Genomic DNA, 576,716 nt, shown 5'->3' with positions numbered 1-576,716 from the left:
CATGGCCTGAGACTGATCCTATATCTTTAGGAGAAGAGAAAGTCAGCCAAGTGCAGGCATTCTTGCAACACTATAATGGGAAAAACCACAAGGTGGAATTCTCCCTTCCCCCTGCACAACTTTTAAAGATATAGGAGACCTCTTGGAGGCTGGGCCTGGCAACCAAGAGGTCTTCTGTGTCTTTAAAAGTTGTGCAGGGGGAAGGGAGAATTCCACCTTGTGGTTATTCCCATTATAGTGTTGCAAGAACACCTGCACTTGGCTGACTCTCTCTTCTCCTAAAGATACAGGAGAAGATACAGACCATAAACCTGGCAACCCTAGTTCCACATAGTACTACGTCTGCTTTTATTAGAAATTGGTCCTTTAGTGTGGCTGTACCTATGCTTTGGAACTTCCTGCCTATTGATATTAGGCAGACACCCTCATTGTACTCTTTTTGGCACCTGCTAAAAACATCTTTGTTTAGGCAAGCCTACCCAGGCATGTAGAAACTTTTTTTTTAATCTTATTGCTGATTTTATTATTTTCAATGTTTTTAAATACCTGTCTTTAACTGTTTTTGTTTTATTTTATTGTTTTAATTCCTTCTGTAAACTGCTTTGAGTTTTTTTACAATAAAGCAGTATATCAATGTTGTAAATAAAATGCATAAATAAATTTCTGAGTCACTGTGGCCCTTGGGTCTCTTTCCTCTTTTAGGCACAATGGAATGTACCTTATACTGATTTAGGCCATTTGGTACCATCTAGCTCAGTAGTGATGACATGGACTAGCATTGGCTCTCCAGGATTCCAGCTAATAGTCTTTTCGAGAGATTGGATTTTGGACCTTTGCATGCAAAGCATGTGCCCTACCACTGAGTCCTCCTGTTTAAAAAATCTTTTAAAATTGTTCTTTTTAATTTACTAATGAATGCACAGCACACCTAGGGCAGATCCATACCATTCATTTAAAGCACATTCAACATTTGAATAACAGGAATCCCACCCATCATGGGAACTGTAGTTTGTTAAGGGTGGTGGGAACTATAACTGTGAGGGGGAAAGTACATTTCTCATGATTCTTTGGGAGCAGTCATGCACTTTAAATGAAAGTTGGATGTGCTTTAAATGCATTGTGTGGATCTACTTCATAAACACTGCCTGCATGTAAATCGTTTTAATTAATTTTTTTTAATGGAAATCAACTACAAAGTTTACTGGGTGACCATGGGCTACTCCCCATCTCTCAGCTTCATCTGCTCCTCAGGGTGAAAACAGAGGGGGGACCATGACCACCCCAAGGAGAAGAGCACACTTAGAATGGAGAGGAAATAATGGTGTACAACCACAGTTTGAAATCAGATGCTTATCAGGACTTAGTATGAATAAATATTTATATAAGCATGAGTGTCAAAAATGTTTACTCAGAAACAAGTCCCAGTGTATGCAATAGGGCTTACTCAAACAGGGAAGCATGCACAGGACTGCAAGATCGAAGTGATAAGGAACTTCACTCACCCAATCCAAAATTCAGAACCATGCCACTTTAAGCTGTTTCACAACTGTTTTATACTTGTTTTATGGCTATTGGATTTTAAAGGGATTTATTTCTTGTTGTAACCTGCCTTCGTTTCCAATCGACAACTTTACCCTACAGGGTTGTTGGAAAGACTCCATATACACACAAAATGGAGATGTAAAAATATATACACCCCATGTAACAGTTTATTGTTAAAACCAGTTGATCATTGCATAACAAAAAAAAATCACTATTAGTTTCCTAAAAAATTACCTAATCAAGGGGAGGGTATTAAAAATAGAATTGGGGGGAGAGAGAAAGATTTACAAAACAATCCTTTGCTATGTTCACTGAAAAATCCCATTGATTTTACAGCACAATCCTAACTATGTCTACTCAAAGGTAAATCCTACTGAATTCAATGAGGTTTACTCCCAGTATGTGGGAGTAGCATTGCAGCTTTACTCCCAGAAAAGCGAGTATTGGATTAAAGCTTCACATTAGGAAGGTTTTCAGAACAGGTTATGAATTAGACAAAATTTAAACTTGTTTGACTCCTTATAATTAGAAAAGTATAACACATTATAATTATATCATAAACTGCATGTACACTTCCTTTACATTTCTGTTCAAAATTATTTGAAATATAAAATGTATATTTTCTCAAGTAATTTAAAAAGTCCCTGCATGTACACTTCTATTATAACCATAACTGAAATTGTTTACAGTAAACAATTGCCTACCAAAATCCTGCTGTGGTGTTTTTGTTCTACACCTTTTGCATACAGAGAGAAAGGGACTTTTACTGCTGCTGAAAGATTTAAACTTACTCAATTTATGAGATTTTCAGATAAGTAGGAAAAGACAATAGTTTCCTGGGCTTGCAGTGGGTTCTAGCTATTGCCTGGAGGTCAATAAATCGCTTGTCACTCACAGCTCTGACTTCACTTACTGGCTGAAGGTGCAGAGTTAGAGCAGCAAGCTTTTAGTTCATTTAAGAGAAGTTGCAGGGGTGGTAGCTGACATTTTGGTGTATATCTCTTGAACCAGACCACTTTAAAACTTAAAGTTGAGAGTCCGGAGATTGGGGTGACTCACCCAGAGAGGACCCCAAAAATCCAGAGTCTCCAGGCAAAAAAGGGAGACCTGGCAACCCTATCTGTCCTCCATCCCCCTGGCCATGCGAGACATATTCTTTTCTTACTAAGTTTTATTTTCTGCTTCTTGAACTCTGCAACGTATATCTCCTCATTAGACCCACAAGTGTATTATGTGCTATGTAGACTTCAGCTATACTGACACTTTTAATATTTTAATATTATATTAATATTTATATTAAAAAATAAAACTCCAACTAATTTACCAAGCCAAAAAGAGTGAATTCTGCAGAAAGTCAAGCACAGCCATTTCTTTTTCCTATATTTGCAATTATGGTTGTAGCAAAGAACTACCAAGCAAAAGCAAACAAACGATGGAAAGCTTGAACCAAAGGCTTGAATTTACAACTCGAGGGAGAACGAGACACATCTCCTGTGGTGAGCTTTCAGAAACTGCAGCCTGCAAAGATGGAGTTGGATGAAAATATTTACTCTATGGAACAGAGCTAAATGTAAAAAGCGCCTGTGCTGCCCTATCTTCTAGTATTTGGTGAGCCAAACTGCAGAGAAATTGGTAGCTCATTTTGTCAACCAGAAGAAGTTCATATCATCCTTTCTTAGGCTGCATACACTCATTTTATTGTACAACCAATGGACACTGAGTGCTTTTTTCTCCTACATAGTCCACACACAGTCTAGATCTACTGCATATTTTTGTCCCTAAAAAGTACTTCTTGAGAAACAGGTTTCATAAAAAAAGAAAAAAAAGAAAGCTCATTGCAGATTGATTCTGCATTGTGTGTCCATTTGGAAACAGATGTAGGTGGTCACAGCAATGGTGGATGGATCCATACCTGCCCAATGATGTTGTGGGTGGGCTTATACCATGATCACAATCACCACTTCCTATTCATTCACCTGGGGCATGTGCAGGGAGGAAAAGGTGTGAATGACCTAATCAAGGGGAGGGTTTTAAAATGCATATCAAGTAATCACACCCACCCTTGATGACTGGAGGATCTAGAATTAATCTAGATTGAAAGCAGCACAATGAGGATGAGAATGGGCTATTCTAGACTGAAAAAAAGTACACATTTGTGCTACAAATTGGTTAGTGTGTATGCAGCCCATAGCATTGTAATTTTGTTATTTATTTACTTTTTGTCCAGCTTTTCAGATTATACTGTCTCCCCAAGTGGTTCACAACAATAAAAGAAAAGAGATAGGCCTTGCCATCTGGTTTACAAACTAAAAAACAAGACAAACAAGGGAAGGAGAGGGAAGTCAGTTCTTCAAGGCTTAAATGATGCATCTGGAACAAAAAGAATGAACCTTAGGAATTGGTAAGCAAGGAAAATAAGTTGTTGGTGAGCCAGCAGGTATAGTGGATCGCGTGTTTGAAAGGCTTGGGGAGACATACAGTGCCTGACCAATGATCCTTCAACAGTAGGGGTTTTATCCTGACAATGTGACAGCAACTTTAATGGTTCACAGGTGGAGGCCAATGAAAAGGTAATTGTGTCCTCCACAGGGCAATTTCATCTGTGTGAACTGGGAGCTTCCACAGCACAGGGGTTAAATACCTATGCAAGCCACGTTTCAGTTTTTTATGTTTCTTGCAAACATTTCCCAACATAAAACCAATGCCACCTTACAATAATTGATTTTGAGTTTCAGTGTTTCAAAATAAAATATCATACAGAACGAAATTATAGTGTACCATTTGTATTCAGTAATATGAGAGCATTGGTCAGGGGTCTGCTTACTTTTGCAAGGGATCGGTACTGTCCCCCATGCTTTTCAACATCTACATGCAGCCGCTGGGTGCGGTCATCAGGAGTTTTGGGGTGCGTTGTCATCAGTATGCTGATGACACACAACTCTATTTCTCTTTTTCATCCTCTTCAGGTGAGGCTGTTAACGTGCTAAACCATTGCCTGACCGCGATAATGGACTGGATGGGGGCTAACAAACTGAAGCTCAATCCAGACAAGACCGAGACGCTGTTGGTGAGTGCCTTCACTGCCCAGATGGAGGATGTTCATCCTGTTCTTGATGGGGTTACACTCCCCTTGAAGGAACAGGTTCGTAGCTTGGGAGTCCTTTTCGATCCTTCCTTGTCTCTCGAGGCCCAGGTGGCCTCGGTGGCATGGAACGCTTTTTACCATCTTCGACTGGTAGCCCAGCTACGTCCCTATCTGGACAGTGATGACCTCGCCTCAGTTGTTCACACTCTGGTAACTTCTAGGTTGGACTACTGCAATGCGCTCTACGTTGGGCTGCCCTTGAAGATAGTTCGGAAACTACAGCTAGTCCAGAATGCAGCGGCCAGACTACTGACGCGGACCAGAAGGTCCGCTCATATAACACCCGTTCTGGCCCATCTGCACTGGCTTCCTATTTGTTTCCGGGCTAAATTCAAAGTGCTGGTTTTGACATATAAAGCCCTACACGGCATGGGACCGCAATACCTGGTGGAACGCCTCTCCCAATACAAACCTACCCGTACACTGCGCTCGACATCTAAGGCCCTCCTCCGAGTGCCATCCCATCGAGAAGCTCGCAGGGTGGTGACCAGAACTAGGGCCTTCTCGGTGGTGGCCCCCGAATTGTGGAATAGTCTCCCCAATGAGGTATGCCTGGCGCCGACGCTGCTATCTTTTCGGCGCCATGTGAAAACCTTTTTATACTCCCAGGCATTTTAAAATGTATCTTAATAATTGTTTTTATCATGTATTTTAAACAGTATCATATTATTGTTATATTTTGATGTTGCTTGGTTGTTGTTTGTTGTTTTGACTTTTGATTCTGTTATATTTACTGTATTTATATATTTTGCTTGTTTTATCTTTTATGTACACCGCCCAGAGAGCCTTTTTGGCTTAGGGCGGTATATAAATTAAATTAAATAAATAAATAAATAAAATAAAGGCACTGTAGGTTTAAAGCCACATTCAGCTATAAGGCTTATGAAATTATTATAGGCCAGTCACTATCCCTTACCCTAACCTAAGTCACAGGGTTGTCATGTGGATAAAATGTGGAGGGGAACCCACGTAAGCCTCTTTGAGTTCCTTGGAGGAAAGATGGGACATAAATGAAATGAAATAAATAGACTAAGGGCCATTTTCTGTATTACAGCTTGTGGAAACAAGAAACTACCTTCTCTCTCTTACCAGGCCCCACAGGTTGCAACATGTGAGGAGACCCTAAGAAGACTGCCACATACCCCTTGGCGACAAGAAACAGAATATTCTGTCTGCAGTTAATGTAGTTGTACTTCTTTGTTTCAAGAAAAGTAGAATCATGTTGTAGTGGTTTGCTGCAGTTTATAAGCAGGTTTGGCAAGCAGGAGACAAAGAGTTAATTTACCCTGCAATCTTCCCTCGTGTACTTACGCTGTTTCTCATACTTCCACAGCCTTCAGTGCTTTTGATGTCTTGGCAGGCTCTCTCTCTCTCTCTCTCTCTTTGCTGAAATCATTGTACTGTTTTGCACAAAGACAAGATTTCTATAAGTATAGGATGAGGTCATGAAGTAATGAAGACTCTCTCTTCTGAATTCAAAGGGAATGGTCCAGCTTCAGAAACAACAGTAGCAGACCTTGGAACCTTAAAGAGACATTTTCATGAACATACCATTAAAATTTATTTGTTCTAACCAAGACCCTTCAACAAAAATGGCATGAAATTAAAAGAAGACCACAGTAACTAATAAGCAGCACAAAGCTTAGTCCCATTATAGCAAAATATACTGAAGGTTAATCCAAGTGGCAGTCAAGAGCATGGCTTTGCATAAAATTCTGCTGCATTTTAACCAGAGCTAAGGCAAAGTGAGCTATTATCTGCATAGCATGCTTGTTATTGCTAGGAAGTAAATAGTCCTGTCTTTTTGTAACGTAGAACAATCACAATCTTTCAATGACACCAGTAAAAACTTTTTCTTGACATTCACCGCGATGGTGATGGCTGGGGCATTTAAAGTAGATCATGCAGGCGTTGTCAATGTTTTTGGAGCAGTGGGCACATTTCAAATTTTGAGAAAGATGTGTAAGTGCCAGTCACAAAATAGCTGCTATGGAGACTTGGCATAACACAATATGGCTGCCATGGGGGCATGCCATAACACAAAATTAGAGAGAATACAATAATTACTAAGCCCGCACCCCACCCAGACAGCCTGATGCTTACTGTGTGAAGTCAGCTATATCCTGCTGGTCCTGATTGTGGAGATCACACAATATTGATTCCTCTCTCATGCATGCACATACACACTAATGCTATTGTTGTATAATAACCACAGGGAGCATTTCCCAGTACCAAGAAAAATATACAAAATGGCCATACCACACTCACTCTCTCACACATACACACACACCGCACACATATAGACCACAAATACACATGCATCTCTCTCTCACTCACACAAACACTTCATGTATTCATCATTCCCTCTCTCTGCCCAAATGTATCTTTTCCTCTCTCACACAGACCATCCACACACATACAAGCCACATATTTATACCTCCCTCTCTCTCCTCCTCTTCCCCTCATGCTTACTGTGTGTAGTCAGCTGCATCTGGTCCTCGTCCAGATTGTGAAAATCACCAGTATTGCCACAATCCTGATACTGTTGCTGGCTAATAACCACAGGGAGCATTTCCCAGTACCAGAAATATATATATATACTCAGAGTAGACGGACTGAAATTAATAGACATGAATAACAGGTTCATTAATTTCATTGGGTCTACTTGGAGTAGGCCCTCAATCCACAATCCTTGCATACAACCCAAGGTGGCTATAACTCTCACTCTCACTCATACACACCCATTGATACATAACCCCCTTCTTTCATGCACACACCACATACATCTCTTCTTCTCTCACAGACCACATATACATACATACCTCCTTCCCCCTCTCAGATACACATCACATATATCTTTCCCTCTCACAATCCACATATTCATACATCCCTCCCCCCCTCCACAGACATCTCTCCCTAAGTTGATCTCAGTCACACCCACACACAGAACCTCTTCATGCAGTGAAGCAAATGCCTGCTGCCTGCTCCACGTGGCCAGTGGGCAACAAGCAGGCAAACAGGCTAGACCACTAGACGAGTGGGGAAGCCACCCCTGCCACTTCTCCTCCCCCCCAAAAAAATTTCATAGCTAGCCAGAATGCGAGGAGGTGGGCCCTTCCAGCTCCTGCAACTGTTCTGCCCTACTCTGCCATTAAAAAAGGTCAAAGGTCATCAAGACAGCCCTTAGTGGGGCACCATGGTGCCCATGAGCACTGAGTTGGGGATCCTCAAGATAGTGGCATGAATTTGTGATTTTGCCAGCAGCATGGATATAGGCCACTCTACATGAAACATCTTTTGTGTGAATGCAATTAATGTGCTTAGTGTTGAAAGAATAATTGGAAGTTGCAAGGGGTGGGATTAAGCGTGGGAATGTGGAGTGTGGAGACTGATCTTTTCTTTCATGCTGCAATCCTAAAGAAAATCACACACACCCCAAAGTTGCTATTAATCTTGAGGTGGATCTCCCATTGACACCAGCAGAAGCTTCCTCCCTGGAGCTCTTAGCAAGCAGCTGGGAGGAGGCAATCAGGGCTGCAGCCGGAGAGAAATTCCTATTTGCTGTGCATTGCTGTTCCAGACCTGATTGGGGGGGGGAAGGCTTTAGAAATTTAACACACTGTTCCTGTATATAATTATTTAAGATATTTTCAAGCTATATTTAAGGGCAGCCTTTCCCAACCACTGTGCCTCCAGATGTTGTTGGACCACAACTCCCATCAGCCTCAGCCAGCATTGCCAATGGTCAGGAGAGATGGGAATTGTGGTCCAACAACATCTGGAGGCACACTGGTTGGGAAAGGCTGTTTTAGGGTAACAACACTCTCCAAGTGGCTAACACAGACAAGATAAAACAAAACTACAATATACCATTCCAACAAAATACAATAATTTAAAACAGCATTTTAAAACATTTCACAACCTAGCAGCCCACTCCTATCATTTAAGACATACAAGTCACATAATGGTAGTTTGTCCCACAGATTCTTACGTTATAAGGTCAGTTTGTGCTTTTCCTTCCTTTCTCTCTTCCAGAAATGCCAGAGCTGTACATTTAACCCTAAGAAGGCCAACCCTGCGCTGGTACTTCCTCATGGCATTCCATAGAGCTAACGTGGCGTTTCCAGAATGACGAACTTTTTCCACTGAGGTTCTCCATGTGATCCCACTCATGGGAAATATCACCTGCAGAAAATAAGTGGCTGTCTCACATCTGCGCACTGGCCCTTATTTATTTATTTATTTTATTTTATTTATAGACTGCCCATAGTGAATAGCTCTCTGGGCGGTGAACAGCAGAGTTAAAATACAAAGTTACAATAAAACATACAAGGTCACAACAAGGTAGAGTAAAAAACAATGAATATAAAACATGAACGTTAAAATGCCTGGGAGTATAACCAGGTCTTAACCTGGCGCCTAAAAGAAAGTACCGTAGGCGCCAGGCGTATCTCCTCAGGTAAGCTGTTCCATAGTTCGGGGGCCACCACAGAAAAGGCCCTGGATCTAATAACAATCCTCCGGGCATCCTGATGGGTTGGTACCCGGAGGAGGGCCTTAGTGAACGGGTAGGTTCATAGTGGGAGAGGCGTTCCATCAGATATTGCGGTCCCACACCGTGTAAGGCTTTATAGGTCAAAACCAGCACCTTGAATCTGGCTTGGAAACAAATAGGTAGCCAGTGCAAGCGGGCCAGGACAGGTGTTATATGCGCGGACCAATGGGTCCCCGTCAACAACCTGGCTGCCGCGTTTTGCACTAGCTGAAGTTTCCGAACGGTCTTCAAGGGCATCCCTACGTAGAGCGCATTACAGTAGTCCAATCTAGAAGTTACCAGAGCATGAACAACAGAGGCGAGATCGTCACTGTCCAGATAGGGGCGTAGTTGGGCTACTAAGCGAAGATGGTAAAATGCATTCCGCGCCACCGAGGCCACTTGAGCCTCAAGCGACAAGGAAGGGTCAAAAAGGACCCCCAAACTACGAACCTGTTCCTTCAAGGGGAGTGTAACCCCATCTAGAACAGGCTGAACATCCACCATCTGGGCAGGTAAAGAGCTCACCAACAGTGTCTCAGTCTTGTCTGGATTGAGTTTCAGTTTATTAGCTCTCATCCAGTCCACTATCGCGGTCAGGCAACGGTTCAGCACATCAACAGCCTCACCTGAAGAAGGTGAAAAGGAGAAGTAGAGTTGCGTGTCATCAGCGTACTGATGGCAACGCACTCCAAAACTCCTGATGACCGCACCCAGAGGCTGCATGTAGATGTTAAAAAGCATGGGGGACAAGACCGACCCCTGAGGGACTCCACAATGGAGAGTCCAGGGTGTCGAGCAATGTTCCCCAAGCACTACCTTCTGGCGACGATCCGCTAAGTAGGAGCGGAGCCACTGCCAAGCAGTGCCCCCAACTCCCAACTCCGTGAGCCTCCCCAGAAGGATACCATGGTCGATGGTATCAAACGCCGCTGAGAGATCAAGGAGAATCAACAGGGTCACACTCCCCCTGTCCCTCTCCCGACAAAGGTCATCATACAGGGCGACCAAGGCTGTTTCGGTGCCAAAACCGGGCCTAAAACCGGATTGAAACGGATCCAGATAATCAGTTTCATCCAAAAGCACCTGGAGCTGGCCGGCAACCACCCGTTCCAAGACCTTGCCCAAAAAAGGGACATTCGCCACCGGCCTGTAGCATTCAAAACATCTGGGTCCAAAGAAGGTTTCTTCAAAAGAGGTCTCACTACTGCCTCCTTGAGACTACCAGGGACTACTCCCTCTCTCAAGGAGGCATTTATCACCTCTTTGGCCCAGCCGGTGGTTACAGCCCTGCTGGCCTTCACCAGCCAAGATGGGCAAGGATCCAGGGCGGACGTGGTCGCCCGCACCATTCCAAGCACCTTGTCCACTTCCTCAAGCTGCACCAACTGAAATTCATCCAACAATGGAGGACAAGACCGCGCTCTGGACACTCCAATGGAATCATCTGTAATAACATCAGAGTCTAAGTCCCGACGGATGCAAGCAATCCTGTCTTGGAAGTGTTCCGCAAATTCGTTGCAGCGGGCTTCTGATGTTTCTTTAGTGTCATGAGGGGGAGAATGTAAGAGCCCTCATACCACCCTAAAAAGCTCCGCTGGGCGGCAAAGAGATGATCTAATGGTGGCAGCAAAGTAAGACTTTTTTGCCGCCCTAACCGCTTTTACATACGCCTTAGTGGAGGCACTCACCAAAGAATGACTGCATCCATCAGGAGTTTGCCTCCACCTGCACTCTAGCCTCCTTCTCTCTTGCTTCATCACTCTCAGCTCTGGGGTATACCACGGTGCTGTTTGAGTTCTGCACCGAAGGGGGCGCACGGGGGCAATCATGTCAATGGCCCGGGTCATCTCCATATTCCACAGGTCGACCATGGCCTCGACAGGAGCGCCAGTACTATTGGCCAGAAAAACTCCCAGAGCACTCTGGAAAGCAACAGGATCCATAAGCCTCCGGGAGCGGACCAACTTAATAGGTCCCCCACCTCTGCAGAGGGAAAGGGCTGTCGTGAGTCTAAAGCTCAGCGAGTGGTGATCTGTCCATGACAATGGGGTAGATGAAAAATACCCCACCCTCAGATCACCATCTCCATGACCAGTGGCGAAGATCAAATCAAGAGTATGTCCTGATACATGCGTAGGGCCAGTAATAACTTGAGACAGCCCCATGGTTGTCATGGAGGCCATGAAGTCCTGAGCCGCCCCGAACAAGACAGCCTCGGCATGAATGTTGATATCTCCCAGTACCACCAGTCTGGGGGACCTCAACAATACCTCCGAGACTATCTCCGTCAGCTCAGCTAGGGAAGCCGTTGGGCAGCAAGGTGGGCGGTACACCAACAGTATTCCCAATCTGTCTCCATGGCCCAACACAAGATGAAGACACTCCAAACCAGTCGCCGACTGGACAGGGTGCTTGGTGAGAGAGAAAAAACTCCGATAGACCACAGCAACCCCGCCTCCCCGGCCCTCAGATCTACCACAGTGCTGCACCGAATACCCAGGTGGGCAAAGCTGGGAAAGAGCAACTCCTCCCTCCTCACCCACCCAGGTCTCGGTAATGTCCTAGTGCATTAATATAGTTTCTAAATCAGTGGTTCTAAACTTTTTTGCTCCATTCCCCCCTTTCACCATTGTTCAGAATATAATTCCCCCCTTCCCAAGATAGTCTCCCATAGCATGTTGACGTTTCGCGAGTGATGGTGGTGTTTCTCGTGAGAGAAAACTTTCTTAGTTTATATTATAACAGAATTTCTTGGAGCACTTTCTGGTCTTTAAATAATAATTTAATTTTGCAAATGAAAATAATGTTGCATGTTCAAGAATCGATTTTAATCTGTGACATTCAATAAACTTTATTGAATGTCGCAGATTAAACTAAAAACAAACTACAATTTTACAGATTGTACATAATCTACAGGACATCACACTTTGCTGAATAGTAGTCCCAATTCCCCCCCTGGAACCCTAAAATTCCCCCCCGGGAGGGGAATTCCCCCCTTGTTGAGAACCCATGTTCTAAATGGTGCTGAGTATACTGTATGCAAACCAAAAAAAAGGGGGGGGGACAATCACCTTTATGGCATTGAGAGCTGGGGTTGTACAAATATGTGAAAAAGAAAACAAGATAGAGGTATGAATGGTGTAGATGAGTGAATAGGTGAAAAAGTACTTATTCAGCATTATTTATCAACAAAGCAAAAGTATAACCTCTGAAGATGAAAGGAAAGCAGCAACACGATGACCAGGATATGGGTCATTGCAAGATGCAAGTTTAACCCTAACCTATACAAATGGGGGGGAGGTATCCTACAGCCCCATCCAGTCATTTGTGTACACCAGCCCTGCCAGCTCCCCTCCTGACTTTCAAGCATTGAGCAGGAAGTCTAAGGGATTCTTCACATGTTCCACTGGGTACATTCAGAATTCTTCATGGGAACCCCAACAGCACGGAATTCTCTGGGCAGAGTCAGTGGGGATGGGGACATGGCCCTATGCCTCTGAGTTCACGTGGAGGCAGATTTATTTATTATTTATTTATTTATTTATTCTATTTCTATGCCGCCTTTTGGCCAAAGGCCCTCAAGGTGGCTCACAAAAAAATAAAATAAACACAAATACAAAATACACATCAGAATACACATACAGTGCACAAAAATTCGAACAACAAAATATGTTCTTTACAGGCCTGGAGATAATCTGTCCTTAAAATGTAGCACTGCCACTCCAAGAATTTTAGTATTTTAGTATTTATGTATTATTAAATGACTGTTAACAGAGCCAAAATTGTTATCTTAGCCATAAAATATCCAAAAATACAGCACTAATAGGGACAGAACACCTGATAAGATTCAGACTGCACAAGCACAAATCACAAGAAAAGTAGGATATATAGACCTATCCCAAGAGTTATAATTTGCTTCTTGCAGCTTTGGGGGGGGGGTGGTGGAAGAAATTAGAGCTCTCTTTGTAAACCTGGCTATGTGTCTCAGTGCATTTAATTTAATAAAACCAAACAGATTGGAACTTACATTTTGAAATGTAAAAATAGATACATTTTTTCCCCAGCAGTCTATGACAGAGAAGGAAATCATGTAGGCAGGCTGTTCTAGAAAATTATCGTGGAATGATGTATTTAATGACACTTACAAGATGTCATTTTAAAGAATAGCAAGAGTTTTTCAACCCTTTTCAACTTATTGGGGCCTAGTGGGTAATAATTTAAACTTTTAAAAGGGTTGCCTCTTCAGCATGACATGAATATTGGAAAGAAACTTCTGCTTAGTCAACATTTAACAGTTATTGTTACTGTGATCCCAGCGACCACCTGAAAGCAGATTCGGGCCAGAGAGTGATTTGTAATGTGTTTTTGTTGTCAATTGTTACAATAGTATATTCTACCAGAAGTAATTCATTGCACTGTCATCTGTTAGAAGTCATTCCCCACACCACTGCTTTGCAATAATGTTTCAGCCTCTGGGCCCTGTCCAAAGATAGTTACATCATAATCTGATTAGTTTGAACAGCCCTTGACTTTGAACTTCATAATTAATTTGAATTCCTTTGCAGTGACAATTCTATTTTACTTAAAATTCAAGACTCAGCAAAGCATGAGGATTGACTTTCCCAAAGTAATTCTGATGCATATTAACATTCCCCCTTTTTTCTTTGCCTCTCCATGCTCCTTGACCCTCCCATGCTGATTACCATCAGCTATAATAAAGCACTGCAGGTAACATGCAGAGAGGGGGGTGCAGAGGATACGAAATGGGCATGGTACTGCTGCTATGAAACATCTCATTATGCTATAGAATGACAATGCAGCCCACCTAAAGTATTTGTGCATAATACAGTTAGCGACTATGGCATCCACACATGTAAAATGATACAAGCCTTATAGGAAATTATGGAAAAATTACACCAGTGATGAGGAACATGACCTCAGGTGAGGGGTGAATAAGGCAGTCCTGTGGCCAGCCTTCCTTGTTAGATGAGGCAGCCACATTTCTAAGAGGGACATTTTCAGGAGTGCCATCCAATCCTCCCCCCCCCAATGGTGGAGAAGATGTGAGGGCCAGGCCAGGGGAAGGGGAAAGCAAAGACCTTCCCCCTCACTCCTCCTCCATGCAGAGAGTGTGTTAACTCACATAATGACCTATGCAAAAGTTAAATTAACAGAACATTTAGTATGAACACCAGGAACTAAATGACTGGCATGTTTTTTGTTTCATACGAAAAAAGGGTGTTAAGGATACAGTGAACAAGAGGATACAAAAAGGTGTAAAACAAAATAGTTTACACTATAACTAATTCACTAATAAGCAAAAAAACCTTGCAGTTTAAGAACGTACCTCAGATATGTTGGGGTGTGCGGATATATTGCGTGTCCAGTACTTTACAATTGAAGAGCAAGACGTTCAAAAACCAAACACAAGTTGAGAACTTGATTAAGAGTCCTTTACTATGGACATTAAAGACAGCAACAAAAAAACAGTACAGCTTGCAAGACTTTCACTTTCCCTCACAGTCACAATAACTCCGCACTGGAACTGCTTCCCCCACACTTGGCTGGCAGAGCTGTCCAGCCTATCTCTCTCTCGGTTGCCTTGACAGCACCAGGTGCTGGCCTTGACAGCCGTGCCAAGGCTCTGCAAGGCTCTGCAAGCAGCTTAACCCCTGCTCTGCTTTTTCCTTGCTTTAGTCTTGATGGAAACACAAGGCAGTCATGCCTATGGGTCAACAGCCCCCACCTTTCCACCAAGACTACATATGCTCTAGCAATATATTCTAACTATAACAGTTACATTTCAGTTCCCAGTAACATTCATATTCCAGTTACATTCCACAGTACATTTTTTTACATACATTACAAGCTTCAGTTTACAAAGTACATTGATTCCTTTAAACTTTATTCACTGAACTTTGGTTGTACACAAGTCAGGTATAACGTTTCTGCATCCACTTCTATTTCTTTGTGTACACCCGGGCCGCTGACTACACCCACTGTAAATCTGTCAGGCGGCTTCCCAATGTTAGCCCTCTCAGAGCGCCTCAAGGGAACTGGAGCTTCGGCTCCAACCATCCCACCATTATCAGCACTTGTACCTGGCATTGCTTGCTCAGGTTGAGTCAGATCATCAGCTTTTCTTTTCTTTGTTTTACGCTTGCCCCATATCAATTCATTCAAAGTATCCTTCAATGGAATTTGTGTTTCTTCTGCTTTCACCCCTTGTGTTGGTGCATTGTTTGACCCATTTAGCATAACTGTCTGGTTTTGGTCCCAAGGCTTGTCTGATATTTTTATGCTTCTGCTCAGCACAACTTGCTGTGTCTTAGGAACCCAAACCCTGTAATATGCATGTTGGAAACCTAGCACAAACGCTTCCTGTGCTCTGGGAGCAAGTTTCCCATGCCTTTTCCCCTTTGGAATGTGTACCCAGCACCTAGCCCCGAACCGCTTAATGTGCTGCACCCTCGGCTTTTTCCCTGTGAGTTTTTCATAGGGTGACATCCCAATGGTACTGTGTAACACCCTGTTGTGTATGTACGTCGCATACAAAATACACTTTCCCCAGAATGAGCCTGCTAGATTGGAATCCCCCAACATGGCTCTCATAGATTCCTGAAGTGCCCTATTTCTCGTCTCTGCCACCCCGTTAGAAAACGGAGAAAATGGGGCTGTGAAGTTTTGCTCTATTCCCTTGCTTTCCAGGAATTCATACAATGCTTTGCCCATGAATTCCCCCCCCCCTGGTCTGATCGGATACGTCCCACAGTAATGCCATGCTGTGTTTCAATCCTCTCGATAAACAGACGCAGCTTCTGTTCTGCCTCATCTTTTCTCTTCAGTAAATAAACATGACAGAACCTCGTAAAGTCATCGACCACGACCATAAAGTATTTAGCACCCCCTCATGAACTCTGTATTGGCCCTGACAGATCAACATGAATCAGTTGGTAGGGAGCGTTTGTGGTGCATTCTGCTTCTTTCTTAATGGGTGCAACCGTTGCCTTCGCTTTACAACAGGCATCACAATCCACTAGTTGCCCACAATCTGTCAATTTCATGTTTTCACTATGCGTAGGGGTTTTCTTAATTGTTTCATAGTTTGCATGCCCCAATCTCCTGTGCCAATCATGCACACAGCCGTGATGTGTTTGTCTTTCAGCACTCAACACAGCACACCCTGCATGATTGCTCTGAATAATGAACTGTGAATCCCTAAGGCACCCTTGCATGCAGACCTCACCCCCTTTCTGAATAATACATTTCTCTTTGTCAAAACATACAGTATAGCCAATATCCACTAGCTTCTTGACAGATAGAATATTACTGGCTAATTCAGGAACATACAGAACGTCAGTGAGAATTCCCAGCTTATGTATTTTCACAGTACCTCGTGCCAGTACATCTCTCCAGGATCCATCCGCTAACAGAACAGAGTCTTGCACTGCTCTCGACGTGTGAAACAAACTTAGATCTTTTAGAAGACAATGGGATGCTCCACTGTCACACACCCAATTCGTATTGATAGTTGGAGGCTTCTCTGCACTGATAAAGTTCACACTTGACTGCTTCCAGCCTCCGTCTCTGTTTTTCCGCCTGGCTGCACAGTTCCTTTGTATATGCCCCCGTGCTCCACAAAAATAACACGATTTAAGCCTCTGCTGCTCCTGAACGTTTGACTGCTTGCTTCTGACCGCTTCCTTCGGCTCAATTCTTTTCGACTCCTGTCTTCTCTGCTATTCTTGGTTCAGTTTTTCCTCAACAAAGTCCAGGTTCAGACCTCCGTCTGGCATAGCTTCCATGGACATCACGAGATTATTCCAGGTTTCATCAAGTGAAGCCAAAACTATGTATACTTTCTGAAGATTGCTATGCTCAATCTCTGTCTTCCAATTCAGCAAATAAACGTCTGAACTCTGTTAGATGCTCAGTCATGGTCCTTTCCTCAGTAAGACGCATCTGGTACAGCCTTCTTGCCAAACAAAGTTTGCTCCCCGCTGTCTGTTGAACATGGACAGTTTGTAGCACATCCCACATCCCTTTCACTGTGGTTTCGTCTCTGACATAAAGCAATTGAGAGTCAGAGTGTGCCAAAGTAATAAAAGCCTGCGCCTTCTCATCCTTACGCGTCCAGGCCGCCTGAGGGACTCCCGGTGGGGTGGTGTCAATAACTTCAAACAAGTCTTCTTTAATCAGAAACGCTCTCATCCTTAGCTTCCAGCTGGAATAATTAGTCCCTGTAAGCCGCTCCATCGGCATGCCTGCAGACATATTAACTGCCATCTCCGCTCACCTCTTCCAGGCACGATCAAGCTGCCTTCCGGAGCTCTGACTTGGTTCTGAACAGTCTTTACTCTGTTGTAAAGTGCGCTGGATCTGGGCCCATAACCCTGTTGGTGTGTGCGGATATATTGTGTGTCCAGTACTTTACAATTGAAGAGCAAGACGTTCAAAAACCAAACACAAGTTGAGAACTTGATTAAGAGTCCTTTACTATGGACATTAAAGACAGCAACAAAAAAAACAGTACAGCTTGCAAGACTTTCACTTTCCCTCACGGTCACAATAACTCCACACTGGAACTGCTTCCCCCACACTTGGCTGGCAGAGCTGTCCAGCCTATCTCTCTCTCGGTTGCCTTGACAGCACCAGGTGCTGGCCTTGACAGCCGTGCCAAGGCTCTGCAAGGCTCTGCAAGCAGCTTAACCCCTGCTCTGCTTTTTCCTTGCTTTAGTCTTGATGGAAACTCAAGGCAGTCATGCCTATGGGTCAACAAGATATTTCTATCAAACTTTTAAAAGCAGGGAAATTGGGCAGCTATAGTGAATGCACCAGGGGAGCAGGAGACCTGACCTTCTCTCTGAGATATTGCACTGCCCTACAAATTTGTCAAAATGCAAACACCATTTGGGTTGGTCTTTCACAGTCCAATCCACTTCCTGTGTAGCTTGGAAGAACGTTTTTAAAGGTTGATAGAAATATCTGTTGGCTATAGGTATGTTCTTAAACCGCAAGGGTTTTTTGCCTATTAGTGAATTATTTTTCTACTTTTTAATCCAGGAGGTAAGAAATGGGGTCCTGTGCAAGTTTGCTGGAGAATGGATTGATCATTTGCATACTTATTGGGTTCAGTGGGATTTACTCCTGTGCAGTCATGCTTAGGATAGGTGAAACTGACCACAGGGGATGGGGATGGGAGAAGGGGGATGGGAGAAGGCAGGAGGGGGAGGAGGTGGGCAGGTTTGATCATTTGCATGTTTATTGAGTTCAGTGGGATTTACTCCCGTGCAATCATGCTTAGGATACGTAAAACTAACTATGGGAAGGGAGGCCTGGAGTGGGCAGGGGAGGAAGAAGAAGGAAGGGGGGAGGAGGAAAGGAGAGGAGGGGGGAAGGAAAGGAAAAGTGGGTCTGATCATTTGCTATTGAGTTCAATGGGATTTACTCCCATGCAATCATGCTTAGCATATGTAAAACGACCAGGGGTGGAGGAGAAGAAGAGGGAGGGAGGGAGGGCTGGAGTGGGCAGGGGAGGAGGAAGAAGGAAGAGGGGAGGGGAGGAAGAAGGAAGGGAGAGGAGAGGGGAAGGAGGGAAAAGGCAGGTCTGATCATTTGCATACTTATTGAGTTCAGTGGGATCTGCTCCCGTGCAATCATGGCTAGGATAGGTAAAACAGACCATGGGGGGAGGGGGAGGGGAGGGGAGGATAGAGGGAAGGGGGCAGAGGGGAGCAGAAAGTATGGGAGGGGGAAGGAGGGGATTAGAAGGAGAGGAGGAGGGATGAAGGAAGGGGGAGGGAAGGGGCAAAAGAGAGGTGATGGGAGGGAGGAGGATGGGAGGGCAGGTTTGATCATTCGCATGCTTATTGAATTTAATGGGATTTACTCCCATGCTATCATGCTTGAAAATGAAATGGACTGCCTTCAAGTAGATTTCGACTTATGGTGACCCCATGAATAGGGTTTTCATGGTAAGCAGTATTCAGAGGTGGTTTACCATTGCCTTCCTCTGAGTCTGAGAGGCAGTGACTGGCCCAAGGTCACCCAGTGAGCTTCATGGCTGTGTGGGGATTTGAACCCTGGTCTCCCAGGTTGTAGTCCTAGGATAGGTAAAACTGACCATGGGGGAGGGGGAGGAGGGGGAAGGAGGGGATTGAAAGGGGAGGGGGAGGGGAAGGGAGGGGTGAAGGAAGGGGGAGAGAAAGGGCAGAGAAGGGGCAAGAGGGAGGGTATAGGTGGGAGGAGGAGGACAGGGCAGGTTTGATCATTTGCATGCTTTCTGAGTTCAGTGGGATTTACTCCTTTACAATGATGCTTAGGATAGGTGAAACTGACCTGGGATAGGGGCAGGGAGGGGAGGAGGGGGCAGAAAGAGGAGGGAGAGGGAGGAAGGGGGAGGAGAGGAGATTGGATAGTTGGGCACTGGGCAGAGGGGAAACCTCTTTCATTTCCAAAAGAAAGACATTGAGAACATTATCTTTCTTTTTCAGGGTTTCCCCCACCTTTTTATTCTACAGCAGGCACATGTAACCTCCCACCCAAATTTAAACCAAAGCTGTCCCTGGCCACATCCATACCAGACCTTTATTTCCTTTTAGATAGTCATGGCTTCTCCCAAAGAATCCTGGGAGGTGTAGTTAGTGGTGCTGAGAGTTGCTAGGAGATGACCTGTTCCTCTAACAAAGCTTCAGGCAGAGCGGCTGACTGTTAAACCACTCTGGCCACTGGAGCTCTGTCAGTGGAATAGGAGTCTCCTCTCAGCACCCTTCACAAACTACACTTCGCAGGATTCTTTTCGGGAAGCCATGACTGTCTCAAGTGAAATCAAAGTCTGGTGTGGGTGTGTTCCCCTGATTAGGCAGCCCAGCAGCTGTGAGTCTGGCTTTTAGAACACCGACAGTTGGTTCTTACTGAACATGCCCAACATCGTTCAGTTCAATGCTAAATGTCTTAAATTAATTAAAAAATTAGCCAGGCATTTTTTTAAAACTTTTAAACTGCAGAGGATGAAGGTCAGAGTATGGGGCAAGGTCAGTAATAGGATTACAGGTACTCTGTGAACATGGCTGATTTTTAATTAATTTCAACAGATTATGAGAACTCTGACAGAAAAAAGTCAAAAAGGGCTTGAGTTTCTCTCTTTCTCTTTTTACACTTTGAACTCTCAATTCTCTCTGACTGTTTTGTGTATCGCCATGAAAATTTAGAGGGTTGTTAAGCAAGTGTTTCTGAGTTCAGGACTGTAAGTTTTGTAAGGTTTTGTTTTGAAATGAGCTTATGAGAAGCATCAGAATGGCATGGGGGAGTATTTTTGATTTAACATTGCAGAATGCAAAAAATCCGTGCTGACTATAGTATATAGCCAGTGTTGTGGCTGTATAATAAGCTAAAAACTGGTGTGGAGCTTAGAATACTTTAACCATTCATATTTCTGGAAGCATTTTTGTCAGAAATTACAGTCCTCACTGTTTGATATAAACTTATAAATGAAGTTTAATCTGTTGAACTGGATAACTCCTTGAAAAGTCAGACTAAAACCTGGAGCAGATTCTACTGCCCCACTGAAATGGAGTCACCAGCCACTGCTGCCTCCATTTTCCAGTTCCTTGTAAGATCACCAGTACAAAGCCTCATTTGTTCCTCTTGGCTCTTTAATGACTACATGGTTGGAAGCATCAGGTATTATTCTACTCCAGTGACCACACATTTGCTGCTGCTGTCAGCTCTACACTGCGTGAGCAGTGCCGGTGGGGGGCTGGAAATTCCTGGGTGGTTGGCAGGGAAGCAAAGTCCTTAGCCGGCAGTCTGGCCATAAATCTGCCAGGTCTAGGAGGAGGGGAGCTGATAAGGGCCAGGCTTGTCCGAAGCGTACTTGCCGAGTCAGGAGTCCAGAAGTGAGGTCAGTAGAGGTCCGGGATCAAGTGCCAAGGGGTCAGTCCAAAAGAGGGTGCCAGGAAACTAGGAACACACAAGCCACGCCTGACGTTGCAGTCAGCAACAAGCTGCAGCCAAGGTGTGCCTTATCAAGAGCAGGGTTGACAGCAGGTGTGAGCCCTCAGCGTTTGGGCCTTAAGGAGACAGGCCTGCCCCTCTTCTGCCTGACCTTCTGCTGTCTACGTTCTGCAGGTGAGGGGGGAGTATCCTGTGCACTGTCTGTGTCTGGCTGCAGGGCCTCTGCTGTATCTGGGGTGCTCTGCAGCTGAGGGGGAGAAGGAGCTGGATTCTCAGGAGGCTCCTCCGTGTCTCCTTCTGAGTCTGCTGCTCCTGGGTCTGCTGCTGTTACTCCCGAGTCATCCTCATCTGAGGAGTCCTCTGACGGGGCCATGACACTATCCCCCGCCCCACGACTAACCCTCCGCCTTCCGCCGGGGCCCGGCTTAGCCGGGTAGCGCTGGTGGAAGCGCCGGACCAGACGAGGGGCATGCACCTGCGCCGCATCTTCCCATGAGCGTTCCTCAGGGCCATACCCCTGCCAGTCTATGAGGTACTGGAGGCGGCCACAATGCCTGCAGGAGTCCAGGATCTGCGCCACTTCGAATTCCTCTTCCCCGTCGACTTGTATCGGCGGCGGGGGCCGCGGTTGACTACCCAAGGGGTGAGGCGGGAGAGCGGGAGTCAGCAGTGATCTATGGAAGACAGGGTGAATGCGGAAGGAGGTAGGGAGTTGGAGCCGGAATGCCACCGGGTTAATCTGCTGGGTGATCCGGAAAGGACCTATGTTCCGAGCCTCCAGCTTGTGAGACGGACGTTGTGAACGCAGGAATTTGGTCGAGAGCCATACCCGGTCGCCTACCTTCAGCGGCGGGCCTGGTTGGCGGTGGCGATCTGCAAAGCACTTATACGCATCCTTGGCCTGCTCCAGCTGCTCCTTCAGGACAGCCTGCAGGGCCTGCAACTCCTGCAGCATGACATCCGCAGCGGGGACCGGCGACGGGGGTCGCACTGAGGGGAAGAATCAGGGGTGGTAGCCGTAAGAGGCAAAGAACGGGGTCTGGCGCATGGAGGCATGCACGGAGTTATTATACGCGAACTCCGCCAGCGGTAACAGATCCACCCAATTGTCCTGTTGGAAGCAGGTGTAACACCGCAGGTATTGTTCGACGGTGGCGTTGGTATGTTCTGTTTGTCCATCTGATTGAGGGTGGTGGGCAGAGGACAAGTGGATCTGGACGTTCAGGGCCCGAAACAGGGCCTGCCAGAACCGGGCTGTGAACTGGGCTCCTCGGTCAGAGATCAGGTGGTCGGGGAGGCCGTGCAACCAGAAAACCTGGGTCAAAAACAGTTGCACAGTTTCTGGGGCAGAGGGTAGTCCGGCACAGGGGAGGAAATGGGCCATCTTGGTGAACAGGTCTACGACTACGAGGATGGTGGTCATTCCCCGGGAGGCTGGTAAGTCCATGATAAAATCCAGGGAGACCAAGCACCAGGGCCCGGGGGGGGTAGGCAGTGGGAGCAGGAGCCCCGGGGGCTTGCCGGGGTGGCTCTTGGCTCGCTGGCAGGTATCACAGGCCGCTACATAGTCCTTGACGTCCACTTGGACCCGGGGCCACCAGAAATCCCGTAGGACCAGGTGGAGGGTTTTATACGTTCCAAAATGCCCTGCAGGCTGGCTGTCATGGCAGAGGTGGAGCACCTCTCCCCGCAGAGCTCCCGGGGGAACGTACAACCGGTTCCGGTGGTACAAGAGGCCCTGATGCAAGGAAAAGGGGCTGTCCCGGGCAGCCGTCCCGGACTGGAGCTCTCGCTGCTGGGCCAGGGCATAAGGGTCCTTTTGCTGCTGCTCCTGCACCCGGTCCAGGAGGGGTTGTGGTTGGTGTGTAGCGGCAAAGTTCTCTGGGCGGAGGATTGGGCGAAGGGGGCGATCGACCTGCTCGGCTCGGTATTCCGGCTTGTGAGAGAGCGCGTCTGCTAGGGTGTTTCGGCGGCCAGGGAGGTAGGTGACCGTGAACTGGAACCGGGAGAAAAACAGGGACCACCGGATCTGGCGTTGGTTCAGCTGTCAGGCGCTTTGCAGGTGCTCCTGGTTTCGGTGGTCCGTTCGTACCTGGACCGGATGGCGTGCCCCTTCCAGGAGATGACGCCAGGTCTCGAAAGCTACTTTGATGGCCAGTAACTCCTTCTCCCAAATGGTGTAGTTCTGTTCCGAAGCGTTGAGTTTCCGGGAATGGAACGCACAGGGGAGCAGGGACTGCTTGCTCCCCACCGGCTGAAGTAGGACCGCTGCCACTGCCTTATCAGATGCATCGGCCTCCACTATGTAAGGTCGGGTAGGATCGGGTTGCTGGAGGATGGGTTCAGATGTAAAGGCATGTTGGAGGCGCCGGAAGGCCTGTTGAGCGGCCTCCGTCCAAACAAACTTCTCTTTGCCTCGAAGCAGGTCTGAAATGGGCGTGGTGAGTTTGGAGAAGTGGGAGATGAACCGGCAGTAATAGTTGGCGAAGCCCAAGAAGCGCTGCACATCTTTGGGGCTTCGTGGAGCTGCCCAGTGGAGGATGGTCTCAATTTTGGCGGGGTCCATCTGGATACCCGAGGGCGAGATCCGATGGCCTAGGAAATCCACGGTCGTGAGGTCAAAGGCGCATTTTTCGAGCTTGGCGAAGAGGCAGTGCTCCCGCAGGCGCTGCAGCACTGCTCGAACATGCTCCTTATGTTCCAAGGGGTTCCGCGAGTAGATCAGGATGTCATCCAAGTAGATCACCAGGAAGCGGTCTAGGAGGTCCCGGAAGATGTCGTTCATGAAGTGCTGGAAGACGGCAGGGGCGTTGCACAAGCCAAACGGCATCACAGTGTACTCAAAGTGCCCATAACGGGTGCGGAAGGCCGTCTTCCACTCATCGCCCTCCCGCATATGCACCAGGTTGTAGGCCCCTCGCAGGTCTAGTCTGGTGAAAATGCGAGCGCCCCGCAGCCACTCTAACAGTTCTGGGATCAGGGGCAAAGGGTAGCGATTCCGAACTGTAATCTGGTTGAGGGCACGGTAGTCATTGCACAGCCGGAGTTCCCCACATTTCTTTTTGACAAAGAGGACAGGGGCGGCTGCAGGGGACGTGGAAGGGCGAATGAACCCTCGGCGCAGGTTCTTGTCTAGGAACTCTCTGAGGGCTGCCAGTTCGGGTTCTGACAGGGAGTAAAGCCAGCCCACGGGAATCTTGGCTCCGGGTAGCAGATCAATGGGACAGTCATAAGGATGATGGGGCGGCAACTGGTCTGCCTCTTGCTTCCCAAACACATCCACGAACTCCCGGTACTGTTCCGGTAAGGGCTCGAGCGCGGAGCTTGCCTCCCGGGTCATCAGGATGTGCTCCTTTGGCCTCCAGCAGTGGGCTTGGCAATAGGGGGCTCTGAGGGTCAGCCGGCCCATGGACCACTGGATGATGGGGTCGTGCCGCTGGAGCCACGCCAGGCCCAGCACGACCGGGAAGTGGGGTGCGGCAGCCAGGTAGAACTGGAGGCTTTCCTGGTGCTCCCCCAGGGCCACGTCGAGCGGCACTGTCTCCTGTACTGCAGGGCCCGAGGCGAGAAGCCGGCCATCAATAGTCTCCACCAGGAGGGGGTGGCGAATGGGTTGACTATGAACCCGGTGGAGCTTGGCAAAGGACACGTCCATAAAATTGCTGGTGGATCCCGAGTCCAGCATGGCGGGTACTTGTTGGGTCCCTCTTCCGGGGACTGTCAGTGCGATCAACACGGTCAGATGCTTGGGCAGTGAGGAACTGAGGTGGCAGGCCCCTTGAACCACGAGGTTGCCCTGGCTCAGGGGCCTGTGAATGCCGGGGCATGGACGTTTCCCGAGGCAGGGGCTGTGGGTCGTTTCGCGGAACACTGGGCTGCAAAATGTCCTGGGGCCCTGCAATACAGGCAGAGGCCCTGTTGCTGGCATCAGCAGCTTTTCGGCCGCAGAGAGATGTGGCCGAGCCCCTCCCAGCTGCATCGGTTCTGCCGGGGGTGTAGGGTCCTTGCCGATGGGCTCCGAGGGCCCAGCCACTGGGGCTGATGCTCTGTAGACTGGCTGGGGTCGGTTGGCAGCACACCTGCTTTCCAGCCTCCCGTCAATCTGGAGACACAGGCGTATGAGGGCGTGCAGGGTTCCAGGGCGCTCCACCCTAGCTAGCTCATCCAGAAGCTCATCCGACAACCCCTCCTGAAATTGGTCCATGAGAGCTGCTTCGGTCCAGCCCAGGTTTTGTTGTAATAAACGAAAGTCTGTTACATATTCCCCCAAGGGGTGTCGGCCTTGCCGCAGCCGGTGTATGCGGCGGTTGGCTGTAGCTGATTGGACTGGGTCCTCAAACATAGCCTTCAGTTCTCTGGTGAAGGCGGCTAAGTCATTGAGCATGGGGCTCCGCTCGAGGAGTAGGGGCATGGCCCATCTAGCTGCGGCCCCGGTGCACAGGTTAATCAAGAATCCCACCCGGGTCTTATCATCTGGGAAGGCCTCTGGTCGTAACTCCATGAAGAGCTGGGCCTGGACCAAGAAGGCTGGGAGCTGGTCGGAAGCCCCAGTAAATTTCTCTGGGAGAGTCACAGGGCACTTGGCTCTCCCTGTAAGGAGAGGGGGTGGGGCTGCTGCTAGCTGGGTTTGCAAGCCTTGGACGGCCAACAACAGCTGGTCTACTTGTGAGCGCAGGAGCAAGTTTTCCTGCTGGAGTTGCTCCATGGTCAGCACTTCCCCCACTCCCTCGTTTGCCTGCTTTGTTTTGGGCTGACTGCAAACTGTCAGCTCTACACTGCGTGAGCAGTGCCGGTGGGGGGCTGGAAATTCCTGGGTGGTTGGCAGGGAAGCAAAGTCCTTAGCCGGCAGTCTGGCCATAAATCTGCCAGGTCTAGGAGGAGGGGAGCTGATAAGGGCCAGGCTTGTCCGAAGCGTACTTGCCGAGTCAGGAGTCCAGAAGTGAGGTCAGTAGAGGTCCGGGATCAAGTGCCAAGGGGTCAGTCCGAAAGAGGATGCCAGGAAACTAGGAACACACAAGCCACACCTGACGTTGCAGTCAGCAACAAGCTGCAGCCAAGGTGTGCCTTATCAAGAGCAGGGTTGACAGCAGGTGTGAGCCCTCAGCGTTTGGGCCTTAAGGAGACCTCTTCTGCCTGACCTTCTGCTGTCTACGTTCTGCAGGTGAGGGGGGAGTATCCTGTGCACTGTCTGTGTCTGGCTGCAGGGCCTCTGCTGTATCTGGGGTGCTCTGCAGCTGAGGGGGAGAAGGAGCTGGATTCTCAGGAGGCTCCTCCATGTCTCCTTCTGAGTCTGCTGCTCCTGGGTCTGCTGCTGTTACTCCCGAGTCATCCTCATCTGAGGAGTCCTCTGACGGGGCCATGACAGCTGCTTAGTCACAGAATGTTTTGCAACCTTAGTCACCCTTATGCAAATGACCACTGCATCATTTGATATGTTCAGAGTGCTTAATAATAAAAGGAAAGGTTGATCTCACAAGCAATTAATCATCCTAGCATTATGTGGCAGTCTTAAAAATGTACAAGAACTGGCAGGCCAAAAAAAGATGACTAGATAAGGAAGCCAGCATTTACCAAGGAATTGTTGTTGTTGTTAATTGCATTTATATACCGCCCCATAGCCGAAGCTTTCTGGGTGGTTTACAACAATTAAAATATTAAAAACAAATATGATTGCCAGGTAACTAAAAAAAAGGGCTAATAATTTCTATTGCCTCTGTACATGTGAACAAAGGAATGGGTAAAAGAGAGCCATAGAATTTGCTACTTGGTCAGGAGATGGTCTTAATTTATTAGAGCAACTTTGCATTTATTAGAGGACAACTACTGTGTAACCTGATATAGACAATTTCCAAGAGACATGGTAAAAGAAGTTGTCTGCCAGTGCAACAAGAGCCAAAGCTGCCTGACATTTACTTTGGCAAGTCTTTTTTTAAAAAATTGCTCTGCAGCAGATTTATCTTATTAAAAATCTACTGCATCTATTCAGGCACTCAACTCTTTGGTTAAACATACTTACAAAGCAGATATAATTGCGGCTAATTTTCAACAGTAAATATTTTAGGAGCTAATTGGGAGCCATTACACTCTACATTAATTTGTATGAATCATTTATAAAATTTAATCAAGCAAACTACTTTCCTTTAGTGTTTCATTCTTTTTGTCAGCCACCCCACATAGTAATTAAAACTATACTATCCCCATTTTAGATATGGGGAACCGAGGCTAAGAAAGTATGGCTTTTGCAAGTTCATTTGTTGAATTTATATTATTAGTATTTTAGTTATTTGACTTATTAGTCACTTACTACAACAAGGTCTCTAAGCAACTTACAAAATATTAAGAGCCAAAGGCACAGCATAAAATCAGAAATGATACATTAAAATAAAGCCATTATAATAATCTATAAACAGACCCAGCAAAACACCAAAAACTTCAGAGACAGAAAGCATTTCATCAATAAACAGCAGAATATTTGCAATAATCTATCAAATGCCTGAAAGAACAGACAAATATTTGCCTGGCACCAAAAAAATGTTAATGATGGCAGCCGGTGGACTTCACTGGGGAAAGCCACAACTGAAAATGCTCTCTCTGTTATCGCCAGCCTCTGAATCTCCTCAGTGGGGGCACCAAGAGGATAGCTTCAGATGAACACCAAAGAGTCTGGGTAGAGTCAGAACAAGAGGCACTCCGAAAGATATTACGGCCCTGAGCCATATAGGGCTTTATAGGTCAAAGTCAGCACTTTGAATTGGGCGTGGAAACATACAAGCAGCCAATGCAGCTGGGCCAAAATCAGTGTCATATGATCAACTCATTTTGAGCCTACCAGTAGTCAGGTAGCTGCATTCTACACCTCCTGCAGTTTTCAACACCATCTTCTAAGGCAGCCCCATGTAAATTGCACAGTAGAAATCCATTCTTGAGGTTACCAGAGCATAGATTACTGCAGTAAGGTTATTTCTGTCCAGACAGAGTCATCATTGGGCCACCAGCTTGAGGTTGTTGAAGGTACTATCCATCACAGAGGCGGTCTGTGCTTCTAATGATAGCAGTGGGTTCAGGAGGACCCTTACACTACTGACCCACTCTTTCAGAGTTAGTGTGACCCCCAACTGGAGCAGGCTGCACACCCCTCAACCAGTCAGAAGGACTTGAGCTGTAATAGAATCTTCAACCTTCAGATCAATTTGCCAAATTAAGAAAGTGCTGAAAAAATTGTGGAGTTAATCTGGGTAGAGTGTAATGGGCTGTGTAGTGAGATGGCCAGAGAATATTGGTTTTGGCTATAGGAAATACAGATTCAAATTTCCATTCATGTCATGTTTGTTGTCTAGCCTTGGGTATGTTTTTATCCCTCTGCCAATTGTTGTTTTGAAGCCAAAATGTTGCTCTGAGGTCCTTGAACAAGCCAGGGGAGGCGTGGGGACTATGGATACAAATAAAAAGCAGTCTGTATTTTACTATCATATTCATCAACCCATTTCAGACTTGAAATGGCGTAACAAATACAATTTAAGTTATCTTCAGTAATCTGCAAGGTAACTTTCTTCTCATTTCAAGTTCTTTCCTTTCTGTCTCCAGAATGCCTAATTCTAGAAAGTGTACCAACTGATCATGCTCAAATAGCAGCTATTTTCAGGATATCTGCATCTAATGGCATCCCCATACGTGGCTTCTCCTCATGCCAAACTTCTAAGTCATGCTTCTTCATTGTGATCCCATGAAGGAGCTTTATGATTCTTGCCATGTATTGGGTACATACTGCACAAGGAGTTGCTGCCCTGGGCTCCTATTTGGAGGAAAGGTGGGATATAAATCTAATAAATAAATAAAGCAAATACTATTTTACTTGAATATAGCTGCAGTCTTATTCATACTTCCATAGAAGAAGTAAGTTTAATTGAACTCAGCAGGACTTTCATCTAATGGAGAAGCCTCAGATTGTGTTATATGAAAACATTTTAATGGAAGCTATAAGTTTCATGACAGTACAACATTTGGAATCATACTATCTCAAGAACAATATTTTGTTTTGAAATAAAAACAAGCAATCTAAAACTATTTTTAGTATGTAAGATACAACCACAAGACTATAACTATTCCAAGAATATTTTCTTCTAGTTTCCAGTAATGATTGACTTTTAGTCCTTATATAGGCAGGTGACACCAAGTTCTAAGGCTAATCTTCCTTGCTGAAAAGTGATTTCCCCAGTGTCAACTTGTTCTGGTCAGTTTCACCTTCGTTGTGGCTTCTGCAGCAATTTTATTGTTAATTTCCCAAGGGTTCAAGGGTTCTGCATATTGAGGGAAACTAGTCAGCTACAGCTAGGTTCCAGGCTATGGTCTGAAAGCACATGATGCCAGCACCCTGCTGAAACTAAGCAGGGTCAAGTCTGGTCAGTGCCTGGATGGGAGACTGCCTGGGAACCATATGTAAGCCGCCTTGGTTTTCTATCATGAAAAGAATTTCTATCATGAAAAAAAAGGTGGGGTATGAATGTAATAAATAAATAACAAACTACACTGGGTTCTCTTCTCTATATGCCAACCCAGCAAAAGAAAGGAACGGAATTGTTATTGAAATTACTGGAATTTATTTCCAGCAAGCTTTTAAAAGCATGTTTATATTACAGTTTGTGAACAGTGTGCACCCAAAGAACTGGGTATTTGGGAGCTTCCGATTACAAAATTCCAGTCTTTCTTGAGAGCCATCATGCAGTACCCAACAGCCCACTTCAGGAAGATGACTGAACCCTAATACTAAAGACCTCTGATGAACTCTATATTTTGAACAAAGCAACTATGACCCTTGGAGCCTCTGCAATCAGACCACTCCTCTGTTTTGTTATTCAGTACACATACTCCAGTCAATCACTTTTAAAATAAAAGCTAAGACATGTTTACTCTTTTGATATGTAAGTGCAGAGTCATTAAGAAGATGAGACCAGCTCCTAAATAAATTTGTAATTGGTCACCTAAAGCACATCAGAAATTGATTTGATTTGATTCATACAACAGTACATCTTTGCAAATGGATTAGCTTTTACTGGTCATCCTGAAATATCTAACCTGGAGTCCAAAGATGCTCTCTCTCAGACCATTTTTCTGCAAGGAACTCTTCACAATCTCTGAAACCAAGATTCTGCTCAAGCAAGTAAAATGTAACAAGCTAAATTAGACTGATTTTTTAAAAAATTAACTAAAGTCTCTTGTGTGTGATTTAGTGCTTTCCATTTCCACCCTCTCCTACTTTTTCCCAGCTAGACTTCCTTTTATACATTGGCATTTTGCTGCATTGTTCCTTTAAAAGGGCATTTCTCTGAGCTTCTTCAAGATTAGAATCTTTCCCACATGTCAGATTTGATGAGCATTAAGGTATCCTTTGTGTTCTAAGGACGATGAGGCATGCTGAGACAACAGTCTCTAGTAGTAGACGGGGGAAGCAGCAATTTGGCATCACCCAGGCCCCCACTCACTTGCCTCACTATGTGCACCCACTGGCCAGCCCTCCTACTTCTGCCACCTCCTCCAATCAGTTGCCCACCCACCTAACGAGGCTCTTCACTTCTCCTCCCACCTCCTCCCTGCCTTCTTCTGAAGAAGAGTCGGAGGCATCCTGGGTGAGGCCAGGAGAGCACCTGCACTGCCACCTCAGCATACCAAAGCGGCTAGAAATGCTGACTAAAAACTTAGTCAGAACTTTTAAAGTAACATTACACTTTTTACTAAGCTCAAACAGCATTTCTAGCTATTGTGGCAGTGTAGACACTCTCTCAGCCCCTTGCCCATAATGCCTTGCTTTCAGGAAGGGCCTTCTTGGCTCTTCCTCAAAGCGAGGGAGGGGGAGAAACTGCCAGCAATGCTGCCACTAATGCAGTGGCAAAGCAGAAACAATGGGAACGTGTGCTGAGAGGAGGAGGAGGAGGAGGAAGAAGAGTGAGTGGCAGCACAGAGGAAGAGGAGTTGGGTGTGTGGCAGTGTCGCCACTCCCCCCCTCCTGATGGCGCAATCTCATGTGCTGTCCCTGCTAACTGTTGGCTGTTTATTGTAGTTCATTTGGACAGGGAGCCCTTATACAAAAAGAGGATCCACCAGTAAGAAAAGTTTACCCCTTCAGCTCCATCACAACCCTACTGGGATATTAATTATTCACAGGATTCCAATTCTGTAAGATGGAGAGCAAGAGCCACCCTTGCTGGATTCTAAATCACACAAGGAGCCTAGGCATACAGGGCAGCACCACTCTTCAGACCTTTCATTCTAGCACATAGCCAGGACCAGCAAGCACAGCCTTGCAATCCCCTTGGAATCATGTAACTAACAAATGCCCAAAGAGGGTTTAGGATTTTCTTCCTGTTAAAGAGCTACCCTGTAATCTTCATCAGTCATTATCTGTAGTTTTTGAAGATTCATGTTACCTCTTTTATGTTCAGTTGTTGTTGCTGCTGCTGCTCTTGTTATTAAAAATCAATTCAACAGAAAGACATTCATTGGTTCAAGTATCTGAAGGCTGACCCAAGCTAAGCCTAAACCAGGCCTTTGTCCAGTAGGCTGATGAGACTACAACTCTCTTCAGCCCAGCCAGCATGGCCAATGGATGGGAGTTGTAATTCAACAATATCTGGCAGGCGTCACATTGACTAAGCTTGCCCTAGGCTATAGAACTGAGTGCCGAAGGGAACCATCACTGACCTGTTCATGTCCTGAACAAAATACAATCTTAGTACATCAATTGCTTCCCTCGGTAAGTTCTATACACACGTAGACAACTGTAAATTAATCAAGACACTTCTCTTCCAGGCTGTGAAGAAATAACAAGATTGCTATTGCTGTTTCTATTCTGGGTGCTGTAATTCTTGAGTGCTGGAAACCCCATAAGCACCTCTGCGGATCGCATTATTACATCTCTTACTGTTTTGACAAATAGCAACATCACTAGGCAAAATTGAAGCTTTTAAAGCCAGCCTCCCCCACCCCCACCTCATCTCCAAACAATAGCTATAGTCACTAGCAACTTCAAATATGCCTTTCTTTTTTTGAAAGAACCCCATATCAATGAAAGAAAAAGACTCATTAGTTTATGTATTCCATTCCTGAGAAAGTATCACTTGGTTGTTCTGTTCTGTCCTGTCCCGTCAGGATTTTATTCACCAGCCTCAGTTTGAAATTCATTCAACTATTTGCCTCCCTAAGGAAAAGCGCTGTAGAATTGCATGTGTTCAGTACTTGTCTGCATATATTAGTTCTATGGTGGTGTGCTTACTGTTTAGGACAGGGGTTGGGGAAATCAGGCCCGGGGACCAAATTTGGCCTTCCAGGCCTCTCAAACTGGCACTTGAGCCCTTCCCAAGCCACCCCCCTCACCAGACCTGATTTGTATTGCTTGAATGCTTTTGCCTGACTGGAATGTGTCCTTGAACTCTGATCCTGCCTCTTCCTTGCCTGAAGAATAGAGAAGGGTATATGAGTGTGTGTAGAAACTAGCCGACTGTACGAAGGTAAATTTTTCATTTGTTGCTCTGCCCACGCTTGCTGCTGGCCCTGCTCACCACTGGCATGCAGCCCCCCACAAGGCTACCAAGAAGGAATTGTGGCCCCTGAATTGAAAAAGGTTCCCAACCCTTGGTTTAGGAGATATTCCCAATATTTTTATGTACCAGACAGTGGAGATGGGGTTGGGTGACAGGATGCTGGCTCAGCAACCCTCCTATCCATCTATGCCCATGAAGTGGAATTGCACACTTCATGGTAGCAAAAACTCCACACTGAACTAGAGGGGCACATCACTCACAGAAGCTCCCCAAATTGATTGAAATTATCTGAATCATGAAATACTGTATATTCAAATAGACATGCTCATTGTTTTGTAAGATTGGAGTTTAAATCACTTGAGTCAGAAACAGGTAGCTAGCCTTTATCATTACTCTGATCAATCCCTACTGCATTTCAGTTGTTTGAAAAGAATTGGCAATCCCTAGCCCCTCCACTGACATGAAATAGGTTTATTACTTCTTCTGGATTATACCCCTAAAATTATTTATTTATTCTTACATTGATATCCCACCTTTCCTCCAATGAGCTCAAAATGGTGTAGATGGTTCTACCATTTTATCTTCACAACAACCCTGTGAAGTAGATTAGACTGAGAGACAGTGGGTTGTATCCAAGGAAATTCGACTCATAGTTGACCAATTGAAATTTATGGTCTCTATAAGATAGTCCCTTTAAGCTTGATAAGCAATTAAGATTTGGAGATATGTTGTAGCATTATTATTTTTTTACTTTTTAGCTTTTCATTTTCTTTTGCATTTCATTTTTTAAGTTTTAAGAAATTGATATTGGTTTTGCATTTTCTCTCTTTTTATTTTATTTCCTCCCTTCTTTTCTTTTTCTCCCCTTTTATATCACTTTATAGTTCTGATGGGGAAAGGTAACTGCACTTAATGATTCACATTTTTTTAATTTTTTAATGTACAGGCATACCCCGCTTTAACGTTCACAATGGGACTGGAAAGTATACTTTAAGTGAAAATCTACTTTAAGTGAAGCAATTGTTTTCACTTGTACTGCACACAATCACTACTAGATGGCAGCGGCGTCATGCCAATAAAATGTACGTTATTGCGAAGCGCGCGAATGTTAAGCAGGGTATGGGGATGTATGGAGCATGTACGTTATAGCGAGGCAACGTTAAGTGAAGCAACGTTAAGCGGGGTATGCCTGTATTCTGTATCTAATATTTAGGCACTAACAAAAGGCAATGATGAGATTTGCTTTTTATCTGATACATGTGAAAAGTAGAAAGCACTGAGTCCTAAAAAAAAAGAACTTTATAGATCTAAGTTAGTTGTGTTCATTTTTTTCAATAGGTCTCTTCACAGTAGCTTAGCTCTCGAGTCATAGTGACTGGGACAAAAGTGATCCAGTAAGCAGGACTGGTGCCAAAGGGCCCCTCATTAGGGCGGGGTAGTAGCAGGGAGGGAGCTTCCAAGCTGCCTGCCCATTTTCTCACTCCACCTACCTCTCTCCTCTCTGCTGCTGGTATATGCCAAGTAAAACACTGGATATTCTTTTTTCATCTTCTGTCATCTTTGTCATTGGTGAGTCTTCCATTTGCTTCTGATGGAGAGTTTTTTTCTTCTATGGGATCTTTTGCTGGGGGTCCTTGAAGTAATTTGAAGACACAGGCTTAAAGCAAAAAGGTAGGCCTTTATTCTTTACAAGCATATGCAGGGTCAGTCTCCCAGAAAGTCTGGAGAGGAGTGCAATGAGGCAGTCTGCATAGATCTTTTATACAGTACTGAATACACGACATTGGTTTACCAATCCCATAAGCCTCCCCACATAACATAACAGTTCTTCCCTCCTGCAATATTTCCAACCAATCAGATAACTTTATTAAAACAAGTACATGTATATTCATAATTTGCAAACACCCATTGTCTTCTTTGACTAATGTCAATCTGTCCCCTTCACTAATATTTCAATATTCCACTGTCTTCTTGACTGATATTACCACTATTCTTCTGTCTCACGTTACTAATGGTTTTTAGGCCAGTTGAGATCAGTTTGTACTATCCTAGTTACCATGAGTGGGCCTTCACGCATACTTTAATGGCTCTCGATCAGCCAACCTAACCCATGTACACCTTGTGCAATATTACAACATGGCCCTTAAGCAATACCATGATGCCAGGTTGGGTTGGGCTCGCTCTGCTGAGGATAACTAGACGTTTATGAGTACCTCAGTTTTAACAGTTTATTCTAGGGTTTTTCTCATTTCTTATATTTTTTTAGAATTCTCATTCCTACTATGAAATACATAGCTATAAAAGAGAGGATTACCCACTCACAAAGCTGTATTCTATTTATCAAAAGTGAAAAACAACACACCAAGTTATTTTAAAAATGCGTGCTAAGCCCAAAGTTGCCCATTACTTTAAACAATACCCTAATTAATAACTGTCAGTTACGCACCTGCCAAAATTCTAGCAAGAACACAGGAGATCACTGTGACCGTTGCCTGCCAGCAACAGGCTTTGCTCACAGGCCTGAATTTAATGCTGAGATTGTTTAGGGTTCCCTGAATATATTTCTTCAGGGAACCAGGGTTAAGAGGTTCAGGCTGAACTTCACTTGCCTCTCTATGAGACTGGATTTTGTGGTCTCAAAAGGCCTGTGGCCTATTGCTTAATTCCTTGTGATTTTAAAACATTTACCTTCTAATATAATAATCTGTGTGAATATATAAAACTCCATTTCCCCCCATCATTTCTCCTAGGGATATTTCTGAGTGTTATTGCCTCTCAGCATTCTTTTAAATAATCAATTTCCTGATGTCCTCCTCCCTCCTGCCCTTTTCCTTCCTGACATTTTTTTCTTATGGGATGCTTACCTCTTGAGCTTTCTTCAGGTTTTTAGGTTAGTGTTTGTGAAGTTTAATTTTTTGTTAACTGTTTTTCCCCCCTCTGTTACCCTTCCTGCTTCTTCTGTTACAAACAAAACGCCTTAGCCCCTTTTAGGGGTCCTAATGGCTTGAGCTCGCTCCCAGTACTCACCCAATAGAGTTCAGAAACGAACGAAACAATGATGGAGAAGGAGTATCTTTATTGCTAACACGTGCACGTGGAGAAGAGGCCAGGCCAGTTCTGGCAAAACTATGCATTGCTGGCCTTTTTATCAGCTTTGTTATGTTAATTACATTAGCATCATTATCATCATAACTACATCACTTTCATTTTCCATACATCACTTTAACAATGCCCACTGGTACCTTCCCCTCTCTTCCCAGTCCCATATTTGGAGTTGTTATTCACAACTTGTTTTGCTCATTTTAACCTTGTATCTGCAACAAATTTTGATACTTTTCTACAAACACAGCTGCATATTGCAACAAGACCTGATTTTCCCAGCTATAGCTATTTTGCAAATGCAGCTTTATACAAACAATACCAGTCAGCAAATTAGCATTTTTCTTTACACACTCACAAGTAAATTAACTTGTCAGCAGATTATCACACAAGCAAATTAACTGTCAGAGGGATGCTACAATTCCCAAACCAAGCAATAGACTTCAGTGTCACACTTCCTTCACTCAGCTGCAGTGGTGGTGGATTTTTTCCTCTCTAGGAACCAGTACTCCAGTACATGCTGGTTTTAACTCTTGCAGTGCAATTTTCATAACAACACAAAGCCCTATGCTGCAGGTGCATCCTTTGTCCCCCGACCCCCCATGTGCATTATAGATGGGGCTTCCCATTTTGTCTTTATGTGGAAGTAGACAGGGTGCTGTACAATGCTACTAAAAAGAAAGACACCAACCATATTTTACGTCTACTAAATCTGGGAACTCCATGGGACAATGAAGAGCTAGACAAAAAAGAAGAGGAATTGGATTTACAAGTTGCTGGAGAATGGAGTACAGTATTACCAAAGAAAAGGAGGCCTAGATTCACTAACCAGCCTGAAGTTCCAAAAACAGAAAGGCCATTATAGTCCCATTCTTTTTCATACCAAGGAAAGTGAAACTGAGAGTCAAATATTTTACCTGTTTACTTATATACTTCTTAAAACATTTAAATCTGTTATTCATATTAACATATTTAGGGCCTAAATAATCTCTCTGCTATGCTCTACACCACCACCTAATGGAATATTGTTATAATTCCATATTGTGCAAGAGAGATATTTCTTACCAGTCATCCTGTTGTTCTAACACCTTTAATGTTTTCATAAATTTATCATTTATATGACCATAGATGGGATAGGACTAGACGTTGGAAACATGAAGCTTTTATATTCTGCTTACCACCCCACAACAGAATGCCTACACGAGGTAATACATTTTATTTGATGTATTACAGAACCACCACCACCCTGGGAGGCTTGTGGGTTCTGCTTAAGGCTTGTTCGGTTTATTGTGTGTCTCACTGTTTTTGTTTTTCCTTCTTGGCAAGTGCACTGATGTCTGGAGGAGTTGAAGATAAGAAAGTTTTTCTTCATTTCATGCAGACCAAAAGCTCTGTAAAATATATAATCTGTTCTATATGATGGAAATATTCCTATTTTTGTTTGTAAGCCACACCATTATATCCAACATTATTCATGGAAGATGTTAGACTTTATACATTAAACGTTAATGGATTAGGATCACCAATTAAACGTGGAAGAGTATCTGATTTTATTGAAAAATATTTCCCTCGTTATTTTTTTACAGGAAACACACAAGAGGAGAGAAACTGCTAAAAACTTATCACACTCTTATTACAAAATCAAATATTCATCACCAGGTACAAATAGTGAAGGAGTTGCTATACTTCTGGCACATACCTTTCCCTTTGTTTGTAAATGAGTTTATAAAGATGCTGATGGTTGTTTTATTTTTGTCAAAGGTAATCTGGGTTTTCAAAAATATACACTGACTTCCAGATATGCACCGAATACAAAGCAGCTACATTTTCTTACTGTCACACTTAAAAAGCTCCAAGACTTTGCTGAAGGAGAATTATTAATAGGAGGAGATTTTAACTGAGTAGCAGATGCTAGGCAAGACAAAACTCCATCTTTTACAAATACTTCCAAACACTCCAAAACTAAGTCTAATTTATTAGATATTTTTGACAAATATAATTTAATAGATATTTGGAGGACATTACAGAAATCAGATAAAGATTATATATTTTATTATGGCATAATAATGACATTACACCAACTTGGCATTCTGATAACACTTTACTTACCAACCAAGTAACAATAGATGCTATCAAAACCTCAATTACTGAGTATTTTACACACAATATAGAGGTCGGGTCAGTGAAAATATAGTATGGGATGCTATGAAGGTAGTAGTCAGAGGGAGCTGCAATGCAGAAAAGAAAAAAAACTACAAAAACTACTGATAAACTGTAAGAAGCTCTATATAAGGAACTAGAATCTTTAGGTTTTAAACATAAGCAAATGGGCTCCGTCAAAATCAGACATGAACCGGAAGTCACTAGACACAAACTGGAAACATTACACATTTCAAAAATAATAAAATCAATGATATATCTCAAACAAAAATATTATGACAAGGGAAATTGTAACTCCAAATAATTAGCTAACCTATTGAAAAATAAGATTAATTCTAACAGAATCTGGCACATATGAAAATCTAGTGGGGGATTGACTTAATGACACCAAAGAAATCCATGATGCTTTCATGGATTTTTATCAAAATCTTTATAAATCAGTAGAAACAAACAGCAGCTCAACTTTTTTTTAGCAAACTTAAAAATTATGCCATTAGATGTAGATCAACAACACATTTTAAATTGCAGATTCACAGATGATGAAGTGAAAACTATTAAAAAATGAAAAAATAACAAAACTCCTGGCCCAGATGGATTCTCTAGCAATTTTTATAAAACATTCTGTGACCTCCTAGTTCCTCATTTAACAAAATTGTTTAACATGATGGGGGGGAAGGCTCCTCCAACTTGGAGAATGTCCCGCACAATTTTTATCCCCAAACCAGGGAAGGACAACACTGACATGAATTCATATAGGCCAATTAATTTGACAAATGAGGGCTACAACATTTTCACAGCCATACTGGCAAACAGACTTAGTCTAATGGCTCCAAACTTAATCAACCCAGATCAAGCAGGCTTTATTCAAGGGCGGCAAATATAGACCCTATCAGGCGTCTTCTTAACATAATTTGGCATAGGAAACACCACTGCAAGCCATTAGCCATTTTTAAACTTGGTGCTTTAAAAGCATTCAGTTCACTCTATTGGCCATTCTTGTTTTAGGTTTCACAGAATTATAATTTTGGAAAGAGGTTCATAACAACCCCACAAGTAGGGTTGCCATATTGCCCAGTTAGCCGGGTTTTACCTGGATTCTTTGCATGCCACCCAGCGCCCGTTTAGCCCCTTAGGTGGCCCAGATTCTCAGCTTTAATTTTTTTAAAAAAGTAAGTTTCTAGGTGGTCCGGTTCTCGAGATATACATAAAAACGTCAGCCGCCCCCCCGACTGTTGAATCTTTCTTTAAACAGTACTGTATAGCACTTTGTCGCTTTAACCCCGCCCGTTCACGATTGCAGCCAATCAGTGAAGCCAGGGTTGCATTTGGTTGACCTGAGGCAGTGTCTGCAAAACCTCATTGCAATGCCAGAAAATCTCATAAATTGGGTAAGTATATACATTTCAGGTTTTTTTCCTCTTGTGTGCAGGAATTAGATCCTGGGCAGTGTTTTGAAAACCTTCCCAATACTTGCTTTTGTAAAAGCAATGCTAATCCCATATGCCCAGAGTAAATCCCATTGAATTCAATAGGACTTACTTTTGAGTAGACATGGTTATGAATGTGCTGAAAATCAATGGGACTTTGGAGTGAATGTAAAAAAGAATTGTGTTTGTGTTCTAACTCTTTCTGTCTCTCCTCCAGTCCTATTTTAAAGCAAGTAGGCAGGGCTTACTTAGGTATTACAGTTTTTATTCTGTAGGAAACTAATACTGATTTTTTAAAAACTAATACTGATTTTTCTGCAATGACCAACTGGTTTGACAATAAACTATTATATGGGCTGTATGTATTTATACATCTGCAGTGTGTGTGTGTGTGTGTGTGCGTGTATGGAGTGTTTCCAACAACCCCATGAGGTAGGGTTGGAAACCAAGGCAGCTCACAACAAGAAATAAAGCCATTTAACATCCAATAACCATAAAAACAAGTATAAACAGTTGCAAAACAGTGTAAAGTGGCATGATTCGGAATTTTGGGTTGTGTGAATGAAGTTGCTTATCACTTGAGGTTGCATTTCTGTCCCTGTTTGAGTAAGCCACACTGAATACACTGGGACTTGCTTCTGAATAAATAAACCTAGGATTGCACTATAAATAACTTTACAGTTTGTGTAAATAATAAATATATTTGATAGTCATGCTTATATAAATATTTCTTCATTTATCATATTTTTGGTTTTTGGTTAGGAATCCTGACTGGTTGTGAGATGCTTAGTTTTCTGCCTTACTCAGGAATCTTGTTGTGGTTGGTATGGTGTTGCATTTAAGAAATCATGGTACGAAATGGCCTGAATCAGTATAAGGCAGATTCCTTGGTTCCTAAAAGTGGGAAGAGACTCAAGGGCCACAGTGACTCCAACATTTATTTATGTATTTTTATTTACAACATTTATATACCGCTTTATTGTAAAAAAAATCTCAAAGTGGTTTACAGAAAGAATTAAAACAATAAAATTATTGGCAAAAGTGTTAAGGACAGATACTTAAAAACATTCAAAATAATAAAACCAACAATGAGTTAAAAACAGATTTTAAAACACAATAGCTTCCACATGCCTGGAGAGGCTTGCCTCAAGAAAACTGATTTTAGCAGGTGCTGAAAAGAGGCATCTGCCTTATGTCAATAGACAAGGAGTTCCAAAGCGTAGGTGCTGCCACTTTACAGGACTGATTTCTTACAAGAGCAGAACAAATACTGTACTATGTGGCACCCATAACATGGAAAGCACAGCTTGAACTTGGCCTGGTAGCAAATCAGCAACCAATGCAGATTTCAGAGCAGAGGTATTATGTGCTGACAGGATCTCACTCATGTCAGCAATTGTGCTGCAGCATTCTGCATTAACTGCAGTCCCCAAGTCAGGTTGTGCTGTATGGGGATTTCTGTGACCTTGGCTGACTGGCTGCTAGGATTTTTTTAGTTTGGGTTTTTGGTTATGAATCCTGACTGGTTGTGGGATGCTGAGTTTTCTGCCTTACTCGTAGGAATCTTGTTGTGGTTGGTATGGTATTACATTTAGGAAAGTGTTACTGCCTTTTGTGTTGTTTTTTTCCTATTTGCATTTCACTTATCTTTAACCTCACTCCATTATAGCCATAGAAGCAACAGCAGCATATGCAAGGTAATTAACTTCCATTAGTGATAAGAGCAAGAATTTATAATTATTATTTTAATTAAAACAAGAGGCTTATGAATACTTTGAAGAGGTCCAGAAATTTATTTTCTTTCTGAGCCCAGGACTGGGTTTTTCATGATGCCCAGTGGGGGGGGGAGCAGGAGAGTAGTTGATAAGACAGACATCCTGGCATTTGTAATCTAATTAGCAAGGTATGTGTGGGGTTGTTGCACACTTCCAGGCCCAGTTTCATATTGAGTATGGAGGTGGAAACTGTGTAGATGTGGTTGATCAAAGGGAGAAGAAATTTTGAGTTAAGCAAAGTTCTGCTTTTATAAAACCTAAGAAACATACAGATACTTTGAATGTCTGAGTGCCTGCTCCAGTGGAATACTGGAGGAATTTGTAAAACTTGCTGCAACAGTATTTAGAACTGAGCATGTTGTGTGAAAGACTCCTTTTCCTAACATTTTGGTTTCTTATTTTTCTCCACCCACCACATCTCTGAAATATATCATATATGTAATGGTTAACCATACTAAAAAATGTAAATAAGTTTATTTTGGTCAATGACCAGCAAAGGTTAACCATACTGCTTCCCTGACTTACTTTATGTTTGTTGCTATTTTGTGTTTGTATTATGTTTTTATATTGATTGTGTATTTTTATTGTTTTTATTATATTTGTAAGCTATGCTGAGCTCTGTTTTTAACAGCAGAAGGACAGGATATAAATCCTCTTAATCAATCAATCAATCAATCAATATTCCATAGTGTTGGAAACTAGAGTCTAGGCATTTAAGGCTGAAAATGTTAAGTTTTTTAAAAAAAAGATTTCTCACATCTTTCCCCAGTTTTTGGGGAAAAACAAAACAACTGGACAATCCAAATATTAATATGCAAATAATTTCCATAATATGCAAATTAGCCTGCCCGGATTTGTGGAACTGGAATATGGCAACCCTACCCACAAGGCCTGTACTGTGGGAACATGGCCAGTATAAGAATAAATGCATTTGAGTCAGGTTACATAAAATTAAAAAAGGAACCAAACAAACTCTTTCCCCGCTTTTATTTGCTTTCAGCATGGAACCTCTGGCGCAAGCAATCAGAGAGGTCCCTGAAATAAAGGGATATAAAATAAATGGTGTGGAACATAAAATTAGTCTATTTGCAGATGATGTGGCCTTTTTATTATCTGATCCATTGGCATCTATGCACAAACTCAAAATTTTAATACAGGATTATGGGAAAGTATCTGGGTTTGCTATTACTTATTTGAAGTCTGCTTATCTTTTTATTAATTTGGTTCCTAGAATAGAGACGCTGATAAAAAGTATGCTAGGTACCAATATCTGTGCCAAATCATTTAAGTATCTTGGAGTTAATATAACTAAAAATATAAATAATTTATTCCATATCAATTTTAACCCAATGATACAGAAGGTCTGTTCATATCTGAAATATTACCAAAAAAAATACTTATCAACTCTTGGCAGAATAGCCACCATACAAATGATGCTTTTACACCATTTTCTGTTTCTCTTCCAAGTTCCATTATGATCCCTGATAAATAAATGAAATCCTGGCAATTTGTAATTAACAAATTTATTTTCCAATAAAAGAAACCCAGATTATGCTGTTCTTTAATTTACCATAAATCTAACAGGAGGCTGGAGCATCCCAGATATAACATTCTGTTACAGTGCCCTTCAACTAAGTAAACTATTTTATATTATCAAGGGCTCTGATGACAAACACTAGGTCACCATAGAAATGAATATGGCCAATACTGTTTCACTTAGAGCTTTACCATTTCAAATCCTTAAACCTCAAATTATAAACAATTTGCTATTTCCTTTCACAAAAAGTTCTATACTTACCTGGAAAACTTGGCAACACAAATTGGCCCCAATAATATCCCCTCTAATACCCATTACTCATCACCCTAAATTCTTTACACCAGACAGGGAAACCCAATTAAAAGCTTGGAGCATCAAGAGCTTCTATAGGCTACATGATTTTTATGCTAACAATTGCCCTAGACCAGCTAGATTCATTGGCTTTTCTTTGTGCAAATTAGGAGCTTTATCAAACAGGAATTTGTTGTACAACAAACTACATGACCACTCACACAATTTGAGCAATTAGTAAGAAATATGACTAAAGGAGAGAAAGGTCTTGTATCAGAGTTGTATAATATTTTATTGAATGCATCCTACAGTGCCACAACCTCCCTTAAAACTCTATGGGAAACAAATGTGGGTGCGGAAATCCAGCTTAGTGATTGGAATAAACTTTGGGATGCTCATCCATTTTATTCTGTGTCTAGTTGTAAGAGAGAGAACTAATTAAAACTAATTAATTACTACACCCCAGCATGACTCTCCCATATGTTCTCATCTATTTCACTGTTATGTTACAGAGGTTGTAATAAAACGGATCTATTTTCATTTATGGTGGTCCTATGACTATGTTAAGAACTTTTGGGCTTTGGTTTACAAAGAAATGCTACTTATTTCACAAGAAAATATATCATTTGAGCCTAAATTGTTCCTGTTAAATATTTTTGATGATGAACATTTGAACATAATATTGAAAGAACTTATAATTTACATGGCTTTAGCAGCAAGTTTAGTTATTGCCGCAAACTGAAAATCAACCTTGGAATTATCAGTTAACTACTGGTACTAGTCATTGTGGAACATTGCAATAATGGAAAAGTTTTCACACCAGCTAAAGCTCCGACAAGGTCGAGACAAACCTTATACCTTCTATATGATATGGCATAAATTCACTGACTTTACTTCAGAAGACAATTTTATCAAAAGGCCATCTATACAGGCTTGACAGATTTGGCAACAAAAATAAACAAGAAATCAATTTTTCTATAGATTTATTTTTATTTTCAGTCTAATACTATCCCTCACAGTCTTTATGAGTTATTAATTATTTTTACTATGTTCTCTCCTCTAAAAGTGAAGTGCAGGGTCTGGAAATGCTGCCTGAATAAACCTGTCTTCATGTGGATGCCCTATTCAGGCGTTCTAAATCCTCACACAGTGGGAGACAGTGCTATCTCTGTCTAGCAAGAACCACAGGTGGCACACCAGTCTAAAATGATGAAAGAAACCACAGAGGATACCAAACAAAGCTGGACCTAGGAGCGCTTTCCAGCTACAAACCTGATCCTTTAGAGCAAAGATGGGGAATCTGTGGCTTCCAGATAATGTTAGGCTCCATACCCATTAGCCACTGAGCGGTCCAGGAGAATTAACAGGGTCATACTCTCCCTGTCAATCTCTCATTAGGGTGACCAAGGCAGTCTCTATACCAAAACTAGGCCTGGAACCAGATCAAAATGTACTCAGACCATTAGTCTGATCCAAGAGCACTTGGGGTTGCATAGCCACCACCCACTTGCCTAAGAAGAGGACCTTTTGAATTTAGCTTTGCCTAGCATGGAAAAACTAGCATGTGTCAGCCTTTAAACGCTGGCAAACGTATTTTTGGCAAAAATCTCCACTACCTTTATAAATAACAACAGCTTAGATTCAGATATGTAACTTTCCTGCCTCCACCTTCCTACTGAAGCTCTTTGTAGTTCCTGAAAATTTGAACCTGAGGGGCAGGGGATGTAGTGTGGGAGTGCAATTGAAGGGGAGAAATGGTGGTAATGGGGGAGAGATTTGAATGGAATTGCCTTTCACTCATGCAAAGGACTCAGCAGGTCCCGCCTAGTAGAAGGAGGAGGAAGACTAACCCTAAGAAAAACAAAAAGTGAAGAGGTAACTGTGTTCACCCACATGAAAAATCCCAAAATCCACATTAAAGCAATACTTCTATTAGGCCAACCAAATTGTCACAAAATAATATGCAAACACCTGCACTTAAAAGGGTCTCATTTAACTAACATCCTTTTTTCTCTCCCCACTCCCACTCTTGCATTTTTTCTACTCTCTGGTCGGATTAAGGCTTCTCAGGACTCAAAAACTTGCACACTATTTTTGTGCCCTTTTGTTTGGCCTAATAATGTTGTGCCCTAATATGGATTTTGGAACCTTAAGAAATATATCTGATTTTCTTTGGAATGGAGTTATAGGGAGAAAAACTTACTCTTATGCCGGGGGGGGGGCAGGGAATGTTGATAGAAATGCAGAAATCAAATGTGGAAACCATTTTGTTAGGCTTCACTATGTTATGTGAAATCAGAGAGAGAAAGGATAAAAAGGTTTCCTATAGCAATAAGTTTCCCGCTTTTGTTTGTAAAAGTAATTGAACAATGCCAAATGTTGTTTCCCTCCTCTTATCATTCCCATTTTTATTTAAAATCTTACTGAAAACTGGCTTTTTGCAGAATTATATTTCAGTTCTCTATGTTATGGGTTCTCTAATGCATTTAGGAGCCTATAACAAATTATTTTCAAAGTCTGGACAATTGCCCTGCTGCTCTAATCCCACACATAATCTCTCAAAGTACTTATGTCATTATACAGAATATGGTTATAGTTATTAACTCTGCAGCAGCAGTTAAAGCAGCATTGGCCATCAGTGTATTAATAACATGCCTAATGAACTACAAAATACTTTCCAGTGGACTCACACACAAAAAGAGAATTTTACTGGGAAAAGGAATTCAGAGTATGATCTCGCTTCATATGTCATGTTTCCTCTCACCAGGGCAGTCTAATGCTCTTAGCCCTGTAATACTGGTGGGTGGAAATCTTAATGCCATAAAAATCTGGGAAAGGGCAAGTTGCTGGTCAGGGCCAAACATTATAGCTAACAACCAACAACTCCACTATGGTTTAAATGCTCTTTGGGGTCATTAATGGCAGGGCTTAAGTGAGCATTGTCAGAGTTCGGCAATACCAACCACTCAGCCATGTCATGACTTTTACTACCTTAATTTTCTCCTTCATTCCCTAAACAAAGTAGCAATCTTATGGTCTATACAACAAACAGGGCCATTTCTGCATTGTGGCTTAATTATTATGGTTTCTCATTCAGAATTCAACGAGAGCTCCTTAACACCGTGCATTTAGAAATCTTGTTATACCGTTGGGGTAGCTGGACTTCTAGAATATTCTGCCCTTTAAAAGCTCTATTGAGAATGAAGCCTGTGGTGCTAATAGAAAGTTATCACAGAGAGAACCGGTTCTTTTTTATGTTTAACAGGCAGGAGGTTAAAAACCTCATTCTCCTGGCCCCACCTTGAATTCATTTGTGTAAGACTAAATTGATATCCACCTCACAGCAGTTAGAGCAGGGACAGCTTGCTTGACGAAAAGTTCTTAAGGTTTAAAGAAAAGGAGCAGATGACTTTTGCCTCAGGCTACTGTGAGGCAGGGTATTACTGAGGTTTTGATTGTCATCCTGTTTGTTTAGCACAGCTTGGAAAAGTTACTTTTTTGAACTACAACTCCCATCAGCCAATCTAGTGGCCATGCTGGCTGGGGCTGATGGGAGTTGTAGTTCAAAAAAGTAACTTTTCCAAGCTCTGGTAATGACCCTCTTCAATGTATAAAGGACATTTACTTCAAATAATTGCTTAGAACTGGTAGTCAGTCCAGTTATTTGGGCGACAGTAGCCTGGATCCACATATTCTTGAGTTCATCTTTTTAAAAATGTGAATGGGACAGGTAGCTTCATCCTGTGTTGCTGCAATGGCACACAAGGGATCCTTCCAGACCTGTTTATTCAGCATTCACCCTGATATGTTTGTGGGGAAGTTAAATGATGTTGTGTCAAAGTATGTCAAATGTACTTTCCAGTACATTTTCCCATCACTTTCCTTATTGTAAAAAGTATGATCTCTTGGGGAAGTGGGCTTGTTGCTCCCAATCAATGATAATTGCGCAATCTGAATTTGCTAGTTCGGCCCCTGAGAAGGTCCCTGGGAAGAGAGACTAATTGTTAAAGCACTCCGGAAATAGCAGCTCTGTGAAGGGAATCTTAAGGGGTTTCCTAACAACTCTTTTTTGGGGAAGCCATGGCTATTTAAAGTGGCATGATACTGCTTTAAATATATTGTGAAGATGAGGCCTATGTAACTCAATCTTACCTGAAAATAGCAACAGTCTGGAAGCACCCACACAGAATGTGACTCCAGTCATGGTAGCATTCTAGGGAATAGAAGCTAAATGGGACACAGAAATTGTACACACCATCACCAGCCACTCTAATGTATTCTATTGATTGATTGATTGATGTCCCACCCTTCCTCCCAGCAGGAGCCCAGGTATTCTACCTATGGAAAGTTGTACTGACCCTAAAGGGTGGTGTTATTCTGACAGCCCTAGTAGCAGCAGAAAGCCCCGCTTCTTTCCTTAACCTCACTCCCTCAAAAGCCATCAGAATGCTGGCACAGCTGCAGCATGAACTCTAACATTACGAGAGGCAGGGCCAGATTGCAGCACTGGAATAAGACATCCAGAAGCCCTAGTTTGTAAAGGGTGCTGTGAACTGTAGCTCTGTGAAGGGTAAACTATGCTTCCCAGGTTTCTTTGGGGGAAGCCATGTGCTTTACATGTATGGTGCATGTGAACCCAAGGCTAGATTTTCTGTTTTAATGCTGCTGGTATTCAAACTGTAGCTTTCTCACAGTGCAAAGATAGTTTTTAATCTGTGCAAAGATAAAATCTATTATCTTTATTTAAATTTATTTATTTATTTGATTTATATCCCTCCCTTTCTCCCAGTAGGAGCCCAGGGTGGCGAACAAAAGCACAGTCTTGTCCTGTTTTGTTGGATGAGCTTCAGTTGGTTCAACTCGAGGACGTGGACAAGGTGCTTGGACAGGTACGTGCAACCACTTCGGTACTGGATCCTTGCCCCTCCTGGCTGATAAAAACTAGTAGGAATGGAACAGGTAGCTGGGCCAAGGAAGTGATAAATGCCTCTTTACGAGAGGGAGTGGTCCCGGGCTGTCTGAAAGAGGCAGTGGTGAGACCACTCCTGAAAAAGCTTTCCTTGGACCCAGACAATTTTAACAGCTACAGGCCAGTGGCGAATGTTCCATTCCTGGGCAAGGTCTTGGAACGGGTGGTTGCTGGCCAGCTCCAGGCGCTATTGGATGAAACCGATTATCTAGAACCATTTCAATCGGGTTTTAGGCCCGGTTTTGGCACTGAGACAGCCTTGGTCGCCCTGTACGATGACCTATGTCGGGAAAGAGACAGAGGGAGTGTAACTCTGTTGATTCTCCTTGATCTCTCAGCGGCTTTTGATACCATCGACCATGGTATCCTTCTGGAGAGGCTCGCGGAGTTGGGAGTTGGAGCTACTGCTTGGCAGTGGTTCCGCTCCTACTTGGCGGGTCGTCTCCAGAAGGTAGTGCTTGGGGAACATTGCTTGACACCGCGGGCTCTTTTAATATCTTGTCCCCCCTGCTTTTTAATATCTACATGAAGCCGTTGGGAGAGGTCATCAGGAGTTTTGGAGTGCGTTGTCATCAGTATGCTGATGACACGCAGCTCTACTTCTCCTTTTCATCTTCTTCAGGTGAGGCTGTCGATTTGCTGAACCGTTGCCTGGCCTCGACAATGGACTGGATGAGAGTTAACAAACTGAAGCTCAATCCAGACAAGACTGAGATGCTGTTGGTGGACGGGTTCTCTGATCAGATGGTGGATATATACCCTGTCCTGGACGGGGTTACACTCACCCTAAAGGACCGGGTTCGTAGTCTGGGAGTCTTTTTAGACTCTTCCCTCTCACTTGAGGCTCAAGTAGCCTCGGTGGTTAGGAATGCGTTTTACCAACTTCGGTTGGTAGCCCAGCTACGTCCCTATTTGAGTAAAGAGGACCTTACATCAGTGGTACATGCTCTGGTAACCTCACGTTTGGACTACTGTAATGCGCTTTACGTAGGGCTACCTTTGAAGACAGTTCGGAAGCTACAACTAGTGCAAAATGCGGCGGCCAGATTGCTGACAAGGACCAAGCGGTCCGAACATATAACACCTGTTCTGGCCAGCTTGCACTGGTTGCCAATATGTTTCCGGGCTAGATTCAAAGTGTTGGTATTAACCTATAAAGCACATAGTTAAACTATGGAATTTGCTCCCACAAGATGCAGTAATGGCCACCAGCTTGGACTGCTTTAAAAGAAGATTAGACAAATTCATGGAGGACAGGGCTATCAATGGCTACTAGCCATGATGGCTGTGCTCTGCCACCCTAGTCAGAGGCAGCATGCTTCTGAAAACCAGTTGCCGGAAGCCTCAGGAGGGGAGAGTGTTCTTGCACTCGGATCCTGCTTGCGGGCTTCCCCCAGGCACCTGGTTGGCCACTGTGAGAACAGGATGCTGGACTAGATGGGCCACTGGCCTGATCCAGCAGGCTCTTCTTATGTTCTTATGTTCTTATAGGGTTTTCATGTTAAGAGGTATTCAAAGGTGGTTTACCATTGCCTTCCTCTAAGCCTACGGCACCCAGTATTCCCAGGTGGTCTCCCATCCAAGTACAAGATTGGGCGAGTTCAGGGTAGCATGGCCGTATAATAATAACAGTAACAATAACAACAACAACAATAATAGTCAGTCACTTGTTACCAAAAGGTCTTCAAGCAACTTACAACATTATTAAAAACACAAATAAATATATTATACCATAAACAAATCAAAAACTAACAACAATCCCCTCAAGCACCGGAGGCTTTGGCAGCAGACTAATAACAAATAATTTCATCTTAAACTATACAGCTCTACCTTTGCAGTGAAATATGGTGTTGGAGGAGAGCTTTGCGGATACCATAGACTGCGAAAAAGTCAAATAATTGGATGTTAGAACAAATTAAACCAGAACTATCACTTGAAGCTAAAATGTTGAAACTGAGGTTATCATACTTTGGACACATAATGAGAAGACATGATTCACTAGAAAAGACAATAATGCTGGGAAAAACAGAAGGGAGTAGAAAAAGAGGAAGGCCAAACAAGAGATGGATTGAGTCCATAAAGGAAGCCACAAACCTGAACTTACAAGATCTGAGCAGGGTGGTTCATGACAGATGCTCTTGGAGGTCGCTGATTCATAGGGTCGCCATAAGTCATAGTCGACATAAGTCTACTATTTCTCTCCACTCCTTCAAATAACTTCTCAAAAATAATCTTTTCAGTGTGGACTTTGGTTTATCTTCCTAATCCTCATTCACAATTGTCACTATGCTTTAAGTACGTTCTTCCCCTTGCCCTTTTCTGTCCCTGCCTCCTTCCATTGTCTCCCCAAAGTCAATTTTAGATTGTTTTGCTCTTTGACATTAGGGACCTGTCTGTGTGGTATGTGTAAACAAAGGGCCCCTCCAGACATCCTTTTTATTGTGTATTCACAATGATTTGTGTTCATGATGTTGTTAAGACAGTCACACACAATCCTACTTTCAATATCATTTCTGCCTGCAAAAGTTTGGGGTGATCATACTGTTTCATTTCCAGTCAGTGCGTATCCTGTGATTTCCTGCCGAAATCCCATACTACAAATGTTAGGGGACAGGGGTGTCCCACTTTTGTTGCAGTATAGCTCCTCTGGAGAGTAATATTGTGGTAGCATTGGGAACAATCTTTGATTTCTGCAAATACAGGGAGGTCCTGCACCAATAGTTATAAAGCTTACCATGAAAAGAAAATTAGAATAAATGGCTGCAGAGAACTCTGGATGGAGTTGCTTTGTTTGTCTGTATGATCTTGGCTGTAGTTAACAGTGGCCATTTTGCAAGATAATTCATATCCCTCTTTTATAAGCAAGTCCATCCTTATTATTTATGATCCCATCAGTCTTTCTGACATCTGCAAACGTGATCAGCAAGTACATGATCAAGAATGGCTAACTGAAAATTTCCACAAGGCAGAACCATTACTTTTTTAGTTAAGATTCCCTGTTCATAAAGTAAGCCAGCGAGAGAGGACCCAGCTTTTCAATAATATTATATAAGAACTGATAATTTCATATAGCATAATTTATCCCTTTAGGATGCACACCTTAACACGGTGAGGGGGTTTGAGAGTGTTGAAGAAGCTGAGAGCAATGCCGGCAGGAGTCTAGACCAAGAGGCTAGACTCCTAGCAGGGGCACCCTGGGCGGAATGGTCAAGGCTGAGATACTAGACTAAGATGCATCCAAAGGCAGAGGAAAGCAATGGTAAACCACCTCTGAATACCTCTTACCACAAAAAGCCTATGAACAAAGTATCCAAACTACAACACGGGATAGTGCTGGAAGATGAGACCCCCAGGTGAGAAGGCACTCACTGAGCTACTGGGGAAGAACAAAGGACAAGTACGAGGAGCGCTGTGTCTAATGATGCAGCTGGGTCAAAGACGACAGGAAGCCCAGAGGCTGAGGCGCACAGATGCGAAAGCCCGGAGTTGTACGACACACACAATAGGAACATGGAATGTGAGAAGCATGAACCAGGGAAAGTTAGAAATTGTCAAGCAAGAAATGGAACGTATCAGCATTACAATACTTGGCATGAGTGAATTAAAATGGATGGGAATGGGACATTTTCAATCAAGCAACCACAAAATATTTTATGCAGGAAATGAGAAATCAAGAAGAAACGGGGTTGCTTTAATAGTGAGAAGTGATGTAGCAAAAGCAATTAGGAGCTACAACGCAAGGTCTGAGCGAATGATATCAATGAGATTAAAAGGGGATACCTATTAACATAACCATCATCCAAGTCTACGCTCCAACTTCAAACACAGAAGGAGAAGAATTGGAGAGATGTTGTACAGAAGTACAGGAGGAAATTGATCACATACCAAAACAAGATATGATGATAATCATGGGGGACTGGAATGCAAAAGTAGGCAACAGAGAAGAACTAGGAATTGTGGGGAAATGGGGGCTTAGGAGATAGAAATGAAGCAGGAGAAAGACTTATTGAATTCTGTGAAGCCAACACATTTTTTGAGCAACCGAAAAGACGACTGTACACGTGGACATCACCAGATGCTCAATATAGGGATCAAATTGATTATATAATTGGCAATGGAAGATGGAGAAGTTCCATACTTTCTGCAAAAACAAGACTAGGAGCAGACTGCGGTACAGATCAGGAACTGGTTGCATTGAAAATCAGAGTAAAGCTAAAGAAGAACAACAAAGCAATCATAATGCCAAAATACAATTTAAATAACATCCCAGAAGAATATAAAGATCAAATAAGGAACAGATCTGAGGCTTAAAACGTAGTTGACAGAGAACCAGAAGAACTATGGAGTGAAGTCAGAGACATGATCAGGGAAGAATGCAAAAAGACAATACCTCTAGTTAAAAAGAGAAAAAGACCTCAATGGATGACTGAATAAACTCTTCAAATGGTTAAAGAGAGAAGGAAAGCAAAAGTAAAAGGAGATAGAACCCTAAATGCAGCAATACAGCGACTAGTACGTAGAGACAAAGAAAACTATTACAATAGTTATGGTATAGAAATAGAAGAGGACAACAAAAAGGGAAGAACAAGAGCCCTATCCAAAAGATTAGAGAGACGAAAGGGAAATTTAAACCAAGAGTAGGGATGTTGAATAATCAACAGGAGAACACACTGACTAACTGAGATGAAATAAAAGGAAGATGGAAGCAATACACTGAAGAACTCTATAAAAGAGATGCCAGGATGACAGATTCATTCATGGAGGAACTGTATGATGAAGAACCAGAAATTTTAGAATGTGAGGTGAAAGCTGCTCTTAAAATACTTGGAAGAAACAAATCACCAGGAATAGATCGCATACCAATAGAGTTGCTACAAGCTACTGAGACTGAATCTGTCCAAATTTTGACTAAAATCTGTCAAGAAATATGGAAAACTAAACAATGGCCCACAGACTGGAAGCGTTCCATATACATCCCAATTCCAAAGAAAGGGGATCCCAGGGAATGCAGTAATTATCAAACTGTTGACTTAATATCCCATGCAAGTAAAGTAATGCTCAAGATTCTACAACAAAGGCTCTTACCATATACGGAGCAAGAAATGCCAGAAGTCCAAGCTGGATTTAGAAAGGGAAGAGGCACCAGAGATCATATCGCAAACATATGGGGGATAATGGAACGGAGCAAGGAATTTCAGAAGAAAATCACCCTGTGCTTTATAGATTACAGCAAAGCCTTTGACTGTGTAGATCATGAAAAACTATGGAATGCTTTAAAAGAAATGGGGGGGGGCACAACATATGATTGTCCTGATGCACAACCTATACTCTGAACCAGAGGCTACTGTAAGGACAGAATACGGAGAAACCGATTGATTTCCAATCAGAAAGGGTGTGAGACGGGTGTATTTTATCACCCTATTTGTTTAATCTGTACGCAGAACATATCATATGGAAAGCGGGATTGGACCAAGATGAAGGAGGTATGAAAACTGGAGGGAGAAATATCAATAATTTAAGATACGCAGACTATACCATACTACTAGCAGAAACCAGTAATGATTTGAAAAGAATGCTGAGGAAAGTTAAAGAGGAAAGCACAAAAGCAGGACTACAGCTGAACGTCAAGAAGACTAAAGTAATGACAACAGAAGATTTATGTAACTTTAAAGTTGACAATGAGGACATTGAACTTGTCAAATACCTCGGCACAGTCATTAACCAAAATGGAGACAATAGTCAAGAAATCAGAAGAAGGCTAGGATTGGGGAGGGCAGCTATGAGAGAACTAGAAAAGGTCCTCAAATGCAAAGATGTATCACTGAACACCAAAGTCAGGATCATTCAGACCATGGTATTCCTGATTTCTATGTATGGATGTGAAAGTTGGACAGTGAAAAAAGCGGGTAAGAGAAAAATCAACTCATTTGAAATGTGGTGTTGGAGGAGAGCTTTGCGCATACCATGGACTGCGAAAAAGACAAATAATTGAGTGTTAGAACAAATTAAACCAGAACTGTCACTAGAAGCTAAAATGATGAAACTGAGATTATCATACTTTGGACACATAATGAGAAGACATGATTCATTAGAAAAGACCATAATGCTGGGAAAAACAGAAGGGAGTAGAAAAAGAGGAAGGCCAAACAAGAGATGGATTGATTCCATAAAGGAAGCCACAGACCTGAACTTACAAGATATGGACAGGGTGGTTCATGACAGATACTCTTGGAGGTCACTGATTCATAGGGTCGCCATAAGTCGTAATCGACTTGAAGGCACATAACAACAACAGCAACATTGTGGGAGACTTGGACATTTGCTTTAGCAACTTATCAAGACATTTTTTTTAAAAAAATGACTTTTCTCTTAGTGACATATGAAGGCTAGGTTATTCTTGCTTGTCTACGAGTATGATAGGCACGAGAGGCTGAAATGTGCCTCAGAGACAGTATTTGTGCCATGTGTGAATATTTTTTCAACTGGATAGAAAAGAGAAATTGTAGCTAAGAAACTGTTTGCAATTTGTATTATAGCTCAACAAGAGTCAAAGCAATTTAATTAAGTTGGAAAATGTCCTAAAGCAGCTTATGGGACAAACAATCCAACCAAAGGAAAACACTTTAGTTCCATTTATTTTAATGGGAGAGTTGAAAAAATGGAAATGGACTGCCTTCAAGTCAATCCTGACTTATGGCGACCCCATGAATAGGATTTTCATTGTAAGCAGTATTCAGAGGGGGGTTACCATTGCCTTCCTCTGAGACTGAGAGGCAGTGACTGGCCCAAGGTCACCCATTGAGCTTCATGGCTGTGTGGGGATTTGAACCCTAAGTATGTGTTAAGTTTAATTATCTCCCACTGAAATCAACAGGATTTTAAAAGTGCTTAACTTTGGCTGGATTGTGCTGATTGTGTTCATAATTGAGGAGGGATTTAAACCAGCTTTCTGAAAGTAAAAAAAACAGCTGGTATAGCACAGTGGGGAGGAGAGCCTAGCTGGGAATCCAGTGTCTGTGAGTTCAAATTCCTGCTTGTGTCTCCTGGGTGTCAAAGGCCAGCTAACCCACCCATACACTACGCTCAACATCCAAGGCCCTCCTCTGGGTGCCTACTTGGAAGGAAGCTCGGGGGATGGCAACAAGGGAGAGGGCTTTCTCAGTGGTGGCCCCCAAATTATGGAATGACCTTCCTGACGAGGTGTGCCTGACGCCAACACTGTTATCTTTTCGGCGCCAGGTCAAGACTTTCCTCTTCTCCCAGGCATTTTAGCATGTGTTTTTAAATTTTATTTTTTTTAAAAAAGTGTTTTTAAATTTGTATATTTGTTTTTAATGTTTTTAATTGTTGTAAACCACCCAGAAAGCTTCAGCTATGGCGCGGTATACAAATGTAATTAATAATAATAATAAAGATCACCCCCACAGTGAGTGGCTCAGGGGTTATGTGCCCTGCCACCTGTGCAGTTGTGGGCAAGCTGCATAGTCCCAAGGAGCCCAATTGCCCCCCAGCTGGCAGTTGCGGACAAGGAAGGGGCTGGCTTGTGTAGCTGTGGCAAGCTGAGCAGGCCCTAGCCAGCTGGGGAGGACTGGCCTCAGAGGGAGGCAATGGTAAACCCCCTCTGAATACTGCTTACCATGAAAACCCTATTGATAGGGTAGCCATAAGTCGGGATCGACTTGAAGGCAGTTCATTTCCATTTTTCTGAAAGTCAAACACTCCAATCACTGGAAACATTCCTGTTCAACTTTATTCGTATTATTTATCCAGTGCAATCCTATACATGATTACTCAGATGTAAGCCCATCTTTTATGAGACTTACTCCCAAGTAAGCGTACAGAGGATTGCAGCCTTAGAATATTGTTACACACTTCCCTGCACCCACAAAAGGTGAAATGTTCTAGGTGGAAGCACTACCAGATATAGCAACAATGAGGAACATTTGGCCCTCCAGATGTTGCTGAACTAAAACTCCCATCATCCCTGCCCACTGATCATCGTCAGTGGGGCTGATGGGAGTTGTAGATCAGCAGTATCTGGAGGGCCAAAGGTTCTTATTAAAACCTCTGGGATATAGCTTCCTTTGGATAAGACAGTACTGGTGACTTAAGGTGTTTCCCAGAGAGCAAATTGGCGGCCTCAGAGGTTGCACCCTTATTTGAGATAACTCCAGCTAGAAATTTGGTGTGCGCTCTCTGTCTTTCTCTGCCTCTGAGCATCACTTGACAAAATTTATGGCTTTTTTTCCCTGGCCTCCCACCAGCTGTCAAGACTTGACATGATTGGACATCTGCCAAAGGCCCACACCTCAGCAGGGGGCCCACTGACAAGACCCTCCTGGATCTGCTCCTACACCATTGCACCCTGTTTGCTTGTTCACCAACCTGTCACTCTCCGACCCAGGCCGCAGTGGTGGTGAGAAGGAGGAGCAAGCAAGCAAGCAGGTTGTACCAATGCTGAGGAAGAGGAGGTTCCTAATCTCATGCCGGGGTGGGTGTCTTACCTAAGAACCTCCATAACCTGGAGCTAACACTGTTGCCCTCTTTCCTTCCCCTAAGCTCTGATAGGTATCTCATTCACAAATACAGAAAGATTCCCAAATACCAGGAGACCCATTTTCTAACCATTATCTCCCATTGCTGAAACATCAACCAACCATCCTGAACTAGTAACCAGCGCTCTGCCTAACAAAGGAATGGCCAGCCAGCAGACATACCGTTAATATTTATTTGTTAATAATATTTACAGGCCATCCCATGACAGAGTTCTCGAGGAGGCTTGCAACATCAACAGTCTTGCTGTTTTAAAGAACCTACCGTTTTCTCTTACCCCATATAGTTCTTCCTTTTGTTAGTTCATAATGTACTGTCTCTTGCTGCATTAAAATAAAGCCTCATTCAGCATTTTAAAGAGCAACCTTCAGTTAATTCCTCTCAAACATATGATTTCTGCCTACAGTTAAAATAAAGTTGCAGATTTTCTTTGTTAAAACTACAACAACAATAATTAGTTGTAATTGCCGCACACAGCACAATTATCCAAACACTTCTTTCGCTTCTAAGCTGGTGAAAGGAAGTTGTTGAGTCTGATGCTGTAATCACACTTGAACTTCAAGGTATTTTGGAGCTGCACCAGGAATCTGCCATCCTTAACTCATTAAAAATGAACAATGAAATCAAATGGAATTCTGGAGGCCTAAATGTATGATAGAGTTTGAAAATATGGAGATTATACTCAGTCACCCTGTCTTGAAAATGGAAAGGTTTTAGCACAGAGGTAGTTCCATACATAATTTTTTACTTCTGGAAAAACTCCAAGGGGGAGATCTTTCTCCTGGGTTATCTTCCAGTTTATTCTCTGGTGCAGTTCTATTATCTTGCAGGTATAGAATTTGCCCAATTTGACTTTATCCTCACTGAACAGAATTAAAAGTACCCTTCAAGGACTCTGTTCTTCAAATGAGGCAGGCATAATATAAAACCTTAGCTGTGTCATGGCCATCTCTTGCTTTGACACCTGCAATTTTCTTCTTGCTTGCTCTGACTCCTGTCATTTCTTTCCTTATCAATCAATTCAGAACGTGTATGTTAAAATAATTTCTTTTGTCACCTATCTCCTCTCTGAAAGACTGTGGGTTGGATCCCAAGCTTCTCTTCTTCCAAGGGAAGGACTCCTTTTCTCGGAGGAAGATGCTTTTCATGGAAGGAAGGAAACTTTTGGACCCATCCCAATGAAATGGTGTCTTGTCACTTTCTGCATTTAGTTGTCCTTATATTTAAAGGCCACTTTGTTAAAATCCAAAGGAGGAAGACATAATGGATAAGATATCGCCTTACTCCTCACTTTGTGCGCTCTGAGTGTGATCAGAACCTTGAGATCTATGATACTTTATTATTTTTATTGGTTTAGATGTTGCTAAATAGAAAAACAGTATAAAATAGAAATGTTTAGTTCAAGTGCCGCTAGGCTTTACAGTGAACTAACCTTTCAAAGGGAAGTCCAAGGCTATATATTATCTGAAGGCACATGAGGCTACCACCTTGCTGAAGATAAGGAGGTCTGGGTCTGGTCAGTGCCTGGATGGGAGATTGGCTGGGAACCAAAGGTATATGTTGCCTTGGGTTCTATGATGGAAGAAAAGCAGGGTATTAATGTAATAAATAAATAAAATAAAAAGCTGATACTCCCCCGTCTGCCTTCAGCAGCCAATTTGTTACATTATATTGCAGGTGATATGTTTGTTTTAGTTTTTAATTGGTTTAAGTAGATATTGTAATTTGTAAACTACTTTGGGATATTTTAAAAATAATTAAATACAAGGCAATAAATAAATATATTGTGGCCATGAGACAGTAATAAACATACTCACAAGAATTTATTCCACAAGGCTGATCAATACTTTATTGTAAGGGAAATTTCAAACCATTCATTCCCATCACTGTCATTTGATTTCCAAATCTAGGCCCACAATGTGCTCACAAGGAGCTGATGGAGCTCTTTAATATGAGCACAAACCATGGTTTTGTGTGCCACTGGTTAACCTGCTATGAGAATGTTTTCAGTGGAATACAAAATCCCCATAACCGTGCTTAGCAGAACAGCCATGTTAAATCTGCAACAAAATGAAAACAGTCATAGTTAATATAACTTAACACACTGATACAACCTAACAAAGCCTAGTGCTTCTAATTATGTTTCTATTGAGACTCCTCCAATGAACATCCTTTGTATGCCTGTGGCTTTGAAATATTAATCAACTTGCCAAACAGTGCAGCAGCTCAGCTCAGCCTCTCCTCTGTCCCCCTCACTTTCCCCTTCTTTCTTTTGAATGCTTTCTCTGACTATTTCATTTTAGTCCAAAGAAATGTTCTGTGAACATCCTCAAGTCAGTCCACTTGCTTGGCACCTTGGGACCATACCCCAAACCTCTTTTTATACTGGGGGCTTGCCCAGACTACAGCATCTTCCTCACAGCCACTTTTAGTATTATAGATGCAAATCAGAAGTAGTGAGTGTGTGGGAGCTGCTACAACAAAGCGATACCGACACCTTGCCCTCTACCTAGAGAAGAGGATGTTTTTGTGCAAGTCACTATTTTTGTCAGTGTTACCTGTGCTGATCCTGTTAGTCTTGACTCCAAGCCTGTAGATGGGGTGAGGCAAATGGGTGCCCTACCCCCCAGACCTGTGCTTTGTTCTCCCCCTGCCCAGGATTTATTTTGGAAAATTGTCATTTAAATTTGTGACAATGACAGCCTCCATTTAAAGAATGACAGCTTGTTTTAAGAACAGGAACAATTTAAGGATGGGAACCTCTCAAAAATTCAGTGAATAAGGCAAAGTGAGTGAACAACAAAAGCCTTGTCTGGAAGAGCCCCCAAAAGTCTGCTCACTCAAGATTGTCCCTGACTAAGGGTGGATTTTCATTATCACCCTATAATTACTTAAGTGATCCTGGAAAAAACAGCCAGTAGAGTAACAAGAATTAAACATTAGAACTTTGTATTATGGGCTACAGTTAGACTCCACCCCTTGGACTTTCCTTTGCTCTGCTTTTCAGCTTCAGTTTCAGTTGCCGTTCTCTACCCAGACAGCAGTAAAGAAGCATGTTTGTTTGCCTGCAGTAAGAAGTGAGTGTTTGTTTATTCTGCAGTCATGATGATGAGTAGAGCAGAATTGGATACGTATTGCTAAAAGATGAAATAAAGAGATAACTTCAAGTGATCTAAAAAAATCCTACCGTTACCCTTTATTCTTTTAAAGCACTCAATATACTCACAGTCATAGTGGCTTTTTTTTTCTTGAGTACTTGATGGCAAAGGTTGTAAACAGCTCCAGAAGAATAGAACACTGCTGTGCACACTACAGTTAACTGGCTGGCTGGACATCTAGGCTGTAACTCAAACTTAATTTCTGATTTTCCCAATATGTGCAGCTCAGCATGAGGCCTTTTCAGCATTTCTGGCCAGAAAACTCAACCCAGCCACAACTAAAAAAAATTCCAATTGCTTTCCACAATTAATTTCCAATTGCTCAGTTCGTCATTTATATAGCTATCAGTTAAAAGGTTTTCCCTTGATTGTCCAACAGGAAGGAAAATCTAAAGGTCAGGAACAAGACTAGAAGGAGGAGTTAACAAACACACCCTATAGTATTTATTTTCTCTCTGCTCTTCTCTAAACTTGTAGCATGGACAAGTTTGTTTTTCAGGTGGAATCTAAGACTGAGATACTTAATGCAGCATCAAACCCAAGCTCAGGAGCTCACTGTCTTTATCAAAGTAGTTAAGTTCGTGAAGAATCAGAACACAGGGGCAGACTACAGGTGAAAGAGGACTAGTAATAGGCAAAGTCAAACTTTTGACTCTGGTATTCCTGGGAACCTCTCAAAAAGGGTGAGACAATTCAACAGATTAAACTTTGTTAACACACTCTCTGGATGGAAGAGGAGTGATATGGAAGGTCACTGCCTTCCACTTGCCCTGGCCTGGCGCTCACATCCTCTCCACCAGTGAGGGGCATGGCATTGACTGGCACTCTGCACCTCAACACACACACCCCAAATGCCCCACCAAGAAATGTGGTTGCTCCATCTAACAAGGAAGGCTGGCTACAGGGCTGCTCAGCTCCACCCAACTAAGAGGAATCTTCACAGGGCGCTCAACCAGTGAACTTGGCATGGGGGAGGGGGGAAGCAACCTCTTGGAAGCAAGCTCAGATTGGTTTACAGGCCTCTCATTTATATAGATGTGGAAGCCCCAAATTGGGGCCATTTTCCCCCTACCTAATCTGCCTCTCCTTTGGCAGCATCAACATAGAACAATTCCCTTGTCCACATAACGAGTAAAGGTGCACAAAACGAAATTACTGAAAAATAGGAGTTTGCTTTTATTTATTTATTTTTATTTATGCATTATTTGATTGATTTCCTCCCAACAGGAGCCCAGGGCAGCAAACAAAAGCACTAAAAACACTTTAAAATATGATAAAAACTGAATTTAAAATATGTTGAAACAAAACATCTTTAAAAACAATTTTTAAAAAAAGCTTTGAAAACATCTTAAAAAAGAAAAAAAGGTTTAAAAAGTATTGTTTTTTTTTTAAGGTTTAAAAATATATTAAAAAGTAATTCCAACACAGATGCAGACTGGGATAAGGTCTCAACTTAAAAGGCTTGTTGAAAGAGGAAGGTCTTTAATAGGTGCCGAAAAGATAACAGGGATGGTGCTTGTCTAATATTTAAGAGGAGGGAATTCCAAAGGGTAGGTGCCGCTGCACTAAAGGTCTGTTTCCTATGTCGCGCAGGATGGACCTCTTGATAAGATGGTATCTCCAGGAGGCCCTAACCTGCAGAGCACAGTGATCAACTGGGATATAAGGGATAAGACGGTATTCCAGGTATCCTGGTCCCAAGCTGTATAGGGTTTTGTACACCAAAACTAGAACCTTGAACTTGGCTCGGAAGCAAATGGGCAGCCAGTGCAGTTCTTTCAGCAGCGGGATGACATGTTGGTGATACACTGCCCCAGTGAGCAGTCTCGCTGCCGCATTTTGCACCAGCTGTAGCTTCCGGACCAACCTCAAGGGCAGTCTGTAATGTTCCTCCCCTGGCACCACCTGTCAGGCTCCCACCCGTGGCTCCCACCAGGGAGAAACGTAGTTTTTCTTTAGCTCACCCTAGCACAGATATCACAAGATCTCATTGCTAGGCAGCACCACCAGTCACTCCCTGTAAACAATACTGCTGGAGACTTCGCCTTAGTCTCCCTTCTTGCTTATTGTTACTTTGTGTCTGGGTGCACTTGCAGACCACAACCCCCCTGTATCTTTGTGCCAATAAAGCATACAGCCCTGGGTTGCCCTGGATACTTGATGATACACTGTGTCTTCACTGCTGCCACCATATGATACTGTTTCTCCGTCTTGGTAAATACCCTGCCCACCCTTCTGGTCTGTGAAAGCCCCAGCCAAGGATCAGGCTTTTGGTAAACCAATAGAATATTTATTTATAAACACCAGGAAATAACAAGATTATGTAAAGTATGTTTAACAAGCGTATGGTTTCATATAGAGTCGCTCTTTATGTTTCTGGTCATATATATTGCCTAAATATCAGCCAAATACAATCCAAGCCTCTCTCAGAATTCTGCCAACCAACTCGTCCAAAACCAAAATCCCTCTCATCAACCAACCGACCTCCTCAACTACTCTCTCCAACCAACCCTCTCATTTATACCTTCAGCCATTCAAACACTCAGCCAATCATCATACAGCATTCTCCAGCATTCTAGCCCATGTACTCCCCACTCTCACTCAGTCACTTACCATATATTGCTTAATAAATCCGCACTTACCATATTTACAGATATTAAAATACAGGGACATCACATTTCCCCCCCTTTAAATAAAAGCAAAGTATTACTCCTGTACCCAGGAATAATACGACGCGTTATGTACAAGTGTCCATCACTCAGGGGTAGTGTCCTTTTAGTCTCACATCTTGATCACTTGATTGCAGTATCAGCAATCTGCCTTGAAAATCCATCCGCCAGCACGTTGTCCTTTCCCGTGATGAAAACAAAGTCTACTTGATATTCCTGCAGTGCCGAGGACCACCTTTGCAGCATGGTGTTGCTGTTTTTCATAGTGTTTTCACAGCAACGCGTGATGATCCGTGATGTCTGTGCACTTCCTTCCCCACACGTAGGGACGCAGCTTTCCCAGGCCCCACACGACTGCCAAACACTCTTTCTGAACCAATGAGTAGTTCCGTTCTCTCGCTGACAGTTTTCGACTCAGATATGCAATGGGATGCTTGATGCCTTCCCTCTCTTTCATCAGCACAACTCCAAGAGCCAAATCCGATGCATCCGTCGCCACGATAAAAGTCTGCTCAAAGTCTGGAGCTATCAGCACAGGACTCTGGAACAATGCTTGCTTCAGTTGGTCAAAAGCTTTTTGACATCTTTCATCCCATCTCACGCACTCAGCACACTTTTTCTGCGTTAACGCATGCAGTGGGGTTGCTATTTCTCCAAACCCCTTTATAAACTTTCTATAAGATCCAGCCATACCTAGAAATGCTCTCACTTGTTTCTTGTTTATGGGAACAGGCCAAGATTGGATAGCCTCTACTTTATCCCATAAGGGGGTTATCTTTCCACTCCCCACCTTATGCCCTAGGTAAGTTACTTCGTGTAGCCCAAACTGGCATTTTTTTACTTTGATGGTTAAACCAGCCTTTTTAAGTGCCTCCAACACTGCTGTTAAATGTTGAACATGTTCAGGCACCGACTTGCTGAATATAGCTATGTCATCTATGTATGCCACAGCAAAATCTGGCATGCCTCTTAAAATAGTATTAATTAATCTTTGAAAGGAACTTGGTGAGTTCCTAAGCCCCATAGGTAGTGTTGTAAATTCATACAACCCATCAGGTGTGTTAAAAGCAGTTTTAGCCCTGGATTGCTCTTCCAACTCCATCTGCCAAAACCCTTTGCATAGATCTATTGTGGAGATTATTGTTGCTGCCCCCAACAGTTCTAACATGGTGTCTACCCTAGGCATGGGGTACACATCCGGAACTGTGATTTTATTTATAGCTCTATAATCAGTACAAAATCTGATTGTCCCATCTTTCTTTTGTACCAGCATTATACTAGAGGACCAGACCTAATTGATTCCCAAATCACACCCAGCTCTAGCATATCTCTTACTTCCTTTCTGATTTCATCCAACACTCTTCCATTCACTCTATAAGGGGTAGATCTAATTGGGGAATGATTTCCAGTGTCAATAATATGTTTTGCTACACTGGTTCCACCAGGTCTAACATTAAAGAGATCCTTATGTTTGCTCAGAACACTTAAGATTCCCCCTTTGACCTTGTCATCCACCTCCTCTGCCTTGCTTTTTTGTACCAAGACTGGCAAATTAGGACCACTCCCTTTCAGCATTCTTTCAAATCTTTCTGTTAACCCATTGGTTGCTCGATGGTATGTGGTGTTTTCAAATGCTTCAATCCACAACACTTCCACATACATTGCATCACTTCTCACATAAATACACTGCCTTGATCAGTCAAAACCTCATGTGGAAAACCCAGCCTCATAAAGATTTTCAGCAATGCCTCTGCCACTACAGGGGCTTCCACTGACCTCAGGGCCTTAGCATCTGGGTACCTCGTTGCAAAATCCACCACCACTAATATATATATTTCCTGCCATGCCTTGTGGGTTTAGAAAAAGGACCCACCAAGTCTATTCCCACTCTATAAAATGGTTGTCCTGTAATAGGAAGGGGCTTCAATGGAGCTTTTGTTTTTACCCCACTTTTTGGCATATCATACAAGAGGAACAGTACTGTTTGATATCCTTGGAAATATTTGGCCAATAATAATGAGCAGTCAGCCTTTTCTTTCTTTTTTATTCCAAGATGCCCTGAACAAGGAATATCATGTGCCATGTCTAGCAATCTGGGTCTGAATTTGCTAGGCACAATCAATTGTTTAACTGGTTCACAGCAGTTCTCTCTCTCTTTAGGTAACCACAGTCTATACAGTACACCATTCTCCCACACAGTTTGATCCCTCGGGGTCTCTGTAAATGGGATTTTTTGTGTAAGGGCTTGTTCCTTTATTAGATTCAAACTGCTATCCTTCTCCAACTCATCCCTGAACTGTTGTGTTTCTACAGTAGAAAACATTTGTAACAAAGTTTCATTCACTTCAGGCACACTAGGGGTTGCTATGGCGACCTCAGGCTCAGTTACATGTTCCACCCTGTTCTGCTCAGTGTCAGATAAAATGGCTTCTGTTGCTTTACCAAGTTGTTGTCTTGTCACCACATAAATCTTTCCCTGTGAACCCATTACATCTCTGCCCAAAATCACAGGTTCTTGTTGCTGGGCATTGATACCCACTTTATAAGTCTCTTCTTTTCTTCCAGTTTAATTTTATTAGGGCCATGGGAATGCTTTCTGGCTCACCTCTCACACCTTGAATTACCAACTTTTCCTGAGGTAAAATCTCCTCAGTTCTTATCAAATCCAGCCTCAGTAAGGTTTGAGCAGCACCAGTGTCAAGCAAAGCCCAATATTTTGCCCCTTGCACACACACTTCCTCTCTTAAGCTTGAGTCAAAATCTTGAACATTTGACCAGCTTAATTGACAGAATTGTATTTTCTTTGTTTCACCCTCTCTCAGTTCACTTTTCACTGCTCTTCCTTGAACAGGATTACTGATAGGGCTTGTAGCTTCACATTGAAAACGGATATGTCCTGGCCTACCACATTTGAAGCAGAGTTTCTCCTCCGTTTTAGGATACACAGACCCAATCTGAGGTGTCCTGTGCCCTTCTGATTTTATTAGAAGGTTTACTCTCTGTGGTGCCACATCTCTTCTGCCATTATTATTTGGTTTTTATTTAAATTCTCTTGGTGTTTTCCCCATCCAACCAGATCAGTTTGAGGTAAAATGATCTCCCAGTTCTGCTGCCTCCTGCACAGACTTAGGGGAATGATCTTTGACCAGCAATCTAATTTCTGATGGCAATTGATGATATAATTGGTCTAATATCATGAGGCTTTTCACCTCTTCCACAGACTGAGCTTTAGCACTTGTCAGCCATTTTTCAAATATGTCCATCAGTTTTGCTCCCAATTCCATGAAAGACCTCCCTGTCTGTATCTGGCAGCTTCTGAAAAGTTTTCTAAAATAATCAGGCCCCAGTCTAAATCTTTTGAACACTGCTTCTTTAAATTCAGCACATGTCACTGGCCTGTCTGAGGGGAAATATTGATACACCTCAGCCAATTCCCCTTTAATTAAATTTGATAAATACTGCATGTATTTATCTTCAGGTAGCCCCCACATCTGAGTTGCCTTTTCAAATGTTGTGAGGTAAATTTGTGGATCTTGACCAGGCTCATATTCAACAAAGTCTTTTGGAGTGACTTTTATTTTTGCTTCATCTCTCTCTTTTCTTGCCTCATCAGAATGAAACTTCTCTCTTTTTAATTTTAACCTTTCCACTTGTATCTCAGCCTCCATTCTCAATCTCTCAGTTTCCAACACACGTTGCTTTTCCTTCTCCTCAGCCTCCATTTTAAATCTTTCAGTATCCATTCTCAATCTTTCAGCCTCCAACTTTAACTTCTCTCTTAAATACTCCATATAGGCAGGATTACTTAAGCACCCTTCTGGGGTCTCTTCTATTACAGATTCTTAGGATTGGACTGATGTATAAGTTATTAATGCCACCCGCAATTCATCCACTCCATTACCCTCATGAGGTAAATGAAAAGCTATACACTTCTCCACCAGCTCTTCTCTCTTCATCTTTAAGAACTCAGCCATGTTTTTTAAATCTCGCACACTTTACCACACACTCACAAGTAATCTTTATTTGTTATTTCCTTCACAGTCACACCACTTTATAGTGACTCTCTTTTGTTCGTATCCCACTGCTACAGCCACATGTAATGTTCCTCCCCCCTTTAAATAAGATAACAGAGATGGTGCTTGTCTAATATTTAAGGGGAGGGAATTCCAAAGGGTAGGTGCCGCCGCACTAAAGGTCTGTTTCCTATGTTGCGTAGGATGGACCTCCTGATAAGATGGTATCTCCAGGAGGCCCTAACCTGCAGAGCACAGTGATCAACTGGGTTATATGGAATAAGACGGTCTTTCAGGTATCCTGGTCCCAAGCTGTATAGGGTTTTGTACACCAAAACTAGAACCTTGAACTTGACTCGGAAGCAAATGGGCAGCCAGTGCAGTTCTTTCAGCAGCGGGGTGACATGTTGGCGATACCCTGCCCCAGTGAGCAGTCTCGCTGCCGCATTTTGCACCAGCTGTAGCTTCCGGACCAACCTCAAGGGCAGTCCCACATGGGAGGTTGGAGATGCATGGACAACAGTGGTCAGGCTATCCCAGTCCAGAAACGGCCGCAGCTGTCTTACCAGCTGAAGCTGGTGAAAGGCACTCCTAGTCACGGAGGTCACCTGGGCCTTTAGTGACAAAGATGGATACAGGAGCACCCCCAGACTACGGACATGCACTTTCAGAGGTACAACTCCATCCAAAGCAGGCAAATGACCAATCTGAACTCAGGAAACACAAACCCACAGCACCTCCGTCTTGCTAGGATTCAGACTCAGTTTATTGGCCCTCATCCAGCCCACCACTGAGTCCAGGCAGCAGTCCAGGGCTTTCACTGCCTCTCCTGATTCAGATGTTACTGAGAAATAGAGCTGGGTATTGTCAGAGTACTGATGACGCCTTTCCCCAAATCTCCTGATGACCGCTCCCAAGGGCTTCGTATGGATGTTAAACAGCATGGGGGACAAGATGGTACCCTGCAGCACCCCACAGGACAACAGCCAGGGGGCCAAAAGATAATCACCCTATGCTATTATCTGAAAATGACCCTGGACATAGGATCGGAACCACTATAAAACAGTGCCTCCGATACCCATCTCACCAAGTCGGCACAGCAGGATACCATGGTCAATGGTATACAAACCGCCAAGAGATCAAGTAAGAGTAACAGGGTTACACACACCCTGTCCTTCCCCTGATAAAGATCATCCATCAGGGCGACCAAGGCCAATACAGTCCCATAACCAGGCCTGAACCCAGACTGGAACGGGTCAAGATAATCTGTTTCCCTGGCTAAACCCCCTCAATCATCTTCCCTAAGAAGGGGGTATTTGCAACCGGTCGGTAATTATCGCAGACCAATAGGTCCAGGGTCGGCTTTTTCAGGAGCAGTGGAATCACCGCCTCTTTTAGGGTGGCTGGAGCCACTCCCTCCTGCAATGATGCATTGACCACACCCTGGATCCACTTGGTCAAACCCCCTCGGCAAGCTTTAATAAGCCAAGAAGGGCAAGGGTCGAGAGGACATGTTGCTGGCCACATCATTGCAAGCACCTTGTCTATGTCATCAGGCCTCATCAACTGAAACCATTCCCAAGAAGTTGCAGCAGATGTTGGACTGGACACCTCATTGGGGACTACAGTAGATGTGGATGGGGCATCAAGACTACTAGGGAGGTAAGCAACTTTACTCTCAAAGTGCCTTGCAAACAATTCACAGTGGGCCTCTTAAGGGTCTAAAACTCCATTTCCTGGGGTTGATATCAACAGAACCCTGTCAATATGGAAAAGCTCCACTGGATGGCTACTTGAGGATGTGATGGTGGCAGAGAAGTGGGCCTTCTTCACCGCCCTCACCACCACACAGTAGGCATGGTTATGTTTTATTCGTGCCCAATCAGCCTCACTGCACATCTTTCACCACTTGCGCTCTAGCCGTCGTCCAGCCTATTTCATTGCCCTTAGCTCACTGGTGTACCAGGGTGCAAACTGGGCTTCACAATGTCGGAGAGGACACTCGGGGGCAACCGTGTCAAGAGCCAGATGTGCCTTGCTGTTCCACAGCATGACAAGGGCTTCAACAGGTCACCTGCTCTATCTACTGGGAACTCTCCCAGGGTATTTAGAAATCCAGTGGATTCCATTAGTCTCCAGGGGCGGACCATCTTAATCTGTCCGCCAGTCCTGCAGGGAAGGATCGGAGCCATAGGTTTAAACTTCACCAGGAAGTGGTCTGACCATGACACGGGGTGACATCCACCCCCCCATCTCCAGACCATCCCTTCCTCCATCTGGAACAAAAACAAAGTCAAGGGTGTGCCCTGCCCTATGCGTCAGGCCAGTGACAACTTGAGACAGCCCCATTGTCGTCATGGAGGCCATGAAGTCCCAAGCCAGAACACTAGAGGCAGCCTCAGCATGGACATTGAAATCACCCAGGACTATCGTTCTGGGCTCCTCCAATACCACAGCTGAGATGGCCTCCGCCAGATCGACCAGAGAAGCTGCTGGGCAGCAGGGTGGATGTATACCACCAGCAGCCCTAGTTTCCTGTCTGCTTGGCCCGACACCAGGCACAAGCCCTCACAGCCAGCTCCAAGACAGAGTGGTTTCCTGGTGACAGAGAAGAAAGTTCTGTAGACCACAGCAACTTCTTCCCCCCTGTCCCTGGAGCCTGTAGTGGTGTTGCACTGAGTATCCAGGTGGGCAAAGTTGGGTCAGATCAACTCCTCCCAGCTCACCCACCCAGGTCTTGGTAATGCACACCAAATCAGCACCTTCTTCCATGATCAAATAATGGATGAGTGTGGTCTTATTGTGTACCAATCTGGTGTTAAACAACAACACACACAGGCCAGTGGGCACAGCAGATAGCAATGAGGAACTCACCCATGAGAGGAGTGGGAGGGAGGAACAAGGCGTAGATAGCCTTGCCCTCATCTTCTATGGTAATTCTATACTACCCTCTACCCGTGATCACTGAAATTTAATTTTAATTATTGGAATGTAAAATTCCTAGACAATGTTCAATCTTTTTTATTATTTTCTCTCATATAATTTGACATTCTGTTTATAATATAATAGTAACCAAGGACACCTAGTAAGTTGTACAATGCTCCTTAAACCAAAACTGACTTTTTAAATATGGATGTGTGATATTATGGGCAGTATTCAGCTAAATCCATCCCCCACTTCCTCTCTCCACACACTCCCTGGGCTGTCTCCATATCTGCTGCAGAGGGTTGAGGAAACTCCCAGAACAAATCTGGGGGGAGAAGCTGTACAAGAAATAATCATTGTGTTAATTGAACATTCACCTTAGCACGGCTTTGAATACAACCCAGTGAAATTATATATAGATGAAATATTTCATTTCTTTTGTAATGGTTTTAATTTTTGCATTTTTTTTAAAGTGTAGGAACCCTGTTACCTTTTGCATCTGGCACTCTAGCCTGGGTGCCAGGACATAACTATATCTGAAACCACACCATTTTACAGGGGCAGCAGGGTGAGGCAGATTGCCTCCGGTCCGGTGGCAGGTTTTTACCACCACAGGGACCCCTTTTTGGCTTTCTGTCCCAGTCACTAAATGCCTTGGATAGTTTCTGCCTTCTAACCTAGATGCACTTGCCTCAAATTAATCTTGTTTAATTAGTTGGGAAGAGGAAAAGACTCTGCACAGGCTTACTGTTGCAAAGAACTATGCTATGGCATTAAAAGCAGGTTTTGAAGCTGAGCTCTAGTAAACTCTGGCTCGGATTAAGCTCTCCGAAAGCTGGCAGATCAAATAAAGAAATGGATATGTATGAATACATGAGAAAAAATTGCAAAGAAAAAAAACAGATGTCACAAACTCCGTATGATTATGTTCCTACATGTTTTCATGAAGTCCTAATATTAGATTTGAAATGGTTTGCTAGCATTAAATGGCTCTTACTGTAAAGCTCTGGTTTTAAATAGCTTTGATTATACCATACAAAGGACAAAGAGAAGTGCTTTTAGTCATTGAGTGTTTCTAAACTGAAGGGAAAGCATTTTGAAGCATTCATTTACTTAAAAAAAAAAAAAACCCTCACCTTTCAACATTTCATTTTCTCCGCAATACTAATGAGTACCTAATCAGCCATTATTCCTAAGAAAACATTTCAATGGGCACTGCAAAGTCTTTAATCTGAATATATAATGAGAAAATTCTCTCTATAAATAATTTGTCAGCATTTAACAAGAATGCCTAATTCAGAGAGGGCTAGATTTAAGAAGCAAGCTCTCATTGATATTAGCAGCTGTTAAATCCAAGGCTGCAATCCTATATTCACTTACTTGGGAGTTAGACCCATTGAAGTTAATGGGACTTATGAGTTGACATGTATTGGAGGATTACACTGTTAGCCAAATGAACAACCAGATTATTGCTTTTTACTGTAGCCAACTATTTTCCTCTCATAAGGAAATCATTTTAAATAGTAATTTGAGAAGACTATATATGACATAAATTGAATCTAACTTTGTTTTCTAATTTCTCATCTTCATGCACATATAGAAAATAAAATGAACAACAAAAAATAAAATATAAGGAGAGAAGACAATTGTTAGCTTTCTCCAAAATATTTAGGAAATAGTGCCCACGTCATTGCAAGAAAAATCTACATGTTATGCTTAAGGCATAGTGTGCAGCCAAATCCTCTTGCTTTTCTTTAATTAACTCCATGTGTCTTGTGGTAGTGGGGTATTATCAGGGACGGCCCAAGGATAAATAGCACCCTGGGCAAGGAGTACCTTCAGTACCTTCCCCACCCCCCATGGGCAGCTTTGCAGGGCCACGCAGAGGATTTATGGAGCCCGGTGGAGGTATGATGTTGAAAGCCATGCTGCTGCCCCCTGCAAGGACTCATGCATATGTGTACAAAGCTGGGTTCCATATGGAAGAATTATGTGAGAATTCTTCCCTTAGCTCCTCCTTGACCCAGGATCAAGCAGAATAATAGATGTACTTCATTTTTTCTTGCATGGGGATAAGGGATGAGGTTGTGCTTCTCCTGAATACCTCCTCCAAATTCCAAAGTCCTTCTGACAGAGCTTCTTTCTGCTTCCTAGGGCTCAGTCTCACAGGTCTTCTAGTTGAGGCCTGCTGATGGCCTTCTCACCCAGGAAGTATTCCTCCCTTAAGGCCTGGTCTCACACCACTCTTATGCCTTTCAGTGTGGTAACTGTCACAGAAAATTACTCTCCAGTAGTACCTTGCCTGGAAATCCTAAGTAGTGCTCACTCGCTATGTGAACTCTTTCCCCAATGGGCCTGGAATTCTCTAGGTGACAAGAACAGGCTGCCTGCTCAGCCACAGAATCTCTCGTCAAAGCCTTCCCTGTTCCTTCTTTTCTTATAACACACACTGTAACTGGGGCTACGTGGCCTGGGCCAATCATGATCTTGTGTGACCAATCTTATTTCTATTGCTGCCTAGACGTAAAGAAAGATTTTACGTTACTGTGATTGGTTAATACTCCCTTACAGTTGGGCTGCAGGGCTACCTAATTAGCCAGCCCCTCACTTCCAGCTTCCCAATGACACATGTTACAGCCAACCTAATCCTCAAAATAGCATCTATTCTGTTTCATACACTACTATTATTTTTTTTACAATATAATTTTTTTAAGAAAATAAAATACAAAAGAAAAATAAAAAAAGAAAAATGCAAAAACAGATGACTTCCGATCTATCTTCGATCAGCTGTAACAGATACATATAGATGCCTTGTTCACTGATAAATTACATAATCTCCTTTTTTTCACAATTAAATAATCTAATTAATCATCAAATCCCAATATCACCAATTCATTTTCTGTGTCTCGCAAAAAACTCAGAAAGGAATCCCAGTCCTTGAGAAATGTGACTATTGTTTTTTCTCTCAATAGGCACGTCAGCTTATCCATTTCTGCCAGGTCCATTAATTTTAGTAGCCATTCTTCAATTGTTGGTAATGTTGTATCCTTCTTTGTGCATATAGTAATCTCGCTGCAGTAACCATATATTTAATCACTCTTCCATGATTCCTTTCCAATAGTACGTCCATCAAGCCCAACAAGAAGAGTTCTGGTTTAAATTGAATATTAATCTTTAAAATTCTCTGCATTAATTTATATATTTGACTCCAAAACGTTTTTGCTTGTTTACATGTCCACCACATATGGTAGAAAGTCCCTTCCTGTTGCTCGCTCAGTATTTTTCATTTGTTGTTTCTCCATACTATCTTTAAATCTTTCCAAAAATTCTCTTGCTTTCTGTACAGTATTCAATCTGAACCGCTGGTGTTTATATATAAAAATAACACCTTCCAGTTTGTCCCATCGAAATTGGATATTGGACAGATAAACTGTTTCATACACAACTATGTAAAATATTTACTTCATCATAGCCAGAGAGAGGTCCCATTATGCTACAATTACATGTTGAGATTCAGTGTCATCTTACACTCTTAATATACCATTACCATGAATTTTGGTGAGCAATGTGGCAGGGGCCAATGGCATGTACAGAAACTGAGGCAGGGGGCCCCTTACACACACCCCAGGCAGCCCTGCATCTTTGCAGTGTTACCAGGTTGTATGGTTTGTGCAGGATTACAAAACATAGCAATGTAACAGGCCCTGCTACTACCAGACTTTTCCCAAGCAACGTCTATGAAAAAGGCCTAGAATGAGCCACCCCTTATTTGCTGTTCTGCTTTCAGTGCACTCCTGCTCCAGCTTTAGGATCCCAGTGAAGTTTTTCTCATGTCATGTGGGTCTCTCTCAAAGTATAACTCTCATGGAGTTGTAGGCCTATATGTACAGGAAGAAACTGATCACACACAAAAGCAAGATGTGATGATAATCATGGGGGATTGGAATGCGAAAGCAGGCAACAGAGAAGAGCTAGGAATTGTGGGGAAATGGGGCTTAGGAGATAGAAATGAAGCAGGAGAAAGACTTATTGAATTCTGTGAAGCCAACACATTTTTTGAGCAACCGAAAAGACGACTGTACACGTGGACATCACCAGATGCTCAATATAGGGATCAAATTGATTATATAATTGGCAATGGAAGATGGAGAAGTTCCATACTTTCTGCAAAAACAAGACTAGGAGCAGACTGCGGTACAGATCAGGAACTGGTCGTATTGAAAATCAGAGTAAAGCTAAAGAAGAACAACAAAGCAATCATAATGCCAAAATACAATTTAAATAACATCCCAGAAGAATATAAAGAATATAAGGAACAGATTTGAGGCTAAAAATGTAGTTGACAGAGAACCAGAAGAACTATGGAGTGAAGTCAGGGATATGATCAGGGAAGAATGCAAAAAGACAATACCTCTAGTTAAAAAGAGAGAAAGACCTCAATGGATGACTGAATAAACTCTTCAAATGGTTAAAGAGAGAAGGAAAGCAAAAGTAGAAGGAGAAACACAGTCAGAACCCTAAATGCAACAATACAGCGACTAGTACGTAGGGACAAAGAGAACTATTACAATAGTTATGGTATAGAAATAGAAGAGGACAACAAAAAGAGAAGAACAAGAGCCCTATCCAAAAGATTAGAGAGACGAAAGGGAAATTTAAACCAAGAGTAGGGATGTTGAATAATCAACAGGGGAACACACTGACTGACTGAGATGAAATAAAAGGAAGATGGAAGCAATACACTGAAGAACTCTATAAAAGAGATACCAGGATGACAGATTCATTCATGGAGGAACTGTATGATGAAGAACCAGAAATTTTAGAATGTGAGGTGAAAGCTGCTCTTAAAATACTTGGAAGAAACAAATCACCAGGAACAGATGGCATGCCAATAGAGTTGCTACAAGCTACTGAGACTGAATCTGTCCAAATTTTGATAAAAATTTGTCAAGAAATATGGGAAACTAAACAATGGCCCACAGACTGGAAGCATTCAATACACATCTCAATTCCAAAGAAAGGGGATCCCAGGGAATGCAGTAATTATCAAACTATTGACTTAATATCCCATGCAAATAAAGTAATGCTCAAGATTCTACAACAAAGGCTCTTACCATATACGGAGTGAGAAATGCCAGATGTCCAAGCTGGATTTAGAAAGGGAAGAGGTACCAGAGATCATATTGCAAACATACATTGGATAATGGAACGGACAAAGGAATTTCAGAAGAAAATCACCCTGTGCTTTATAGATTACAGCAAAGCCTTTGACTGTGTAGATCATGAAAAACTATGGCATGCTTTAAAAGAAATGGGGGTGCCACAGCATCTGATTCTCCTGATGCACAACCTATACTCTGGACAAGAGGCTCCTGTAAGGACAGAATATGGAGAAACCGATTGGTTTCCAATTGGAAAGGGTGTGAGAAAGGGGTGTATTTTATCAACCTATTTGTTTAATCTATACACAGAACATATCATATGGAAAGCAGGATTGGAGCAATATGGAGGTGTGAAAACTGGAGGGAGAAATATCCATAATTTAAGATATGCAGACAATACCATACTACTAGCAGAAACCAGTAATGATTTGAAAACAATGCTGATGAAAGTGAAAGAGGAAACACAAAAGCAGGACTACAGCTGAACATCAAGAAGACTAAAGTAATGACAACAGAAGATTTATGTAACTTTAAAGTTGACAATGAGGCCATTGAACTTGTCAAGGATTATCAATACCTTGGCACAGTCATTAACCAAAATGGAGACAATAGTCAAGAAATCAGAAGAAGTCTAGGACTGGGGAGGGCAGCTATGAAAGAGCCAGAAAAGGTCCTCAAATGCAAAGATGTATCACTAAACACTGAAGTCAGGATCATTCAGGCCATGGTATTCCTGATTTCTATGTATGGATGTGAAAGTTGGACAGTGAAAAAAGCAGATAAGAGAAAAATCAACTCATTTGAAATATGGTGCTGGGGGAGAGCTTTGCGGATATCATGGACCGAGAAAAACACAAATAATTGGGTGTTAGAACAAATTAAAGCAGAGCTATCACTAGAAGCTAATATGATGAAACTGAGGTTATCATACTTAGGACACATAATGAGAAGACATGATTTGTTAGAAAAGACAATAATGCTGGGAAAAACAAAAGGGAGTAAAAAAAGAGGAAGGCCAAGCAAGAGATGAATTGATTCCATAAAGAAAGCCACAGACCTGAACTTACAAGATCTGAACAGGCTGGTTCATGACAGATGCAGTTGGAGGTCACTGATTCATAGGGTCACCATAAGTCGTAGTCGACTTGAAGGCACATAACAACAAATTCTTTATTATGTTCAGCACACACACAAAATGGCTCCTTTTGCAAGCCCTCATCCCTGAGCTCCAATACTCCCTTCTCAGCTACAAGACATATGTCCTTTGTTGGAGTGGAATAACCACTCTTAAAGGGCCAGATATTACAGTCTTCTAGGCTGTAGCTTCTTCTTCAGTCTTCCCTTGTTGCTTTTTTTTTAACTTTGAAAATTCTCATTGCCCCAAAAGGTAGAGGAGAGTAGTAAACACATGACCAAGCCTAGCAACTGCCTTGTATGCCAACCAGTTTTTTAGAACAAGTGAGGCTTATACAACCATTGTTGTAAACCTCCCAGAGAGCTTCGGCTATGGGGCAGTATGTAAATGCAATAAATAAATAAATAAATACCATGGTGGGGTGTATATAAGTGTCTAGACTGGGGTATTTCTGAAAATGTCTTCTAAAAAGCAGCCCAGGGCTCAGCAACAGAGCCAGTTGCAGAAAGATGCAGGTAATATGAATAAGTTCCTTCAACCTTCTGAAGCAGAGGGTTCTTCATGTAGTGATAGTGTGAATGTGGGAGCCAGTGTGTATATGATCCAGTTTTCATTAACAGGGACCCGCTGGTCCGTGCATATAACACCTGTCCTAGCCCGTTTGCACTGGCTGCCTATTTGTTTCCGAGCCAGATTCAAGGTGCTGGTTTTGACCTATAAAGCCTTACACGGTGTGGGACCGCAGTACCTTGTGGAACGCCTCTCCCGCTATGAACCTACCCGTTCACTTCGTTCAGTATCCAAGGCCCTCCTCCGGGTACCAACTCACCAGGATGCCCGGAGGATTGTTATTAGATCTAGGGCCTTTTCTGTGGTGGCCCCCGAACTACGGAACAGCCTACCTGAGGAGATACGCCTGGCACCTACGGTACTTTCTTTTAGGCGCCAGGTTAAGACCTGGCTATACTCCCAGGCATTTTAATGTTATTATAATGTTCAATTTTAATGTCAATATGTTCTATCTAATGTTTTTGTTTAATTTGCTGTTGTTCGTCACTGATTTTATTGTATATTGTATTTTAATCCTGTTTTGTTCACCGCCCAGAGAGCTACTCGCTATGGGCGGTTTAAAAATGAAACAAAATAAATAAATAAATAAATAAAACATTCACGATGGTGAGAGCTCTACCTCCAATGAGAGGCCTGCTGAAATAGTAAAAGAGAAGGAACCCCAGCCTACCACACCTATCAACAGTCCTTTTGATCCTGTACTGTGGCCATCTCCCCTTTGTAATCCTTTGCCAGCCTCAGGGTACAAACCTAAACCCACATGGGTGTAAATGCCATTGGATTCAGTGGGGCTTACTTCTGAGTAGACACTAGGCAACATTGTGTGGTTAAGATTCTTTTGCACCTGAAGCAAAATGTCAGAATGAAACTGTATCCCTGTTCACTGTTTTAGTAATAAAGACAACAGAGAAAGAAAAATGGCTCCCCAGTCTGGAATTTGCTACAATGAAATTCCTGCTTTTTCTTGCCCCTTTGTCCCTGTTTATACCTAGGACACTTAGGGCTCATCCAGGCGGAGCGGGATAATCCAGGTTTTCCATACCCGCTCTGTCAGCTGAGAGTCCTCACTTGCCCCTTTTCCCACTCCTTTCCCGCTTTTTGCTGATATTAAAAACACGCTTTTTTACCGGCCGCACACGCAGCCCTAACATGCGGCATCTTCTCGCTTTTTTCCTATCTATGCCCACGACACATCTGATTCGTTGGGAAAATATGACGTCTGCTCCCCTCTCCCCTTCCACTGCTATCAGTTCTGCGCATGCATGCTTGAACGCGGAAGCGCAAAAAGCTGGCAGTCATGGCCCAAACCGAATTTGGAGGAGGCGGCCACGAGTCCTCCCGTAGCCTGTGGGGCCCTGGGCAAAATCATAGGTGGCTGATGAAAGGGCGGCGGGCAGCACAAAGAACCCACTCAGGCAGGGGATTCGCACCTCCCCCCTAAAAGCCGTGAGCACGCCTGCTTCACAGCTGATGAGCCGGAATCGGGCAGCACAAGGAATTCACTCAGGGGATTCAAACCTCCCGCCAAAGTACCTCACACAAACCCGATTCACAGCTGATGAGCAGAGAGGGGGGAAGCTGTCCAGCCACTCATCTGGGGATGGGGGATGCCCCAAGAGCGGGAAGCGGCTTACGAGGCTGCACGGCTACAAAGGAGAAAAACACACCACAGCCCACCAAGCTTCTTATCGCACACAAACAACACCTATGGTTACGGTGTTCCCCACTTTACAACACCATGTCTGCTTGGCAAGTCTTGCAGAACTGCGCATTTGTGGTAAACCAGAATAGTTATTCCATTTGGCAAGCGAGTTCTTGGATATTTCCCATTTCAGCTTGCCAAACACTCCCTCTGGTTACAGTTAGCCATAAGTCAGGATCGCAGCTAATTCCGTTGCTATGGGCGAAAGGCTATAGCTCTGTGACAGAGCACCTATAGCAGCATATCTGCTTGGCAAGTCTCGCAGAAATGCGCATTCGTGGTAAAGCAGAAAAGTTACTCCATTTAGCAAGCGGCTTCTTGGATATTTCCCTTTTCGGCTTGCCAAACACTCCCTATTGCAGCCATTTATAGGCCCCAGCAAGTACATCATAATTGGGGCGCAAAAGTGATTTGTGTTTCCCCTTCCAGTTTCCCCTTCCTTCTGCTGCTTTCACAAATATGCTTTCTTGAATTTCTGCAATCACGTTAATCCAAAACGGTTAAACAGCCCATATACTTTGGAAAGCAATGCAGCAGTGGTTCCCTTCACACAAAGAGTGTGTGCCGGGCTCTCTAGGAGGTCAGAGTGCCGGCCTCTACTTCCTGCTTCTGCGCAAACCTGCATTTCCGCACCTGCGCAGTATATCCAACAGCACTGACTGGCCAGGTTTTCCCGGGCGACGTTTCCACACAAGCGCAAACGTGCAAAGGACGGGATTGGCTGGAAAAGAGGAGGGGGACTGGGGAACCACCCCAGGACCGCCCATGCAACAGCGTCATCTCTTAAATCCGCGGTATTGCGTCCGAGCGGCCGAAGAAACCGCGGATGATTCACGCTTTTAAAAAGTGTATCGCATTTTCCACGGTTGTGTGAAAGCAGATTTAATCGCGCGAAAAGGCGCTTTTGCACTTGACGTCATCAGGACGACCGAAAAATAATGAGAACACAAAGCGGTCATGTCACACATTTTGCAGTCGTCTGGATGAGCCCTTACTGTGTAGAATCAAATTGCCTTCTTGCCAATGTATGCTTGTGTGTCTGCGGTTTCCCCCCCAGATGCTTTTCTTCTGAAACAATGAAACATTTGAATTATAGAAATAGAGGTGACATTAGAATGGAATCAAACTAGAATAATGACCTCGATTCTGTCTCATCAGTGTATTTCATGTATGCTTTGAGGAGCATTTTCAGCCTTCTTAGGTGGATGAAAGAGGCTCTTCACTTGTGAAATAACCCTCCTAAGTTAATCATATGCTTAAATCAATATAGGAGAGCCAGTGTGGCGTAGTGGTTAAGGTGTTGGACTACAACCTGGGAGACCAGGGTTTGAATCCCCACACAGCCATGAAGCTCACTGGGTGACCTTGGGCCAGTCACTGCCTCTCAGCCTCAGAGGAAAGCAATGGTAAACTCCCTTTGAATACTGCTTACCATGAAAACCCTATTTGTAGGGTCGCCATAAGTTGGAATAGACTTGAAGGCAGTCCATTTCCTTTTCCTTAAATCAATATATCGATTTTATTAATTTTTCTACATTTATATCCTCCCTTTCTTCCGTCATGTAAGCCAAGGAAACGTATATGTGGTTCCCAGGCAGTCATCCATCCAGGTATAAATATCAGATTCTTTGCAGAAGAACACAGAACACTTATCAACAAACTTAATCAAGAATGATTTTTTAAACTATTTTGTACATCCTCACACTTACTGAACTATTTTCCTCATATTTTCATATTTCTACATACAATTTTACCTGTTTATCAGATGTGCTCTGATAATTCCAATCCCTTTTGCTCTTGACGATCAAGAAAGCCAATATCCTGTGCTACTGGCAAGACTAATATTCTACAAATTCTATGTTAGCCAATTAGTTGAAATGAGTCTGTTGCCAGAATGACTATTATGAAAATGACATAATAGTGAAATATTGAAAATTCCCTCCCTCTCATCCCTGGTCCCAATAACCCATCCTCATTTTCCTGCCTGGCTATGTGGTTTCTTTAGCCTTGATGAGCATCTTTTCCCTCAAAACTAGTTATCTGATTAACACTCTGTGGTTCTCTCAAGGATTTTCTTTCATTGTTTCAGACAGATAAGCCACTTATTGAGCAAATACTTTTCAACTCATCTACCTGTGCAAAATCTTATATTGCCAGAGCTGTGTTAGACAATAAAATCACCAAACAGCAGGTTGAAGGTTCTGATAAGAACATATGAGTTATGTAGTCCAGCATTCCAACAGTGACCACCCAGATTCTTTTGGGAAGCTCACAAGGACATAGTGTTGACAAACATCCTCTGTTGTTTGCCCACAATATTAGGTAACTAGAGGTACAACTAGAATCTGCAACAAAAAGTGGCAGTGTAGAATGCTCCTTTTTCAGGATTCCAGCCAGCCATGCCCTTTTCCAAGATACTCCATTCCAATTCCTCTGGCTTTCCATTCCTTCCTCCAAACAGTCAGTCAATATTCCATGGCCAATAAGCATGCTTAATCCTCACTGAACTATTGGGAGGTGTCCCCTCCTTTAAGTATTTTTTTCTAAAGATGTTTTGTACTTCTGCAAAACTCAAGGTTCTCCTGAGTCTGTTGATACCATCATCGTGGCTGCGGATGGTACCATTTTGGTTACATGAGCAGCAGCTCTCATGCATACATATTAGAAAGAGTGGGAATGATACTATGTTGAACATTAAGTTCTGTTTAGCTGTTATGAATAATAGCTATGTGATCTATCCATTAATATATCAAATCCTTTTTTGAAGCCAACTAAGCTAATGACCATCAACACACAACATTGAGCAATTAATTCCTAAAGTTATTTATGTGTTGTATGAAGACCTTCTTCCATTTGTCTGTCCTGAACCCACTGTCAGCCAACTGTATTGAATGGCCCTGAATTTTAGTACTAGGGAGTGACTTTTCTGTACATTCACTCTCTTGACTCAGTTCTTGTATAAACTTCTATCTATCATGCCTTTCTTCTGTACTAAACAAAGCCCTTCAAACACTATAGCCTATGTACATCGTGGAAACCTGCCAAGTTGTGGATTGCTTTAGTTGACCTTTACTGTACTTTCTCAAGCACTCTGATATTCTTCTGTTGCCTTCCCAATTGTTGTGCTGTTGTAGTCCATCTGTCCTCTCTCCTTCCTCACCAATGCTGGTGCACAGCAAAAAGGTTGCAGAAGGTGAGTAATCAAATGGACTGTAGTAGCAGCAACGCCATTACATGATAGGATTGCAGATCTCTCAGACGGTGCATGAACCCTACCCCACATATGGATTTTTCAAAAGCCTCCATAACTTTGGTCCCCTGACAGGAAGTTGGAACTCTTTTGTGATGTGCAGGGCTGCTTTGCAGCCCAAGATAATGAGTGTTAGCAAACACCCATAATCTCAGGCTGCAAATAACCTGGTACAAAATACCAGGTACCCTGGAAAGATCCTTGGGGCAAAAAAATAATCAGAGTTACCTCCATTGAATTACAAAGGGATTTTTAAAAAAGGCTGAAAACCTGAAAACAATTGGTAATGTCCCAAGGGTCTTCAGAAGGGGTGGACTGTCTTTCCCCCATTCCCATTGGTTTGGGGCTGCAGTGTCTTTCAATCTCCCTGTGCAACAAATTGGGACTGCAATGTTTCTATTGGATTGTATAGAAGGAGTCAAAGACTATGTGCATAACTAGTTCCTTAAAAAGTAGCAGTTTGTCTGGGTGCAGTTTGAAATAAATCTGCACCCAGATGAATACATCTTTACAGTTTGGAATATACCCAGCCCCATTGCTGATGTCAGACCTTTTAAGGGCTCATCCAGATGACTGCAAAATGTGTGACACGCCCGCTATGTGTGTTCATTATTTTTCGGTTGTCCAAAAGGCTGTTACGCATTTTCGCGGGTTAAATCCGCTCCTTGCAATACCAGCAAAAATGCGATTAGCTGTTTAAAATCGGGAATCATCCGCTGTGCCTTCAGGAGTTAGGATGCAATACCGCAGATTTTACAGCTGATGGGCGGTTCTTGGGTGTTTCCCCTTGCCCCTTCTCCTCATTCCAGCCAATCACGTATCTGCACTTTTGCACATGTGCGAGAATAAGCCCGGGAAAATTGAACCAATCATCGCAATGGTGGGGTGTTGGGGGGGTCTGCAACTACTGCGCAGATGCATTTTGTTTTTTGCCAGCCTGCAAACTGGGCGACCACTCTGGGTGAGATCTGCAATGCACAGCAAGCGAGAAAGGGGGAGTGGTCGGTTTCAGCCTGCCTCTGGAAAGCTTTGTCAATTTCATTCTACTTGCTGGGGTTTTTGCTTCAAATCAGAAAAGCATACATTTGTTTAAGTGTAATATCGCAAATACAAACAAGAAAAGGGCTGCTGGTCGGTTTCAGGCCTGCTCCAGAAAGCTTTGTCAATTTCATTCTCTGTGGGAAGAAAAGGGAGAAAGAGGGGGGGTGACAAGTTTCTTGCTTTTTTGGAGAAATAAGTGCAATTGCCAGCGTGTGTATCTCCTTAAATATCAATAAAGGCAGAAAAGCATACATTCATTTAAGTGTAATATCACAAATACAAACAAGAAAAGGGCTGCTGGTTGGTTTCAAGCCTGCTCTGGAAAGCTTTGTCAATTTCATTATCCATGGGAAGGAAAGGGAGAAGGAAGGGGGGTGACAGGTGTGACGCCCTTCCCTGGCCCTCCCTGTCAGGTTCCTACCTGCTCGTGGTTACTGCCTGTCACTAGGCACCACCAGGGACTCCACCAGTCCGGACTGTCCTTTTATATGGTTTCTCTCCCCGCTCTAGCACAGATCTCAACAGATCCCCCTGCTAGGCAGCACCACCATTTGTTTCCCTTCAGCCTTGGTATTTACCTTACCCTCCCTTCTGGTCTGTGAAACCCCAGCCAAGGATCAGGCCTTTCGTAAACCAAATAAGTATTTTATTATATAACAGAGATAACAAGATTTCTTTAAAAGGCACTTAAGTATATGGTTACATCTATTCCTGAGGTACTGGTCTTAGTATTAATCCAAACTCCACCCTCTCCTCTCAAAACCCACCAAAACAACCCTCTCAAGTCCACCAACGTCCACACACGTCCACACCACATCCACACCACATTCACCCAGATTTACCTGACATTCTTCCTTTTATACTGTCAGCCATTTTAAACATTCAGCCAATCATCCAGCATTCTACTGCCCATTCACTCCCCCTTCCTCTTTCACTCCACTTACCATGTATCTTCTAAACAAACAGCACTTACCCTATTTACACTAATACAGGATCAAAACATTTCCCCCCCCCTTAAAACAACGGCAGAGTATTATTCCTGTTCCAGGATTTATATGTCGCGTTAACAATATAACAAGTATCTATGGGGAAAATGTTTTTCTTTGTTCCTCCGTCTGGTCACGTCACTGCAGTCCCAGCCACTTGCCTGGAAAGTCCATCGGCCAGTACATTGTCCTTGCCTTTTATGAACTGGAAGTCCACTTGATAGTCCTGTAGGGCCCAGGACCACCTCTGCAGCATAGTGTTATGGTTTTTCATAGTCTGCAACCATAACAAGGCCCGATGATCCGTTGTTACCATGAATCTTCGTCCCCACACGTATGGGCACAACTTGTTCAGTCCCCACACGACCGCTAGGCACTCCTTTTGGACTGACGAATAGTTTTTCTCCCTCGGCGTCAGCTTGCGACTCAGATACGCCACTGGATGTCTGGTGCCTCCTCTCTCCTGCAGCAAGACGACTCCCAGCGCGAGGTCCGACGCATCTGTAGCCACGATGAATGGTTGCTCATAGTCTGGTGCTATTAATATGGGTCCTTGGCACAAAGCTTGCTTCAGCAGATCAAAAGCCTTCTGACATTCATCCGTCCATACCACACGCTCAGAACACTTTTTCTTGGTCAATTCATGCAAGGGGATAGGCCACGATTGCACTGCCTCTACCTTGCTCCATAAGGGGGTGACTTTCCCACTCCCCACCCCATGTGCTACACAGATTACTTCTCTCACAACTTTCCCATTCACACAGCACGGTACAGATCTGACTGGGGCATGCTCTCCAGTATCAATGGAATGTCTGGCTATACTGGTTCGGCCAGGTTTATTGCCAAAGAGATTCCCATAGTTTTTCAAAACTCTCAGAATCTCTTCTGACCATTCCAATTGATCTACCCCTCCTTTGTCTTTGCTTTCCTGTACCAAATAAGAACATAAGAACATAAGAAGAGCCTGCTGGATCAGGCCAGTGGCCCATCTAGTCCAGCATCCTGTTCTCACAGTGGCCAACCAGGTGCCTGGGGGAAGTTCAGGCCCACTTCCCTCAGGGAATAAGGTAACTTGCAACACCTGTGCATCCCTGGTATGGTAAGGCTTTAACATATTTACATGAACCACTTTGTTTTTGTTTAATTGGTCTGTGGTGATTACATACGTCACTGTGTCAAGCCTTTCTCTGATGGTATATGGTCCTTCCCAGTTAGCCTGTAATTTGTCATGTTTCCTGGGTATGAATGCCATAACCATATCTCCCACATCATACACACGTTCCCTGGCTGTTCTGTCATACCAGTAACTTTGCTTCTGCTGTGCTTGACTCAAATTCTTTTTCACCACCTCCATCATTGATGTTAATTTATTGCGGAATTCCAATACAAAATCTACTACAGATGTTTTGTACTCTCCCAGGGTTCCTTCCCATGAATTTTTTAATAGTTCCAAAGGTCCCCTCACTTTTCTAGTGAACATGAGTTCAAATGGTGAGAAGCCTGTTGACTCTTGAGGGACTTCTCTGTATGCAAATAAGAAGCATCCCAAACGTTCATCCCAGTCTTGTGGGTGATCTTGTACATAGCTTCTTATCATGCCCTTCAAAACGCCATTGAATCTCTCTGTTAACCCATTAGTGGCGGGATGGTAAGTAGTGGTCTTTAGATGTTTTAGACCACAACATTTCCACATACATTGCATCACTTCTCCCATGAATACACTGCCTTGATCTGTCAGCACTTCATGAGGGAAACCCAGCCTCATAAATTTTTTTAATAAAGCCTCTGCCACTACAGGGGCTTCTACAGATCTTAGTGCTTCTGCGTCTGGGTACCTGGTGGCAAAATCCACCACCACCACTAGATATTTCTTGCCATGCCTTGTGGGTTTGGAAAAAGGGCCCACCAAATCTATTCCCACTCTATAAAAGGGTTGTCCAATTATAGGAAGGGGCTTTAAGGGTGCCTTAGTCTTTACTCCACTTTTTCCCACCTTTTGGCATATACCACAAGATAGACAATGTTGTTTTACATCTTTGGAGATGTTTGGCCAATAATAGTGTGCAGCCAATCTCCTCTTGGTCTTTTTTATTCCCAGATGTCCTGCACATGGGACATCGTGGGCTACCTCTAGCAATCTGGTTCTGTATTTGCTAGGCACTATCAATTGCTTCACTGGTTCACATTCATCCTTTCTCTCAGCAGGCATCCACAGTCTATATAAAATCCCATTCTCACACACAACTTGATTCCTCAGTTTGTCAGTGAAAGGAATCTGTTGGGTCAGGGCTTGCTCCTTTATTTGATTCAAACTGGTATCCTTATTCAGTTCTTCTCTGAAATGCTCTGTCTCTTCCCCAGAGACCAGCTGATACAGTTTGTCTCCTTCAGCAGGCCTACCAAGGGTTGCTATGGGGACCTGAGGCTCGGAAACAGATTCCACCCTGTTTCCTTCAACCCCCCTTAACATGGCTTCTTTTTCTCTGCCAAGTTGCTGTCTGGTCACCACATATATTTTCCCTTGGGCTCCCATAACATCTCTTCCCAATATCACTGGTTCTTGTTGTTGGGCATTAATGCCTACTTTATATCGGCCCTCTCAGCCTCTCCACGCCATTTTCACCAGGGCCACAGGCAAACTTTCTGGTTGACCCCTCACTCCTTGGATATTCACCGTTTCCTGAGGTAATATTTCCTCAGATTTTATTAAATTTGGCCTCAGTAATGTCTGAGCGGCACCAATATCAAGCAATGCCCAATAATTTGCCCCTTGTACACTCACTTCCTCTCTCAGACTTGAATCAAGGTCTGTTACTTCAGTTTATCTGGCAGAACTGAACCTTTTTCGCTGTTTCTAAAGCCTTGGGCTCTGTTTTCACTGCCCTTGTCTGAGCAGGATTACTAATGGGGTTGGCAACCTCACATTGAAAACGTAGGTGCCCCGGTCTACCACATTTGTAGCATAATTTCTCCTCTGTTTTAGGGTACACAGATCCACTCTGGGGTGTCCTGTGCCCTTCAGATTTTACTGGAGGACTCACTCGCTGTGGTACCACATCCCTTCTGCCAGCACTATATGGTATGGGTTTAAACTCTCTTGATGTTTTCCCCACCCAGCCAGTTCTATTGGAGGCTAAGTGATCCGCCATCTCTGCGGCCTCCTGCACAGATGTAGGGGAACGGTCTTTGACAAGGAGCCTTATTTCTGGTGGTAACTGATGGTATAATTGATCCAGTATCATGAGGCTTTTCACCTCTTCCACTGACTGAGCTTTGGCACTTCTCATCCGCTTTCCAAATATATCCATCAATTTTGCTCCCAGTTCCACAAAAGACCTCCCTGCTTGGATCTGACAGTTTCTGAAAAGCTTTCTAAAATAGTCAGGTCCCAGTCTAAATCTTTTGTAGACTGCCTCTTTAAACTCAGCACAGGTGACGGGCTTGTCTGAGGGGAAATATTGGTATACCTCAGCCAATTCCCCTTTAATCAGGTTTGATAAATACTGCATGTATTTATCTTCAGGTAGCACCCACAACTGAGCTGCCTTTTCAAAGGTTGTGAGATAAATTTGAGGATCTTGACCAGGCTCATAGACAGCAAAGTCCTTTGGAGTAATTTTTATTTTTGCTCCATCTCTGTCTTTCCTTGTCTCCTCAGAGTGAAATTTCTCTCTATCCAATTTTAATTTTTCTGCCTGTAATTCCGCATCCACTCTCATTCTCTCAGTTTCCATCCTCAATCTCTCAGTTTCCAGCTCCCTCTGCTTGTCTTTTTCCTCAGCCTCCCATCTTAACTTCTCTCTCAAGTACTCTATATAAGCGGGATTGCTTAAATATCCTTCTGGGGTCTCTTCCCTGACAGGTTGTTTTTGCTGGGCAGTTGCAAATCCTATAAGTGCTACCCTCAATTCATCTACCCCTTTACCCTCGTGAGGTAAATTGAATGTTATGCACTTCTCCACCAGCTCCTCTCTTTTCATTTTCATATATTCAGCCATGGTCACTCACTCTTTGCCACACACTCTTTGCCAGTCACTCTCACAAGTAATCTTGTTTTGTTATTTCTGTTTGCCACACCACTGGTAGGGATTCTCTAGTATTCATATCTCACTGCTACAGCCAACACCTGTGATGTATTCTCCTGTGTTCGTATCTGGATTCTCTGTTGTTCGTATCCCACCGCTACTGCCACCACTTGTGACGCCCTTCCCTGGCTCTCCCTGTCAGGTTCCTACCTGCTCGTGGTTACTGCCTGTCACTAGGCACCACCAGGGACTCCACCAGTCCGGACTGTCCTTTTATATGGTTTCTCTCCCCGCTCTAGCACAGATCTCAACAGATCCCCCTGCTAGGCAGCACCACCATTTGTTTCCCTTCAGCCTTGGTATTTACCTTACCCTCCCTTCTGGTCTGTGAAACCCCAGCCAAGGATCAGGCCTTTCGTAAACCAAATAAGTATTTTATTATATAACAGAGATAACAAGATTTCTTTAAAAGGCACTTAAGTATATGGTTACATCTATTCCTGAGGTACTGGTCTTAGTATTAATCCGAACTCCACCCTCTCCTCTCAAAACCCACCAAAACAACCCTCTCAAGTCCACCAACGTCCACACATGTCCACACCACATCCACACCACATTCACCCAGATTTACCTGACATTCTTCCTTTTATACTGTCAGCCATTTTAAACATTCAGCCAATCATCCAGCATTCTACTGCCCATTCACTCCCCCTTCCTCTTTCACTCCACTTACCATGTATCTTCTAAACAAACAGCACTTACCCTATTTACACTAATACAGGATCATCACAACAGGTTTCTTGCTTTTTTGGAGAAATAAGTGCAATTGCCAGCATGTGTATCTCCTTAAATATCAATAAAGGCAGAAAAGCATACATTCAAGTATAATATTGCAAATAGAAAGAAGGCAGGCGTGAAACCGACCAGCAGCCTTTCCTTCCGAGGCGAGAATGCCTTTACAGCCATATTGTGCTTCGTTGCAAAGTGGGAGAGGAGCATACATAATTTTTTTGCTGACCAATTGGTTGATAGGGGGAGGTTTTAGAGGCGGAGCTTGGAAAAAGCAAAAAGAATGTAGGGGTCTTACCGCTGCGTGTGCGGGTGCAAAAAAGTGGTTTTTTTAATTGGGAAAGAGCGAACTAAAAGGCAAAGTGAGGACTATCAGATGACAAACTGAATATGGAAACTGTGGATTATCCCACTCCGTTTGGATAAGCCCTAAGACTACCTACAGCAAAGCATTTCCATTGGACACACCTCAGAGTTAAATCTGGCGCCAACACTGTTATATTTTCGGCGCCAGGTCAAGACTTTCCTCTTCTCCCAGGCATTTTAGCATGTGTTCTATATTGTTTTAAATTTTTTAAATTGTGTTTTAAATTGTTTTTAAAAGATGTATTTTAAATTGTATTTGTTTTTAGTTATTGTAAACCGCCCAGAGAGCTTTGTCTATGGGGCGGTATACAAGTTTAATAAATAAATAAATAAATAAATAAATAAATAAAATAAATCGGTATGAAGCTGGGAAAATGAATCTCAAAATTCCTAGAGTAAAAAAGGGTGGATATTGACTGACGTTGCGTGTCCTTAGATTCACAACACAGAGGTGGAGACACACTGAAACCAGTATAACTGCAAGTGAGTTCATAGCCAAACAGACTATAGTCCCTAAACCTGGATTCTGGAGAGGAAATGGACTCTTGTTAGATGAGATCTAGAAGACATTTCTGGGGAAATGGAACCAAGAAATCCAGGGCAGAATTCAGTAAAACTGAAGGAGCCATACTTAAAATACAACAAGAATTTCAACATGCAGGTTTGGAATATGCAAAGCCTAAAGTCCAAGTAAATCCCATTTGGAAGAGCCTTACTGTCAAATGTACAGTATTTTTAAATACTAATTTTTCAGTTATAGCTCTGGATTTTAAACAGCATCTGTCTTATGCCCTGTTTTTATTTTTTTTTTAATTATTTGTATTTTAAATTATTTTTATTTTAATGTTTTTATTTTTTTAATTATTTGTAGTAAAAAAAGAATATTGTGCTTTTAGTAAAACAGATAATTCTACAAATTAATGTAAATGTTAAAAGCTGTCCAGCCTATGCCAGAAACACATGGCAGGGAGAATTTTGGCAGAGAAAGCTTCTTTCTGCAATGCTGTACCCAGAGAAGTTCTGCTCGCCAAGTCCCTTCCTAGCACATTACTATGCAGAACACAGGAGTCCTTTTTAAATCAAAGTTGTTATTATCTGCAACAATAAAATATTCATTGTGAAGGCAAATTTGTCTTACACAATTATTTACCTGGGGAGTAATTATAAGGAGGGATTATAAGGAAAAACGGGGAAAACAGATGAAAACACTAATAGTGTTCTTTCCTGGCTTTGCTCGTTATTTTGTGTTCACCCGGTAGTTATGGTGAGGCACTACTGTAGTGCTTTTTCAAAGTACATTTGCAGAATCCATTTACATTTTTCATACACAATGTTGGTTTCTAAATTAGCTAGTGCCTCTCAGCATAAGATCCTGGTGGTAACTGTGAACAGTTCATTGAAGATGTCTGCTCAATGTTGCAGCAGTAGGCAAAAATAAACCTCTAGTGGAATAGAAGAATGCTTTTTGAAGAAGCAGAAGATAATATGAAACTGTCTTAAAAGAATTGCTTAGATAGAAAAATGCTATGTCTGCATCTGATACAGCTCAGTAGAAATTGTATGGGGTAAGTGCCTTTTAGCATCAGTTCAATAGCTGAACTCCAGATCATCTCAGAAGAAGAATTTATCAACATCAAAAACTGATGTTTTAAGCAGAATGGACCAGGAAGTTTGGCAAGGATGCCTTGTTTTCACATGAAGCTTAGCTGGCATTGGGAGGAACAGATCTCAAGACAACTGTGTTATGAGTAATGTGAGCCAGGACTATGCCAAATCAAGTGTTACCATTCATTGCAGACATAATCTGAGTGATGGAGAGGCTTTGGTTTGCTGGTACTGAAACTGATCCCCACATGCACTTCTCAGTAACAGCAAAAGAGGTTTAGTATCTCCATTATTTACATCGTATGCAAGCTGAACTTCAAAAGAGCCAGCAGGCAACAATGCATCATGCTTGGACATAGGTTAATTTCTTTCACTTCATTTCTGTCCTATAGAAAGGCTTCTAGATAGTTTCCAGAAAGTATTACAAATCTGAAACTCTGGCTGGTGGTGACATAAGAACAAAAATGGGGACTAACAGGGGGAAAAAAGGCAAAGAAGAGTGTAAATCCTAAAGGGATTGTATTGTATTTTGTCTTGTATATATGCACTATGATGCGTGTAGAAGACCCATTTGTTTGCTAATTCAGCAGTAGAAACTCCAGCTGCTGCTGACAGTTATGTTCTTCCAATGGCGAGGGGAAAGGTGTCAGGCTTTTGCACACCTTTCTACTGCTGTAGTGTCACTACAGCTTTAGCAATAGATAGGGAACACTGCCTTAGCCAATTTATTTTCCATTTCCCCATTCTTGCTGCGAATCTGGGTGTTTCTGGACACATTCATTTGTATATTTCACTTGATAAATCAAAGATTAAATGAGGAAGTGCTTGTTCAAGGTACGCTTTCCCTATAGTAACATTCATCATACATAATCTTCCTATTTACTGATCCTCTTGGGTGAAGATAGATCTCATCTGACAAATCCTCTGCAAAGCTATGGCATTAGAATACTATCACTAAATTATAGCCAGCATGGATTTTTTGCATTCTACCATGCTAAATTGAAAATACCCCCCATGCCATTCTGCTGCTTCCCATAAGCTCAGTTTAAAATTTTAAAAAATGTGTGGCTGATTTTTCATTAATTTAAGAAAATTAACATTGGACTCTATGATAGCACAGGCATGCTCAATAAGAACCAACTGTCAGTGTTCTAAAAGCCAGACTCAACAGCGGTTTGGCTTGGCTAATCAGGGGGCCACACCCACGCCAAACATTTTTTTCCACTTTAAACAGTCATGGCTTCTCCCAAATAATTCTGGGAAGTGTAGTTTGTGAAGGGTGCTGACAGAGACTCCTTTTCCTGTGACAGAGCTCCAGTGGCCAGAGTGGTTTAACAATCAGCCCCTGTTCTGGGGGTTGTAGCTCTGTGAGGGGAATAGGGCGTCCACTAGTAACTCTCATAACCCTTCACAAACTACACTTCGCAGGGTACTTTGAGGGAATCCATGACTATCTAAAGTGGAATAAAGGTCTGGTGTAGATGTGGCCAGGGACAGCTTTGGTTTAAATTTGGGTGGGAGATTACATGTGTCTGCTGTAGAATAAAAAGGTGGGGAAACCCTGAAAAACAATGATACTGTTCACAATTTTTCCTTTTGGAAAGGAAAGGGGATTCCCCTCTGCCCAGTGCCCACCCACCCAATTTTCTCCTCTCCCCCTCCCCCTTCCTCCCTACTGCTACCCTTCCTCCCTTTCTCTCCCCTTCCCCTTACTACACCTCCCTGCCCATCCCCCAGGTCAGTTTCACGTATCCTAAGCATGATTGCACAGGAGTAAATCCCACTGAAGTCAATAAGCATGCAAATGATCAAATCTGCCCTCCCCTTCCCTCCCTGTTGCTCCCCCTCCCCGTGCCCTTCCCCCTCCCCCCTCCTCTCCCCTCCCCCCTGGTCAGTTTCACCAATCCTAAGCATGATTGGAGGGGAGTAAATCAGGGGCCAGAGAGAGGCTGCAGTCAATCTTGCAGCCTCTTACATCAGCTCCCGGCTGCAGCAGGAGGCATAAAAGCCCAGCTGACCTTTGGGTCCTTGTGAACAGCTGCAGCACTGGGGGACTGGAGAAGACCTGCCCTGGGAATGAATACCTGAGCATCTGGGTGTTTGCTTGCTCGTTCCTCTGGGTTGCTGTCTCTCAAGACAGCTGAAGTCCCTGGCAAGTGCTGCAAGGACTGGGACCCCCTGCCTGACCCTGACTCAAGAGAGAGGCTGCAGTCAACCATGGGTAGAGGCAGGTATAGCCATGGGGAGGTGGTGAACTACCACAGAAGATGAAGGAAAGGGTATCTACGCCCTGTTCCTCACTCCCACTCCTCTCATGGACGGGTTCCTCATTGCTCATCTGCTGTGCCCACCGGCCTGTGTGTGCTATTGTTTAATGCCAGATCATTACACAGTAAGATCACATTCGTCCATGATTTGATCATGGATGAAGGTGCCAATTTGGTGAGGATGAAGGTGCTGGGGGGGGGAGTTGCTGTGGTCTACAGAACTTCCATCTCTGTCACCAGGAAACCACTCTGTCTTGGAGCTGGCTGTGAGGGCCTGCACCTGGTGTAGGGCCAAGGAGACAGGAAACTAGGGTTGCTGCTGGTGTACCGTCTACCCTGCTGCCCAGCAGCTTCTGTGACCGAGATAACTGAGGCCATCTCAGCTGTGGTATTGGAGGAGCCCAGAACAACAGTCTTGGGTGATTTCAATGTACATGCTGACACTGCCTCTAGTGTTCCAGCTCGGGATTTCATGGCCTCCATGTTGACAGTAGGGCTGTCTCAAGTTGTCACTGGCTGACGCATGGGGTAGGGCACATCCTTGATTTGGCTTTTGCTCCAGATGGAGGAAGGGGTGGCCTGGAGATGGGTGGTGGTGGATATCACTCCAGTGTCATGGTCAGACCACTTTCTGGTGAAGTTTAGATTTATGGCTCCGATCCTTCCCTGCAGTAATAATAATAATAATAATAATAATAATAATAATAATTTAATTTTTGTGTCGCCTATCTGGCCGAAGTCACTCTAGGCGACGTACACAATTAAATTCCAGTAAAATTACAATTTAAAATACAGAGCAAATATCATACAGATAAAATACAGAGCAAGCATCATAAAACAGTGTATAAACAACGGGCATTCAGTAATATTGATAAAGATTAGCCCACCCCGGAGGTCCCGAAGGCCTGTTCAAAAAGCCAAGTTTTTAATGCTTGGCGAAATGCATCCAGGGAGGGGGCATGTTGAAGATCGAACGGGAGGGAGTTCCAGAGAGTGGGGGCCGCCACTGAGAATGCCCTCTCCCTAGTTCCCACCAACCTAGCTGTTTTTGTTGGTGGTACTGAGAGAAGGCCCTGCGTGGCTGATCTGGTCAGGCGGCTTAATTGGTGGTACTGGAGGTGTTCCTTCAGGTAAACTGGGCCGAGACCGTATAGGGATTTAAAGGTTAATACCAACACCTTGAATTGGGCCCGGAAAACAACTGGAAGCCAGTGTAGATGAACTAACACTGGCGTAATGTGGTCACGGCAGCGGCTATTTGTGAGCAGACGAGCCGCCGCATTTTGTACCAGCTGTAGTTTCCGGACCGTTTTCAAGGGTAACCCCACGTAGAGCGCATTGCAGTAGTCCAATCGAGAGGTGACCAGGGCATGTACTACCAGTGGGAGCTGATGAATAGGGAGGTAGGGTTGCAGCCTCTGGATAAGATGTAGTTGATACCAAGCTGCCCGGCTCACTGCCGAAATCTGAGCCTCCATGGACAGCTTGGAATCAAGAACAACCCCAAGGCTGCGGACCTGATCCTTCAGGGGTAATCTTATCCCACTGAGTTCCAGGTCAACAATACCCAACCTTCCCCTGTCACCCACGAGTAGCACCTCAGTTTTGTCAGGATTGAGCTTCAGCCTGTTCCTTCCCATCCATCCACTCACGGATTCCAGGCACTTGGACACTTGGATTAAGATGGTCCGCCTCCGGAGACTAATGGAATTCACTGGATTCCTGAATGCCCTGGGGGAGTTCCCAGTAGATAGAGCAGGTGACCCTGTTGAAGCCCCTGCAATGCTGTGGAACAGCGAGGCACGTCAGGCTCTTGATACAGTTGCCCCTGAGCACCCTCTCCGGCATTGTGGAGCCCAGTTTGCACCTTGCTACATCAGTGAGCTACGGGCAATAAAACAGGCTGGATGATGGCTAGAGTGCAAGTGGTGAAAGACGTGCTGCGAAGCTGATCAGGCATGAGTAAAACATCATAACCATGCCTACTGTGTGGCAGTGAGGGTGGCAAAGAATGCCCACTTCTCTGCCACCATCGCATCCTCAAGTAGCTATCCAGTGGAGCTTTTCTGTATTGTCAGGGGTCTGTTGACATCAACTCCAGGAAATGGAGTTTTAGACCCTTCGGAGGCCCACTTGAATTGTTTGCAAGGTACTTTAAGGGTAAAGCTGCTCGCCTTCGTAGCAATCTTGATGCCTCATCCACATATACTGTAGTCCCCAGTGAGGTGTCTAGTGCAATGTCGGCTGCAACTTCTTGGGAACAGTTTCACTTGATGCATCCTGATGATGTGTACAAGGTGCTTGCAACAATGCGGCCAGCAGTGTGTGCTCTTGACCCTTGCCCTTCTTGGTTTATTAAAGCTTGCCAAGGGGGGCTGACTGAGTACATCTAGGGTGTGGTCAACGCATTGTTGCTGGAGGGAGTGGTTCCAGCTGCCCTGAAAGATGCAGTGATTCGACCACTCCTGAAAAAGCCCACCCAGGACCCACTAGTTTGCGAGAACTATCTTGACCCATTCCAGTCTGGATTCAGGCCTGGTTATAGGATTGAATCAGCCTTGGTCACCCTGATGGATGACCTTTATCAGGAGAAGGACAGGGAGAGTGTGACTGTGTTATTCTTACTTGATCTCTCAGCAATTTTTGATACCATTGACCATGGTATCCTTCTGAGCCGACTTGGTGAGATGGGTATTGAAGGCACTGTTTTACAGTGGTTCCGATCCTATCTCCAGGGTTATTTTCAGATAACAGTATTAGGCAATTGTATCTCAGCCCCTGGAAGTTGTGCTATGGGGTGCCACAGGGTACCATCTTGTCCCCCATGCTGTTTAACATCTATATGATGCCCTTGGGAGCAGTCATCAGGAGATCTGGGGCAAGATGTCAGCAATATGCTGATGATACCCAGCTCTATTTCTCTGTAACATCTGAATCAGGAGAGGCCATGCAAGCCCTGGATCTGTGCCTGGACTCTGTGGTGGACTGGTTGACGGCCAATAAACTGAGTTTTAATCCTAGTAAGATGGAGATACTGTGGGTTGATGGTTTCCGAGTCTGGATAATTGGTCAGTTGCTGCTTTTGATGGGATTGTACTCCCTCTGAAAGACCAGGTCTGTAGTTTGGGGGTGCTCCTGTATCCATCTTTGTTGCTAGAGGCCTAGATGATCTCTGTGGCTAGGAGTGCCTTATACCAGCTTCAGCTGGTAAGACAGCTGTGGCCGTTTCTGGACCATGATAGCCTGACCACTGTTGTCCATGCACTGGTAACCTCCAGGTTGGATTACTGTAATGTGCTCTGTGTGGGGCTACCCTTGAAGTTGGTCCGGAAGCTGCAGCTGGTGCAAAATGCGGCAGCGAGACTGCTCACTGGACCAGGTTATCGCCAAGATGTCGCTCCACTACTGAAAGAATAGCACTGGCTTCCTATTAGCTACTGGACTAAGTTCAAGGTTCTAGTTTTGGTCTACAAAGGCCTATACAGCTTGGGACCAGGATACCTGAAAGACCATCTTATCCCTTATATACCCAGTCGATCACTGTGCTCTGCAAGTGAGGGCCTTCTGCAGATACCATCTTATCAGGAGGTTCGTTCTGCACAACATAGGAAACAGACCTTCAGTGTAGTGGCACCAACCCTTTGGAATTCCCTCCCCTTAAATATTAGGCAGGCACCATCTCTGTTATCTTTTTGGCGCCTACTGAAGACCTTCCTCTTTCAACAAGCCTTTTAAGTAGATACCTTATCCCAGTCTGTGTGTGTTGGAATTGCTTTTTAATATTTTTTTAAACCTTATTTTTAAAATGTTTTTAAAGCTTTTAAAAATGTTTTTAAAGATGTTTTGTTTTAATATGTTTTTAATAGTTGTTGTGTTTTAATATATTTTAAAGTCTGTTTTTATGATGTTTTTAAGTGTTTTTGGTGCTTTTGTTTGCTGCCCTGGGCTTCTACTAGGAGAAAGGGCAGTATATAAATTAATTACCGTATATTCCGGCGTATAAGACGACTGGGCGTATAAGACGACCCCCAACTTTTCCAGTTAAAATATAGAGTTTGGGATATACTCGCCGTATAAGACTACCCTGCTTAATCAAACAAAAAGCAGAGCTTTGCTTAACTCAAAATTTCTTCTCCCTTTGATAACCACATCTACACAGGTTCCACCTCCATACTCAAAATGAAACTGAGCCTGGAAGTGTACAACAACCCCACACATACCTTGCTAATTCGATTATCAATGCCAGGATGTCTGTCTTATCGACTACTCTCCTGCTCCCCCCCCCACACACACACACACCGGGCATCATGAAAGACCCAGTCCTGGGCTCAGAAAGAAAATAAATATCTGGTCCTCTTCAAAGTATTGATAAGCCTCTTGTTTTAATTGAAATAATAATTATAAATTCTTGTTCTTATCACTAATGGGAGTTAATTATCTTGCATATGCTGCTGTTGCTTCTATGGCTGTAACGGAGTGAGGTTAAAGATAAGTGAAATGCAAATAGGAAAAAAAAACACAGAAGGCAGTAACACTTTCCTAAATGTAATACCATACCAACCACAACAAGATTCCTATAAGGCAAAAAACTAAGCATCTCACAACCAGTCAGGATTCCTAACCAAAAACCAAAAATATGATAAATGAAGAAATATTTATATAAGCATAACTATCAAATATATTTATTATTTACACAAACTGTAAAGATATTTATAGTGCAATCCTAAATTTATTTATTCAGAAGCAAGTCCCAGCGTATTCAATGGGGCTTACTCAAACAGGGACAGAAATGCAACCTCAAGTGATAAGCAACTTCATTCACACAACCCAAAATTCCGAATCATGCCACTTTACACTGTTTTGCAACTGTTTATACCTGTTTTTATGGTTATTGGATTTTAAATGGCTTTATTTCTTGTTGTGAGCTGCCTTGGTTTCCAACCGTACCTCACAGGGGTGTTGGAAAGACTCCATACACACACGCACACACTGCAGATGTATAAATACATACAGCCCATATAATAGTTTATTGTCAAACCAATTGGTCATTGCAGAAAAATCAGTATTAGTTTTTTAAAAATCAGTATTAGTTTCCTACAGAATAAAAACTGCAATACCTAAGTAAGCCCTGCCTACTTGCTTTAAAATAGGACTGGGGGGGGCAGAAAGAGAACACAAACACAATTCTTTTTTACATTCACTCCAAAATCCCATTGATTTTCAGCACATTCATAATCATGTCTACTCAAAAGTAATTCCTACTGAATTCAATAGGATTTACTCTGGACATATGGGATTAGCACTGTTTTTACCCCCAAAAGCAACTATTGGGAAGGTTTTCAAAACACTGCCTGCCCAGGATCTGACTCCTACACACAACAGGGGGAAAAACTGAAATGTATATACCTACCCAATTTATGAGATTTTCAGATAAACAGGAGGGGAAACCACCATTTTCTGGCCTCGCAATGAGGTTTTGCAGACACTGCCACCAAACAAACACTTCACTGATTGGCTGAAATCCTGAACGGGCGGGGTTAAAGCTACGAAGTGCTATACAGTAGTTTAAAAAAAGATTTAACCGGGGGGGGGGTGCCTGACGTTTTTATATATATCTCGAGAACCGCACCACCTAGAAACTTAATTTTTTTTTTAAATGAAAGCTGAGAATCCGGGCCACCTAAGGGGCTAGCAGGGCACCGGGTGGCATGCTTAGAATCCGGGTAAAACCCAGCTATCCGGGCAATATGGCAACCCTAATAAGACGACACCCGGCGTATAAGACGACCCCCAACTTTGGAGAAGATTTTCCAGGGTTAAAAAGTCATCTTATACGCCGGAATATACGGTAAATAAATAAAATAATTAATAAAATTGAACTCAATAAGCATGCAAATAATCGATCCATTCCCAGCAAACTTGCACAGGATCCTATTTCTCACCTCCCGGATTAAAGAGCACAGAAATTCAGTAATAGGCAAAAAAACCTTGTGGTTTATGAACGGATAAGCTCATGCCTGTACTTATCATTGACTTCAATGTTAATTTCCTAAATTAATTAAAAATCAGCCAGGAATTTTTTTAACTTTTAAACTGCAGAGGATGAAGGTCAGAGTATAGGGCAAGGTCAGTGATAGGATTACAGGTACTCTGTGAACATGGCTGATTTTTAATTAATTTCAACAAATTATGAGAACTCTGACAGAAAAAAGTCCTAGAAGGGTCTGGATTTCCCCCCCTCTCGTTTCACATTTTGAACTCTGGATTTTCTCTGGGTGTTTTGTGTATCGCCACCAAAACTTAGAGGGTTGTTAAACAAGCATTTCTGGGTTCAGGACTATATATTTTGTAAGGTTTTGTTTTGAAATGAGCTTATGAGAAGCAACAGAATGGCATGGGGGTATTTTCAATTTAACATTGTGGAATGCGAAAGATCCACACTGACTATAGTATATAGTATACAGCCATTCTTGTGGCTGTATAATACTGCAGAATAGTCAGTTCCATTATTCCACAATAGTTTTTTGGAGCTTTTTTAGTGTAAATTATGCAAAGTGTTGCTGTACTTCACATATTCACAGAAACAGAAGCAAAAGGAAATGATTTACTATAGGAAACGTCACTAAAATTGCAAGGTAAATCAAACATATTTAAAGTGACTATCTGAACTATATCAGTTTTCTTAATATTGTGGTTTCCTCCCTGCTAAAACAAGATCAGCACAGCAAATGTCTTGTTTCTGTTATTTGGGCTGATTGCAGGTGTTTCTACCACTCACCATATGCTCAGAGGCACGTTACTAAATTCTTCCAAGCTATACAGGAAGTGGATTGGACTGTGAAAGACCAACCCAAATGGTGTTTGCATTTTGACAGATTTGTAGGGCAGTACAATATCTGAGAGAGGAGGCCAGATCTCCTGCTCCCCTGGTGCATTCACTATAGCTGCCCAATTTCCCTGCTTTTTAAAGTTGGATAGAAAAATCTGTTGGCTATAGATACATTCGTAAACCGCAAGGATTTTTTTGCCTATTAGTGAATATATAGCACTACAAGACAAAATGCATGGCATTAGAACAATGGTTGATATATTTCTGTAGAAACAATGCACGGGAACTGTGGACACCCAAGCAATTTGTTTTGAATAGTCCTGTCACATCCTTACTTGTACATGTGAACAGAACCTGTTAATAATGGCTATAAAGTCATCATGGGTTGTTTTTTTTTAATTGCAGCAACATTAATTAGGCTCCTGATGGAATCATTTCCACATTCTGTTGTTGTTCACTGCATAAAATAAGTGCAAAGCTTGTCTTTAGATTGAACAAGCTGTTGTGTCTTTTTTCTCAGATTGCAAGGTATGTAGCAGGAGACATTCAAGGTTGATTTTATCACTAAATTCCTCAAAACGATCAAAGTATTTTTTTCCTTTGAAAAACAGAGCAAGCGAAATGATGCCTATAATCAAAAGGCAGACCAACTAATCTTTAAAATACAGGAAGTGTGTTTCAAGCACTATGTTCAATGCCTGGGTTTTCTCCTCCCCCCAAGAAAGTATTACAAACCAAGCAAGATTATAATCTGGCTGAGTTCAGTACCTTTATTTTTATTTTTTAACAAACCACACTGTTTGTAATCTAGTTTGGATTTAAGTCCCCCCCCTCTAAACAGGATACTTTGAGAGTGGGGCTACATGAACTAGAATGCAGCCCACAACTCATTCAGATGTTACAAATAATTCTTGGCCATACTATTGCCGAGTGCTTTGCCTAGATTTCACTGAGGTGGTAACACTGTTTTTGAGCTGTACCACTTCAGACTGTGGGTAGAGGGTAGCTTGATTTAATGTTCCTCCATACTGGGTACATAGAAAACTGGATGTCAGCAACAAGGTTAGTTTTCTAGTTTGGAGAGAATGTTTTGATGGAGGAACATTTTGTAACACAAGCTTCTCGTTGTAGTCTGAAGTGTTATGGTTTGGACATATCTGGTACAGGTTTGCATGGACAGCTAGCCATGTGTCAGACTCTGCCCACTCCCAGTGCTGAAGGAAGACAAAAGCAGCAGGACCAGGTACTTATTAAGCAAGGAGACCTGGACTAGCTAAGATGCTGCCAGCTTGATCTGAGCCACAATAACAGGTACTATGCACTAGAATTGCTAAGGAGCTGTCCATCAGGTCCTGCGTTTGCTGGACCTGACAAAGGGAGCTGTCCTCAAAGAGTTGTTGCACTAGCAACTAGCCGGTAGAAACGGAAGAATTGTATAGTGGACCCAGCTGCCCAACCTCTTCCTAGAGCCCAACTAGTTCTGATCCAGAGCACAGACTAAAGCTTGTCACATCCTCCCAGGCAGAGCTGAGGAAGGAGAAGGCTCAGGTTGCCAAAAGGACACTGTGTCTCCAATGCTGGGATTTGGCACAAGTCCATTGTTGATTCTGCTCTTTGGGCCGTGGAGGTGATGATGGAGAGTCCTATCATTGGATATTGGGTCCCTCCATATTGCAGACCTCTCTTGCAAGATGTCTTCCTCTGAGGATATTGATTCCACACAATTTTAGTCTATGCTGGGGGGAGGGGAGAGATAAGATCCTGTTCTTTCTCTTCAGAAGAAGTTTCATTAGATTTGGGTCAAGGCTTGGCTGAATTCAAACACTATGCCAGAAGTGATATGAGAACCTGACCTTGAGCACAGATTCATGCATGGCAGATACTCCATTAATTATGCCAGCCTTGCCAGTCTGATTTATAGCTAAATCATTTGTCTCCTAACAGTACTAGGATCACCTAGATTAAATACAAGGAAGAGGAACAAAGTGAACAATAGATAATATTTCGGTCCACAAATATTTTAGTCACATTTTCCCCAGCTAATAAATACTAAATGATTCATGTTATTTAAATAGTATTCAAGACACTGGTGAGAAACAAAAAGACTTTTCCTTAGTCTTACAGGTGGATCTAACAATTCAAATATGAGCATAATATATCCACACTTATTTTCCATCACTAAAAAGATGGAGGTCTATGTTCCTGGTCTATGTCCCCTTCTTAGGCCCCAACCCACCCCATTTTCCTAGATGTCTGGTTGCTCATCCACTAAGCCTTCTGGTTTGGTGGTGCTATTGCTTAATGCCAGATTGGTCCATAATAAGACCATGCTCATCCATGATCTGATCGTAGAAGAGGTCAACATAGCATGTATCACTCAGGCTGGAGTGGGTCTCATCTAACTGAGCATTATCTATCCTACTCAATACAACACCAGGGCAGAAAGAGTGTTGGAGGGGAGGTGTGTGCCTTATAAATAGGAGTTCCACCTCTTTACCAGAAAACCTCTTGATCTCAGAACAGACTTGGAGGGTTTGCACCTAGTGATGGGCAAGAGAGAGAGATTGAGGATCCTGCTAATGCACCGACCACACTGGTGTCCTGCAGCCTCCCTGACCAAGCTGGCAAAGCTTGTCTCTATAGTGGTGCTGGAGAACCCCAGAACAGTAATCCTGGGTGACTTTAATATTATTGTTGTTGCTGTCATTTACTAACACCCCCCTTCACCCAAAGGTCCCAGGTACAACAATTTAAAAATATGACATTAAAAACAAGTTCAAAACAACCTAAAATCCCCAAACAGATTTGGTCCTCAAAATACAAATCTCAGGTGACAAAGGCCAGGGTAAAGAGGTGCTTCTTCAGCATTTGCCTAAAACAATACAGTGAAGTTGCCAGATACACCTTGGTGGGGAGGGAGCTCCACAACTTAGGGGCTGCCACAGAGAATGCCCTTTCCTGGGCCACCACCACCTAAGCTTCCAAGACTGCTATTGGGCTGCCTCAGAACTTCATGGCTCCATGGCAACCATGGGGCTGTGTCAAATGATTCAACACATGAGGCTGAGCACACCCTTCACATAGTGTTTGACTTGAGTGATGTGGGCAGTGGTGTGAAAGTAGGGGGTACAGAACATCCTGATGTCATGGTCACATCACCATCTGGTAAAATTTGGATTATTGCAGCAATTCCCACCTGCAGGGATGTGGACCCACTTGGATGGTCTACCTCTGAAGAGTAATGGAATCTAACAAATTCCTGAATGCTCTTGGGAATTTTCCGGCAAAAAAAGATGATTATCCTGTCACAGCCTTGGTCTCATTATGGAATAGCAAGATGAGACTAGCAGTTGACACTATGGCTCTGGAGCATCCTCTGTGGCATTGCAGAGATTGATTGGATCTCTGGTATTCTACAGAAAGATGAGCTATGAAGCAAGTTGAACAAAGATTAGAGTGCAAGTGGCACAAATCTTGCTCTGAGGTTGGCCAAATACTGATTAGTGCACATAATTGTTCCTACAAAGTGGCAGTGTGGGCAGCAAAGAAGGTGTACTTTGTATACTGCTTTGCATCCTCTAGCAGCCAGCTAGCAGAGCTCTTTTGGGTGGTCTGGAGGTTATTGTCAGCTCTGCACCGAGACAGTAGTACAGACGGGGGCTGGAAATTCCTGGGTATTTACCAGGGCAGGAAAGTCCTTAGCTGGCAGCCTGGTCGTAAATCTGCCAGGCTAACAAGGATGAAGTGTGATAAGGGCAAGGCCCTTTCCAAGCTTACGTGCCAAGCCAGAAGTCCAGAAGCGAGGTCAGTAGAGGTCTGGGTTCAATTGCCAAGGGGTCAGTCCAATATAAGGTTCAGGGAAACTGGAAACACACAAAGCCACACCTGATGTTGTAGTCAGCAACAAGCTGAGGCCAAGGTTTGTCTTTTAAGGAGCAGGTTTGTCAGCAGGTGTGAGCCATCAGCGTTTTGGCCTTAAGTGGACAGGCCTGCCCCTCTTCTGCCTGACCTTCTGTTGTCTACGTTCTGCAGGTGAGGGGGGAGTATCCTGTTCACTGTCTGCATCTGGCTGAAAGGCTTCAGCTGTGTCTGGGGTGCTCTGCAGCTGAGGGGGAGAAGGAGCTGGGTTCTCAGGAGTTTCCTCCGTTTCTCCTTCTGGGTCTGCTGCTTCTGGGTCTGCTGCTGTTACTCCTGAGTCATCCTCGTCTGATGAGTCCTCCGACAGGGCCATGACAGTTATAGGATCCCTGGAGTCCTCAAGGACCCACTTTGACCAACTAGCTGCATATTTTGAGGATAAAGTTGATTGACTTTGAAGAGGCCTTGACTCCACAGTTGTTGCAATTCTGATTGTCCAATACCATGGATTATTCTGTGTTGTGGGATCACTTTCAGGTTATACAATCTGATGATGTGGACAAGGTACTTGCAGTTCTGCACCTGTCTACATGCCCTTTTGATCCCTGTCCTTCTTGGCCTATCAAATCTAGCAGATGGGACTTGACAGGTTTGGGTCTGGGAATTAACTGACACTTAAATGTGTGAGGGGGCAGTCACTGCTGCCTTGAGAAAGGCGAAGGTGTGGGCACTCCTAAAGAAGTTGGCTCTGGATCCATTGGTTTGCACTAACTACTGACCAACTACAAATTCCCCTTGTTCAGGAAGGTCATGGAGAAGGAGAATGAAGTCATGGAGAATAGAGGAACTGCAGACATTGTGTGGATCTGTTCCAATCTAGGTTTAGGCCTGGCCATGGACCATATTGGATTTAGTCACATTGATGGATAACTGAGAATGGAATAAAAGGAGACAAGCCTTGCTCCCTTTTCCTGATGTCTCTGCAGCTTTGGAAACCATTGGCCATGGTCTTCTTCCTAGACCAGCACTGGATAGGTATTGAGAACTGGCTTACAGTGATTCTAGTTCTACCCACAGAGACAAGCCCGGAGGGTAGCATTGGGAAAGTGCTCTTTGTCTCCCTGGCAGTTCCTCTGTGGGGTATTGTAGAGCACTATTCTACCCTCAATGCTATTTAATATCTATATGAAACAGTTGACAGTGATCATTAGATTTGGGGCAAGGTGCCATCACTACGCTGAGGACACACAATTTACTGATTTCTCTGTAATGTAAGAATCGGGACAGGCCATAAATAATATCTTCTGCTGTTTATTGATAATTGCTGCTGAAGTTTTGCTATTTTGCTAGGTCTGGTTATGGGTTATTGCAATTTTTTTATTGTAATGTACCCTTTTTGTTTTTATGCTATGCCTTTGCCTCTTAATTTTTTGCAAGTCACATACTGTCTCTTTTGTTGTGAGCAACTAATAAGTCAAATATATAACTAAATAATATATAGAATTTGTGGGATGAGAAGTGCAGATAGGGGTAGAAGAGTGTCAGATATGTCCACTTAGGTTTTTCAGTTAGGAGTGTAGAGGCAAAAATCCAGTAGGCTTGGAGAAGGGCAAAATTTCAAACACTCTGCGAAACCATGGGGATATAGAAAGCATTATGGTTCTAGACCATATAGAGAGTTTGCTCTGTATCCACTGCACTAAGTAGCCCTTTGATGTCTAATGAAATAAATGAAATACAATGAAATAAAACTCTTAGAATATCCTGATCTCTAAACATTTGTAGTAGATTATCTGCCTAATGTGCTGCAGCAATATTTGTGTGCTGGTGTGGCCTTTGACGTTTCTATCATTAGCCTTTGTTAGGAAACAAGAATTCTATAAGGCATGATCTCCCAAACTTGCTATTGCTATTATTTTGAGCTTTACAGCCCAGTGTTATATTTCAGTTTTGAAAGCCTTTTTAAAAAATCATAAGAAAGCAAATGAAATGTTTTTAGAGCAGATATTGAATTTATGCAATGAATTGTACTTAAAGAGCATTTGATGCTTGAGATTAATATTTTGCCAGAAGCATGCTGGAATCCCACCTACTTTGCTCCAGTTGTCCAGGTGAAGGCTATTCATTCTTTAAATGTTGAGAAAATAGTGTTCCCCAGTAAATGTACAAGTGAGGTTAAGAACCTTAGGTGCTTCTATTGCACTGAAAAAATAAGCTTGATTCTTAAGGGAAGGGCCATAGCTTGGTGGTAGAGCATCTGCCTAGCATCTCCAGGTAGGGCTGGAATGATCCCCTGCCTGAAATCCTGGAGATCCCCTGCCATTTCTTATAAACAATAACTGAGCTAGATGGACCAGTATATGGCATCTTCCTATGTTCTTATGTTAACAAGATTGTTTCCAAAGTCCCCACACACACACTTTTTCATCTGTTTATTTTATAAGGGACATTTCTGACACTAGCAAATATAACATTTCAAAGTGAACAACATAGTGCTGTTTGGTATTTGATACAAGTCACAGAAACTCTGGCATACAATGGTTGATTGCCACATAGATCTCTAACTTCTGAATGTGTCTTTTGAATACATTCACAGATAAAGTGGGGCTTCCAGAAAATCAAAGGTCCTTCAAAACCTGAGCGGTCCAATTCTGCTATTGTAAGTGAAAATTTGATCCAAGATATATCTGAAATATGTTAATAAACACATTCCATTCTTAGTAATTCTCACTCTTAGTACACATCTCCTGTTCTCCTTTGCTGTTTTGATCAAAAATATTAACATAGGTTTAATATTCATTTTTGTTTTCATTTATCCAATTTGTTTTGCCCAGAAGTGCTTTTTCATGTTAAAGAGCCAAAGGGAGTATGGAGAATGGGATTTGCTTAATAATCTTTTATTCTGAATCGAGTTCTTTCTTAGTACTTAAAAAATGAGTTCAGCTTTAATTGGATCTGGATTCAGTTCTGTTTGTTATTATGGTATGTGATAGCACAACAGGATACAGAATATTATACCAGGCAGTGACTCTCAGTAGGGTGGCTGTATGATCAGATATTTGCCAGGCGTTCATTGAAACGTATTAATTTCCAAGAAATGTAAAGGGATATAGTTTTATAAGTATTATTTGAAATAGTTCGCTTTAATATAAAAAGGCATCTATCACACCTAGCAATTTACATTTTTTCTATATATAGTGCAAAAATTTACTTTGACTAGGTGGTGTGGAAAAATACAAACACTGGTCCTGAGTATTTTGTTCAGACACAAACTTTGCTTGTAGAGGTGAGACATCTGTACGTTGTTCATACTATGCATTGCCAAGGGCCACAGACCTTCATTTCTTCTGCGATTTTAATTTTACTTAAGGTTATTAGATTTTAACTGAGAAAGATCACTACCTGGTTGGGTTTAGACTCACTGGGACTCAGAACCTCTGCAGGGGTGGGGGACCGATTAGGATGGTCCGCCCCAGGAGACTTATGGATCCGGATGATTTCCTGATGGCTCTTGGGAATTTTCCTGTCACCTCGGCAGGCGATTCTGTCGAAGCCCTGGTTGACCTCTGGAATGGGGAAATGGCCAGGGCGGTGGACACAATTGCCTCGGAGTGTCCCCTCTCACGGAGTGGAGCCAAACCAGCTCCTTGGTTTACCAGGGAGCTGGCGGCGATGAAACGAATAAGTCGGGGCCTAGAGCGACGTTGGCGGAAGACTCGGAACGAGTCTGACCGAACACAGGGTAGAGCCTATTTGAAGGCCTTCTCTGTGGCAGTGCGGGCAAAGAAGAAACTTTTCTTTTCTGCCACCATTGCGTCTGCTGGGAGCCGTCCAGCAGAGCTGTTTCAAGTGGTCAGGGGTCTTTTACATTCAGGCTCCCTAGAGGGTAATATAGACCACTCAACAGCCCACTGTCAAGAATTTGCATGGCACTTTGCAGATAAAGTCACTCAGATTCGCTCCGACTTGGATGCTAAAATTGATACAGTCTCAAGGGATGTAACTTTGGCTCCTACTTGTCCAATAACAATGGATTCTTTTCAATTTGTACAGCCCGAGGATATGGACAAGATCCTTGGAGAGGTGAGAGCCACCACATGTTTGCTAGACCCTTGCCCTTCCTGGCTCATTAAGAGTGCCAGAGGGGGACTGGCCGACTGGGTGAGGGGAGTGGTAAATGCCTCTTTACAACAAGGCAGAATTCCAATGTGCCTAAAAGAGGCAGTTGTAAGACCTTTGTTGAAAAAGCCCTCCCTGGATCCCTCTATAATGGGTAATTATCGGCCAGTCTCCAACATTCCATTTCTGGGTAAGGTAATAGAGCGTGTGGTGGCTGCCCAGCTCCAGAGATTCTTGGATGAAATGGATTATCTTGACCCATTTCAGTCTGGTTTCAGGCCCAGCTACGAAACAGAGACGGCTTGGGTCGCCTTGGTGGATGACCTATGCAGAGAGCTGGACATGGGGAGTGTGTCCCTGTTGGTTCTACTGGACCTCTCAGAGGCTTTCGATACCATCAACCATGGTATCCTTTTGGGCTGCCTTGCCAGGATGGGACTTGGGGGCACTGTGTTGCGGTGGCTCGGCTCCTTCCTGGAGGGACAAACCCAGAAGGTGGTGCTGGGGGATTCCTGTTCGACTCCTTGGCCGTTGACATATGAGGTCCCTCAGAGCTCAGTTTTGTCCCCCATGTTATTTAACATCTACATGAAACCGCTGGGTGAGATTATCCGGGAGTTTGGGGTTCAGTGTATGCGGATGACACCCAACTCTATTTCTCCTTTCCACCTAAAGCCAAGGAAGCTGTCCTGGTCCTAAACCAGTGCCTGGCATCAGTGATGGACTGGATGAGGGCGAACAAATTGAAATTAAATCCAGACAAGACAGAGGTGCTCCTGGTTAGTCGAAAGGCAAATCAGGGAATAGGGATTCAGCTTGTGCTGGATGGGGTTACACTCCCCCTGAAGACACAGGTTCGCAGTTTGGGTGTGCTCCTGGACTCAGCTTTGAACTTGGAGGCCCAGGTCTCTGCAGTGCCCAGGAGTGCTTTTGCCCAGCTAAGACTGGTGCGCCAGCTGTACCCATTCCTGGAGACACCTGATTTGACTACAGTGATGCATGCCTTAGTTACATCCCGTTTAGATTACTGTAACGCGCTCTACATGGGGCTGGCTTTGAAGACTGTTTGGAAACTTAAACTGGTACAAAGAGCTGCAGCCAGAGTGCTAACTGGGGCTGGTTACAGGGACCATACAACCCCCTTGTTACGACAGCTCCACTGGCTGCCAGTTTGTTTCCGGTCACAATTCAAAGTGCTGGTTTTGACCTATAAAACTCTATACGGCCTAGGTCCAGGCTATTTGTCAGACCGTATCTCCCTATATGAGCCTGCCTGGGCATTGAGATCCTCAGGAGAGGCCCTTCTCTCAGTCCCAACACCTTCGCAAGCGCGATTGGTGGGGACGCGAGATAAGGCCTTCTCGGTGGCTGCCCCCAGGTTCTGGAACTCTCTTCCTAGGGAAGCACGAATGGTCCCTTCCTTGCTATCCTTCCGTCGGCAGGCAAAGACTTTTTTATTCCGACAGGCTTTTAGACTAGTAGATGTTTAAGACAGGGCCTCATAAGGTCTGTTGTGTTGTTCTATGGTCCTATTCTTAATGTTTTAAATTGTCTTAGTATCTTAAGTGCATGTTTCATGGTTTTAATGTCGTGAATAGTTTAATTCTATTTTAATTGTATATTTTTGTATGTTTTTTTACCTATGTGTAGTTTTTATTTGTAAGTCGCCCTGAGTTCCAGTTTTGGAAAAAGTCCGGGGTAAAAATAAAGATTCATTCATTCATTCAAGATTTTGCATTTAGATTGGAGAGGATGTTATACGTACTTTTTCTACTGCTCTCCTGGCCATTTACTGTCAATCATATTCTCAAGAACCTCTGGAATGAGAGTCCTCAGATTTTCCTGTATGACAATTGTGTTGAGCAAACTAAGTAATGCGTAAGGCTCATATTTCATAACTCATTTTAACTGATTTAAATGTTTTCCTCCCTATACTGTTGCTACTGCTTTCAAGACTGTTATGAAATGCTCTGTTATGATCATTATAAAGGCAACCTGCTGCTCTATTTATATGTGGCAGACATTATAGAAGAGAAAAATAAAAATTCTGGATTTGTTCAGATGAGCATTAACGGAGTAAATATGTCTGATGCTGAAATGAGAATCAAACACAGGAAGATTTTGTAGTCTTTGGTGGCCTGCAGTATATTAATAATATAAATAAGTCACTTGACTTGCTTGCAGCAAATAATGCAGTCAACAGTTTTGCTGTCTCTATGTATCTGATCTGTCCTGTGAAATGTGCTTAATACCAAGACAGAAATCACATTCAAAATGATGGGTGAAATTTTGGAAGCAGATTACTGAGGCTTTATGAGTTTTTGGATGACCTTGACTATCCTGATCTAAAGGAGTCCCTTAGAAATCCTTGTTTGTTGTTATGTGCCTCCAGTTCGACTACAATTTATGGCGACCCTATGAATCAGTGACCTCCAAGACCATCTGTCATAAACCACCCTGTTCAGATCTTGTAAGTTCAGGTCTGTGGCTTCCTTTATGGAATCAATCCATCTCTTCCGCTTTTTCTACTCCCTTCTGTTTTTCCTAGCATTATTATCTTTTCTAATGAATCATGTCTTCTCATTATGTGTCCAAAGTTTGATAACATCAATTTCATCATTTCAGCTTCTAGTGATAGTTCTGGTTTAATTTGTTCTGACACCCAATTATTTGTCTTTTTCTCAGTCCATGGTATCCGCAAAGCTCTCCTCCAACACCACATTTCAAATGAGTTGATTTTTCTCTTATCCGCTTTTTTCACTGTCCAACTTTCACATCCATACGTAGAGATCGGAAATAACATGGTCAGAATGATCCTGACTTTAGTGTTCAGTGATACATCTTTGCATTTGAGGACCTTTTCTAGTTCTGTCACAGCTGCCCTTCCCAGTCCTAGCCTTCTTCTGATTTTTTGACTATTGTCTCCATTTTGGTTAATGACTGTGCCAAGGTATGGATAATCCTTGACAAGTTCAATGTCCTAAGGGTTAGTAATTATGTGTGCCTCAAAATAAGGCTGACTGGAAGTCTTCAACATTACATCATAAATTATAGATTGGTTAAGACACTGGAAGCAATATTCAAGATGATCCCTCCCTCTCAGTCCTTTCACATTAAATCGTAAACAATTGACCTTCTAGAACTGTCCATTGATAGAAGTACTCTTGTCATTCTAGAGTTTCGATTTCTTTCATAATAAATTTGCTGTTAATGCCAATGTATATACTATTGGAAAGCCCAGCAGCAGTTTAAACATACGAGAAATGAAAGAAAAAGTGCAGAAAGATTAAGTTGGGTAACTTCTGTTCCCTGAAAGATGGAGTTGGCTAGTGCCCTTGCCAAATTCATTTTTCCTCATATATTCCCTGAACTCCCAGTATGAATAACAGGAATGGTGAAAAAAGTGCACATGTGCTTTTGCTACCATTATAAACGGGCATGACAGAAGCAAATAAGCAATTACTGAGCAGAGAAAAAATGTTTCATCTACCCGAATATGTTTGTCCTCTGCATCTAATACTATTCACTTAAAAATGGTTAAAAGTCAGATCCTAAATCATCCTATTGTGGTTCAGTGTTTTAGATATGAACCAAGACCATCACACCTCTCTATATTATTGATGAACTCACTTTAAGAATTCCAGCCACATGCCAGAAGAATAAATCTGTTCCAAATGGTAGATTTCTTCTGTTGTGGGATTACGTAAGAGGATGGGAATGGTTAGAAGCCATTATTGGGAAACCTTACAGACAGTTTTCATACAGCCACAAGAGTGGCTATATAGTATAGCCGGCATGGATTTTTTGCATTCCACAATAGTAAATTGAAAATACCCCCCTTATAAGGTTACAAAACCTTACAAAACTCTGAGTTCAGGACTATAAGTTTTATAACACTTGCTTAACAACCCTCTCAATTTTCATGGTGATACACAGAGAGAATCAAGAGTTCAAAGTGTAAAACAAGAGGGGGGAAAGCAGACCTCTCTTGGACTTTTTCTGTCAGTGTTCTCACAATTTGTTGAAATTAATTAAAAATCAGCCATGTTCACAAAGTACCTGTACTCCTATTACTGACCTTGCCTCATACTCTGACTTTCATCCTTTGCAGTTTAAAAGTTAAAAAAATGCCTGGCCGATGTTTAATTAATTTAAGAAATTTACATTTGGAGTCAATAATAAGTCCAGGCATGCTTAATAAGAACGATCTGTCCATCTTGTAAAAGACAGACTCACAGCTGCTTGGCTTGCCTAATCAGGGGGCACACCCACACCAGACCTTGATTTCACTTTTAGACAGTCATGTCTTCCCCCAAAGAATCCTGGGAAGTGTAGTTTGTGAAGGGTGCTGAGAGGAGAATCCTATTCCACTGACAGAGCTCCAGTGGTCAGAGTGGTTTAACAGTCAGCCACTCTGATTGAAGGTCTGTGAGCGGAACAGGGCATCTCCTAGAAACTCTCAGCACCCTTAGCTAACTACATTTCCCAGGATTCTTTAAGAGAAGCCATGACTCTCCAAAGTGAAATAAAGGGCTGGTGTGTCTGTGACCAGGGACAGGTTTGGTTTAAATTTGGGTGGGAGACTACATGTGCTTGCTGTAGAATAAAAACCTGAGGAAAACACTGAAAAACCATGCTACTGTTCACAATGCTTTCTTTTTGGAAAGGAAAGGGGCTTCCCCTCTGCCCGGTGCCCACACACTCAATCTCCTCCCTTCCCCCTTCCTCCCTCCCCCTCTACTTCCTGCCCTCTCACTCCCCTCCCCCAGGTCAGTTTAACCTTTCCCAAGCATGATTGCACAGAACTCAAAAAGCATGCAAATAATCAAACCTGCCCTCCCCTCCTCCTATTCCCTCCCTCTTGCCCCTTCCCTCTCCCTTCCTTTGCCACTCCTTCTCCCTTCCCCTCCCCTCTCCCCTCCCGCTCCTCTTCCCCCATTGTCAGTTTTACCTCTCTTAAGCATGATTGCACAGGAGTAGATCCCATTTAACTGAATAGCATACAAATTATTAAACCTGCCCTCCGTTCCTACTCCCTCCCATCACCTCTTTTGCCCCTCCCCTCCCCTTCCTTTGCTCCTCCTTCCCCCTTCCTCATCCCCTTCCAATCCCCTCCTCCTCCTCCTTCCCCTCCCCTCTCTCCTACTCCCCCATGGTCAGTTTTACCTATTTAAGCATGATTGCATGGGAGTAAATCCCATTGAACTCAATAAGCATGCAAATGATCAGACCTGCCTTTTCCCTCATTCTCCTTTCCTCTCCTTTCGTCCTCCCTTCTTCATCCCCTTCCCTCTTCCTTCTTCCTCCTCCCCTGCCCGCTCTAGCCTTCCCCCCTCTTCTCCTTCTCGCCCCTCCATGGTCAGTTTTATCTATCCTAAGCATAATTGCATGGGAATAAATCCCATTGAACTCAATAAACATGCAAATGATCAAACCTGCCCCCCCTCCTACCCATTCCCATCCCCCTCTTCCCCTCTGCCCTTCTTCCTCTTCTCCTCCCCATCCCCTGTGGTCAGTTTCAGCTATCCTACACATGATTGCAGAGGAGTAAATCCCATTGAACTGAATAAGCATGCAAATGATCAATGCATTTTCAGCAAACTTGCACAAGATCCCATTTCTTACTTCCCGGATTAAAAAGCAGAGAAATTCACTAATAAGCAAAAAACCTTGTGGTTTAAGAACGTACCTATAGCCAACAGATATTTCTATCAAACTTTAAAAAGCAGGGAAATTGGGCAGCTATAGTGAAGGCAGGGGAGCAGGAGACCTGACCTCCTCTCTCAGATATTGTACTGTCCTACATTCTTAAACTGCAAGGTTTTTTGCCTGTTAGTGAATAAAGTCTGTAAATTATAACAAAAGTCTTATATTCATATGTAATGCCTGAGTTTAAACAGCACTTTTAATTTTGGGTAATAGCCATGTCTGCCAGGGCAGTACAGAATGAATATTCAACCATCTGCAGTACAAGCTTCTATTATGCATCTTATAAAAATAATATAAATTTGGACCAGGTAGTTCCAATCAGAAGTGGCCTCTGTGCAACAAAGATACCAACCATAAACCCCAGTATGTTGTCATGACTGATATTGTAAGCATAATTTGTTTATCACATATATTTCACATTAATTGAAACACAGGCTACAATATATTTAGTATGATTTTAGTAAACAAAATTGTACATTAGTCTTCTTACTGGGTTGTAGACAGGTACAAAGAGTTTTTGATTCTTGTGCTTATCAGATGACAAATAACTGTGGTAGTCATACTTGAAGATGTTATCTGTTGCTGTGTGACAATCTATCTCTAAGTGATTCCTGCAAATGTAAAGCCACTCTGCATGACAGTAAGAAATAATATGCCACTATGAGTGGAATAAAAATAACCTGGATTTTTAGATATTTCACCGCTGTAAAGAAATTGAAAGATTGAAGTCAAGTTTCTTTCTCTCTCCTCTGGTTGCATTTATGATGGCAGTAGTAACAGAAGTACCCTGTTCTGGGATCTGGTGGAATGGAAGTTTTTGCTGTAGTTAAACTCCAGTAAGCTCTGGTTCTGGAGAAATAATGAAAACTATCATTTCCCCATTTTGGTGTGTCTAAAAATAGACTACTGTTTAGACAAATATGTGCCTTCTTTTAATTTTTTCCTGCTGCAAAATACCAGTGATGTCTCACCATTTTTTCTAATATGTTATGAAACAGAAGACAGTGGGCTTGTTCTCAAATAGCAGCACTTCTCTTATATGTGTCTTACTATAATAGTAACTCAAAGCACTTTCAATATATTGTATGTATAGCAACATGCATCTTAACGTGAAAAGGGAAACGAGTGTTACTATCTCTTTTTTAAAGCAAGTGAAGCCCATGAGGTCAGATAGATGAGCTGCAGATAAAGCTACAATATAGGGGCGTAGAACAGCAGATGAAGTGAGTTTAGAATTGGACTTCCACTTAACATGTTTTTATTGATTTCAACAGAACTTAACTGGCTTACAACCAAGTACTTTAGCCTAACTGCATTATACATAGGTTGTGCATTAGGAAAACATTTTAACAGAATTGGGTTGGTTTTTAATGCCAAACGTATACACTGAAAATTTCATGGGGAAAGGATACAAAGAGCACAGTGATTAAACAGTCTATTCATCAAGGTAATATTTTACTATAAGCAAAACAGAAACGATCAGAAATAAACAGACAAATGCTGTGATCCAGAAATATGCACAGAAGTGGGCATACAGCCCAATCTTTGTTTAATTTTATCTCTGCAGTGGTTCCCACTGCTTAAGAGTTGAAGGGTGTTAAAAACTGAATAGTGGCTTCTCTCTTTAGCAGTGGGAACAGAGATTTTGCTTCTTTGAACTGCCAGCGTATCAGTCTTTATACATGCAAGCAATATACAAGGGCAAATGGGTTCACAGTATCCTCCTAAAAGAGCTGCATTTTTTTAAAATCCAGAGACACTCATCATGAGTTATTAATGTTTAAATATGTTTTTATCTTCTGCCCTTTGTAGTGCATGCTTATTAAATCACAAGGCCACTGAAGAAGACACTTGTTGAAACGCATTTGGCTGTACTCTGTATTTTGTATTCATCTTGTACAGGCATTGATTTATTACTGTATGTAGAATTTTATTAGTGATTTTTTGTTCGTTTTATAATAGATGTGTATTAAATTTTTGTTCCACTTCATGTTTTGCCTTATATATACCTTAACTGTCTTTTGAGCATTTTGTTTTTGTTAAGGTTGATTCAAACTATTCAGTTCCTGTGAATATGGCCAGGGACACCTTTGGTTTAAATTTGAGTGGGAGAGTATGTCTGCTGTAGTATAAAAAAGTGGGGGAAACCTCAAAAAATAAAGATACTGTTAACAATGTTCTCCCTTTGGAAAGGAAAGGGCTTTCCCTCTGCCCAGTGCCCACCCCTCTCCTCCCCCTCTCCCTTTTCCCTTCTTCTACCATTTCCCCCTCCTCCTTCCCCCTTCCTCCCCCTCCCTGCCCCTCCACAGGTCAGTTTCACCTATCCTAAGCATAATTGCAGGGGAGTAAATCCCATTGAACCCAATAAGCATGCAAATGATCAAACCTGCCTTTCCCCTCTCTCCCCATTCTTCCCCTCTCCCCTTCCCTTCTCCTCCTTCTCCCCTCCCTCTCTCCCAGTATGCTCAGAGGCACATGCTGTTACCAAATTCTTCCAAGCTACACAGGAAGTGAATTGGACTGTGAAAGACCACCCAAAATTGTGTTTTCATTTTTACAGATTTGTAAGGCAATACAATCTCTCAGAGAGGAGGTCAGGTGTCCTGCTCCCCTGGTAAATTCACTATAGCTGTCCAATGTCCCTGCTTTTTAAAGTTTGATAGAAATATCTGTTGGCTATAGGTACATTCTTAAACTGCAAGGTTTTTTGCCTATTAGTGAATACACTTCTATCATGTCACCTGTTACTCACCTTTTCTCTAAACCAAAAAGCTCCAAATGCTGCAATCTTTCCTCATGGGGGGGTCACTTCACTCCCTTGATCATTTTGTTTGCCCTTTTAAATGGTTTTAAATTGTGTTTTAAATTGTTTTTAAAATATGCGTTTTAACTTTGTATATTTGTTTTTAATGTTTTTAGTTACTGTAAATCGCCCAGAGAGCTTCGGCTATGGGGCGGTATACAAATACAATAAATAAATAAATAAATAAATAAAGCACAGTGTGGAGGAGAGCCTGTCTGGGAGTCCAGAGTCTGTGAATTCATATCCCTGCTCGTGTCTCCTGGGTGTAAAGGGCCAGCTAAAGATCACCCCACAGTGAGTGGCTCAGGGTTACGTGCCCTGCCACCTGTGCAGCCGTGGGCAAACTGCATAGTCCCAAGGAGCCCAGTTGCCCCCCAGCTGCCAGTTGTGGACAAGGAAGGGGCTGGCTTGTGCAGCTTAGGTAAGCTGAGCAGGCCCTAGCCAGCTGGGGAGGACTAGCCTCAGAGGGAGGCTATGGTAAACCCCCTCTGAATACCGCTTACCATGAAAACCCTATTCGACTTGAAGGCAGTCCATTTCCATTTTTTTCTGAACGTTTTCTAGCTCTACAATATCCTTTCTGAGATCAGGCAACCAGAACTGTATATAGTATTCCAAATGCAGCCACACCATATAACAACATTACGAAAGCAGCAGGGTTTTTCCAATACCTTTCTTAATGATCCCTAGCATGGAATTTATTTTTTTCACATCTGCTGCACTCTGGGTGGACATTTTTATCATGCTGTCCACTGTGACCCCAAGGTTTTGTTCCTGGTCAGTCACCGCCAGTTCAGACCCCATGAACATATATGTGAAATTAAGATTATTTGTTCCAATTAGAGATGGAAAGATCTGTTTTTTTTGGTTCTTTCAGTTTCTCATTTTTCCAATGTTAAATTCAGTTCTCTACATTTCTACAGTGATCTGCAATTTTTTTTAAATCATGAAAATTCTCCACAATTTTAATGTGAATTTCTCCAAATAAGTTTCTCCCAATAGTTTTGACAAAGGTACACATTTTTGCAAGCCATTTCTCATCATTTTATGCCTTTTTGCATGTTATTTTCACTCATGCATTCATTTTTATGCATACTTTCTCCTAATATATGAATTTTTGTAAAGGTTGTTTAGTTAGCGAACTGTGTTCCAAAATTCTAATAAATGGGAATTTCAAAGGATGGCTGTGTTTCAGTTCTCATATTGTTTCTGAAATTGCAAATTTGATAAATTCTGCTTGAAATGCAAGCTGAATCGAAATTCTCACCCATCCATAGCTCCAATATGCATAACTGCACACTTCCTTACAGTGAATTGCATTTGCCTTTTTACCATCCATTCACTTAGTTTAGAGACGTCCTTTTGGAGCTCTTTGAAATCCCTTTTTGTTTTAACAGCTCTCAACATAGAATCATAGAATGGCAGAGTTGGAAGGGGCCTATAAGGCCATTGAATTCAACCCCCTGCTTGATACAGAAATCCAACTTAAAGCATACCCAACAGGTGGCTGTCCAGCTTCCTCTTGAGTGCCTCCAGTGTTGGAGAGCCTGGGACAATTTAGTATAATTAGCAAACTTGGCCACCTCACTGCTCACCCCTAACTCTAGATCATTTATGAACAAGTTCAAAAACATAGCTCCCAATACTGATCCTTGGGGGACTCCACTTTCTACATCCCTCCATTGGAAGAACTATCTATTTATTCCTACCATCTGCTTTCTGTTTCCTAGCCAGTTCCTGATCTTTTGTTGTTGCTGTTGTTGGTTTTTGTGTGTTTAGCAATGTGCTCCTCAAATTCCTTTTGGGCATCCCTTATTGCCTTCTTGAATTTCTTTTGCCAGAGTTTGTGTTCCTTAAGCCTTTTTGCCTCTAATAGCTTCTTTGATTCTGCTCATTAACCATGACAGCATCTTCCTGGCCTTGGTGGTACCTTTCCTGATCTGATGTATACACTCCAGTTGAGCTTCTAATACTGTTTTTTAAAAACAACTCCCAAGCACTTGGGAGTGATTTGATCCTCTGAACTTTGCCTTTCAACTTCCTTTTTACCAAGCACCACATTTTTGGAAAGTTTCCACTTTTGAAGTCAAATGTGTTGGCAAGTAAAAAGTTCCTAAGAGTATTTTTCCATGGCAGAGTTACAAGGCCAAGTAGCTCACAAGGCTGGAGTGGTCGTGCACTCCTCAAGGACACATTGCCAGGACAACCAGCTGTCTTATCAGTATATAGCTGGAAACTGAAACTGGCAGAGTGTGGGGGTCGAGGAGTTTGTTAGTAGAGAGAAAGAGCTTGTAAATGTATCCTGAAACTTTTCATGTCAGTAAAAGTGACTCTTAAAACCTATGTCTTGTCTGGCTGAGTGATTCAACTGGGATCTAGCCTGTCACTATACTGTTCTGCATCCTGGGAATCTGCTTGCGCCAGATCCAACATCCAACAAGTGGTGCAGTAGCAGAGGATGGTTACCTGGTGCTGATGGTTACCTGGTGCTGATGGTTACCTGGAGCGGATGGTTGCAGACAAGTGGTAGCAGAGGATGGTTTCGATGCACAGACGGATGTCTGAAGAAAAGACAAAAGAGAAGTAAAGAGGACAGGCGTGTGAAGAGACGGCGAAACCGAAAGCTGAGCTGAAAGCTGTGAGAGAGCCGTGGGAATAACTGACTGAAGGACGGAGGTGAGAAGCTCTAATTACAAAGGCGGTGAACTGTGAAAAGTGAAAGTATGTCTGTTACGTTATCGGCCGGGATTCCCTTGGAAAGGCTGACAGGGAAAAATTATGGCAGTTGGAAACAGAGAATGCAAGCGTTTCTAGTGAAAGAAGACGTTTGGAAAGCCATCGCAGATGACCCACCCGCCGTGGTGCCAATACCAGCGGATTGGAGAAGGCTGGATGAAAGGGCAAAGGCGTTAATTGTTCTTGCTATTGATGATTTGCAATTACTGCACGTTCGTGACGCAGCAACAGCTAAAATAACTTGGGACACTTTGAAAAATATTCATGTGAAAAAGACTGCTAGTAGTAAAATATATCTTGCCAGAAGATTATATCAGATGTGCTTATCTGGAGATACAACCATGTCAGAGCACTTATTAGAGATGAATAGACTATTTGCTGAATTGACGGAACGTGACGTTGAACATTCTCAAATGCAAAAAGTTTATATTGTGTTATCAAGTCTGGATTCCAGTTATGATGCTCTGGTGAGTTCGATGGAAGCGATGAATGACGCAAATCTGACCATGGATTATATAGAAGGCAAACTTTTACAAGAATTTCAAAGAAGGCAAGAAATGGCAAAGCAGGAAAAGACTGAGTCTAAACACGTGGAAAAGCAGAACAACAAAGCAGCGGAGGAGAGACTGTATGGACATAAGGCATGTTATTTTTGTGGTTCCAGGCAACATCTTCAAAGGAATTATGAAGCAAGAAAAAGAGAAAGAGGAAGAAAACCATGTGTACAGGTGATATATGCTAGTAAGAAAAAGCAATGTGTTAACAATGAGCAGGGAAACAAATGTGATGTTTTATGGGCTCTTGACAGTGGGGCTACAAATAGCATAATCAAAGATAAATCAATGTTTCATACATTTTGTGACGTAGAGGATCATGTGATAATGGCTGATGGAACTAAGAAACTTATCAAAGGAAGGGGTACAGTGAAATTAGCACTTTTTAATACGATTATGACAGACGTGCTGTTTATTCCAGACATTGAAAATAACATAATGTCAGTTTCTAAACTTAATGGAATGGGGTTCAATGTGTTGTTTCAAAGGGGCTCATGTCAAGTCATGAAAGGGAACAAAATATTCATGAAAGGAATAGTAAAGAACTCACTGTTCTACTTACACTTGAAACAAACAAATCATGTGCTCATGTGTGCCAATGAGAAACCCCACAATAATTGTGTACATTTATGGCACAGAAAATTGGGACATATAGGATATCAAAATGTGGTGAAAGCAACTGAAAATAGTAAAGATGTGACACTGAGAAATTGTGGTAAATATGTAGCCTGTAATGTGTGTCAGCAAGCCAAAGCAATTGTGTCAGCAAGAAACACTGAAGCCAAGTCTAATACAAATGCACCCACAGTACATGACAGAGAAACAGGGGTAAAAGAAAAAGACACTGAATACCTTGGTAAAAGTGACAAGCGAATGTTGAGACGTTCTGGAAGGGCAAATTTGGGTGTGCTGCCTGACAGATTTAGGAATGCCACAGTAAAGGGGATTGAAGCACAAACACACAGGGTAATGAATGCTGACACATTATACTTGGAGTGTATAAAACCCAAAGAGATAAACTGATGATAAAACCTCTGTAAAATAAAGGAACAAAGAAATGTAGATGTACACTGAACTGAACATGTAAACTGAAAAAAAAATGTATCATGTGGAGAAATGTGATTTAAGTGAATACAAGAAATGTAAATGTAAATGTAATGACAAATGGAAGAAAACATGTGAACAAATGTAAAAGGTGCTGCTTATGGAAAAATAGGTGGGGGGTGTTGGCAAGTAAAAAGTTCCTAAGAGTATTTTTCCATGGCAGAGTTACAAGGCCAAGTAGCTCACAAGGCTGGAGTGGTCGTGCACTCCTCAAGGACACGTTGCCAGGACAACCAGCTGTCTTATCAGTATATAGCTGGAAACTGAAACTGGCGGAGTGTGGGGGTCGAGGAGTTTGTTAGTAGAGAGAAAGAGCTTGTAAATGTATCCTGAAACTTTTCATGTCAGTAAAAGTGACTCTTAAAACCTATGTCTTGTCTGGCTGAGTGATTCAACTGGGATCTAGCCTGTCACTATACTGTTCTGCATCCTGGGAATCTGCTTGCACCAGATCCAACATCCAACAAAATGTAACCCATATTGGATTTTCTTGGCAATTGGCCATTTACATGTATGTTTAACTTAATAGCACTATGGTCACTGGTCCCCATTGGTTTGACAACACTTACATCTCACTCCAGGTCCTGGGTGCCACTTAAGAATAAGTCTAGGGTCGCCATCACTCTGGTCAGTTCAATGACCAACTGTGCTAGGGTACAGTCATTTAGGGTATCTAGAAATTTTACTTCTTTGTCATGACTGGAACACATATGTAGCCAGTCTAGGATCTCTCTATTATGGAGGAACTTTCTAACAACAAAGAAAACTATTTCCATATCATTGGGATGGTTGTTAATATGACACTTAAGAACATGATAGCATAATGGCCTGCTATATCAGTCCAAAGGCCAAAACAGCACAGCACCCAGAAGCCTACAGAAAGTCTTCAAGTAGGACATACGTGCAGTAGCACTCTTCCTGCTTGTGATTCCCAGAAACTGGTATTTGAGACATATTGATTTCAGCAGTGGAAGTAGAACATAGCCACCATGGCTAGTAGCCATTAATAGCATTATTCTTCATGAATTTGTCTAATCCTCTTTTAAAGCCATCCAGGTTGGTAGTCATTACTAATACTTATGAAGTGAATTCTATAGTTTAACTATACAGTGTGTGAAGAAGTTCTAATCCTTTCACTTGTCTGTCCTTAATCTTTCAACATTCAACTTTATTGGAAGACCCCAGTATATAGTATTATGAGAGAGTGAGGAAAACTTCTCTCTATCCACTTTCACCTCTATCATGTCCCTCTCTTACTCAATTAAAAAAAGAAAAGAAACCCCCAATATTGCACTCTTGCATCGAGGAGATGTTTTTCTATCCCCATTATCATTTGTGGGGATGTGAATAAAAACTTAATGTTTGCATATCCCTAGGGTAGGGATATGTTGCTGAAGCAGATAGTAGAAATAGAAAATAAACTTAAATCATCTTATTAAAGTATATAAGGAACTGGACTTACTGAATACATTTTAAATTGAAACATCCTGGATTTATCTTCTTAAAATATGTGCTTATTATTATAAATATAGAAATATAGAACATAAACAATAACACAAAAATTATTAACTACTTGTCAAATGCATCAGTTCACAATAAAATATACATATGGTTGTACGGCATTAAAAAAAGTTATTTTTCCTGAATACAACAAATAAAAACCACTTTTTCTTTAATTATACAGCCACAAGATTGGCTGTATACTATTATTGCCAGTAGGGATTTTTGCGTTCTACCATGTTAAATGAAAATACCCCCCCACCCCTTTCTGGTGCTTTGTATAGTCCCAATTCAAAACAAAAACTTACAGGTCTTATACTGCTGGATTCAGAATAGCTTGCTCTACAACTCCGAAAGTTTTCTTGGTGATACACAACCCACCCACCCCCCACGGAGAATTAACAGGTTAAAGTGAAAAACGGGAGAGAGAAAAACAAGAAGCCGTTTGGACTTTTTTCTTGAGAAGTTCTCATAATCTGTTATCGTTCATTAAAACGCAGAGATGACTGTAAGGTATCTCTAATCAAATCCCTGAGCTTGCCCCAAACACAGAGCTTCATCTTCAGTAGGTTTAAAGTAAAAAAAGCCATGGTTTGTTTTTAATTGATAGATAAAAAAATGCATTACTGTGGGTGATAACGTCACGCAGGCGCAGTAGAAACCACGAGTTCTTTCATTTCACTCCCCCTCCGCCTTCCCCTTCCAGTTACTTGGAGGAAGCAGGGGAAGTCTTCTGCTCCTGTGATTGGTGGGCAACAGACATGTGACTCACACTGGCCTTCTGCTCAGCGTTGCTCTTCCCTCGTGCTCTGTGTGAGGAAGCACGAGGGAGGAAATGGAGAGCCAGATGGTCAGGAGAGGGAGAGAGAGAGAGAGAGAGAGAGAGAGAGAGAGAGAGAGAAATGGACGGTGGAGGGAGAAAGCCAGAGGGCAAGGATGACGGAGAAGGCAGCAGCAGAATGGAGGTAAGTGACGGTGATGTGTGTGTATGTTCCCACCCCCACTGTCTCCCGCAGCCTGCTCTTTCCGCTGGCTCAATCGCCCTGCCACCCCCACCCCAACCCCCTATCCTTAAATGGTTTTATAAATGACAAAAGCTCAAATACTTTTTGTTTGCAGTGTGTGTGGCTGTTTGACCTGTGCTCATAACATTGTTGTAGTTATTTTGAGATTGTATGAGACTCTTTGTTTGTAACACTTTAATCCTGAATTTAGGTTCTTAAATCTCTCTCTCTCTCTCTCTCTCTCTCTCCCTCTCTCTCTCTCTCTCTCTCTCTCTCTCACACACACACACACACGTATATGCATCAAACATCTGCAGTTAGTGTAATACCATATTACATGGCCAAGTGGTTTTTCTGTTTGTGACCAGTAGCGCAGTAGCAAATCAAAAAGTCAGGTTTAAGAATCTCAGAACACACAGTTGCTTCTTAAGTGTATAATCTGTCACAGTGAGCCCTATGACTGGCATTCAGAGATTAAAGCAGAAGAGGTAGTAACTGCTGATACTTTGCAAAGTAATATAGATTGCAAGATGCACAATGTTTAAAGAAAGGGTGTCAAGCATATTTCTTTGTGTATCCCCTGTAGAGTATAGGAAACATAGGAAGCTGCTTTATACCAAGTCGGACCATTGGTCCATCTAGCTCAGTACTGACTGACAAGGTTTCACATAAGGATCTCTCCCAGCCCTAATTGGAGATGCTGGGTGTTGAATGTGGGGACTTTTGCATGCAAAGCATGTTGTCTGCCACTAAGCCATGACCCTCTTGTAAAAGTAAAGGCAGTCTTGATGGTAATATAACATTTAAAATTCACTGCTGAATTATTTCTGTTACTGCTGGTGCTAACTTGCACAGGATCCCATCTCTTACCTCCCGGATTAAAAAGCAGGGAAATTCACTAAAAGGCAAAAAAAACCCTTGTGGTTTAAGAATGTATCTATAGCCCACAGCTATTTCTATCAAACTTTAAAAAGCAGGGAAATTGGGCAGCTATAGTGAATGCACCAGGGGAGCAGGAGACCTGAACTCCTCTCTGGGATATTGTACTGCCCTACAAATTGGTCAAAATGCAAACACCATTTGGGTTGGTCTTTCACAGTCCAATCCACTTCCTGTGTAGCTTGGAAGAATTTGGTAACATGTGCCTCTGAGACTCCAGATTTTGGAGTCCTCTCTAGGTCTGCGGGTGAGTCACCCCAATTTCCAGACTCTGTTTTCATTTTCTTTTAAATTAAGTTTCTAGGTGGTCTGGCTCAAGAGGTATACACCAAAACATCAGTTGCACCCCCACAACATCTGTTAAATGAGCTTGTAGCTGGCTGCTCTAACCCCACCCTTTCAGGTTTGTAGCCAATAAATGAAGTCAGGGTTGTGATTGACAAGGGATTTGTTGACCTCCAGGCAATAGCTAGAACCCATTGCAAAGCCAGAAAACAGTTGTATTTTCCTGGTTTATAGCTTTCAGCAGTACAGTAGGGCCCCGCTTTTCGGCATCCCACTTCTCAGCATTCTGCTAATATGGTGGCGGCCCAGCAGGGAGCAAGAGCGCCTTGCCCTGGAGCTGGAGGCAGGGAAGCTTCTTGGTGCCGGCTGTGGCTGTGCTGTCTGCCTCGGCCCTGGACCAGGACACCCCGAGCCGGCGGGAGGAGGAGGAGAAAGCAGCCGGCTGGAGGCTCCCAGCACCAGCCTCCCTCCCTCCCTCTCTCCGGCCCACAGCGAGGGCAAAGTGGGCAAGGGTGGACAGGCAAGCCTCCTGGTGCAGCCAATGCTGAGGCCAGCTCCAGGAGCTGGGGCGGCGCAAGGAGGCACCGGAACCCTCAGCCTCCAGTGGCCCCTACAGAGCGGCTGTGGTGCACTGGCCAGGACCAAGATGCCCTTCATGGAGCTGGAGATGAGCCTCCCAGCTGCGTGGATGTCCCACGACCTGCCCACCAAGCTGCGCGTGGCGGTGGCAGGTATCTTGGGGAAGCCCCAGGAGGTGAGGAGGAAGGAGGAGCCTGACGGCCTCCCCTGTGATAACACAGTCCCTGCACGGCCCAAAGAAGAGCGGGGAGGCCACTGCTGGCATGCCCTAGACTGCCCTGATTGCTACTTCCAACTGTCTGGCTGTAGCCCCCCAAAACAAAACCTCTGTGGGACCCCCCCTCCGGATGAAAATGTCGACCCAGTGTGCGGCAGCTGTGAAAAAGGCAAATTCCATGCTAGCGATAATTAGGAAAGGTATTGAAAATAAAACAGCCAATATCATAATGCCGTTGTATAAATCTATGGTGCGGCCGCATTTGGAATACTGTGTACAGTTCTGGTCGCCTCATCTCAAAAAAGATATTATACAGTTGGAAAAGGTTCAGAAGAGGGCAACCAGAATGACCAAGGGGATGGAGCGACTCCCTTATGAGGAAAGGTTGCAGCATTTGGGGCTTTTTAGTTTAGAGAAAAGGCGGGTCAGAGGAGACATGATAGAAGTGTATAAAATTATGCATGGCATTGAGAAAGTGGATAGAGAAAGTTCTCCCTCTCTCATAATACTAGAACTCATGGACGTTCAAAGAAGCTGAATGTTGGAAGATTCAGGACAGACAAAAGGAAGTACTTCTTTACTCAGCGCATAGTTAAACTATGGAATTTGCTCCCACAAGATGCAGTAATGACCACCAGCTTGGATGGCTTTAAAAGAAGATTAGACAAATTCATGGAGGACAGGGCTATCAATGGCTACTAGCCATGATGGCTGTGCTCTGCCACCCTAGTCAGAGGCAGCATGCTTCTGAAAACCAGTTGCCGGAAGCCTCAGGAGGGGAGGGTCCTGCTTGCGGGCTTCCCCCGGGCACCTGGTTGGCCACTGTGAGAACAGGATGCTGGACTAGATGGGCCACTGGCCTGATCCAGCAGGCTCTTCTTATGTTCTTAACCGCTGTGATTCACTTTGCGGCGATTTTTGCTTTTCAGCGGGGGTCTGGAACCTAACCCACTGTATGAGTGGGGCCCTACTGTACAAAAGTCCCTTTCTCTGTGTGTGCAGATCAGGTGATGTAGAACAAAAAAATCACAGCAGAATCTTGGTAGGCTAAGGTTCCTTGTCACTTGAGGTTTCAGTCCTGTGCACGCTTCCTGTCTGAGTAAGCACCATTGAATACATTGGGACTTGCTTCTGAGTAAACATGCATAGGATTGTGCTATAAATATCTTTGCAGGTTGTGTTAATAATAAACATCTTTTGACAGTCATGCTTATATAAATATTTCTTTATACTATGTCCTGGTAAGTGTCTGATTTCACATTACGGTAGTACATTATTATTTCCTCTACATTTTCAGTGTGCCCTTCTTTCTTGGGGGTGGTTTTCACCCTGAGGGACAGATTAGGTTGAGAGATGGCCCACGGTCACCCAGTAAACTTTGTAGCTGATTTCCATTTTTAAACATTAATTAAAACAATTTACATGCAGGCAAAGTTTATGAAGTAGATCCACACAATACAATTAAAGCACAACCAACTTGCATTTAAAACACATGACTTCTCCTATAGAATCCTGGGAAGTGTAGTTTCCCCCTCACAGTTATAGTTCCCACTACCATTAACAAACTACAGTTCCCATGATTCTGTGGTGTGATTCATGTCCTTCAAATGTACGTTGGATGTGCTTTAAATGAATGGTGTGGATCTGCCCTAAGTATGATGTGCATTCATTAGTGAATTGAAAAGAGCAATTTTAAAATATAGTTTTTTAAACAGGGGAAGGGCTATAGGTCAGTGGTAGGGCACATGCTTTGCACGCTGAGGTCCAAAATTCAGTTTCTGGAAGAGACTATTGCCTGGAATTCTGGACAGCCAATGCAAGTCCATGTCATCAGTACTAAGCTAGATGGTTTGATTGATTGATTTTTATTTACGGTCATAGACCAAACTGAGAGCTAGATGGTACCAAATGGCCTGACTCGGTGTTAGGCAGATTCTTTGTTCCTAAAAGAGGAAAGAGACCCAAGGCCACAGTGACTCCAAAATTTATTTATGTATTTTATTTATAACATTTATATACTGCTTTATTGTAAAAAAACCCCTCAAAATGGTTTACAGAAGGAATTAAAACTATGTTATTATTGGCAAAAGCAGTTAAAGCCAGGTAATTAAAAACATTCAAAACAATAAAACCAACAATTAGTTAAAAACAGATAAAAATGTAATAGCTTCTACATGCCTGGGTAGGCCTAAACAAAAATGTTTTAAGCAGGTGCCAAAAAGAGTACAATGAAGGTGCCTGCCTAATGTCAATAGGCAGGAAGTTCCAAAGTGTAGGTGCTGCCACACTAAAGGATCAATTTCTTACAAGAGCAGAATAAGTACTACGTGGAACCCATAACATGGAAATCATTCCACCTGCCTCTCAGGTCTTTCTTCTTTCCTGATCCTCTTCCTCTACTGTTGTCTTCTTTTTTTCTGGCTGACTCCACAAACATCAAGCACCAACAACTCCAGTGTGCCAACTAACCCTCTGCTGCCAGTGCCAGGCATATATACATTTCTTCTGGCCCCTCTACTCCTTCTCCAGCCAATCACACTGTGTAACTGAACGTTCTAAACCTGCATCCCCCAACTGAAATATGCATATTTTCTATCCTTTTGTATACTGGGAATTCTAACTTACAGCTGTCTCCAAAGAACCATTAAACTGACTTTCACTGGACCAGACAGAAAACTTCCCCACAACAAATGCACTACAACATAGGTTACAATACAAATGTCAGTATACATTGCACAATACTCAGATAATTTAATTCAAATGAATGGGATTTCTTCAGAGGCATGAAGGAAATGTGATACATCCCTACATAATTGAACAGCTTTTCAAAGTTTTAGAAATTATACATGTGGACAAGCTAATGGATATGGTTCACCAGAGCAACAGGGAAGTTGAATTGTTCAAGCCTTGCCTCTTTTTTGATCTGGAATTCAAATTTTAATACCTTGAAAGGTCACAAGCACTTACTTAAAATTTCTGTAAAACTCACATACCCCATCTCTCCCAGGTTTGATTATGTCTTGCAAAAGCTTGAACTCTGAAAGATAATGTTTTCCTGCAGCATGAATTTTGAAAGTGCGTGGTATAATCTAACTCTGAAGGTATGGTAAGCCAGCGACATGAGGAGTGGGGGGCACTCTGGACTTGTGACAGGCTGGAAGGAGAGAATAGAGCAACCTGACTCGCGAGGCTGATTATTTTATTCTATCTTTTACTGAGCAAATAATATATTAAAAATGTGTAGGAGACCTTTAGAGCCACTTGCTGCATAGGGGGGGTCTTCAGGCTTATATGTTAAAAACAAAAAATAAAAAGCTACGGGATCACGGCCAGGCTGAAGTAAGATTGAAGGAAATTGAACAAGGTGGCATTAGATGTGGTGGGGAAGGTATATTGTCGTGTGGTTGTTGTTGATTTTATTTATTCGTCACACGCTGCCTGCCTGTCCAGAAAAGTTCAGGGCGCCCTCGCCAACTCCGGGGCAAGGCTAGCTATGTTGTTTCCTCCCGCTGCTGCGGACTTGCGAAGAATTGCCAAGCCCTTCTCACAGCGCGCGGGAGGAGCCCAGAAATGCGCAGCCGATTTCCCGCCCTTGCTGTGGCCTTCTGGGGCGCACACAGCGCTCGCGCGCTCCACAGCCAACCCAAGCACCACGAGGCTGAATCTCTGCTCGGACCCGCGGAGGCGAGAAGCGCAACGGAAGCACTGCTCCACCCGACAACCTTTCCGCGTGGGATTTTAAAGACGGGCGAGGGAGGGGAGTGTAGAAGGCGGCGCCTAAAGCGAAGTGGCGCGGGGCGGTGTCCTTCTCAATTGCCCCTTTTCTTGGCTGCCTTCTCCGAGCCTGCGGTGCCGCTGCTACTAGTGGCCGGACTTTCTGGTCTGAGGAGTGGGGAAGCACCTGCAGCCCGCCGCCGAAAGGGTGCAGCCTTGTCAGAGCCCCGGCCTTCCGTCTGTCCATCCGCGGGGAAGCGGGAAAGTCTGTTTTGGTTCTTTTCCGATGCGCCCACTGACAGCGCGAGGTGACAGAGCTCTCCAGGGTTCGCAAGAAGAGTTGCTTGAAAGTGGAGGTGAGCGAGCCGACTGGCTGGGCTGAGGCGAGCGGGAAGTTTGGGTGGGAGCTGCGGACGGAGCACCGTAGCAATGAATCCGGGCTTTGGGGGATCCGTTTAAAAATGGCTAGCAGCCCGACCCTGTGGTATGATTACTCGGATGTAAGTCCTGCTGAGTTCAGTAAGCTTACTCTCAGAGAAAGCATGCATCGCATTGCAGGCTTAAGTGTCGAGGAAAGCGTCATTGGTTAGCTAGGTATAAATTGAGATGATGATGATATATGCATATGATCCTGTCCAACCTGTTTGTGTGATTCCTGTGACTGCAATAAGAGAACCAGCTCCCGAATATTTAAAAAAACAACCACATTTCCTTTGGATTTTGAAGACTGAGAAGCCCCAACTGCTTCCTTCCGTCACCCTTACTTGGCTGCCGATCTTGCGAGACGCAAGTGGGTAGGTAGTAGCCTGTCTGCTACGCTGATAAGGGGTTGGCAACTTTCTCTGCCTTTTTCTCTTTCCCAACTCTTCTGATTCTGGCTGAAACGATGCTGAGGAATATAGCCTGTTATCAGCCTAATGGTTCACATCACATTTAATAAGTGGAATGAGTCTCCTTTCTTTTTCCCCAATGCATTCCATTCCTCATTAGGCAGGAGGAAAGCAAACTTCAGGAGTATATGTTTGTTGTAGATGATCGTTTGTGTTCCCACTTAACAAAACAAGAGGCACAAAAAGTGAGATTGCTTACTTTTTTATTTTCTCCAAAAGTTCAGATCTCATTTTATTCAAAATCTGCTCAGTAGCTGGACTAAGGTGTGTCACGGTCTTGAATTTGTATGGGGTAGATGGACGGTGTCTAGTGGTTTCTCTAACAGAGCAAAGCAGCAGCCAGGTTCTGATTACCCCCTCCATCCCTAGAACAAATTACTGGTACCAGTAACTGTCAGCATGGAAAACTGATCCCACTTGAGAGGGTGACTACCACGTGGAAGTAGATCTTGCTGGAAATGCAATAGGTAAATAAATTTAAAATGATATCATATAATTTATGAGTATGGAATGCATCAAAGCTCAGCAAAAGAATGTAGGATTGTACCATGAAACATTAGTGGATTTTATTTTTTGAAGGAGAACACAGTATGTAAGCTGTAATGGATCACCTCTGCTTTGGCTTTCAGATACTTTTGGCTTGATCATCATACTGTCTGTTTTTCCATTTCTAACTAAATCTTCCTCTGCATTTTATCACTTAACTTTATTTTAAACATAGGAACCCTTTAGAATAAACCTTCTCTTTTATGAATTTAGAAGAAATTAGTGGTCCTTAGCTCTAGCACTCTGTGTGTTTTTCAACAAGGGGTTTAGTTCTTTTCAGTTAATAACTAGATGTCAAAACGCTGAGCATATTATGCAAAGTATTTATAGAATATACTTTCTGGTTGCATGCACTGTGTTCACTGTACTGTGTGTAACACTTTAATTTAAGATTTCACCTCTGTCGGGAATTGCTTGTAGTATAGCTCTCATGTGTCCATTGTTTAAGATCTTCTTTGGAATTTAACTGACAAATAGGACTTTTTGTTTGTTTGAGAAAGGTCTATTTGCAAAATGGTAAGACCTAATCCTTCAAGAGCCAAAAGCACAAAGTCAGCTGCTTATATATATATTGAGGACAACCTTGTTTCAGTTATTCTGTACTTTGATATGTGTGTATGTCAGACACAGCCCATGTAAAGTTAAGGGAGTTCTTAACTTGGATTATGTCATAGAGCAGATTCTTAGAAATTGTTTCTTCCACAAAGATGTAACCTGCAGTATCCTTATGGCATATATACATAGAATCAGAATTGGATCCTGGCTGTGCAGTCCTATGTATGCCTGTTCAGAAGTAACATGCCTTGGGTTCAATGGGTCTTAGGTGAGTGTGTATAGGATTGTGGCATAGGTTTGTCTGTTGAATCATTTGTGATACATGCTAATTTGATATGGTGTAACTGGAACTGGGTCTAGCCTCAGTTCCAGAGATGAGATTAAAATTAGCTGCAAGAAAGAAGTTGACTTCCATCTGACTTGATCATTTTATAAGATAGTTTTTCTGTTCAAGTACCTGTATCTTCATTTTCATTCTCCTTGATGTTTCCACACAAGTTGCTAGTAAAGTGTGTCAGATCTCACAAAGGGATAAAACCCCTTCTGTCGTATATGGGGAAAATATTTGCCATGATATGATATGAAACATTTTTCATTTTGCAATATCTGTATAGGATAGTTACATGAATATTTTTATAGTTGTTCATCCATTGTGGAAAGGATATTTTCCTTATATAGAAAGCTATTTGACATTTATTTATTTATTTATTTGACATTTATTTATTTATTTATTTATTTATTTGACATTTATTTGACATTTATTTGACATTATATATATATATATATATATATATATAAAATCATGGTTGTCTCATCCTTTCTCTCAAGGATCCCAGGGCAGTGTGTCTGTAATTATGTTTTCTATTTTTCTCCGCTGTATCCTTGGAGCAATTCTAAGAAGTAGGTCAAGATGAAGCATGGTGACCTGCTCAAAACCTTGCAGTAAACTTCCTGCCTAGCAGTTACCAACATGATCCAACCCTTTATCCACTGTCATTCACACTCTCAGTGACCCCATAATTCCCCCATTTGTTTTTTTACGTCAGACTTCAAATTCATAAGTACAATGTGTTTTTAATTTAATTAACAGAACAATCCTATATGTGTCTACTCAAGAGTTAGTCCAATTAAGTTCAGTGGGGCTTTCTCCCTGGAAAGTGGGTAAAGAATTGCAGTCCTGTGGTCCCGGGGAGGATGATCCAGCACCTATCAGAAGTATCAGATCTCCTTCTCCAAAGGTGAAGAAAGAGTTGCATCCAACCTTGAACAGGGAGATCTGATGTTAGATCCTCAGTCCCTGTTGCTGCAGAAACTTCCATAGCCCTCGTCCTACTGATGTTGGAGTATGCTGGTGGCATATCAGGGGGAGGCTTTGGTCCAAAGACATGTGACCAAACACATCACACAAGGGGGGAAATCACACAAGCCCAGGAGGTGAAGTACTTTATTCTCCCCCTCCCCATTGTCCCCACTGTCCTACACTGAGAAGACCCATTGAAATTAATGAACTTAATTACCCATGTTCTTTAACTTCAACAAGTTTACTGTAGCATTGAATGTCACCCATAATTTTTCTGTGTTCTTTGTTAACATTTGAAGATGGGCATTTAGGCTGCAGTTCTATACGCACGTTAAAGTTAGCCTCTTAAAGACAACAGGACTTACTTCTGATTAGATAGTACAGGATAGTGCTGATATCAGGTTGTTAAACTTGAGCACCAGAAGGTCAGAATCAAATCCCAACTCACTCTTGACTCTGTCTCACTATTAAGGTCTTATATTTTAATTTCTTGAGGCTCTTGGAGTGCAGTCATTGCCAGGTCTTTTAGTCCATTCCAGGTAGTGTTGTCCCACAACAGATACATGCAGGGCAGCAAACAAGAACACTAAAAACACTCTAAAACATCTTAAAAACAAAAGACTTTAAAACATATTAAAACAAAACATATTTAAAAACATTAAAAGAAAGCATCTTTAAAATAATTAAAACATCTTTAAAAACACCTTTTAAAAAAAGCTTTAAAAACATCTAAAAAAGCAGTTCCAACACAGATGCAGATGTATGTTTTCCCCAGCATCCAACTCACAATACTGGGTTCCTTAGAAGGTGCAATTCTGTTTGATAGATGAGCCTTTGGCTTATTACTTGTACAATGGAGTGTCAGCGATACTGTTAGTGCCTCTAGCATCAGTTGAGGTTAGTGACACTCTGCCTGTTCTGCCCAGCATAATTTCTGTGCGACTTGGTGAAGTGTTTTTTATTTATGTATAACCATTTCAAAATGAAAAGTGTAATCTTTTAATTTCCCCCCTAAAAGGTTTAAATTCTCACAAAACAATCCCCTACTCTCTTAGGAAGATAGCCCTTATATTTTTGAGTGCCTGCTCAATCCAGCACTGCAACACACATCAAATCATACTAGGGATATGAGATAAATTCAATTCAGTTTGCATTTAAAGCCAAATTTATCGAATTTGCACTTTCCGAAACAATATAAGAACTGAAACACAGCCAACTTTAAAATTCATACTTATCTGAATTTTGCGATGCAGTTCACCAACCAAGCAATGATTATAAAAATGCATGTATTAGGGAAAAGTATGCATAAAATGAATATATTGGTGAAAATATACAAAAATGCATTATATTGGGATAAATTGCTTGCAAAAATGTGTACATTAGTCAAAGCTTCATACAAAATGTATTTATTATGATAAATTTGCACTAAAATGCTTAAGAATTTTTATGAGGATTTAAAAAAAGAAATTGCAAATTGCTGCAGAAATGTAGAGAACTGAATTTGATTAGAGAAATGAGAAACTGAGAGAACTGAAACTGACAGATCATTCCATCCTTAAATCATACTCCTTTCCCCACAGAAACAATAAAATAACTTTACCACAACAAACAAGACTGCTACTTCATAATACAGCCATCCCATTGTAGAAAGGCTATCCTCCTATTCCTTGGATCCATAATTATTTGCACACAATGGAGCTGAAGTAGTAACATCCCCCACACTGCCCTTCCCACAGTAGCCCCCAGTCCTCCCAAAATGCTCCACTGAAGGTCAGCATCCCTACAAAATGGGGTGGGCTATGGAATGGGAGACTGAAAGGCAGGGGGTCCCCATAAATAGGGTGAAGCCAAATTACCCACTAAGAACGTCTGGGAAGATCTTTAGTTTTGTATTGGTAAAATGGAAACATTAAGAATTTGCTCTGGAGGTTGGATGAGATAAGAATTCTTATATACTTAGTATACTGACAGTGCAACCCTATAATGTCTTTTCAGAAGTAAAACCCATTGAGTTCAGTGGGGCTCTGCCAGGTAAGTAAGTATATGAATGCAACCTGAACGTGCTACAGCTGGGATCTGGAAGCATTACCCTGCACATATGGAATATGTGGCCAACTTGCCTTCCTGCGATCGCCTCTCTTGCCTCATGGGATGCTTTTGTGGGTGGCTTCTGACCTTCAGGATGCTTTTGGACAGGTGAGGTAGAGGCTGCTGCCAGAAAGGAGGATCTGTAACACTTTATGCTGTGCTTTGGATCCCAGTCTATATAAATTATTGGTCCTTGAGTATAAATCCTGTAATTGAAGGCTTATTTTATATTATAGTATTTCACATTGCTCCACTCTAAGACACTATTATCTTTGTCAAGCAATTAAAGCCGCTTGCATTAGAAATATAAGTTTTGTGTTTAATGACAAATAGCATTTTCATATGGTTTTATTCCATATGCATCACTTGTGAATGTTGTTAAATATGGGATAAAAAGTAGTCAAGTCAAGTCAAGTTTATTGCTTAGGGCCATAGGCTACCGCAGAGTCATATATAGGGTACCAAGTATAAGATCCAAATAGAAAACGTAAAAATATAGAATACAGGTATTAAAAAATTTTGAATTAAAAAACATAATACACAAGAAACAGTTTAAACTAAGGACATCATACTCCCTTGGACACAAGGCCCAGGTCAGAGCGAAGAAGATTTATCTGAAGACCTAATCTGTTTTTGAAACTTAATCCTGATTTTTGCTGCAGCAAAAGCAAAGTTAGCCACTTGCCTCGTAACAAAATTATCCGTGCCCGCTAAGACAACACAAACTTGTTCCAGAGTGGGCCTGTTCTCAGGAAGATGGATAATAGGAGTAAAAAACTTGGACCGCAGATCATTATAAAGGGGACACCCTCAGCAAGTAATGAGTAATATCCTGTACCTCACCCGCATTGCATATACAGTACCGAAGATGGATCGGTATATTTGCATATCTTCCTTCAAGAAGTGCAGAGGACATTGTTTGAAAGCGGATAGCTGTAAACACTCTTCTCAAACAAGGAACTTCTAAGAAGGAGAAATAGGGTTCCATATTAAAGGTGGTTTTAAACATAGGAAACCAGCAGGAAAAGGATGACTACAAATCCTATCATTTGGCATAAAAAAGTATTCTGTCCCTCAGTATCCTTTTAGCTCGTGAGGTTACAAAAGAGGGAGGGGACTCAATGCTTATCCCATAAAAAGCAAGGATTGATTTAATTCTAATTAACCAGGTAGATTGCAACAGATTTTGTAGTTGCTCATGGAGGCATTTTTTAGGCAGCTGAGAAGGATCCATGGCAGTTAATCTTAGCCAAAAGGAGGCAAGGGCAACATGAGCCAGGGCTACTAAGGAATATAAGCCAGTCTCAATCCTCAAGAAGGAAATTGGCATTCAACAAGGGACTGCCAAGACCCTTCGAAGGAAGGCATTTTGGACTTTCTCGAGACAAAGAGGCTTTGCATAATCCCAGATCTCAGCGCCATAGAGTAGCATAGGAATAATTTTCCTTTGAAACACCTCCAGAGCAGGTGGCACCAAGCTGCCTCCCTTAAATTAAAAAAAACACAACAGCGAATGAATGGAATTGGTGGCTTTTAGTTTAGCTGCTGCAACATGTAAATTCCACGAAAGGGTGGAAGTAAAGGTAAGGCCCAGATAGCTAAAATGGCGCTGTTGATGAATAAGTCTACCATTTAGTTTCCATAGATGGAGTTTAGGTTGTCGACCAAAAACTACAACTACCGTCTTAGAGTAATTGATTATTAAGTGCTCCTTCATGCAATAGGAACCCAGGGTTCTTAAAAGTCTCCTCATGCCTATTTGTGTGAGGGAAATTAAGGCAAGGTCGTCTGCTTATAGCAGTACCAAAATCTTTGAATCCAATATCGAGGGGGGAAAGAAATCGGGGCCTGCTAACACCTTTACAATATTATTGATATATAGATTGAAAAGAAGCGGGGCCAAAAGGCATCCTTGGCGAACTCCTCTCTTTATGGGAACCGCGTCTGAGAGAAGACCATTAGGCCCCACTCTAACCCTAAGGGACGTATTAGTATGGAGTATACGTAGGAGACATAGCAGACGACGGTCAATATTTGTGCATGCCAATTTCTGCCAGAGCCTCTCTCTGTCGATTAGATCGAAGGCCGAGAAAAAGTTGACAAAGGTTACAAATAACTCTCTTCTCTTATCAAGGGAGTACTTCTGGATTAAATGAGATAGAGTAAAAGCATGATCAATGGTGGACTTACCCCTAAGGAATCCAGCTTGCTCTTCTGCCATAACCTTATTCTCGAGAGCCCAGGACTGTAATTTCCACAGCAGATATTTGGCATATAATTGTGCCGCGACATCGATAAGGCTAATGGGTCTAAAGTTTTCCAGAGCATCTCTGGAGCCCTTTTTATGAATTGCAATCACAACACTGTTCTCCCAGCCTTTGGGGACAGAGCCAGACTGATTGATATAGGTAAATAGCTTAGCAAACACAGGGGCCCACCAGTCAGGGGCAGCTTTAAATAGTTCAGCTGGGATCATGTCCTGGCCCGGGGCTTTTTTAGAAGGAAGGGAGTTGATCAATGGGGAAAGCTCTTGCGGGTCCACCGGGGCCCACTCTTCACACGCCTGTAAGGCCATAAAAAGAGAATTGACATAGATGTCCGGCATAGGAGAGGCCACGCCGCCGGCAAAAAGGTCTGCAAAATACGAACTCCAACGGGCCGCAGTGATATGATTATCTATTGGGGAGTGTTCCCCTTTAAGGCCTCTCAAAATTATAGCCCAGAAACTAGCTGGGTTGCGGTCAGTAAGCGCTGCTGCCAAATCCATCCATTGTTGGTGTATAAACTTTGCTTTTTTAGTACGAAGTAAATTCTTGTAGAGCCTGTGTTGGGAGATGTAACGACTGAAGTTTTCTGAGGGATCTACATTCCTTAAGGATCTTATAACATCAGTCAACATTTTTTAGATTGTGCACACTGGTTATCATACCACCCACAATACTTCCTTAAGGGGGGACGGGAGGTAGTCACCAACGGCCTCATATCCTCCAGTAAGATCTTATAAAGCTCAAGAGGATTTACAGAGGATAGGAGTTGATCATGCAGCCTTAAAGTGGCAGGGGAATATAAATGAGCAGTCATAACATCTTGCAACCTCCCATCCCAACGTAGCCTCCTCACCCTGAACGGAGAAAGACTGTCGGAGTGGATGCCACTGGGAATTAAAGGGGATAATGGGATGGAGAGAAGGGAGCAAATAGGCATATGGTCGCTCTCAGATCTAACTAAAACTGTGAAGGCCTCAAAATATTGACTTAATACCGGTGAAAGGAACATAAAATCAATGACACTCATCCCTCTGTGCTGATAAAACGTATATGAGTCTGCTAACGGATGATTAGGAGAACCATTACAGATAATTAGGTGATATTTAAAGATCAGGGCAAAAAGCGAACAACCTGCTGTGGATATTACTTGATCCCTAGAAGACCTAGGAGGGCAGAAGGATAGATCCTCCAGGGATAGGCCCAGTTTCTTTCCCATTGCCAGATTGTTCGCACCAAGCCTTGCATTGAAATCCTCAGTTAAAAGGATTAAAGGTTGTGACACTTCCTGGAAAATATGAGAGAGAGTCTGGTCCAACTCAGACCAGAATGCCATATCCTTTTGTCTACTCCTTGCGGGCGGGGCATAGGCATTTATAAGAAATAATTGGAAATTCACTGACCAGGCAATTTGGACAACCAGAATGTTATTAGTGACCAGAATTGCCATTTGGGAGATGGTTAAGTTTAAGTCTAGGGAGATCAGTGTGGCCAAACCACCCCTCGGTCTTCCTCTTTTAGCTGAGGGGACCGCAGGTAGAGAAAAGGATGCATACCCAGGCAGAGAAGGACAGAACTGGGAGGTAACCCAGGTTTCCTGAAAACATAATATCTGCGATTGCAAGCAAAATTCCTTAAAAGAAATATCTGGGAGTTTATTATGCCAGCCCACCACATTCCATGAAGTGACCTTGAGAGGCAACTGGTTTGGAAACAACCGCCGAGATGGAAGTCAAGGAGAAGGCGAGATAGTCGCGTTGTTCCGAGGCGAGGTCAGCATTTGAAAGTCATCAGAGCAATCAATTTTCTCGCACAGGAAAGCTGACCTACTAACATTTGAGATAGGAGCAGACAAATAGGGCAGCGGAGCCATGGGAAGACATTTCGATGGGGGGGCTAATTCTGCGCTTTCCAGCAGTCTCAAATCCATCCAAGATGGGGAAGTATGAGTGTTCAAATACTCCCTGGTGGTTGTTGGCAAATTAACTTGTAGGGCAGAAGCTGGTGTAGGGCCTAATTCTGTGGAAGCCAAAAAACTGGAAATGGGCTGAGAGGAGCTTCTACTAGGTAGGTCCCTCTGGGGTTCCAGAGTTACAAGAATCGGGACTTCTGAGCGCAGAATCTTAAGTTCGAGGCAACGGGCAAGATGTCGTAGCCTCCCAATTATATCCCATTGCATGGGGGCCGGGAGGGTAGCAAACTTCGTGAAAAGCTCCCTCTCCTCGTCTATAAGGAAAGAGAAAGCTTCAGTCGATTGGCCAGCCCTCAAACCACAAGAAGAATTTGAGCAGGTAGCTGACTTGGGTGAGGGAGGAGGAGGAGGGCGGTGACTGGGTGCCGACGGAGTCATTAGAGGAACCTTCTCAGGTGTAGACTGCTGAATAGAAAAGGGATCTTGTTTGAGCGTCGGGCACAGAGTATAGGTGGCAGAGGATGGGCCATTTGATGGGATCAAATATGTATCATGGACAGCCTTATCTGCAAAACGAGGATCCAGGGGGGACTTCAGAGCTGGAACAAGTGAATGCGGGACTGCGGTATTCTGGAAGTGCCTTTGAAGATAAATTCCCTTGGAAAGCATTCTAAGCCTATTCAGACTTATAAAACGGACTTTATCCGGGCCACTAAGGGTGAGAAGGATCCTTGAGCCCAGAAAGGTATTAGTTAGATAATCAACTTTATAGACGTCAGACTCCTTTATCTGCCTCATAGACATCGCATGGAAAAGCGCAAGGATATGACGTTTCCGTTGAGGCTGATGCTCCCGGGAGTTGAGTCTGGGACAGTTTAAAAGAACAATTTTATTCCGGCTATAAGTTAGATTCCAATGATTATCTTTACTTTCAGCTTTGGCGGAGACGATGGCCATCGGGAGAACAGTCCTAGGTGTTACAAGGGACTCCATCCGGGGGCACAAAACACTGGGAGGCGCCAAAGCAGGGAGAATATTCTGGGGGCAGTTAGATGTAGTGCTAGGATGTCCCCGCTGTGAAACAACAGCTCTTTGGGGTATTCTAGATTTTAGTATTGAGTCCAGTATTTTAAATAATTTGACAAAGTTCATTTTCTGAGTCCTTGGCTGTTTATAATTTGTGACGTTTTTTGACTTCTTTCCCAGAATGAGGGTTTTCCGCCTAGGTCGTCGTTTACGTATCCCATGAGTAAGGTGGCCAACCTTTGGACATGAGGGTGGAGGAATAAGCAGGACAGCTGTGAATTGAGAATGCAACTTTTTAAATTCCTCAGTCAGGGTGGTAAGCAGACTATTAGCTTCCATAATAAAAATTTTAATGCACAAGATGTCTCGCGGCAAAGCAGACAAAGCATCCAGCTGTGGAAGGTTCCCACCTCGAGGTTCAGTCTGTAAACTGTCCAACAGATGTAAATCAGGGGACCTATGGTCAGAGATCCTAAAAGACAGCTCAAGCAACGAGGGAGTTGATGGAGCCAAAGTCGCTTTATTGTTTAACAATGTCGAGACGGAAGCTGTAGATTCACTGGGTGGAGAGATGGTCTGATCTAATTCCTGCGCCAGGGACCGTGAGGAAGGCTGGATTATGTCCGATATAAAATTCCTTTTCAGGTCAATGGACCAATCTAAGATCTCCTTGGCAAGTGAACAAGAATCAGAACAAGAAGGAGGAGCGCTAAAAGGGACACTACCGTTGGCGCATAAATTATTATTTCCCAGCGTGGGTGGAGTCTTAGTATCTTTGTTCTTCCGATGAAAAATGAAGTAATTTTGGGTTGATGAATCATCCCACAGGGCGGCCTGGAAGACAGGCTAGTATCCTCAGTTAGGGAAAGGCCGAGATCTCTGTGCATCTTCCTCGTCAGAACCATTTGAGCTGTAAGCTGGTTTTAAGAGAATGCTGTCAAAAAAGGGATGAACTCAAAGAGGCAAAGTAAGGGGAGGATTATAACTCAACCGGAGTCTATACAGGACGAGATGTTCCTTGTCTTCCTTATCTAGTAGATAAGGTAAATTACAGGCTAACCGAGACGGAGTTCATAACAGACCTTCCAGCTCACCCGAGGGAGATAAGAGAAAGTAAATGACAAACTAACGAGGAGGTAAGGCAAAAAAAGAAAATAGAGGCTGACTGACCTTCGGACGAGGCTCTTGCAGATTAAACTTTTGCAAATTTTAAAAACAGAAAAAAGGAGTAAAAGTGAATTCCTTATGGATACAACGCCAGAGAACAAACAACTGATCAAGCCGAGTGGCCATCTTTTTTCACTCTCGATAAAAAGTAGAAGACGGCCATTTTAAACCAACTTCACATTTCTAGGGATTGTAAGCTTTACATATGGGTTACAGATGTGGAAATTTAATAAACTAACAAACCATACCTGTGAAAATGGTGAAAGGCTTCCAGTAGCTTGGAACAATACAATTATCAGTGATGTCTTATATATGTGTCTTATATTGTACTTGGATTGGTAAAGAGCTCCTGCTGGGAAGAAGGGCGGGATATAAATCAAATAATAAATAAATAAATAAAGCATCAGGGAAGAGGAGGAGGAAAGGATAGAGATCGTGCTGGTAGAGAAGAGAGAAAGTAGATAGGCAACCTTTCAGGACTTTTTTTAAAAAAAACTTCATAAGCTTTTTGAGAGGGGCTTTGCAGTTTCTGTGAGAATTTTGTTTTTGGCAGCATACTATACACAGCTACAGGCAAATTGTTATTTCTAAAACATGAAGAACAGGGCCATTATTTGTTTATTTTACAAACATTGCTTTACACTACAATAGCTTTTCAAAGCAATTTACAAAGAAGAAAAAGATTACATTAATTAACATTGTGTGTGTGTTATGTGCCTTCAAGTCAATTAGGACTTATGGTGACCCTATGAATTGGTGACCTCCAATTGCATCTGTTGTAAACCACCCTGTTCAGATCTTGTAAGTTCAGGTCTGTGGCTTCCTTTATGGAGTCAATCCATCTTTTGTTTAGTCTTCCTCTTTTTCTACTCCCTTCTGTTTTTCCCAGAATTATTGTCTTTTCTAGTGAGTCATCTCTTCTCATTATATGTCCAAAGTATGATAACTTCAGTTTCATCATTTTAGCTTCTAGTGATAGTTCTGGTTTAATTTGTTCTTAGTGTTGGTTAATATAGGCATTCTTCAGCAGCTTAAGATAAAATGGGTTAAAGAGTCAGGGAGGCCTTGTTCTCCTGACTCCTCTAGAAGGGTGTTAAAGTCAGGAAGCCATCTGCAGCTTCTTCAGGCTATTCTTCATTTGCACATATTAAATAACTTAAATATATGCATCCTTAAAATTGACCATAGCCTACAATTGCCAGTGCAATCCCAGGCATTACTGAGGTGAGTCCCAAGTAGGTGTGTATAGAATTGGAGATTAAGAATGTAATCCTATGCAGCCTTATCTAAAAACAAATCCTCCTGAATGCAGTGGGATTTAGTTCTGAGTAGGACTGCATGGGGTTATGCTACATCTTGATCTTAACACAAACATACACTATTTTATGTTTGAATATGACATGGCTTTAGAAAACAAATGAGTGCTGTGTGCTGCATGTTGGAAATAATAAGGGCAATGTCCAGATGGCAGGCTTGCTCTTCTCTCAATTTAGTGCTAGCTAAACTGGAAAACAATTAGGTACTTGGAAAAAAGTTTTGTCTTGTTTTTGCTGTATGATTCTTGTCATGCAGCCTGTCTTGGTCCTATCATTATTGCCATTTGCAATGTGGATTTATGGAAGACTAGTACCAGGGTAGATTGATTTAAATAAGGGAATTTTAAATTATTGACTTTAAATCACCAAGAAAAGGGGCAGTTTAAAGTATGGATCTACATTCTAATTTATATTTTTTCCTGAATAGTGCATGGTAATGTATACTAAGTGGTTGCTACAACAAGTAAAACATATCTGTTTGCAACTAAATAGAGCTGTTATACTATCTAAGAGCATAATACCATAATATCTGGTCATACAGCTCACATACTTTTCACACTGCAGAACTTATATCTGCATTCTGGAGCAACTATGAAATTCAAGATTTCCGGTTCTCTGTATCTCTTTCTCTCCACGTGTATGGGCACTAAACAAGATTAAATATTTGAAGACTCATGATCAGATCTTCTCTTGTTGTTTTTAAGCATTGGAGGGGGACAAATTGAATTGGGGGTTGTGGTGCTCAGGAAGGGGACTTTAACCTTTCCCCCTCTCCATTCTATTCCTCTAATTGGATTTCATCCCCCACCTCTGCTATTAGCTCTCCAGAGAGGGGAACAGTAGCGCCAGTGGAACTGATCACAGCTATGAGAGAGTAGGTATATTGATCAGGAAAATAGTTCCGGGGGAGACTTTTACCCTCCACTCCCAGTGCTGCCTATCTGATCAGAGTCAGCTGAAGAGAGAAAAACTGTGGTGGGTTTGTACCAGCAAACCAGGCTGTAGTAGGCTTTACTATTTTTTACGCTGTCCCCCTTACTGGCTGTTCTTTATTATTTTGCCTCCCATTGGTTTCATGGCAAGGGAAGTAAGTATGCCAGCTCCAGTGCTGGCATACGGGTGTGTGTGTTGCAGAATAGGAAGGGGCTTTGGATCCAGTGGATCTAAACCCTCTCCTAATCTGTCCCTGACACACACCCTGCAATGCCTCTTTTGAGCTCTTACAGGGTTTGGAGCACTGCTTACAGTGAAGTGATGGCAGTGGTGGTTTCTGTTGCTGAACTGAGGAGGCATTCAGGGGTGGACCTCACTCCCTGCCTGCAAACAGGGTGGTCCACTATATCCTATGTCCCCAGCCATTAATATGGCCCTTGGAGCCATATGTTTGTTTGTATTATATTCAGGTAGCATTTTAAATCAAGTTATTTTTAAGGTAAGGATATAATTGAAAATTATAAATAAAAATTCCTTTTTCAACTTGTTAAAAAATCTGATTAAAAAAGAAATATGTCATTTATTAACCTTTATGCAGACTTGTGAGGTACTTTTCAGCCCGAAGTGCATGCTTCATTATGTAATTTACACATAAGTAGATCAACAGGGATGTCCTTCTAGAACATTGTCAGAAATTTTAATTTGTACAACATCCCTAAATTTCAGCCAGTTACCACTTACTGTTTTCGTTCTGGAAACAAAAAACCACTGGGGGCCAAAAATACCCTAGAAGCCCTGGGGGTAAATGCCTGCCTCTATTGTGTAATTTACACACGAGTAAGCCTACAGGGAGAGCCAGTGTGGTGTAGTGGTTGGACTACGACCTGGGAGACCAGGGTTCAAATCGCCACACAGCAATGAAGCTCACTGGGTGACCTTGGGCCAGTCACTGCCTCTCAGCCTCAGAAGAAGGCAATGGTAAATCCCTTCTGAATACTGCTTACCATGAAAACCCTATTCATAGGGTCACCATAAGTCGGAATTGACTTGAAGGCAGTCCATTTCCATTTAAGCCTACAGGATTGTCCTTTAGAACACTGTCGCCCTTAACAATGTCCCCAAATTCCAGCCAGTTACCACTTACCATTTTTCTTCTGGAAACAAAAAAATCTACCTGGGGTCAAAATATACTCCAGCAAAAAGCCCTGGGGGCAAATTTCTGGCTTTTATTGTGTATTTTACACATGAGTAGACCTACAGGGTTGTCCTTCTAGGACATTGTTGCAAACTGTTGCCCATATAACGTCCCCAAATTTTGGCTACTTACCACATTTTCCTTCTGGAAACAAAAAAACCCACTGGGGTCCAAAAATATTCCAGTTTACTCGATATGCATGGAGAAGGGGCCAAAGAATACTGCACAGGAAAATTCTACCTCCTCTGCATATGTGGTTTTTTAAATTCAAGGTGCTTTGGTAGTGTCAAGCACGCTTGTGGCGACCCCCCCCCAAGGTCTCTGGGGTACAAAGTGACTCCATCCTTCCATTGGAAACTTCATTGGGGTCCAAATATACCCCAGAGTCAGCCAGTGTGATTTTATTTTGGCTGAGTCTGCTTGTCGGTTAAAATCTATTTTTGTCCAGCCTGACCAGCACAGGATGAAGACACAGGCTCTTGTGAACCGGGATAAGCAGTGGTGTAGTGGTTAAGGTGTTGGACTATGATCTGGGAGACCAGGGTTTGAATCCCCACATAGCCATGAAGCTCACTGGGTGACCTTGGGCCAGTCACTGCCTCTCAGCCTCATGAAAACCCTATTCATAGGGTCACCATAAGTTGGAATCGACTTGAAGGCAGTCCATTTACATTTATGTTCCCATAAAGGACATATTTATTTTTCTTGTTTGTAGCTCAAGAGGTGTCCCAGTAATCTGAGAAGCAATATGGTACTGGTATGAATCCTTGCTGTTCTTCCTGTTCAGTAGTATGTACAATATTTACATTTGCGTTAGGGAGAAAAATAACAGATCTCCCAAATTCCACCTAAAAAAGGTTCCGTGCATTCTATTTGTGTGATTCTTTTTTAATGAAATACTTCCAGCTTTTAAGTTAATCCTTCTCCAGAATATATAGTATAACGTATCTCTGGGGTACACTGAGTGTATTAATAGTATAAGTTTTACACATAAATTGCTGCAAAGAGTTATGTTTGGTTTACATTTCTGAAGTTTTCTCCACAATTGTAGCATCCAGAGACTTATTTCTAAGGAAAGCTCAGATGGTGAAGAACAAGGCAGTTGTTTCAGAGAAGTGCTGATACACTATACTGCCACGCACCAGCTGCTTCCGATCCCTTGTTATGCACAGAGCAGAGAACAAGAAATGCACATTAAAGGCAGCACACTGAGGCTGAACAGATGGTCCCAGGGAGACAATTTAGAGTGGGACCAATCTCATGAGAGTGTTGCCTACATTGGGATTGCAGGACTGTGTCCAGCACTAGCTGATTATAGAGCAATTTACCAAATGTGACAATCCAAGAATCTGTAAGTGACTAGTGCAAATAGCTCAGATGATCAATGTGGGAAGGAGGAGTTCTTGTTCTTGATGTTATTTAATTTCTTACCCACCCTTCACCCTGAAGTCCAAGGGCAGGTTACAACATTTAGTGTGTGCCCATCTTTATTTTCACCCACTTTCGGCATTCAGACTTACTAAATATGTGAGAACCTATGGCTGACATACGTGCAGACCCAACAATTGAGTAACGCTTATCTAACTCTACAGAGACGTTAACTTTTCCTGCTGTAATTTATCATTCCATAGCATATGGCCGGTCAATATTGAAGGCAAATATGGAGCTTTGGTTTGATACAACAAATCAATGTAGAAATAGAAGAATGGCAGGTAAGAAACTAGAGATAGGAGATCTGTGGCCCTCCATATGTTGTTAGACTCTAGATCCCATCAACCCCAGCCAACAAGGCTAATGGTTAGGGACTTGTAGTCCACCAACATCTGGAGAGCTAGGGGTTACCTATTCCTGCCATATACTCTTACTGCGCATGATCTTTTTGGTGTTGTTTTTGTCGAATTGTTCATCAAGATCGCGCAACTCTAAGAACCCTCATGACCTTTTTGGCTTAGTGCCATTGCAAATGTCACAAACTAAAGGTACAGTATGGCTTTGAACTGAGCAGACTACTTAGTTAATGAGTTCATAAACTTGGAGTGTTATTCAATGAACATTTCCCAGTTGAATATTTTTGCTTAAAGTATAGTAATCAAGATGACTGTCTCTGATGACTTAAAATGTTTCTTTGTCCTAAGCTAACCTTCTGAGGGAAGCCATGGGAAATAATTCTAAAATATGGTGCACCAGGAAATAAATGTTGAGATGGGGCATATGCATCACAGGTTCATGTCACTGAGCTGTAAAGACATTGATCTAGTTTTCCAGCAGAAATTGTTCTGACTGTTGAGGATAAGTCAGCTGTGGATTTCTTACACAAAGTGTAATCAGTATTGCTGGAACAAGTACAGCTATAAACAGTATATGTGAAAATGTTATTGTCAAGCTTAGAAAAATAATATTGCAGTGAGTAACCAAAGAAAACAATGAAAAGTAGAAAACTACTCTAAGAAGTATTCTGTTATGGAGACGTGTTTGTGCTCTATAGTTTCTCAAGAAAATGTTCTCTATTACTGGAAGATTTCTTTTTTAAATGACACAATATATTGGTGTTTTTAAAACATATATATTCATCCTTTTTAACAGCGTCTATTCCTCCTTTTCTGTTTTGTTAGCAGCATTATTCGGAGCAAACTTGTGCAGTTGTAAGAGGGCACTGTTGTCATACCATATCATTACCTTCTGAAGGTACAGGTCTTCATATGAAGGCATATCTTTTTATGATAAGAATGGTAGCCCACTTAGAGAAACTCATGGAGCCAACAGCTCTGGAACTCTCTGATAGATACACCTATTACCCTTGCTCTGTTGCTCTGTTGATAGCTTGGTTTACTGGTAAAATAGTAAGCCTTTTCTAATGTTGTGCCAACAGCTGTGTTGGCTGGGGCTGATGTTCAAAGCATTTAGTTCAAATCAGGAAGGCTGTCTTATATAATTGACACAATCATTTTGAGATGCCCTTTCACACTTCTTTGTCAGAAAATGCATTCCTTGATGGAGACAGCTGACGCAGAAAAAAAGACAACTAGGGCACAAGTGGTTCTCAGCTTTCTCTGAAGCTAGCCAATTGCTAAATATATCATTTTCAAAAGATGTGCCATGGCAGTTGTGGCAAAGTAACCTTCCTTCTTGGCTGCCAGTGTGTCTGCAAAGTCTTGCACAGTAGAGCTGTTCCAGTTTGTACATGAAAGAAAAAACAGAGCAACACCAAACACAAAGAAATAGTGCAAAGCAAAAAAGACAAAACCTCAAAATAGTACAGTGGAACCTCGTTATAAGGTGGTCTGCTGTACTGTGGATTTGAATATACTGTGGGTATGATGGTGTCTCCAACTGCAATACTGAATACACTATCAAGATTTTTGTTATAATGCAGAACCCCTGTAACACGGGTGCATCCTTTGTCCCCCGCATTGTAATGAGGTTCCACTGTATGGAAAAACATTACATTTATCATTGGGCATTTTACTGTTGCATTAAATTTCATATTTCTTCAGTAACATTTTGAGGCTTTGCCACTATGTTTGCTTTTTCCGGTTGGTGAATGACCTGGTAAAACGAAGCAGTCTCCATCTGAACATTGAATCATAATCTGTCTGATAAAATGAATTTGCTGCTGATGCTTGTGTTCAATTCAACTTGGGAGTCACAAGTTAAGATAGAGTTTGAATGTCCTTCACCTCAGTTTTGTTCTGTTCATTGGAATAATTTTCAGTCTTCCTTTTTCTGTTCCCACAGCAGACTACATTTGGGGATATGTGCCAGTTGATGGAGGCGGGGCTCTTCGTTGTCTGGGATTATTAATGCCTCACTAAGAGTGAGTAGAATGCCAGATTTGCAATCACTCAGCTTCTACTAAAAAAACTGCACGTGCCAACTATTGCCCTACATCCAACCTTCCCTTTTTGAAAAAGGCTGTTGAACAAGCACACAGTATTGAATTCCATGAGCTTTCTAGAACCATGCCCGTTAGATTTTCAGTCTGGTTATGACCCTGAGATGCTTCTGGATAATCTTCCTTTAATTCCAAAATCAACCCTTTTTATTCCATAAGAGGGTTCATGTTTGCTTACAGTAGCAAAAACAATGGAGTTTTGTGGCACCTTAAAGACTTAACATATGCAAGACTCTACTGTATCAGATGCATATCCACAAATCAATTAAGTTTCTTATCCAATCAAATGCAAGACATGTAATCTATTATTTGTGTGTTCTGTGGTAACCCAGCACTCCCTGGATCGTCACCTTGTAGTGGTGAGTGGGCTTGCTTGTTCCAATGAACCCTGTGAGCGATGCCGTTGGGAGTCATATATTCCCAGCAGGGTCACCCATGGCGGTAAGGTCAAGGGAGAGGAACCAGACAAAGAACAATCCAAGAAAGTCCTCAATGGCAGAACAGGCGGAGGATAACAATGTGTACATTACAACAGCTGTGAAGGCAGATGAAGGCTACAGCAGATAAAATACTTCCAATTGTCGTGGTATCCCATGCCATTGGATCAGAGCCTTTTTCTGTCAAGATTGTGTGTTGATTGTCATGCACCAATCTCCCCACATGAAACAAATTCATGCATAGGCATCTTCCAAGCAAACCAAACCAAAAGTCCCATGGCGATCGGTGAATGGCGACAGGGGCAGGACTGTGAAATCCGGAAGCCCCTAGTCATGGACCTGAACATGGGCTGTGGATACAGACTCAGTCATCCTGGCTCAAGGACCGAGGCAGTTGAGCAGTTCGGCAGCTATATCCACGACTGAGCAGTCCTATTCAGGATCCACTCTGCTCATCCCGTATGGGGAGGAGGCTAGAAAAAGTGCCCTAAACATAGTCTGCCTCATCTCTCTCCCTGACTGGATCACCACATCCAGTGGGGTCACCAGTTAGCGGTCGCAAAAGACAATTGAATTTTGGAACATGGAATATACGGACATTGCTGGACAATACAGATAGTGAATGTCCTGAACGCAGGACTGCCATCATCGCGAGGGAGTTGAGATGTTTTAATATTGACATAGCAGCACTCCAAGAAACTCAAAGAGCAAGAAAAGGACAACTGAAGGAAGAAAAAGGAGGTTATACCTTCTTCTGGAAAGGACTGCCTGAACAAGAACGATGAATACATGGAGTAGGCTTTGCTATTAAAAATAATCTTGTGAAGCTCTTGTCAGAAGTTCCTATTGGCATTAATGAATGACTCTCAACTCTCCAGTTAAAACTTGCCAAAAACCAGCAGGCAACTATTCTAAGTGCTTATGCACAAACATTAGATGCTGATGAAGACATCAAGGAAAAACTTTATAACCAGCTGGACACCATCTTATCAGAGATACTTAAGGCCTGGGCAATTTCAGTGTAAGAGTTGGGCATGATTTCGATTTATGGCCAGAAACCATTGGGAAAGAAGGAGTTGGCAATAGCAGCCTGAATGGAATTCTACTTCTGACTAAATGTGCAGAGCTTAATCTAGTTATTACAAACACACTCTTTCGCTAGAAAGATAAATATAAAACATCATGGAAGCACCCTCGGTCGAAGCACTGGCATCTCCTGGATTACGTAATTGTCCATGCCAGAGATCGTCGCAATGTACTCCTCACTAGGGACATGACGAGTGCTGATGACTGCTGGACAGATCACCGATTAATTTGATCCACTATGGCCATTAATATTGTTCCTCAACGTAGGCTCCAAGGAAGAAAACCAAGGCGTAAAATGAATATCCATGCCCTTCAAGATCCTGTTAAGCGAGCCTGCTTTCAAACAACTCTCAAGAAACATCTGCCTACGGAACTCCTTGAAAATGTCGGGGAACACTGGATTAAACTGAAGACATCCATTATTGCAGCATGTGAACAAACTATTGGATACCAAACCAAGAAACATCATGATTGGTTTGATGAGAATGATAGTGAGATTGAACATATCATTGACAAGAAAAGGAAAGCCTTCCAGATATAGCAGAAAGACATTAAATGTGCTGCTAAGAAAAACATCTATGCCAGTGCAAAGGCTGTGGTCCAAAGAAGAACTAGAGAGCTTAAGAACGCCTGGTGGATAAGAAATCTCAAGAAATCCAGCATTTTGCAGATGCTCATGATGCATGGGGCTTTTTTAATGCCACAAAGGCCATCTACGGGCCAACAAATTATGGTACAGATCCCTTATGTTCAATAGATGGTACCAAACTTCTAAAGGATAAAGAATCTACTGCACTGCGTTAGAAAGAGCATTACCACGACCTCCTTAATCGTAACTCTTATGTGGCTGGTGAGATCTTCTCACAAATCCCACAACAACAAATTAGAGATGAGCTTGCAGTATCCCCTAATTTGGATGAAGTCAGTAAAGCCATCAATCAAATGAAGACAGTAAAGCCATCAATCAAATGAAGAATAACAAAGCTAGTGGATCTGATGGGATTCCTGCTGAAGTCTTTAAAGAAGGTGGGCCTGAACTTACACAACAATTTTATAAGCTCATTGAAAAAACTGGATGAGGGAGGAGATCCTGGAAGACTTTATGGATGCCATAATTATCACTCTTTTCAAGAAGGGTGAGAGAACAGATTGTGGGAACTACCGAGGCATCTCTCTTCTAGCTACTGCAGGTAAAATCCTTGCAAGGATCCTCACAAATCACCTCCTACCTATCTCAGAAGACATCCTCCCTGAATCCCAAAATGGTTTCCACCCTTCCAGGGAAACAGTGCACATGATCTTCACTGCACAACAGCTTCAAGAAAAATGCTGGGAGCAGAATCGACCTTTATATATGGCATTTATTGATCTGACTAAGGCCTTTGACACTTGTGAATCAAACCGCTCTCTGGACCATCCTTCTGAAAGCTGGATGCCCTGATAAATTTGTGAATACTCTGCGACTCCTTCATGACAACATGACAGCAACAATTTTGGACAACAATGGCTTTCAGAGTGATCCATTCAGAGTCGGATCAGGCGTAAAACAGGGATGCGTCATTGCTCCAACCTTATTTACTATCTTAATTGCTATGATTCTACACCTTATTGAGGGGAAACTTCCTACTGGTGTGGAAATCATATATTGAACAGATGGAAAGCTTTTAATCTCAGTAGGCTGAAAGCAAAGTAAGGTAATGTCAACCTCTGTCATAGAACTTCAATATGCCGATGATAATGTAGTCTCCACACATTCAGAGAAAGATCTTCAAACTATCCTAAATGTCTTCGCAGAAGCATATGGAAAGCTTGGGCTCTCACTTAATATTAAAAAGCCAAAGTGCTTCATCAACAGGTGTGAACTAGTCCCTCTGTAGCACCATCAATCCAGTGTAATGGTGTGACATTGGAGAACGTTGATCACTTCCCCTATCTCGGCAGCCATCTCTCTGTAAAAGCTGACTTCGATGCTGAAATTCAACATCGTCTGAGTTCTGCAAGTGCCACATTTTCCCGAATGAAGCATAGAGTGTTCGAGGATCGGGATATTTGCAGGGAGACCAAAATGCTTATTTACAAAGCCATTGTACTACCCACCTTACTGTATGCCTGTGAAACATGGACCATTTATAAACGCCACTCCCAGCTTCTTGAAAGATTCCACCAACGCTGCCTCTGGAAAATTCTGCAAATTACTTGGGAAGACAGACGGACTAATGTTAGCGTTTTGGAAGAAGCAAAGACTACCAGTGTTGAAACAATGATCTTCCAACATCAACTTCGCTGGACTGGCCATGTTGTTTGAATGCATAATCACCGACTTCCAAAGCCGCTACTTTACTCCCAACTTAAGGATGGAAAACGGAACATCGGTGGACAGCAAAAGAGGTTTAAAGATGTTCTTAAAGCGAATCTAAAAAAAGTAACATGAACATCGAGAACTGGGAAGTCTTGGCCCATGAACGTCCCAAATGGAGGTCGGCTATTATCAAAGGTGCTGTGGTCTTTGAAGAAGCACAAATACAGGGCAAACAGGACAAACGAGCTAAGCGGAAGGCACGTCAAGGAAATCCTCATTGCGACCATCTTCCATCTGGAAACTTACGTCCTCACTGTGGGAGTCTGTGTGGATCCAGAATTGGCCTCCACAGTCACTTACGGACCCACTGTTAAAGACCTTATCTTGGAAGACAATCTTACTCGGCCACAAGTAATTGCCAGTGAATGAATGAATGAATGGTAACCCAGCAGCATTTAACAAGCTGCCCTTGGGCATATCTCAACTGGCTTGCAGGCTACAACAGCATTGTGCTGTTGTAACTATTGCCCATTTGTATGATCAGCCATCAGCCACGAGAACACATATTGTAAGTCAGTCTTGGATCCCAGTATGTCTTCCTTCCTCTGAAGTACTTTTTTGTTTTTGTTTTTTGTATGAGCAGCTTATCCAAAAGTATTGGCTGTCCTCCACACAAACTGGACTTGAGCATGCTCCTTTGGGACCCTGTGAGAGGGACAGATAATGTGTGTTTTCTGAAAGCTGCCATTCCAAATCTATAATTTTTGCCATCTTCTGAGTCATCAAATGTTGGCAAGTCATGTGGATAAGCAAAAGTTCTTTGTGTATTTTTATAAGGTTGCCTATAAAGCTGGTTTTAAAAACTCAGCAATTTCTTAACGGTTTTTCTCTTCTGCATCAAAATTACATGCTCTCTGAAAATTAAAACATTAGTCATCTAAGGGTTGGATATAATGAAGTTAGACTTGGTATGATACAAAAGAATTCAACAAATCTTTTTAGCAATCACTTTTGCAACATTGTCTTTCGGGTTTCACTTTGTGACAAAGGTAGCTAAGCTAATAGTTTGCTAATGGTTTAACCAAGCTGGATTCCAGACACTGATTTTTTTTAATAAAAAGGTAGATCAAATGGAAGCAGAGGAGTCAAAAATAAACTGCATTCAGTATCTGCTAGTAACGACTACGTAATGGGACGTGGGTTTTAATAGAGATAACTTGGTATCAGATTTTAAGTGTCAAAAATTTTACTGTGAAACTTGTTCTGGTTATGCGATGGCCTATGGCTAAGCAATAAAGTCAATACAATACAATACAGTATCTGCTAAGCCTTTGTTTCAATATACCCACTTTTATTGGATCTTTATGTAATGCTACCAGCACTGGAGGTGGTTGCAGGCCAACAAACTACAGTTTGGGGCATTCCTTTGCTAACAGGCTGGTGACAGCAGAGATTGTCTGTTCCCCTTTGTTTATTGTTACCCTGTGTTGCCTTTCAGGTACAGGAATATTCCTCTTTTCCTTTACATTTTTTATTGCCAAATTACTATTGCATTTTTGTCCTGAGCTGTGGCTGGCCTTCCTTGAAAGTAGCCATTATCATGCCCCTCACTGTAGTAATCTATAGTGACAGATTGTTTGTTTGCCCCTTCATCACTTTCACAGAGTTGATGTGCATATTTTTGGCCCCTGTATTATCTATTATCTGTTGATCACAGTGTTCACGGGGAGATGTAGTGGTTTGCTGCGTGGAAAATTCCACACCTGCATTTAGTCCTCTTGGATAGTTAACAAGGAGTTTGCTAAGTTGATTAATCAATCATTATTTCTGTGAAAATTATAGAATTATATCTATGATTCACCAGGCTACATATTGCCAACTAGCCACAGATTGTGGCTTGCCAGGTGCTTCACAGCTCCTCTTTATTACAGTCCCTGGCAGGCAGCAAAAGGAAGAGGTATGACTTCTGGGCTGAATTTCACTTGGTCACAAATTTCAAGGGCCTATGAAAAACCATTGCAGGGCTGAAGCTTAATGACTTGGCTGCATTGCATCGTAATTTGAATAGCCTTTGTATATACCAGGAACAGAGATAAGAAATTTGAGATTATACTTGAGTCCCACACTTCATATGTGCTGGGTGTAGGATTGCATTCTTGGGGTTCTGCAAAATGAGCACAGGAAAGCTATATAATGTCCACTTGGACTTTAAAGAGTCAGTTTTTTCAAATACTCTAAGAGATTCTGAAGTAGAAATATTTGATCTGTTCTGGAGTTGGAACAATACAAATTAGTATTGTTCCATGCTTTCTACTTCTTGAGAAGTGAGAGGTTTCAAGAGAGAAGAGCACTGGAGAGTTATGTTGTCTTTGTAATGTCCTAAAGCAGAGCATAGGAGAGGTATCAGGTGCTGAAAGATAGTGGCTGCAGAATTTGATGCTTCAACTAACTCTAACTCTCTTTCTGTCTCTTAAATGTGAAACTGTTGCTCTGTTACCTCATGGTAGTTGGAGTGAATTACTTCCCTAACTCTGATAGGTGTTGCCTACCGTAAGCTGGAAGAAGATTCCCAGCTTTCAGAAAAGTATATCCTATTAGCTCCTATTGTTGAAATATTGACTTACCGTCCTGAACTATTTCAAGCCATCAGCCTTACAAAGGAAGGTTTCCCAATATCCCTAACAGTATATTATGCAAAAAAAAAAACAAGTTACCTGTGGCACCTTAAAAACTAACAAATTTATTGCATCATAAATGTGAGTGAAAAAGTCTGACATCAGATGCAGTGCTATCCTGAGTTACAGGAACATATACACATTGTTGGGGTCAGAAAGAATAAATGGTGATAATTAAGTTATTAACAGTGACTATTCACTAAAACAAATAGTTGGTAACACAGACATCTTTACACTGGTAAGCAAATTAACTTTGTCCCAATTCCGTCTACAAATGATAGCAAGAATACCCCTGAGGAAAGGGTACAAATTGACAATACTTGTTACTTGAAATGGGACATTTAGTGCAAATGAAAATAAGAAAAAACTCCAAACACAGAATTAAGTCTCTTTCTTAGGAGTGAGGTGGGGGCTTATTTTAATATCAAATGCACAAACCTATGCATATTTACTCAAAAGCCCTCTATATTCAATGGTGCTTAGTAATTGTGATAGAATTGCAGCCTTAATTTTCTGGCCTTGAATTCCGCTGCCTTCTTTCATGTTACACTGAAAACTTGGTGTTTCACCAAGAATGGTTTGTCCCTTTTCACAAAATGTCTTTGATATTGCATTTTTAAAAAAGTTAACTCTTGGGAAATAGAAAGAACATCCTTAGAGGAGTACTTAAAACTCTATTTAGCTTTTAATTTTAACATCTAACATACTTTCTTTAGAGTTGCCAAGGCTTCCAACTTATGCTGTTTTTTCTTGTTTAACAAGAACATTAACAATAATCACTTTATAAGTGAGATGTAGAAAAATTTACATAACTAGTTATGTTTCTGTGTTGCTATTGATATAACATTTACCAACTGCAATGGACAATCCTTCCCTTCAATGACTTTTCTGATGTTGCATTGATGTGAACCTCAAAGTGCTGTACAAAAACTAGGTCTGCTGAAGAGCAGCACATATGCCAGTGCTGCAGAGGCCTCATTTTAAGCATACTGAAAAATTTAAAAGTTGTTCCAATTGGTATAAATGTACATTTTAAAGTTCAGGATGTTCACCTTTATTGCTGCTAATACATGGTGCAGACTTTAATTCTAATAAATATTTGGATCAAGGAACAAGGAATATTGGTTCCAAAGGGAGGGGAAATAACTTCAGAACTGGCATGGTTTCTTTCCTGTGTTGGAATTCCCCAGTCCACCACAGACATGCTTCTGGAACATCCCTATCTGCGGAACATCATCAGTGGGGCAGCCACAGTGGCAGAGCTTTCCATTGCCAGTCAAGTGAAAATATCCATAGCAGAACGTTCTCTCCATCCATGGAAAGGGAGGTCAACAATATTCTATGGCTCCCAGGAACATTAGGATTGCACTCTTAAGTTACATAGAGCTAATCATTCTTTTTGATGAAATATTTAGTGTATCTCTAAAGTTTGTCTGCTCTGGTAACAACATAACGTTTTTCTTGCCCATTTTATTTCTGTTCTCTGCAGTCAGCAGGTCAACAACTTTGTGTACCAAATCATAATAGTTTTGGCTTTTCAACTTCAGTAAGAGTTTTCAGAAAGAATAAAATATTTATCTAGTCTCATAGCTGTAAATTATTCAAACCCCCTAAGCTTTATTATCCCAATAAGAATAATCAATATTTTTAATAAGCATTGTATTTACCTAGTGTTTGATGTAGCATGCTTATTTAAATCCCACAGCATAAATATTTGATACCAGCTATCAATAAAAATATTTTAAAAAATAAACTATATTGTGTTTATATATGTTTCACATTAAATCTTCATTTTAAAACTGTCACGAAGACTATCTCCTGTTATCTTAAAGTAATTTACAGCTTAGATCTAAAACTATTATATATTTTAATGAGACCTGTATGGGGATTTCAAGAGAAATCATTAAACATAATTTCTTAAAGGTACAACAAAAGTGAATGCCATATTCAGCCAGGTAGGTGTTGCTTCATTTTTTCCAGCTGCACAGGAAATGCATTATGTCTTAATCTTTGCTGCTTGGAACATGGTGGAGGAAACTGGGCCTTTCTCAAATACTGTTTATAATAACAGTAAACTCTAACAAAAGATGAAATGTTTTGTGCCTCCACATATAAACTATAACAAAAATGTAAGGAAGTAAAAGAGAAAGGGAGCAAGAACACAAATACTGGTGAGATTGGTTTAGGTTCCCTACGTCAGGGACCTCATGGAAACAAAAGATCTGGGGAGGGGAATATAGAATTGTCATACTGACCTCTTGAAATTGTCAGTTGAGGAAGGGTGGTGGCAGCAGCAGCAATGGACACAATACACAGTACTGCCATTTAATCCTTTCAAAAAGACCTAAAAACAAAGGCTGCAGGGGACCAGTTAACATCCTATATTAAGTGTCTGAACCTTCCTTGGGAGGCACATTTCAGTCTTTGAGAAATGCCATGAGTTGCTTCTCCCTTGATCATGCTGTTAGTGAGAGTCACTGGCTTGGTTGAATGTTTAGTTTTGGTTTTCAATAGAATAGAGTCAGAAGGACTTTCTCAGATACAGTCAAATATTGAAGGTCCTTGTGTCCTACTTTTCTTCTCGCACCCCACATCAATGTATGGCATCTGTGGAGATGCCTGTCTTTTGGTTAATCATACATGATATCCAGGAAAAATAATCATGGATAGTGTTGGAATGATTAATTTCTGTAGTCATCTATACACAGATGGTGCTAACTGGCCTGCAGCCTGATGCAGATCTACAAGAAATTCACATTGTGCAAGTCATTTGCAGGAAAAAATTAGAACAATGCTAAAAGGTGGACAGCTCTGTGGTTTTCAGCTTTTTGATCCTGATTGACTTGAAGGCATACAACAACAACATTAACAGATAAATCAGAAAATATAATTGCTTTCTAAACAAATGCTACTCAAGAGGGAAACTGAAGAGTAGCTGATAAAATCTTGAAATGAAATCACAAAACCTCTGCTAGTGAAATACATTAGTTATTTCTATAGATTATTATTCTTTTCCTTTTCAAGTTCACACATTGTTCTCCTTGGAGAATGCAGAATTGTGATGACCTATAATAGGTTGTTTTCATGTACTAATAGCTTGGGAAGTGTGAACTTAGAATCTGTTTCCAAAACTTTCAGATAGTTTACAGTCTTCTTGTTGGTAGTTCTGAAAACTACTTGCAATGGAACATTAGTCACTATAGTTAACTTCAACACAAAATCTACAATAAACTAATAAGAACCTTCCTATTTGTTCCTTTCTTTTGTCAGTAACCTGATTATTGCTTCTCTGCTTACCTTGGCTGAGAGCCAGTGTGGTGTAGTGGTTAGAGTGTTGGACTATGACCTGGGAGACCAGGGTTCGAATCCCCACACAGCCATGAAGCTCACTGGGTGACCTTGGGCCAGTCACTGCCTCTCAGCTTCAGAGGAAGGCAATGGTAAACTACCTCTGAATACTGCTTACCATGAAAACCCTATTTGTAGGGTCACCATAAATCAGGATCAACTTGAAGGCAGTCCGTTTTACCTTGGCTATGCCACATCAGTCTAAACCAAATCTGCTTGGAGAAGACAGTAGACCCAGACAAAGTTACAAAATGACTTCATGGAAGCAGTATTTACACAGTTTTTTCATTTTGTTGAATGCAGAAAATAAACAACTCCTGTCCTGTACACTACTTACATTATTCAGAAGTTCAGGATGTCATACTGATCCTTGGCAAGAAGTGCCATAGAAAGGATGGTAGAGATTGTGAAGGGTCAGCTGTTTCTCCTCTTCCTCCTTTATTCTATACAAATAAAAGGCTAAAGTCTGTACCACAAGAAAATGCTGGTTCTGTCCTTAGAATAAATTGTGCTCTTAGAATAAATTATGCAGTTGAATACATTGTATATGCAGATATGCTTATTGGTGGAAACCTTTGACTCCCTTGCTCTATCTGTGACTGACTTGTATTTGCTTTCTGTGACTGAACTGTCATAAAACTTACCTCCTCAATTTTTTTCTTAACCAGCAGCCTTATACAACAGCCTTCTTATACAACAAAATCTCCTGGCCATAGGAACAATTCACAAGGTTTTCTTACCATTGATAATTGATTTCAGAAAGTCTCATGTAAATACACAAACCTCCTTTACAGAGTTATGTTCTTACACTATCCTTTATACTGTACTCAGTTTAGAACCTTGCACAGATGCACAGCAAAAACATGTGAATGGAACTCACATTTTACCTACATTCTACAGAACAGAAGTGGGAGAATTGTATCTTTGAAATTTCTGTATATGAAAGATTCCCTGCCTTTGGAAAGCTAGCAGGCTTGGTATGGAGATGGGTTCTGGCCACGTTCTTTCACTGGTGTGCTCATTTTCTCTATGCAGGGAGGTTTTTTATTACAACATGATGATGAGCATTCAAACTTTCATTGTCCTGCTGAAAAGTGAATTTCTTCCCAAGCTTCAGGTTTTAATGGACTGAAGTTCTCTTGCAGTATTTCCCTGTATTTTGCTCCATCCATTCTTCCATTTTAACAAGATGCCCAGTTCCTGCTGATGAGAAGCATCCCCACAGCTTGATGCTGTCACCACCATACTTCACTGTAGGGATGGTGTGTCTTCAGTCATGGGCAGGGTTAGGTTTGTGCCACACATAGTGCTTTGGGTTTGGCCAAAAAGCTCTAGCTTGGTCTCATCTCACCACAAAACCTTTTCCCACATCACAGCTGGGGCACTCTCATGCTTTCTGGCAAACTCCAGAAGTGCTTTCAGATTATACTTTTTGAGTAATGGCTTCTTGCTTGCCACCTTCCCATACAGGCCAATGTTACGCAGAGCTCTTGATATGGTTGACTGCTGCACCATTACTCCACTCCCAGCTACTGAACTCTGTAGCTCCTTCAGAGTGATTGTTGGCCTCTCTGTGGCTTCTCTCAGAATTCTCTGTCTTGTTTGAGTGCTGAGTTTTGAGGGATGGCCTTTTCTTGGCAGTGCCTGGGTGGAGTGATCTAGGTTCCACTTCCTGGTTATTGATCCAGCTGTTCACTGGGATATCCAAACACTTGGATATTAGTTTGTACCCTTTTGCTAATCTATGCATTTGTATTACATTATCTCTCACTTCTGTAGAATGCTCTTTGGTCTTCATTTTCCTTCAGATCCACATCTGGACCAATGATCCTTCAACAGTGGGGATTTTATCCTGACAGTGTGACAGCAACTTTAATGGTTCACAGGTGGAGGCCAATGGTAAGGTAATAGTGTCCTTGATAGGGCAATTTCTTTCATCTGTGTACACTGGGAGCTTCCACAGCACAGGGGTTGAATATTTAAGCAAGCGACATGTTTCAGTTTTTTATGTTTCTTACAAACATTTCCCAACATAAAATCAATGTCACCTTACAATAATTGATTTTGAGTTTCAGTGTTTCAAAATAAAATATCATACAGAACGAAATTACAATGTACCATTTGTAATTCAGTAATATGAGAGCATTGGTCAGGGGTCTGATTACTTTTGCAAGGCACTGTATAATTAATGGCTAGGATAATTCTGAACTGATCACAGGCATGCAAAGCGTAAAATCTGAGCAATGGAACAAAGAAGGGGCACATTCAAGCCAAGTGAGTAGAAATTCAGAAGAGAAGGCTTTGTGAAAGTGTCATCAGCTTCTTTAGTTAACAGTAGCAGCACATATTTCAATTTTCAAACTCTTAAGGTAACTTCATTAATTCTATATATTGCATAAAAGAACATCTTTTCCAATATTTTTTAAAATGAGCAATAAAAGAAAAAGTATAATGTGTTCCCTCCTTTCTTTTTAAAAATAGGCTAGTTGCTTTTAATTGTGTCTGCATTTAGGAAAAAAATTGCATAGATTGCAAACTAAGTTTTCAACAGGGGCGTCACTACCGGGGTGCAGAGGGTGCGGACCACACCCGGGTGACACCCTGAGGGGGGTGACACCCAGAGCCGCCCCGCCCTGTGCTGTTGGCTGGCAAAGGAGCTGAGAAGCGCTCCGGGTCGGCGCAGCCAACTCCTCCTCAGAGGCGGGCGGGCGACACCGACAGCAGGCGCCCACTCGCTGGCGGTGAAGCCAAGATGGGCCTTCCACCACCAGCCTAGAGCATGTGGTGAGTGCGTGTGCACGCATGCGCACACGCAAGCAACAGCAGCCACCCCTGTCCATGCACCTGGGAGGGTGCGCGCCAGAGGTCCGCACCCCCCCCGCACTCCCGCTAGTGACGCCGCTGGTTTTCAAGGTTGCAAAAAGTAATATAAATTTACTTTTATAAAACTCTTCACAACATCTGTGCTTAAGCCGTGGATTCTGTAGGACTATTGATATGCATTAATCTACCATAAATGTTTTATAAGGACTGCTGTATTACAAACAATTCTGTAGTAAATATAATTCCTGTCAGAAACTGAATGGGATTGTTATAATGGGAATGCAGTGAGAGCTTGAGGAAGGGAGATTCATCCAGTAATGGGATGATGTGTGCCTAACCATATGCATTAACCCATTTGGATTCCTATGCAGCAGTCTTATTCTAGATAAACACGAGGCCAACCATGATCACACAGCCTTCTCGTATGCTTGCCATTTCCTGAATCAGGCAGTTGTTTATTACCTTGTATGATTTGATGTGGAGTCATAATCACAATTATAATTAGTTGTTATAAACCACACATTAACTCAACTCCCTGGGTTTTTTACAACATTATTAAAAATAGAAAGTACATGTGCTCTGTATAACATGTATACTTCCTATGCATGAGGGTCCCATTTATTTCAGTGAAGGAAATAGATCCCTGGGTGTACAGTGATATCAGCATCTGTGTTAGAATTGCTTAATATGTTTTTTTAATAATGTTCTTAACCCTTTTTTAAAGTTGTTTTTAAAATAATGTTTTTAACGCTGTTTTGTTTTAGTGTATTGTAAGATCTGTTTTTATGATATTTTAAAGTGTTTTTAGCGCTTTGCCGCCCTGGGCTCCTGCTGGGAGGAAGGGCGGGATACAAATTAAATAATAAATAAATAATAAATAAATATGGCTCCTTCCAGCATAATGAAAAGGGAAGCAGTTCCAGATAGGGGAATTCTAGGGCACCAACTCTAACATGAAACAGGTAACATATTCAGATCAAAGCACAAATACAATTAATTTTAATGTGGTAATGGCCTAGAAATGTCTCAGTGATACCATGATATAGTGTGGATAGAACTAGCAGTAGCTGAACACATGGCAAAAAAATTGTAGGCAATTTGTGAAGTAATAATAGACCGAAGAAATACAAGATTGGACCAGTATAGAGGCTCTTAAACAGCAACTACCAAATATGAAGAGCTGCTGTTCAGTAAGGTGACTTTTGTGTTTACAGAATTATTCTATGACAGATTTCTTGCAATTTGCTGAAGTTTATGTTTATATTATATTCTCTTCATAAGATTGTGTTCTGTTAACATAATCATGAACAGTTAGTAGGCTACCATTGTCAGACTGGCAAAATTATGTTTCCAGAGATTTCCCCAGTGAACAAGAATATGCTGGGCCGCTGTGAGTCTGTGTGGAAAGCTCCCCCCAACCCAGGGCCACATTTATCATTAGGCTAATAAAGCTTATAGCCTTAGACCCCCAGGTTCCTAGCTCAGTCAGGAAGCTCACTGGGTGCCAGCCATGCTCTCTTAGCCTTATCTTTCTCATAGGGTCAGGATGATGGAGCCAGGGATGGGGTGGGAGGAAGAAGAAAAATACTTCTGTGTATGACATCCTGAGCCCCTAGGAGTGATGACTAAACAAAACCATTTGTACAAAATGAGAGATAGGCTCAATAAGGCATTTTAAACTACATTTTAAAATGCCTTATTGAGTCTATCTTCCCTTTAGTAGTATGACTTTCATGGCTTACTGTACATAGCAGGATAAGTGTCATATGGTGTGGAGGGCACACACTCAAGGATGGCTCCCAGAAATGATATTTAGGCTAGGTCTTACTAACAGATCAATCCAAATCCCCCTTATGCTGGGCTGGGGGGAGGGGTTGGATTAGGCAGAAATATACCTCCACCCAGCTGTCCCGGCATATCTAGCCTCCTGCCACCCACAGATTACAGATTGATGCAAGCATTACTCAGTCGATTCAGCACTTCCCCTTCTGCCTGCAGAATGTGCAGGTGGGAATGACTGCTTGCGGTAGCCAGCAGAATGCTCTGGTATGAGGCATTCTGGAGTTAGGGAGAGGCTGACCTAGCCTGGATCAGTGGGATCTTGAGCTGGCTCACTGCCATTGTGTGATGGGATTGGGTCCAGTTCAGGCCTGATTGATGAGCCAGCCTGGATCTGATGCAGCTAGGGTTGCCAGCTTCTTGGCCTGAGACTGATCCTGTATCTTTGGGAGAAGAGAAAGTCAGCCAAGTGCAGGTATTCTTGCAACACTGTAATGAGAAAAACCACAAGGTGGAATTCTCCCTTCCTCCTGCACAACTTTGAAAGATACAGAAGACCTGTTGGTTGCCAGGCCAGGCCTCCAAGAGGTCTTCTGTATCTTTAAAAGTTGTGCAGGGGGAAGGGAGAATTCCACCTTGCGGTTTTCTCATTACAGAGTTGCAAGAACACCTGCACTTGGATGACTTTCTCTTCTCCTAAAGATACAGGATCAGTCTCAGGCCATGAACCTGGCAACCCTAGATGCAGCGATCGAGCCAGAGCAGGCCCAATCATCCTACCCCTCCATTGTCTGCTGCCTTGAGCAGCAGGACTGCAAATGCAGTGGTGGCCCTGCTGCTAGGCAAGCCCCCACCAGCAGAGAGAGAGAGGTTAGGATTGTGCCCTTATTTATTTAGGACTCAAAACAAAAGGACTGCTGCTTCTTTGTGTTCCCTCTAAGGAAAGAACTCCTACCATGCATGTTGGCTCTACCATGAATGTTGGTTGGTATGACTGATCTTATCACAATGCTTCTAAGTACACTTCTCAGTCCTCAGTTTTATTTGTGATATATAATTTTATTTTGTGCATATGTAGGCTGTCAGGGCAGGCCTGAGAGATAGGGGAGCTGACCAGGTTGCTCAGGGCGCCGAACCGAGGGGAGCACCAAACTGAGCTGAAGGAGACAACAAGATGAGCTCAGTGGATGTATTTTTTTAATGTACTGTTTGCAGTGAGCATTGTCTTTAATACCTTTTCTATAGAGAAAAATGTGAACTGGGGGAGAAATAGACTGATTTTTGTTAATAAAGCTGAGAAAGGGGAACCAAACTGTGTCAAAGTGGTCTTTCTTAGAGGTGCCTCTGACCATTAGTGTGTGTTGGGTAAGATGCTCAGACAGCGCAATTGACCAGATTCTTGTCAGTCATCCTGAAAGGGAAAGGCCTTCAGTATCTTTCCAGTGTAACACCACTTCTGTATGAGCTGCTGCAAATAACAGCACCACCAGCTCTCTGAAGTGTATTTCTGTATTAAGGTCACTCTCCAGTGATAAAAGAGCAAGGCTTGGATCAGGAGTGAGGGATTGGCCAGTGATCTCAGAGAGCATGGAGAAAATCCACAAAAGTTCTTCACTTAAGTACATTCCCACTAGAGGTGTATAAAAGATTCTCTTTCCCACACTTCCTCCAGCACAATGGGTTGATGGCAGGGTTAATTATATGAAGTCTGCATTGGAATCCAGTGCCACCCGAGGACTACTTTCAACCAGGGCTGTGGAGTCAATATGTCAAACCTTCGACTCCGACTCCTCTATTTTTCTACTGTCTGACTCCAACTCCTCTATTTTTCAACTGTCCAATTGCGACTCCTTCACAAATGGCAAATGTATATTAATTTTTCTACTGTCTGACTCTGACTCTGTCTCCTTCATAAATTGCAAATGTATATCAATGTATTAATATTAATAAATTAATATAAATATCAAAATATTAATTTTATTTTGAAGTCGGACTCAGTACATTTCTACCAACTCCAACTCCATCCAAAATTGCTTCGACTCCACCCAAAATTGCTTCCGACTCCATGACTCCGACTCCACAGCCCTGCTTTCAACATAGCCTTTTGGATTTTTGCTGAGATCAGTTTTAAGGGAAGACAAGCCCAGATGCGATCCCAAGTCTCTTCTGCAATAGTTTTTCCCAGGTCATCCTCCCAAGCGTTCTTTAAGGTAGCAGTATTGCCCATGGTTTCACCAATTAATTTGTAAATCATAGAGTCGTTCATTCGGCCAGATAGGCGGCCTAAAAATAAATTTTTATTATTATTATTATTTTATTATTATTATTATTGAAATCTAAGTCTGACTGAGTGAATCTCCCCTTGCCTATATAGTTTATTAATAAAGTCAAAGACTTGAGTCTTTTGAAGCCAGTGGTGCTTCAGGATAGCTATCTTAGTGAATAAAACTTCTGGTGAACTGGGGCGACCTCATGGTAACAGATAATGCACCCTGTAGAACAGCATTTTCCCAACCCTTAAAGTGACTATATTTATGGATGTTCCTGAATGCGGGATGGTAAAGAAAAAGGACTGCCCACCTCTTCCACACTGACATTGTATAGCAGAGAAAGGGATTGTCTATCTTCCTAAGAGTCTGCCACGACAAAGAGGAAGGGAAAGTTCCAGACAGAGGGAGATAGGGGGGAGGTGTCGGGATGCAGGATTGGGGCCCTGTTGTTTCAGAGGAGGAGGAGGAGGATGAGATCAGTTGGCCCGAGCTGTGGGAAGAAGAGCCAGAGGAAGGGGGGGGAATCTCAGAGATACAGCTGTCTCACAGTGAAGACCTTGAAGCTTTCACAGACACAGAAGCTGGGCTTCCCACGCCTCCTCCCCTTTCTCAACTAGAGCAGCTGGAAAGGGAGGGAGGTGAAGGGGGAATTCAACTCCCTCCTGATCCAGGGAAAAGTCAGTCTGACAGTTTAAGCACATCACACACACTCCCGCTTTCGCCCATACCAGAGGCAGAATGCTCAGAAGGGGAGGGGACCGTACTTCCCCCCTCACCACGCACACGAAGACAGCAAAAGAGAGAAAGGGGAAGAGAGATAAGGGGTGTGGATGAGAGTGCATTGAGGCGGAGTGAGAGAATTCGCGCCAGAAAGGCCCCTTCTTAAGAGAGGGGGGGAAAAGGGATTCCTTGTTCTGTTAACTCTCTCCTATGTCGCAGGATATGTGTTACAGTGTTGCTTCATGAGAAGGCGCAGTTTTTGTCTGGATATTACTTTAATAAAAATTGAATTGCTTGCACCAACTGGTCTGGTTCCTGAGTCCAGTCTGGACACGACACGAGGGTTCAGTGTGAACCCAGGAAACATCAGACTAACCTTGAATTATGCGTAGCAGTTCCTTCAGTCGGAAAGTGTCAAAATAGCACTGTAAGTGTGGAAAACCAAGGTGCCTCTTATTCTAGGTCTGTATAGGTCATGTTTATTAACCCTTTTGCATTTCCCCCCTTTGACAAATTGTTCTAAGATATTTTGCCACTTGTTAAACCAACTGGCTGGCAGTAGGACTAGCAGCACTTGGAACAAGAAAAGAAACTTGGGAATCAGACATTTTTACAGCCACAGTGCCTCCCAGCAATGAGAGGGGCAAATGGCCCTGTTCTTTAAGATTTTTTAAGATTTGCATTGTGAAACTCTTTTAATTCCATTTGCTTAACTTTCAGATCTTTAGGGAGGGTACTCCTAAGTATTGGAAGCCACTATAACAAGGACTAAATCTGAAAGCAAAGTGAAGAATTTTTTGCTCCACCTGGGTTATTAAAAGCCAAAATCATATTTGGTGCAATTAATTTCAAGTCCAGCAACTAGATGAAATTGAGACACTATAGCTTGTACTGAACAGATACTATGAAGCAAAGAGCTCAGCATTAGGAGGATATTGTCAGAAAATACCCCTCATATGCGAACACCTTTAATGATAGGTGAAGATCTAATTTTCTTTGTTAAAGCCTCAACTAGTAATATGAAGAGCAGGGGACACGGGGTAGCCCTGTTTAGTCATCCTCTTTAGCGAGGAGCAGAGTCTATTGGTACACACTACTGCCATCAATTCAGAGTAAAGTTGTTCAATGAGATGTAAAAAGCCAGCACCAAAATTCATCTTTCTGAGAAGGGCTTTGAGAAACCCCCATTCCACATGGTCAAATACTTTAAAGGCATCGAGTGATAGGAGCACAGCCAGGATCTATGTAGCAGAGACCTTGAATTATATCGAGAGCTCTCCTTATGGAGTCCATGATGTTTCTACTAGGGATAAAGCCTGTTTGATCTGGGCTCATATATTGGCCTATAAAGTTCTCATTTTCTGCTTTGATGTCATTTGAACTAGGTAAAAAATCTGTAGAATGCAGCTTTACTTTGAGGCAACATTACTAAGCATGTAGCATTTCAAATACTCTAAACACTATAAGCATTATATAAATAATAGTGAAATAAAACTGGCTGTAAGAGGTCAGCTAAGCTGGTATAGCACAGTGGGGAGGAGAGCCTGGTTGGGAGTCCAGAGTATATGAGTTCAAATCCCCGCTTGTATCTCCTGGGTATAAAGGGCCAGCTAAAGATCACTCCCAGAGTGGGTGGCTAAGGGATTATGTGCCCTGCCACCTGTGCAGCCGTGGGCAAGCTGCATAGTCCCAAGGAGCCCAGTTGCCCCCCAGCTGGCAGTTGCAGAAAAGGAAGGGGCTGGCTGTGGCAAGCTGAGCAGGTCCTAGCTAGCTGGGGAGGACTCACCTCAGAGGGAGGCAATGGTAAACCCCCTCTGAATACTGCTTACCATGAAAACCCTATTCACAGGGTAGCCATAAGTCGGGTTCGACTTGAAGGCAGTCCATTTCAATTTCAAGAGGTCAGCTGGATATCTTCTTTATTTACTACTTTTATTTATTATTTTTAAAGATAAAAATAATGGTTATTCTAAAATACAGAATGCTTTCCAAAAAAGGTCTGCAGTTTGGGGGTACTCCTGTATACAGCATTATCCCTGGAGGCTCAGATGGCCTCAGTGGCTAGGAGTGCCTTTTTCCAGTCCCAGCTGACTTGCCAGTTTTGGCCCCTTTTCAACAGAGATGACTGTACTCCATGCTCTGGTAACTTCCAGATAGGATTATTGCAATGTGCTGTATGTGGGACTGCCCCTGAAGACAACTCAGAAACTTCAAATGGTCCAGAAAGCAGCAGCCAGACTACTGGTTGGGATTCCCTTTAGAACTCATCTAGTCCCTGCTTTGAAACAGCTGCATTGGTTGCTGGTTTCTGAGCCCCATTTAAGGTGCTCACTTTAGTGTTTAAAGCCCTAAAGTGTCTTAGGTCCCAAATATTTGAAAGACTGCCTCCTTTCTATAGATCCTCTTGGGTGTTGAGATCAGCAGAGGGGACCCTTTTCGGTAGTTCTGCCACACTCAAAATCTTGGGGTGGTGGTGGCCTGGGAGAGGGCATTCTCTGTGGCAGCCCCAACGTTGTAGAACGTTGTAGAACTGCAATCTCACGGTGCAGTTTTCGGCAAATGTTAAGGGCTCACCTCTTTATCCTGGCCTTTGACAACTGAGATGTATATATTTAGGAACCGGCCTATTTTTTAAGATGTGGTTTTTGCAGAGCTTGGAAAAGTTACTTTTCTGAACTACAACTCCCATCAGCCCAATCCAGTGGCCATGCTGGCTGGGGCTGATGGGAGTTGTAGTTCAAAAAAGTAACTTTTCCAAGCTCTGGTTTTAGGTTGTTCTTAACTGTTTTTAATTATGTATTTTAAAACTATTGTGACCTGCCCTGGGACCTTTGGGTGAAGGGCAGGCAATAAATGTAAAAGATAATAACAGACCTGGAGTAGGAGTACAGGAAAGCAGAACAGCAAATAAGAGTTAGCTAATCCCACATACCAGGAGTTTGTTGTTGTTATGTCCCTTCAAGTCAACTATGACTTATGGCGACCCTATGAATCAGCGACCTCCAATAGCATCTGTCGTGAACCACCCTGTTCAGATCTTGTAAGTTCAGGTCTGTGGCTTCCTTTATGGAATCAATCCATCTCTTGTTTGGCCTTCCTCTTTTTATACTCCCTTCTTTTCCCCCCAGCATTATTGTCTTTTCTAATGAATCATGTCTTCTCATTATGTGTCCAAACTATGATAACCTCAGTTTCATCATTTTAGCTTCTAGTGATAGTTCTGGTTTAATTTGTTCTAACACCCAATTATTTGTCTTTTTCGCAGTCCATGGTATCTGCAAAAGTCTCCTCCAACACCACATTTCAAATGAGTTGATTTTTCTCTTATCCACTTTTTTCACTGTCCAACTTTCACGTCCATGCACAGAGATCGGGAATACCATGGTCTGAATGATCCTGACTTTAGTGTTCAGTGATACATCTTTGCATTTGAGGACCTTTTCTAGTTCTCTCACAGCTGCCCTCCCCAGTCCTAGCCTTCTTCTGATTTCTTGACTATTACCACCATTTTGGTTAATGACCGTGCCAAGGTATTGATAATCCTTAACAAGTTCAATGTCCTCATTGTCAACTTTAAAGTTATATAAATCTTCTGTTGTCATCACTTTACTCTTTTTGACCTTCAGCTGTAGTCCTGCTTTTGTGCTTTCCTCTTTAACTTTCATCAACGTTTGTTTCAAATCATGACTGGTTTCTGCTAGTAGTATGGTATCGTCTGCATATCTTAAATTATTAATATTTCTCCCTCCAGTTTTCACACTTCCTTCATCTTGGTCCAATCCCGCTTTCCGTATGATATGTTCTGTGTATTGATTAAATAAATAGGGTGATAAAATACACCCCTGTCTCACTCCCTTTCTGACTGGGAACCAATCATTTTCTCCATATTCTGTCTTTACGGTAGCCTCATTAAACCCCATTAAATTTAATAGGACTTAATTTTGAGTAGACATGGTTAGGATTGTGCTGTAAATCAATGGGGCTTTTGAGTGAACATGGCAAAGGATTGTGTTTGTGCTGTTCTGTCCCTTTCAATCCTATTTTTAAAGCAATTAGGCAGGGCTTACTTAGGTGTCACTGCTTTTATTTTGTAGAAAACTAATATTGATTTCATTTTTAAAAAATGTTATGTAAAACCAACTGGTTTTGACAATAAACTATTATATGGGGTGTATGTATTTTTACATCTTCAGCATGTGTGTATATGGAGTCTTTCCAACAACTCTGTGAGGTAGGGTTAGAAACCAAGGCAGCTGACAACAAGAAATGAATCCATTTAGAATCCAATGACCATAAAACAAGTATAAGCTGTTTTGCAACGGTTTTAAAGTTGCATGGTTCTGAATTTTGAGTTGGATGAGTGAAGTCCCTTATCACTTGAGGTTTCAGTCCTGTGCATGCTTTCGTGCTTGAGTAAGCACCATTGAATACATTGGGACTTGCTTCTGAGTAAACATGCATAGGATTGTGCTATAAATATCTTTACAGGTTGTGTTAATAATAAATATCTTTTGACAGCCATGCTTATATAAATATTTCTTTATACTATGTCCTGGTAAGTGTGTGATTTCACATTATGGTTGTACATTATTATTTCCTCTACATTTTCAGTGTGCCCTTCTTCCTTGGGGTGGTTTTCACCCTGGGGGTAGATTAGGTTGAGAGATGGCCCACGTTCACCCTGTAAACTTTGTAGCTGATTTCCATTTTAAAAAATTAATTAAAACAATTTACATGCAGGCAAAGTTTATGAAGTACACAATACAATTAAAGCACAACCAACTTGCATTTAGAACACATGCCTTCTCCCAAAGAATCCTGGGAAGTGTAGTTTCCCCCTCACAGTCATAGTTCCCACTACCATTAACAAACTACAGTTCCCATGATTCTGTGGTGTGATTCATGTGCTTCAAATGTATGTTGGATGTGCTTTAAATGAATGGTGTGGATCTGCCCTAGGTATGATGTGCATTCATTAGTGAATTGAAAAGAGCAATTTTAAAATATACTTTTTTAAACGGGAAGGGCTGTAGCTCAGTGGTAGGGCATATGCAGTGCATGCAAAGGTCCAGGACTCAATCTCTGGAAAAGAGTACTGCCTAGAATCCTTGAGAGCCAATTCTAGTCCATGTCATCAGTACTGGACTAGATGATAACAAATGGTCTGAGTCAGTATAAGGTAGATTCCTTTGTTCCTAAAAGAGGAAAGAAACCCAAGGGCCACAGTGACTTCAAAAATTATTTATGTATTTTATTTATAACATTTATATACTGCTTTATTGTAAAAAATCTTAAAGCAGTTTACAGAAAGGATTAAAACAACACACTGGGAAGTATGTCTGCAACTGGGAAGTGTGGCTATTGTCTACTAGCTACTGCCTGTGAAGGTAGACCAAACCATGTATGTTTTCTCTCTGTCAATTATTACTCACTGAAATTGGGTTGGCTGTCAAAGTAAGTTTATAGCAACCCACAGGGTAGGCAGAAAAGGGTATAGAGTCTTCTTACTCTTACTCATTTCTCAAACCTCTTTCTGAAGTGAGGGATCAAGTCTGTAAAGAAGTTTGGAGCAGCCATGTTAAAAAGTAGGGGCAGGGCATTCCAGGCAGGGGGTTGCCAACCCTGCTTAGATATGGATACCTTTGCAGAAGATCCATAGTCAAGCCTTACCAACAGCACAATCCTAACCATATCTACTCAGAAGTAGGTGCTATTGAGTTCTATGAGGCTTAGTCCCTTAGTAAGTGTGTTTAGAATAGCAGCCTTCAGGGGAATCCATCTTTACTCCTGAGTGCTCCTATCTGACATCTCCACAACACTAGACTCCCTTCTTCCTACAATGGCCTGGTGTCCGGCCTGGCCTGAGGGCACTTAAATCCTCCTTGCCAGAAGCAGGTAGGCTAGATTAAATGTTCCTTACCCAGGTCCCTAAGCAGGTGAGAAGGAATGATTCCATCACTTCACCTTGACCTGGGAACACAGTCTTTTAGCTAAGATTGCTATATTTCCAATCAGAGAATTGTTTTTATTTAAATGGTATGTTCCAAGCAACTGTGGTTGATGCTTAATGTATCATGTTTAATGACATCACTAGGACCTGCATTGTGACATCACTAGGGCCCACCCCCGTGACATCACTAGGGCCCACCCCCGTGACATCACTAGGGCTTACCCCTGAAATCTCAGGGTTTGGGATGCTTCTGATCTGGCAACCCTAGGTCCACTAGAGAAAGAGTTCAGGGAATGAGTGAGTGTCACTTAAGATTTCCAGGCAAGATGCCACTGGAGGGTAACCACAGGGAAAGGCGTAGGAGTGGTGTGGGACCAGGCTTTAAGGGAGGAATATTTCCTGAGTGAGTAGCGAAGTCCAGTAGCAGGCCACAACCAGAAGACCTGTGAGACTGAGCCCCAGGAAGCAGGGTTTGGAATTTGGAGGAGGTACTCAGGAAAATCACAAACTGATCCCAGGCTGTGCATGCAATCATTCTCACATGTGACCTCGAGCTTTGTACACATATTTGTGGGTCCTTGTAGGGGGCAACAGGGCCTCCAACATCATACCTACACCAGCCCCCATAAACCCTCTGGGTGGCCCTGCAAAGCTGATATAGGGAGCGGGGTGTGCTGAAGGCACTTCTCCAGGGTGCTGTTTATCCTAGGGCCAGCCCTATAGTTTGTATCTAGTTTTTAGGAAATTTTTACTGAATGTCATTTTTATTGTTATTGTGTAAACTGCTTAGATTTTTTTTAAAAAAAATTGGATTAAGTGGTATTAAAGTTTTGTAAATGAATAAATAAAAAAATACTGCAATGAGGTTGCAAGGGATGTTACTGAGGACTGTTACACTCCAGAGAGCAGGAGAGTTTTTATTTCTGAGTGTTCTCTTACGTTTGTTTTAATTGCCTACAACTATAAAACATCAGGAAAAGGAAAGACAAACCTTTCTCCTTGTATGTTAATTTTTGTACATAATTCATAGAGGGATTGGCTTTATTTTTTTGTTCTTAACATGGGGAAGCATTTAAAAATGCTCAACCCCCTGCAGTTCACTCCAACATCAGACCATTGCTAGATTGTTCTGCTGATTGTACGCTTATTTACTAGATTGTTCTGCTGATTGTATGCTTTATAAGTCCTTAGAGATCTTGTTTTACTGAATCGTTTATGTCTGAACTTTTAAAAACATGTTGAATGCATTTGTTAATTTTAGACTTGTTAATTTGTTTGATGACTTTTTGACCCTCCTGCAAATAAGTACCACAAACCTAAGCCCTTCCCTCGTATAACCTTAGGCCCCTTGTGTCTTTAATCCAGGCCTGCTTTCCACCCCCATCCCTGGGCCTGCATTTATGTGAAGAAGGTCTATAGTCTTTCATGTCATGATGCAGCAAGAGGTCACCAGAAGCCTTTGCTTCAGTGAGGTAAAGGAGAGTTCATTCCAGTTTGTTGTACTCACAGGGGAGATACAAACATTGGGTGAACTCTATCTAAAGGGGTTTTGCAAACAAACGGATGATTGTTTGCAGTAGTGCAGTGGCAAATTCAGAAGTGCAGGGTCTATTCAGCAATTTCAGAATTATACAACCAGAATAAAACTCTAGTGTGCATAGGCTCTCCTCCCCCTCCTACTCAGTCTCTCTGTATGGTAACTAAACTTCTTTGCCAGAAATGTTTTGATTTTAAGAATTCTGAAATGAAGCCAGGTTTGTAACTAGGATTTGGGAGACAAAGGTACTTTGGCATGAAGCTCACTTCTCACCCTAGGAGTCCATCAGCATGAAAGGGGAGATATGTGTTAGCCAAGTGAGAAGACTCTTCTCAGTTACTAACACACTCCACTTTCATGCTGACTGGCTTATACATTGGGACCCTGTTGGGACCCCGCTATGACCCCTAGGGACCCCAGACAACTACACCCCTGATTGTTTGACAGGCCTTTTAGGATACAGGGTACCTGGAACAACCTAGAACATAACCAAAATGCCTGGGAACCCATAATAAGTTATAGATTGTTGCATCAATTCTGTATTTTCTTTGTTTTGTTATAGCAATTGTAGTTTGATCTCAATTTCTTATTAATTGTCCCTTCCTGCTGGCTTGATTTTATTGTTAAAATTTATTTGATTCAATATGTCTGATGGACTAGAGGCTTCCTTTGAGAGTGTTCCAAATCAAGTCAAGTTGCTGTATATAGGATTTTTTAAACAAAAGTTTAAACTTAGAAAGCCAAAACCATTGAGTGGTGAGATGCTGTTTGGCTTGTATATTACGGAAAAGCCAGCTGTGTAGTTCAATTTTGTGAAACTATGCCCCTAGGTATATCTCTGCAATCCCACTGAAAAAGATTGTACAGGTCTAATGAAGGATGTACATAGAAAACAGTGGGGTAGCTTTGGACCTGCAGAATTGTTATTGCTGATGGTGATTCCAATTTGATCTTAAGGTCCTTCAGAGAGTTTGCAGAGATTAAACCTTGAGAGAAAAACAAGCCTGTCTTCTTTGCAAAATGATTGCATTTAAGCTACAGATCTCTGAGATATACAAACTGGAACATGGTATTTCTGTGAAGCCAGTTTCCAAAATGTAATGGTGGTCTCTCAAACAAAGCTGTGTGCATTCTACTTTCTAGAAAGAAACCATTCTGTACTCTAGGGATGGAGGAGAATATCCACTAAATTGGACCTAGTACTGGCTTCCGACTAAATTCGACAGTCTATTTTTTCAGACTGGTACTGATTTCTTTTGGTGGGCTGCAGCTGTAATGGGCACAGTTTTTTTTGCGGTGGGCCATGGCTGTAATTGGCGTGGATTTTTTTAAAATCCCCCCCCGATTTTATGCAATTATCTTCATAATTTCCTCTAAATTGATGAGTTTTTTTAATCCACGCACTGTTACACTAACACTATTTTCAAGAGCTTTAGAGAAAAAAATTGGCAGGGGGACACAGGCAGCATGGAACCCTTGGTCCACTTTTAACTGTTTTTTAAATGTGTATTTCTGGGTGGATATTTAAGGACTTTCCATTAAAAATATTCTGGAAATGGGATAGGACAGACTTAGTCCCTTCCCCTCTGAGAACTGGGATGGACTGGACTTTAATGGGTCCATACATTCCTAAGTAGAAGGCTGGATGCACTACTGATTTTTCCCTTCCTCTTCTCCCCCTCGAAGCCCCCTGTACCTGCTCCTTTGAGAAGCCTCTTTGGAGGTCTGTGGACCTACCAAACATTGTGGGCTGTGTTTTTCGGGCTATAGTGGGACTGGAAAAATCACCTGAAATTGGGAATCTTACATTAGGAATGCAATATTCTTCCTGATTTGGGGCAATTTCCCTTCCCACTGTAGCCCTGAAAAACATAGCCCACAATGTTTGGTAGGTCCCTCTGACTGTCTGGACTGGAGAGACTTCTTATGGAGGATGCAGGGCGAAGAGGAAAAGGAAGATTGGCTGTACAAGCTACCTTCTATATGTTGGATAAAACCCAATGTATATTGCTTCACTTACTTCAAAATGTGACAAGCCAGCCCTGCTCAGTTTGGGAGCTTTCTGCTTATTAATTAGGGCAGGGACTTTGACTTCTTCCACAAAGTTCTGTCCTAAGAGCACCACTGCTTGCATTGATCTTTATAACTCTAAATGTTCTAGGTCCAGGATACCGATATGCCTTCTGTCTTGCCTCAAACGTGCTTCAAACTTGGGGCTTTACTTTGAAGCAGCCCAGCTTGCTTGCTTGCTTGCATCTATGGCTGTTCCCAGGGGAAAATAAGGTATTGTTATGAGTTTGGGGGGGTTGGAATGGATGATCCCTGTGGGTCCCCTTCCAGCCTCTGATTTGGAGACTTGCGCATGGGGGGAAATAAACTTGCTCTGCTGGTCAGATGAGTCTCTCCTTTGTTAAACAAATAGAGTGGCCAGGTAGGATAATGGGATTATTGGTTGCCCAGCAACTGGTGAATGGTCCAGGGAGACCCTTTGAAACTCTTCTGAAGAGCATCCCCCCCACTTCCTGGAGCCCAGAAGAGGCTTGTAGTTTTAGATGTGTCTCTTTTTTAGAGAAAGGCTGGTAACTGGAGGAGGCAGAGAGGCTGGCTCTCTGCACCATGGCATTTGGGGTGCCTCCTGCAATCCAGATAGAAAAGCTGGCTATAGGACTGCTGATGCCTTGAACCCCCTCCGTCTTAAGCTCAGGTTGGAATGTGTGTAAATAAACAAACAAACCATATTTCATAAAGACATCTCACTTCTCTCTACTCTCTAGTAGGGAATAGGGAGAGGTAACACAATTCAGCAAACTTTTGTTCCACAACAATTACTGAAGATATGGGATAAATATACACATATTCTAAGCCCGGGAGTCTCATAATGGATGTCAGTTGTTTAGACACTAAAGGAGTAGGCAAGTAATTTCTGTAAAAACATGAGGATGAAATCTGGTTCCAGTATTTTCAAATAAGGATTTTTAAAAAAACTAATTTACTGGACTCAGGGTTGATTCTCAGGGATCCTACTAAGTGGGAAAAGGCACTGGAAGGAGGGAAAATACTGCTATCAATAAATTATAAAATACTGTTGGACCTGAAAATTAAAGAACCTATATCCAGGAAAAGATGAGAAAGAAAGAGATAGGAAGCTTCATCTTGGATGAGATTTGGTTAAAAATCTGGGATTCACTTGAGAGGAGTTTGTTTTCTTTATCAGTTAGAGAGTATCAGTATAAGTTAACGCTTAGAGCAGCCTTTCCCAACCAGTGTGCCTCCAGATGTTGTTGGACCACAACTCCCATCAGCCTCAGCCAGCATTGCCAATGGCTGAGGCTGATGGGAGTTGTGGTCCAACTACATCTGGAGGCACACCGGTTGGGAAAGGCTGGCTTAGAAGGTATCTGACACCAGAACATTTAAACAAAATGCAGTCAGCTACTCATTTTAGGTGTTGGAACTTCCATGTAGTTAATGCCAGTCTTATACATATGTGGTGGGACTATCCTGTTGTCTCTACATACTGGTCTCAAATGGTTTGTACCATATCAGATACAATAGGTTACCCTCTGTCCGGGCTTCCCCTGGTTCCTCAGCCTCACTTCACAGAAAAACAGGCATCTTTCACTCTTTGCTGCTACCAATTCACATAGAATACCTCCTTAAACCCTCCTAGTAGCCTGGAAGGCTTTAGGCATGGGATGACACACCACTAAGAGACAGTATCAATGTTAAACTATGTTTGTAGGTTTATTAAAGGGAAATTATTTACAAACGAGAATAGGGTTACTTATTTTGGGACCCTACAGGTGCTTGCCGACAGGTTCTAAAGACTCCAGAGACACCGTTGCTGTCACCAGCCTTTAAGTCTTTCTCTTCAAGCCAATTTCCTTAAACTTCCACCCCACCCCAGCCAGTTACCTCCACAACCCACTCCAGCTACTGGGGCCAATCTGTCTCTGTGCCCCAAAGCTATTCTGGTTGCACTCCTGGCTATTGGACAGTTCAGTGAGTGTTATACCACCACTTGTGTAACTTCCCTTTGGCAAGACCTTTCTTCAGGGCAGCCCCTCAGACTAACTCAAGTCACTGGCCTTTTTCTGATCTTCACCAGACACTATTAATGATACTCTGATTAATAATATATATTCACAAATAGGCAAAAAAAAAAACCCTTGCAGTTTAAGAACATACGTATAGCCCACAGATATTTCTATCCAACTTTAAAAAGCAGGGAAATTGGGCAGCTATAGTGAATGCACCAGGGGTGCCGGAGACCTGACCACTTCTCTGAGATATTGTACTGTCCTACAAATTCTCCTCGCCCCTCCATGGTCAGTTTTACCTATCCTAAGCATGATTGAATGGGAATAAATCCCACTGAACTCAATAAACATGCAAATGATCAAACCTGCCCCGCTCCCCCTCCTGCCCATTCCCATCCCCTTCTTCCCCTCTGCCCTTCCTCTTCTCCTCCCCATCCCCTGTGGTCAGTTTCAGCTATCCTACACATGATTGCAGAGGAGTAAATCCCATTGAACTGAATAAGCATGCAAATGATCAATCCATTTTCAGCAAACTTGCGCAAGATCTCATTTCTTACTTCCCAGATTAAAAAGCAGAGAAATTCACTAATAAGCAAAAAACCTTGTGGTTTAAGAACATACCTATAGCCAACAGATATTTCTATCAAACGTTAAAAAGCAGGGAAATTGGGCAGCTATAGGGAAGGCACCAGGGGAGCAGGAGACCTGACCTCCTCTCTGCGATATTGTACTGTCCTACAAATTTGTCAAAATGCAAACACAATTTGGGTTGGTCTTTCACAGTCCAATCCACTTCCTGTATAGCTTGGAAGAATTTGGTAACATGTGCCTCTGAGCATATGGTGAGTGGTGGCAACACCTGCAATCAGCCCAAATAACAGAAAGAAGACATGTGCTGTGCTGATCTTGTTTTAGCAGGGAGGAAGCAACAATATTAAGACTGTTGATATAGTTCAGCTAATCACTTTATATTTGATTTAGTTTGCTATTTTAGTGAAGCATTTTTTTTTGCTTCTGTTTCTGTGAATATGTGAAGTACATCAATACTTTGCATAATTTACACTAAAAACATCAAAAACAATTGTGGAATAATGGCACTGATTATTCTGCAGAATAGTCTCCAATGGACATGAGGATTGTCTCAGTTTGTACAAGATAAAACAGTGGGAGGTCAAATCTATTCTAGCAAAATTCTAGATGTGCTCTATGTTTTTAATTGGCCATGCCCACCTTTCCTTAAGTGGAGTAGTTTAAGCATAGCAGGCTGAAAACATGCATCTTGGGCAGGCCAAGTTTGTTTTTTCCAACAGCTAGAGTCATTGCTTAAGTAGCAACATATTGTAATCAGTCTGATTTTACATAAAACTGCAGTTTCAGATTCAGCTGTTAATGCACCCAGAATAGAAATAGAACCTAACGTCCAGTTCGCAACACAAGTCTGTCTTCACCATCATATGAAATTGATCAACAAAAAGCCTTTGAAATTAATAAAATATAAATTTAACACAGATTTCTAGGATGAATAATGAGAGAAATATAATTTTCTAGGTTAGATGTTCTGTAGAAACAGTAACATGGGAAAGAAGCAAAGTAAGATGAACACCAGCAAACATACATAAAATGCAGTTCTCCATCTTTGGAGGTGTTGTCCTGATTGCAGGTGTTGCTACCACTCACCATTTGCTCAGAGGCACATGTTACTAAATCCTGCCAAGCTACACAGGAAGTAGCTTGGACTGTGAAAGACCAACCCAAATTGAGTTTGCATTTTGACAAATTTGTAAGGCAGGACAATATCTGAGAGAGGAGGTCAGCTCTCCTGTTCCCCTGGTGTATTCACCATAGCTGCCCAATTTCCCTGCTTTTTAAAGTTGGATAGAAACCTCTATGATTGGAACGGGAGGTGGAGGAGTAGGAAGGGCAAAGGAAGGGGGAGGGAAGAGGGAAGAGGAAGGAGGAGGGCAGGGCAGGGCAGGGTAGGTTTCATCATTTTTGAGTTCTACAGGATTTACTCCTGTACGATCATACTTAGGATAGGTGCAGCTGACCTGGGGGAGTGTCAGATTTTCACTGAGACAGTAGCGTCGGTGGGGGTGCAGGCAGGGCTGGGAATTCCTTGGTAATTGCCAGGCTGTAAAGTCCTCAGCCGGCAGCTTGGCTATAAATTTGCCAAGCTAGCAAAGAGGAAGCAAGATAAGGGTAGGGGCCATTCCAAGCTTACATGCCAAGCCAGAAATCCAGAAGAGACATCAGTGAAGGTCCGGGTCCAGTTTGCCAAGAGATCAGACCAAGTCAAAGTTCAGGGGATAGGAAGACACACAGTGGTCACGACGCCTGACATTGTAGTCAGCAACACACTGAAGCCAGGGTCTGTCTTTTAAAGAACACCTCTGCAGACAGGTGGGAACAATCACCCCTCTGGCTTGTGCAAGCGTGCTGGTCTTAAATGGACAGGCCGGCCCCGCTGCTGCCTGACTTTCTGTTGTCTTTGCTCTGCAGGTGGGAGGGGAGGCTCCTGGTCACTGTCTGACTCTGGCTGAAGAGCTTCAGCTGTGTCTTGGATGCTCTCCAGCTGAGGGGGAGTAGGAGCTGCGTTCTCAGGAGTTTTCTCTGTTTCCCCTGTTGGGTCTGTGGCTGTTACTCCTGAGTCGTCCTCATCTGACAAGTCCTCTGAAGGGGCCATGACAGAGAGGAGCAGGGAGAGAGGGAAGGAGGAGGAGGAAGGGGAGAAAAGGGAAGGGTGGGGGGAGGTAGGAAGGGGGAGGGGGAGGGGAGGGGGAGGGGAGGAGGAGGGGAGGGGGAGGGGAGGAGGAGGGGAGGGGGAGGGGAGGAGGAGGGGAGGGGGAGGGGAGAAGATTGGGTGGGTGGGCACTGGGCAGAGGGAAAGCCCCTTTCCTTTCTAAAAGGAAAACCACAATGTTCACAATAACATTTTTAAGGGTTTCTCCCACCTTCTTATTCTACAGCAGGCACACATAATCTCCCACCCAAATTTAAACCAAAGCTGTCTCTGGTCATATCTACACCAGACATTTATTTCACTTTAGACAGTCATGGCTTCCCCTGAAGAATTCTGGGAAGTGTAGTTAGTGAAGGGTGCTGAGAGTTGCTAGGAGACGCCCTATTCCCCTCAATGAGCTGCAATCCCCAGAAGAAGAGCTTACTGTTAAACCACTCTGGCCACTGGAGCTCTGTCAGGGAAATAGGAGTCTCCTAAAAACTCTTAGCACTCTTCACAAACTACACTTCCCAGGATTCTTTGGGGCAAGCCATGTCTGTCTAAAGTGAAATAAAGGTCTGGCATGAATGTGGCCGCCTGATTATCCAAGCCAAACAGCTGTGAGTCTGGCTTTTAGATCACTGACAGCTGGTTCTTACTGAGCATGCCTGACATTATAACAGACTTGAATGTTAAATTTCTTAAATTAATTAAAAATCAGCCATGCATTTTTGTTACCTTTTAAACTGCAGAAGATGAAGGTCAGAATATGGGGCAAGATCAGTAATAGAACTACAGATACTCTGTGAACATGGCTGATTTTAAATTAATTTCAACAAATTATGAGACCACTGGCAGAAAAAAAGTCCTACAGGGGTCTGGATTTTTCTCTCTCTTGTTTTACACTTTGCACTCTTGATTCTCTCTGAATGTTTTGTGTTTTGCCTTGAAAATTTAGAAACCCTTGCTTAACAATCTTCTGAGTTCAGGACTATAAGTTTTGTAAGGTTTTGTTTTGTAATGAGCTTATGGGAAGCAGCAGAATGGCATGGGGGAGTATTTTTAATTTAACATTGTGGAATGCAAAAAATCCACGCTGGCTATAGTATACAGCCACTCTTGTGGCTGTATAATTGATATTATATAGGCAGTTCTTCCTTCAGCTACTCGCATCAACCAACTCTCCCAGTCTGTATCTATGTGGAATTGTTTTTAATATATTTTAAAATCTTTTTTAATGTTTTTAAAGCTTTTTAAAGATGTTTTGTTTTAATATGTTTTAATGGTTCTTGTGTTTTAATATATTTTAAAGTGTTTTTGGTGCTTTTGTTTGCTGCCCTGGGCTCCTACTGGGAGAAAGGGCGGGATAGAAATTAAATAAATAAATAAATAAATAAACTCTTCACTCTCTTGCCATCACCAGCCATTCTTTCTAACTGCTCTGTAAGTGCTACCCTGACTGACAGTTAACTCCCTACTGCCTGGACCCTCCAGCCAATCAGAAAGAATTTACCTGATCAGGCCCCATCTACTAGAATCTTACAGTGATTGTGTCTCTCACCTCTCAGAACCTGTCACCAAGCAACAAATGCCAAGCAGGCTTGCAGCAATTTACCAAGACAAGGCTTCACGGCAGTCACAGAGATCATATAATATTTTTAAAAACACAAACACATATATAGCATTTCTCAATACCCTCTAAGGTCAATTTTGATGCTGATAACTTTCCAGATTATCCCTGAAGAAATCCCAGGGTGTCTCAAATTCTTGGTGCTCTTAATGATTGTTGCAGCCAAAATTATCCAGGCTAGAAGGTGGAAAGTGGAAGAGCCTCCTGATGAAAATAAATGTCTGTGTAGATGTCTAGAAGTTGCAATTCTGGATAAGCTAACTGACTATTTTTAAAGGAGGAATGGCATCTCAAGAGGTACAGAGTTCAGGAATAGGTGGGCTAGTTTATTCATTTTTTGTATAATAGACTGGAATCACAGGCTTTAAATGTTTTTGTTTCAATAACTATCATTTTATGTTTATTGTTAATACTATATAATAATGTGCAGCTTTAGTGCCTTTCTCGATTAATCCTTAATCACGATTTGTAAGCTGTTATGTTTTTTTTTTTGCTTTTTTCTTTATCTTTTGTGATTGGATATTTTTTCTATATAAATTTTTAATTTTAAATAATAAAAAATTATAGAGAGAGAGACTTCTATACTCAATTTTAAGATCATCCTGAGAGGATGTCCCCCCCTCCCACTGGTAATGGACTTAACAAAATCGGATGTTCTTGGCCAAGGCTTTAGAAATTCCTCTTGACAGGCAGAGGAAATTAAACTGTCCCCTTTTTAGTTTTTGGGGGGAGTTGGTGTGCTTTGAATTCAAAACTGCTTGATTGATTAATTCTCTTGATTGATTGCTTTGTGTTTTATTTTAGTTGTTTTAATATGAATTTGGTGTTTAATGTTATTAGCATTTAGCAAGCTCTGAAGACACTCTTCTTGTCTTTGAGGTGTTCTTATTGAACTGCTGTGGTTTTATTGTGTACTGCTGGCTTTATCTTTTAATTGTGTTTTATTGTTTTTATCTTATAAGTTGCATTGACAGGGATTTTGCACTTAATATTTTAAAATAAATAACAAGTAAATTAATAAGCTTCCTCTTGGCTCTAAAGGTTGCGTGTTGCGTATGTATTTACTAGGAGCTTCACCCCTGCTTGTGTTTCTTGCCAACCATGCCCCCACCAAATCATCAACCCAACAATCCTTCCCATCCCCTAGATCCCGCCACTCTCCCGTTAGACCAAGGGTGGGGAACCCTTTTGGCTCTCACTTTGTGGACCAGTTTTGACAGATGGGCAGGGCAACTCACATGTCAATCACATGACATAGTTGTGATGTCACATGATTGACAGAAGGGCTGCTCTGCCCACTTAAGACTGAAATGGAGAGAGCGAGAAGGGTTGCAAAGTGATCCTCTTTTGTGAATCTCTGACCAATGTCAGAGGTGCAAAGGAGCACCAACTTCACCTACCTCCACACCCTCACCAAAGCCCCACTGCTCACCAAGCCTCCCCCTTCACCCTCACCTTAGACCTGGCCAAGCCTCCCAGCTTAGTGCTAGATCCCTGCACCAGGCCAAGCAGGATCACTCTACCTTTGCATCAGCTGATGTGTGTGTGGAGAATCCTGCTTAGTGCTGGGTTCAGGTGTGCAGTGAGATCCTTGCAGTGACTTCTCTTGCACACAGATCTCCTGCAGGGATCTCTTGAATGCACCCCAACCCAGCACTAAGCAGGATTAGACCTTCTCCTGCGAGGAGGAGGGAACCAGAGGAGGGAGAGGGAGGTGGGCAGCTCAGGCAAGCCACAGGGTAACACATAGGACAGACTGGGGCAGCTCCTCAGCAACCATCCTGCTCTCCAACCTGTTACTTCCTTTCTCATCATCCTCAGCTACTGAGTCTGAAACTGTATTGTCGGTGACACAGGCAGCAGAGCAGGGTGGTTGCTGAGGACCTGCCCAGGCCTTGTCATGACTGTACCTCTGTGGCTTGCCTGGGCCACCTGCCGCCACCGTCTTCCTCCTCTGATGCTGTGATGGCCCAGCAACTAAAAGAAAACTGTTGTCATGTTGTAGTTCAGTGCCATCTGTCAGTGGATGGTGCTGTGAACTAGAGCATGACAATTCTCTTAAAAAATATGAAATAGGAAGGTATATGTGTGTGTGTGTAATGTATATATTAATACATTTGAAAACATTAAATGTTTAAATAAAAAGATGCTAGCTGCCCCACAAGAATAAAAGTATGTTGTTTTGTGTTAAGGGCATGCCTTTATGGCAAGGATGGAGAACTGTGGCCCTTAGATATCACTGAACAACAACTCCCATTATCCCTGACCGTTGGCCATGCTGGCTAGGGCTGCTGGGGGCTGGAGTTCAATCACATCTCGTGGGCCACGAATTTATGGTAAATCCCTGTTTCATGTTAAAACCTAAAAATGATGATAAGGTCAGGTTTGACTGCAAATATTCAGTGTAGGGTATTTGATATAAATAAATAGATTAGAAGATGAGAATTGTAATAGTTTATGAAGAGCAGTGAACTTGGACAGTTTTAACTGTGCTTGTCTAGCATGAAATTAATAATATTAAGTAGGTAACAATTGCCCTTTATCCTTTGATATGACAGTTGCTTTCTTGCCATCTCATTGTAAGGAATAATTTATTGCAAATGGCTGCATTTTTACTTGTGTAGCTAAGTGACACAAATATTTTAATAGGAAGTTAAGATAGTCAATAAGAATACATACTGGGCCCACATTCTGTTTGTTTTTTTGTTCACAGGGGCATGAATATGAGAGTTAGTATGAATTTGATATAAAAAAGTAGGGAAATAGTAGCACTGGATGTTAGCAAAGGAAAATTTAAGAAAATGATAGCAGTGCTTTAAAGAAAATAAATGAAGCAGTGCTTCAGTCTTCTTTAAGAGGTGGGCTTTGGGAGGATGGAAAGATCTGTCTGTTTCAGTTCTTTCAGTTTCTCATTTTTCCAATGATAAATTCAATTCTCTGACTTTCTGCAGTGATCTGAGAATTTTTTTAAAAAATATATAAAAATTCTCCACCATTTTAATGTGAATTTCTCCAAATAAACACATTTGTCAACAGTTTTGACCAAGGTACACATGTTTGCAAGCCATTTCTCATCATTTCATGCCCTTTCGCATGTTTTCACTCATGTATTCATTTTTATGCAGACTTTCCCCTAATATATGCATTTTTGTAAATGTTGTTTAGTTGGTGAACTGCATCCCAAAATTTGAATAAATTTGAATTTCAAAGGGTGGCTGTGTTCTGGTTCTCAGACTGTTTCAGAAATTGTGAATTTGGTAAATTCTGCTTGAAATGCAAACTGAATTGAAATTCTCACCCATCCTTAGTTGGGAGAGAGATTATATCAACTATTACATAAATGGCATCACCAGGAATACTGGTGGGTTGTAATTTGTAAAAGATCGTAGTGGAGTTATGGTTCAGTCCCTGGAGTTTCACACTTTGTTTCAATAGGATATGGGTTTTAACCTTTATAGCCTGATCCTAAATATATTTATTAGGAAATATGCTGATTTATAATAAAACATATTCCTCATGACAGGAACATGGAACATCACAGTCCTCTCCTCCTCTGCATCTGGGTATCTATTAATGTGCAGTCCTACACAGGTTTCCTCTCTAATAAGAGTGGTTAGGATTGCAAAACTAAGGATACAATCCTGTACTCCTTACCTGAAAATGACACACTTACTTGATTGTGGGGACATCTTTGGCTGCATAGAGACGCGAAGACAGCAGCGTCCAGGAATTGATCCACCACACTGTATTAGGATGACTTTGAGTCTCTGATAGAAATAAGTCCTTGCATAGTGATGGTGGTTTGGTGTCACCTGCCATATGATCTGGAGATGATTCGGAGGCCCTCTCTAAATCAGAATTTGTCTAAGGCAGAATCGGAATATGAATTGAACTGCTGACAAGAGAAATAGTCCCTTCTATCTAGAGTGTGGTGTTGATAAAGAAACTGTTGAGAAAGTGCTCTTTCCTGTTGAAAGATGAGAGAAATATCTCCACGAATGTCTAGAGTGCCCGACGGAGATAGTTGCTTCCAGTGACAAAGTGAATGAGTTCCATGATGTGAATTGTGAGGTAGTCGCTGTATCTTTGGATTCTCACTTTAATCACCTTGCCTGGATTAATACGCCACAAAAGCACCTAGCAAACTGTGTAGAAAGGAAATCATGGCAACCTAACAGGGATGAAACCTCCACTTCTTACCATTCTCTGACTGCCACCAGGCCTTCTTGCGATGGGGTGCAAAGGTGGTGATCACATTCTCAATCTGATGACTTTTAGGATTGGACAGGGCGTCATAAGGTCGAGTCATAACGTGAGTCACACACGAAGTACTTTTTTTCATCCTGCCAAAGAGACAGAGTCACCCATATGCTGAGCCACGTGATCGCACTCTGCATGTGAAGGATTTGCTATGGAAGTCAACATCCAGTGCATACATCCGATCCAGTGACAATGCATACATCCAATCCAGTCCAGCAACATCTGCAAAAAATTGTTGTTTTTTAATAATGTTGTAATTGCTGTTTTTTTATAATGATATTTGTTATTTAATTTTTGTGAATTGTATTGCCTTCATTGATGTATTTTTATGCTTGTGCCTATTTTTTTTGTAAGCCGCCTTGAGGGGCTTTGGCCAAAAGGCGGGGTAGAAATAACTTTAATAATAATAATAATAATAATAATAATAATAATAATAATAATATATCATTTTTTTCTCAATGATGCATGTTTCCTGGAACCTTTCATTCAATTATTTTTTCATGGTTTCCGTTCCCCCTGATAGTGATAGCTTCTGTAAGTATACAGCTAACCACTAAAAGATCTTGGCTTATTTTCATATATTATGTAAAACCTTCCAGATTGCACTCTTTAGTTGACCACCAGTGGTTTAGCAGAGTGCTTTCTTCCCACTCTCTTTTGCAGTATCTGCTTTTATCCACTATTTTCTTCACACTTTGGTTCCATGATAGATCTTACAGCTATCATTTACCACCACAAAAATGCCCCCATAAGCACTACACAGAACTAGCAATTTACTATATGAGTTACATGAATCATAAAATACGGGAAGGCATTCACATCTCTCCCTCCTTTTTAAAGGCAGGCATTTCAGCTTGCACTATGTCTGCCAGCTTCATAGTGTGCACTGCTAACTATATAGAATCAGCACACAAGATTTTGAGTACTTTCCCACAGCTTTCAATGAAAAATGAGGGGGCACAACATTTAGCAGTGCCTTCTGTTGTTGCATAGAGAAAGTTCATTATCACCACACCGAAAACTTAGATTTCAGCTTAAGCTGATCCAGCCACATTTGAAGCAACAGAATCAGACTCTAAAATTTAACATATGCAGCTTCAACTTAAAATTATAATTAAAATTATTTATTATTAAACTATAATTAAAATTATATCATCATCTATGTTCCTTTTAGGCAAAAGTCATAACTTATTTGCAGATTCTGTTTAGCTTTTTAGATATTTGTCCCAATTAAAGTTGGAGCTTAGGAGGATGAGATCCATTCACAAATGTTAGATAAGAATTTTAATTAAATATGATCATAGAGAAGTTAGGAACAACGCCAAAACTATGTCATCACTGTTAAGCAGTAGAGTCAAGAGATCTATAATAGGCAAAATACTTCCTTATAAGAAGCAAATGTCTTCCTTAAATGAATAAATAAAACAAAAAGAGCACAAATTTTGGCAAGATACTAGAAGCATTTTGCCATCCAGAATTAACTTGGAAAAGGATGAAACGCTTAGTTCTAGACTTGCAATACATAATCAAGTAATTACTTAGAAATATCAATTTTAATACTACTTTAAAAACTTTAACTTCACTAAAAAGTGCCCCTAGTTAACAGATTTAAATATATGCCTACATATTAGGATTGCCAAATCTCTGGTTTTCGCCTGGAGACACTGTTTTTTTGGGTCCTCTCCAAGTCTCCATCTTAATCACCGAACTCTTAGCTTTCATATAAAACAAAATGTTTCTAAGTGGTCTGGGTCAAAAGATATACACCAAAAAGTCAGCCGCTCCCCCATGCAACTTCTGTTAGAAGCCGGCTGCTCTAATCCCCGCCCTTTCAGGTTTTTAGCCAATAAGTGAAGTCAGGGTTCTGATTGACAAGAAATTTCCTGACCTCCAGGCAAGAGTTAGAACCTATTGTAGTCTTGAAAACAATTTCCTTTTCTTGTTTGTCTGCACATCAGAAGTTGAGTGAGTGTACAATATGTTATACTTTTCTAATTATGAGGAGTCAAACAAGTTTAAATTTTACTGGGCTGTTGAAGAGGACTGTTTATTTGTCTAATTCATAGCCTGTTTTGAAAACTTCCCAATATGAACTTTTACTCAATTACATACTTTTCTGGGAATAAAGCTGCAATGCTAATCCCATATACCTGGGAGTAAGCCTTATTGAATTCATTAGGGCTTACTTTTGAGTAGACATGGTTAGGATTGTGCTATAAATCAGTGGGACTTTTGAGTGAACATAGCAAAGGATTGTGTTGTAAATCTTTCTCTCCCCCTCCAATCCTTTTTTTAAAGCAACTAGTCAGAGCTCACTTAGAATTATGATTAGAATTTATTACCCACCCTTCACCCAAAGATCAATGCCTTTATTTGGTAGGAAACTAATACTGATTTCTTATATAAAAAAAGTTCTGCAATGACCAACTGGTTTTGACAATAAACTATTATATAGGGTGTATGTATTTTTGCATCTCCAGTGTGTGTGTGTGTGTATGGAATCTTTCCAACAACCCTGTGAGGTAGGGTTGGAAATGAAGGCAGCTTACAAGAAATAAATCCCTTTAAAATCCAATAACCATAAAACAAGTATAAAACAGTTGCAAAACATCTTAAAGTGGCATGATTCTGAATTTTGGGTTGGGTGAGTGAAGTTCCTTATCATTTGAGGTTGCAGTCCTGTGCATGCTTCCCTGTTTGAATACATCAAATACATTGGGATTTGCTTCTGAGTAAACATGCATAGGATTGCACTATCAATATCTTTACAGGTTATGTAAATAATAAACATCTTTGCAATGCATGCTTATATAAATATTTCTTCATACTATGTCCCACTATGTATCTGATTTCACACTATGGTTGTACATTATTATTTCCTCTACATTTTAAGTGTGCCCTTCTTACTTGGGGTGGTTATGGTCCTCCTCCATTGTTTTCACTCTGCAGGCAGATTAGGCTGAGAGATGGTGAGTAGCCCATAGTCACCAAGTAAACTTTGTAGATGATTTTCATTTTATAAAATAATTAAAATGATTTATACGCAGGTAAAGTTTATGATGTAATGCAGATCCACATTTAAAGCACATCCAACTCACATTTTAAGCACATGACATCTCCCAAAGAATCCTGGGAACTGTAGTTTGCTGCTCCATTTATAGTTCCCACCGCCCTTAACAAACTACAGTTCCCATGATTCTGTGGTGGGATTCATGTGCTTCAAATGTATGTTGAATGTGCTTTAAATGCATGATTTGAATCTGCCCTAGGTATGTTGTGCATTCATTAGTGAATTGAAAAGAGCAATTTTAAAAGATCCTTTTTTAAACGGGGATGGCTGTAGCTCAGTGGTTGTTGAGCCCAGGGATGACGGACCCAGCGTCCTTCCTGAGGAAGGAGGGGGAAGGCATGAGTTTCAGAAGCCTCAGCCATTAGGGAGCATGGACGATCCAGCTGTTGTTGAGTCTAACCCTGACCTTGGGGAAGAGAGCGAGTCGCCTGCCCCACCAGTTCCCATGGCTGGACCTGCCCCTCAATGGGACAGTGCGCAGCCCCCCAGCACTCCCATGGGACTGTTAGGGGATGCTCCTGAGAGAGCAAACGCTCCTCCTTCACCAAGCAGTGTCTTAGAAACGCCCGACGCTTCCCCGCCCTCCGTTCTCCCACCTGCCGATCAGGAACCTGTGATTTCCAATGAGCGTTTGGAGGCTCGCCCCTCCTCACCGTGCTCATGACTTTGGGAGAAGCAGACCGGGCAGAAGGGGGCATGTGTGCGACGGAGTGAGAGGTTACGCCCCAAGACCTCTCCTATTTGAGGCTACTGCGCCTGGAAGTGGGCGCTGAGTCAACTTCACAAGTTGCAGAGCATGTCTAGAGTGCAGTTAGGGATTGTAGTGAGTTAGCATAGGGGTTTCTATGAGGTGCACAGCCTTTGATGTATCCATTACTTTAATAAAACAAGAATTGTTTGCACCCTTGTCTCCGACTGGTGGTTCTCGCTCTGAACTGGACAGTGGTAGGGCAAACCTAAGCTAGGTTTGCTGGGCATTCATTAGTGAAATGAAAAGAACAATTTTAAAAGATAATTTTTAATCAGGGGAAGGACTGTAGGTCAGTGGTAGGTCACATGCTTTGCATGAAAGGCCCAACATCCAATCTCTGGAAAAGACTATTGCCTGGAATCCTGAAGAGCCAATGCTAGTCCATGTCATCACTACTGAGCTAGATAGTACCAAATGGCCTGAGTCAGTATAAGATTCCTTTATACCTAAATGAGGAAAGAGAACTAAGGGCCACAGTGACTCTGAAATGTATTTATGTATTGTACTTACAACATTTATGTATCACTTTATTATATAAAAAAATCAAAGTAGTTTACAGAAGGAATTAAAACAATAAAATTATTGGCAAAAAAAGTTAAAAACTGGTATTTAACGACATTCAAAATAATAAAATCAACAATGAGTTAAAAACAGATAAAAAGGATAATGGCTTTTACATATCTTGGTAGGTTTGCCTAAACAAAAATGTTTTTAGCAGGTGTCAAAAAGAGTACAATGAAGGCGCCTGCCTAATGTCAACAGGCAGGGAGTTCCAAAGTGTAGGGGTGCTGCCACACTAAAGGATTGCTTTCTTGTAAGACCAGAACAAATACTATGTGGCACCCGTAACATGGAAAGCACACATTGAACTTAGCCTGGTAGGAAATCGACAACCACTGCAGATTTAAGAGCAGAGATATTATGTGCTGACAGGGTCTCACTCATGTCAGCAATCACATCCACACACATGCACACTATTATAAAAACTGAATTGGCAAACATAATCTTAAGAGGCATTCCCCCATTTTTTTCCTCACACAGGAGAGAATGCCTTGTCCAAGATTTTGCCCATTAGGACACACACATGCACACTTTACACACAACATTATTCATATACAAATTTTACCCAATTTTTAATTAGATTACTCAGTCCATTAAGATTGGATAACATTTGAGTATGAAGTAATGCTCATACAATTAATTATTTTTTTTTAATTGGGGGACAGCCCTATTTAATTCCCGCTGGTCGCACTCTGCTGCCTTCTCCCCCAATTCATTTGCTGATTCTGCTGTCTTATTACATGCAGTCTGTTTCAGGTTCGTGAGAGTTTGTCTTGTTGCTAGTGTCAACTGATCATATTTAACTTGGGGCCTAAAATCTTTCTCAACGATTTGACTGGATGAGGCAGTCTGTATTTCTCCATCTGCAGACATTCAAATACCCACTGTAGTCCAAACTGAATATACCAACATACAAGCAGTGACAAAAATTGTACCTAAGAACAATTGAGAGCTTTTGAGAATCTGTACTTTTAAGATTTGCAAGGTCATGGTGGCTGAACGGATGTGTGTGTGCCTTTGATAACAAATCCCTCTGAATGCATCTTTTTTTTAGATCATGAATTAGGCCTTACATTATGCTACAGCATATCTCTCAGCAACATCTGTTCAAAAGAAGGTGCTTGGTTGTTTTTTTGTTTGAAGGAATTGAAAGGCCAGATTATTTTTTCTTCTGTGGTAATAGGATTTTCAAACATGACACCGTTTGATGGAGTGAGAGGAATAAAAACCTTGGCAAGCGTAAAGTGGGGCGTTTTGAACACAGTGATTTTAATATGTGTGGCTGAACAATATATGTTTTATGAACAACAGCATGTCCTTTGCAGCATGAAAACAAATGCTTAGAAACAAAAAGTAATCAGATCCCTGACCAATGCTCTCATATTACTGAATTACAAATGGTACCTTGTAATTTCGTTCTGCATGATACTTTATTTTGAAACATTGAAACTCAAAATCAATTATTGTAAGGTGACATTGGTTTTATGTTGGGAAATGTTTGTAAGAAACATAAAAAACTGAAACATGTCGCTTGCTTAAATATTCAACCCCTGTGCTGTGGAAGCTCCCAGTGTACACAGATAAAAGAAATTGCCCTATCAAGGACACTATTACCTTACCATTGGCCTCCACCTGCGAACCATTAAAGTTGCTGTCACATTGTCAGGATAAAATCCCCACTGTTGAAGAATCATTGGTCAGGCTATAGATCTGAAGGAAAATGAAGACCAAAGAGCATTCTACAGAAGTGAAAGATAATGTAATACAAATGCATAGATTAGGAAAAGAGTACAAACTAATTTCCAAGTGTTTGGATATCCCAGTGAGCACAGTTGGATCAATAATCAGGAAGTGGAAGCTGCCAAGGAAAGGCCATCCCTCAAAACTCAGCGCTTGAACAAAAAGAATTTTGAGAGAAGCCACAGAGAGACCAACAATCACTTTGAAGGAGCTACAGAGTTCAGTAGCTAGGAGTGGAGTAATGGTGCAAGAGCTCTGCGTAACACTGGCCTGTATGGAAGGGTGGCAAGAAAGAAGCTGTTACTCAAAAAGTACCATCTGAAAGCACTTCTGGAGTTTGCCAGAAAGCATGAGAGTGCCCCAACTGTGATGTGGGAAAAGGTTTTGTGATCTGATGAGACCAAGATAGAGCTTTTTGACCAAACCTCAAAGCACTATGTGTGGCACAAATCTAACCCTGCCCATGCCTGCAGGCACACCATCCCTACAGTGAAGCATGGTGGTGGCAGCGTCATGCTGTGGGGATGCTTCTCATCAGCAGGGACTGGGCATCTTGTTAAAATGGAAGAATGGATGCAGCAAAATACAGGGAAATACTGCAAGAGAACCTGCTTCAGTCTAGTAAAAAACTAAGGCTTGGGAAGAAATTCATTTTTCAGCAGGACAATGATCCCAAGCACAAGGCCATAGCATAGAGTGGCTCAAGAAGAAAAAGGTGAAAGTCCTACAGTGGCCCAGTCAAAGTCTTGATCTCAATCCCATTGAGAATCTGTGGCGCTCTTTGAACATTGCGGTCCACAAGCGACATCCAACCAACCTGAACGACCTGGAGTGAATCTGCCAAGAAGAATGGGCCAAAATTCCTCCAACACTGTGTGCAAAGCTGGTACATACCTATGCCAAAAGACTTAAAGCTGTTACTGAAGCAAAAGGTGGTTGTACCAAATATTAATGTGTGGGGGTTGAATACTTACGCAGGCAACATGTTTAGGTTTTTTGTATCTTAAAAACATCTTACAAACATTTCCCAACATAAAATCAATGTCACCTTACAATAATTGATTTTGAGTTTCTGTGTTTCAAAATAAAATATCATACAGAACAATATTACAATGTACCATTTGTAATTCAGTAATATGAGAGCATTGGTCAGGGGTCTGATTACTTTTGCAAGGCACTGTATATAATACCTACAAGGCTCTCTCAAGCAACTGTTTAGTGGGTGAGCAGGGTTTTGTAGGGTTGGTGACTTTTCAGCTTTGATGTTGTACTTCTAACATAAATTAAGCAAGTGAAGCTTTTCCTGGCATGGTGATAAACTGATGAGAAAAGCTTTACCTGCTTAATCTGTGTATGTCATGGTATACTCTTAAAGGCACAAATTTGGTGTTTAAAATATGGCAACTTAATCTGTATCTCAAACACAGTGCTTCTCTGTAAAATTACATTTAGTTGTCATTGGGGATGGAAGGATCTGTCAATTTCAGTTCTTTAAGTTTCTATTTTCCCCCAATCTTAAATTCAATTCTACACATTTCTGCAGCAAATTGCAAATTTCTTTTTTTAAATCTGATGAAAATTCTTGAGCATTTTAGTGTGAATTTCTGCTAAACTAGTTTTGACTAATTTACACATTTTCCGAAGCAATTGCTCCTAATGTAATGTTTGTGTATATTATTTCACTGATATATGCATTTTTGTAAACATTTGTTGATTGGAGAATTGCATTGTAAAATTCAGTGTGAATTTGAAAGGATGGTAGTGTTTCAGTTTTCATATTGTGTTAGGAAGGGCAAATTTGATAGCTTCACCTTTAAATTCAAACTGAATAGTAAGGTTTTCTTCACAGACATGCTTGATTGTTGCTATTGTTAGAAGTGTAGTGAGTTTTTTTTTTCCTACCACAGATGGTAATCTGTGCTATCAAGTGTAGAGATTTGAAGGCCTGGATAAAAAACCCAGAAAAATTAGGGGGCGAAACAGTTTTTTCCTGTTCTTTTCCAAAGTCTTGTTGTTGTTGTTTTTCAGAAAAATTGAAAAAAATGAAGAAAAAATGGATTATGGAATGTTTTATTTTAGCATGATGAATAAAATGTTTCTTCCCCCCACTTTTTCTCAGTTCTTTTTATGGGAATAGATGCTTTATGTCTGCTTGACACTGTGGATGACTAGTGGAGACATAAATAATTTTCTTTGTTATTAATGCTGATGGTTTCTTCTGTTTTTTTTTTAATGTTTTTTGCCTGCTCCTCATAAACTGGCAAAATGAAAGAGGTTCCTTACAGTTCAGGTGTTTCTTACAGTTCAGGATCTTGTAGATCTAAATTTAGGATCTTGTAGATATGTAAATTTAAAAAAGCAAATTCAATGTGTAATAATTGTTTGAATAAAATGTACTTTTAATATACCAAATGTGATTTGCCAAACCAACTTGTACACAATTACATTTTATGTTCCTGAAGTAACAAAGTGACTTTCAATCTGTAAAAAGTGCTAATGCATTTTTTTTAATTTTTCCAAAGATTTCAGTTTTTTTCTGGAAAAAAACGGGAAAACTTTTTTCCCCAGGGCTTCAAAATTTCCGGAAATTTTACATCTCTGACCAAGTGGTAGGATTTCCCTACATTAATCACTTGAACTGATGTTCAGTTCCAGTTTTATTTAGAGTAGACCCACTGAAATTAATAAACACGATTAACTTAGATTTATTAATTTCAGTGAGTCTATACTGAGCGGACATAGTTGAATAATATCCTTGGTAAATTAGTTTGTATTAGCAATCTGTGGCAGGTGACGTTGAGTGAGGAAGTACTCTTTTAGAGGATAATAGTCTCATGGTAGTTACATTTCATGGAACAGCATGTCTGTTGTTTTTTCTTTTTAGCTTTTAAATTCAAGATTTCCGATTTGTAATTCAACTTTTAATCATCATACAACTGTGATCTTGACTCACTAAGCGCCCATTCTTATGTAAGCCAAAACAGCACTATATATATACAAGATGATTTTAGTAGGCTCAAAGGGAGGTTTGCAGAACGACAAAAAATATCTAGAAAGAAAACTGCAGGGGGGGGGACCACAAAATAGCCCTTTGGGACTGTACAGTGAATGCTGACTGACTCTGTGGGTGGGTGTGTAGGCATGTGGGAGGATGAGTGGAACATCCTGAACAGGAGCATTCCACTTGTATATAAATACAACTCATACTTTAATGAAGACAAAGATTCCTGTGGAATACTTGGGCAGAAACTGAGAGAAGTCTAAGGATAGAGTCTTGCTCTATCCTGTAATAAAATACTTTCTATATTTAATGCCATAATGCTCAGATTAGTACAGCGTGTTTGAGATTTGTTGTTGTTGTTAGGTGAGAAACTGTAGTAATATCTCTGAAGTTACTGTTCTTGTGTGTTGTGTGATGCAGGGATGTGGTTAATCTTGATTTAAAGATGTGAAGTTACGCACAATACATGGCTTCATGGATTTAAAAGCAACACAATCTTTTCAAACAAGTAAGCCCCTCTTCTCACTTGCAAATCCTTCTCAAGGGCAGGAAAAGAGAAAAACATATTTACTTAATTTATATAATTTACAGAGGAAACATGTTCTTATTGCTTATAATACAAAATACTGGGTGGGTGTATGTGGATTCTGAGACTAGAATAGATCTGGGCATGTAATTATTACTTGTAATCCATTTCATTTATATTCTTTCTGATGATAATCCTGGGAGCTTTTGTTTCTTAGGTTGGTGATGCAACCTCAATACTACCCAAGGTTTGTCCTCAAATTAGCTTCTGTGATGTTTGCTGCTGGGCATGAATTAATAAATGTTATGATAATGTTATGATGTAGAAATTGCATGTTGTGAGTAATAACATTCCCTAGCTGTTCCTTTTAGCTGTCACTGATCATTGCAGACTACCAGATACTCTGAATTGAACTCTCTTGTGACTCTAGAGAATTGATCACATTCTGGATTTTAGTATGTGTTATGTCTTTGGCTTTAAATCACATCAGAATAATCTCTGTTCTTAAATATGTTCCATTCCATGGGAGTCTTAGTCTGAACAGTTTTACATTGTAGTCTGGTCAGAAAAGATCTGTATTGTAGTTTAATTTACAATTTTAAGTCTCAATTTTTAAAGCTGATTTTAGGTTGGTAGCTTAATAGAGCAGCATGGCTGTTATGCAAAGACATTTGCCCTGACCTAGCAAATGAGATCTGCATGTGGAAGCAGGCTTCTGTGGATATAGCTATGGGTACGCATCTGTATCCACATTGCAAAGTTCCTCTGGGTCCCATTGAACTGTTTGAATGTGCTTTTTGATCCAGATTAGGTGGAAAGTATCAAGGACGTTAGCTACCATAAATTAACAAATTAACTGTTTTGTTTCAGGTTCCTACTTGGCTTGGTACAGAAAGATGTAAAGTTGTTACTATAATGAAATAAATGCATTGCTGCTAATCCAGTGTTATCTAGACAAAGTCATTTCCCACTTTATTCTCAAGGTTTACAACTTTCATAGCAACAACCAAGTTACCTTTGTGTATTTGAAGGTACAGAATAAAGTAAGGAAATTCTTCAAATGGTGCAAGTGTGCTGGTAATACCAGCGATAGACCTCTCAATCCCACACGGTGAGGTGTCATTCCATGTACCCCTCCAAGGACACTAGTTATGCATGATTGGAGATAGGTCTGGTCAATTTATTACAATAATTAGTCACAGAGTGATGATCAAGGATAAATGTTTGAGACAGTAACTATTGTTAATATATTGCCTTGTGTTATGATTAGGGATGGGGTAGAAATTTGGTTGTTTTCATTTAAAAGCAAATATACCAAACCCACACTTTCCAAAACAATATGCAAACCTTTGAAATTCATACTTATTGGAATTTTGCAATGCAGTTCTCCAACAAGTTTTTACAAAAATACATACATTTAGGGTAAAGTGTGTTTAAAATGCATAATTAATGAAAATAGCATACAAATTGCATTATATTAGGGAAAATTAATTTGCAAAAATGTGTATATTAGGCAAAACTGCATACAAAAATGTGTATTAGGATGAATTAGCAGTAAAATGCTGATGAATTTTCATAAGGAATTAAAAAAGAAAACAAATGCAAAATGCTGCAGAAATGTGAAGAACTGAAGTTACGACTGGGAAAATAAGAAACTGAGAGAACTGAAGCTGACAGATTCTTCATCCATATTGTGATATACCTCTTTTAAAAGCAGTTGAAGTTTACTTTACCTTATCATCATATTACATAACTGCAGTTTATAGAATGCTGCCAAAAAAATAATTAAACTTAAAATAAGTGGGCTCATGACATACAAGTAGTTAGGTTTCAGGAGTGATGGTTAAGTGGCAGTGGAATATTTGGATGGCCTGCTTTGGCTGAAACATATTGGGCATTAAGAAAAATTGCATTACACTTCAATATTTTATTTATTTATATTTATTTATTATTCTATTTGTATACCGCTATTTCATTTAAATACGTCAAACTGGTTTACAATACCAAACAACTGTACAATAAAACCATTAAAAATACAATAAAAACAAAGGTCAACTATTGCATGAAATTGCCTGGTGGAACAGAAAGGTTTGCAGCAGGTGTTTAATAGTTATTCACTAATAAGCAAAAAACCTTGAGGTTTACGAACGTACCTATAGCCCACAACTATTTCTGTCAAACTTTAAAAGGCAGGGAAATTGGGCAGCTATAGTGAATGCACCAGGGGAGCAGGAGACCTGAACTCCTCTCTGAGATATTGGACTGCCCTACAAATTGGTCAAAATGCAAACACCATTTGGGTTGGTCTTTCACAGTCCAATCCACTTCCTGTGTAGCTTGGAAGCATTTGGTAACATGTGCACTGATTTTAACCTGAATTTCTTTTAAGCATTATATTTTGTATTAACTGTAAAATTGAGAAAACGACTGGTTGAATTTCTCTATTCTTTTATGTATTTTTACCTTGTATTTTAAACTGGTCTATGCACCGTAATAAACTCTGTCTGTCTGTCGGTCTGTCCTCCCAGTTTTGTCATACTGTGTCCCTATAAGTATCCGATTTCACACTATGGTTGTACAATACTTCCTTTACATTTTAATTATGCCTTGGGGTAGTCATGGTTCTCCATTGTTTTCATCCTGAGGGGCAGATAGGCTGAGAGATGGTGAGTAGCCCATGGTCACCCACTACAGTTTATAGCTCATTTCCAGTTTGAAAAATTAATTAAAACAATTTACATGCAGGCATAATTTATTAAGTGGATTTATTAAGTGCATGACTTCCCCTAAAGAATTCTGGGAAGTGTCATTTCGCCCTCACAGTTATAGTTCTCACCACTCTTAACAAACTGCAGTTCCCATGATTCTGTGGTGGGATTCATGTGCTTCAAATGGGTGTTGAATGTGCTTTAAATGAATGGTGTGGATCTGCCCTAGGTATGATGTGCATTCAAGAGAGAATTGAAAAGAACAATTTTAAAAGATACTTCTTCCTCTTACTAATTTCTCAAACCTCTTTCTGAAGTAAAGGGTCAAATCTGTAAAAACGTTTGGAGCAGCCATGTTAAAAGATAAGGGCAGGGTATTCCAGGCAGGGGGTTGCCAACCCTGCTTGGATGTGGATGTCTTTGCAGAAGAACCCTAGTCAAGGTTTACCAACAGCACAATCCAAACTATATCTACTTAGAAGTCAGTCCTGTTGAGTTCTATGGGGCTTAATACCTTAGTAAGTGTGTTTAGAATTGCAGCCTTCAGGAGCATCCATCTTTACTCCCCAAAGCTCCTATCTAACATCTCCACAACACTAAGCTCCTTTGTCCCTACAGTGACCTTCTGGTGACTGGCCTGGCCTGAAGGCACTTAACTCTTCTTGCTGAAAGCAAGTAGGCTAGATTAAATGTTCCCTACCCAGGCTCCGCCTTTTAGCTAAGATTTCTATCTTAATTTCCAATCAGATATATTTTTTTAATTGTATGCTCTAAGCAACTGTGATTGATGCTTAATGTATCATGCTTAATGACATCACTGGGGCCTGCCCTGTGACATCACTGGGGCCCACCCTGTGACATCACTCGAGCCCATCCCATGGCATCACTTGGGCCCGCCCCATGACATCACTAGGGCCCACCCCTCAAATCTCAGGTTTTGGGATGCTTCTGACTTAGCAACCCTAATTACAGGTAATCTGATTTTTAATGAATTTCAACAGATTATGAGAACTCTCAGAGAAAAAAGTCCAAAAGGACTCTGGGTCCCCCCCCTCTTTTTAGACTTTGAACTCTCTATTCTGTCTGATTGTTTTGTGTATCATCATGAAAATTGAGAGGGTTGTTAAGCAAGTGTTTCTGAGTTCAGAACTATAAGTTTTGTAAGGTTTTGTTTTGAAATGAGCTTATGGGAAGCATCAGAATGACATGGGGGGTATTTTCAATTTAACATTGAGGAATGTGAAAAACCCATATGGCTGTATAAAAACAGAAGGTGCCTGCTGAATCTCTGTTGGCAGAGCATTCCAGAGAACTAGGCCAATAACTGAAGGCTTGATTTCATGTTGATGTTAAATGAGCCTTGCTAACTTGGGAAATAACCAAAGCCACTCTTGCAGATGATCTCAGTGATCGAGCCTGGATATAAGGGTTCATGCAGCATTTATCAACATAGGAGCATTACTTTGTACTAAAGATGCTGTTTTTACCTCCATTTTCTATTTAAATTGTCCACAATAAGGGCTCAGTGCCAGCTGCAAACATGGCGTTTTCTATTTACATTGAGGGGAAGGATCAATCACAGTTTCCTAATGACAACACCCTCTAATTTAACATTTCCACTCCCTCTGGTTCCTAGGCAACTGAGCATGCTCAGTTTGTTCTATCAGCTGCAGTAGGTTCCATTTTAAAAAACCCGGAAGTGCGATTATTTGTATTTTGATTGGTACAGTTCAGTTGAAATACAAATCTTTGTTTGAGCAATGTTATGCTTTTGCACACAAGTAAGGGGGAAAGGAAAAATAACTGCACCACTTGCAGCAACATAAAAAAGGCCAGCAGAATGGAAAAGAGCAGCTGGAAGTTGCTTGTCAGCCCACAGAAAACAAAATGAAAGAAGTGAGGAGGAGGGAGTGGGTGTGGAGAGGGGAACAATTGACACACCCACCTAAAAGCATCAGAGCAAAGCATCTGCAAGAAGCACAGCGCAGTGGAGATGGTTTTTCCTCCACTTTTTGTATTATCGGTAGATTGGGTTGCTACAGATTTACAGGGGGAAAACTGCATGATAGCTTCTCTTTGCCGGTAACATCATGTGAACCATGAGAATTAAAAGGAGATGTGAGTAGCACCCAACACACAGGAAACCACTGTGTAGATGAGCCCTAAGATACCCGGGACCTAAGTTGTTCAGGCTTTATAAATTAATATAAGAACCTTGAACCTGACTTGGTAGTGGATGGGCAACCAGTGCAGATATTTTAAGAGTGGTGTGACATGTTGTTGGCCATCAGCAGTCTGGCCGCTGTATTTTGCATACCAAGGGCAGCCCCACATAGAGCCCAATGCAGTATCCCAGCCCCGTTACCAATGCACGGACTACAGAGGTCAGGCTATCCCAGTCCAAGAACAGCCGTAGCTAACGAATCAGACAAAGCTGGTAAAAGGCACTCCTAGCCACACAGGATACTTGGGCCTCTAGTGACAAAGATTAATCCAGGAGTACCCCTAGGCTACAAACCTGCTCCTTCAGATGGAGTGCAACATCCAGAACACACGTTATGGAAAAATAGAACTGTATATCATAAGCATGCTGCTGAAACCTTGCTCCAAAACACCTAATGACCACTCCCAGCAGCTTTATATAGATGTTAAATAGTACTGGAGAGACAACAGTACCCTGCGGAACCCCATAGCACAAGTGCCAGAGGGTCGAGGAACACTCACACAGTGCTACGCTCTGGACACATCCCTGATACTCGTCCCACTGAGTCAGTCCAGGAGGATATCATGGTCAATGGTATCAAAAGGCGCTGAGAGATCCAGCAGAAGTAGCTGGGTCACTCCTTGTCTCTCTCATGTTAAAGGTCATCCATCAGGGTGACCAAGGCTGATTCTCTTCTGAAACTAGGTCTGAATCCATATTGTGATGGATCTAGATAATACTTCTCATCCAAGTATACCTGCAGTTGTCTACAACCACCTTCTCCACCACCTTTGCCAAGAAAGGGATGTTGGTGACTGGTCTATAGTTGTTACACTCCATTGGGTCCAGTGTGGGTTTCTAAAGAAGTGGATGCACCGCCTTCTCTTTAAGGGCTGTGGGCATCACACTGCCACACAAAGATGCATATACTACACCAGTGACACATTCAGTCACCCCTCCGGCTAGCTTTAATAAGCCAGGATGGACAAGGATCTAATGAGCAGGTGCATAGCTGCAAGTATCTTGTCCACATCATCAGGCCACATTAACCGGAACTGATCCCACACCATTGAGTTCGACTTTGCATTGGACCCCTTAGCTGGAACTGCCACAATAGCAGCATCTAAATCACTGCCCAGCTGACTAACTTTGTCAAAGTGTTTAGCCAGCCATTTACAGCTGGACATGGTGTGCTCCAGAGATCCACCCTCACTGGTCAGGAGTGACCAACCTCCAGACCACACAGAACAACTCTCCTGGGTGGCCCCTCAAGGATGCAATGGAGACAGCAAAGTAAGATATCTTTGCTGCCCCTACCACTGCAAGGTAGGCCTGATTAAGAGCCTGAACACATGCTTGGTTGGCTCAGGAGTGAGATTGACGCCACTTACTCTCTACCCTTTGCCCAGTCTATTTCATCAACTGTAGCTCAGTATACCAAGGAGCAAAGTGGGCTCTACGGCACCGGAGAGGGCCCTCAGGAGCAATCATGTCAATGCCCCTATGAGTCTTACTGTTTCACAGTGAGACTAGGGCCTCAACAGGATCACCTGCTTTATCTCCTGGAAAATCCCCCAGAGCAGTCAGGAACCTATCAGATTCCATCAGTCTGTGGGGGTGGATCGATCCTAACTGGGCCCCCATCCCTGCAGGGAGAATTGTCACTATAAAACCAAACCTCACCATGAAGTGGTCTGACCATGATAATGGGGCGATATCCATCCCAACAATTTCCAGACCTCCACCCTCCTCACATGGAACAAAGACTAAATTGAGGGTATGCCCTGCTTTGTGTGTTGGACTGATGACCACTTGAGACAGGCACATAATTGCCATGGAGGCCATGAAGAGCCAGATCTGAGGCAGCCTCAGAATGGATGCTGAAGTCACCCCAAACCACTGTTCTGGGTTCCTCCAATACACACCCGAGACAACCTCAGCCAGTTCAGTCAGGGAGGCTGTTGAACAGCAGGGTAGGTGGTACACCAACAGCATCTTTAATCTGTTTCTGTGACCCAGCATCAGATGAATGCCCTCTAGTCCTGCTCCAAATAGAGGGGTTTCCTAGGGATAGGGAATGAATTCTTATGAACTTCAGCAACATGTTGAGCAACATCTTGAGATTCTCCTTTTTTGTCCTTTCCATTGGATGCTTCCCATTTTTCTGTGGGTGGTATTTTTCCTGCACGGTGACTATCTGCAGTTTATCTTTCAGGGTCCAATCAGCTTGCTAAAACTGATCACCTTTTCGTAACAATTTTATGGATTTTTATTGTTGTTCGTTTCAGTTCAGTGGTGCTGGTGTCCTTTAAAACTGGTGGGGCTGCTATGAGGTCACAGGGGCATGACCAATGAGGTCATGGGGGCATGGCCAAGGTCTGGTTTTCTTCCTATCCCTCCTGCATTGAAAGATTCTGTGGATGCTTAAACATTGCAGTTTTACAAATAGAACCTAAAGAAACTGAAAAGTGCCTTACATTGGTTTAGAAGGGGTCCACAAATGGCAATAAAATTATTGATGAAACAAAATGAACATTTATATATGTATAAGTGCAATGGTTAAAGCATTGGACTAGGATCTTGAAGATCCCCACTCAGCCATGAACAACACTAGAAACTCTTTTAAACAATTAGCTCCTACCTGTCCCCCCCCCAGGGAGAGATACTACAGTGGCAACTGTTATCTTTCAAGCTACATTGGGTTAGATGCAAAACGATCACCCCCACACGCACACAGAGTGGTCCACTTGGGTCCTGCTTTTCCCTCCTCTTCTCCCTCCCCCTCCAATAGTCAACAAAAGGCCGATCAGGGCCAAGGCCTACCCCTCCCACCACTGCCCTCCTCCTCCCCAACAGTCAGCAAAAGGCCTGCCAGGGCCAAGGCCTACCCTCACCACCACCGCTATCCTCCTTCTCTCCCCACCTCCAACAGCCAGCAAAAGGCCCATCAGGACTAAAGCATACCACCCCGCCATGCCACTGTGTGGCTTTTCCCCATGCTCCCCATGTAGCAACATACACCAACCCACCTACTCTGCACACTCAAATACTGAACTGAACTCACACAGACATTTTGCTGCTTATAAAGGCTGGCTGCAGAGAAAATATGCTTCCTACTACTTTAGCTTGCTACTTGCAAAAGCGAGAGAATAGCAACATAAACTCAGAGAGGAGCCAATGCAGATTGCAAATGCATGCATCTGATTGAAATGCATTGTGATGGCTCTTCGTAGTCCTGCTCTGATCCTATGGAACATCCAGTGCATATCTGATTGGTTAGAGCTTATTCTATGGGAAATAAAATCAAAATGGAGGTCCTAGAGGTGCTGAGGGGACCCCTGCTCTCCCTGAGCCACTCCTACTAGAATTTTACCCCTGGAGACAGGGGTTGAACCATAACAATAATTGTGATGGGCTGTGCTATCCAGAGATGATTGGCCAGAACAGTAGATGGACAAAAACAAGTCCAGAATGTCTTTAAATATTAGGTACCATATTGAATATGAATGTAAGGAACAGAGAAAGAGTGCTGGACTATAGATAATATATTGAATATGATTGTAAGGAACAGGGAAGGGACTGGGCTATAGGCTTGGAAGTTTAGGGTGGGCAGTGCCCCACTTGTCCTTAATGAGTAGCCTCCACTGTTTTAGTTATAGTTACTCCAAAACTGAAATGTGCTTGTTAGGAAGGAAAAGTAATGTGAAAACTTCCAGAGTTCCCCCATATTCTCAGTCTACTCTGGTTCTACAATACACGAACTGCTGTATCCTTTGGCCAAGGGTAGCCAATGTAGTACTCTTCAGATGTTTTGGATGAAACTCCCATCATCCCTGACCATTGGCCGGCCGTATTAGTCGGAGGCACTAGGAGGAGTTGTTGCCCAACAGCAACAGCAGGGCACCATGTTGGCTACCCCTGCCTTAAGGTAAAGGTTGGGGGCTTCCCATTGCAGCTATTGGGCATGAGATCTAATTGGGGCAAATATTTGATTCATGACAGATGACAGCAATAAGTGCTTCAGTATTTTCCATATCCATCCCTGTGCCTACTTGTTTAAAATATTAATAATTCCATTATCAGCATCCGAGATTGTCCAATGAAGATGTAAAACAGCTGAAAATCTAACACATTTTTGGTCATTAAGTTTATGTGAAAGACTATCATCATCTCAGTTTGAGGAATGGGCAAAAGCAAGTCAGATGTACTTGGAAAGTAAAATATACATATTTCAGGGTTCAGGAGAAACAAAACAAAATTACCAGATTGTTTAAGGTGTTTAAATATTGTGAACAGTTATACTAGGTATGCTTAAATAGTAAAAGAAATCACGCTCTGGTCTTCCCCACCTCCAAATTTGTGCCTGATATAATGTAAGGTATAGAACGGAAAGATGAAACCCAGTGGAAGGGTTTTACTGGATGAGTTTTCTGTCTCTTCCAGTGCTTGTGAATCTGCTTCATTAATACATCTATGTTGTCACTGTAACTAAACATTGTCTTGTGTATTTTAAGCAAGTGCAGTTAGATGTTGTTGTTCGGGTAGTCTAAATAAAATTACTTAAATATTACAAATAATATTTTAAAAAATAATACACAGCTTAATAAAACATATTCTACAGACATAAATCAATATTTCTCATTAGTTAATGTATGGTTAAATTACTTTTTGGCATCTTTAACTTACTGAAAAATGACAGCAATGCTAGTTGAGTTGTTAATACTTCCATGTCCTTCACTTCTGTAGTTCGTAATTTTAGGTTCTAACAGAGTACAAACATAATAGAAATTAAATTTGAAATGTTACATCAGACTATCAAGATTTAATTCATAGTACCAGAGTATGTATGACAAAAATAACAAAAGTAACATTACAAAGTGAAAGTATACAAAATTATATCAATTCAGATATTTTTGCAAATGATCTATTTCAAATGAAATAATTTTATTCTTGAAGAATAACAGTATCAGATTCTTCTGCAGACTGAAAGTGAATTATTTTCATTTCTCCATCATACCTGTTGTGTATATGAACTAGTAAATAAGTACCAATTATGAAATAACTAGAATTGCAATGGAAAAGTATCATTAAATTTAGAAAATGTAAGGTTTGAGGAGTTTAGTAAAACATTGATCTGTTGAATACCCATGGATTGGCCTTGCATTTATAAAAATTCTTCCTTTCAGGGCAGATAAAAGCTATGAAATCTCCAGAAGAAATAAGAAGGCACTTTTGTACAGAGGTTGGTCTTACACAGCCCATCCTAATCTCCCTCTTGCTGATAAGCCACATGGGAAAACTGCAGGGCACATACAGACAGCACATACAGATAGCACAGAGAGTAAGAACAAAAAAGAAGAAAAACCCCAAGCGTAAACTTTGTTATGTTACTCGAAGGTGCTGTTTTCCCATTATTAACTTTTTGAGATTTAAAGAATCCCATGTAGATGAACTCTAAGCTTCTCTTATAAATCATGTATCATTGCCTATACTTTGTGCTGCATTCAGAGGTTTAAGAATCCTGTCATCCCAAGCAGGGCCAGCACCAAAGGGCAGCCAGGTCGGGCCCTGGCTGAGGGATTCTGGGGCCACAGGGGCCCTTTAGGGGGCCCTTGATAGGGTGGGGGAGGAGTAGCAGCTACTCTGCCACAGATCACAGGGAGGGAGGTTCCAAGCCGCCCGCCTGTTCACTGGCTCCAACTCCCTGTCTCTCCTGTCTTTTATGGCTGCACGTGCAGGGCTGCCATTAACCAAGATGGCGGCTGAGGTTTCCCTAGGGTGCTGATGCCCCTGCCACCATTTTGGTTGATGGCAGTGATGCGTGCACGTAGCATGCAGAAGAGACAGGTAGGTGGGGCGTGTGTGTGCCGGGGCCCGGGGCAGGCTGGTTCCCAAGGGCCGTGGCATGCCTGGCATTGGCCCTGATCCCAAGTCCCTCTAAGAACAACAGGAGGCAGTCTGAAATTGGAAAGATCCCGGCAGAGTTACTGAAATCTTAAATAGATCAGAAAATGCAAAGGAGGTTTGTTTTGCCTTTTATAAAAATTCTAACTCTGTTACTCTTGCTTTATTTTTTAGACCAGCCTCAACTATAAAGAATCTACCATTTCTTTGAAAAGGCTAGGCACCCCCATGAACGTAGCAAATGTATCAGGAAATGGCACTGCTCCCTGGGAACACAGATCCCGAATTCACCTCATACTCTTACAACAACTTGGAGACACTTTGCGAAGTACAGACAAAGAAAGGATTCTTCTACAAAAAAGCCAAGCTTCTGCATCCTGGGGAAGACTTGTGTTGTACTGCTCACCGGGAAGACCGAACTGGGTATGCAATCATCAATGTAGGTGGCATCAAATACAGAATTCCATGGACCACATTAGAGAACTGCCCCTTGACCAGGCTTGGGAAGTTAAAGTCATGCAACAATTATGATGAGATCATGGATATCTGTGATGATTATGATGTCAATTGCAATGAGTTTTTTTTTGACCGCAACCCTTGTGCCTTCAGGACCATCATGACTTTTTTAACAGCTGGGAAGCTAAGACTCCTCAGAGAAATGTGTGCCCTCTCTTTTCAAGATGAGCTGGTTTACTGGGGGATAGAAGAGGAACACCTGGAGTGGTGCTGTAAAAAAAGACTGCGACAGAAAGAGGAAGAGATGGCGGAGGCTGAACTGTTTGAAGATGAAATGGTATCTAATGAAGAGCCACAATGTGCCTTCGAGGACAGCAGCCGTTTGCATTTCTGCATGAGAAAGCTCAGGGATATGGTGGAAAATCCTCACTCGGGGATCCCTGGAAAGATCTTTGCTTGCATATCTGTTTCCTTTGTTGCCATCACTGCAGTTAGTATCTGTATCAGCACCATGCCAGATCTCAGAGAAGAAGAAGATCGGGTAAGTACACAATAAACCAAAAAAATTTTTTTAAGTAATGATGCTGAAAATAGCATAAAGAGCTGGTGAAGTTTCTACCTCATCCTGAATATACATCCTGATTGTCCCTAATTGGTGCACCAGTTTCTGATTTCTCAGTGTGAATTTTAGTAACTTATTATAAAGATAATAACTTTCCTGGAATTAGTTAAAACAGATGTCTCACAAACTTCTGCATTCTAGCCATTGTTCCATTTCTTGTATCAGGACCTTTGGTTGGATCGAAAAGTTTTATTTCCCTGACAGAAGGAGCTTCCATCAAAAGATAGAGATTCCTCTGTTGGAGTATGACTCTGTTTGTCTAAAGACTTTTTCTATAAGAGGACGCATCTTCCATCAGATGAATTCTTGGATCCATTTTTTAATTTTTCTTTGTTTTTTAAAATATTTAATGCTTGTTTTGTGCATGGTCAGCCATTCATAAAAGCAGGTGTAACGGATGGGGTACCCTTCAGATGTTGTTGGATTCTAATTCTCATCAGCCCCGGGCAACATAGCTAATGGCCAGGGTTGATAGGAGTTGTATTCTGTGATGTTTCATTGTTGTATGTGATAATACACGCTTTTATAAAGGTAATGTTTTATATAGGTTTGTATTAGATTACATATGGTAAGTAGAGAATGATGGGAGGGGGAGTGAGTGAGTTGGAATGTTTAGGAATGCTGTGTGTTGATCGGTTGAGTGAATGGGAATTGGTGTTTTTATCTATGTGTGTGACAGTTGACAGATTTGGCTTGATCTTGGGAAGAGAGGGTTGGTTTGGAAAGGAGATTTCTAAAGGATAGAGTAAATATAGCCAGCGTGGATTTTTCACATTCCGCAATGTTAAATTGAAAATACCCCCATGTCATTCTGATGCTTCCCATAAGCTCATTTCAAAACAAAACCTTACAAAACTTAAAAGTCCTGAACTCAGAAATGCTTGCATAACAACCCTCTAAATTTTCATGGTGATACAGAAAACAGTCAGACAGAATAGAGAGTTCAAAGTCTAAAAAGAGAGGAAAAAACCCACATCCCTTTTGGACTTTCCCCCCTCAGAGTTCTCATAATCTGTTGAAATTCATTAAAAATCAGCCATGTTCACAGAGTACATGCAATCTATTACTGACCTTGCCCCATACTCTGACCTTCATCTTCTACAGTTTAAAAGTTTAAAAAATGCCTGGCTGATTTTTAATTAATTTAAGAAATTAAACTGAATGATAGTGTCAGGCATGCTCAATAAGAACCAACTGTCAGTGTTCTAAAAGCCAGACTCACAGCTGCTTGGTTTGGCTAATCAGGTGGCCACACCCACACCAGACTTTGATTTCATGTGAGACAGTCATGGCTTCCCCCAAATAATCTTGGGAAGTGTAGTTTGTGAAGGGTGCTGAGAGGAGACTCCTATTCTATTGACAGAGCTCCAGTGGCCAGAGTGGTTTAACAGGAAGGCAATGGTAAAACCATCTCTGAATAGTGTTTACCATGAAAACCCTATTCATAGGGTTGCCGTAAGTCAGGATCAACTTGAAGGCAATCCGTTTCCATTTTGAAACATGATTGCACAGAAATAAATCCTACTGAACGCAGAGATTATGCAAATGATCAAACCCATCTATAGCCAAGAACGTACCTATAGCCCACAGATATATCTATCAAACTTTAAAAAGCAGGGAAATTGGGCAGCTATAGTGAATGCACCAGGGGAGCAGGAGACCTGACCTCCTCTCTGAGATATTGTACTGCCCTACAAATTGATCAAAACGCAAACACCATTTGGATTGGTCTTTCACAGTCCAATCCACTTCCTATGTACCGTATATTCCGGCGTATAAGACGACTGGGCGTATAAGACGACCCCCAACTTTTCCAGTTAAAATATAGAGTTTGGGATATACTCGCCGTATAAGACTACCCCTCTTCCAACGCACACCAAATAAAAATTAAAAAAACATCAGATTTGATTTCAATATGGTAATTTTAATTCAAATGCTTATGACATGCAGGTACTTAGCAAGAAAACTGTCACTTACAAACATAAGGCTGTTTGTCATCAAACATGTAAACATAAAACAGTGCAAGTGGATTAAACTTTTCCTAATTCACTCTAAAGCTGAAAGGAAGGATAAGACAATAAACCCATGGGAGCTGCCATGCTGTTTGTTTTCTAAGCTGACAACCAAACAGTTTCCCTTTAAAAGCCTTCAAAATCCTCCTGTTCGTCATCTGATATCATAAGTACATCAATGACATCTTGTGATACATTTGTAAGGCAGTCATCGTATGGATCGAATTCCGTATCAGATGGTGTGGTCTCAGCTTCGGCTTCCTCTTCATCTTGCCACAAGTAGTCGTCCTCCATACCATCTAATGAATTTGATATGCCACACTTCTTGAAAGACTTGATTACTGTTTCTGCATCAATATCATTCCAGGCTTTTATGACAAACTTGCACAAAACATCCAACTGTGGAGCACGCATGTTTCCTCCTTTTGTGAATGACTTTTCGCCGCTAACCATCCATTCATTCCATTGTTCTCGAATGCGATCTTTAAATGGCTTGTTTAGGCACACATCCAGTGGCTGTACCAACGATGTCAATCCTGCAGGAATAACTGCCGCATCTGTGTTTAGTCTTGCAAGCCTTTGCTTGGTGCTGGGAGTTAAATGAGCCCTGAACATATCCCACACCAGTAGACTACGTTTTTGAATAAGTCCACCTGGTCGCCTGCTCCATACATTATCAAGCCATAGCTTTACCCCTTCTTCATCCATCCAGCCTTTTTCATTCACATGTACAAAACAACCAACAGGGAACTTGAGTTTTGGCATTGTTTTTCTTTTAAAAATAATCATTGGTCTCAGTTTGGTGCCATCAGCTGTGCATCCTAGTACCACTGTAAAACTGGACTTCTCATGTCCTGTTGTTTTAATTAAAATTGTTTTTTCACTTTTTTGATGGACAGTTTTATTTCCAACCATATCAAAATTCATTGGAGTTTCATCCATATTTCCAATACTACTTAACGCATAGCCATGTTTAGTGCGCTGTTGTATTACGTATCGATGGAAACTATTTACTTTGCTATCAAGATCTGCAGGTAATTTTTGGGCAACTTTCGTCTTTTGCCTGAGTACCAAATTATGCCTTCCCATGAATCTAGTACACCAGGATACAGTGGCCTTAAATCTGTTGCTGTGATCTGGGTTAGATTTGGCCCACTGAAGTGCAAACAAACGTATTTTATTTCGTGTCACTACATAACCATTTTGGCGATGCTCATTCACCATGTCTGCTACATGTTTTTCAAGTTCTGGCCAATGTGGGGTGCCTCTTCTTAATGCACACTTACCCCTTGGCATACTCTTTAATGCTTTTTCATTTGCTTTCCAGTCCCGAACCATCTTTTCTGTTACTCCATATTGTCTTGCAGCAGCGCAGTTATTATGTTCCATGGCAAAGTTTACAACTTTAAGTTTGAAACTGGCTTCATATTTCTTTCTTCTTGCTGGTGGAGCCATGATGGGGTTTTGACTGTTGGACATTTGTATACTGTACTGTATGTACTGGTGCTATACTGTATGAACAGGTACAGATACTGGTCTTAGAACAGGCGCAGTACACGGCACACGACTGGGGCAGAATGCACTGGCTGATGTACACTGTCACGATGGGGCAGAATGTACACTTGGCGTAAAAGGTAATATTGCACAGGATTGCACAGTATCAAAAGCTTTGGAGGATATATAGCCAAATAGCTTTGTATGTAGTCAACAGTCTGACACACTATCAGTTGACCTGGTGTACAGTCAGTGAAGTATCAGCAGTGTTGCAGCAAAAAGAGTCTTTATACTGGTGCAGATAAGCGCAGTACCTCAATAGTTGCCAGGGTCAGTCACAGAGATTGGGTTAGTGAAGTACTTCCTATCTGCAGCACATACACAGGGAGCTGATTACACACAGGTAGCTTGACAAAAAGCTGGGTCCCGCTAACCCCAGCCCGTGAGAGAGAAAAACCCTCCCCTTTGCAATGCTAATGGGCTCTCAGAGAGAGCGGGAAAAAACGGCCATTAAAATGGCGCCCGTAGAAAAAGCGGGAAAATCGAACAAGAATGACGTTTATTTTGCCCAGCAACAACTGTTAAAAAACGTAATGAGCAATGGCGGGCAGAAAAGAATGGCATCTGAAATTTTAACTGTAAAATTAGAGAGAGCCGCCACGGTAGAATACGGCCGCAGGACTGAACAACTTAATCGCGGCTGGTGGAAATATGCTAGAAAAAACTCCGTAAAGGAGGCAGTACAGCCTGTAAACTCCCGTAGCCGAAGAAAATCGACCAACAGGCAAAGCGCAGCCGCGGGCTGAGAGGACTGTCTAGGGCAGAAACAAAGCGCCGCGGACGAGGAGCAAGGCAGCCCAAGCAAGAGGAGCCGCCAAAAGGGGAAGGCAAAGAGCCGCAGACACAGGCTCCAGACGGGGAACTAAAGCGCCGCCCGTAAAAATCAAAGACGAAGGGAGCCGCAGCCTCAGGCTCCCAATCGTCAGGGCACAAAGGGAAAAAACGGCAAAAAAGGGCTGGAGAAAATCAAAGACGAAAGAAGCCGCAACCGCAGGCTCCCGATCGTCAGGGCACAAAGGGAGGATCGGTAGAGAAAAAGGGGGTCGGAGGCTGCAGCCGCAGCTCCTGGCCAAGCCGCGTCCGCCGCTGAGGTGAGAGACCGCACACACACACCCAGCAAGGAGGAGAAATTAACAAGGAAATTGACACACAAGCAAAAAGAACGTGCCATCCCAAGCCAGCAGCAACCACACACACCTGCACTCTCGACACAAGTAAGGTGGGGTAAAGCGCCGTCCATAAAAATCAAAGACGAAGGGAGCCGCAGCCTCAGGCTCCCGATCGTCAGGGCACAAAGGGAGGATCGGTAGAGAAAAAGGGGGTCGGAGGCTGCAGCCGCAGCTCCTGGCCAAGCCGCGTCCCCGCTGAGGCAAGAGACCGCACACACACACCCAGCAAGGAGGAGAAATTAACAAGGAAATTGACACACAAGCAGCATCCCAAGCCAGCAGCAAGCACACACACCCGCACTCTCGACACAAGTAAGGTGGGGTAAAGCGCCGCCCGTAAAAATCGAAGACGAAGGGAGCCGCAGCCTCAGGCTCCCGATCGTCAGGGCACAAAGGGAGGATCGGTAGAGAAAAAGGGGGTCGAGGCCGCTGAGGCGAGAGACCGCACACACACACCCAGCAAGGAGGAGAAATTAACAAGGAAATTGACACACAAGCAGCATCCCAAGCCAGCAGCAACCACACACACCCGCACTCTCGACACAAGTAAGGTGGGGTAAAGCGCCGCCCGTAAAAATCAAAGACGAAGGGAGCCGCAGCCTCAGGCTCCCGATCGTCAGGGCACAAAGGGAGGATCGGTAGGGAAAAAGGGGGTCGAGGCCGCTGAGGCGAGAGACCGCACACACACACCCAGCAAGGAGGAGAAATTAACAAGGAAATTGACACACAAGCAGCATCCCAAGCCAGCAGCAACCACACACACCTGCACTCTCGACACAAGTAAGGTGGGGTTAAGCGCCGCCCATAAAAATCAAAGACGAAGGGAGCCGCAGCCTCAGGCTCCCGATCGTCAGGGCACAAAGGGAGGATCGGTAGAGAAAAAGGGGGTCGGAGGCTGCAGCTGCAGCTCCTGGCCAAGCCGCGTCCCCGCTGAGGCAAGAGACCGCACACACACACCCAGCAAGGAGGAGAAATTAACAAGGAAATTGACACACAAGCAGCATCCCAAGCCAGCAGCAACCACACACACCCGCACTCTCGACACAAGTAAGGTGGGGTAAAGCGCCGCCCGTAAAAATCAAAGACGAAGGGAGCCGCAGCCTCAGGCTCCCGATCGTCAGGGCACAAAGGGAGGATCGGTAGAGAAAAAGGGGGTCGGAGGCTGCAGCCGCAGCTCCTGGCCAAGCCGCGTCCACCGCTGAGGCGAGAGACCGCACACACACACCCAGCAAGGAGGAGAAATTAACAAGGAAATTGACACACAAGCAAAAAGAATGCGGCACCCCAAGCCAGTAGCAACCACACACACCCGCAGTCTCGACACAAGTAAGGTGGGGTAATAAGTGGTAGATGGTAGACGACACCCGGCGTATAAGACGACCCCCGACTTTGGAGAAGATTTTCCGGGGTTAAAAAGTCGTCTTATACGCCGGAATATACGGTAACTTGGAAGAATTTGCTAACGTGCTTCGTATGTTCTTAAACCGCAAGGTTTTTTTGCCTATTAGTGAATTCACTTACATTCTTGAGGAAGAATAAGTAAGTGTAACTTAAAGGAAACTGCAGAACCTTAATCTGTAACCACATGCTTTTAAAACCTGAGTATTAAATATTTTTCCTTTTGTTTGCAACATCTGTTGAATAAATTCTCTTGGGTTTTAACACATGCCTGGTTCTCTGTTAGCTATCACAAAGAACACATATATTGGCAAAAGGTACACAAAGGTTAAAACAATAATTTATGTTGGCAGCAAACTTTATTCCAGTGAGAGAAAAGGTTTCAGGTTTCAGGTTTCAGGCAAGCATTCTATAGTTGGGTTCTTTAAGGGCAATAAAGGAACCAGAGGGGTAGTGGCTACCTGTTGCCTGAACAAATAATAAGCAGAGGTTTTGCTTAACAGTGGTGTGTAAGGAAATACGTATTCTTTCCTGCTTAAGACAGAGTGGTAGCAGGGGGATACAACATGTTCCAACAACATCTGGAGAGCTCCACATTGGCTACCCCTACAAGTAAGCCATCACACTGATTTCTCGGGGGGGGGTGTTTCTTACCCAGCACAACCCTGCTACACAATCCCATGAAGATGTCTGATGAAGTGAGCTGTAGTCCGTGAAAGCTTATGTCATAATAAATTTGTTAGTATTTAAGGACATGTGCCACAGATTTCCCTGTTTGTTTGCCCATCATATAAAAATTATTGGCATATGTTTCTGGTTTTTCCTGAAGGGATTTCTTTTATTCACCTCTACCCTTCAACTGTCTTTAAGCAATTCTCTCAGTTTTGAGAAATTTCATCTTTTAAAATTAAATGAGACTCTGTTGTGAACAAATTTCTACCTGTTTATGTTGGAATACAGAGTTGCAGGAGAGGCTTTTTGGAAACAATGAGCCCTTGAAGAAATTGAAGTGCCATATATCCACATATATATATAAACTAGAGTCGTCCCAGGTTTAGGGGACTTACGTCTTGAGCCAAAACATGTTTACTCAGAAGTAAATCCTACTGAATTGATTGGAATTTACTCTTTAGCAAATGCAGAAGACTGCAGAAAAGGAGCTTCAGATTGTATTTCAATTTCTTAAATTAAAAAAGGTTGCTCTTGTTTCCAAAGAGCTTTCTGAATATCGTTTATGAATTAAATCCCCCATCAAGCAATCACTTGACAAAAAAGTTGAATTGTCACCTTCAACAATACTTTATACATACTCTGCTGCACAGTTCCACACAAACTTCTCACTTGAGTAGAATCCCTGTGTAGCTGTTTCTCTCTTCTGTGCTTCTTCATGGAGAACAGTGAATGGTGGTGCTATTATTGTTGGAAGACGGGTTCTCACTGCCCGTGGGTTACATATATCATGTTGAATAGCCAGGTGGTATAAAGGTCAACATGAGTGATAGGTATGTATGGAAAATTGTGACAAGGTTTTTCTCATTTTTTTCCAGAATTCTTATAATATTTAAAAATTTAAATCCACCTGGTGTTAATTCAATGAACCAGGGAAGGGAAATAGTTTTTTCTGTCCTCTTGTGCACTTTTTGTTGCAGAATTCACACAAAGCTACACCTACAGTGTTGTCTTTCTAGAAAATTTTCATACAATTTCAGCCAGTTACCATTTACAATTTTGTTTCTCCGAGCAAAAAGTGCCTTGGACAGAAAATATCCCAAGAAAAATAATTCAATTTTATATGTGTTTTTTTGTCCCAGCCAATGTAATGTGTTTGGTTACAAAATATTCCAACAAAAACTGCTCCACTGATGCAAATTTGAGTGTCCAGAAGATTTTCTTTTAGAAAACTAAAAAAAAGGCTGGGCAAAAGAATTTTTCCAGAAAAATCTATTGATTTTTGTCTTTGTTTTTTGTTGTTGTTTTTATGTCCTAACTAGTGTTATTGGGATAAAAAAGATGTCTTATGACTATGTCAAACAAGCCCTGATCCAGAATAAAGTGTTGTTCTTCTGGTTTTGAGATTTTTTACTACCTGGAAATACAGTGGAATTTAACTTTCAGTAGAAAAATGTCCCCAAAAACCATTTGTGTTATGTTTTTCAGGTATCTCAGGTAGGGTTAAAGAGGCCAAAATAAATGAAAATACACACTGGATAAAATTAAGTGCACCTATTACCCAGGTGAATCAAACTCCCCTCTAAAGAACAACAGTAAAAATACATACATGATCTACAGTGCCAGAGTCTTGCAAGACAGAATAAACTATAACTTGAACAAGTTTTTATATTATATGTTTTTAAATGTTTGTTTGTTTATTCAATTTATATCCCGCCCTTCCTCCCAGAAGGAACCCTGTTGTAAATAGCCTAGAGACAATTAGGTATGAAGTGACCAACAAATGAAATTATTGTTGTTGTTGTTGCTAGTAGTAGTAGTAACCATAATAGTTATTCTGGTTAAAAGTTTAACATTGCGTCATAATATGTTTTCTGTCAAAATGTAAGGAAAAAGTCAAGAAATAAATGTTAATTTCTCATACAACAGGGCTTGTAATTTCTTATGCTTCCTGAAAAGCTGTTCCTGTGGTTTGGGAAATTCATGGGGGAAGTCAATGAAACTAGGCACTAATCTATTACACAAGCAGAAGTGCCTTAGGCTGGCCACATTTTTAGATCCTAGCCTATGTAAATTAAATAATAATCTAGGGATGATCCCTTATTCTGCACTAGATGGTCTGTTTCAAGAAACCATAGTTAATATTGACCATAGTTTAGGTACTGGAGAACACAGTAAACCACGGTTCATCTAAAATGGTAGCAGAATCTTCAGTTCTTGCTGCCATGCCAGAGGGGCAGTGGTGACCATAGAGAAGCTAGGTTCATTCTCATAATGCTAAAATACATTTGAAAGCAATTCTGTTTTAGAGAGAGAGAGAAAGGTCTTCAGGGGGTGAGGCATTAAATCAAAGATAAATGAAATCAGTCCAGTCTCTTTAAAGTACAGTGGTTTTTTTAAAAAAAGTTTTATCAGAATTTATCAACATATTGCCTGTGTATAGTTAGAGAGCACTTATAATCTAAAGTACTTCAGAGATTAATGTACTATATAAGTCCTCAGGCAGCCAATGCTGTTAAAGTTTCAAAAAGTAATTTCAGGGTAAAACAATCTATGGCGATAAGCCAGTATCAAAATATAATATCCTTGAAGCAACATATTAATGTAACTAATGGTGGTAAGCAAAGAGGGCAAATAGTTAATTAATCAGTGCAGTGATAAGCTGCTGATTAATATGCCAATGCAAAGCCAAGAATAAATAGAGTATAATTTTATAACATACAGCAAAATCCTAACTTGCTGCTGCCAGAGTACATAGGTTTGATTATCAGAGTCCTGCTGCTGCTGTAAGGTGACAGCACTGGTGACAGAATCTCATATGTAGCCCCAGAGCAGCATGAGCCATTGGCCTGTGCATCTTGCCATCCTGTGGGAGGGGGCAACACGTCTTTGGCTTTTCTTTTTTTTTTTTAATAATTTTTATTCAAAATTTTCCAAAAACAAACAAAACAAAGTCAAAAAAACATAACAATAACAACAAAAAATGAAAATAAAATAGTTGACTTCCGATTTGTCGCAGATCAGCTATAAGTATATAATATACATCAAACCTGTCCCTTAATGTATACATACAGAGTCCCTTTTCTCCGTAGGCTGTCTTAATTAATCGTCAAATCCCAGTATCATCATTTTATTTTGATCTTTCAACAAAAAGTCTAAGAGAGGCTTCCATTCCTTAAGAAATGTATCTGTCGATTTTTCTCTAAGTAAACATGTCAATTTGTCCATTTCTACTAAATCCATTAATTTCAATAGCCATTCTTCCATTGTTGGTATTGATTCCATTTTCCACTTTTGTGCATATAATAATCTTGCTGCCGTAATCATATATAATATTATTCTTCCATATTTCTTTTCTATTTGTTTATCCATAAAACCCAATAAAAAAAATTCTGGTTTTGACTGAATATTTATCTTTAGAATTTTTTGCATCTTCCTACCTATCTGTGCCCAAAATGATTTTGCCTTTTTACATAACCACCACATATGATAAAATGATCCTTCTTGTTGTTTACATTTCCAACAAACATTAGAAACATTACTATACATTTTTGACAACTTTTCTGGAGTCATGTACCAACGGTACATCATTTTATAAAAATTTTCTTTAAGATTATAGCATAGTGTAAATTTCAAACTTTTTTCCACATATTTTCCTATTGATCCATTTGTATGTTATGACCAAAATTTTTTGCCCACTTTACCATACACTCTTTTACTTGTTCTTCCTCCATATCCCTTTTCAATAAGAGTTTATACATTTTCGCAATTATATTTTCATCATTTGTACACAATCCTATTTCAAAATCAGATTTACTTATTTCAAACCCATACATTTTCTTGTCCATTTTATATCTTTCTAACAATTGTAAATAGGCAAACCATTGAAAACTATATCCTTCCTTTGTCAGTTGTTCTCTCTCTTTCATTGTATATTCTCCATGTACATTTTCTAATAGTTCTTGATAAGTTAACCATTTCTCTTTTCCAGCCATTTCTCTTCTATAAAACGCTTCTTGACTTGAGACACATAATGGTATTTTCGAATAAAACCTTGGTTTGTATCTATTCCATATTTTCAACAGAGGACGTCTTATAAAATGATTGTTAAAGTCTACATTTACTTTTACTTTGTCATACCATAGATATCCATGCCATCCCCACTTCAAATTATGGCCCTCCAAATCCAATAGTCTTTTATTCCTCAATAAAATCCATTCCTTTATCCAGACTAAACAGCAGGCAGCAAAATAAAGTCTCAGATTTGGTAATCCCAGTCCTCCTCTTTCTTTGGCATCTTGTAGTAGTTTAAATTTAACTCTTGGTTTTTTTCCTTGCCATACAAATTTAGAGATATCTTTTTGCCATTGTTTAAAAGGTAAATCAGAGGATATTACAGGTATTGTTTGAAACAAAAACATCATTCTCGGTAATACATTCATTTTTATCACAGATATGCTACCCATTAATGACAGTTGTAGTTTATCCCATCTTAGCAAGTCTTTCTTAATCTCTGTCCATAATTTTTCATAATTATTATGAAACAACTTTGAATTTTTATTTGTCATAATGATACCTAAATATTTCAACTTTTTCTCTATTGTAAAATCTGTCTTGTCCATTAACTCTTTCTGTTCCCTTAAAGTTAAATTTTTCACCAACATCTTTGTTTTTTGATTGTTGATCTTAAATCCTGCTAACGGTCCAAATTCTTTTAATTTGTCCATCAATACATTAATTCCTTCCAAAGGATTTTCTAGTACAATTATCAAATCATCAGCAAATGCTCTCAATTTATATTCTTCTTTTTTTATCTTTAATCCCGAAATTCTTTTATCTTCCCTTATATCTCTAAGCAACACTTCTAAGACCAGAATAAATAAAAGGGGAGATAAAGGACATCCCTGTCTTGTACCCTTTTGTATTTCACATGAATCCGTTAAATCTCCGTTAACAATTATCTGAGCCTTCTGAGATGTATAAATCGATCTAATCCATTTTATAAAATTGTCTCCAAAATCCATTTGCTCCAAAACCTGGAACATAAATTTCCAATTCAAATTATCAAATGCTTTTTCAGCATCTAAAAAAATCAAAGCTGCTTGTTTATCATTTCATTGTTCTAAATATTCCAAGACATTCAAGACATTCCTGACGTTGTCACGTAATTGTCTTTTAGGTAAAAACCCTGATTGATCTTCCTGAATAAATTGTTGCAATATTATTTTCAATCTTTCTGCCAAGATCATTGTAAAAATTTTATAGTCATTATTCAATAGAGATATTGGTCGATAATTTTTTGTTTTAGTTAAATCTTGCTCCTCTTTAGGTATTAATGTTATATTAGCATTTTTCCAACTATCCGGTATCTTTCCCTCTTGCAGAATAAGATTCATTGTAGACTGTAAAGGTAGTAAGAGTTCTTCCTCCAAACATTTATAATACATTGCAGATAACCCATCTGGTCCTGGTGCCTTTCCTAATTTAATTTTGTTTATAGCTTCAGATATCTCTCTTGACGTAATAGGACCATTAATAGCTTGTCTCTGAAAGTCTGTAATTTTAGGCAAATTCTGTTTAGATATATACTCTTCTATTTTTTCAGATGGAATTTCCTGACATTTGTACAATGTTGAATAATATTGATGAAAAATCTTTTTAATTTTTACATTATCTGTCAACGTCTCATCTCCTTCTTGTATCTTTAAAATGATATTTTTTTGACGTTCTTTTCTTAATTTATATGCTAACCATTTCCAGGTTTATTTGCAAATTCAAAAGTCCTTTGTTTAGCAAAATTTAGTTTTCTTTCAATTTCTCTAACTGTCAGCATTGATACTTGCTTCTGTAACATTTTGATTTGATTTACAATAGAAACTTTAGTTGGATTCTTTTTCAATTCTTCCTCTTTTTGTTTTATTTCTTCCAAAATTAATTGCATTTTCTGTTGTTTCTTTTTTTTTAATTCAGAGTTACATTTAATAAGATATCCCCTCATAAATGCCTTACTTGTATCCCAAACGATATTTTCACTTGTTCCTTTATGTAAATTATGTTCAAAAAACTCTTTTAATTTCTTCTTACATTCTTGTACTACTTTGTCATTCTGTAATAAAGATTCATTTAGTCTCCATCTAAATCCAAGATTTTTCTTTTTTAAAGTTAATATCACAGGGTTATGATCCGAAAAAGTTTTTGGTAATATATCCATTTTAAAAGTGTCCTTCACTAAAATTTTAGACATCCAAATCATATCAATCCTCGAGAATGTTTTGTGTCTTTCTGAAAAATAAGTAAATTCCTTTGCATTATCATTTATATATCTCCAGGTATCCACCAATTCTAAATGTTCCATCAGTTCAAAGCAAATCTTCGGTAATTTACCCTGTGTCTCTTTGATATTTTTTTCAGAAAGCCTATCAATTTTTGGTGAGATTACCCCATTCCAATCACCCATAACGCACCAATGGTCATATGAAAACTCTGACAATTTTTCCATAAGTCCTGTGTAAAACCTTGTTTTATCTTCATTGGGGGCATAGATACCCACTATCAAAATGTTTGTACCCTGTAGAGTAATTTCGACCCCCACAAATCTACCACTATCATCCAGTAATACCAATTTAGGAAGCAATTGTGGGTTAATGTAGAGAACAACTCCATTTTTTTTTTTTGGTCCAGCCGAAATAAATTCTTCACCCAAATTTTTACAAATCAAATATTTGGAATCTTTCTTCTTAATATGAGTTTCTTGTAAACAAATTATATCCAATTTTAATTTTTTCAAATAATGAAACACTTTCTTTCTCTTCTGCGCCGTATTGGCTCCATTTATATTCCAAGTTAGATATTTGTAATCCATCTTTAAGCGTGTATTTTAAAATGTGCCTGATGCTCCTTTTAATCCATCATCTTCCTTCCCTTCCTCTGCATATCTTGTTGACTTTGTTCCCCAGGAATTATATCCATATCTTTGAGTTTATCTTCATCCATGTCTTTTGAAGCTTTTCTCAAGAAGTCCCTTGCTTTTTGAACAGTATTCAATCTATATTTCTGTTGTCTGAATGTAAAGATCACTCCTTCTGGAACATCCCATCTAAATTGAATTTTGCGTTGCTTAAGTTTCTCTGTAAGGAAAGCATATTCTTTTCTCTTACGTAAAAGTCTAATAGGAATTTCTTTCATCACCAGTATTTCCTTACCATCAATTTTAAAGGTATTTTTAAAGTGTTGCTGTAATACCATATCTCTGGTCGTCTTCTTTATAAAATGAACAAGCACATCTCTTGGAATTTTATTCATTGTTGCATATCTGGAATTAATTCTATACACTTTGTCTATTTCAAATTCCATCCGATCTTCATTCAAATCCAGAAATTTTACTAGAGCATTAACAATTTTATCTCTGATGTCTTCACCTGTTTCCTCAGGAATTGCACGGAATCTCAAACAATGTTCTTTATTTCTCATTTCAATCACAGCCATATAGTCCAAGTTTTTTTCTAATTCCAGATTTAATATATCTGTTCTATTCTCCAAGATTTGTACCTTTTCTTTAGTGTTTTTTGCATCCTCCTTTATTTGCCCAATTGTCCCTTTAATCTCATCCACTTGTGTTTTAATATAGTCTTTTATATCTGTCAATTCAGTTTTCATATCCTGTTTTATATCATTAATCCCTTCCATTATTATTTGAAACCTATCTGGGGGTATAGCCCCTTCCTGTGGATCAGTAGAACCTCTTCGCCCCCGGGCCTTAGTTGCTTTTTTAGTTGTCATTTTCAAGAGAAGCCTTTAATTTCTGATATTAATCACTGTTCCAAAACCTAGAGGCAGTCTATTTCTTTTTTTTTTTCCTCCACCAACAAAAAAGTTAATATTCCAGGCCTGTTATTGAAATCCAGCCAGCACAGCACAGTTCTTATCTACATCCAAGAATGCAAAACAATTCTGGTTCCCAACACCAAGCAATTAGTAACATATACGAGCAGCAGATTCGTCCAAAAAGAAATAGTCCAAAGAGAAAAATAGTCCAAAATATAATAATTACCTCTCATCCGTTTTTAAACTTTAAAACTCCAAATTCAGGCCAGCTTTTTGTCGTAAAAAAAGTATATAAGTTGTTTACATTTTCTTTCTTCCTTAATTATGTTTAAAAGAGAAAAAGTATGACTCACCCAGGTTTCTCAGTTGCTGATTTGTAAACAAATCCCTTTTATTGTAGTAATTTTAGCCGAATGATAAGATTTAGACAGAAGTAGGCTCGCTGGTTAAGAACGCTTCGCTTTTTTCCAGTACAGCTTGCGTGGAAATCCTGACTCCGTCTTCAGCCGATCGGCATGCCTTCTTATCTCAGGGATTTCCTGATCAATTCCAGCCGCCGACAGCTCAACGAAGTCTTGTGGAAAATCTGATCGGTTCTCCTATACCTTGGAGAACATCTAAGCCAGTCCAAGATTCCTCTTGGCTGGCTTTTAACCTGAAAAAAGCTTCCTCTGAGGCAGAGCTCCCTCAGAGACAACCACCAGCCAGCACTCCTTCCGGGAAGTCTCACGTCTTTGGCTTTTCAAGCCCATGGCAGCTATCTAATGCTTAAGGTGATTTTAGGAGATAAAATGGAAGAGATGGTTAGACATATCTCAATGCTGATAAGTAACTGGCAGCCATCTGCCTGCTTCACTTGGGTAATAAATAACAATAGCTTGCATTGAACAATCTTCCAACTACTCCTTTACATAATCAGTATGCAATTAAACACTTTTATCTGTCTGTTTTTAACAGATCAGTCTGTCTTTTTGATAGACAAGTTTCTTTTGATTTTTTAATGATTTAGACTTGATTGCCTCTATATCTGACTCTGAATAGTGGAGGATAAATAAGAAAGATGTAATTTGATTAACAGAAGAAATGTAATGTGCACCAGTTTCTCACCCCAGCTAAGGTTAAAAAAGAAATGAAGAAACTGCCAGCTGGCCTACTGCCTATGCAGAGACAGGTACTATGAGTCCAGCCTACCATTCCAATGTTTGTTATAATATGAACAATGTCATTGAGGTAACTTCTGTGGAAAGGAGCCTAGATTCTCTTCTCTATTGTCAACATACAAAGTGAAAAACTGTTGCAATTAAGGAAATTTTAATAGGAACATGTAGTTCAGTAGTCTTGTAGATACTAACCATTATAAGACAGCCAGTGTGGTGTAGTGGTTAGTGTGTTGGACTACGACCTGGGAGACCAGGATTCGAATCCCCACATAGCCGTGAAGCTCACTGGGTGACCTTGGGCAGTCACTGCCTCTCAGCCTCAGAGGAAAGCAATGGTAAACCTCCTCGGAATACCACTTACCATGAGAACCCTATTCATAGGGTCGCCATAAGTTGGGAGCGACTTGAAGGCAGTCCATTTCCATTTTCAACCATTATACATCATAGGGAGAATCTGATCATGTTAGATATTTTTTGTTTTATTTTACACATACTTTATTCCACTTTTTGTATTTCTGTCTTCTGCAGCAGCCATGGTAGGAGATGCATATGATAACAAGTATTTGTTTTAAGAACTGGGGCTAGATGCCTTATTTCATACACAAAAAGCAATTTCAGTGTAATGGTTTCTGTTGTTTATATATCATTGTGGTATATAATTTACAACTAAATGAAGCAGGGTAGGGCTTCATTTTAGCATCCAAAAAGTCATAACTCCATGCCCTGGTAAGTCATACAAACATTTGAAGCTGTTTTATACTAATCAGACCCTTGGCTCATCTAACCCACACTACTGTGGCTGTCTTGGCCGCAAAACTAGGCTAGAAACAAGACTGAAAATAGATATTCAATGTTCCATGAAGATATGCTTAGAGTTCTGTGACTTCCATACGCTCAACAACTCAATTAAAAATGAAAATTTTGAAACTGGGGTAAAATTTACACAAAGTTGTTTTCAAGATGGGCAGATCACCAGCTTATTTAATAGAAGTGGCACCCTCCCTTTTTGTTGTCAATATTTTTTTAAAAAGTGAGAGTATATCAATGCCCTAGGACACTCTGTAACTACTCTTAAAGTGGCCATCCTTGCACAAAGAAACTTCAAAGGGAGACTACAATGTGAAACCATGGAATTACAATTCATCCAGAGGCTCAATGCTATCATCTGTGGCTAGTGATCCTACCAAATTCCGTTTCTGAAATAATGTAAGAACACAGCTATCCTTCAAAATTCACACTTCTCCAAATTTTGCAGTGCTATTCTCCAGCCAAGTAATTTGTACAAAAATGAATATACTGAGGTAACGTTTCCATAAAAATGATTATATAAGCAAATATGCAATACACAAAAATGTATTATGTTAGGGAAAATTGCTTTGCAAAAATGTATATATTAGGCAAAATTGCATACAAACATATACATAAGGAGAAATTCTCGCTTAAACGCATCATTTAAAGCATTGCAAAGTGATCTGGAAAATATATTATTAAAATGAAAAACTGAGGGAAAACAAAATTGACATATTCCCCCATCCCTACCAGTGGCTTCAATAGGAGCAAAGGTTTTATTTACCACATTTCCCAATGCAAGGATGTCTTTGTTATCCCCAAGAGCTGTTAATAATTTAATTGTCACTATCTGTACTTCCCTGTATTTCATTTCCCTCTGATGTCACTGTTTATAATCTCCCTGCCATCACCCTATGTGTAACTCAGGGTAACACTTCATTCTGATGCAATAGATTATGGTAAATGAAAGTTTATGCCATAATAAACTGGTTAGTATTTAAGGTGCCACAAAACTGTCTTTGCTGCAACAAGACTAACACAGCTACAGCTCTGAAAGTTGTTAGCAACCTTACGAATAGGCAAAAAACCCTTGCATTTTAAAATGTACCTATAGTTGAAAGGTATTTCTATAAAACTTTTAAAAGCAGTGAAATTGGGCAGCTGTAGCAAATTTGCATTTTTACAAATTTGTAGGCCAGTACAATATCTCACAGAGATCAGGTCTCCAGCTCCCCTGGTGCATTCACTATAGCTGCCCAATTTCACTGCTTTTTAAAGTTTGATAGTAATATTTGTTGGCTATAAATACATTTTTAAACTGCAAGGGTTTTTACCTATTAGTGAATTTCTCTGCTTTTTAATCTGGGAGGTAAGAAATGGGATCCTGTCCAAGTCTGCTGAGAATGGATTGATCATTTGAATGCTTATTGAGTTCAGTGGGATTTACTCCCCTGCAATCATACTTAGGATAGGTGAAACTGATCACAGGAGAGGAGGAGGGAGGGCAGGAAGGAGGGGTAGAGGAAGGGCAGAAGGGAGGAGGGGAGATGGGAGCAAGAAGGAGGGAGAGGGGAGGAGGGCAGGTTTAATCATTTGCATGCTTATTGAGTTCAGTGGGATTTACTCTTGTGCAATCATGCTTAGGATAGGTGAAACTGACCACAGGGGGAGGGGAAGGGGAGGGGGGAAAGAGGAAGGGCTAAAGTGGGCAGCAGAGGAGTAAGAACAGAGGAGGGGAAAGGCAAGTCTGATTATTTGCATGCTTATTGAGTTCAATAGGATTTAGTCCCCTGCAGTCATGATTAGGATAGGTGAAGGGAGAAGGGGGAGGAAGGGAGGAGGAGGGGAGGGAAAAGGGAGGGGAAGGAGGGGGAGGGCATTGGAAGGGGAGAAAGGGGAGGTTTGATCATGCGCATGCTTATTGAGTTCAGTGGGATTTACTCCTGTGCAGTCATGCTTAGGATAGGTGAAACTGACTTGGGGAAGGGGCATGGGAAGGAAGGGAAGAGATTGGGTGGGTGGGCACTGGGCAGACAGAAAGCCCCTTTCCTTTCCAAAAGGAAAACATTGTTAACAGTATCATCATTTTTCGGAGTTTCCCCCACCTTTTTATTCTACAGCAGGCACTTGTAGTCTCCCACACAAATTTCAACTGTCTCTGGCCTCATCCATACCAGACATTTTTTCCACTTTAAACAGCCATGGCTTTCCCCCAAAGAATCCTGGGAAGAGTAGTTTGTGAAGGGTGCGGACAGTTAGGAGATGACCTTTTCTCTTCACAGAGCTACAATTCCAAGAAGAGGGGCTGGCTGTTAATCCGGAGTCTCCTAACAACTTTCAGCACCCTTCACAAACTACACTTTCCAGGATTATTTGGGGGAAGCCATGACTGTCTCAAGTGAAATCAAAATCTGGTATGGGTGTGACCCCCTGACCAAACAGCTGTGAGTGTGGCTTTTAGAACGTTGACAGTTGGTTCTTACTGAGCATGCCTGCTCTATCATACAAGTCCAATGTTAAATTTCTTAAATTAATTAAAAATCAGCCATGTATTTTTTTAACTTTTAAATTGCAGAAGATGGGGCAAGGTCAGTAATAGAATTATAGGTACTCTGTCAACATGGCAGATTTTTAATTAATTTCAACAAATTATGAGACCACTGACAGAATAAAGTCCAAAAGGGACCTGGATTTTTTTTCTCCTGTTTTACACTTTGTACTCTAGATTGCCTCAGAGTGTTTTATGTATCACCATGAAAACGTAGAGGGCTATTAAGCAACCGTTTCTGAGTTCAGGACTATAAGTTTTGTAAGATTTTGTTTTGAAATGAGCTGATGGGAAGCAGCAGAATGGCATGGGAGGTATTTTCGATTTAACATGGCAGAATATGAAAAATCCATGCTGGCTATAGTATACAGCCACTCTTGTGGCTGTATAACAGCAATGCTCTTGAGGCAGCAGAGAGGAAGGACCATAATTTTGTAAGGGAGCAATCATGGACTCAAATCTTTCTTTGCTCCCTATATTCAGTCAAAGATAAAGTCACGTCATCATGCCTGTTCAAAGGGTGAATGGTGTTGCCAGTGAATAAGAAGAGTATACAAGGATGTTGTGTTCCTGTGGTGAGCATATTAGTTTCCCCTCTTTACACCTTCGTCTGGAACTAGATTTTTGCTTTGTTGTTCATCTCTTTTGTTTTGGAAAATCATATCTGAATAAATAAGAAGTGCTAAAGTACCTTTCACCACAACTATTCTGCTATACCAGAGTAAAGCTGGGACATAGTACTATGAGGCCTTATGAGAATATTACATCGAGACCAATGTGCACTTAGCAATCCCAACAGTATGGAAGCAGCTATGTGAAACTGCAGCCATTCCAAGGAAATTGCAGCCAAACATTTTAGGCAAGTGATTGCTTCCTAACCATTGTTGACAAAGCTTGTGAATCTGCATCCTTTAAATGTAGCGCTGGGACTAAAAGAAGGGGATGAGTGGGAATGCCTTTGCCAGTATTGGCACAGAAGGAAAGCCAAAGCTAGCTGTAATGGTATATTTTCAGTCAAAATGATTGGTTGCTGCTTAGTTTCATGCAGTAGGTCATTTGTGAGCCAGATGACTCACTTGAAACAGACTGTATCTCAGAGGAAATGTCAGACTGCTTGTTCACGGGCAGGAAGCATTGCTTAGATCCTCATCCTTCCTGCTTCAGCAAATGCTCAAGTCCTGGATGTAACTAAAAATACAAAGGGGATCACAGATGACACTTTATCATCTCAAGATTAGAAATTTGATTCTAATAGATTAAGGTCTTGACCTAGAGCAGGAGTGTGGCTAATTGTACAGAACTTTGTAGTTTGTTAAACATGATGTTAGTTCAAGGAAGCATTTTAACCAGGCATATTTAGGGTGTCCAGCTAATGCACATGTTAACAACATACTTGCATGGACAACATGGAAACTACTTTGCTGTTGTTACAACATTCTGTCACATAGCGGCCATGAAGCTGGGAAGCTCACAAAGAGGACGTGTTTGTTTGTTTGTTTGTTTTTGCCCCAGCATCTTGGAATCAGAAATTTATGTGAATAGAGGTCTTGTTGTTAATTGTGAAGGTGAATAAAAATTAACAGACCTATCTTTCATGAATTTGTCTAACCTTTTTGTAAAATCCATGTGAATGCTGAATCTGTAGCAAGGCTTGCATAGCTTCTTCTTACATTGCTCCAGTAACACCCCTTTTCAGTGAAGAATTAGCAGGGGCTCCTCCAGATGTTGTTGGACTCCAACTCTCAGCAGCCCCAGGCAGCATGGTCAACAGGGGTTATGTGAGTTGTATGTAGGGCTGCCAGGTTCAGGGCCTGAGACTGATTCTGTATCTTTAGAACAGAAAGTCAGCCAAGTGCAGACGTTCTTGCAACACCACAATGAGAAAAACCACAAGGTGAAATTCTCCCTTCCCCCTGCAAAACTTTTAAAGATACAGAAGGCCTCTTGGAGGCTGGGCCTGGCAACCAAGAGGTCTTCTGTATCTTTAAAAGTTGTGCAGGGGGGAGGGAGAATTCCACCTTGTGGTTTTTCTCATTACAGGGTTGCAAGAACACCTGCACTTGGCTGACTTTCTCTTCTCCTAAAGATACAGGATCAGTCTCAGGCCAGGAACCTGGCAACCCTAGTTGTATGCCAACAACATCTGCAGGGAATTGCTTCCAGTCTTCTCAAAATACTTAGGGCAAATCCAGTCTAGAAAAATCTGAAAAGGCTAGAGATTAGTCTCATGAAAATAGGATGTAAGTTGCAGTAGCAAAAACAAATAGAAAGCCAAACAATAGTATGAATTTCAGTGGCATCTCTTTTTCTTTTTGCAATTTCTCAGTGGTCTCCTTGGCAATGCATGAGGTTTTATCGAGAAGAGAGGCTGTGGTTAGTCCTAGTGTAAGTCCTGGTGAAAGATGCTAGAAAAGAATTACATATTCTCAGTATCTAGATCCCAGGATTCCCTTCTTATGAAACACAGATAAGTATAGAGGTGGCAAGATTGTGTGGTTTAGTTAAAGTTTGGTTGGCTTTAGTCAGTCGTTGTGGAGAAAGTCAATGAATGGTTTGGCTTACACAAGTCAGTATTCATGTTATTAGTTAAAATTACAAACAATGAGTTTGCAGCAATTGAACAAATACTCAATTTATTAGTACACGGATGATGAAGAAACATACACACCTTATATGCTAACCAAATCATCTTTAAATTAAAACAGGTCAAAAGTTGATTTTAAGTGTATCATTTACAACCAATAAGTTCAGTTGTTTTTCAGACTGTTAGTCTGTTGCAGCAAAAACAACCAAGAGTCCCGTAGCACCTTCAAGTCTAACAAATTTATTATGAAATAAGGTTTTGCGTGTTTAAAGTGTGGCACCAGCAACTCCTGTTTGTTCTCTTTGCATAATTGAGGGAAGATAGCGAGAGGGTCCTCCAGTTGGCTAGGCTTGCCTATCTTTACCTGTGATCTTCTCTGCCTATCTTCCTTCTGTGTAAACTGATACTCTCAGGGAAGCTGAGCTCACTTCTGGCCTTCCATCCTGTTTATCTCTTTTCCAGGTGTCCAAGGAGAGAGGAGACACCTTTGTCTTTGTTCTCTCTCCTGAAGCATGAGGGCAATGTCTCACCTTGGGTGTTGCTGCTCCGACTTAGTTAGCTAGAACTGGGGTATTTTCCTATCTACTATGTATTTCTATAATAAAGTAGCTTTTCTTGTTTTTATGAAGCCTTAAGTCTCACTGATTTAAAGACAACATAAAAGTCTGCTTCTTCAGGTAAATATTCACAGGCACACAGAAACCTGAACTCTCTGCAAAATGTACACAACAGCATGGACCCAAGTCAACTTCATCAGATGCATTAAATGTTGTCATCAAGTGTTGGATATAAACACACATGGATGTAGAGGAAAAAAAGATGTAAACAGTGGGCTCAAATATCATGAAATGTAAAAAGTGCTGGCAGTGACAATTAGATTAAAATTTAAATATATGCAAAATAATCTCAGTGACCATTCACAGTAACAGCATTTGGTGATAACAGTAATAGCGTTGCTGAGCTAATTAACTCCATAGTGGTAAAAGAAACCATTCTTATTGTTTAGCCCCAGATGAATAGAACCAAACACCTGAAGTTTCACATAGGAGTCTCCACTTGAAATTCTTTTGTAGGAGAATTACAACTTTAAAACAGTATTAGAATGTCCTGGGGATAAAAATGTTCCCCCACTGGTTTCTGAATGTTGTTCCTTCTAATATCAAATTTGTTTGTCTCCATTATTTCTATTATGTAGAAACTGATGTTTGTCCTCTGGATTGGCAGGTGATAGCATATACTGTTATTGGAAGATGAATTCTTGATGTTGAAGCTGTTAGGTACCCTAATAACAGCTTCAACATCAACTGTTCATCTTCCAATTAAGATGAATGTAGATATGGGGACAGAGTTAGTATCTTAATTTGTTTCAGAATCTGATCTCAGAGTTGGTCTGTCTGCTGGATGGCTTGTTGTTGCTGAGGAATAGCTGTTTTAGGTTAGGGGTCTGTCTGTAAACAAGGCCTGTGAGAGGGAACTATCATATCATTGTCTAAGGTGTGCTGTCATTAGAAGCTATGTCAGTTATATATATATATATAAAAGGTACAGGGCATCCCTGCTGCAGTGCATTGGGAAGTGAGGTTTAATGCTTTCGTTCCCATCTGCAATCCCAATTAAAATCACACACACACCAATTCTGCTGTTAACTGCAAGTTCTCATTGGCACCAATGTTTATATGTAGCTTGAAAATGGATCTCGTAGACTGTTCTGGATGGAACCTAGATGTTTTCCACTTTCTCAACCTTCACCATTTATAGCCAGGACAATAGCTTTTATATGAAAAAATGCAGAGCTTGGAAAAGTTACTTTTTTGAACTACAGCTCCCATCAGCCCCAGCCAGCATGGCCACTGGATTGGGCTGATGGGAGTTGTAGTTCAAAAAAGTAACTTTTCCAAGTCTGAAAAAATGTAATAATTTGCTTTAGCTATGTCTCCAATTTACAGCAAAATTTGATTAGATCAGGCAACATGACTTTATGTATTAACAAACTTCAGGATCATGTCAAACGTGCACACCAAGCACCTGGAAAGTTCTGGCTTTAGGACAGACTCAGGCCAGCCAAGTCAGGAACTCACAATCCTTTAATATAAAATATAATAGGAATGTAAGGCAAATGGATATAAATCCAAATCCACACTCCACAAAAGATATTTTAATTCACTAGGGGGGTGGATTTCATCCTCCACTGAAATACTTTTTATTATATGTCCTCAACTTACTTGAAATGAAACTAAAATTAGGATAGGATACAGGTGGTTGTAGATCCATATGTTTTTCAACAGTTGAACAAACTGTCTTTCATTTTCTCTAAAAGCAAAAGGTAGTGAAATACCAGAAGAAATAAATGTTAATGCTGAAATTTCAGCTCATATACAGATAGAAATAACTGTTGGTTATCCAAATACATTTTCTACAAGTAAAAACTCTATAATACTTCATTTGGAGGCTGATATACTGATTGTGTACATTTAACAGGCACAACTACATGTAAGGACTCTTGTGTTGACATATTTGCAACATAGCTATATGCAGCATGTGTCAAGTTTGTTCTGCTGTGGTCCCAAGCTGTTGCAACTCCACTGTAAAACTTTGCTGGCAACTGCTAGGAACATAAGGTCGTCCCAAGATGCAGAGGTATAGTGATGGGGGGGGGAAATGAGGGCATTGCCCCTCAAATGATAATTCCCCCCCCCCAATGAAATTTTCTTTCAGTCCCCAAATTTCTAGAACTGCAGTAACTTAAAACTTCAGTTGAGTTTTTGGAATTACAGTTTAGACATCCAAAGAGAGGAGCAGGGCAAAGTTACCAAGGGAATACCAACACAGTGTTGAATTTTGTTACAATAAGTTTAAGAAGTTTGTCTTGAGCAGGGCCCAGTAGTTGAGGGGAGGAGCTGGGAGGATCAGAAAAAGGTGCAGGGGGGATTAAGCCAAGAATGTGACTGGACGTGATCAGTAAAGCTCTCAAGAATTCACAGTATCTTTGTCCCAAGGATAAAAGGGGGTAGATACCAAACACAGCAAATATAACAGTGAATGAAGTGAACACAAATCTTTATGGATGGGGGAGGGAGTTGGCAAACCTAAGGGTTTGCTATTGGAGGAAGGCAAGGCAGGAAGGATAGTATTGTTATGCAGTGCAGAGTATCTCCCCCATTGTTGCCAATTTAATGATTTTCCCCACTAAAATCTAGTGTTTTAGGTGCATTTCTGGTGGCAAATTTTCCTGTCTAACGTGGCAAGTGGGAAATCTAGTGGATGCCATTTTTGTTGGGTTTAAGTAAGCTTGCATGCCACCCCTCTTTGATAGGGAGATGTCCCCTCTAGCTAGAATTGGAGGACATCTCTATGCTTGTTTACCATGATGTGACTTCCTAAAGGGTGGGGTTATTTACCTTCTCTTCCTCCTCCTTTGTTAAGAGGATATTGAACCTTTTTGCATACAGTAGGGCCCCGCTTTTCGGCATTCTGCTAATACAGCAGTGCCAGCGGGGCAATCAGCTGGAGTGTGCGAGCTCCCTGCACTCCAGTTGGAGCATGCCATCAGCTGGAGCGCGGGGAGCTCACATGCTCCAGCTGACTGCTGCCAGCTGGAGTGCAGTAGCTGGAATACAGTAGGGCCCCACTTTCGAGCGGTTTTCACTTTTTGGCAGGGGTCTGGAACGTAACCTGCCATATGAGTGGGGCCCTTCTGTATTCTCCATTAAACTTGAGGGAGTGAGAAGCATACACATGCTTCTCTTCCAAGATTACCATTATCATGGACAAAGACTTCTACTTTCTCTGTCTAAGCTAGAGCTTATGTTTCCTGAACATATGAAAGTCGTGAGTAAATATTCTTTATACTTTTTACCAAAGAGACTGTCTCTGTTGTTCATTTTATTCAAGTAGTGTGCACGAGGGAAAGGTGGGCTGGTTTATTCTCATTCTGCTGCTTGTGTTTGTACCTCTGCTAAGAAATAGGACTACAAAACTGTTCCTATTTCATTTAAAAACCAAACAATTTTGTGGTCAGAATCTGGTGTTTTTTACAAATACTTCAGTTTCATTCCCCCCCCCTCCGCTGTTATGTATTTCATGAAACTGTCTAGTCAGTATCTAGCCTTTTAAACAATTTTCTACTTTCAGATATTTTCTTATATTTTTCATTTTTTCAGTTCTGTTCCTATGTACAGTCTCGCTGCTTGACTGTTTTCATTTCTGTTGGAAGCCATGGCTCGTTGGCTACCCCTTTGATTGAAAGGATACCCAAGTAATTTACCTAACAACACAATGAGCCAGTGACAAAGAGAAAGATTTTTAATTCCAGATCCTGTGGTGTGCTTGTTTTTTAAACGTATAAAGACAAATAGGTTCTTGCCAGTTGGTTGACTGAGAAGGAAAATATGCAGGCAATATTCTGCCTAATCAGTGTGATGCAGCCTAAGCACCACCAAAGGAGACATGATGATTAAGAATTACAAGCCTCAGAAGTAACTGGTCTGAGCATGCACAGAGTGCACTTGCCTCACAAATAAGGAATCTCTGTTTGTATTTAATAATAATAAACAGTACATCTTATAATCATCACGGGAAGAGTCTGCTGGATCAGGCAAAGGCCCATCTAGTGCATCATCCTGTTCTCAGAGTAGCCAAGCGCACACAAGACACACACACACAGACAGCATTTGTTAAAGCTAAAAAAAAACCAGGAATGGAAAACCTCCATACTTCTTTCAGATATAAAACACACACACACATTTATAGCTGCAGTTCCATACTTAAATACAACACACCAATGGTTGCTAATACTTTTAAATTCTATTATCCACCTTGTGGGTATGCCTAGGCTTTTGGGCCTAGACAGTGCAGCAGCCTAGCCTAGTCTAGGGGCAGGACCTGAAAAGAAGCAGAGAGGTGAATGAGCTGGCTCTCCAAGGCCCAGGAAGCCTAATGAGACCATACTAACTTAGCCCAGGCAATGGGGAGCTGGAATATTGTGTGTGTGCATGTCTAGGGAGCATTTCTTCCCTAGTTTGTTTTTTAAAAAGTTGAAAAATACATCCTTTCAATCTGGTTCCATTTCAAAATGGTTTTGAAGAGTATAATGTGTCTAGAGCCTTAGTTGCAACAGTTTTAGACCTCCACCTAACTGTGCAAATGATCATTATAAATAATTCACGTTATTTAACTTTTCTCATGTAAACTTATGTACTACCAAAATAGGGCGTGTGACATTTGCTGGTAGAGCCATCAGAAGCAGTGTTAGCTGGCTGGCCCAGGACCTTTCTGTAGAACAGAGATTGTGTGCTTGTACAGTTAATTCTTGCACCAGTAGTTTGGAGAAATGTATAGTTCCTATGTGACATGCTGTCAAGCATTTCCTTATGAAAAGTGATGTTTATAGGCATTAATTTAATTTTTAAAGTGAAACTTCTCTTAATTGCTTTCCTGGCATAGCAAAGGAACCAGGGTAGTTAGTTCTGGGAAGCAGCTGCCTCAGGAGAACTGAACTCACAGTTCACGAGCTTACTAAAACATTGTAGCTATACAAGAAAGCCTTTCCACACATGTACACTTTGTATGCTGCAGGATTCACCTTCGATGCATCTATAGCTGTATGTGAACATTCATTCTCAACTTTGACATGTGTTGACACCATATAGGTGTTCAACGCTTCATCACAGAAAAACAAACTTGGTAATCTTGGCTTTTGAATTTAACATATTTGAAGGAATTTCAAGTGCACAGGAAATCATGGCACATTAGACTTCATTAACAGTTCAGATCATTATGGTAGGATGACTTGCACGATAAACATTTACTTCCTAGTCGCTGTTATTTAGCTTACACAACTATTTTGCATATGGAAAATAATGTATTTAAATTGACTTGCTTTTTTGTAAACTTCACAAGTCATAGTTCCTAATTGAAATGCATAAATTCAGGTGTCATTACCTATAAAAACTCTTTTCCCAAAAAAACTTTTATAATGACCAATGCCCCAACCCTTCTGCCCCCCCCCCAATTTTTGTCTCTGCCCCCCTAATGAAAATGATCTTGCTACACCCCTGCCAAGATGCCTAGCTGATTGGTAATTGAAATACTTTTAGTATCCTGTTAAACAAAATATACACTGGTTACTTATTTGGGGGGGCATCTGATCTTCAAAGTTTTGAGCACATTAGTACTATTTTTTATATGTAGTGTTACCTGGGCTCTGCAACCAGTCTAGCTATAGGCTTTACTTCCCCTTGTACTTGTGTGTTACCACGTTGTAGCTTGGAGGTTCTCATACCAGTGTGTCTTAGAAAACATGGGCACACATATTCAGCTGATGCTGAACAAAGTGAGAGTGGAGGCCAGACTATTTAGTATCTCTTCCAGATCACAGGTTGAGAAATTCTGTTAGCTGAGATTGCAGTTCATGGGTCAAATTAGATCAATTTAAATCAGTGGACTTAAATTAGTTATGCCCAATGATTTCAGTGGGTCTACTCCATTTATGACTTGGGGTGCAATCCAATTTGCATTTACGTTAGGCTGAGGGGAGTTGGATGTGGCGGAACTCCAGCTGAGCCGGGCTATGCGGGTGTAAGTCCCTCAGCCCAGCTCAGCCAGAACCCAGCTGGCTCAGCCAAGACTGGTGTAAGTGGAGCCAGTGTAAGGCCCCAAAAAGGGGCGTGTTGGGGGCATATCAGGGGAGGAGCCAAGGTGAGGGGACTTAGGCCACATCCAACTCATGTTCGGAGAGCTCCTGCAGGTCCCAATTCAGGGAAAAGTTACGCCAGGAAAAAGGTCAGTTTAAGAAAATAATTGCAATAGAAGTCAATGGAAAGGGCTTACTCCCTGGTAAGTGTATTTGGGAAAGCAGGTATTTACTTTCTGGTCCCTGTGTGTAGCTCCCGGCTGAGCCGGTTTTCAACCAAATCAGAGGCTCCTGAATGGCAATTGGAATGCAGCAGAACTTTATGCTGGCTTCTCCTGCTCCAGCACAACTTACACTGGCTTCTCCTGAGTTGGATTGCTCTGCCCGTTGGATTCAATCCTGTGGGACTCCATAGAAGACAAAATAATATTAACTATGAGGATTGTTTGTGTGCCTACAATTTGGGTGATGTGAAAGATTTTGTTTATATGAGGCTCCAAAGGAAATTTTGTGTAGGCAACTCCAGTTGTCCTTAGACAAACCTATTGGCTGGCTGGTCAGGGTTTGATTGTTTACCTGAGGATGATGGATGACATTCCTGATAGGGATGACGCCTCCTACCAGAAGGAACAGATAGGGTCCGCTAAAGCCTTCTGCCTCCTCTCCAAGGGGAGGAGTCATCCCTCTTACCAGACTGACCCTGCCTGCGGTTGGTGATGCTTGTTCTGTATTTGCCTTTCATTGGTCTTGTGCCTTTTCTGTCATGTATTTCTGAGTCTGTTTTTTACTATGCTTCCTCCTCTCCCCCTTTGTTGTTACTATAGTTTTTGTTATAATGGGTGTAATTTTTTACCCCAGTACATTAATTTCATTTGGCCTGCGAGTGTTTGTGTGTGTGTCTCGTGGCTTTTTTATTCCCTTCCCCCTGTTTTCCCTGTGTGGTCTGGGGGGAAAGTGTCTGGTCACTGCAAGGGACGTTTTGCCTTCATCAGAGTTCCCTGGAGAGAGCTCTGCTCTCAGTTCCTGAAGAGATGGAGCTTGGCGGGTCCACAAGAAATATCAAATGTAACTGCCATTTTGTTTGAACTGACCTCACTTGCCTCAACTGCTCCATTAATCAAGCATTACCAAATCACTGCAAGATCACTTGATTTCAGTTCCTTAAGGACATGGAGCTTGGCGGGTCCCACAAAGAACCTAGCTGAGCGGGAGCGCCATTTCTATTTGATCATCATATTGCCCCAGCTGTTCCATTTGAGCATACCAGATCCCTGCGAGATCTCTTGATTGCTCCCCCATCCCTGCATCATTGATCAGTGAGGCTTTGAATTTCAGCATTCTCTTGCCCTTTCAACATCCTCAGGCTTGAGAATTCCTAGGGGGTCAAGCGGCATGCAGACAATGTTCGCATGTGGCTGGCTTCTCCTGAACCATAGCCTTGATGGCTCTGCCTGTTGCTTCTGCTGCCTCTGGCCTCAATGGTCGTCTGCGAGAGGACTGGTCAGACTCAAATGCCTCCTTCTCTGACAGTACCCAACACTCTGAGGCAGGAGCTTCTGCAGATGGGGTGAGTCACGCTGCTTCCTATGTCAGTCATGGGCTTTTCTCCAAGTAATTCTCTCATGGGTATGCCTGTACTTTTCCAAGAGGTTAAGAACTCCCTCCCTCATAGTACCAGAGGAGGGGGAGGTCCTCTTCATAGAAAGCTCATAAAGGAAAGCGTATGGAGGGTTGAGTCGGGCACCATTCCAAGAGGCATAAGAGACAAAGATCTCACAAGTAGCAATTCTGTGGGCGCTTGTTCCTCCAGCTATTCCAAGCTCCTTATCATTGTGTAGCTGGCTAAGAAACATGCTGAGAGGCAGGTGGCACTGATCATGCTTTTGCCTTCAACAGTTCCCTGAAGGGAAGAGGGAGCACTTCCTGACTCTTATCATTCATGCTCTGAATTTGCTGGGGTGGAGGGTGAACCTTCTGAGGAAGAAGTGCTGTTGGTTCAGCTTCACCAGTGATCTGCTTACTGGCAAAAGCATGGAGGGCTCACAGCTTACTGAGGTTGAAGGATACTTCCTCTCAGTCCTCAGCTGTAGGCGCAGAGAAAGTTTTCCCCTCCACTTCTGGAAAATCTATCACAGTTCCTTTTCCTCTGGCTTTTGGTGACATCTGGAAAGCTCAGTGGGCTGCCCTGATATGGCTAAATAGGTTCTAGGTAGCTGCAAAGCATGATAACTTTTCTGCCTGATCGTGAATCAGTTGTGCTATTATCAGTATGGAGGAGTGAGTAACCTTGCCCTTTCTGATGTGCAGAAGGTGTTTTTCCTAAGTCTCTTTCCTGGTTAGAGGTTATATATATTCCCAGGAGATTAAGGGGCCTGCCTCTTGCAGGAGATATCTTATGTACAGGAGACATAAGGGCAAGGGGTACTTGGATCTACAAGTCACATGGGACAAGAACTGTGGGATCTCCTCCAAGTCTCCTTCAAGCAGGCATTTTGTGGCATCTCCTCCTTTGAACTCCTCCTGAAGTTTTTCTCCAGTTTATGTGGAACCAGACAAGAAGACATCTGAGGCTACTTCTGCTTTGAGTTTTCAGTAGAGGAATCGGGATCTGCGCCTGAATTCCCCCCCACCCACCTCCTTGGCTATGGCCAGGCAGATTTTGCAGTAAATTAAGAAACAATCTGTGGCACCTGAGCCCTCATCCCAATTCCTGGCTATGGTGCTTAAATAAAATAAAATAAAAATGTTTCCTTTTGCTTCTGCCAAACAGCCCACAGTGCTTGTTTGTTTTTCCTATAGCCCTTCAGTACTGTTTGGGGGACCGAACGGGTTATCTCCATGAAGTTTTTGAATTGGTCTGGTTTTCCTTTGAGGTGAGGTCCCTTTACCCAGAGTTTGTCAGCTGGAGCAAAGGGTGCTAATCAAGGTTTTGGGAGATTGTGTTAATCACTCAAGTTTGTGATGCCTGAAGTTAGAAGCCACTATAGGTGGCAATGTATCCCCTCTCCCTTGTTTTCCAGCCCTGATATGCCAGGGGTTTCGGTCAAGCCATGGGGCTATGGATACGTGTAGTGTACTCACTGGAGAAGGGTCACATATTATGTCAGACTGTGGTTATCTGAAGGCCCAGTGTGTTCCCTCCCTCCTTGTAGAGGGGTTACACAAAGCAATTCTCTCAAACCTTGTGAAACTTCAGGTTGGCTGTGTCTGTTCTCTCCTCCCTCAGAAACGTAAGGGGTGAGATATCTGGGGAGGAATCTTAATGTGTTCAGGTTTGCTTCTGTGGAAAGGTTAGATGTTTTCTCCTCAGAACAGACAGGGATGTCAGTAATCTGGGCAGAGACAGGGGAGTAGGCCCCAGATGAGTTTTTCCACCCTTTTCCCCTGAAGGTGCTGAAGTATCAGCATCAAATTACTTCCCATTATTATTATTTATATTTATTGCCCGCCATTCCCTAGTAGGTCCCAGGGCAGGTTACAAAATCTAAAATACAATATGAAAAAGAATTAAAACATTTCAACACATTTTAGAGACCTGACTCTCTCTCCTCAAGGCTTGAAAGGTCAGGGCCCAGGGCATGTTTCCAGGGCAACAACAGAAGAGCCTGTTGGCTCGTCTAGGGGGCCACAGTCTGTAAATATATAAATGGAAATCCCTCGAGTTTTTTTCTTGGATTCCAAAGATTATTACCCCCAACACCAGGGAAGGCCCTGCAATACTTATACAGTAGGGCCCCGCTTATACGGCGGGTTCCGTTCTGGACCCCCGCCATAAAGCGAAAAACGCCGTAAAGTGGAACCCCATTGACTTTAATGGGCCACGTCGCACGAAAATGACGCCAAAACGGCGCAAAATGGTGCAAAAGGGAAAAAAAAACCCTCTAAAATTGAAAATGAAAGGTGCTGCATCAGCCGAATGCCTTAAAGCGAAACACCGTAAAGCGGGGCCTTACTGTATGTGGAAATATTAACAAGAGCATATGGCTCTTCTCAATAGCTACAGTCTGGTATAAACTAAGATGATTACCTTATGAATCCATGACAAGTTTCAGTGCCTTTCCTTGAGGATGGTGGTTAGTTATCCTGGTGGATGAAACTGAAATATGGACTTGTCCTTTTTTCTAGTTTCATTAGGCTGTTCTTAGCCATTGAAAAGTCACAGTTGCCTCTATTTTTTCAAGGTTCCAATATATTGGCTTAGGTTATGTACAGCTTCAGTAGAGCTCAGTTTTCTATACAATATGTGTAACTTGGCTTACCCATGGTAGTCCATACAACCTCAGATGCTATTCTGTTTTTTCTGCCTAAACCTTGGCAGTTCTGTATTGAATTAAGTGTATGTTTTAAATATAATTTTTCTTTATTTCTTTCACATAGAATCTCTGTCTGAGGATAGCTTTAATAGAATCAAGGAGAACATGCTTGTTTTTATATTGTCTAATTAAGGGGAAAAGTAGCACCAATCCATCTAGTCCTTTATGTCCCTTTTAACAAAAGTTTGATTATGGGGATGGCTGGCACTGCACAGGTCCCCATGGCATGGCAAGTTTCTGCCAGCACCCATAAGTTTGAGAAGCTTAATCTAGCTGGAGAAACTTCTTTCTTGGAGTTTTGGCTAATGGCAAACCATTATGGAGTGTAGTTAGCTAACTTTGCTAGTGCTCTTTAGGCATGTTCTTTCTCATCTGATCACAGGATGTGACCTGGCATCTCAACGCCTGATGTTAGGCTATAAACTGATTTCTCTCCCTGTTTTTTCAGCAGCTTCTGCTTCCATTCCAGTATCCCATTCCAGGAAAGGTGAGCGTTCAGGTTTCCATTCCAGACCCAGTGTAGAGGGAGCTACAATGGTAGTTGTTTTTTCTCCAATTAATGGAGTGGGTGAGTGGAAAGGTCTGTGAGACTGATCCTGACCACAGATGCCAGCCTGTTCAGTTGGCGTGCTCTTCCCATCCAGGGGGTCATCCTGGGGATGGCAGCCTAGGGTTTCAGGTCACTTGCCTGGACCTAAAGTCCTTGGCTTTGGATGTTCAAGGTGCCCATCTGTTGACCCAAGGTTTTAGACTTGCCTTGAAGTGGGTCTCAAGAAATGCGATGTTGAGCTCCACCTCGAGATGTTTTCTCTTCTGGGGCTAACCCAGCAGCTGTGGAGGTTAAGGAGGTGCTGGGTTTTTTTCTCCAGAAGGGGGTGAATAAGGGGCTGGGCTACAGCACCATTAAAATACAGGCTGCTGTTCTAAGCAGTGTTTTAGCCAGTTTGGGTGATCTGACCTTGTCCTCGCATCTCATCCACAAGCATCTCATGAAAGGTTTGGGTTTGGTTTCTCTCCAAGGGTGCACCAGTTTCTCATTGGAGGTTTGAATTGTGTCCTCACTATACTGATGGCCACTTGTTCAGATTTTTGTCTCTTAAGATATTTCTGGTGGCAATAATGTCAGCCAGAAGGGTGTCAATGTTAGAGGCTGTGTCTTCCTATTCATAGCTTGTGTTTTGTTTTGTTTTTCAATCCTGCTAAGGTGGTGTTGCAATCTTTATATGCACCTTTCATACCTAAGGTCAACACGGTGTTCCATTGGTCCCAGGAGGACACTGTGGTTTTATCTAGAGAGAGCCAGGACTTGGGCATCTCTGAATCTTGGTTTGTAGCTTTCACCAACCCTTCTGCTGGGAGGAAGGTCCCTTCCCCTTCAATTTCTAGGTGGTTCAGGGATGCATAGCCCAGGCCTCTGTGGCTTTGCAAAGGCAACCACCAAGTGGTATCATGGTCCATTTCCTTAGGGGTGTGGTGGCTTCAGCTATGTTTAAGAGTAGCTTTCCTGTACTGGAAATTTCTAGAGCAGCAATTGGGGCTTCCCCCACATTTTGTTGAGATGCTACAAACTGGGTGCATTTTTGTTATCAGTTGGAGTCTTTGATAGGAAGGTCCTTCAGAAGGCTGTAAGGCAGCGAGGAGAGGGGCAGGGGAAGCCCACCCAGATCTTGGAGACTGCTCTGTTATATTCCTATCAGGAATGTTATCCATCATCATCAGATAAAAATGGAAATTTGTCTTACCATGAATTTCTGTTTGCTGGGGATGATGGATGACATTCCGCCTCCCTCTCCTTCCTCTACTGGCAACCTAAGGGGTGTGGTTTATGGCTCCCGCTGCTGCCGTACATATGGTTAGGTATCTCATAAGTTAGACCTCCAGATATTGCTGAACTACAACTCCCATCAGCCCCAGCAAGCATGGTCAATGGCCAGGGATGGTGGGAGTTGTAGTTCTCAACATCTGGAAAGTAATCCAACCTTGAGGTTACCAATACACCTGGTCAAGCTGTTGCAATCCAGAAACAGCTGTAGCTGTTCTACCACTCGAAGGTGGTAAAATGCTCTTAGCCACCAAGGACATCTGCACTTCTAGTGACAGAGATGGATCCAGGGGCACTCTGTCAGGACCCTTCCTGTCAGGATCCCACCTCAGGTGCCACCTCTAGGATCCTGCCTGTGGTCACCGCCTTGTCATGGTCCCACCTCAGGGTCCTGGTCTTTAAACAGTTCTCACACCTGCTCTAGCAAAGATCTCTCAAGATCCCACTGCTAGGCAGCACCACCAGACACTCCCTGTAAAACAATATTGCCTTGAGACTGTGCCTTAGTCTCCTCCTGGCTTATTGCTACTTTGTGTCTGGGTGCACTTGCAGGCCACAACCCCCCCTGTATCTTTGTGCCAATAAAGCGTACAGCCCTGGGTTGCTCTGGATACCTGATGATGTTACACTATCTCTTCACCGCTGCCACCATTGATACTGTTTCCCAACCTTGGTATATGCCCTGCCCACCCTTCTGGTCTGTGTAAACCCAGCCAAGGATCAGGCGTTAGGTAAACCAAGAAATATTTATTTATATACACAGGGAATAACAAGATTACTTAAAGGTATAGTCAACAAGCGTACGGTTTCATCAGATGCGTTTCTCTTTATGTTTCTAGTCATCAATAACCTGCCTCACTACCAGCCTAATCCAATCCAACCCACAAAACCAACTCCAACCTCCCTCAGAACTCCCACCAACAGAACTCTCTCTCAACTGTCATCCTCTCATTTATACCTTCAGACACTCAAACGCTCAGCCAATCATAATACAACATTCTCCAGCATTCCAGCCCATGTACTCCCCCCTCTCACTCAGTCTACTTACCATATATACTCTAATAAACCCGCACTTACCATATTTACAGTATTATAAATACAGGGGCATCACACACTCCCAAACTACGCACCACCTCCTTCAGGAAGAGTGCAACTCTATCCAAGGTAGGCAACTTACTGACTTCACAGATCTGGGAACCACTCACTACGGGTAGAATCCATTAGCTGGCGCTGGTTCAAAAGCATTCTGTTGTACTTTGACTGCTAGCCATTGCTTTCACCAATCCTTTTTTTTTCCTCACAAAAAATATTGATATTAATATTGATCTTTTGAAAGGAAATTGATAAAAATAATTCTTAATATTGATACTTTAGAGGCAGTTTTTTTAAAATCAGCTTTTGAAAATAGCTGCGGAAAATGGTTACATAAAAATCCGATCCGCAGTTATACAAGGGAGAGGGCCTTCTCAGTGGTGGCCCCCAAATTATGGAATGATGTAAGTGATGAGGTGCGCCTGGCGCCAACACTGTTATCTTCTCGGCGCCAGGTCAAGACTTCTCCCAGGCATTTTAGCATGTGTTCTATATTGTTTTAAATTTTTAAATTGTGTTTTAAATTGTTTTTTAAAAGATGTATTTTAAATTGTATTTGTTTTTAGTTATTGTAAACCGCCCAGAGAGCTTCGGCTATGGGGCGGTATACAAGTTTAATAAATAAATATAGAGAATAAATTTGTAACCAAATCCAAATTGGACAGAATTCTGGAACATCCCTACCACTCCCCCAGAGAGCCTCCATCTTGCCAGGATTCATACTCAGTTTGTTAGCCCTCATCAATCCTACCACTGGATCTAGACACCAATCCAAGACCTTCTCTGCCATTCCTGATTCATGTTACAGACAGAGTTGGGTATCATCAGAGTACTGACAACACCTTGCTCCAAATCTCAATGACCACTTCCAACAACTTCATGTACACTTGTGGTAGCCTATGGCTCTGAACAATATTCATTTCATTTCAACTTCATGTAGATGTTACATTGGAGACAGTATAGTGCCCTGTGGCATCCCATAGCTCAAAAACCAGGGGCCCAAGAAGCAGTTGTTGAATACTACTTTATGGAACCATCCCTGGAGACAAGACCAGAACAGTGCCACCAATACCCATCTCCCATACACGGTCCAGGAGGATACTATGGTTGATGGTATCAAAAGCTGATGAGAGATCTAGAGCAACAGGGTTGCACTCCCCTGCCCCACTCCTGATAAATGTCAGAAGAGACCATATGGGTGACCAAGGCCAATTCAGTCCTGAATATGGATCCAATCCCAGGTTGGAATGGGTCTAGATGATCATTTTGTTCCAGGAATGCCTGCAGCTGCACTGCCATGACTCTCTTAAGTACTTTGCCTATGAAGGAGCATTTTTCATTGGGCAGTAGTTTAATACCATCAGGTTCAGCGTGGGTTTAGAATAATAGCATATTATGTGATGTTTGTGAGTAAAAACAACTCAAGCTTGTCCTAATAACTTGCATCAGTTGTACAATCTATTTACTTGTTGGAGGTGATTAATGCTTAGGGAAGTTAATAGCAAAAGGCTAATGGTGAATTGCAGCTATATTTGGAAGTGTATGAGCAATCAAAGAAAAATCATCATCGTTATTATTCATTGGTGCTTAAGTGCTATGAAGGTGAGTTTGTTTATTGCCTTTAAAATGGGGGCACCATTAATCTTCCAGTAAGGAACTGATAATCACTCAAACAAGTCTTTGCCCCCAGATATTAAAAAATAAAATAGCAGTGATTAGTTTTAATTTGGATATTGGAGAGAAAAACTGTTTTGTAAAACAGAACTTTGTTTGGTTCTCATGGAGTTGGAGCTTTTCCAATAAACACAGGGTGATTGCTCTCAGCCTTTTCACCAAGAGCTGGGACTCATGCATGCACCAGGTTAACTCTTTGGCTTGGACATGAAGCTCATTGTTTCTGTGTGCAGTTTTAACACTCTTCAGTAGAATTTTGACCTGTGGAAATAGCTGCTGCAAAGATATAGGAGAATCTGAGGTACTGATCTACGCGTCAGAACACCATCTCCTTTTTTGGGGGGGGGAGTAGCACTCTTCTAAAAATAAAGCATTATCGGCAGACTGAACCCAGAAAATGTAAGGCTTGCAATAAACAAAGCAGAGCATCCCAGGAAAGAGGTTGTTGCGTATTCAACATGCCACAGCTCAAAAATTGATCTACTTTGGCTTTCTAATTAGTTTTAATTCTACAGGAATGTAATTGTGTGTGAAATTAAAAAAACAAACACGTGCTGGCACTGATTTTGCTGGTTTGCTAAATCACTTTTAATTTTCTGCCTTCCCCACAGGGTGAATGTTCCCAGAAGTGCCATGACATCTTTGTGCTGGAGACTGTCTGTGTAGCTTGGTTTTCCTTTGAGTTCATCTTGCGCTCCATCCAGGCAGAGAGCAAGTGCGCCTTCTTGAAGACTCCACTCAACATTATAGACATCGTGGCCATCTTGCCTTTCTACATCTCTTTGATTGTAGATATGGCATCTACCAAAAACACCAACAAACCTGGGGGTGGTGGGGGAGGAGTTGGAAATAAATACCTAGAGAGAGTGGGTCTGGTTCTCCGCACTTTGCGAGCCCTTCGTATTCTGTATGTCATGCGGTTAGCCCGGCATTCACTGGGGCTGCAGACTCTGGGACTTACTGTACGCCGTTGCACACGGGAATTTGGACTCCTCCTCCTTTTCCTTTGTGTTGCTATGGCACTTTATTCCCCCCTGGTTTACTTGGCAGAGAGTGAACTGGGAGCCAAACAGGAGTTCACTAGTGTTCCCAGCAGTTACTGGTGGGCTGTAATATCCATGACAACTGTTGGGTATGGTGACATGGTACCTCGTAGCATTCCTGGACAGATAGTAGCTCTGAGCAGTATCTTGAGTGGCATTTTGCTTATGGCGTTCCCTGTCACATCCATATTCCACACTTTTTCCCGCTCCTACATAGAGCTTAAAGAACAACAGCAGCGAGTTGCTAGCAGACAGCTTCATCAGGTAGAAGAAAGCAGCAAAACTCCAGATAACAGTTCTCAGGAAGGAGACTCCACATGTTCACAAGGGATTGAGCAGGGAACTAAGAGTTGCTGACTGGAGCCAAACTAAAGTATTGCAGCCATATGATGGGAAAAGTGGATGAGTGGATATTTTATATATCTGAACTGCCCATATTAGGGTATTAAGCCACACACAGTGATGGAGAAAGACTGCCTTTTAAGCAATGACTTAAGTGACCAATCAAGTCTCTTAAAATAATGCTGAGGACAATTCAGTTGCATCATCCTTAGAAAACAAGAGACTGTTCAGCACTAAAAATGCTGCTATTTGATCTTAAAAGCAGTTGAAGACAGGTTTCCACTGTGCACATGGGGGGAAATAACTGCTAAAACAGTTGTATGTTTTTAACTAAGTGCCCAAAATTCAGGGTAAAGTACATCTGCCATTGACTATACATAAGAGTGGAAACAAGAGAGATTGCACAAGAATCCTTTTTCCTAAAACCTGTACCAGTGATGGAGTCATGTTGTAAACAGTCATGGAGTATTGCACAGAAAGGGTAAAAGGTACATTTGGAAGTATGGGGATAAAAGTCCATTTCTGACAAATGTATCCCTAGTTTATCTTTCTGTTTAGTTTTTTTCTTCAATAAAAAGAAAATCAATAATCACAATTTTGGCTTCCTGCTGACAGGTCTGACGTGTGCTTTAGCTCTTTATGCACTATTAAATAAACATGCAGATTTATCACAGTAAGTTTTTGCATCCTAGCTCAGATGGCAGACATATACAATCTGTTCCCTTTTGCTCAGATTTGAATGTACATTGTTTTAAAATATTACTTTAATATTATTTCTTTCAACATGTTTGGTATCTTACTGCATCCCATTGGATTTAGCACTATGATTTTCAAGTCTGAAGAGAACATCTCTAAGGAAGGCCAGTGGCTGGCTGGCGGAAATGTTGTACCCTCCTATCCTCCAAGAAGACCTAAAGGCAGGATGAGGCTTTTACTTTTCCCCAGTTAGATACAGACTGTAACCATAGGTGGGGAGGCAGAAAAGCTTCTGCTGCCTTTCACAGCAAGAGGAAACACAGCCAGTATAATGTTGAGTGGGGTGGGGAGGTACTGGACATTGGGCCAGATGAGGTTTGCAGTGCTTTTGAATCTGTGGGCAATTAGGCTTGCCAAAAACTCCCATTTGTTTAACAAGAACTTTTTTCCAAAGTCTAATTGCCCCAATGGAGTGGGGGGACAGCTGGGGGGAGGAATGGGGGGACAGAGAATGAGTGTGTAGGTGTGAATAGCTAGATAGGATGAGGAATGTATGAGAGAAATAGGATGGTCTGGCTCTGCCCCCACTCACTACAGCCTGCTCAGCCCTCAAGCGGAAATAAAGGTTCCCTATCCCTGATGCAGAGGGAATAGTCAAAAAATGAAGCAGTGGCAATGTGCACACACTCCCTTACAGGACAAAGGGCGGCATATGAAAGAGTTGAACTTATTCTAAAGATACATAGAGAAGCAACTCTTGGTTCCTCTACCCTCAGTGATAGGCAACATCTTATGAGGTAGAACAAATCTCTTACGATGTAGAAAAAAATCTCTGAAAGAAATCTTTCTCCAGTGGCAGCAAGAGAATCACACATACATACAATAGAAAATCAGGATGCCTTGGAACATGCAAGCCATTTTGTTCATGGTTGACCTCTAGAAATGGCTGTCTAGAACAAAGGGGGCAGTAGAAGCAGCAGTAGCAGCAGCAAGAAAAAAGGAGTTGGCACTGTGCTATTTTCCCCACTGCATTCAGGCAGCAGTCTGGCACTGCAATTAGAGTAAACCCGTCACCCCCACACAAGTGCTTCAGATCTGAGCAAAACAATTAAGAGCACCACCAGCCTCATAAAAAGGGGTTCTATTGGAAGAAATGGGTAGTTAAGGCTGAGGTCCAGCTTCTCTTCAAATGAGTTAATTTCTGGTCAGCAAGGTTGTGAGGAAATGACATTCCACAGCATATTCAGGCCATTGGTAGTCTATTAAGTTCAGGTTTTTTGACTGACCAAAGCTACATTTTAAAAATGCTTCTGTCCTTAATAAATAATAATTATTTTAAACATAGCTTTTAACTGATACTTCCTGTTTCTCATAACTACTTGTTCCAAAATATTTGAAAATAAAAAATTAAATAAAGTTCTCTTGAAGCACCCCATCTAATCTTGTTTTCCTTACTAAGCCCTCTATATATTGCGCATAAATGAAACTCCTTTACTTGGCTGAGCTATAGCTGCTTTCATTTAATGTGTAGGACAACTCTAACATATCCCAAGCACTAGGTGAAAGACCATCTTTCACATTGAAAATTCTCATTGATGTATGCTTTTAAGAACCAGCAATAAGCTGTCTGAGCCAGAATGCTAACGAAGGAAGAAAGACCCATGTAAGTATCCCATCCTACATGCAAACTTCATCTTGATGATGTGAGAAACAGCATCACGGAGACGTAGCATCCACATGTTTGCAACTATCTGTGAAGGAGGCAACCATTTTCTTTCCAAATAAGTCCTGGGAACAACCTAGTCCTCTATATTTTCTTTAAAGCCTACTTCACTTTGCCCAGAGCTATGTGTTAATGCTAAACAAACCATATAGATTGGCTTTGTAAAATGGGGTGGGGATTGAGGATAGCAAGAGCCTGCACAAAACATGAGAGGGTGCAGAAAGAATAAAAATCAGTGCTGGTGTTGGAACCAGGTATGTGAAGCAGAATAACAGTAACCAATGGGTGATGCAGACTTCACCCTGTAACAGAAAATCCCACATCTTAAGTGAAATACACCTGTATGCAGCCTAACTTGTTCCATGTGATTGGGCTCAGCTGAATACCATGGTAGGTATAGTAATAAAATATAGGAGAATCTCATTCATGCTGATTTCATCTCCATATTGAACAGAAAGAATGCTGACAGATAATGCTTTCTGTGGCTGTAAATAAGAGTATGAGTCATCAGCAATCTACACAAAATCTAGCAGGATAAGCACAAGGAAACAATGTCATTTCACTTGGTGCCAAACCTAATGCTAATGGTTATCAGGTATTGCCATCTCTGCCCTCCATTTTCGGCACTCTGATGGCTTCTCTGGTCACTGGGGAAGGCCTATTTGAAGCTGCCAAAGAAAGTAGGTGGCATTTTCGTTGACACCTCTTTTCCTCAGCACCATCCCCTCATGCATACAGCAATTAGGCACCAATGGGAGCTTCCCCCACCCCCAGTTTGATCGCCACACAATTTTTGTTAGGATGGCAGCTAGGGAGGGGTGTGTGTGCACCCTGCCATTCCAGCTCTCCTCACGCCGGTACATGCCCTCTATAAGATTACTACTCACAGAATGCAGTCCTCAACATTAAAAAGGTTTCCCACCCAAGTCCTACAGTTTCTTGTGTCTTTTCTCCTATACAGTATACATCCAGTCCCTTCCCAAATTCAGTTAGGATACAATAAAGGCTGGAGCATTATGTTTTCCTTGCTTTCAGACTTTGAGAGAGTACCCTCCTACTTTCTTTTGTTCAAGTAATGTTGGGCATCTTGTTTTCAAGCTTCCACAAAGTTCTTGCTGTTGCAGGAATGTAATAAAATATTTAAATTTTATAGCCTAATAGCAGCTACCATAACCTACTACACCAAAGGGAGCCTTTGATAATGGCAAGCAGCACAAACAGCACTGTCTTGTTGCCATTCCATAGCGTTCTAGATAAAAGAAGTGTCGTTTTTTTGTTTTATATCCAAAACCAGTTGGCTGGATTTATTTATTTTATTTATTAAATTTCTATACCGCCCCATAGCCGAAGCTCTCTGGGCGGTTCACAACAGAATAAAACATCAATATACAATTAAAACCACATATAGAATTCAAACACACAAAAATACTAACATTAACATACTAATATACTAGATACTAAAAAGAATGAAGTGTAAAATACAAAGATGTTATGATGTTGAATGATTAGATGATTAAAAGATTAAAATGATTAAAATGCCTGGGAGAAGAGGAATGTTTTAACCTGGTGCTGAAAAGATATTAACGTTGGCGCCAGGCGTACTTCAAGGGGAAGATCGTTCCAAAGTTCGGGGGCCACCACTGAGAAGGCCCTTTTTCTTGTTGCTACCCTCCGAGCTTCTCTCTGGGTAGGCGCCCGGAGGAGGGCCTTCGATGTTGACCGAAGTGTACGGGTAGGCTCATATCGGGAGAGGCGTTCCATCAGGTATTGTGGTCCCATGCCGTGTAAGGCTTTATAGGTTAAAACCAGCACCTTGAATTGGGCCCGGAAACATATAGGCAGCCAGTGCAAGCGGGCCAGAATCGGTGTTATATGTTCGGACCGCCTGGTCCAAGTTAACAAAATAAAAGAGGCTGAAGATAAAATGATTTCAGACTACAGTTGGATCATGATTTCTTGTATATCAGTATGTGATATTAAATATGTATTTTCATTTTAGAGACATCTGTTTTCAATTGTTTGATCTTTCAAGCTCTTTAAAATGGCTTGGTGATAACATCACAACTTACTATGTGCTATTGTACTATTGTACAATCAAGAGCATTTCACCCAGTTTTGTGTTCTGCTACACTGTGAGGCAGAGGCTCATGGCACCTGATAGAAGGATGTAGTCAGTGCCTATACAAGAGCAGCAGTTCATCCTCTCACAATAAAACCCAGTCCAATGCATCTTTCTGCTTGTGGAACAAATATGGTTTTGGCAAGGAAGCGGTGTGCATTGTGGGCTAATAAAGAAGGACAACTGTTTTCACACATTCAAAGAATATAGAGTGTATGTGCATAGGAGAAGCAGGATCACAATGGCAAACCCAACCCCAGACCATGAATGTTCACTAGAGCAAAGGTGATGTTCTTTTTACAGAAATGCAAGGCACATGGAATGATTGAATATAATGAAGAATGGGATCACAATGATAAGCTTTGCCCTTGGCCTACATGCATTCACTAGAATCTGTCTGTACATGCATCCATTGCCTCCAGTAAATTACATTGTACAGTACCCCTAATCATGCAGACATGCCTGTGTACAAAATGTGCACATAAGGTTGTATTAAATATAGTGCTAAGTCACTTGTTCCATCAGTGCAAGGATTTCTCCTTGTGCAATGGAATGTTCTCCCCCTCTCCTCCCCCCCCAAATCTGATTTGGGGTTTCCCGCAGCTCTCCAGAGTAGATTTGAGGACAGCAATACACTTGTTTGTTGAACATCAAGGAAAAAGAAAGAGTAGGCCATGTTGCTTTACAAGCAGATTCTGTGCTGATCCATTCGGTTCCTCAGACTAAGAACTTTTTGGAGAGCGTGCCATAGAATATATGTTTGGCTCAGACTTCAGACCCTTGCATCAAGTGAATTTGCCGGGGGCTGTAAAGGGATTCTAGTCCTGGGCTTCAAAGAAAGATTAAACCAGGCTTAGAACTACGAGAGATATGCCCCATGCAGTTTACTGCTCCCCTCTTTTTATATGGAGCTGTATTTTTACACATTTGTTCTATCCGAGAGGCTGTTGGAGATTTTGTAAGAAATAAAACATCTGCTGGCATTTCCTGCAGAACTGACTGGATGAAATAATTTGACAAGAATTTTTGTTCTGTGGTCTCAGTCCCAAGAAAGTCAATCATACAGAAGATCCATTGATTTCAACAGGCCTTACTTTATCTGGATCACAAGGGCTATGTATTGTTGAATACAATTATAAAACATTTATTTGTATGAATGTGTAACCCTGTTTACTCTATACCACTGTTCTTCAACCTTGGGTCCCCAGATGTTGTTGGACTACAACTCCCATCATCCTTGGCCATTGGCTAAGCTGGCTGGGGTTGATGGGAGTTGTAATTTGACAACATTTGGGGACCCAAGGTTGAAGAACAGTGCTCTATGCAACTATTTACAAAACTATTTGCTGCAGTTCACATGAGAGAACTTAAGAAATTAAACATAAGAAAAATGGTGCTGCATCAGTTCCATCTAGTCCACTAGCCCAGGATGTGAGTCAGTGCCTAGTGTGAGCTTGTGTTAACATACTGGATTTTCTGTCCTGGAGCACAACCTTGTTCAGCGATGTTTCATTAGATAACAAGGCACTTACCTTCATCAGCAAAATGAACACTGAAAAGTGCTCTAGAAGTGATATCATACTTCTTATGTTCTAGGAAGATCAATGAGATGCTACTATTTAGGATATGACAGTTTTGTTGTACCTCTATAGTACTGGTGCAAAGTCAATCCTGGCAGCAATAAAATGCAACCATCATATTCTTATTTTAGGAATTAGTCGATGAAATCACGTCCATCAATTTGTAGGATGGTGAGACAAACCGATTTCTACTGTTATACTAACTGAACCCCCGTCAAAAGGCACTTCTTCCCCATCTTACATTTGAAAGGAGCAACAACAAATAGTGATTGTGTGCATAACTGATTGGTTTATTTTTTTAAAAAAAAAACCCAATACAACTGATAAATCAATGTGAGTGTCACTGAGATACTCCATACATTTAGCAGAAAGATGCATTTAAAATTTACTTAATGGCTAAACTCTGATGTGATCACTGTTACACAGATTCCTTTACATGTAGAAAGATCTGTAGTTTTTTAAAGGAAGTGATTCACTGACCACTGAGGTGCCCTTTAGATATTTCCCCAGCCCAGGTATGTGGGAGCTGTACTTTAAGCAGTTAACCTGTAGCTTGGAGAATACTCCAACCGTGTGACGAGGGCCACAGGGTTCTTGCCTACAGAACTAGCATTGGGTCATTTAAACATTCACCCAGTAATAAGGAAGCTGTTCAAAGACTAGTAGTTCCTGCACACCTGGGAGAATGTCTGTAAGACAACTGAGACGGCTGTGATCCCACAGGAATCTGCTGATGCTGGTAAGTGGCATGCCTTAAAACAGCCTTTCTCTAAATACCTTGCAATGTGGAATTCAGGTGAGTCCACAGCTGCTTTTTAAATGCAACAGATAAAAGTAGTGCTTTTAGACACAACTCTATTGACTGTTTTTCTGGCATTTGCAGCTTTGGCATGAAGGAAATATTTTTATTTTGAGGGTATTACAGCAGATAGTTAACAATTTAACAGATCCAAGACCATATCTGTGCACAGCATCCTAGAAGTAGAAAATGGGAAATATTACCAATTTTACCTTCAATAGTACATATTATACAAAAAGGCATTGGGGATATGCACAGGCTACGCTAACACACACTAGCTTAGTCCTGAGCCCCTTTTCAAAGAACAATGGAGAGAGAGAGAGAGAGAGAGAGAGAGAGAGACTGCCTCATATAAAAATAAAGCATAGCATTCCAAGTTATTGTATGAAATCTTGTTGTACACGTAGAAATACAATCCTCTTTACAGCAGCATATGAAGGAAACAGAACTATGGTGGAAATTCATAATTTAAAAGACAAATGCCCAGAAGTTCTAACACAGCCAGAACATCTGTGAAAGGGAGAGCAATTAAACATTCATATTCTGCCATGCCACATAATATCAGCTTGGTAAGGTCACTTCAGGCATAAGGGAATAGCATGGGAGCCAATCAGTAGCATGAAGTCAGTAAGCGTTTCACACCAAGGTCTCAATAAAGCAGCTTTCCTGAGGTTTTGTTTGTATGCCAGCCAGCCAGGGAGAGATCCACTACAGCCACTGCAGAATGGAAGCAGCCTTCCCCCCTCCTTTCCTTTTTTTTTTTTTAAAGGACAGGCTGATTTCCTGTGCATTCAGCTGCCACATTGGCACAATTTGCTTCTCAGGCATGGAGGGTCTAACTTGCAGAAAAGGAAGTCCAGCCAGTTTGAGGTTTTTCTGAACTTGACAGATGAAGGATTTAGAAAGCAAATGTACAAGTGCAGAAGGCAAATAATTCTTTTTCTTTAAAAAACTGATAGCGATGGTGAAAGTTTGCTGTCCCTTCAGCACAGAGTAGATATGGTGCAGGCAAATACTTCAAACAAGGAAGATGGCCAGTTGAAAACAGCTTTTGTAGATCAGACTTGCAGGTGTACAAAGTTCACTTATTCTTTGGAACACTTTTAGGTAATGAAAGCAACAATTTAACAGGTGTCTATTGCTGACTTAAAATGCTATTCCCTAGCAGGATTCATCTAGCAGCAAAGAATATATGTTTCTGAACAACCATAGATTGTTAAGAGAATAGAACAGTTCCTGAAGCACTGCATGACCGCATATTTACCTCACAGGGTCAAAGCAAGCTCTTCTTGGCAAATGGCCAAAAGCAAGAGGCTTGAAAAATTGAACAGATCAAGCTGTACAGTTCTTACGTTTTAGCCCAAGTCCTCAGTAAAGGACATAGGCAAGTCTGAAACTGATGAACATGCTTTATGTACAGATCTTCCCTTTTCTTCATCTACACTGCATGTAGATAACACGTATCCTCACCTGCATCTCACTCTCTCATCATCTCAATTACTTGCCATGAAGCTTGCTGAAATGAACCAACCTGCAAGATGAAATACTGTTAGATTTTTCTCCTTCCTCAGTATTTGGCTAATGCAAATATTTTTCCCAGAATTCAAAATGGCCCCATTTAGCATTAAATAATACTCAGGAAAATATCAAGTTTCAAGTTTCTTTATAGAAAAGAGCCCTGCTCTTGCTATTCATCACTATTGCTTTTCTTTTTCAAAATGGCTCTTTCCTAGCCTAATCTACCTTTTCTTTCTTGGAGTAGAACCCCCTGCCCCCAGGTGTTTTTTTTTTTAAGCTTAAGTGCAGTTATACTGAGAGTGCTCCCACTGTCAGGGCAGCTTAAGACTTTACATCACAAGGCATTTCACTGTGCCCAGACTGGGATGACACAGCTATGCAATGCTACTGGCTTCTCCACCAAACAACTACACGGGCACAAAGGTGCAGATTAAGGCCTACGCTACACACTGGTGTTCTTTCTGGCTTTATCACTTCCAAATGGCTACTGTTATAAATCCTTCATTGGTTCTTTTGGCAATGCCTCTACAGGATTGCTCAACCTGCTAGGCATTTCTCCTCAGACTTCCAATGACTGCAGTCATTTCAGAAACAAGCCTGCTACTGCATTATATTAGATTCCTTCCTCCCCTTCTTTTTTTACACCACCAATTTACCTTATGATTTGTAATCTTTTCATTTGGCCATAGAATCACCCACTCCACAATTACTCTTTGTGTGGATCTTTTCATTGGTCACACTGGTCCAGCAGTGTGCATTTAAATCTTTACTTAACACATTTACACTGAGTAAAATATATTTTTCTTTACATAATTCATCACCCCTCTTCCTAGCTGCAGCCTCTCCCACCATTTGAAGAAACAATTTTACATTTCTGCTAATGAATGCATTGCCTTCATCAGCCATATCTGAAATATAACAGATACTCCAAAAGTACTACCCATAAACATTTTATATAAATAGGTGAAAGCTTCAAACAAAATACTCTGATTCTTGTGACTGACCTTTTTTTAAATAGCACTGAAAAAGATTAACACCCAGCCCTTATGTAGATGCACATACACACACTCACACAAGCACATATATACAAAGAGTGATAAGTGAATAAGACTTATATAGATATTTTGAAGAAACCCTCGCATGCACCCCCAAAAGGAAAATCCATTCCAATGGGTCTGCAATACAAGGAAAGCAAATCATTAAAAACAGTTCTAGGTACGATACCCTTATCAGTTTTCATCTGATTCTTCTATTTGCACCCCATCAGAAACACAGTATTTACAAGTGGATTTTGACTTATAGCTGAGACATTGACTTATACTGTAGCTGCCTCCACCTTGTGCTTTAGAGTGCCTTTGTACTGGCTGGGTGTGTCGTGTGTGAAGCTGGCTTCTGTGGGTAGCAGCTGTAGAAGTAAACCTGCAACAGGATGGCCATATCCACAAAGACCTGTAGAAGTCCACAGACAGAGAACTGTAAGGGAGCCTGGTTTATAAGGAAGTACATGGTCTTGAAGCTGTCACCACTGGTCCACATCAGCACCATCTTGACACTTAAAAGGGAAAGAGAAGAAAAGCATTTTTAAGAGGAGGAAAAATTGAACACTGAAGAAAGAAAAACAGCCATAATAGAAGAGTACAGTATTGTGACTATCCAATTAAGTATCAATGCCAATAAGGAAGAAAAAACAAAACAAAGCACAATTATCAATCTTTATGATCTCTTGATATAATGCACACAAATTCTTCACCAATGTGGAGATAGCTTTTTCTCTCTCTTTTTTCTCGGAGTAGCCAATCATCATGAAGCTATCTAGTTCATACTAAAAATCAAATTCCACAATTACATACACTTTCTCTCTCACACACATACATACTTTTTATTAATTTTTCAAATGCATACTTACATAAACATGTTCCTATGGTAGAAACCATGATACCTCACTTCTGAAACCAGTTACAACTAACGAGCCTGTTATCCATGCAAGTGGCCCCACTGCTCAAACCTTGATTAAACCAGGAAGTCTCTAATTAACCATAGTTTCTTGTTTTGCCCAAACTAGGAACCTATATGGTTATCAGCTTCTGAACCTTTTCTAACTCTACAATTTCCTTTTTGAGGTGAGGCAACCAGAACTGGACACAGCATTCAAAATGCGGCTTCAGAACAGATGTATACAATGGCATTATGATATCAGCAGTTTTATTTTCAGTACCTTTCCTAATGATCCCTAGCATGGAATTTGCCTTTTTCACCTCTGCCACACACTCGATTGACATCTTCATCGAGCTATCCACCACGACCCCAAGGTCTTGCTCCTGGTCAGTCACTGCCAGTTCAGGCCCCATGAGCATATATGCGAAATTAAGATGTTTTACTCCAATATGCATAACTTTACAGTTGTTTACAGTGAATTTCATTTGCCATTTTATTACCCATTCCCTCAATTTGGAGAGGTCCCTTTGGACCTCTTCACAGTCCCTTTTTGTTTTAACAACACTGAACAATTTAGTTTCATCAGCAAACTTGGCCACCTCACTGATCACCCTTAACTTTAGATCGTTATTTAAAAAGTTAAAAAGCACAGGTCCCAATACCGATCCTTGAGGGACTCCACTTTCTACAGCCCTCTATTGGGAGAACTGTCCATTTATTCCTACTCTCTGCTTCCTGCTACTTAACCAATTCCTGATCCACAAGAGGACCTCTCATCTTATTCCATGACTAATATGCTTACTCAGGAGTCTTTGGTGAGGTACCTTGTCAAAAGCTTTTTGAAACTTTAAGTACAACCATGCTTGTAAGTCCTAAACACAATATTATTGTGGCTTTCCTTTCTATTCAAGTATGAGAATAAACTGAAGGGAGTCTGAGATAGCTTTTATAATTTTAAAAATAAACTTTCTTTAACGAACTCTCAGTAGTGAGTCAAAAACACTGCCAGTTTTTAAGTGCCTGTAACGGTCTTAATGCATTATAAATGGACAGTCTTTTTAATGGAATGATAGGAAGTACGCAGTAAAAGCTTTGGAGTTCATTCTTATAATAACCTAAAATATATTATGCAACGTGTATGAAATATAACTGAAAGCGATGAGCACTTCAGATCTTATTCACAATTAATCAGATTCAGCCATGTATGTGACAAAATAGGGACACAGCCCTGCATTTGCCTAACCAGTGAGAGACAAACGGGAGGCAAAGACAGAAGTTAAATGAAACCAGTTTATACTGTTGTCAGCAACATCCTGCAAAAAGAATGTGACTGCAAGATCCATGTTGTGGATATGATTATTTATTTCTGGTTCAAAACAAGTTATAAATAAAATTCAAATATGAGATATGCAACACCATCCTCAGCATGGTAACTAAGAAATAAGCTCCACTGCATTCAATGGGACTTAATACATATTAAGAGTTCTCAGGATCACAGCCTAAACAATAGTCAGCTGAAGGCTGAAGACAGCAAAACTATTAATCACAGTTGTGCATTAACTTTGTACAAACCTAGTGACTGAGGCCACAAACTAAGCTTATGTAAGACATAAATGTATGCTTTCAAATAACAATCCTGAAAGAAGGGTCTTTGTGCTACAAGAGAGGGGCAATCTACTCATATGCTATTTAAGATGCTTTGAGATGTCAGATTTCCTAGATATAGTGCCTGAAAACCCACAAGCAAAACAGAAAGGTCTTCATAGAAGAGGTAACTGATCATGGGTTTGGAGCTCCTGTCATTGCTGGTGGCTGCTCACATGCAAGCGCAGTCCATTCTGATCCTGCTAGGACAAGCAGTAAACAGCCAACATTCTCACAAACCACATAGGGAGCACATGGGGAAGCCTCTGAAAGCCCTGCATGTATATCCAGATCTCTTGCATGAATTGTTGCCAACGATAGCAATCAAAAGTGTAACAAGGGGCTGAGAAACGCACAGATTTCTGCCCAGTGGAAGGCTGCCACTGTACTTGCACAAAGCCTTTCTCCAACATTTTGAGTAACCGATAAGCTTCAACACTAAATGCTGTGTATGCTTTGAAGTTTTCATGAAAGTATACCAAAGCTATTGGACTGGGAGAACAGTGTTGATGGTAACACTTAATGGAGTACATCATCCACTTTTTAGCACAGTGTTTGGGTACATATTCACCATGTATCTTCCGTTCCAAGCAATGGGATGTTGCATGAAGGCAATACAAAACTTACAAATGGATACTTGGACATTTAAAAATATTTTTTAACTCCAAACGATAATAAACCAAGACAACTTGTAGCACCTCCCTATCTTATAATAAACATTGACACATACTTTAAATGTCATTTTAAAAAGTATTGTACACTACACCTCATAGCCCTGAACTTTTGCACATAAATACAATTTTTCAAAAAGAACAAACGTTATTAGACATTTTGGTAAATGCCTAAATTTCTCCAATATGCTGAGGTCATTCTTACTCATTTATCATACCACTGTATTTCAAGTCCATTTAAAAAGGAAGAAAATACAAAGCAACACCCTTATGACAGCCCCCATTTAATAAAAGTGCATTTTGGCCAGAGGGCCAGGTAAAAAAGGAGGGTTGCCTCCTCCTAAGCTCAGGAGTTGATCTGGTACAATTAGCGACACTAGAAATTTCTGCTTCATGTGTGCCCCCATTTATGATATTATTGTCTCTTCACTGCACAAACTCAGCTTCCCTTCAGAATAATGGAAGGTTTTTGCATATATCTGAGGAAACCAGGCTAGCTATTCAGTCCTTTCAGAATTTCATTTGGGAGAAAGACTTTTGTAAACTGAATAAAATGTTGCTGTCTGTGAAGCCCAGCAGCTGCTCAGAATTATTGGGGGGGGGGAGAGAACAGAAAGAAACCCCAGATAGGCAGGAAGCTAGACGTAGCACACAATCTGCCTGTAAGAAAGAAGCCAAGTGCGTAGACAGATAAGGAGGATTGCAATTCACAAAGGTTATTATTCTTCCTTTTTTGAGTGGCTGTTCTACAGAACAATTTTCCTCTCCATTAATGGAGGAGGGAAGAGATGTGCAGCAATGCAATTGTTTAATGACAGATACAGGAGGCATTTTAACATACTGGAAATATGCTAAGCAGACTTTGAAACTTTTGCTAACTTCAAATAACATGTCCATAATGTTTAGAACTCATATTTTATTTAAGAAGTGTCTACCTTATTTATTTATTTATTGACTTCTATCCTGCCCTTCCTCCCAGCAGCCAGCTCCTATGTAGTGTGCAAATCCATGAACATCAAACATGTAACAAGGCTATTGATGGTAACATTCCAACAGGGCAGCATGTGGCCTGATCCAAGTAATGTTTTTACCAATACACCAACATTTCAGTGTTGGGCCACAGTTACTATGAAATAAAACATATAGCAAGGATTCTGCAGCTTCCACAACAGCAAAAAACTACTGCAGAATTTGGCAACCTTAGAATTATAAGATTTCTTACAGAAAAAGGGTGCCTTTACAATATTACTGCGTAGTCAATTCAAGAGCAATCCCACCTCCTGGAAGCTGGCACCAAATGGAATTGTATCAATGGTCCTATAAACCCAATGCTCACACTATACAGCTCTGCTAAATGGGAGTCCTACCAAAGCCTCCAAATTTCATGAAAAGCAGATAGTAAGTTGTATATGCCAGTTTCCATAAAGCTAATACATTTACAACCTGAACTTATGCAATGTGTACAGATAGACTCTTCTCACAGAATTGAGTTTTTCCAGTTGCAGAATGAAACACACTTTGCTGCAGATCTCCCACAGGCTAGTATTCAAGTGGCCATGATCCATTGGGTCACCAAAGGACTCATCAATTAAGAAAATGTTAACAGCTTCATGGCTGTCAAGAAAACTAAGCAGTAGGGCTATACAGGGATCAAACGTGTGGTGAACTGTGCTGCAACATAGCTGGTTAGCTAGCAAGAGTAACATCAGGTTTTGCAACAACACATATGCCAGAGGACTGAAGGAAGCAGGAGCTGCTCAGAAAGAGATGTTATTGCCAGAGGCTCAAGCAACAAAAATAGTACTTCCCAGCGATGTAATTCACTACCATGGTATCCAGTGACAACATGCCTCCCTAATTTAAGAGCTTTGCTTATAGCTGAGCTTTTGAAAATTGCTAGTTGCAATGATAAGCAAATGGAAGAATCTAGTTATGCAATGCATAAAGCTACATTTTCACAAACAAGGGGTTTTCCAGCAGTAATTGCATGTAAATTGAAAATATGGCAGAATTACTTTTTATAATGTGATTGCAATCTCTTCGCAGAAAAAACACCCAGTACCCCTCTCCACTTTAGACTAAACACTTTTTTAGTCAAGTGTTAAGGCTCTCTGACACTGGAGGCATTCAAGAAGCAGCTAGACAGCCATCTGTTGGGAATGCTTCGATTTGGATTCCTGCAATCCGCAGGGGGTTGGACTTTATGGCCTTATAGGCCCCTTCCAACTTTACTATTCTATGATTCTATAATCTAAGATATTGCTTTATGTGAACTGGCAAGAAACCCCGTATCAGCCAAGGAAAGATACATTTTCCTTTACTTTGCATTTTGCACGTCACATCTCACCTTACAAGCAAAACCTCAGTAAGGCAGATTTTTATTGTTTGCAGCCAATAGCTATTACAATACTGTATTAATCACAAAAAACAAAAAGACAGTCCAAGAGTAAATTAAACATAGAATTTTTCAGAAATGCAAATGGCCAAAGCTTAAAAATGGTAAAGTTCTCAAGTCATTTAATTTTTTTTAAAAAATCCACTTGGCAGTCAGCACTGTTTTGGGTCAAAACTAGTACAATGGATATTTACACCTGGAAGATTCATAAAGGAATGATCTAATCTAGTCATCTCCAGGATTTTCAAGACCTAATCAAGCATAACAGATAATCATTCAGGGGTACTCTAGACAGTTTTTTCAGTGTTGTAGAGAATCCAGGTATGTTCCTCCAATTGGACTTGAACTACACAGCTGTTACATTTTCCAAGCATTCAGCACCATGTTGTGTAAAAGAAAAGAGGCTCTCCTCCCCTACAGCTAGTGAACGTGGCAGGTACCTATTGGGTAGTGTCCATTACATCATTTGAATATTCACAACAAATATCACTTCTGATTTCCACAAGCAATTTTGTGACCTTTTCATTCATATGTACTTTTCTAGATTCATATTACTCCTTACCTTCTCTTCAAAACACCTTTGAAAACACCACCACAGCCACTCGTACCCCTGTTGCTGTCCCCCTTGCCCTCTACAAGTTAGATGGATAACAGCTGGTGCAGGGAGCCTACCCTACTCATGTAAGCTCACTATACAGAACCCTGGAAAATCAGGGTTCGAAAATGCACTGGGAGCCTATTCAAGTAGAAAACGCTTCTTATGCAGTAGTTATCCCTCCATGTGCAGGGCGTGACAGTGTGTGTCAATATAGTGCAGTCATCCTCAGGCACATTCACAACATGAGGTATTTAGAAAACCAGAATAGGGCTCTTATATTCCCTCTTTCTAGGCAATGAATACATCTTGTTTTTAAATGAAAGAAGGCTCTCCCTTGTGCAGGAAGTGCAATATGTAGAAACAAAATACCACAACTGGCTCTGGATCAGGGTTAGCATAAATAATAAAATATATTTCCCTTCCCCACCACCACCATCTAGAAAAACCCTCTTTTAAAATATTTAAGAGAAGGTGATTCTATAAATTACCCCAGGTCCATTGCCCTGCCACTCTCCCCTTAAAGTAATGCAGGAGGAAAAGAAGTCCTTGGAGAAAAGTGAACTAGAGGCTGGAGAAGAACAGCTGCTGATGGATTTTTTCGCCCCATGTGTGCCACCTGTGCAAGACAAAGTGCAGGAGGAGAAACCTGAGGTGGGAGTGCAAGTCCAAGAGGAGCTCCCAGCACCTGGAGAGATGGGTGAGATAAAATCCCCAATTGACTTTGCCCCTTGGGTGCCCCATAATGGTCTTATAGGGTGGGATGCAGCTCCTATGTTGGGTGCAGCCCCTAGGCAAATTGCAGCAGTGAGAGGCACCCAGTGCCCTGTGGGTTTGGAGGGCAAGAGACACTGGGAGGGTTACCTGCCTCTGTTTGGGCCCATGATTTACACTGGAGATTGTGAGGGGGGACAGAGAAGATTTCTTTCTGCCAACCTGGGTGGGCTAGGCCAGCTAGTCCTGAAAAAGATGCCCCCAGACAAAGACTTGTGGCAGGACTTTGATTTGGAGTTTGGGGCAGGGGATGAAGTAGACTGGCTTACAGACTTTTCCCAGAGCAGAGAGTGGTAGGAAAATGGCTACAGCCTGCTGTGTGCTGATGAGGAAGCAAATCTGTTCCTGGACAGGAATCCCAAGACCCTGCAGGCAGCAGCAGGGATCAGCTTGGACTGGGAACTCCATGAAGCCCCAAAACAAAGGGTCATGTGGGCAACAGCATGGTTTGGGGGATGGTTTTAGTATTGCCTTTTGAAATGCTGCTGATTTGTGTTTTTTGCATGGTTGTGGGGATATGAGCTGTTTAATGATTTTTTAGGAATTATGTTGATAGGTTTTTGCAATAAGGTTTTAATGTTTAAGACTTACTATTCTGTGTCTGCTAGACTGTGGGTGTGTTTGGATGCAGAACTGTGACTGGGGGCTCCAAGAAAGAAGAGGAAGCCTAAAGAGAGTGCAGTTATTTGAAAACTTGCTGCAAATGAATTGATTGTTTTTGTACTTGTGTGTAAATAAGACTGTAATATGACTACTGTATGCTTTTAATGGTGTATATTTCAATGTCTTACTAACCTGTATCTGTTATTTCTTTGTAGAAGCTGTTATTCTGTTGTTTGCTTGCAGGTCTGGGACAGACCTTTTTCAGGGAAGGGGTAGTATTGCGAGTTTGGGGGTTGGAATGGATGATTCCTGTGGGTCCCCTTCCAGCCTCTGATTTGGAATCCTGTGCCTTGGGGGAGAGGCTGGCTCTGCTGGATGGATGAGTTTCTTTTGTTAAGCTAATACAGTGGCCAGTTTGCTAATGGGTCTTTCAAGTGCCCAGCAACTGGCGAATGGGCCAGGAAGATCCTTTTGTCACTTAAACTCTGCAGGAGAGCCTCCCCCTCCCTCCTGGCAGCTAGCAGGTTTGTGCTTTAAGTGTTTTTAGAGTGTCTAGAGAACGCTGGGAACTGGAGACAGGCAGAGAGGCTGGCTCTCTGCACGATGGCTTTAGGATGCCTCCTGTAACACTGATGGAAAAGCTGGATATTGGACTGCTGATGCCTTGAACCCCTCCATCCTAAGCTCAGGTTGGAATGTGTGTAAATAAATAAGCCATATTTCATAAAGACACCACAGTCTCTGCTGATCTTCTTCCCAAAGGAAACCAAACCTGGATGAGCACAGGGACCCCTGAAATCTCACTGCTTGGAGATTGGGGAGGCGCGCAACACTAGTAAGTATGTGCACCTTTGGTAGCTAAATAAAAAGAGAAATCTTGCAAATGGCGATTTTCCTGACTCTGGACTACAACTGCAAGAAAAACTGTCTCTGCAAAAGTTCTTCAGGCACACAGCTAGTAAAAGGGCAAATGAGCTCTTTTGAATTAGGTTTGTGAATATAGACAAATGGCCTTGCCTCAGTTGCATCCATGTTGCCTGGATAATGACAAATTGTTTCTTAAATCTAAAATAAACATTAATTCCCAGCACTTTAAACTCTTTCTCTCTCACACACACTCACACAAACACAGAACAGATAAATGTCTTCCACCTCAGGTGGGTTATTACAATATTGTGTGGTACATCTCACTGTACATAATCTTTATTTTACTAGTCTCAATCCCAAGCATTTTACTCATAGGACTCCCAGTAGAAATTTCACCATTATTAGTGTCATCTATCCGGTCTGACTGTTTCTACTAGCTTGCTTCTGTCCTGAACAAGTATTTTTACTGTCAGTTCTTTGAACGTTCACTTCACTATTACTTACGCTTTTCTGCTTGTTATTTTATTAAGTCAGAAATACTGTGAAGTAGGATTGGGCTAAACCATGTTTTGCCTTTCCATTGAAAATGGACTGCCTTAAAATCGATTTGACATGGCTACCCTATGAATAGGGTTTTCATGGTAAGCAGTACTCAGAGGGGAGGCTAGTCCTCGCCAGCTGGCTAGGGCCTGCTCAGCTTGCCATAGCTTGCCACAGCTGCACAAGCCAGCCCCTTCCTTGTCCGCAACTGCCAGCTGGGGGGCAACTGGGCTCCTTGGGACTATGCAGCTTGCCCACGGCTGCACAGGTGGCAGGGCACGTAACCCTTGAGCCACTCACTGTGGGGGTGACCTTTAGCTGGCCCTTGACACCCAGGAAACACAAGCAGGGATTTGAATTCACAGACTCTGGACTCCCAGCCAGGCTCTCCTCCCCACTGTGCTATACCAGCTAGCTGCTACCAAATTATGGAGAATCACCATGTCTGGTCCCTGCTGTGTAGAGGAATCCTACTATTAACTATGGAAAATTCTTATATTAGTGAAGAAAATGTACAAAAATGAATTATATCAGGGGAGATTGCACAAATGTGTGTATTAGGCAACACTACATACAAAAATGCATATATAAAGTGAAAGTGCATTCGAAAAGGTGTACAGATTTTCATGAGGATTTTTTTAAAAAATCAGAAAGGGATGTAGAAATGAGGAGAACTGGACTTAAGATTGGAAAAATGAGAAATTGAGAGAAACTAAACTTGATAATCCGTATCTAGTGACTTCAACTATCCTAACACAGAGTGGCTACATATGTATTCCAGTCACAGCAAAGAGGTAAAATGTCTAGATACTCTAAATGACTGCACCCTAGAACAGTTGATCATGGAACTGACCAAAGGGGCAGTGACCCTGGATTTAATCTTAAGTGGCGTCCAGGACCTGGTGCAAGATGTAAGTGTTGTTGAAACAGTTGGGAGCAGTGCTCATAGCGCTATTAAATTAAACATACATGTAAATGGCCAAGTGCCAAGAAAATCTGGCATGGTCATATTTGACTTCAAAAGATGAAACTTCCTAAAATGAGGGGCTTGGTAAAAAGGAAGTTGAAAGGCAAAGTCAAGTGTCAAATTTGTCCAGAATGCTTGGGAGTTGTTTAAAAACACAGTAATAGAAGCTAAACTGGAGTGCATACTGCAGATCAGGAAAAGTACCACCAGGGCCAAGAGGATGCCAGCATGCTTAAGGAGCAGAGTCAAAGAAGCTATTAGAGGCAAGAAGGCTTCCTTGAAATTTATTTATGGAAATTCAAGTCTGAATGAGAATCAAAAGGAACACAAACGCTGGCCAAAGAATTGCAAGAAGATAATAAGTGATGCGAAAAAAGAATTTCAGGAGCTAAAAACATTGCTAAAAACATAAAAAAGTAATTTATAAATACATTCAAAGCAGGAGACCATTTGGGAGGTGGTTGGATGACAAGGGAGTCAAAGGTGTGCTAAAGCAGAATAAGGAGATTGCAAAGAAGCTAAATAAATTCTTTGCATCTGTCTTCACAGAGGAGGATAAATGACAGATCCCTGTGCCTGAACTAACTTTTTCAGGAAGGGAGTCTGAGGAACTGAGGCAAATAGTGGTGATATGAGATCAAGTTCTAGGCTTAATAGACAAAATAAAAACTAGCAAATTGCCAGGTCCAGATGGCATCTACCCAAGAGTTCTCAAAGAACTCAAAAGTTGAGATTGCTGATCTTCTAACAAAAATATGTAATTTGTCCCTCAGATCTACTTCCATAACTGAGGACTGGAAAGTGACCAAACTTTAACAAGGTATCTAGGAACAATCTTGGAAATTACAGACCGACTAGCTTAACATCTGGTAGAATGCATTGTTAAAGATTTTAAAAAACCAAGCATATAAAAGAATAAGCTTTGCTGAAACAGAACCAGCTGGGCTTCTGCAAGGGCAAGTCCTGTCTCACTAACCTATTAATCTAGTAGACATAGTGTACTTGCACTTTCAAAAAGCTTTCAACAAGGTACCTCACTAAAGACTCATGAGTAAGCTTAACAGTCATGGAATAAGAGGAGAGGTCCTCTTGTGGTTGGGGAACTAGCTAGGAACCGAAAGCCAAGAGTAGGAATAAATGGACAGTTCTCCCAATGGAGGGATGTAGAAAGTGGAGTCCCTCAAAGGTTGTTATTGGGACCTGTGCTTTTTAATTTGTTCATAAATGATCTAGAGTTAGGGATGAGCAGTGAGGTGGCCAAGTTTGCTGATGATACTTAATTGTTCATGGTTGTTAAAACCAAAAGGGATTGCAAAGAGCTCCAAAAGGACGTCTCTAAACTGAGTGAATGGGCATTAAAATGGCAAATGACATTCAATGTAAAGTTATACATATTGGAGCAAAAATATTAATTTCACATATACACATATGTGGTCTGAATTGGCAGTGACTGACCAGGAGCGAGACCTTGGGGTCGTGGTGGATAGCCTGATGAAGATGTCAACCCAGTGTGCAGCAGCTGTGAAAAAGGCAAATTCCATGCTAGGGATCATTAGGAAAAGTATTGAAAATAAAACTGCCGATATCATAATGACATTACACAAATCTATGGTGCAGCTGCATTTGGAATACTGTGCACAGTTCTGGTCATCTCACCTCAGAAAGGTTATCGTACAGTGGGAAAAGGTTAAAAAAAGGGCAACCAAGGTGATGGAGCAATCCCCTCTATGAGGATAAGGTTGCAGCATTTGGGCCTTTTTAGTTTAGAGAAAAGTGAGTAAGGTGACATGATAACTTATAAAATTATGCATGGCATGGAGAGAGTGGATAGAGAGAAGTTTTTCTCCCTCTCTCATAATACTAGAACTCGTGGGCATCCAATGAAGCTGAATGCTGGAAGATTCAGGACAGATGAAAGAAAGTGCACAGTTAAGCTACGGAACTTGCTCCCGGAGAAAGCAATGATGGCCACAAACTTGGAGGGCTTTAAAAGAGAATTAGACAAATTCATGGAGGTCATGGAGGATAATGGTATCAAAGTCTCCTAGCCATGATGACTATGCTCTGCCCTCACAGTCGAAGGTAGCATGTTTCTGAATACCAGTTGCTGGAAACTGCAGGAGGGGCTCTTGCACTCAAGTCCTGCTCGTGGGCTTCCCCCAGGCACCTGGTTGGCCACTGTGTGCACAGGATGCTGGACTAGATGGGCCACTGGCCTAATCCAGCAGGCTCTTCTTATGTTCTTACTAGTAACCATCATACTTCTGTAGGATCTCCACCTCATACAGTTTAAATAAACCCTACTGTTTTACCACTGCTACCATTTAATTCCAACTCATTTCTTCAATCACCTTTTCCTGCACATAGTAGCAGGGTGCAGGCATGAGACAAAGAGGACCGGAAAATATGCAAGTTCCTCTATTATCTCCTCCCTTAGCTAATTCACTGGCATTGGAAGATTTCACTTTGTTTTCTCCCTCGTCAGGGTCTGACTGAAAGGATACAAGGCATTATTATTATTTATTAAATTTATATCCTGCCCTTCCTCCCAGTAGAAGCCCCGGTAGAACAGTCTCTCACCTATTGCTCACACTGGACTCCACCTCGAGACTGCTGTTGTCCACCTTGCTTCAGTTTTCCTCTGAGGTCTTCCATCTGGCAATGTACTTAAAGACCAGGACTCAGCCATGAAGCTGTCACAGTTGCCTCCTTTGAAGTCTTTCTGTGGCCAACTGTCACCGGCAGGTGTTCAGGCCAGAAGCTAACCTGGGTAACTGCCTCTGGAGTCTCCCTCTCCTGGCTGCTTTCACTCAGCTTCTTCCATCAGTATTTCTCAGCTCATGTTCTGCCCCTTCCTAGGCTCTTCAATCTCTTTACCCTCTGACCAACCAAATATCCTTGTCATGACTGACTCTCAAACATTACTATGCCTGCCCTTATATTGAGTCTAGTTAGAACCAATCTGACCAATCATCAGGTTCTCCCTGGAATTCTAAATACTCATTAGTGTGTAACTAAGAACCAACTTTGAACAGAATATCCACTAAAGGACCAATCACAGTTTGACCCTTTTCAATTCTCTTGATGCATAGAAAAACTAGATTCTGTTGTTAACTGCCATAACTGAGGATCTCACAAGTATGTTGACAAAACACCTCTTTTGAAACTGTAGCAACCTAGCGGCTTCTTGGAAGACTGCCATGCATACATTGGTTAATATTAAGCCAAATGATGGCTAAGTATGAACAAGTGAGCATGCAGGTACTCACAGTTCCTCTCCAAACCTGCTGCTGCCATTCTTCTCAGACCTAAGCCATGGTTTGGTTTAGTGTTACATCTGAACCCAATCTTGCTCCAGACAAACCATGAGCTGTAGCCAAGGTTTGTTCTTGACTTCTGGGAGAGATAAAGCATGAGCCTGGGTTCATATATGCTAAGACAAATCATGGCTTAGCGCTGGGTAGCACTGCATCAGCAGGACCAGGGGACAAGTGAAGCAGCTGCAATTTTGGCTGTGAGTACTTGGATGCTCGCTCGTTCACACTTAGCCATAGTTTCGCTTAGTAACCTGTGGACTGAGTCATAGCATCTTTTCTGGCTTCAGATGGAAGTGAACTGCCAGTTTCTCTTCATACAGTTAACAAGACAAAGGGTTTATAACAGAGTAAAATTGTTAATTGACATTTTCGCTCACAATGTGACTATTTCTTCACATACACAAATACTTTCAAGAACAGAGAAGTAAAGAGAGTAAAGAATTATACAGTTTCCTCTCTGCAGTTCTAGAGAGGTTGCAATGCACATGCCAGTATATGATTTTTAAAATACTACACATATCTTTCCCTGACATAATTGTACCCTTACTGTATTAAGCCATGAACACCAGTACAACTGTTATTCATTGGACCATTAAGATGTCCAGAATCTTAAAAGGCTCTTTTTCAATAGATGGATGATAGAGTAGAGGTTTCATGCAAATTCAAATTAAGTAGCCTCATGAATCTGTAAATGAAAAAGTGGAAATTTAAATATGCAGAAATTTTGTTTGTAAAGTGGTACAACTTATGGGCACAATCCAAATTCAGATAGCTGGAAGCTTGAAATATTGGTCTCATCTTTCAAAACCGCTAGGATAGCACTTAGAGTGCTTGGAACACAAGGCACTTTGAGGGTAAAGTTGCTCGCCTCCATAGGAGTCTTGATGCCCCATCTACATCTACTGCAGTCCTCAATGAGGTGTCCAGTGCAACATCTGCTGCAACCTCTTGGGAACGGTTTCAGTTGATGCAGCCTGATGATATTGTTGGGTATGGAAATATTACTGACTTGATATAAAGTAGATATCGGTTTATTTCCTGATGACCTGACCCCAAACATTCCAGTGGCCAAGTGAATAAAAGCCTGATTGAACTGGAAATGTGCTCCCCTCCCATTTCCTTGTGCATATCTATACTCAATGTCTTATATGATGTTACCAACTGTATCACAAAAGAATGCCTGTGCTTCATTTACATGGTTGTAGACCTTGACACGCACTCTTACAAATGTAGAAGATGTAACCTGAGTGTATTCTTAGTTTAATGATCCCACTTGTAACCGAACCTCCCCTGCTCCTATCTATACTTTGTTCCTCTGACTCTGAGTGCTTATCTCAAGGTCGTATAAACTATGCAAGCCTATGTCTGAAAGAAGGCAAGATGTTCCTGGCTTTTGTTATCCTAAGCACCCCTTTTTCCATATCTTAGATATTACGATGTCTAGCAATGTTTTCTATTCTTTATGATGTCTGCTCCCCATTTTGTAACCGTTGGGGAAACTATATAAATCTTGTGTGTATCAATAAACGGGGTTCCCACTTCTGAAAGGCAACTTGCTGGCAGGTCTTGGGATCCCTTTGCAAAGGTAATATTGTGTGTTATTTCCTGGCCTCTGGCAATAGGTTCTTGCTCTCAACTCCGCACCTTCCTGGGTGTATGTGAGCTGAGTAGACAGTGACAGCTTGTGTGTTGGGTTTGGACCTAACAATGTAGACAAGGTGCTTGCAATGATGAGGCCAGCAATGTGTCCTCTCGACCCTTGCCTTTCTTGGCTTATTAAAGCTTGCTGAGGGGATTTGACCAAGTGGATCCAGGGTGTGGTCAATGCATCATTGTGGGAGGGAGAGGTTCCAGGGGCGTTGAAAGAGGCAGTGATCTGACCACTCCAGAAAAAGCCCACCCTGGACCCATTGGTTTGTGACAACTACCGACCGGTTGCAAATACCCCCTTCTTAGGGAAGGTGATTGAGAGGGTTGTGGTGCAGCAACTGCAAGTACTCTTAGATGAAACAGATTATCTTGACCCATTCCAGTCTGGGTTCAGGCCTGGTTATGGGACTGAATCAGCCTTGGTTGCCCTGATGGATGACCTTTATCAGGAGAAGGACGGGGGAGTGTGACCCTGTTATTCTTACTTGATCTCTCAGCGGCTTTTGATACCATTGACCATGGTATCCTTCTGGGCCGACTTGGTGAGCTGGGTATTGGAGGCACTGTTTTACAGTGGTTCCGATCCTATCTCCAGGGTCGCTCTCAGAGAATAGCATTGGGTGACTGTCTTTCGGCCCCCTGGGAGCTGTGCTGTGGGCTGCCGCAGGGTACCATCTTGTCCCCCATGCTGTTTAAATAACATCTACATGAAGCCCTTGGGAGCAGTCATCAGGAGCTTTGGGGTGAGGTGTCAGCAGTATGCTGATGATACCCAGCTCTATTTCTCTGTAACATCTGAATCAGGAGAGACCATGCAAGCCCTGGACAGTTGCCTGGACTCGGTGGTGGGCTGGATGAGGGCCAATAAACTGAGTCTGAATCCTAGCAAGACAGAGGCTCTGTGGGTCGGTGGTTCCCGAGTTCGGATAATTGGTCAGTTGCCTGCTTTCAATGGGGTTGTACTCCCTCTGAAAGAGCAGGTCCGTAGCCTGGGAGTGCTCCTGGATCCATCTTTGTCGCTAGAGGCCCAGGTGACCTCCATGCCTAGAAGTGCCTTTTACGCTTCAGCTGGTGAGACAGCTGCGGCCATTTCTGGACCGGGATAGCCTGACCAGAGCTTGGAAAAGTTACTTTTTTGAACTACAGCTCCCATCAGCCCAATCCAGTGGCCATGCTGGCTGGGGCTGATAGAAGTTGTAGTTCAAAAAAGTAATTTTTTCCAAGCTCTGAGCCTGACCACTGTTGTCCATGCACTGGTAACCTCCAGGCTGGATTACTGTAATGTGCTCTATGTGGGGCTGCCCTTGAGGTTGGTCTGGAAGCTGCAGCTGGTGCAAAATGCGGTGGCGAGACTGCTCACTGGGGCAGGGTATCGCCAACATGTCACCCTGCTGCTGCAAGAATTGCACTGGCTACCCATTTTCTACAGGGCCAAGTTCAAGGTTCTAGTTTGGGTGTACAAAGCCCTATACAGCTCAGGACCAGGATATTTCAAAGACTGTTTTACCCCTTATATACCTAGTCGATCACTGCGCTCTGCAGGTGAGGGCCTCCTGCAAATACCATCTTATCAGGAGGTTCGTTCTGCACAATATAGGAAATGGACCTTTAGTGTGGTGGCACCCACCCTGTGGAATTCCCTCCCTTTAAATATTAGGCAGGTGCCATCTCTGCTATCTTTTTGGCGCCTTTTGAAGACTTTCCTCTTTTAACAAGCCTTTTAAGTTGAGACCTATTCCAGTCTGCATCTATGTTAGAATTGCTTAATGTTTTTTAATAATGTTTTTAACCCTTTTTAAAAGTTTTTTTAAAAAAATGTTTTTAATGCTGTTTTGTCTTAATGTATTTTAAGAACTGTTTTTACGATGTTTTAAAGTGTTTTTAGCACTTTGTTTGCAGCCCTGGGCTCTGCTGGGAGGAACAGCGGGATACAAAATAAATAAATAAATAAATAAATAAGCAGTGATCTAGCTAACTAAAAAATAAATGTTTCTGTGGAAAACTATGTACCCATTAAAGCCTGCAACCTAATAACCACATCACCAAATAAATACATCTATTACACAAACTATTTCACCAGAAAGATCTCTCTAGATAGCTTAATTTCCATCAAAGGAATAAACTGTCTAGTAATGCTGTGGAATTTCCCTCCTTAACACTCAGTTTGATCCAATGGTCCACTTACAGCTACCTTCCCTGCCTTTACAAGTATGATTTCATTCTACATAAACTATCATTCTAGATCTCATTCTAGATAAACCATCTCAACTTTAGAATGTGATCACAATCTAAAACTCTGTGAGGCTCGGATGTGTACACAGAGCTCTACAAGGGCAGGGCTGTCTCATTCACTGCGAAGCTGGAAAACACTCTGTATATTCCAAGACTGTATGCAAGGTGCAGTCTCTGCACTGAAATATATTTGGCAGCCCACGCTATAAAGAACTTTGCACTGGAACACCTGTATTAGGAGATACATTTCTGTTAATGGGGCAAAGAAGCCCATTAGGAAGGCTGTGCTGACATAATTGCAAATTCATCGGTCAGATTAATCTAATCTGCACATCTATGTGCAATCATCCCACACAATATGCAGCGAACAAGATTAGGTTCTACAACCAAGCTGCACAATCTACACAGCAGACCAATAAAGTCCCTTTTCAGAGGTCTCTGTAGTTTCAGGAAGTTTGAGTTGTGTTCAATTAAGTCTTACTTAGAGATGGCCCACTGAAATTAATGAACCTAAATCAATCATGTAAATTAACTTCAATGGGTTTACTCTAAGTAGGAGTAGCACTGAATGCCACCTTGTGTTGACACTGCAACATCCCAGCTATGTTGCTTCTGTGTATAGAGATTTTACCAGCACCCCTACTTTTTGCCTCACTGGCATATGTACCAGAGCTGTAACTCTGCACCATCTAATCACAACATATGTAGATTTCAGTTGGATTTAAAAAAAAGCTCTCTGCAAATAATAATGATCAACATGAAAATCTAATTATTTCACAAAGGAGCTTTAACATTAAGCAGATATATTCTAATTTATTTTTTCAATTCATACAACCATTTAAACTGCATTTTTGTGCACACTTACCTGGGAGTAAGTTCCACTGAACACAACAGATTCTACTTCAAGTAAACATTCTAGAGGGGTAGCTGTATTAGTATGCTACTGAAAAAGAACAAAGGGTCTTGTAGCAAAAAACCCCAAAACATATCCTTACTAACATAATAAATGTGTTCGTTTTCAAAGTGCTACATAATTCTTCGTTGTTTTTACAAGTAAACTATGCACAGGATTGAGTTCTTATTGCATTAAGTATATGATAACATTACCATCACAAAAGACAGCAAGGAAGGTGGTTCAGGGAAAATGTAAGCCATGAAATCAAAGCAGCTATTGGGAATTTAATTGCAATCAAGATTCCAGATTAGTAATAATGCTATTCATGTTCCAAGCTTCCAAATAGTACTTTTGTTAATGGAAACATTTTTTAAAGCATAGGTAGTTTACAAGAATTTCCAGTTGGATTTATTCAGTTTGCACCTAAAAATATGGAATTCCTGAATGAGTGAGTAATAGTCCCTCTTTAAAGGCTGATGACAAGATGCAAACCTTGGTCAACCATTAGGAGTCCTAAATTTGAAACTCATTCCGGCATGCCTGTGTGCACAACCTCTGGAAGGAATTTCTTATGTCACTTTGCAGCAATCTCTCTGGCATTACAGCAACATTGACAATCTCAAGTGGAAGCAATATGTCCAGCCCCCATTTATCACAAAAAACAGTTGACTGGAATTGGGAAGGAAGAGCTATGGCAGTTATTTTTGGAACGTTGGCATGAAGCAGAAACAATATCCCTGAGAGAATGGATAACATAGTATGAAAGGCGTTCTTTGGGATGTATGTATGCACAGCCCTTCAATAATAATACAGAAGTTTCACAGCAGAGAAAGATGATCCAGAGAGAAGTCTATGTTCCACGCATGAAGCAAATACATCATCCTGGAATGTGTTCATCATTAAGGGAATTACATGGGGGGGGGAGGATTAAGGTCAAATTCATATAGCAATCACAGGTAGGTAGAGGTCAACAAGAACCTACCCACATGGACATATCTCTGGGTGGTTAAATAGTTGTATCAAGTAGCATAAATGTGCCTTAAGCAGATTCTAAGACTGTCAGGGCAATCTCTCATTTTCAGTGTGTTTCCTTGGTGTTGCTAAATTCACATTAGCAGCTTATTGCACAAAATTATATGAGTTCCCAACAGTAGCCTTATTCCAAGGATAACACATAAAGCAGGCCTACAGGCAACAGTTATTTCAGTTAATACATATGGTGTCTGGTTATTGGGTGTGCATGTGGATTTTACTCTGTTGTCAGCTCAGAATACTCCAAACAATAAAACAAGTCAGACAATGGCTAGAACGCAAGACCTATCATGAGGATGACCAGGCACACCTTAGAACATATAATTGTGCCTACTGTGTGGTGGCAAGAGCATCAAATCAACCTTACTATGATGTCTCCATTGCATCTTCAGGTAGCCATCCAGCTGAGCATTTCTGAGTAGTTCGGGTATTACATCTCCCCCAATAAATTCTATGTTAGAGCCATTGGTTGCTCGCTGTGACAACTTTGCAAGGCACTCTGAAGACAAAATCACCAATTTCCATGCCAATCTATGCACCACTGTTGACACAGTGTCTGAAGCTCTATCTTGTCTTATTTTATGGGATCAGTTTCCGTTTTTGAGGCCTGAAGATGTGGAGAAAGCACTTGAAGTAGTACAGCCTACTACTTGCCATCTTGATCCTTGCCCATCATAACTTCTTAAAGGTAGTCCTCCAGGGTTAACCAAAGTGGATCCAGAGATTTATTCCAACGGCTGCTCCTTTTGGTGGACAAGGTACTCAAGGCAGGAGGACTGATTCAGCTGCAGACTCTCTAGGAGGAAACCAATTATCTGGAGCCATTTCAATCTGGGTTGGGGCCTGATTTTGAGACAAAAACAAGTCTTGGTTGACCTGATGGATGACCTTCTCTGGGGTGTGACTCTATTAATCCAGCTGGACTTCTTAGTGGTTTTTGATACCACTGGTCATGGTATTCTCCTGGATCATCTCTGTGCATTGTGGGTAAGAAGTACTGTATTACAGTGGTTTGGCTCTTATATCTGCAGGATAGTTCCAGAAAGCAGCATTGTATGACCTTGCCTCATCCCTCTGGCAAACTGCAGGGTGCAGCAAGGTATTATGTTTAACATCTATATGAAGTCAAGACCTGCCGCAGTTATGACTGCCGGGGATCATTGCAATTTGAAAACTGGGCCCATTACAATGGATGAGTGATAATAATATGCACCCTAAACTCTAGGCCATGGTGCACATAAACAAGCACCTGTTGTTTACTTTTTTATTCCCAGAGACAACTTAGAAAACCAAACACAATAATTTTCTAATTATTTTTATTTTTGAATCTACAAACAATTTAATGAGCGATTATTATTGCTTTGGGGAAAACTTTTTGCAGGCCGAGGGACAAAGCAGAGCCTACTATTATTAATATAAATTTATTTAATCCTTCTTTTTTTGCAATCCCCTTAAGAAAATATGAATTTATAGTAGTAATAAAATATTTAAACCCTTCGTTCAATTTAGCTGAGATCATGTCAATGATTCATATCTTTCTCTTATTATATTCACTCCATGGTCTGTTGATGCTATTTAAATATTAGGAGGTTTTCAATTACAGTAGATGATGGAACTCTCTCTCTCTCTTGCAAATATAAATATATATTAAATATTTCCTGTTGTAACTTTAATACTCCCTATAGCCTGAATCAATGGTCTTAAAATATAATAGTTCCACATGAGAGCCAGTGAAAATATCCTTAGTTAATTTTAATGCCTTAATCACACCCTTCAGCAAGAGAAAGCTTGTGGTACATTAAACTCTAGGGACATATAAAACTCAATAAATGCTGTTCTTTTCTACTATTCATCTCTTCTCCCATGGCCATCATCAGACACAGAGTTTCCCACAATGCACTTGCATTCAATGAACTCTTTGTAGCGCTAAACACCATTATACGTTACCAAGGAGGTGATAATCTGAAATTAGTTGCTTGTTTAGTGAGTATAATGCATGCTCAGACAAAAACTGTTCAATATGATTGAAGGATAGAGGAATAACAGTGCCACTTTCAAGAGCTTCTTGGGATTACCATCTCCATGTTGGGGGGCGACTCCAAGGATTCAGTACCTGGTGCTGTTGCTGCCTGGCTGAAGAGCTAAGGGACCAGTAAGTGAAAGCTCTGCCTCCATTCTTTATCCAAGCAACAGCAACAGGTTCTTGCCTCCCCACACAGAGGGGCAACTATAGGGAGCTATCCCCCAGAAGTCACCCTTGCTGCTGGATGGAGCACTGTGAAGAAATGCTATATATGTGTGTTTGTGTTTAAATAAATGTTATACGACCTCTGTGACTAAGGCCTTGTGTTATTACAGTGTTGCAAGACTGCTTGGCAGTGGTTGCTTGGTGACAGGTTCTGAGAGATGAGAGACATGATTGCTTTAAGATGAGGTGGGGCCTGGAAAAGGTAAATTCTTTCTGACTGGCTGAAGGTTCCAGGCAGTAGGGAGTTAACTCTGTTAGGGAGAGCAATTGGTGTTGGCTGAAGTGAGGAGTTGGTTAGGAGCAGGAAGAAGGCGCTGCATCAGGAGCCCTGAGAGGGAGACAGGACCACCTTGACCCCCAACCCCTCCCTCTCCCCATGCCATCATGTCCTTCTTCCTGAGGAAAGCCTTGTTCTACAGCCCGCACTGCTCGTCGGGGTTGAGTTTGAACTGCCCGCACAGCAGGAGCAGCATTGCAAGAGGAGAAGGAGGAGCGGCCCGAGCCTCGTTGCAGTCGCAGACCCCAGCGCAAGTATAGCGGTGGCCCTCGGTGAGGTGCATAGCCGGCGTCTGGCTGTTGGCCAGGACCGGCTGCAACCTCGCCATGTAAAGGAGCTCCTGGAGACCAGAGACCTGATGGCTTACCCCCAGAACATCATTGTGCCACCAGACAGCCTCTTTCTCAAGGAGATGGAGTACTGCGAAGCCGACTTGGAGACTGAAACAAGAGAAGCGGAAGGGTAGCCTTTCTGAATGCACCATGGCTTACGACAGGACTCTCTTTCAAGCTGTTGGAACAGAGCGGGGCAGGGGATAAGTGGGGAAGTGTGATGGAATTTGCTGTGTTGGTATATCCATTTGTTAATAATTTGTATTATGTATGATTTATTTGTATTATGGCTTTATTGTGTACTTTTTATAATACTTCTTGTGGTTTTTCCTTTTTTGTACACCACTTAGAGATATTTTTATATATTAAGCGGTATAGAAATAGTATAAATAAATAAAAATAAATAAGAAGAGCTGAAGGAAGAACAGAGGCCTAGATATTAATACCCAGGGTGTCATTAATAGTGGTCTGGAGAAGATCAGAAGGGAGTCAGTGACTGAGATGGTCTGAAAGGCTGCCCTGGAAAAAACAACAGTCATGTCAGAGAGAACTGACATAAGTAGGGGTATAATGCTGGCTAAACTCTCCAAGCAGCTGAGAGCACAACCAGAAGAGCTTTGGGGTGCAGAGGCAGATTGGCCCCAGTAGCTGGACTGGGCTGTGGAAGTAAGTGGCTGGGGTGGAGGCTTAGGGAAATTGGCCTGTGAGAAGAGCCACTTGGTGGCTGGTGTCAGCAACAGTGTCTATGGAATCTGTAAAGAGTGTTTGCTGACGAGTTCTAAAATCCCCAAATCAGTCATAGTAATCCCTTTTGTAAACAATATCCCTTCAATAAACCTACATAGTTTAATATTTATACTGTTTCTCAGTGATGGTGTCATCTCACACCTAAAGCCTTCCATACATGCTACTAGGAGTATTCTGCATGAATTGGTGGCAGCAAAGAGTTAAGGAAGCCTGTTTTTACTTTAAGTGAGGCTGAGGGACCAGGGGAATCTCTTACAAGCACACATGCAGGTGTTCCCAGCAGCTATCTTCCCACAGCACTGCTCCAAAGCAGCCAAGAAAAGCGAAGAGAAAAGGAAGTACATACACTGTTAGGCTGCACAGCCACCTCTCTGTCCTCCCTTCTCCTACCACATTGCGCATTTCATTTTGTGAGATCATCTGGTAGCTAGTGAAACTGCAGCTACTGAGAAAAAGCAAGAACAAGGCCAGGCCTGGCCTTTCCTTTGAGCCGAGCTGGAAAGGAGAGATGCAGCTCACTCTCTCTGCCTCCTCACACATATCCCCCCAAAAAGTGACTGGCACTTTGCCAGTGTGTACACATGTTTAAATAAATAAAATATAAGGAATAATACCTATTTTCTTACATTTATATCACCTTTCTCCCATCACGGAACCCAAGGCAGCATACATGTAGGTTCACTGACAGTCATCCTTCCCTTCTACTGATCAGATTCAGACCTGCTTAGCTTCAGAGCACTAATATAGGAGCAAGAACACACAGATCCCTGCTCTAAGAAGTTTGACAGACAGGGGATGTACACACATAAATGTGGAAACCTGGATAATATCTTTATACAAAAACAAAATAAAGACAATCACAGGCATTAGGCAACTGTTGAAATTTTGCAAGATAAAACTCAAATGAGTTTGTTTTTGAGTCCGCAGCCACGAAAATAAATGACAGGAGAAAGCCAGATCCTCTTGAATTACCCACTATTTAATCAGCTATTGCAATGGAAGAAAGGACAAACAAATATCAGAAAATTTCAAAATTGGTCAGTTCCATGAAGTGATAACAACTCCCAGCTAGAGATTGGACATCTCTCATACATTGAGACAGTTCAGTTAGATGCAAATTAGATTGTACATAGATGATACTTTTTCAGGGACTTTTCAGGCTGGTAGAACTGTCATTGCCATGGTGCAATTGCTACATTTTTGGTCTCAACCAAAGCTTCAAGTCACTCTGGCTTTCCAGTTTCAGTAGGGCCTCAGGCAACATCTGGGAGAAGATGAAATGAGCTCTGAGCACAGCCATCACAGTTAGTAGCCGTTGATAACCTCATCCTCCACGAATTTATCTAATTCTTTTTTAATGTCATCCAAATTGGTGGCCATCACTGTCTCTTAGGGGAGTGAATTCCACAGTTTAACTACACACCTTATGAAGTACTTTCTTTTGTCTGTCCTGAATCTTCCAACATTCAGCTTCATTGAATGTCCTTGAGTTCTAATGTTATGAGAGACGGAGAAAACCTTTTCTCTATCCACTTTCTCCACACCATGCATAACTTTTATACATCTCTATTATGTCTTCTCTTACTCACCTTTTCTCTAAACTAAAAAGTCCCAGATGTTATAACCATTCCTCATAGGGGAGTTGCTCCATTCCCTTGATAATTTCCCTTACCGTTTTCTGAACTTTTGCTAACTCTACAATATCCTCTTTGAAGTGAGGTACCAGAATTGTACACAGTACTCCAAGAGTCATAGATCTCGATAATGCTATTATGATATCGGCAGTTTTATTTTCAGTTCTTTTCCTAATGATCTTTAGCATGGAATTTGCTTTTTCACAGCTGCTGCACATTGGGTCAACATTTTCATCAAGTTATTTACTACGGCCCTAAGGTCTCGTTCCTGGTCAGTCACCACTAGTTCAGACCCCATATGTGAAATTAAGGGTTTCCATCACCACCACCATATGTGTATCACTTTACATTTGTTTATACCAAATTGCATTTGCTATTTTCCATTTTCCTGTGCATTCACTCAGTTTGGATCCTTTTGGAGCTCTTTGCAATCCTTTTTTCGTTTGTTGTAACCACCCTGACGCAGCTGGGTCAAAGCGGAAAGGAAGCCCAGAGGCTGATGAGCACAGATACAAAAAGAGACTCCAGAGTTCAACAATGTACACAATAGGAACATGGCATGTGAGAAGCATGAAACAGGGAAAGTCAGAAATTGTCAAGCAAGAAATGGAATGTATCAACATTACAATACTTGGCGTGAGTGAATTAAAATGGATGGGAATAGGACATTTTCAATCAGTCAACTACAAAATATTGTATGCAGGAAATGAGAAATTAAGAAGAAATGTGGTTGCTTTAATAGTGAGAAGTAATGTAGCAAAAGCAATTAGGAGCTATAAAGCAAGGTCTGAGCGAGTGATATCAATGAGATTTAACAGGAAACCTATTAACATAATCGTCATCCAAGTCTATGCTCTAACGGCAAACGCAGAAGAGGAACTGGAAAGATTTTACACAGAAGTACAGGAAGAAATTGATCACACACTAAAACAAGATGTGCTGATAATCATGGGAGACTGGAATGCAAAAGTAGGAAACAGAGAAGAACTAGAAATTGTGGGAAAATGAGGCTTAGGAGATAGAAATGAAGCAGGAGAAAGACTTACTGAATTCTGTGAAGCCAATAATTTGTTCCTGGCAAACACATTTTTTGAGCAACCAAAAAGACAACTGTACACATGGACATCACCAAATGGTCAATATAGGAATCAAATTGGTTATATAACTGGTAGGAGAAGATGGAGAAATCCCATACTTTCTGTGAAAACAAGACCAGGAGCAGACTGCAGCACAGATCATGAACTGGTAATATCGAAAATCAGAGTAAAGCTAAAAAAGAACAAAGCAATCATAATGCCAAAATAACATTTAAATAACATCCCAGAAGAATATAAAGATCAAATAAGGAACAATTTGAGGCTTTAAACTTAGTTGACAAAGAACCAGAAGAACTATGGAGTGAAGTCAGAGACATTATCAAGGAAGAATGCAAAAAGACAATACCTCTAGTTAAAAAGAGAGAAAGACCTCAATAGATGACTGAAGAAACTCTTAAAATGGTTAAAGAGAGGAAAGCAAAAGGAGATAGAAACAAGGTTAGAACCCTAAATGCTACTATACAGCGAGTAGTACATAGGAACAAAGATAACTATTACAACAATCATTGTATAGACACAGAAGAGGACAACAAATAGGGTAGAACAAAGCTCTATTCCAAAAGACCAGAGAAATTAAAGGGGAATTTAAATCAAGAGCAGGGATGTTGAATAATCAACAGCAGAACACATTGACTGACCGAGATGAAATAAAAGGAAGGTGGAAGCAATACACTGAAGAACTCTATAAAAGAGAGGCAAGAATGACAGATTCATTCATGGAAGAACCGTATGATGAAGAACCAGAAATTTTAGAATGTGAGGTAAAAGCTGCTCTTAAAATACTTGGAAGAAACAAATCACCAGGAACAGATGGCATACCAACAGAACTGCTACAAGCCACTCAGACTGAATCTGTCCAAATTTTGACAAAAAATTGTCAACAAATATGGAAAAGAAAACAATGGCCCACAGACTGGAATTGTTCAATATACATCCAAAGAAAGGGCATCCCAGGGAATGCAGTAATTATCAAACTATTGCCTTAATATCCCATGCAAGTAAAATAATGCTCAAGATTCTACAACAAAGGCTCTTACCATATATGGAGTGAGAAGAGCCAGATGCCCAAGCTGGATTTAGAAAGAGACCAGGACCAGAGATCATAACGCAAACATACGTTGGATAATGGAATGGACCAAGGAAATTCAGAAGAAAATCACCCTGCGCTTTACAGATTACAACAAAGCCTCTGACTGTGTAGATCATGAAAATCTATGGAATGCTTTAAAAGAAATGGGGGTGCCACAGCATTTGATTGTCCTGATGCGCAACCTATACCCTGGACAAGAGGCTACTGTAAGGACAGAATATGGAGAAACCGATTAGTTCCCCATCGGAAAGGGTGAGAGATGGGTGTATTTTATCACTCCATTTGTTTAATCTATACACATAATATATCATACGGAAAGCGGGATTGGACCAAGATGAAGGAGGTGTGAAAACTGGAGGGAGAAATATCAATAATTTAAGATATGCAGATGATACCATCCTTCTAGCAGAAACCAGTAATGATTTGAAACGAAAGCTGATGAAAGTTAAAGAGGAAAGCACAAAAGTAGGACTACAGCTGAACATCAAGACTAAAGTAATGACAACAGAAGATTTATGTAACTTTAAAGTTGACAATGAGGACATTGAACTTGTCAAGGATTATCAATACCTCAGTACAGTCATTAATCAAAAGGGAGACAATAGTCAAGATATCAGAAGAAGGGTAGGACTGGAGAGGACAGGTATGAGAGAACTAGAAAAGGTCCTCAAATGCAAAGATGTATCACTGAACACTAAAGTCACGATCATTCAGACCATGGTATTTCCCATCTCTACGTATGGATGTGAAAGCTGGACAGTGAAAAAAGTGGATAAGAGAAGAATCAGCTCATTTGAAATGTAGTGTTGGAGGAGAGCTTTGCGGATACCATGGACTTCAAAAAAGACAAATAATTGGGTGTTAGAACAAACTAAACCAGAACTATCACTAGAAGCTAAAATGATGAAAGTGAGGTTATCGTATTTTGGATACATAATGAGAAGACCTGATTCACTAGAAAAGACAATAATGCTGGGAAAAACAGAAGGGAGTAGAAAAAGAGGAAGACCAAACAAGAGATGGATGGATTCCATAAAGGAAGCCACAGACCTGAACTTACAAGATCTGCACAGGGTGGTTTATAACAGATACTATTAGAGGCTGCTGATTCATAGGGTTGCCATAAGTCGTAATTGACTTGAAGGCATATAACAACAATAACAACTACCCTGAACAATTTACTATTATCAGCAAACCTGTCTACTTTATGGCTCATCCCTAACTCTAGATCATACGTGCACAAGTTTAAAAGCCAATGTGTCTGGTACTGATGGGAGTTGTGGAGTCCAACATCTTAATGGAAATGAACTGCCTTCAAGTTGATTCCGACTTATGAGCGATCCTATGAATAGGGTTTTCATGGTAAGCGGTATACAGAGGAGGTTTACCATTGCCTTCCTCTGAGGCTGAGAGGCAGTGACTGGCCCAAGGTCACCCAGTGAGCTTCATAGCCATGTGGGGATTCGAACCCTGGTCTCCCAGGTCGTAGTTCAACACTTTAACCACTACACCACACTGACATCTTAAGGAAAGCACATTGGCCACCCTCGTATTTGAATTTCACACAGCATGCACCATTTCCTGTTGATACATGAAGAAGTTTTAAATCAAACAACTGGTTTCTATAGCCAAATATTGTCTGCTCTGACTGGCAGTGGAACTCCAGGTTACAGGAAGAGGCTGTTACCATCACCTGCTACCCTTTTTAAACTGAAAATGCTGAATACTGAACCTGGGACCTGCTGCATGCAAAACGCATACTCTTCTACTGAGCTCTGGCCCTGTCTCTTTCCAAAAAATGCTCTTTCCACTACTGACAAGTAGTGCCTATCTCTTTTCAAAAATGCAAAACAAAAAAGGGTTCCTGCTGTAAGGTTATTGGATTCCTCTTTCCTTTGAACTTAAACTGTACAACTGCTACTTGCAAGAAAGCATCTTAACTCTGAAATTGTTCACATTTTAAATTGCTCTCCCTTTTCATGCTGATGTAACAAAACAAAATAAAAAAGAACAAAAGCAGACAGTTTCAGCCATCCAATTTCCCTGCATGTGCTGCCAACAAACATTAAGACCTCTCAGACCCATGACTCATCTGCTTCTGCCAGTGCACCTCATTCATAACTCCAGCCCATTCATCAACATCAATATGGCATTTAGCAATTAAATGGGAATGGGATTTTTTGCAATTCTTCTTTGAAAGAACTTTCCTGAAGTTATTTTTAAAAAAGGAAAGTCCCTCACTTTGAATTAATCTTTTTTAGAGTTCATATCTTTATCTGTTAATTGTGTTTGTTTTTAAAACAGTCAAAGCATTTTTGGGACAAATGGCCATGACAGAGTCCTCCAAAGTGCAAATTAGAATCTATCGCTAGAGTTTCAGATAATAATTTCTGTTGTTAGAAACTGCTTTTTAGAAGTAGTGTTTCACTCCCTGTCCATGTTGAGGTAACTGAAATGATATCTTAACCAGTAGCATATAGACATCAAAAGATCCTGTCTGCCGTCCCCAGGTTCTAGTCTGGACTGTGTGGCTTCACCAGGGTTGGATTAACCTACTGAACTACGCCCCATTCCAGAGACCCTGGTATGTACAGTAGCGCCAGGTCAGTTGCCAGAACCTAAAGGCCTGCTATTGACTGGCCATAGCTAAAGAGTCGTTGCTTGAAGAGCTGCTGCAGTTTGATGCCCATCTGGTGCATATCTTTTTTCCTCTTATAAGAATCTAAAAAAATGCAGAAAGCCATGTTCTTTCTCCAGATGTTCCCTCATGTTTCCAGAAAAGTCTGCTTCAAAGATTCATGTGCTGACAGTAGTTCAACTTTTATTTATTTAAATAATTTATAAGCCACCCACTACTTGAAAATATCATAGTAGTATAAAAATATAAATACAAAATACAAAGTTAAAACAATAACAGTATATCAAATCCATGTGTAAGACCAACATGAACAATATCCAACAATGCTATCCTGAAAAGGCCTAGTTGAATAAAAAAGTATTAAAGCAGCACCTAAAAGATCCAATTGTTAGACCAATCCTTATTTCCAGGGGCAGTTTACTCCAAAGTGTGACTATTGCCACGTTGAAAGTCCTGCTCCTGCACTCATTAAATGAACTTCTTGGGTATGTGAGGTCTCACTCAATGACCTACGGGTTTGAAAAGGATATTATGGGAAACTTATGCCCTTTCTGATCACACACAAGGTCTGCACGGTGCTACTATAGCTAATGACAGTGAAGGAGGAAGAGAGAGGTGGCTGTGGAGATGCTGATGAAAGTGTTGAGGTCAAGGTGGCATTTTATGAGGCAGTGGAGGGAAATACCAGAAGGAAGACATGTTGATGGTGGAGGCTAATGTGAGGGAAGTTGAAGGCATGCCGGTGAAGGTGAGGAAGGGGTGAAGTGCGTGATGCAAGTAGTAGTAGCAGCAGCAATGGAAGGGTTATAGCAGAGGGTGTGGGTTTGGTAATAGGGGCAGCAAAACAGGAATGAGGAACCTATGGACCTCCAAATGCTGTTGGACTACAAGTCCCATCATTTCTAACCATTAGCTATGCTGCTAATGGGAGCTGGAGTCCAACAACATCTGGGAGAGCCACAGGTTCCCATCCCTGCAGTAGAGGGAAAACTGCAGAGCTAGCAAACAATATGGTAAAGAGTATAGTAATCGCTAAGGCAGCAGGTGAGGATATGGTGGCTATGGAAGAATAGATAATGGTTAAAGGGGATAGTAGAAGTTAAAAATGTCATGAACCACTGCCGCCAGTTCAGTCCCAGGACTCAGTTTCGTCCCAGGACTCAGTTTCCCAAACCCAGAGCAACTGATCCTGCCAAGGCACAACATGTGCCTCCCTTACCAGGGCTGAATAACATTTAGTGTTCTTTAACATTTTTATTAATGACTTGGATGAGGAGGTACAAAGCATGCTTATCAAATTTGCAGATGATACGAAATTGGGGGGCATACCTAATACCGTGGAAGACAGAAACAAAATTCAAAAGGACCTTGATAGGCTGGAGCATCGGGCTGAAAACAACAGAATGAAATTCAACAGGGATAAATGCAAAGTTCTACACTTAGGAAAAAGAAACCAAATGCACAGTTATAAGATGAAGGATAGTTGGCTCTTCAATACGACATGTGAGAGGGATCTTGGAATTGTCATTGATCACAAGCTGAATATGAGCCAACAGTGTGATGTGGCTGCAAAAAAGGCAAATGCTATATTAGGCTGCATTAACAGAAGTATAGTTTCCAAATCGTGTGAAGTACTAGTTCCCCTCTATTCAGCACTGGTTAGACCTCATCTTGAATACTGCATCCAGTTCTGGTCTCTGCACTTCAAGAAGGATGCAGATAAACTGGAATGGGTTCAGAGGAGGGCAACATAGATGATGAGGGGACTGGAAACAAAGTCCAGTGAGGAGAGACTGAAAGAACTGGCCATGTTTATCCTTCAGAAGAGAAGACTGAGGGGAGATAAGATAGCACTCTTCAAGTACATGAAAGGTTGTCTCATAGAGGAGGGCCGGGATCTCTTCTCGATCATCCCACAGTGCAGGACACAGAATAATGGGCTCAAGTTGCAGGAAGCCAGATTTTGACTGGACATCAGGAAAAACTTCCTAACTGTTAGAGCCATATGACAATGCAACCAATTACCTAGAGAGGTAGTGGGCTCTCAGACACTGGAGACATTCAAGAGACAGCTGGACAGCCATCTGTTGGGAATGCTTTGATTTGGATTCCTGCACTGAGCAGGGGGTTGGACTTGATGGCGTTATAGGCCCCTTCCAACTCTACTATTCTATGAAACCAACAACAACCCTGCAAGGTAGGTAGACTGCCACCACCCCTTAATCTGGTCACCTACTCTGGGCCAAGGGGAAACCCAAAGTGCCAGAAATAGACCTTCCAAGGATTCCAACAGACAAGGGCCAAACTACACTCCTTGTCTTGGAGTGTTAGGCAAAATATCCAAATATACAGTAGTCCATGGTTAATTGGCCAACGTACTGAATTCAGAGCCAAATGCCCTCCTGCAATGACCACACTGATAAATAAGAAATAGCTTTATTAAATAAAATATAAGTGCACAATTACAGCAGCAAAATGGTTCCTTAAAACACCCCCCCCCCGAGGGCTAGGTAAAATACAGAGAGTTACAGTCACAAAACAAAATATCAAAACGGTCCAGCCTAGTCTATACTTACAAAGAGGTAAACATCAAAATAATTTCATGGTTCCACACCTCCCCAGAGATGTATAGCCTGGATGGAAGATGAAACCCCAGGTAGCATCAGCAACCATAGGGAACAGTGGAGAACAAAGACCGAAGGTCTGAATCCTATTCTTACGGGAAAATGCCCAGCAATAGCCGGGAATTAATTAGCCAGTCAGGCAGCTTTCTGATGTTAAAACATTTCTGGAGTTTTTGTGCCTAGCAGTCACACACTCCCCAACCTTCCCAGGCCTGTGGCCTTGAAGTACCAGTCTCCACTGATAAGCAGGTGTTCTTGCTTGCAGCTTAATTAACTAGCCTCAGCTGTGAGAACTGCAAACTCACAGCCTCTCAGAGGCCCCATCTCAGACAAGATGTTTTCCCCCACAATTCTTTGGCACAGAACCATTTTAGAACCAGGCATTCTTGACAAAAAGATGAGGAAGACTTGGTGAATAAAGCTTGTCTTGGAGGTGGATACTCAGTTTTAGACACTAATACAAACTAGTTCATTTCTTTTCTCAGATATCATTTTCTTGCAATATGTAAACATCCCAGAACTCTGAATTGATACATTTGCTTCCTAGCCATTAATGATATATTGAATTCTCCCTTATAAAACAATTAGCTTCTATTAAAACACTCATTTATAATAAGAAATGACTGGAGACTTACTAGAGTCCTGAACTGAATAGAAATTAAGTAATTCTTTCCTTGATAGATGTTACTAAAGTGCTATTTTGGGAGCCATAGTACTTGGTGGTCAAGATTAGAACCATCATTAATAGAATTAATAGAAAACGTCTAAATTTTCTGCTCTACAATATTTCTATACCCAAGCAGAGCTCGAAAGCCTTATTAAACAGCAACTGTAATGCAGATCTAGGAGACAAATCACCTTACAAGTAATGCAGGCTTTGCTTAACATATATTCATAAAGTATTTTAAATTATTAGATGAATTTGAGTTGCCTCGGCAAGCTTCTCAGGCTTACATAACTGAAGGCATCAATGGCCAGGACAGTTACTATTCATAATACATTGCACACATTTTTTACTTTTTGGTTTCTTTCATGAATTTTAGAAAAACTTCAGAAGCTGTAAAGAAGGAAACAGCAAGGTGGACTAGAGCCTGGTGCACTCACAGATTTTTCAGTTGTGTGTTTGCATGGGCACATACACATTTGGAACCCCAGGAACGAGGAGAGGGACAGCTGATTGGGGAAGCGATTTGGAGCTGGAAGTGGCAAACAGGAAAGGGGCACACATCTCCTCTGCTTTTCTGGTCTTTATTGTTCCCCCACTCCACCCCTCCCGGAAGCAGCTTTCTCCTTTCTAAAAGGGCCATCGGGCTATGATAAATGCATGTTTGATTATAATGTCAAGTTTGGGCCTCAGGTATATTATTGTGACCAAAATTTGTCAACATTCATATAAGACGTATAGAAAAATCACAGTTCATTATAGGAAAGCCAGCAGCTTTTGTTCATGGGGAGCTGACAAAGGTGAATTTCCAAGATCTGTTGTTCAACATTCAGTCTAGAAGGGAGGGTAAGGGGAACTTGGCTGTCAGGATAAAAGTATTTTGAACTAATTGGAGGAATCAGTAAAATGGGCCTTTTGCGGGAAAAACTCTTCCCATCATTCCAGTGGGCTAATCTCATTTTGAATGAATGAAAAGTTTAAAATAGTTTTTCTTTCTGTAAATTACCACAACCCCATTCATACAACCAGATGGTACAAGCATTTTTTAGGCCAAAGTTGTAATGTCCTACAATTGACATTAATTTATGCATATGAGAAACTTTTTCTTCTAAAAGACATATTTTAAAATATTAGTTTTGCATCCCTGTATTTTTTCCATAAGGAAACAAGTTGGCAGGGAGAGCACCACTTTGCTTTTATTTAATAATACATATGAAAAACAGAAATGGTGTTACTCAGGTCCCAACAGTGTTATTAAGAAAAAGAAAGCATAAGGTTTTAAAGTACATGAGTTAGTCAAAGACATAATTAAAAACATTGCTGCACATGAAAGCCAAAATTAGCAACAATATGACTATGGACTGACAGTGAAAATATTTACTTGAGGGGGAAGAAATGAGTTTCCAAAGCAGGCCAAGTTCCACTCCACCTGCTGGTATCCCACCTATAGTACTGATATTTTACCAGGTATTGCCCACACACTTTCAAGTATATCTTCAAAACCACAAGTACTAGAACTCTGGTGTCTTCTTCTTCTTCTTCTTATTTATTAAATTTTTATACCGCCCCATATGTCATGGCCCCGTCAGAGGACTCCTCAGATGAGGATGACTCAGGAGTAACAGCAGCAGACCCAGGAGCAGCAGGAGACACGGAGGAGCCTCCTGAGAATCCAGCTCCTTCTGCCCCTCAGCTGCAGAGCACCCCAGGGACAGCAGAGGCCCTGCAGCCAGACACAGACAGTGAACAGGATACTCCCCCCTCACTGCAGAACGTAGACAGCAGAAGGTCAGGCAGAAGAGAGGCAGGCCTGTCTCCTTAAGGCCCAAACGCTGAGGGCTCACACCTGCTGTCCATCCTGCTCTTTATAAGGCACACCTTGGCTGCAGCTTGTTGCTGACTGCAACGTCAGGCGTGGCTTTGTGTAGACCTAGTTTCCCTGCAGCATCTCTTTGACTGACCCCTTGGCAATTGATCCCGGACCTCCACTGACCTCGCTTCTGGACTTCTGACTCGGCAAGTACGCTTCGGATAGGCCTGGCAGATTTACAACCCGACTGCTGGCTAAGGACTTTCCTTCCCTGCCAAAGACCCAGGAATTTCCAGCCCCCCCCTGGCACTGCTGATGCAGTGTAGAGCTGACACCATAGCCGAAGCTCTCTGGGCGGTTCACAACATCAAAATATCAACATACAATTTAAAAACCACACATTAATCAATTTAAAACATAACTCATTAAATTTCCAAAAAAACTATACTAAACTAAAATACAGTGCTAGAATGCCTGGGAGAAGAGGTAGGTCTTAACCTGGCGCCGAAAAGACAACAATGTTGGCGCCAGGCGTAACTCATCAGGGAGATTATTCCACAATTCGGGGGCCACCACTGAGAAGGCCCTTTTTCTTGTTACCATCCTCCGGGCTTCCCTCTGAGTGGGCACCCGGAGAAGGGCCTTCGATGTTGAGCGCAGTGTACGGGTAGGTTCATATTGGGAGAGGCGTTCCATCAAGTATCGTGGTCCAAGGCCATGTAAGGCTTTATAGGTTAAAACCAGCACCTTGAATCGAGCCCGGAAACATATAGGCAGCCAATGCAAGCGGGCCAGAACCGGTGTTATATGTTTGGACCGCCTGGTCCGTGTTAACAATCTAGCCGCTGCATTTTGCACAAGCTGCAGTTTCCGAACCGTCTTCAAAGGCAGCCCCACGTAGAGCGCATTGCAGTAATCTAGTCTAGAGGTTACCAGAGCGTGGACAACTGAAGCAAGGTCGTCCCTGTCCAGATAGGGGCGTAGCTGGGCCACCAACCGAAGTTGGTAGAAAGCACTCCGTGCCACCGAGGCTACTTGAGCCTCAAGTGATAGGGATGGTTCTAAAAGTACTCCCAAGCTACGAACCTGTTCCTTCAGGGGGAGTGCAACCCCATCCAGGACAGGTTGAGCGTCCACCATCTGGTCAGAAGAACCACCCACTAACAGCATCTCAGTCTTGTCCGGATTGAGCCTCAGTTTGTTAGCTCTCATCCAGTCCATTGTCGCAGCCAGGCATCGGTTCAGCACATTGACAGCCTCACCTGAAAAAGATGAAAAGGAGAAGTAGAGCTGCGTGTCACCAGCATACTGGTGGCAACGCACTCCAAAACTCCTGATGACCGCACCCAGCGGCTTCATGTAGATGTTAAAGAGCATGGGGGACAGAACTGACCCCTGCGGAACTCCATACTGGAGGGTCCAGGGTGTCGAGCAATGCTCCCCAAGCACTACCTTCTGGAGACGACCCGTCAAGTAGGAGGAAAACCACTGCCACGCAGTACCTCCAACTCCCAGCTCAGCGAGCCTCCCCAGGAGGATACCATGGTCGATGGTATCAAAAGCCGCTGAGAGATCAAGGAGAATCAACAGAGTTACACTCCCCCTGTCTCTCTCCCGACAAAGGTCATCATACAGGGCGACCAAGGCTGTCTCCGTGCCAAAACCAGGCCTGAAACCCGATTGAAATGGATCCAGATAATCAGTTTCATCCAAGAGTGTCTGGAGCTGGTCCGCAACCACTCGTTCTAGGACCTTGCCCAGAAATGGAACATTTGCTACCGGCCTATAGTTATTAACAATTTCTGGGTCCAGGGAAGATTTCTTCAGAAGCGGTCTCACTACCGCCTCTTTCAGGCAGTTAGGGACCACTCCCTCTCGCAATGAGGCGTTAATCACTTCCCTGGCCCGGCCGGCAGTTCCATCCCTGCTGGCTTTTATTAGCCAAGAGGGGCAAGGATCCAACACAGAAGTGGTTGCACGCACCTGTCCAAGCACCTTGTCAATGTCCTCGAGCTGCACCAACTGAAACTCATCCAAAAAATCAGGACAAGGCTGTGTTCTGGAGACCTCATATGATTCAACTGCTGTAACATTGGAGTCCAAGTCCTGGCGGATGCAAAAGATTTTATCTTGGAAGTGCCTAGCAAATTCATTACAGCGAGCCTTAGTTGGTTCTACCATGTCCCTAGGGCCAGAATGTAATAAACATTAAACACAAAATAAAACTAAGCTGAAATTCTTGGGACACTGAATGCTATATGCTTGTGCAGGATTCCAGACTACAGAAAGCTCTGTCTGAAACACTATATATACCATATTGCTTAACATTAGATGTTTCAAAATTTACACTCACATAAATGTGAGTTCATATATAACATTTTTCTGTGTTTTCCCAAATACCTCTGCAATTCCTACTCTCGACACATGACCTTCTCCCAGTTCTCTGCTTCTGCTCCCCCCAAAACACGGTGTGCTGCAGTTGTGTTATTTTCCTATTTTAATCAAAGCAATTCTGGCTACTGAAGCAAGGAGAAATAATTAGCTGTGTGAACAGAGCCAGATAAAGATAAATGCATATGGTCTTACCTCATTCCTTCAGTTGACCTATTCTGATAGTTACGGTATAGCTGTGGGATTCCCAGCATAGCTTCAGTGAACACAGCAAGGAAGCCCAGTGTTTCAACAAAGATAATTGAGTCAAGAGACAGGTAAGTGATGTATCCTGTGACTCCAGTGAAAGCCAGAACACACTGCACATAATCTGTAAACTTGTTCCAGTGCCAGAAATAGTTCAAGTCAAAATCTGAAAGAAATGTTTATAAATAATACATTTTAAAAACCCAGAATTTGAGAGCTTTACTAATTCAATCAATACTGCATAGACATAAGGGGGGCAGTATTAGAATACTTGAGAATGTAAAGAAACTGCCACAAACACTGAGGCGAAAGACAAAATTGAGAGTATAGCATATATTAGCAAATACCACTAGTAATAGCAATAAGAAGAGGGAGAGAAGGTGGTAAAAAATCAAGCATATGGTGATGGCAGAAGAATGAAGGCTAATCAGATGACACAAGGTTCCAACATAGTGCTATGATTTGCCATTAACCACAATGCAAAGCTTCCAACAGCGTGCATAAGAGAACAGTACATATCCTTTGCAAGAAGGTACATGTGCTTTGAATGATGGTACAGCTTACAAATCTTCCCCGTATGAAGGTACAGCTCATACATTTCTCTTTAGTAGAGATGGGGAACCAATGCTGTGCCCCTCCATACTCTTGGACTCCAACTTCCACTATTCCCAAGCAACATGACCAATGATCAGGGATGATGGGAGGTGTAGTCATGCAACAACTGGAGGACCATAAGTTTTCTGTCCCTGTTCCAGGAGAGAATATGTGCAAATGTTATATTTGCACAGTACAGTAGGGCCCCGCTTCCCAGCGCTTCGCTTCAAGACGTTCCACTAATGCGGCGGCTTTGGTTCTCCATTTTTAAAGCCGATTTTGCCCTTTTGCAGCCTTTTGCGGCATTTTCATGTCATTTTTGCGCAATGCGCCCCATTATATTCAATGGAGTTCCGCTGTACGGCAATTTCCGCTTTACGGCGGGGGTCTGGAACAGAACCTGCCGTATAAGCGGGGCCCGCCTGTACCAAAACATGGAAAGGGGATGCTTATCATTCCCTCATTGTCCTTGCCCCAGAATTATATCTAATGTGAGTTCACCTTGATGGGTTGATGCACATATTGAAATGAGGTGGGTGGAGGGAGAGATTACTAGATAGATAATCTATTGCGAAGGAATCAGAGTTATCAAAGATGCTATAAATGATCAAATGAATACTATAAACGATCAAATGAATACTTAAGTGTGCAATTAAACAGCTGTATTTTCTTTAAAAAGTAGTCGTCTATTTTGGTACATAATGATTTTTTTTTGCTCAATTTAGGACATAACCAACTCTTTCTCCCAAGAACAAATAAATAATGTCATGTTGGTATCCACAATTTCTTCCACTTCTCCCTAATTTTGCTAGCCTTTCCTCAGACAGCTAAACTAGTATTTTATATCATCATATATGATAGAATTTGGATAGTCTGCCAGACTGTTCTATGTAAGACATGGTATCTGGTTAAATAATTGCTTCTAAATGCCTTGGGGAAATTATAAATAAAATTACATAGAAAAGAACGATCCTGTGAAACACTGCTTCTAAAGCTCACCCAATACTCTCATGCTTTGTTAATATATTTTAAATTATTGCCCCTGTCTAGATTTGGGATGATTGCTTACCCACATTTTATTTTACTCTTTAATTCCACATCTATAATAGCTAATAACATTTTTATGATGTCCAAAAAGAAAGTATGCAAAGATTGTAAATTGCACTGTTAACAGATTTTAAAGCAGCAGCTTTTAAAATCAAGCTCGATATTCTCCAACCACTTAATTACACTAATTCTGACCTTTAATATTTTAAGAGCATTGAAACATACCACAAAAAAAAGATGAAAAGGGGAAACTTGTTTTACATAGAAACTAGGTTAAAAGCAGCAGTTGTGCATGCATTGTATATATGTTTTTTCACCTATAATTTTATTATTTATTTATTGGATTTATATCCCACCCTTCCTCCCAGGAGGAGTCCAGAGCAGCAAACAAAAGCACTAAAAAACCTCTAAAACATCATAAAAACAAACTTTAAAATATATTACAACAAAACATCCTTAAATACATACTAAAAAAAACCACCTTTAAAAACATATAATATTTATTTACTTAATAGATTTATATCCTGCCCTTTTAAAAAAAGGTTTTGTATGGTAGCTTATAATAACTTGACTATTGTCTCCCTTTTGGTTAATGACTGTGCAGAGGTATTAATAATCCTTGACAAGTTCAATGTCATTGTCAACTTTAAAATTAAATAAATCTTCTGTTATTACTTTAGTCTTCTTGACATTTAGCTGTAGTCCTGCTTTTGTGCTTTCCTCTTTAACTTTCATCAGCATTCGTTTCAAATCATTACTGGTTTCTGCTAGTAGTATGGTATTGTCTGCATATCTTAAATTATGGATATTTCTCCCTCCAGTTTTCACACCTCCTTCATCTTGGTCCAATCCTGCTTTCCGTATGATATGTTCTGCATATAGATTAAATAAATAGGGTGATAAAATACACCCGTCTCACACCCTTTCCAATGGGGAACCAATCAGTTTCTCCATATTCTGTCCTTACAGTAGCCTCTTGTGCAGAGTATAGGTTGAGCATCCGGACAATCAAATGCTGTGGCACCCCCATTTCTTTTAAAGCAGTCCATAGTTTTTCATGATCTATACAGTCAAAGGCTTTGTTGTAATCTATAAATCACAGGGTGATTTTCTTCTGAAATTCCTTGGTCCATTCCATTATCCAACATATGTTTGCAATATGATCTCTGGTACCTCTTCCCTTTCTAAATCCAGCTTGGACCTCTGGCATTTCTTGCTCCATATATGGTAAGAGCTTTTGTTGTAGAATCTTGAGCATTACTTTATTGCATGGGATATTAAGGCAATAGTTTGATAATTACTGCATTCCCTGGGATGCCTTTTCTTTGGAATTGGGATGTATATTGAATGCTTTCAGTCTGTGGGCCATTGTTTTCTTTTCCATATTTCTTGACAAATTTTTCTCAAAATTTGGACAGATTCAGTCCAAATAGGTAGCAGTTTTTAATTGCAGTTTTAAGTATCCCAACCCATATACACTACCAAAAAACAACAACCCAAAGCAGGCTGGGATGCACGCTATTCCCTAACAAAAAGAGGAAGAACATAAGAGATATCTGAAGGAAGCAGCCTTCCTGACTGACCAGAAACCAAATAATCTCCTCCCACCTTACCCCACCAGTTTGGAAGGCAATTTATGTATTTACAGTATTTGTGCCCTGTTTGTCAATCAACACAGCTTTCAAAAAATATCACAATGCAAATAAAATGCTTTCCTTGTACATTATTGTTTTATTATTATTTATTATATTTATTTGGCACTTATAACAAATATTTTTATCTCAAAGTGACTTACAATTTTTAAAGCATTTAACATAGTATTCAAAATATATCAGAGGTTAAAAGGGAAAAAAACGTATTAACTACAAGTGCTCATCCAACAATAATATAAAGACATACCCTATTCCACCCAGCTAAAAGATAAACACCAATTAGGACCCAAATGCCTGGGTGAATAAAAATTTCACCTGGCACAAAAAGATTGATAATGATGGTGCCAGGCAGACCTCTCTAGGAAAAACATTCCACTGAAGCCACCACTGAAAAGCCTGATCTTGTGTTGCCACCCTCTGTATCTCCCTCAGATGATGAACTCAGGGTCCGGGTAGGTTTATATGGGAAGAGGTGGTCCCTAAAGTGTAATTGAAGACCTATTCAGGCATTACTCACTAAAAGAGGAACACAGATACAGTGGTGCAGCAGGGCCATGCATTTGGCCCTACCCCTAAGGTTGCACAGTTCTTCCTGGCCTCTCATGTGTTTAGGCTGAATGTCTGCAATGGGGAGCCTTTCATATTTGTGGAGGCTCTCCGTGGAGTTAAGAATTCTAGAAAAGTAAGCTCTTAATCACACAGAGGGCCTCCATGAATACAAAAGTCTCTCCGCCAAGGCTGTTTACCCTAAACATATGAAGGGCTAAGAAAAACCACATGACTTTGTCCATGGCTGAATAAACAGGCCCCATTGTATCCATATTCTTCTTTTGGTAATGCCTGAATAGGGCTTATCACATAGGCTCTTCACAATCTTCTACTGGCATTCTTCCTGTGTTTCTTCTTTCAGTGATTCTAATGCAAGCTTAATTTGTGACTGAATCCTACAGAGAAGCCCCATACCCACTAGACTCGGGCACTTATGATGGAAGTTACTCAGGTGTTACGAGGTGCAAGGCCCTGGAGCCTGCTGGACTATAACTCCCACCCCACACCCCCTTGTTTTGCTGGTTATGCGTTCCTGAGGTACTGTGTACAACAAGGTCATCCTGTGAGCAACAAAAATAACCAAGAGCAACTGGAATAAATGTTATCTTCTTCTTGGCAGACTTTCCTCACGCCTAGCAGAATCATCCCATTGTTCAAAGAAAGTTTCTCAGGGTCAGCAAGAAACATGCACACACACAATCACCTCATACCCAGACCCCTCCTTTTTGAGGGGAGTTGAGAGAGAAAAGTGTCTTTTAAAAAGAGGCTTGAGTGGGAGAAGGGGGAGTAATGGCGATCTGAGCTCCAACATGTGTAACAATGCTCTCAAAGAACGCAACGCAGGACAGCAGGGACAGAACCAGGAAGGGATTCTGTGTCTCGGCACATGCCTTGAGGCAAACAGATTCCTTCCTGATTTTGGGCAGAGCTCTTCCACACCACTTCAGCTGTATTCCACTGCCTAGTCCTGGGCCTAGGACAGGTAATCTCTCCTACCTGTCACTCTTTATAGTATTACGGTCCTTTGATCTCTTTAGTTTAAAGTCATGAATGGGTTAGGATATTAATGATTACTGCTGCCACGTACCCAGTAATTTTGTAATGCTATTCTTCTCTTTTCTCTAAAAGAAAGCTTTGCTTTAGTCTGGTTTGGACCCGCATTTCTTGGGTTGTACACACGCCATTTAGGTACATTTTAGGGCAAAGCGCTTGTTTTATTCCTAGCAAAAGATCTCCCTCCTGTCAAGGAGGTGTGGGACATGTGGGTGGCAGGTTCACACACTCAGGCTCCCAAGCACACGTCTCGTAATACAGGCTAGAAAGAGAGCTGTGTCAGCTGTTGAAGCCCTGCCTTCTTTCTTTCTCTTGAACAGAGAATATGTGAAAAGGGGGACATTTTGGACTGGCCCACTTTTTTAGTGTAGGTAGGGAAACTACGTGGAATTTAACCCAAAGGACAACTGGGGAACCTTTCTCTTGTTCTGATGGAAATCCTAACGCTCAGTTGCCAGCAACTGTTGATGTAGTTAAAAGCATCGTTCACAGATTAAGTATCTTGTTTCCTAAAGAGAAAGCTGCACCATAGTGCCATATCATACATACCAAAAGAGCCAGCATTCACTCAGAACATTAAAAAGGGAAGCAGTTTATTTCTTCCTGCCTTGAAGTCTTCTATGCAGAAGAGCATTAGCTTTCACAGATCAGCTATAACGAAACTCCCCACTCTATTAAGAGTCCAGTTACCAGCTGGCTAGCTGCTCTCAGAAAGCAATATGCCCAGACTCTGTGTACTTGTAATAGAAAGCTAGCCTTGAGGGGTCTGGTGGAGTACGAGCTTAATTGTTGCCAAGTGGTCTGTGATGGCAGTGCTTATCAAACATGGAGGCAAGCCATGTACTTTTGCTTCCAAAACAGGAAGTGGTGCTAATTAAAGAAGCAAGAGAGACAATGAGCTTTACATTTTAAAAAAGTAATAAAAGACATTGGCACCAAAATCCTGTAAGTGTTAGTACATGCAATCAATAGTTAAGAAGCTGATTCAAAACGTCACTCTTTTTACTCAAAAGACAGTTTGAACAAAAGCCTCCACCATCTATTTTAGCCAATGTGTGGAGTAGCAGGGTCATATTTGCCAACACTGCCCCAGCATCTGCACACTGCAACGTCTCCTGGTTTCTGCACACACAGCTCAACATCCGGACACTGGGTTGGGGGGTGGGCAGGGCCAGCGTCAGCACCTGGCATTTTTCAGCAGCTGCTAGGGCCCCAAAATGTGGTGAGGCCTACCACTATGCCTGCTCTGGGCCCTCTTTTATTTTATTTGTTCTGGCCTAACACCCTGAGCAGCATAAGGCAACTAGATCTAGGCACTGTTTTAACTTCCTACATCTCTCTGAGGCACTGTGAGAAACCACCAAGTGCTGCTTGAAGCATCGCAGCCAGGTAAGCCCATTAGGGCCCACTGACACAGGAGGGGCCCCCACAGGAGGAAGACACTGCCTAGGAGCCCCTCCAACCCAGAGCCAGCCCCAAACGGGTACGAGGCTAGAGCACCTGACAAGCACATCCAATAGGCAAAGTGAGAATGCACAATCTTGCTTCTTAACTATCCAGAGCTTTTATGTACCATGAAGGTCATCCAAACTTGTCTTCTGATCCAGACATCTACAGTATCTTACATGTTTTCACCCACTACTTAAACTGTGCCAAAAGATATTTAATTTCTGTGCAGACATCTGTATTAACTTCATTATCCTCTTCCTCCTTGCCCTTTCACAAACACACGACCTCTTTATTTTACCAGCTTTTTGAAATTGGTACCTATATTTTTTATTTTATTTATACAAATAGTTTTAAACAGCCAACTCATTTAAAAAGTATCATGGCAATGTACAACACAATACATATTTTTCCCTTGTAAAGCAAACAGCAGCCAGAGACAAGCGGAATTTGATCAGGAAAAAAAGGAGAGTAGAAAGCATTAAACAATCGCTCCTCTTAGAGCTGCTGCTTCAATCAACTCAGCAGCCTCCCATGGTTGTGTTTCATTAGAAAAGGAAAGTGTTTATTATTATTATTATTATTATTATTATTATTATTATTAAATTTGTATCCCGCTCTTCCTCCCAGCAGGAGCGCAGGGTGTCAAACAATGCGCTAAAAACACTTTAAAACATCATAAAAATAGATCTTAAAATACATTAAAACAAAACAGCGTTAAAAACATTTTTAAAAAACAACTTTAAAAAAGGGTTAAAACATTATTAAAAAACATATTAAACAATTCTAACACAGACGCAGACTGGGATAGGTCTCAACCTAAAGGGCTTGTTGAAAGGAAAGTCTTCAAAAGGTGCCAAAAAGATAGCCTGCCTAATATTCAAAGGGAGGGAATTCCACAGGGTAGGTGCTGCCACACTAAAGGTCCATTTCCTATATTGTGCAGAATGAACCTCCTGATAAGATGGTATCTGCAGGAGGCCCTCACCTGCAGAGCACAGTGATCGACTGGGTATATAAGGGGTAAGACGGTCTTTCAGGTATCCTGTTCCCGAGCTGCATAGGGCTTTGTACACCAAAACTAGAACCTTGAACTTGGCCTGGTAGCAAATGGGCAGCCAGTGCAATTCTTTCAGCAACACGGTGACATGTTGGTGATACTCTGCCCCAGTGAGCAGTCTCACTGCCACATTCTGCACCAGCTGCAGCTTCCGGATCAACATCAAGGGCAGCCCCACATAGAGCACATTACAATAATCCAGCCTGGAGGTTACCAGTGGTCAGGCTATCCTGGTTCAGAAACGGCCGCAGCTGTCTCACCAGCCAAAGCTGGTAAAAGGCACTCCTAGCCACTGAGGTCACCTGGGCCTCTAGCAACAAAGATGGATCCAGAAATTATTGATATTTCTCCCTCCAATTTTCACACCTCCCTCAACTTGGTCCAATCCCTCTTTCTGTATGATATGTTCTGTGTATAGATTAAACAAGTAGGGTGATAAAATACACCCCTGACTCACACCTTTTACGGTTGGGAACCAGTCGGTTTCTCCATAATGCCTAGAAATTATTTTCTACACATACTACTACACAATAAGTGTGGGTGAATATTAAAGAATCCCCCTCCCCGCAAAAGGCAAATGTGAAAATTTTGCAAAAAGGCTTAGGCATCTCTCCTGCTTAGAATCATAGAATTGGAAGGGGCCTTGTAGGCCATCAAGTCCAACCCCCTGCTCACAGCAGGAAATCCACAGCTAGAGCATCTCCCGCAGATAGCTGTCCAGCCTCTGCTTGAAGACATCCAGCGAAGAGGATCCCACCACCTCCCTAGGCAGTCGGTTCCGTTGCCGAACTGCCCTTACTGTCAAGAAGTTCCTTCTAATGTCCAATCTGAATCTACGCTCCTGCAACTTAAAACCATTAGACCTAGTCCTACCCTCTGGGGCAGCAGTGAACAAATCTGTACCCTCCTCTATGTGACAGCCCTTCAGGTACTTAAAGAGTGCAATCATGTCACCCCTCAGCCTTCTCTTCACCAGACTGAACATGCCAAGTTCCTTCAACCTTTCCTCATAAGACTTATTCTCCATACCGGCTATCATCCTCGTCGCCCTCTTCTGAACCCGCTCTAACTTGTCTGTATCTTTCTTAAAATGAGGCGCCCAGAACTGAACGCAGTATTCCAGATGAGGCCTGACTAATGCAGAATATAGTGGGACGATTACTTCCCTCGACCTGGAAACTATAGCTCTGTTTATGCATCCCAAAACCGCTTTTGCCTTCTTTGCCGCAGCATCACACTGCTGGGTCATGTTCAACTTGCGATCCACTACAATTCCAAGGTCCTTCTCACACGCACTACTGCTAAGCCGGGTATTTCCCATCCTGTACCCGTGCATTTTGTTTTTGTGGCCTAAATGCAGAATCCTGCATTTGTCTTCATTGAATGTCATTTTATTAATTTCAGCCCAATTTTCTAGTCTATCCAGGTCCCTTTGGATTTTATTCCTGTCTTCCATTGTGTTAGCTATCCCTCCCAGTTTCGTATCATCCGCAAACTTCATAAGGCTTCCCTCCACTCTATCATCTAAGTCATTGATAAAAATGTTGAAGAGTATCAGCCCCAGGACAGAACCCTGTGGCACTCCACTCCACTCCTTCCAGTCCAAAGCAGAGCCACCGACGACCACTCTTTGAGTACGGTTTTCCAACCAGTTGTGAATCCACCTGACAGTATTTCCATGTAGTCTGCATTTGACGAGTTTGCTAATCAAAAGGTTGTGGGGGACTTTGTCAAACACCTTGCTGAAATCCAGATAGATGACATCTACAGAATTTCCACCATCTACTAAACATCGGAACCTAGAGAGTCTCCACACTGCCCGTAAATTGAACCAGAGACAGGTGCACTGGGCTCAATTCTTCGCTCGCTTCCACTTCAAAATCCATTACATTTCCCAGGCGCAGAATAAGCAGGCAGATGCTGTCCTGCAAACCAGAATATCTGGAGAACTCAACCCCGAGACCGCCACAACTGATTATACCCCTTGAGAAGATGGCGGCAGGGATGTGCCAGGACTCCTGGGTGCAGGAACTGCATTCGGCACAAGAATGAGATCCATTTGTCAAGGAAAAGCATTCAGAATTAGCGGAGCAGTCTCCTGGGAGTGTAGAGGGCTTCACGCTGAAGGGAGAGTGCTGTATCATTATGACGCTATGCACATGCCCCCCAGGGATGTGAGAGCCAAGGTGCTGCGTCAGTGTCATGACTCCCCCACTGCTGGGCACTTTGGAGTTTTTAAAACCTTGCAAGCAGTCGCCAGGGAGTTTTGGTGGCTCCGGATGAAGCGGGAAGTGGAGCTCTACATCCAGTCCTGCCCCACCTGTGCCAGAGCCAAACAAGTCATGGGACGGCAAGCAGGACTCTTAGAGCCACTCCCTATGCCCGAGGGTCCTTGGCAGATGGTAACTATGGACTTCATCACTGACCTCCCCTCCTCTCAGGGGAAGACGACAGAGGTGGTGGTGGATGCTTTTACTAAAATGGCTCATTTCATTCCGTGCTCAGGACTTCTGGATGCCTGAGAGACGGCTCAACTGTACGTGCAGCATATTTACTGTTTGCATGGTCTTCCAGATAGCTTAGTTTTGGATCGGGGCCCACAATTTACGGCTCGGTTTTGGCACGTTTTGTGGCAACTCCTGCAGAGTGAACTGAGACTGTCGTCGTCTCATCACCCGCAAATGGACGGTCAGACTGAGAGAGTGAATACAACATTGGAGCAATATCTCCATTGTTACATCAACTACCAGCAAGACAACTGGGTGTTGTTTTTGCCCTTAGCGGAATTTGCGTACAACAATGCAGTGCACACTACCACACAACAGACCGCATTCTTTGCCAACCTGGGATACCACCCTTGAGCTTTTGTCTCCCCACATATCAGTCCCGTCATTCCGGCAGCCGAGGACTTTGTGCAAGAGCTCCAGACGATGCAGCAGTTGTTGAAGCAATAGTTAGAGAGGACGAAGGTGGACTATAAGAGAGTTACAGATCAACATTGACAGGAGGGGCCTGAAATCCGCGTGGGAGACAGGGTGTGGCTGTCCATGCGTTATCTGCCTACATGGGCACGATGCCATAAACTTAAAGGCAGAACGGTGGGTCCCTTTGAAGCAGAGGCTCAGATCAATCCAGTGGCTTTTTGTCTGAGGTTGCCTCCTTCCCTCAAGATACATCCAGTGTTTCATCGCTCCCTGCTTACCGTGAAGCATCCTCCCGATCCCCTCAGGATACCAGTGGTGTCTCCGCCCCCCATAGCTGTGAATGGACAAGAGGAATATGAAGTGGAGCAGATATTGGACTCATGGAAGTGCCGAGGGTGGCTTCAGTACTTAATCCACTGGAAGGGGTACGATCAGACAGAGCGTTCGTGGGAGTCAGCTGACGATGTCCATGTGCCGGATTTAGTAAAACAATTCCATGACGCCTACCCGGATAAGCCCAAGCCTGGGGGGTTGAGGGAGCTGCAGCATGGAGGAGGGAGTGATGTCGTGCCCCAGGCGCAAGGGGAGTTAGATTAGGGAGAGGAGTCAGATGAGGATGAGGTTCCTGGGGGCATTGGATGGGGGGACTCTGCCAGCCCACAGTCTTCTTCAGCTGGCACTCCCATCAAGGCGGGTCCCACCCCACCTGAACCATTGAGAAGCAACCCTTCGTGCGTGCCAACCCCACCCGCACAGGAATCCCCACCTGATACTTCAAATGCTTCCCTGCCAACCAGCTTCCTGCTCCCTGAGGTCACGCCGTCACCTAGCAAAGCCCCGCTGTCAGATGGGCCATTGGAGGCACACACCCCTAACCCCACACAAGAAGGCACGAGAAGAGAGACTTTCAGAGGGTGAAATTCTGGAGGAGCTGTCGTTTACGTGCGAAGACCTTCCCTAGTTAAGCAGGTGCCCACCCAGGCTCTAGTGCTGAGTCAACTCTCCCCACATGCTGCAGAGATGTTTATGTATGCTAGTTAGGGAAAGTAGTGAGTCAGAGTACACAGGTTTATGAAGCGCACCACTTTGGATGTAACCATCACACTAATAAAACGAGAATTAGACCAAACCTCACCTCCGTCTCGTTTCTCCGACTCTGGGCCGGACAGCAGTTTACACAACAGCAAATAAAAGTACAATTTTCAACAATAAAATAGAATACAAAACCTTCCATAAATGCCACAACATAAATAAAACTAACAATAATAAATACACATACCAATATAAAACACACAATTTTCCATAGGCCAAAAAATTTCAATAGCAGCACAGAGAATCACTCAAAAACCAACCAGTGAAAATAAGTGGGTTTTTCCAGGCCTTTCCAAAGATCTAGTGTGGCAGCTTTATGGAGGTCAGCTAGCACTGAATTCCAAAATAGAAAGCTCTCTCTCATTCCCATTGATTCCACTGGCCTTAGGGGCAGGCAAATGAGAAGGGCCTCTTGATCTTAACATGTGGGCAGGTTGGTATGAGTGAGAGCAGTCTCTTCATAACTCAAACCCGAACAGTTTAAAGGCTTTAAAAATATTAAAGGCAGCAGTTAATTTGGTACCCGTGCAGCTGGTACAACAATGGTATCACATGATCTGACTACCTAGCACCCATTAGGACTTGGACAGCTGCATTCTGAACTCGCTGAAAGTTCCAAACTGCGTTTAGAGGCAGTTCCACCCAACTTAATTAAGGCAGATTAACTCCTCCCATACTCTGTCTTAAGACTGCACTAAATGCAGACTTCAAGGCTTCAATATCAAGCCAGCCTTTTTCTTGGCTCCCCCCCCCCAATGCTTAATTTAAAGCATGATTAAGAGCTCTGGATAACCTGAAAGCTTGTTCACTATTTTGTGACAAGCTGGTTGATCCTAATAAAGGTATTGTGTGACTGGATTTAGAAAAAATGTAAAATGCTTGTTTATTATTTTTTAAACAAAGTAAAAGTCAACTGGGTATAGGAGGGCAGAGTGATATGGAATGCTGACAGAGATTAAATTTCAATACTATATTTTCTTTGAACATTTTAACTGAGATTTGCTCTCAGTGTCAACTCTCATGCCTTATAAGTCTCAACACAGCTATGAAGATAGCAGCAATAGTGAATACAAATAATTAAGACCAGGGCTATCGAAATTTCAAAATATGAGACAGCAGCATTACATTCTTAGGAGAGACTCTGCATGTAGATATAGCAAGGATGATTTTCTAAATGCTAAAGCCAAACACATATGCGTAGCAGCTGGCTAACTTCTGTTTTAACATCCTGTTCTGCAAGTCTGTATGAAAACTCTTCAACAGTTCACTGTATAATCCTCTCTGTAATTCAGCCACACCACACATTAAATTATGAATTCACAAGCAGTTTGGCACTGAAAACCAGTTTCACTTAAATAAATCCATTAAGTTATTTGGTAAGACATTTATACCCAGACTTTAAATTTAAGAACAAATTTCTAAAGCAACAGCAAAAACATCAAAAACAAAATTACATACAGATTCGTTACCATCATTTAATAGTTGTATCATACCAACAATGCACAACAGCACCAGCAGCCAAACATAAATCAAGAAAAGAAGAGGGACATGACATCAGCTCTTGTAGTGAATTTCTGAGACTTCGGGTCTTCCCTGAGAGTTCTGTAATTTGCTTCTAAATCAGCTTCTGCAACTCATTGGGAGATTATTATGGACAGATCAGGTAGCAGGAAAGGCAGGGGATCTTCAATCCAAAGAAAAATCTAAAACTTTACCTTGTTCCACCCACAATTAAGAACAATCTTCCTCTATCCTAGTTGAGGGAATAGAGAACAAATGGCTGCCACATTTCAAACAAATTCTGATAAAAGCATATGTAAATCAGATCTGGAAAATATGGTGCTGGAAATGAAACCAAATCAAGAGCAGCTGATCCTAAAGATTCAAGTTTTACTGGACCTGAGCCAGAATAAAGACACTGGTTAAAAGCTTGTGGATCTGATGTTGACAGCAGGCACATCAATACAACCAGGCCTCAGCCTGCAAGATGAAGTCATATTGCTTCAAATGTGAAATGTGATCTCATTTTCAAGGTCAAATACATGGAGAATCTGTTTTCATGACCTTCTAGAGACATGAAAGAGTGCGGATCTGTGTTCTTTCATGGTAAATTGGTTTCCTAGATCCTGAAGACAGGGTAGCACCCCTAATCGAGCACACAGGGTAGGCCCAGCTAAGAAGAATTCTAATTTCCACCCGAAGGTTATCATAACCTGCGTCATAGAATAGTTGGAAGGGCCTATAAAACATACCCAACAGGTGGCTGTCCAGCTGCTTCTTGAACGTCTCCAGTGCTGGAGAACCCACGACCTCCCCAATTAGTTCCTTTGTTGTACTGCTCTACCAATTAGGAAGTTTTTCTGATGTTCAGCCAAAATCTCGCTATTGCCCCAAATACAGTCTTTGGAAAGAAGCTAGATGGATAGGAAGCCTCTCATTCTAAAACTGGTTTTCTGGTTTTTATTTCCAAGACACTCACCATTTTGTAACCACTGAGCATACTGCTTGGGGTGAGGTTGACCCTCCCCCAGGGTTTTTTCCCCTAAATATTTTTTGTACTTGGGGTTTTCCAAAGCATATTAGCACCTCCTTTTTCTTTCTCAGTAGCCCAGGTTTGGCTACAATCCTGTCAGCACTTACCACCTGAGATGGCTATTGAGAAAAGTGGTACCAGTTGTTGAGTAAGAAATTTTATCGCAGTTTGATATGCAATCCTTGATACAAAACATACACAGAAAGGAAAATATTCATTTTTGAACACTAATGAGTTCGGCAAAAGTAATAATAAAATAAAGAAAAATGTTGAAGATTTCACTTGGAAAAAAACTGTGTAAACATAAGAAGCCTCAGAGTCAAAAAGCTCAAAAAGCCTTTACAGCAGGATTGAAACTCCCCTTTCGCTAACAACTGAGGGAGAGGGAGAAAGTTTGCGCTAGCAAAATAAGAGAGATGTATTCTCATCCCTGTCAGTGGAAAAATAATTGGGTAACAGGGAAGAGTGCATTAAAAATGTCTGACTGGGGGTGGGGGGAGGGCAGAAGATGAATGAGAACTTAATTAAAACTCCTGCCCAAAAAGGAGAAGGAAAAAAAATGCACATTTCTCAATCAATTTTAAACAAAAATAAAAACCCTACATACAGTCCCCCAAGTCCTAAGGATAGCATCTCTAACTAATGAGTCTCCAAATGCTTTGTAGTAATGAGTAATTTTTTTATATTCAGGACAGATTTCTCAGATCCCTTTTACTGATCCGCCCGCTTGCTTGAAACAGAAAAAAAGCAGAAGAGAGCCAGGCAGGTTTAAAAGATAAAAAGAAAAAGAAAAGGCTCCTTCAGCTTATCAATTGGTTCATCAACTTATTCAGGCTTGACATAGAAACAGACAAAAGTTATACGGTCATAATATTTAGAAACATTAACAGCCAGTGCTTAACTCGGAAAAACAGAGGTGCCTGGAATCACTGTTTCCTAGAAAACCTGCCTCCTGCCCCTGTGTCTGTGTGAGCTGATTGTGGGATCCAGTATGCATCGGGTTGGATCCAGAGTTGTCCACAGCAGAACTTCACTAACTGGATATCCCCACGGGTGGAAAGGGAGGAGATTTTTGCCAGGTCCCCCTTTAGCTACCTATGTTCCCAATTTTTTTTCCTCCAGAGTGGTGTCAGACCATCTTGAATAGGATGGTAGGTTGTGCTGGTGGCTGCAAGATAGAAGAGAAACTGGCAGAAATCACCTTCCCCTGATCCTCCAGCAGGAACCTCTGCCCTTTCATTCATGGAACAGCAAGTATGGATCCACCTACTCTAAACATGCTCAGAGGCACAACCCTTTATGTTCAGAGCATAGCATCATCGGAGTATCAATAGAACAACAAGTAAGCATAGTATGCACTTATTGCAACTGAACTTTACCATGGGTCTCACAATTTTCCAGTTGTCATCTCTACACATCCAAGATCTTGCCCATGGATAGACAGGCTTCAAAACAGCTGCCAGATCCCAAGAGACTCGCAACACATTGAAAGATGTAAGAAATCAAACAAACAATCTGTATCTTACGTCAACTGCCAAGAAATTCTCTGTAATCAAGTGGAAAATCCATGTGTCAGAGAAAAGGCAGAAGATACACTTCTAAGGCTGCAGTCCAATGCATGTTTGTTCAGAAGTAAGCTCCACTGGGTTCAGTGGAACTTACTCCCATGTCAGTGTGTACTGGATTGGAGCATAAGTGACTCAACACTGGTGACCAACATGCACAGCAGAGCCTGACAATTTGCAATATTGTGCTAGCAGCAAAAGTGTTGATACATCATTAAGACTTGCCTCCTAGGTCCTGAATGACTCCCTAATCCTCCAGTTTGCTTCTAAGCCTTCAACATCTATTTCATAGTTACCAGAGGCAAGTCCTAGCATTTATTGCTAACAAAAAATAAATAAACCCAAGATTGTGCCCCAGACATACCTTGACTCAAATTAAGCCCTATTAGCACCTAAAAAATGAGCCAAGAAGATTATTAGTAAGAAAGGAAGCATGGATAAGAAAGTGGAATAAAACAGTGTGTACAGGGTTCATTTTAACAACATCAACATCAAAAGGCTCTATTGGGGCAAACCCTTCCGAAATGAAAACCCAGTGAAACATTTTGAGAGGCAAGTTGCAAGTGTGCACACATGCACACACACACAATATATATCACATACACACATGCCGTACACAGACATACACATTTCACAAATGGAATAAGCAGTTTCCTTGATAAGGAAAAGACTAGTCTGCCCTTTTTATGCATAATGCACCAGTTTGTTGTACTTCTTACATATATTGCTTTTGCTTCAGGGTGGGGAAAAGGAATCACCATCAATGTATTATTAGAGGAAGATGTATACATATGACATGTGAATTGTACATAAAGTTTTTAATTAGTCACTGGAGGAATATATTATTTAATTCAATGTTAAGTTTCATTTGTTCAATTTACAGCATACTGAGCAACATGTTGCATTATTGTAGCATCCTTTGAAGCTAGGCATAAGGAGGAATAGTTGTGAAAATACATGTTAGCACAGTCTTGAAAAGCAAGGAAGGGTAGAAAATGAGATGTAAATGAACAGTACAATCCTATGCATGTTTACTCAGAAGTAAATCCCACAACACAGAATTGGGCTCACTTCGTTGTCAGTGTGTTTAGGATTGCAGCCTAAGTAATTTATTTTCAGCCTTTGCACGTGGGATGTTTCAAATATCTGTAGAGTGAGCAAAAGATCCAAAGATTGCCACTGAGGCTTTTCAGTCATTATTTGCACGAGAGCCTTTTCTGCTCAGCTGGGAAGAAAGTGTAAGGCTCAGACTCTGTAGTAAGATATGCCTTGTTTCTAACATGCCACAACAGAATGAATACAAGTAAATTGAGACTAGACATTTAAAAGCTTCAATCGTTTCTTCTGCATTAATAGGGCCTGTTTTTGTCTTCTACCAGGCTGTTTTTTCTTAGGGTATATCCACAGCAGGCAATTTTCAAATGATTTCTCCCAATTATTTACTGTTAGTGATTCATGATCTACAATAAATTTCTTGGCGTCCCATATCCTGTCACATAATCCACTTCTGAGGGATTTTATGAGCAAACTGTTTCTTTGCAACTGAGTTCAAATATTAAGCCTGGATTGTCTGAGCCAATATTTTGGTAGCATAATGGTAGCAACACAGCAAAATGTTGGGAACACACCCTTGTGCAATTTGTTCCATCCTGGCCCTTAGATCCCGTCTTTAGTGGGTTCTTAAAATGCTTTATGCATGTGATGATATTTCATGTGGTGATGTTTAACTTATATATAACTTAAATATACCTATGATTTTGAAATGTATCACCTCTTGCAACTACTCTTATTACCACTACCTGAAATGTTAGGCTTGTAAGTCTCAAACAAAACAAGTATGTTCTTATACAAAGAAAGCTCTTAGTTATCTAGACTATTTCACCAAACTGAAAATCCAGGTAATATTTTATCTTGAAGAGGAGAAGGAGGTGATGGCAGCAGTGCTGGTGAGATACTTGCAAGCAGTGGAAATGTATATATTGTACAGTCTAATCTTCTTATTGTGCACATTGCACTAATAAAACTGAAGAAAATATAAAACTATGATCACAATAATTTAGGCAGGTTTCATCTCTATTCATTATTTTTATTCCAAAACCCACAGCATTCTGGCTCCAGTACATTTTCCCTAAATGTATACATATTTATGGTGCTTATATAAATGCTTTCAATATTTAATGACACTGCATTTTTATATATTTTGCCAAATATAAAAAAATCAAATCTATTTCCCCCTCACATCTTCCCTCCCCATTCTGCAAGCCTAACGCTGGAATCTACAGACAAACTACATACACTATAACCCTGAATACCAGAACACTTTAGCCTTTCCTTTGGCTCTTTATGCTTTCTCTTAAGACTTAAAATTGCTTCTCTATTTAACTTGCACAACCAGATGGCGGTAGTTTGAAAATCCATTAGCACCCTCAAGTGGTTGGCAGCACTTGCAGCTTTTCTAGCATTTTAAATGGGCTTTTTAGACTACATTTCACTCTTACACCAAAAAAGGTATTCTGTTACCCATAATTAAATATTCTTTTTTTTAAAAAAAAAATCCTTTTACATCATCAGCACTTATATGATCTATGTGCGGAACTACTCAGTGTAATAGCAGTTTCACTAGCAGTGTAACAGCAGTGAGTCTTTCTAGCCCTCTACCACACAAGCACTGCTACCTGTCAATAATCTTTCCCACTCTACAAGTTTTGTGAGACTGCCTTTTTTTATGAAAAGCAAGCATTGGGGCAACAGATATAGTTTTACAGCATTGAGGAATGGGACTGTGCTACAAAGGCATATTCATAGCAGAGTGCTTATGCTTCAGTTTGACTACACCTTCATGATGTTAACCATATGATAAACAAGGAAGCAGAGTAATTTGGACAGTGAATGGCACTCACTGGGGGGGGGGGTGTGTGTGTGTGTGTGTGTGTGTGTGTGTGTGTGTGTGTGTGTGTGTGTGTGTGTGTGTGTGTGTGTGTGTGTGTGTGTGTGTGTGTGTGTGTGTGTGTGTGTGTGTGTGTGTGTGTGTGTGTGTGTGTGTGTGTGTGTGTGTGTGTGTGTGTGTGTGAGAGAGAGAGAGAGAGAGAGAGAGAGAGAGAGAGAGAGAGAGAGAGAGAGAGAGAGAGAGAGAGAGAGAGAGAGAGAGAGAGAGAGAGAGAGAGAGAGAGAGAGAGAGAGAGAGAGAGAGAGAGAGAGTCTTATGGAAGTAGGGGTTGCTCTGATCAGGAAAAAAAAAGCAAAATGTAGTAGCCATTCCAATCTTCTGTGAGTCCCAACTACAACATCTCAATGAAACACAGAGGGAAATATTGTGTAAAGAAATGAAATGTCTGTGCTGGTTCTTGTTTGCCCCTTGTTTGTGGTGACTTATGCTGTCCTGGGTGCATGCTTAATCTAAAATGAGCATGCTTAAGAAGCAGCTAGAACACAGCAGTTTGTGGGAGGAGCATGTTGCAGGGCTTCAATCAGCTGGTGCCCAAATTCAGACATACTTTCTGATTGCATGAAGTTTATAATGCTCATTGGGCTTTTTAGGGAATAGGCTAGCAGTGTTAGGGGGGAGTGGATTAACATACCAGATCAGTCCTTTTTTCTAGCCAACCAGAACTACCACAAAAGGAAGTTTCAAGCCTGAAACTGTCATAAAGATTTTCAACCTATTACTGTCAAATCCACTCCCTGTGAAGAGATCATATATACTGTTCTCCATTTAATCACCTTCAAAACAGACGTTTTCTTCTAATGCCTTCACCTCTGAACGCAATTCACTTGAAAATTCTGAGCATGTGCTAATCTGAAACTCCATATTATACATAACTTTTGTGGTAGTCTCTTTTCATCTGTCCCGCATGGACATACATAAAAGTAACTCAGGGGTTGTAATTTCACCTGACACACATGAGCAAGCTTCAGGAAGAAGGGAGAAGGTAATGGAGAATCAGGATAAGATGACAAAGGACCCTTTCTTTCTATCTCATTCCTTTCCCATCTCTCCCTTTTGACCAGTTTCAGGATGCAAGGTTTGTGAAATTAAGAACCAGAATGAACCCCTAAAGAACTGCCTGCCCAGCTCAGTCTCATCAACAGCAATGGGAGTGGGGGCGTGCCATCCTTTCTCCAACTAGCAACGGAAGCATGTCAGCGAACAGACGGTACTCAGTTAGTGGCTCATGGCTCTCTCCCTTTTTTATGTTTGCTGGGTAATGTGTGAATTGGTTTACTCTTCTGGCTTCCAGTAACACAAGAAAACAGTCAGGAATGGAAAATATAACAGTGATAGCAACAGACTGAGCTCCAAAAGTATAACTACTCAAAGTAAAGCCTTGCACCACATGACAGCAGCAAGATAAGCCATTGCTGAAATATTCATATGCTTGTTCTGGTGTCAGCCAATTAAGCCAGACACATATTTAATTCTGTATATCTAAGTGAGGCTTGTCTTCAGTGAGTCTGAAGCAGTGGCTCTCAGATGACACAGATTATCTGACCCTCTAAGCTCTATGAAATGGTAACTGAATTAACATTCATAACTGAAGGTTGGCTGATCATTTCAGCAGATGAAGTAGAGAAATGAAATGAAATTGGTACAGGAAATGAGAGGCAAAGAATTTTAAAACAAAGGAAGATGCGAGAGGTGCCACCTGGTTGCTTTTAAATCTGCATGGATTTTATATTTTTTAGCTCCTCCGTGGATTATAGAGAGTCCATCATAAGCAAGAGTCATTTTTTCCTCCTCAGAGGAATCCCTGCCATGAACCAAGATGGTGGCAGAGGCTTCAGCTCCTTAGGGAAACCTCAGCCGCCATCTTTGTTAAGGGCACTGATGCGTGCACAACCGCAGAACAAGGTAGGTTAAGCAAGGGAATGGTGGAGTCCCGAAGCTCTCGCTGTGCGATCCGTGGCAGCAATCCTGCTGCGAATCATGGAAGGGGAGCGCTGGGGCCTGGGGTAGGCTTGTGCCCAAGGGTCCCAGCATGTCTGGGGCCGGCCCTGCATAATTACATCATACATTAAAACAGGAGTAGACAACATGGTGCTTTCCATATGTTGTGGACTACAACTCCCATCATCCCTGACTGTGGGCCATGCTGGATGGGCCTGATGGAAATTGCAATCCACAACATCTGGAGGATATCACATTGGCTCCTGTGCAATATAATTACATATGGCAAATATTTCCTTGGGGAAGTGAAAGTTCTACTGAAGATTTAAAAAACCATGAGGACTGGTTCCAAAATAGTTGCCTGTTTTTGATTGCCCTTCCATGCACTAGTGATTGATATACAGACAGTAGTGTTTGAACCCCTCTAACTGCATGCAGTACTAGCATGCCAGTTCATGGAACAGTAGCTAATCCTGAGCTTGGGAATTTGAACACAATTTTTGTCTAGTGCAAGTGCGGGGAGAAGAGTCTTACCCTCTATATGCAGATCACAACTATGACTGAGGGGTTTTGAAGGTAACCATGAACAGCTACATACTGTATATTCGGATTGCCACAAGGTATCCACTATTAGATCCTCATAATAAAAGGAACTTAGCTTCTCAAAATCTAGAGACTCCAGGTGTCTAAGCTCCTTGGCAATTACATAATCAGTTGGCTAGGAAATTGTGGGAGCCCTACTAGATCAGTAATGCTTACCTATCAAGCAAAGGTTTTAGCTCATCTCTACTACTTCTACTAATCCCAACAGTATTAACAAATGACTAATTTATGGACTGATAGTACTGCTGTAAACAGTTTGCATTCTTTTGATTCAGAAAACGATTCTTCTAAGATGATAGTCCTACACACTTGTTATTTAAAGGAAACCATTAGTCATCTTCAAAATATCACTAGCACTGACATGAGTTAAACAATGTAATGGTTAAAATCAAGACAGTTCACAGAGGGGTTTTTTTAAAAAAAGCTCTGTTGATTTATTAAGAGAACCAGAGGCTTAATTTTAATATGTAAATTTGCTTGAAATGTTTTATTGGTAAGAACATAAGAAGAGCCTGCTGGATCAGGCCAGTGGCCCATCTAGTCCAGCATCCTGTTCTCACAGTGGCCAACGAGGTGTCTGGGGTTGTCTTTGCTCTATGAAAACAATCAACATTCATTAGTTTCCATTTGAAAAATAGAAAGCTACCCATAAGCATAAGAAAATAATGACAGTCAGGTTTCAGAATAAAGTACTAGATAAAAGCTTTCTGCTAATTTTTCTTTTGGGGGGGGGTTGGAGGAATCAATGACACTAAGTGGTTTGCTGGACTGCTGACAAATATGCTCAAGAGAGAGCTTAGAGAGCATAAGTGGCTCAGTTTCTGACTAGAAAATGACAGCTCCGATATGATATATCAGGTTTACTGCACTTTTATTCATATAAACCCTAGGTACCATGGTCACTCTCATTCTGTAGCATGCAATAGTGGTGACAGTTTCCAAGGATAACAGACACTCAGATTAAATAGAACACAGACGACTTTTGAGCTTACAAAAACAATTTTACCACCTAAACTCTAGTTTAACTAATTCTAAGGAAGGAAAAAGAAAAAACTTTTTTTAGCAAAAGCTACCTTTTAGAGTGCATTGTGCAAAACAGGTATAAACAGCCCTCACTATTGATAACATATATTATTCAATATATATAGAAAAATACTTCAAGGCTTCAGTGTGATAAAAATAAAGAGTTGCTCTATGGACAGAGGTAGGGGAAACAATCTACCCCAAAGTGAGATCAATAGTTCTCTTTAACTTGATTGTATTTCCTTGTAGCCTCTCTAAAATCCCAATATATAAAAGTTGCTATCACAGGAAGATTTTTCAGCCAGCAAAGTGAGGAAATGCATGTGACCCTTTCCAAGGTGCCACAATATAACTTATGTAACTAGCTGGCTATATGCAGGGTGTGGGAGAACGCATACAGTGATCTGAACTGCAGGGCAGATGCACTTAATTCACCTTATTGGCCACTACTTTGTTCCTTTCCTCTGCACCCATCCCAGGCAACACCCCTATGTCAGAAGGCAACATCATTACCATCCCACCAGGGGCATTCTAAGGGCATGACCTGGGGGGGGGTTGAGTGCCAAGCACTATCTGGCCCTCAGGACTCTGCTCAGACCATGCCCTTCCCTCAGGTCACACCCCCACCAGCCTTGCTCCGTGGGCTCCTGAAGTGCTTTTGCCTGGCTAGAACGTGTCTTTGAATTCTCTCTCTATGTATATATACTTATTTATTTAAAACATTTACATACCGCTCAATCATTTGCATTTCTAAGCAGTGTACATAAAAACACACCATACATAAAATAAATAGAATAAAAAATTACAAAACCACACACACACTATACACACACATATATAAAATATTACACATCATATGCGTGTGCACATACACACACAACTCTGATTTTTGTGTGGCTGGAATGTCACCTACTATTTAAGGTAAGGGTCGTATCTACTGCCTTGCCCACTTTTGCCTTTGGCCATGTCACCGCTGGCATGCAGCTCCTGGAAGGTTGCCCATGAGGAAATACAGCCTCTGGGCCTAAACAGTACCCCACTCCTCATGTACAATATGAATCTTCCCCATTTTTAAAAGATGCTAGAGTTTGGAGTGACCAGTCTCCTTCAATTCTCCATACCTTCATTATCAGGTGTTCACTACTGCAAATGATTTTGCAGAATGTGCTTTTCCTCTTGCCAATTGATGGTTCTCCTCCACAGAGAGTTCTTCCCCTGAAACACCAGTGGTTTCCCCAAGGCCATTCACAGATCCCAGCTTGGAATTGCAACTAACAAAGCGCTTCTTTATTTTTATTTATTTATTTTTCAATTTGTATCCCACCTTTTCTCCTAAAGAGAGCCCAGGCAGCAAAGAACAAATGATAAACTAAGAACATTCCAATACAGATGCAGACTGGGGTAATGTATCTACTTAAAGGTTTTGTTGAAAGAGGCTTGCTGCTTTGAATTCTACATACCCATTTCAAGTAGGAATGTTGAAAACCTGCAGGATGCACACCCGTTTAATGGCAGATTTGATGTTATAAGGAGGAGCATTTGGCTTTTTGCCCTACAAGTTTTGCCAAAGCACTTTTTTTTCTATACATTTACGGAGTGTGCATTTTCATTTAAACTCTGAAGCAACTTTATGTGTCCTGACACTATTTATGTAAGCTGGCAGATTTGCTATTAGAATATTGATAAATACACATACATTAATGCAATACTGTACTTAACTTTTTCTAACTGGATTCTTTATTTTTTGAACTTGAAATATTTGCTAACAAACCAACTTTATAAATCTTTTTCTGTGCCATAGAAAAAAAGACTGTGTGTATGCTCTTTCCTATTTTGCAACATAATCCCAAAGCATTGCAAACTTAAGTGTACTTTCCTTTACAAAAAAATCCATTTCTGTTTCATACACATAATCCGTTTCTATGTGTAGAAAATAAATTCATTCAGCACCTAGTTTTGGAAAGTTGTATATTTTTTAAATGAGCAAGTATTGAATTATTTACTTACAATATCCTTCAAATATCCAAGATGAGTAATATTTCTAACCTTGAACATATTAATAGAAGATAGTATTCAACTATGCACCACAAATAAGACAGAAAGCAGGAATGTAAAGAAAGAATTTCAACAGGTTTTACATTCGATAGGTTACATTTTTGTAGAGCAAATGTGAAACTTACTACAAGCTAGTGATGAAAATCAAAGAACAGAAAATGATGCAGCAGAGATTTAGCAAAAAAGGTTTTGTTTTGTATTTTTGAAAAAGATGCAACAGAAAACAATGTTTTGAATAATGGAGGAATTAAACCAATATGCATACTGGGAAAATGTTATTTTCTCCAATCCCTACAATAAGTGATAGGTCAACTACACTTTTATTCTTTCTTTTATGCATTCTTCAGTGGGGGCCTTTAAAGGAGTTTCCTTTAGTGATAATGACTGCTAACAATTATGGGTAATAGGTTCAACTTCAAAATGGTTATGCTTCTAGTTATTGGTAATGGCTGTACTACTGGAAGATAATGATTTAAGATGATCTATTATTACTACTACATATTAAATCAAAAATGATCATAGGTCTTGTCATGGGAATGGGAGAGCTTACACTAGAATTACTGAAAAGGGACCACCTAATAAAAGCAACTGATGGCCTAAGGCAGCCTTCCCCAATTGGCGCCCTCCAGGCCCCATAAACCTCAATCCAGCATAGCTAATTGAGAAATGATAGGTGATGTGGTCTAACCATATCTATAACGCACTACATTGGTTACCCCTTGATCCAAGGAATGTAAAATACTTTGCAGCCTAATAAACAAGTTCTTCTCATTCTAATATATCCTCTTCTGGTTGCTTCAAATCTTGTGATAGATTCAGACAAACATGTATTTTGGCCTGGATTATATATTATCTGTGTGGCAAGGATGTTGCACAGAAACCATCTGTTTCTGGTTCAGCTCTAAAATGCATTAATAACATTCCCAGATGCTACATTGCATTTTGCTTCTTCATATCATTTGTCAGGGTACCTGGAACTGGCAAGGAAAGTAACCATGTATATTTGATATTTGATAACAGTCCCACCACAGAGGTAATGTATGAGCTGGCCCTAGCCTGATTGCTTGAAGAGCTGGCCCTAACTAAAGAAAAAGTCAACAGAGATGTGTCATCATAGATTAAGATCAGAGCTTGGAAAAGTTACTTTTTTGAACTACAACTCCCATCAGCCCAATCCAGTGGCCATGCTGGCTGGGGCTGATGGGAGTTGTAGTTCAAAAAAGTAACTTTTCCAAGCTCTGATTAAGATTTACCATTCCCAACCTCCACCCAGCAATTTCAATGGTGCTCAGTCAGTAGATATGATAGAAGGTCACACCTGTGGGAATAGGGTAAATTATCAATCTACTTAAGAAATTATAAATCCAAAAGAATACCCTGAGAGGAAGTACAAGTGATAGCCTCTGAGTGGCTCAGTGGAGAAATCTAGTGTGAAAAAATATTATCTTAATTCTTTATTTCAGGCAGCATTTAAACTTCTAAAGCTGAAACAACCTGACTATGGAACTCTCACCCTTGAGCTTAAGGAATAAAAATGATACATCATGCTTTCTGAGCATACAAAAAAATAGAAATAAAAGTTAATTAATAATATATACATCTTAGGATCTTAAAATTGGTCAGGGAACTAACAGAGAGAAACATATTTAGAAGATAAAATGTGTGGTAATGAATAAAATTCTGCTTAAGGAGCAAAACTGAATGCATCTTTTTCATTAGTCAGTGTTAAAACTGAAGCAGGATTTTACTATTAGAAAAACGTAGTACAGGCATCATCTTTGTAGAAATGACAGTCATGCATTCATTTCTAACATGGCAAAAATATTAAAAAGGCAAAAAGTAAAAATAAAAAGCAGTGAAGAGCACATGGTGTTCAAATGTCAACCTCATGCAGCATGGGTTTGTAAAGTACATACCCAGAAAGGATCTCTTGGGAGGTGTTTTGATTTCTTCATCCTTACTATCTGCAGCTACATTAAAACATTGAAGAGAAAGCAAAGACAAAACAGACTAGTTGACTCCATATAATAGCTGGCCTCTTAATTTGTTTTAAATTAGTTCAGTGTTAGTATCTTGATGGTAGTCATGCCAAAAGGTTTCTTTTAGTTCCTGAACTGTCTACGAGGAATTCTCCAAAATTTTGAAGCTAGGCATAAGAGTAATTGAGTCATAATGCCCTGCTTAAAAACATTTGAGAAATATCAGAGAGAGATTTTACCTAGTGTTATGCACACAACCCAGTTTGAGCAAATATCATATATTTAATCTTCAGTGAATTTCAGAATAGAATATGTTTCTTTGTTATTTAAGCCCAATTGAGATAAATAAGTTACACTCAGTTCCTCAGAGTGCTACAAAACCAACAATTATTTAAACTCTATAGCTACGATTGTATATATTTTGTGCTTAAAACAACTAAATTCTGTCCACCTCCCTCAATCAATGGGAGCTCTTCTTGAAAAGCAAATAACATTTCAATACACATTTCTTGCTAGGACTGTGGATGGGAGATAAAGAGTTAAACTACCTCTACCACACTTCATGATCACAAGACTGCTCAGACTTCTCTGTGACTTCTATATACACAGCAAGAATATGCACATTTAACTGTGTTTGCACAATTAATACCATGTCTTGTTTGGCCCTAAGGGCCCCTCGTGATAACAGTTTGCTTCCCAGAGTACAGTAGGGCCCTGCTTGTTGGCGTCCCACTTTTTGGTGTTTCACTAATATGGCACAAGCCCTGTCCTATGCCCCCTTCTTCTCCTCCTCCGAGAGTGGCGGTGTGATCAGCTGTAGCGTGGGGAGCTCCAGCCGCCGCGCTCCAGCTGATGGTGCTTGGCCCCTGAAGTTCCCTGCGCTCCAGCTGATCGCAAGCTACAGCCGATCAATCAGCTGTAGTGCAGGGAGCTCCAGCTGCGGTGCTCCAGCTGACAGTGCTTGTCCCCTGAAGCTCCCTGCGCTACAGCTGATCACACCAGCGCAGCAGCAGGCTTCACTCACTCGCTCTCTTTCTGGATGGGCTATGTTCCACTTTTCAGCAATTTTCGCTTTTCGGCAGGGGTCTGGAACCTAACCCGCCATATGAGGGGCCCTACTGTAGTGTATACTGAGTTAGCTAAGAGCTCTCATATCAAAACATCACTGACTCACATTATTCTTCCCATTACAATCCAATTTCTTCTAGTTTCTTCAAAACTTGTGATAGATTCAAATATATTGCTATATCAGCTCTAAAAGAGCAGAAAGGTGAACCTGAATGCATCCTATGACAGCAATTGTTTGGTTAGGCTGGTTTGTACAGACAATCATTTTCCAGAGCAAAAAGAACCCTGCAGAAGGATATAACTCTAATCCATCATTGGTAGCCTGCTACCTGTATCAGTGTTACAGAAAATGATGGGAGGACGTCTCTTTGCAGAGAAGGAAACTTCTATTTGCCTAATTTCACCCACATTCCCTGGTAGTCCATACAAGTCAAGGTGTGGTATAGTTGACTAGGTCAGAAGTTGCTTACAATTTCAACATTTCCAGCTTTCTAAAGTTATCTTCTTGAAACGTACTTAATTGGATCAAGACTACTCCAGACAAGGTATCTTGATAGCTGACATGGCTAGTGTTAACAGAAGAAAATCTCTTCCTACAATCTTTTAGCCCTTCTTGTCAGGAAAAAGTTGACTACCCATTATATGCAAAGAAAATCATACAAACCAAGGAATATCTTGCACTTCTGTGGTGCCAAACTTCAGGAGAGAGGTTCTAAAGAGGATTTTCACCCCCACTGGACCCAAGCCCAAATACCAAAAATTATTTCATCAGTAAATGCAAGGAACAGCAATTAATTTATTTAAAAGGGCATCTTGCATCTTAGGGCTGCAGCCTTTTCTGCCTTTTAAGTAAGCATGACAAAACAAATGCATTCAAAACAAATTGATATCAGAATGCCTTAATCAAAACAGAAGGCCTTTTTCTGACATTTGTGGTCTCTTTTTAATAATGGTCAGTACAATAGGGACTGAATATGTCTTTTCAAAAAAGCTTTGGAATAAAAGAAAAGAACACAGATTTCATCATAAAATATTGGAAAGAAAGATCTTCCTGCACTACAAGCTAGAGGTGGTATTTCAGGAGACCACAAAATATTGGAAAGATCTTCCTGCACTACAAGTTAGAAAGTGGTATTTCAAGAGACCTCAGTTTATTCTTCCCAGTAAGTCTATAAAATGGAGAGAATCAAGGTGAACTACCCCTTCTCATGCAGCACCAGATGCCATATAAATAAAATTGGCAGAAATGCACACTGCACAAAGTAAATAGCTCTAAGCTATACATTTTGTACATTCTTATCAGCATGTCATTCAAGCAAGATGACCTCACAATATTAATCCCTCAGAAGGAGAAAAGATGCCATTTTATTGTTTCTGAACTCAACAGAAATGTATTCCCTTATTTTCAGGTGGGACCATAGGGTGATTAGGAGAATAAACCTAACTGAACACTTATAAAAACTTAAGTACTAGAAAGATTTAGAATGTAAATGAGGTTTAGAATGGAAACAAGATTCAGAGGTGTTTTGTCCTGAAATAAATTAACTTATATATGCATGCACACGGTATACAGTCCCACCACTAAGGATCAGTCTACATGTTATGACTGCAATAAAAAAGCTACCTGAAACAGCTTCTATACAGTGATTGATTGCTCTGCATGGTTGACGTACTGAACAGTCCAATGTAGATCTCCTACAATGTACAGAATGTCAATACCAACAGATTTTCTGAACGTGTTCAGCAGTAGCATGGAAACTATGACAGGTGATCCTCAAGATGGAGGACTCATACATTATGGCTTCTGAGTACAGTAGAACAGTGAGTGCAAAGAGAATATTTAAAGTAGCCACATTAGAGCTTTAATGGGGGTGTCAACTGGCTTTAAAGGCAACCAATATTCTCAGCCTTCCCCAACCTGATGCCATTCCATCTACAGCTCTCATCAGCCCCAGCCACCATGGCCAATGGTCAGGTGATGAGAGTTGTAGTCCCGAACTACAAATTGGGGGGCGTGAGGTTGGGAAAGGCTGGTCTTAGGATCCAAGACCAAATAGTGAGAAGATCCTTCTTCTGCAAGAAGTTGCAGAAGGGAAAAATACCACTCAGTTCTGTAATTATCCCAAACCTCCGTTAAATTAACTTTTGTATCCCAATATGGTACCAGCTACTGAAAGGGGGTTGGTATATTGATATCAAAGCAAATATTTGATTTTTAAAACAAAAAATATTTTTTTAAAACATTTCCATCAGTCAGGCTGGACACTCTTTTAGTACTGGATTTTTTAAAAAGGACAGTTTTAAACAACATCTGTCAAATTATAATTCAGCAAAAGAAACCCAACTGTAATTACCGGGGGGGGGGGAATTGCATAGAATCTCTAGCCAATAACTTAAACCAACCTGAAAAGGAGCGCCGTTTTATATTCAGTTCATTTGTCACACGGACTTCAGTGCACAGTTTCAGCATCAGCAACATTGTAATTATCATTATTACACTCTGCAACAGTAAGGGGGATTCAAAACGTCTCCCAAACCTAGAAGGAAGACAATATACAGTGAACATTCACGAATCTCCAACGTTAACAGAAATAGCTACAGCTTTAAAAAGCACACAAATGTAGAGCAAAGAATTCTTCTAGATCTATGTTAATACATTTGTACCCAGCATTAGGCCTAATGTTATGCACCAGCCCTAACCTTATAATGTATGGACACTTGGAAGTTAGCCAGCACACAAACAGGATTACTGCAACACTGTACAAAAACAAAGTAATACAGCACAATCCTATGTCTACTCAGAGGTCAGTCCTAATGAATTCAGTGGGGCTTACTCCTAGGTAAATGGGGGTAGGATTACAGCATTAGGGTTGTATCCACATGCTAAATCAGGATCCGACCAGTGCAAGGATTGCCCATAACACAATAGGACCTTCCCCCTCTCCTCCCTCCATGTGCCCCATAAATTAGTTCTAGGCGTTCCCCCAACCCTTCAGAGCAGATCTGGGGTGGGTGCAGGGCATGCGTGGGAGGAGGACAGGGAGGAAGTCCTGTCGTGCTAGCAATAATTCTTTGATGATAGCCCGTGAAAAGCGAGACTTTTCAAATGATGAAGTGGATTTCTTTCCAGGGATTTAATTCCCCCCCCCGAATGGAGATGAAAGGTCTTTGCAGCCCCCCATTTAATTTGACCCTTTCTGGCCAGGTGGCAAAGTAAAACCTTCCTGTAGGTTGATTATATTGTCACCGACTCAAAGAGTGAAAGTATACAACATTTATTTATACAATCAATTTGCAAAACAATGGGTAAAAACAGCAACATGTCAAGCATATTAATTTTTGTTAAAACAATTCTAGTTATGCAGAAATTGCTTAGCTGGACGGATTTACTTGGTGTTAAACTGAAATGTTCACTGAAGTAATGGTGCAATAAGAGAATTTTTCTTACAAAGTACCATGCACTGCTGAATAGGATGTGCTGGATATTTATTTATATCCCACTTCTTCCTCCAAGGACCTCAACGTAGTATACTTGGTTCTTCCCCTCCTCATTTAATCTCCACAACAATCAGTGACTGGTCCAAGGTCATCCAGTGAGCTTCATGGCTGAGTGGGGATTTGAACCTTGGTCTCCCAGGTCCCAGTCCAACACCCTAACCATAGTCTTTCTTCTGCGTTTCCTGGGCTCACATGATGCAAGTGACATTTTGAAAGGGTAGTACTTGAGGTTCTGAAGTTTTGCTTTTAACAAGAATAATGTTTTCACATAATTTTTAACTGATGTAAAGAATTCAATCTCCCTCATGAAAACCACTAGAGGGAGATCTATTCCCTTCTTAATCTCTAAAAAAAAATGGAAAGACACGCTCATAGAAACAACTAACTTCCAAATGAAAGAGAAAAAAAATGAATGCATGTGTGTACGTATGTGTTGTTTGCTTCTTTTTAAAAAAAACTTGTCAGTGTATAGATAGATGATAGACAGATAAAATAGATTAGATAGATTAGATAGATTAGACAGACAGACAAGACAATTTTGAAAGCAACAAACAGAACTTCACTCAAGCTTGCTCTGGATCCCTATAAGGATTCTGTTAATCACCTAAAAATATATATGAATGTAATTGTGATTAACCAAACAGAGGTTTTTATTGTATTAACAAAACATTTCAGCTTCCGCCTTCATCAGCTGCCAACATACAAATGCTGTTACCAAGGTGGCAGTTATAGAGCTTTGAGGATGGAATGCTCAGAGGGGCTTCATTTGCTAGTGTGCATGTAATCTCTGAAAACCTTTCACCTTAAAAAATTACAGAGACAAAATTACCAGGCAAAAATATTTCTCTTCTTGCAGGCATCTGGATCTTAATTTTGGAGAGCTTTTTTATGATGTCGCCTCCTTTAGTGGGCTGTTCCATCACCTTTTACATTCATGTATTGTGTTGAACTTTTATTTGTTTTAGTTTTTCATATTGGTTTTAATCTTTTTATTGATTGTAAGTTGCTTTGGATTCACTTTTGTGAAGAAAGTGACTAAAATAATGTGATGCACCTGTGTGACACACTACATATCATATAGGAAATGGGGAAGGGGTCTTTTCATATACCACATGTGCATAAAGTGAAAGTCTGAGCAAGCCTATAGTGGTGAAGGAAAGGATCCTTCTCTATTATTTGCATATTCCAGGACTTAGCTCTGGCATGAACAAATTCAAAGTCTCAAGGGGTAAGAATGAAAGATAGAGAGAACTAACCAGATAACTTCACTTTTCACCATAAATGGTTCTCTTTTAGCTCTGTCCTCTTCTTTCCAAACTGTGACAAACTTCCCACAGTTGTAGAATATCATGCTCACAAATATTCCAGTTTTTTGAAAGGAACTGCTAGCAAGAGAATTTTGGCAAATGCTGCAGCTTCTATAAGCAAGATGAAAGGTTAATTTAGTAGGGAAGATGCGAAGAGGAGCCAGGGATTGTGTCGCAGATGAGGAAACTGAAGGTTAGGAAGGGAGCCAAGGACATAAAGAAGCTAAAGGACAGGGGCCCTGAGCAATAGCAGGCTGAGAAGTTCTAAAGGAAAAAAGGTTGAAGACAAAATCTGAGAAAGACAGAGAGAGAGGGAGTCAAGGATCCTATGGAGAAGGAAGGGCAGTATTTGATTGGCAGAAAGTGTGTTGAAAGACAGCTTAAGAGATTGTGGAACAGAAAGCCCAAAGGGATTTTAGCAAGATGGATTTCTCATGGTTTTAACCAAATTAGCCAGCTGCATACCTTTAATAAGTATTATTGAGGGCTAAGCAAAGAATAAATTTAGGAGACATAGAAAACCACAAGTAAAAAGCAAGCCACTCCAAAGAAATCAATTTACTGCTGTTATTTAGCTGCGTTTCCTGAGGATCTGGATTCAGATATCAGCCAAGTTTTACTGAATAGTCTGTCTTTTATGGCTGCATTAAATTCTCATCATAAAACCTGAGTATAACCTTCAATAAAAACTGGCTGCTATCCAAATTCTTCTTCCTGAATTGCATAGAAGTCTCCATAATCCCCTAATAAATCTCACCAGTAAGCACATGTAAAATTACATTTGAAGGGAGAGTTGAAGAAGAAAAAAGCCATCTCATTCATTGACATTATCCTACAGTCTATTGAATCTGGATTATTTGCAGTTCTACATATATTGTAGTATAAACTAATGTGTGTTTCACGTATTTTATAATCCTAAACTCTGTTATGGCCGAGAAATAAACTTTAACAGACATATGCATGAAAAATTTATGATTGGAGCCTCCAAATAAACCCTCTAATTGCTTTTTAAAGGCATCTCAATCACAACAAACTCCCTTTCCTATAAATATGCTAACTGAAATCGTTTGAAAGACCTCTTATGTGCCCATGCATAGAATTGAGGGTTCTTCACATTTTCCCTTAAGCCTAAAGCTGCTCAGAGTCCTTGTATGTCAGTAAATGCACTCACCTAGGATTGCACAGTTTTCAACAGCAGTGTATCTGAACAGGCGGACTCAAAGAAGAAACTCTCACCAGAGACTTACCTCAGGACTGAGGATAAAGCAGGGGGAAATGACGGAATTCCACCGTGGAAGGAGATATTTGACTACACATTTCTATATGGATATATATGAGCATACATAACTCTGACCACAGCCAGTAAATTATAATTAATAATATAACACAAAACCAAAGGTTACTAAGTAATACAATATGTTCTGGAAGAATTACACACAATATACAGTCTAGATTGCCTGATTGAAAATGTCCCATTCCCATCCATTTTAATTCACTCATACCAAGTGTTATAATGTTGATGTGTTCCATTTCTTGCTTGACAATTTCTATCTTTCCCTGGTTCATGATTCTTACATTCCATGTTCCTACTTTGTACATCATACAACTCCGGCCTCTCCTTTCCCATCTGTGCGCATCAGCCTCTGGGCTTCCTTTCAGCTTTGACCCTGCTGCGTCATTAGTCACAGCGCTACTCCTACTTATCCTTTGTTCTTCCCCACTGTGTGCCATCTGACCTGGGGATCTCATCTTCTAGCACTATTTCGTGTTGCATTTTGGATACTCTATTCATAGGGTTTTCATGGTAAGAGGTATCCAGAGGTGGTTTACCATTGCCTTCCTCTGAGTCTGGATGCATCTTAGTCTGGTGTTTCAGCTTTGACCATTCCACCTTGGATGACCCTGCTAGGAGTCTAGCCTCTTGGTCTAGACTCCTGACGGTATTGCTGTCAGCTTCTTCGACACTCTCAACCCCCCTCACCACATTATGATATGCATCCTAGAGAAGAGGGAATCCCTATAAGGTAGGTAGGTATATCCCGCTCTTCCTCCCAGCAGGAGCCCAGGGCGGTATCATTTTCTGGCCAATTGTTGACACAAAACTCAAACTGTTGACTTCAGAGCCAAAGCCTGGCTGTACGCCCAGACTTCCTGAACAGGGAGAATGGGGACAGGAACAATTCGCCTTTTACAATTCACTTCATTGGAACTCTGAGCAGGGCAACTTATACACTCTAAATCAGTGGTTCTCAAACTTTTTTGGTTTGCGGCGCACTGTAAAACATAATTTTTTTCTGGACATAGATATACATGATACATATATAACATATAGGAGGTCCACAACATAACCCCCTGTTCACTTTATGTCAATATCGTAATTGATTAGGCAAACAGAAGGCATATTACAGGGGTGGGGAACCTCTACCCCATGGGCCTAACTAGGCCCAGCACAAGTGCCAATTTGACCTGCTAGACTGTTTCCCCCAAACTACACTCACCTGCCTCACACCTGATGTCATATGTAACATCAGGTATGGGGCAGGTGGAGACATGGATGCAAATGCACAATGTCCACCTGTCAAGATAGCCCACTGCCAGCCAGATCTAATTCCACCCACACCTGCACTAGCATAATATAAACACCCTGAGTAAGATCAACAATCCATCAGTCTCCTCTCTCTGAGAATAGCCAATACTGATGTTTGAAGGAAGGATGGAAAAACAATAACACTGACTGGGTACACCATTTCCTGTTTTCAGTTCCATCACCTATCTATATAAATTCTGAAGATACCTTAACTACCAAGTATATTGCTGTGATCAGCTAGACAACAGATGTTGACTTGCCACTTACCTTCTATAAACTTGTTTTTCATTTCTTGAACTCCCTTATAACTGGGAAATAGAACTCCACATAGTAGAGAAGGCTTGGTTGGTCAATCTTTTACACAGCTTTCAAAAATGCAGCCTTGTTAGCCTTTAACTAGTTACTACCAAGTATGGAAGGAGTATGCAGTTTTCCATATGTATTCTGATGCAAACATGCCTTTATCTTATCTACTGTAAGCAGGTAAGAATAAAGCAGTAAGATGAAGTGTTGCCATTTAGTTAAGTTTACTGAGAATCTGGATTGGGACATCAACCAAATTTTACTCCCAAATTTCTTCAATCCTGATTGCAGCTACACATGCCTTGAAAACCCACTCCATAGGGTGAAACAATACTTGGTGCTAACACAATAGTCAGTTCACTCTCAGATTCATTTCTATCAAGCTAAGTTCTGGGAATGTACCAACATAAATTATGGGAGACCTCCAGACCGCTGTGTGATGCAATGGAGTAGGGGGGTTGGAGGGCTCTAGGAAAATTACTCTTTTCCCCATGTGTGAGAAGTGCTTCCACTCAAACATTATTTATTTATTATTTGATTTATATCCCACCCTTCCTCCCAGCAAAAGCCCAGGGCAGCAACATGTATAACTTTGAATCCAAGCCTATAATTTATTACACTTCAGTATCAGCAGTGAGGTTCTAAAACAACTATAAATTACACCACCTTTGTCAGAAGTACACATCAAAATTTAACAACTGAATGGACACAGCAGAATGGCAAGGCTTCCTTTAAATAAACAAGTGATGCTGCTATGGACCCCAATAGCTATTTGAAATATTTGTAAAAAAAATAATAGCAAACTTAATACTTCATGTACCCAATAATTATGGGATCAGTTATCCTGTGATATTTCAACTATCACCCCCTTCTTTTCATTTTTTTTAAAAAATTACATTTTAACCTACTAAGCTATCAGGGGTCTGACTTATCCCTATTGAAATGAATGGGAAAGTAAACCTACCTCTCTTGAAAACTGCGTAGAGGTCTTTTGTTTTAGTCAGCAGTATATAAATTTTGTTAAATATATTGTTGTGTTAAATATATAATAAAGAACAGTTGGGGAAACCTTAGAATTTTGCCTCCAATATAAATTCCAGTTGTATGTGGCTCTACCACTTCAAAAACACTGGACTAGATTTACTTTTGTTTAAAGGTTTCTGTGCATTGCCATGTGTTAAAAATAAATAAATACAAAGGACTGGAGCTATCCCTAGGACCCCACGAGTAATGTTTAAACTAAGAAATAAATCCTGCTCCAACTTATTACTCTTTTGACACAAGGATTAACACTCTCATGGTTAACATTATCGAGTCAAATGCACCCCAGCAGTTTTTCTGTTAGACAATATTTTTTGATTATTTTTTCTGTTAAAAACAACTGAAACCAATTACAATCTTTATTTCAAGCTAGGCTTTCAGAGGGCCCAGTGAACCCCACAGCAGATGGATACCGTACTAAAAAAAGTGGCAGAGGATTAATCTTGGATCTGTAATGCTTCTCCTACCCCTTGCCCATGTCTTTCCCCACCCAGACCCCCATTATCCCTGGAAAGTTTTTAAAGGTTGCAAGCTTCTATTTGTATGCTTTGCTCTTTTAAGCTTAATTTACTCTATGGCACCTAATGCTGAGGCACTTTGTTATTAAATTATTAATATTATTTATTATGTGTAGCTGTGACCCAGAAGCTCTTAATAAGCAAAGCAGTTCATTCCTCATGGGTGATCTCAGTCAACTCATTGCAGTTTCCCAGATCTTAAGGTGTGATCTAGATCTCTCACACATTTGCTGAGAAAAAAGGCGGGTTTCTGTGATGTTCCTGTATTAATGTAAATATGGTAAGTGCTGTTTGTATAGAAGATACATGGTAAGTGGAATGAAAGAGGAGGGGGGAGTAGATGAGCAGTAGAATGCTGGATGATTGGCTGAGCGTTTGAATGGCTGAGAGTATAAATGGAAGAATGACAGTTGAATCTGGGTGGGTTGTTTGAGAGGTGTTTGGTGGGTGTTAGGTGGTGGATGTCAGGAGAGTGTGGAGAAAGAGGGAGTGGGAGTTCTAGTTAATGATAAGTCAAGTATCACAGGAATAGATGAAACCATATGCTTAAGTACCATTAGAAAAGTAATCTTGTTATCTCTGTTATTTAATAAATACTATTTTGGTTTACTGAAGGCCTGATCCTTGGCTGGGGTTTCACAGACCAGAAGGGAGGGTAAGGTAATTACCAAGGCTGAAGGGCAACAGTAACAAATGGTGGCAGCGGTGAAGAGGAGAATAACAACATTACAAGTATCCAGAGCAACCCCGAGTTATATGAGTTATCTACACTGATACAAGGGGGTTGGGAACAGCATAAGCACGCAGTCACAAAAGTAACCGGATAGAGACTCAGGCAAGGTCTCTGGGAACATTGGTTATAGAACGTGACTGGTGGTGCTGCCTAGCAGGGGGATCTAGTGAGATCTGTGCTAGAGTGGAGAGAGAAACCATAAAAAAGGACAGTCCGGACTGGTGTAGTCCCTGGTGGTGCCTAGTGAAAGGCAGTAGCCACAAGCAGGTAGGAACCTGACAGGGAGAGCCAGGGAAGGGCGTCACAGTTTCCCCTTCCCATGCTTATGCCATTTTATAATTCTTGCCTAGTTTTTTTTTAGAGAGAGAGGTACCTATCTAGAGCAGAAGTTGCCAGCATCTGCCTGTAGAGGCCTTCCTAGATGCCCACAGGGTCCTCTCCCCCCACTGAGATTAGGCCAGAAAGAAGAATTAGAATAGGACCTAATATAATAGGTTGCTGGGTTTATGGTACCCACAACTGTTTCACCAGTTTGCAAATGTGGCCATGGGCCCAAAAGATTGGCAGCTCCTGGTCTAGGAGCTGAGTACTCCTCTCATCTAATACTGAAGCATGAGTGCACTCATATAGCCCTTAAAGCAAGGCTGCCCCCTCCTTCCTCAGCCTGTCATTTCATAGGTCTCCCCCACTTTTCAAAACTGAATTCTTCAAGCACCTTTTCCAAAGCTGTTCTGCCCACCATCCTTGACTCAACGAGAAATATGGGATGTGAAACAGAGACAATTTTATTTTTAGGAAGATTGTAATACACAAGAAACATCTTCTTTCAAATCACCACCATCTTGACTCTACTTTGCCTCTTCTTTGCCCACCCATACACCTCTGCCTGTCAAGAACCAACCCTGAAACTTTGTCCCGCTGCCTTTTAAAATTAGCATAGCTGTGACTGGTTTGGCTACTCACTGCCAGCTGCCTCCCAATAGCTCCTGCAAAGGGATGCTGGAAGATACTTCTGACAGGTCAGATAATACCTTTTGCTTGAAGTCTGGGTGTGTGCCATACCAAGCCCTTTGTCCCCAAATTTGCTTCTTTGTCAATTCTTTTAAGGTCTTTGTCTTATCTTTTCTGTTACCTTTTCATGAACTGCCCTAAATTCCTTCCCAGTCCTGTCTGTTTCTTTCTAATCTATTTGCCCTAGTTTCCTTAAACATTCCCAAGCAAAACGTAATCCGCCTCAGGTCCTGGAGCAGTATATGCTGTTCTTGTTGCAGAAGCATCCCAGACTTTCCCCCCCTTCTCGAATAAATTCCTGGGAAGCCTAGCTTGTCTCTTTCTCACTCTACAACTTAAACCTTTAGACTTCCCCAATTTCCCCTCACAACTGTTATGTTAAGCCAAACAGTTTGTACGGTAAAAGTTAGGACATACCTCTGTCAATATGGAAGATTTCTATCTGAGGTGTGGTTCACTATGTCTGCAAATTTCATCCACTTCTATCAACGGGGGAAGGGTTGCATTTTTATTCATTTCCTAATAGTTTCCCCAATAGTTAATGAGGGTAACTCGCCTCCAGAAGGTGGTGCTTGGGGAACATTGCTCAGCACCCTGGACTCTCCAGTATGGGGTTCCGCAGGGGTCAGTTCTGTCCCCCATGCTGGTCAACATCTACATGAAACTGTTGGGTGCGGTCATCTGGAGCTTTGGAGTGCATTGCCATCAGTATGCTGATGACACGCAGCTCTATTTCTCCTTTTCATCTTCTTCAGGTGAGGCTGTCAATGTGCTGAACCAGTGCCTGGCTGAGACAATGGACTGGATGAGGGCTAATAAACTGAGGCTCAATCCAGACAAGACTGAGATGCTGCTAGTGGGTGGTTCTTCTGACCAAATGGTGGATGTCCAACCTGCCCTGAATGGGGTTGCACTCCCCCTGAAGGAGGAGGTTCATAGCTTGGGGGTTCTCCTAGAACCATTTCTGTCAGTTGAGGCTCAGGTAGCCTCGGTGGCACAGAGTGCCTTCTACCACCTTCGGCTGGTGGCCCAACTATGTCCCTATTTGGACAGGGATAACCTGGCTTCAGTTGTCCATGCACCTCCAAATTAGATTACTGCAATGCACTCTACATGGGGCTGCCTTTGAAGACGGTTCGGAAACTGCAGCTTGTGCAAAATGCAGCGGCCAGATTGGTAACGGACCAGACGGTCTGAACATATAAAACCGATTGTGGCCCGCTTGCATTGGCTGCCTGTATGTTTCCGAGCTCGATTCAAGGTACTGCTTTTGACCTATAAAGCCTTACACAGCTTTGGACCACAATACCTGATGGAACGCCTCTCCCAATACCAACTCACCCATACACTACAGTCAAGATCAAAGGCCCTCCTCCAGGTGCCTACTCCGAGGGAAGCTGGGAGGCTGGCAACAAGGGAGAGGGCCTTCTCAGTGGTGGCCCTCAAATTATGGAATGATCTCTCTGACAAGGTGTGCCTGGCGCCAACACTGTTATCTTTTCGGCGCCAGGTCAAGACTTTCCTCTTCTCCCAGGCATTTTAGCATGTGTTTTAAATTGTTTTAATTTTTTTAATTGTGTTTTAAATTGTTTTTAAAAGATGTGTTTTTAAATTTGTATATTTGTTTTAATGTTTTTAGTTCCTGTAAACCGCCCAGAGAGCTTCGGCTATGGGGCGGTATATAAGTACAATAAATAAATATATCCAACATGCTGGCCAGAAATAGAAATGCTCTTTAGCAATAATTATATTAGTTTGAAGACAAGAATGGACAACTGATTTCAAACACACATGCATACATTCACACACATTTATTTGCTAAACGGTACCCGTGGCTGCATATATGGAGATTTACAATCAATGAACATTCAACTTCTAAAAGATGAGAGAATTATGTTAATAAAACTCCAGTTACCATTTCAAGTTTAAAAAATGACTAATGAGTTAACTTTTCAGACCTACAAAACGCCACTAAAAACAGCACCCATCTGATTCTCATTCGGGCAATATAGGAAGAAGAATTTGGATAGTAGCCACTCCTCTCTGAAGGTCGGATACAGGATTTACAGTACAATCAAATGCAATCAACAGAGAATCATACTCTTCAGTAATGTTTGGCTTGTGTCCAAATTTCTGGTTTCACATTACGTTCATGAGTGCTGCAGCAATCCTACCCAAATGGTAATCCATATACAAATTAAAATTGGGGGAAGGACTCTTTCATCAACATCAAAAACCACTTTCACGGATCAATAAATAAATAGTTCCATTACAGTAATAAAATTTGACTTTGAAGGAAAAAACAAACCACTTCTCAAGATCACTAACATGCTGATGAAAGAGCAAGCTGAGAGCATTGACTGGGAGCGCTTTGCTTTATCTCAACATTCGGGTAAAAATGGAAGTCACTTGAATTTATTTGTGGAAAAGTTGAGGGAAAAGGTGGTAGTGGTGGACTGGAGACCTACTGGCAGAGAAGGAAATGGACCTACTCAGTCACTAACCTAAGGTCCCAAACTGCGTAAGTCCAGTGTCTGACAATAAGATCATCAAATATTGCAACTGCACATTACAATAAATCCTAGGGCAAACTCAGTTACCCAACCTAGCATCCAGTTGTTATCACTGTTACAAGCAAACATGTATCTACTTTTACAGAGTTTGCCCCAGAGAAGTATGACCTTATCAAAATAACACCCCTTATCAAAATAAAATGGGGGAAGAACTTGTCTAGTTCCTATGTCCTATTTTGGAGTTTCACAGAACTTTAGAACACATAGCTGTCCCTTGGGAGAGGAGGGCAGGCAGCAATTTAAAAAATACAGATAAGCTGCCCAACACCGGATCAGAAGGTAGGATTAGGCCTTGCATGAGGACAACAAGAGTGGTATAAGTTATTAAGCCCCAGAATGTGTTTCTCGGAAAAGATTTATTTAATACATTGCTGGGCAACTGTGCCTCCTTGAAGCACCTAGCTCTAAGGCAGCATGTCTAATTCTAGGAGTCACACTGCTAGAAAAATATTGATGGGAATTCAGATGTCAGTGAAAAAATGTTTAGAAGACAGGCAACCATTTTTGTAGCTCTTACAAATTAATTACACAATACTGTCCTCCTAAAATAGCAAAAGCTGTACTTAGAAATAATAGATTTGTGACAGAAGCATTAAATTATAACAATTATTCACTTTCCAGGAAGGTAGCTGTGTTAGTTTGTTGCAGCAAAAACAACAAGATTTGTGGCACTTTAAAGATTACCAAATCTATTATGGCATAAACTAGAGTCCACTTAATTATTCTTCTTACATGCCTCTTGTAGTATGAACTTTTCTGGTTTATGATGTTTATGTTTACATTTTATGCAGAAGTACAAGGATTAGATGTTGCTCTACTTCCAAATAAAAAGGAAAGTACTCATATATATACTGTATAGGAGTAAATGTTTCCTTTAGGAAAGCAAAGCAGCAAATAAACATAAGACTAGAAGCCAAAATTGCAAGTGACATTACTTCTATAGAACCAATGACAAAATACTCCTTCACTATAATGTACAATGTGTTGATGTGTATTTATTCATTATTAAATATTTGAGACTTATATCAGTGTGACATGTATTACGTATCTAACTAACAGTGGTTTTTCATATAAAAGTTTGCAGACATACTAAATAACCTAAACGTCTTACTGATAATACATCAACTCAATCTCCAATAAATTAATATAAACATCTGTAACAATCACTTTTCCCCTCTCCAAATCTTGGTCCCCCTTGTACCAACATATCACTGGGGGGGGGGTATGGAATTCCAGAAGCTGCATGGGCCCTAGAACAGGTTGGTTATTTTATATAAACAAATAAAAAATAGAATACTATTACAAAACCATGCAGCTACATAAATAGATAATGGAGCTACTCTATACACTGTACAATTCAATTAGTAGACTACAACTGCTGAAAAACAGCAGCAGCAGCAGCACATTTGCCAACTATGCTCACTGCTCCAGTCAGCCATACCAGCCTTCCCAAACCTGGTGTCCTCCAGATGTTATTGGATTACAAATCCTATCAACCCTTATCAGTGGCCATGCTGGCTGGGGCTGATGGATGTTGTAACCCAAAAATCTGGACAGTACCAAGTTGGGAAAGGCTGACTAACACGATTGACCACTATTTATTAGAAATCAGGAGACTAAAGGATCCTGGACCAAATGCAGTCCCTTGAGGAGTGATTACCTAGCCCTCCAACTAACAACTCTGAAGCAAGAGAGCTGTATGGAACCATCTTCTTTGAGGATGATGGTGGGGCTTGAAACTATCACCCTCTATTCCAGGGATGGAGAACCTTTTCTGGCCGGCAGGGCAAATCTTCATTTCCTCAAACCCTGGCAGGTGAAATGTGACTGGTGGGTGAGGCTGCACACTGTTAATCACCTGATATCATAGTGACATCAGGTTATGCTATGTTTTGAAGCCCTGATTGTTGAGACTTCAAAGCGCAGCATGGGGCTTTCAAATAGCCCTGCACTTTCAGCAGGGCTAGGAGGGAGAAGTGATTTCCATTCAATGGAAAACACTTCTCCCTCCTTGATCAAGGCACACTTCCACCCGCCCATCAGCTTTGCTCCAGCAAAGGAACTATCAGAAACTCAAGTTAAGCTCCCAGTTGTTCCTCTAAAGCTCTGCCCTTATCTGCCCCACACATATATGACATCAGGTGTACAGCAGGTGGGTGAGGCTTTCACAAAATGGCCTGATGGACCAAATGGGGAGGCCTGGTGTACCAAATTTGGCATACAGCCTGGTGGTTCCCCACCCCTGCTTCATCCCTTCCTTAGGCAGGACTTCCCATAAAATGAGTTGTAGATCAGGGACAGGGCACAAAGTAAAATATATTTTATTCTTACAAAAAGTTCACCACATAAAGGATTGCTCATGCTAGCTTTAATGGAAGAGACCATTTTGATACCTATATAGTAAGAGCAGAAAAGTAGGAAATATCTTAAGAATAGTAGTATTTATTAGGCAGGCCACAGATCATGCACATGAATATCTTGGCCCAGAGGATTTTTTTCAATAAAAGACTACGCTATTAGAGGACCTCCTCAGATATTTACTGTGTTACTTAAAAGTATAACTTCCTATCTAATAGATGTGCCAAAATATTCATGTTCTATGGACTCCAGCCATAATGAGAACTATATTAAGCAAAGCCATACACTATTTTGGGAGCACAGTGTAAAGCAATACAAAATTAAGAATTGTTAATAAAAGTCTTCTTAGCTCCTGACCCTCAACCACTTATACATAGAATTCTATAGGCTGGATCCTGGCTAAGGCTGCAATCCAATACACACTTACCTGGGAGTAAATCCCATTGAACCCAACAGAGCTTACTCCTGTGTAGACATGTATTGGTTTGTAGCCTAAGGCTGTAATCCTAACCCCACTTTCTGGGAGTAGGCCCCATTGGACTGAGTAGACATGGTTAGGACTTCAGCCTTAGTCATACTTAGAGTAAATCAATGAGATTATGTTTTTGCAGCCAAGTGAATAACTAATCAATATAAAGAGGATATAATTGAACAATATAAAGCATATTGTGGCTTACTTCAACAGTAAAAAAACTCTGTGAAATGATTTGTAACTCAATATTCTTTTTTTAAAAAAATGTAATGGGAGAATAAAATTAACGGAATATAATTAACATTTTCAGACTGGGAATCAAAACAGACACTTTCCATAATATTTTGCTCTCTTAACTGTTCCATTATTGATAGCAAATGTGTTGCAGATGAGTGGATTAGACTTGGGATCTAGAATAAAATCTAGTCACAGACATGGATCCTTCTTCTACTTTAGGGCGCAATGCAACCTGCATTTACGCTGGGCTGAGGGGAGTTAAAAGTGGTGGATCTTCAGCTGAGCCAGCTGGGTCCCGGCCAGAGCTTGGAAAAGTTCCTTTTTAGAACTACAGCTCCCATCAGTCCCAGCCAGCATGGCCACTGGACTGGGCTGATGGGAGTTGTAGTTCAAAAAAAGGAACTTTTCCAAGCTCTGGTCCCGGCTCAGCTGGGCTATGCTGGCGTAGGCCCTCAGCCCAGCTTAACTGAGACTGGTGCAAGTAGAGCTGGTGTAAGACCCCAAAAAGGGGCATGTCAGGGGCGTGGACTTAGGCCACATCCAACTCCTGTTTGGAGTACTCCTGCAAGTCTCAATTCAGGCAAAAGTTATGCCGGGAAAAAGGTCAGTCTAAGAAAATATTTGCAATAAATGTCAATGGAGAGGGCTTACTCCCCGGTACAGGTATTTGAGAGAACAGCCTTTTACTTTCTGGTCCCTTCGTGCACCTTCCTGGCTGAGTTAGTGCTCAGCCAACCCAGAGGCTCCTGAATGGCAACTGGATGCAGCGAAACTTTACACCAGCTTCTCTTGCTCCAGCACAATTTATACTGGCTTCCCCTGAGTTGGATTGCTCTGTTAGTTTCTCATGAACAATGTAGTATTTATGAAAAGATAATTTACAGAGCTGTTGCAAAGATCAAATATAAATATTTAAAGAATGTACCACACAAAGTGCTATATAAAGATGATGTTTCCTAGGTGTGCTCCACATGTTAATTTAAAAAACGAAAGGAAGTACTTATGTAAAGGAATTATGTCATCTCCATGTAGTTCATAATATGGAGTTATTCAAACAGATTTTCTCACTTTATATATGCGTAGGACACGTTCCAAAAAGCTACAGTCAACTATAGATTGAAGAAACTGTGATCTTCAAATAGGTTCCATGTCCCTTCCATGATGAAATTTTGTGATGTCCAAAACGGTACTTATTCTCTTTATGCTCCCTAGTTTAAAGTGCTGAACATTCTTCTCAACGTGCTTAACTGTTCATTTAGAACTGGACCTTTATTGCTATGTTTGCCAGTTTCATCTTCCAAAAGTGGCAGGCTCCACTGAGATTAAAAGCTCCATAACAGACTTTAAAATATGTTAATCAACCATTTTTGTTTAGGTTTATATCTTGCTCTATTCTGGAAGCACCTACAGCCTCCAACTGTGTGAACCTCCATGTAATACCACAGCTTAAAGATTCCTCTCCCCCCAAATTTGAGGTTGTCTCCAAGTTCGATGTAAATTTGAAATGTGGCATATTAAATAAAAACAGGGATGAGGATCCACAGAAAACAGAACTCAGAAGCCAAATTACTTTCACTTAGTAGGAGCTTTACTGGACTTGAATTTGGCACCACATTAAATGCACATTTTATTCTCGGTATCTTTCACATCAACATCCAGGAAATCAATAGAGAAAACATTCATATTGGTAGAAGAGTCAACTTACCAGAAGAGTATTCTTAAAATGTTTGCAACTAATAATACTAAACACACGTAGGTTGAAAAGCCCTCTGCATTCTGTGTTCTTTTAATATCTCGGTATTGCGGGATGTATGGCACCACACCTCCAAACACCATGGCTGCAGATGCACCCCAAGAGATCAGCTGCTGAATCGGAGCCACTAGCCATTCCCAGCCATCTGCTTCCATGATGGACAAGATGAAGTCCCTTAGCATCAGGGCAGCTGCTGAAAAGGGGAATCCCCTTTTCCTTCTTCCTCAGGCTTTATGGGTGTTCATTCATATCTAATCAATCTTCCCACGGGTCATGTGTCATTCTTTATGCAGCCCTAACAAAACAAAAGGATAAAATCTTAAACTTCTATTTGAGCTCAGGAGTAGAAAGTTATCTCCATTATTACAAGTTGGTCAAATCATAAAGCATCACGAAAAGCCTTCTTTACCTTGTTGAATACTTAATTTGTTGAGTCCCAAGACTGTGGAAGCTTACCATTGCCAGAAATAAAATCCTCAAACAAAGAACACTTAACATAAAAAAAGCACCACATTCACCTTAGGCTTTTCAGTGCTCATGAAATAAAGACTGCTCATTCATTATGCTACTAAGTCCAACATACCAGGTTCTCTCAAAAGCAATGCAGTTATGGGTCCTCACATGCTCCATAACAATACAATAAACAATGTGACTAAATGTTATATAGCACGGAGAGGGAGATTTATTATTATTATTATTAACAAGTGGTCACTTTCAGAGGGTTAGGATAACTGTGAGACAACTACTGCTGAATCCATATTCAAGGCACAGAGTTCTTCAAAGAGTACCTCCTCTGGGGTTGATGTGTGTGTAAAGTAATGCACAGACAAACCTACTGAAAGACTGATTCTCTGAATGAAGAAACAGCTCAGATTTCATGGTTTAAGAGCAGCACAAAAAAGATGGTCTTTCATTATAATGGTGCCAGTATGGCATAGTGGTTCGAGTGTTGGACTACACCCTGGGAGACCAGGGTTCGAATCCCCACACAGCCATGAAGCTCACTGGGTGACCTTGGGCCAGTCACTGCCTCTCAGCCTCAGAGGAAGGCAACGGTAAACCCCCTCTGAATACCGCTTACCATGAAAACCCTATTCATAAGTTCGCTATAAGTCGGAATCGACTTGAAGGCAGTTCATTTCCATTACTGTACACTCCACTCCATTTAGGAAAGAATCAAGGTTGCTTCATAAAGATTATAGACTTCTGGGTTTGGGTTGCTGTAAACGATTGTATTTACCATCAAGGCCTTCTGGTTCCAGTTCTTTTCAAGTTACCAAATGCAAATCTGCGCACTTTTTTTCAGGCAGAAGATAACATGACACAACTTTTGCTGACATTATCTTGTGAATGGCTCAACACATTTTCAAGCTGTGAGCTGATATTTCCTGGGTCATTTCACTGGACATTTTTCCAGAAGGTGTTATATTATGGCCTGCATCATTGAACTGTGAATGAAACCAGCTCAACAGGAGGAAATCTCAAAAGGAAAAGGAAGTTGTTTGAATCAGACCAACATCTACTTGACATCACAATGAGCACTTAGCACACTTGAATGAGGATTAGAGGTGCCACCTAATTAACTAAATTCCTTTTGATTAAGGTTTCATTAATTGTTTGATTATAAGTATTTATATCATTAGTTTACAAAATGAACAAAACAATTTAGATATTAATTATCATCATACGAGTTTTAATTTACTATTTTACTCCTATGGGAACAGTCTGGGGGAAAATCTTTGTTTTTAGATTTTGTACACAGGATGTTGCAGGTATAGTCTTAGAATAGGCATTCCCTCCTGTGTGAAGGAGAAGAGGGTATTTCTGTTAGAAGAGAGCACTTGCCAAATGCACCTTTTATAGCTACTTGTTTTTTAAAAAACTTCTTTTTAAAAACTGTTGCGCAATCAATTGCGAGCATTTTTAAAGAAAAAATCAAAATGTTTTCTAATTGATTACGTAACCAATTAATCATCCAATATTGCATCTTTAATGAAAAATGTCTTTGATCACCATACTAACTGTTTGTATGATGCAAAGATGGGAGAAAAAGAAAAATGATTACTGGTACAAAAATCATAGAGAAAGAGTACCAGGAAATTATAATAAGAAAGAGTAACAAGGCGGAGTAAGAAATGAAGGAGACATGTCAACTGATACTAAGTATGGCTTAACTAAGAGTCCACTGGGACTTCAACATTCACTGGTTCTTCAACATTCTGTTTTTGAGATAACTCTATAGACTTTCCATATATGGTACCTAACCTACATGGTCAACTGTGAACTGATGGGTAATTAAATTACTGAGACTTCTACACAGCTGGGTCATCCCACCTCAAGACGACAGACAGTGCTTGAGAACACTATCCATACTCAGTCTTCACAATAAAAAACGTTCCCCTTCCTTTCCCGGAAACAGAGATTTTTATGGACGCTTTTTAAATAACAAACTCCTGTTCTAACACAAAGCAACTATTTCACCCTCTAGATTCCTCATACTCATCCTAGCAACTCTACCAAACTCTACACCCCCCCCAACAATAGAGAGAGGCGACGGGAGCAGATCCAAGCCACTAAACAGGAAAAGTGGTTTGGAACGTGACCTCTCTCCCCCCACCTTGGCTCTCGTCTCCCCTTACCAGGAAGGGTTACGCCGCCGAGGGCCCCTTTGAACGAAATCCTCGCATTTCCTCTTCCTGCGGGTTGCTGCTGGAGCGCCCCCCCGCCCACGAAACCTGCCCGATGCGGCTTCCGTTTACGCCACTATGCAGCTGTGTTTTCTCTTTTGCCGCCGCTACAACATCTGAAGCGGCTTGTACCTCTCTCAGCGACTGGCGACAATAAGCAGAAGCAACATTCGGCAGTAAAAGCAGCAGCCCTGCCTCTGTGACATCACGATAGCCAGAAGCACCTCCGTCAATGAAAAGAACCGTCCCGCTCCTGGCCCCGTGGTTTCTGGGTCCTAGTAGGCGACGGTTCCGTGATGCCTTTGAAGAAGCCCACGGGAGGAAATGATGTGGTTCTTTGTATTTTCAAGAACGGGCATATTTTTTTGCCAGTCTCTTAAAAGTGTTTGGTAGTGTTGGTTTTCCTACGATAAGGCGAGAAAAAGATATTAGAAAACAGAGCTTGGAAAAGTTACTATTTTAAACAACTCCCATCAGCCCCAGCCAGCATGGCCACTGGATTGGGCTAATGGGAGTTGTAGTTCAAAAAAGTAACTTTTCCAAGCTCTGAGAAAAACGCAGCTGTTAGAAATACCTTGCTATATCGCAATTGGAAGCTGTTTCAAAACGGCTTTTAATGATGTCATCGTCATCATACTAATAGAGGCAAAGTGTTGTTCTTTTTTAACTAAAGAACTGCACTGGCAGAAAACATGCTGTTTTTTAAGTACAGATCAAGTATCAATATTTTTATGTAAATGCTTGCCTCAAAAGCAATTGTGATGACCTTTGGTTGATGCAATGAACTGATGGATTGGCTGCTATTATTATTTGCATTTATACCCATTTTTCTTTGAAATACTGTATTCAAGGTTAGAATCATAGAGTTGGAGGAGACCTATAAGGCCACTGGTCCAACCCCCTGCTCAATGCAGGAATCCAAATTAAGGTGTACCCAACAGGTGGCTGTCCAGCTGCCTCTTGAATGCCTCCAGTGTTGCCAAGAGCAGGGCCAGTTCTAAAGGGTGGCCAGGTGGGGCACTGGCCCGAGGGCCCCGGAGCTACAGGTGCCCCTGAGGGGCCCTACGCTCCCCTTCTGCAATCCGCCTGAGCTGCCCACCATCCCCCCGCTTCACCTACCTTTTTCTCTGCTGTTTTTTGCAGGGCGCAGGGTTGCCATCAATCAAGATGGCGGTCGAGGTTTCCGTAAGGGGCTGAAGCCTCTGCCACCATCTTGATTGATGGCAACCCTGCGTGCGCAGTGCGTGCAGCTGCAAAAAACAGCAGAGAAAGGTAGGTGAAGCAGGGGGATGGTGGGTGGCTTGGAAGCTCCTGTGCTGCGATCTGCAGCTTGTTCCATGGATTGCGGAAGGGGAGCGGAGGGACCCAGGGCAGGCTGATGCCCAAGGGCCCCGGCATGCCTGGAGCCGGCCCTGGCCAAGAGACCACCACCTCCCTAGGTAATTGGTTCCATTGGCGTACTGTTCTAACAGTAAGGAAATTTTTCCTGATGTTCAGTTGAAATCTGGCTTCCTATAAGTTGAGCCCATTAGTCCAGGTCCTGCATTCTGGGATGATTGAGATCCTGGCCCTCCTCTGTGTGGCAACATTTCAAGTACTTGAACAGTGCTATCATATCTCTCCTCAGACTTCTCTTCTCAAGGCTAAACACACCCAGTGGTGTCAGTCTCTCCTCATAGGGCTTTGTTTCCAGTCCTCTGATCATCCTCGTTGCCCTCCTCTGAACCCATTCCAGTTTGTCTGCATCCTTCATATAGTGTGGTATCCAGAACTGGACACAGTACTCAAGATAAGGCCTACCCATTGCTGAATAGAGGGGAACCAATACTTCATGCGATTTGGAAATTTGTTAATGCAGCCTAAAATCGCATTTGCCTTTTTTGCAGCCACATCACATTGCTGGCTCATATTCACCTTGTGATCAGCAACAATCCCAAGATCCTTCTTGCATGTAGTATTGAAGAGCCAACTATCCCCCATCTTATAACTGTGCATATGGTTTCTTTTTCCTAGGTGTAGAACTCTGCACTGTTAAATTTCATTCTGTTATTTTCAGCCCAATGCTCCAGCCTCAGGTTGATTAACCAACATTTTAAAAGAATCGTGATAAAAAAGCCAAAGCATCAAGAACAGTTTAGACTTTAGTTTAGACTAAGTTTAGAATTACAGCGGCCTTTCCCCTCTACAAGGGTGAGGAACCTATTAAGTTGGACTAATGGATCCGGATGGTTTCCAAAGGGCTCTGGGGAGTTTTTGGGCTGATAAAGCCGGCGCTCCTGTCGAAACCCTGGTTAAACTGTGGAATACAGAAATGACCCGGGTAGTTGACATGATTGCTCATGAGCACCGTCTCCTGTGTAGAGCTCGTACGGCTCCATGGTATACCCCAGAGCTGAGAGTGATGAAACAATATAAGAGACGGCTTGAGTGCAGATGGAGACAAACTCCTGGTGGATGCAATTACACACTGGTAAGTGCCTATGGTAAGCTGTATTTAGGGGCAATGAGGGCAGCAAAAAAACAATATTTTGCTGCCACTATCAAATAATCAATTTGCCGCCCGGCGGAGCTCTTCAGAATTGTCCAGGGACTATTACATGCTGGCCCCAAGGACATGGTAGGTCCATCTGAGGCCCGCTGTAATGAATTTGCTAGGCACTTCCAAGATAAAATCTTTAATATCTGCCAGGACTTAGACTCCAGTGTTATAGCAGGTGCATCAAGCGAGGTATCCAGAGCACAGCCTTGTCCCGATTTCTTGGATGAGTTTCAGTTGGTACAGCTTGAGGATGTTGACAAGGTGCTTGGACAGGTTCGTGCAACCACTTCTGTGTTGGATCCTTGCCCTTCTTGGCTAATAAAAGCTAGCAGGGATGGAACAGCCGGCTGGGCCAGGGAAGTGATTAATGCTTCTCTGCGAGAGGGGATGGTCCCTGGCTGCCTGAAAGAGGCAGTAGTGAGACCACTCCTGAAGAGACCCTCCCTGGACCCAGAAAATCTTAATAAATATAGGCCGGTAGCAAATGTTCCATTCCTGAGCAAGGTCCTTGAATGAATGGTGGCAGGCCAGCTCCAGACAGTCTTGGATGAGACCGATTATCTGGATCCATTTCAGTCGGGTTTCAGGCCTGGTTTTCTCACAGAAACAGCCTTGGTCGCCCTGTATGATAACCTTTGTCGGGAGAGAGACAGGGGGAGTGTGACTCTGTTGATTCTCCTTGATCTCTCAGTGGCTTTCAGTGCCATCAATCATGGTATCCTTCTGGGAAGGCTGGCTGAGTTGGGAGTGGGAGGGACTGCATGGCGGTGGTTCCGCTCCTACTTGGTGGATCGGCTTTGGAAGGTGGTGCTTGGGGACCATTGCTCGACACCCTGGACTCTCCAGTATGGGGTTCTACAGGGGTCAGTTCTGTCCCCCATGCTGTTCAACATCTACATGAAACCATTGGGTGTGGTCATCTGGAGCTTTGGAGTGCATTGCCATCAGTATGCTGATGACATGCAGCTCTATTTCTCCTTTTCATCTTCTTCAGGTGAGGCTGTCAATGTGCTGAACCAGTGCCTGGCTGCGACAATGGACTGGATGAGGGCTAATAAACTGAGGCTCAATCCAGACAAGACTGAGATGCTGCTAGTGAGTGGTTCTTCTGACCAGATGGTGGATGTCCAACCTGTCCTGGATGGGGTTGCACTCCCCCTGAAGGAGCAGGTTCGTAGCTTGGGAGTTCTCCTAGAACCATCTCTGTCACTTGAGGCTCAGGTAGCCTCGGTGGCACAGAGTGCCTTCTACCAACTTCGGTTGGTAGCCCAGCTATGCCCCTATCTGGACAGGGATAACCTGGCTTCAGTTGTCCATGCTCTGGTAACCTTCAAGTTAGATTACTGCAATGCACTCTACGTGGGGCTGCCTTTAAAGATGGTTCAGAAGCTGCAGCTTGTGCAAAATGCAGCGGCCTGATTCGTAAGAGGGACCAGACGGTTCGAACATATAAAACCGATTGTGGCCCGCTTGCATTGGCTGCCTGTATGTTTCCGAGCTCGATTCAAGGTGCTGGTTTTAACCTATAAAGTCTTACACGGCTTAGGACCACAATATCTGATGGAACGCCTCTCCCGACACGAACCCACCCGTACACTATGCTCAACATCCAAGGCCTCTGGGTGCCTACTCTGAGGGAAGCTGGGAGGCTGGTAACAAGGGAGAGGGCCTTCTCCGTGGTGGTCCCCAAATTATGGAATGATCTCTCTGATGAGGTTCGCCTGGTGCCAATACTGTTATCTTTTTGGCACCGTCAAGACTTTCCTCTTCTCCCAGGCATTTTAGCATGTGTTTTTAAAGTGCTTTTTAAAAAATATGTTTTTAAATTTGCTTCGTCCCAGGGGGCGGTATACAAATGCAATAAATAAATAAATAAAATAAAGAACACCAAACCTCTACAACAGGGATGGAGAATGTGAGCCCTCCAAATGTTGTTGGACTGCAGCTCCCACCATCCTTGACCATTGGCGATGCTGGTTGGGGCTGATGGGAGTTGGAGTCCAACAACATCTGGAAGGCCACTGCTTCCCCATTCCTGCTAAAAGCAAGCAACCAGGCCAGTCTATTTTGGGCAGGAACAGCCATACCTAGCTTCATCTTATATTTAATCTCAGCATTTCTATTATTCTTCAGAAGCACAGCACCTTTAACCATGTAATGGCAGGTAGAAATTCAATATTGGGAATACTGAGGTAATGGGAAGGTGTGAGACAGAGTTTTACAGTGCATACTCCATAGACACCTGGGCATTTCGACTGGAATTGTACTAACTACAATACAGAGAGAGGAATATGATGATAATGATTAATTTGTTGTGGTTGTTAATAATGATAATAACAACAATGTATGTTCATGCTATATTAGACCATACAGCTACTTAGAACAATGCAGAATATATTATGGAGCAATAGGACTTGCTATGCCACAAAGTCTTACACTGTCTGACACTTGGAAATCAACCCTTTTGGAAGCTTTTCAAATGCCTAACTACACTGTTCACTTAATTTTGCCAACTTATTTATTTGATTTATATCCCAACCTTTCGCCCAGTAGGAGCCCAGGGCGGCAAACAAAAGCACTAAAAAGACTTTAACTCATCATAAAAACAGACTTTAAAATATATTAAAACAAAACAACCATTAAATACATATTAAAACAAAACATATGTAAAAAAAATTAAGCTTTAAAAACATTTATTTTTTAATAAAGGTTTAAAAACATATTAAAAAGCAATTCCAACACAGATGCAGACTGGGATAAGGTCTCTACTTAAAAGGCTTGTTGAAAGAGGATGGTCTTAGGATGTGAACTGAACCCCCCCAATCAAAACAGCAGTAGAGAGGGTTATAATTGGGCGGAGGTGTCCCTCTGATGGCCCCTCCTGCTGTGGAGGCCTCTGCTGCACCTGCTGAAAGTATGGACAGTTGGGAAGCTACTGCTAGTGGTATAGGCTTCCCTGCTACACCAGACTTAAGCTGGTGCAGCAAAAAATAACATCTGCCGCTCCAGTTTCTGCCCTGGCTATAAGGAACCAGCAGGGTTATAAATGCAATTGAGAGTTCACTGCTCCATGTTTCCCCAGCTGGTTAGGACTATTCTGTCTGAGAAGTCCAAATTCTAGCAGTTATTGGAATGCTGCTTGCCTTTTGCTATTGCATTCATATCCCATCTTTCCCCTAAAGAGCTCAACAACAACCCTGGGAGGTAGGCTAGGCTGAGAGGCAGTGACTGGCCCAAAGTCACCCAGCAAGTTTCATGGACAAGTGGAGATTTGAACCCTGGTCTCTGAGGTCCTAGTCTAACACTCTAACTGCTATACCACACTGGCTCTTTTATTGCACCTTATCATACTATTTATTTATTTATTTCATTTTTAAACCGCCCATAGCGAATAGCTCTCTGGGCGGTGAACAAAACAAGATTAAAATACAATATTACAATAAAATTACAATAAAATCAGCAACAAGTTAAACGAAAAACATTAAATGAAACACATTGAACATTAAAATGCCTGGGAGTATAGCCAAGTCTTAACCTGGCACCTAAAAGAAAGTACCGAAGGCGCCAGGCGTATCTCCTCAGGTAGGCTGTTCCACAGTTCGGGGGCCACCACAGAAAAGGCCCTAGATCTAATAACAATCCTCTGGGCATCCTGATGAGTTGGTACCCGGAGGAGGGCCTTGGATACTGAACGAAGTGAACGGGTAGGTTCATAGCAGGAGAGGCGTTCCACAAGGTATTGTGGTCCCACACCGTGTAAGGCTTTATAGGTCAAAACCAGCACCTTGAATCTGGCTCGGAAACGAATAGGCAGCCAGTGCAGGCGGGCTAGGACAGGTGTTATATGCGCAGACCAGCGAGTCCTCGTCAACAACCTGGCTGCCGCATTTTGCACTAGCTGAAGTTTCCGAACGGTCTTCAAGGGCAGCCCTACGTAGAGCGCATTACAGTAGTCCAGTCTAGATATGAAGTCATATCTGTTCAGTGCACTTAGAACACATTTATCCATCATAAGATTGTTTTATACTTTCCTTCTCAGTACATTAAGAATGATTAAGAATTATATTATTTTCACTTATGTAGATATTACAGAAGGCTATCTGTCAGAAGTGAAACTCAGTAAACATTGAATATATAAGAAGATGGTTACTAATGTGAGGACATTGATTATGAAGTAGTACCAAACATCTAAAAATGCCCTTCATTTTATTTAAATATTATTTGATATAGTCTGACTAGAATACAATGTTTCATGCATTTCAGTTATAAATTAAATTACTGTCAGGGGTCAGAGAAACATTTGAAAAACGTTTGTTCCATAAATAGCTTTTCTGTGTCAGCTTAAGTAACCACACATATTACAGAACTGCTAGAGGGCATGCGTTTCATGTGATAGTCATCATGCATCTTGTTCTAGCACACTTGCCCATATCATAGCCTGGATATAAATTATAATGAATCCTCCTGAACTGCAGTTCTTCTTGATGGCAACCAGCCACAGAGAACCATCTGTATCCCTTTATCCTTTTGTCAGGGCATGACTGAACAAAGAAGTAGCATCTTGCTGGAACTGATTATCTGCAGCCATGTGAAGGTAGGAGATGAATGATGGAATACTAAATCCAGACTCCCTTTGCAATGCCGCAGCCTAACAAGTTGGTGCATCCCTCAATTTCATTCTTTTTATTAAGATATCCCACTTCGCTATCACATGGCACTCCCCCAGCATTTCCCTTCATGCCTAATTTAACCACAAGTAGTCCTGCCAGACTCTCCATGTACCTGCAATTATTTTTGAAGACAGTTGCCCTTGCTTCCCTTCTTCTTGAGAAAGCATTCTTATGGTTCAGTGGCAATGGAAACTATTATCAATATATAAATGACGTAATATATGCAATTTCACAACATCCCTTACTTAGTCTTAGCATTACACAACACCTTAATCTCAATAATAAATTCCACCCATGTTTATTTGAAAGTTCCATTGATATCTATAGGTCTTACTTTCATAAAATGTGATGCTTATGTATTTTGAGATTTATTTTTCATTATATCCCCATGATATGCCTCTAAAAACCCTCAGTGCAGTTCAGAAAATATGTAGCCTTGTGATGAAACAAAACAAATTTACCAAGCCCCTCCAAGAGAACATTTTCTTGGCTTTCTTAGAAAAATCTGCCCCATTACTTGGTATTACACAGCTGAAGGAAGCACACAATGGCCTCTGCCATTAGCCAGGGGACAAAGACTTTTGGGAGGCTGCAGCTCATCTCCCAGGAAGAACATTCTGGCAAGAGAAAGACCAGCCTGGCCCCATCTATCAGCCTCAGATGGGGAAGCTGTAGTGAGCTTGCCTCTCTCCTCCATGTCAGAAAGAACACTCTACTCCAACTGCCAGTTGCTCTAGACCCCTCACTGGATCGTCACCTTGTAGTGGTGAGTGGGCTTGCGTGTCCCAATGAACCCTGTGAGCGATGCTGTCCGGAGTCATGTACTCCCAGCAGGGTCACCCATGGCGGTAAGGTCAAGGGAGAGGAACCAGACAAAGAATGATCCAATAATGTCCTCAACAGCAGAACAGGCGGAGGATAACAATGTATATGTTAAAACGGCTGTGAAGGCTGCAGCAGATAAAAGACTTCAAATCATCATGGTATCCATGCCATTGGATCAGAGCCTTTTTCTGTCAAGATTGTGTGTTGATCGCCGTGCACTGATTTCCCCATATAAAATAAATTCATGCACAGGAGTCTTCCAACCAACACAAAACAAACCAAAAGCCCCATGGCGATCAGCGAATGGCGATGGGGACAGGACTGTGAAATCTGGAAGTCCCTAGTCATGGACCGGCACATGGGTGGTGGATACAGACCCAGTCATCCTGACTCAAGGACCGAGGCAGTTGAGTAGTTCAGCAGCTATATCCACGACTGAGCAGTCCTATTCAGGATCCACTCTGCTCCCCACATATGGGGAGGGGGCTAGAAAAGGTGCCCTAAACATAGTCTGCCTCATCTCTCTCCCTAACTGGATCACCGCATCCAGTGGGGTCACCACTTAGCGGTCGCAAAAGACAATTCAATTTTGGAACATGGAATATAAGGACATTGCTGGACAATACAGATAGTGAACGTCCTGGATGCAGGACTGCCATAATTGCGAGGGAGTTGAGACGTTTTAATATTGACAAAGCAGCACTCCAAGAAACTTAAAGAGCAGGAGAGGAACAACTGAAGGAAGAAAAAGGAAGTTACACCTTCTTTTCAAAAGGACAGTCTGAACAAGAACAACAAATACATGGAGTAGGCTTTGCTATTAATCTTTACTATTATTAAGATCTTGTGAAGCTCTTGTCAGCAGTTCGTACTGGCACTAATGAACGACTCTCAACTCTCCAGTTAAAACTCACAAAAAACCAGCAGGCAACTATTCTAAGTGCTTATGCACCAACATTAGATGCTGATGAAGACATTAAGGAAAATTTTTATACCCAGCTGGACACCATCTTATCAGAGATACCCAAGGAGAATAAAATTATCTTCCTGGGCGATTTCAATGCAAGAGTTGGGCGTTATTTTGATTTATGGCCAGAAACCATTGGGAAAGAAGGAGTTGGCAATAGCAACCTGAATGGAATTCTACTTCTGACTAAATGTGCAGAGCATAATCTTGTTATTACAAACACACTCTTTTGTCAGAAAAATAAATTTAAAACATCATGGAAGCACCCTCGGTCGAAGCACTGGCATCTCCTGGATTACATAATTGTCCATGCCAGAGATTGTCATGATGTACTCCTCACTAGGGCCATGATGAGTGCTGATGACTGCCGGACAGATCACCGATTAATTCGATCCACTATGGCCATTAATATTGTTCCTCAATGTAGGCTCCAAGGAAGAAAACCAAGGCGTAAAATGAACATCTACGCCCTTCAAGATCCTGTTAAACAACCTTCCTTTCAAACAACTCTCAAGAAACATTTACCTACGGAACTCCCTGAAAACGTCGAGGAACACTGGATTAAGCTGAAGACTTCCATTATTGCATCATGTGAACAAACTATTGGATACCAAACTAAGAAACATCAGGACTGGTTTGATGAGAATGACAGTGAGATTAAACATATCATTGACAAGAAAAGGAAAGCCTTCCAGATATGGCAAAAAGACATTAACTGTGCTGCTAAGAAAAACATCTATGCCAGTGCAAAGGCTGAGGTCCAAAGAAGAACTAGAGAACTTAAGAAAGCCTGGTGGATAAAGAAAGCTCAAAAAAATCCAGCATTTTGCAGATGCTCATGATGCATGGGGCTTTTTTAATGCCACAAAGGCCATCTACGGACCAAAAAATTATGGTACAAATCCCTTACGTTCAATAGATGGTACCAAACTTCTAAAGGATAAAGAATCAATTGCACTGCGCTGGAAAGAGCATTACCACAACCTCCTTAATCGTAACTCTTATGTGGCTGGTGAGATCTTCTCTCAAATCCCACAACAACAAATTAGAGATGAGCTTGCAGTATCCCCTAATTTGGATGAAGTCAGTAAAGCCATTAATCATATGAAGAATAACAAAGATAGTGCACCTGATGAGATTCCTGCTTTAGTCTTTAAAGAATGCGGGCCTGAACTTACACAACAACTTCATAAGCTCATCGAAAAAATCTGGATGAGGGAGGAGATCCCACAAGACTATAGGGATGCCATAATTATCACCCTTTTCAAGAAGGGTGAGAGAACAGATTGTGGGAACTATCGAGGCATCTTTCTTCTAGCTACCGCAGGTAAAATCCTTGCAAGGATCCCTGCAAATCGCCTCCTACCTATCTCAGAAGATATCCTCCATGAATCCAAAAATGGTTTCCGCCCTTCCAGGGGGACAGTGGACATGATCTTCACTGCACAACAGCTTCAAGAAAAATGCAGGGAGCAAAACCGACCTCTGTATTGGTGTTTATTGATCTGACTAAGGCCTTTGATACTGTAAATCTAACTGCTCTCTGGACCATCCTTCTGAAAATTGGATGCCCTGATAAATTTGTGAATATTTTGCGACTCCTCCATGACAACATGACAGTGACAATTTTGGACAACAATGGCTCTCAAAGTGATCCATTCAAAGTGGGATCAGGCGTCAAACAGGGATGCATCATTGCTCCGACCTTATTTGCTATTTTCATTGCTATGATTCTACACATTGTTGAGGGGAAACTCCACTGGTGTGGAAATCACATAGCGAACAGATGGAAAGCTTTTTAATCTCAGTAGGCTGAAAGCAAAAAGTAATTACAACCTCTGTTGTAGAACTTCAATAGGCCGATGATAATGTAGTCTCCACACATTCAGAGGAAGATCTTCAAACTATCCTAAATGTCTTTGCAGAAGCATATGAACAGCTTGACCTCTCACTTAATATCAAAAAAACCAAAGTGCTGCATCAGCAGGTGTGAACCAATCCATCTGTAGCACCATCAATCCAGCTTAATGGTGCGATGCTGGAGAATGTTGATCACTTTTCTTATCTTGGCAGTCATCTCTCTGTAAAAGCTGACAGACGCTGAAATTCAACATTGTCTGAGCTCTGTGAGTGCCGCATTCTCCCGAATGAAGCGTAGAGCGTTCGAGGATCGGGATATTCGCAGGGAGACCAAAATGCTTATTTACAAAGCCACTGTACTACTGACCTTACTGGCCTGTGAAACATGGACCATCTATAAACGCCATTCCCAACTTCTTGAAAGATTCCACCAACGCTGCCTCCAGAAAATTCTGCAAATTACTTGGGAAGATAGCCGGACTAATGTTAGTGTATTGGAAGAAGCAAAGACTACCAGTGTTGAAACAATGATCCTCCAACATCAACTTCGCTGGACCGGCCATGTTGTTTGAATGCCTGATCATCATCTTCCAAAGCATCTACTTTACTTCCAACTTAAGGATGGAAAACAGATTATCGGTGGACAGCAAAAGAGGTTTAAAGATGTTCTTAAAGCTAATCTAAAAAAAGTAGCATGAGCATCGAGAACTGGCCCATGAGCGTCCCAATTGGAGGTCGGCCATTATCAAAGGTGCTATGGACTTTGAAGAAGCACGAGTAAAGGGCTAAAGGCACAAATGAGCTAAGCAGAAGGCACATCAAGCAAATCCTCATCGTGACCATCTTCCATCTGGAAACCTATGTCCTCACTGTGGGAGGCTGTGTGGATCCAGAACTGGCCTCCACAGTCACTTACTGTTAAAGACCTTACCCTGGAAGACAATCTTACTCAGCCACGAGTGATCGCCAATGATGATGCTCTAGAACAGCAGAGCTGAAGGGAAGTGCATCCATGCATTGGCCAGAGTACTAATGCACAATGTGTGTACTTAAATTCAAGCCAGCCTATCCAGATAATACTGCTGAGATTATGTAACTTCAAAAATTGGTGCCTGAATGTGCATGCTTTCCCACTCTGTCCTCATTCCTTTTTCCTTTTGTATCATGTCTATTAGAATGATTGTGAGCCTGCAGGCAGGGACTACCTTATATTTAAATCTCTGCACAATTCTTAGGAAATCATAGGTGTTTCATAAGTGATAGATAATAATTAAAAATATTTCACCCAACATTCCATCTTCAATCACAGTAATCCCCTGAGAGAGGAAAAACAAGTTTTCATGGTCCAGAACAATACTTCTGGAGCATATCAGACACAGTCATGCTATAGCATAGCATTTGCTGAATGATATCTATTTAAACTTTCACAAACCTTGACTAATGTGGAATTTCCTGAAGTTTCCTAGTTCCCTCTTTCCTGTCCTTCCATTGCCATTTGTTGCTGTTCTCACAATTCATTTGCCAGTCCTCAACTTCTTCCTCTCATCTTTTGTCTTCACTGCCCGACACAAACGTGGACCAAAGACTGCTATTTTCTTCTATGATCTTTGGTCCATGTTTCAGCCAGGCCTATGGGACTCAAGGCACTAACTGAGTTACATGGCAACAGACAAGTTTTTTTTTCTCACCGCAGTTGCAATCTGTGAAGAGGAAACATTTACAATTAATGATGAATCTAGAAATGCTGTGAATATGATAGCATTTCAGCAACACATGTAGGAGAAATCATCAATAATTCTAATCTACGTGTCTCCTTTGTAAATATGGAAATATCATTCCTATTTATCCACATCTCCGATTATCCAAATGTTTTTGGATGACTCCCAGAAAGTTCAGACAAAGGTAAGCACAATGTACAGTTCTGGCATAGCTTGTTCTGTCAGTCTCTCACATATTTGTCTCAGCAAGTGCAAGCCATCTGTGTCCTCAAGAATGAGTAGGAACATTTGAGAGTTTGTATCACCCATAATTATGTTTCCCTGGCACTCCTTATTTAAATAATTCCTTATTAAAGAATGACAGCACCATTGAAATACTGTGACCTTTACTTGCTTCAAAACATTATGGTCAGGATCTAAAGAACTGTGAAACCAGTTCTACCAGTCCAAGAGGGCTTTCAATTTGTTCATTTTCTTCTAGAATAGTAGTCTTGCCTCCCTGACAGATGGCAAACTGCTATTGAAACTGAGGTAAGATTTAAAAAGCAGTTTGTGATAAGACCTAAGGACCAGGTATTCAAAGGGGGGGGAAAGGTTTTAAAATGCTACTTGACAGCATAAGCTTCTCTTTGGTCCCTAGACCCCATCTCTATATCAATAATTTAGTGAAGGTACCACAGGTCTAGGCTGTCCCTTATGTTGTAATGCTATTTTGATGGAAGGTATATCACATATCCCAATTCCATGTTATGATAAGGCTTCATACTCTCCAACAGCACTTATGTTTGCATATTACTTAACATTTATTTTTGGCCCTAGCTGGCTCTCAGCTTACTATCATATTTTATAAAGCAAGTTAAAATTAATTTAAAAACAGCCCAGCCAATAGGTAACAGGATAAAATATCCATCATTTAGATATGCACAATGCTTTGAAAGATTTACATTATTTATCCTCACAAGAACCATGTACAGCGGGCATCTGTTATCCTCATTTTTACAGACTGGATTCAAATCTATCCACCTGCTTGCAGCTGTCCTCAAAAGTCTTTAACTTTGCTATCAATCCATGTGCAGGTGGACAAGTTGAAAACCTCTCCCCCCAAAACTGGTTCAATCACTGGTTCAATCACATGCAGCATTACCACACTAGAAATGTTACTTCTCGTGTATGGATTGTGGGTATGATAGGTGAAGCTAGTTTGCACATAAGCCTCCCCCCCCGCCCCCAGTAAATCCATAGCTCATAGGCGAAGTGGTTTTCAAACAAAACAGCCTGCCCACCATACTACAATGGCTTCCACTAGTGCAGGGGTTCCCAAACTGTGGTCTGTGGACCACCAGTGGTCCACAAACTTCATTCACGGGGTCCATGGTGTGTCTGTGGACTTGTGCTTCAAGGAGATGGCATATTCATTGCAATGAAATATTCATACTGATTTTTAACAGTAATTATTTATTTATTATATTTATATACCGCCCCATAGCCAGGGCTGTGGAGGCGGTACACCAAACCTTCGACTCCGACTTCTCTATTTTTCTACTGTCTGACTCTGACTCCAGTTCCACCCAAAATTGCTTCCAACTCCACAGCCCTGGAAAGGGCTGTAAATGTCTTTTTAAATTGGAAGCTCTCATAGGAGCATTTTTATCTCTGCCTGAATATGCGCTGATCTTGGCATCACAGCATTTGTCTTCATCTGGGTCCTGTATCATACACTGACACACAAAATGTTTTCCATCTTGAGTTATGGTGAAATGCTCAACTACAGCTGACTTCATGGGAAGCTTCTTTGACATTTTGAATTTATATTTTAAAAAATTTGTGAGTCAAAATTTATTTTGAAGCCGGAGTCGGTACATTTCTACCGACTCCGACTCCACCCAAAATTGCTTCCAACTCCACGACTCTGACTCCACAGCCCTGCCCATAGCCGAAGCTCTCTGGGACGTTTACAGCAATTAAAAACAATAAAAACAAATATAAATGTAAATGTACTGCCTTCAAGTTGACTGCGACTTATGGCGACCCTATGAATAGGTTATCATGGTAAGCAGTATTCAGAGGGGGTTTATCATTGCCTTCCTCTGAGGCTGAGAGGCAGTGACCAACCCAAGGTCACCCAGTGAGCTTCATGGCTGTGGGGGGAATCGAACCCTGGTCTCCCAGGTTGTAGTCCAGCACCTTAACCACTACACCACACTGGCTCACACATTTTAAAACACAAAAAACAATTTAAAAACACAAGTTAAAAAAAATTAAAAACAATTTAAAAACATGGGAGAAGAGGAAAGTCTTGACCTGGCACCAAAAAGATAACAGTGTAAAGTAATTTATTGCTTCTTTTAGTTCTTAAACCAGAACTATCATGATAAAGCTAAAATGATGAAGCTGAGGTTTTCATGCTTTGGACACATCATGAGAAAACATGATTCACTAGAAAAGACAATAATGCTGGAGGGGGGGGAACAGAATGGAGTAGAAAAAGAGGAAGGCCAAACAAGAGATGGATTGATTCCATAAAGGAAGCCACAGACCTGAACTTACAAGATCTGAACAGGGTGGTTCACAACAGGTGCTATTGGTGGTCACTGATTCATAGGGTCGCCATAAGTCGCGATCTACTTGAAGGCACATAACAAATTGTATTTTATTATATTAATTTGGATTCTCTGGAATTACAATTGCTACAACAGGCAGAAAAATAATTGTGTTTCGCCAAGGCCATCAGCAGTTTTCAAGTGATATGCGGGGTGAAACGTTTTGTAACCACTGCAGTGGTGTGTACCAAATGTGTACTGTATTGTGCTTAATTCCTACAAAAGGAGGTCCTGAGATTCAGCAATGTCCAGAAGTAACATGTTCTGATCTGGACACCCTTCCCTCCCATGCATCACACTGGTCACTGTAGTGAGGACAAAGCACTGCTCAGATACATTTCTTTCCATTCTTAACGCATTATGAGAAGTCCCAGGCTCAGCTTCAGAACATGCCAGGCCCCAGTCCAAACGAAAACATGAGTTTGTGCTTAACAGTGCTCCCTCTTCCATTTACTTTTTTAAATTTGATAAAATGCGGGAGGTTCTTGTTATTTTTAAATATATATATTTATGTTTAGCTGTTCAGAGTCGAGATTAAAATTAGAACAATATTTAAAAACCCAAACATACTATGCATTAAAACATCCAAGAGCGTTCGGGACTTTGGAAGTTGAGGAAGTAGGACGGAAAAAATAACCGCAGCCTTTCCCATTGGCTGCCTTGCGACAAGGAACGTGGAACACCACGGTGGCGGAAGCGGCAAGTCTCAACGGTCATCAGCCCTCTGAGAGGCGGGGGTGAACGCGCGTTTTTATTGTTACCTTTTCCCTTTGGCAGCCAATCAGGCAGGTAGCCGCAGCGGTCCCTGTCACTGGCGGCAATTTGAGGAGTAAAGAGCGGAAAGGCAAGGGTCGAGGCGGCGGCAGTTCACAGCGGGGAAGAAGAAGGGATGGCGGACAACGACCCTCAGAGCGCCGGGGAACTCTCTCAGTTCGTGAGTGCGGGAAGGGCAACAGGGACGCTCGCGGCACTTATCTGGGGCTTCGTTGTGGGTTTGGTTTTGTGAACTGCGCATGTTATGACGAGGACGCTTCACAAAGCGCGCTGGAGTTGGACGGTCCGCGGAGCATCTGAAGACGGCACCTCACCCACGAACTGTAATATATTTCATGTACAGTACTGTAGTCGGAGCCTGAAAGCAGTTAAGAGAGGACGAGTTTCATTGTTCCTTTAGCAAAGATCTAATGGGACAGTTGGAAGGGAAGAGGTTGAACGCTGGGGAAGAGAAGGCTCCGCACCTTTAAAATTTAACAGGTCACTCCAGGCTGAAGTTCAGCAGGCGAAGAGTTCCCCTGCTTAGAAGTACAGTGAGCGGATCCATTGAGTTTATGCCTTTCAGAAAGTAGCTAAAGGCGAAGAGCCTCTATAAAGGGGGAAAATGCGGCAAGGTTTTTTAAAAAAACTTCAAATGGTTGTTCATCACAACTGAAGTTTTCATTCCATATGGTGAGATTGTAGTAGTTATGCCACCTTCAATTTCGCCTTTACTCAAGAAAATGGTATTTCAATTTATATACTTCTAATTTATATTAGAATCCTACAAGGAGATAAGTATAAAGACAAGAGCAACAGAAGCCCTAAAATTATACTTTGTTTTAAATAGTAATCCTAACCTTTTTTTTACAACAACAAAAAGGTGCTGGGTCTTCCACCTTGCTAAAATGCTGTGTAACAACATGGCTGCCTTGGACTGCAAAAAAACCTACCAGTACTCCATACCAGTACTAGTCACAAAAAAGCACTACTTAAACCTATCTCATTTTCATACTGAACAGGGTACTGTATATAAATTGGTCATACAGTTAAATCTTAGCCAATTAATGAATCTTAGTAAATCAGTTTCTATCTGCATACATTTGCATTTATAAGCAGCAGTTTTAAAGGGGGGGATCAATTTGTTCTCATCGTAGATGTACACATGCATCACAGCAGCTGTCATCTTACAAGAGGCATTCCTGTTCTGTCACCAGAGGGAATGCCTCTTAATACTTGTTTTCTGCAGTTTTGGGGTCAGTTTTAAAAACACTATCAGTACAGTCATCTGCGCATGCCTAAATTGTTTCACTGTTCATACATAGAAAATTGTTTTAGTACTTCACTTTGGATATAAATTAACCACAAATTCAGAAGTGGTAAGACGTTTTGTAATGAACAAATTTTTACAAGTGTTCCTCCTTGAGTTCCAGATATCTTAATCACCAGAGTTATTCTGCAGTGGTAGAATCTGAGAAAATGTAACTTTTAATGTCCATTCATTACAATAAATATCTCTCTGCATAATACAGACAGGTTTTCTATTTTTAGGCACAGATATATTAACTTGGCTGTCACAAGTTCTGCTTATGTTCTTATTTCCCAACTCATAATGGAGTGTTACATAATTGATCAATTCAATCTTGAGTTTCATCATTCTTACAAGTACATACTGATAATTATAGCTTAAATGCCAAATATATATATTCTGTGTGCCAGTCGTTTGGGCATATATTTTTTCTGAACATGAAAATAGACCAATCACACTTAAACAGAGCTGTTATGAAGGAGATACAGAAAGCAGATTGGCAGAGCAATCCTGTTGTGGTGGGGAGAGGAGAATTTATGAAGTGCTATGACCTACTGGGCTTGTGTTGACCAGTGGTGGTTTCTTTGCCAACAGTTCTAGCGTTCTTGGCTTTTTGTTTCATTTTGTTTTCAATTTTCCTCCCATTCCCATGGGATGGAAATTCTCTACACTAGGACTAATGTAGTCTTCTTCTCATTTTGGGTGTGGGGAATGCAGGGGCTTTGGATCCAAGGCCTCCCTTGATCTCTCCCACCCCTTTTTCTCCCTTGCACCAGAACACTGATGTGGGAGGGGTGGGGTCACTGCAGAGTTTTTGCATCCCTGCTGGGAGGAAAGGCAGGTTATAAATAAATAAATAAACAAGGAGGCCTCTGAGAGTGGACCTTCCTCTCCACCCTTGCGGGGGGGGCAGCAATCACAGTATCCTGTGGCCCCTTAGGACATCCTCCCAGGGACCGTAGAATTGTGTCCTTGTATACCTTTCAAATTCTTAAAAGTTTTAAACACACAGTTTTGTAACAGTTACATTTACTTGACAAAATGTTGGCTATTCAACATGTATAAGTAATAAGTATAGGGAAAGGGAATGAGTTTTTAGGAGTAAGACATCATCCCAATTTCAAGGCTTGCAGTATTTCTCTTATATCTGTTTTGTGCCAGATGTGTTTTCTATCAGTATTTTTATTTCTGGTATTTTCAGAAAATAAAGATAATTTATTCAGAATTTCAGGGTACCTGCCTCCCTCCCTCTTACAGTATAGTTGAAACAAAGTTTGACTCTACTACAAGTGTGTATTCTTTCCTATGAAGAAAAATAATGAAACCTGAAATCTGTATGCACACTTACCTGTGAGCCCCAGTGAACACAGCAATACTTTCTTCTTTCTTCTGTATAAAATTGCTCTGTAAAATATCTTCCTTTATCTTGCCTTAATAGGCAGCTGTCATTTCTTATCCCAGTGTGCAGAACCCAGACAAACCAGTTTTGTTTATGCCATTTTATTAGAGCAAACTGATGGATTTATTTTCCAACAGCATAAAAATATTTTGCTAACAGTATCTTTATTTTTCAGGCAGAAAATCTATTACAACAGTTGCAGGAAAACTTTCAAGCACTGACGGATAAATTAACTCTAAGAAATATCCTTTTCTGCTCATTCTCTAAAACTAACATTGCTAATAATGCAGATTAACTACACTTGTGAAACCATCTATAATAACCTGCTTGATTTATAATTACTTTCCCCCCCCAAATTTGTTAAAATTCTAAACGCTCATTAAAAATCCATGTATCCAATGCTGCACACACAGTTCCACTCACACAACAGCTCTACTTCCTCTCCTCCTCCCATGGACCCCCCAAATCTACTCCAGAGTGTCCCCCCCAACTCTCTGGATTTTGAGGGTCTGCAGGAGAGGTAAGTTCCATGGCACAAGCAGAAGTCTGTTGTGCACGTGGAACAACAGCATTAAGTGATACTTACTCACAAGTAATGGTACACAATTTTAGCTTAACCCAAGTTTCCCAAATGGTAACTTTGTAGGAAGAGTGCCAGTGTGCTACTTTTGGGGGAGTAGGAGATGAAGAACATAGTACACTAATAAATAGGAGCCAGGAAGAAAGATAGAGAAGTTCTTCTTGAGCTATAAAGCGTCCCTAAACAGTTCTACTCTTAGGCCACTATCTAATATGATTAACATGGAAAAACTAAATATAAGGCTATTTTATTCTTATACTAATCAGTTTTGTTTCTGTTGAATTTAAAAAACAAAATCACTTCTATACTTTTCTAAGATTAACATACAGTATAATGTATGCAGCCTACCATACTGATTTTAATGGAGTTAATTTGTGGAAAGTTTTAGAATGCATCTTAGGCTTTAACCCTTCTTCTGATGACTTTTTAAAAAATCACAAATCAGCAATTTGAGGTTTATAGCTTATACATAGCTTTCTAGGAGACTATTTTAATAGTATCAGGCTTATTACAACTAGATTTATATCAAAGTAACTTCAATATATAATAGTTATCACATTCACCTAACTAGGAATAGACTACAAGATAAGTTGTATATCCTTTTACAACAACGGTAGGGAACCTTTTTCAGTGCAAGGGCCACATTCCCGCATGGGCAAGCTTCCAAGGGCCACATACCAGTGGAAGTTAGGCCGAACACACCACTCTCCATCTGGACTCACAAGAGGCATTATCACAGTTCAAGGACACATTCCAGCCAGGTAAAAATCAGCAGAAGAGGGCCAGTGAGGGGTGTGCCCTGGGCACAGTCCTAAGGGCCAGAACGAGAGGGCTGCATTTGGTCCCTTGGCCCAGGGTTCTCTATCCCTGCTTTACAACCCTGTATAACTGGGATCGTGGAATAAAAAGTACTTGCAGAAGACGGGAGATCATTAATATGATTATATTAAAATCCTACCTCAGTTGAAAATAAATGAAACTCAGTTTTGCAATGTGAGAGCAGATAAAAAAATATTACAAATATTTCATTCCATGTAACACTGTTCTTTCAGAGCAAACAATCCATAAGTAATGAATTGCCATTTCATACCCACTGACACGTTTCAAATAAGAGTTGTGTATGCCTGTTTTCTCAGTAAAAAACAAACTTGATTGACATGGCCTTCAGTTTCATGTCACTTTGAGCATTAGACAATTCCTGGTAAAAGAACAACTTTAAATCCACTGCCGTGTTACTACGGGAATCTTTAAAGACACAGGAGACAAACGCAATGCTCTTTAACCTTTTTTTACTGGATGAAATGGGTGAACGCATAGATGATCTAGAGAAGCATGTTACTGGGCTAATAGTACAAGCTGGGATAGACCACACCAGTGAAGAACTAACGGTAAGATTCTGGCTTTGTAAAATAATCAGTTTGCTAGTGTTAATAGTTATTTGTCTGCTGGGATGTTTTAAAAGCACCACTTTAGAGAAAAAAACCCTAAGTGCCCTTTTTGTCTTGCCTACAACAATATGCTATTTTGTTTTATTGATTTAAGATCTATAGCCCGTCCTTCACTGGTATCAATGTCAGGACGGAGTACAGCATAATAAATTATTTTTTAAACCATCAGTAAAGCAAAAACAATTCTTAAAACCCACCAGCAAAAAAACTAAAAACGGTTAAACAGAGAAGGCTAAATTAATCACTCATTAAAAAACCTAAAAAACCATGAATACGTTTTTTAAAAACAATTAAAAAGCCTGGCTAAATAGGTATATTTCATTTGGCATCAAAATGTCAATTTCTGATATCTGAGCATAGGAGGAGGATATTGCATAAACTGGGCTCTGCCATAGATAAGGATCTATTTAGCAGCATCACCACATGAGTATTACCTAACAGTGGAGCGTGAAGAAAAGCCCTGTCTGCTAATTCTAACAGCCAACTCAAGCCAACCAGAGGAACAGTTTTTCCAACAATATATTCAACAGCTGAGTACTAAATAGTTTGGGGAGTGGAAAACATGAATGTATAGTGCTTATTACAATACTGTACAGATATAGGCGATTTACTGCAAGACAGCTGGGACTCAACTGCAAGTAGGAAAGGCATGCAGGGAAACAAAAATTAAGCAGACACAGCATGTTGTAGCAGAACGGGATAGCAGATGCCTGCTTAACATAGCATGCATGCAGCATGAGACATCTCCTTTCATAAGAATACTTATCCTGGCACCATATTCTTCTAGTACAAAAAGAGTAATTTATCTTAGGGAGGAAATTGCTCATTCAATGAAAATATTTTCTTTATAAATTAGAAGAAAATGCAAGTGTGGAATGTGATAATTAAAGCCTATTTAGATGCCAAAAATCAAACCTAATGGTTTTAGTCTCTTAATTTTAATTCAATCCTTGTGCTTATTTTCATTTTGTATAGCACTGAAGATGAAAGTGAAGAGAAAAAAAAGCCTACAGTACTTGGAGCCATGAAGACTACAAAGAAGGTTATAGTTCTATAAGATTTCATTTGTAAAAAAAACTTGTGCCACTCACTTACTGATGTACTCTATCTTCATATGCCATATCAGTGGCTATAGTGGTGGGGAGAATCTAGTGGAACATGTAAAATCGCTTGTATTCATTATATCTCTAATGAAGGTAACGTTCTTAAACAGTTTTGCATTAGAGTCAAAGGAGGGTATCCAACATTAGTCATGCTGAAGAGTAGATTCATTGAAATCAACAGACCTAGGGCTACCATGAGTGTGACTAACACTGGAATCATCCAAACAACTTACCATAACAATGAATGCCATGTTGATTCATATATTTTTCATAATATGAACACACTGGATACAAATTTCCACACAATTTTTATCCATGAATAATTATATTTTCTTATTGATACGTCATACATGGATAAAGGCTATGAACACCAAATAAGACCATATTAAGAATAACACAATTAGGAAAAAGTTTGTAAGTTTGCCCTCCCCTAGGTTTTCCACATTAGCTAATCTGTACCCCTGAATGAGTTGTATGTTCTAAACTCTGACCACTGCATGCCAGTGGGGCAATTCATAAGATCATGGCAGAGACCAGCCGGAACTATACTGATTTTGATTCTTAGGGGATGAATTCTGGGTAACAGGTGTTTAAATTATGTCAAAAGCATAACCCAGAGGCACATAAGCCCATATTTGTAATGCCGTTGAGTATGTGAATGACACTGAAACCTAGAAACACATACAGCTGAATTTTGCAGCTTGCAATGTACATACTATTTCATCAAAACAGATTGTAATAATGCCTCTTAAATTTACTGTACTAATAATTTGATATGAGGTGTCTCAAGCTCAGTACGGTGATACCAAGTACTGTTATCCTGGCAAGCCTATGCAGTTTAAAATTTTCTTGAGTAGCCAGTCATTTTAATGATTATTCTGTATTACTTTCAAAGTTTGTTTTAATGTTGCTGTACACCACCCTGAAGGCTGTATGTAATATAAAGGCTGTATGTAATATAAAAAATAAATTTGTTTAAAATTAGGTTTTCCTGGAATCAGTGCAACTTACAATTAACCAGAAGCAGGACTTCTTGAAATTAAAACAGGCTAGGGCTACAATCCTGCTCGCTCTGGTCACAGAGAAAAGAGTATGGACACTGGACTCAAAATCACGAGTCTAGTATAGGCTTTTGCTTTCCCCTCCATGCTATTTCAGTGCCAGGCACACAACTCCTCTACCAGTTTTGCTGTCTTTCCTGTCTCCACCTTCTAGCATTCTGCCATCTTCTCTTTTCCAGGCCTCTACACACAAGACTACTCTTACTTCTAAGAGCAGCTACAAGTGAAGGGCCAGGAGGAGAGGGTCACTTAATGCTTCAAGAGGGTGAAGAATTGGATGCAATGGTTGAAATGCAGCATACCCAACACAGCAGCACTGCATCTGCCAACACAGCACTATGGGACAGGGGAAGATTGTACTAATTGCCATCAAAATCACTCTGCATCCTGCTTCAAAGAGCACAACTATGCTCTCTGTATTTTGTTGACAACACTAAACACTTCCACAAGGAAGTCTTTACTATTTTTTCTAAACAAAGTATTAGAAATTGGTGGGGGAAGGGGGGGAGTTCAGTGGTAGAGCAGATGCTTTGCATGTACAAAGCCCTAGTTCAATCCCTGGCATCTCCAGGTAGGGCTGGAAGAGTCTGAAATCCTGGGAAAATTCTGCCAGTCAGCGTAGACAATACTAAGTTAGATGGACCAATAATCTTGATTTGGAATAAGGCAGCTTCCTATGTTCCTAAATTCTTAAACAAGTTACAGTCAGAAAACGTTTACTACTTTCTTGGCTTTTGCATACCAGTGTCAGATGCAACAAACAAATAATGTCAATTATCCTGATACAAATAAATATTCTAGAGATGGGTCTTAAACAGTTACTGAACTCCAAAGATCCTGCTGTGGAAGGCGCTTTCTACTTGCACACAGGGGAGAGAGAATTAGTTCCTGTCCCCTTCTGTCTGGAGATCTCCACATCCCCCATAAGGCTGTCCCAGAGAATCATACATACCCATTCAGAGCTAGCAGACAGATACTTGGATCCAAGCCAAATTTGTCTTGCAGGAAATATATACAAGGTATTTTTATATTATTAAAAATTGCTTTATAGTCTCAGTGGCATTTGTTATGTTTCAGCTGGGCATCGTTCATAATTGCTTACCTTTAGAAAACATTATAAAAATAATATTCTGAAAAAATATTAAAGATTCAAAACACTTTACATGTAAAACCAAAGGACATTACTTTATTTCTAACATCAAATCAAACTTTTCCATGAAAATTAAGTGACATATTTACATAAATTCAAAATATATTCACAATGGAGATATGAACAAGCAGGAATATTCTATACAAAGTTTGAGATTATAAAGCTTCAGAAGAAGATACACTTGAGATAAATAGCCAAATTATTAATATCTATATTTGGTTGAGTAGTCCTTTGGTGACACAACAAGACCTCTACCTTTACGTGCTCCTCTATAAACTGTTTCTATGATGTCAATCATCTCTTGCTTGTCTTCCATTGCCCAGTTAATTTTGTTGTTGTTACCAGTGCCTAAATCAATCATTATGTGTTTGTTTCTTTAAGGAAAGAAAAACAGGAAAGGCTATTATCAGTTTCTGATAATATTTCATTTAACTTCATGATCTGCAGTATATATTTCTCCCTTTCCCCATCTATATTTGTGCAATAAGGAGTGATTTAGTTTAATGTATACTGCCCTTTATTCTTTAACCAGATTAGAGTCTTGGGGTTGTATCCAATGCTGTGCCAGCAGGGTTCCACTAAAGCAGCCTTTCCCAACTAGTGGGCCACCAGATGTTTGTTGGACCACAACTCCCATCAGCCTCAGTCAGCATTGCCAATGGTCAGGAAAGATGGGAATTGTGGTCCAACAACACCTGGTGGCCCACTAGTTGGGAAAGGTTAAGGCAACAGGACTTTCATTTCCTCTCCTCCCCCCATGCACCCCCAAAATCTGCTTACAGAGGTTCCCCAACCCTCCACAGCTGATTTTGAAAACTACTGTGGCGCTGGAGGGGAAAAGAAAGTACAGGCATACCCTGCTTTAACGTTTGCAATGGGACCGGAGAGTATACTTTAAGTGAAAATCTACTTTAAGTGAAGCAATTGTCTTCACTTGTACTGCACGCAATCACCACTAGATGGCAGCGGCGTCATGCCAATAAAATACGTTATTGCGAAGCGCGCGAACGTTAAGCTGGGTATGGGGACGTATGGAGCATGTACATTATAGCGAGGCAACGTTAAGTGGGGTATGCTTGTAAGAAGTTTTGTTGCACGTGTGGAAGGCTGTTGTGCTTTTGTAGCTGATTTCAGTAGGAACGGGGTAATGGTGGTGTGGTTTGCTTACTTTCATCTCTAATCTTTTTCTTAAACTGCAGACATGAAATTATTAAGACTGCACCAAAGATATAACTAATTCTAATGACCATTCTAATGCCTTTTCCATGCCATACCACACCCAACTAGAAAATGCAAAGCAACTCGAGCAATACTTGTCATTTCAGATTTCTTATGGAAAGATTTCATTAGGAGATTTCCAGAGGAAAGAAAAAGCCACTAATCTTTCTTGATCCAGGAGACAATTTTGAAAACTTACTGTCAAATCATACAAGCTGGCTTTAGATGGCAACTTATAAGTGTAGGGGTCCTACTATTTGTATGAAGGGGCATCGCTCCCCAACATCAATACAGCACCTATTATTGCTACTACTGCATCTACTCCTGATTTCTATGGCCCTGCCACATAAAAAACTATAAGCAGCTCCAACAGGGAGGAACATGATACCTCCCACCTTCTCCAGCAAAGTCTTACATGGTCTGTTTTGATCCCAAAAAACAGCAGAGGCTGTCAAAAATGAGAGCACAGAAACAGCTAGAAGTATGCTGGAATGTAAGGTGTTAGTTGTTTTTGCCCCTCACAACAGTAAGACCACATCAGTTGCAGTGATTAAATGACAACTACTGTTGCAGGCATAAGCCAGCTGGTACCAAGGTCAATTCAGCAGGCTGTTGTTCTCCCTCATTAATATGCAGATGAGCCATTAACTCATACAGATTCCTAAGCTAGCAATCTATTTGTAATATCACAAATGTCAACAGGGCTACTCTTAGTTTTAAAGCTTATTTAGTTGGCATAACATGACAGGTAAAAAAGAGAACCAGACAAAAGTTTTAGAAAGAATGGAAAACACATCAGCTGAAAATATAAAAGTTACAGTAGAATGAAAGAATGAAATATACCTGAAGAAAAACATGACAGTGCAGGGATCGTACAGTTCATACATCTTGTTGAAGTCTGGTACTTCTGTGATATCCACAAGATAAATAACTGCAAAATTTTTCACCTACGGGAGAAGAAAATGTTTTTAGAACATATTATGCTCTTAAATATAAGTGTAAGCAAGATTTCTTCACAGTATTGTAAAGTTGGCATAGAAACATGCACACTGGGTTTTACTTTGCAAAGGATACAACAGTTTCCCATTTTGTTTCAAAACAGAAAGGCATGCATAATATGCTTGAAACATCGAATATGGTATCTTAGATATGTTCATTGCCAATCCATTTGCACTCTTCCCAGTAGTGGTCAGACTTCGGCGCTCATTCTTTAGGAAACTTTAGGAAATCTCAAAATATACTAGTTTAATTTATGCTTCCTCTTCATTAGTTTACAACCTACCCAATAGGTTGTCATTGTATGATGACAGCGATCATTGTAACAGCTTTGCTATAAAGAGACTATTCTGTAACTGCAATGAGCATTACACTTCAAACTTGTTTTACCAGCATACATGAGAGTTTGGAGGAAGGAAAGAAAAGGAGAAAATGTAGTACTAGGTCTGGGGTCACCAACGTGTTCCACCAGTACCTCCTATGGCACCCACAAAAAGTCTCAGTAAATATCCCCTCAAAAATACACAATACACAAGACCATTTGCTCTTACTGCTCAGTTTGTTTCCATTGGCTTAGCCTTTCTTACAGTTAACACACACCCTTAAATTTTTCCATATTTTATTGAATGTCAGGATTGGATGCACACCCTCCCTTCCCTTTCTTTACAAAGGAGAGGTGCAAAGAGCTGCTCTTAGTGAGCAAACATGGCAGTGGCTGATGCAAGTGCCTTTTCCCCCATTGATTTGGGGAAGGGGAGGCATGCCAGCACATGTTGTGGTCCTGTCTCAGGTTCTGTTCTTTTATATGTGCAAGCTATTTGGTGTTATGCCATGCCCCCACAGCAGCCATTTTGTGACGTACCCATGACACTTTCTCAAAAATCCAAATGATCCAAAAAGGTTGGTGACCCCTGCACTAGGTCTATTTGTACTTTGCTTCTTCACTGTTCAACTTAAAAGTTAAATCTTACCAAACCTTTCTCACAAGGTTAATGCCTCTCAAAAGTCTTTCGTCATTTTATTAACTTTGTCACGTACTTCCAGGAAATAACCAACTGAACACACATACTACTAAAATACACCTAAATCTGGTAAAACATATGATGGAGAATTTTAGGATCTTGGACTGGGGGTCCTTGAGTAAAATTGAAGGCACAGGCTTGAAGCAAAAATGTAGGCCTTTATTCTTTACAAGCATACGCAGGGTCAGCCTCCCAGAGAGTCCAGTGAGGACTGCAAAGAGGCACTCTTTTATACAGTACTAAGTGCAGCATGTGACATTAGTTCACCAATCCCACAAGTTCCTTCCCACATAACATAACAGTTTCTCCTCTCTGCAGTATTTCCAAACCAATCAGAAAACATTAGGTAATTCTACTCTCTAGCGACATGAACACGTGTACAGGTAATTTGTCATTGTTTTAATATACTTCTTATTCCAGTATTCTGTCTGTCCTACTAGTATCACCATTGTTCTACTGTCCCCCTTGACTAACGCTTTTCCAGGCCAGTTGAAACCACTTAATGTGGCCTTCTATTATATGTTATATTTATAGTGTGGTATTCTTCTATTGTCATATTTGCTATTTTTTATTATGGTTGTATTATTTTGTTTGAAAATGTGTTGCAATTGTTTGCTCTTGTTATAAGTTATTTCAATTATTGTGTTTTTTTCTTGTTGTAAGTTGCTTTGAGTTCTACTGTTGAAAAAAAGCGACTAACAAATGCCAGTAATAAATAAATAAATACTACCATGCACTATATTCTACAATTTTGAGTGGTCTTTCATGCATACCTGGTACTTTCTGTATTCCATTGTTCATGATCGGCTAGGCTGACCCAGGTACCCCTGGAGATTTACAACATGTTCCTTGAGCAATATAACGATACCAGGTTGGGTTTGGCTCAACCTAAGGTGACTGGAAGTTCATGAGCACCACAGTTCTGTTAATTTGTTATAGGGGTTCTAATTTCTTATATTTTCTTAGAAATCCCATTCCTAACTTAAAGAAAAGGCATAGCTATAGAGAAAGGGTTATGATTAAAGTGCTGGACTATGTCTGGAGACCACACAGTTAAGGGAGACGCTGGGTGATTCTGAGCCAGCCACTATCTCTCAGCCTCAGGGAAATGGAAAAAGCAAACTACTTCAAAATACCTTTTTACCATAAAAACCCACTTACAAAGTTTGTATTCTACTTATCAAGACTGAAATTAATCACACTGAGACATCTTATAAATAAATGCTAAAAAAAAAAGTTTCCCTCATTCCTACTTTGATAATGTTACAAAGTTTTCTACTAGTCGGAGCCATTGCTCTACAGAATACTAGAACAAGAATAACATATATATGCTTGCCAACTATTTCTTTCACTAAAAATTAGTTTCCCAGGATCAAACGGTTTAAAATGGGTAACATGCTCACTTGCTTCCGAACAATATACTCATTAATTAAAGTAAGTCATACACAGGCCTGTTTTGGCAAAAGCAGGAGTACAAAGTGAGGTGAATTGACCATTGCCTGCTATCAAGCCCTCACTCACAGGCCTGGTTTTAATGCTTGGATTTTAGGGTTCTTCAAAATATATTTCTTAACCTATATAACCTATGGGATTTGTATATATGTAAATAAAATGAAGTCAGGGAACCAGGGTTGAGAAGTTCAGGCCGAACTTCACTTGCCTCTGCGAGACTGGATTTTGGGGTCTCAAAAAGGCCTGTGGGCCCACTGCCTAGTTCCTTGAGATTTTCTTATATTTCATAAACATATAGCTTCTAATATCTATGTTTATATGTGTGGATATATAAAAATTCTCCATTACATATGCATACGTACTTATTTTGAATACGCTGCAACATATATCTAAAACACTTACAACCCTTCTACAGTCCTCCTGAAAATTCTGAAAATATAAAAGTATTTGAACCTTGCATGGGTATTAAAACTATAAAACATGACAACAAATTCCCAATGCTCAAAGGGTAAGAAACAAAAAGCTTAATTATTTCAAAGAAGCTATTTTCAGTTTTGAACACTAGGAGACTTAGAAATGTTAGGTCTATCTATTCTTGTTTTTAGAAAATACTTCTTCCAACATACCAGAGGTTGTTTCCTAAAAATCAAACAGAGATGGATATGTAGCTCATAAGAACAGAAAAGATAAAGCAGGCAAACGTGGCAAAACATTTTTAAAAACCCTTCTCTTTAGCAGCACATATTGGCAAACTTTTTGTTTTGTTTTGTGGGACCTGACAGGAAGTCAGTGTTGTACAAAACATGGATATCTTTTGCACCCCAGGACAGCATATTCACGTTGGAAATTAGACATGCTGCATCAGAGAAAGAGCACAAATAGTGGAGGAATGAGCTGCACTTGCTGGAAATTCTAACCTGAACAGCAACCACCATAAAAACTGGCAGCTTTAGTGCTCACTGGCAATTAAATTTTCTCCCAATGTAGAATATAATTGCAGTATGACAATAGGTTTGCATGATAGTACTAGTATAAATATGCAGTACAATTGTAACTGATTACTCACTCTTTGTACAGCAGCGATATCCAAACAGGACTCGTAAGCAAGAGGATGAGGAAGGATCACCCTCTTTAATCTGCTATTTCTGCAGAGGGAGATGTTTAAATACATAGTTATATTGTTCTTTTCTCCCCACATTAAATTTTAAGTGCCAATATGCTTGCCAAATTACTAGAATTCCTTCTAAAACTACCTATAACAGTATTCCAAACAGTATTAGTCCTTTTCTTTCTGCTTGGCAATGTTTTAACATTTCCCCCACATATTAAAAGTAACATTTTTAGCTCTATTTTCCTTTAAAATGTCAAAATGTAAACCAGTAACTGTGTCTTAATTTTGGTACCTGAATGTAAGAAATTTGCACTGAAGGCCCTTGTTCGTGTGTCCCATCCAAGGAAGCTAAGAAGAGGGGCAACACAAAGTCGGGCTTTTTCAGCAGCGGCTCCCTGAATGTAAATGCTCTCTCCAGAGAGATACACCTAGCAGCATCACTATCAGCCTTTAGGCAGCAGGTGTGGACATTATTATTCACCCAGGCACTTTGCTTTTAATTGGTGTTCATCTTTTAGCTGAGTGTGGTAGGATGTGCCCTTTATGTGTTAGCGCAGGATGAGCACTTCTAGTTAATAATGTCCTTTTATCTTTTGATGTATTTTAAATTTCGTATTGTCTGTTTTTTTTAAAAAAAAATTGTAAGTCACTTTCAGACATAAATTTTGTACTAAGTGACAAATATAATAAATAATGTAAACATTACATAATTTTATAACTTCTGCGATAAAAGATTATATAGGGTTGGATCCAAAGATGCCCTTCCTGTTGACAGAAGGGCCCAGGTCCACCAGAACTTTAGCGAATAAAACTACCTATAGCATATTAGCCGCTTTAAAATGATGCCACATCTTCTTCACCTACCACAGTATCATCATCATCATTTATTACCTGCCCTTCACCCAGAGGTTCCAGGGTTGGTTACAACAACTTGAAAATATGGCATTAAAAACAATGAAAAACAACCTAAAATCACAAAATAGCACGGACCCTAAATATGCATCTCAGGTGCCAAAGTAGTATTCATACCAGTGAATTCTCTTCCTTTCAATGGTTTACAATGCTGTTTTTCAAACTATTTTCCAGGAGTCATGGAGAAGATGTGAGAGGGTGTTGTCAGTATCAGCATCCTAAATATGAGATGCCTCTTCCCCAAAGGTTCAACTGGGGCTGACCCTGATGGATTTTTGGCACCAGTTAAAAACATACCTGTTCACCCAGGCTTTTGGCTAAACTGGCTGTGCATTTGAGTAGCCTGCCCTCATTGACTTGTCTATTTGTTGTAAGTGATTATGAGTTTTAGTGTTTCAGTGGTTTTATGAAAATGATTTTATTTTACATTATGTATTTGTTTTGTTTATCATGCCACAGTCTGGGATTATTTTTAATGATAAACTGGCTAGGAATTCTACAAATAAATATTAAGATCAATAACAGGCAAACTGCCCTGAAAGAAGGCTTGCAAAATCCCTATCAAGGGTTCCTCTGTGATCCAAATTTTCCTGAAGCTTTGTATTCTATCCTACGATGTAATTTTATTTAACATGGGGCAACAATTAGACCCACAAGCTTATCCAGGCTTTTACATGAGGTAGTTGTGTCCCAAGTGCATTCTCTAATAATGCAGGAGTGTTGTGGCAGCTGGGGAAATTGGCCTTGTTCTGCTTCCTTGTAAGACTTGCTAATTCAATTTCATTCATCAGAAAAACAAACACTACAACTTTAGGAAAGGCAGTAACCTCTGTATTCTGGGAAGAATCAAGATTAATATTGCTACACATTGGAAAATTATTTTATCAAAATGGATGAACTCTCCTTCAGGAGATGCTCAGATTTCAATTACTGACTACTGCTATATTGGACGATAGATTTTAAAAGTATATTCCATGTAGCTTGTAGTTTAACATCTGTGGAAATATAAAATTAAGAATTTTTAACATAATACAGAGATTATCACCTTTCCTTAACTTGTAGTCCTTGGAGATGCAATGAATGAAAATTAATCAGCAGCAGAGAGTGTTACCAGATGTTTAAACCTTGGCTTGCACACAAATTATGCTTTACATAAACCACTGTTTGCTCAGGCAAAACAGCAATGACTTTGTGGAACTCATGGTCAAACATTCATTTCATCTCGTGGAGAAAGAATAAAGAGCACACAAACCCAGGGCTTCTGCCTGCCAGTTCTCATAATGTCAAGCCATTTATTTATTGCTTAAATTTATATCCAGTCGCCCATTTACACAGTCACTCATGCAAGCACTGATTGAAGCCAGACCTGCTTAGCTCCAGCAAGATATTGACCTATTTCTTCAGCCTGTATCTTAGGAACATGAGCTGACATTAGACCCAAAAAGACCCAAATTGTAACTCCTCTGGCTTTTGTTTTACCTAAAAGTCCATGTACACTTTGCATGATTAAGAAGAACTCTGCTAGATTAACCCAAAAGTCTGTCAAATCTAGCATCCTGTTCCCCGCAATGGCCAACCAACCAGACACTAAGAAACCCACAACAAGGGTGTGAAGGCAACTCCTCCCCCGCCAGTTGCTCCTGAGCAGAAAAGATATTTCAGAATCATCCTGTCTCTGAATCTGAATATTCTATGACATCATGACTAATAGTAACTGAAAGATCCATCCTCCATTCATTTGTCTAATCTCCTTTTGAAGGCAACTAAGCTAACGTCTGTCACTACCATCTTTGACCATTAATTCCGTAAATTACTTATGTGCTGTTCAGTCTCATATTTTGAAGTTTACGCTAGATTAATGTATACTTTCAGCCTGTAAAGTGTTTAATTTTATATCTAATGATGTCCATCTGCCAGCAGAACAAATTTTCACTTGCACAACAGGATTTCCTCTTCCTCTCCTCCCCTGTGCAGCCCCACCCCCCCGCCCATTCTGCTCCAGAGGATTGGGAGACCTTCAAGCAGATTTGGGAAGGGGTGCAGAGGGCTGCAGGGGAAGGAGAGGAAATCTCACTGGATGAGAAGAAGTCTATCTGCACTGTCTGCCTGGATGGCACCCGCTGCACACAGATACTTTATGGCTAATAGCCAAAACAAACAATATTGAAATTTAACAGAATAGTACTCTAGCAAGAGTCCCTAAGGTACAAGGAAGAGCCTTGAGTCCCAAATGTGTCCAACCTTTCCTGAAAAAAAAAAACTTACATAAAAAGCACACATCCCAGTTATATCCTCTTTGGTATAATTTTAAAGAAAATAAATTTTGTTATTTTAGCATATGTTTCCTCATAAGTTTATGTTCTGAGTTTAGAACATTAATTTGGATTAAATGGGTATGATTCAAACATTAGTAGAACAGTTACTATCCAATATAAATAAAAACTCCTTACCTTTTCAGCTATACTATATAAAACTTCATCCATTTTCATACATGTTGGATCCCAGTCATGCCCAAAGCGAATGACCACGACACGGTCTTCTTCTGAAAGAATGGCCTGATCTACTTGCCAGCCATTATGTAAATGTGGAAGCATATACGACATCTTCAAAATCTGTGTAAGTCCTGAAACAGAATAGAATAGAAAGAGGCAATAATTTACAGTTCAGGTATCTATATTGCGCTCGATGTTACCAAAAACAGTTGAATCAATCAAAACAAAGAGGTTTGTTTCATTTTGAATGGTAAATTTACATAAAGTGTATTGTGTTAGGCCAGGAAATCAAGTTTCTTATTATTAATTTTATTTATAACCTATTTTCCAGCCAAAATTAATCTACCAAAGCAATTTGCATTTAAAATCTATACAATGGCACAACATAATTAGGGACATATTGATGGGAGGTAAAAATTTCCTTCTTCCTGACAGTTGGCAATACAATCCAGATTCAGCACACACACACACACGGAAAGAGGGAACAGAAAGACATGCATATGAACACAGCGTCTGGCTGAGAGGAAAGATTACCACCTGAAGAGGCAGCCCTTTCACAGAATATTATTTATCTATTTATTTATTTATTATATTTTTATACCGCCCGACTAGCAATAGCTCTCTGGGCGGTGTACAACAGAAATACAAAATACATCTCATAAAAAGTGCATAATAAATATTACAAAAACGTATAAAGTGCAAAAATCAGATTACATTTTTTTTTTAAATTTAAATTAAAACGCCATAGAAAAGAGGCAGGTCTTAAGCTGGCGCCGAAAAGACAGCAGCGTCGGCGCCGTACGCACCTCAACGGGGAGACTATTCCAGAATTCGGGGGCCACCACTGAGAAGGCCCTAGTTCTTGTCACCACCCTCCGAGCCTCTCTATGAGTCGGGACTCGGAGGAGGGCCTTCGATGCAGAATGCAGTGTCCGGGCAGGTTCATATCGGGAGAGGCGTTCCGATAGGTATTGTGGTCCTGCGCCGTATAGGGCTTTATAGGTTAAAACCAACACTTTGAATCTGGCCCGGAAGCATATTGGCAGCCAATGTAAGCGAGCCAGAACAGGTGTTATGTGTTCCGACTGCTTGGTCCTCGTTATTAATCTGGCCGCCGCATTTTAGACAAGCTGTAGCTTCCGAACTGTCTTCAAAGGCAGCCCAATGTAGAGCGCATTGCTGTAGTCTAATCGCGAGGTTACCAGAGCATGTACAACTGATGTAAGGTCCCCTCTGCTCAGGTAGGGACGTAGCTGGGCTACCAACCGAAGTTGGTAGAACACGTTCCGAGCCACCGAGGCCACTTGAGCCTCAAGTGACAGGAAAGGATCTAAGAAAACTTCCAGACTACGAACCTGCACCTTTAGGGGGAGTGTAACCCCATCCAGCACAGGGTAAATATCCACCACCTGGTCAGAGAAACCATCCACGAGCAGCATCTCAGTCTTGTCTGGATTGAGCCTCAGTTTGTTAGCTCCCATCCAGTCCATTATCGCGGCCAGGCAGCGGTTCAGCACACTGACAGCCTCACCTGAAGAAGATGAAAAGGAGAAGTAGAGCTGCATGTCATCAGCGTACTGATGGCAATGCACTCCAAAACTCCTGATGACTGCACCCAACGGCTTCATGTAGATGTTGAAAAGCATGGGGGACAGAACCGATCCCTGCGGGACTCCACATTGGAGGTCCCACGGTGTCGAGCAATGTTCCCCAAGCACTACCTTCTGGAGACGACCCGCCAAGTAGGAGCAGAACCACTGCCAAGCAGTGCCTCCAACTCCCAACTCCGCGAGCCTCTCCAGAAGGATACCATGGTCGATGGTATCAAAAGCCGCTGAGAGATCAAGGAGAATCAGCAGAGTTACACTCCCTCTGTCCCTCTCAAAGATTGTTTTCAAAGATTGTTTGAAAGGCTCCAAGGAAAAGGAGATGCGTCTATATATGTATTTTGGCTGCAAAAGATTAATGTGTCTATCCTGGGCTCCTACTGGAAGGGTGGGACATAAATCTAATTAAAATCCTAGAGCTATGGAACGCTGTGATGCCCTTCCCTGGATCTCCCTGTCAGGTTCCTACCTGCGCGTGGCTACTGCCTGTCACTAGGCACCACCAGGGACTCCACCAGTCCGGACTGTCCTTTTTTATTGTTTCTCTCCCCGCTCTAGCACAGATCTCAACAGATCCCCCTGCTAGGCAACCACCAGTCACGTCCTAATACTAGTATTCCCAGAGACTCTGAATACTGGTATTGTTATTCTCTTCACCGCTGCCACCATTTGTTACAGTTCCCCTTCAGTCTTGGTCATTACCTTACCCTCCCTTCTGGTCTGTGAAACCCCAGCCAAGGATCAGGCCATTGGTAAACCAAATTAAGTATTTATTAAAGATAACAAAGCTAACAAGCTTAACAGGATTTCTTCTTAAGGCACATAAGCATATGGTTTTACTCAATACTAATCCGAACTCCACCCCCCTCCTTCTCCACTCTCTCCTGGCAAACAACTCTCTCAAACCCCACCAAGCAATCCACTCTTTCTCTTCTCCCCCGATTCCACTCTCACTCTTCCTTTTATACGTTCAGCCATTTTAAACACTCAGCCAATCATCTAGCACTCTATTGCCCATTCACTCCCCCTCCTCTTTCACTCCACTTACCATGTATCTTCTAAACAACCAACACTTACCATATATACATTAATATAGGAACATCACATTTCCCCCCTCTTAAAACAACGGCAGAGTATTATTCCTGTTCCAGGATTTATATGTCGCGTTAACAAATAAAAGTCTCTATGGGGAAAATGTCTTTCTTTGTTCCTCCGTCTGGTCACGTCACTGCAGTCCCAGCCACTTGCCTGGAAAGTCCATCGACCAGTACATTGTCCTTGCCTTTTATAAACTGAAAGTCCACTTGATAGTCCTGTAGGGCCCAGGACCACCTCTGCAGTATAGTGTTATGGTTTTTCATAGTCTGCAACCATAACAAGGCCCAATGATCCGTAGTCACTGTGAATCTTCGTCCCCACACGTATGGGCGCAACTTGTTCAGTCCCCACACGACCGCTAGGCACTCCTTTTGGACCGACGAATAGTTTTTCTCCCTCGGCGTCAGCTTGCGACTCAGGTACGCCACTGGATGTCTGGTGCCTTCTCTCTCCTGTAGCAAGACGACTCCCAGCGCCAGGTCCGACGCATCTGTAGCCACGATGAATGGTTTCTCATAGTCTGGTGCTATTAATATAGGTCCTTGGCACAAGGCTTGCTTCAGTAGATCAAAAGCCTTCTGACATTCATCCGTCCATACCACACGCTCAGAACACTTCTTCTTTGTTAATTCATGCAAGGGGGTTGCTATTTCCCCAAAATTTCTCACAAACTTCCTATAAAATCCAGCCACACCCAGAAATGCCCTTACTTGTTTTTTGGTTAAGGGGATCGGCCACGCTTGTATTGCCTCCACCTTGCTCCATAAGGGGGTGATTTTCCCACTCCCCACCTTATGTCCTAAATAGATTACTTCCTTTAGTCCAAACTGGCATTTCTTAGCTTTTATTGTGAGGCCTGCTTTTCTTAAGGCCTCCAATACTGCTGTCAGGTGTTGGACATGCTCAGGCACCGACTTGCTAAAAATGGCCACATCATCGATATAGGCCACTGCAAAATCTGACATGCCTCGCAACACAGTATTGATTAGCCTCTGAAATGAACTTGGTGAGTTCCTTAGTCCCATGGGTAAGGTCACAAACTCATATAACCCATCTGGTGTACTGAAGGCAGTTTTGGCTCTGGATTGCTCGTCTAGTTCCATTTGCCAAAATCCTTTACAGAGATCTAGTGTAGAGATAATGGTTGCTGCCCCTATAACTCTAACATTGCGTCTACCCTAGGCATAGGATACGCATCTGGGACAGTAATTTTATTGATTAGCCAATAATCAATGCAAAACCTGGTCGTTCCATCTTCTTTCGGAACCAGGACTATACTTGAGGCCCAGGGACTGATGGATTCCCTGATCACTCCTAATTCCAGCATCTCTTCCACCTCCTTTTTGATCTCATTCAAAACTTTCCCATTCACACGGTACGGAACAGATCTGATTGGGGCATGAGCTCCAGTATCAATGGAATGTATAACTATACTGGTTCGGCCAGGTTTGTTGCTAAAGAGATTCCTATAGGTTTTCAAAACTCTCAGAATCTCTTCTTTTACTTCCTCCACCTCCTCTGACCATTCCACTTGATCTACCCCTCCTTTGTCTTTGCTTTCCTGTACCAAATCTGGAAGTTCAGGCCCACTTCCCTCAGGGAATAAGGTAACTTGCAACACCTGTGCATCCCTGGTATGGTAAGGCTTCAACATATTTACATGAACCACTTTGCTTTTGTTTAATTGGTCTGTGGTGATTACATACGTCACTGTGTCAAGCCTTTCTCTGATGGTATATGGTCCTTCCCAGTTAGCCTGTAATTTGTCATGTTTCCTGGGTATGAAAGCCATAACCATATCTCCCACATCATACACACGTTCCCTGGCTGTTCTGTCATACCAGTAACATTGCTTCTCCTGTGCTTGACTCAAATTCTTTTCCACCACCTCCATCATTGATGTTAATTTATTGCGGAATTCCAATACAAAATCTACTACAGATGTTTTGTACTCTCCCAGGGTTCCTTCACATGAAATTTTTAATAGTTCCAAAGGTCCCCTCACTTTTCTAGTGAACATGAGTTCAAAGGGTGAGAAGCCTGTTGACTCTTGAGGGACTTCTCTAAATGCAAAAAAGAAGCATCCCAACCGTTCATCCCAGTCTTGTGGGTGATCTTGAACATAGCTTCTGATCATGCCCTTCAAAACGCCATTGAATCTCTCTGTTAACCCATTAGTGGCAGGATGGTAAGTAGTGGTCTTTAGATGTTTTAGACCACAACATTTCCACATACATTGCATCACTTCTCCCATGAATACACTGCCTTGATCCGTCAGCACTTCATGAGGGAAACCCAGCCTCATAAAGATTTTTAATAAAGCCTCTGCCACTACAGGGGCTTTTACAGATCTTAGTGCTTCTGCGTCTGGGTACCTGGTGGCAAAATCCACCACCACCACTAGATATTTCTTGCCATGCCTTGTGGGTTTGGAAAAAGGGCCCACCAAATCTATTCCCACTCTATAAAAGGGTTGTCCAATTATAGGAAGGGGCTTTAAGGGTGCCTTAGTCTTTACTCCACTTTTTCCCACCTTTTGGCATATTCCACAAGATAGACAATGTTGTTTTACATCTTTGGAGATGTTTGGCCAATAATAGTGTGCAGCCAATCTCCTCTTGGTCTTTTTTATTCCTAGATGTCCTGCACATGGGACATCGTGGGCTACCTCTAGCAATCTGGTTCTGTATTTGCTAGGTACTATCAATTGCTTCACTGGTTCACATTCATCCTTTCTCTCAGCAGGCATCCACAGTCTATATAAAATCCCATTCTCACACACAACTTGATTCCTCAGTTTGTCAGTGAAAGGAATCTGTTGGGTCAGAGCTTGTTCCTTTATCTGCTACAAACTTATATCTTTATGCAGCTCTTCCCTGAATTGCTCTGCTTCTTTCCCAGAGGCCACTTGATACAGTTTGTCTCCTTCAGCAGGCCTGCTAGTGGTTGCTATGGTGACCTGAGGCTGGTTAACAGATTCCACCCTGTTTGTTTCAGCCCCCCTTAATATGGCTTCTTTTTCTCTGCCAATTTGCTGTCTGGTCACTACATAGATCTTTCCTTGGGCTCCCATTACATCTCTTCCCAGTATTACTGGTTCTTGTTGCTGGGCATTAATGCCTACTTTATATCGGCCCTCTCGGCCTCTCCAAGTCATTTCCACCAGGGCCACAGGCAAACTTTCTGGTTGACCCCTCACGCCTTGGATAGTCACAGTTTCCTGAGGTAATATTACCTCAGATTTTATTAAATCTGGCCTCAGCAATGTCTGAGCGGCACCAGTATCAAGCAATGCCCAATAATTTGCCCCTTGTACACACACTTCCTCTCTCAGACTTGAATCAAGGTCTGTTACTTCTGTCCAGTTTATCTGGCAGAACTGAACCTTTTTCGCTGTTTCTAAAGCCTTGGGCTCTGTTTTCACTGCCCTTGTCTGAGCAGGATTACTAATGGGGTTGGCAACCTCACATTGAAAACGTAGGTGCCCCGGTCTACCACATTTGTAGCATAATTTCTCCTCATTTTTAGGGTACACAGATCCACTCTGGGGTGTCCTGTGCCCTTCAGATTTTACTGGAGGACTCACTCTCTGTGGTACCACATCCCTTCTGCCAGCGTTATATGGTCTGGGTTTAAAATCTCTTGATGTTTTCCCCAACCAGCCAGTTCTGTTGGAGGCGAAGTGATCTGCCATCTCTGCGGCCTCCTGCACCGATGTAGGGGAACGGTGTTTGACTAGGAGCCTTATTTCTGGTGGTAACTGATGGTATAATTGATCCAATATCATGTGGTTTTTCACCTCCTCCACAGACTGAGCTTTTGCACTTGTCAGCCATTTCCCAAATATGTCCATCAGTTTTGCCCCCAGCTCCACGAAAGACCTCCCTGTCTGTATCTGGCAGTTTCTGAAAAGCTTTCTAAAATAATCAGGCCCCAATCTGAATCTTTTAAACACTGCTTCTTTGAATTCAGCATAGGTGACGGGCCTGTCTGAGGGGAAATATTGGCATACCTCAGCCAATTCCCCTTTGATCAGATTTGATAAATACTGCATGTATTTATCTTCAGGTAGCCCCCACAACTGAGCTGCTTTTTCAAAGGTGCTGAGGTAAATTTGAGGATCTTGACCAGGCTCATAGACAGCAAAGTCCTTTGGAGTAATTTTTATTTTTGCTCCATCTCTGTCTTTCCTTGTCTCATCAGAATGAAACTTCTCTCTTTCAAATTTTAACTTTTCTACCTGTAATTCTGCCTCCACTCTCATTCTCTCAAATTCCAACTCCCTCTGTTTTTCCTTCTCTGCACCTTCCATCCTCAATCTCTCAGCTTCTAACTCTCGCTGTTTATCTTTTTCCTCAGCCTCAAAGACCCGCTGCTTTTCTTTCTCATCAGCCTCCCTCCACAATCTCTCAGCTTCCAACGCCCTCTGCTTGTCTTTTTCCTCAGCCTCCCATCTTAACTTCTCTCTCAAGTACTCTATATAAGCGGGATTGCTTAAATATCCTTCTGGGGTCTCTTCCCTGACAGGTTGTTTTTGCTGGGCAGTTGCAAATCCTATAAGTGCTACCCTCAATTCATCTACCCCTTTACCCTCGTGAGGTAAATTGAATGTTATGCACTTCTCCACCAGCTCCTCTCTTTTCATTTTTATGTATTCAGCCATGGTGTTTGAGTTCACCCACTCTTTGCCACACACTCTTTGCCAGTCACTCTCACAAGAAATCTTGTTTTGTTATTTCTGTTTGCCACACCACTGTTCTGGATTCTCTAGTATTCGTATCTGGATTCTCTGTTGTTCGTATCCCACCGCTACTGCCACCACGTGTGACGCCCTTCCCTGGCTCTCCCTGTCAGGTTCCTACCTGCGCGTGGCTACTGCCTGTCACTAGGCACCACCAGGGACTCCACCAGTCCGGACTGTCCTTTTTTATTGTTTCTCTCCCCGCTCTAGCACAGATCTCAACAGATCCCCCTGCTAGGCAACCACCAATTACGTCCTAATACTAGTATTCCCAGAGACTCTGAATACTGGTATTGTTATTCTCTTCACCGCTGCCACCATTTGTTACAGTTCCCCTTCAGTCTTGGTCATTACCTTACCCTCCCTTCTGGTCTGTGAAACCCCAGCCAAGGATCAGGCCTTTGGTAAACCAAATTAAGTATTTATTAAAGATAACAAAGCTAACAAGATTAACAAGATTTCTTCTTAAGGCACATAAGCATATGGTTTTACTCAATACTAATCCGAACTCCACCCCCCTCCTTCTCCACTCTCTCCTGGCAAACAACTCTCTCAAACCCCACCAAGCAATCCACTCTTTCTCTTCTCCCCCCTGATTCCACTCTCACTCTTCCTTTTATACGTTCAGCCATTTTAAACACTCAGCCAAACATCTAGCACTCTACTGCCCATTCACTCCCCCTCCTCTTTCACTCCACTTACCATGTATCTTCTAAACAACCAACACTTACCATATATACATTAATATAGGAACATCACAAACGCATACATTACAAATTATTTCTATCATGCTATTGACAAACTCTCAGAAAGAAGGGCAAAGAAATAGACAAGCATCACATATGTGATCCAAGGGAGGGTAATTATTTTGGCATGCCCCCTTACAAAGCCAGAGACTGGTGAGATTAGAGTTGTAACACCTCGAAGGCAGGAATGCTAGGACTCAAGTTCATCTGCACATTACACCTAGTCTAGAGGCATTTCCTCAGTATTGGCATAGGGAGCTACTGCAGGAAGCTGGTGTAGTACTATGTCCCTGGTTTGAATCATGTCTCTGTCTACATGCTATGGGCGGTTTATAAATAAAATGAAATAAATAAATAAATAATCTCATTAAGTTGCCTCACATGAGCCACTCTCTGTCAGGCTCAGCCCTTCTATCTGCAATGTAGGGACAATACTCTGGTTTTAGTTCATTTTTGTTCTTAAGCCCTAAATGACTTGGATCCCAATAATATAAAGGACAACATGACACATACACACCAAATATTAAGATCATTCTTGGAGGATCATATCTGGATCACACGGCCTTCAGGTAGGAGGGAAGACTCCTGAGACAGGGCCTTTTTGGTTTTAGTGCCCTAGACCTAGAACACTCTTCCACAGGCAGGCTCACCAAGTGTGTTGTCCTTGTAGCACAAGGTGAAGCCCCTCCTGTATACCCAGGCACCTTTTAGAACCATTTTATCTTACAGCATCTTAGCCAACTCCCATTAAATCATGACATGTTTTAGCAGTTATTATTTTATTTTTCTGCTATTATTTCTCTTGTAAAAAATTTGTGAGTCATTCTGTTAGTTTTCAAACTGCAGAGCAGCATATAAATATCATAGCCAAATAATGCAGATCTTCTTGACTCGACTATTGTGCACATAGTAATATAATGGAAAGAAACAGAGATAATAAAACCTGAAACATTTGTACTTTCTACAGCACTCTATAAACCAGGGGTGATGGAGAAGTTGTGGCCCTTCTGATGTTGTTGAACTCCCTTGGCCAAAACAGCCAATGGTCAGGGATCCTCCAAGGGCAAACTCCTAGCGTTGAAGAGAGGTCCTGGGACTATGCCTCGAGTCAAATCAAGCGCTGTTTGTGCCATTTTGACTTCTACCAAGTTCCTACCTTACTCCCCTCCCTAAGGTTTATCCTTTTGCCCTGTTCATGACACCCCTCCCCCCGAGGGGACTATATTCCGCCTTGTTCAGCTCAAGAATTTCCTTCTAGATCATAATAGTTATCTTTTCCTTCCAGGCACCAACCACTCACCGAACGCACCAAACCAACGGCTATAACGGCTTCCAACAACCTCCCCTAAGGAAACGTGTACGCTCGCAGACACCGAGAGGCAGCCAACGGTGGGCGAGCCTAGGCGCCAATAAAACACAAAAGCCACCTATAGTGGGGCTATGGTAGCGTCATAAGAGGAAATGAAACCGATTTGCTCGTCGTTTGTTCGGTCACTTCCGGACAGTTCACTTCGAGACGGGAGGGAAAAGTGAAATGACTCTTCTAATCGAGACTTTCAAGATCGGGACAAATCCATTATAAGACCAGGAAGAGGGGAGACGAATGTAGTTAGACGCGCGTCAGCGGCGTAGAAATGGTGGTTTTCGCGTGCATCTAGTCCCGAAAGCAATTAAGCGCGTGTGTTATGTGATTACAAAGACTTTGGGGTCAAGTCAATCACTGTGAAAAGTCGTCCCCCGAAAGCTTATTTAGTGGAATTCTTGATGTAATTATCTAAGTTTTTTCCAATCTGTTAAGTAATAAGGGAGTGGGAGAGCGAGAATCGATTGCTCAGGTCTGGGTGTAGAGCTTGCCATTTCATCCTTCGTGTATAGACTTACAATTAATAGAGTGTCACAGGCTTCTGATTTCTTGGTTCCTTTAGCCCCCCCATGAGAATTTACAATTTTAGAGTAGCTATGGTGGCTGGTAGCAAAGTGTCCGTCCCCGCTCCCCCCTCCAAAAAACAGGAACAAAAGTTTTAACTTTCTTAGGCTGCAGTCCTATACACATTTACCTAGGAGCAAGTCCCATTGAACGCAGTGGGCTTATTTCTGAGTAGACATGTAGATTTGCACTCAGTATTAAAATGTTTTTAATTCGATCATTTATCTTGTATGATTTGTTTATGTAGTGTTAAAGTTATCCCCATTCCAAAGGTAACAAAAACCCCTTACGGTAACAGAACCCTCCTGGCAAAATAGAATACATTTCATCAAATGCATTGAAATTTCGTTTCCCGACTTTTCCAGAGCCTCAAAACAGACTGAACAAGTAGGTTGTCCATTGTACCTAATGTTTTGAATAGACTAATGTGACGCATTAGACACATCATACATTTAAAGCACATTTCCCCCCCTAAAGAATCCTGGGAGCTGTAGTTTTTTTAAGGGTGCTGATAACTCTGTGAAGTGTAAACTACAGCTCCGAGGAGTCTTTGGGGGAGGGGTAAATGTGCTCTAAATGTATAGTGCAAACACGTTGAGAAATCCTAAAGTGACATCCATTGTAAAGTTTCAGTATATCCTATGCGTGTTTACTTGGTCCTACTTCCGTAGTGTGGCCTGCTTCCCAGTGTGTTTAGGATTGTAGTATGTTCAGTAGTACTTGCTGTGTCTATACCACATTTGCAGCCATCCTTTGGACAAATATATCAGAGTAGCTAAGGAAGGGTTTTAATTTATGCTGCCCTACAACTAGGAGGGAAAAGCAGGGGGAAATATTTTTTTCCATGGCTTTAGCATTTCTAGAAATTGTACATGTCTGTATTGGACCAGTACATTTTTTATCATACTTGCAATGTAATGAATTTAGTTTTACTATCCTTAAAAGTTTTTCAATACAGAGAGTAATTAAGATTATTTTATTATATTTAATAAATGCATATCCTTCATCTCAAAAAATTGTTAGAGGCATCTTGTAAATAAAAGTCCCCTCAAAGGTATTTAATATAGTTGATGCTTGATCTTACAGCTTCACAGGAGCTTCACTCTTTCCTTCTGGTAGTTGCATGATAAAAATAGAACAAAAGAGCCTACTGGCTCATCTAGTCCAGCATCCTGTCCTCACAGTAGTCAACCAGATGCCCATGGCACACCGACAAGCAGGACCCAAGTGCAATCATTCTTATGCACGTTTACACAGAAGTAAGGCCCACCATGTTCAATGCGGATTACTCCCTAGGATGTGTTTTAGGATGACAGCTTATACTTAATGTATTCCTGCTTGTTCCCATAACAAGTGGGTCAGATACATGCATTTATTTATTTCACCTCTATGTGTATATCATGAAAACATACTGGGGCTGATAATGGCTTTTCCCCACCAAATTTTTGCACTGTAGACACAGCAAAGTAAACATAACTACCTCCTATGTGTTTCAGTCAGGCCTGATATTAATGGCTGATACATAGATTGGACATTTATTTTTAATTGACAAGGTCACTTGGAAATGCTGTTCAAATCTGGAATCTGAGTATAAGACAGGAAGACATCCCTGTTATGAATGTGAACCAGGGAACTAATGTACTACCGGCATAGTTTTTCATTCAGGCAGAGACAAGCCAGCTAAGGGATCTTAGAAGCCCACACAATTAAAGGACTGTGTTCTGCCTGCTATTCACAGTATGTGCTGTAGGGATCAGGAAATAGAGTACAGTACAGATTTTTGTGAGTTTACTACTCTGCGACAACTGGTAAGATAGTTACAACAGAAATTGTTAATCCTAGTGTAATCTTTATGTTCAGTATGCAAAAATAATTTATTATGAGTAATTTATTTTGCTGACTCCATAAAGAAGGGCGTTTGGAAAACAATTGTACCATTATTTCCTTTTTGTTAAAAAACCTGCTGTATTTGCTAGTTTTTTTATAACACCAGCTCAGATTGAAATTGTTCTTTTTTTGGATAGGTATTACTAACACATGGTGCTTCGTGTGAGATTATGTTCAGAGTTAAAACTTTCTGCTTGGCACAGTCTGTTTGCCTAGCTTCTGCATATGTGAAAGTAGCCAATAAGCATTGGTCTAAGTGGACAAAGAAAAACATTACTTTTGTGCGAAGCTGCAGAACTGGCCAGAACAGCACTGGGGGAACAGCACTAAGTGCTTATCAAGCCAAGGTTAGCACCAGAAGGAAAAAAATTGTCTTGCTGAAAGATTCCTGTTAATTATTAAAGTGTTTAATGTAGTAGTTCATGCTAATAATATATATAAACCTTGTGTCCTTATTACGACTTTATATAAGGAAATTATTGTCTTTATCTTGTAGTGAAAGGTTATTCATCAGCAGGAGTCAACTGAGAATACTAGTACAGGTCAACATCTAGTAGCCTCTAGGGCCAAACGTAATCATCTGAGAAATGCTATTTGCCCTGTCCCATACAGTCTGTCTAGAGGGGACAGGAAAGTAGTTGCAATGATTATTGCTATTAGGTCATTTAAGGGAATGAGATGGGGGCCTTGTTCTGCCACCCCCAACTCTAATCAAAGTGGCCCTTTGCCAGACTTTGCTGACTAAAGCCGCAGCATAATGGGGACCAAAGCTGGTAAAAGGCAATCCTAGCCACTGAAGTCATCTGGGCTTCTAACAACAAAGATGGATCCAGGAGCACCCCCAGACTATGAACCTGCTCTTTCAGAGGAAGTACAACCCCATCCAAATAAGGCAAATGACCAATTATCTGGACTTGGGAACCACCTACCCACAGCACCTCCACTTTGCTAGGATTTAGAGTCAGATTATTGGCTCTCATCCAGCCCACCACCGAGTCCAGGCACTGGTCCAGGGCTGGCACAGCCTCTCCTGATTCAGATGTTACACAAAAATAGAGCTGGGTATCATCGGCTTACTGCTGACACCTCACCCCAAATCTGCTCCCAATGGCTTCATATAGATGTTAAACAGCATCAGGGACAAGATTATACCCTGAAGCATTCCACATCACAACTGCCAGGGGGCCAAAAGACAATCACCCAATGCTATTCTCTGCAACTAATCCCAGAGGTAGGATCGTATAAAACAGTCCGTCTGATACCCATCTCACCAAGTCAGCTCAGGAGGATACCATGGTCAACGGTATCAAAAGCCACTGAGAGATTGAGTAGAATAACAGGGTTGCACTTCCCCTTTCCGTTTCCCAATAAAGGTCATCCATCAGGGTGACCAAGGCCCAGATTGGAGTTGGTCAAGGTAAGTGTTTAATCCAAGAGTACTTGCAACTGCTGCACCACAACCCTCTTGATCACCTTCCCTAAAAAGGGGGTATTTGCGACCAAGCAGTAGTTGTCACAAACCAATAGGTCCAGGGTGGGCTTGTTTAGGAGCAGTTGGATCAGCACCTCTTTGAGGGCAGCTGGGTCCATTCCCTCCCGAAAAGACGCATTGACCACACCCTGGATCCACTTAGTCATACCCTCTTGGCAAGCTTTAATAAACCAAAAAGGGCAAAGGTCTAGAGAACCTATTGCTAGCAGCAGCATCGCAAACACCTTGTCCATGTCTTCAGGCCGCACACAAGAAGTTGCAGCAGACGTTGCACCTCACTGGGGACTACAGACCCCACCTCATTGGGGACTACAGCATATGTAAATGGGGCATCCAAGATTGCTACGGAGGCAAGCAACTTTACCATTGAAGTGTCTTGCAAACAACTCACAGCAGGCTTCCAAATTTCCTTATGTTGTTGGGAACCGTACATTTGTGTGACTGGTGGATGGCAATTTGTTTTTGATATTTTATATGGTCCTGTCAGTGAATGGTTTCATTATCTCCTGGTGTTTTTGCAGTACATTTTTAGTAGAGTGGAAGGACTGGTGATAATATTTGGTGATTGAATGGGAGATTGAGGGTGATTGGGTGGATAGTGTATTTGTGTGTACTTGTTGATGTGTGGGAGTGGAATGGGATGAGTGGTATTGAATGAGTACTAGGAACTGTATGATTTGCGTAGATGTAAGGCAGAATTCGGGTGTGATGTGTATGTGTTAGGGGGTGATTGTTGTATATTATGAATCAGGATGTGCCTTGATAAGAGGGAGGCTACAGAGGGAAGGGATCCCTGACTCTTAAAGATTTCAAAATGTGCTATGTTTTTGTTTTGGGATGATTTTATTTTATATTGCATTGCCTTGTAAGTTTGTATTATTTTGTAGTTTATCAGTTTCATTGTTTGTTATATATTATAATAATAATATTTAATTTGTTTGTCGCCTATCTGGCAAATAGCCACTCTAGGCGACGTACATTAAAATGAGATAAAATTCAACAATACAACAATATCAAATGCAGTCATGTTAATAACAGTAAATAAACATACTGGACAGTCATCACTACACATAAAAACACTTATATTAGCAGCATATGATAGATGGTAAAATCATGGAGATTTACCCTTCCCAAGGACCTCAAAGGCCTGTTGGAAAAGCCATGTCTTCAGGGCCTTGCGGAATACCTCTAGGAAAGGGGCATGTCGAAGGTCACATGGGAGGGAGTTCCAGAGAGTGGGGGCCACCACAGAAAAGGCTCTCTCCCTAGTACCCACCAACCTAGCTGTTTTGGTTGGCGGGATTGTGAGAAGGCCTTGAGTGGCTGATCTAGTTGGGCGGCATAATTGGTGGCGGTGGAGGCGCTCTTTCAGGTAAGCTGGGCCGAAACCGTACAGGGTTTTAAAGGTTAATACCAACACCTTGAATCAGGCCCAGAAAATAACCGGCAGCCAGTGTAGATCAAATAATACTGGCGTAATGTGGTCTCGGTGGCGGCTGTTGGTAAGTAAGCGCGCCGCTGCATTCTGTACAAGTTGTAATTTCCGGGTCGTTTTCAAGGGTAACCCCACGTAGAGCGCATTACAGTAGTCCAATCGAGAGGTGACCAGGGCATGCACCACGAGTGGGAGCTGTTGAACAGGGAGGTAGGGTTGCAGCCTACGTATAAGATGTAATTGATACCAAGCTGCCCGGCTCACAGCCGAAATCTGAGCCTCCATGGACAGCTTGGACTCAAGAACAACCCCGAGGCTGCGGACCTGGTCCTGTAGGGGCAACTTCACTCCATCAAACACCAGGTCAACATCTCCTAACCCTCCCTTGTCTCCCACAAGTAGTACCTCAGTCTTATCAGGGTTCAACTTCAACCTGTTCCTGCCCATCCATCCACTCACGGATTCCAGGCACTTGGACATGGTCTCCACAGCCCTCTCCGGTGAAGATTTAAATGAGAGATAGAGCTGAGTGTCATCCGCATATTGGTGACACTGCAGCCCAAATCTCCTGATGATCTCTCCCAGCGGCTTTACATAGATGTTAAATAGCATGGGTGAGAGGATAGAACCCTGTGGCACACCACAATTGAGAGGCCAAGGGTCTGAAACCTCATCACCCAATGCTACCTGTTGGCGCCTATCAGAGAGAAAGGAGTGGAACCACCGTAAAACTGTGCCTCCCAATCCCATACTCTCCAGGCGACCTAACAGGATACCGCGGTCGACGGTATCAAAAGCCGCTGAGAGATCCAGGAGGACAAGGAAGGTGAATTCTCCCCTATCCAATGCCCTCCTCATATCATCGACCAGAGCGACCAAGGCTGTTTCAGTTCCATGTCCAGTCCTGAAACCCGATTGGTATGGATCTAGATAATCCGTTTCATCCAAGTGTGTCTGCAACTGATTTGCCACCACTCTCTCAATGACCTTGCCCAAGAATGGTAAGTTCGAGATTGGGCGAAAGTTGGTTAAAATCTGGGGATCCAAGGAGGACTTCTTTAAGATGGGTTTAATAATAGCCTCCTTGAGGGCTAGTGGCATAACACCCTCTTGCAGGGATGCATTAACCATTGCCTTGATCCCCTCACCCAATCTCTGTTTGCAGCTCATAAGGAGCCACGATGGGCAAGGGTCATTTAGACAAGTGGTAGGCCTTACAGATGAGAGCACCTTGTCCACATCCTCAGAAGGAAGAGGCCGAAATCGATCCCATTTGACTGGTTTGCAACTGGTCAACTCTAGCTCACTCACTGTATCCACGGCGCACGGAATCGAGCTCCTCAGGTGTTTGATTTTATCAGCAAAGTGCTTTGCCAATTTGTCACAGGAGGCCTTAGACTGTTCCAAGGGTTCCTGAGCAACTGGACCGACCAGGCTTCGGACCACTTGGAACAACCTCCTGGGACAGCACTCTGCTGATGCAATGGAGGCAGCAAAGAATTCTCTCTTTGCCGCCCTCACCGCCACCTGGTAGGCAGCTATTGCTGCGCTAACCTGTGTCCGAGCATCTTTGGAGTGAGACTTCCACCACCGACGCTCAAGTCGTCTCACCTCCTGTCTCAAAGTACGCAACCGTGGTGTGTACCATGGTGATACTTGAGTTCTGTTCAGGGGGAGAGGACGTTTTGGAGCCACTCAGTCTAACGCCCCGGCGATCCTCTCATTCCACTCCATCACCAGGGCGACCTTCAGCAGGTTCCAATTCCCCAAGCGCGGTCAGGAAACCATCTGGATCCATCAGGCGCCTGGGGCGGACCATTCTAATAGGACCTTTTCCCCTGCGGAGGGTGTGCGGCATAAAGAGATCCATCTTTACCAGATAGTGGTCTGACCATGACACAGGGGTAAAAGAATTGGCCCCTAACTTCAGCACACTACCCTCCCCCCCGGGACAAATACAAGGTCAAGAGTATGACCGGCTACATGGGTGGGCTCAGTATTACTAAGGCGCAGTTCCCAGGAAGCCATGGTTTCCAGGAAATCCCGAGGAGCTCCGGTGAGAGTGGTCTCAGCATGTATGTTAAAATCACCCAGAACTAACAGCTCCGGGGACAACATTCGCACGTCTGAGATCACCTCAAGCACCTTGGCCAGGGAGACTATACATATTGTAGTTATTTTGTAAACTGTGTGGAAGGAAATGCTGAACTTTGACCTGTACTGATAAGAGGGGGTCTATAATCAATATGCAATAAAGCTGCTTATAAAAGCTAAGTTGTTTCTTATTACATCTTGAGGCAATATGTTAGGGTACATTTTGCAGTCACCAGAGAAATAGGGAAGTGCTGTGTTCTGCCAGCTAGCTGCTGGAAAAGGGATGTTTCTGGCAGCAAGAGTATGTGAAATCATTCTGCTGGAGGTTTAGTCCTGGTTCCAGCTAAAACAGTGGGTTAAGAGTGTGTGACACCTAACACGTATAAAAGGACCACCCTGAAGTGTGACATGTTAACTATATATGGAATAAATCTGGAATGTTCGGTGCGACTCATGTGCAGCTATATAAACCTGTAAGTCCAGGGTTCCGGAGGGAAACTCTTTCACTCTCTCTGTCCTGATATCAGAGCTTGGAAGATTACTTTTAAAAAGTAATAAATTACAGTTACAATTACTTGACCAAAAAGTAGCAATTACTGTTACAATTACAATTGCTCTGAAAGTAACTGATTACTTTACTTTTTCTCAAAAGTAATCACTACAGTTACATTTCAGTTACTTTAAAAAAAAAAGCCTACAAGGTGCTGGCCTTGGCTGCTGCACATCTAAGTAGCCTAAAACAATATTAAAAATAAACACACACACAGGGGGTAGTAAATTTTTTTTTTATCCATAAGATTAACAGAATGGCACAACAGAATCTCACTGATACCCCAACACTTGAAATCAAATTTTACACTTGAAATGCTGCTTTTATAATACATTCTCACGATGCTGCTCACTCAGAACTCAACAAAACCACATATTAGTTGCTAATTAAGATTGTACATCCGGTCAGCTTGAATGATGACTCACAAGTCATCCCCCTTTTTTTCCCATAGTAAATTGTGGCATACTTCACCTGTTTGGGCAATTTGTCCTAGAAGCTTATAGGCGGCAAATGAACTTTGGAGCCTTTGCCTTGTAAAAGAATCTAATGTGGTCTGATGACAGCAGGCGTTGTTCTTCCAAGAAAGACTTCAGGGTTCTGTTGCACATGGTGGGTCCTGCCACTGAGAAGGGTTTTTGAACTAGATGTCTCTTTCAAGCCCCCAAATCCCCCATTACTACACTTCTATTAATCACTTCCTCTTTAACCCAATCAGTTACTGCTAATGACTGTGCACTTTTTCCTGTAAGTTAAAATCACCTCATGCCTCATGCTTTTTCTGTGGCAAGTAGGAGGGGCAGGGGGTGGGAAAAGGAGAGTAGCACTATTTGCTAAAAGCAGCTAGGGGGAAGCAGGAGCAAACTTAAGGAAAACGGAGGGGGACAGGGAGAGAGAGGAGCTGCACACCAAACCATTGAATGAGGAGAAACAAAACAGAGAGAAAGAAAGATGGGAAGGACAAGAAAAGGGGAAAGAGAAGGCCAAGTGAAGAGCTGAGGCAGAAAGAGAGAAAACTTTAGGGCAATTGTACTTAGGAAAACTCATACAGTATCCAAGGGCTTGGGGGTGGGGAATTCACACCACAAGAAAATGGCCTGACTGGCCTGCTGCTGCACTTTTAGCAGTCTGATCTGCACACATCAGCAGGTGTAATTTTTGATGACACAACAATTAACCTGATTAGCAGATGGAAATATTTAAGCCACAAACACAAGGGCAGTTTTTAAAAAGCTGGTAAATCTAGAGGTGTATCTTTCATCACTGATCTCTGGAAGAATATTCTCTAACACTTAAGCCCAAACAGCAATGCTGTGGCACCATCCCAGTGATTTGTAGAGGCTGGGCTGTGACTCCACAACCATTTAAAACAGACAAAGGTCTACTTAAAGTCAGTTGCTCTAAAGTTACTTTCAGCTGAAAGTGCACACCTTGATCCTAAAGCTATAATTGGAAGAAAGACTCCTAGATCTTTTCTTACACATTCATAGGATAGTGGACTACAGTCTGAGTTTAAGCACAGTTAGGTCAGGATGCACCAGGACTCAATCCTGGAAATTTCTTTTCTGAGGCCAAATCCTGGACACAGAACATGTTTATTATTATTATTATTTATATCCTACTGTACAAAATGCTTGCAGCAAGTTGCAAATGTCATTAATCAGTTCTATTTAAAATAGGGAAGGACCATAAAGTGCAAAAATATTTTACAAAAATATGTAAAAAGGAATGCCTCTGAGTATTATAGAGTGTCTGCACCTCACTTGAGGTCAGCTACACATATTACATAGCAAAAGCATATGTCCTCCTCCGCTCTACATACCGTGTGAAGATATGATCAATCCTATTTCCCTGGCACAGGTACCTGCAACCATACATACGCATAGACATAAGTGGTCCTAAAATAAAGCAAAATAGTTGCCTAGGGCAGTGAATTTAGGCATCACTAAAGATAGCTGAGAAGGAAATAGGTCTAAAGCAAAGGCAGATCTCTTGCAAGATCCCACTGAAGTTAATGATATTTGTGCAGGAGAAGTTTGCAGTCATTTTCTAGAAGGAGATGGGAAGGGGGAGAGTTTTACATGAAAGGTTACGCCTTATTAAAGGGATCCATATTTTTCTTCAACTGGTTCTGACAGAAGTGAACGTAGTTTTCTTTCTCTCTCACTTCCTTTACCATTTTGTGCCATTCATTCATTCACCAAAATGAGCTTATTTTTTCTGCTAATTTCTTTTAGCTGAGATTAAACCTGTACCCCCCATCCAGTCCCAATGATCCTAGAGCCCAGCTGTTTCACCATTATGTCTTGTGGCTCACCCCACTTTTCAGAACAGTTTTGCCTAAAATATAATAGGATATACATGGGTGCAATGGCACCAATTCATGATCTTTTAAAAATTTCCAATAAAAATCTGAGCCTGCTTATGGAAAGCTTAGTATTGGATGAGGAACAAAACTGAACTGATAAGAAAAGCAAGTGGCCTGGCGAGGATACCTTTTTATTCTCAAGGCAAGTCTGGGGCATTTTGGGTGCATTCATGCCTTGTTGTGAGGAAATTACAGAGGCTTGTACTTTCAGCTATTTTACAGCCCAATCCATACTTAAGTGATTGAAGGTAATCCAATTTATTCTAAGTGGTGTTAAATTGACTCAGATCCTAGTATTCACTTAAAATGGGTTGCAGTTTGAGCTGTTGGCATCATTCTCTCATGAGGTTTGAAACTCTTCCTGCTTTATTGCTAGATGATAAAACGGCAGGATTTGATCCTTTAGAAATCCTGCTTGACGCTGCTCATCTAGCTCAATGGTAATGTCTTTTTTTCTTTTGGCGGTTTGTACTTTTATGTTGCACATCTGCCTGGGATCTTTGCCCATCATTGCACTCCCCACAATTACAAACATCCAAATGGAATGTAGACATCAGTGTACTGTTCTGTCATTGTACACCAACAAATGAAGTTTGCATGTGTGTTTGTTAAGAGTTCAGTTCTGTTTGCTCAGGTATAAGATTTGACTCTCCTGTAAATGCACAGCTATAGATGGCAATGCACACGTCTTTGGTGTATTGTGTTTGCTTCCCCCCCCCCGGAATCATTAAAGTTATCAAGACAAAGGATCATTGTTGGACTTTTTCCCACCCACCCTTAGGATACCAACTATGATGTATCCTCATCTTTAAATGTGGGTATGCCACAAATCACACACAAAGTAGAGGGCAGGGGGAAATGTAAGCAGCAAATGTTACATGAGTCACAGGGGCTAGATACATAGGAAGCTGCCATATACAAAGTCAATGGCTGCTAGCCACAATAGCTGTATTCTGCCTTCACTGTTGAAAGCAGTATGTTTCTGAATACCAATAGCTGGGAATCACAGGTGCAGAGAGTGCTGTTGCACCCAGGTGCTGCTTGAAACCTTCCCATGGCCACCTAGTTGGCCCCTGTGAGAACAGAATTCTGGACTAGATGGGTCTTTGGCCTGAACCAGCAGGGCTCTTTGTACATTCTTAGGCCATGGGTCCATCTAGCTCAGTACTGTCTACAATGACTGGCAGTAGCTCTCTATGGTTTTAGTTGGGACATTTCCAGCCTTACCTGGAGATGCTGGGGACTGAACCTGGAGTCTTCTGAATGTAAAGCAGATGCTCTTACCACTGAGCTATGGTACTTCCTCCCCTGCTCACAGCTTACCTCCCTGTGGCAGGTCCCTCATCTAGCATTTGTCCATCTGGCTTCTGTTACCACAAATAAGTCCAACTCAGAAAAAAAATTAGGACAAAACAAAAAGGGGGGCAATTTCTGGTGCTCAATGAAGCAAAATGCTTTATTGTAGGTCTACACATTTCTAAGTTAAGAACTCTTTCAGGAGCTATTGACAGAAACAATGGACCACAATAGTACTGTGATTCTTAAAAATACAAGTTACATACATACTATAGGAAGTTTGCATGTTCCAAAAATCTTTTACAACTAAAATCTAGCCATCCTGAACATTTAAACATATCAGGCTTTTACATTTCAAAATAAGAACTGGGAGGGGGGGAGGAAAAATTTGCCAGGTACTAAAATCAAACCTTAGGCATTAAATGTAACAAATCTTACATTTTTCTAAGTAGTACACAGCCTAACATTTGCCAAATGTACAGAAAAAACTGCCTGAAATGACGGTAGATACATGGTGGGGCATGGTGAAGGTTCTGCAGCCCTCCCCCCCCCCACCAAGGCAGACCTATATGTAATGAGAGGTCAAATCACACCTAGAGTTTGGTCCTTGAGAGATCCATTCATATAATCCTGGAACCACTCTGAAATGTAAATCAGCATAGGAGCAGCTTTGCAATTCTACTGCTGAAATGTGTGAGTGACAATATGTAAACCAAGCTCTATATCAGGCTTTAAACAGTTGGGAGGCAGAAACAATTGCTGATCTATTGTCAATCACCCAGTGAATGAGAGGTGGGATGGTGGAGGTCGGCAGGAGGTGTGGCGGTGATGGCGGGGGAACAAGTGGCAGGGAATGAGAGGTGGGGTGGGGGCGGCAGGAGGTGTGGCGGCTGGGGAACAAGCGGTGGGGTGATGCTGGGGGGCAGCAGGAGATGTGGTGGCAGCAGTGGCAGTGGCAGCGGGGGAAGAAGAGGTGGGGTGGTGGGGCCACAGGAGGTGCAGCGGCAGCAGGGGAATGAGAGGCGGGGTAGTGCTGGGGGGCACCACGAGGTGTGGTGGTGGCAGTGGCGGTGGCAGCAGGGGAACAAGAGGCAGGGGGCAGCAGGAGGTGCAGCAGCGGGGGAATGTGAGGCAAGGTGGTGCTGGGGGATGGCAGGAGGTGTGGTGGCGGTGGCAGCGGGCAAACGAGAGGCGGGGTAGGGGCAGCAGGAGGTGTGGCGGTGGAGGAGCGAGAGGTGGGGCAGTGGGGGCAACAGAACATGCTGTGGGGACAGCGGGGGGCACAAGCAGCAGTGGGGGACAGCATTCCCTGTGGTATATCTGTGCCATTTGAGATCGGATCCATATTACAAGGGCTATTAAGACGAAGACCAAAAAAACTTGACATATTAGAATCACCACAATGGGGTGCATTAAAAGGTTTAAACCTCCTTTGGCGCCTCCTCCCCAGCCACACAGGGAATCCCACCATTTATGTGCCCCTATCTGTTTGACCTTGGCTGCTATATTGGTAATTGTATGGCGCTCGTGTTTTATCTGGAGTGTAGCTTGCTCTCCCATTTGTTTAACTGCTTCTGATTATTTCTGTAACATAGGATGAGAAAGTAACTTCTGGAGATCAGCTAGGCCATACCCTAATACAATGGGTTTGAGGTATTGAAACAAATCTGGATTAACTAATATTCTCTGGATGGTCCATACAGGGACTTTAAATGAAAAATCACATCCTACTATTTCCTCAATACCACAAAAACATCTATTGATATATCTTAGCATAGGTTGTATATAATACATATCAATAACAGTAAAATCACAAAACGTTCTAAGGCACACACACCCATGTCCAGAATATACAATGGTTGAACTTGATTCATTTCTTAGCATGAAAGAGCAATACAATACATTAATCATTCTGAGAGAAAAGCAATCTTGATGGGATTCCAAACTATCATCTTCACAAACAAATCCTAACTTCTTATGATGTTGACAACCTTTCACATTAATGGTTACCCATCTTGCATGCATAATTATGGCCCACTGGTGAACTTCCTGGGCATAAAGAACTAAATCTTAATCTACAGTGATTCCCAATGGAATTACAGGATATACAGTAATGATTTCAGACGCTTCTACCATTACATAGACAATCTTAATGCATGATTTTGCTTATCATATGTGGCATTGACAAGGCTCCACCAGTCTTCCTATTTTCTTTCTCCCTTGGACACTTGATGTCGAATTAGGGACCTAATTTCCCTGGGTATAAACCCACTATCTGTCATGTGAATAAGTTCCAAAGCCACTGTATGGGCCCAATTCTGCATTTGGGTGCATGTAATGGCCAAGGAAATAGTCTGTTGTAAGGACTGCATGGTATTTATCATGTTATGATAATCTTTTTCCATTTTCTGTTCCCACATTGGAAGTAAACTGGCTATGATTTGGGGGGTTTCAGTAGTCTTTTCCAGAGCCGTATTGATAGGTTCTGTCATCTTACTTATTTCTTCAGTGGTATAATGTAATTTGTTGGCTAATATTTCAATATTGGTAGCATCCAGAAAAGCAGCTCCAGTACCCAGCCACCCTGACAAATCCTGCTTATTTCTCTTCCCATTCTCCCTTTCCCATAATTTAACCCAATTATCCCATCCCTTATTACTCATCTCTAAATATGATGCACAAACAGGGAATTCCTTTGCAATGTTTAATTTCTCAAATGAGACTACCACTTCCTTAAGTGCAGTCCCTGGTTTTATCAATCATTTCTGGGGGTGGTTCAATTTAATCACGTGAGATCCAACAAGATCATAACCTATTGAATTAAAAGGAATATGATATTGTCCATAATGGCAGTACTTTTCCTGGATAGACGTTATCCAGTCTGGAGGACCGACATTGTCTATCTTGGTAACGTCCATAAGTCCATTGAACCTCTGCCAATTTGTCATAGTTCTGGGATATTCTTGCCCTTTTGATGAAATCAGGACAAGAGCCAGTTCATCGGTGGGTCTTCTTTTCTTGGCACTTGCCATAAAAACCTGGAAGTGCAAAGGTGATCCCTCCCTCCAAGTGATCATAGAAATCCATAAAATGTTGCAAACTTCTTCATGAATCATGTCGCTACCTTAAAAATGAATCATGTCGCTACCTTGGGACATTTCACCGAATGTGGGGTGCAAGAAATCTTGGTGTCCACAGAAGAATCATGGCAAAAATGAACTTGCTGCTCCTGGGAACCCTTGGTGCATTTAATTAATCGTGACTCCTCATAAGCAGCACTCTGTGAGACAGGTAGCTGATGGAGGATATATTTTTCCAATTGTTTTCTCCTGGAAGCATTACTTAGCAACCCTGGAAATCAATAGGCCATCTCCACCTCTGTGTCCTGATAACAGATCCAAGCATTTGTGGGGATGGGCTCGATGTCAGTATTTTCCAGGACACCTGCCTTCCACGCTGCATGTGCTCCTAAGATTCCCCATATCATCAACAGGATAGTGGGCATTGTGATGCGTCCTTCCCTGGCTCTCCCTGTCAGGTTACTACCTGCTCGTGGATCCTGCCAGTCACTAGGCACCACCAGCGACTTCACCAGTCCGGACCGCTATCTCTTATGGTTTCTCTCCCCGCTGCCACCATATGTCACTCTTCAGCCTTGGTATTTACCTTACCCTCCCTTCTGGTCTGTGAAACCCCAGCCAAGGATCAGGCCTTTGGTAAACCAAAAGTATTTATTAATAACAAAGCTAACAAGATTTCTTTAAAAGGCACTTAAGCATATGGTTACATCTATTCCTGAGGTACTGGTCTTAATATTAATCCGAACTCCACACTCTCCTCTCATAAACCTACCCAAACAACCCACTAGCATCCACCTTCCACCTTCTCATTCCCTCTCATCCACCCAGATTCACCACGATTCACCACCCAGATTTACCTGTCATCCTTTCATTTATACTGTCAGCCATTTTAAACATTCAGCCAATCATCAAGCATTCTACTGCCCATTCACTCCCCCTTCCTCTCTCACTCTACTTACCACGCATCTCCTATACAAACAGCACTTACCATATATACACTAATAGGGGAACATCACAGGCATGTTCTGGTGCTTTAAGAAAATAAAACAGAAATTATTCTTTTCCCTCCCATGAGTCAATCCATTAATTTACCCAAGACACCACAAATAGTCACTGACTCTTTAACCTTTTCACGGTTTTTCTACGTTTCTCAAACCTTCTGTCTACATCCTGTATGCCTCAATCTTAAAACTACCCCTGTCCAATGGGAACTGGGGTTCCTTCCACATACCACCCTTTATTAAAGGTTATGTCACTATGCTTTTACCTGCTATAGGGAAGCTTAAAACTTCCAGGACCACCTCTGCACTCCCTTCTCCCATCCTCCCATCCTTTCTTCTTTAATCATTTGCTTAGACAAACAGAGCAAATTTCTTCCAAAAAACAACAACTAACTGAACAATTGCAAAACCCAAGGAAAGAAAAAAATGCATATAATAGCATTCAAGCTGTGCCCATTGAAGAATACCATATTACATCTTGGGCAATGAAGTCCTGAATTTGGGATGCATGCACACAACTAAAACTGGAGGGAGAAAGCACATCAGGTGGTTTGTCCTTCCACTCCTTAGTTACAAGAACTTGTACCTTCAGTGAGGCACCAAGAAAATATTTAGTATTACAGGCATCTTTGTCAGTGTGTCTGTAAGTCTTACCCCCATGTCTTTGTCTGTACACCATCTGAATGCACTTTCCCTGCTTCTTACCATGGGTCACACTCACATCTTCCCATTTCTTAGATTTGGATTTGCTTATAGGATCCTTTGCTGCTTTTGTGTCCAAATCTTTTTTGTGTAATGCATTTGAATCTGAGATTCCTTTCCCTAATGTTGTGCTTAATTCTGATACATGTGGGATCTTCCTCTTTTGGATTTCTCTTGCTGCAGATGCAAAACAAAGCACAGTCAGTAGCACCAGCATATAGCATTCCAAATACAATTGTACTTCCATTTGTACCATGTCAGGGAGTTTCACTGGTGAACACCCTGTTTGCAGAGCAATTGCTCTGGGTTCCCTGTTACTCAGCCTGTCAGGGACTGCATGCAATAACACATTTGCATCAGTGCTGGAATTTGCACACACAAAGCGTGACAATGAAGAAAGCAGTTCCCTGTTGGAATTGGGGTTTTACAACTTGTCCATTCTCATGCAGATGGCATCAGAAATCAGCTGCTGTTTTGGAAGCCAAATTGTATTAATTTTCAAAGTAACTTCAGATTCTGGATAGACACTTCCTGAAGCTAGAAGCTCTATACTTTGAGTCTTGTTTTGATCTATAGGCTGTTTGCCAGCAAGAGATTGTTCCTTAGGAAAAGAATGTTCATTAGCAAGAGACTGTGGTGTAGAGTAGACCCAAAGGAAACATTTAAATCAGTATTTCTTTCCATGGAAGTGGGCACATCTTGTGTGTTTTGAAGCAAATCTGAAGCATTTAAATAAGGGCCTGCAATTTCAGAATATGTTTTTGTATGTTCCTCTTTAAGAACATTAACAGGACTTTGCTCAGTAACAGGAGCCCTTCTGTTTCCAGCTGTTTCTACACTTTCAACTTCTTTGGTTAAAGAAAACTTTTCCTTTTGTGCCAAAGAGGGTTCTGCACTGTGATCCATGACACCTGTTCTAGGAGAGAATCACCTCCCCCCATAGCTACAGAATTTGCACTAAAGACCTCTGGTTTTTTCAGACTGGATTCATCTGAAAAACCCAAGCCTGGTTTTCTGGCCACTGTTCCCAGTTCCCAAGCGGTGGCCTCCACATTCATTCTCCCTTTGCCTGGGGAGGAGACCAACGTACAATCTCTTGGACAATTTTATTACAAGCTGGCCCCATCCCAGTGGTTTCTACCACATTTTTCATTATAATGGGTGCAAGTACCTGTGACTCCTTCCATTCAGGATTTAAAGGAGCAGATGATACAGCATCTTCTGGGAGGGGAGGAAGGCCCCATTCCTCATCCCCATCATCTGAAACATGCATAACTGTGGCCACCAACCCCTGTTGGACCTGCAACTGTCTTTCCAGTTCTTTAAGTTGAGCTTTGCTCTCATCATGGCTAACATTCAACATTTGCTCTCGTGCTCTAACCACCAGGTGTTCAGCAGTTAATTTTGCCCTGGTACATTCATTCTCTTTCTTTTTCAACTCCTTACGAGCCATCTCAGCCTGGATCAATGCTTCATCTCTCTCCCTCTCCATTTGTCTTAAAGAAGAAGCCCACCTGATTTTTTCTGCTACCATATTCATTCGTTCATGGTCAAAATTGTCACAATCATTTCTCCATCCTTCATTCAAATCTACCCGTTCATTATCAAAGGGCTCAATCAAACTTCGCTCTTTGGCAAAAACCTCTCTTTGCTTACCAAATGCCTCCTCTGCCTGCGCCAACTTACTCCTTGACTCCTGACTTTTCTTGCATTCTTCCTCTAACAGATCTGACAAATCCTGACATGCATTATAAAGTTCCCAAGTGGCTGCAGCACTTTTCTTTGATTTGGAAGGCCTGTATTCTTTGCAATATCCCACATAGGCCTCAGTCATGGTTTTCATAGGGTCATCTGTCTTAAAACAATCATCATCCCATACATACCTTCCTTTCTTAATCAACCATTTCTCTAGGCACTCTACTGGACTCATAAAGCGTTTTGTTCCCTCCGTGGCTGCCACTTTTGCCATAGCTTAGAAATCTCCAACACCAAAAGCCAAATGCAAAGAATACAATAGTGTACACACAAACAACCAAGCCGAGTCTCAAAATAAGTTCAGGTATGAGCCACCTTCAAATGCCACATTCCCAGATCAAATCACTCATGAGTAAAGCTGTTGTCACCAGCTTTTCCTCCCAGATTGACTCTCAAAAGGAAAAACCAGAGGTGGGGGGTATCTAAAGGGACAGGAACCAGTTAGGAGTCTCTGCCAGCCAGAGCACTGAACATTCCCAGTGCAAATCCTGTTTCCACCTTTTCCAAGTACCTAGCCCCACCGGCTCAAAATACTTCCAAGGCTTCATTCCCCAGGACGTTGGGGAAGGGGAGGGAGACACATATGTTATCAAGGGCTTTCAAAATGGATGCGACCCAGTTTAGGGAACCCCCTTAGTAGCTTCTGGCCACCAGTGGGTTAACCTTCTCTCTAGTATCAGCTTTGGCTAATCGCTGTGCCACAATCACAACCACCATGTGCCAAAGCTTTGTTGCCAGGGTCAGAAGGGGAGGAAGATAACCATGTGCCAGGGAATTTCTATACCTTAACCTCTAAATTTTACCAAAGCATTGAAAGGACATTTCCCCACTTATTTTAAAACAAGAGACAGCAAAACATAGTAACAGAGGAAAAGGAAATCACACTCAGAACCCAGACACATTCAGAACTTGGCTACCTGTTTCCCTGGATTGCAGGTAAAAGTAGAAAATTAAGGTGGATGTAGCAGTATAAATCCTAAAAGTATTTATTACGGAATAAAATAAAACAAAAATGTATCAATATAACAGAATATTGCTGAAATCATGAAAAAACATTTTTTTACAAAAGTATATAACAAGAACAATATATAAATATGAATATTGTCTTCTTGTGTAGAACAGAAATAATTAAATAATCAAATTCTTATGCTGTAAGGATATTTTCAAGAAGGTCCAGCCATTTCAAGATGGTCCAGCCAGACGCATTTCGACACACAGTGTCTTTTTCAATGGCCTTAAAGATAGAGTATACAGCACAATGTAATTTATGCCTTAATGTAAGAAAATATTTGATAAAAAGAATATAATGTAAAATATACATACTATAAAACTGGCTCTCAGTATGAATTGAATATAATACAGTATCCAAGGAATTCTATAGGATATATAAATGTACACATGAATGAGTAGAAGAATTAATACAAGAAAAATATATCACAAAATTTTTATACATAAAAGAGAAAAGAGTTATTTTTTTTTAAAAAAACTTACATTGCAATCAATGCTTATAATGTATTATCCTTGTCCACAAGTTTTTTTTAAAGCTCTGTTTTTGATGCTCTTTTTATACAGATTGAGGCCAAAAGGCTGTGATGTTCTGGTTAATTACTGAGCACCAATACATCTGTGTGGATTTTCTTAAAGAGATGTAACAATGAGTAATACTGCATACTACATTTTTAAAGAAACCAAACAAGTGCTAAGTGCAATACATACATCAATTATATTGAGACCGTATGGGCTTATGGTTTTTAAAGTATAAATCCAAAATAACTCCCTTCTTAGCAGAAAATTGTTCAAATTTTTAACTATTCCTTTACCTTTTTCTATAATCCAAAACTTTAAATCGGATTCAGTATGACCCTGATTGATAAAATGATTAACTAGAGGAGCATTACGTCTCGAATTTCTGATACAACTTTTATGTTCACATAAAAGGAATAGGTAAAAATTTGAACAATTTTCTGCTAAGAAGGGAGTTATTTTGGATTTATACTTTAAAAACCATAAGCCCATACGGTCTCAGTGAAGAAATTAGCTGGCTACCCATTCTATAATTTCTATTTATTTTATCTCATTTATTTTCTTTTTCATATAAGGCGATTGCACTTCCATAACATAGCTTCTAAGCAGAAATATAATTGATGTATGTATTGCACTTAGCACTTGTTTGGTTTCTTTAAAAATGTAGTATGCAGTATTACTCATTGTTATATCTCTTTAAGAAAATCCACACAGATGTATTGGTACTCAGTAATTAACCAGAACATCACAGCCTTTTGGCCTCAATCTGTATAAAAAGAGCATCAAAAACAGAGCTTTAAAAAAAAACTTGTGGACAAGGATAATGCATTAAGCATTGATTGCAATGTAAGTTTTTTTAAAAAATAACTTTTCTCTTTTATGTATAAAAATTTTGTGATATATTTTTCTTGTATTAATTCTTCTACTCATTCATGTGTACATTTATATATCCTATAGAATTCCTTGGATACTGTATTATATTCAATTCATACTGAGAGCCAGTTTTATAGTATGTATATTTTACATTATATTCTTTATATCAAATATTTTCTTACATTAAGGCATAAATTACATTGTGCTGTATACTCTATCTTTAAGGCCATTGAAAAAGACACTGTGTGTTGAAACGCGTCTGGCTGGACCATCTTGAAATGGCTGGACCTTCTTGAAAATATCCTTACAGCATAAGAATCTGATTATTTAATTATTTCTGTTCCACACAAGAAGACAATATTAATATTTATATATTGTTCTTGTTATATACTTTTGTAAAAAATGTTTTTTCATGATTTCAGCAATATTCTGTTATATTGATATATTTTTGTTTTATTTTATTCCATAATAAATACTTTTAGGATTTATACTGCTACATCCACCTTAATTTTCTATTTTTACCTTTGACATATATTAAGGTTCTATTTTACTTGTTTTGTTTATAGTTCCCTGGATTGCAGGACTGTTCACATGTTACTTTATTTCCTGCAACCCTTGCTGCCTGCCTGATTCTCCACCAGATTGTTACAACACGTGCTCTTGGGAACCTGAGTGTGTGAACTTGCCACCTCCATGTCCCATGAAACACACCTCCTTGAGAGGAGGGGATCTTTTGCTAGGGATAAAAACAAGCGCTTTGCCCTGAAATGTGCCTAAATGGTGCATATATATATATTTCACCCAAGAAATGCAGGTCCAAACCAAAATAAAGTTTGATTTTATTGAGAGAAAGAATCGAATAGCATTACAGAATTACTTGGGTGCATGGCAGCATTAATCACTGATATCCTAACCCATTCATAACATTAAACTAAAAAGATCAAAGAACCCTATTACTATAAAGAGTGACAGGTAGGAGAGATTACCTATCCTATGCCCGGAGTGGGCAGTTGAATACAGCCGAAGCTATGTGGAAGAGCTCTGATTCAAAACCAGGAAGGAATCTCCTGGTCTCAAGATTTTGCACCGACACCCAGAGTCTCTCCCCGGTTCTGTCCCTGCGTTCCTTGAGAGCGGCGTACACGTGTTGGAGCCCTGAACTCTCTTGCACCCCCTTCTTCTTCTTCTTGGTTTTAAAAGATTTTTCCTCTCTCCCCCTCCTGCAAAAGAGGAGTTTGGGAATCTGCTGATGTTGTGTGAGTGTGCATTTTTCTCTCTGACCCTGAGAAAACTAAGGCTACTTAGAACAATGGAAGATTCACTGTGAGTGAGGCAAATCTGCCAAAGAAAAAGATAACATTTATGAAGAACATTTATGCAGTAGCTTTTGATTAATTTTTGTTTCTTAAATCTGCCCTTGTTCTTCCTTCACACAATACCTCTGGATTGCATGACGAGCCACATAAAAGGGGTGTGGGTGGGAATTGTAGTTTTTAACAGGCTCCAAGGCCCTGCCTCATCATAAATCAAGGGCCACGTTTATTGAATAAAGCCAATTACATGCTTGATTGCATGGTAGAATGATCTGCAGAGCCATTCTGGAACTTATCTCACACCCATTGGGCAAGGGCATCCTGCCATGAGAAAAGGGAGGTGAGCCAAGCCTAATCCCTTCTTTCCGGCCCCATCCCCGCAGGGTGGTTAAGGAGGCCTTCCTGATCCACCCCCCCTCAGGGCCGCATAACCTCTGAGTGGGTGGTACAGGTTAGCCCCAAAGGTGAGCCTTATCCTGCCAACGGGCCACACAACCTCCAAGGCAGACCTCAGAACCCACCAATCACCTAAGGGTGGTCACCAAACCCTACCTTGTTAAATTCCACCACAATCTGCCACAGAAGAGGACAAGCCTCTGCTTAGTCCCTCTTCCCCCACCTGTGCCAAATTAATTCATGCAGGGCACTCTGCAGATCAGAAAGAAACAGATCATTACCAAGGTCAGACATATATACACCGTCTGGCCAGTAAAGATCAGCCCGCTCACACCTCACCTCTGGATGATGTATTACCTCGCCCTGCTGATAAGCAAGGGCGAGACGGACTTCCCTATTTACTTTATGGCTAGCCTTATTCAGGCCTCTGGGATCATTCCCACCCCTCCAAATTCTCCTATGGAGAATATCGGACCAAACAATCATGGTCCTAGGCCACCTACTGCATATGGCCACAAAGTCCTGGCAAGCCTGAATGATAAGGGCTTTCCCCTTCAACATTCCCAGGCCATTTCCACCCAAATGTATAATCAAATCCTGCAGAGGGTGCTGCACCAATGAAGCATGTTGGCAGGAGGCATTCTGACAGCATGCCACATCTACCCAGCCACTGGACCACAGCGCAATGGCTGACCCCAACTGGGTTTCGTGCCTCATCTGCCATGCCCTCCTCTTGGCCCAGAACTCCATCTCTGGCCACACATGAGTACCTTGACTCTCTCCAGCACCCTCCAATGTGTTAAAACAGAAACAACAATTATCAATATGCTCAGCAGCACAATGGTTAAGGAGGGCCCTTAAATGGCCTACCGCCAGTGCCCCACTGCCTGCATGGCTTTGCTCCCACAACCCAACGTAACTACTATAGAAGCTACACCCATCTGGAAAGAGTGTGTACCAAACTGGTTGGGATCCAACCCCAAACATGACCGTAATTAGAAGCTCCAGTCAGCCCCTCAAAGGCAGAGAGCGGTCACTGCATAGGTCTGTTTCCCAGCTACAGCCACAGGCTTGAACCATAGGAAATTAGCCTGTGCATTTCATACAATCACAGCTAGCTGTTGAGCTGGACTGAGATAATACCACAACAACTAGTCTCAGTTATCTGAGCCTAGCCAAGATGTCAGCATGCATGCACAAGGTTACACCCATGGCGGCACGGAGGAGGACGCGGTAGTCGGAGCTCCGTAGCCAAGCTCTACTGTCATCTTTTTAACATCTTTTTAACATCTATTTTTACACCTATTTTAATTAACGAAAGTTTGCCTACCTCGGGGCGTTGGGACGAAGAGTGCTGAGGAGCGGTTGTGGCGGCAGAGGAGACGGGAGAGGAGGCGGGAGACGAGACGAGAGGCGGCGAGTGGGCGTTGTGAAGGGGCGGCTCTGCGGTGGTGAGAGTACCGCAGAGGAGCGCCTGGCGGCGGTGAGAGAGCTGCGGGAGAGTGGCGGCGAGAGAGCACCGTGTGGGAGCAATTCCGTGGTGGTGAAAACTACGGAGGAGCCCCTGGTGACTGTGTAAGAGCCGCGGGGGAACGCCCGACGCTGAGTGCAGCCGCGAGCATCGTGAATGAATGACTCCGCGGCGGTGAGAGCGCCGCAGGGGGGGAACGCCCGACGCCGAGTACAGCCGCGAGAAAACATCGTGAATGAACGACTCCGCGGCGGTGGGAGCGCTGCAGAGGAGTGCACGACGCCGAGTGTGGCTGCGAGAGAGCACTGCGTAGGAGCACCTTGGCGGCAGTGAGAGCGCCGAGGGACGGGAGTGCTTGATGACGAGAGCAGCAGCGAGAGAGTGCTATGAGGGAGCAACCTGGTAGTGGGGAGAGCGCCCGGCAGCGGTGAGAGAGCTGTGGGAGAGTGGCGGTGAGAGAGCACCGTGTAGGAGCAGCTCCGCAGCGGTGTGAGCGCTACGGAGGAGCCCCTGGTGGCAGTGAGAACGGGAGTCGTGTTCCATCTTTGGCATCTTCGGTCTCTGGCGCCACGGCTTTGAGCTGTTTTTGGATCTGGCACTGCTTTCCGGGTTGGCTCCATTCATCGCATTCATTGCTTTTGGACCCATTTCTCGTTTTTGGGCCCTTGTTGTGACGACTACCGATATTGTGTTTGCCAACCATCGTCATTGTTGTTGTCTGGTTGTATGAGTGGTTTGTAAGAGTGTGGGTGTGATTGCGTATAGATTATGAGTTTTGTTGTTTATTTTATTTTTATTTTTATCATGTGCCTGGGCGGGAGGATATGGTGCGGGGAGGGAGGACCAGAGGGGGCCCCTATTAGCGTAGTGACGGGCAATGGGAGGTATGGCGTTGTGAGGAGGACATGCCAGTTTAGGGGAACTCGGTCCAGACAATTGGTGGCGGTACCGTGTTCCGGTCCTCCCCACACCCACAGGATTGCTGGTAGTTCTATCAGCCAACTCTCGGATCTCCAGTTGCTGTTTCTTAATGCCAGATCAGTAAATAATAAAACCTCCCTCATCCATGATTTAATTGTGGATGAGGTGGCCGATCTGGTGTTTATTACTGAAACCTGGGTGAGCGAGCTGGGAGGCATTAATCTCTCCCAGCTATGCCCACCTGGGTATACGGTTCAGCATCTGGGTAGATCCGAGGGTCGGGGAGGGGGAATCGCTGTGGTCTATAGAAGTTCAATCCCACTTGTTAGGCACCCTATCCAAGTGGCTAATGGCTAATGGTCTGGAGTGCCTTCATATTGCGTTGGGTCAATGAGACAGACTGGGAATACTGTTGGTGTACCGTCCACCCTGCTGCCCAACAGCTTCCCTAACTGAGCTGACGGAGGTGGTCACGGGTTTGGTGTTGCGATCCCCCCAACTTTTGGTATTGGGGGATCTCAACATTCATGCCGAGACCACTTTGTCCGGGGCGGCTCAGGACTTCATGGCCTCCATGACAGCCATGGGGCTGTCTCAATTTGCTACTGGCCCTACGCATATTTCAGGGCATACTCTAGACTTGATTTTTGCCACTGGATTAGGGGATGGTGATCTGGGAGTGAGGGATTTTACATCTATTCCCTTGTCATGGTCAGACCACCGCCTATTGAGGTTTAGACTCACAATGTTTTCTTCCCTCTGCAAGGGTGGAGGACCAATTAAGATGGTCCGTCCCCGGAGACTAATGAATCCTGAGGGTTTTCAGAAGGCTCTGGGGAGTTTTCCGGCTGATAAAACTGACGCTCCTGTCGAAACCCTGGTCAACCTGTGGAATATGGAAATGACCCGGGCAGCTGACACGATCGCCCCAATGCGCCCTCTCCTTTGCAGAGCTCAATTGGCTCCGTGGTTTACCCCGGAGCTAAGAGTGATGAAGCAAGAAAGGAGGCGGCTTGAGTGCAAATGGAGACGAACTCCCGACGGCTGTAACTTTGCACTTGTGAAGGTCTCTACCAAGCTCTATGTGAAGGCGGTGAAGGCAGCAAAGAAGCAGTACTTTGCTGCCACCATTCAGTCATCTTCCAACCGCCCAGCGGAGCTTTATAAAGTCATCCGGGGACTCTTACATTCTGGTCCTCAGAACGCAATAATACCATCAACAGCCCGCTGTAATGAGTTTGCGAGACACTTCCAAGATAAGATCATGAACATCCGCCGGGACCTTGACTCCAACATTGTAGCAGTTGATCCTAATGAGGTGTCCAGAGCACAGTCTTGTCCTGTTTTATTGGATGAATTTCAGTTGGTTCAGTTGGTACAGCTCGAGGATGTGGACAAGGTGCTTGGACAGGTGCGGGCGACCACGTCTGCCCTGGATCCTTGCCCCTCGTGGCTAATAAAAGCTAGCAGGAATGGAACAGCCGGATGGGCCAAGGAGGTGATTAATGCCTCTCTACGAGAGGGAGTGGTACCACTTGGTCTGAAACAGGTGGTGGTGAAACCGCTCCTAAAAAAACCCTCCTGAAAATCTTGACAACTATAGACCGGTAGCAAATGTTCCATTCCTGGGCAAGGTTTTAGAGCGTGTGGTCGCTCGCCAGCTCCAGGCTCTCCTGGATGAAACTGATTATCTGGATCCATTTCAACCGGGCTTTCGGCTGGGGTTTGGTACAGAAACAGCCTTGGTCGCCCTGTATGATGACCTCTGCCGGGAGAAAGACAGAGGGAGTGTAACTCTGTTGGTTCTCCTGGATCTCTCAGCGGCTTTTGATACCATCGACCATGGTATCCTTCTGGGGCGGCTCGCGGATTTGGGAATTGGAGGCACTGCTTGGCAGTGGCTGTGCTCCTACCTCGAGAATCGTCTCCAGAAGCTGGTGCTTAGGGAGCATTACTCGAATCCCTGGGTAGTCCAATATGGGGTCCCGCAGGGTTCGGTTCTGTCCCCCATGCTTTTTAATATCTATATGAAGCCGCTGGGTGAGGTCATAAGGAGATTTGGAGTGCGTTTCCAGCAATATGCTGATGATACGCAACTCTACTTATCCTTTTCATCTTCTTCAGGTGAGGCTGTTGATGTACTAAATCACTGCCTGGCCGCGATAATGGACTGGATGAGAGCTAATAAACTGAGACTCAATCCTGACAAGACTGAGATGCTGTTGGTGTGGGAGCTCTCTGCCCAGATGGTTGATGTCCGACCTGCCCTAGATGGGGTTACACTCCCCCTAAAGGAGCAGGTCCGTAGTTTGGGGGTCTTATTAGATCCGCTCCTGTCTCTGGAGGCTCAGGTAGCCTCAGTGGCACGGAATGCGTTCTACCAGCTTCGGCTGGTAGCCCAACTACGACCCTATCTGGATAGGGAGAACCTTGCCACAGTTATCCATGCTCTGGTAACCTCTAGATTGGACTACTGTAATGCACTCTACGTAGGGTTACCTCTGAAGACGGTTCAGAAACTTCAGCTAGTGCAGAATGCTGCAGCCAGAGTTCTTACTGGGACTAAAAAATATGATCATATAACTCCTGTCCTGGCCCAGCTGCACTGGCTACCAATATGTTTCCAGGCCAGATTCAAAGTGTTGGTTCTCACCTATAAAGCCCTTAACGGCATTGGACCACAATACCTGATTGAACGCCTCTCCCGCTATATACCTGCCCGTTCACTGTGCCTGACGTCGAAGGCCCTTCTCCGGGTTCCAACGCATATGGAGGACCAGAGAGTAATAACTAGAGCTAGGGCCTTCTCAGTGGTGGCCCCCGAGTTATGGAATGCCCTCTCTGACGAGATACGCCTGGCGCCTTCTTTATTATCTTTCCGGTGCCAGGTAAAGACCTACCTCTTTGCCCAGGCATTTTAACTTAATTTAAATTTTAACTTTAATTTCTTTTTGTGTTGATTTGTTTGTATATTTTATAGTATATTGTTACTATGACTATTGGATTTTAACCTGTTTTTACCTTTTTGTACACCGCCCTGAGAGTTTGTTGCTATAGGGCGGTTTAAAAATGTAATAAATAATTAATAATAATAATAATATTATAATGTGAGTAGTAGTTTCCATAATGGCCATACTGGGTAATTGCATCATTATCAGAGCAGCCCTTGCTGGCTCAGCATAACAGTGGATCAATTGGGATTAGATATGGTATATGGAAAGAATTGATGAAATGATCCCTAATAAATCATGGCCACAACAGTTGGACACAATGCACCATGTGCAAAGTCCATCCCTTTGACTTCTCAGGTGTGTTTGCTACTCCTGATACAAGTCTCGAAGATGGCTATTTCTGTTCCTCCCATCTCAGAAACTGGTCAGGTTACAGTGACAAGGCCCGTCTGACAATGGACCAAAACTGAAACTTAGTCAAAGGCTGACCATCCTGGTGACAAAATAACAACCCTCTAGACTTACATCTAAGCCACAAAATGAACCTAAAGCCCGAACTGCACACAGCCTGTGGACATGGAAGAGGCCAAAGTGATAACCAAACCTCAGCCCCTCTCGTCAGTCTCTGACTTGCGCAACTAAATCCAAGCATAGCTGCCACTTACCAAAACATCACCTCCTCCAAAGCCTGACCAGATCTGTCATTTCTAAAAAAGGGGGCAAAGCAACTCTCCCATCCAAAAGCCCCTCGCCCCAAAACAAAACAAACAAAAACATGCTATAACAGCACTGCATGAAATCAGACTGCCTCAGAGCTAGAACTGCATAAAGATACCGAAAGCCCATGAAAGCCCAACAGCCTCAGCCTATTCCACTGGCTATGCCTTTGCACACCAGTTATCCTGAAAATAACCCCAAAACCCAAAGCCCCAGAGGCAACAGAGTGAATTTACACTCTGTCTCCCATAATAAGTTCCATGGCCAAAAGCAACCCAATTAAATTGCTCCAAAATTCCTGCTGCATCTAATGCTGGCCACCCTATGCGTCAACTCCCCTAACTTCACTGCTGGTAAACGGCAAGCTTGCACCACTGAGTCAAGCTCAATTCCCAAAAAATGTAAGTACAGGTGAAGGACCCTCTGTTTTTCTCATGGCCAAGGCACCCCTAGCTCAGCAGACACCAATCAAAATACAGATATAGGTCAAAACACTGCTGTAAGCATAGTAGGGTAGTCAAATAGACCCAGTACCCTTCTCTCTGCTATTTCTTTATCTATTTTCTCCTGCACCACTAGCTCCATTCCAACTACCAACTTAAAATTCCCTGACATGTAAGGGCTATACTCCCAACTAATGAAATCCTAAAACCAAACCAAAAAACTTTTCCCCACGTAGAGTGCATCTGCCCAGCTAGGAGGCTGATGGAGCAAACGCAAAACCCACAAATATTAATCAAGGTGGGACCCTCAGCTGAAGGATGCCCTCCAGATCTGAGCTTTTTCCCCTTCTGAAAACCCTTAAACCCCTCAGCTCTAGAGCAGCTGGTAAAAGGATGGGAGCCAGTTCAGATGGAACACTCATGTCTAAATTTACACAGGTTCCTGTTGCAAAAGCCCTTAACACTGAACTCCCAACAGAACAGGTGGGGTTGAATCCCCTGCCCCGTGAACCCACAGGAACGCGCCACAGTGTCTGACCCAGTAAATGCCTACTATCTGCCCAATCCTCTTGCACGGGTTGAGCTGCAATTATGAACAGCAACCACAACCCAGGTCCTTTCTGTCCCACTGTAGGTTTATATCCACTGCTTTCATCCTAAAAGATTCATCATAGGCCAGCCATACTGACCCCATGAATTCTGTATGCACCCTAAATATTATGTCCAGGTATTTCAGCAAAGCTGCTGCCCTCATAGGCTGGAGCAGAATCACCACCCCCATACAAATTAAAATTCCTGCCATCCAATTACCCCAGGTCCTATCCAACTTTTCCTTTAAAAATTTCTCATTGTCTCTCTCCTCCTGCTTATCCCTTTCCTTCTACTCGGGCTCTCAGTATAACAGGGAAAACACATCCATGCATTCTTCCTTCCAAATACACTCCCTTGTTGCCAATAGAAAATGGGCCCCCAGAGGAGCTGACATCTCCCCAAATGGAACTGCACCAACCTGGACAGAAGACAATGGGTTGGCAGTGAGGTATGCTGCCCCTGCCCACGAGGCCCCCAACCTATCTACAGTCATCACTCATAGGCTGCTTCTGGGCAGAAGGAGCAACACCCCTTCCATATCCAGCAAATACTGCCCCTGAATATGCAGATATGACATCAGGGCCCTAATCCACAGAGGATGACATATCCTGAGTGAAGGAGGCCACTGCTGAACAGGCTGCTTTGGGGGCTTGCCTGTCTCCTAGGCCCACCCCCACCCATCTTAGGAGGCATGGCCCACAACCCAAATGGCTACTACCTAAAAATTACCTTACCAAAATGGCTGCCTGCATAAGACCCTACCTAAATGGCCACCCTCCTGAAGACCTTATTAAAATGGCTACCCTCCTGAAAACCTTACCAAAATGTCTGCCTTCTAGATGACCTTACCAAAATGGCCACCCTCCAGATGACCTTTCCAAAATGGCTGCCTCACAGAAGGTCTGCCAAAATGGCCACCAGGCAAAGAAAGGCCCAGTCTGTGATGCGTCCTTCCCTGGCTCTCCGTCAGGTTCCTACCTGCTCGTGGTTACTGCCTGTCACTAGGCACCACCAGGGATTCCACCAGTCCGGACCGCTCTCTCTTATGGTTTCTCTCCCCGCTCTAGCACAGATCTCAACAGATCCCCCTGCTAGGCAACCACCAGTAACGTCCCAATACTAGTATTCCCAGAGACTCTGAATACTGGTATTGTTATTCTCTTCACCGCTGCCACCATTTGTTACAGTTCCCCTTCAGCTTTGGTCATTAGCTTACCCTCCCTTCTGGTCTGTGAAACCCCAGCCAAGGATCAGGCCTTTGGTAAACCAAATTAAGTATTTATTACAGATAACAAAGCTAACAAGATTTCTTCTTAAGGCACATAAGCATATGGTTTTACTCAATACTAATCCGAACTCCACCTCCCTCCTGGTAAACAACTCTCTAAACCCCACCAAGCAACCCACTCAGTTCTCTTCTCCCCCCCAGATTCCACTCTCACTCTTCCTTTTATACATTCAGCCATTTTTAAACACTCAGCCAATCATCTCGCATTCTACTGCCCATTCACTCCCCCTCTTTCACTCCACTTACCATGTATCTTCTAAACAACCAACACTTACCATATATACATTAATATAGGAACATCACATTTCCCCCCCCTTAAACAACAGCAGAGTATTATTCCTGTTCCAGGATTTATACGTCGCGTTAACAAATAAAAGTCTCTATGGGGAAAATGTCTTTCTTTGTTCCTCTGTCTGGTCACGTCACTGCAGTCCCAGCCACTTGCCTGGAAAGTCCATCGGCCAGTACATTGTCCTTGCCTTTGATGAACTGGAAGTCCACTTGATAGTCCTGTAGGGCCCAGGACCACCTCTGCAGCATAGTGTTGTGGTTTTTCATAGTCTGCAACCATAAGAAGGCCCGATGATCCGTAGTCACTGTGAATCTTCGTTCCCACACGTATGGGCGCAACTTGTTCAGTCCCCACACGACCGATAGACACTCCTTCTGGACGGACGAATAGTTTTTCTCCCTCGGCGTCAGCTTGCGACTCAGGTACGCCGCTGGATGTCTGGTGCCTTCTCTCTCCTGTAGCAAGACGACTCCCAGCGCCAGGTCCGACGCATCTGTAGCCACGATGAATGGTTTCTCATAGTCTGGTGCTATTAATATGGGTCCTTGGCACAAGGCTTGCTTCAGTAGATCAAAAGCCTTCTGACATTCATCCGTCCATACCACACGCTCAGAACACTTCTTCTTTGTTAATTCATGCAAGGGGGTTGCTATTTCCCCAAAATTTCTCACAAACTTCCTATAAAATCCAGCCACATCCAGAAATGCCCTTACTTGTTTTTTGGTTAAGGGGATCGGCCACGCTTGTCTTGCCTCCACCTTGCTCCATAAGGGGGTGATTTTCCCACTCCCCACCTTATGTCCTAAATAGATTACTTCCTTTAGTCCAAACTGGCATTTCTTAGCTTTTATTGTGAGGCCTGCTTTTCTTAAGGCCTCCAATACTGTTGTCAGGTGTTGGACATGCTCAGGCACCGACTTGCTAAAAATGGCCACATCATCGATATAGGCCACTGCAAAATCTGACATGTCTCGCAACACAATATTGATTAGCCTCTGAAATGAACTTGGTGAGTTCCTTAGTCCCATGGGTAAGGTCACAAACTCATATAACCCATCTGGTGTACTGAACGCAGTTTTGGCTCTGGATTGCTCGTCTAGTTCCATTTGCCAAAATCCTTTACAGAGATCTAGAGTAGAGATAATGGTTGCTGCCCCCAATAACTCTAACATTGCGTCTACCCTAGGCATAGGATACGCATCTGGGACAGTAATTTTATTGATTAGACGATAATCAATGCAAAACCTGGTTGTTCCATCTTTTTTCGGAACCAGGACAATACTTGAGGCCCAGGGACTGATGGATTCCCTGATCACTCCTAATTCCAGCATCTCTTCCACCTCCTTTTTGATCTCATTCAAAACTTTCCCATTCACACGGTACGGAACAGATCTGATTGGGGCATGAGCTCCAGTATCAATGGAATGTATAACTATACTGGTTCGGCCAGGTTTGTTGCTAAAGAGATTCCTATAGGTTTTCAAAACTCTCAGAATCTCCTCTTTTACTTCCTCCTTCACCTCCTCTGACCATTCCACTTGATCTACCCCTCCTTTGTCTTTGCTTTCCTGTACCAAATCTGGAAGTTCAGGCCCACTTCCCTCAGGGAATAAGGTAACTTGCAACACCTGTGCATCCCTGTATGGTAAGGCTTCAACATATTTACATGAACCACTTTGCTTTTGTTTAATTGGTCTGTGGTGATTACATACGTCACTGTGTCAAGCCTTTCTCTGATGGTATATGGTCCTTCCCAGTTAGCCTGTAATTTGTCATGTTTCCTGGGTATGAAAGCCATAACCATATCTCCCACATCATACACACGTTCCCTGGCTGTTCTGTCATACCAGTAACATTGCTTCTCCTGTGCTTGACTCAAATTCTTTTTCACCATCTCCATCATTGATGTTAATTTATTGCGGAATTCCAATACAAAATCTACTACAGATGTTTTGTACTCTCCCAGGGTTCCTTCCCATGAATTTTTTAATAGTTCCAAAGGTCCCCTCACTTTTCTAGTGAACATGAGTTCAAAGGGTGAGAAGCCTGTTGACTCCTGAGGGACTTCTCTGTATGCAAACAAGAAGCATCCCAACCGTTCATCCCAGTCTTGTGGGTGATCTTGAACATAGCTTCTGATCATGCCCTTCAAAACGCCATTGAATCTCTCTGTTAACCCATTAGTGGCGGGATAGTAAGTAGTGGTCTTTAGATGTTTTAGACCACAACATTTCCACATACATTGCATCACTTCTCCCATGAATACACTGCCTTGATCCGTCAGCACTTCATGAGGGAAACCCAGCCTCATAAAGATTTTTAATAAAGCCTCTGCCATTACAGGGGCTTCCACGGATCTTAGTGCTTCTGCGTCTGGGTACCTGGTGGCAAAATCCACCACCACCAATAGATATTTCTTGCCATGCCTTGTGGGTTTGGAACAAGGGCCCACCAAATCTATCCCCACTCTATAAAAGGGTTGTCCAATTATAGGAAGGGGCTTTAAGGGTGCCTTAGTCTTTACTCCACTTTTTCCCACCTTTTGGCATATTCCACAAGATAGACAATGTTGTTTTACATCTTTGGAGATGTTTGGCCAATAATAGTGTGCTGCCAATCTCCTCTTGGTCTTTTTTATTCCCAGATGTCCTGCACATGGGACATCGTGGGCTACCTCTAGCAATCTGGTTCTGTATTTGCTAGGTACTATCAATTGCTTCACTGGTTCACATTCATCCTTTCTCTCAGCAGGCATCCACAGTCTATATAAAATCCCATTCTCACACACAACTTGATTCCTCAGTTTGTCAATGAAAGGAATCTGTTGGGTCAGAGCATGTTCCTTTATCTGCTTCAAACTTATATCTTTATGCAGCTCTTCCCTGAATTGATCTGCTTCTGTATTATCAGAGACCACTTGATACAGTTTGTCTCCTTCAGCAGGCCTGCTAGTGGTTGCTATGGTGACCTGAGGCTGGTTAACAGATTCCACCCTGTTTGTTTCAGCCCCCCTTAATATGGCTTCTTTTTCTCTGCCAATTTGCTGTCTGGTCACTACATAGATATTTCCTTGGGCGCCCATTACATCCCTTCCCAGTATTACTGGTTCTTGTTGCTGGGCATTAATGCCTACTTTATATCGGCCCTCTCGGCCTCTCCAAGTCATTTCCACCAGGGCCACAGGCAAACTTTCTGGTTGACCCCTCACTCCTTGGATAGTCACAGTTTCCTGAGGTAATATTACCTCAGATTTTATTAAATCTGGCCTCAGTAAGGTCTGAGTGGCACCAGTATCAAGCAATGCCCAATAATTTGCCCCTTGTACACTCACTTCCTCTCTCAGACTTGAATCAAGGTCTGTTACTTCTGTCCAGTTAATCTGGCAGAACTGAACCTTTTTCGCTGTTTCTAAAGCCTTGGGCTCTGTTTTCACTGCCCTTGTCTGAGCAGGATTACTAATGGGGTTGGCAACCTCACATTGAAAACGTAGGTGCCCCGGTCTACCACATTTGTAGCATAATTTCTCCTCACTTTTAGGGTACACAGATCCACTCTGGGGTGTCCTGTGCCCTTCAGATTTTACTGGAGGACTAACTCTCTGTGGTACCACATCCCTTCTGCCAGCGTTATATGGTCTGGGTTTAAAATTTCTTGATGTTTTCCCCAACCAGCCAGTTCTGTTGGAGGCGAAGTGATCCGCCATCTCTGCGGCCTCCTGCACCGATGTAGGGGAACGGTCTTTGACCAGGAGCCTTATTTCTGGTGGTAACTGATGGTATAATTGATCCAATATCATGAGGTTTTTCACCTCCTCCACAGACTGAGCTTTTGCACTTGTCAGCCATTTCCCAAATATGTCCATCAGTTTTGCCCCCAGCTCCACAAAAGACCTCCCTGTCTGTATCTGGCAGTTTCTGAAAAGCTTTCTAAAATAATCAGGCCCCAATCCGAATCTTTTAAACACTGCTTCTTTGAATTCAGCATAGGTGACGGGCCTGTCTGAGGGGAAATATTGGTATACCTCAGCCAATTTCCCTTTAATCAGGTTTGATAAATACTGCATGTATTTATCTTCAGGTAGCCCCCACAACAGAGCTGCTTTTTCAAAGGTACTGAGGTAAATTTGAGGATCTTGACCAGGCTCATAGACAGCAAAGTCCTTTGGAGTAATTTTTATTTTTGCTCCATCTCTGTCCTTTCTTGTTTCATCAGAATGAAACTTCTCTCTTTCAAATTTTAACTTTTCTACTTGTAATTCGGCATCCACTGCTCGTTGCTTCTCCCTCTCCTCAAACCCCATTCTCATTCTCTCAGTTTCCATCTTCAACTTCTCAGCTTCCATCCTCAATCTCTCAGCTTCCAACTCCCTCTGCTTGTCTTTTTCCTCAGCCTCCCATCTTAACTTCTCTCTCAAGTACTCTATATAAGCGGGATTGCTGAAATATCCTTCTGGGGTCTCTTCTCTGACAGGTTGTTTTTGCTGGGCAGTAGCAAATCCTATAAGTGCTACCCTCAATTCATCTACCCCTTTACCCTCGTGAGGTAAATTGAATGTTATGCACTTCTCCACCAGCTCCTCTCTTTTCATTTTTATATATTCAGCCATGGTGTTTGAGTTCACTCACTCTTTGCCACACACTCTTTGCCAGTCACTCTCACAAGTAATCTTGTTTTGCTATTTCTGTTTGCAACACCACTGATAGGGATTGTCTAGTGTCCGTATCTCACTGCTACAGCCAACACCTGTGACGTAGTCTCCTTTGTCACCACATGTCTTTGGGACTCTCTTTGGTTCGTATCTGGATTCTCTGTTGTTCGTATCCAACCGCTACTGCCACCACATGTGATGCGTCCTTCCCTGGCTCTCCCTGTCAGGTTCCTACCTGCTCGTGGTTACTGCCTGTCACTAGGCACCACCAGGGACTCCACCAGTCCGGATCGCTCTCTCTTATGGTTTCTCTCCCCGCTCTAGCACAGATCTCAACAGATCCCCCTGCTAGGCAACCACCAGTCACGTCCCAATACTAGTATTCCCAGAGACTCTGAATACTGGTATTGTTATTCTCTTCACCGCTGCCACCATTTGTTACAGTTCCCCTTCAGCCTTGGTCATTACCTTACCCTCCCTTCTGGTCTGTGAAACCCCAGCCAAGGATCAGGCCTTTGGTAAACCAAATTAAGTATTTATTACAGATAACAAAGCTAACAAGATTAACAAGATTTCTTCTTAAGGCACATAAGCATATGGTTTTACTCAATACTAATCCGAACTCCACCTCCCTCCTGGTAAACAACTCTCTAAACCCCACCAAGCAATCCACTCAGTTCTCTTCTCCCCCCCAGATTCCACTCTCACTCTTCCTTTTATACATTCAGCCATTTTAAACACTCAGCCAATCATCTCGCATTCTACTGCCCATTCACTCCCCCTCTTTCACTCCACTTACCATGTATCTTCTAAACAACCAACACTTACCATATATACATTAATATAGGAACATCACACAGTCACACGGCCCCAAACTACCACCCATGCTCCAACACTAACTGTAGGCCTCAAATGATTCCAGCCCTCCAGGCCCTTAACAAGCCAGCCAGATCACCCAGGGGGCCTCCAAATGAAGCAGACCTAGCAGAGACTCTCCCTGCCCCGACTCCAAATCTTGCAATGCCAGCTCTCCAAGCCCTTAACAGGCCAGCCAGACTGCACAGGAGGGTGCTAAGTAAAGCAGGACTGCCAGGACCAGCAGAGACTCTCTCTGCCCCGGACTCCAAACTTTGCGGGGGCCCTGCCTCAACTGCTCCAAGCCTCTCTTTCACGCTCCAATGCTGAGAAGCTGACCCACCAGGTCCTCTCTCTTCCACCTTGTGCGCCACCGAAACAGATAACCAGCCAAGGCCCAAAGCACCTAACGTGGCCTAGCAACCTGTTGCATCTAAGGCCTAAAGCACCTAACGTGGCCTAGTGACCTGCTCTGTTGTCACGTGAGGCCTAAAAGAGGCCAAGGGCAGACAGAGCAGGGCTCAAATAGCCACCCTGCTCCGCCCCTTATGTGACAGGCACGCGTGGCCACATCATGCCAAAATGGGGTTTTGAAGCCATGCCAGGTCTTCCTGGCGTGTCTGCAAAAGCCCTCCCACGCCAGAGCCTTTTGGCCTGACAATGGTGGGACTAATCATAACTTTAATTTTTTTTTAAGCCTTATAGTTTTCACAATAAAAAAATGAAACTAGCATGTTTCTGACTCCATTCCAAGAACACAGAGATAGCTCATGAACTCCTCTCCTAGCACCCAGTACATCTGTACAAAAAAGCTTAATTGTCAGGGCACAGGAAAGCAAAGAATAATAGAGCATTAACTGCTACATAATACTATTAGGGCCGTAAGGGCTTAATGAAAAACAGTCAAGAAAGGGCAGCGCATGATATCCTCCCCATCAATTATCATCATCCCAAGCCTATCGGAATGGAGGCCAAAGTAGCTGTGGTGTCACAAGGGAGGAATGCAAGTGGGAGGAAAAGGCTGCTTGGCGATGTAACTTGCCATGGTCCCCTACCAACTCTATTGATTCAGGTTTCCATCTCTCAGCAGTCCTGATCTATGGAGATGCCCCACACCATGGATAAGTGAAGACTCAAGAAATGGGAGGACAGTAGTCTGTGCCAGAAATGAAGGCAAGATCAGCACCTTAGAGAGGGACTGATGTGTGGGTTTCAGGACCATAGTCAGCTACTCTGCAGATGAGTCAGAGCATACAAGCAGTCTCCGCTGTCTACTTGGAGCAACTGGCAGACCTTTAGAACCTGAGCTTGTATCCACTGAGCAGCCCCCTAAATGCTACATCTGGCCAGTGAAAGGGCCAGTGCCTTCCCCGGCAGCTGTTGACTCCTTCTAGGTGCTGGAGTTGAAAGCTGTGGGGATCTCCTTGGGACAGTCCTGCTCCTCTAAGAGCCAGCTGGCCAAGCCTCAGAGTGTCTCCTTGGGGTTCAGAGGAGGAAATGTGAGCTATAGTCCCCGTGGCTCTACAAGAGATAGACCAGGGACTGGATCCATCTCCTCCTTGGGGTTGCAACCATCAGATGACTCTGATGTTTCCTAGCATGAGCTGAAGACACTTAAAAGTTTTCTGAGTGTCTTAATATGGGAATGGGGAATATCTATGGCCCTCCAACTCTAGTCAGCCACAGCCAGTATGGCCAATGGTCAGGGATGATGGCAGGTGTAGTCCAACAATATCTGAAGGGCCACAGGTGCCCCGGTCCTGATTTATGGCAACATGAGAGATGAACTTTCCCCCCTCCCTCTCCCAAAACATACAACTTATGACCACCAGTTGGATTCAAACAGCAGTTAAGTGAGAACAAGCAAAAGGAAAGGTTTTCTTCACATTTATTCACAAACAGTCAATGGAATTCACTACCACAAGATTAAATCTGGTCTTAATGCAGGACCTAAAGCCTTCCCTTGTTGCTTTACCCATTGCATATGAAGATATACTGCCCCTTACCATGGAGGATCCTTTTACTCAACATGGTTACTTGCTATTCCTCCTCCATGATATTTGTCTGATCCCTTTTTAAAGCACAGCTGGGAAACATCTCAATCTTGTTTGACTACAACTCCCATCATCCCTAGCAGCTGTCAGTTGGAGTCCCTCAACATCTGGAGGGAGCATAGATTCCCCAACTCTGTATTAAAGCCATTTACGCCAGTAGCTATCAACCACAACTGGTGGCATAGGGTTCCACACATTCATATGATTTCACTGCCATGCATCGTGTAAAGAACGTCCTGAATCTCCTGCCCTCAGGGGAGCCAGGAAAGGAGGACAGGCAGGAAAAGGCAGGGCTGCATCCAACATGCAGGGAGCAGCCTGAAGGGACAGAGAAAAAGAGATGAAATCTGACCCAATCATCTTGTGGAAGTACAAAACCGCCATTGAAGAAATTAGGCTCCTGAATTTGGTGAATTCAAAGCTCAGAGATGCTGCAGTCAACAGCAAACGAGAAACATCCGCGGCTATTTGGAGGCAGAGGGATAAAGGATGAGGAACGCAAGCCCATGAAACAGAAAAAGCACATTTAAAAAGGGGCCCTCCTCCCTTGCTCATCTCCTCCACACACTTTGAAGAGCCTCAAAGTACTGAATAATTTCATTAAAAGTGAAATTCAGGCGAAGGGTGTCAGCTTGGGGAAAGAAGGGCACCGCTGCGCCGGTGGAAACCTTCAAAGCCCGGTGCCATAGCAGAGCATTTGTTCACCCATCCATTGGAAAGGCAAAGGAAATGTGGCAGGGTTTCTGGTTTTGCCCCCCAACCCCACACCCCCAAAGGGAAGTTGCAGCCAGGAAGCCTTCTGGTCCCCCAAGGGGCCGCCTCCAAAAATTCAGCATTTTCCCCAGGCCCCGCAAATGGAGAGTAACAACCCACCAGTGCAGCTCTCCCATCAAGAGACACGAGTCAGAGGCCTGGTACCTGATGACGAGTGGGTAGCGTCAAAGAAACCAGCAGGGCAAAATTCATTTAAATAAGGTGGCAAGAGAGTAAGCAAGGTGGGGAAGCAGAGGGCCACATTCCCTTCATTCTGGGGGCCACATGCCAGCGGTGGGAGAGGTCAGAGGCAAAAGTGGGAGGAGCAACACACATGAACTTTTACTTTGGTTCAGTAGGCCAGTTTCTACACACACCTCTATCTTTCATCAGGCAAGCAGGAGGCATTATTAGAGATGAAGCCAGGCACAAACACTCCAAGTGTAAAGCAGGGCCAGTGAGGGATCTAGCCTGAGGGGAGACCAGCGGTTCTGACAAAGCAACCTGGAGGACTGCATTTGCCCCACAGGCCTGAGGCTCCCTGTCCCTGTGACAGAGGCTTGGGGAATGCCAACCTCTTGATGGCAGAGCTCCTGTTCTGCACGCCCTGGTTCAATCCCCAGCATCTCCATGCAGGGCCAAGAAATCCTCCCTGACTCAAATCTTGGAAAGCAGCTGCCAGTCCGCACATACAAGCCTTTTTTGAGGCCTGGGGCTGATGGGAGTTGTAGGCAGTCACACGTCTGGAGAGAACCGGCTCAAGAAGGCTAGCGCAGGGAGACAATACTGAGCTTGCGGTCCAACGAAACTTCCTTGGGGGAGTTTGTCATTCAACAGGTTGTCAATGCCAACATTCAGGTTGGGCTGCCATGGCACACCCACCCTCAGCCTCCTCCTAGGCACAATTTTTCTCCACTGTAATGTTATAGATGGGGAAATGGGACCAGCCTCAGAATACTGACAAATAGTACCAGGGCACACATTCCATATTCCACAGCAGGCAATTCTGAGGCTTGGCTACACACTAGATTCCTCTTCCTGGCATCAACATTTGCATTTATTTTTATTTTTAGCTTGCCGCTCTCCCAGAAGTCCCATGGTGGGTTACAATTTTACAATACAGCTTTTAAAATCAATTAAAATCGACCAAAAATCACAAAATTAGGTGGGTCCTAGAAATATGTGCCTCAGGTGTCAAAGGCCAGGGTAAACAGGAGCATTCGCTGAAAATTGTCCAGTGAGGCTGCCAGACACATCTCAGAGGGGAGGGAGAGCCCTGGCTTCACACAGAAGGTCCCAGTTTCAATCCCCGACATCTCCAAGTTGGGCAAGGAACGTCCCCTTCTTGAAGCCCTGGACAGCCACACCCAGCCAGTGTAGTGCGCTAGAATGACCAACTGTCTGACTTGATTGAAGGCAGCTTCCTATTTAAATCAGCCCTCGATTCAGAACCATGAGGACGAGAACCCTATTTTACTGGGAGGGGAATGAAGCATAACTCAGTGGCAGAGAACCTGGTTTACATGCCAAAGGAAGCCTGCTACAATCCCTGGCAGCATCTCCAGATAGGGAGAAAGGCTCCCTGCCTGAAACCTGGAGAGCCTCTCCCAATCAGTGCAGACAATCTTTAGCTAGATGGAACTGTTGGAATGTATGAGGTTCAACTCCAACTTGTGGGTTGAGGATATATGGGGTTAAAAAGGGTAGCTAGAGAGGAGACCTCTTGGTTGCTAGGCTATACCTCATCTCCTGCTGTCTCTCCCTTCCTGCTAGACTGATATGCAAAGGATGTTGATCCCAGTCCCTTCCCACCTTCCGTGTTCTTCTCTCTCAAGAGGGGAGAAGACATCTTCTCTTTGTCTCTCCCTCTCAACCAGCATGAGGGCTAGCACTGGGACCAGTGCTGGCTGCCCAAACTTAGCTAGTTAGCTAGATATAGAACTCTTTCCTATCAAGTATATATTTCCAGAATAAAGTAGTTACTTCTTATTTTAAAGCTTAAAGTCTCTGACTAATTTGCAGGGAAGGTATAATCTTAGCAAAGATTCGAACAAACGCACGTAAGCTTGCTCAGTAATCTTTGTTGCCCATCATCGCGACTCTCCGACAGGTTATGCGGCCCAGCCATGCAAAATGAGATTTGAGCAATTAAAGGAGCTGTGTGTTGCAAATCAAGGAAGCTAGTAGAGACCTTCAGAGTTTTAGTCAGTGAAGAGTTAAGCCTTTATTTAAGGATAGCTAAACCATTGTGGGGCAGATGGCCAACAACAACGTCTTCTTTTCCTCACCCTACCAAGAAACTATGTACGCATAGGCCCATGAAGGAACCAGCTTCTCCCCCATGAAGGAATCGGATCATCACCCCAGAACCAATTATGATGCAAAATAAACCATTCTGCCGCAGTTAACCACCAACAACGTCCTCTTCACCTCACCATGATAATAAAAGATGTAAGCTGCGACCCATGAAGGACCCCGCTTCTGGCCCATGAAGGACCCCACTTCTGGCCCATAAAAGACCTCACTTCTGGCCCATGTAAGAACCAGGTTTTCATCCCGGCACCAAGTATGATGCAAGCTAAAGCATTGTGGAGCAGTTAGCGACTAACAACGTCCTCTTCTCCTCCCCCAGACAATAAAAGATGTAAGCTGTGGCCCATGAAGGACCCCGCTACTGAACCATAAAGGACCCCGCTACTGAACCATAAAGGACCCCGCTTCTGGCCCAGAGAGGACCCCGCTTCTGGCCCAGAGAGGACCCCGCTTCTGGCCCAGACAGGACCCCGCTTCTAGCCCAGACAGGACCCCGCTTCTAGCCCAGACAGGACTCCGCTTCTAGCCTATGAAGGAACCAGGTTTACATTCCAGCACCAACTATGATGCAAAATAAAACATTGTGGGGCAGTTAGCCACCAACAACGTCCTCTTTTTCTCACCCTGCCAAGAAACTATGTACACTTTGGCCCATGAAGGAAACATCTTCTGGCCCATGAAGTAACCAGCTTCTGGTCCATGAGGGAATCAGATCATCACCCCAGAACCAATTATGATGCAAGATAAACCATTGTGGGGCAGTTAGCCACCAACAACGTCCTCTTCGCCTCACCCTGACAATAAAAGATGTAAGCTGTGACCCATGAATGACCCTGCTTCTGGCTCATGAAGGACCCCGCTTCTGGCCCATGAAGGACCCCGCTTCTGGCTCATAAAGGACCCCGCTTCTGACCCATAAAGGACCCCCCATCTGGCCCACAAAGGACCCCCCATCTGGCCCACAAAGGACCCCCCATCTGGCCCACAAAGGACCCCCCATCTGGCCCATAAAGGACCCCGCTTCTGACCCACAAAGGACCCCCCATCTGGCCCACAAAGGACCCCCCATCTGGCCCACAAAGGACCCCGCTTCTGGCCCACAAAGGACCCCGCTTCTGGCCCACAAAGGACCCCGCTTCTGGCCCACAAAGGACCCCGCTTCTGGCCCACAAAGGACCCCGCTTCTGGCCCATAAAAGAATCCGCTTCTGGCCCATAAAAGAATCCGCTTCTATACCATCAAAGAACCGGGTTTTCACTCCAGCACCAAGTATGACGAAAGGTAAACTATTGAGAAGCAGTTAACCACCAACAATGTCCTCTTCGCCTCAACCTGACAATAAAAGATGTAAGCTGTGACCCATGAAGGACCCCGCTTCTGACTCATAAATGACCCCGTTTCTTGCCTATGAAGGGACCAGGTTTTCGCTCCAGCACCAAGTATGATGCAAGCTAAACCATTGTGGGGCAGTTAACCACCAAAAACGTCCTGTTCTCTTCATCCTCACAATAAAAGATAAAAGCTGTGGCCCATGAAGGACCCTGCTTCTACCCATAAATGACCTCGCTTCTGGCCAATAAAGAACCCCGCTTCTGCCTCATAAAGGACACCGTTTCTGGACTATGAAGGAACCACGTTTTTACTCCAGCACCAACAATGATGCAAGCTAAACCATTGTGGGGAAGTTAACGATCAACAATGTCTTGTTCTCTTCACCCTGACAATAAAAGTTGTAACCTGTGGACCATGAAGGACCCTGCTTCTGGCCCATGAAGTACCCGACTTCTGGCCCATAAAGGAACCAGGTTTTCACTCCAGCACCAAGTATGATGCAATCTAAACCATTGTGGGGCAGTTAATCAGCAACAACGTCCTGTTCTTCTCATCCTCACAATAAGAGATGCAAGCTGTGTCCCATGAAGGACCCCAATACTGGCCCATGAAGGACTCCGCTACTGGCCCATGAAGCACCTCGATTATGAATCATAAAGGAACCAGGTTTTCGCCCCAGCACCAAGTATGATACAAGCTAAACCATTGTGGGGCAGTTAGCCACCAAAAATTTCATCTTTGCCTCAACCTGACAATAAAAGATGTAAGCTGTGGCCCATGAAGGACGCTGCTTCTGGCCCATAAAGGATCTCGCTTGTAGCCAATGAAAGAACCAGGTTTCACTCCAGCACCAAGTATGATGCAAGCTAAACCATTGTGGGGCAGTTAAACATCAACACTGTCCTGTTCTCCTCACCTGACAATAAAAGTTATAAGCTGTGGCCCGTGAAGGACCCTGCTTCTGGCCCATAAAGGACCTCGCTTCTGGCCCATAAAGGAACCAGGTTTTCGCCCCAGCACCAAGTATGATGCAAGATAAACCGTTGTAGGGCAGTTAGCCACAAACAATGTCCTCTTTCCCTCAACCTGACAATAAAATTTGTAAGCTGTGGCCCATGAAGCACCCCGCTTCTGGCCCATAAAGGACCCCGCTTCTGGCCCATGAAAGAACCAGGTTTTCGCTCCAGCACCAAGTAAGATGCAAGCTAAACCATTATAGCGCAGTTAACCACCAACAATGTCCTGTTCTCCTCATTCTCACAATAAGAGATGGAAGCTGTGGCCCATGAAGGACCCCGCTACTGGCCCATAAAGGACACCGCTCCTGGCCCATAAAGGACCCTACTTCTCGCCCATAAAGGACCCTGCTTCTGGCCCATAAAGGATCCAATTTCAGGCCCATGAAAGCCCCATCTCCGGCCCATATCCGAGCCCTCTTCTGGCCCATAAATGACCAGATTCTGGACCACAGAGGACCCCACTTCTGGCTCATAAAGGACCTCGCTTCTGGCCCATAAAGGAACCAGGTTTTTGTCACAGCACCAAGTATGATGCAAGCTAAACCATTGTGGGGCAGTTAGCCACAAACAATGTCCTCTTTGCCTCAACCTGACAATAAAAGATGGAAGCTATGGCCCATGAAGGACCCCGCTTCTGGCTCATAAAGGACCATGCTTCTGACCCATAAAGGAACCAGCTTATAGCACAGCACCAAGTATGATGCAAGCTAAACCATTGTGGGGCACTTAGCAACCAACAATGTCCTCTTTGCCTCAACCTGACAATAACAGATGTAAGCTGTGGCCCATGAAGGACCCCGCTATTGGCCCATAAAGGACCCCGTTTCTGGCCCATGAAAGAACCAGGTTTGCACTACATCACGAAGTATGATACAAGCTAAACCATTGTGGGGCAGTTAACCATCAATAATGTCCTATTCTCCTCACCCTCACAATAAAAGTTGTAAGCTGTGGCCCATGAAGGACCCTGCTTCTGGCCCATAAAGGACCTCGCTTCTGGCCCATAAAGGAACCAGGTTTTCGCCCCAGCACAAAGTATGATTCAAGATAAACTGTTGTAGGGCAGTTAGCCACAAACAATGTCCTCTTTCCCTCAACCTGACAATAAAATTTGTAAGCTGTGGCCCATGAAGCACCCCGCTTCTGGCCCATAAAGGACCCCGCTTCTGGCCCATGAAAGTACCAGGTTTTCGCTCCAGCACCAAGTAAGATGCAAGCTAAACCATTATAGGGCAGTTAACCACCAACAATGTCCTGTTCTCCTCATTCTCACAATAAGAGATGGAAGCTGTGGCCCATGAAGGACCCCGCTACTGGCCCATAAAGGACACCGCTACTGGCCCATAAAGGATCCTATTTCAGGCCCATGAAAGACCCCATCTCCGGCCCATATCCGAGCCCTCTTCTGGCCCATAAATGACCAGATTCTGGACCACAGAGGACCCCACTTCTGGCTCATAAAGGACCTCGCTTCTGGCCCATAAAGGAACCAGGTTTTTGTCACAGCACCAAGCATGATGCAAGCTAAACCATTGTGGGGCAGTTAGCCACAAACAATGTCCTCTTTGCCTCAACCTGACAATAAAAGATGGAAGCTGTGGCCCATGAAGGATCCCCCTTCTGGCTCATAAAGGACCTTGCTTCTGACCCATAAAGAAACCAGCTTATCGCCCAGCACCAAGTATGATGCAAGCTAAACCACTGTGGGGCACTTAGCCACCAACAATGTCCGCTTTGCCTCAACCTGACAATAACAGATGTAAGCTGTGGCCCATGAATGACCCCACTTCTGGCCCATAAAGGACCCCGTTTCTGGCCCATGAAAGAACCAGGTTTGCACTACAGCACCAAGTATGATAAAAGCTAAACCATTGTGGGGCAGTTAATGTTGGTCAGTGAAGCAGGCTGTGAGACTCACAGACAGGGTTTTTAGCAAGGAGAGTGAAACCTGAAGCAGAAGGGTTAAGCTGTGAGAACAGAGTGCCAGACTGCCAAGGTCAGTAGCTGGCTGGGAAGCGTGATAAGGTGGGAGACTTGCAAAATCTCAGTGTGGGGGAAACTGTCTGTGGAGAGAACTGTGTCTAATGTCTTTGACTAGTAAAGACTCTTACAAGAAACTTGCCTGGCCTGTCTTATTTCTGTTCTAAACGCTCTTGGATTCCATCCTTGTATGATCTATACACGCACACACGCAACAGGGGTTATGGGCCCAGCTTATCATACAAGGTAGCGGGTTCGAGAGCTGTAGACGTGGCGTTGTTGCAGAGAGAAACAAAGTGCAAGTAAGAGGCAAGTAAGAGTGGGCAACATGGCTGTAAACCTGTTATCCGGGATGCCGATGGAGAGGCTGAATGCTGTAAACTACTCCAGCTGGAAATGGAGAATGAGAGCAGTTCTGATTAAAGAAGATTTGAATGATGTTGTAGAAAAAAACCCTCCGGCAGCTCCTTCAGCAGCGTGGTTAAAGAAAGACGAGAAAGCGAAGGCTTTTATTACTCTGGGGCTGTCTGATTCTCAACTGTTGCTGGTGAGTAATGAGCCGACAGCTAATCAGATGTGGGAAAAGCTAAGAGCCGCTCATGTACAGCAAACTGCGGGGAGCAGGCTGTGTTTAGCACGGAAACTTTATCAGATGCGTTTTACAGATGAAGTGACTATGACAGAGCATCTGGCTGAATTTCGTAGATTAAATGCTGAGCTGCAAGATAGAGGAGTGCATCATAGTGACATTCAGATGGTCTATATCCTGTTATCTTCATTTGATCAAAAATGGGATGTAATGGTCTCTAGCCTGGAAACTTTACCTGACGGACATCTGAATTTGGACTTTGTAGAACAGAAACTTCAACAAGAGTGGAATAGAAGACAAGAAAATAAGAAAACAGAGATAAAAGAGACTGTGGCTGTACAACAACAAAATCAAAGAAGCAGGCAACAGACTAAAATATGTTACTTTTGTGGGTCACGTGGACATATACAGAGACATTGTTTAAAGAAGAAAAATAACAGGGGCTTTGGAAGTCAGAGAACAAGCGTGAACTTTGTTTCTAAGGAGGACAATAAACTCATTAACTCTAAGTGGCTTCTCGACAGTGGAGCGTCTAATTGCCTAATCACAGACTCTAGTTTATTTTACACTTCAAAGCCGACGCAGGAGAAGCTTTATCTGGCTGACGGATTGACTCAGGACGCGATTGCAACAGGCACTCTCAGGTTATGTAATTTGGGAATTTTGACAGATGTATTACTGGTGTCTGGTTTAAAATATAACATTCTATCAGTAAGAAAATTGGCTCAAATAGGTTGTAAAGTTACATTTGAAGGGGATAGATGTTTTGTGAGGAAAGATGGTGAAATATGCATGCAAGGGAAATTACAGAACCAAATGTTTATGGTTGAGTGCACTCTTGATAAACCCATGTGTGCTTGGATAGGAGTTAATAAAGATAAACATGATAATTGTTTCCATGAATGGCACAGAAAACTGGCACACGCACATTTCGAAAAGATACAAAACACCCCAAAACATAGTCAAGATTTGAAATTAACACATTGTGAGCATGTGGATGAATGTGAGGTATGCTATAAAACAAAAATGACTGTGACTCCGGTAAATAAGAGCTGTGAAAGCACAACCACTGAACCTTATCAGCTCATACATGTGGATTTGGCTCGACCTTTTCAATGCTCAAAAGGTGGAGCAAGGTTTTATTTAGTAATTGTGGATGATTTCTCCAGATTTACACATGTGTTCTTATTGAAAAAGAAAAGTGAAGCAGAAGAGAAATTAAAGGCATTTATACAGAGAACAGAGACACAATATGGGGTTGTTATAAAGAATATCAGATCAGATAGAGGTGGAGAATTTACCAGTAATTCATTTAAAACATATTTGGAAAAGAAGGGAATACTACAGAGTCTCACTGCTCCCTTCAGCCCATCCTCCAACGGAACGGCAGAGAGGAGGAACCGGTCATTGCAGGATTCAATGAGAGCAATGCTAGCAGATGCTGATATGAATAACACTTATTGGGGTGAATGTATTCTGTACACTGTTTATATTCAGAACCGCCTTATGCACAGAACAATAGGCATGTCTCCCTATGAGAAACTGACTGGAAGAAAACCCAGAGTGAAACACATAGAACGTTTTGGGGCAAAATGCTGGGTACATGTTGCAAAACAGAAAAGAGCTCAGGCAGGACGCGTTTTGGGATTTCAGAATTCATATTACAGAGTTTGGTTGCCTGAGAAACAACAATTAGTGTTAAGCAGAAGCATAGAGGTGATAGATAAACCTTGGAGAGACAGTCGAACAGTTATCCTAGATAGCGCAAGCAAGCAGGAAGCAGCAGATGTTCCTTTTGGGCAGCAAATTCCATTAAAAACTGCATTGACTGATCTAATACACGGTGGCAAACGTACTGTAAAAAGACAGAGGAGAAGACATGGCAATGCAAGATACAGAAATGCCAAGTACAAGTGCAGGAACAGGTGCAGGTCCAAGTAAAATAGAAAGTGAGGAAGAAATGGAAATAGATGATGTTAGGAGGTCAGAAAGAAAAACGAAAGGTCAACCACCTCAGAGATTCACATTTAATGTTACACAACAGAATAATGAAACAGATGAATATCCAGTAGAATGGGAAAAAGAAGGACCAATAGATAAAGAAACAATGGATCTAATGTGGCAATTTTGTGTTGAAGAATGATATATATAAATGTATTATCAAATAAAAGTGAACAAACATGAATCTGTGAAACCTGTGTAAATAAAGGAATAAAGAAACAAGAACTGAACTGAAAATATAAATAGAAACTGTAAGAAAACAAACCATGTACTGATATGTATTATAATGAAAAGTTAATGTTGTAGAAATGTAATAATTGTAACATGAAGGTTTGTAATCTGTGAGTCTCAGGTGGGGGCTGTTGGTCAGTGAAGCAGGCTGTGAGACTGACAGACAGGGTTTTTAGCAAGGAGAGTGAAACCTGAAGCAGAAGGGTTAAGCTGTGAGAACACAGTGCCAGACTGCCAAGGTCAGTAGCTGGCTGGGAAGCGTGATAAGGTGGGAGACTTGCAAAATCTCAGTGTGGGGGAAACTGTCTGTGGAGAGAACTGTGTCTAATGTCTTTGCCTAGTAAAGACTCTTACAAGAAACTTGCCTGGCCTGTCTTATTTCTGTTCTAAACGCTCTTGGATTCCATCCTTGTATGATCTATACACGCACACATGCAACAGTTAACCATCAATAATGTCCTATTGTCCTCACCCTCACAATAAAAGTTGAAAGCTGTGGCCCATGAAGGACCTTGCTTCTGGCCCATAAAGGACCCCGCTTCTGGCTCATGAAAGAACCAGGTTTTCACTCCAGCACCAAGTATGATGCAAGCTAAACCACTGTGTGGCAGTTAGCCACCAGCAATGTCCTCTTTGCCTCAACTTGACAATAAAAGATGTAAGCTGTGGCCCATGAAGGACCCCTCTTCTGGCCCATAAAGGAACCAGTTTTCGCCCCAGCACCAAATATGATGCAAGCTAAACCATTGTGGGGCAGTTAGCCACGAACAATGTCCTCTTTGCCTCAACCTAACAATTAAAGATGTAAGCTGTGGCCCATGAAGGACCCCACTTCTGGCTCATAAAGGACCTCGCTTCTGGCCCATAAAGGAAGCAGGTTTTTGCCCCAGCACCAAGTATGCTGAAAGCTAAACCATTGTGGGGGAGTTAACCACCAACAATGTCCTCTTTGCCTCAACCTGACAATAAAAGTTGTAAGATGTGGCCCATGAAGGACCCTGCTTCTGGCCCATAAACGATCTCGCTTCTGTCCCACAAAGGACCCCGCTTATGGCCTATGAAAGAAACAGTCTTATGCCCCAGCACCAAGTATGATGCAAACTAAACCATTGTCTGCCAGTTAGCCACCAGCAATGTCCTCTTTGCCTCAACCTGACAATAAAAGATGTAAGCTAAGGCCCATGAAGGACACCGCTTCTGGCTCATAAAGGACCTCGCTTCTGGCCCAAAAAGAAACCAGATTTTCGCCTAAGCACCAAGTATGATGCAAGCTAAACCATTGTGGGGCAGTTAGCCACCAACAATGTCCTCTTTGCCTCAATCTAACAATAAAATATGTAAGCTGTGGCCCATGAAGGACCCCGGTTCCGAGTCATAAAGGACCTCGCTTCTAGACCATAAAGGAACCAGCTTATCGCCCCAGCACCAAGTATGATGCAAGCTAAACCATTGTGGGGCACGTGGCAACCAACAATGTCCTCTTTGCCTCAACCTGACAATAACAGATGTAAGCTGTGGCCCATGAAGGACCCCGCTTCTGGCCCATAAAGGACCCCGTTGCTGGCCCATGAAAGAACCAGCTTTGCACTACAGCACCAAGTATGATACAAGCTAAACCATTGTGGGGCAGTTAACCATCAATAATGTCCTGTTCTCCTCACCCTCACAATAAAAGTTGAAAGCTCTGGCCCATGAAGGACCCAGCTTCTGGCCCATAAAGGACCTTGCTTCTGGCCCATAAAGGACCTCGCCTCTGGCCAATAAAGGAACCAGGTTCTCACCCCAGCACTAAGTATGATGCAAGCTAAACAATTGTGGAGCAGTTAGCCACCAACAATGTCCTCTTTGACTCAACCTAACAATAAAATATGTAAGATGTGGCCCATGAAGGAACCCGTTCTGGCCCATAAAGGACCCCACTTCTGCCCTATGAAGGAAACAGGTTTTCGCCCCAGCACCAAGTATGATGCAAACTAAACCATTCTGGGTCATTTAGCCACCAGCAATGTCCTCTTTCCCTCAACCAGACAATAACAGATGTATGCTGGGGCCCATGAAGGACCCCGCTTGTGCCTCATAAAGGAACCAGGTTTTTGCCCCAGCACCAAGTATGATGCAAGATAAACCATTATGGGGCAGTTAACCATCAACAACATCCTGTTCTCCTCACCCTGAGAATAAAAGTTGAAAGCTGTGGCCCATGAAGGACCCTGCTTCTGGCCCATAAAGGACCCTTCTTCTGGACCATAAAGGACCTCGCTTCTGGCCCATTAAGGACCCAGCTTCTGGCCCATAAAGGAACCAGATTTTCTCCCCAGCACCAAGTATGATACAATCTAAACCATTGTGGGGTAGTTAGCCATGAACAATGTCCTCTTTGCCTCAAGCTAACAATAAAAGATGTAAGCAGTGGCCCATAAAGGTCCCCGCTTAAGGCTCAGAAAGGACCTGGCCCACAAAGGAACCAGGTTTTCGCCCCAGCACAAAGTATGATGCAAGATAAAACATTGTGGGGCACTTAGCCAAATACAATGTCCTCTTTTCCTCAACCTGACAATAAAAGATGTAAGCTGTGGCCCATGAAGGACCCCGCTTCTGGCCCATAAAGGACTCCGCTTTTAGCCTATGAAGGAAACAGGTTTTTGCCCCAGCACCAAGTATGATGCAAACTAAACCATTGTGAGGCAGTTAGCCACCGGCAATGTCCTCTTTCCCTCAACCTGACAATAACAGATGTAAGCTGTGGCCCATGAAGGACCCCGCTTCTGGCCAGTAAAGGACCCCGCATCTGGCCTATGAGGTAAACAGATTTTTGCCCCAGCACCAAGTATGATGGAAGCTTAAGCACTGTAGTGCAGTAAGCCACCAGCAATGTCCTCTTTGCCTCAATCTGACAATAAAAGCTATAAGCTGTGGCCCATGAAGGACACTACTTCTGGCCCATAAAGGACCTCGCTTCTGGCCCATAAAGGACCCCGCTTTTAGCCTATGAAGGAAACAGGTTTTTGCCCCAGCACCAAGTATGATGCAAGCTAAATCATTGTGGGGCACTTAACCATCAACAATGACCTGTTCTCCTCACCCTGACAATAAAAGTTGTAAGCTGTGGCCCATGAAGGACCCTGCTTCTGGCCCATAACGGACCCTTTTTCTGGCCCATAAAGGACCTCGCTTCTGGCCCATGAAGGACCCAGCTTCTGGCCCATGAAAGAACCAGGTTTGCACTCCAGCACCAAGTATGATGCAAGCTAAATCATTGTGGGGCACTTAACCATCAACAATGACCTGTTCTCCTCACCCTGACAATAAAAGTTGTAACCTGTGGAACATGAAGGACCTCGCTTCTAGCCCATAAAGGACCCCGCTACTGGACTACGAGGTAAACAGATTTTTGCCCCAACACCAAGTATGATGCAAGCTTAAGCATTGTGGGGCAATTAACCATCAACAATCTCCTCTTTGCCTCAACCTGACAATAAAAGATGTAAGCTGTGGCCAATGAAGGACCCCGCTTCTGGCCTGTAAAGGACTCCGCTTTTAGCCTATGAAGGAAACAGGTTTTTGCCCCAGCACCAAGTATGATGCAAACTAAACCATTGTGAGGCATTTAGCCACCGGCAATGTCCTCTTACCCTCAACTTGACAATAAAAGATGTAAGCTGTGGCCCATGAAGGACCCCGCTTCTGGCCCGTAAAGGACCCCGTTTCTGGCCCGTAAAGGACCCCGCATCTGGCCTATGAGGTAAACAGATTTTTGCCCCAGCACCAAGTATGATGGAAGCTTAAGCACTGTAGTGCAGTTAGCCACCAGCAATGTCCTCTTTGCCTCAACCTGACAATAAAAACTATAAGCTGTGGCCCATGAAGGACACTACTTCTGGCACATCTTCTGACCTCGCTTCTGGCCCATAAAGGACCCCGCTTTTAGCCTATGAAGGAAACAGGTTTTTGCCCCAGCACCAAGTATGATGCAAGCTAAATCATTGTGGGGCACGTAACCATCAACAATCACCTGTTCTCCTCACCCTGACAATAAAAGTTGTAAGCAGTGGCCCATGAAGGACCCTACTTCTGGCCCAAAGAGGAACTCACTTCTGGCCCATAAAGGACCCCGCTTCTGCCCTATGAAGGAAACAGGTTTTCGCCCCAGCACCAAGTATGATGCAAACTAAACCATTCTGGGTCACTTAGCCACCAGCAATGTCCTCTTTCCCTCAACCAGACAATAACAGATGTATGCTGGGGCCCATGAAGGACCCCGCTTGTGCCCCATAAAGGAACCAGGTTTTCGCCCCAGCACCAAGTATGATGCAAGCTAAACCATTGTGGGGCAAGTAGCCACCAACAATCTCCACTTTACCTTAACCTGACAATAAAAGATGTAAGCTGTGGCCCATGAAAGATCCCGCTTCTGGCTCATAAAGGACTTTGCTTCTGGCCCATAAAAGAACCAGGTTTGCACTGCAGCACCAATTATGATACAAGCTAAACCATTGTGGGGCAGTTAACCTTCAAAAACGTCCTGCTCTCCTCACCCTGAGAATAAAAGTTGAAAGCTGTGGCCCATGAAGGACCCTGCTTCTGGCCCATAAAGGACCCTTCTTCTGGCCCATAAAGGACCTCGCTTCTGGCCCATGAAGGACCTCGCTTCTGGCCCATGAAGGACCCAGCTTCTGGCCCATAAAGGAAACAGTTTTCCCCCCAGCACCAAGTATGATACAATCTAAACCATTGTGGGGTAGTTAGCCACGAACAATGTCCTCTTTGCCTCAAGCTAACAATAAAAGATGTAAGCAGTGGCCCATAAAGGTCCCCGCTTAAGGCTCAGAAAGGACCTCACTTCTGGCCCACAAAGGAACCAGGTTTTCGCCCCAGCACCAAGTATGATGCAAGATAAAAAATTATGGGGCACTTAGCCAAATACAATGTCCTCTTTTCCTCAACCTGACAATAAAAGCTATAAGCTGTGGCCCATGAAGGACCCTACTTCTGGCCCATAAAAGACCTCGCTTCTGGCTCATAAAGGAACCAGGTTATCGCCCCAGCACGAAGTATGACGCAAGCTAAACCATTGTGGGGCAGTTACCCACCAACACTGTCCACTTTGCCTCAACCTGACAATAAAAGTTGTAAGCTATGGCCCATGAAGGATCCTGCTTCTGGCCCAAAAAGGATCTTGCTTCTGGCCCATAAAGGACCCCGTTTCTGGCCTATGAAGCAAACCGGTTTATGCCCCAGCACAAAGTTTCATGCAAACTAAACCATTGCCTGGCAGTTAGCCTGCAGCAATGTCCTCTTTGCCTCAACCTGACAATAAAAGATGCAAGCTGTGGCCCATGAAGAACCCCGCTTCTGGCTCATAATTGACCTCGCTTCTGGCCCATAAAGGAACCAGGTTTTCGCCCAGCAGCAAGTATGATGCAAGCTAAACCATTGTGGGGCAGGTAGCCACCAACAATCTCCTCTTTGCCTCAACCTGACTATAAAAGATGTAAGCTGTGGCCAATGAAGGACCCCGCTTCTGGCTCATAAAGGACCTCGCTTCTGGCCCATAAAGGAACCAGGTTTTCGCCCCAGAACCAAGTATAATGCAAACTAAACCATTGTGGGGCACTTAGCAACCAACAATGTCCTCTTTGCCTCAACCTGACAATAACACATATAAGCTGTGGCCGATGAAGGACCCCGCTTCTGGCCCATAAAAGAACCAGATTTTCGCCCCAGCACCAAGTATGATGCAAGCTAAACCATTGTGGGACAGGTAGCCACTAACGATCTCCTCTTTCCCTCAACCTGACAATAAAAGATGTAAGCTGTAGCCCATGAAGGACCCTGCTTCTGGCCCATAAAGGACCCCGCGTCTCGCCCATGAAAGAACCAAATTTGCACTGCAGCACCAAGTATGATGCAAGCTAAACCATTGTGGGGCAGTTAACCATCAACAATGTCCTGTTCTCCTCACCCTGAGAATAAAAGTTGAAAGCTGTGGCCCATAAAGGACTTCGCTTCTGGCCCATAAGGGACCCCGCTTCTGGCCTGTGAAGGAAACAGGTTTTTGTCCCAGCACCAAGTATGATGCAAACTAATAAATAAATGCAAAATAATAAATAAATAATAAATAATAAAACTAAACCATTGTGGGGCATTTAGCCACCAACAATGTCCACTTTCCCTCAACCTGACAATAAAAGTTGTAAGCTCTGGCCCATAAAGGACCCCGCTTCTGGCCAATAAAGAACCAGGTTTTCACCCCAGCACTAAGTATGATGCAAGCTAAAACATTGTGGGGCACTTAGCCACCAACAATCTCCTGTACTCCTCACCATGACAATAAAAGTTGGAAGCTCTGGCCCATGAAGGACCCTGCTTCTGGCCCATAAAGGACCTTGCTTCTGGCCCATAGAGAACCCCGCTTCTGGCCTATGAAGGAAACAGGTTTTTGCCCCAGAACCAAGTATAATGCAAACTAAACCATTGTGGGGCAGTTAGGCACCAGCAATGTCCGCTTTGCCTCAACCTGACAATGAAAGATGTAAGCTGTGGCCATGAAGGACCCCGCTTCTGGCTCATAAAGGACCCTGCTTCTGGCCCATGAAAGAACCAGGTTTTCACTCCAGCACTAGGTATGATGCAAGCTAAACAATTGTGGGGCAGTTAGGCACCAACAAGGTCCTCTTTCACTAAACCTAACAATAAAAGATGTAAGCTGTGGCCCATGAAGGACTCTGCTTCTGGCTCATAAAGGAACCAGATTTTCTCCCCAGCACCAAGTATGATGCAAATTAAACCATTGTGGGGCAGGTAGCCACCAACCATCTCCGCTTTGCCTCAACCTGACAATAAAAGATGTAAGCTGTGCCCCATGAAGGACCTCTGTTTTGGCCCATAAAGGACCTCGCTTCTGGCCCATAAAGGAACCAGGTTTTTGCCCCAGAAGCAAGTATAATGCAAGCTAAACAATTGTGGGGCAGTTAGGCACCAACAATGTCCTCTTTGACTCAACCTAACAATAAAAGATGTAAGCTGTGGCCCATGAAGGACCCCGCTTCTGGCCCATAAAGGACCCCGCTTCTGGCCCATGAAAGAACAAGGTTTTCACTCCAGCACCAAGTATGATGCAAGCTAAACCATTAGGGGGCAGTTAGCCACCAACAATGTCCTGTTCTCCTCACCATGACAATAAAAGTTGTAAGCTGTGGCCCATGAAGGACCCTGCTTCTACCCCATAAAGGACCTTGCTTCTGGCCCATAAAGGAACCAGGTTTTCGCCACAGCACCAAGTATGATGCAAGCTAAACCATTGTGGGGCACTTAACCACCGGCAATGTCCTCTTTGACTCAACCTAACAATAAAAGATGTAAGCTGTGGCGCATGAAGGACCCCGCTTCTGGTTCATAAAGGAACCAGATTTTCGCCCCAGAACCAAGTAGGATGCAAGCTAAACCATTGTGGGGCAGTTAGCCACCAACAATGTCCTGTTCTCCTCACCATGACAATAAAAGTTGTAAGCTCTGGCCCATGAAGGACCCTGCTACTGGCCCATAAAGGACCTTGCTTCTGGCCCATAAAGTAACCAGGTTTTTCGCCACAGCACCAAGTATAATGCAAACTAAACCATTGTGGGGCAGTTAGCCACGAGCAATGTCCTCTTTGCCTCAACCTGACAATGAAAGATGTAAGCTGTGGCCCATGAAGGACCCCGCTTCTGGCCTATAAAAGACCTCGCTTCTGGCCCATAAAGGAACCAGGTTTTCACTCCAGCACTAGGTATGATACAAGCTAAATAATTGAGGGGCAGATAGGCACCAACAATGTCCTCTTTCACTAAACCTAACAATAAAAGATGTAAGCTGTGGCCCATGAAGGACTCCGCTTCTGGCTCATAAAGGAACCAGTTTTTCTCCCCAGCACCAAGTATGATGCAAGTTAAACCATTGTGGGGCAGGTAGCCACCAACCATCTGCGCTTTGCCTCAACCTGACAATAAAAGATGTAAGCTGAGGCCCATGAAGGACCTCTGTTTTGACCCATAAAGGACCTCGATTCTGGCCCATAAAGGAACCAGGTTTTTGCCCCAGAAGCAAGCATAATGCAAGCTAAACCATGGTGGGGCAGTTAACCATCAACAATGTCCTATTCTCCTCACCCTGACAATAAAAGTTGAAAACAGTGGCCCATGAAGGACCCTGCTTCTGGCCTATAAAAGACCTCGCTTCTGGCCCATAAAGGAACCAGGTTTTTGCCCCAGCACCAAGTATGATGCAAGCTAAACCATTGTGGGGCACTTAGCCACCAACAATGTCCTCTTTGACTCAACCTAACAATAAAAGATGTAAGCTGTGGCCCATGAAGGACCCCGCTTCTGGTTCATAATCGACCTCGCTTCTGGCCCATAAAGGAACCAGGTTTTCACCCCAGCACCAGGTATGATGGAAGCTAAAGCATCGTGGGGCATTTAGCAACCAACAATGTCCTCTTTCCCTCAACCTGACAATAACAGATGTAAGCTGTGGCCCATGAAGGACCCCGCTTCTGGCTCATAAAGGAACGAGATTTTCGCCCCAGCACCAAGTATAATGCAAGCTAAACCATTGTGGGGCAGTTAGCCAACAACAATGCCCTGTTCTCACCATGACAATAAAAGTTGTAAGCTCTGGCCCATGAAGGACCCTGCTTCTGGCCCATAAAGGACCTTGCTTCTGGCCCATAAAGGACCCCGCTTCTGGCCTATGCTGGAAACAGGTTATTGCCCCAGAACCAAGTATAATGCAAACTAAACCATTGTGGGGCAGTAAGCCACCAACAATGTCCTCTTTGCCTCAAACTGGCAATAAAAGATGTAAGCTGTGGCCCATGAAGGACCCCTCTTTTGGCCCATAAAGGACCTCGCGTCTGGCCCATAAAGGAACCAGGTTTTCACCCAACACTAAGTATGATGCAAGCTAAACAATTGTGGGACACTTAGCAACCAACAATGTCCTCTTTGCCTCAACCTGGCAATAACAGATGTAAGCTGTGGCCCATGAAGGACCCCGCTTCTGGCCTATGAAAGAACCAGGTTTTCACTCCAGCACCAATTATGATGCAAGCTAAACCATTGTGGGGCAGTTAGCCACCAACAATCTCCTCTTTGCCTCAACCTGACAATAAAAGATGTAAGCTGTGGCCCATGAAGAACCCCGCTTCTGGCCCATAAAGGACTGCACTTCTGGCCCATGAAAGAACCAGGTTTTCACTCCAGCACCAAGTATGACGCAATCTAAACCATTGTGGAGCAGTTAACCACCAACAATGTCCTGTTCTCCTAACCCTGAGAATAAAAGTTGAAAGCTATGGCCCATGAAGGACCATGCTTCTGGCCCATAAAGGACATCGCTTCTGGCCCTATAAAAGGACCCCGCTTTTAGCCTATGAAGGAAACAGGTGTTTGCCCCAGCACCAAGCATGATGCAAACTAAACCATTGTGAGGCAGTTAGCCACGAGCAATGTCCTCTTTCCCTCAACCTGACAATAAAAGATGTAAGCTGTGGCCCATGAAGGACCCCGCTTCTGGCCCGTAAAAGACCCCGCTTCTGGCCCATGAAAGAACCAGGTTTGCACTCCAGCACCAAGTATGATGCAAGCTAAATCACTGTGGGGCACTTAACCATCAACAATGACCTCTTTGCCTCAACCTGACAATGAAAGATGTAAGCTGTGGCCCATGAAGGACCCCGCTTCTGGCCCATAAAGGACCCCGCTTCTGGCCCATGAAAGAACCAGGTTTTCACTCCAGCACCAAGTATGATGCAAGCTAAACCATTGTGGAGCAGTTAACCACCAACAATGATCTGTTCTCCTCACCCTGACAATAAAAGCTGTAACCTGTGGAACATGAAGGACCTCGCTTCTAGCCCATAAAGGACCCCGTTTCTGGCCTATGAGGTAAACAGATTTTTGCACCAGCCCGAAGTATGATGCAAGCTTAAGCACTGTGAGGCACTTAGCCACCAGCAATGTCCTCTTTGCCTCAACCTGACAATAAAAGTTGTAAGCTGTGGCCCATGAAAGACCCTGCTTCTGGCCCATAACGGACCCTTCTTCTGGCCCATAAAGGACCTCGCTTCTGGCCCATGAAGGACCCAGCTTCTGGCCCATGAAAGAACCAGGTTTGCACTCCAGCACCAAGTATGATGCAAGCTAAATCATTGTGGGGCACTTAACCATCAACAATGACCTGTTCTCCTCACCCTGACAATAAAAGTTGTAACCTGTGGAACATGAAGGACCTCGCTTCTAGCCCATAAAGGACCCCGCTACTGGACTACGAGGTAAACAGATTTTTGCCCCAACACCAAGTATGATGCAAGCTTAAGCATTGTGGGGCAATTAACCATCAACAATCTCCTCTTTGCCTCAACCTGACAATAAAAGATGTAAGCTGTGGCCAATGAAGGACCCCGCTTCCGGCCCGTAAAGGACTCCGCTTTTAGCCTATGAAGGAAACAGGTTTTTGCCCCAGCACCAAGTATGATGCAAACTAAACCATTGTGAGGCAGTTAGCCACCAGCAATGTCCTCTTACCCTCAACCTGACAATAAAAGATGTAAGCTGTGGCCCATGAAGGACCCCGCTTCTGGCCCGTAAAGGACCCCGCTTCTGGCCCGTAAAGGACCCCGCTTCTGGCCCGTAAAGGACCCCGCATCTGGCCCGTAAAGGACCCCGCATCTGGCCTATGAGGTAAACAGATTTTTGCCCCAGCACCAAGTATGATGGAAGCTTAAGCACTGTAGTGCAGTTAGCCACCAGCAATGTCCTCTTTGCCTCAACCTGACAAAAGCTATAAGCTGTGGCCCATGAAGGACCCAGCTTCTGGCCCATAAAGGACCTCGCTTCTGGCCCATAAAGGACCCCGCTTTTAGCCTATGAAGGAAACAGGTTTTTGCCCCAGCACCAAGTATGATGCAAGCTAAATCACTGTGGGGCACTTAATCATCAACAATGACCTCTTTGCCTCAACCTGACAATGAAAGATGTAAGCTGTGGCCCATGAAGGACCCCACTTCTGGCCCATAAAGGACCCCGCTTCTGGCCCATGAAAGAACCAGGTTTTCACTCCAGCACCAAGTATGAGGCAAGCTAAATCATTGTGGGGCACTTAACCATCAACAATGACCTCTTTGCCTCAACCTGACAATAAAAGTTGTAACCTGTGGAACATGAAGGACCTCGCTTCTAGCCCATAAAGGACCCCGTTTCTGGCCTATGAGGTAAACAGATTTTTGCACCAGCCCGAAGTATGATGCAAGCTTAAGCACTGTGGGGCACTTAGCCACCAGCAATGTCCTCTTTGCCTCAACCTGACAATAAAAGCTATAAGCTGTGGCCCATGAAGGACCCCGCTTCTAGCCTATGAAGGAAAACAGGTTTTTGCCCCAGCACCACGTATGATGCAGGCTAAACCATTGTGGGGCAGTTAGCCACCAACAATGTCCTCTTTGCCTCAACCTGACGATAAAAGATGTAAGCTGTGGCCCATGAAGGACCCCGCTTCTGGCCCATAAATGAACCACATTTTCTCCCCAGCACCAAGTATTATGCAGACTAAACTATTGTGGGGTAGTCAGGCAACAACGTCCTCTTTTCCTCAACCTGGCAATAAAAGATGTAAGCTGTGGCCCATGAAGGACCCCACTTCTGGCCCATAAAGGACCCCGCTTCTGGCCCATGAAAGAACCAGGTTTGCACTCCAGCACCAAGTATGACGCAAGCTAAATCATTGTAGGGCACTTAACCATCAACAATGACCTGTTCTCCTCACCCTGACAATAAAAGTTGTAACCTGTGGAACATGAAGGACCTCGCTTCTAACCCATAAAGGACCCCGCTTCTGGACTATGAGGTAAAGATTTTTGCCCAAACACCAAGTACGATGCAAGCTTAAGCATTGTGGGGCACTTAGCCACCAGCAATGTCCTCTTTGCCTCAACCTGACAATAAAAGATGTAAGCTGTGGCCCATGAAGGACCCCGCTTCTGGCCCATGAAGGACCCCGCTTCTGGCCCATGAAGGACCCCGCTTCTGGCCCATGAAGGACCCCGCTTCTGGCCCATAAAGGACTCCGCTTCTGGCCCATGAAAGAACCAGGTTTTCACTCCAGCACCAAGTATGAGGCAATCTAAACCATTGTGGAGCAGTTAACCACCAACAATGTCCTGTTCTCCTCACCCTGAGAATAAAAGTTGAAAGCTGTGGCCCATGAAGGACCGTGCTTTTGGCCCATAAAGGACCTCGCTTCTGGCCCTATAAAAGGACCCCGCTTTTAGCCTATGAAGGAAACAGGTTTTTGCCCCAGAACCAAGTATAATGCAAACTAAAGCATTGTGGGGCAGTTAGCCACCAGCAACGTCCTCTTTGCCTCAACCTGACAATGAAAGATGTAAGCTGTGGCCATGAAGGTGTTGGATTGTGTCTGCGTTGTTGTGTGAAACAGCATAATTACGTTGTAGTTAAGTTGCTCAAGAAACCGTTCCAGAGGCATTAAATCATGTAAGAATCTTTATTCAGACATTAAGGCCAGCGGCTTTAAGATCCCCCCCGCAGGAGAGAAGTTCTACTACGTTCAAAGTACAAAACTACTACAGACAGCTCAGCAGACAGCAGCAATAGTAAAAGTACTTTTTCCCAAGCTGTTATCTCGTTACCATGACAACCACTGTCTGGCCTTGCTTCCCAGACCATACTAGATAAGGCTGCTTCTCACACTTCTCCAAAACTTGCAGGCTTCATGGAAAACAACACAAGGTAGTAATGCCTATCAGTAACAGCCCCTCTTTTTCCATTAAGACTGCAATATACACATAGAACACATTTTCATAATACATAGTCAAACAGTAATACATTTCTACAATACATTGTATCATACCTTTTCAGTTCAGTACAGTTCAGAATTACATCTCAGTACATTACAGTACATGTTAGGACATCTCTGTACATTCAGTTAGAACTTTATTCAATCAAACTTTGGTTCAACACATGTAACATAAAGTGTCTCAGGATCCATTTCAACCTGTTTATGCATTCCTGGGCTTGTAATCAATCCCACTGTAAATCTGTCAGGCGGTCTGCCTATATTCTCTCTCGTGGAGCGTCGTAAAGGAACCAGAGCTTCTGCTGTCTCTGCCCCCCCATTTGTGCTTAAGCCTGTGCTTGTACTTGGCACCGCTTGCCCAGGATCATCCATTTCCTCAGCTTTTCGTTTCTTTGATCTGCGTTTTCCAGAAATGAGCTCATTCAAAGCATCTCTGAGAGGAATTTGTGTACCTTCCACTTTAATGTCAAAATCTGGCTTAAATGTCTGTTGTGATTGTGTTCGTGTTTGTGTGTCATTTGACCCTGTAAGAATAACTGTCTCTCTTTGATCCCAAGGCTTTTCTGAGACTTTAATGCTTCTGCTCAGAATTAACTGCTGTGTTTCTGGACACCAAACTCTGAAATATGCATTCTGAAATCCCAAAACAAAACCTTGCTGTGCTCTGGGCGCAAGCTTGCCCCTCCTCTTTCCCTGTGGAATGTGGATCCAGCACCTTGCCCCGAATTTTTGAATGTGTTGTATTTTAGGCTTTCTGCCAGTCAGTTTCTCATAAGGAGACATTCCAAGTGCACTATGTAACAGCCTGTTGTGAATGTAATTCGCATAAAGAATTGCCTCTCCCCAGAAAGAATTCCCTAAACTGCAATCCAGCAGCATGGCTCTCATTGCTTCCCCAAGCACCCTATTTTTTCTCTCAGCAGTTCCATTGGAAAACGGGCTGTGTGGAGCAGTGAAATTCTGGTTTATTCCCTTACTCTCCAGAAAGTCACTCAATGCTTTACTCGTAAATTCCCCACCTTGGTCTGAGTGTATAGCCCCCACCGTAACACCGTGTTGAGTTTCGATTCTCTTAATGAACAGTTTCAGCTTCTGCTCAGCTTCACTTTTATGCTTTAACAGAAAAACATGACAATCTCGAAAAATCATCTACCAATACCATGTAGAATTTCGCACCTCCTCGTGAAGCATTTATTGGTCCTGCTAAATCAACATGAACTAGCTGGTAGGGAGCTGTTGTGGTTCTCTCAGCCTCCCGGTTTATTGGTGCAATAGTCATTTTAGCTTGATTACAAGAATCACAATCCATTAACTGACCACAGTCTTTCAAACGCATGCCTTCACTGTGCAAAGGGGTTTTCTTAATCTTGTCAAGGTTTGCATGCCCCAGCCTTTGATGCCATTCATGGACGCAGCCCTGATGTACCTGTGCCTCAGCGTTTAACACAGCACATCCTGCTTGACTGCTCTTTATTACAAACTGTGAATCATCATTAAGGCTTCCCTGCATGCATACTTCAGCCCCCCTCATTATAAAACATTGGTCTTTGTGGAACAAAACTGAATAATTACAACTTACCAGTTTGCTAACTGATAAAATATTATGAGCCAAGTCCGGGACGAACAAACAGTCTGTCATAATGCCAAGCTTGTCAAATTTAATCAGACCACGTGCTTTTACGGAATTCCGTGATCCATCAGCAAGTAAAACAAAATCCTGCTCATCAGTAGACGTGTAAAACAGACTCCTGTCCTTAATTAGAATATGGTTTGCTCCGCTGTAGAGCAACCAGTTCACAGGTCGTAAATCTTGAGAGTTCTGTTTACAAACAAAGTTCACACTGCCTTGCTTCAAGCCTCCGTCCCTGGAGTTTCGCTTGACTGGACAATCGCGCTGGAGATGTCGACGGTCTCCGCACACAAAACAAGCCTTCAGCCTCTGTTGCTGCTCCTGTTTATTATCCCTCGGCACAACATTTTTCACCTCCTGCCTCCGGACAGCTTCCAAAGACTCGGTTCTTTTCGCCTCCTGTCTCCGCTGCCATTCTTGGGTCAGTTTTTCCTCAATAAACGCAACGTTCAAACCTCCGTCAGGCATGGCTTCAAAAGCCATGACCATATTATTCCACGTTCCATCGAGTGAAGCCAGGATCAGATAGGTTTTCTGAAGTTCGGAATGTTCGACGCCTCGGTCTGTCAACTCAGCAAACAGGCGTCTGAATTCCGTGAGATGCTCACTCATGTCGCACTCACCCGTGAAGCGCATTTGATACAGCTTCCGTGCCAAACACAATCTAGATCCCGCAGTCTGTTGCACATGAATGCCTGCCAACACGTCCCACATCTGTTTGGCGTTTGTAACATCTCTCACGTGTAGCAGTTGAGAGTCAGATAGAGTCAGAAGTATAAAAGCCTGCGCCCGCTCATCATTCCTAATCCAAGCCGCTGAAAGGGGTGCAGGGGGTGTACCTTCAATAGCTTCCCATAAATCTTCTTTTATCAGCAAAGCCCTCATCCTCGGCTTTCAGCTGCCATAATTCTTCTCAATAAGTCTTTCCATCGGCAAGCCTCCCCCAGACAGGTTTACAGCCATGTTGCTCACCTCCGTCTGGTGCAATCAATCAAACTGCCCTCTCTGGAACTCCGTCTGCCGTTCAGACCTGCAACTTACTCCCGTGTAATGCGCTGTGGTTAGGAACCATCCTCTGCTACCACTGTTGGATTGTGTGTGCGTTGTTGTGTGAAACAGCATACATTACATTGTAGTTAAGTTGCTCAAGAAACAGTTCCAGAGGCATTAAATCATGTAAGAGACTTTATTCAGACATTAAGGCCAGCGGCTTTAAGATCCCCCCCGCAGGAGAGAAGTTCTACTACGTTCAAAGTACAAAACTACTACAGACAGCTCAGCAGACAGCAGCAATAGTAAAAGCACTTTTTCCCAAGCTGTTACCTCGTTACCATGACAACCACTGTCTGGCCTTACTTCCCAGACCATACTAGATAAGGCTGCTTCTCACACTTCTCCAAAACTTGCAGGCTTCATGGAAAACAACACAAGGTAGTAATGCCTATCAGTGACAGCCCAACAGAAGGACCCTGCTTCTGGCTCATAAAGGACCCCGCTTCTGGCCCATGAAAGAACCAGGTTTTCACTCCAGCACTAAGTATGATGCAAGCTAAACAATTGTGGGGCAGTTAGGCACCAACAAGGTCCTCTTTCACTAAACCTAACAATAAAAGATGTAAGCTGTGGCCCATGAAGGACCCCGCTTTTGGCTCATAAAGGAACCAGATTTTCTCCCCAGCACCAAGTATGATGCAAATTAAACCATTGTGGGGCAGGTAGCCACCAACCATCTCCACTTTGCCTCAACCTGACAATAAAAGATGTAAGCTGTGGCCCATGAAGGACCTCTGTTTTGGCCCATAAAGGACCTCGCTTCTGGCACATAAAGGAACCAGGTTTTTGCCCAAGAAGCAAGTATAATGCAAGCTAAACAATTGTGGGGCAGTTAGGCACCAACAATGTCCTCTTTGACTCAACCTAACAATAAAAGATGTAAGCTGTGGCCCATGAAGGACCCCACTTCTGGCCCATAAAGGACCCCGCTTCTGGCCCATGAAAGAACCAGGTTTTCACTCCAGCACCAAGTATGAGGCAAGCTAAATCATTGTGGGGCACTTAACCATCAACAATGACCTCTTTGCCTCAACCTGACAATAAAAGTTGTAACCTGTGGAACATGAAGGACCTCGCTTCTAGCCCATAAAGGACCCCGTTTCTGGCCTATGAGGTAAACAGATTTTTGCACCAGCCCGAAGTATGATGCAAGCTTAAGCACTGTGGGGCACTTAGCCACCAGCAATGTCCTCTTTGCCTCAACCTGACAATAAAAGCTATAAGCTGTGGCCCATGAAGGACCCCGCTTCTAGCCTATGAAGGAAAACAGGTTTTTGCCCCAGCACCACGTATGATGCAGGCTAAACCATTGTGGGGCAGTTAGCCACCAACAATGTCCTCTTTGCCTCAACCTGACGATAAAAGATGTAAGCTGTGGCCCATGAAGGACCCCGCTTCTGGCCCATAAATGAACCACATTTTCTCCCCAGCACCAAGTATTATGCAGACTAAACTATTGTGGGGTAGTCAGGCAACAACGTCCTCTTTTCCTCAACCTGGCAATAAAAGATGTAAGCTGTGGCCCATGAAGGACCCCACTTCTGGCCCATAAAGGACCCCGCTTCTGGCCCATGAAAGAACCAGGTTTGCACTCCAGCACCAAGTATGACGCAAGCTAAATCATTGTAGGGCACTTAACCATCAACAATGACCTGTTCTCCTCACCCTGACAATAAAAGTTGTAACCTGTGGAACATGAAGGACCTCGCTTCTAACCCATAAAGGACCCCGCTTCTGGACTATGAGGTAAAGATTTTTGCCCAAACACCAAGTACGATGCAAGCTTAAGCATTGTGGGGCACTTAGCCACCAGCAATGTCCTCTTTGCCTCAACCTGACAATAAAAGATGTAAGCTGTGGCCCATGAAGGACCCCGCTTCTGGCCCATGAAGGACCCCGCTTCTGGCCCATGAAGGACCCCGCTTCTGGCCCATGAAGGACCCCGCTTCTGGCCCATAAAGGACTCCGCTTCTGGCCCATGAAAGAACCAGGTTTTCACTCCAGCACCAAGTATGAGGCAATCTAAACCATTGTGGAGCAGTTAACCACCAACAATGTCCTGTTCTCCTCACCCTGAGAATAAAAGTTGAAAGCTGTGGCCCATGAAGGACCGTGCTTTTGGCCCATAAAGGACCTCGCTTCTGGCCCTATAAAAGGACCCCGCTTTTAGCCTATGAAGGAAACAGGTTTTTGCCCCAGAACCAAGTATAATGCAAACTAAAGCATTGTGGGGCAGTTAGCCACCAGCAACGTCCTCTTTGCCTCAACCTGACAATGAAAGATGTAAGCTGTGGCCATGAAGGTGTTGGATTGTGTCTGCGTTGTTGTGTGAAACAGCATAATTACGTTGTAGTTAAGTTGCTCAAGAAACCGTTCCAGAGGCATTAAATCATGTAAGAATCTTTATTCAGACATTAAGGCCAGCGGCTTTAAGATCCCCCCCGCAGGAGAGAAGTTCTACTACGTTCAAAGTACAAAACTACTACAGACAGCTCAGCAGACAGCAGCAATAGTAAAAGTACTTTTTCCCAAGCTGTTATCTCGTTACCATGACAACCACTGTCTGGCCTTGCTTCCCAGACCATACTAGATAAGGCTGCTTCTCACACTTCTCCAAAACTTGCAGGCTTCATGGAAAACAACACAAGGTAGTAATGCCTATCAGTAACAGCCCCTCTTTTTCCATTAAGACTGCAATATACACATAGTATGATGCAAGCTTAAGCACTGTGGGGCACTTAGCCACCAGCAATGTCCTCTTTGCCTCAACCTGACAATAAGAGATGTAAGCTGTGGCCCATGAAGGACCCCGCTTCTGGCCCATAAAGGAACCAGGTTTTCACCCCAGCACTAAGTATGATGCAAGCTAAACCATTGTGGGGCAGTTAGCCACCAACAATCTCCTCTTTGCATCAACCTGACGATAAAAGATGTAAGCTGTGGCCCATGAAGGACCTCTGTTTTGGCCCATAAAGGACCTCGCTTCTGGCACATAAAGGAACCAGGTTTTTGCCCCAGAAGCAAGTATAATGCAAGGTAAACAATTGTGGGGCAGTTAGGCACCAACAATGTCCTCTTTGACTCAACCTAACAATAAAAGATGTAAGCTGTGGCCCCTGAAGGAACCCGCTTCTGGCCCATAAAGGACCCCGCTTCTGGCCCATGAAAGAACAAGCTTTTCACTCCTGCACCAAGTATGATGCAAGCTAAACCATTAGGGGGCAGTTAGCCAACAACAATGTCCTGTTCTCCTCAACATGACAATAAAAGTTGTAAGCTCTGGCCCATGAAGGACCCTGCTTCTGGCCCATAAAGACCTTGCTTCTGGCTCATAAAGGACCCGGCTTCTGGCCTATGCAGGAAACAGGTTATTGCCCCAGAACCAAGTATAATGCAAACTAAACCATTGTGGGGCAGTTAGCCACCAACAATGTCCTCTTTGCCTCAAACTGGCAATAAAAGATGTAAGCTGTGGCCCATGAAGGACCCCTCTTTTGGCCCATAAAGGACCTCGCTTCTGGCCCATAAAGGAACCAGGTTTTCACCCAACACTAAGTATGATGCAATCTAACAATTGTGGGACACTTAGCAACCAACAATGTCCTCTTTGCCTCACCCTGGCAATAACAGATGTAAGCTGTGGCCCATGAAGGACCCCGCTTCTGGCCTATGAAAGAACCAGGTTTTCACTCCAGCACCAATTATGATGCAAGCTAAACCATTGTGGGGCAGTTAGCCACCAACAATCTCCTCTTTGACTCAACCTGACAATAAAAGATGTAAGCTGTGGCCCATGAAGGACCCCACTTCTTGCCCATAAAGGACCCCGCTTCTGGCCCATGAAAGAACCAGGTTCGCACTCCAGCACCAAGTATGATGCAAGCTAAATCATTGTGGGGCACTTAACCATCAACAATGACCTGTTCTCCTCACCCTGACAATAAAAGTTGTAAGCTGTGGCCCATGAAGGACCTCGCTTCTAGCCCATAAAGGACCCCGTTTCTGGCCTATGAGGCAAACAGATTTTTGCCCCAACACCAAGTATAATGCAAGCTTCAGCATTGTGGGGCAATTAACCATCAAAAATCTCCTCTTTGCCTCAACCTGACAATAAAAGATGTAAGCTGTGGCCCATGAAGAACCCCGCTTCTGGCCCATAAAGGACTCCGCTTCTGGCGAAGAACTAGGTTTTCACTCCAGCACCAAGTATGATGCAATCTAAACCATTGTGGAGCAGTTAACCACCAACAATGTCCTGTTCTCCTAACCCTGAGAATAAAAGTTGAAAGCTGTGGCCCATGAAGGACCATGCTTCTGGCCCATAAAGGACATCGCTTCTGGCCCTATAAAAGGACCCCGCTTTTAGCCTATGAAGGAAACAGGTGTTTGCCCCAGCACCAAGTATGATGCAAACTAAACCATTGTGAGGCAGTTAGCCACGAGCAATGTCCTCTTTCCCTCAACCTGACAATAAAAGATGTAAGCTGTGGCCCATGAAGGACCCCGCTTCTGGCCCGTAAAAGACCCCGCTTCTGGCCCATGAAAGAACCAGGTCTGCACTCCAGCACCAAATATGATGCAAGCTAAACCACTGTGGGGCTGTTAACCATCAACAATGTCCTATTCTCCTCACCCTGACAATAAAATTTGTAAGCTGTGGCCCATGAAGGACCCTGCTTCTGGCCCATAAAGGAGGTTGCTTATGGCCCGTAAAGGACCCCGCTTCTGGTCTATGAAGGACACAGGTTTTTGTCCAAGCACCAAATATGATGCAAACTAAACCATTGTGGGGCAGTTAGCCACCAGCAATGTCTTCTTTGCCTCAACCTGACAATCAAAAATGTAAGCTGTGGCCCATGAAGGACCCTGCTTCTGGCCCACAAAGGTCCTCGCTTCTGGCCCATAAAGGACCCCGCTTTTAGCCTATGAAGGAAACAGGTTTTTGCCCCAGCACCAAGTATGATGCAAACCAAACCATTGTGAGGCAGTTAGCCACCAGCAATGTCTTCTTTGCTTCAACCTCACAATAAAAGATGTAAGCTGTGGCCCATGAAGGACCCCGCTTCTGGCCCATGAAAGAACCAGGTTTTCACTCCAGCACCAAGTATGAAGCAAGCTAAATCATTGTGGGGCACTTAACCATCAACAATGACCCGTTCTCCTCACCCTGACAATAAAAGTTGTAACCTGTGGAACATGAAGGACCTCGCGTTTAGCCCATAAAGGACCCCGTTTCTGGCCTATGAGGTAAACAGATTTTTGCGCTAGCACCAACTATGATGCAAGCTTAAGCACTGTGGGGCACTTAGCCACCAGCAATGTCCTCGTTGCCTCAACCTGACAATAAAAGCTATAAGCTGTGGCCCATGAAGGACCCCGCTTATAGCTCATAAAGGAACCAGATTTTCGCCCCAACACTAAGTATGATGCAAGCTAAACAATGGTGGGACACTTAGCAACCAAAAATGTCCTCTTTGCCTCAACCGGACAATAACAGACGTAAGCTGTGCCCATGAAGGAACCCTCTTTTGGCCCATAAAGGACCTCGCTTCTGGCCCATAAAGGAACCAGGTTTTCACCCCAACACTAAGTATGATGCAAGCTAAACAATGGTGGGACACTTAGCAACCAAAAATGTCCTCTTTGCCTCAACCTGACAATAACAGACGTAAGCTGTGGCCCATGAAGGACCCCTCTTTTGGCCCATAAAGGACCTCGCTTCTGGCCCATAAAGGAACCAGGTTTTCACCCCAACACTAAGTATGATGCAAGCTAAACAATTGTGGGACACTTAGCAACCAACAATGTCCTCTTTGCCTCAACCTGACAATAACAGATGTAAGCTGTGGCCCATGAAGGACCCCGCTTCTAGCTCATAAAGGAACCAGATTTTCGCCCCAGCACCAACTATGATGCAAGCTAAACCACTGTGGGGCATTTACCTACCAACAATCTCCTCTTTGCTTCAACCTGACAATAAAAGATGTAAGCCGTGGCCCATGAAGGACCCCGCTTCTGGCTCATAAAGGACCCCGCTTCTGGCCCATGAAATAAATAGGTTTTCACTCCAGTACCAAGTATGATGCAAGATAAACCATTGTGGGGCAGTTAACCATCAACAATGTCCTATTCTCCTCACCCTGACAATAAAAATTGTAAGCTGTGGCCCATGAAGGACCCTGCTTCTAGCCCATAAAGGACCTCCCTTCTGGTCCATAAAGGACCCCGCTTCTGGCTCATAAAAGAACCAGATTTTCGCCCCAGCACCAAGTATGATGCAAGCTAAACCATTGTGGGGCAGTTAGCCACCAACAATGTCCTGTTCTCCTCACCATGACAATAAAAGTTGTAAGCTCTGGCCCATCAAGGACCCTGCTTATGGCCCATAAAGGACCCCGCTTCTGGACTATGAAGGAAACAGGTTTTGCCCCAGAACCAAGTATAATGCAAATTAAACCATTGTGGGGCAGTTAGCCACCAACAATGTCCTCTTTGCCTGAAACTGGCAATAAAAGATGTAAGCTGTGGCCCATGAAGGACTCCTCTTTTGGACCATAAAGGACCTTGCTTCTGGCCCAAAAAGGAACCAGGTTTTCACCCCAACACTAAGTATGATGCAAGCTAAACAATTGTGGGACACCTAGAAACCAACAATGTCCTCTTTGACTCAACATGACAATAACAGACGTAAGCTGTGGCCCATGAAGGACCCCTCTTTTGGCCCATAAACGACCTCGCTTCTGGTCCATAAAGGAACCAGGTTTTCACCCCAAAACTAAGTATGATGCAAACAAAACAATTGTGGGACACGTAGCAACCAACAATGTCCTCTTTGCCTCAACCTGACAATAACAGATGTAAGCTGTGGCCCATAAAGGACCCCGCTTCTAGCTCATAAAGGAACCAGATTTTTGCCCCAGCACCAAGTATGATGCAAGCTAAACCATTGTGGGGCAGTTAGCCACCAACAATGTCCTCCTTCCCTCAACCTGACAATAACAGATGTAAGCTGTGGCCCATGAAGGACCCCGCTTCTTGCTCATGAAGAAACCAGGTTTTAGCCCCAGCACCAAGTATGATGCAAGCTAAACCATTATGGGGCAGTTAGCCACCAACAATGTCCTGTTCTCCTCACCATGACAATAAAAGTTGTAAGCTGTGGCCCATGAAGGACCCAGCTTCTGGCCCATAAAGGACCTCGCTTCTGGCCCATAAAGGCACCAGGTTTTCGCCACAGCACCAAGTATGATGCAAGCTAAACTATTGTGGGGCAGTTAGCCAACAACGTCCTCTTTTCCTCAACCTGGCAATAAAAGATGTAAGCTGTGGCCCATGAAGGACCCCACTTCTTGCCCATAAAGGACCCCGCTTCTGGCCCATGAAAGAACCAGGTTTGCACTCCAGCACCAAGTATGATGCAAGCTAAATCATTGTGGGGCACTTAACCATCAACAATGACCTGTTCTCCTCACCCTGACAATAAAAGTTGTAACCTGTGGAACATGAAGGACCTCGCTTCTAACCCATAAAGGACCCAGCTTCTGGACTATGAGGTAAACAGATTTTTGCCCAAACACCAAGTACGATGCAAGCTTAACCATTGTGGGGCAATTAACCATCAATAATCTCCTCTTTGCCTCAACCTGGCAATAAAAGATGTAAGCTGTGGCCCATGAAGGAGCCCGCTTCTGGCGCATAAAGGACCCCGCTTCTGGCCCATGAAAGAAATAGGTTTTCACTCCAGCACCAAGTATGATGGAAGCTAAACCATTGTGGGGCAGTTAACCATCAACAATGTCCTATTCTCCTCACCCTGACAATAAAAGTTGTAACCTGTGGCCCATGAAGGACCCTACTTCTAGCCCATAACGGACCTCCCTTCTGGTCCATAAAGGACCCCGCTTCTGGCTCATAAAGGAACCAAATTTTCACCCCAGCACCAAGTATTATGCAAACTAAACAATTGTGGGGCAGTTAGCCACCAACAATGCCTTTTCTCCTCACCATGACAATAAAAGATGTAAGCTCTGGCCCATCAAGGACCCTGCTTCTGGCCCATGCAGGAAACAGGTTTTTGCCCCAGAACCAAGTATAATGGAAACTAAACCACTGTGGGGCAGTTAGCCACCAACAATGTCCTCTTTGCCTCAAACTGGCAATAAAAGATGTAAGCTGTGGCCCATAAAGGACTCCTCTTTTGGTCCATAAAGGACCTCGCTTCTGGCCCATAAAGGAACCAGCTTTTCACTCCAACACTAAGTATGATGCAAGCTAAACAATTGTGGGACACTTAGCAACCAACCATGTCCTCTTTGCCTCAACCTGACAATAACAGATGTAAGCTGTGGCCCATGAAGGACCCCGCTTCTAGCTCATAAAGGAACCAGATTTTCGCCCCAGCACCAAGTATCATGCAAGCTAAACCATTGTGGGGCAGTTAGCCACCAACAATCTGCTCTTTGCCTTAACCTGACAATAAAAGATGTAAGCTGTGGCCCATGAAGGACCCCGCTTCTGGCTCATAAAGGACCCCGCTTCTGCCCATGAAAGAAAGAGGTTTTCACTCCAGCACCAAGTATGATGCAAGCTAAACCATTGTGGGGCAGTTAACCATCAACAATGTCTTATTCTCCTCACCCTGACAATAAAAGTTGTAAGCTGTGGCGCATGAAGGACCCTGCTTCTAGCCCATAAAGGACCTCCCTTCTGGTCCATAAAGGACCCCGCTTCTGGCTCATAAAGGAACCAGATTTTCGCCCCACCACCAAGTATGATGCAGGCTAAACCATTGTGGGGCAGATAGCCATCAACAATGTCCTGTTCTCCTCACCATGACAATAAAAGTTGTAAGCTCTGGCCCATGAAGGACCCTGCTTCTGGCCCATAAAGGACCCTGCTTCTGGCCCATAAAGGACCCTGCTTCTGGGCCATAAAGGACCTTGCTTCTGGGCCATAAAGGACCCCGCTTCTGGCCTATGAAAGAACCAGGTTTGCACTCCAGCACCAAGTATGATGCAAGCTAAATCACTGTGGGGCACTTACCCATCAACAATGACCTGTTCTCCTCACCCTGACAATAAAAGTTGTAAGCTGTGGCCCATGAAGGACCCTGCTTTTGGCCCATAAAGGACCTCGCTTCCGGCCCTATAAAAGGACCCCGCTTTTAGCCTATGAAGGAAACAGGTGTTTGCCCCAGCACCAAGTATGATGCAAGCTAAACCGTTGTGGGGCAGTTAACCATCAACAATGTCCTATTCTCCTCACCCTGACAATAAAAGTTGTAAGCTGTGGCCCATGAAGGACCCTACTTCAAGCCCATAACGGACCTCCCTTCTGGTCCATAAAGGACCCCGCTTCTGGCTCATAAAGGAACCAAATTTACACCCCAGCACCAAGTATTATGCAAACTAAACCATTGTGGGGCAGTTAGCCACCAACAATGCCTTTTCTCCTCACCATGACAATAAAAGTTGTAAGCTCTGGCCCATAAAGGACCCTGTTTCTGGCCTATGCAGTAAACAGGTTTTTGCCCCAGAACCAAGCATAATAGCAAGTAAACCATTGTGGGGCAGTTAGCCACCAACAATGTCCTCTCTGCCTCAAACTGGCAATAAAAGATGTAAGCTGTGGCCCATGAAGGACCCTGCTTCTAGCCCATAAAGGACCTCCCTTCTGGTCCATAAAGGACCCCGCTTCTGGCTCATAAAGGAACCAGATTTTCGCCCCACCACCAAGTATGATGCAGGCTAAACCATTGTGGGGCAGATAGCCACCTACAATGTCCTCTTTGCCTCAACCTGACGATAAAAGATGTAAGCTGTGGCCCATGAAGCACCCCGCTTCTGGCCCATAAAGGAACCAGATTTTCGCCCCAGCACCAAGTATGATGCAAGCTAAACCATTGTGGGGCAGTTAGCCATCAACAATGTCCTGTTCTCCTCACCATGACAATAAAAGTTGGAAGCTCTGGCCCATGAAGGACCCTGCTTCTGGCCCATAAAGGACCCTGCTTCTGGCCCATAAAGGACCTTGCTTCTGGGCCATAAAGGACCCCGCTTCTGGCCTATGAAAGAACCAGGTTTGCACTCCAGCACCAAGTATGATGCAAGCTAAATCACTGTGGGGCACTTACCCATCAACAATGACCTGTTCTCCTCACCCTGACAATAAAAGTTGTAAGCTGTGGCCCATGAAGGACCCTGCTTTTGGCCCATAAAGGACCTCGCTTCCGGCCCTATAAAAGGACCCCGCTTTTAGCCTATGAAGGAAACAGGTGTTTGCCCCAGCACCAAGTATGATGCAAGCTAAACCGTTGTGGGGCAGTTAACCATCAACAATGTCCTATTCTCCTCACCCTGACAATAAAAGATGTAAGCGGTGGCCCATGAAGGACCCCGCTTCTGGCTCATAAAGGACCCCGCTTCTGGCATATGAAAGAGATAGGTTTTCACTCCAGCACCAAGTATGATGTAAGCTAAACCGTTGTGGGGCAGTTAACCATCAACAATGTCCTATTCTCCTCACCCTGACAATAAAAGTTGTAAGCTGTGGCCCATGAAGGACCCTACTTCTAGCCCATAACGGACCTCCCTTCTGGTCCATAAAGGACCCCGCTTCTGGCTCATAAAGGAACCAAATTTACACCCCAGCACCAAGTATTATGCAAACTAAACCATTGTGGGGCAGTTAGCCACCAACAATGCCTTTTCTCCTCACCATGACAATAAAAGTTGTAAGCTCTGGCCCATAAAGGACCCCGTTTCTGGCCTATGCAGGAAACAGGTTTTTGCCCCAGAACCAAGTATAATAGCAAGTAAACCATTGTGGGGCAGTTAGCCACCAACAATGTCCTCTTTGCCTCAAACTGGCAATAAAAGATGTAAGCTGTGGCCCATGAAGGACCCTGCTTCTAGCCCATAAAGGACCTCCCTTCTGGTCCATAAAGGACCCCGCTTCTAGCTCATAAAGGAACCAGATTTTCGCCCCACCACCAAGTATGATGCAGGCTAAACCATTGTGGGGCAGATAGCCACCTACAATGTCCTCTTTGCCTCAACCTGACGATAAAAGATGTAAGCTGTGGCCCATGAAGCACCCCGCTTCTGGCCCATAAAGGAACCAGATTTTCGCCCCAGCACCAAGTATGATGCAAGCTAAACCTTTGTGGGGCAGTTAGCCATCAACAATGTCCTGTTCTCCTCACCATGACAATAAAAGTTGGAAGCTCTGGCCCATGAAGGACCCTGCTTCTGGCCCATAAAGGACCCTGCTTCTGGGCCATAAAGGACCTTGCTTCTGGGCCATAAAGGACCCCGCTTCTGGCCTATGAAACAACCAGGTTTGCACTCCAGCACCAAGTATGATGCAAGCTAAATCACTGTGGGGCACTTACCCATCAACAATGACCTGTTCTCCTCACCCTGACAATAAAAGTTGTAAGCTGTGGCCCATGAAGGACCCTGCTTTTGGCCCATAAAGGACCTCGCTTCCGGCCCTATAAAAGGACCCCGCTTTTAGCCTATGAAGGAAACAGGTGTTTGCCCCAGCACCAAGTATGATGCAAGCTAAACCGTTGTGGGGCAGTTAACCATCAACAATGTCCTATTCTCCTCACCCTGACAATAAAAGATGTAAGCTGTGGCCCATGAAGGACCCCGCTTCTGGCTCATAAAGGACCCCGCTTCTGGCATATGAAAGAGATAGGTTTTCACTCCAGCACCAAGTATGATGTAAGCTAAACCGTTGTGGGGCAGTTAACCATCAACAATGTCCTATTCTCCTCACCCTGACAATAAAAGTTGTAAGCTGTGGCCCATGAAGGACCCTACTTCTAGCCCATAACGGACCTCCCTTCTGGTCCATAAAGGACCCCGCTTCTGGCTCATAAAGGAACCAAATTTACACCCCAGCACCAAGTATTATGCAAACTAAACCATTGTGGGGCAGTTAGCCACCAACAATGCCTTTTCTCCTCACCATGACAATAAAAGTTGTAAGCTCTGGCCCATCAAGGACCCTGCTTCTGGCCCATAAAGGACCCCGTTTCTGGCCTATGCAGGAAACAGGTTTTTGCCCCAGAACCAAGTATAATAGCAAGTAAACCACTGTGGGGCAGTTAGCCACCAACAATGTCCTCTTTTCCTCAAACTGGCAATAAAAGATGTAAGCTGTGGCCCATGAAGGACCCCTCTTTTGGCCCATAAAGGACCTCGCTTCTGGCCCATAAAGGAACCAGGTTTTCACTCCAACACTAAGTATTATGCAAGCTAAACAATTGTAGGACACTTAGCAACCAACAATGTCCTCTTTGCCTCAACCTGACAATAACAGATGTAAGCTGTGGCCCATGAAGGACCCCGCTTCTAGCTCATAAAGGAACCAGATTTTCGCCCCAGCACCAAGTATGATGCAAGCTAAACCATTGTGGGGCAGTTAGCCACCAACAATCTCCTCTTTCCCTCAACCTGACAATAAAAGATGTAAGCTGTGGCCCATGAAGGACCCCACTTCTGGCCCATAAAGGACCCTGCTTCTGGCCTATGCAGGAAACAGGTTTTTGCCCCAGAACCAAGTATAATGCAAACTAAACCATTGTGGGGCAGTTAGCCACCAACAATGTCCTCTTTGCCTCAAACTGGAAATAAAAGAAGTAAGCTGTGGCCCATGAAGGACCCCTCTTTTGGCCCATAAACGACCTCGCTTCTGGCCCATAAAGGAAACAGGTTTTCACCCCAACACTAAGTATGATGCAAGCTAAACAATGGTGGGACACTTAGCAACCAACAATGTCCTCTTTGCCTCAACCTGACAATAACAGACGTAAGCTGTGGCCCATGAAGGACCCCTCTTTTGGCCCATAAAGGACCTCGCTTCTGGCCCATAAAGGAACCAGGTTTTCACCGCAACACTAAGTATGATGCAAGCTAAACAATTGTGGGACACTTAGCAACCAACAATGTCCTCTTTGCCTCAACCTGACAATAACAGATGTAAGCTGTGGCCCATGAAGGACCCCGCTTATAGCTCATAAAGGAACCAGATTTTCGCCCCAGCACCAACTATGATGCAAGCTAAACCACTGTGGGGCATTTACCTACGAACAATCTCCTCTTTGCCTCAATCTGACAATAAAAGATGTAAGCTGTGGCCCATGAAGGACCCCGCTTCTGGCTCATAAAGGACCCCGCTTCTGGCTCATAAAGGACCCCGCTTCTGGCCCATGAAAGAAATAGGTTTTTACTCCAGCACCAAGTATGATGCAAGCTAAACCATTGTGGGGCAGTTAACCATGAACAATGTCCTATTCTCCTCACCCTGACAATAAAAGTTGTAAGCTGTGGCCCATGAAGGACCCTGCTTCTAGCCCATAAAGGACCTCCCTTCTGGTCTATAAAGGACCCCGCTTCTGGCTCATAAAGGAACCAGATTTTCGCCCCAGCACCAAGTATGATGCAAACTAAACCATTGTGGGGCAGTTAGCCACCAACAATGTCCTGTTCTCCTCACCATGACAATAACACTTGTAAGCTCTGGCCAATCAAGGATCCTACTTCTGGCCCATAAAGGACCCCGTTTCTGGCCTATGCAGGAACCAGGTTTTCACCCCAACACTAAGTATGATGCAAGCTAAACAATGGTGGGACACTTAGCAACCAACAATGTCCTCTTTGCCTCAACCTGACAATAACAGACGTAAGCTGTGGCCCATGAAGGAACCCTCTTTTGGCCCATAAACGACCTCGCTTCTGGCCCATAAAGGAACCAGGTTTTCACCCCAACACTAAGTATGATGCAAGCTAAACAATTGTGGGACACTTAGCCACCAACAATGTCCTCTTTGCCTCAACCTGACGATAAAAGATGTAAGCTGTGGCCCATGAAGGACCCCGCTTCTGGCCCATAAAGGAACCAGATTTTCGCCCCAGCACCAAGTATGATGCAAGCTAAACCATTGTGGGGCAGTTAGCCATCAACAATGTCCTGTTCTCCTCACCATGACAATAAAAGTTGTAAGCTCTGGTTCATGAAGGACCCCGCTTCTGGCTCATAAAGGACCCCGCTTCTGGCCCATGAAAGAAATAGGTTTTCACTCCAGCACCAAGTATGATGCAAGCTAAACCATTGTGGGGCAGTTAAACATCAACAATGTCTTATTCTCCTCACCCTGACAATAAAAGTTGTAAGCTGTGGCCCATGAAGGACCCTGCTTCTAGCCCATAAAGGACCTCCCTTCTCGTCCATAAAGGACCCCGCTTCTGGCTCATAAAGGAACCAGATTTTCGCCCCACCACCAAGTATGATGCAGGCTAAACCATTGTGGGGCAGTTAGCCACCAACAATGTCCTCTTTGCCTCAACCTGACGATAAAAGATGTAAGCTGTGGCCCATGAAGGACCCCGCTTCTGGCCCATAAAGGAACCAGATTTTCGCCCCAGCACCAAGTATGATGCAAGCTAAACCATTGTGGGGCAGTTAGCCATCAACAATGTCCTGTTCTGCTCACCATGACAATAAAAGTTGTAAGCTCTGGCCCATGAAGGACCCTGCTTCTGGCCCATAAAGGACCTTGCTTCTGGCCCATAAAGGACCCTGCTTCTGGCCTATGCAGGAAACAGGTTATTGCCCCAGAACCAAATATAATGCAAACTAAACCATTGTGGGGCAGTTAGCCACCAACAATGTCCTCTTTGCCTCAACCTGACAATAACAGATGTAAGCTGTGGCCCATGAAGGACTCCTCTTTTGGCCCATAAAGGACCTCACTTCTGGCCCATAAAGGAACCAGGTTTTCACCCCAACACTAAGTATGATGCAAGCTAAACAATGGTGGGACACTTAGCAACCAACAATGTCCTCTTTGCCTCAATCTGACAATAACAGACATAAGCTGTGGCCCATGAAGGACCCCTCTTTTGGCCCATAAAGGAACCAGATTTTTGCCCCAACACCAACTATGATGCAAGCTAAACCACTGTGGGGCAGTTAGCCACCAACAATCTCCTCTTTGCTTCAACCTGACAATAAAAGATGTAAGCTGTGGCCCATGAAGGACCCCGCTTCTGGCTCATAAAGGACCCCGCTTCTGGCCCATGAAATAAATAGGTTTTCACTCCAGTACCAAGTAAGATGCAAGATAAACCATTGTGGGGCAGTTAACCATCAACAATGTCCTATTCTCCTCACCCTGACAATAAAAGTTGTAAGCTGTGGCCCATGAAGGACCCTGCTTCTAGCCCATAAAGGACCTCCCTTCTGGTCCATAAAGGACCCCGGTTCTGGCTCATAAAAGAACCAGATTTTCGCCCCAGCACCAAGTATGATGCAAGCTAAACCATTGTGGGGCAGTTAGCCACCAACAAAGTCCTGTTCTCCTCACCATGACAATAAAAGTTGTAAGCTCTGGCCCATCAAGGACCCTGCTTATGGCCCATAAAGGACTCCGCTTCTGGCCTATGCAGGAAACAGGTTTTGCCCCAGAACCAAGTATAATGCAAACTAAACCATTGTGGGGCAGTTAGCCACCAACAATGTCCTCTTTGCCTCAAACTGGCAATAAAAGATGTAAGCAGTGGCCCATGAAGGACTCCTCTTTTGGCCCATAAAGGACCTTGCTTCTGGCCCAAAAAGGAACCAGGTTTTCACCCCAACACTAAGTATGATGCAAGCTAAACAATTGTGGGACACCTAGCAACCAACAATGTCCTCTTTGCCTCAACCTGACAATAACAGACGTAAGCTGTGGCCCATGAAGGAACCCTCTTTTGGCCCATAAACGACCTCGCTTCTGGCCCATAAAGGAACCAGGTTTTCACCCCAACACTAAGTATGATGCAAGCTAAACAATTGTGGGACACTTAGCAACCAACAATGTCCTCTTTGCCTCAACCTGACAACAACAGATGTAAGCTGTGGCCCATGAAGGACCCCGCTTCTAGCTCATAAAGGAAGCAGATTTTCGCCCCAGCACCAAGTATGATGCAAGCTAAACCATTGTGGGGCAGTTAGCCACCAACAATCTCCTCTTTGCCTCAACATGACAATAAAAGATGTAAGCTGTGGCCCATGAAGGACCCCACTTCTGGCCCATAAAGGACCCCGCTTCTGGCCCATGAAAGAACCAGGTTTGCACTCCAGCACCAAGTATGATGCAAGCTAAATCACTGTGGGGCACTTACCCATCAACAATGACCTGTTCTCCTCACCCTGACAATAAAAGTTGTAAGCTGTGGCCCATGAAGGACCCTAGTTCTAGCCCATAAAGGACCTCCCTTCTGGTCCATAAAGGACCCCGCTTCTAGCTCATAAAGGAACCATATTTTCGCCCCAGCACCAAGTATGATGCAAGCTAAACCATTGTGGGGCAGTTAGCCATCAACAATGTCCTGTTCTCCTCACCATGACAATAAAAGTTGTAAGCTCGGGCCCATGAAGGACCCCGCTTCTGGCCTATGCAGGAAACAGGTTTTTGCCCCAGAACCAAGTATAATGCAAACTAAACCATTCAGGGGCAGTTAGCCACCAACAATGTCCTCTTTGCCTCAAACTGGAAATAAAAGTAGCAAGCTGTGGCCCATGAAGGACCCCTCTTTTGGCCCATAAAAGACCCCGCTCTGGCTTATGAAGCAAACAGGGTTTTGCCCCAGCACCAAGTATGATGCAAAGTAAACCATTCTGGGGCAGTTAGCCACCAGCAATGTCCTCTTTGCCTCAACCTCACAATGAAAGATGCAAGCTGTGGCCCATGAAGGACCCCGCTTCTGGCCCATGCAGGAAACAGGTTTTTGCCCCAGCACCAAGCATGATGCAAGCTAAACCATTGTGGGGCAGTTAGCCACCAACAATCTCCTCTTTGCTTCAACCTGACAATAAAAGATGTAAGCTGTGGCCCATGAAGGATCCCGCTTCTCGCCCATAAAGGACCCCGCTTCTGGCCCATGAAAGAAATAGGTTTTCACTCCAGCACCAAGTATGATGCAAGCTAAACCATTGTGGGGCAGTTAGCCACCAACAATGTCCTCTTTGCCTCAACCTGACAATAAAAGATGTAAGCTGTGGCCCATGAAGGACCCCGGTTCTGGCCCATGAAAGAAATAGGTTTTCACTCCAGCACCAAGTATGATGCAAGCTAAACCATTGTGGGGCAGTTAACCATCAACAATGTCCTATTCTCCTCACCCTGACAATAAAAGTTGTAAGCTGTGGCCCATGAAGGACCCTGCTTCTAGCTCATAAAGGACCTCCCTTCTGGTACATAAAGGACCCCGCTTCTGGCTCATAAAGGAAACAGATTTTCGCCCCAGCACCCAGTATGATGCAAGCTAAACCATTGTGGGGCAGTTAGCCATCAACAATGTCCTGTTCTCCTCACCATGACAATAAAAGTTGTAAGCTCTGGCCCATGAAGGACCCTGCTTCTGGCCCATAAAGGAACCTGCTTCTGGCTTATGAAGGAAACAGGTTTTTACCCCAGCACCAAGTATGATGCAAAGTAAACCATTGTGGGGCAGTTAGCCGCCAGCAATGTCCTCTCTGCCTCAACGTGACAATGAAAGATGTAAGCTGAGGCCCATGAAGGACCTCTGTTTTGGCCCATAAAGGACCTCGCTTCCGGCCCATAAAGCAACCAGGTTTTTGCCCCAGAAGCAAGTATAATGCAAGCTAAACAATTGTGGGGCAGTTGGGAACCAGCAATGTCCTCTTTGACTCAACCTAACAATAAAAGATGTAAGCTGCGGCCCCTGAAGGACCCCGCTTCTGGCCCATAAAGGACCCCGCTTCTGGCCCATGAAAGAACAAGCTTTTCACTCCTGCACCAAGTATGATACAAGCTAAACCATTGTGGGACAGTTAACCATCAACAATGTCCTATTCTCCTCACCCTGACAATAAAAGTTGAACACTGTGGCCCATGAAGGACCCTGCTTCTGGCCCATAAAAGACCTCGCTTCTGGCCCATAAAGAAACCAGGTTTTCGCCCCAGCACCAAGAATGATGCAAGCTAAACCATTAGGGAGCAGTTAGCCACCAACAATGTCCTGTTCTCCTCACCATGACAATAAAAGTTGTAAGCTGTGGCCCATGAAGGACCCTGCTTCTGGCCCATAAAGAACCCCGCTTCTGACCCATAGAGGAACCAGGTTTTCGCCACAGCACCAAGCATGATGCAAGCTAAATCATTGTGGGGCACTTAACCATCAACAATGTCCTCTTTGACTCAACCTAACAATAAAAGATGTAAGCTGTGGCCCATGAAGGACCCCGCTTCAGGTTCAAAATCGACCTCACTTCTGGCCCATAAAGGAAACAGCTTTTCGCCCCAGCACCAAGTATGATGCAACCTAAACCATTGTGGGGCATTTAGCAGCCAACAATGTCCTCCTTCCCTCAACCTGACAATAACAGATGTAAGCTGTGGCCCATGAAGGACCCCGCTTCTGGCTCATAAAGGAACCAGATTTTCGCCCCAGCACCAACTATGATGCAAGCTAAACCATTGTGGGGCAGTTAGCCAACAACAAGGTCCTGTTCTCCTCACCATGACAATAAAAGTTGTAAGCTCTGGTCCATGAAGGACCCTGCTTCTGGCCCATAAAGGACCTTGCTTCTGGCCCATAAAGGACCCCGCTTCTGGCCTATGAAGGAACCAGGTTATTGCCCCAGAACCAACGATAATGCAAACTAAACCATTGTGGGGCAGTTAGCCACCAACAATGTCCTCTTTGCCTCAACCTGACAATAACAGATGTAAGCTGTGGCCCATGAAGGACCCCGCTTCTAGCTCATAAAGGAATCAGATTTACGCCCCAGCACCAAGTATGATGCAAGCTAAACCATTGTGGGGCAGTTAGCCACCAACAATCTCCTCTTTGCTTCAACCTGACAATAAAAGATGTAAGCTGTGGCCCATGAAGGACCCCACTTCTGGTCCATAAAGGACCTCCCTTCTGGTCCATAAAGGACCCCGCTTCTGGCTCCTAAAGGAACCAGATTTTCGCCCCAGCACCAAGTATGATGCAAGCTAAACCACTGTGGGGCAGTTAGCCACCAACAATGTCCTCCTCACCATGACAATAAAAGTTGTAAGCTCTGGCCCATCAAGGACCCTGCTTCTGGCCCATAAAGGACCCCGCTTCTGGCCTATGCAGGAAACAGGTTTTTGCCCCAGAACCAAGTATAATGCAAACTAAACCATTGTGGGGCAGTTAGCCACCAACCATGTCCTCTTTGCCTCAAACTGGAAGTAAAAGAAGTAAGCTGTGGCCCATGAAGGACCCCTCTTTTGGCCCATAAAGGACCCCGCTCTGGCTTATGAAGCAAACAGGTTTTTGCACCAGCACCAAGTATGATGCAAAGTAAACCATTGTGGGGCAGTTAGCTACCAGCAATGTCCTCTTTGCCTCAACCTGACAATGAAAGATGTAAGCTGTGGCCCATGAAGGACCCCTCTTCTGGCCCATGCAGGAAACAGGTTTTTGCCCCAGCACCAAGTATAATGGAAGCTAAACAATTGTGGGGCAGTTAGGCACCAACAATCTCCTCTTTGCCTCAACCTGACAATAACAGATGTAAGCTGTGGCCATGAAAGACCCCGCTTCTGGCTCATAAAGGACCCCGCTTCTGGCCCATGAAAGAACCAGGTTTTCACTACAGCACTAGGTATGATACAAGCTAAACAATTGTGGGGCAGTTAGGCACCAACAATGTCCTCTTTCACTAAACCTAACAATAAAAGATGTAAGCTGTGGCCCATGAAGGATTCCGCTTCTGGCTCATAAAGGAACCAGTTTTTCTCCCCAGCACTAAGTATGATGCAAGTTAAACCATTGTGGGGCAAGTAGCCACCAACCATTTCCGCTTTGCCTCAACCTGACAATAAAAGATGTAAGCTGAGGCCCATGAAGGACCCCTCTTTTGGCCCATAAAGGACCTCGCTTCTGGCCCATAAAGGAACCAGGTTTTCGCCCCAGCACCAAGTATGATGCAAGCTAAACCATTGTGGGGCAGTTAACCATCAACAATGTCCTATTCTCCTCACCCTGACAATAAAAGTTTTAAGCTGTGGCCCATGAAGGACCCTGCTTCTAGCCCATAAAGGACCTCCCTTCTGGTCCATAAAGGACCCCGCTTCTGGCTCATAAAGGAACCAGATTTTCGCCCCAGCACCAAGTATGATGCAAGCTAAACCATTGTGGGGCAGTTAGCCACCAACAATGTCCTGTTCTCCTCACCATGACAATAAAAGTTGTAAGCTCTGGCCCATCAAGGACCCTGCTTCTGGCCCATCAAGGACCCTGCTTCTGGCCCATGCAGGAAACAGGTTTTGCCCCAGAACCAAGTATAATGCAAACTAAACCATTGTTGGGCAGTTAGCCACCAGCAATGTCCTCTTTGCCTCAAACTGGCAATAAAAGATGTAAGCTGTGGCCCATGAAGGACTCCACTTTTGGCCCATAAAGGACCTCGCTTCTCGCCCATAAAGGAACCAGGTTTTCACCCCAACACTAAGTATGAGGCAAGCTAAACAATGGTGGGACACTTAGCAAACAACAATGTCCTCTTTGCCTCAACCTGACAATAACAGATGTAAGCTGTGGCCCATGAAGGACCCCGCTTCTAGCTCATAAAGGAACCAGATTTTCGCCCCAGCACCAAGTATGATGCAAGCTAAACCATTGTGGGGCAGTTAGCCACCAACAATCTCCTCTTTGCTTCAACCTGACAATAAAAGATGTAAGCTGTGGCCCATGAAGGACCCCTCTTCTGGCTCATAAAGGACCCCGCTTCTGGCCCATGAAAGAAATAGGTTTTCACTCCAGCACCAAGTATGATGCAAGCTAAACCATTGTGGGACAGTTAGCCACCAGCAATGTCCTCTTTGCCTCAACCTGACAATCAAAAATGTAAGCTGTGGCCCATGAAGGACCCTGCTTCTGGCCCACAAAGGTCCTCGCTTCTAGCCCATAAAGGACCCCGTTTCTGGCCTATGAAGTAAACAGATTTTTGCGCCAGCACCAAGTATGATGCAAGCTAAAGCACTGTGGGGCACTTAGCCACCAGCAATGTCCTCTTTGCCTCAACCTGACAATAAAAGCTATAAGCTGTGGCCCATGAAGGACCCTACTTCTGGCCCATAAAGGACCTCGCTTCTGGCCCATAAAGGACCCCGCTTTTAGCCTATGAAGGAAAACAGGTTTTTGCCCCAGCACCACGTATGACGCAAGCTAAATCATTGTGGGGCACTTAACCATCAACAATGACCTGTTCTCCTTACCCTAACAATAAAAGTTGTAAGCTGTGGCCTATGAAGGACCCCGCTTCTCGCTCATAAAGGACCTCACTTCTGGCCCATAAAGAAAACATTTTTTTGCCCCAGCACTAAGTATGATGCAGGCTAAACCATTGTGGGGCAGTTAGCCACCAACAATGTCCTCTTTGCCTCAACCTGACGATAAAAGATGTAAGCTGTGGCCCATGAAGGACCCCGCTTCTGGCCCATAAAGGAACCAGATTTTCTCCCCAGCACCAAGTATGATGCAAGCTAAATCATTGTGGGGCACTTAACCATCAACAATGACCTGTTCTCCTCACCCTGACAATAAAAGTTGTAACCTGTGGAACATGAAGGACCTCGCTTCTAACCCATAAAGGACCCCGCTTCTGGACAATGAGGTAAACAGATTTTTGCCCAAACACCAAGTATGATGCAAGCTTAAGCATTGTGGGGCAATTAACCATCAATAATCTCCTCTTTGCCTCAGCCTGACAATAAAAGATGTAAGCTGTGGCCCATGAAGGACCCCGCTTCTGGCCCATATAGGACTCCGCTTCTGGCCCATGAAAGAACCAGGTTTTCACTCCAGCACCAGGTATGAGGCAATCTAAACCATTGTGGAGCAGTTAACCACCAACAATGTCCTGTTCTCCTCACCCTGAGAATAAAAGTTGAAAGCTGTGGCCCATGAAGGCCCTGCTTTTGGCCCATAAAGGACCTCGCTTCTGGCCCTATAAAAGGACCCCGCTTTTAGCCTATGAAGGAAACAGGTGTTTGCCCCAGTACCAAGTATGATGCAAACTAAACCATTGTGAGGCAGTTAGCCAACAGCAATGTCCTCTTTGCCTCAACCTGACAATAAAAGATGTAAGCTGTGGCCCATGAAGGACCCCTCTTCTGGCCCATGCAGGAAACAGGTTTTCGCCCCAGCACCAAGTATAATGCAAGCTAAACAATTGTGGGGCAGTTAGGCACCAACAATCTCCTCTTTGCCTCAACCTGACAATAACAGATGTAAGCTGTGTCCATGAAGGACCCCGCTTCTGGCTCATAAAGGACCCTGCTTCTGGCCCATGAAAGAACCAGGTTTTCACTCCAGCACTAGGTATGATACAAGCTAAACAATTGTGGGGCAGTTAGGCACCAACAAGGTCCTCTTTCACTAAACCTAACAATAAAACATGTAAGCTGTGGCCCATGAAGGACTCCGCTTCTGGCTCATAAAGGAACCAGTTTTTCTCCCCAGCACCAAGTATGATGCAAGTTAAACCATTGTGGGGCAGGTAGCCACCAACCATCTCCGCTTTGCCTCAACCTGACAATAAAAAATGTAAGCTGAGGCCCATGAAGGACCTCTGTTTTGGCCCATAAAGGACCTCACTTCTGGCCCATAAAGGAACCAGGTTTTTGCCCCAGAAGCAAGTATAATGCAAGCTAAACAATTGTGCGGCAGTTAGGCACCAACAATGTCCTGTTTGACTCAACCGAACAATAAAAGATGTAAGCTGTGGCCCCTGAAGGACCCCGCTTCTGGCCCATAAAGGACCCCGCTTCTGGCCCATGAAAGAACAAGCTTTTCACTTCTGCACCAAGTATGATGCAAGCTAAACCATTGTGGGGCAGTTAACCATCAACAATGTCCTATTCTCCTCACCCTCACAATAAAAGTTGTAAGCTGTGGCCCATGAAGGACCCTGCTTCTGGACCATAAAGGACCTCGCTTCTGGCCCATAAAGGAACCAGGTTTTCGCCACAGAACCAAGTATGATGCAAGCTAAACCATTGTGGGGCACTTAGCCACCAACATGTCCTCTTTGACTCAACCTAACAATAAAAGATGTAAGCTTTGGCCCATGAAGGACCCCGCTTCTGGTTCATAATCGACCTCGCTTCTGTCCCATAAAGGAACCAGGGTTTCGCCCCAGCACCAAGTATGATGCAAGCTAAACCATTGTGGGCCATTTAGCAACCAACAATGTCCTCTTTCCCTCAACCTGACAATAACAGATGTGAGCTGTGGCCCATGAAGGACCCCGCTTCTGGCTCATAAAGGAACCAGATTTTCGCCCCAGCACCAAGTATGCTGCAAGCTAAACCATTGTGGGGCAGTTAGCCAACAACAATGTCCTGTTCTCCTCACCATGACAATAAAAGTTGTAAGCTCTGGCCCATGAAGGACCCTGCTTCTGGCCCATAAAGGACCTTGCTTCTGGCCCATAAAGGACCCCGCTTCTGGCCTATGCAGGAAACAGGTTATTGCCCCAGAACCAAGTATAATGCAAACTAAACCATTGTGGGGCAGTTAGCCACCAACAGTCTCCTCTTTGCCTCAAACTGGCAATAAAAGATGTAAGCTGTGGCCCATGAAGGACCCCTCTTTTGGCCCATAAAGGACCCCGCTTCTTGCCGATAAAGGAACCAGGTTTTTGCCCCAGCACCAAGTATGATGCAAAGTAAACCATTGTGGGGCAGTTAGCCACCAACAATGTCCTGTTCTCCTCACCCTGACAATAAAAGTTGTAAGCTGTGGCCCATGAAGGACCCTGCTTCTGGCCCATAAAGGACCTCGCTTCTGGCCCATAAAGGAACCAGGTTTAAGCCACAGCACCAAGTATGATTCAAGCTAAACCGTTGTGGGGCACTTAGCCACCAACAATGTCCTCTTTGACTCAACCTAACAATAAAAGATGTAAGCTGTGGCCCCTGAAGTACCCCGCTTCTGGCCCATAAAGGACCCCGCTGCTGGCCCATGAAAGAACAAGCTTTTCACTCCTGCACCAAGTATGATGCAAGCTAAACCATTGTGGGGCAGTTAACCATCAACAATGTCCTATTCTACTCACCCTGACAATAAAAGTTGTAAGCTGTGGCCCATGAAGGACCCTGCTTCTAGACCATAAAGGACCTCGCTTCTGGCCCATAAAGGAACCAGGTTTTCGCCACAGAACCAAGCATGATGCAAGCTAAACCATTGTGGGGCACTTAGCCACCAACAATGTCCTCTTTGACTCAACCTAACAATAAAAGATGTAAGCTGTGGCCCATGAAGGACCCCGCTTCTGGTTCATAATCGACCTCGCTTCTGGCCCATAAAGGAACCAGGTTTTCACCCCAGCACCAAGTATGATGCAAGCTAAACCATTGTGGGCCATTTAGCAACCAACAATGTCCTCTTTCCCTCAACCTGACAATAACAGATGTAAGCTGTGGCCCATGAAGGACCCCGCTTCTGGCCCATAAAGGAACCAGGTTTTCACTCCAGCACCAAGTATGATGCAAGCTAAACCATTGTGGGGCAGTTAACCATCAACAATGTCCTATTCTCGTTACCCTGACAATAAAAGTTGTAAGCTGTGGCCCATGAAGGACCCTGCTTCTGGCCCACAAAGGACCCCGCTTCTGGCCCATGCAGGAAACAGGTTTTTGCCCAAGCACCAAGTATAATGCAAACTAAACAATTGTGGGGCAGTTAGGCACCAACAATGTCCTATTTCACTAAACCTAACAATAAAAGATGTAAGCAACGAACAATCTCCTCTTTGCCTCAACCTGACAAAAACAGATGTAAGCTGTGGCCATGAACGACCCCGCTTCTGGCTCATAAAGGACCCCGCTTCTGGCCCATGAAAGAACCAGGTTTTCACTCCAGCACTAGGTATGATACAAGCTAAACAATTGTGGGGCAGTTAGGCACCAACTATGTCCTATTTCACTAAACCTAACAATAAAAGATGTAAGCTGTGGCCCATGAAGGACCCTGCTTCTGGCCCATAAAAGACCTCGCTTCTGGCCCATAAAGAAACCAGGTTTTCGCCCCAGCACTAAGCATGACCCAAGCTAAACCATTAGGGGGCAGTTAGCCACCAACAATGTCCTGTTCTCCTCACCATGACAATAAAAGTTGTAAGCTGTGGCCCATGAAGGACCCTGCTTCTGGCCCATAAAGGACCTCGCTTCTGGCCCATAAAGGAACCAGGTTTTCGCCACAGCACCAAGTATGATGCAAGCTAAACCATTGTGGGGCACTTAGCCACCAACAATGTCCTCTTTGACTCAACGTAACAATAAAAGATGTAAGCTGTGGCCCATGAAGGACCCCGCTTCTGGTTCATAATCGACCTCGCTTCTGGCCCATAAAGGAACCAGCTTTTCGCCCCAGCACCAAGTATGATGCAAGCTAAACCATTGTGGGGCATTTAGCAACCAACAATGTCCTCTTTCCCTCAACCTGACAATAACAGATGTAAGCTGTGGCCCATGAAGGACCCCGCTTCTGACTCATAAAGGAACCAGATTTTCTCCCCAGCACCAAGTATGATACAAGCTAAACCATTGTGGGGCAGTTAGCCACCAACAATGTCCTGTTCTCCTCACCATGACAATACAATTTGTAAGCTCTGGCCCATGAAGGACCCTGCTTCTGGCCCATAAAGGACCCCGCTTCTGGCCTATGCAGCAAACAGGTTATTGCCCCAGAACCAAGTATAATGCAAACTAAACCATTGTCCTGTTCTCCTCACCATGACAATAAAAGTTGTAAGCTGTGGCCCATGAAGGACCCCGCTTCTAGCTCATAAAGGAACCAGATTTTCACCCCAGCACCAAGTATGATGCAAGCTAAACCATTGTGGGGCAGTTAGCCACCAACAAGGTCCTCTTTGCCTCAAACTGGCAATAAAAGATGTAAGCTGTGGCCCATGAAGGACTCCTCTTTTGGCCCATAAAGGACCTCGCTTCTGGCCCATAAAGGAACCAGGTTTTCACCCCAACACTAAGTATGATTCAAGCTAAACAATTGTGGGACACTTAGCAACCAACAATGTCCTCTTTGCCTCAACCTGACAATAACAGACGTAAGCTGTGGCCAATGAAGGACCCCTCTTTTTTTGCCCATAAACGACCTCGCTTCTGGCCCATAAAGGAACCAGGTTTTCACCCCAACACTAAGTATGATGCAAGCTAAACAATTGTGGGACACTTAGCAACCAACAATGTCCTCTTTGCCTCAACCTGACAATAACAGATGTAAGCTGTGGCCCATGAAGGACCTCGCTTCTAGCTCATAAAGGAACCAGATTTCTGCCCCAGCACCAAGTATGATGCAAGCTAAACCATTGTGGGGCAGTTAGCCACCAACAATCTCCTCTTTGCTTCAACCTGACAATAAAAGATGTAAGCTGTGGCCCATGAAGGACCCCGCTTCTAGCTCATAAAGGACCCCCTTCTGGCCCATGAAAGAAATAGGTTTTCACTCCAGCACGAAGTATGATGCAAGCTAAACCATTGTGGGGCAGTTAACCATCAACAATGTCCTATTCTCCTCACCCTGACAATAAAAGTTGTAAGCTGTGGCCCATGAAGGACCCTGCTTCTAGCCCATAAAGGACCCCGCTTCTGGCTCATAAAGGAACCAGATTTTTGCCCCAACACCAAGTATGATGCAAACTAAACCATTGTGGGGCAGTTAGCCACCAACAATGTCCTCTTTGCCTCAAACTGGCAATAAAAGATGTAAGCTGTGGCCCATGAAGGACTCCTCTTTTGGCCCATAAAGGACCTCGCTTCTGGCCCATAAAGGAACCAGGTTTTCACCCCAACACTAAGTATGATTCAAGCTAAACAATTGTGGGACACTTAGCAACCAACAATGTCCTCTTTGTCTCAACCTGACAATAACAGACGTAAGCTGTGGCCAATGAAGGACCCCTCTTGTTTTGCCCATAAACGACCTCGCTTCTGGCCCATAAAGGAACCAGGTTTTCACCCCAACACTAAGTATGATGCAAGCTGAACAATTGTGGGACACTTAGCAACCAACAATGTCCTCTTTGCCTCAACCTGACAATAACAGATGTAAGCTGTGGCCCATGAAGGACCCCGCTTCTAGCTCATAAAGGAACCAGATTTTCGCCCCAGCACCAAGTATGATGCAAGCTAAACCATTGTGGGGCAGTTAGCCACCAACAATCTCCTCTTTGCTTCAACCTGACAATAAAAGATGTAAGCTGTGGCCCATGAAGGACCCCGCTTCTAGCTCATAAAGGACCCCCTTCTGGCCCATGAAAGAAATAGGTTTTCACTCCAGCACGAAGTATGATGCAAGCTAAACCATTGTGGGGCAGTTAACCATCAACAACGTCCTATTCTCCTCACCCTGACAATAAAAGTTGTAAGCTGTGGCCCATGAAGGACCCTGCTTCTAGCCCATAAAGGACCCCGCTTCTGGCTCATAAAGGAACCAGATTTTTGCCCCAACACCAAGTATGATGCAAACTAAACCATTGTGGGGCAGTTAGCCACCAACAATGTCCTGTTCTCCTCACCATGACAATAAAAGTTGTAAGCTCTGGCCCATGAAGGACCCTGCTTCTGACCATAAAGGACCCCGTTTCTGGCTTATGCAGGAAACAGGTTTTTGCCCCAGAACCAAGTATAATGCAAACTAAACCATTGTGGGGCAGTTAGCCACCAAAAATGTCCTCTTTGCCTCAAACTGGCAATAAAAGATGTAAGCTGTGGCCCATGAAGGACCCCTCTTTTGGCCCATAAAGGACCCCGCTTCTGGCTTATGAAGGAAACAGGTTTTTACCCCAGCACCAAGTATGATGCAAAGTAAACCACTAGATGTAAGCTGTGGCCCATGAAGGACCCCGCTTCTGGCCCATGCAGGAAACAGGTTTTTGCCCCAGCACCAAGTATAATGCAAGCTAAACAATTGTGGGGCAGTTAGGCACCAACAATCTCCTCTTTGCCTCAACCTGACAATAACAGATGTAAGCTGTGGCCATGAAGGACCCCGCTTCTGGCCCATGAAAGAACCAGGTTTTCACTCCAGCACTAGGTATGATACAAGCTAAACAATTGTGGGGCAGTTAGGCACCAACAATCTCATCTAGTCCACACTCATGTTCTCACAGTGGCCAACCAGATGCCCCAATGGGAAGCCCGCAAGCAGGACCTGAGCGCAAGAGCACTCCCCCCCCCGTAGTTTCCAGCAACTGGTATTTGGAAGCATAGCCACCCACCCCCTCCTCTGACAGTTCCATGGGTTCATCATCAGGTATCAACCCAAGGGGGCCATCAGCGTTGGATTCAGGGTGTGGCTGCCTGCTCCCCAAGGTCCTCAATCTGTGGAGTGTCTGGTTCATCCTCTGAGGACTCCATCTCTGGTACCAGCTCAGGGCTAGGCATGACAGATCCTGGGTGTGAGGAACATGATGCACAGCCACTGGACCACCACCCCTCCCATGTTCACTTTATCAACAACTGGCCTGGTATCCAAGATGGAAACTGCCCTGCCTCCTGCTCCATCTTGCAGCTCACAAAGGCTGCAACCCAATACATGCTTACCCGGGAATAAGTCCCATTGAACCTAGCTGAGCTTACTTCTGAGTAGACACATATTGGATTGCAGCCTACGCTGTTTGTCCCTGACACACACACACACACACTGCATCTCTTTATGGCTGCAATCTTGTACACATCCTTATTTAAAGAATAATTTAATTAAGTGGAAGAAAATGTAATTAATTTTAATTGTTGATGATCATTCATTTTCCCTTTATTAATAGATAGATTCACTAATAGGCAAAAAAACCTTGCGGTTTAAGAACATACCTATAGCCCACAGCTGTTCTATCAAACTTTAAAAAGCAGGGAAATTGGGCAGCTATAATGAATGCATCAGGGGAGCAGGAGACCTGAACTCCTCTCTGAGATATTGGACTGCCCTACAAATTGGTCAAAATGCAAACACCATTTGGGTTGGTCTTTCACAGTCAAATCCACTTCCTGTGTAGCTTGGAAGAATTCGGTAACATGTGCCTCTGAGCATATGGTGAGTGGTGGCAACACTTGCCATCTCCAAAGATAGAAAATTATATTTTTGTATGTTTGTTGGTGTTCTTCTTACTTTGCTTCTTTCCTGTGTTATTAATGTTTCTACAGAGAATCTACATTAGAAAAATTTATTTCCCTCATTATTCATCCCAGAAATCTGTGTCAAATTTATTTTTATTAATTTCAAAGCCTTTTTATTGGTCAGTGACATATGATGGCGAAGGTAGCCTTTTGTGTTTCAAATTGGAGGTTATTTTCTATTTTGGGTGCATTAACAGTGGAATTTGGACCCGCAGTTTGATGAAAAATCAGACTGATTCCAATATGTTGCTACTTCAGCAATAACTCTAGCTGTTGGAAAAAAGAGGATGCATATTTTCAGCCTGCTATGTTTAAACCACTTCATTTAAGGCAAGGTGGGCACAGTCAATTAAAAAAATAGAGCACACCTAGCATTTTGCTAGAATATATTTCACCTACCACTGTTTTATGTTGTGCAAATTGACACACTCCTGAGGTCCACTGCAGACTATTCTGCAGAAGTCAGTGCCATTATTCCACGATTATGTTTGGAGTTATTTTAGTATAAATTTTGCAAAGAGTTGCTGTACACATATTCACAGAAATAGAAACAAAAGAAAATGATTTCCTATAGGAAACGTCACTAAAATTGCAAAGGAAATCAGACATATTCAAAGTGACCATCTGAACTATATCAACTGTCTTAATAATGTCGCTTCCTCCCTGGTAAAACAAGATCAGCACAGCACATGTCTTCTTTCTACTATTTCGGCTGATTGCAGGTGTTCCACCACTCACCATATGCTCAGAGGCATATATTACCAAATTCTTCCAAGGTACACAGGAAGTGGATTGGACTGTGAAAGACCAACCCAAATGGTGTTTGCATTTTGACCAATTTGTAGGGCAGTACAATATCTCAGAGAGGAGTTCAGGTCTCCTGCTCCCCTGATGCATTCATTATAGCTGCCCAATTTCCCTGCTTTTTAAAGTTTGATAGAACAGCTGTGGGCTATAGGTATGTTCTTAAACCGCAAGGTTTTTTGCCTATTAGTGAATTTCCCTGCTTTTTAATCCAGGAGGTAAGAAATGGGATCCTGTCCAAGTTTGCTGAGAATGGTTGGATCATTTGCATGCTTATTGAGTTCAATGAGATTTACTACCCTGCAATCATGCTTAGGATAGGTGAAACTGACCACAGAGGATGGGGATGGGGGGGGAGGAGGAGGGGGGAGGAAATGCAGAGGGAAGCACTGGGAGGGGAGCAAGCAGGATGGGGAGGGGAGGAGAAGGACAGGTTTGATCATTTGTACGTTTATTAAATTCCGTGCGATTTACTCCCATGCAATCATGCTTAGGATAGGTAAAACTGACTGGGGGGGGGAGGGAGGGCTGGGGGGGGAGGGGAGGAAGAAGGGAGAAGAGAGGAGAGGGGAAAAGCAGGTCTGATCATTTGCATGCTTATTTTCAATGGGATTTACTCCTATGCAATCTTGGTTAGGATAGTAAACAGTGACCACGGGGGAGGAAGAAGGGGAGTGGGAAGGAGCGTATTGCAGGGGGGCAAAGGAAGGTGGCGGGGAGGGCAGGCTTGATCATTTGCATGCTTATGGAGTTCAATGGTATTTACTTCCCTGCATTCATGTTTAAGATAGGTTAAACCGAACATGGGGAGGAGGAGGGGGAAGAGGGGATTGGAAGGGGATGGGGAGTGAGGGGGGAGGGAAGGGGCAAGAGGAGGGGATAGGAGGAAGGAGAAGGGAGGATGGGTTTGATTATTTGCATGTTCTTTGAATTCAGTGGGATTTATTTCAATGCAATCATGTTTGCAAATGAAAATGGACTGCCTTCAAGTCAATCCCCACCTATTGCGACCCTTTGAATAGGGTTTTCATGGTAAACGGTATTCAGAGGTGATTTCACCATTGCCTTCCCCTGAGGCTAAGAGGCAGTGACTGGCCCAAGGTCACCCAGTCAACTTCATGGCTGTGTGGGGATTGGAACCCTGGTCTCACATGTCGTAGTCCAACACTGACTCAGGGAAGGGGCAGGGAGTGGGAGGGGAGGAGATTGGGTGGGTGGGCACTGGGCAGAAGGGAAGCCCCTTTCCTTTCCAAAAGGAAAACATTGTAAACAGAATCATTCTTTTTCAGGCTTTCCCCCACCTTTTTATTCTACAGCAGACACATGTAGCCTCCCACCCAAATTTAAACCAAAGCTTTCCCTGGCCACATCCACACCAGGCCTTTATTTCACTTTGGACAGTCATGGCTTTTCTCAAAGAATCCTGGGAAGTGTAGTTCATGAAGGGTGCTGAGAGTTGCTAGGAGACGCCCTGTTCCCCTCACAGACCTTCAATCAGAGTGGCTGACTGTAAAACCATTCTCTCAGGGGAATAGGAGTCTCTTAGCACCCTTCACAAACTACACTTCCCAGGATTCTTTGAGGGAATCCATGACTGTCTCACATGAAATCAAAGTCTGGTGTGGATGTGGCCCCCTGATTAGGCAAGCCCAGCAGCTGTGAGGCTTTTAGAACTGTGACAGTTGGTTCTTACTGAGCATGCTCCGCATTATCATTGGGTCCCAGCCAAAATTTATTAAATTAATTAAAAATCAGCCAGGCATTTTTTTAAACTTTTAAACTGCAGCACATGAAGGTCAGAGTATGGGGCAACGTCAGTAGTAGGATTACAGGTACTCTGTGAACATGGCTGATTTTTAATGAATTTCAACAGATTATGAGAACTCTGAGAAAAAAGTCCAAAAGGGCTCTGAGGTTTTTCTCTCTCTTTTTACACTTTCAACTGTCTATTCTCTCTGACTGTTTTGTGTATCACCATGAAAATTGACAGGGTTGTTAAGCAAGCATTTCTGAGTTCAGGACTATAAGTTTTTAGGCAATCCTAACTCCACTTACCTGTCAGTAAGCCCCATTGAACTAAGTAAGGTTGAATTCCATCCCCCCAAAAAAAGATTTGACAGGGAATGTATGGAGGCAAAAAAAGTTCTGATAGATAAATTCAAGGCATACAAAGTAAACAGAACTGCATCCGAGTATGATGCTTACTCCGAGGCAAAAAAATTATTTAATCTACTTAATGGGACTTACTTCTGAGTAGACCTTTTAAAAATTACAGTGAGTCCTTCGAACCTCCCCCCCCCATTGTTTGCCTCTTTCCTTCCCTCAAGCTCATTCGTTGCTTCAGGCTGGTCTCCCTTGCCTCCATTTTAGCTTTATTCTTCTTTCCCACTCCCTGGCTCCAGCAACTGACTTTTCCTTTAGCCCACTTCTGATTGGCTGCTGCTGCTGCTGCTGCTGCTGCTGCTAGAACAAAGGCTCAGGCTGTCCCCAGGGGGGAAAACTAATTCCTCAGGATCAGCTCCACGTGGACAGCATGCGGGGAGAATCACCACATGAGCAGAAGACATCTTTTTTCAGGGTACCTGGTGATTTTTGAAATCACCAGGGCCCTGTTCACACGTTACAGTCAACAAGTGTACAGTCTGTGTACCCGGGTACACAAGTAGTTGGGCTGTACACTCGTTGAATGTTACATGTGAATAACTGTACAAATGTAGAGCCCAGCTCCTTGTGTACCCTGGTACACAGACTGTACACTCATTGACTATTACATGTGAATAACTGTACGAGTGTACAGCCCGACTACTTCTGTACCCAGGTACACAGACTGTACACTCATTGACTGTAACATGTGAACAGGGCCATAATCATCATAATCATAATATAATTTATATCCCAGCCTTCCGCCTGAAGGACCCCAGGGCAGCAAACATGAACAAAACAATTCATCAGGAAAAATAAAAGCACACTAAAAACATTCTAAAATGCCATTACAGTTAAAAAGATTCTAAAACACTGTTCCTAAAAAAGCATCAAAAAACATTCTTTCAGCAGTGACCTTTCGGTTGCTAGTAAAACTCCAAGGGATGCCTTCAGGGGCTGGGGTCCCAGTTACAGAAGATATAAAGTTTCACCAAAGTACTCACCCAAGGAGAGCAGGATTGCAGATGTAGCACAGGTCAAGCACAGCCCAGAGAAACAGTTTAGGCCCAAATGTGATCCAGAGGTAAAGCCAGGCAACACTGCAAGGTCAGTAACACAGGACATTCAGGCAAGACACAATTCAACAAGGCAGGAAGACTAATCACAAGCTAGAGACCAGAAACCTGTGTTGCTTCCAAAAGCTGGACTGTTCAAAGGGGAGGCCTTATATCCTCTGGCCACACCCTAACCACAGCTGCAGATAGTGGAGGAGTATCAATTATTACTTACTCACTCCTTACTCATGAGTAGACCAATGGTCAGGTTTCATGGACACATACCTTGCCATCACTCTTCAGCCTGGACCCGAAGGTTCTTGCACCATCACTCTAGAGCAGCTTTTCCCAACCTTTGGGCCCCCAGATATTGCTGGACAACAACTCCCATCAGCCCCATCCAGCATGGCCAATGGTTAGGAATGATGGGAATGGTCAGGAATGATTGGGAACTGTAGTTCAGCAATATCTGGGGACCCAAAGGTTGGGAAAGGCTGCTCTAGAGGATGCGGGAGGCAATTCCATAAGAATGTAAGAAGAGCCTGCCGGGTCAGGCCAAAAAGGACCCATCTAGTCCACACTCATGTTCTCACAGTGGCCAACCAGATGCCCCAATGGGAAGCCCGCAAGCAGGACCTGAGCGCAAGAGCACTCCCCCCCCCTCCTGTAGTTTCCAGCAACTGGTATTTGGAAACATACCACCTCTGGCCATGCAGGCAGAGCGTAGCCACCCACCCCCTCCTCTGACAGTTCCATGGGTTCATCATCAGGTATCAACCCAAAGGGGCCCTCAAGGGGGCCATCAGCATTGGATTCAGGGTGTGGCTGCCTGCTCCCCAAGGTCCTCAATCTGTGGAGTGTCTGGTTCATCCTCTGAGGACTCCATCTCTGGTACCAGCTCAGGGCTAGGCATGACAGATCCTGGGTGTGAGGAACATGATGCACAGCCACTGGACCACCACCCCTCCCATGTTCACTTTATCAACAACTGGTCTGGTATCCAAGATGGAAACTGCCCTGCTTCCTGCTCCATCTTGCAGCTCACAAAGGCTGCAACCCAATACATGCTTACCCGGGAGTAAGTCCCATTGAACCTAGCGGAGCTTACTTCTGAGTAGACACATATTGGATTGCAGCCTAAGCTGTTTGTCCCTGACACACACACACACTGCATCTCTTTATGGCTGCAATCTCGTACACATCCTTATTTAAAGAATAATTTAATTAAGTGGAAGAAAATGTAATTAATTTTAATTGTTGATGATCATTCATTTTCCCTTTATTAATATATATATATCAGTGCCCAGTTAATGTTGTATAATAGGGTTATTAAATTCTCTTATAAGAACTAGTTAATCTTCAAATGCTTTGGACATGGCAGAGCTCAGTGACCCTTGGGGGCTTTGTTTGAGATTGGGATTGACTCTAACAGCTGTCAGGAATCAGAGAAGAGTGTCTCTGAACATACGCAAAGTTAGGCACAAGAGTGGATGGGAAGGAGTGAGCAAAATGCAGTTGTGACGGGGGGGAGGGGAGCCCACTTTCTTAAATCTTGGGAGCCAGGACTCTGGGCAAATAATTCCACTGCAGAAGCTACCATACTGACTCTCTCGCTTTTTCCAGCCCTGCTATTAATTTTAAACAATGCCCTGAATGTTTTAAGACCATGATGAATGGTTCAGTTAGGTAGCTATAGCCAATGCCAGCCCAAGTAAGAGCAGACCCATTGAGGTTAATGGGCATGGCTAACTTAGGTTCATTCATTTCAATGGGTCTACTCTGAGTAGGACTTGGTTGGCTACAACCCAATGATCTTATGGATGGGAAAGGGCCTCTTTGGATGGCGTGAATTAGGGACCCCTATTCCCCCTTACAAAGGCCCTGTTCACACGTTAGAGTCAACGAGTGTACAGTCTGTGTACCTGGGTACAGAAGTAGTCAGGCTGTACACTCGTACAGTTATTCACATGTAATAGTCAACGAGTGTACAGTCTGTGTACCTGGGTACACAAGTAGCTGGGCTGCACACTTGTACAGTTATTCACATGTAATAGTCAACGAGTGTACAGTCTGTGTACCTGGGTACACAAGTAGCTGGGCTGTACACTCGTACAGTTATTCACATGTAACATTCAACAAGTGTACAGTCTCTTATATACACATTTGCTGCCAGGGAAAGAAAATGGCTTCAGTGGCACTTATTAAATGTGCCATTGAAGCAATTCCCTTTTACTGGCAACAAGGCAAGGCATGCTGGGTTTGTTATACTTCCTGAAACTGTTTCTTGTCGAGGGGTGCATTCAATAGAAAGTATGTTGGCAGGAACAGGAATGTAGTTTTATTCTTTTCATTTTTCCTGCAGATTCTTAAGTTTTTAAAATCAAAACACCAACTTTTAAAAAGAAAATACTAACCTGTAACTATCATAATTATAGTTATCAAAATATTGCATTTTTCATTGCCTGTTATTAGAGTATGTATGGTTTTTGATGTAGGCTTTCATGGAACAATCCTATACATGTCTATACAGTCCTACAGAGATCAATAGGACTTACTCATAGATAAATGTGTGAAAGTGCAGACCTAAATCTATTTGAATATTTATATATGAAAATATTTTGAGGGGGCTGCAACAAAAACAAGCTGCTTAAAATATTATGAACTGAAACTATTCTTCCAACATGGTACACCTGATTCTTTCTTGAGGATATCATGCATTTTAATACACAAAACTACACTCAAAATATAACTGTGGGAGAAATTATTTATCAGTTGGGCTTTCCAGCCTACTGCTCCCACTGTAACATACTCTATCCCCTGTGACCTCCTCCCTCCAGGAAGGCAGCTTGGCGGCCAGGAAGGAAGGAGGAAAGCGGCCTTTCCTTGCAGCCTTGCTTCTTTTTGCTTCACAAAAGCCCTCTCGTTCTGAGTAAGGACGTCATCAGTAGTGGTAGTGTGAGGAGACGGCAGCCAGTGGTAGTAATTCCCTCTTCTTTCTAGTAGCTCCACCTCAGCCTCCTTTGGTGTCTGTCATGTATTTTAGAGGCAGATGCCTGCCTTTGGTGCGCCTGAAAGATGCTCTAGCACTTGAGCAAAAGGCCTCCCTTCTCATTTGGAGCAAGGAGGAGGTGTCATCTGCAGCGGCAGTGGGGAGCAGACAGTGTCCAAGGAGTGAAGACTTTTTAAAAATAATAATAAATTTCTTTACTGTTCGCAGCCCCTTCCGGATTACTTCACACACACCTAGGTTGGGAACCACTGATCTATGTCATAATATTTAGCTTTTGGATAGCACTTTAAATGCAGGGTGGACAGAAAGTAGATCAAAATGTATTGGTGTATCTCAGGATGACTCACAGAAGATCAGTGAGGATTTCAGACTCCTGTTTCACAATGAAAACAAGAAAATGACCACCCCACCATTATACAGCTGAAATGAAGAAAGTGGGGGGTAATCTGAGTGGATTTTTGTGTGGAAATACTGTGAGCTCAGTTCAATTTTGGAACTCCAAACAAATTCCTGGGCTAAGAATTATTTAACTCTTAAGTGCATATATTTTGTGGCTTGCTCTGGTTGGTGGATCTTGGGTTTTTGTAATAATAATAATAATAATAAAATCAATACCAAAAACCTGAAGTCTAACCATCCTGATCTAGAGTATTAGATCCTGATCTAGTCTAACCATGAAGTCTAACCATCTGAACCATATCTACCACCCTGGGCTCCTGCTGGAAGGGCAGGATATAAATCAAATAAATAAATAAATAATCAAAACATTACAAACCAGGTTTGTGTTACCATAAAACCATGTGTGATGCAGCTACTTCTGACAGCAGTTTCTAATGGAGGCAGCCAGTAACATGTGTTTGACCATCAGGTGTGCCTAAGTTTGATGCACGACACTTGACATAGAAGGTAAGAGCTGCAGAGAGATGAGCAAATCCACAATTTTTTTCTTCTCAATTTCTGGATACACAGTAGAAAGGTGACATTGCTTTTTTGAGAATGCCTTCTTTGGCAATGTTTTGAAGAGTCTTACCTCTGCTATTGTAGTTTCATTCTTGCAAGCACTCCTTTGAACCATGCTACAACAACCCTGCAAGTTAGGTCTGTGCCCATACAAATGATTTAGTGCAGGGATGGCCAGAAGATAGACTGTAATCTATTGGTAGATCCCTGGGAGATTTGTAGTTAATTGGCAAGCGCTTCTGGCTTCCAGTTGTTTAACAATAGCAACAAAAGGACACACATCCGTTTGAAAATTTGACAACTGAAATTAAGAATACTTGTGGAAAGTAGGAATAGATCTATGTGTGGAAAGACTGTGAGCTCATCTCAGTTCTGATAACCCTGTGCTCAGACGTATGTCTTTTGCAGCTGGCTGCAGTTGGTGGTTCTTGAGGTTCTAGTAAAACGCAGGGTGGATCCCTGACTCTGCAATAGCAGTGCTCTCTCAGTAATGGCAACATTGCCACTCACTGAATGAGACAAGGTACCTGCAAGTTCAGGGCTGGTGGCACCACCATCCTGCAGCACGTGGGCACACACCTGCAAGCTTGTGCTGCATTCCACCAAAGTACCCCCAACCTTGCCATCTCTGTGCCACTGCCATTCTCCCTCCCCCCATGTATCACTGCTGACCTATGTCATCAAATTATTGGAAGAGTCTTGGCTAAAATTCTCTTCTTGACCTTTAAGAGGAAATAGAAAGCGCACAACAGAATTTACCTTACCATTGATTTCAATAGGTTTTAAAAGACCAAGGAAGAGAAGTACAGTGGGTAATTTATATTGGATTTATAGAGGTACTGTAGTGTACAAGTTCTGCAAAAGCCAGTGTGGTGTAGTGATAAGAGTACTGGGCTAGGGCCTGGGAGACCTGGATTCAAACCCTCATTCAGCCATGAAACTCACTGGGTGACTTCTGGGCTAGTCACCTTCTCAGCCTAAACTACCTCATAGGGCTATTCTGAGGATATATTTGAGAGGTGCAGGACAACGTATGCCACACTGAGCTCTTTGCAGGAAAGTTGAGACGTAAAGGAAATAAGGCATTAAATAAGATTAAGGCTACAATCCTTTGCACAATTACTTGAGAGTAAGCTCCATTGAACTGTGAAAGTTACTTTCGATAAACCTGCTTGGGATTATATTGTTAAGATACAAGGGATAGCTATTACCCAAAATTTCTATTATTTATTGATAACTATCGTTTCTGAGCAATGTGTTACCTAGCCATTAAAGTATTTTATTATTGCAGTTGTGATAGCAGCTATTATTCATTACCTGCACAGTGGGGTTGGAGCAAGTTTGTGGCACTATCCTGAATAGTAGGTGTACTACTCGTAACGAGCAACAATAAGAGTCACGTGATGACACATTGAACATTGAACAGACATTATAAATTATAATATTTATTGATAAATCACCTAATATTTAAAGGAAAGGATTGAATTTAGAAGTTAAAGGCTGTAATTCTATATTCACATTCACTTCAGGAGTAAGCCCCATTAAAACTCAGTGGGACTCACTTCTGGGTAAACATGGGTAAGACTGGACTGGACTGGACTGTGAGCAGACACAGAGGCAAACTCCCCTCCCTTTCTCTGCCCCCCCCCAACTGTTTATTTTAACAGGCTGGAATCCTAATGCTTCTTACCTGAGAGTAAGTCCCACCAAATTGAATGGAATCTACTTTAGAGTAGGCATGGGGTTAGGATTGTACTTTAACAATGTAAACAGTCCTTGCCTAGCTCTAGCTTCTCTGGCAGAACACTTGCTTTTTTTTAGGCAATCCTAACTCCACTTACCTGTGAGTAAACTCCATCGAACTCAGTGGGATTTACTTCTGAGTAGACCTTTTTAAAATTCAAATGTGAATTCTCCAAAACTTTCCCTCTCCCCTATTTTTCTCTCCTTCCTTTCCTCAAACTTAATCACTGCCAGCATACAGAAGCACTGAAAAAACTGAAAAATTGCAGTGAGTCCTTCAAAGCTCCCCCCCCCGTTTTTGGCCTCTCCTCCCCCCGTTTTTGGCCTCTTTCCTTCCCTCAAGCTCTTTCCGTTGCTTCATGCTGGTCTCCCTTTCCTCTTCCTTGCACTTGCCTCCATTTTAGTTTTATTCTTCTTTCCCTCTCCGTGGCTCCAGCAGCTGACGTTTTTCTTCAGCCCATTTCTGATTGGCTGCTGCTGGTGGTGCTGGAACAAGGCCCAGGCTGTCCTCGGGGAGAAAAACTGATTGCTCACAATCAGCTCCACGGGATACAGCATACAGGGAGAATCGCCACCCAAGCAGAAGATAGCTTTTTTCAAGGTACCTGTAGATGTGGTGATTTTTGAAGTCACCATGTGTACACTCTTTCTCATGAGCAGCTGTACCCAGGTACAGGGGGCTTCTACCTGGGTACAGAGTAACATGTGAATACTCCTACTGGTACCATCCTTAGAGTGGTTTAACAATCCATCCCTCTTCCCAGGGAACCCTGAACAAACTTTGTAGCTCTGTGAGGGGAATAGGGGGGTCTCCTCGCAACTCTCAGCACCCTGAACAAACTATACTTCCCAGGAGTCTTTGGGAGAAGCCGGGACTGTTTAAAGGGGCATGATAATGCTTTAAATGTACAGTATAGCATTGCTAAGGCCATTAAGGGAATTGATGAACTGCTTCCCTGGGGTGAACCGGAAACACCCACAACCAGTTGATAAGATGGGGCACCTCTACTGTTTTTTATCTCTATGTTGCCCTGCAGGGATTTCCCTTCAGCACCCTGCCGGGCAGGAAGGACAGACTCTGCTGATTGGCCGAGCCTGTCCAGGAGGGACAGGGCACCGGGTGGGATTTCCCTGGCTTGCCAGTTTATATATTTTTGCAAGCAGCTGCCTGCTTATTTTTTTCTTTTTGCATCTCCTTTTTTTGCAACTGGTGGCTCTTCGGAGCAGAGACTCCTTCACCTTTACTCCGCTGCTTTCCCAGCACAGAGGAAAGTCCCCAGAGGGTTGGGGGCTTTTGGTTCCTATACTGGTTCCTATAAACAGCGGTCAGTTTTATCCTTCAGGCTGGGGGGAGAAAATTGTGTCAAAAAATAACTAGGAGATTCTGTGTATAATGGAATGTTGACATCTCACAAGCGACTTGCAGGTGCAGCAGACAAACAGCCGCCACCATCCAGCTGATTGTCCCCAGATTCTAGCACTCGGAGATAGACTGCGTCTGATTGTGGAGGCTCCAAAAATCCAACTGGCCCAGTATTCTGTTTCCAATGGCAGCTGGCCAGAAACATCTAAGGAAACCCATGAGAAGGCAAGGCCTTCCTCATTGTCCACCCCTCCTTTACTGCATTTGGTCCACTGAAGTATACTGCCTTGACAAGTGGAGGTTCAGTTTGGCTATTCTTGCATAAGAAGAGCCAAGGGGGTTTGCCTCTAATTTCAACAATCTGCTTCCCACAATGGACCAACCAGAAGCCTCCAGAAAGCCTGTGATGAAGGCATGAAAGATGATGGCTTGCTTCCCTGTTGACAGTCCCCAGCATCAGATATACCACCTTGGGATATGGAGGTTTTGTTTAGGCATCGAGGCTAATATGAATCTGAACAAGCAACTCCAAACTTCCCTCGCCTGGGGGGGAGGGCTGATGGAATCCAGCAACATCTGGAGGGCCACAGATTCCTTGTCGCTGCAATTAACCTGTTATCTCCCTGCAACTGATGCCTTTTCTCCATAGGCACGTGAGCCAGGCTCTCCTGGCCTTATGGAAGGCTCTGAATGGGGCTCAGACCAGAGCTTGGAAGATTACTTTTAAACAGTAATAAATTACAGTAACAGTTACATGGCCCCCCAAAAGTAGTAGTTACTGTTACAATTCCAACTGCTCTTAAAGTACTGATTACTTTACTTTTACTCAAAAGTAATTGCTACAATTACATTTTAGTTTCTTTTTTTAAAAAAAATTGCCTAGAAGGTGCTGGCCTTGGCTGCTGCACATTTATGTAGCCTAAAACAACATTAAAAATAAGCACACGCACACAGAGGGTAGTAGAATTTTTTTTTTATCCATAAGATTAACAGAATGGCATAACAGAATCTCACATCTCCTCACCCCACCCCCAGCAATGATGATACCCCAACACATGTAGTTTTTGTATATGTATATTGCCTCCAGCTCTTTTCTCCTTCCACTCCTGTCAATTTTTAAACAATTGTTTTCTCCACCCCATCTCACTCTCCGCCGTCTCCCTCGGTGCCTCCTAAGCACCCACAGAGCATGAAGGAAGAACAACGCTGCACAGAAACCCAAATTGAAGCACATGATTTTTATTCACAAATCAGTGGAGCTGAAGACTTCCCCTGCTCCCCCCCCAAGTAATGCGCAAAAGTAATGCTGGAAACATTACAATTCCTTCTCAAAAGTAATGAAGTTACTATTTGTTCTATTACCAACAAAATGTAATGAAGTTACCCACTCGTTACTCAAAAAAGTAATAAATTACAAGTAATTTGTTACTTGTAACTAGTTACTTCCAAGCTCTGCCTGATATACATCAGTGATTTTTTCTTTATTGCAATAAAGCTTGTCTAAGCGACTGCTACTCCTAAATTTGACTGGAAAGTTGTTTTTCCTTCAACTACTGCTGAGAGACTGTATTAGTACTGAGTGATATATAAAACCATGTACTGCTTTTTCTGATTAATCATCCAAAGCAGCGTGTGCTGTTGTTTTCTTAGGATGGACAAAATTATTCACATCCATATTTCTGGAATAAGAAAAGCATAGCAACCTTGCAAAGGTTTTTATCCTATAAACACTTGTATGGCTTGCTGCAGCACATTTCTTTGTATATAAACTCACACAGAAGACAAACTGCTGATAAATGGCTGATCAGTCAGCATGAAGTATTGGAAAAGATCCCACCCTGCTTCAGCAAGAAAGCTTTTCTCTTCCATCTTACGTGATAGATACAATTTGGCCATTACAATAGTAGTGTCTTATAGACATCACTGTACTTCTTCCAAAAGAATCTGCGTGTAGATAGACAATGGTTGTCATCTGTTTAGGCAAGTCAGTTAAATCCTCTGTGGTCATATTCTTGCCAGAGTATGTATATGTATGTGTGTGTATGTACCTTCTGTACTATATTTTTCTAAGACATTACACCATCATACAGCATGACATTAACCAGCATGACATGCTGGTGTGGCGGCAAAGTGTCTTTAAAAAAAAAAGATTGGGCTCAGACCTCGGCAGCGGCAGGAAACCCTGAGTAGGGTGGTAGAGTCTGCAGCAAAATGGCAGGAGCACAGCAGCAAGCCCACCACCTGCACAAGGCCTGAAATGCAGTGGCAGGTCTGCCTGCACAGGAAACCCCACCCATGTGAGAAGCCGCACAGTGCGGCAGCAGGACTGCCCATGTGAGAAGGCCCAGAGCTTGGTGGGCCCACCAGTGGCCTAGATCTCGGCCTCACCAGGTGTGTGAGAGACCAGCCTTTACAACTCCTGGGGTGGTTTTGGGGGGGATGGAGAAAAGAGGAGGGGAGCTCTGGCGACCCCTGGGGTGGTGGTTGGGGGTGATGGAGAAAAGGGGAAGGGAGCTCTGGCAACCCCTGGGGTGGCAAAAAGGGGAGGGGAGCTCTGGTGACCCCTGGAATGGTTGTTGGGGGGATGGAGAAAAGGGGAAGGGAGCACTGGTGACCCCTGGGGTGGTGGTTGGGGGGGTGGAGAAAAGGGGAGGGGAGCTCTGGGGATCCCTGGGATGGATGTTGGGGGTGGAGAAAAGGGGAGGGGGCTTTGGCAACAGTAGATGGGGGCGAGCAAAGCCCCTATTGTATACATAATATTTGGAATATTTATAAACTGCTAAACATTACAAAATCCCATAGTGGTGTATGATAACAATAAAAATATCAAAACATAAAACAATTATCTAAAAAGAAATCCAATGCCTATCAATCAACTCATCCTTCTGTAGAAATAGAGTTTTTAGCATCCAACAAAACATATTTAGTGTTGGAGCCTATTCATACAGAATAACTCAGAATGCTGAGAATGGACACCATTTTAAATCCCTGAATATTTACAAATGGATTTATGAAAACCTTTCAAGCAGCACCCTTAATGCTTGTGTTAGGTCCAAACCCAACACGCAAGTTGCCCTGTCAACCCCAACTCGCTTATTACACCCGGGAAGAGTGCGGAGTTGAGTGCAAATGAACCCACTATCAGAGATCAAGTAACACGAGACAAAAACCTTTGCAAAGGGGACCCAATACTTACAAGCCGAAGCAGGCCAGCATGGGAACCTCGTTTATTGGTGTTCAAGGGTTTATATAGGCTTACCCCGAAGTTTACAATATCGGGTTCACGTCATAAGATACAAAGAAGCAATTGCCAACTGTCATAGCTTTGGGGCATATGTAAGGAGGTAAAGGGTACAGGGGGAAGGACAAAGTAGAAACATCAAGACTATCTCTTAGACTCTATGTCTGCATATTTCGCATGTCCTTGAGATAAGCACTATGCAGGAACAGACAAAGGCAACTATTGAGGGGAGGCCCAGCTGCAACCGGGCGCCCCCTAAACTGGAGACAGACATAATATTACTCTGCTTACATATCAAAGGAGTATTACAAGTCAAGGATATGAGGGGCATTGGAATAGCATTTGACATTTCTATGCAAGGCGCGTTTGTAACAATAAGCAAGGCCATAAGCATAAATGTGATACAGAAATGCATAGTAGGGAAGTTTCCAGCTTAAACCGGCTTTTATTATGCGAGCCACTGGAATGTAGGTAAGGGTCAGGTCACCAGGAAATAAACCGACATTTTATATCAAGAGTCATATAAAGGCCACTTTGGTTCTATTTCCCATGAAGCCCAAGCTGGTTTAGGTAAGACAAGTGAATTATAGTTTTACAGGCACTGGGGGTTTCAATTTATCCCTAACACTTGCTTTCTGCTTTCAGTTGAACATTGTTCATCATTCCTCTCTTTTTTTTTCTCTTCAGATCATGGGAGACAAAGAACTGCCTGGTGTTTTGATCTTTGAAATTGGAGGTGCATTTGGTGTACTGGAAAGCCATGTGGAGTTCCTTAAGAAACGCTTTAATCTCATCACCATGAAAGAGTTTCACAGAAGCAAGGAAGAACTTTGTAACAAGATCAAGTCTATTTTTGTATTTGACTGCAGACCTCTCATTGACCGAGAGCTTCTTGAAAGCCTGCCCAGTTTAAAAGTGGTTGGAAATTCAGGGGTGGGAGTGAATCATTTTGATTTGAAAATGATCTCTAGCTTTGGAGTAAAAGTAACCAACACTCCACATGCTGTTTCTGACTCTACAGCAGACATAGGCATGGCCTTAATGCTAGCATCTGCAAGAAGACTAGTGGAAGGTAAAATAATTTTCTTTTGCAGCTTGTATAAATTGTTGCAGACATATTTGAGATTATGTGGAACTTAATCTGCATTGGTTTGTGCAAATTATGAGATTACTTTTATCTATATTAATTCCTGGGTCAACTGTGGTCAGCAGATTGGGCCCTGCTCCCAAATCCAGGGCCCTCTTTGCAAGGTTAGGACATCTGTGGTTAGGAGCCAGACCTTACCCAGTTTGATTTCTTAATTGTGGAACCATATACCAGAAGATATTCCTCTGTCCTGCTTTTTTGAAAGTGTAACACTTTTATTTTTCAGCCTACAGTGGGTTATCCATTTGGTTAATGTGATTTAATGAGCTGCTGCTGCATTCTGCTTTTAGTGATTGCTGTTTTTATCTGTTATTTAGTAGAAATTAGATAAATATTGTTATGTGCCACCCCAATCTCTGAGTGGTGCAAGACTTCCAGAAGTTCTTCTGCTTACCCATGGTTTGGTTTCCTTGGCAAGAAGGTCAGCAGAGACTATGGTGTCTTTATAATATGTGGTTTATTGATGCACATTCACAGCCTGAGCATAAGATGGAGGGGGTTTAAAGTATTAGCAGTCCAATAGATCTTGCTTTGCTATCAAGCTTATAGGAGGCATCCTGAAGCCATCGTGCAGGGAGCAGGCCTCTCTGAGTCTTTCCAGCTTCATCCACAAGACGAAACTAAAAATGCAAGCCTCTCCTTGGCTCCACAGGTTCTCTCCTGGCCACATCCCTCTGTATATGCATATCTACCACTCAATAAGCCATTACCTCACAGGCTAGTTTAACACAAGAAACTAGCCGGTGCAGTAGAGCAGGTTTCTTGCTTGCATATCCCAACTTGATACAAGATTACTGGGGTGAAAGAGACACAGAAATTATCTCTCACATACCTCAATCCCATAACAATATATTATGGGCACAGACCAATACAAATTGATACACGCAGGGCAATTATAATAAAAATAAAAGATTCACAAGAGAGTCAACAAAAAAATATTTTACCATCTGCTTCCTAATTTGTATTGATAGAAAAAATTAGTAACGTGTTCAGTAACATGAGAAGAGTCATCACTTAAACAGTAAGATACCAGAATTTCAATGTGTCTTGCAGGTAGAGCTCGTAGCAGAGGAAATAGCAGCATCCCTCTGGCACCTTCTACCAATATAAAATCACATGGCCCATTGATTCTATTTCTTCAGTTCTACAGACATAATATTATTAAAGCTAAGATAGTTAGCAAAACAGAAAGCAGAGTAGTTTGTAGTTGTAAAATAGTGCCCATGACATACTGACAAGGAACAATACAGCTCTTTGCCCCCTTTCCTGGCCATTCACTTACCAAATAGAAATTGCCTTTTTAACTGAAAATCGTGTAGTCCAAATTTTGGCTTGCTTCTAGTTTGTAACTAAACTTAATTTGAGTCAGACTAAATATTCATTTAGCTCAACATTTTGAACCTTGATGCCTTGCAGCTCTTCAAAGTCTGGGGCAGACCTTTTTGTAGTCCTTCCATGGAAGATTCCTTTAACCAGATTTATCAGTGATTCAGCCTGTCAACTTCTCTCTTAAATTCAATCCCACCACTGAGCTATGGCCCATATTTGTATGTGCTGTCTACAGTCTGAATTCTAAGTAGAAACGTGGCTTATGAGGAACATTCTAGACTGAATAAAAGTTGTCTTCAGATTTTTAAGAACTGTTGTAAATAATGCAGGCATCTTTCTGATTTCTGAAATAAAGCTGTTGCGAGTACGAACACTCTTTCTCACTTGCTGTTGTGTGGTTTCTTCTTTTGTTTTTTAGGTTGTCACATTGCAACAGCTCCAGATACCACACACTTTGCTATTGACTGGCTAGGAGTAGAAGTCACTCGGGCCACTCTTGGTATCATTGGGATGGGCAGCATTGGATATAAGGTGGCCAAGAGAGCAAAAGCTTTTGACATGAACATTCTTTATCACAACAGGAACCGTAGGTATATGTGTGATAAGAATGTTGTGTGGGGCAGTTCTTAACATGGGAGTAAATCTCACTGAACTCAGTGGGTCTTACTCCTTAGTAGATAGTTGTAGGATTACAGCCTAAGTAATCCTACAATTTAATCAACAACTTTAACTTGTTCTGTACTGGGAATTTATGATTTAAATTCTTTTGGAAGCAGCTGCTTGAAACTACAAATCTCTGTACTATATTACAGTGTCAATCTGCATGTGATCCTGGAGACTAAGGAATCACGAGGCAAGAATAAAAAAATATTTTAACACTTTGGTCCTGTTTTCATGCCCATCTTTAAGGTGAAAATGTCACCATATGGAATTCTTACTGCTAATATTTGAATATTAAATGGAAAACTAGTGATTTTTAAGGATATGGTCATTTCCAGGCTTAGCATATGGTAAAGTCACCACACACATGCACAACTGCCCTTCAAAATTAAAATCAGGGTTTTTCAGATTTTATCATGACTTTGTTAACCACTGTTTGAAACATGCATCAACCCCAGTGTAACACATACAAAATAAGGGTGGTTCTGTTTATCTCCAGAACTGGTAATCAACACAAGAAAGGGCATTGTGCTAGAATACTCTGTTTCTTCAAAGTCTATAATGATCAAGAAAAATCACTGCCAGCCAGAAAAACATGCAGGCTCCCATTATCCTAAAGCTCTCAAATTGTCACTATCAGCCATCATCCTTTAGCAATGCCCTTTGGCTGCCATTTTTTGAAAAAAAAGGAAGCATGTAGCAAGCGGCAACACAGATGTTCACAGATATGCTGCATTGGATAGGAAGGGATGCAGTGGATCTGAATGCTGCCTTCTGGACTAAAATTTAGATACCCTTAGGAATGAATCCACAAGACGCTCCCAGCTCCCCTATCAAGTATTTGTGCTTTCCAAATAACCCCGGTGTTGAGAGTTACTACTGTATAAATGATTGTTGTCACATTTATTTCCTTCCAGAAAAGAGGAAGAAGAACAGGCAGTTGGTGCCACTTATTGTAAACACATAGAAGACTTGCTCCAGCAGTCTGACTTTGTGATGTTAGTTGTGAATCTGACATCTGAGACTCACAAGCTCATTGGGAAGAGGGAACTAGAGCTAATGAAACCCACGGCTACTCTCATCAATATCTGCAGAGGTAGGGTATGTGACTGCACCAAATGTAGTTTTCTGATACTTGTTTTTGTTTTTTTCAAATACCTACTTTTGCATGTATTCCACAATTTCCCTTCATTTTTGTGTGAAAAGTGATATATTTCACCAGCACTAACTTCCTGCTCGGAGGAAGGCGGGATATAAATCAAATCATAAATAAATAAATAAAATTAAAGGTTAGGCCAACAACCAGTTCTCAAGTGTCAAGAATTAAGCTAGATTCTTTGGAAGCCAAGAATATAGAAAACATTATGGGAAGGGAGATGTCCACATGTCATCTTTTATGCATAAGACCATTATTTCTTATAGGCATCAAAGAGTGCCAGTGTAGTGGGGCAGTGCTGTACTCTTTTCCTGACACAGGGATTGGTACAGTTTACCTGGATGGGGGAGGCAGTGCATCAGCAAGGTCAGGGCTGCACAGATGCACTGGTGGGATCAGCTCCACCAGTGCATCTGCACAGTCCTGACCTTGCTGCTCCCCTGCTCATTCCAATCCAGATAAGCTATAGTAATTGAAGGGCTCATCTACATGGTGGTTTACTGTGTATTTGGTGCTACTCACATCTCCTTTAAACGTGCATGGTTCACGTGACTTTACCAGCAAACAGAAGCTATCATGCAGTTTCCCCCCTGTAAATCCATACTAACCCACTCCACTGATAATACAAAAAGAGGAGAAAAAATGTCTTTATTTCTCTAGTGCTTGCAGACGCTTTGCTCCTATGCTTTTAGGTGGGTGTGTCAAGCGTTTCCCTCTCCACGCCCTCCTCCCTTCTTTCATTTTGTTTCCTATAGACTAACAAGCAACTTCCGGTTGTTCTCCTCCATTCTGCTGGCCTTTTTTATGTTGCTGCAAACCGTGCAAACCATGCCTTTATTTTCCTTTTCTTCTAACTTGTGCACAAAAGCCTAACACTGCTCAAAGATTTGTATTTCAGCTGTATCCTACCAGCCATAGGCAGGGAAAACAGATATTCGCACTTCTGGGTTTTTTAAAAGGAACCTACTGCAGCTGGTAGAAGACCTTAGCAACGAGAGGGAGTAAAAATGTGTAATTAGATGACAGGGCCAAAAGGAAACAGCAAGACTAATCCTTCCCAGAGGAATACCTAGTTGCATGAATGGGAAAAAGTGATTGGCAGCTACCTTTGAGCAGGAACTGCAGATGGTGCAAATCTATTACAAAGGTAAATGGAAGAAATGCTCCCACGTAGATGAGCCCCTAGTGTCAGGAGGGCTGCGGCTCTCCTCCATCACTCTGGCTACTACTGATAGGCATGTCCTGAAATGAATAGATACAATAATTAGTCCTCTAATCATTTAATAGCTTTGTACACATTCTAATATAGCAAACCTTATGTTTATTTGATAGAATATAATAAGCTATGTAAAATCCTGCAGTTTTATTACTCTGCAGAGTAGAGACAGGAACAGCCAGCAAGTTTTCAATTGTTTTTAATCATTTAGGCTACAATCCATGTCTACGCAGAAGTAAACTCCATTGGGTTCAATGGGACTTACTCTTGTAAGTGTGTATTAGAAGGCAGCCTTAGAGCCCTAAGGCTGTACATGTTAACTTGAAAGTAAGTCCTATTGAACAAATTGGAAGTAAGTTCTCTTTACTTCTGAGTAAACATAGGTAAGATCATGCTGTGTGTCTCATGTATTTTAATTACTTTAGCTGTAATACTTGAACAATTTAGTCAGCATTTGATAGTTTATTTGTTTCTATGTCAGGGTATTGCTCAGGTTGGGATAATTACACATATTTATATATATATTAATTTCCCAAGCACAGAATACCAGCAGCTTGTTCACTTAATGGATGGTGAACACTTATATAAACAGCTGCTTAAATTCTGACTACCCTGCTTGCAAGAGCAGCAATTTTTCCTTGCCCTTCCTGGCTCATCAAAAGTCCCAGAGGGGGACTGGCCAAGTGGGTGAGGGGAGTAGTTAATGCCTCTTTACAACAAGGCAGAATTCCATCGTGCCTAAAAGAGGCAGTTGTACGGCCTTTGTTGAAAAAGCCCTCCCTGGATCCCTCCATAATGGGAAATTATCGGCCAGTCTCCAACATTCCATTTTGGGGCAAGGTAATAGAGCATGCGGTGGCCGCCCAGCTACAGAGATTCTTGGATGAAACGGATTATCTGGATCCATTTCAGTCTGGTTTCAGGCCTGGTTATGGGACAGAGACAGCTTTGGTCGCCTTGGTGGATGACCTTCGCAGAGAGCTGGACAGGGGGAGTGTGTCCCTGTTAGTTCTACTGAACCTCTCAGCGGCTTTCGATACCATCGACCATGGTATCCTTCTGGACTGCCTTGCTGGGATGGGACTTGGGGGCACCGTGTTACGATGGCTCCATTCCTTTCTGGAGGGACGAACTCAGAAGGTGGTGCTGGGGGACTCCTGTTCGACTCCTTGGCCATTGACCTATGGGGTCCCTCAGGGTTCAGTTTTATCCCCCATGTTATTTAACATCTATATGAAACCGCTGGGAGAGGTTGTCCAGGGTTTGGGGTTCGGTGCCATCAGTATGCGGATGACACCCAACTCTATTTCTCCTTTCCACCTAAAGCCAAGGAAGCTGTCCTGGTCCTGAACCAGTGCCTGGCATCAGTGATGGACTGGATGAGGGCAAACAAATTGAAATTAAATCCAGACAAGACAGAGGTGCTCCTGGTCAGTCAAAGGGCAGATCAGGGAATAGGGATTCAGCCTGTGCTGGATGGGGTTACACTCCCCCTGAAGACACAGGTTCGCAGTTTGGGTGTGCTCCTGGACTCAGCTCTGAACTTGGAGGCCCAGGTCTCAGCCGTGGCCAGGAGTGCCTTTGCCCATTTAAGACTAGTGCGCCAGCTGCGCCCGTTCCTGGAAATGCCTGATTTGACTATGGTGATGCATGCCTTAGTTACATCCTGTTTAGACTACTGTAACGTGCTCTACGTGGGGCTGCCTTTGAAGACTGTTCGAAAACTTAAACTGGTACAAAGAGCTGCAGCCAGAGTGTTAACAGGGGCTGGTTACAGGGACCATACAACTCCCTTGTTAAAACAGCTCCACTGGCTGCCAGTTTGTTTCTGGTCACAATTCAAAGTGCTGGTTTTGACCTTTAAAGCCCTATACGGCCCAGATCCAGGCTATTTGTCAGACCGTATCTCCCTATACGAGCCTGCCCGGGCCCTGAGATCTTCAGGAGAGGCCCTTGTCTCAGTCCCAACACCCTCGCAAGTGCAATTGGTGGGGACGTGAGATAAGGCCTTCTCGGTGGCTGCTCCTAGGTTCTGGAACTCCCTTCCTAGGGAGGCACGAATGGCCCCCTCCTTGCCATCCTTCCGTTGGCAATTAAAGACTTTTTTATTCCGACAGGCTTTTGGGATAGAAGGTGTTTAGGATTGGGCTTTACAAGGCTTGTTTTATTGTTTTATATTCTTATTTGTATTATTTTAAATTGTTTTTAGATTTTTAAGTGCCTTTTAAGGTTTTAAGGTTGTGCATAGTTTAATTGTATTTTAATTGTATTTTTTTAAAATGTTTTTAACTACATGTAGTTCTATTTGTAAGCCGCCCTGAGTTCCAGTTTGGAAAAAGGGCGGGGTAAAATTAAAGTTTCAATCAATCAATCAGTTTTATATACAACACCCAATCATAAACAATGCTGTATACTTGTATTTTATAGTTGGTAATCATGTTTGGAGGACACAAGTTACATGTAACACATCCCTTGATTGCCCTCTAAGTCTCATTTACTGCGACGCTAGTTAACAGTCATTCAGGAGTACGCAAGAAGCAGAAATGAAAAATCCATTGGTAAAGAAACGCACTATTGATACGTTGCATTGGGCACAGCTGTGGGTTTCATAACACCCTAATCCAGTTGTAAAAGGAAGACCAATATCACATGCAGTGGCTTTATTATGTTTTATTTTTGAACTTTAACGGGACTGCTGCAAAGTAAATAGACTAGGGATTGTATTTATAAGACTTTTTGCACACTTTGGGGGCATAAAAGCATGTGTTTGTGTTTGAAAAGACCATTACAGCACAGTCCAGGATGAATGAGTTTGAATTCAGCTGATTTTGGCTTTCCCGGCTGAGGTGGGGCAACACCGGTGTAAGTTCTTCACCCTGGCTTTGCTGGAGATAGGCCGTCGTAAGTTCCTCACCCCAGCTCATCTTGGACTCTGTTGGCAGCTCAGCAGGCAGAACTTAGGCCAGTGTAAATCCACAAAAAGGGCATTCTGGAGGGCAAGGCAAGGAGAGCATCACTTCTACACCCTGTTCAGCTCAGTCATGGGACCTAGGGTTCAAATCTTCAAAACTCAGGCCCACACTCACCTGCTGGCTCAGCTGACAGTAGCCCCTCCCAGAGGTTCCTGAACAGATTTTGGAATGGGGTACTTAGGATGACCTAAGTTACACCGTCTTTCTAGAGTAAGGATTGCTCTGTTAGTTTCTTAAAAAGCACTTACCTTGGTGTAAAGCACACTTACCAGTGTAGTGTAATGGTTAAGGTGTAGGACTATGACCTGGGAGACCAGGGTTTGAATCCCCACATAGCCATGAAGATCACTGGGTGACCTTGGGCCAGTCACTGCCACTCAGCCTCATGAAAACCCTATTCATAGGGTCGCCATAAGTCGGAATCGACTTGAAGGCAGTACACACACACACACACCTTGGAGTTAACTCCACTGAACACAGTGCTATACTTTCAGTTGAACATGCACAGAATTGGGCTGTAAGTCTTATAATGGATATTGAGCTCCTTTGTGGCTTGCTTGTCTTGATTCTTGACATCAATATTCTGTCTGTATTAGGTGCAGTAGTTGATCAAGATGCCTTAGTAGAAGCGCTCCAAAATAGAGTTATTAAGGCTGCAGCTTTGGATGTGACATACCCTGAGCCATTGCCAAGGTAAAGTACTACAAAACCAATATTATTTTTTATCCTAGATTAATCAGATCAGACATGGAATAAATAGAGATGATATTTCTTCATTGGGCCAACACAGATTCAGAAAAGAAAAAAACCATTAGGCATAGATGATCATGTTTTACGTCTGTGCCTCCTCTGCCCTTCCCTGCTTTCCCAGTGTCCCATTCTGGAGTCAGCATGAGCTACTGTGATGTCACAATGTCTGAAATCTCTGCAATGAGGGCCATACATGGTCACTGATCTTCTTTTTGGATTCTTGGTTATTAATTTTGATCAGACTTCTTAATGTTTAATGTGTGTAGAAATATGTGTACATAGATAAACCTTTTCTATATCTGTATCAGTCATTTTGCTGTTTCTTCTGACTGACCAAAGTCTGAGGATTTGGATTTCAATGAACTGGAATCTCACAAGAAATCATGGGGGTGGGGTATTAAATGATGGGGAAATCTACTCTGCTCCAAGCTCTATAGTGCAATAAAACTGGAGAAGGATGGACTGCCTTCAAGTCGACCCTGACTTATGGCGACCCCATAAATAGGGTTTTCCAGGTAAGCAGTATTCAGAGAGGGTTTACCATTGCCTTCCTCTGAGGCTGAGAGGCAGTGACTGGCCCAAGGTCACCCAGTGCGCTTCATGGCTGTGTGGGGATTCGAACCCTGGTCTCCCAGGTCGTAGTCCAACACTCTAACCACTACACCACACTGACTATAGCACTTAAATTCAGAGCTGGGACAGCAATCTGTCACTTGACAGGGCTGCTTACCTAGGTCTCTCTGTTCTTTTCCTTTGGCCCTGCCATCTTATTTTTCACAAAAAAACAAACTTCAAGTTCTTTAGTAGACTGAATAAAGGAAGCAGAATAAATTGTGTAAAATAAATATACAGTACATGCACTATCACTCAAAACTGCACAATGCATTTGACATGCAAAATTAGAAAAGGATGTTAAGGGGGGAAGGTATTGTTCAGAGCATAGATTGCATAGTCCCTAAGCTTTCTATCTAACAGCATTGCCATACAAACAGGTTTGTAGGTGATGGGCACTTTGGCTATGGACACACTTGCAGTTATACTGGTTTCAGAGTGTCTTCTCCTCTGTTTTGTGAATCCTGGTAGATATAGTGTCAGTCAAACCCCACCTCTTTTTAATCCAAGCTCTAGGATCCTTGAGTTCAGATGCGTTTCTCCTTCAAGCCAGCTTCGCACCAATTTCAAAACTGTTTCATCATCAACCCAGTGATCAAGACATTACTGTCCTGCTTTGGCCACTAGTGTGTACACAGAGTCAATACAATAAAAAATGAATCATACAGTAAAGATGTGTACAGCCAGATACAGATTTGTTTCAAACTACACTCAGACAAAACGGTCTGGATGCTTCATAGGAATTAGTATGCCCATAGACTTTGATTCAGCGCACCAGTAACTCAGAAGCAGATATTCATGGGGCTAATCCCTATTCTTATTGCTGCTAACAAACAGGATCAGCACAGAAAACAGAGCTACTGAGATGCCAAATCAGCAACAGCAGCCCTACAACATGAAGTATCATTTTAATGGTTTAGTAAATCATATCAGACTTTGTTTGCAACCTACTGTCACATACCTGAGCAATGTGTAGAAGAAAGTGCAGTAGAAGCTAACTAACCATTGTTCTATTTGGAGTGTTTTCCAATGCAGGAAACTGTTACCTTTTCATTTGATCTGCCTGTGCCAGGGGACCTCTAATTTTTCTGTTCTGTCTTCCCTGCAGAGATCACCCCTTATTGCAATTGAATAATGTTGTTATAACTCCTCACATTGGAACAGCTACTGTGCAAGCCATGCGTATGATGACAGAAGAAGCAGTAGAAAATATTCTGGCTGCTCTCAATGACCTCCCCATTCCTAGTGAAGTGATCCCCAAATGATTTGAGAGAGAACATGAATAATTAATAACTGATCAGCAAAAGGACATTAACCTCTAAATAACAATGCAGTATGGCAATATCAATATCATCGTCGTTTTCAGTTATGTGCTCCCATATTGCAACTATTTTCTGTAATTATATTCTTACATAAAAGAACTAACAAAGTTAGCTTCCAAGGCTTCTGATCACAATGTTTGGCTTTCTGATTCCTTCAGCCCTTTATCTCTATGAAACAGATAGGCATGCATGAATAACAAATACATTATGTAGTTGCACTTTCAAAAGTGGAAGAATGCATGTTTTCAAGTGCAGTCATAATATCTTCAAATTATACCATAATTCAACAAAAGGAGGATCCAACTGTGTTTGTAACTAAAAGGTTATCTAGTAAGTCAGTCTATCTCTTGGTCACTTAGCAAGCTGTATATCATTTTCATGGAGGCTGACCCTTGTCAAAAAATTCATTTTGATTGTCTGAATAGGTCTTTAGAAGACGATGGTCTACTGTAGGTTGGGGGGAAAGCTAGAGATGATTTTTTTCCAGGGGAAATGAAAGGACTCCCCCAATCATTGAGGTAAGACTGTAATAATGGGGATAGCAAATTGTAAACTTTTTTTTCTACAAACTAGCTCTTGTTAAAGATATCATCCTTGTCATTTTTCTGTCGGGAAAGAAAATGAAGACCTGACTGTTGGTGCCTTCTGTTTGGGGAAGATAGCAGCAGTCAGATTTTGTGGTGCTGGTTGTAAATCTGACACCTTTGACATTCACACATTTGAAAAAAGTAGTTGGAGCTGATGAAACCTACAGCTAATCTCTTACTGTCATAAATATCTCGAGGCACGTCATAAAAGCAGCTCTAAAAAATTCATTTGAACTATCTGCTGATAGTAGACAGCAGTAAAAAATAGTAACAAGTTGATCAGTGCAATATACATAGTATACTCACATAAATAAAATGGAAAAAGCCAAAAAGATGACAATACATACTTAAATTTGTCATTATAGTGCAGTACTAGATTAAAACTTGAACACTTTCTGTTGAAAACGATGCAAGAAAACAAGGAAATGTGTTGAAGAGCCTTCAAGTATCTTTATAGATTGAGAATAATACAATAATTTATTTTTGTAAACCACTTAGAGGTTTCTCACAATCAAGTGGTATATATATTTTGTTAAATAAATAAATTAGATAAAGATTTCATAGGGTCCCTTACGTCTGTTCAAGAGAAGCTTATCTGCTAGAACTAATTGTTGGTAGCATGTAAAGAATTGGTAAACTTTACACTCATGTTGCAACCACATCAGATTGTGGCTTGCTTTTTGAAACGTGTTGTCATAAATATGACAACTGTTAATTCATAGATGGTGAATTAACATTTTAAGAGAGCCCTACAGAGAGTTGTCTGACAAGCTGCCAGAGCACCTTCACTGTGAAAACCTCAATGGTTGCCAAGAGAATGATACTGAAGGCATGGAGGAATATAAACACTCTGGATGTCTGTGTGCCCCAAAATAGACATCTATATAAAATCTTGGGTTGGGTGTTAAGAAATGAGTAAGTTGAGGTGGACCATCACTTAATCTTTTTCCAAATAATGTATTCTCCATTTTTTGTTATAAACACTTTTTCTATTTTACTGTCATGATTTACCATGAATGAGCAGCATGCTATTGCACACTGCTGAATTGCTCCCATTTTGCTCCTGCTTTACTTGAGTCGCTAACAAGTTGCAAGCTTTGCCTTATGCCACATGAATGAGCGCTTGGCTTAACATCACATGTCTTTTTTTGAGACAGACAAACCACAAGTGTTGCAGTGTCATAGTTTGTTGCTCCTAGCTCAAATGGAGGAGTGAAATGGGAGTAATGCAGTAGCATGTCCTTGGCACACTGCTCATTCACAGTACATCATGCAAATGCAGCCATTATCCGCAAATGTCAAAAAGAACATGATTTCCACACAGAACCAGTTGTAGACCAAGATAAGCATGTGGAAGCTCCTCAAACTAGTGTTATTAAAGGTGCAACCACGGATATCACTTATCCTGAACCACTGCCCAGGCAAACAACTGTGTATCTAAAAAATGTGTAAATGGCCATTAGCACATTATATAGACAGTGGAAAAGACTAGAAGTAAATCAGCACTCAAGTTCAGACTGAAACCTCCACCTCCTTCCACAGTATGAATTAGCAAGTTTCAGGAGAACCCGTACAGTCACTCAGAATGTTTTGAAAAGCTTTTAGTTGGAATAACTAAGATTGTTGGTTTATTAAATGGATACTATTTACATAAGGGAATACTGATACTTATACTGGGGTTTTCAAGGTGCTTGATGGCAGTTTCCAAAGACTCCAAAGACACCGTTGCTGACACCGGCCTCTAATTGGCTTTTACGCAGACCAAATTACCTAAACCTCCACCCTAGCCAATTCCACCAATAAATCAGTGAGGTGCTAGGGACAAAATGTCTCTGACCCCTAAAGCTCCTCCCGGTGTCCTCCTGGCTGCTAGGACAGATTAGCCAACTTTAAAAACACACTTGTATAGCCTTCCTCTGGTAAGCCACAGGGCAGTCTCTCAGATTTACTCAACCACTGGCTCCCACAGTTATGTTTCCTCACACATGCCATCTGTAATAGCTTTTCTGAGTACCACAGCCCAGAGTTTCTTTGGGAAAAGATGAGATATACATGTAATAAATTATGTTTTCAGATGATTATGTTGTCATGAATCCCTGCTGTCAAGGCACTAGGATCATGCGTCAGACCCAATTCCCACCCTTAGGGTAATTGATCTGGAACCAAAAATACCAATTTCTCCTTGCCAAGGCTGTGTACGCTCACAACAACCCTGCAAGGTAGAAGGTAGACTGACACCACCCCTTTTACTGGTACCACTCAGAGTCAGGGGATCTCTGAGTCCAGACACTAGGTAAACCAAGGTCCAAAAAGACAAGAGCCAAACTTACACTCCTTGTCAGGAAACCTCTGGTAAAACCCACAAAATAGAATTAAGCTTTTAACTTCTTTTTCCCTCTTTGGTAGTTACGTGACTGAGAATGGTCAAGGTGCTGAATTCAGAACCACCCTTTCAATGAACACACCAGGTTAAATAGAAGTAGCTTTATTAAAATAGATAAGTGCACATCAAAATATAGCAGCAAGTAATCCTTTAAGACCATACACCCAAGCAGGGGTTTAGGTACATACAAGAGAATTCATACACACAACAGAAAAATAACAACCTTTTCTAACCTAATACTTACACATGAGGTAGATGGTTGAAGTGGCATCTCTCCTAAGAGAGAATGATGTTAACCACAAAGCAATGGAACCAGGCATAGGTTACCTCCCATAGGCAACACCATGGAACCACAAAAGGCAGAAAGCTATGGAACTCTGGAACCAAGGCAGCAGAGAACAAAGGCTATGGGTCCCCAGCCCTGTACTTAAGGGAAAGAATCCTAACGGTCCAGGATTCAGGAACCAATCAGAAAGTGTCTGATGTAACCCCTTCTAGATGTTTCTCACTCTTTCGCGCCTTCCAGGCCCCCCTCCCAACCTGTGTTTCACTGTACAGGCCAAGAATGACCTTGGGTGCCAGGCACTTGTTAATCAGCACAGAAAGTCAGGTGTTTCTGTTTAGGCTTCTTCTTAACCGTCCTCAGCTGGAAACCGAAACCTAAGTGGGATTCTATCAGAGGCCTGTCTTTCTTAACATTTAAACTCCCAGAATTCTTTGCTTGAACCAAGATGTTCCCTTTATGGATTTTAATAACTCATGAACATATACAGGTTCATGACATATGTAATAATTTGTTGTTTTTGACTCTTTTTCTTCAAGAAATGAACTTGTTTCTCTGCCACTAAGGACAGGCACCCAAAATAAAAAGAATTTATGAAAAGTTACAATTCTGAACACATGGCAACCTCACATTCACAAATTCTACTTACATATGTTGGGAGATACTGAACTTGGATAAATAGGAGAGCCAGAGTTACCTAGTAGCTGGACAAGGAATGGAGAAGTCTGGGCTCAGATACCCACTGTCCATCAAGCTCATTGGGTAGCCTTGGGCCTCAGCTCACCCTACCTCACAGGGTTGTTGTGAGGGTAAAGTGAAGAGGGAGATCTTTTCATCACAACTCAGAGCTTCTTTGGGAAAGGATGAGATATACGTGTAATAAGTTATGTTTTCAGATGATGATGTAATATGTTTTTGTCTTTTTCTTCAAGAAATGAACTTGTTTCTCTGCCATTGCTCGCTGCCGATATTTAATTTTCATCTTTGCTGTAATCAGTCAAAACAGGAATGCTGTGATTCCCTCTAATTTAAATTGCTCTTTGTCTGTACAACATATATTCTCCCCAAGGTCCTCTTAGCTGAGAGCAGTCAGTTCAGGAACAAAGTCTTCCCTGTGGACTTCTTCTAGCACTTGGGACTTGTGAGATTTTCACACATCTCAGCTCTGCTACGATTTCCAAAGTAGCTAAAAAAAGTAGTTTTTCCCGACAAGATACAGTAATCTGTATTTTTTTCGAGGCTAACCGACAAACTTAAACTTTGTACCAACTGTTTGATAGCATATCTCGAAAAGAAAAAAAGGGAAAGTGCTAGTGTTTGTTTGACATTATTGTTCCCCAACCTTTTGGGGAGAGCTTATCTGTGTGGGAATTCTTGAAGGGAAAAATAGTCACGAGATTAAAAACGAATAAGCCAGCCCTTGTCCTAAATAATTTTACACAGAAGTTTCCAAGTTCAAAGGGACTTACTCTATTGAACAATTCCAGCCCTAACAGTTATTTGCTTGGATGAGTGGCTTATTCTAACCAATGAGATTGCTCTATGCAAATTAAATAGAGAAATGCAATGGAAAGGGCGGGAGTCCTCCTTTGAGCTTTTTTTTGGAGGTGGGGGTGTTATTTCTGAGCTCAATGTTCATGACAGTAGGTTTCATTCCTATGGAGGGGTGGGGGAGGAGGAGGTTGTGTTAGGTCCAAACCCAACACGCAAGCCATCTCTGTCTACCCAGCTCACATAACACCCCGGGGGTGGTGGTGCGGAGTTGAATGCAAATTACCCACTACCAGAGGCCAAGTAATACAAACACTGATCCTTTGCAAAGGGGACCCAATACTCACGAGCTGAGGCAGGCCAGCATGGGAACCTCGTTTATTGATATCTTAGGGTATATATAGTCTCTCCCCGAAGTTTACAATATCGGGGGTAACGTCATAAACACAAAAGAGACGATTGCTAGTTATTACAGCCTTAAGATTTGTAGAAGGAGGTAAAGGGGTACAGAGGAAGGGCATAAGTGGAAACATTGAGACTATCTTTTAGACTCTATGTCTGCATGTTTCACATGTCCTTGAGATAAGCGCTTTGCAGGAACAGACAAAGAGAGGAGCAAAAGGGGAGGCCCAGCTGCAACCGGGCGCCCCATAAGTTGGAGACAGACATGAAATTACTGTACTTGTATATCAAAGGGTTTCACAAGTCAAGGTCTGTGGGGCAGTGGAACAGCGTTTAACATTTCTATGCAAGGCACATTTGTAACAATAAGCAAGGTTATAGGCATAGATGTGATACAAGAAATACATAATAGTGAAGTTTCCAGGTTAAACCGGCTTTATTATTCGAGCCACTGGAATGTAGGTAAGGGTCAGGTCACCAGGAAATAAACCTTTCTTGATATCAAAAGTCAGTCAGGGGTCACTTTGAATCTAATCTGGGCACTGTTCACATTTATATGGACAGGGTATAAAGCAAACTATAATGTTTAAGGCAATTCTTAAATTTCAACACAACAGTTGTAACAGTCATATTTTGTTTTAAATTAGGGCACTCATTTTGGAGGAATACGTTTGGGTGAAGTGAACTCTCTTGTTCATTTGTCTGCATTAGTTATCCCTGAATAGTCACTGGAAACTTAATAGCACAAGGTAAGAATGATTCTTGCAAAAGCATTACGAACAATAATATTTACAGCAGGGTCCAAATATTCATTATTTTGATATGAACAAGATTAAATTACAAAACACAGGATCCTTTTAAGAATATTTGTTGTGGTTAGTTCTTTAAACTTCATAATAAATAAAGATAAAGGTGCTTCTGAGTCAGTATTGGCACATGTCACCTAAAACTCCTGTGTATGTGTGGATGGCAAATTTTCTTTGAAATTGTATAGAACAGAGGGTGTGGTGGTGGTAAGAGATGGCTGCCCAGCCTAAAGTTCCTGGTGTATGAATAGTTAAGGTAAGAGATTTGCAATGAGGGGTCAGCTAGGGCAATCACAGGGTAGGGGTGAAAGAAGTCAGAGAATCAGACTGAAGAGGAGAAACCAATAAAGTGACACAGGCTGAAGTATTCAAGAAAGTCTTTTTAAAGACCTGAAGAGCTGTCTCCTCTCATATGAATGTTAAGATCTGCTTTAAGACCTTTCTCCACATATCACTGTCAGTGGGGGACTGGTAAAACAGGTAAAAGTCCTCTTCTCTGTGGTGGTGCCTAGATTATGGAATGCTCTTTCTGGGGAGCCTGCCAGGCTCCCGCTTTATCTGCTTTTATTTTTTAATCTCTGTTTGTAATCTGCCTTGTTGGCTATTGTGCAATAAACTGAACTGAACCCTAACTACCTGGAGAGGCCTCAGGCTGAAGAAGGGGATTTTTCCAGCCCTTTTCCTTTCCCTGCTGCATGGCTCAGGGGCAAACATTCACCTTGAACCTCTGCTTTATGGGCAAGCACTCACCTTGAACCCTAAATAGTGTTGCTACTATGAAGTGCAAATTCAATCCCTGGCTCTTGATGCTGTCATTCAGCTCTTCTCTTGGTGCCCTCTGTGATGCTCCTGCAATGTTTGTATAATATTTATGGTAAGTGCTGGTTTTGTAGGTTAAATATGGTCAGTAGAGTGAGTTGGGAGGGGGGAGTACACGTGATGGAATGTTGAGGAATGCTGTGTTGTGATTGGCTGAGTGTCTGGGTGGTTGAATGTACATGAGAGAATGACAGTTTTGGGTTGAAGAGGGTGAGGGGTGGATGTGTATTTAGATGGGTAGTGAGGCAAGTTTAGGACTAAAGTATATGAAGTAAGAGAAACTATAACAAGTTGAAGATCATTTATATGTAACCGCATGCATGACAACTGAATTCAAAGTAATCTTGTTTATTCCCAGTGTTATTTAATAAATCTGTTTGGTTAAACTACACGCCTGATCCTTGGCTGGGTTCATACAGAGGAGAAGGGTGGGCAAAGCAGAAACCAAAGCTGGAACCAATATCTATGGTGGCAGCAGTGAACGGTTAGTGTATCAGTAGGCAACCCAGTATCCAAAGGCAACCCAGGGCTGTAGTCTTTAAAGTCAGAAAGATACAGGGGGGTTGTGGCCTGAAAGCATACCTAGACAATTTGTTAAAGGAGGAGACTAAGACAAAGTCTCAGGGTAGCATTGCTTTACAGTGTGTCAGGTAGTGAAGCCTAGTGGTGGGATCATGAGAGATCTGTGCCAGGGCCAGGGCAAGAGAGGAGGTCTGACACACATCCCAACTTTCTCCTTCTTTGGCACTGGAGACAGCCTACAGCAAGCCAGTCAGAATTAGTTTTGTCTATGACTTGGTTTTTATTTCATGTTTATAAGCTGCCTTACAGGCTGTTGCAGTGGGAAGGCAGGATATACCTTTAAAATAAAGCTGTACTTCTGAGATCACAATTTATTTTATTTTATTTATTTTATTTTATTTATATACCGCCCTAAGCCCAAGGGCTCTCTGGGCGGTGTACATAAAATAAAGCAATCAGGAATATATAAATACAATAAAACAATAGAATCAAACCAACAAAGGTAAACAAAAATAATCAAACAGTAGCAAAATACAACAATACATATAATAATACGCATTAAAATGCCTGGGAATATAAAAGATAGCAGCGTCGGCGCCAGGCGCACCTCATCAGGAAGACCATTCCATAGTTCGGGAGCCACAACCGAAAAGGCCCTATTTCTAGTCACCACCCTCCGAGCTTCTCGATGGGATGGTACTCGGAGGAGGGCCTTAGATGTTGAGCGCAGTGTACGGGTAGTTTCATATTGGGAGAGGCGCTCCACCAGGTATTGCGGTCCCATGCCGTGTAAGGCTTTATAGGTCAAAACCAGCACTTTGAATTTAGCCCGGAAACAAATAGGAAGCCAGTGCAGACGAGCCAGAACGGGTGTAATATGAGCGGACCTTCTTGTCTGCGTCAACAATCTGGCCGCTGCATTGTGGACTAACTGTAGTTTCAGCTTCCGGGAAGGGTGACTTAGCCTGTGCCTGCTTTTGAGACGGGCTCCTGCCTCAAAAGAAGCTTATTCAGATATATCAGTCAGTTTTTTCTTTTTTTTTTGACTGATTAAACTTCTCCCGGGTAGGGAGAAACGAAGAGATTAACCTCAAAGCCTATTTTTGTTGGGACGACCAGATCTCATTAATTTATGGGACGAGGTCCAGCCGACGAAGGTGGGACGGATTTTCAACAGCAAGCTCTATCTGTTAAAGCGAACGTTCATCTTATCTTCTAAGAGAGAACGCACTAACAGGCAAGCACCCTTCTTTCTATATTTTTCTTTTACTTGACTTAAATTGTTGCTGTTTAAAAGAGATTTGCCAGATTGATCGGTTTTTGACATCTTACTGGGGAGCCATAACTTCTCTCTGCTACGCACTAATTAATAGCTTATCTCTGTTTTTGTTGCAAAAAGCTGTCCTGGATTTGCATTCTAAAGATATACACAGAAGAGGGATTTCTATTCCAGATTTTTATTTTGAAGAATATTATACTGTCTGAGACTACTCTCTTTTTGGTCTATTTTATTTTGACGAATCTGTTTCTTGACGACTGCCATTAATTGTTTCGATCCTGGGAACTGCATTTTGTTTACTTAACTATGGAGAGATAAGGCTGTCTGCTCTGTTTATACTGTGATGTCACCAAGTTTGGAGTATTAACCCAATTGTTGCTGAAATAAGAAGTGGTTTTCCTATATTTTTCTTTTAAAATGGCAATTAAGAAAGTGGCTGAGAATCTGGAAATAACTATGTTTCAGAAAATAATGGATGAGATTGAGATAACGAAACAAAACCTGCGACAGGGTTGTAAGGAGCTGAAAATTGAATTGAGTAAAATGAAGCAGGAGATTAAAGATATAGGGGTCCCTGTGAGAGAGGTGACCCTGGAAGGGGTCCCTGTGAGAGAGGAGACCCCGGAGATTGGAACAAACGTGGAACAGGAAAAAGATTTGGAGTCTATGGACTTTAGAAACAAAATCTATTGTTTGGAGACACAGGAGATTAAAGACATAGGGGTCCTTGTGAGAGAGGAGACCCTGGAGACTGGAACAGGGGTCCCTGTGAGAGAGGAGACCCTGGAGACTGGAACAGGGGTCCCTGTGAGAGAGGAGATCCCGGAGATTGGAACAAACGTGGAACAGGAACAAGATTTGGAGTCTATGGACTTTAGAAATAAAATCTATTGTTTGGAACTCAATGTTATCTCTGAAGAAATTAATGAAGATTCTAGAGATAAAGTTATCAATGGCATGGATAATCTTCTGGACTGGAATGATGTGATGGAGCCCAATATAGAGAAAATCTATGGAATTAACTGCAGCCATGTGACAATGGAAAAACTTTCAAGAGATGACCCAGTGTATTTTGAAAAAAAGAACAGAGATATGATTTTACAGCAGTATTTCAGCAACCTATTCAGAATGGATGGCAAGAAAATATTTGGGATAGAGGTAATTCCCATCAGACTCTTACTATATGACTATGGCTTTGACAGCAAGATTATTATGGAATACTGATAATGGAAGATTGGATACTGAAATTACTGGACTTAACAAGACTACTGAAGATGGAAGATGGAAAATGGAACTAATAGGGATAATAGAACAATGGCTACTGAAATTACTGAACCTAACAGATTCTGATGTGATGGATTAATGGAAATGTTTATTTTGACTATGGTTATGACAATAAGATTATCATAATTAGTAATGAGATGGATTAATTGATATGTTTATCTGGAAAAAAAAAATTGATAGATATATTTCTTAAAGAATTGAAACCTCTCTTTGACTTTTTGTGGAAAGAATAAAGTAATGTTTATGAGATTTGATGATTAAGTAAGATAACTATTGGAGGAAAGTGATTTTATAATATGACTTAAGAGACAGGATTGTTATATATTATAGACTTATAACTGATCTGATCTTTGACAAATGGGAAGTCAATATTTTACTCTTTATTTTTTATTTTTATTTTTATTTTTATTTTTATTTTTTTTGTTTGTTTAATTATTTTTGATTTTGTTTTTTGTCTTTGAATGTTTTATGATTTCGTCTTGTATGTTTTATGAAAATTTGAATAAAAATTATTGAAAAAAAAAAAAAGGACTAACTGTAGTTTCCAAACTGTCTTCAAGGGCAGCCCAACGTAGAGCGCATTGCAGTAGTCCAATCTAGAAGTTACCAGAGCATGAACGACTGAGGCGAGGTCGTCACTGTCCAGATAGGGGCGTAGCTGGGCTACCAATCGGAGATGGTAGAAAGCATTCCCTGCCACTGAGGCTACCTGAGCCTCAAGAGACAAGGAAGAGTCGATAAGAACTCCCAAGCTACGAACCTGTTCTTTCAAGGGGAGTGTAACCCCGTCCAGAACAGGGTGAACATCCACCATCTGGGCAGAGAAGGCACTCACTAACAGCGTCTCGGTCTTGTCTGGATTAAGCTTCAGTCTGTTAGCTCCCATCCAATCCATTATCGCGGCCAGGCAACGGTTTAATACGTTAACAGCCTCACCTGAGGAAGATGAAAAGGAGAAATAGAGTTGCTTGTCATCAGCGTACTGGTGACAACGCACTCCAAAACTCCTGATGACTGCACCCAGCGGCTTCATATAGATGTTGAAAAGCATGGGGGACTGTACCGATCCCTGTGGGACTCCACAATGGAGAGTCCAGGGTATCGAGCAGTGTTCCCCAAGCACTACCTTCTGCTGACGACCCACCAAGTAGGAGCGGAGCCACTGCCAAGCATTACCCCCAACTCCCAACTCCGTGAGCCTTCCCAGAAGGATACCATGGTCGATGGTATCAAATTATGCTTACACAACAGTGTTCTGAGTTCCAGTTGATGCTTTTCATTTCTAACAGCCATTGGTATAGTTGGGTTGTAGAGGTGGTTGTTAAGTTCAAAGTTTAGCTATGGATTGTATTTACAGACAGGGTTGATTTATGTTTCAGTTAAATATCCATAGTGTGGCTATAGTTGTTCAATATTAGTAACTTAGGTAAAAAGGTTACACAGGCATGCTACATATGACCCTTCATGCAAGCAAAACCATTTTCCAGGCTGGAGAAACATCATGATTATATTTGATTGTAGGTTTTCTGCATAGGTGGTTTTGGAAACCTGGATTCCTGGCCCAACTCACATCCATTCACTCTCAGGAGCGTGCGTGCACACACACCTGCCCACTTGCTCATTTGGCCCATTCCTCAGGGAAGGCTTTTTTATGTGTTAAAGAGATATATACTCCCCTTCCAAATTCCTATTCCCAGGAGAGAGGTGAATATTGTGAAACCACTTGAAGTCTGTGGTACAGAACGCCTCCATCAAGCACAATACACTGGAGTACATAGATGAGGCAAATGTTTCAGAGCAGAAACTGAAATGGTCAGAAGACTTGTCTATATTTATTGATCTTCAGAAGAGAGGCAAGATGTTCACACAGCAATTAGGTTAACTGGGATTACCGATTGCTCTAGGGTTCTGATACTCCAGCTCTGATCACACTGGGATCCCCATCTGGAGAATACCCCTTTGAAGCTTTATTTATTTTTTCTCCTTTTGATTGGTCAGAGTACCCACACTGGATCCCTAATACACACTGCCCAACTTCTTAACATCTCTTGTGTTGGCTTTTGAGGGATCAGTGTCAGCAAGATAGGCACAATTCTTGTCTATTGGTTGCATTTTTTTTACAACTTGATTTGTTCAAGTTGCTTCTTGGGTTGTTCTAGTAGAAAAGCAGCATATACTTTAAAAATATAAATATTTAAAGTTAAATACTTTAACTGTTTGAGGTCATAGTGGCGCTTGCTCAACAATGCTCTGAGTTGCAGCTGATATCACCAAGTAGTTGCTGCTTAGATGTGCTTGTTGTAACTGAGCTGAATTGATCTCTAACTGAAGAAATTGGGTTATGGAGATTATTATTTGTGAAATATTTACCTTCTTTATTTAGTTTTATATTTTGAATTAGGTCTGTAGTTAGTTCATTGCAAATTGTTTTTACAGTATGGATTCATTTCTAACTGAACAAGTAGACAATCTATTATATATTTGAACTAAGTACTTTATTGCTTAGCTATGCATTATATTTACATGTAGGATTTTATTTGTATTCTGTTTATGTATTCATAGTGATATTTAGTTGTTCAAGGTTCAAAGTATTAGTAATTTACTCAAACAGGTCTGATAGGTCAGAAGGTTAATATGTTACATTTGACTGGTGTTACTTCACACAGGCAAAGACATCTATGAGGTAAGAGACAAAAATAATATTTATTTTATTGTAGGATGTTTTTTAATGAATACTAAGTAAATGCAACAGTTTGGGGACAGATTAAGCTTTAAGAGAGCCACTTTTTGTTAGCTGTGATGGATTAGTATTTCTTCCAGAACATAATAAAGAAAACTGGAATAAGTTTGATTTTGATAGAGGGTTGAAAAGAATTTACTTTTAAAAGGCCATCCTTCATATTTGCATCTGTGAATTTTGATAGCAGATTTAGGCTGCAGTCCAATGCATACTTACCTGGGAGTAAGTCCTACTGAATCCAATGGAGCTTATTTCTGAGTAGACATGTATTGGATTGCAGCCTTTGGCAGTAGGTTAATATGATACATTTGACTGTGTTCTTTCATTATGCAAAGACATTTATCAAGTAAGATATCAAAACGAGTATGTTCTGGGTTTTCTGCAAAAATAGTAAGTAAATGCATTTGGGGGAATTTGGGATTCTCAGTCCAGCCCATGCACATACACCATCCATACACTTTTCCATCCATACACATTTCCAAACTACACATCCATGCAAAAACATTCCCCTGTTCATATATTCCAACATCACTCTCACATCTGCGCACACACAGACAACTCTCCCCTGTCCACAAACACACACACAACTCTCCAGACCAATATTTAATTAGCTTTTTAAGTCATCAGCTGTAGCTTTGTCCATTACCTGTAATCAAAGAGCAGTGTGTTTGTCCCCTTTAAGCACAGGCTGATATTTCTTTGTCTTCAGTCTGTGGTGTTATGGATGGCGGATGTGCCTGGCACATCTTCCAGTGATATCTTTTTTTCCTGAGCACTGCAGTGCCAAACTGAGCAAGGGAAATAGTCCTAGGAAATGGTTTTTTCCAGGACATTTCCATGTGACCTGTAGATGCAAGCTGGATGTATAAACTCTAGCTGGGCTGTTCAGACTTGTAGACTGATGGGAGGATAGTGTGAGGGCAAGGCACCCTATATGTTGGTGCTGCTGAGAATGGCAACTGTTGAAACAGTATTTCTTGTTCCTATTGTTCAGAGCAGTCTGAAAGAGTCCTCAGAAGTCCAGTGGGAGGCAATTTCCAGTCTCGGTAGTGTAGGGGCCTAGACTGCATTACTGACATGCACAAAGTGGATACTCACAGTGTGTTGGGATAGTCCTGCTAAGTACTGAATTGTCTCTGCATACATACACATGCACAGAGCTTGGAAGTAACTAGTTACAAGTAACAAATTACTTGTAATTCATTACTTTTTTGAGTAATGAGTGGGTAATTCCTTTACATTTTGATTGTAATAGAACTAGGAGTAATTTTACTACTTTTGTGGAGTAGTTGTAACGTTTCCAGAATTACTTTTGGGCATTACTTGGAGGGGGGAGCAGGTGAAGTCTTCTGCTCCTCTGATTTGTGGATGAAAATCATGTGCCTCAAACTGGGCTTCTGTGCAGTGTCGCTCTTTTCTCATGCTCTGTGGATGGGTAGGAGGCGACAAGGGAGGAGGCGGAGAGTGAGACGGGGTGGAGTGGAGAAAACAATTATTTAAAAAACAGATGGTGGTGAAGAATGGAGTGGAGGGAAAAAGGATCCGGAGGTCAAGGACATGGATAAAGGAGGAGAAGGAGGCAGCAGAATGGAAATAAAGAACTGTGGAGGTGAAAGATGATGTGTGTGTGTGTGTGTGTGCGTGTGTGCGTGTGTGCGTGTGTGTGTGTGTGTGTGTGTGAGAGAGAGAGAGAGAGAGAGTGTACTGTGTTTGCACTTGGCACACAAAGTGGCCTCCACCACCCTCTCTGGCTAATGTGCTGCATTTGCAGTATTTAAACTGTTTTGCATCTCAGGGGAAAATGTTTGCTTGGGTGAGTGTCCCTTAGTTGGTGGCAGGGCAGGATCTGGGAGGTGGTTAAGTGAGAGAGATTATGCTGGCTGGCTGAGTGGGGGGGGTGTTGCACTTGTTTTGACGTGCAAAGATCTGAGTAGTGGCCTCAGCCTCCCTCCCTACCACCCTTACCAGCGGAGAGACCACCATTGCTACCTTATGAATAAAAATAATTATTCTACTTCCTCTGTATGTGTTTGTTTATTTTTAATGTTGTTTTAGGCTGCTTAGATGCGCAGCAGCCAAGGCCAGCACCTTGCAGGCATTTTTTTTAAAGTAACAAATGTAATTGTAGTGATTACTTTGGAGGAAAAGTAAAGTAATCAGTTACTTTCAGAGCAATTGTAATTGTAACGGTAATTACTACTTTTTGGGGCCATGTAACTGTAACTGTAATATATTACTTTTTAAAAGTAATCTTCCAAGCTCTGCACATGCATACATACAAATACATACATACACACACCATCACACACAAATATATCACACAAACATACACACACACACATAAAGCTTCAAACTGGAATGAGTTCTGAGGAGAGCAACAGGATGATCAGGGGACTGGAAACAAAGCCCTATGAAGAGAGGCTGAAAAACAGGGCATGTTTAGCCTTGAGAAGAGGAGGGATGATAGCACTCTTCAAGTCCTTGAAAAGTTGTCACACAGAAGACAGCTAGGATTTCTTCTCGATCATCCCAGAGTGCAGGACACAGAATAATGGGCTCAAGTTATAGGAAGCCTGATTTTTCGCTGAACATCAGGAAAAATGTCTTAACTATAATAGTATGACAATGGAACCAATTACACTTGAAGCATTCAAGAGGCAGCTGGATAGCCACCCGTCTAGTATACTTTAACTTGGATTCCTGCATTGAGCAGTGGGTTGGACTCGATGGCCTATAGGCCCTTTCCTACTATTCTGTGATTCTGTTATACCCTTCACAATACACACACACCATCCTCCAAACTTACCTCTCCGGGCCATGCACACACACACATTCACCTGTGTAATGAACTCCCACACACCCATCCTCCCCACTTTCTCTCTCTCTCTTTCTCTGTCACACACACACACACACACACATCCCCCTTCCACATACTTACACACACATCCCCCCATATGCATACACATGGGCACACATCGCCACCCTTATCTCCATACACCCATATCCCCTGCACACACATACAGTCGGCCCCAATTCATATTTATTCTAATTTTGCAATGTAGTTCGCCAACCAAACAATGTTTACAAAAATGAATGTAGTAGAGAAAAGTGTGCATAAAAATGAGTATGAGTGAAAATAACATACAAAAATGTATTATATGACAAACTGCTTGCAAAAATGTATGTAGACATTAGTCCAAACCAATTACAAACATGCTTTATCAGGAGAAATTTGCACTAAAATGCTGGAGAATTTCCTTGAGGATTTTTTTTTTTTAAATCACAAATTGCTGCAGAAATGTGGAGAACTGAATTCAAGATTGGAAAAATGAGAAACTGAGAGGCCAAAATTCATAGATCTTTCCATCCCTGTTACCTATACACCCCCCACCTTGACACATGTCCCCTTGTCCCTACATGCACACACGTAATACACACATGCACACACACATTGCCCCACATACATGCATGCACATACATATTCCATGTCCCTGGACACACATGCATCACCTTATCCCAACAGATGCATGCATACATCCTGTCCCAATAAGCATGCCGTCTTCACACACTACCACCCCAACTCTCCACAAACACACTTGCCCTTGACCAATAGACTTTGTTCTTTAACTGTTGCATAGCAGGCAGAAATTCATCAGGTGCAGCTTCATTACTATCTTCTCAGTGTCCTATATTTAATTTTGTCTGACAGCCCCTTGACATGGGTATGTTACTAGGAAATATAGTTTGTTGTTGTTATGTGCCTTCAAGTCGATTACGACTTATGGCGACCCTATGAATCAACGACCTCCAATAGCATCTGTCGTGAACCACCCTGCTCAGATCTTGTAAGTTCAGGTCTGTGGCTTCCTTTATGGAGTCAATCTATCTCTTGTTTGGCCTTCCTCTTTTTCTACTCCCTTGTTTTTCCCAGCATTATTGTCTTTTCTAGTGAATCCTTTCTTCTCATTATGTGTCCAAAGTATGATAACCTCAGTTTCATCATCTTAGATTCTAGTGATGTAAATGTAAATGTACTGCCTTCAAGTCGATTCCGACTTATGGTGACCCTATGAATAGGGTTTTCATGAGGCTGAGAGGCAGTGACTGGCCCAAGGTCACCCAGTGAGCTTCATGGCTATGTGGGGACTCGAATCCTGGACACCCAGGTCATAGTCTAACACCTTACCCCAGCCTCTCCCAACCAGTGTGCCTCCAGATGTTGTTGGACCACAACTCCCATCAGCCTCAGCCAGCATAGCCAATGGTCAGGAAAGATGGGAGTTGTGGTCCAACAACATCTGGAGGCACACTGGTTGGGAAAGGCTGCCTTAACCACTATACCACACTGGCTCTCATCTTCTAGTGATAGTTCTGGTTTAATTTGTTCTAACACCCAATTATTTGTCTTTTTCGCAGTCCATGGTATCTGCAAAGCTCTCCTCCTACACCACATTTCAAATGAGTTGATTTTTCTCTTATCCGCTTTCTTCACTGTCCAACTTTCACATCCATACATAGAGATCCGGAATACCATGGTCTGAATGATCCTGACTTTAGTGTTCAGTGATACATCTTTGCATTTGAGGACCTCTTCTTGTTCTCTCACAGCTGCCTTCCCTAGTCCTAGCCTTTTTCTGATTTCTTGACTATTGTCTCCATTTTGGTTAATGACTGTGCCAAGGTATGGATAATCCTTGACAAGTTCAACGTTCTCATTGTCAACTTTAAACTTGCATAAATCTTTTGTTATTAGTTTAGTCTTCTTGACATTCAGCTGTAGTCCTGCTTTTGTGCTTTCCTCTTTAGCGTTCATCAGCATTCATTTCAAATCATTACTGATTTCTCCTAATAGTATGGTATCGTCTGCATATCTTAAATTATTGGTATTTCTCCCTCTACTTTTCACACCTCCTTCATCTTGGTCCAATCCTGCTTTCCATATGATATGTTCTGCGTATAGATTAAACAAATAGGGTGATAAAATACACCTGTCTCACACCCTTTCCGATTGGGAACCATTTTCTGCCCTTACAGTAGCTTCTTGTCCAGAATATAGGTTGCGCATCAGGAGAATCAGATGCTGTGGCACCAACATTTTTTTATAGCTTGCCATAGTTTTTAATTATCTACACAGTCAAGGGCTTTGCTGTAATCTATAAAGCACAGGGTGATTTTCTTCTGAAATTCCTTGCTCCGTTCCATTATCCAATGTATGTTTACGATATGATCTGTGGTGCCTCTTCCCTTTCTGAATCCAGCTTGGAGGTGTGGCATTTCTTGCTCCATATATGGTAAGAGCCTTTGTTGTAGAATCTTGAGCATTACTTTACTTTCATGGGATATTAAGCCGATAGGTCGATAATTACTGCATTCCCTGCGATCCCCTTTCTTTGGAATTGGGATGTATATTGAATGCTTCCAGTCTGTGGGCCATTGTTTAGTTTTCCATATTTCTTTACAGATTTTTGTCAAAATTTGGACAGATTCAGTCTCAGTAGCTTGTAGCAACTCTATTGGTATGCTATCTATTCCTGGTGATCTGTTTCTTCCAAGTCCTCATCTATTTCTATACAAAAACTATTGTAATAGTTCTCTTTGTCCCTACGTACTATACTAGTTGCTGTATTGTTGGAGGTCTTTCTCTCTTTTTAACTAGAGGTATTGTCTTTTTGCATTCTCCCCTGATAATGTCTCTGACTTCAGTCCATAGTTCTTCTGGCTCTGTCAACTAAGTTTAAAGCCTCAAATCTGTTCCATATTTGATCTTTATATTCTTCTGGGATGTTATTTAAATTGTATTTTGGCATTATGATTGCTTCGTTCTTGTTCTTTATCTTTACTCTGATCTGTACCACAGTGTGCTCCTGGTCTTGTTTTCGCAGAGAGTATGGAACTTCTCAATTTCCTGCAACCAATTATATAATCAGTTGATTCCTATACTGACCATTTGGTGATGTCCACGTGTACATTTGACTTTTCGGTTGCTCAAAAAATGTGTTTGCAAGAAACAAATTTTTGGCTTCACAGAATTCAATAAGTCTTTCTCCTGCTTCATTTGTATCTCCTAAGCCCCATTTCCCCACAATTCCTAGTTTTCTCTGTTCCCTGCTTTTGCATTCCAGTCCCCCATGATTATCAGCACATCTTGTTTTGGTGTGTGATCAATTTCTTCCTGTACTTCTGAATAACATCTCTCCAATTCCTCTTCTTCTGCGTTTGCCATTGGAGCATAGACTTGGATGATGGTTATGTTAATAGGTTTCCCATTTAATCTCATTGATATAACTTGCTCAGACCTTGTGTTATAGCTCCTAATTGCTTTTGCTACATCTCTTCTCACTATTAAAACAACCCCATTTCTTCTTAATTTCTCATTTCCTGCATAAAATATTTTGTAGTTGCCTGATTGAAAATATCCCATTCCCATCCATTTTAATTCACTGACGCCAAGTATTGTAATGTTGATACGTTCCATTTCTTGTTTGACAATTTCTGTCTTTCCCTGGTTCATGCTTCTCACATTGCATGTTGCTATTGTATGTGTTGTACAACTCCAGACTCTCGCATCCGTGCGCATCAGCCTCTGGGTTTCCTTTCAGCTTTGACCCAGCTGTGTCATTAGTCACAGCGCTACTCGTACTTGTCCTTTGTTCTTCCCCAGTAGCTCGGTGAGTGCCTTCTGACCTGGAGGTCTCATCTTCCAGCACTATCTCGTGTTGTATTTTGGATACTCTGTTCATAGGGTTTTTGTGGTAAGAGGTATTCAGAGGTGGTTTACCATTGCCTTCCTCTGAGTTTACTTTATTGTATTTATTTATTACATTTATATACTGCCCCATAGCCAAAGCTCTCTGGGTGGTTTACAGCAATTAAAACAATAAAAACAAATTTTAAAACACAAAAAACAATTTAAAAACACAATTTTAAAAAAATTGTGTACTGCCTTCAAGTCGATTCTGACTTATGGTGACCCTATGAATAGGGTTTTCATGAGGCTGAGAGGCAGTGACTGGCCCAAGGTCATCCAGTGAGCTTCATGGCTATGTGGGGATTCGAACCCTGGTCTCCCAGGTCGTCGTCCAGCACCTTAACCACTATGCCACACTGGCTCTTCTTAAAGAAGTTAAAAACCATTTAAAGACACATGCTAAAATGCCTGGGAGAAGAGGAAAGTCTTGACCTGGCACTGAAAAGATAACAGTGTTGGCGCCAGGCGCACCTCGTCAGGTGAGTCATTCCACCTTGGGTGCCCCTGCTAGGAGTCTAGCCTCTTGGTCTAAACTCCTGACAGCATTGCTCTTAGCTTCTTCAACACTCTCAAACCACCTCACCACATTAAGGTGTGCATCCTAGAGTTTAGCTATTCTTTATTTCTTTCTACAGTAAATAAGATGAGTAGTTATTTGAATGTTTCTGAGAGATCCTTTTCAGTATCTGAAAACTGTCAGTACTTCTCCCTTTAATGTTCTTGTCTACATGCACACCCAGTTCTCTCTGGATTTCTTCATATGGTCTTCCTCAGCCCTTTATCTCTCTGTAGCTCTCTCTTTAGGAAACTTTTCAGTTTGTCATCATCCTCTTTCTGAATACTGACTCATTATTTCAGCCTGTATAAGTATGTTGGTTACGCATGCATGTGCCCATGGATATGCTGACCTTAGCACAATAATAGTGGTTCAGAATTGAGCAACTTCTGGAGTCGATCAGCTCTTAGCAGTTATTCTACCTAATGTAAACACTGGCAGCAGAAGTGGTTTGCACAGGGCAAAGGTGGGGAATCTCAGGCCAAGGAACCAAATATGGCCCCCAAGCCTCTCTATCTAGCCCTCAGGCCTTTCCCCAGGCCACATCTCCTCTCCAGGCCACACCCCTCACCAGCCCTGCTCTCAGGCCTCTTGAAATGATTTTGCCTGACTAGAATTTGTCCTTGAACTGTGAAAATGTCTTTTGTTTGCCTTGATGGAGGGGTGTGTGTGACTTTTGCATGGCTGAAATATAGCCTACTGCACAATGGTAAAAGTCAGATATGTTGGTGCACCCACTTTTTGCCTCTGGCTTCACCCACCACTGGTACTTGGTCCCCAGAGTGTTGTTCATTATGAGGGAATGTTGCCCTCATGCTGAAAAAGATTCCCCAACCCTGCCTTAAAGGAACTGGATATATGTTGAGTCTGATGAGTTTTTGTAAGGTAGGCAATGCTCTTCACCTCATCCTAGCCTGCAGAAATATGGAGCATTGTGGATGTGCAGCCTGAGTCTCTGCATGTTTACTCAGAAATAAGTTCCACTGAGTTCTGCTCTCACCAAGTAACTATGCATAGAATTGCAGCTCTGATTCACAATCCTGCTCTTCTTCTTCCACTCCCGTCTAAAATACTGTATGAAAACATCACCCAGAGGAGGCTGGAATAACTCCAAGGACAAAGTTCAACAGATCAGCCTATTTGTGAAGGTTTAACCTATATTCTTAATCATTACTGTGAAGGAATGTTGTTTGCTCTATAGTTCCTGAAGAGAGAGTAACGTGCAGGAAGTAAGGTGACAGCTGAAGAAAATTGTCTTAAAAAGGAGGTGAGACTGTCCCTATCCCTGATAGCATTTAGGTGAGCAGTGAAAACATGATTATTCTACATTGCTTTTAATGGGTTTTAAATATATGACTGAAGGTTTTAACTGTGCTTCTTTTGATTATAAAGTTTTCGTTTTTGTTTCTTGATGATGTGTTTGATTTTATTTTTTATGTAAATCACTTTGGGGGCCCTTGCTAAGACTGAAAAGCGGTATGAAAACGTTTAAATAAATACTTGCATTTGGTAAGAGTTTGCAAAACATTTGCCCTGAAAGGTTTTGGGGCACATTTAATCAGTGTATTTCTCAATAGAATTGATCTATGCTAAGCATAATCCATTCTTGAGATAAAGGAAGTTATTAACCTTAATGGGCACTTCCCCCCTGATTTTATGTATGTTTATTCAAGACTAAGCCCTACTGAGTTCAATTGGTCTCACTTGCAAGTAAGCGTGCATAGATTACACAATTTTGGATTGAACTCTTAGGAATGTTCAGTGGCAATCCTGGACAGCCCCTCCCTCCCATTGTATAAATAAACTGCTCTGTTAATCACAGTGAATTAGATAAAAATATTTTGAAGATAAAGCACTGCTGAGCACTGCTGTCTTCACATTAGTAAAAAATTTTTTACCATTTTGATACATGCATTCTTTTCTTATGTATATAGACCATGGAGGGAGAACACGAACATCCCTATGCACTAATAAATGTTATAGGAGGCATAGATGGAGTATATGAAGATCACGTGGAGTTCCTGGAGAAACATCTTAAACTCGTTACCATGAAGGAATTTATTGAAAACAAGCAAGTTCTCAGTCATAAAATCAAAGCAATTTTTATGTGGATTCACAAACCAGTAGTTGACAGGGAGCTCCTGCAAAGCTTGCCTAATTTAAAGGTGATTGCAAACTCTGGTGTAGGAGTGGATCACCTGGACCTAAAACTGATCTCCAGCTTTGGTGTGAAAGTAGCTAACACCCCATTTGCCATTTCCAAATCAACAGCAGACTTGGGGATAGCTTTGATGCTGGCTTCTGCTAGGAGGATTGTGGAAGGTACAATTTAGTTTTCCAATTAACTTTCTTTTAAAAATGGTGTGAGTGGGACAGAGTATGTATGGGTTGCTGGGCTTTAAAATCATACAGTAATCAGATAAAGGAATTTGTAAAATGCTTTTGTCGGTATAAAACATTTCCTAACAAATCTAGCCTAGAACACATTTTTAGTATTAAAAAACACCTGTCCTGTCATTAGTCTATTGCATTTTACAAACAGTTTATTGGATGAAATTTTTTCTCATGCTCTACAAGCACTTGATTATATAGGCCTAGAATTAGAATTAACCATGTGCAGAGAAGTCTAGCTGTAAAATGTCTACATAGACAGCAAAGTGTTTGCGTATGTTGGAGAAGAGCTGGTTTCGCTATTAAAACACCAGGATAAATCTGTTCTACATTATTTCAAATTTACGTTGTTTACAGCATAGCTACAGATATATTGAAAATGGGTCACACGTAATCAGACATCTGTGGGTGTGCAGTTAAGGTCCACTAGCACAGGTATTGTTTGAAGAATGTGATAACTTTCTCTTGTTGGAAGAACATTATGTTTATAATCTTTGTATTTTATTTATAAAAACACTTTTATACCATCTTTCAGCTCAAACAAAATTTCCCACAGGCATATTTACAACTGTAAAATCTCAGTTCACAAAGTCAGAGAACAATTAAAAGACAAAGTAAACCATTTAGAACCAAAAACACAGCATGATTTAAATATACTAATATGCATGATAGAATAAAAATGTTTTAACCACCATCCTAAAAGGTAACAGAGAAGGCCCAGTCTAATCTCCCTTGGGAGAAAATTCAATAATTAGAGTCTGCCAATGAAAAGTCCCTGTCCCTCAAGTTCCTACCAACTGTACCTTCCCTAATCATTGATGAGTAACTTCATGTGGTTAGCACACATTTGAGATTATGATAAAGGGCTTCTAGGCTGAAAGAGTGCCTTCAAGGCAGATTTGAGACCTGTTATGTAGTGTTTTAGAAATTAAAGCAGTAGGTGGGTTTTTGCTTCTTTGGAATACAATTTGCAACATTGGATGGGCATTGCACATTATATTTGTAGACTGATCTCTTAAAACACTGTAAACAAAATCCATTTCTTACTTTTGTCTATCTCAATTTCTAGGTCATCAAATTGCAGTTTCTCCTGACACTAAACATTTTATGGGTGACTGGTTAGGAGAAGAAATTACCAGTGCAACTTTGGGGATCATCGGAATGGGTTCTGTTGGGTATAAAGTGGCCCAGAGAGCCAAAGCCTTTGAAATGAAAATTCTTTATCACAACAGGAACCGGAGGTAAACATCTATGTCACCAGATTGTACACAGAATCTGATTTTTCTATCTCTTTAGATTTTTAAGTCTGATTTTACCCATTGGTTAACTTCAGCATTTATCTCATCACTTCAATTGCACACCCAGATCCACTGTGATCTAATATTGTGGTTTAACTGTCTTGGACTGCCTAGAATGTGTACTTTGAATCGACAGCATTGAATATTGTTATACAAGGTCCACTTCTCTGAGCAGTGAGAAGTTTAGCTCTTATTTATGTTTGATTTCTTTTGGAAGGAGAGATCACTGGGGCCTAAAGCTGCAGTAATACCTGAGTTTGTTTACTAATATAAGGTGTGAGATTAGGTAGAAACAGATAGCACAGTGCTCATATAAACAGAAAATTCACTGGTCCAGCATCAGAACTCCATAAAGAGGCACCTCAAATGCTTTTCTGCTTATAACTCCTAGGTGTTTCACTGTCTCTTTGTTTCATTTCTGTCTCACTATCCCCCCCAACACACATACACACACAAACCTGTCTTACATCATCTTTAGCTGGAAGGGGAAAGGAATGCCATGTATCCCCTCTTCCCTGCTTTAATGAATGTTGCATTCCCCAAAAGTTTCTACTGTTTCTTGCCCGCTGGTTTCCATTAAAAGATATTATTTGACCACTTAGCCTATTCTCCCTAACAAAAGGAGGTCCTGGCCAAATCTGGCTGGCAGGTTTGATCATTGTTTATAATGCTACTTAGTTTATGGGCTTATTCCCATGGGAGAATTACTTTATATCAACCCCAGGGATTGGGCTCGTGGGAGTTGTAGTTCAAAAAAGTAACTTTTCCAAGCTCTGGATTCACGTGGTGGTGATGAAATGCCTTGTGCTACCATTTTACTACAGTAAATTTGTTATTACTAATACATTTGCCATTTATGAAGGAGTCGGAGTCGGACAGTAGAAATATAGAGGAGTCGGAGTCGAAGGTCTGGTGTACCAACTCCACAGCCCTGCCCACACACAGAGGGAGAAAGAACAGCTGAGACCATCGTGGTCACTGCTGCTGAGTGGGCCTTGTGACGTCCTTCCCCAGCACCACCTGTGAAGCTCTCACTTGTGGCTACCAGCAGATAGGAACGTCAGGTTTTCTCCTTACCCTTTACAGCTCTAGCACAGATTTCAATAGATCCCCCTGCTAGGCCTTACTACCCAACATTCTGTATCTCTTATAACCTTTAGACTGTGCCTAGTCTCTGCCTGGCTATCTGGATACCTTGTGTCTATGGGTATAGGTAATTCCCAAACTCCCCTGCAGCCTCTTGACTCTGAAGCATACAGCCCTGGGTTTCTCTGTGGGACTGGATACACTTTCCTCCGATCCGATGCTGCCACCATTCGATACAACTGTTCAGCCTTGGTTACTTGCTATCCCCCCTGGTTTGTGTTTCCCAGCTGAAGGAATCAGGCTTTTGTTTAACCAAGAACTATTTATTTAGTATTAGAAATAACAAGATTACTTAAGGAATGTTTCACAAGCGTATGGTTTCATCTATATTCTGTTATGTACTTTACTTCTTACTAATTGCCTCAGAACTCCGACTCACTCTCAACAACACCACCAAACACCATCCACCTCCTCAATTCACCTTACAATTCACCTCCAAAACACCACCCAGATTCAACTGTCATTCTTCCATTTATACTCCCAGCCATTCAAACGCTCAGCCAATCATCTAGCATTCTACTGCTCATGTACTCCCCCCTCCTCTTTCACTCCACTTACCATATGTCTCCTATATAACCAGCACTTACCATATTTACAATATAAGCAGGAACATCACAGGCCTCCCTCCTAGCTTGCACAGAAAGATGTACGGTAGGGCCCGCTTATACGGCGGGTTAGGGAGCAGACCACCGCCGCAAAGCGAAAATCACTGTAAAGCGGAACATCAATCAGTAGTGCGGGAGCTCCTCCCACAACAGCTGATCCCAAGCCTCCCTCGCTTTCCCCACCACCACTCACACCCCCTGCCTGTTAGTTTGCACACTGTTCTCTGCCGCCTTCCTCACACGCCTGTTTGCTGCTGCCGCCTCGTTTAAACATTTGCCAGCCCTCCCAAGCCTCCCTCGCTTCCCCCCCACACTCACACACCCCTGCCTGTTCGTTCGCACGCTGTTCTCCACCACTTTCCTCGCACGCCTGTTTACCGCCACCTCCTCGTTTAAACACTTGCCAGCCCTCCCAAGCCTCCCTTGCTTTCCCCCCCCACTCACACACCCCTGCCTGTTCGTTCGCACGCTGTTCTCCACCACTTTCCTCGCACGCCTGTTTGCCGCCGCCGCCTCGTTTAAACACTTGCCAGCCCTCCCAAGCCTCCCTTGCTTTCCCCACCACCACTCACACCCCCTGCCTGTTCATTCACACGCTGTTCTCTGCCACCTTCCTCGCATGCCTGTTTACCGCCACCTCCTCGTTTAAACACTTGCCAGCCCTCCCAAGCCTCCCTTGCTTTCCCCCCCCCACTCACACACCCCTGCCTGTTCATTTGCACGCTGTTCTTCGCCACTTTCCTCGCATGCCTGTTTGCTGCTGCCACCGCCTCCTCATTTAAGCACTCGCCAACCCTCCCAAGCCTCCCTCGCTTTCCCTACCACCACTCACACCCCCTGCCTGTTCGTTCGCATGCTGTTCCTTCCTTTAACTACAACTCCCATCAGCCCAACTGTGGGAGGAACGCTCTGATGACACGCTGAGAGTGTCAGGCGCCATCAATTGCGTCTTTGCGGTATGACTGGAAATCGCCGCAAAAACGGATCAAGCGCCGCAAATATGGGACAGGGTTACAATTTAAAAAGCCACATAAACGAAGCGCCGTAAAGCAAAGCGCCATAAAGCGGGGCCCTACTGTATCATTTTTCATTGGCGATCACTCGTGGCTGACTAAGATTGTCTTCCAAGATAAGGTATTTAACGGTGGGTTCATAAGTGACTGTGGAGGCCAATTCGAGATCCACACAGCCTCCCACAGTGAGTACATAGGTTTCCAGATGGAAGACAGTCGCGATGAGGATTTGCTTGACATGCCTTCCACTTAGCTCATTTGTCCCTTTCGCCCTGTACTCGTGCTTCTTCGAAATCCATAGCCCCTTTGATAATAGCCGACCTCCAATTGGGACGCTCATGGGCCAAAGCTTCCCAGATCTCAATGCTCATATTACTTTTTTAAGATTAGCTTTAAGAGCATCTTTAAACCTGTTTTGCTGTCCACCGATATTTCATTTTCCATGCTTAAGTTGGGAATAAAGTAGCTGTTTTGAAAGACTGTGATCAGGCATTGGAACAACATGGCCAGTCCAGCAAAGTTGATATTGAAGGATCATTGTTTCAACACTTGTAATCTTTGCTTCTTCCAAAAAGCTAACATTAGTCCGTCTGTCTTCCCAAGTAATTTGCAGAATTTTCCAGAGGCAGCATTGGTGGAATATTTTTAAAGACAAGACTGAGATGCTGTTAGTGGGCGGTTCTCCTGACCGGATGGCGGATGTTCGACCCATTCTGGATGGGGTTGCACTCCCCCTGAAGGAGCAGGTTCGTAGCTTGGGAGTTCTTTTAGAACCATCCCTGTCACTCGAGGCACAGGTAGCCTCGGTGGCACAGAGTGCTTTTTACCAACTTCGGATGGTGGCCCAGCTACAACCCTATCTGAACAGAGAGAACCTCGCTTCAGTTGTTCATGGTCTGGTAACCTCTAAATTAGATTACTGCAATGCACTCTATGTGGGGCTGCCTTTGAAGACGGTTTGGAAACTGCAGCTCATGCAGAATGCAGCGGCCAGATTGATAACAGGGACCCAGCGGTTCGAACATATAACACCGATTCTGGCCCGCTTGCATTGGCTGCCTATATGTTTCCGGGCCCGGTTCAAAGTGCTGGTGTTAACCTATAAAGCCTTATACGGCTCGGGACCGCAATACCTGATGGAACGCCTCTCCCGATATGAACCTACCCGTACACTACGCTCAACATCGAAGACCCTCCTCCGGGTGCCTACTCATAGGGAAGCTCGGAGGGTATCAACAAGAAAAAGGGCCTTTTCAGTGGTGGCTCCCGAATTATGGAACAATATTCCTGATGAGGTACGCCTGGCGCCAACATTATTATCTTTTTGGCGCCAGGTTAAAACTCTCCTCTTCTCCCAGGCATTTTAGTTTGTGTTAAAATTGTTTTTTAACTTTTTTAAGAATTTAAAAATGTTAAAGTTGTTTTAAATTGTCTAAATATGTGGTTTATTGTATTTGATGTATGACTGTTGTGAACCGCCCAGACAGCTTCGGCTATGGGGCGGTATATAAATTTAATAAAATAAATAAATAAATAAATGGTCCATGTTTCACAGGCATACAGTAAGGTTGGTAGTACAACGGCTTTGTAAATAAGCATTTTGGTCTCCCTGCAAATATCCCAATCCTTGAACACATCTGTCTGTCTGTTGCATTTGTATACCGCCCCATAGCCGAAGCTCTCTGGGCTGTTTACAATTAAAAACATTAAAAACAAATATACAAATTTAAAAACACATTTTTAAAAAGCAATTTAAAAACACATGCTAAAATGCCTGGGAGAAGAGGAAAGTCTTGACCTGGTGCTGAAAAGATAACAGTGTTGGCACCAGACGCACCTCGTCAGGAAGATCATTCCATAATTTGGGGACCACCACTGTGAAGGCCCTCTCCCTTGTTGCCATCCTCTGAGCTTCCCTCGGAGTAGGCACCTGGAGGAGGGCCTTTGATGTTGAGTGTAGTGTACGGGTGGGTTCGTGTCGGGAGAGGCGTTCCATCAGGTATTGTGGTCCTAAGCCACTCTACACTTCATTCTGGAGATGTTGAATTTCAGCATCGATGTCAGCTTTTAGAGAGATGGCTGCCAAGATAGGAAAAGTGATCAACATTATATAGCGTCGCGCCACTAAGCTGGATTGATGGTGCTACAGAGGCACTAGTTCGCACCTGTTGATGAAGCACTTTGGGGTTTTTTATATTAAGTGAGAGCCCAAGCTTTCCATATGCTTCTGCAAAGATATTTAGGATAGTTTGAAGATCTTTCTCTGAATGTGCGGAGACTACATTATCATTGGCATATTGAAGTTCTATGACAGAGGTTGACATTACCTTACTTTTTGCTTTCAGCCTACTGAGATTAAAAAGCTTTCCATCTGTTCGATATATGATTTCCACACCAGTAGGAAGTTTCCCCTCGATAAGGTATAGAATCATAGCAATGAAGATAGCAAATAAGGTTGGAGCAATGACACATCCCTGTTTTACGCCTGATCCAACTCTGAATGGATAGCTCTGAAAGCCATTGTTATCCAAAATTATCACTATCATGTTGTTATGAAGAAGTCGCAAAATATTCCCAAATTTATCAGGGCATCCAGTTTTCAGAAGGATGGTCCAGAGAGTGGTTCGATTCACAATATCAAAGGCCTTAGTCAGATCAATCAATGCCAAATATAAAGGTTGATTCTGCTCCCGGCATTTTCTTGAAGCTGTCGTGCAGTGAAGATCATGTCCACTGTCCCCCTGGAAGGGCAAAAACCATTTTGGGATTCGGGGAGGACATCTTCTGAGATAGATAGGAGATGATTTGCAAGGATCCTTGCAAGGATTTTATCTGTGGTAGCAAGAAGAGAGATCCTTCGATAGTTCCCACAATCTGTTCTATCACCCTTCTTAAAAAGGGTGATAATTATGGCATCCCTATCTTCTGGGATCCCCTCTCTCATCCAGATTTTTTCGATGAGCTTATGAAGTTGTGTAAATTCAGGCCCACCTTCTTTAAAGGCTTCAGCAGGAATCCCATCAGGTCCACTAGCTTTGTTACTCTTCAAATGATTAATGGCTTTACTGACTTCATCCAAATTAGGGGATACTGCAAGTTCATCTCTAGTTTGTTGTTGTGGAATTTGCAAGAAAACCTCACCAGCCACAATAGAGTTATGATTAAGGAGGTCATGGTAATGCTCTTTCCAACGCAGTGCAATAGACTCTTTATCCTTAAGAAGTTTGGTACCATCCACTGAACGTAAGGGATTTGTACCATAATTTGTTAGTCCGTAGATGGCCTTTGTGGCATTAAGAAAGCCCCATGCATCATGAGTATCTGCAAAATGCTGGATTTCGTAAGATTTCTTTATCCACCAGGCGTTCTTAAGTTCTCTAGTTCTTCTTTGGACCTCAGCCTTTGCACTGGCATAGTGGCAGCACAGTTAATGTCTTTCTGCCATATCTGGAAGGCTTTCTTTTTTTTGTCAATTATATGTTCAATCTCACTATCATTCTCATCAAACCAATCCTGATGTTTCTTAGTTTGGTATCCAATAGTTTGTTCACATGCTGCAATAATGGAAGTCTTCAGTTAAATCCAGCATTCCTCAATGTTTTCAGAGAGTTTCATAGGTAGATGTTTCTTGAGAGTTGTTTGAAAGCAAGGTCACTTAATAGGATCTTGAAGGGCATAGATGTTCATTTTATCTCTTGGTTTTCTTCCTTGAAGCCTACGTTGAGGAACAATATTAATGGCCATAGTGGCTCGAATTAATAGATGATCTGTCCGGCACTCATCGTGGCCCTAGTGAGTACATCACAACGATCTCTGGCACGGACAATTATGTAATCCAGAAGATGCCAGTGTTTCGACCAAGGGTGCTTCCATGATGTTTTAAATTTATTTTTCTGGCAAAAGAGTGTGTTTGTAATAACAAGATTATGCTCTGCACATTTAGTAAGAAGTAGAATTCCATTCAGGTTGCTATTGCCAACTCCTTCTTTCCCAATGGTTTCTGGCCATAAATCAAAATCATGTCCAACTCTTTCATTGAAATCGCCCAGGAGGATAATTTTATCCTCCTTATGTATCTCTGATAAGATAGTGTCCACCTGGCTATAAAAATTTTCCTTGATATGTTAATCAGCATCTAATGTTGGTGCATAAGCACTTAGGATAGTTGCCTGCTGGGTTTTGGCAAGTTTTAACTGGAGAGCTGAGAATCATTCATTAATGCCACTTCTGCTAAGAGCTTCACAATATCATTTTTAATAGCAAAGCCTACTCCATGTCTTCGTCGTTCTTGTTCAGGCAGTCCTTTCCAGAAGAAGGTATAGCCTCCTTTTTCTTCCTTCAATCGTCCATCTCCTGCTCTTCGGGATACTTGGAGTGCTGCTATGTCAATATTAAAATGTCTCAACTCCCTCACGATGACAGCGGTCCTGTGTTCAGGATGTTCACTATATGTATTGTCCTGCAATGTTCATATATTCCATGTTCCAAAATTCAATTGTCTTTTGCGAGCACTAAGTGGTGACCCCACTGGATGTGGTAATCTAGTCAGCGACTCCTATACCTGTGGGATAGCAGCTTATGGAGAGTGAGTGCAGACACACACAGACAGCAACAAGCAGTAGTCAGCAGCTGGAGCACATAGCCCCTAGATGCAAAATAAGTGCTTGTAAAGGATGAGAGAGAAGAGGAAGTATTGCCACCTGAGTGCTGGATGCGGCAAGATCTGCCTTCTCCAGAAAAGGATGTAGTTGGCACACCAGCTTAAGTTGGGCAAAAGCACAGCTGCTGCCTGTCTGTCCAGGAGTAATGCTGGTTCAAGGAGAACTCTCAAACAATGCATCTGCTCCTTACGGAGGAATACAGTCCCGTCCAAAACAGCCTGAGTGCTTGCTCCTGGATCAGCAGGTCCACCCCCAACTGTACTTCAATCCAGGCAAAGTGGAGATACACTTGGGGGTGGAACTGTAGATCCAGGAACAAGTACTCAAGTAGGGATGAGTGAGAATTTCGATTCAGTCCACATTTCAAGCAGAATTTATCAAATTCGCAATTTCCGAAACAGTATGCGAACCGAAACACAGGCAGCCATCCTTTGAAATTCGCATTTATTAGAATTCTGGGATGCAGTTTGCCAACTAAAAAACATTTACAGAAATTCATATATTAGGGGAAAGTGTGCATAAAGATGAATACATGAGTGAAAATAACATGCAAAAAGGCATGAAATGATGAGAAGTGGCTTGCAAAAATGTGTACCTTTGTCAAAACTGCCTACAAAAATGTGCTTATTTGGAGATATTTGCACTAAAATGGTGGAGAATTTTCATGAGGATTTAAAACAAATTCATAGATCACTGTAGCAATGTAGAGAACTGAATTTAATATTGGAAAAATGAGAAACAGAGAGAACCGAAACAGACAGATCTTTCCATCCCTACATTCAGGCTGTTCTGTATGGAACTGTATTCTTCCTTAAGGAGCAGGTGCATTGGTTGGGGAGTTCTCCTTAATTAGTCTCCACCTAATCATTCACTGATCCTGGACAATGGTCCAGGTTTTCTTCAACCATTCTTGGCATGGACGGAAAGGAGAGAAAGAGCTGGGTATTTTCTCCATATTGCTGATGCTAAAACCTCATATCCTCAGATGACCTCTCCTGGTGATTTCGTGAAAATGTCAAACAGCAACTGAGACATTGTTTATGTTAAATGTTTAACTAAAGCTAAATGTTTGTTTCCTGTAGAAATGAAGTTGATGAACAGGATGTTGGTGCTGTTTATTGCCAAAAGATGGAAGACTTACTCCAGCAATCTGACTTTGTGATATTGGTTGTGACCTTGACGCCTCAAACATACAAGCTGATTGGAAAAAAGGAACTAGAGCTCATGAAATCCACAGCTACTATTATCAACATCAGTAGAGGTAAAGTTCCAAATAATGTCTTGGCACTCAGCCACATTTTCCTTCAGTGTAATATGCCCAGAAATTCTGGTGTGAGAGCAACTAAGTTTGCAGTAAAAACTTGCTTTGAAATGTATCAAGGCTTTGTGAGTTGTGACCTGTGACTGGTAGCATTTAGCAAGGAAGTTAAGATTATATACAAGCCTTGACATACAGTGAAGCATGTGATAGTTCAATTGAACCTCAGTTAAAAAAAGGAGAGGGTGGGAATTAGCATGTGCTTCAGATCATATCTGATTCGACCTGTGGGAACAAGTTGATTCTATTGAAAAATGGAACTAAAATTTCAGTGATGATTCTATGTTAGGCGTTTGTTTTCTGCAGGCATATTGTTAGAAGCACATCTGCCACTGCTTGTCGGATCAATACATATACATGTATTTATTATACTATGACAAGAGTTCTGCCTCTTCTCAGAGAAATACCCTGCCATTTTATAAACCTTGAGAACCTTTGTGGTGTGATGATGACTGTGTTGTTGGGCTTCCCCCAAAATGAAAATCTGAGGAGTTTCCTTTGGCTCTAGCATACCTGGGCACAGAACAATTGAGCTAACACATAGCTGTCTGTAGAAGGGTTAGACTGGCTCCCCATTACTTTGTCGAGTCAACACATGAGAATGAGAGCCGTTGGAGAGAAAAGATATATCCTCTAAGAACTGTTCACTACACTTGCTTAGGGAGAGCAGTGTCCCACTTGAGGCATGGTAGAACTAGATCAGCCTCTCCCAATCTGGTGCCCTCCAAATACTTTGATCTACAAGTCTCATCCACTCCAGCAGACAGCATAGCATGGTCAATGGTCAGGGATTGTGGGAGTTCTAGTCCAAACCTGAAGGACACCAGGTTGGGGGAAGACTAGCTAGATGGACCAGATATTGGACGCATATCATAGTACAGCAAAAATCTCAGTTTGCAGAATTTTGAAGTTATTGTTGTCTAACTTGCTGTTAAACAATGTTTGAGTTTAGGAAAACAGTGCTGTATTTTAATTTAGGTCAAGTGGTTGATCAAGACTCATTAGTGAACGCATTGAAAAATGGAGTTATTAAGGCTGCCGCTTTGGATGTAACATACCCCGAGCCATTGCCAAGGTAAAAATTTGTTCAGCATGAAAAAGCAATTGGAATAAATGTTTGTCTATTAACTTTTTGGCTTTGATTACCCTGTCTTTGTCATAATCTATTGCAAAATGTACTCTGACTCACCTCTGGTTCGTCTAGGACAGGAATAGCTAATGTGATACCCTCTCAGATATTGTTGGACTACAACTCGCATAATCTCTGAATTTTGACCATGCTGGCTGGGGCTGATGGTTGTTGAGAGTCCATCATCTGGAGGGCACCATGTTGGCTACACCTGATCTAGGGTATAAGTAGCTGAACATTTACTCTGGGATTACTTTGGGCTAAATCAGATGCAATATAGTGTGCTATAATGCTAATATCTAGCATTAGTCATGCTCAAGAGTAGATCCATTGATTTCAATGGATCTACTCTGAGTGTAACTTACTTGGATATTACCCATTGTGTGTTAATGTAGAGCAGGGGAGGGGAATCTTTTGCAGCCCAAGAACAGCATTCCCTTCTGGGCAACCTTCTGAGGATTGCATACTGGTGATAAGTGTGGCCAGACATACACCACTTTCCATCCTCCATCCAGGCAAGCAAGAGGTATTATCACAGTTCCAAGGACACATTTCAGCCAGATAGAAATACTAGAGGAGGGCGCAGCACAGCAGGAATAGGGAGGGGCGTGTGGGCTTGGGCAGGTCCTGAGGTCTAAACAGAGAGGTCTGTAGGGCTGCATTCATCCTCTGGGCCTGAGGTTTCCCGCCCTTGATGTAAAGGCTCCCAAATTTCAACTGATTTGCATGGACAAGATGGTACAATTTTAAAGTGCATGATGCACTGGCACTTATGCAATCAATTTATTAAAATGCTCATTAATCTTTGAATTCAAATTTCAAGGCCCCTCAAATCCTCCTTTAAGCTCCTATGTGTAGTCTAAAGCTCCTTAAGCCAACTGTGAAATCACAGCAAGTGACTGCCAGAGGAGTTGTGACACCTGGCCTTATTGTAGCATAAGAGTAGACCAGTCATTCAAATCCCTTAGGCAATGAACATGCTAGCAGACAAATTAATGGATACAAGCAACTCTATTGATCATTTAAATCATACGGCTGGTTCATATATGCTACTCTCTGAGTGTAATGTGGATGTACATATTACTTGTACTTTCTTTTGTGTATGCAGTAAATTTTCTGAAGGTGCCTGATGTAGTTCTATCGCTATGTAAAATGTCTAGACCTCCTCAAATGAAGGACAGAATATAATTGTTACAAATACATTAAAATGTAGTGTGTGACTAGCTGATACTCAGATTACACCTATCATTTGGATACCTGTGATGCAGAACTCATTTTAAGACTTGCATATGACTGTGGGTGGGATGCATATTTTACTTAATTTCCTTCCATTCACGGATAGGACCAAGATCCAGTGGCTTCTGTCAGCATATGAGGGGAGGTAATTTTAACATATTTCCCTTGAAGCTACTTGCAGTGTCCCTCATGTGCTTTAAAGGGCTTCCCAACCCTCTGGAGCAGATTTTCATAGGCATGAGGCATTTCAAGGGAGAAAGGAATTGGTCAATGTCACTTCTTCCAATTCTACTGGCAAAAGGATACTGTGAGCAGAACTCTATGTAGGATATGCTTCTGCCAGCAACTGCCTTGTTAGGATCCAAGTTTATATTAATAATCTGCTCACTTCCATAGGTTTTTGTACTCATAATAGTGGCACATTTTATTAAAATTTTAAGTAAAACTCTTATTTTCTTTTTTTTTTCCTTCAGAGATCATGCTTTATTACATTTAAAGAATGTAATAATAAGTCCTCACATTGGAAGTGCAACTTCACAGACTCGTTGCCTTATGATGAAAAACATGGTTGAAAGTATCCTGGCTGGTGTCAATGGTCTTCCAGTTCCTAATGAAGTACACGTGTAACATTCTGCATATAATGCTTGTGAAATGTTCATTCTCTGTATGTTATGCTATATCTGTCTCCAAGTTTTCATATGAAAATTATGTATTTGATTTTTATTTTCACTGGGAAACAAAATTCACACATATTCATCAAGTATGAAAAAAATAGAATAAATATGCTATTTGATGTGTTTCCTTTATTGTATTCTTCTACAGGGCTTTGCTAAATGGAATGGAAAACAAATCTGAAATTTTTAACTTGTAATAGGTGTTGTCCTTACTGCTTAAAAAATAATCCTGGATAAGCCTTGGGATATCAAATGAGAATAATCAAACATTATTCTGAATATGTCCATGACATTTGTGCAGCTATAATCTGTGGGACATGCTTCTTTTTATCAGGTACAAAAGTGTCTTCTTTCAGAATTCTGAACTGAGATATGCTCACAAGAAAAGCAAGTGACTATGATTTCTTTTACTGGATCAAATTTAGGAGACTGTTTATATCCGAATGATTAGCCTTTTCTCTGTAAATATGATGACCATAATATTACCAGACACCTCCATTTCATCAAGGGTTTGGGGGCAGGATTATACTGATTGTGCTTCATGTTTAAGAGAGAAAGGGAATCTTAGGCACAGTGGACAAAAATCCAGAAGATAAATAGTATTCTGCCTGATCCTACATAAATTCAGAAGTAAGAGCCACTGAGTTGAATGGGATTTAGGCTGCAATTCTAGTCCCATTTACTTGGGAATAAGCACTGAATTAAATAGGATTTACTTCAGCAAGGGTGCATAGATTTCAACCTTAATAAATACTTGAGGACTAAAAGCAATTAAAAATAGTCTTCCTTTTTAAAGCAGCTGTTGAAATATGTTTTTGTGGTAACTGTGTTACCAAGAGGCTGGGATTAATTATTTCCAGTGCTGCTGCTGCCACCACTCTATTATATAAGGAAGTGCAGGATAGCTTACCTACTTACTTGGTTGTATGTTAGCCAATTGATGGTGTTGATGAATACAAAATTGTTTTACCTGAGAAAAGACAGGTTGTAGAGGTAGCCTTGTGAACGGTAATGGTTCCAGGCTGGCATAACCCTCTCAATGGACTCACTTCCCTCACTGAGTCTATCCTCCCGTCACAGTCATTGTTACTAGCTGCTGCTGCTTGCCAGGCAGAACCAGTGAGCAAACAGGCAGTGGCAGCTGCTCCTCCTCACCAGTGCTGTACAGAAGTGAAGAAGCAGATTGCAATGATAAAGAGGAGGAACAGACTCAAGGGGCTCTTCTCAGTGTCCTCCATCTGGGTGTGTGTCCTCGGCAGGTGTCCAACCATACTGAACCTTGATGTGGTCCCTGCTTGTGTACCATAGTTATAGGCAAATGGTTCCCTCCATCCCACTTTGTATGAGTACGAGTTTTGATGTTTGTGCTTCTATCATTTTTATATTTCAGGGCCTATGAAACTCCTTATCACAATAACTCAACATTCCTCAATGTGACCCTTTTCTGCTGCCATTCATTTCCTTAGAATGCTTTTAAAACTTCCGGGTAGCTTGGTATACTAGGCTTAGGTGTGACATTGACATCAACACTGGATATAGAATGAACTATTAACTACAATAATTTATTATATTTACACTGGAGTCTTCCAGGTACTTGATTACAGTTTCTAAGGTCTCAAGAGATGCTGTTGCTGACACCAGCCTCTAAAAGCCTTTTACCTCAGGCCAAATTCTCCGCACCAGCCAAATTCACTCACAATCTGCCTCAGACTTCAAAGTTCTTCCAGTTGTACTTGTGCTTGGACAGTTTAACTGATTTTAAAATCCCACTTGTGTGACCTTCTTCTGTTAAAACCTTGACACAGGGCAGCCTCTTCACCTAACACAGCCACCAGCCCCACTTCTTCAGATATTCACCAGCAAATCATAGAATAGCCTACTATTTAGACCTCAGATATCCACATTCCTCTCAGCTTTCTCTGGACTTTACAACACACCACCCTGAGGAACTCACTTTTCCATCTGACAGTTAAGTCCTAACAAACAATTAACTGCCCTCTCTTCATTGACAAGAACCTCCAGTCAATCAGAGTCTGCTATTTCCCAGCCAAATCAAAATTAATTTACCTGATCCAGACCCTCCATCTATACATACTAAAAGCTATGCCTCTCTCCCACTGCCCCATTCAGAATCATGTCACTAAGCAACAGGCCTGCAACACAGTAATAACCCAAGGCCTCAAACAGCTACATTTTGACATCAACAGAGGTCAACAAAAATATTTTTCAAAACAGAAAACAAAAACAGACAAACATATACACAAATTTCCTCCACAATAGTTATCCCTGGAAACCAGAATGGTCAAGACTAAAAAACACTCAGGGCACTTCCAGATAGTCACTATTTTGGGTGGGATTCAGAACATGCACTGAAAAGTGTGGGATAACACTTGATGCAACTGTGGTCTTAATCTCCCCACAAACAAATCCTGATGAATGCTCATTAAATAGCCAACATTGTCTAATCTCTCCGCAAATAAATCAGGCCAAATACTCATTTAACAAGTTGCTTGGAACCTGTTAACATGAAATAGATACAGGGGACACTGATGACTAGCTCTTCTCTTTCTGAAAAATATATTTTTGGGGGATACTCTTGCACTATTTGGGATTGGAAATATTTAACCCTACTGAGCCCCCTCTAGCATGCAGACCTTAATGTGGTGAGTGTTGTTCAAGCTGAGAGCAGTGCCATCAGGAGTCTAGACCAAGAGGCTAGACTCCAGCAGGGGCACCCAAGGTGGGATGGTCAAAGCTGAGACACCAGACTAAGATGCATCCAAACTCAGAGGAAGGCAATGGTAAACCACCTCTGAATACCTCTTACCATGAAAACCCTATGAATAGACTGTCCAAAATGCAACATGAGATAGTACTGGAAGCTGAGACCTCCAGGTCAGAAGGCACTCAGCGAGTTACTAGGGAAGAACAACAGACAAGCATGAGTAGCGCTGTGACTAATGACGCAAGAGGGTCAAAGCCAAATGGAAGCCTGGAGGAAAATGCGCAGAGATGCGAAAGGAGAATCCAGAGTTGTATGACATATACAATAGAAACATGGAATGTGAGAAGCATGAACCAGAGAAAGTTGGAAATTCTCAAGCAAGAAATGGAACATAACATTACAATACTTGGATGAGTGAATTAAAATGAATGGGAATGGGACATATTCAATCAGACAGATATTTTATGCAGGAAATGAGAAATTGAGAAGAAACGGGGTTGCTTTAATATTGAGAAGTGATGTAGCAAAAGCAATTAGGAGCTATAATGCACAGTCTGAGCGACAGATATCAATGAGATTTAATGGGAAACCTATTAACATAACCACCATCCAAGCCTACGCTCCAACGGCAAACACAGAAGAAGAGGATTTGGAGATATTTTATGAAGAAGTACAGGAAGAAATTGATCACACACCAAAACAAGATGTTTTGATAATCACGGGGACTGGAATGCAGAAGTAGGGAACACAGAAGAATGAGAAATTGTGGGGAACTAGGAGGTTAGGAGATAGAAATTAAGCAGGAGAAAGACTTACTGAATTCTGTGAGCCAATAATTTGTTTCTTGCAAACACATTTTTTGAGCAATCGAAAAGACGACTGTTCATGTGGACATCACCAAATGGTCAATATAGGAATCAACTTGATTATACAACTGGTAGCAGAAGATGGAGAAGTTTCATACTTTCTGCAAAAACAAGACCAGGAGCACACTGTGGTACAGATCATGAACTGGTAATATCAAAAATCAGAGTAAAGCTAAAGAAGAAGAACAAAGCAATCATAATGCCAAAATACAATTTAAATAACATCCCAGAATAATATAAAGATCAAGTAAGGAACAGATTTGAGGCTTTCAACTCAGTTGACAGAGAGCCAGAAGAACTATAGACTGAAGTCACAGACATCATCAGGGAAGAACGTCTAGTTAAAGAGAAAGACCTCAATGGGTGACTGAAGAAACTCTTAAAATGTTTAAAGAGAGAAGGAAAGCAAAAGCAAAAGGAGACAGAAACACGGTTAGAACACTAAATGCAATAATATAGTGACTAATATGTAGGGACAAAGAGAACGATTACACTAGTTACTGTACAGAAATATAGAATAATAAAAAAGGTAGAACAAGAGCCCAAAAGACCAGAAAAATTAAAGGGAAATTTAAACCAAGAGTAGGGATGTTGAATCAACAGGGGAACACACTGACTGACAGTTGTTGTTGTTGGTATGTGCCTCCAAGTCGACTACGACTTATGGCGACCCTATGAATCAGTGACCTCCAAGAGCATCTGTCATGAACCACCCTGTTCTGGTCCTGTAAGTTCAGGTCTGTGGCTTCCTTTATGGAATCAATCCATCACTTGTTTGGCCTTCCTCTTTTCCTACTCCCTTCTGTTTTTCCCAGCATTATGGTCTTTTCTAGTGAATCCTGTCTTCTCATGATGTGTCCAAAGTATGATAACCTCAGTTTCATCATTTTAGCTTCTAGTGATAGTTCTGGTTTAATTTGTTCTAACACCCAATTATTTGTCTTTTTCGCAGTCCATGGTATGCGCAAAGCTCTCCTCCAACACCACATTTCAAATGAGTTGATTTTTCTCTTATCCGCTTTTTTCACGTCCAACTTTCACATCCATACGTAGAGATCAGAAAATACCACGGTCTGAATGATCCTGACTTTAGTGTTCAGTGATACATCTTTGCATTTGAGGACCTTTTCTAGTTCTCTCACAGCTGCCTTCCCCAGTCCTAGCCTTCTTCTGATTTCTTGACTGTTGTCTCCATTTTGGTTAGTGACTGTGCCAAGGTATTAATAATCCTTGACAAGTTCAATATCCTCACTGTCAACTTTAAAGTTACATAAATCTTCTGTTGTCATTACTTTAGTCTTTTTGACGTTCAGCTTGTAGTCCTGCTTTTGTGGTTTCCTCTTTAACTTTCATCAGCGTTCGTTTCAAATCATTACTGGTTTCTGCTAAGAGTATGAGATCATCTGCATATCTTAAATTATTAATATTTCTCCCTCCAATTTTCACCATCTTGGTCCAATCCTGCCTTCCGTATGATATGTTCTGCATATAGATTAAACAAATAGGGTGATAAAATATACCCCTGTCTCACACCCTTTCCAACGGGGAACTAATCGGTTTCTCCATATTCTGTCCTTACAGTAGCCTCTTGTCCAGAGTATAGGTTGCACATCAGGACAATCAGATGCTGTGGCACCCCCATTTCTTTTAAAACATTCCATAGTTTTTCATGATCTACACAGTCAAAGGCTTTGCTGTAATCTATAAAGCACAGGGTGATTTTCTTCTGAAATTCCTTGCTCCGTTCCATTATCCCACGTATGTTTGCGATATGATCTCTGGTGCCTCTTCCCTTTCTAAATCCAGCTTGGACGTCTGGCATTTCTTTCTCCATATATGGTAAGAGCCTTTGTTGTAGAATCTTGAGCATTACTTTACTTGCATGGGATATTAAGGCAATAGTTTGATAACTACAACATTCCCTGGGGTCCCCTTTCTTTGGAATTGGGATGTATATGGAACTGACAGAGATAAAATAACAGGAAGATGGAAGCAATACACTGAAGAACTGTATAAAAGGGATGCAAGGATGACAGATTCATTCACGGAGGAACCATATGGTGAAGAACCAGCAATTTTAGAATGTGAAGTGGAAGCTGCTCTTAAAATACTTGGAAGAAACAAATCACCAGGAACAGATGGCATACCAATAGCATTGTTACAAGTTACAGTGACTGAATCTGTCCAAATTTTGACCATAAATTGTCAGCAAACATGGAAAAGAAAACAATGGCCCACAGACTGCAACATATATCCCAATTCCAAAGAAAGGAGATCCCAGGGAATGCAGTAATTATTAAACTATTGCCTTAATATCCCATGCAAGTAATGCTCAAGATTCTACAACAAAGACTCTTACCATATATCGAGTGAGAAATCCAGTTGTCCAAGCTGGCTTTAGAGGGAAGAGGTACTAGAGATCATATTGCAAATATACGTTGGATAATGGAACAGACCAAGGAAATTCAGAAGAAAATCACGCTGTGCTTTATAGATTACAACAAGCATTTGATTGTGTAGATCACAAAAACTATGGAATGCTTTAAAATAAATGGGGGTGCCACAGCATCTGATTGTTCTGATGCGCCATCTATATTCTGAACAAGAAGCTACTCTAAGGACAGAATATGGAGAAACCAAGTGGTTCCCAATCGGGAAGGGTGTGAGAGGTGGGTGTATTTTACCATACTATGTTTAATCTATACGCAGAACATATCATATGGAAAGCGGGATTGGACCAAGATGAAGGAAATGTGAAAATTGGAGAGAGAAATATCAATAATGTAAGATATTCAGAGTTTCAGACAACACCATACCACTAGCAGAAACCAGTAATAATTTGAAATGAATGTTAATGAAAGTTAAAGATAGTACAAAAGCAGGACTACAGCTGAAAATCAAAAAGACTAAAGTAATGACAACAGAAGATTTATGTAACTTTAAAGTTGACAATCCTTGACAAGTTCAATGTCCTCATTATCAATACCTTGGCACAGTCATTAACCAAAATGGAACAATAGTCAAGAAGTCAGAAGAAGGCTAGGACTGGGGAGGGCAGCTATGAGAGAACTAGAAAAGGTCCTCAAATGCAAAGATGTATCACTGAACACCAAAGTCAAGATCATTCAGACCATGGTATTCCCGATCTCTGTGTATGGATGTGAAAGTTGGACAGTGAAAAAAGTGAAAATCAACTCATTTGAAATGTGGTGTTGTAGAAGAGCTTTGTGCATACAATGGACTGCGAAAAAGACAAACAATTGAGTGTTAGAACAAACTAAATCAGAACTATCACTAGAAGCTAAAATGATGAAACCAAGGTTATCATACTTTGGATGCATAATGAGAAGATATGATTCACTAGAAAAGACAACAGTGCTGGGAAAAACAGAAGGGAGTAGAAAAAAAGGAAGGCCAAACAAGCAATGGATTGATTCCATAAAGGAAGCCACAGACCTGAACTTACAAGATCTGCACAGGGTGGTTTATAACAGATGCTATTAGAGGCTGCTGATTCATAGGGTCGCCATAAGTCGTAATCAGCTTGAAGGCACATAACACTCACATCCTTACTGAGATAAACGAGATATAAGAATGTACAAATGCCTAGGACTGTCATGTTCATAAAGGACTTCAGTACAAGCTAGAAAAAAACAGTGACATACATTAGAGAATGTTTTACTGTTTCATAAACTTTCCTGAACTAGTTCTAGCTTTAAAAATTTTTTATCTGAGGCAGGATTTCAACAGCTGCTTGCTTTACTGCCCTCACAGTGTTGGGTAAAGGTGCCCACAGGGATAATTCTGTGCGTGGCTCCCCCCAAAATGTTTCTTCTTATGCCCCATTTGCTCCCTTAGCTTTCAGTCATCCCACATTACCTTACAAATCCTATAACGTAGATTAAATCTTTGCTCCGTTAATAACTGTGTTTGTCACTCATTTGCTCCCCCTACATTATTTTTTCTGGAGTGCCTTTGATGGCATTTCCCGCTCTCTTCAACGTTTACAGGTACCGGAATTCGCTGAGGTCCAGCTCTGAAGGGTAACAGGCAGCCACCATGTTTACACCCATTTACTGTGAACGAAGTAAGACCAACTGAGTTCATGATGCCCAGCAAAGGATTTCTGGTACGATTTCAACCTTATTCCATTGGGAGTGAACTGCACTGAATTCGATGGAACTTTTATTTATTATTGTTATTATTAAGATAATATTTATTATAATAATCACATTTTATTATCGTCATCACAAAAATCAGCAACAGTATTTATTGCATTTATATACCCACCTCCTAACAGGAGTTCTTTGGACAGCTCACAGACCAAACAGACACGCATTAAAATATAGCATTTCTGTAAAAGCAAAACATTTTCGTAAAAAAGGACTGCGCGCCTACAATTCACACCGTGTGATGCGTTTGTCTCCAGACGTTTGGGGCTGGGTTTGCAGACGTTCCGTGAAACAAAAAGCGCCTCATGTCCACTGGGGGCGCTATATAAGTAGATTCTTCTTAGGAGTGGTTTTGCTGAGGCCTGGAGCGAGGGCCTGGACAAAGAGCGAGCCGTTGCTTTAACGGTTTAACCCGACGGTCGGCCTGGAACTCTGGGGCAAAGAACCCCGAGCTCTCAATGTGGGGTGTTCGAAATGGAGCCGCAGCCGTTGCAGCCGTTGCAGCCGTTGCCACCAGCCGAGCGGCTCCGTCTCACGGAACAGCAGGGGCGGGAGCGTGGTGGAGGCTGCGGCCTCCCGCTTTAAGTTGCCCCGGCAGAGGCCTGCTTCTGCTGAGGTGCCCCAGCTGTCGGGCTCTGCATTACACTGCCGTCCTCTGCGGCAGAAACCTGCTGAAGAAGCTTCTCTCTAAAAACAAGTGAGTATCTCCCCCCCCCCAAAAAAAAACTCGAGGAGACAGGCTGTAAACACAGTCGCCAGATCAAAGCGTTTCCATTAGCCACACCTGGAGGTGTGGTCGGCCCATCAGTTGCGAAATCTTTTTGATGCTGAATTAAAAGAAACACTCAAGCTGCTCCCACCAGTGTCTACAGTAAAGAGGGGCGGGGTGTGACTAGTATCGTTTGCCCCCATTTTCAGGAGAGAGAAGGAGACGCACTCGTCTACACTTTTGAACCCGTGGCGGGAGCGCTTGGGTGAATGGAAGAGGTTGGCAAGATGGGAAGCTCTTTTTGCTTTGGCTCTGGAGTCTTCTTGAGTGTGTGACAGTCATGCCGTGGATTGCCTCAGACTTGCAATATGTTCCTTATCTCTCTGTAGACAAATTTCTTTTCAGAAAGAATAACGTGTACTTGTTCACATCTACTATCCACTTGACCAGATGCTGTACAGAGCACCTGTGACGGTCGCTGCCTGGAAGCTCTTAACATATATAACGGAATTCTTTTGTTTTTTTCTGCTGCAGTAGGTTGGGTTGGTCCCCTCATTAGGCAGTTTGTACTGATGAGTATCTTCACACACCCCACCCCACTCACAATGAGAGAATGCACCCCTAATCCTATGCATGTTTACTTAGAAGTCCCACAAAGTCACATGGAACTTGTTCCCAAATAAATGTGTTCAGGATTGCAGTTTTACAGTGCAATCAATCTGATGCAAAGTTACTCAGAATTAAGCTCCAGTGAGTGCAGTTGGCTTACTCCCAGACAAATCTGATTAAAGATGCAACCTAATTCTGTTTGTGTTGAGTTTATAGTGTAAGTTGCTTTGGATAACCTGCAGCCATCTGACAGGAAATGATTAGCCGCTCAACATTATTTGGGTGGACTACAAATCCTTTTAACTGGGCTGAATAGATATATCTTCATTTTAACTAAAGTTAATCTGTCTGTTTTGGTGTCCCATTTTAAACAAAGACAATAAATAATTTAAGGACCATACCACATCTTGAGTAAGACTGTTGGGGAATTCTGCAAAATGGAGACAGGAATTCAAGATCCTAGTGCTATAAGAATTTCTTTGGTGTTGGAGCTTGCCAACTGAACAAAGATTGCAGATTTGGAGCGAATGGATGTATAGTAAGTGAAAGTAGATGGCACCCAGTCACCCATCATTCTGCTAGGACTCTAGAGCCAAATAGTGGCATATTACCAGCCAGATTACCAAGGGCCACAAGGAGGCTACACTTCTGTCTCCCAGGAAGAACATCATGGCAAGGGGGAGGCCAACTTTGTTCCATTCATTGGCCAATGAAAAAGCAACTGCTCCAGTGCTTGCCTTTCTCTTCTTTTCTCATTTCTTTTTCCTTTTGAATCATTTCCATTATATTGTACAGCATTTAGAAAATTTTAGGCACTTTTACCAGTGTTAAATAATGATAATATAGGGTTCTAGCAGACTGTTTCATTATGGCTGTATACTATAGCCAGCATGGATTTTTCACATTCCGCAATGTTAAATTGAAAATACCCCCCATGACTTTCTGGTGCTTCCCGTAAGCTTATTTCAAAACAAAACCTTACAAAACTTATAGTCCTGAACTCAGAAACACTTGCTTAACAACCCTCTAAATGTTCATAGCGATACACAAAACAGTCAGAGAGAATAGAGGATTTAAAGTCTAAAAAGAGGGGGAAAACTCCAGAGCCCTTTTGGACTTTTTTCTGTCAAGAGTTCTCATAATGTGTTGAAATTCATTAAAAATCAGCCATGTTCACAGAGTACCTGTACTCCTATTACTGACACTGTCTTATGCTCTGACCTTCTTCTTCTGCAGTTTAAAAGTTTAAAAAATGCCTGGCTGATTTTTAATTAATTTAAGAAATATTGCATTGAACTGAATGATACTGTTGGGCATGCTCAGTAAGAACCAACTGTCAGTGTTCTAAAAGCAAGATTCCCAACTGCTTGGCTTGGCTAATCGGGGCCACACCCATACCAGACTTTGATTTCACTTGAGACAGTCATGGCTTCCCCCAAAGAATCCTGGGAAGTGTCGTTTGTGAAGGATGCTGAGAGGAGACTTCTTTTCCACTGACAGAGTTCCAGTGGCCAGAGTGATTTAACAGTCAGCCACTCAGATTGAAGGTCTGTGAGGGGAACAGGGCATCTCCTAGGAACTCTCAGCACCCTTCACTAACTACACTTCCCAGGATTCTTTGAGAGAAGCCATGACTGTCCAAAGTGAACTAAAGGCCTGGTGTGGATGTGGCCACGGACAGCTTTGGTTTAAATTTGGGTGGGAGGCTACATGTGCCTGCTGTAGAATAAAAAGGTGGGGGAGATGCTGAAAAGCAATGATGCTGTAGACAGTGTTTTCCTTTTGGAAAGGAAAGGGGCTTCCTCTGTGTTCAGTGCCCACCCACCCAATCTCCTTCTACCCTCCCCGCCCTGGTTCATTGTTGGATTACGACCTAGGAGACCAGGGTTCGACTCCCCACACAGCCATGAAGCTGACTGGGTGACCTTGGGCCAGTCACTGCGTCTCAGCCTCAGAGGAAGGCAATGGTAAAACCACTTCGGAATAATGTTTACCATGAAAACCCTATTCATAGGGTCGCCATAAGTCAGGATTGACTTGAAGGCAGTCCATTTCCATTTTCAAACATGATTGCATAGAAATAAATCCCATTGAACTCAAAAAGTATGCAAATGATCAAACCCACTCTCCCTTCTCCCTCCTATCCCCTCCATCTTGCCCCTTCCCTCCTCCTTCTTTTGCTACTCCCACCCCTTCCAATCCCCTCCCTCCCCATGGTCAGTTTTACATATCTTAAGCATGATTGCAAGGGAGTAAATACCATTGAACTCTATAAGTATGCAAATGATCAAACCTGGCTTTCCCCTCCTTCCCCTCCCCTCTTCCTCCTCCCTTGCCCACCCCAGCCCTCTCTCCCTTCTCCCCCCCCCCCCGGTCAGTTTTACCTATCCTAAGCATGATTTTATGGCAGTAAATCCCACTGATCTTAATAAACATGCAAATGATCAAACCTATCCTTCTCCTCCCCCTCCTGCCTGCTCCCATCCCCTTCCTCCCCTCTGCCCTTCCTCCCCTCCCCATCCCCTGTGGTCAGTTTCACCTATCCTAAACATGACTGCAGTGGAGTAAATCCCACTGATCTCAATAAGCATGCAAATGATCAATCCTTTCTCCGCAAACTTGCACAGGATCCCATTTCTTATCTCCCAGACTAAAAAGCAGAGAAATTCACTCATAGGCAAAAAACCTTGCGGTTTAAGAATGTACCTATAGCCCACAGATATTTCTATCAAACTTTAAAAAGCAGGGAAATTGGGCAGCTATAGTGAATGCACCAGGGGAGCAAGAGACCTGTCCTCGTTTCTGAGATATTGTACTGCCCTACAAATTTCTCAAAATGCAAACACAATTTGGGTTGGTCTTTCACAGCCCAATTCACTTCCTGTATAGCTTGGAAGAATTTGGTAACTTGCCTCTGAGCATATGGTAAGTGGTGGCAACACCTGCAGTCAGCCCAAATAATGGAAAGAAGACGTGCTGTGCTGATCTTGTTTTAGCAGGGAGGAAGCAACATTATTAAGACAGTTGATATAGTTCAGATGGTCACTTTAAATATGTCTGATTTACTTTGCAATTTTAGTGAAGTTTCCTATAGGAAATCATTTTCTTTGGTTTCTGTTTCTGTGAATATGTGAAGTACAGCAACACATTGCAAAATTTACACTTAAAAACTCCAAAAATAAATGTGTAATAATCAGGGCTGTGGAGTCGGAGTCATGGAGTCGGGAGTCGGAAGCAATTTTGGGTGGCGTCGGAGTCGGTAGAAATGTTCTGACTCCGGCTTCAAAATAAATTTTGATTGACAATTTTTTTAAAATATAAATCCAAAATGTCAAAGAAGCTTCCCATGAAGTCAGCTGTATTTGAGCATTTCACCATAACTCAAGATGGAAAACATTTTGTGTGTCAGTGTATGATATAGGACCCAGATGAAGACAAATGCTGTAATGCCAAGATCAGCGCATATTCAGGTAGCGATAAAAATGCTCCTATGAGAGCTTCCAATTTAAAAAGACATTTACAGCACTTTCCAGGGCTGTGGAGTCAGAAGCAATTTTGGGTGGAGTCGAAGTCGGACAGTAGAAAAATAGAGGAGTCGAAGGTTTGGTGTACTGACTCCACAGCCCTGGTAATAATGGCACTGACTATTCTGCGGAATAGTCTCCAGTGGACAGCAGGAGTGTCTCAGTTTGCTCAAGATAAAACTGGGAGATGAAATACATTCTAGCAAAATTCTAGGTGTGCCCTATGTTTTTAATTGACCATGCCCACCTTGCCTTAAATGAAGTGGTTTAAACATAGCAGGCTGAAAACATGCATCCTCTTTTTTCCAACAGCTAGAATCATTGCTGAAGTAGCAACATATTGGAATCCGTCAGGTTTTACATCAGTTTCAGATTCAACTGTTAATGCACCCAAAATAGAAATAAAACATAACCTCTAGTTTGAAACACAAAAGGCTGTCTTCACCATCATATAACATTGAGCAATAAAAAGGCTTTGAAATTAATAAAAATAAATTTGACACAGATTTCTAGGATGAATGAGAGAAATATAATTTTCTAAGTTAGATTCTCTGTAAAAAAAATTCTCTGTAAAAACAGTAGTTTTAACACAGGAAAGAAGCAAAGTAAGAAGAACACCAACAAGCATACAAAAGTATAATTCTCCATCTTTGGAGAGTTGCCACCACTCACCATATGAACAGAGGCACATGTTACCAAATTCTTCCAAACTACACAGCAAGTGGACTGGACTGTGAAAGACAAACCCAAATGGTGTTTGCATTTTGCCAAATTTGTAGGGCAGTACAATATCTCAGAGAGGAGGTCAGGTCTTCTGCTCCCCTGGTGCATTCACTATAGCTGCCCAGTTTCCTGCCTTTTAAAGTTTGATAGAAATATCTGTAGGCTATGCTGTTTTTGTTACGCGCCTTCAAGTCGATTACGACATATGGCGACCCTATGAATCAGCAACTTCCAGTAGCATCTGTCATGGAACACCCTGTTCAGATCTTGTAAGTTCAGGTCTGTGGCTTCCTCTATGGAATCAATCCATCTCTTGTTTGGCCTTCCCCTTTTTCTACTCCCATCTGTTTTTCCCAGCATTATTGTCTTTTGTAGTGAATCATGTCCTATTATATGTCCAAAGTATGATAACCTCAGTTTCATCATTTTAGCTTCTAATGATAGTTCTGGTTTAATTTGTTCTATGATAGTTCTGGTTTAATTTGTTCTAACACCCAATTATTTGTCTATTTTGCAGTCCATGGTATCCGCAAAGCTCTCCTCCAACACCACATTTCAAATGAGTTGATTTTTCTCTTACCCGCTTTTTTCACTGTCCAACTTTCACATCCATGCATAGAGATCAGGAATACCCTGGTCTGAATAATCCTGACTTTAGTGTTCAGTGATACATCTTTGCATTTAAGGACTCAGATGCGCCCCATTATATTCAGTTGGGCTTACTTCCAGATAAGTAGGGCTAGAATAGCAACCTTAGTCATTATATTATACTGCCTCTATAACCTGATTGTCACTAGTGGTCCCATAAGAAATAAAATAAGTTACAATATCAAGTCATGCAGCTTAGACAAATGTGCACAGATTATATGTTCATGGTTGTAGAAAAGTATTTCAGTCTGCTGAAGTCTTATTAAGTATTCAGATCAATGCAAACATAAGCATGACTAATAGCTTTGCCTTTGATTGACAATATGTTTCTAAACTGGCCTTACTGAGTTGTGAGCAGCACTGTGCTATTCATTCAAACTGGAAATTTATGCCCTGCCTTTCCCCCTAGAATCGTGCCTGCCATATTTTAAAGACTGAAAGAATGCGTATGTAAAATGCTTGGTATGTTGTTGTTAATGTTAAATCCATAAAGTGAATGTGGTTCTCTTTTTTTTTCCTAAAGGAAGAAATTTTGGTACAATAGTCCTACACTGGGATCTCACCTGGTAAGAACAGGCAGATTTTTAAATCTGAAAGGCATTATCTTGTTTTGTCAGCAAACTATTGCTGATCTTTGGAGTAGGTATGACGTTCCCTTTTATAGACACATTTCACCACAGTTTGTGGTCTTCGCTGGGTTCTGGGGAGGAACTGTTAAATGTAAATAATAAAATATATTGCAACAGTAGGTCCTGTCTTCATGAAGTGAATGAAATAGTAACACCTGAGTTTTTTAAATTACTGTTTTCATTTTAAACACACTGAATTTTATAGCTGAATTAGAACAAGAGAAATCATTTAGACCATCTTGTATTTTCTGCCCTTCACAATGTCATCAGCAATTGGTGTATAAAAGAGGGAGATATCACCAAGCACTGTTACACAGAGAATTCTAGAAGGTACATAGAAGATCTTTTGAACAAAACAAGTATTTGATATACCAATATGTTTCAGAGTATAAAGCCACTTTTCAAGGGAAAATCTATGATACATAAATATTTCTTTAAAAAACACACACATCAAAAGTCCACTTTTCAATAAACATCCTGCAAAAGTCCATGTTCACATTTAGATCTTATACAACTAATAACCTTACCTCCTAAAACCCTTTCTATAACCCCTGTTTTAGTGAGGTTTGGGGGTAGGGAGAAAAACCAGTGGACAATGGTTCTAGTATTGAATAAGGATGGACAAATCTGTCAATATCGGTTTCCCATTTTTCCAGTCTTAAATTCAGTTCTCCGCAATTCCACATCAGTTTGCAAATTTGTTTTTTAAAAAGTCTCCATGAAAATTCATCAGCATTTTAATGCACACTTCTCCTTTTTGTCTGCAATTTTTGCTGATAGAATGCATTTTTGAATGTCATGTTCACTAACATATGCATATTTATACACATTACTTAGCTGGAGAACTGCATTGCAAAATTTGTAAAAGTGTGAATTTTGAAAGATGGCTGTGTTTCAGTTAACATACTATTTTGGAAAGTGTCCGTTTGGTAGGTTTGCCTTTAAATGCAAAGTGAATAGAATTTCTCCTCCATCCCTCGTATTGAGTAATGGCTGGCCTCTTAGTGGGAAGGAAAATCCTTTTAATTAACTTTTTGGAAGTGTGTGAATTCATATATTTTCTGTACTTTATTACAAATGTATAATATGTATGGAGATCTAAATTCAGCAGAAAGTAGTATTCTTGTAACATATAATTTGTGACATCTTCTCTAATCACGTTACTGTTAGTACCTATCTTCCATGCTGCCTCCTGCTTACATATTATATAGGAAAATGCCAGTTTTCTGAAAAACTCTACAACATACCCGCCCACTCATCTCCATTCTGAAGATGCATATTTATTCAGAAGTCAATTGAGTTCAGTATTACTTTCTCTCTAGTTAATTATGTAAGACTGCAGCTTTCTGCACATCTCAGTTTCTCAGTTGTTTTTTAATTTGCCATGAAGGACAGGTCCATAAATCTTGCCTTAACTTACTAGATGTCATTAGTTTTCATCATTGCTAGCCTATCCCATGTTCTTTGTGCTTGTCAAAGTACTTGGGGCAAGAGCTGGGTCTTGTTTCATTTGTGGGGGAGGGGTGTTTTTGTATAAGGGAAGAAGTGATGTGAGGAACTCATTAGTTCTTCCTTCTGCAAAAGTGCCCCCCAAATGAAGCCAGACTCAGCCCTTTTCTGCACGTATGCATGTGAACATACACGCCCCCCCCAGCAAGTACTGAAGACTTAGGAGATGTGCAGGGTCTCTGGAGAAGGCAAGATGGTTTCTAAGTGGTTTATAAAACATAAAAACAAGTTGCATAACATTATTAAAATACACTATAATTGAAATAGGCAATAAAGTAACCCCATTACAATATAAATAACCATGATTTAAAAGTTGGTCATGTTGTACAAGATCTTCACCCCTGCAATCTCTTTGCTTTAAAGGTATACAAGCCATCCAATTTGGTAAGGGTATTAGAGCTTGCTCCAGCAAAGGTGAAAAAAGAAGATAGCATACGTAAAAGGGCCCTCAATGTCGTGTTGTTTAAAGCTGTGAGAGATGTGCTGAGTACCTGCGAGGCTGGCCAACAAGCTTATGACCTCTGTGTGGAACTGTCTAAGGCAAGTACAAAAGGTACCAATCCAGTAAAGTCCCTTAGATAAAGTTGTGAGACAGAAAATAGAACTCTCAAATCCCTGTCATGAAAGCTTTTTTTCCTATGTTTTGTTGCAGTTTGCCTGTGAGAACCATAATAGAATTGGGACAGACCTAGGAGTTCAAGTACTTCAACAACTGGTTAATACAGGATCTGCTATACAGGATGCAACTGCAGCATCCTTGACAGATGGCTGTCTAGCCTCTCAAACACGTCCAGCAAAGGAAAGCCCACCACCTTCTGAGGCAATCTGTCTCATTGTCAAACACTCTTAGCTGAAATGTTTAGCTGAAATCTGAAAACACAATGTTTAGCTGAAATCTGCTTCCCTGAAACTTTCACCCACTGATTCTAGCCCTGCCCTCAGGAACAATGGAGAACAAGCCTGCTCCATCTTCTGTATGACAGCCCTTGAGATATTTGAAGACCACTATCATGTTTCCTTTAAATCGTCTCTGTTCCAGGCTAAACATTTCAACTCTTCCTCATAGGGCAATTTCCAAGTCCCACACAATCCTGGATACTCTGCTCTGGACACACTCCAGTTTGTCAGTATGCTTAAAATGTGTCTACAACTGGACAAAATACTCCTGATGTAGCCTGACCAGGGCAGAATAGAGTGGAACTATTACTACTTCTCATCTGAACACTGTGCTTCTGTTTATGCAGCGTAAGGCTGCACTAGCTTTTTTAGCAGCTACATCATACTGCTGGTACATATTTAGCTTTTAATCAACTAAGACAGTTGGACTCTTTACATGTACAATTGCCAAGCCAGGTCTCTCCCATACTAAACTTGCCCTTGATTCTTTGTACCTAAATGCAAGACTTAACATTTATCTCTTGAATTTCAATTTGTTGGCTTTGGCCCAGCTTTACAGCCTGTTAAGATTGTTTTGAATCTTGATTCTGTCTTTTATGGTCTTAGCTACTCTCTGAATTTTATGCCATCTGCATATTAGATAAGCATCCCCTCTATACTTTGTGCAAGTCATTTATAGAAATGACAAAGCCCTGTGCCATTCCACTTGAGATCTCATTTCTAGATGCTCGCAAATTGACTTTAATAATCTGTTCTAGAATTTTCCCTGTATCCTCTTCAGGCTGACCAGTCGGTAGTTTCCTGATCTGATCGTATTTTCTTTCCATACACCATATAGACATATGAAGCCAAGGGTGTTAATATCTTGCTGGTTTCTCTGTTATATTTACCTGTGAATTACAGATAGCAGCTCGACTTGCTTCCTCTTTTTGTCACATTTAGTTCTGGACACCTTTCCCCCTGCAGGATTTAATTTAAAGTCATCTTGATCAGACTTGGAAGGCTCCTGCCAGCCTCATCTCCTGCCAGGAGTTCTTCGTTTTTGGTAAAACTGACCAAGGTCCAAGAAACCAAACCTTTTTCAACAGAAATGAAGTTCATGAGTCAAATGTGAGCATAAATATCAGTGAAAATAAATCTAAGTTATACCAATTATCTACATGATCAATTATGGGCTTCCTCAAGCATGGATGTAAAGAAAATCTGAAGCCATTTGTCAATGCTCTTTTCCCACCAGCCAAGGAATCACAAACACAGACTCGCATATGATAGCACATTCCCACCAGCAATCTTTGATTTGGCAAGTCCAAACCTTTTAAACACATTTACCTTTTTGCACATGGGCTGAAAGACTAGATACTTCAGTTATAGGTGTAAAAACTGCAGTAGACATCCCACTGAGAAGGATGGAAGAAGCACTGTGCAGACCTGACACGTTATTTCAGGAGGTTATTGAGATTTTTTCAAACCCACTGACTGCTACCCATTCCTGCTGATTACATGGGAATGAATGATGTAGCTTGAGGAAAATCTTGAATGCTTTCCCAAAGACTAAGAAGCCCTAGGTAGGAAAATGGGGGACAAGGGGCAGGCACAGGTGGTATTGTCATTCCTCCTTTCTGTCAAAGGTTAGGTATAGGCAGTGAAACTAGGATACAACTAGCTGTACGGATGGTGGTGTTGGGAATTGCTTTTCTTGGGTAAGATGTTTAAGATAGGGCCTCATAAGGTCTGTTGTATTGTTCTATGGTCCTATTCTTAATGTTTTAAATTGTCTTAGTATCTTAAGTGTATGTTTCATGGTTTTAATGTCGCGAATAGTTTAATTCTATTTTAATTGTATATTTTTGTATGTTTTTTTACCTATGTGTAGTTTTTATTTGTAAGCCGCCCTGAGTTCCAGTTTTGGAAAAAGGGCGGGGTAAAAATAAAGATCCATTCATTCATTCAATAGCAATCCTCTCTAACCTCTTCAGTATAACAGGATTTTTTTCCACCACCCCCTCCCAAGCTTTGAGCTTTCATCACGTAAAATGTGCACTTACAGCATATATTTTGAACTCCATAGGCATCCCTCACATCAGATTTTTCAGTGTGTCGTATATATTGGAGGACTACTGGCAGCACAGAACAGGATGACTATATTGACAAGGTTCTGCAGAAGTGTGCTCCACGTATAAGGTACTACAGTGCTGTATCCATAGGTTGGCAAATGTATTCTTCTACAAAGCCTTTGACTGTGTAGATCATGAAAAACTATGGAATGTTTTAAAAGAAATGGGGGTGCCACAGCATCTGATTGTCCTGATGCGCAACCTATACTCTGGACAATAGGCTACTATAAGGACAGAATATGGAGAAACCGATTCGTTCCCGATTGGAAAGGGTGTGAGACAGGGGTGTATTTTATCACCCTATTTGTTTAATCTATATGCAGAACATATCATACGGAAAGCAGGATTGGACCAAGATGAAGGAAGTGTGAAAATTGGAGGGAGAAATATCAATAATATAAGATATGCGGACGATACCATACTACTAGCAGAAACCAGTAATGATTTGAAACGAATGCTGATGAAAATTAAAGAGGCAAGCACAAAAGCAGGACTACAGCTGAACGTCAAAAAGATTAAAGTAATGACAACAGAAGATTTATGTAACTTTAAAGTTGACAGTGAGGACATTGAACTTGTCAAGGATTATCAATACCTTGGCACAGTCATTAACCAAAATGGAGACAATAGTCAAGAAAACAGAAGAAGGCTAGGACTGGGGAGGGCCGCTATGAGAGAACTAGAAAAGGTCTTCAAATGCAAAGATGTATCACTGAACACTAAAGTCAGGATCATTCAGACCATGGTATTCCCGATCTCTATGTATGGATGTGAAAGTTGGACAGTGAAAAAAGCGGATAAGAGAAAAATCAACTCATTTGAAATGTGGTGTTGGAGGAGAGCTTTAAGCATACCATGGACCACGAAAAGGACAAATAATTGGGTGTTAGAACAAATTAAACCAAAACTGTCACTAGAAGCTAAAATGATGAAACTGCGGTTATCATACTTTGGACACATAATGAGAAGATATGATTCACTAGAAAACACAATAATGCTGGGAAAAACAGAAGGGAGTAGAAAAAGAGGAAGACCAAACAAGAGATGGATTGATTCCATAAAGGAAGCCACAGACCTGAACTTACAAGGTCTGAACAGGGTGGTTCATGACAGATGCAATTGGAGGTCACTGATTCATAGAGTCACCATAAGTCGTAATCAACTTGAAGGCACATAACAACAACAAAGAGACCATATTGACAACTTTAAAAGGGCAAGTGAGTGTTGGAGTTAAGGATATACACCTGGCTTCGGTAGGAATACTGGTCAATTGACTGGTTTATTATTTGGCTGTGGTCAAATATCCGAAGTCTAAAATGTCCCTGTGTAGGTGGCAGCTTTCATTATAGCTGTGGCATTCACAGGGTCCCTCATGGGCTTATCCTTAGATGGTCACTAAGGTCAGTGTCTCAGCTACTTAACTGTCTAGACTTCCCTTTAAAATCCCTGCTTCCACCACCTAACGGCTTAGAGAGAGCAGTAGGACTCCCCCTTTACATACTGACTTGAGTGCATCTACACCAAATCTGGGCCAAGGTATATTTACCGCAAAACCCACCCAGGACACAGACAGTTGTACAACATATGTTCAATTGAACATAACATCCAGAACAAGTCGTCTTTATGTACAGAGTACTTATAGTTCTAGTTTCCTGATCTAAAATAACTCTGTCTTAAGGTTCACAACAGCTATGTACTTTAACATCTCCCTCATCTCATTTCTCACTCAACTCTGTGTCCCTTGCAGCCACACTTTTCACTCTTAACTGATGCTCCCCAGCCACACACTTTACCAATCACTCACTCTTAACTCTACCCAGCATTTGTAACTTATAGACTGGCCCTGTTGTTACAGGAGAAATGCTAGAGAAGAACCACTCAGTGAATTATTAACATGTATAGAAACCTTACCTAACGTGAAGATAACTCATTTTTAGAAAATTTCATAATTTCTCAGTAAGTTATTTGTTTTTGTAATTATTACAAATATTAAACTGTTCATGATTTATCTATTTTATTAATGCTTTAATAATGCTTAATCCACATTTGACTAGAAAACTGGCCAAACCTTTTTTTGGTTACTCAGATACCCAACATTAGCTTGCGCTGTTGCATCATTAGGACAGCATGTACTTTAGCACGTATAGAAACATGTATGTGCTGCTTTCCTTCCTTCAGTTACACTCTTATACAACACCAGTAGTAGGGTATGCACATGCAAGTAAATTTATATACTTTCATGCAAGTGTTCAAACTCACTTTTTGTGCATACACAAACAAAGGTGCACATTATCTTTCAAATATAAATTTACAAACTCACCCCACCACATTTCCCCTTCCCTCCATTGGTACCTATTTGGCTGGGACCTGCAAGAGCCAACTCCAAAAGGGGAAGCTGTTCTTTCGAATAAACAGGAAAGAGTGGCTTATTTCCTGTGCATCGCTCTCCCTGCAGAAAATCTCCTTAAGGTTGACACGGCCCCATAGAATGGTGTTTAAGTCACAAAGTAGAGTGAGCCTACTTCATGCTTTGAAAACTATGAATAATTATCCAACAGACTACTTAGAAGATTTTGCAGCAATTTGCTTCATTCTTTCCCTTTCTACTCTCATGTTTTGATATTTCACAAAATATCCCAGACATTTCACAAAAGTTGTAGCTGATTTAAATGTTAAATCTATCTTTCTTACAGACACCTCCTGATTTCATATCGGGTCCTAGGAACAGTTCCTCCACTATTGTTTATTAGAGACAAAGGAGATGCTGCTGTAAGAGAGGTAAGGAAGAAAGTGCATAAATATACTGTTAACAAGCATTGTCACAGTAATTGCACCATGGAGATGGATACTGCATCAACCTGTCTGTCCCGCTATCACAAAAAACCTGAGAAAGTCATTTTGGTATGCATTCATAGCAACCTGTTAAAAGAAATAGTATTGCACTAGTAGACACAGGATGGGGAACCTTTTTCAATCCAAAGGTTGTATTCCCTCATGGGCAACCTTCTGGAGGTCACATACCAGTGGTGGATGGGGCAAAGGGGTGTGGCCAGTGGCAAAAATGGGAAAATCAATGAGTGTGACTCTTATATTTGTACAATAAGCTACATTCCAGCCGTGCAAGCCAGAGTTTTCTACACATGCATACATAGACCTCTTCATCCAAGCAACCAAGAGCCGCTATCGCAGTTCAGAGTCACATTGCAGCCAGACAAAAGTACTCATGGAGGGTACAGAGCAGGACTGGTGATGGCCTGGGGAGAGTCCTAAGGGCTGTAAAGAAAGGCTTTGGAGGGCTACATTCAGCCCTAAGTACTTGGGTTCCCCAACCCTGAGGTAGACCTTGTGTGAAATACACAGTGCAAGATCCAAAACACTATTGGTGGTCTACTCATACATTCAGCTTCCCCAGCCCCCAACACACACACTTCAGTCATTGGGGGCAACACCCAGAAGGAATTACTATTATTATTTTACCATAGGCTCCCAGGGCGAGTCAAAACAATATAAAACACAGAATTAAAAATATTTTAAAACATGTTATTACCCTTCCCCATATGTGTGCATGGAAATACTTTCTGTTCACATATTGGAGCAAAAATACTTTGGTCTTTTTATGTGGAAAAACATGAGGGTTTATACTTCCATGTGAGGGGAGACTGAAGCACATTTGACTCCCAAGATGCTGTGTGGAAAAATCATGATTGCTCCTGAGAAAGTATTAATGATTTGCCCTGTTTTCTCAAAAAAAGGGGGAGGGGAAGTAGTAGACCCACAAGAGATAAAAAGCAAGTTTTTTAAGTATTTATGTTTCTGGGAGGATTTATTTCTGTTTCCACTTCCTCAGACAAAGAATCTTAATTATATTCATTATCTACCCAAGAATTTGGTAGCATGTAGCCTCAAAAATCTGCTACCACAGAAACTATTTTCAATTATATGAAACTGGTATTCTAGTACCTGAATATATAAATTTTAAAAAGAACTGGTTCTTAGTAGTTGACAGAGAACAATATTCTATTGCTGCAGGAGATGTTTTGTTCTTAAAGGCAATATGCACACACTGGCTGATTTCCACAACACATTAAGCCAAGCAATGGCTTACTAGGCCCGCACAGACATGCGGGCTCCCAGAGAGGAGCCCATAGCCGCTTTGCTCCTGCTTGGTGATTTTGCTCCCATGCTGTGCTGAGGTAAGCCAAGATTTGACTTAGCATGTTGTTCGAAACCAGGCTTCATGGTTAAGCTGTTTCCCCACTAGCTGTAGCCAAACTTTGTTCCGTTTTGGGAGCCCACACATTTGCGCAGTCACAGTAAGCCATAGTTAAGCTTAGCATGTCATATGAAGCAGACCACTCTCATAACTGGGACTTAACAACTCACTCATCTACCTTCTGAATATAAGAAGAATGGCCTTATTTGCGCACATGTTAAATGTGTGTGAATTTACTTTTTTGCAGATTGAAAGGTTATTGGCAACTGCTGATTTTGGGCCTGAAGAAGAAGAAAATGAAGTGGTTCAAAATAATTTCAGGTAGTTTATAAAAACAAATGTAACACGAAGTCAGTGAAAAATGTTGTTTGTTGGAAAAACTAGCCAAAATATTTTAAGATGCATTTTCAAACTACAATGGTTTCAATCCAGAGTTGTGTGCAAGTGGTAAGGCTGCTCATGGAGCAAGACTTTTCCTTGCCTCTTTCCAACTGTAGTCTGTGTTTCCCCAAAAAACCCTCTCTGATGTGATTGGGGGACCCTCCTGAACATTGAGCTGCAGTGGGAGGGGGAAATTGGCAAAAATTAGGCAGATGCACAAGCATTGCATGTGTTAGGGCTATAGTTTTTACTTGTTTTCTCCTTTTCCTGCAGTGAACAAAGATCCACCATGGCTACCACATATTTGGACACTTCGCATTCATGCCTCCATGCTAATCTGTTTGGAATTGATCATGATACATTAAATAAGCAAATAATTGAATACAAAAAAATGAATAAGGACAAGGAAATAGAAGGGATTGGATTGTCAGAGCAGCAGCAACAACAGCTAGCTGAGATAAAAAAGCAAAAGAAAATGAGATGGAAGAAGAAAGCCAAGAAACCTTTTGATGATGATATTACACCTCAGAAATATCTAGTGGGTAAATACAGTGATGATGATTGGGACAGTGACATTGCATTCTCACATGAACTGGAGTATGAATTGCAGGAACTAGAAAATGAAGTGGACGTAGATGATAGAACCACCAAGCATAAGTAAATTTGCAAAACTATGGCTTAATTTGGATGTTATGTTACTAATCCTCCAGCCCATGGTTGGGTGAAATGAGAATTTGTGGGCTTCCACATATCACCTTCCCCTCTCATTAGTGAATTCCCTCCCCCCTTTCCTAGTATGCGTAACTATTGTTGCTATTATATCCAAATAAGGCAATCTAGAGTTAGTGCTAACTAGGAATTATCTCCACATCCACTCCAAATCCTAGTTTGAAATAAACTTCCGGTTAGTGTCAACTGCCCAACATAACTTGCCTGAATCAGACATTGCAGCAAACTATGGCTATGAAAAACAGAAAAGGGAGGAGGAAATCCATGCATGAGGGGAGCCCATTACAACTTTCTGATCCTCTTACAACATGATTTAATTTGGAGAATAATGAATGTCACATCTGAATGGACCCTATTAAGTTTCCTAGGGATGTTCTCTTTTTTATTGTTAAATTGCAACAGCTTTTAAAACATTACTCTTTAAGTTGTATTAACACAACTTTCTTTGGTTTGGAAAACACAGTGATTTATTTAGTGGGGGAAAGGATGGTGACAAATAATTTGTGAATAAAATATTTTAAGAAAAAGATGCACTGAACCACTGAATTCACAAGATACTGGAGATATTTAATATTGCAAGAGATATATGTGGATATCATACAGCTGCAGGATACCATATATTGTTCTGCTCTAGGGGGATGTCCTTAAAGCAGTCACTATTGACACTGATGCTGAGAGGCAACCCCAACTCAGGGTAGAGCAGTGCAGTATTATCCATCAAAGGGATTCAAGGTGGTTGGAGACCATGAGCATGGGATTTTTAGAACAGGGAGAGATCCTGTTTCCATAGTGTTAGTGCAAACTTGCCCCAGCAAAAACATGTAGAATGAAGCATATTTGGACAGTTCAGCTAGAGTTATATTGCATAAGAAATAGATTTTGTTGGGAATAGCCAAGTCTGATGGGTAACTAAGGGCAAACGAAAAGAATTTTTTCTCTCCTTTTATGGTCACAAAGATAGAATGGTTTAAAAGAGACCATCAGATTGGAATTGCGCTTCACTGAGTGCTCTTTCATATGCTTCCTGAATCAGTGTGGGAGTTGCTGGGGCATGACTGCTCTGCTCTCATGCTACTTCAGTAATGCAAAGGAAGCAGACCACGTGGTTAAGGTAGATGATATTGTTACTTCCATTGCTAGGGCCACCAGCCCCTGGGCTGTAAGTCTTAGTATCTTGCAAGCTACTATAATTTCACCTGTTAAACATAACACTTAAACTAATAATGTGTTAACAGCTGACAATAGGATTGTTGACTGGGCCCTTTGTGTAGACTTCCTACACCTATAGGCAAAGTAGCTTAAATGTCAGTAGCCTCAGATATCCCATGCCCATGGAATTGCTGCTACAAAAGTGCAAAAACAAATTGAAGTTAGTAAAACCTCAGGCAAAGCTAACCTGTTTTGCTGTTTGACAAGTTTTAGTCTTGTTATGAAAGATTACTACTAAATTTTAGACATGGTGGAGTTGTTCCAATTTAGCTGGCTGTATAATATCAAAATGTAAAATATTTTTAGAATTGTGTGTTGACAAATTGCCCATCTTCCAATTTGGTGCCGCAAGACTTCCAGTATGCCGTGCCTCTTAGTGCCCCGTTAAGTATGCTGGCATGATGTCCTATCTCAATTTACAGTACCAGCTTAACATTGCAGTGTGTCATCTGCTGATCCAGTGACCACTGCCCCCCCATTTATTGTACTTATTTGCCAGTGCAGTGGATCCCAGAATTGGACTGTTAAGAATTTGGAATCATCGACACACTTGCTGCTAGTATATATTGGGAACATAAATCAAGAAAAGGTGTACTTTAATATTAAAAGTTTTAAATGATCCTGACCCCACTTACATGAGACTAAACCCCATTAAACTTAGTGGAATTTACTTCTGAGTAGGCATGCATAGGGTGTGTTTAGAATCAGAATGTTGCTTTTCACCATTAAAAGAGTATACAGTACAGAGGATGAAAAGCATTGATAACATACTAAGTTTTCTTAGAAAACTTTCCAAACTCTCACTTGTTTCAAAATTATTTATTAAATGACTGGATAATTCCGCTTGTCAACAGTTCAGTTTATTTTACACAGTAACATACATATGAATGATAGTACTAGAAGCTAAAATGAAACTGAGGTTATCATACTTTGGACACATAATGTGAAGTCATGATTCACTAGAAAAGACAATAATGCTGGGGGGGAAAGAAGGGAGTAGAAAAAGAGGGAGGCCAAACAAGAGATGGATTGATTCCATAAAGGGAGCCACAGACCTGAACTTACAAGATCTGAACAGGGTGGTCCATGACAGATGCTCTTGGAGGTTGCTGATTCATAGGGTTGCCATAAGTCAGAATCGACTTGAAGGCACATAACAAACCTTGATAATAACTTACATATTGATTGTTACCTAAAAGGTCTCCAAGCACCTTTCATTTAAAAATAAATACATTATACCATAGGGGAAAAAAGAAAAATTCATACAAAGCATAAACATTTTCATACAATATATAAACAATATCCCGGTAATAGGCATAGGAAGCTTTGGCAGCACACTAGCAATAAAACAATCAAGTCAGTTCATTGAAGGCCTGGGGGGAAAGAAGTCTTTATTGGGTACCAGAAAGATGTCAACCAAGGTGCCAGGCAGACCATGCTGGGAAGAGCATTCTACAGATGGGGAGCCACAACTGAAAAGGCTGCCCTGGGCTTCTACTGGGAGGAAGGGCAGGATATAAATAAATAAATAAAATCTCATATTATCATCGTCCAGGCCTCCCTCAGAGGAGAGACCCAGAGAAGGGCCTCAAGTAAAGAGCTAAAGGTTCGGATAAGTTCATTTTGGGAGAGCCAATCAGGATCATATGGGGTCCTGAGCCAAAAAGAGCTTTAAAGGTCAAAACCAGCACTTTGAATTGGTCTCAGAAGCAAACAGGCAGCCAGTGTAGCTGGAATAGACTTGGTGTTACATGCTCTGTTCGCCTTGAACCCATCAACAATCGGACAGCTGCATTCTGCACTAACAAGCTTCTGGACTGTTTTCAAAGGCAGACCCACATAAAGCACACTGCAATAATCCAACCTTTAGGTTACCAGAGCATAGATTACTGTGACAAGTTATACCTGTCTAGATAGGGTTGCAGTTGAGCTACCAGCCTAAGCTGATGGAAAGCACCTCACATCACTGAGCCGACCTGTGCCTCAGGTGACAGCAATGGATCCAGGAGAACCCCAAACTACAAACCTCCTTCAGACGAGTGTGAACCCTTCTAGAGCAGGCCGCACATCACTCAACCAGTCAGAGGAACCCCTCACTAACAACATTTCAGACTTGTCTGGATTAAGTTTGTTTATTGGCCTTCATCCAGTCCATTATTGCAACCAAATACTGATTTGGCACATCCACTGCCTCACCTGCAGAAGATAAAAAGGAGAAATAGAGCTGTGTGTCATCAGCCTGATGATCATAATGCACTCCAAAAGTTTGCATAACCACTCAGCATGGGGGACAGAAATGACCCTTGAAGGACACCATATGAGAAACCATGGAGGCGAACAATGCTCCCAAAAAACTACCATCTACAACCAGCCATCCAAGTAGGAGCAGAGCCATCACAATGTGGTACCCCCCTACCCAGCTCACTCACCTCTGAAGGATACCGTGGTTGATGGTATCAAAAGCCACTGAGAGATCAAGGAGAATCAACCAAGTCACACTCCCCATTTGTCTCCAGGGCGACCAGCAGTTTCTCTACCAAAACCAGGCCTGAATCCTGATTGACACAGATCTAGAAAATCAGGGTAGAAAGACGCTCGCTGTTCTGCTGGTTCCAGTGCATCTCTTTCTCATCTGAAAATGGGGGCACAGGAGGCTACTCAAACCCTGCCCCTTTTTCCTGCAAAAGCTGGTGGTCGCTTGAGTGCGATTTTTTTTTAATTCACTACTAAGATATTTCACAACTGATTTGCAGATAAACCCGTTCCTCCTCCGGGTGTGGCTAATTAAAACGTTTTGATCCAGTTACTAGTGTATTTACAGCCTCTGTCTCCCCGAACGGTACCTGAATCTGATTGGCAACTTGTATCATTGGATCTTATTGGTATTCCTGGAATAATTGTATTTAAGAGAGCATCGATCTTCCAACACATCTTTTGAGTAATCTTTACAACAACTCTGAGATAGGCTAGCAGGAGTATCCCATGTTACAAGGCAAAATAAGGCTTAATGTTAGTCTTTTTCTTACAGCCACTCAGTGAGTCATGTTGAGATTTGAAGAAGATATCTAATGCTCCTGTCTAGATATCATGACTGTTTAGCGGACATGAGATTCTACAATGTTGGAAGCATATAATCTCTATTGTGGGACAGATAACAGTGGCTCCAATAATTTGCTGTCACGTCAGAAGTGGTCTCAAGACAGACTAAAATAGCCATATATTTAACAAGTTGCCTGGTAGCTATAGGCAACCTGGAATTTCATGCAAAAGCAGACTGGGAAAGAAGGGCTGGATCTGGCAAAATTATTTATTTTTATTATTACATTTATAACCCACATCTCCTTTAAAGAGATCACGTTGGTGTACGCACTTCTCACTCTCCCCATTTTTAACTCACAACAACCCTGTGAGGTAACTTTTAGACTGAGAGATGGTGATTGACCCAAGGTCACTCAGTCTGCTTCATGGCTGAATGGGGATTTGAAAGCTGGTCTCATAGGTCCTTATCCAAAACTATAACTCGGAGGTTGCCAGCTGCAGTTTTGCAAACTAGAGAAACTCATAGGCACCACACACTGCAACCACAGACACATCACAACCTATTATAGTGGCTACAACAGAATGCTTATTTCAAGCCTGATTTCAGATGGGGGGGGGGGCTGACAGCACAAAGGAAGGTCTCAGTGGATGCATGTGAGCCCACAGGAGCCATGTTGGCAACCCCTACTCTAACCTCACCACATGGGTTCTGACAAATGGGTCATAGTTTTTAATAGTGCATAGTTAAACTATGGGATTTGCTACAAGACATGATAGCCACCACCCTATGTAGCTTTAAAGGGGGATTAGACAAATTCAGGGTAGCTAAGGCTATCAATGATTACTAGCCATGCTCGTTGTGTAGTACTACCTCCAGTAGTAGAGGTTGTATCCCATTGTTTGCCAGTTGCTGGGGAGCAGAAGTGCAGAAAACTGCTTGGCGCTCATGTCCTGCTTGCAGGCTTCTCATAGGCATCTGGTGGTCACTGAGAAACTGCTGCACTAGTGGGACTTTGGTCTGAACCCCCTGGGCTCTTCTTATATCTCACTCCCATACACCTATTGTCCATTCTGTTGGGAGTAAAACACCAAGGCATGTTACAAGTGGCCTGAACCAGTGTGTGTGCGTGGGGGGTGACAGACAGAAAGGCAATATATTATTTCCTCTGCTGATTCCTCCTCAAAGAGTTTGTTGCTCTTTACTGGCTTTGCTCCTCCCCTTTCTTCCTTCTCTTTCTGCCTTTGTTCTCAGTTAGTAATGGCTCCCTGAATGAAAGCCACATGGCTGCTTCAGAATGTATTACTTTCCGTCTTTGTAGTAATAAATCTTACTTTTCCTTATTCTTTGAACTACTAGTCATCAGATTAGTTATTTCTGCAGTCTGCTGCAATATAGCAAAAACTCTAACCCATCAATGTAAGACTGTGTGGGGCACTCCCCTCCAATTCTAAATGTAATAGTGGGTGGAGTGGTTGCCAATGTCCTGTAGTAAAAATGTATAGACCTCCCTCTCCCCAAACTATTTCTGTGGACACTCTTGCATGGACTTAAGAGTGTTAACATTTGCACAGGTTGCCACCAAGTGTTTCAGAAGAATAATGGAACAATCCTATACCCTCTTACCTGGGAGTAAACCTCACTGAACTAAACTGAACTTATTTCTGAATAGACTTATACAGTGGCATACCTAGCCTATTTGACACCCGGGGTGGATCATTTTTAAACACCCCCCTCCTCTTAATAGTTCCCTCCCACCAAGACCCTCTGCAATTTTGAAGTAGTCCTTGGGGGGAAAGGTTTGGGAAACCCTGCGCTAGATCCCCCCCCCCTGAACTACAGAAATGTTTAAATGTGGAAACATTTGACTCCTCTCTGCTGGCATTCCCACAGTAACAACCTCTATGCGATTCCTGCCGCCGAGCTCAAAACTGTCTTGGAATTTATTTAACAAGCTCCCATCCCACTTAAACCATACGCGGGGAGTACTTTATTTGCTTATATGATGGCATCACTGTGCCTAGTGCTTTACAGGGTACAAGAAGAGAGGTCCCTGCCCCCGGGAGCTTCCAATCTAAAACTTCCACGGGGGCTGGGGAAGCAGAAGGCGCCCCGCGGAGGGTTACTTACAGCAGGGCAAGGGAACTTGCGGGGGGGGGGGAGATTGGCAAACTGTGAAGAGCGAAAGCACTCTGCACTCGCTCAGCCTCAGAGGCTCCTCTTTCAAATGGGAGGGCGCTCACTAGCGTTGCTGATGAGAAGAAGCCGCTGAAACCGGCCAGCTCTGCTGCGGAGCACCCACCCGGCCTGGAGCATGCGCTGCAGCCCCTTGTCCGAGGCCAGGTTGGCTGGCAGGCAGGCCCTACACATGCAGTGCTGGGCAGGCGGCGTGCAACTCGCCCTCCAGCTCGCCCAGGGCACCGGCCGAGCAAGCCACCAGCAGCAGGGCCGAGCTGGGCACCAGCCACGGGGCCAGCAGGCATGCCAGGCTCCGGCCCAAGCCCCACGAGGCGCCTGTCACGATGCACACAGCTTGGCTCAGGCCACAGCCACCCGGCTCGGCCTCCATAGCTGCACGTCCAGCTTCATAATGAACACTCCATCTTAGGGTTGCCAGGTCAGAAGCATCCTCAAAACTGAGTTTTTAGGGGCAGGCCCAAGTGATGTCATGGGGGTGGGCCTGAGTGATGTCACATGGCGGGCCTGAGTGATGTCATTAAGCATGATACATTAAGCATCAATCACAGTTGCTTGGAGCATACAATTAAAAAAATATCTGATTGGAAATTAAGCTAGAAATCTTAGCTAAAAGATGGAGCCTGTGTAGGGAACATTTAATCTAGCCTACTTGCTTTTGGCAAGAAGGGTTTAAGTGCCTTCAGGCCAGGCCAGTCACCAGAAGGCCACTGTAGGAAGAAAGGAGCCTAGTGTTTTGGAGATGTTAGATGGGAGCATTAGGGAATAAAGATGGATGCCCCTGAAGGCTGCAATTCTAAACTCATGCACTAAGGGACTAAGCCCCATACAACTCAACAGGACTTACTTCTGAGCAGTTTGGATTGTGCTGTTGGTAAAGCTTGACTAGGGATCCTTTGCAAAGAGATCCATATCCAAGCAGGGTTGGCAACCCCCTGCCTGGAATGCCCTGCCCTTATCTTGTAATGTGGCTGCTCCAAACTTCTTTACAGATTTGACCCTTCACTTCAGAAAGAGGTCTGAGAAATGAGTGAGAGTAAGAAGATTCTTACCCTTTCTGTCTACCCTTTGGGCTGCTATAAACTCACTTTGACAGCCAACCCAATTCCAGTGAGTAATAATTGACAGAGAGAAAACAGGCAGCAGCTTGGGAACAACAACTCCAGCCACACTTTCAAATATGTGAATTCTCTTTTACCACTATTGGGCAAGAAACAAACTGCCATGCAACCGACAAGGTGCATCATCAGTGGGTTTTAGGGGGTTGAGCTGAGCACATTCAACCACTGCTGTTGCTTCTATGGCTGTAAGGGAGTGAGGTTAAAGGTAAATGAAATGCAAACAGAAAATGAAAAACAAAAGACAGTGATGGTTTCCTAAATGCAATACCATACCAACCACAACAATATTCCTATGAGTAAGGCAGACAACTTAGCATCCCACAACCAGTCAGGATTCATAACTGAAAACCAAAACTAAAAAATCCTGGCCTGGCAGCCACTCAGTTAATGCAGAATGCTGGGGCATGATTGCTGACATGAGTGAGATCCTATCAGTACATAATACCTCTGCTCTGAAATCTGCATTGGTTGCTGATTTGCTACCAGGCCAAGTTCAAGCTGTGCTTTCCATGTTATGGGTGCCACATAGTACTTGTTCTGCTCTTGTAAGAAATCGGTCCTGTAAAGTGGCAGCATTTTGGATACTCTGTTCATAGGGTTTTCGTGGTAAGAGGTATTCAGAGGTGGTTTACCATTGCCTTCCTCTGACTTTGGACACATATCATACTTTGGACACATAATGAGAAGACATGATTCATTAGAAAAGACAATACAGAAAAACAGAAGAGAGTAGAAAAAGAGGAAGACCAAAAAAGAGATGGATTGATTCCATAAAGAAAGCTACAGTCCTGAACTTACAAGATCTGAACAGGGTGTTCCATGACAAATGCTATTGGAAGTCGCTGATTCATAGGGTCGCCATACGTCGTAATTGACTTGAAGGCACATAACAACAACAACAAAGTGGCAACACCTACACTTTGGAACTCCTTGCCTATTGACATTAGGCAAACGCTCCTTTTCAGCACCTGCTAAAATCATTTTTCTTTAGGCAAGCCTATCCACGCATGTAAAAGCTATTGTGTTTTTAAATCTGTTTTTAACTCATTGTTGGTTTTATTCATTTGAATGTTTTTCAATACATGACTTTGTTTTTGCCAATAATTTTATTGTTTTAATTCTTCCTGTAAACCACTTTGAGATTTTTTACAATAAAGCAGTATATAACTGTTGTAAATAAAATACACAAATAATTTTTGGAGTCACAGCTTTTAAAAATGTTTTTAAATCAGTTTTGTTTTAATATATTTTAAAGTCTGTTTTTATGATTTTTAAAGTGTTTTAGTGCTTTTGTTTGCCGCCCTGGCAAAATAAATAAATAAACTTCATTCACCCAACCCAAAATTCAGAATCATGCCACTATAAGCTGTTTTGCAACTGTTTATACTTGTTTTATGGTTATTAAAGGGATTTATTTCTTATTGTGAGCTGCCTTGGTTTCCAATCACCAACCCTACCTCACAGGATTGTTGGAAAGACTCCATACACACATACACTTGTAAAAATACACCCCATATTGTTTATTGTCAAACCAGTTGGTCATTGCAGAACATTTTTTTAAAAGATCAGTATTAGTTTCCTACATAAAAAAATGTGATACCTAGATAAACCCTGCCTAATTGCTTTAAAAATTGGATTGGAGAGAGAGGGAAAGATTAACAACACAAACAAAATTCTTTGTTATGTTTACTCAGAAGTCCCATTAATTTACAGCACAATCCTAACCATGTCTACTCAAAAGTAAGTCCTAATGAATTCAATGGGGTTTACTCCAGGTACATAGGATTAGCATTAAAAGCAAGTATTGGATTAAATACTTTCATATTGACAAGGTTTTCAAAGCACTGCCCTCTCCAACAGCCCAGGGTCAGCCTGGGGCACACAAGAGAAAAAAAACTTTGAGCCATATTCTTACTTATTACTGAAACAGAAGATCTGAAAAAACACCATTTTCTGACGTTGCAATGAAGCCCAAGCACAAATCACAACCCTGGCTTCCCTTATTGGCTACAATCCTGAAAGGATTGTCTCTCTCCAGCTACAAAAACAGCAATTGCTGAAGGGGCCAGAGACCATCTACCTGTGTGAGTTTCTGCAAGACCTGCTCCCTGCATTTCTGGCTAATTTCCACCTGGCCTGGAAGGGTGGGGCCCTGTCTCTCTCCAGCTACAAAAACAGCAACTGCTGAAGGGGCCAGAGACCATGTGTGTGTGTATGTGCGCGTGAACCTGCTGCTCGGGATGTCTATAGACTACTGGGGTTAGTTGTTTTTTAGTTGTTTTTGGGGTCAAGATTTAATTTTGGAGATTCATTTTTGCTGTTATTTGGACTACAGCATATTTTTGTTAGACACTGTTGTGAAGTGTGTGGAGATTGCTTAGTTGTATATTTATTGAGATGTTTTCATTAGTTTGTTGTTTATTATTATTGTTTGGCTACTTATATACTGTGTATATTTATATTTCTTTGTTGTATTATTTCTCTGTTGTACACCGCCCAGAGAGCTATGCTAGTCGGGCGGTATAGAAATTTAACAAATAAATAAATAAATAAATAAATAAATAAAGGGCGGGGTTAGAGCCCCAGCTTGGGAAAGTTATTCTTTTGAACTACAACTCCCATCAGCCCAATCCAGTGGCCATGCTGGCTGGGGCTGATGGGGGTTGTAGTTTTAAAAAAGTAAGTTTTCTAAGCTCTGCTAAGAGCTGCTATACAGATCCGTTAATAAACAGATTAAACAGTTGAGGGGGCGGCTGACGTTTTGGTGTATATCTCGGGAACCAGACCACCTAGAAACTTATTTTTTAAAAAAAAAAATTAAAGCAGAGAGTCCGGAGAGGAGTCCTGTCGCACTTCACAGCCTAAAACTTATTGTGCTATTAACTTTTTTTATGCAAAGCCTTTACCTCCTCGAAAGTGTTGAAAAAGTGCACACTCATAACTAGAAATTGGTCCAAAAATACTTCCTTTTACCTATTTCATGCCATAAATTCTTCATAGCTCATCCTATATCTGTAAACCTAGCTTTACGATCAATAGAGCGATGAAGCATCTCCAACATGCGGTTTTAGTTTCAGAAACGAACATCAAAACCAGCCGAGCATTCGAAGACCGGTATAGTAGGCGGTGTTCAGGCTACCATTGGCCGAAGAAGATGTGATGTATTAAGTTTATGTCGCCTGGTCTGGGCGCCACCTGCTGGTTGTAGGGAGTTGTCATCGTTGACCCACGTGTTTGTTGGATAGAAGCGGCTGATTCAGCAGGTGGGGGTGCGGAAAAGTTTATTGTGGGGAGGAAGGAGACTTCTAATGGCTCTGAATTCCTAGATAGCTGCTATTTGTGTGAGTTTCAGCACCCTAAATGAGGGTCGATTCTATATGCTTATTTACCTAGCCATGAAGAGGACGGCTAGCCATCCTCACGTGCGTTTCAAGCCCTTTGTAGTCCAGTTTCAGAAGTGCCCCTTTAGTCTGCGCACTGGGTTTGTTCATCTAGGGCAGTAGCTGAAAACGAAACAGTTTCTGTTTTTTTGTAGGCTGCTAACGATAGGGTGGAGATAAAAGTGGGTTAGAATCGAGCTGGCAGGAGATACGCGCAGGCGACTACAGCAGGCGTGTGAGCTGCTGGGTGAGTCGAGCGCTTGGGCGGTGAAATCCACGCCTGGGGCACAAACAGCGGCCTTTGTACGCTAATGCCCGTGGGTTGTAGGGCTGGCTGGGATCTGTATAGTTTGAAAGGGGGTGTAGGTTCCGAAGGGAATGCATGGCTGTGTTTTCTGTTTTTTAAAAAAACGATCTGCTCTGCACGTGCGGAGCTTCTCTCCTGTGCAGCTCCTTGTCCTGGATGCGGACGAGTTTCTCATGTTGCTTCCTTACGCTCGCTTTTCTCGGAGTCCCCCTAGCATTTGCCGGAGTAGCGCCTCCTCCCCCCCCCATCAAAACAGGGCTCCAGCGAGACGCCGGGGCCGTAGCACGTGGCCTTTGCAAAAGTGGGAGGGGAATGACCGCGCTGGCGGGTGAAGAGAAACTCCATTGTTGCATTATCAACAAGTTCAGACCATGGAACAACGGTCAGTTTCCACTGGCAACCTTTAAATGAAAATGGGTGCCAAGCTACTTTATGCTTAAATGGAAAGGGTATCAACTTCTAGTCGGCACGTGGGGTGTCCAACCTAGAGGAACCCTTTCAAAGAAGTTTGTAGTTCGCGCAGCCCGATCTTATGAAGGTTTACTTTGATCTGAGATTCGTACTACCAAGTAAGTCCATATGTAATTGAATCTATATCTCCTGATGATCTGACGCCTGTATATGCAGAAGCAAGAGCCAATGAATTCAGTGAGACTTCCAAGTAAGCATCTGTAAAACTGCAGCCTCATTCTGTGCACGTTTGTTGATCAGTAAATTCCACTACATTCCAGGGGACTGACTTTTAACACGTGCGCAAGGGACTGCAGCTTTACAGCCTGATCCTGTGGATGTTTATGTGAATGTCTCACTGAGTTGGGTAGCGATTACTCCCAAGAAAGGTTTGATTGGATTATGCAGCCAAATGATATAGGTAGGTTCCACCAATTTCAATTTCTACTCCTGAGTGTTTCCGGAGGCAAGTGCAATCCTATTCATGTTTATCCTTAGTAAATTCTACTATGTTTTAGGGGATTTATTCTCACATCATGTAACTGCATAAGAGTCTAAGCTAAGACTGTGATCCACAGCTGTACATGAAAATGAGTCACTGGAATTTATCTGATGTGCAATTACTTGGGAGTGGGGATGGAAGCATCTGTGTTTCAGTTCTCTCAGTTTCTCATTTTTCTAATCTCATATTCAGTTCTCCACATTTCTGCAGCAATTTGCAAATATTTTTTAAAAAATCTCATGAAAATTCTTCAGATTTTAGTGTGAATTTCTCCTAATAAATACATTTGCAGGAAATTTGACTAATGTATGAATTTTTGCAAGAAATTATTGTAACATAATGCCATTTTGTATGTTATTTTAACTAATACATTCAGGTTTTGTACACATGTCCCTAGAGTTTGCATTTTTGTAAATGTTTCTTTGGAGAACTGCATTGCAAAATTCAGATACGTGTGAATTTTGAAGGATGCCTGTGTTTCGGTTCTCAATTTGTTTTGAAAAGTGCAAATTTGTTAAATTTGGCTTTAAATATGAACTGAATTGAATTTCCCCTACTTGGAAGTAAGTCTCACTTAGCATAGTGGGACTTAAAAATGTCCTCTGAGCACAGGGGAGATCATGTCTTAATAATGGCAAATCAATTTGTATTATATGTTTTCCTCCTTCACCTCTTTTTAACCATCCCTTGCTTTCACATTTAGGTATTGCAAAGATGTTATGTTTTTTCATTGTGTTATTTGTGTACAGTAATCTTAGACTATGTTTTAGTGTCTAGAGTGTAGGATGGTATATAGCGCACCCCAGATCAAATTTGTAAATCATTTGTAACTATTATTGGATTATTGGATCAATAAATATTGGGGTAACTAAATACTGTTGTGAAGCTAAAAGGTGTCCAAAGTAGGAATGGGTAGATCTATAACTTTTAGTTCTCTCTGTGTTTCATTTTCCAATCTTAACAGTTTTCCACAGTCCTGCAGCAATTTGCAATTTTTTTAGAAAAAAAAATCCTCTGTGAAAATTCTTAAAATTTTAATTCAATTTTCTCCTAATAAACAAATTTTCGTATACAGTTTTGACTAATGTACATATTTTTGCAAACCGTATTCCCTAATATAATGCATTTTTGTGTTATTTTTACATATATATTCATTTTTGTGCACATTTCCCCCTAATGTATGCATTTTTGTAAACATTGCTTGGTTGGAGAACTGCATCATACAATTTGGAGAACTGAATTTTGAGGGATGGCTGTTTTTTTGGTTCTCATTGTTTTGGAAAGTGTGAATTTAGTAGTTTCACCTTTAAATGTGAACTGAATCTAATTTCTCCCCCAGACCAGACATAAGTACAAGTGAAAATGTTGAAGAATGTACAGATAAACACAAAGGTGTGGGCCAGAAGATAATTTGTTGTGGGGGAGGTAAGGAGCAGCATTGTTTTGTTGGTGGGCCATCTGTGTCCTGGATTCTGCCCCTGGGACTTCAGTGCCTTTCTAGACAAAAAGATACGCAAAAGAAAAATAAGTAATTGAAATTTTCAAATCTGAGTTCTTACCAAACTTTCATAACACATGTACCATCCTTTTCCTAAATTCAGTGTGATTGTAACTGACTTATGTTGCAATATGTTAGTGCATTTGTACTGCTAGTCATGGTTCCATTGTGGGTGAGCTTGTGACTGTCTAGGTGTTAATTATGTTAATTAAAATGCCTAACATTTGTTTTCCTTTGTAGGTGTGTAAAATGGCAGAAAGACCTATTTGGGAGCAAATTGGAACAAGCTTTATACAACTGTATTATCAACAGTTTGACACCAATAGGGAACAACTAGGTTCTCTTTATGTATGTATCAATATATCTTTATTTAGACTATTTCTTCCTTGATCATGGATAGGTTTCTGACTTGGGATCTTTGTATGTTCTACTAAAGCAGCAAAAGGTGATATGTGATTCAGGTGCCTAATCAAATTCAAGGTTATTAATCTGATGTTGTTGTTGCTGCTGTTGCTTAAAGTGTAAATTTTAGATTCCACTTTGTTTTTGTTACTGCTAGTGACAGCTGGTATAGCACAATGGGGAGGAGAGCCTGGCTGGGAATTCAAATCCCTGCGTATGTCTCCTGGGTATCAAGGGCCAGCTAAAGATCACCCCCACAGAGAGTGGCTCAGGGGTTACGTGCCCTGCCACCTGTGTAGCCGTGGGCAAGCTGCATAGTCCCAAGGAGCCCAGTTGCCCCCCAGCTGGCAGTTGCAGACAAGGAAGGCGCTGGCTTGTGCAGCTGTGGCAAGCTGAGCGGGCCCTAGCCAGCTGGAGAGGACTAGCCTCAGAGGGAGGCAATGGTAAACCCCCTCTGAATACCGCTTACCATGAACACCCTATTCATAGGGTCGCCATAAGTCAGAATCGACTTGAAGGCAGTCCATTTCATTTTCAGTTGAAGGTAGAATTCTGAAATGGGGGTTTTCTGAATATTCAGATATAAATAGTGCATGTTCTTATTTGCTACAATGTTCCCTCCTCCCCCAGTGTGAAGTGCTTGCAATTTGCGCCAAGGACCTAGAAATATTGCTAGAGGCTTTGCCAAACTTTGGGGTGCAAGCTGAGTAGGGTGAGGAGTGGGGTTTGCTGAAGGCATCTTGCTTTGGGGGGTTGCTTTGGGATTATGCATTTGTGTACTTTGCTTTTCTTTGGACTTTGTAATGTATAGATTTTGGTAACATACACCTTTTTGCAGACAGATGCTTCATGTTTGTCTTGGGAAGGGCAGCAGTTCCAAGGAAAAGCATCAATCATGGAAAAACTTATGGTATGTTCCCACTTAACATCAGTAGGTAGCTTGCTGTCTGTCTTCTTAATGATTTTAAATAATTAAACCCAATCGTTTAATTGAGGGAGTGAAAGGAGAGAACTGATTGGCTGACTCGCTCTGTTTCTCAGGGGTTTGTACTTCGTATGATCCTACTAAGGTAGCAGGTTTAACACTGTTTCTCTTTTCAAAAATAGAGACTCCCTTTCCAAAAAATTCAGCACAACATAACATCCCAAGATCATCAGCCAGCTCCTGACAATTGTATTCTTAGTATGGTGGTTGGTCAGCTGAAGGTAAGAGTGGAAATTAATTGTATGTTTGCTTAGCATATGTACAAAGCTTTGAAATCTTTTACTACCTCTACATTAAAGCTGAAGTATTAAAGCATCCAGACAGATTTTTGTTATTTAATCAAAATATCATAAACCAAGCAGTACAAATGGAAAGTGTTTGTGTATGTGTTTGATGCTATAAGGTACATCTGTCACATAAAAAGAAACAGAAAGTACAATCCAGTCAAAACAATATATTGTAAGATCTCATTGATTTATCTCACCACTGAAATCAATGAGATTTAGAAGGGCTTAGATTTGGTTGTAATTTGCTTACAGGTTTAAACTACTGTGGGGATTTTATTTACAT

The 576,716-nt window shown here is 42.4% G+C and overlaps 10 protein-coding genes and 2 long non-coding RNA genes across 46 annotated transcripts in view; 8 read left to right on the top strand and 4 right to left on the bottom strand.

Moving 5' to 3' along the window:
• Positions 1–128,101: 128,101 nt before the first annotated feature.
• KCNG2 (potassium voltage-gated channel modifier subfamily G member 2) lies at positions 128,102–245,555 on the top strand. 4 transcript variants are annotated; one of them, XM_061593987.1, is made up of 3 exons: positions 128,102–128,493; positions 205,433–206,255; positions 244,187–245,555. In XM_061593987.1, exons 2-3 carry the CDS (start codon positions 205,500–205,502, stop codon positions 244,973–244,975), a joined length of 1,545 nt encoding a protein of 514 aa, XP_061449971.1. In that variant the 5' UTR covers positions 128,102–128,493; positions 205,433–205,499; the 3' UTR covers positions 244,976–245,555. The 4 variants fall into 4 exon arrangements, with proteins under 4 accessions (XP_061449971.1, XP_061449985.1, XP_061449977.1 ...); XM_061594001.1 differs by lacking the exon at positions 128,102–128,493 and adding an exon at positions 128,844–128,931; XM_061593993.1 differs by lacking the exon at positions 128,102–128,493 and adding an exon at positions 147,096–147,143.
• Positions 137,345–139,985, bottom strand: LOC133367828 (uncharacterized). The gene is made up of 2 exons (XM_061591952.1): positions 139,889–139,985; positions 137,345–139,635 (listed from the first exon to the last, which is right to left on the bottom strand). Exon 2 carries the CDS (start codon positions 139,055–139,057, stop codon positions 137,513–137,515), a length of 1,545 nt encoding a protein of 514 aa, XP_061447936.1. The 5' UTR covers positions 139,058–139,635; positions 139,889–139,985; the 3' UTR covers positions 137,345–137,512.
• Positions 194,371–195,382, top strand: LOC133367763 (uncharacterized). Its single transcript, XR_009758571.1, has 3 exons — positions 194,371–194,425; positions 194,661–194,690; positions 195,314–195,382. It is a non-coding gene; the product is annotated as an uncharacterized LOC133367763 (long non-coding RNA).
• A 5,781-nt stretch (positions 245,556–251,336) lies between the features above and the next one.
• Positions 251,337–355,889, bottom strand: SLC66A2 (solute carrier family 66 member 2). 9 transcript variants are annotated; one of them, XM_061593852.1, is made up of 9 exons: positions 355,457–355,889; positions 351,810–352,077; positions 339,469–339,920; positions 336,782–337,124; positions 320,842–320,975; positions 317,308–317,361; positions 291,260–291,476; positions 254,732–254,947; positions 251,339–253,408 (listed from the first exon to the last, which is right to left on the bottom strand). In XM_061593852.1, exons 4-8 carry the CDS (start codon positions 337,009–337,011, stop codon positions 254,740–254,742), a joined length of 843 nt encoding a protein of 280 aa, XP_061449836.1. In that variant the 5' UTR covers positions 337,012–337,124; positions 339,469–339,920; positions 351,810–352,077; positions 355,457–355,889; the 3' UTR covers positions 251,339–253,408; positions 254,732–254,739. The 9 variants fall into 9 exon arrangements, with proteins under 9 accessions (XP_061449909.1, XP_061449863.1, XP_061449873.1 ...); XM_061593879.1 differs by having other exon boundaries at positions 251,338–254,947; positions 339,447–339,920; XM_061593889.1 differs by having other exon boundaries at positions 251,338–254,947; positions 339,649–339,920.
• On the top strand, positions 355,357–362,271 carry HSBP1L1 (heat shock factor binding protein 1 like 1). Its single transcript, XM_061593966.1, has 4 exons — positions 355,357–355,836; positions 358,332–358,398; positions 360,030–360,124; positions 361,160–362,271. The coding sequence occupies exons 1-4, from the start codon at positions 355,714–355,716 to the stop codon at positions 361,163–361,165; spliced, it is 291 nt and encodes a 96-aa protein (XP_061449950.1). The 5' UTR covers positions 355,357–355,713; the 3' UTR covers positions 361,166–362,271.
• Positions 362,272–363,530: 1,259 nt separating this feature from the next.
• On the bottom strand, positions 363,531–401,987 carry TXNL4A (thioredoxin like 4A). 3 transcript variants are annotated; one of them, XM_061593949.1, is made up of 4 exons: positions 401,969–401,987; positions 372,660–372,832; positions 365,560–365,663; positions 363,531–363,872 (listed from the first exon to the last, which is right to left on the bottom strand). In XM_061593949.1, the coding sequence occupies exons 2-4, from the start codon at positions 372,810–372,812 to the stop codon at positions 363,701–363,703; spliced, it is 429 nt and encodes a 142-aa protein (XP_061449933.1). In that variant the 5' UTR covers positions 372,813–372,832; positions 401,969–401,987; the 3' UTR covers positions 363,531–363,700. The 3 variants fall into 3 exon arrangements, with proteins under 3 accessions (XP_061449933.1, XP_061449923.1, XP_061449941.1); XM_061593939.1 differs by lacking the exon at positions 401,969–401,987 and adding an exon at positions 382,194–382,427 and having other exon boundaries at positions 363,532–363,872; XM_061593957.1 differs by lacking the exon at positions 401,969–401,987 and adding an exon at positions 369,253–369,331 and having other exon boundaries at positions 363,532–363,872; positions 372,660–372,750.
• Positions 384,569–409,983, top strand: LOC133369018 (uncharacterized). 2 transcript variants are annotated; one of them, XM_061593814.1, is made up of 2 exons: positions 384,569–384,628; positions 405,905–409,983. In XM_061593814.1, the coding sequence occupies exon 2, from the start codon at positions 407,541–407,543 to the stop codon at positions 408,558–408,560; it is 1,020 nt and encodes a 339-aa protein (XP_061449798.1). In that variant the 5' UTR covers positions 384,569–384,628; positions 405,905–407,540; the 3' UTR covers positions 408,561–409,983. The 2 variants fall into 2 exon arrangements, with proteins under 2 accessions (XP_061449798.1, XP_061449807.1); XM_061593823.1 differs by having other exon boundaries at positions 384,570–384,628; positions 405,934–409,983.
• Positions 409,984–485,946: 75,963 nt separating this feature from the next.
• LOC133369026 (probable 2-ketogluconate reductase) lies at positions 485,947–501,351 on the top strand. Its single transcript, XM_061593837.1, has 6 exons — positions 485,947–486,073; positions 490,764–491,148; positions 492,971–493,142; positions 494,130–494,308; positions 499,153–499,249; positions 501,027–501,351. The coding sequence occupies exons 2-6, from the start codon at positions 490,767–490,769 to the stop codon at positions 501,181–501,183; spliced, it is 987 nt and encodes a 328-aa protein (XP_061449821.1). The 5' UTR covers positions 485,947–486,073; positions 490,764–490,766; the 3' UTR covers positions 501,184–501,351.
• LOC133369086 (uncharacterized) lies at positions 490,093–545,173 on the bottom strand. The gene is made up of 4 exons (XR_009758820.1): positions 544,493–545,173; positions 540,153–540,303; positions 495,475–495,610; positions 490,093–492,017 (listed from the first exon to the last, which is right to left on the bottom strand). It is a non-coding gene; the product is annotated as an uncharacterized LOC133369086 (long non-coding RNA).
• LOC133367388 (probable 2-ketogluconate reductase) lies at positions 506,885–536,679 on the top strand. 5 transcript variants are annotated; one of them, XM_061591724.1, is made up of 7 exons: positions 506,885–507,135; positions 522,342–522,407; positions 523,075–523,462; positions 524,601–524,772; positions 533,337–533,515; positions 534,551–534,647; positions 536,411–536,679. In XM_061591724.1, exons 3-7 carry the CDS (start codon positions 523,078–523,080, stop codon positions 536,562–536,564), a joined length of 987 nt encoding a protein of 328 aa, XP_061447708.1. In that variant the 5' UTR covers positions 506,885–507,135; positions 522,342–522,407; positions 523,075–523,077; the 3' UTR covers positions 536,565–536,679. The 5 variants fall into 5 exon arrangements, with proteins under 5 accessions (XP_061447708.1, XP_061447778.1, XP_061447510.1 ...); XM_061591794.1 differs by lacking the exon at positions 522,342–522,407; XM_061591526.1 differs by lacking the exons at positions 506,885–507,135; positions 522,342–522,407 and adding an exon at positions 507,706–508,066.
• On the top strand, positions 544,705–561,586 carry RBFA (ribosome binding factor A). Its single transcript, XM_061593800.1, has 7 exons — positions 544,705–545,071; positions 551,111–551,153; positions 553,089–553,265; positions 555,691–555,803; positions 558,430–558,514; positions 560,197–560,270; positions 560,604–561,586. The coding sequence occupies exons 1-7, from the start codon at positions 544,833–544,835 to the stop codon at positions 560,989–560,991; spliced, it is 1,119 nt and encodes a 372-aa protein (XP_061449784.1). The 5' UTR covers positions 544,705–544,832; the 3' UTR covers positions 560,992–561,586.
• A 10,197-nt stretch (positions 561,587–571,783) lies between these two features.
• LOC133366678 (nuclear transport factor 2-like) overlaps positions 571,784–576,716 on the top strand; it is a 5,461-nt gene continuing 528 nt past the window's right edge. Inside the window, exons 1-6 of one of the 17 annotated variants that reach the window (XM_061590259.1) lie at positions 571,795–571,885; positions 573,041–573,180; positions 574,601–574,653; positions 575,000–575,107; positions 576,000–576,071; positions 576,269–576,367. In XM_061590259.1, the coding sequence (XP_061446243.1) occupies positions 574,624–574,653; positions 575,000–575,107; positions 576,000–576,071; positions 576,269–576,367 (309 nt within the window). In that variant the 5' untranslated portion in view covers positions 571,795–571,885; positions 573,041–573,180; positions 574,601–574,623. Of the gene's footprint in view, positions 571,964–572,152; positions 572,250–572,452; positions 572,879–573,040; positions 573,181–574,600; positions 574,687–574,999; positions 575,108–575,999; positions 576,072–576,268; positions 576,368–576,716 lie in introns of those variants that run through there. The other 16 variants (XM_061590185.1, XM_061590410.1, XM_061590096.1 and 13 more) reach the window with 16 other exon arrangements.

Source organism: Rhineura floridana, chromosome 1 (genome assembly GCF_030035675.1).
Source record: "Rhineura floridana isolate rRhiFlo1 chromosome 1, rRhiFlo1.hap2, whole genome shotgun sequence".
Taxonomy (NCBI): domain Eukaryota; kingdom Metazoa; phylum Chordata; class Lepidosauria; order Squamata; family Rhineuridae; genus Rhineura; species Rhineura floridana.
This window is presented reverse-complemented; position numbering and strand designations above follow the sequence as displayed.

Excerpts from the sequence above, each read along its gene's own strand:
- LOC133367828 (XM_061591952.1), bottom strand. The coding sequence starts at position 139,057 with ATGGAAGCTAATAGTCTGCTTACCACCCTGACTGAGGAATTTAAAAAG.
- KCNG2 (XM_061593987.1), top strand. The coding sequence starts at position 205,500 with ATGTATCAGGAAATGGCACTGCTCCCTGGGAACACAGATCCCGAATTC. Across the intron at positions 206,256-244,186 it reads TCAGAGAAGAAGAAGATCGG|GGTGAATGTTCCCAGAAGTG; the intron begins GTAAGTACACAA and ends CCTTCCCCACAG.
- SLC66A2 (XM_061593879.1), bottom strand. The coding sequence starts at position 337,011 with ATGCTAAGGGACTTCATCTTGTCCATCATGGAAGCAGATGGCTGGGAA. Across the intron at positions 317,362-320,841 it reads AAAACGGCGCTCCTTTTCAG|CTGCAGATAGTAAGGATGAA; the intron begins GTTGGTTTAAGT and ends GTTTTAATGTAG. Across the intron at positions 254,948-291,259 it reads AGGTCAACTGAAGGAATGAG|TGTCAAGATGGTGCTGATGT; the intron begins GTAAGACCATAT and ends TTCCCTTTTAAG.
- HSBP1L1 (XM_061593966.1), top strand. The coding sequence starts at position 355,714 with ATGACGAGGACGCTTCACAAAGCGCGCTGGAGTTGGACGGTCCGCGGA. Across the intron at positions 355,837-358,331 it reads GTAGTCGGAGCCTGAAAGCA|GCAGAAAATCTATTACAACA; the intron begins GTTAAGAGAGGA and ends TTTATTTTTCAG. Across the intron at positions 358,399-360,029 it reads GGATAAATTAACTCTAAGAA|TGGATGAAATGGGTGAACGC; the intron begins ATATCCTTTTCT and ends ACCTTTTTTTAC.
- TXNL4A (XM_061593949.1), bottom strand. The coding sequence starts at position 372,812 with ATGTCGTATATGCTTCCACATTTACATAATGGCTGGCAAGTAGATCAG. Across the intron at positions 365,664-372,659 it reads TATATAGTATAGCTGAAAAG|GTGAAAAATTTTGCAGTTAT; the intron begins GTAAGGAGTTTT and ends CTTCTCCCGTAG. Across the intron at positions 363,873-365,559 it reads ACTGTCATGTTTTTCTTCAG|AAACAAACACATAATGATTG; the intron begins GTATATTTCATT and ends CTTTCCTTAAAG.
- LOC133369018 (XM_061593814.1), top strand. The coding sequence starts at position 407,541 with ATGGCCTCCATGACAGCCATGGGGCTGTCTCAATTTGCTACTGGCCCT.
- LOC133369026 (XM_061593837.1), top strand. The coding sequence starts at position 490,767 with ATGGGAGACAAAGAACTGCCTGGTGTTTTGATCTTTGAAATTGGAGGT. Across the intron at positions 493,143-494,129 it reads TATCACAACAGGAACCGTAG|AAAAGAGGAAGAAGAACAGG; the intron begins GTATATGTGTGA and ends ATTTCCTTCCAG. Across the intron at positions 494,309-499,152 it reads TCTCATCAATATCTGCAGAG|GTGCAGTAGTTGATCAAGAT; the intron begins GTAGGGTATGTG and ends TGTCTGTATTAG.
- LOC133367388 (XM_061591526.1), top strand. Across the intron at positions 523,463-524,600 it reads TGCTAGGAGGATTGTGGAAG|GTCATCAAATTGCAGTTTCT; the intron begins GTACAATTTAGT and ends CTCAATTTCTAG. Across the intron at positions 524,773-533,336 it reads TATCACAACAGGAACCGGAG|AAATGAAGTTGATGAACAGG; the intron begins GTAAACATCTAT and ends TGTTTCCTGTAG.
- RBFA (XM_061593800.1), top strand. The coding sequence starts at position 544,833 with ATGTGGGGTGTTCGAAATGGAGCCGCAGCCGTTGCAGCCGTTGCAGCC. Across the intron at positions 551,154-553,088 it reads CTACACTGGGATCTCACCTG|GTATACAAGCCATCCAATTT; the intron begins GTAAGAACAGGC and ends TTTGCTTTAAAG. Across the intron at positions 560,271-560,603 it reads GTGGTTCAAAATAATTTCAG|TGAACAAAGATCCACCATGG; the intron begins GTAGTTTATAAA and ends CTTTTCCTGCAG.